The sequence below is a fragment of the Phodopus roborovskii genome, unplaced genomic scaffold (assembly GCF_943737965.1).
Source record: "Phodopus roborovskii unplaced genomic scaffold, PHOROB, whole genome shotgun sequence".
NCBI classification, from domain to species: Eukaryota; Metazoa; Chordata; class Mammalia; order Rodentia; family Cricetidae; genus Phodopus; species Phodopus roborovskii.
The window spans coordinates 16,835,660-17,325,000 of NW_026126482.1; the positions used below are offsets into that span (position 1 = coordinate 16,835,660).

The window sequence follows — 489,341 nt, forward strand, 5'->3', positions numbered from 1 at the left end:
ACCATTTTGGGGTTTAGCCTGCCTGTTGGGGCCCAATACAGGAGATTAGTAAAAAAAAAAAAAAAAAAAAACAATGAGTTCCTGTAGTGAGAGTGGCACTGACCACGCCCATTGGGGGTGGAGCCATGGGCGGAAGTGACCTGTGGAAGGAGGTTGGAGAGAGAGCCAGAAAAAGCTTTCTTGCTGGCATGACTCGGACAGGAGAGCATCAGGTGGAATTTCCTGGTGTTCATCTGTCTAGGTTGTAAGTTATTTCTCCCTAAATAAACATCTATTCGGCCTATTTGTTTATCTTGATCCTTATTTCACCGCAATAGGTTCCCATAATTTTTAACAAACTTAACCACACAAAAGGAGACTGGGTTTATAAACAAGCCATTCCTCCCAAGCAATTCGGTGGTGGTTTGAAAGAAAATGGCACAGGGAATGGGCACTATTAGGAGGTGTGGCTTTGTTGGAGTGGGTATGGCCTTGTTGGAGGAAGCGTGTCACCATGGAGGTGGGCTTTGAAGTCTCTTGGGTTCAGGTGATGCCCAGTGACACAGTTCACTTCCTGGTGACTGTGGATCAAGGTGTAGAACTCTCAGCTCTGTCTCCAGAACCATATCTGCCTGCATGCCACCATGTCCTACCATGATGAGAACTGACTAAACATCTGAAACCCAATTAAACGTTTTCCTTTATAAGACTTGCCATGAAGACTTGCAGTGTCTCTTCACAGCAATAGTAACCCTAACTATGACAGCTTCCTTTTATCCAGTATATTTTTACCTGATATTCTTAGCCTCAAATTTCCCTACTCTAAGCTAAGTCAAAGGCACAGTTGGAATGCTACCACCAGTATCACTGGCCTTCCCACTGCAAAGCCAGGTCGTCTAGACTGATTTTCATTTGGAAACAGTGGCTGTTATAATCTTATGGCTAAGTGAGGAAGCATATGGACATGACAAAGAGGGGGATGGTTTATTTAACAAGGGAAAGTGTGAGCCAGGTATGATGGATCACATCTGTAATACCAGCATTTAAGGCATACAGGCAGAATTATGAGTTCTAGGAAGCTCAGTCTATATAGCAAGACTATTTCATTAGCAATTATGCACAACATGAAGACACAATCTCATAAAAACAAAATAAGAATTCATGATGTAGAGGAAAGCCTGTACACATCATTGAAACATTACTGTAATCCCAGCATCTGGAGGGCTGAAGAAAGGGGGAATGGCCCAATTTTAGGGCCAGGCTGGGTTCTTCTCTCAAAATAAATGAATAAATAAGTTAGGTAGACAGACAGATAGGTAAATAGACAGATGATAGGTGAGTAGACAGGGAGACAGATTTCCTGTTTTGCTGCCTTTCTCATAGTTCTTGCTGAAGACAACAATTACAATAGTGAGAGCATTAGTAATGCCTTAGACGTTAGCTTTTATAGAGGGTTTAGTGGGTGTGAGACACTCTGAAGTCCTTCTGATCCCATCCTGAAATAAGTACTAGGATGACTCCCCCTTTTTTTCAGACTAAGAAACTAAATTACACACTGCTGAATTCCGTCTCTGCGGCCATCCCCAAGGCTTACATTCAGACTATCCTCTACTTTTGCATTCTTCTCATGCTATGGGATCTCTTGAAACATTTGATAAAAAAAAAAAAAAGTGAAGTTCATGACCTATGGAGACTCACCAGGGGCAATTCCAGCTGCAGGGGGCAGTGGGACAATGTCCCCTGGGCAGCTGTGTTCGGACAGTATACCCTGAGGACAGGCAGGCGCTGTTAAAGTACAGTGACAGGTGATGGCAACTCCTGAACAAAATAGTTTGAAAGATTTAGAAAGTTGGGAAGCAGCAGGGACTCCTATTAAAAGTCACCTCCCAAGAAGACTGGGGTGTGTGGGGAGGGAAAGTTCTGGAAATCCCCAGGCTAGCAGTCAGTATTGCTGCTGACTGTTCTGATCACCAGACTCATTGATGAAACTATAAGAAGACTTAGTTTGGGAGGAAGTTCTTCCTCGGGACTTGCTCCATTGGATCAGCCAAAAATCAAAATGGAGTCAGTCACATGCTAAAGGTCATTGTGCTGGCTAGTCTTACTTATGTCAACTTGATAAAGCTAGAGTTATCTGAAGGGAGGGAAACTCAATTGTGAAAATGACTCCATAACACCCAGTTGTGAGGTTTTGTTTTGGTTTTGTTTGTAGTTTTTTTTGTTTGCTTGGTTGGTTGGTTTTTTTGTTTGATTGGTTGGTTTTTTGTTTGTTTGTTTGTTTGTTTGTTTGTTCTGTGATTGAGGGAGGACCCAGTAACACCATGGTGAATGGTGGATGTTACTCCTGGGCTATAAGCAAACAGTTTAAGCAAGCTATGGGAAGCAAGCCCATCAGCAGCACCCCTCCATGGCCTCTGCATCAGCTCCTGCCTCCAGGATCCTGCCCTGTTTAAGTTCCTGCCCTGACTTCCTTCAATGATGAACTGTGATATGGAAGTTTAAGCCAAATAATCCTGTTCCTTCCCAACTTGATTTTTGGTCATGGTATTTCATCACAGCAATAGAAACCCTAAGACAACCATCAATGAGGAATTCAGCTTCCAACCAATCTTCTGAGAAACAGGATTGAGAGACAAGAGCCCAATCCCAGGACAGGTCAATGTCAACTGGCTTAATCCTCCCACAGGGAGTCTCTTCAGTCACCTCAGCCAGGAGAGGTGGCTTTGAGATGACCGTCCCACTTCCCAGACTTTTATCTGGGCCTTTCTCCCATTCTTCTTTCTTTAGCACGAGCCTCTGCCGTGCGGTCCTCCTTCTCCAAGCCTAACTGCCTCCCATGTTGCCCTGGGTTTGGTGAACTATAACCTCCCAGGATATACTTCAAACTTGTGGGTGAGAAGCAGAGGAGGAGATGCTGGGAATTTGGGCTCTGTGGAGCATTTGAGTGAGTCTTAACCAAGAAAACGCAGGAAATGCTGAAGGGACTACCCAAAGCCTTGAAGCCACACCTGCCTTCCTAGGACTGAAGAAAGGCTGAGCCCGTTGGAGTACATGGGAACAGGAAGAAGACAGGATTCATGAAGTGGTCTAAAGAACTTAAGGGTCACCAAGTGCCCCACTTTGTTTGAAACTAAGGGCATTTCCTGTGACAGTTTGAAACCGGAACAATTCTAAGCAAACTTTTCTATCCTGAGTCCACATCCACCTCACCGTACACACACACACACACACACACACACACACACACACACACACACACACACGCCTCACACCTCACATGACCCCAGAGTTCTAAACCTGCAGATTTCTGCCCCCCAGCAGGATTCAGCTTCCCTGGGCATCTGAAGGGAAGTACTGCTGAGTAAAGTATTGCATCTTGAATTGAGAATAACTGGCAACTCCAGGGGCTCCGTGAGGTATTTGCATCTTTTAAAAAAGAGAAGCCATAATTTGTTTTGCCTCCTATATTTCCTTTGTAGCTGAAATTGCTTTTCAGAGTTATCTTCAAAACCAACAGGAAAGCTCATAGCTGCACTTCAGAAAAGCAAGCCCTGCCTTATTTGTCTTTTCTTTTGAGTTGGTTAAAGAAAATAAAAATTTCCACTCCTCCCTTAAAACCGTGCCTCACCAATCATAGACTCTGATTTTTCACTGTTCTTTCAAACCAATGCTAATTTCTGCTTGATTTCCTTTTCTGATATTTGGCACTGTGACATTAAAAGGAAAAAAAATATTTTTCAGACATATATCTGAAATCATCATGTGCTTGGGACCTGTTAGGACAAATGTGAAAAAGCAAAATGGATATTAAACAGTATATTTTATATAGAACTAGTCCAAATTCCAAAGCAGTGGGCTTTACCAAGAAATTGATTATGATAAAATATACACACAGAAGTCATGAGTAGACCCATGCATGACCCAACATTTGCTGGGGAGTTTGTCTCACAGCAATTAATAAGAAACTATCTCAGATATGACTTGCCCCCAGAACCATGAAGTCCACAGCTGAGGCTTCAGACAAGTAGATTCCATGGGACCTGGACCCTGCAACCCAAATCCAGCTTGAAGAGGGACCAGAGCAAGTCTGGCTTCTATACTCATTGCTGGCACTTAGAGCAGGGGTAAAGAGGGAGGCAGCTGGGGAGAGGAAATCCTTTACAGTGTAGGGACACTGTGTGCTCAGACCCTGTCTCCAACCTGGGTGCAAGTCCCAGCTCTGCCACACATTACTGTGGTGGGTGACTTTGGTAAAGCAACAATCAAGCCTACTGTCACGGTTAATGTCGCCACTGTCAATTGACTGGATTTGGAACATCAAGGAGACACACGAGAGTGTGACATGGTGGCGTAGGTGGGTGGGTGTGGGAGTGGGTAGGTGGGGGGGGGGGTCCAGAGAACTTGAACTGAGGAAGAAAGACCTGTCCTTAACATGGGTGGCACCGTTCCATGCCCAGACTGTGTGCTGGAGCCCTAAACTGAATAAAAACGGAAAAGGCTAACTCATCCCCAGCATTCATCTCTCTGCATCCTGACTATAGACACAGTGTGACAGGCCACTCCCACCCCTGGCACCACAATGGACCAAGAGGCAAAGTAACTATTTCTTAAGATGTTGTTGCCAGGTACTTTGTTACATCAGTGAGAAAGAATAACGAGCACACTTCCTTATAAGGTCACTGTGAGGACAATTCCTGACTATACACATGGCGAACACCCATGTGAGAGCTACTCGTCCCACCTAAGCACTACTTGCTTGCTATTTGCTTAGATTCGGCTGGAGACAGAAATCTCCAATCTGTCTCTTGAGCAGATGAACTGATTTTTTAAAGCTTGCTGTGCAACACAAGCTCCAAAGCAGGGCTCAGTGCAGTCTGCTAAAGTTGTATTGCGTGGGAATCAGATTCACTAGACTCAGTACAGGTTAAGTTTATTCGGGGAGAATGCACTTACACAAGAAATGGGTGACCGCCGAAAGTTCCATCTCCAACGTTTCACCCAGGCTGCCCTCTGTGACCCGACCCCAGACTTAAAACCCACTCACCCACAGGTTCACACCTGTGACCACACCCAAATGGGCGTGGCCAGTGCTACAGGTGCAGGTGGGTGGATATTTCACTACAAAGTTGTTCTGCTGGAGCCCCAAAGTGTGGTGCTGCTGTCAGAATTAACCATGCAAATTTAAAATCTGGGAGGTGGAATGTGGTGATATGTTATTTATGATTTATTAAATCTTGCCTGAGGATTCAGAAAGCAAAGTCAGCCTCAGGCTATAGAGATCAGACAGTGGTGATACACACCCCTTAATCCCAGGACTCAGGAGTAAGAGGTAGATGGATCTCTGTTAGTTCAAGGCCACACTGAGCTACACAAAATTTATCCAGTCCTAAAGAGAAACAGCTCAAAGATGACATCAGCACTTGGGATCTCATGTCTTTAATGCCAGCCAAGGGTCTCATGTGGGGAGGCATTCAGTCTCAGGATTCTCCAGCCACATTGAGGAGAGCATGGCAGTCTGAGATTAGTCTGAGGTTTGGTGGAGCCAGGGTCGCCTTTTAGTCTGAGGTAGAGTAAAAGCTAGAGGCTGGCTACTTTGCTTTTCTGGTCTTCAGCTTGAAGCTTGAACCTCAATACCAGTTTCTGGATCTTTTATTTATCGTGCTATGTGAGAATCCAGGTCTCTGGCTATTTTTGAAAATCAGAAAGATCAGGCTATACAAGGCTCGCCATCTTTCTACAGGGCCACTGCAAGCTGGAGCTGAGTGGAATCAAGTAAGTGGTAAGTATGTTAGGAGCTCCCCCAGCTCATCAGACTTCAGTCATCTGCTACCCTACAGGCAACTATATTTGCAGTTGTTAGTTAAGTCAGACACATAACCAAGGGTCAAACCAAAGATGTGCTCTGTGTGTGTGTGTGTGTGTGTGTGTGTGTGTGTGTGTGTGTGTGCAGAGGGGGTGCACCATGAGCAACTGGAGACCCAAAGACAGCCTGAAGGAGTTGATTCTTTCCATCTACCATGTGGTCCTGAGGTTGAACCGAGGTCATTATGATCAACAGAAGCACCCACACCTGAAGAGCTATCTCCCTGCGAGCCCCTTACTTTTATTTTGAGACAGAGTCTCACGTTGTAACCCAGGCTGGCCTCAATTTTAGCTGTACAGCACGAACATTAGAAGCACACGTAAAAGGCATGGGAATAGCCTTGGAAGAAGAGGAGTTGACTATGTAGTCCAAGCTGTCCTCAATGAACAGTCTTCCTGCCTCAGCCTCCTGAATGCTAGGATCACAAACATGAGCCACTATGTCTAGATTTAATTTTCATTATCAATACATATAATTTAATTAAAATATTTTGGTACACATATTTATGCAGGCATGTGTCATTATTAATTTCGCTATGGATTCATACAGTACACAGCACTCTCCTTATATGCTCACATGAACATTCAGATGACCCTGACATTGTGCTAGAAACATCCAAGTAATCATTCTTGTGGGATGTATCAAGAGGACTTATGCCACACTGATAGAAGACCCCAAATGCTACCTGGGACATCAACTAAATTAGATCCCAGGCATGGTATCTATCAACGCCCTTTTCCATTAGTTCTAAGGGAACTAATTTAATTTAATATAGTCCCATTCCTATTATCTCTTCCTATCAAATAAGAATTTAATGAGAGTCTTTATATTTTTTCCCTTGGCAGATATCTAAGGAAGGAATTAGTATTGATATTTTGCTAGATGCTTTCAATCCTTGAGGACATATTTTATATCATAAACATGATATATGGACATGATGTAGAATATATTGACTATATATATCCAATATACTCTTGCCTAAAGATGCTGGCACATTAAAAATGTCCAATAAATATTTGTTGAATGACTTAATACACTGGGAACAGGGATATGAAAGAGGCTAAGAGCCAAAGCCAATCTTGCAGGGAGTTCTGAGCTTCAGACAAGCTTTCAGAACTGTCCTATGTTGGGGGGGAAGGAATTATACCTCTGCCACCCTGCTTAACACATCATGAGATGAGAGCAGCCATAGAACCAATTGAATGGGAAACCTTGGACACAATGGTTATGTGGTTTTTGAGACATATGCTCAGGGGAAGCTATAGTCTCAGGCTCTTTGGCCAGGGTATTTCCAATAGATGGTTATTGCTAGTTCTTATCCCTAGAGAAAGATCTGGGGACATATTACAATATCCACCACGGAGTGACTGCTCAGTATATGTTAGTGTTTACCCCACGAATAGGTGCCCCATAAATGAAGTAACAAGTGACAGATTCCTGTATATCTTAGTAACTGACATGCTGTCGTTCTAAGTTGTATTACCTTATAGACATGTCCTGATTAGATTTATCTATTTATTTATTTGTTTTGTCAAGTTTTGACACAGCCAGGTTTGTCTAAGAAAAGAAAAATACCTTAATTAGATTGGCCTGATAGGCAACTTTGGGGACATTTTCTTGATCAATGAGTGATGCAGATGGTGCCATCCCTGGGCAGGTGGCCCGGGACTGTATGAAAAAACAAACAAACAAACAAACAGGCTGAGCAAGTCATGGGGAGCAACCACAAACCAGAGGATTTATGGACCCCAGTGGTCAGATTCAAAGAACAGTGCTGTCTTAGAGAAGATAAAATTTTCCCAAGTGTTCTTGACTAGATCTAATTACACCTCAGACACACCCTAAATACAGAAATCTTCTATTTTGAGAATTGTCTTTTGAGATGCTGAGCCTAAATCTAGGGCTCCATTCATTCATGCTAAGCAAGGCTTTTACCATTGGGTCACACCCAGGGCCATGTTCATGTTAAGTCAGCGCTTTGCCATTGAGCTATGCTTCCAAACCATCACTAGTGACTTCTAGTCTCTTCTAACTCTAGAGTTGTGATTCTGTAATACAAAATGAAGAGGCACCATCCCATTGGCTACTTATCCTGTATTCTGTAGATATTGTCTCATGAGGAAACAGGGTAACAACTGCACCTTCCTGATATGCATGGACTAAAAGGTGATGGTGGGAAGACAACCTGATGTGTGGGAAGGGTGGGAACGCTAGCTTTACCAAATGAACATCACTTTCCAAGTGGCGAAAATTTTATGCTTTAATACCAATAGCATGCCTTGATCTCCAAAGATTTATAAAAAAAACCTAAAACTTTCAATAATTATAGATTATACCATATGCCCAGTTAAATGATCACACACACACACACACAATGCTTTCATAACTTTCACCTCTACTTTTCTCCCTTCTCATTGATTGCCCTTATTTCTAGTGAGTCATATTTCTTCTTCATGTCTCTTCAGAAACAGGTCCACTGAGTTTCACTGGGGCTGTCTGCATGACATGGGTGGAGGTTACTTACTAGGGCATGTGCACCTTACCAGTGGCTACACCACTGCAGAAAATGACTGCCCCTCCGGCTCCAACCATTGATTGCTAACAGCTCCTTGGAAAGGGGTCGGGCCTGGGGAGGAATGCAGATGGGCCCAATCAAGTGCAGGTCTTGGGCAGGTACCCACAGCTGTAGTGAGTTCACAAGTGTAATGGCACCCAGACATAATTTTAAACATTATGTGATTAAACAACTCAATAATGAGTAAGAAATATTACAGGAATCTGTAAGAACAACACTTATCCTTCCTAAACACAGGACACCACCCCCCAACATGGCCTAATTCCCTTGCACTAAGCCCCGCCTCTTAAAGGCTCCATTACCCCTTGAATATTCCCTCTTGACAGGGTACACATTAACAGGGCATGCTGGGAGGGAGGCTTTTAAAGGCATAAAATTAAATAGTTCTTGAGTCAGGCACAGTGACATACACTTGTAATCCCAGCATGTAGAAGGCTGAGACAAGTGGAACATATGATTTCAAGGTTAGCCTGAGCCACATAGCAAGGTCCTACTGTAAACAAGTAAAGGCAGTTTTTACTGTGGGATTTCTCAGAAGTTTAATATGTTAATGTACTACACCAGCGTAGATATAGGAGTTTCTAAGTTTTGTTTCTAGCGAGAGGAAGCTGAGGGTGGGAGAAGAAGGTACAGCACACAGAGCCAGCACTCACAAGATGCCCCGTTAGGAACAGAGGCGCTGTCTTCTCGGGAGCTGATTTCAGGAGGAGGCAGGTCCTTGTCCTACCATCAGGATTGACGCCACCTTTAACAGGATGTGATTGTCAATCTCCATTGTAAATTTGGCTGGATTTAAAGTCACTATGGAAACACACTTCCAGATTTGTCTATGAGTTTGTTTCCAGGAAGGATCCACCCTTTTTAAAAGATGTATTTATGTATGTATTTCATGTATGTGGGTACTCTGTCTGCACATACATCTGCACACCAGAAGAGGGCATTTGGGAGCTGCCAAGTGGGTGCTGGGAATTAAACACAGGACCTCCAGAAGAACAGTGGGTGCTCTGAACCACTGGGCCATCTCTCCAGCCCAAGACTCACCTTTAATGCAGGAGGCACCTTCCCAGAGGCTGCAGGTCCTGGGCTGAATGAAAAGGAGTGTGTGGAGGCCCCGAATTGACCTCTCTCTGCTTCCTGACTGTGGGCACACTGTGACCAGCTTCCCTCCCTTCTGTAGGGACAAACCTTCCCTGACAAACCACCCTCAAGTATGATCCCAAATAACCCATCCCCCCTTCCTAAGGAGGATAAAGGGCACAGTCCTGCGCAGACTTAACATTTCCTAAGCTTACTCTGCTTGACTCTACCTAGTTCAGCCACCATGAGTCCTTGCCAGACCTCCTGTCTATGATTGTGTCATGAATGAGACCACCTATAGAGACCATAGTGACATGACCTATGCTAATATTAGGAGTCACTTTGATCATTAGGGTTGTCCCCACCCATAGGATAATCTACATTTATGTGAATAATAAATAGCCCAGGAGAAACTTGATTGGAAAACCCATAGACATAAAAATGTACACTAGTTTTCCATACATTTTGCAAGGCAGAAGAAAGAGGTTCGATGATGTGAGGTGCCTTAGGTCTGTTGGAAGTGTTCTTCTCTGACACCTTGGATGTGAGCTGAAGGTTCATATCAGTCCACTGGTTAATAGCCTGTGGTTTCCTCCCATCATCCCAAATGTGTCTCACTGACATATGGCTCCCCTGGGAAAGCACCTCTGTGATTAATTGGGTAGAGAGCACCGTTCAGCTTGCAGCGCTCTGGCACTTGCTTCGTACAGCTAAACCAAAGCAGCCCACAATGAGTTGGCAAACATGCCTGTGACTCAGCTTCCTTTCAGGTCTAACTTATCGGTCCTCTTCTGTTTTTGCAGGCATGGCTGTTAGGGGAGGGGGCAGTTTCATCCACCCTAACCATACATCTGTCTAGTTCTATTGGTTGCTCCAAAGCTACAGTGTAGCAGCTTTTAACTGATGTTTCTTTTCACTCTTGATCTTTCAGAGTTTTCTTAAAAACAAAACACCTGTGTGTGAAAGTGGGGAATAGGAGCACATGCATGCAGAGACCATGGAGACCAGAAGAGGGCGTCAGATTCCCCTGGATCTGTAGTTGCAGGTGGTTGTGAACTGCCTGGTGGGCTCTGGTCCTCTTCCACAGCAGAATTATCTGTGATTAAGACAGACCAACATGATTGGGGCAAAAACTTCTGGGAAGTGTTTGCTCAAGGTCAGCACACAGATGTTGTGATTCAGGAGGGCTCAAGGCTGTAGCTGATGCTGGAGCTGAACTTGGTAATGTATAAGAGCTTACCAGGTGATTCTGATTATGAAGGCATGAAGGAGCCCAGGGAGAGCCCCTGAGGCTTGGTACCAGGAAAGGCCAGGCACTGCCGTTGGGGGAAGGTGCAGGAATGAAGGTATCATGGAGAGAAGTTGAGACTTGACAGCATGTGGCAGAAGAGGGTATTGGTAGAGTTCCAGGCCAGTTGCAGAAGACCCCATCATTTTGGAGATAACAGTGCTAAGGGATGACCACCAAGGACAGCAATAGCTGTGGCGGGGTGGGAGAAATCAGTAAGCAGTGTTTCTCCAGGGCCTCGGCTTCCATTCCTGCCCTGACTTCCCTGGATGATGGACTACAAGCCGTAGGATGAAGGAGACCCTTTCCTCCCCACGCCGTTGTGATCTTGGTGTTTTATCACAAATATTAGAAACGCTAAGGCAAGCAGGAAGGGCTCTGAAGTGCTGAGTCCTCTCTCCAGCTCCCCCCCCCACACTTCTTGGTTTACTGTCTCATGCTATTCCTTTTGCTAATTTGCACTTCATCTATTGGTACTTGTGCATAGCGGCATGGCAAACTCTGTTCTTCACTGTATCGTGTCACTCCATGTTGGATGTCTTCATCTGATGTCCTCTAAGCGACTCCCTCTCTTTTCATGCACTCACCCTGTACCCTTTCTCTGGCGCCATTCTGAAGTGGCAGCCGTGGCATCTTGTTTCACCAGTACACTTGCAGTGCTGGCCGCATCCTAGGTGCATGGCTTCAGGTGTGCAGAGGTGGTAACCCCTTATAAGGAAGAGGAGGAGCTGGCTCATGATAGTCAGAGATCTGGAAAGGGAGTGGGACCAGGATTTATCCCTAGTCCATGAACTGGCAAAACAAGATGCCACCGCGCCTATCACTACAGCTGTCTGTCTTTGATGGGATTCTCTCAGACAGAACAGAGGCTCTCTCTCTCCCTCTCTCTCTCTCTCTCTCTCTCTCTCTCTCTCTCTCTCCTTAGAAAGTCTCCTGTAGTCTCCCATAATGAAGTGCTTGGTCTAACAGGCCCCAGGCCTGCCTTGAGTAATATAAACAAGCAAACAAACAAACAAACGTATGTGACTTAAATAGGGTCCTGTTTCTAATACACAAGAGACTTGTAATTTTCTGCTTAGTAAATTTAGTAAATGTTTCCATGCTGAATGCCCCTCCCTGACTTCCAAGCTTGTCATAATACCAGAAGAACAGTGCACTTTCCTACAAGCTTAGGTTCTATTTCACTCTTGGTACTCCAGGGAAGGTGCTGAAAGATCACACCCTGCAATGTCTACAGGAGGCAAGCAGTGGTACACAAAGAGCCTTGACACTTGGAGGAACAACTGGCTTGGAGAATGCAAGGGAATTTCCCCAAGCTACTATCCTCTGCAAGATGTAAAGGGGGAGCCAGAGAAATAGCTCAGCCATGGAGAGCAGGCACTGCTCTTGCAAAGAACCCAGGTTCAATTCCCAAAACCCACATCGGCTGACACACAACTCCCTGTAACACCGGCTCCAGGGGAATCTGATCCCCTCTTCCAGCCTCTAAGGAAAACCGCACTCCTGAACACATACACGTAGTTAAAAATAAAAATAATAAATCTTCTAAGAAGGAGGTAAGGAATTCATTATCAAATGTAAATAGCAACATTACAGCTCAAAATAGTCTTGGAATTAAGCATAAAAGTGCATACAGAGCCAAGAACCTCGGGCGGGCTCAGGAACAGGCCCTTCCTTCCACCCCATGCTTCCAGAAATTCTCCCCATCCCTATATTTAAATACCCTCTCCGAGAGACACCCCCCTCCTCCTTTAAAGGAGCACCAGCCTTGTCCTTCCCCATCCCTCACCTTACTCTTCCCTTAAATACTCACTTTTCTATCTGCAAGATTTATTTTATTTTAAAATTACATGTATGTATGCATTTATATGTGTATCTGTGTGAAGGCATGGGCACCTGTGGACAAGCACAAAGGTGCCCAGAAAGTCCAAAAAAAAGAGCTCCAAATTCAAGATTTATTTCATTTTAGAACGATATGTATGTATATATATATATATATATATATATATATATATATATATATATATATATCTATGTGTAGGCAAGTGGAGCTGAAGTTGCAGATGGGTGTGGACCATATGTGTTGGGACCTGAACTCCACTCCTCTATCATCTACAAGAGGAAGACATGCTCTAACCACCAAGCCCTCTCTCTAGCTCCCTAATCTACACTCCTTGGTAAATATTCGATACCAAAAAGGTGGCAAAGGTCATGACTCAAAAATGATGAAATGTACTTCTTAAAATGGTGTGTTGGGGCAAGTTTAAAGAGTAAGATAAAAGAAACCCTTCTAAAGGCTGTGTCCTTCGCTGAGCTGTTAGCTCAGATGCCAGTTGCTATGGGAGAAAGGAACTTGCCTTTGTGGAGACCAAAACTGTCTCTGTCACGTCCAAACCTAGTGACTATGATTTAATGATTTAATCCTTTACCCTTTGAACCTCACATCCTCATCTGCAAATGGAAATATTAGTCCCTGCCTTTGCAGAATTATGGTGAAGATCAGTAAGGAAATCTACAGTGTGTCTGGCACATGGTCAGCCCTCATTAACTTGTAGTTACTATTATTATCTCCATCTAAATTCCATGAGTGATATGCTTCTGTATTTAATTCGAGTAGGTGGATAGCATTTAATTTGTAAAATCAGTGTCAGGAATGAGAATTCAGTAACTGAATCTAATCATTGTAGAAGAATGAGCTCGTACACCTTGCAGTCACAATATTGAGGCAGAATGCCAGTAACTCAGAAGTTCTTCAACATTGGTGGTACACAAACAGGAAAAGTAAAATGAACCTCGGTAACAGCAGCACTAAGGGGAGGAGGGGAAGAGGGTAGAAGAAAGGAAGAAGGAGGAGAAATGGAGGGGAAGGAAGATGAGGAGGCAGAGGAGGAAGGGAAAGAAATGGAGGGGAAGGATGAGGAAAAGGGGGGAGGAGGAAGTATTGTGTTGGAAATAAAATTGACTGGGACACAGTATAGGTCGAATGATGTTTGTTCAGGGAGAAATCACTTACACCTGAAACAGATGACAGCTGTGAGTTCCAACTCCAACGCACCACCCGGATGCTCTCCACAATCTGACCAGGAAGCAACAGAATCAGCTGGGGTCGGGGACCCCAGACCTAGACTCTCCACAGGTCATGCCCGCACTTATCCCCAGGCACCAATGGGCGTGGTCAGCCCAACAGGTGCTGGCGGGGTGGATGTCTCACTACAAGGAAGTAGGAGGGATGGGAAGAAAGGGGGGGGGGGTCTCACATGCCTGAGGAACAGGATCGTGTTCACGCTTCCACTGCAAGGCAGAAGGGAGAATGGCCAGAAGCCAGAGAGTCATGGGAAACACATTTGTTTACGTATATATTTGGCAAAATTCAGGAAGCTCAAACATACACCACCTGGCCAGCAGAGCAAAGAGGCGGAGAGTAGAAACTGACATGTTGTTTGTAGAAAGCAATTTATCAGCACTGTTCACAATGAAAGAATCACATACCTTTGATCTAACGGCTCTGCTTCTTTTACAGCTATGCTTGACAAATAAGCTTACACACCCGAGAAGAGATGCCTGCACACGATATGCAAGAAGTGCCCAGAGGATGAAGACTTTTAAAATGAGGCAGACCATTCTGTGTAGGCAGAAGAAGGATGCTCAGGGGCAGATGTGGTAGCACATAGCTTTCATCTCAGCAGAGATAGGCAGATCACTGTAAGTTCAAGGCTAGTTTAGTCTACATAGCAGGCGCGGATCTAGCAAGGGCTACATAGTGAGAACCCGTCTCTAAATGAACAAATACATAGAAAGCACAAGAAAAAAAAGGAAAGAACTCGCCTTTGCAAATTATCTTCTGACCTCCACGTGTGTGACATGGCGTGCACACTGGCTGGTTTTGTGTCAACTTGACATAAGCTAGACTCATCAGAGGAAGGAGCCTCAGCTGAGGAAATGCCTCCATGAGATCCTGTAAGGCATTTTCTCAATTAGTGAGCAATGGGGGAGGGCCCAGTCCATGGTGGGTGGTGCCACCTCTGGGCTGCTTGTTCTGGGTTCTATAACAAAGTGGGTTGCGCAAACCACAGGAAGCAAGCCCATAAGCAGCTCCCCTCCATGGCCTCTGTATCAGCTTCTGTCTTCGGGATCATGCCCTGTTTGTGTTCCTGCCCTGATTTCCTTCAGTGATGAACACCAATGCTGAAGTATAAGCCTTTCCTCCCCAACTTGCTTTTTGTCATGGTGTTTTGTTGCAGCAACAGAAACTCTAACTAAGTGAGCGTTGCACACACGTAAATGCTCACACATACACATGCTAAATAATTGTAATCAAAATGTCAAATGTGTGATTGCTACTGAATGTATAGCTTTTTCAACGCATAAATAATATTTGCTGCCTCTGAAGAGAGTCTAACGTGGAAGATTGAATGTTTGCTTTCCTTGCATGCAATTGCATATACATTATATATTTAATTGCATTATATTTTACTCTTTCAGGCATAGATTTTTGTATCAACAGAGTCTCCTTATGTTGTCCAAGTTGACCTTGAACTCCTGATCCTTCTACTTCAGCTTTCATAGTAGCTGGGGTTTCAAGTATCCGGTACACCTGGCTTTTGAACATATTTTAATATGTTATGAATTCATATGCATGTGTTGTTTAAAAATAATCACTGTGGAGATTTTGTGTATACCTGCTTACAATGAGTGTTCTAGTACTCGACAAAAATAATGATGTAACCTGTGCTTCCTCAGCCAATCCTGGCAGCTTTTCTATCCCCAGAGGTCCTCTTCCAGCTGGCTACGCGTCCCACTGCTGCCTATGAAGATGCTGCATTAACTGTTCCTGGAGAGATACCAGCAAATGTTTACTCACCCCAGACAAGGTGGACAATGGGCCCAGTTAAAAATTCCACTCAAGTCTAGCCTGGTGAACTGATGAGCTTATTGGGCTTGCTAAAAGGAACATGAATGATGGGCCCCTTACAGGACCATAGGACACCCTAAACCACCAGGAAGCATCCCTGGATGCCCACGTCCTCATAGCTGCATGAAAGGAATCATCAGGAAGTTCTCCCCACTCCACCCACTTCCAGTTAACTTTCTGCCTCCTAAATATGAACATGCAAACACCACAAAGCACAACAGGGACAGGATTCTGTAGAGCTGGCAGCAGGGTGTGTGTGTGTGTCTGTGTCTGTGTGTAAGAGAGAGACAGAGACAGAGAGAGATAGAGAGAGACAGAGACGCAGGAGGGAATGACTTCTACGAAGGAACCTCAACAAGCCTGGCCTTGTTAAGTCCTGCTTGCAGGTCATCTCAGCTGCTCTGTGTAAGAGGAGGGCTCCACAACATAGGAGAAAGGACAAGGCAGAAATGGCCTGCTTTGGAAATCCAGGCGACAAGGGAATCTAATTATAAATGTTGTGCTAGCCATGATCCATTCCAAAGACAACTCAAGACTGTCTTTCATATCCTATTGAACTGTTTCCTGGTCACATAAACCTTGCTCTAAAAAGCCTTGAAGCCTGACACCTCTGAGTGAACCCTGAAAACCCTGGACAGCCAGTAAAGGGCTCCCTGCCTATCATTGGCCACCCCCACTCCCTTGGTCCCCGCCCATGATTGGCTGGCCCTGCCTCTCTGCAGTCTTACCTGAGACAACAAATATCTATTAGAGCTTGTATAGAAAGTTGGCCTGGAGCACACGTGTGGGGGCTCTGGAGTAGAGTGCTTACCTAGCATGCATGGAACCCTGGATTCCATATTCAGTGTTACCAACACCAAACCCAAACAAGATACATACAAATGTTTACCAGAGAATGTTTTCACCAGATTTGGAGACAGAGAATCCAAAACCTCTAAAGGATTCCCACAAGCCTTCCCCACAGGTGAACTGAGACCCCTGCTGGTGAAGTCATTTTCCTGATGGTCTAGACCAGGAGAGATGGTTTGGAACCCAGCCCACCCACACAGTGTGCCCCATGCCCCAGCTTATTCATAAAGAGCTCTTGATTGCTAATGTGATGCTGACTTCAGATACTCCAGGGGACTCTGCTCCATCTTCCAGCCTTCAAGACTCTGAATAATTGAATTTTAAAGTAGCGCACAGCATATTTACTCTACAGAGGATGGCAAGAGAGAGCAGTATTTATTTAGAAGGGCTGCATGAAGTGGGCAGAAAGACAGGCAAACAAATGTTTTAACATGTCTAGAAACCTTGAGCACATGGATACTTGGGCACTGGGTAGCCGACCTGGCCGAGCAGCAAATAGGAAGGTGCTCAACTACAGCCACCCACCACAGGGCCTCCTGGACTGGGTTTTACTCAGACCTTTTCTATCAAGTTTTAAAGAAATATAGGCAGATGAGATGGCTCAGCAGCTAAGGTATAAGGGTGCTTGCAGCTAAACCCAATGACCTGAGTTCAATTCCTAGAACCCATATAGGGAAGGGGAGAACCGGCTTCCACATGTTGCCCTCTAAGTGCATCTCTCTCTGTCTCTGTCTCTGTGTGTGTCTCTCTCTCTTTATCTCTCTCTCTCTCACACACACACATACACACACACACACACTGTTAAGAAGAAAGTATGTAGAGAAGAAAATGTGTTTTGCGAGCCCTCATCTGAGGAACTTGATTTAAAATACAATATCAGCTATATAATTTGTATTAATTTTATTAACCTCAATAAAACCCAAGTCTTAAATAAATAACTAGAAAATTAATCTCCTCGTTAAAAAAATAAACTCCCAGAGAACCCTCGGACTTGAGTTTGAGAAAGGCTAGTGTTTAAGCCGGTCTCATCATCGCCGCAGAAGTGTGATCCCCAACTAGGTATCACGCCTCTCAGCCACCATCCACACTTGTGCCTTTGTTCTCAAAGTGGCACTTCACCACGAGACAGCCGCCTGCAAGAGGGCCCAGCGGCACAAAGAAAGCCAGTTGAGCCCTGAGGCAGGCAGGGAAAGAATTGTCCCTTGGAACATGACCAGAGGAGGGTACAACCATGGAGCCGCCTAGGCTGTCAGAGGGCTGTGGTGAGGTGAAGTGTGGGACAAAGAGGTGTATTCGTTTCCCGAGGCTGCATAACTAGGGACGGAAGACCAGATGACTTAAACAGCAGACACCCTCTCTCTCACTGCCCTGGAGGCTGGAAGCCCAAAACCAAGATCTTTGCCACATTTCTTATGATGGTTCTTGGGATGAATCGTACTGACTACTGCTGTTTGCATGCATCCTTACGTTCCTTAGCTTACCAACACCTTCCTCCAGCCACCTCCCTATTGCAGTTTAATAAGGATCAGGATTAACAAATAGGTGGAATGAATAGATGTTTATTCAGGGAGAAATAACTTACAACCTAGACAGATGAACACCAGCAGGCTCCACCGCATGCGCTCCTGTCCCACCAGCAGCAAGAGAGCATTCTGGCTCCTTCTCAGACCTCCTTCCACAGGTCACTTCCGCCCCTGGCTCCACCCCCCCAATGGGCGTGGTCAGTGCCACAGAAGGATACAAAGTGAATATCCCACTACACCTCCCCCTGTATGTGTTCATAGCCTCTGAGCTCTGTTTGGGTGCTCCTCTGTCTCTTGCCCTTTTCTTAAAGGAGACCGGTAGGTTGAATTAGGACCACTCATGTGACCTTATCAAAAGCCCTGACAGACCCTTTCCCTTAAAGGTCATATTCTGAGCTACAAAGATTAGACTGGCATAATTTTTTTTTTTCCAGGACATACCCGGTAAGAGCAGGGAGTTGGGAGAGCCCTGCATGGGTATTGAGGAAGGATGGCTCTTGGCTGGAAGGAGGGGAAAGGGTCAAGTCTACCTTACAGCGGTCAGGATTCTCGAGGCCTATCCCAGTAGGACAGGAAAAATGAAAACTTGGGGCTGGGGAGATGGCTCAGCCAGTAAAGGGCTTGAGGACTTGAATTCAATACCTGAGAACCCTTGTAAAAAACCACCAGGCATTGTGATGTGTGTTTGCCATCCCATGGCTAGAGAGATAGGTAGATACTGGCGCTCACTGGCAACCCAGTCTAGACTACTTGCTGAGTTTCAGACCAATGAAAGACACTGTCTCAAAAGCCCAAGATGGATACAACAGCCGAGGCGGTCCTTTGATGGCAGCTGACGCTGGCACTTGCACAGACATGTGTGCCTACCCCCCCCACCCCCATGCCTCACACTCAAAGAAAGAAAATGATTTTTGAGAAATTGATTTTTTGGGGAGAGCAAAACACCACAGAGCCCAGTCCCCCACCTTCAGACTATTACATACATGAGGTTCAAAAGCAAAGCATACAGGGAGAGATACGCCCCAGCCCCCACCTCCATGACATGAGGATGTGATAAACTCACAGGGGTGAAAAAAAAAAGTCCTCTGAGGAGTGATGGCAGAGCTGGCAACCAGCCAGGAACAGCACATCTGGTCACACACAGCAGGTTGCCCGGGAGGGGGGTGATCTTTAAAGTAAAATATAGCCACTTTGAGGGCTTTTCCACAGTGGTTGTTTGGAAAATGGATGGTTTTGTTGGGGTAGGGAGAAAGAGGGGGGTGGGGGAAGGGCAAAATGGAGGAATGGGCTAGCATAGTGGGCGTGTAGAGAGGACATCTAGGCTGCCAGGGGACAGCACCAATGACTGAAATCGGAATGCTGATTTGACTTATGGATCCAACTCCGGTACACGAGGACCTGGCTCATGAGCCCGTGTTTTCAAACGCGATTAGAATTTATAGAGGCAGTTCAGACTGATGGTAGACGTGGGTTAAAAATGAACAATCTCCATTTTTTAATTGAGTGTCTAGATAGAGATGCGGTTGGGTGGAGTATTAAAAACTACCAGCTCATCTGTGGCCTCTCCTCCCGTGTAGATGGGAGTTGCTTGAGCTAAATCCTAAAAGACTACACCCACATCTCCTCTCACACTCGTAAAAGAGGAAACCAAGCCAGCTCCCTTCCTAGAGGGCCCAAGAGCCATCTGCAGTCTGTAAGATTTGAGCAAAAGAAAGAAAAAACAAAAACAAGCCTAGTTCACTTTTTTTTTTGGCAGGAAGCTGGGTACAATTAATAAAGAAACAAATCTTATAGTCCCAGCTCTAGGAAAGCAGAGACAGGAGGATTGCCACGAGTTTGAGACCAGCCTGGACTACATAATGAGCATTCTGTGCTACAGAGTGACAAATGTTTTTAAGGCCTGTGAAGATAGCTCAGTGGGGCAGTGCTTACAATTGGAAGAAAGTGGGGGAGGGGAGAAAGGGAGGAGGGAAAAGAGAAAGAACATGGAACTGCCCCTCTAAGTGCCATTCCAATAAAGAAAGAGAACCCACAGGCTCAGGGCTGGGGACCAGGGACAAGGAAGGTGATACATGCCCTGCTCAAAAGGGATCTGTCCTCTGCTCATCCATCCTTCCATCATCTGTTGAAGCAACAAACATCTGTGGAGAGCTGCCGCGTGCCAGATGCAGCCTCATCTACCAGGGAGAGGGGAATGAAAAGGAAATAAAAACTGCTTGCATCAAGGGGGCCCATGGCAGCTGAGCGGAGACACGGGTGACAATTGCACTGCCACTGCTTCATGTAGATGGGAGAAGGAGGACTGTGGGGCCATCAGGGAAGGAAAAAGGACACTCGGTCCAAAGCAGGCCGCTGAGGGTCAGATGAGTGGAAAGCACCGGTGTTGTAGTAGACAGAAGACAGGGAGAAGCTGAATGTGTCTGAATTCTGAGTGTATGGGAGAATAGACTAGAAAGTGTAAAGGCCTGGCTATTGTATGTCTAAGGAACTCATTATGGCAAACTGTGTATGTCTAAGGAATTCATCATGGCGAGCTACCAAGGAACTACCAGCCTTACCTTGCATAAAAGCCAACTGCTTACTCTTGGTTTCAGTCAATTCTTTTGTTAATAGATATTTTCAGTCCCCTCTGTTACCTATACTGAGAGATGGATGAGAGCCCTTTGAAATGCATGTGCCATAAACAGACAGGATTGTTAGAATTAGATAGTAATCCACGAGAAGAAAGCCATGGGAGCTGATGACTTCCCCTTGATCTTAAACAAAATGCTGAATGGGGTGGTTTTTAAGTTGCTGAGAGAAGAACAGAATAGAGCCCCCCAAAGTCAAATAAAACTCCCCAGTACATTGGGAAGACTATACCCTATAGAGTGTATAGCTTGAATAACAATGAGGACTTATTTGTTTACATTATATGGGGAGGATTGTTCCAGAAACTATATAAAGGTGTGAAATGAAAAGATCTTGCTTGTACAAATAAAGCCTGTCTGAAGGTCAGAGAATGGATCTTGCCACTAGTTTACCATAGAGGCTTGGTGGTCTGTATAGACATATAGGAAATGAGGTAGCTGGGCGAAACAGGATCTAAGCAGGAAGAAACAGGAACTCACTCTCTTATTTACTGAGACTCGAGGAGATAAGGTGCGGAGTGGCTTGGTCCTTCTCTCTAGTCTCTCAGCATTCTCCTCTATGTCTGACTCCACGTTTTTATTACTTAGACCAATTAAGAACTCCATTTATAGGAAGAGCTCAATAAAGAGTGGTCTGTACAGAAACACAGTAAACCTAGGTTTCGATTTTTCTTATTGTGTCTATTTTAATCACTTTCATGGTGCTGTGCAACTCTATTGCTGTCTTCTTGTTGCTTCCCATGATTTATTTCCTCTGTGTGTGTTATGTGAACATGTTCATGTTGGTACATATGCATATGTGTGTATGCATGTGTGCAGAAGCCAGAAGCTGGCATTGGGTGACTTCCTCAGTGGCTTTCCACCTCATTCTTTGGCACGGTGTCTCTCATGGAATCTAGAGCTCATCAATTTGGCTAGGCTGCTTGGCCAATGAGGCCCAGGGATGCCTGTCTTTGACCCCCTTCTATAAGCACAGCAGTTATAGACACAAACCACTATACCAGCTCTTACATGGGTTCTGAGGATCTGAACTTGGGTCCTCGTGCTTGCATGGTAGGTAATTTACCAACTGAGCTATCTCCTGAACCACCATTTGTCTATAATTTCTTTCATTTGCTCCAGCTGCTAAGATCCTTTCCACCTTTTAAGGCCTTCCTCATATAAAAACTAACTATCGCCCTCCTGCAATTATTTACTGCATATACCCTTGGCACTCATGTATGTATGTATCTTGTCACCCTGATTTTACAAGCGCCCCAAAAAAGTAAGCCCTATCTTATTAACATACTTACACATAGTACCTTACATACTCATCTATGCAAGTTACACATAGCACCTTACATATTCATCAACTTAACCTACTATATAAGTGGGATATTGCTATGGTTGCTTTCCCCAAGGGTGCACTGTGATCAAAGGGTGCATTGGTATGGCCTCTCTAATTCTCTCAAGAAGGCTGATCTACAACAAGCAAAGCTGGCCCCACTCATCCTTTCTTTCTTTCTGCTCTGGCTTGGGATGTGACTTTGTTTCTTTGTAGACTCCTGCCATGATGCACCATTATCCATACCCTTGCCACCAACTAAGCAAATTCCTTCTTCCTTTCTGACCTAGGACTCTGAGCCATCTAAGCTATGGGTGGGCTTTACTAATTACTTTCATTTTTGCTTTGACAAAATATCTGATAGGAGCAACTTACCCAAAGAAAGATGGTTTTAGTCCATCATGGTGAGGGATGGCATAGAGGGTTAGCTCTCTCCATGGCAGCAAAAGTTTGCCATAGCCACATCTCAGATCTTGGCATATGAGGATGTAGAGAAAGCTTGGAACACAACCACAATAAGATATATCCTTTGAGACTATTTCTGCTAGCTAACTATTTCTGTTAGTTAAACCACCTACCCCAGTGGTTCTACCAGAACAATGCTACCAGCTAAGAACCAAGTATTTCAACACATGAGTCTATTTGGAACATTTAACACCTAAGTTATGACATCTGTCTAAGTTAGCTATCTCAGCGTTTTATTATAGTAACATAAAGCAGATTAATACAAATAATACAAAGTATATATACCGTGCCTTTGAAGAACTAAAATCTTGATAGGGATATAATATGTTCTGGTAAGCTAATTAAATGAAGATGTAAAAACAGATGGCAAGAACTATATGTAATTAGGTAATTTTGGTTGAACTGTGGGCTAGCTGATCATTATCTTTTGTCTGGTTCTATGAGGACCTGAAGAAATCATCATTGAAGAGAGGTTCAGTTTCTATCTTAAAATGATTGTTTTTACTTGAGGATGCAGCCTCAGATCCTGTCATGGAGAACTGACTTCTGCTTGGAGGCGGGGAGTATTCTCATCATGTGAGTGACCTATCTATAAAGCCTGTCTTTGCTAGCATGCTCGGGACAATAACAGGAAACTTTTGGGTGCCTTCCTAAAGACCTGGAAAAGGATGTTGTCAAAGCTGGGGGTTGAATGTTGACTACGAGGCCCTACAAATTTTGGAAAAAAAAATTACTCTTACCTTGGTGTCTTCAGTCCCCTGCTTTAGAATGAACACTCCCAAACAATTAGCATGTCTACATGCAGAGTTGGAAGTGTAAAGAAAACAACACAAAGACAAAGATGCCTAGACTTTACCCTGGCTTCAGTTACTCACTGGACATCTGCAGGCCAAGCAAAGAGTCAATGTTTCTAAGCAAGATGGCCTCTAAGTCCCTACCATAGAAACAAACCCTCAAACTTCAGTCTTCTGTCTCCTTCATTCAAAGAAATGAATACCATATACCAGACCTCTACTTCATGAGGTATATGGTGATACAGTGGAGTGAGTTTTCTTCAGAATAGTCTTTCCCATCAGCCATGAGGGAGAATACAACCATTAACAAAGAATGTACTTGAACCATTTCCCTCAGCTGATCTCCAGGTAAAAATAGACAGGTGTTCCTTTTATGTGCTCTGAGGACTTGAGGAATGAGAGCTTTCTAACTCAATGTGTGAAGGGAATGTGTGCAGGCCCCAAGGATGTCGTATGAATAACTGCTAGGGTTTTGGTCCATTCTGCACATGTACTGCTAATTAGCTGACAAAATATAATGCCAGACATACATGAGGCCACAGTGGCAGACTAAAGATGGCCTGCCTGTGCTACCTAAGAGGAACAGACACTCAAAAGATAAAGAGAACACCGGAGAACCCCTCCTAGGTGACAGGTCAGAGGAGAAGCTGGAAGGAGGCAGAACACTGAAGCTCCACAGAGGGTATTCACTGAAAGGAACACCGAGGACTGCTTCCTGGCTGACTTGTTGGGCTAGCTGTTTCTAAGCTCTGGCAGAAGGTCCTATAAGGTGCAGTAGCACTGTCCACCTAAAGGGGGCAGCAAAGGGGAAGAGTCCCAGGGGCCTCCTGCTTTTCTCTTTGGATCCCTTGCTACCAAAATTTTCTCCTCTGCTTTCTGCATGCTGGATCCTCTCACCAAAGTCTCAGGAAGAAACACCCACTTAGCTGAGGGAAGTAGTGCACACTTGTGGTCCCAGGACTTAGGATCCTGGAGGCAAGAGGATCAAGAGGTTAAGGTCATCTGAGTCTGAGGCAAGCCTGGGCTATATGAGACCCTACATCACAACACCTCCATACACAAACTCATAAGACACACAGATATAGACAGTCTCAGTCTCTCTCTCTCTCTCTCTTTCAGAGCCATCCACCCTTAGGCAATTAACAGAACCATTTCAAACTGATTGAACTGTTGTGAATGACTGAAAGCTATGGTATTACTCTTGTTAACTTCTGGGATATGACTCCATTGGTAGAAAACTTGCCTAGCATATAAGAAGCCCTGGGTTCAATCCTTAACACCACACAAAAACTGGGTATAGCGGCACACGCCTATAATCCAAGCACTTGAGAAGTGGAAGGGGAGGATCAGAAGTTCAAGGTCACCTCCAGGGACTCTGAGGCCAGTCAGTCTGGGACTTGTGAAATCTCTTTTCAAGAACAAACAGAGAAACCCACTATGTGCAATGGAGCATGCTGGTAGACATTGCTGAAGAGGTTAAGGCAGGAGCATCATTGCTTCAAGGCAGCCTGAACTACACCATTCCTGGGGCTGTGAGTCCATTGGTAGACTGCCTGCCTTACATGCAACAAAGCTTGGGTTTGGCCCTCCAGCATTTCATGAACCAGGCATGGTGGTACACCAGGAATTCAAGGCCATCCTCAGCTATACAGGGACTTCAAATGAAACCATATCTGGACGAAGAGAAAAAGAGGGAGAAGAAGAGAGAAAGAAAGGAAGAACAAACCCAAAAACTTTTGTATAGTTACATTTCAAAGAGATCTTATAAATGAATGAATCAGGAGATGGCTGGAGAGATGGCTCAGTGGTTAAGAGCACTGGCTGCTCTTCCAGAGGATCCAGGTTCAATTTCCAGCACCCACATAGCAGCTCACGACGATCTGCTGCTCCAGTTCCAAGGGATCTGACACCTTCACACCAATGCACATAAAACAATTTTTTTAAAGTAATAACTAAATGAATCAACTGTACCATAGGATAGAGGGTCAGAGTTGGGAAGACATTCTTATTCACTAGTGTGGTAGTTGAATAAGAATGGTCCCCATAGGCTAATATATTTGAAAGCTTAGCCATCAGGGATTGGCACTATTTGAAAGGATTATGAGGTGCGGCCTCGTTGGAGTATGTCACTGGCGGGTGGGCTTTGCAGTTTCAAGAAGCCCATTCCAAACCCAGAGTCTCTCTCTTCCTGCTGCTGCCTGTGGATCCAAATGTAGAACTCTCAGCTCGTTCTCCAGCACCATGTCTGTCTGCATGATGCCATGCCTTCCTTCATGACAATAATGGACTAAAACTCTGAAACTGTAAGCAAGCCCCAATTAAATACTTTCTTTTATAGAGTTGTCTTAGTCATGCTGTCTCTTTGAATAATAGAACACTGACCAGGACAACCAGGATGTGGCTGCAGCAGCCGGACATATCTGGGGAACAATTTATCCTAGGCATGTACATCTACATTTCAACTGACCACAAAAATGTCTGTTGAATTTTGTTAAGAATGACTGCTATATTTGAATTCTTTATAACGAGCCTAGAATGACAACCATGAGCTTCTTGTTTAGTTGTCTCCCAACTCCCCCACAAGATACCTCTCCCATAGTTTTGACCTGTGCATCAAACAGTTTCCTTGTAAATCACCACGTGGCACAGGTGGTGTGGGCAGGTAAATGTGTGATAACAGTGGGTGTGTTTTAGAAAAAAGTAAACACACAAAGAGCCCCTTGCGGGGCTGCATATGCAGCTTTGTTGTGTTACCTGTTGCTATGTTTCTGCTTGTGACATTGCAGTGACTTCATTTTGTTGACAATATTTCTGATCCAAGCATTGGCAAGTGTCTCAGTGGAAAAGCCAGCGTCTGATCCACATGCATCAGCTGATGTATCCTGACTTGGGCAGCAAGGTCACCCTACCTTGACTCCCCACCATGACAATGAGTTTGCATTGGCCATGGGCCAGGACCTCAGCTGCGGCTATTAGACACTATGCCAGCCTCTCCATGCACCATCTAGGTTTCTTCATAGCATAACACTGAGGGTACCATGGACTGAGGTGTTTCCAGAGGTCAAGATAGAAGTATATAGTCTCTTCCTGACTTGGACATTGGAGCCATGCTGCTAAACTTAGCTGTGTTCTATTGGTCATTAAGCCAGACTCAGATTCAGGGAGGAAAGAAAACAGGACAATGCCCAAAGGAGAAATTATAAAGAATTCATGACCACCTTTAACTTACTGTAGACATTTGCAGATAGTGCTTCCCATACAAAGGCCATAGAAACCTTATTTCCTGTGACTAAAACCAAACATAAGGAAGCTATCTTCTAAAGTTACAATTATTTCTCTCCAAATACCACATTTTTGTTCAATGGCCAGCATTGCACTAAAACATGGCCTCATATGTTGAAGATTGCTTATCTTTAAAGTTCAAGGGCTCCCCAGTTGCTCATCCAGGTTCCTATTTCCACTACTGGGGTAGATTATGTATTTCCCCTACAATCTATCTCAGATGTGACAAATGAATTTTAAACTTTTTCAGTTTTATGAGCAGATTGGCTTTGAAAAGGAATAATAGGAACCATTCCAATCTATAAATATTCTTTTAAAAATTCTTTCTGGATACTTAATCCTGTGCAAAGCACTGTGCCATGTTCTGGAGCAGTGGTCCTCAACCTTTGGGCCAAAAGATTCCTTCACAGGGGTCACATCTCAGATAACCCACATATCAGATAGTTATATTGTGATGCATAACAGTAGCAAAAGTACAATTATGAAGTAGCAATGAAAATAATTTCATGGCTTGGGCTCACTACAACATGAGGAACTGTTTTTAAAGGGTCCCAGTTTTAGGAAGGTTGATAACCACTGCTCTGGAGCAGCATGGGAGTAGCAGGCAAAATACGGAAGTCCTGTTTGCTTTCCTTGAAGTTGCTTCGGGTCTAACAGGGGCAGCAGGTGTGTTTGTCCCAGAAAGGGATAAAGGAAAGCATGTCTTGAGCATGGAGACTTTTCTGTTTTAGCTTCTTTCTTTTACTGTGCCAAAATACTCTGACCAAAGGCACCTTGGAAAATAAATGGACTATTTGCCTTTCACTTCTACTTCCTAGGCCATCGTTGGTGGAAGTCAGGACAGGAGCCCAAGGCAGGAACCTGCAGGCAGGACAACTTGCTATTCCACAGAGCATCACATTAGCCTTGGGGACTCATAACCAAGGGAGTACCACAGGAACTGTGGAAAGCGCTCTTGCTGGAGAGCTGGCTTATTCAACTAGCTTTCTCAAAGAGCCCAGGGCTACCTGCATAGGAATGGTGCCATGAACAGCAGACTGGGCCTCCCACATCAATCAGCAGGCCAGTCTGACTGAGGCAATTCCTCATTCGTGGTTCCCTCCCCTCAGATGACTCCAGGTTGTGTGACACTGACAATGAAAACTCATCAGGACACGTGCTGGGTGTGAGTTCAGAAGGGAAACTGCTTCTATGTTTTTCAAAGTTTTTATTTTACCTCATTTTTTATTCATTGAAATTTTCACTTTTAATACCAGTGTTGCATGTGGAAGTAGTAGTCTTCCGGTGAGGGATGGGTCATTCTTTCCAGTGAAAAGAAGAGGGGAGGAATATAAGACTTGAATCTAAGAAGCATAAGCAGTGTGACAGAGTTGAAGCTCAGGTTCTAGAGTAGACGGCCAGAATCCAGGGTCTGCTAGCTAAGTGAATATTCGCTAGCTGGGCAGGTTATCTGATCTCTTTTTCTCAGTATCCATATTTATAAAACAGAAATAATGATTACATATAACACACAGGATGGTAAAGAGAACCAATGAGTTAAGATATATAAAGGCCTTAAGACAGCCTGGCCAAGAGTCACTATTGCGGAATGGACTAAATACTTATTCATAGTAAATATTGTGCTGACCTGAGTCTGCAATTGGAGGATTTGCATTCATCTTTGCACTCACCAATAACTGCAAAGCACTCACTTTTTACCTCAAGGAGATGTGAATGTGGAAGTGGGGACAACTCAACAGGCTTAAAAGCATAAATGGAGGAGCATGGTAGTCAGCCTCTGCACCAGGGGCTTGTCATCAGCAGACGCAACCAAACACTAGTGACTGTAATCCCAGCACTTGGGAGGCTGAGGCAAGGGGATTTCAAGTTCAAGGCCTGCCTACCTAAGCTACGTGCCAAGATCATGTCTGAGAAAGGGGAAAATAAATTGTGTCTGTACTACTAACACACATGTTTATGTTCAGATATAAACATGTATGGGACTGCCTTCTTGTCTTCCCCAATCAATACAATATAACCCTATTTGTATAATACTTACATTGCATTTGCTATTATAAATAACATAAAGGTGATTTGAAATATATGAAATTATAGGTTATATATACCATGGCATTTTATATAAGGATGTGAGGACCTGCCATTTCAGTATCAGTAGGGGCTTTGGGGCCAGTACCTGCGTATGAAGGACTGTTGAAGACAGTCATTCAGTTGTGTTTAATGAATGATGGCTTCTTCCTTCTCTTTCCCTGCAGAAGTTTTGAAGTTTGGGTAGATTTTGATAATCATTATCTACGTCACTTAATCCACATCCATAAATGTGGCCCTGATGCTGTCCTAGGCATTTTCTGTGAGTGATGCTGATGGGGCACACCTAATGTCACAGCTGTGAGAAAAAAAAAAAGTAGAGTCCTTGCCTGGAAACTCCTGGAGCTGACATCTGGATGTCAAGATAAAGTAGGGCATGCCAGATGGGGACACAGCATGAACACAGCACAGACACAGGGACAAGGAAGAGGTGCATGTCTCGAAGACAGGGTAAGTCAAAACAGACCAAAGCAGGGAACAGTGCAGGATGGGAAACACAAATTTCCACCCCTTCCTAGAGAGTAGGTCAAGTGGCCATTGCCAGAATTTTTAAACACTAGAGCTTCCTACAAATAAGCTGTATCAAGTGCATGGGTAACCAATATTCCAGGCTTCAGTTGGGTTGAGATAAGCGAGGTCAGGCACAGACAGGCTGCGAGCTTTTAAGCCTCACATCACTTTCTGATTTCAAGGACTATCAAGCACCAAAACCAAGACAGAGAATGAAGCGAATTCTTCTGACCTGGAAAATCCTGAAAACAAAACAGAGTCCTAGATTCTAAAAAGGAGTTAGAAATAAAAGGTGTTCACAGGGACAAAAAGGGTTCTTAAAGTACAATCCCTAACTACGTTCTACATATTTTTCTGTATACCAAGAAATATGCGTAGTCCTCACCCCTTATCGAGAAAACTTCTCTTTGCAACTGACAGAGACCATGACAGAAAATCACAACTAATCAAAATCTAGACTGTGGATCTCAGTCCCAACTGACACATCTTTAACCCAACTGCCACACCTAAGCTGCTTTGACACGTCAGCAAAACAGACTTCTATTTAAGTTCTTTCTCCAGACTCAAAACCAAAGAAAATCAACGAACCTTTTGAGATAGCCAACTTTCTATTGCTATAACAAAACTTCCAAGATACTCAACTTAAAGAAAAAGGTGTTTACCTCACAGCAGTCAATGGCCAATTGGCTCTGTTGTTTTGGGTCTATGGAAAGACAGATCATGGCATGGAGCACTGTTCATCTCATGATGACCAAGTAGCAAAGGAAGAGAAGAGACCACCATCTCAACATCCTCTTAATGTTCCTAATAGCCCAACTTCTCTCCACTACACCCTGCCTCCTAACTTGCACTCTTTCCCAACAGTATCATAGAATGGTGGCCAAACATTTAGCAAAGTTCTTTGAGGGGACATGCCAGATCTAAACCATAACACCTTCTGGTATTTGACATAAAAGTCAGCCTTCCCATGGACCTGAAGTTTAACACCAAGTCAAGCCTTTAGATCATTATTTGGTATTTGGGGACAGTCTCACTATGTAGCTCAGAGCCCTCAAAGTCAGGATCCTCCCAGGGAAGCCCCCTTAGGTGGGAATACTAGGGCTTGCCACCATCCCCAGCTCTAAGTATGGCTAAGATTGTGATCGCTTTATGTGGTCCTAACAGGGGAAATTGGAATGGAGTTTTGTAGTCGGATTTTCCAGGGTAGAGAAGGCAGAAGGCAGCTCTCATGGCAGGAACATAGCCTCAGAGATGATGAAGTAATAGGGATGACTGATCAATTTTGTCACGAACTCTCTTTGAATATTACCACAGCCACCTTACATGACAACCCTGACAATCACTCTAAATAATGTAAAGATTTCCAGGGGCTGGGGGCTGGGAATGGAACGCAGGACCGTGCTAGGCAAATACTCTACTGCTCAGCTGGGCTCCAGTCTGAGTGTAAAGGATTTTGGAACCCTAGAAATTTAGGAGACATGGCTCAGTCAATAAAGTGCTTACCACACAAGCATGAGGTGCTATGTATGGATGTCCAGAAATGACACATATTTAAAAAAAAAAAAAAGCTAAACATGATGGCTTATCTGAAATGCCAGCATGATGAGATGGAGGACACGTAATCCCTGGAACTCATTGGTCAGTCAGCCTAGTAAAGCCAATGAATTCCAAATGTGATGAGAGACCCTGTCTCAAAAAAATATGGTGGACTGAGAGCAAAGAAGATGTCTGGACTCATCATACACACACACACACACACACACACACAAAGGCCTGGGAATTCAATTAATCTACAATATTACCCCAGGGCCATTCTATTTCTGCTTCTTGACATTCTGTGCACTTTAAAGAGCCCAATTTATTCTACCCTGACCACTGAAAAACATATTAGATATTAGAAACCAAAATTCTTGACATTAAGTCAATAACAGTGTTTTGCTTCACAGACCAAGACATTATTTTTGCCAGCCCAAAAAGGGAAAAAAGGAAGATACCTCCCTATTGGCAACACACAAAAATCTCACAGTATGGCTTATTGTGTTTCCCTAGAGAAGAGTCAAAAGAAATTGAATCGTGGCTTGTTCTGTTTGTGTCAAAACCAAGTACATTTATTGCACAAAGCTTGTAAAACACCAGGCACTTTGACCACAGCACATTTCAGACTTTAGGTGTTTGTAGGCTTCCCCAAGCTGCTCGTCTGTGGAAAATATACAGGGAGATTCAAGACATGGAAACCATTTCATTCCCTCACACACATTTTATTAGGGTTGCTCAAGCCTGAGCCAGAACAGTCCGATGCTGTGAAAGCAAAAGATGAAGGGAGTTCCTGAATGGCCACTGCCTGACTTACCTTGTGTGCATCTGCTTTTATAGTCCCACCATTCATTTTTATAGTGCTTTGAGTTTATTGCCACTGTTACACACCTTGTCTCATTTATGCCTCACAATAAGCGTGAAGATAGATACTATTAACCTCTGGTTTATAGCTAGAAAGAGACTGAACCTCAAAGGGTTTGTAAAGTCATTCAGAGAGCAAACCAATCCCTAGCTAGTGTCTCTGAGCACAGTTTAAGACTTGGAGATTATGATTATGATACAATTAAAATTTCTAGTATAACTGTACTGTAACATCACTGTGCCAATATGATCATTGGCAGCATAATAATGCTCATAACCATATCTTCGTGTTGATTACAGTATGGGGAAAAAGGTAGAGATTTAATTATTTTTTTAAGATGGGAGCCAGAAAGATGGTTCAGCAGATAAAGGTGTCTTCTGCCAAGCCTGATGACTTGAGTTCAATCCCCAGGACTAACCTGGTAGGGGGAGAGAACAGGCTCCTACAGGCTGTCCTCTGTCCTCTGACCTCCACATGAGCACTATAGCACAGGTTCAGCTACATGCATACATACATGCTCACTATATGTGCCCGTGTGTGCACACACGAACAAAATTTAATAAAAATTGTTTTAAAACAGTGGAAATTCAAAGTAGGAAAAAAAAAGTCACATCTGAAATAGCTATACCAATGATCTGAAAATGTTGTTAGCACTATTGATGAGGCAGAGGTTTAAGATCCTGACTAGTGTAGTTCTGAAATGAACTATCTTCAAGTTAAATAACTGAGAACAACAGTGTCTCTAAATATCTACAATTTGGCTATGATCAACTCAGCTCTGATACACATAAAAATGGAAATATTTGTATTTGTGAATAATTTTTTTAATGCCAGGCGTGGAGGCACACACTATAATCTCAGCACTTGGAAGGCTGAGGCAGAAAGGCTGCATGTTCCAGACCAGCTCTGAGTATATAGTACATTTTAAGCAACTTGGGCTACAAAGCAAGAAGATAAAAATAGATATATAGATAGGTAGTTGGATGCATATATACATACAGCTAGACATTTTGTATTTTTAGTTAATTGCTCCTGTTAAACATCTTTTTAAATGCTAGAAATTATCATGTGTGCAAGGGAGGATGTGCACATGTAGGTGCATATGTGTGGAGGTCAGGGACAGTTTTGTGCTGTTCCTCTGACCCCATCCTTACCTGGGTGGGTCCTAGAAATTAAACTGAGGTTCTTATCAGGTTTGTGTGGTGCCTCCCCCACCGATTCCCGAGCCATCTTGCCAGCCTAGGATAGCTTATGTTTGATGTTTTATCCTCTATAGTCTCACATGGATTTTGTACAAAACTGATTACAGGTTCTAAACTTGTCTGTAGAATACAGGCAAACCCACTTCCTGAAATTAAAGTTCAAGGGTAAAGTTCAAGGGTAGTGGTCTTAGTTAGGGGTGGTATTGTTATGAGGAAACACCATGACCAAAATCTAATTGGGGAGGAAAGGGTTTATTTGGCTTACTCTTCCACATCATAGTTCATAGTTCATCACTGAAGGAAGTCAGGACAGGAACTCACCAGGACAGGAACCTGGAGGTAGGAGCTGATGCAGAGGCCATGGAGTACACCGCTTACTGGCTTATTCTCCATGGCTTGCTCAGCCTGCTTTCTTATAGAACCCAGGACCATGAGCCCAGGGGTGAACCCACCCACAATGGGCTGGGCCCTCCTTTATCAATCACTGATTAAGAAAATTCCCACAGGCTTGACTACAGCCCGTACTTATGGAGACATTTTCTCAATTGAGGCTCCTTCCTCCAATGACTCCAGCCTGTGCCAAGTTGACATAGAACTAACCAGAACAATAGCTGTCTCTAACATGCTTTTTTCATCCTGGTATGAATAGTAAATGTTTTTTGCCTCCTGCCATTTTTCATTTTAGTTGGCCTCAGTTACCATGACACACCTGGGCTTTCAATAGAACAGTGTGGACAGGAGTCCTCCCTTCTAGAGGTCCCCTCCCTCCAGCTGCTGTCTGTGAAAGTCTCTTTTATCCACTATTTCAAAGAGGACTCTAGAAGAAACCAAGCACTTGTCCCTAATCTAGTCATTAATAATTAATTGTTATAGTACTTTAAAACATATACACCCAGCTCATCCATAATTATAGGTATGTGCTTCCTTTGAGCATATGGATGTTTGACAATTTCCTGTCACTTCTGGGGGTGAAGTAAACGACAATTTTTCAGTTATTTTCTTTTCCAGAAGAAAGCAGCAGATTTTGTTTTTCAAGAAAAGTTTTCCAATTAGCATACTCATATTGCTAAGGGTCCCCAGGGCCTCGGAGGATAGGGTGGTTAGCATAGATGGCATGTTTAATCATTCATCTCCCACAGTACAGTGCACAGGAAATTAATTCAAATGTTGATTACAAGGTATGGCTAATAGCTACCAATAACAAAACAGAAAACATCGCCACCTTAAGGCTACCCTACAAAGTACCTCTTGGTATCTCCCTAGTTATATTGAAGATCTCAGAAGCAATGCAAGAATAAGTTCAAATCATTTCAACAGCTTTAAAGAATGTGACATACTACCATAGTTTTCCCTCTCACCTACTTCCACTTTCTATGGTTTTCATTTACCTGCAGTCGACTGCCATCCAAAAACACTCAGGAAAGCAACGACTCGACTCACAGTTTTCAAAGCATGGGCTACTTTGAGGACTAATATTTCCTCATTCCATCTCACCCAAGGATTGATCCTTTTGTCCCATGTATCCATGCTGTATATATTACCCACCCACTAGTCACTCAGTAGTCATGTTGGTTAACAAGACTATGGGTCAATTATTTCTATGTTCCAGTGTTTGTGTTAAAGCATCCTTATTTTACATAATAATGGCTTCAAAGCACTAAGATAGTGGTGATTCAAAAGAGGCAGCAAGGTTGTTAAATGTGAGGGAAAACACTAACTCTGATAATAAGGGACAACACTACAGGGTCTACAAGGGGCAGGGAACATGCAGTATATAGAGTTCAACACTGTCAGGCATCATATAAGGGTCTTGGAGCACACTCAATCATAGATAAGAGGGTACTATTGTACTGTTAAAACTAGCTTTAAAGCATGTGTTGGGTTGCCTGGATACACGTAATTATTCCATATTTTGTCCCCCCCACTGAAGCAGCAAGAAATCTCAAAGTAGCTCATTACTCCATTTTTGCTCCTTCCAAGGATTTCTTGACTCCTCCTTCTGGCTAAGTCTTGTCTGATTTCTGTGGCTGGTCCTGCCTGCTCAGGATGTGCCAAGGTTAGCTATCATTAGATACCTAGGTGGCTCACATCTAAGGCTGTTTCTACATCCATTTTTGATCTTTTTACCATCAGCTTCAGGTCTCAGAAACTTACCTTTATGTAAAGTGACTATGGTAATTTGAATGAGAATGCCTCCCGTAGGCTCAGATAGTTGAGGGTTAGTCCCAGTGGACCAAACTGTTCAGGAAAGATTAGGAGCTATGGCCTTGTTGGAAGAGGCATGTCATTGGGCGTGGGCTGTGAGGTTTCAAAAGACTACCAACACCTCCAGTTAGCTCTGTCTTTGTCTCATGGTTGTGTGTCAATATGTAAACTCTCAGCTACTGCTCCAACACCATGCCTACCTGCCTGATGCCATGCTTCCTGGCATGATGGTCATAGACTCTAGACCTTTGAAATTACAAGATCCAATTAAACTCTTTCTTTTGTAAGTTGCCTTGGTCATGATGCCTTATCACAACAATAGGAAAATAATCAAGACAGTCACTAAGAGAGTCTTCAGAGTGAATTTACTGAAACAAAATGAAAGTGGCTTCCACTCTGAATTTTAATCCTGAAGATAACATTATAGAATCATAGAATAGATCTCAAACGGACATAAAATACTGGTGGCCCAAACTTTCTCCCCAAAATCTTGGCTCATTTTTCCAAGTGGCTAAAAGAGACAAACTCATGATTTTGTTATGGGTCAAATCATTCTTCTTCCCAGTAGACATTCATTGAATTAGCCTATATTCCAAAATTAGCTTTTAAGATAGAAAACACATCTTTTACCACATCCTTGGAGACTTGTGTTCAAGCTTGTTATATAACAACAAACGGAATCAATTAAAAAAAAAAAAAGACCATTGATGTGAACTTTCTCTTCAACAAACAAAACACAAAATACCCAAAGCTCTTCAAACATTTAATTTTAGTGAGTAATATTCCCAAATCAGTCACTCATATCACAAAGTCATCCTCAGAAGCCTGGAATCCCAACAAATTATCAAATGAACCTTATGAAACTGATTTAACAAAATTTCCTCTGGCTGTCAAGATCAGTTAAAGATATTTGTTATCTTGAGAAATAATCACAGACATGAAGAATGCCAACCATATTTCTTCTTTCTTCTTTATCTCTGTAAATATGAGAATCTTTAATAGGGAAAGGGGAATATTTATACAATGTTTTGGGCCTCATGACTTCTTGACCTCTATTTTCAACGCTCATAAATATCCATATGCCAGGTACCTAATTAGTGTTGTAATCTAAGTTAATGGACAGGCTATTAACATATGAAAAAAATTGCTGCAAGGTAATTGGCAGAATTAAATTGTCACTTAATCCAATAGACTGGGCACTGCTTTAATTGGCCCATCCAAGAGGATGAAGCCTGGACTCCCACCCTGAGTTGGAAGAGACTTCAAGGTCACGTGGTTCAAACTCCCTTGGTGACACCCTACATATGTCTCCTTCATTCTATTTCTAGAACTTCTAAGTTTTGGAAAATCCCTGCCTCTAAAAGCTCTTATTGCATTTGTAAGGAGTGCAAATTACCCAAGGGCTTCTAATCCTGGCTGGGTGGAGCTTTCCTAGACTTAAACGCCTGGAAACAGAGTGCCTCTCCTGAAATAAAATGCTTCCGCATCTTGTGAAGCATTTGGAATAAGCAAAACACAGTCAGGTTTCCCACTGGGAGACAGCTAACATGCCATTGGGATGGTTATGTTCTGTAGATCAAGACTCTAGTCTAAAGAATGAATGAATTTATCTTCTAAGAGGAACTCATATCCAGTGTCTCTGGGTTCTCCATGTCCGGTAAGAGAGTAGTTATAAAGAACAGGCAGTGGGTTCATTCCATTTTGGTGAGGTTTGAAGAGGTCCTGGAAGTCAGGACCTATGCTTGAGCTACCTTGGAATAGTTTAGAAGCTATTCTGATTAGCCTTCATTATCAACTTGACAACATCTAAAATTGTCTGAAGGAGAATGCTCAATTGAGGAGTTGCCCAGGTCATATTAGCCTGTGGGAAGGTCTGTGGGGGAGTCTCTTGATTATTAATTAATGCAAAGGACCCAGCCCACTATGGGTGGTACCATTCCTAGGCAGATGGTTCTGGGCTATACAAAAGCTTGCTGAGCTTAAGCCTGCAAACAAACCAGCAAGCGCATTCCTCCATAGGCTGTTTCAAGTTCCATCTTGACTTCCTGCTCTGACTTCCCTCAGTGATGGGCTGATAGCTGGAAGTGTAAGCCAAATAAGTCCTTCCCTCCCCTAAGCTGTTTTTGGCTGAACATTTTATGACAGCAACGGAAAAGAAACCTTCTTTCTCCTCCTCCACGTCTTGGCTTTGGAGCACAGGTGCATGGGACTGAAGTAACATTCCGGCTCCACTGCACTCTCGTTGCTAGCTCAAATGCAGGTCTCTTTGGAATGTTTAAAATGCATGCATTTACCCACTGTAATAACTAACCTTGGTTGTCAGATTGAAACACCCGGGGTAAAGGAGCCTTGGCTGAAGAGTGCCTCCAACAGGTAGGCCCCAGGACATGCTTGTGGGGCATTTTCTTGAGGACCAAAAAAGATTTCAAACTTTAACTGATATTCTAAGATTCACCATTTTATACTGATTATTAAGTTGCTCAGATTTATTCATTTTGTTGCACATGACTCATTCTTTCCATCCGTATGTAACATTCCGCCCTGTAGCTACACTTCGCTTCATTTTCTTTCCTCCAGTGATCATTTGAGTTACTCCCAACGTTTTGCTATTGTAAGGTATTCTTACGTGTTTTGCTTGTTTTTGTTTTTATTTTAAGACAGTACCATGTAGTCCAAGCTGGTCTCAAACTTGCCACAAAGCTAAGTCTGGCCTTGAGTTCCTTGTCTTCCTTCTACCTGCACCTCGCAGCTGCCTGCCTCTCTGTATGCACCTTCTCCTGCTTCTCTGAATGCAGCTTTTGCCTGCTTGTTCTCTCATAGGTTCGAAGAGCGCTCCTGTGAACAGAGCTGCTAGATTACATAGTCTGTGAATCTTTAATTTCTTAAGGTGATGCCAACTGCTTTCCAAAGTGCTTAAACGCTTACCAGGGTCTACGATGAATTTTGTTCACCCTCATGCCTTCTCATACTTCTGCCAGAAGCCTTAGTTATACGCATCTGTGGTGAACTGACTTATATGCCTAGACTCATGGTAAAATTAAACACATTTCCATAGGTTTGTAGGCCATACGTGATTTTTAACTTTTAAACATAACAACCATTAAATATTTTGACAATTGGTTCTTTACTATTTTCCACATAAATATATTGGCTTGCTTTTTATTTTTCAAAATTGGACTACCATGTGTCATGACCTCCATCCACCCTTAACCATGTATTAGAAAGGTTTTGGGCATTCCAGAGCATAACATTTCATGGCTACATTGTACATAAGTCTATGGAGGTTTCAGTTTATTTTACCCATTCCCTGTTGTGGATTTGAACTATTTTCCAATTCTATTGTTTTAAATAATTCTTTCCTAAGCATCCTCCACATAAATTTTCACATGTATTCTTATGTATTTCCTTGGAATTCATCCCTATGAGTGATGCTACACAGTAACACTTTTTAAGATCTCAGATAAATATTTCTAAGGAGTTGTTTAATTTTCTCTGCTTTTGCAGCCAGCAGTGTTTGAAAAAAATGCCAAAGTTCCCATCTCCTCCACAGGATTAAGTGTTGCTATAAAAAGTAACATTTTTTAATCTAGTTGGAGGTAAGGAACTGTTTCTCTTTGTGGCATTTATACTATAGCCTATGCTTTCTTTCATTTGCTGAAAACCTTAAGACATTCACTGGTATTTCACATTGTCATGTTTCTACCTTACTTTGTGTGGGGGGGGGTGGCTCGGGATTTTTTAAGAGTACTTTAATAGCACAGCAGTTAAACATACCTGTTGCTCTTCCAGAAGACCCCAGTTTAGATCATAGCACCCATGCCATGCTTAATTCTGGCTCCAGGGAACCCAGCTCCCTCTTCTGGTCTTTGCAAGCAACTGCAGATATTTGCATGTATACACACACACACACACACACACACACACACAGAAATAATAATAGAGTGTGCATGTGTGCACACATGTGAGCATATGGCATATGCCCATTCTGTGGTGCACATGTGGAGCTCAGAGGACAACTTGTGGGAGTTGTTTCCCTCCTTCCTCCATGTCAGTTCCAGGTATAGAACTCAAATCCTCATACTTGGCAGCAAGCAACTTTACATACTGAGGCATGTTCTGGTCCCAGAATTTTCAGTTACTCTCTTTGGTACATTTGGTATTTTATTCTTAATTTGAGTATTTTTCTTTATGCATTAGGAATAAATCTTTTGTAGTCCATTAAGGGTGTAGCTTATGCCTTTATTTATTTGTTTGTTCATTTATTTATTTTACTTTTTGGTAGCACTAGCAATTCAATACATGGCCTTCTGCATGCTAAACTGGCATTCTGCCTCTTAGCCACACCCCCAATTCTAGTTTACCATAGCTTTGAAGAGGTGATTAACTCTTCATTCAAATGACTAACTGGTGAAATTGGAGATGGAGAGTATGGTGGCTTGAATAAACAATGAACCCCAAAGGGAGTGGCACTATTAGGTGTGGCCTTGTTGGAGGAAGTGTGTCACTGTGGGGGCAGGCTTTGAGGTCTCTTTTGCTCAAGCTTCCCTCAGTGTGACTGTCAGTTGACTTCCTGTTGCCTTCAAGATGTATAGCACACTCATCTGCAAAATGCATAGCAGGGACCACATCCGCCTGCACACTACCATGCTTCCTGTCATGATGGCAATGGACTGAACCTCTGATACTGCTAAATGAACCACCCCGATTAAATGTTTTCTTTATGAGAGTTGCTTTGGACATGGTATCTCTTCACAGCAATAAAAACCCCTAACTAAGACAGAGAGGTAAAGCCATCTGAAACTTTCCTGAAACAGAAAGGAATGGAAGACTTTCTAAAGGCCCCTACTCCTGTAGGGGAATGCTCTTTCCTACAAGTAGAGTTGCTGGTAAGTCATGCAGAGCTGTGTGCTCAGGGATGCTGGGAAATGAGAGCAGCCTGTTTCCAGCCTGGATTTGACAGGCCCCTTAAAGACTCTAGCCTCAGTTGTCAACGTGACAAAGGCCCTGGGGCTTTCCTTTCTCTTACAACAACAGCTTCATATCAATTAGTATGTTTAGTGTGTCACCAGGGACAAGAGGAAGAAATAGTACCTCCTCCTGAGATAAACACTTCCATTTAGAGCTCATTAATAAAATGCAACCCAGAACATTGTAGTCATAATTTAAACAACAAAGACATACTTCCAGGTCAATGCTGTGGGGAGTGTGTTCATTTCCATTTCTTGCTAAGAACCTTATTGGTGCTTGGAGACACATTTAAACTCTTTACCTCGCTGAGACTTCTGAGCTCATTTAAACTCCCAGCATGCTCTTAGGGCTTGTATTAATTTCCCCCATGTTAATGTTTGTCTCTGACATCACACTTTGAGAACAGGAATGGAGAAGCGATCTCTTGGGAGGACTGTCTGTGAATGCAGTCTGTCCACCTTGTCTGTAGGGGATGTATTCCAGCAACCCCAATGGATGCCAGAAGCCACAGGAAGCACCCAGTCCTATGAGTACTATGCTTTTTCCTAATGCTGTGCCTAAAGTTTTATTCATAAATTAGTCATGGTAAGAGAGTAGCAAAGACTAACAATAAAATGGAGCATTATAAATGCATATAGTAATAAAAGTTATGTGGCTATGGTCTCTCTCTCTCTCTCAATGCACCATTGTCCTGAACTCACCTTTCTTTCATATGACAGTGGCTGGTCATAGGTAACTGAAACTGTAGGAAGTCAAAACTAGTGGATGAGGATAAACTATGTGTTTATCCCAGGCCTTGGGACCTGGGAGAATGAGACCTGGGTGATCTGGTTCTTACTGTTGTTATATTCTTGTATTTATAAGTATATATAGTCTGCTCCTCAACCCTGGCACATCTTCTGGATAAGGATGTTCCCCTTGCATGAGTTTCAATCTAGTGCCTCTTCCCTCCTATGCGTCAATTTCAAACAAAGAGCTACACAGCCAATCCATGAAGTAGATATGGCAAATCCTGACACCGGGGAAATGATGTCACTTGAAAACAGCTACTGAATCTGAAGAAAAAGGAAAACTGTACAGTGGGATCTCAATTTCATTTCCTCAGCCTTTAATATCAGTTGCAGTCTTGAATGCTGATTACTGTAACAAACAATCCCCAAATCTCTACAATTTCATAGTGCACAAGTTTAGCCAAGCCTGGTGACATGATGTCTTAGCTAACATTCTATTGCTGTGAAGACACATCATGGTCATGGCAACTCTTATAAGAGGAAGCATTTAATAGAGGTTTGTTTACAGTTTCAGGGGTTTAGTTCATTATCATCATGGTGGAAAGCTTGGCAGACACAGTATTGGAGAAGTAACTAAGAGTTCCACATCCAAATCTGCAGGCAGAAGGAAGAGCAAGCCACTGGGCCTGGCTTGGGCTTTTGAATGATTCAAAGCTCACCTCCAGTGACACACTTCCTCCAACAAAGCTGCATCTTCTAATCCCTTCAAATAGTGCCACTCGCTAGTGACTGAGCATTCAAATCTATGAGCCTATTAGGGCTGTCCTTATTCAAACTATCACACATAGCTACTCAGGAGATTGAAGCAGGAGTTCTGAGAGTTGAAAAACATCAACTGAGTCTCAAAGCTTTTAATGTTTTTGAAAAGTAAGGATTGGACATATAGATCACTGATAAAGAATTCATCTAGCATGCAAGTGGCCCCTGGTCTTATTCCCAGTACTGAAAAAAATAATAATAACAGTCAATTCAGGTCATGAAACTGGTCTTAGACGTTCTCTTCTACCCAATAACTCAGGGATCCAAGCTCTTCTTATCTTGCAAGGGTCCCATTTTAAATATGGCAGGTGGTTGTCATAGCATGTGGCCATGGGGAAGGGAGACCAAATAAAGAGGTGGGTGACAGAAAAATGATGAAGGAGGTCTTATAGCCATTGTCTACCCCCATAACCTCCCCCAACCCAGCTGGTTTTAATGGGCAGTGTATGTTCCTCTGTATCCAAGGAATAGAAAACAATGCAGAATTTGAGGACAATACAACATTATCTCTACCATAACTAGCTTTACCCATCTATGTAAAATGACTAATAAAAAGGCCTTGCCAACTTCTCTCTACATTCTTCAATCTTCACAGGATATATTAAACATCCCCCTTACAATGATGTCTTTACAACTTTTTGGAATTGTATCTCAAGTATATATTGTACTTAATTAATTGTTCTCAGCATCCTGGAGAGACAGACACAACCTCTTTTAAAGCCTACCAATATCAAATTAAACTAAGGAGCTGTGTACAAGCAGGAATGAACCCAGCCAACTCAGATACCTCTGGGCAAGCAACACTGAGAGAGAACATAGCAAATATCTCCAGGCTCAATGGATCAATAATGAGTGGACAATGGAAAGGAACTTCTGAGGGTAGGGAGTCAGCTGGAAATGGCTGAGTCAGCTCAAGAAAAATAAGGGGAATTTGCCAGAGTGGGCCCCTGGCAATGTCAGAGAGTACTTCATAAAATACAGAGAGACTGAAGGCAATTTGTTCTTATTGTTGCTCTGAGATCAAACCCAAGGTTACACACATACTAGATATACCCTCCACTTCTGAGCTACCCTACCAGCCCATCAAAACCCAAATGAAGTAACATCATCATTTGATTAATTTGGCTCTCCCTGGTCTTGCCAAGAAAAATTTAACCTTCTAATTAGCCCCACTTGCAAAAAAACAAACAAAACAAACAAACAAAAAACCCAAAAACAAACAAACAAAAAACAACAACTAATTCACACATGGGCATTCTCAGTAAGTGCCAACTCTACTCAAAATGAGTATTACTAACACAGATAAAAGTTCCCTGGGACATAACTGACACAAGCCAACTCTTAACATGTGACTGACCTCATCTAGGCTCAACTGCAGCTGAAGAGCTATATTAACCTGATGAGATGGCAGCAGGGACTACTTCTACCTCTGGAAGGGGTCAGAAATAATTTCTTTCTTTGTGCTATTGTTCTGTGACAAGATACATATGGAAAGTATTATAAAGGCTGTACATCACCACATTAATGTTAGTTGCAACTGTGAAGATTCCAGATGGGTGAAAACTGTAATCTCAACATTTTTCTGGTAAAAGACACTGAGCTATCTCAGGAAATGTTAGGTAGGACAGCTCCTGGGAATACCAATGGATCCAGAAAAATATAGATAATGAGGTAATGCAGGATAACCTTATAAGAGTCATACTCTGGGTCCATGTCATTCAGCAAACAATACTTGAGTGCTTACTATGATAGAAGATGGACACTCAGTGTTGAACAGAATATACAAGAAAGACCTTCATCCAAAAGCAAGGGCAATTGTGTCTATGCCCTTCTGCAGTGACACTGAAGATACTTCTATGTCTCCATGCCCTTCTGTGGTAAGTGACACTAAAGATGTTTCTATGTCATCATTTCCTCATCTGAAAGAAGCATAAGAAGGTCATCGTGAAGGCCAATGTTGCTAAGACACATAGCATCACTCCAGGTGCCTAGCAAAGGTTTGTGAATGCTAGTTAAATGCATATAGTACATTTAGTGACCGAGTTAAACATTACAATAATTTAGGGACTAGATAAAGTAACAAGAGGCAACATGGAAGAGCCAGACAGGATCTCCTTCAGACTGAGCATTAAAGAAGGGTAGAGTTCAAGTAAAACCCTGGGTAATAAAGGAGATTGTCATTAGGAAGATGGGGTATTGGTCTGTGGTCTGAACTAGAATAAAAGTGAGTATGATCAGCTCTCATAATGGAGAGAAAGCCAAACACAGCTATGACACACTAGGCAGGAAGGCATGGGGCAGACATGGGAGATGTCAGAGAGAGGCAGAAGCTAGCTCAGTGGGCCTTAAAGTATTCATGTCTGGGAAGAAAACTTTGGGTCCATATAAAGGCAAGCAAAAGACTCTAAGTTGTGAAGGAACAGAATTCCATATGTATTTTAAAAACATGATTTGACTGCTGTGTAGAGAAGAGATGATGGGCATATAAGCAGAGAAACCAGTGGCCATGAGGGCAGCTATCAGCATCATTTAGGATAGAAGTGATGCTACTTAGGCAGGGTTGTATGTAGTGAAGACCAAGGAAACAGAACAGATATTTTTTATATGCTTTGAAATCAGAATGGCCAGGTGTATACATTCAGGATGTGAGACCTGCCAGGAAAGAGCTCACTGGATATGTAGGGCTCATAAAGACAGATGACAACATCAGGATGGGAAACTTGACTTGGTGCTGTAACAAGACACCTGGAAAAGGCAACTTCAGGAAGGAAAGGCTTATTTTGGTTTGTACTTCCAGATGTGCAACCCATTACAGCGGTGAAGGATTGCCAGCAGAAGCAAGGGGGCAACTGGCCACATGGTCTGCAGTATGGAAGCAGAGACACCTGAAATGCTTGTACTCAGCTAACTCTCTCCTTTTTATACAGCCTCAAATTCAGTCCAAACAATGGTGCTGCATATTCGTGGGGGCCTTGCACCTCCAGCTAAATTAATTTAAATAATCCCTCAAACACATGCCCAGAGATTTGTTTCCTTGGTGATTTCAAATCCCTTTAAATTGGCAATCAAGATTAACCATCATAGATACCTTCTAAAATGTGGGAAATGTTGGGCATCCAGGAGCACTGGGCAGATGACTAGAAAGCCAAACTCTAGCCTCTTCCTGGCTTTGTGACTGTGAACATCAAATCAAGCCTCATGATCAACAAGAGGGTAATGACAATGTCTTCCTCAATCACATCTCAGAACATTTGTGAGGATCCAATTAGATAGTAAAAGACTTTGAAAGGCACAAGCCTTGTATAAATGTAGTGACATTGCTTTAACTGTCATCTTAATTTGGACCCAATGTCTCAATCATTGAATATTGCTATTTGAAAGAATTTAGCAATAACTTCATAAAGACCTGGAAGTTAGGTCCCTTAACACATTAAAAAGGAGCAGAAGGTACAGCCAAATCTCTGGCCATTTCTGTCTGCTTATGACAACCTAATGCCATTGGCCATGCTCCTATCATGGATCCCATGACTGTATTTTTGATTTAATACACCCTGACACTGTTTAAAGGAACTTTGTGTTAAATTTTAAAATGGAAGAAAATTCAGTGTCTAGATGTCACTTCTAAAGTCAGCAAGCCTGGTTGTAAAGAACTCTGAGGCAGGGAAAAAAATCAATCCTCTCCTGCCTTCATGGGGTTATAGCCCATAATTGACGGGAGGCAAAGGGCTTTCTTACAGTTTAGTGAGTGTGCACAAAAACCAAGTCTCTGAATTTTGTTATGGATAACAATGTCAAAAACTTATTTCTTTCGCTATGTCACTATTGTATAAAAAAGCATGGAAAGTGACCTAAAAATAAAAGAAAAGAAGCTTGAGTAATTAAATTATAGGATGATAAGCATGCCTGGTGCCTAGCTTTGCATTTATGTCTTAAAATGTATTGATATACATATACATATTCACCTTTAAACTGCAGTGATTTAAAAAGTATGGAAAGTGTACAATATAGTCAAAAGAACATTTTTTGGCGTCATTTGATTGTAGTCATTGATATAAAAAGCTCATCTCTGTCCTTGGAGTTGGGGGATGCAGGGGCTGGTAGGTGGCTCTAGTGAGAGGGAAGGTAGCTGATATGGCAATGACTCTGTGGGCTAAAGAAATCAGAGAAACATTACCCTTTACAATAGCCACAAACAACATAAACTATCTTGGGGTAACGCTTACCAAACAAGTGAAAGACCTATATAGCAAGAGCTTTGTGTCTTTAAAGAAAGAAATTAAAGAAGATACCAGAAAATGGAAAGATCTTTCATGCTCTTGGATAGGTAGGATAAACATAGTAAAAATGGCAATCTTGCCAAAAGCAATCTACAGATTCAATGCATTCCCCATCAAAATCCCAGCACAATTCTTCACTGACCTTGAAAGGATAATACTCAACTTTATATGGAAGAACAAAAGACCCAAGATAGCCAAAATAACTCTGTACGATAAAGGAACTTCAGGAGGCATCACCATCCCTGACTTCAAGCTATAGTCCTGAAAACAGCTTGGTACTGGCACAAAAAAAATAGACAGGTAGAACAATAAAATCGAATCGAAAATCCTGATATTAACCCACACACCTACAAACACCTGATTTTTGACCAAACAGCTCAAAAAAAAAAAAAAAAAGTATACAATGGAAGGAGGAAAGCATCTTCAACAAATGGTACTGGCACAACTGGATAATAGTGTATAGAAGACTGAAGATAGACACATGTCTATCGCCATGCACAAAACTCACGTCCAAATAGATCAAAGACCTGAATATAAATCCAGTCACACTGAACCTCTTAGAAGAGAAAGTGGGAGGTACCCTTAAACAAATTGGTACAGGAGACCACTTCCTGAACATAACACCAGTAGCACAAACACTGAGAGCAACAATTAACAAATGGGACCTCCTCAAACTGAGGAGCTTCTGTAAGGCAAAAGGACACAGTTGACAATACCAAACAGCAGCCCACAAACTGGAAAAAGATCTTCACCAACCCTACATCTGACAGAGGGCTGATCTCCAAAATATACAAAGAACTCAAGAAACTAGTCACCAAATAACCCTATTTTAAAATGGGGTACAGAACTGAAGAAAGAATTCTCAATAGAGGAAATCAAAAAGGCTGAAAGATACTTAAGAAAGTGCTCAACATCCTTAGCTATCAGGGAAATGCAAATCAAAACAACTCTGAGACACCATCTTACTCCTGCCCGAATGGCTAAAATTAGGAACACCAATAACAACTTATGCTGGAGAGGATATGGAGAAAGGGGAATACTCCTCCACTGCTGGTGGTATTGCAAGCTTGTACAGCCATTTTTGAGATCAGTATGGAGGTTCCTCAGGAAAATGGGAATCAGTCTACCACAGGACCTGGCAATTCTGCTCTTAGGCATATACCCAAATGATCTACATTCATGCAACAAGGACATCTGTTCAATTATGTTCATAGCAGCATTATTTGTAATAGCAAGAACCTGAAAGCAACCTAGATGCCCCTCAACTGAAGAATGGATAAAGAAGATGTAGCACATTTACACAATGGAATACTACTTTCCAGAAAAAAACAATGGAATCTTGAAATTTGCAGGCAAATGGATGGAACTTGAAGAAACCATCCTGAATGAGGTAACCCAGTCATAAAAAGAGGAACATGATGTGTACTCACTCATATATGGATTTTAGACATAGAGCAAAGGGTAACCAGCCTATAATTCACACTGCCAGAGAAAGTAGGATACAAGGAGAAACATAGGAGATTCATACAAGTCCCTCACAGAAGAGGAAAGGAACAATCTCCTGTGCATATTGGGGGGGGGGCAGTGAATAGAATAAAGAGAAGGGGAGGAGAGGAAAGCATGTGGGTTTAGGAAGATTGAGGCAGGGGAGGAATAGATCAGAGAGAGAGAGAGAGAGAGAGAGAGAGAGATTCCACAAGAGAGGGAATTGAAGAAAAAACTGACTCTATGACCCTCAACTAACAATCTGATCAACAGTGGAAATACTACCTTAAATGTCCTTACCTGATAATGAGATTGATAATTAACTTATCTTCCATCATGGAGCCCTCATCTAGTAGCTGATAGAAACAGAAGCAGACACCCACAGCTAAACACTGAGCCGAACTAGAATCCAGATGCAGAGAGGAAGGACAAGACCAGGCTTCAGAAACCCACAGAGACAGCTGACCTGAACAAGGGGGAGCTAATGGGCCCCCCAAATGGATAGCTGGGAAACCAGCATTGAACTGACCCAGACCCCCTGAACTCAGGTCTCAGTTAGAAGGCCTGGGCAGTCTAAGGGACCCCTGACAGTGGAACCAGGATGCATCCGTGGTGCACAAAAGGACTTTGGGAGCACATCCCCCATTGAGGGATACTCCCTTAACCTAGAGGCAGGAAGGAGGGCCTAGTTCCTACTCCAAATGACTTGACAGATTTTGTTGATCCCTCCTGGAAGGCATCACCCTCCCTGTGGAGTGTGTGGGGGAAATGGGATGGAAGGGGGAGGGTTGGGGGCATGAGAGGATGAAAGAGATGGAGGGAGGGAAGGAGAGAGTAAAGGAGGGAGAAGGAACTAGGATCAATATGTAAAATAAGAAAAATAAATAAATACTTAAAAGAGAGAGAGAGAGAGAGTCAGTTAGAGCCAGGAGGAGGGACAGGCACCTGGGACCCCACAACACATTACACATATACTTAGCCCTCATGCTCCTGAGTCATTCTTCTCCACCTGTAACCCCGGAGAAGTCTGGTGCCGCCTGATGAGCTGCCTCCAGTTTCCAACCCAGAGTCACTGGCTGAGTCCTTGCACAGAATAGGATTTGTTTCCTGAATGTGACCAGCGGACTTTACGTCATTCCCAGAAAGACTGGAAACATCACAGGATCCACCCCAGGTGTGTCACCTGCAGGAGCGGACAGTGGAGAGGTGAAAATACCCCAGCCATCGTCAGCGGCCGTTCCCCTCAGCCTGTCTGTGACATCCACTGCATCTGTGACATAAAAGACAATAGGTGGTTTGAGAAAAAGCCGATCTATAAACAGAAAAAGAATTCCAGTCATTGTAAATGGACCAGACTCCTATTGGTACGTTGTATTTTCAACCATTGTTCTGGTGTGCTTTAAGAATTCTGCTAACAAAATAGCATTAATAACTTCTAATGTGGTTGCATGTTTGTTTTTGAAACAATGCCTCCCACTGTAGCCCAGGCTGGCTGGAATTCACATAATCCTCCTCACTGGACCTCCCAAAGACCAAGATCAGAGGCGCGCCATTCCTGGCTGTTTAAACACCCTCCTAAGGAGGGGATTGTGGTATTCAAATGATAATTCACTAAGATGTGTCACAGAAACTTGACATTACCTGCTACCTCAGAGGACTCTGAGTTATGCTTGAAACAGAAGGGGCATTATAATCTGCCTCTGTAGCCTTCCAATTGCATTCCCATTTATGTCGAACTGGCAACAATAAACTGCCCAGGGTTAAGCTCTTTGATGCCAAATATTAGTTTTTCAGCTTATAAATTTTAAAGATAATGGCTCTTTGTAGAATTACACAGAATTTTACACCAATTTCCCAGCTGCTGCTTTGTGATTTTACTCCTCTAGTTACCCTAGAAACAGTACCAGAATTAATGGTTTTCCGGAAATATTTTTATTGCTTACATAGCAAGATCCTCCCATTATTTTGGAAAACTAAATGAATTGGCTGTCTTTGAAAGTAAGACTTCCTGAAGCATAAAAGAAGAAACATTGTACCAAAAAAATAATGCAAATGCCACTTAAGCTAGAAAGTAAGAGGCTCATGGGGACAGCTACCTATGTGCCAACACACTTGGGTTTCTGTTGTTCCCTTTGTTTAGACTGGGGTTTGTAGAGGAGACTTACTTTTTGCTTTAGGTAGCCAACATTTACAGAGCTACAGTAGTAGGAGAGGGCTACCTACTGGCAGGGTGTCATCTAAGAGCTTCTCCGTGCACCTAAGAGTGGTGGTGCTTGGGGACGGAGGGGACCTTCTGAATTATGAAGTGACACCTCTCTGAGGTGAGAGGCTAAGCATGGGGGACTGACATCCTCTAGGAGGAAGCTGTCCCTCTCACATAATAAGAATCCCAACCCCCTCTTCATGTAACCCATAAAGGATGAGGAGAGAAATAAGTCGTCAGTAGTCAAGTACCTTAGAACACTATGAAAACCAGGTCATCTCCAGGATGGAAGTCAAAAAGAAGGCCAGGCTTGCTTACCTCTCTGGTTCAAGTTTAGTGCTGCTTTGAGGTGCTTCTTTGGCAACCAGGATTCTCTGCACAACCCTGCTTTACTATAATCAGCTCTTACATTTTAGAAGGTCAAAATGTACTCTTCGATATACCAAGACCCTGCTTCGAGTTTAAAAAGAAATTCAAATCCCCTGGTTAAAAAAAAAAAAAAAAAGGTGTGTGTGTGGGGGGGGGATTAAAAATACCAATCATGAAAACAACATAAATATTTCAGACATTGATCCTGAAACACAGATGGCTTTAGGGAAGTCACTCTCTGCCATGGTCTCTTCTGCCCTTCAAAATACAGGGCAAAAGGCTAGAGCTAACCAAATTGTCAGTCAGTCTTCACTTTGCTGGGACCAAAATATCCAAGCACATGCAAAGTCAGGCAAGAGCTAACTCACTGTCTCAAAGTTCTCATTCCATAGTGATAGGTGGGGCATCCTGGAGCAGCATTTTTCAACCCATGCAAGGCATAAAACAGAGCAACCTAGGTCACAACAGCAGCAGGAGGCAGAGAGAGGAAGGGGCCAGGGACAAGATACTGCCCAAACGCCACTAGGATCCACCTCCTACAATTCCTAGAAACTCACAAAATAGCACTTTATACTCAAATACAGCAAAAGGAATGACTGGAAAACAGCTCTTAGAAAGTTAAAGAAGCCAGGCCTATAAAGTGCCAGCTACTCAGGTCACTAAGACAGGAGTGAAGGGCCCAGACCCTCACCCAGCCCCCTGCTGTGGTAGCCATAAAAGGCTGCAGAAAAGACCCAGCAAGACATAGACCTCTAACTCAGCAACATGTGCTGAGCTCCCAACCTAGCCCTCCATGTGATGAGCAACCAATCAGAAGTTAGCTGGTGGGCTCTGTATGTGCTTTACCAAAACAGTGGAATGTAGAGCATAGCAATGACCAATAAGAGAAACATATTTACAGAATGACATCTCCCATCATAGCAACCACCCTGGGAGAGCTTCTAGGCATGGCAACCTTCCTGCAGCTGCAGTTGACCAATCAACACAAGACAGGTTTCCCAAACCCAGAAGTACACCAATCCTGAGACTGTTGTTATACAATTAGTGGACCTCCCAGACACTCTACCCCAATATATTCTCTGCCACGTTGCTGCTCCTCAAAGTCCTTCTCGCTCCAACCACTGTGTCAGATGGACAGAGGACCCAAGTTAATACAGTTAACCTGTAAAATTAAAGACTCTTTACCTTTGTAGGTATCTTGGTGATTTTGGGGTTCAGAGTTTGGGCACAACAGGAAGTTCACTTAAGTTCAGAAGTTAGAAGTCAGCCTTAGCCACATAGCAAGCGCCCATTTCAAAATAATGTAGAACAACACAAAATTAAATATAAAAGTTAGTGGCAGTATAGTTTGGTGGTAGGATATCTATGTAGCATGTACAAAGTTCTGGGTTTAGTCCCCAGTATCCCTCACTGAAAACCAAAGAAATCATTAATAACAGAAGTTACCGCCAAAATCTACAACAAGAAAGTAAGTTTTAATACCTAACACCATAGTGACAGTAGCTTTCCCCCACTGCATGTTGACAGCAGTTACTCAGCTGTTTTACTTTTCAATGATAGAAACCTGCCTTCTTCCTCCCCTGGACCACAAGGCCATGTGGTCCTCCAAGGTAAGATGCTTTAGTTGTTATTCATTCTTTTACAGTTTTATACATAGGGTACACATTGACCATTCCCAGACCCTCCATTGTCTTCTAGTGCCATCCTCCCCCTCCCACTAAACCTGTTCTTTCCAGCAAGTCCCATCTTCCTCCCATGCCTTTGGGGTGGGGTAGGGTGGGTGCACTGAATTTAACTAGGATTGTTTGCACGAGAGTGAGTAGGAAGCCATTTACTTGAACAAGGGAAACTTATGGAGTCTACACCACTGAGGGATAGGATCCTCTCTTCCCCTGAATGCTTTTCCTTTTCTTTTTTTGTTTTAATTAGCATGTTCCTCTTTCATAGGGAAGAAATCCAATAACATCAACAAGAGCTTCTAGGTTTTGCTGCAAGAACTATCTCAGCATTTCAGACATCTGAGCTTGAAAAATATGAAATGCAACTTGGGAACAAGGTAATAAACAACATATTTGGACAGATACCTTTAGGGAAAAACTACCAAGAAATTGCTGCCTTGGTTTTGCTGTCAAATTACCAAATTGTAGAAAGAATGAAAGGACACATGTTTCCAGAAAAATACCATGGTTACAGGAAAATCAACCAGGTTACAGGAGGCTAAAACTGTTATTCTAAGTCATTTAGGCCAGGGAAAAGAAAAAGCCAGACAGACAGACAGCCAAAAGGGGAAGGAGAACTGCTTAGGTAGGGAAAGGAGAGTCAGCTAGACTAAGACATCTGCCAGGCCAGGAGGGCAAAGCATGGCAAAGGGAATTATGTATCTGAACAAATACATACATGGTTGTGAAATGGTTCTTAAAATAGCAAAGCCACAGGGCTTGGGAGATGGCTCCATCTGTAAAAAGTTTGCTGTGCAAGCATGAAGAGATGAGTTCAGACAGCTGACACCCACTTGAGAAGGTGAGCATGGCAACATGATCCCATAATCCCGTGCTGAGTATGCTGAGACAGGTAGATCCCCAGAGCTTTTTCACCAGCCAGCTTCACCAAATCAGTGAGATACAAGTTGAATGAGAGATCCTGTCTCAAAAAAATACAGTGGAGAATGACAGAGGAAGACAGCTGAGCTCAACCTGACCTCCACATAAACTTACATATGCACAAGTGTGCACACATTCATGTTCACACATTCACCAACACACACTCAACATCAAATGGGTGGAATGACCCTTGTCTTTGTTCTCTGTTACTTAGGAGTTTGACGTAAGAGCCTTGAGGTTCCTAGTGTCTAGTTCCTTTCTTCCTATGATCCTAGATGCTTTCTGTGCAGCTGTCTCCAGGCTACCAGAGAGATTTCATTGGGGTAGTTAATCTGACTAATAGCAGCTTATTTACAACTGCACATGCCCGATCTTACCTAATATCATCTTCACTGAGCCACAGGGTGCCCAGATAGACAATCAAACACTATACTCAGTATTGTTTCTTGAGGGTGTTTCTAGATGAGATCAACACTTGATCCAGTAGACACAGTAAAGCACATTGTCCCTCCTAAAAGCTGGGGTCTCAAAAAAGATAGGGGCTAAGAATCCCTCTTGTTGGGCTGCCTTTGACCTGGGATATCAATTTGGGTTTTCTGTTTTTGTGCCTTCAGACTTGAACTAAAACATCAGCTCCTTCTGAGTCTCCAGGTGTCAACTTCAGACGTTGGTACATATAGTCATGTAACTGTATTAGCCGCATCCTTATAATAAATATAATTTATTTGTTTGTTTGTTTATTTATCTTTCTTATTTTACATATTGATCCCAATTCCCTCTCCCTCCCTCCCATGCCCCCCTACCACCCTCCCATCCCATCCCCTCCACACTCCACAGGGAGGGTGATGTCTTCCAGGAGGGATCAACAAAATCTGTCAAGTCATTTGTAGTACTAAATATCTTTATATTGTAAAATATATGTGTGGTGTTTGCCCAGTTTGATGATATACAGCAACTAAAATCCTTGGGATTTCTGGGGTAATGACAATATGCTTTTATGCTAATGAGATAACTGGTAGTGAGGGGTTCCTTGGTAGCCTCAGAGTAGGGACCACCAGGCGAGGGAACCAGGGATGTGATCTAAGAACTAGAACTGCAATTCCTACCCCTGATCCCTAGATCTGAATGATGACTCGGTCACCAAAGGAACGATGTAGTTAGCAATGGCTTGATGAACAAGAGCACATGTTCTAGTACCTTTAGACATGAGAACATCTCTACAGTCTTGAATGAGGATGTGCTACTGATATGATGCTAAGAAAGTAACATCTCCGTGGCTCTCCTCACATCTATTTTGTGTGCATTCAAAAGGTTTTTTGAGAATCTAAGTGAAAAGACGGGAGTGGGACTCAAGACACTCTATACAGACAGTCTTTGGTTTTAGAGAGTGGGTATAATGGGCGATGAAGTGGGGAATGGAGATAGACAGGTGGAAAAAGGAATTCAGGCTGTAGAGACCATAGCTTAATACAGTCCTCTCTTAACCAATACACAACTAGATGCCTTAAACGAATCCAGACAACAATCCTGAGAGACCAGGCCAGTGCTAAATTCATATTTCCTGAAGGCAACACAGAGCCAGTCCTGGTGATAACAGGCCTATGATCGCAGCAGTCAAGAGCCAGAGGCAGGAAGATTGAAAGTTCAAGGCACACTTGCCTGAACTATGGAGTGAGTCACAATGCCTGAAAACTTGGTGAGATCCTGTCTCAATCTTAAAAAAAAAAAAAAAAGTGGCGGCACATGCCCACAATTCCAGCACATGGGAGGTGGTGGCAGGCAGAATCGGGTGTCAAAGTCATCTTTGCCTACATAGCAAGCCTGAGGATAACCTGGGCAGTATGAGATAGGAACACTGTACAGGAGTAGAGCATTTGCTTAGCATGACAAGGGTCCTAGTTCAATCCCCAGTAATGAAAGAGAGGGAGGGAGGGGAGAGGAAGAGGGGAAAGGAAAGAGAAGAAAGGGAGGGAGGGAGGGAGGGAGGGAGGGAGGGAGGGAGGGAGGGAAGAAGGAAGGAAGAAAGGAAGGGATACAATGCTGAATCCTTGCTGTATTGGTGACTTTTCACATTGCTATGAGAAATCAGTGGGTTCCTAGAAGTGCGCCTCCCGTATGTATGGGTCAGAGACTTCCTTGGATCAGAGGCTTTCTTACTTGGTTTCATTCATCTAAATGGGATTGGTTATCACTTCATGGGCAACACACCAGCCAGCTAGCTACAGGTGATGATGTCATGTTGCCATCCACAGCGGCTGTGTTGAATATTTAATACTTTTTATTGAAATGCACAAAAGCTGGAGTTGTAGTTCAGTGGAAGAGTGTATGTATGCTTGGCACATGTAGGCCCTGGGTTCAACTCCCAGCACCCAAAACTAAAATAAGGCAGAGTAATATTTAAAAATCCAAACATAACATCTGTGTTATAATATGTGCTGAGTAGCCATCATTCAAAGTGCTTGGAACAAGCAGTATTCAGGTTTGGAGGTTGTTTGGGCAGAGGAGGTAGAATACTCACTTAAACAGAGAGAGATATCTTGGGGCAGAGACCAAAGTCTAAACATAAAATTAATTCTTCTTTCATATACATTTTAGACCCATAGCCTAAAGATAATTTTATATAAAATTGTGAATAGTTTTAATATAAGTCTTCACATTAATTTTAGTGTGGAAATTTTTACTTGTCACATCATTTTGGCTCTCAAAACATTTCAAATTTTAGAGGAGTTGGAATTTTCAGATTAGGCAATGCCCAGCATGTAGACTGTCATGATAGAATTCTATTCTTCTTGCCTATACGTCTTCCTTAGATTTTAATCAGCAAATTGTTTTCCTGTTTTAAAAAAATGTATGTTTTTATATTTTATGCATTTTCTTATAGAAGAGTAAGATGAGTCATTATAAAATTTTGTTATGAAAATGTGCTCTGGTGTATAGAAAACAGACGAAGGAAAGGTCACAGTGTAAAGTCTTCAGATCAGAAAACACAGGCGTGGCTTTTTCCAGCTAAGCTTTGGCAGAAATGGAGCAATAGCTCCCATAAAGGAGACACTAATGGGTAACGGGCAGTCAGCAGAGAGGCATCCTCCTACCATTAGAGACCCGAACTCATCATACACTGAAAAGCCCACTTTCTGACATCTGTGCCCCCAAACAAAAAAGCTACCAAGAGACAGAGGATGAACACCAGGAAGATAAATCCATTTGGGGGATTTCTTTTTTTTTTTTTAATCTTTGTGAAAAGAAATTGGCTTTAAGTGACTTTTTATAGTATTTCAAGAAGTGTACACTATCTTTGGCAATGAATCACTGTTTTCTGAACCAAAATTGAAATGTGGCGTGATGTTGGGAACCATCACCATCCTCACAACCTCAGGTCTCTGACATAGAAAATTACTGCCTCTTAAGAAATAAGCAGAATGTTCAGCAGAGCATTCGAGATACAGGCTTGCAGTTTTACAGCCAGTTAAAGAATAGCTAACCAGCTCAGGGCTATCTCTCCTGCTGCTGTTTTTCAGCCAGTTATAGATTAGATAAACAATTCAGGGCATTCCTCCTTCTAACCCTTTACCCTGCCTATGTGCAAACCCTGCTCACATCCTGCCCACGGTCCTACATAAGCCTTCCCCGGGGAAAATAAAATTTGTCAGCTTGATCAGAGTGCTGTCTTGCTGTCTGTTCTTCTCATCCCTTGTTCCCTTTCTCCCCTAGGTGTCCCCAGTTCCTCACTGACTACCCTGAGGTTTGGGGCAATTTGATAATGAGCATTCTTAATTGAAAAAAAGAAACTTCTGGAAAATATATAAGATTGCTTTAGAAACACCAAAAAAGAAAGAAAGAAAGAGACACATGATGAGTGTCCATTTGTCCCCTCACAGCTAGTCTGTGTTAAATGTGTTGTACAAGGTAGTACCCACCCTTCAAGCGTGTTTAGTTTAATGAGAAAACCAGTTGGGTGAGTTAATATCAGAGCTGTGTGGTCTGTGTGCTCGGTGGGCTGGACAGGGGACAAGAAGGGAGAACTGGCTTGAGAATCTGCAATGAAGGAAGGATTTGCAGAAAAAAAACACTTTTTATGGGACCTCACATGAATTGGTAAAGTTGGGCAAGTGCCACCAACAAGAAGAAGGTGGGCATTGTCATCTTACCTTGAGCACAGTCAGGTGACTTCTGCTTGACAGAGGTGGGTACTCCATAGAATAACAGTGTAACACCAGGGTTATGTGACTCAGGGACTCATCCTGAAAGTTCAGAGGACACTGGCTTTGTCTTTGCTGACATGGATTTAATTCCTATGCAGGGGGCCTCAGCCCTTCTTTGGCATCTTGACAGTGCTAACATCTCCACTGAAGCCTTTGCCCCATCTGCTGTGGTTTGGATACTGACTCTCCCAAAGGCTTGTACTAAAGGCTCAGTCCTGAAGGTGATGAGGTTGTGAGGCTGTGGAAACGAACTGAGAACCGGGGCCTAGTGAAGAACCTCAGATACACTGGAGATAGGCCCTTAAAGGTAGCAGTGGGATCCCCACCCTCTCCTTTTCCCTTTGCTCTGCAATGAGTTCATCTCACAATGCACCCTCTCCCCACGGGCCCAAAACAATTGGGCCCATTAATCGCAGACAGAACCCCCAAACTGTGAGCCAAAACTAATGGTTTCTCCGTATAAGTTAATCATTCCGGGCTTCTCATTATAGTAACAGAAATCTGGCAAGCACACCACCCATGGTAGGGAGAATGTGAACTCTAACCTGGGAGCAGACGTTAGGTGCCAGCCCTCACCTAGAATACAAGCACAGAAACAGCTGCAATCCAGTCTGTCTCCACAGAATGACCTTGAGGCCACCCAGTGTCCTTTGCTTTTGCCATTCAGCTTTCCAGTCCGTTTGAGAATATTCAATATTCTTGCTAAGAATGTGTGGAGATAAGTAATATTTTTCTCTGACAAGAGGAGAAATGGGTGAAGGTAAGGCAATTAATGAATGAACAGAAAGTCGCCCTCCGCCTTGGGGGTGAACAAGATTGATGGGCAATTGTGGGAGAAAAGACATGAAGTGGATGAGAGGAGTGTAATCCAAGTCAGGCCATTAAAGACACAAAGCCAGTCTAGAGAACCCTTGAGAGGCCGACAGGGGTATCAGCTCTGTCGATGTGCGGAGGGGGAAGAACGGCACAAACGCCAAGGCCAGTGTGCACAAAAGAAGCTAGATGGGGACCGCAGGAGGAAACTCTGAGGGGGAAATGTTTGAAAACGAGGCAAAGGATAGAAAACAAGAGCTAGACAGAACGTTCAGTGTTTGGTGAAGCTAAGCCAGAGTGTCAATAGATAGGGAGAACTTTCTCACTGTGGCCACAGAAAAGCAAAGGGAGGTGCTGGACAGATGGCTCAGCGGTTAGGCAGGCTTCCTGCTCTATGGGGGACCTGAGTTCAAATCCCAGTGCCCACAGTGAACAGTGCACAAACACCTATAACTCCAGCTCCAGGGTATCTGACACCGTCTTATGACCTCCATGGTATGTTTTGGTACATACACATACATACATACATACATACATACATACATACACACACACATGCAAAAAACTTTTTTAAATATTAAAATAAAATCTTAGAAAGTGGAAATATTTTTAAAACTATGTTGGACTCTTTTTTTGCAGGTACTTATTTTAAAATATTATTTCAACTATATGTGTGACATTATAATAAAGAAAAATTATCATTCCATTGAGGTTAATATAACCCTATTAGCATGTTGGTGTGTCTGTTTCTTTTTTAATTGCTTGGGGTGTTTTTTAACGTGCTGGTAACTTTTTATTCTGATTTTTCATTTATTATTGATGGGGGATGTCCTTCTGTATATATGTTTCTCTTATTGATTGATGAATAAAACACAGGAGGCAGGAAGATAGGCGAGTTAGGAGAAGGCTGGGGGAGAGGCACCACATAGCCACGGGAGGAGTAATAATAAGTGTGGACCCTTCTCTGGTAAGCCAAGAGCAGGTGGAAGTATATAGATTAATAGAAATGGGTTAATAATTAAGACAGCTAGCCAATAAGAAGCCTTAGCCATCAGTCAACAGTTTAATAAATAATATAAATAAATCTTTGTGTGCTTACTTGAGGCTGAAAGGGTGGTGGGACCAGGCTGGGACAAGAAACTCCAGTTACATACTGTGATTTTGTACAAATAGATTTCTCTGGTTTTTTGGTTTTTTGTTTGTTTGTTTTGTTTTGTTTTGTTTTGTCTTAATTAATAAGAATTAACTGTTGTGTGATACCATGAAGGGAATAACGTTGATTTCCCTGGTTTAAAATGGTGTGTGTGTGTGTGTGTGTGTGTGTGTGTGTGTGTGTGTGTGTGTCTGGAGAGATGGCTCAGCAGTTAAGAGCACTTATTGCTCTTGCAGAAGATCCAGGTTCAGGTCCCAGAATCTATACAGCAGTTCACCATCACCTGTAACTCTAACTCTATGGCATTTGACACCTTTTTCTGGCCTTCATAGGTACTGTACACCCATAGTACACACACACACACACACACACACACACACACACACAGAGAGAGAGAGAGAGAGAGATAAACACTCATACACATAAAATAAAAATAAATCTTTCAAAAAAAAAACCATAGTGTGCTTGTGTGTGCGCTACTTAATGTAATACCTACCATCTAATGAGGGCTCACTTAGTACTTAGTATGCTCTTTAATCCTCAAATGATCTGTAAGTTCAAAGAGGCTTACAAGTGCCTGCCCAATGAAGATGCTAAAAGGCCTCAACTCAGGCTATTGTTTTACAGAACATATGTCTTTTTCCGGGCAGGCGGGGGGTGGGGGGGTGGGGGGGCGCTTTTGTTTCCAAAGGTGAAACCTCAGGAGGTTGAACTAAGTAACTGTTATGGTTTATTTTCATTCTCAAGTTAAATGATTGGTTCTGGTGGTTTTGAGAGGGATGAAATAGATAGCCGTGATGATGTGTATGTGTTGTTCTTACTCTTATTACAGTTAACATTAGCAGGGATTAGTTTTTGTTCACTCACAGATTTCGTAAACCTGGGTTTGGGTGTCACTCAAAGGTATGAGGCTGAATGAATCATTCAAAGCCTCATTTTCTTCCTATGATATGAGGATAATAATAGCAATAATAGCTCTCTTAACGGGTTGTCATGAGGACTGAACAAAGTAATGTACAGTAAAAGCTTACTTGAATGCACTTCCAGTTATCATTATTAACAGTAACAACCACATGTAAATGGCACACAGCAGTTCATGAAGTTAAGGTTTCCTAATTCTCAATTTTGTCCTTTCTGATACGGCGAACAATTTTCCAAGATAAAGTTGAGCTTCTGGCTCTTAAAATAGCAAATGAGAAGAAAATCTATACAAAGAGCCATGCTGTCGCAAACATGCATAATTCTCCTATAAAAGATGTACAGTCTTGATACCAGATCCTATTCCTTAAAGCTGCTTATGCTTGCCACTCTGCTCTGTCATTTGGTCCTCAGTTCTGTAGAGCAAGTAAGCTGCTGCTGTGGAATACTTCCTCTGAATAGAACAGCCACTAGCATCCTTATTAGAGTAACTAGAAGACCCTCAAGACGGGCTTGCTTGTCCTTAAAACCTCACCTAGGATCCTGGCCACTCCTCCCTACATCCCCTCCAAGATGTGGACAGTTCTATCCCAGCTGCATGAGGTCCCAGGAGGTGCTGGCTGGTCCTAGGATGGGGGGGGGGACTAAATGCAGGAGGCTCCATTTACACACAGTGGGAGCTGTCGTACATGCTTATGTGACATTTTAGCCTCCTATAATAATGACTTCCCCACAATTCTGTAAGAAAGCCCAATAAACTCATTGGTTCACTGGTCTAGACATTGGTGGAATCATGACTCGGGTCTGTTGCTGGTAACCAACTGAGATGGATGAACATTATTGCCCACATCAACCCAGGGAGAGGTTGATGCATCAGCAGCTAAGAGCTTCTCGTCCTCCCATTTGTCTGCCTGATGCTGGCAGTTTTTCCTCCCTGTCTATGGAATGTTGGTATTGACCCTTGAGAGGACAAAGGGTCATTCTGAGGTCAACTGGTGGCATTGGCTTGATGATCTCTAGAGAGAAAGGAGCCAAGCATAAAAATCTAAACCCCAAACACAATGTTCTCATGAGTTCAAAGTCGGCTTTCAACTGTGTGTGTTCTCAGGGTATGAAAGAATATATATATAAAAAAAATCCCCAAACACAAAAGGAACCCATTAAAAATCTAGTGACATATTCAGTGTTAAGGACAATAAAAAAGGAAAGAAAGGGGGAGATAGAAGGTGGAGGGTGTTGCAGGCTAGCCTCCCAGAAGACTTCAAATTCCTTTACAATAGAAGCCTGCCTGGCTTGTGTATGGCTGTCAGCGGTCATGGTGAGACCGCCTCTATTGAATTCGGCTTTTCTGCTGTTTACTCTCACACAATAATGACCAGTACAACATCACAATCTACTCAGGTTACAGCTCAGATAAGAAAATGCTGGGAAACGTACTCGCTGGCCGTTATCTGAAGGTCACTGTAACCTTTAAGACATATGAGAATGAAAAACCTTAAGACACAAAGACTAAGAACAAAGAAGTCGGAAGAGCACAAGAGCAGGATGGGAGCTTTCCTTAGCTTCTCAGAACCCTTAATTCGCCCAAAGTACAAGAGCATGAGCAAAAGGAGCAGAGTTGTGGGGTGTTTTACTCTTTTTGGCTGTTATGGGGGGCCCTCCAATCAGCTCCCAAAGAAATCACACATGGAGGCTTATTCTTAGTTATTTATATCTGGCCTTAGCTTGGCTGGTTCCTAGCTAGCTTTTTTTTTTTTTTTTTTTTAATCATAAATTAATCCATCTACCTTTTCTCTCTGGGCTTTTCTTTGTTACTTCTATATTTACTCTTCTTCTTACTCCATGACTGGCTAGGTGGCTGACCCTGAGGTCTTCCTTTCCTTATACTATCATTGCTTCTTTTTCTAGTTTCTCCCCCTATTTATACTCTGCCTGCCAGCCCCGCCTATCCTTGCTCCTGCCTTTCTATTGGCCGTTCAACTCTTTATTAGATCATCTGGTGTTTTAGACAGGTAGAGGAACACAGTTACACAGAGTTAAAAAAAAAATGCAGCATAAACAAAAGTCACACACCTGAAAATAATATTCTACCACAGAGCAGTTTCAAGAGAAAGCTGGGGTTCCTGAATTAAGAACTAGGATAGGACACTTTAGGGAAATCAGAAATCTAAGCAGACAAAGTTTGCATTCTAAACTCATGCGTGGAAAAGAGGAAAATCCCTAGCTAGCCAAGACTGAGGTCAGATGGGGAACTCCGAGTGACCAGAAACTCCCAAACCACTGCAGTCGGGTCTGGAAATCAAGGTCCTTTGTTGGGGTGATGCTCTATGGTAGAATGTGTGCCTAAATTCCAGGCACATAGATTCTAGGTCCTAGAAGGGAAGACTCTGGTTCAACATCCAAAACCAAGCCAGAAGACCCAGGGTCTCAGACAGACACAAATACTATCTAAAGAGTGTGTGTTCAAATTGAACACAACAGGCATCCCCTCCCCCACTGGTGGGAACTTTAACAGTTAAATAAATAAATAGATTTAAGTAAATAGTGTTTAAGAGATTGTCCTTATTGGGGGGGGGTGAAGAAAAGAAAGTATAGTTTAAAGTACATAAAAGATAGAAAAAACTAACTTGTTCTCCCCTCCCCCTTCTATTTAAAGCCCAGTGGGATTCAATCATGGGATCCTACCTACTTTGATGATTTTTCCACTGGAATTAGCCCCACCTCCCAACACCATCAGAGGATATCCTGGCCCAGGTTCACACCTAATTGACAATAAGAATTTAACCCAAACAGGAATTTGGGTGGTAAAAATCTGATTGAATCTGTGAAAGACCTTAATCAACACAGAATTTGTGGCAGTCTGGGTGTGGAGGCCAGAATTCTGAAAAGGATTGTACCGAGGTACAAAATGTCAGAAGAGCTGTCTGCCTTCCAGAGGAGAGCCTAACCCAAGCCGAGCCTCCATTTGCAATATTCCAACTTCTGCTCCAGTCAATCCCGTTCTAGACTGTCTGCTCACCCCTCTCCCTTGTAAAGACCCTCATGATCCCACTGGGCCTGACTTCAGATTCCAGGACAACCTTGTCACCTATGGATACTTAACTTATCACATCTACAAAATCCCTTCTTTCCCAAGAGGTAATGTGCTCACGGGTTCAGAGCTTTGGGATTTGGGCATCTATCTAGGAGAAGCCGTAATCCCACCTGCCACGGGAACAGGGAGTAATCTTTTAGCATCAGTTAAAGTAGGCCTTGACTTCTCAGATAACCCACAAGACCCATCGACAAACAAAAGACACGGGCTTTAGGAAAAAAAAAAAAAAAAAAAAAATGGGTGAAATTAAGGTGGTGAGCTGGCCTCCAGCAAGCACACAACACAGAAGAGACTTTTCCGTGTTGTGGGAGCCGGCTTCCAGGTCACTTCGGCTTCCTTGTGGTTCCGGATTAATTTAAAATGCAAGGTGAGAGCAGAGTGCCCTGGCACTGGAATAGAAATTACAATGACTAAGCAAGCAGCTGGGTGAGAATGAGGCATTCCAGAGCATGAAGGAGATTGCTAAAGGCCCGGCTTCAATGATGGCCCTGTCCTCATTTACAGACAGTTATTTAGCTACGTTTCACTCGGAAGATCTTGTTGACAGCCTGGATGCACACGGCTGTGTGATTACAGGGCTCTCAGAAATGAAATGGTGGAGAGGAGCATACATGATAAGGATAATGCTGGAAGGGCTCTGACTGACAGACAGCCCTGAGCTATGCCAGCATCCCTGTTCTTTCCAACCTTTTCCTTTCGGACCCTTGGTCAGCCATTTTTGTCTGGAGATACTCAGCTGGGCTGTTCCAAACCCAGCTCTCAGAGTGCCAGAGCAGCAAGCAGGCCCCTCCCCTGGAGTACCCTCAGTCCAGACTATGCCCCTAAAAAGGCCACCATTGGCGGCCCCACCCCCGAGGGCATTAAAAGCCCCCACCTTTGGATTTACCTCTGATCTGCCCCTACCCCTGGGGCTACCCAAGAATGCTTTGCTCAGATAAAATTTGGATACAACTTCATTGGTGAGTTTCCAGTAACTGGGGATTTTTTTTTTTTTTTTAAACTTAACATCTGGTGCCGAAACCCGTGATCAAACAAGGGACCATTAGTAGATAACACCAGCACCTGCACCAGCTCCTGGGACTTCGCCATTGCAGCTTACCTTTTCTGCTTCCTCAAGAAACTAAGCCTATGGTCTCCAGGATGGCAGAACCAGATGCATTTCCACCCACATCTCCCTCTGAGCATGACCTCACCAATTCCCAACTTCCCCTCCCCCACATCACCCCATGTCCCCAGGAAGCAGCCAGACATGACAGCCAGCATCCATATACCCAAAGAGCCTGGGATGTAAATGTGGACTTTTTCTAACTCGGTTTTATTTGGTCTGATTTGGATTGCTGCATCGGTGGAGAGGCTCATTGGGGTGCAGGAACTTTTCAGATATCTGAAATGATCTCTTTCCTGTTTAGCTAAAAATGAGCGGTACAGACCTATGGCATCCCCGGAGTCTGAAGTTGGTTAGTTTGGGCAGTAGAAACACTTTGGGCTTTGTTGGAATTTCAAAATAAATAAATAAATAAAAATGTTTGTGTTAAATTACTACCTGCAATTGTTGATGATATTAAAAGTGGGGTCTTTAAGTAATCAGGGATTGATAAAGCCATCAGGGCAGAACCTTCCTGACTGGAGTCGTGCCTTTATAAGAAACACAAGATAGCCTTATCCCAATCTTTGAACCTCTCTACATGAGAATATAAGAAGTGAATAATGACCGGGTGTGGTGGAACACGCCTTTGATCCCAGAGTTGGGAGGCAGAGGCCATCCTGATCTACAGAGCGAGTTCCAGGACAGCCAGGCTTGCACAGAGACCCTGTTTTGAAAAGAAAGGAAGAACAAAAAAACAAAAGAAAGGAAAGAAGGAAAGAAGGAAGGAAGGAAGGAAGGGAAGAAAGAAAAGAAAGAAAAGAAAAGACGTGAGTAATTTATAACTCAGAAGAAGGCTCCCACCTTACCTTGACTGTGCAGGCAGATATCAGAGTTCCAGACTCGGGAACCAGGAGAGAACAAATGTCATGGTTTATAAGCCAATCACTTGATGGCATTTTGTTAGCACAGCCTAAATTGATGAAGACAGGCCCTAAACAGCCTAGGAGATTATATCTAACTTTCTGGTTGTACTTCAAAGTTGATGCATGCCCACTCCCTCACTCCCAGATTATGGACCACAGACAAAGCCATGCTGTGATACCAGACACATTTTAAGGAAATTAAATCAGCATAGTTCAAGCAAATGCATTCTTTTTAATCGGGTAATGAGTTGCATCTTGTACATCCCTTGAGAACTATGGGGTTTACTGTGATACTGTCAGTCTCTGTAAGTAGCTACATTTGACTAAGTAGAGGTCACTTAAAGATTAAGGACATTTAGAACGAGTTATGACATCTGAATTTACTGAGCTTCTGCATGGACATTTTTGGGTTGCTAAGGGCTGATACCAAACTCCTCATGAGTAGGGAAGTGCTCACATTGTTGGAGATTTTCAGGACTGGTAGTAATCCACAGTGACTAAGTGCAAAGCCTGTGTATGGGTGGCAGGTTGTTCAACAACCTCCTCTTGTTTGCAGTCCCTTTATGAGCTGTTGCCCTGCTGGTCCCTTCCTGACTCTTTGGTTTTATCACTATAACTGGTTCAAATTATGGAATAATAAGGCATAGATTAAGAAAAGTGGAAGATGTGTAAAAGAGATCACTTAAAGATGTGTTTGTATGTGTGTACATGTGTTTGTGTGCATGTCTATGCATATGAATGAAGGCAAACACATGCTATGAGGTGCATGTAGAGGTCATATATATATATATATATATATATATATCTGTATACACACACACACACACACATATATATATATATATATATATATATATATATATATATATATATATACTCAGCTTTTTGTGGGTTCTGGGGATCCAGACTTGAGTCCTTACATGCATTCAGCCAGGGCTTGATCCACTGAGTTATCTTCCCAGCCTGAGAATCACATCTCAACATGTTGAACTGACCAGGGGCTCTTTGTAATAATGTAAATAGCATCTTATATGGCCTGTCAGAACGGAGAGTTGGGATAATTTCATCCTAGCACCTGGCTCCCACGGATTCCTGAAAAAAATGTGCTCTCTGCTTCAAGGTGGATTTATTCTGACAAGGGAGTCACACTAAAGAGAAATGACCACGTACAGTACAACCCCTAAGTGGAGTGCAGTGGAATGGAGAGACTGTAACAAGAGATGGGATAGAATCTCAGTGCTCAGGAACGGCAGGCTTAGAAAGCCTGGGGAAACAGTGCTTACTCACAACTTGCATCTGATGCTGATGCTACATCTTCAGGCAGAGTCGGTGCACATTCATAAAACCATCTCTAGAAAACTGAGGCAGGGCTATTTTGAGGCCAGAATTTCACTAAATGCTATGCCATAGTAAAATGAAATGAAGATTATAGACGGGGTAGAGGGGTTTGGTCTTCTACCTGCTGTAACAGACAAAATAATGTTTCCTGCTCCTAAGATTTCTGAGTTCGAACCCCTGAGATATGTGGATTTGCTATGCTATGATAAAGGGGGATTGAGACTATTAATCAGGTAGTCTTCAGATGAAGGAACTGTCCATCCAGGAGGACCCATGGGAATCACAGGGACCCCCAAAAGTACAAGAGGGGCACAGAGGCAATTTCAGAGCAGTGTGGGGTAGCAAGGAACTTGATAGTTTTAAAGATGCAGAAAGGGCTATCAGTTAAGAAATGCTCTAGAAGTTGAAAAGAAGACAGGAATGGAGTCTCCCTTAGAGCCTCCAGAAAGGACACTGTCCAGCAGACACCTCTGTGTTAGCCTACAGAGGGCCATTTTAAATCACCACCTCCCTGTTGTAAGATCACATATTTGTGCCAACTCCAGCCACTTACGTAAATGACTGTCTTAGCAGCAATGAGAATGCACACACTTACCAGCGAGTCAGCAGCATGATACATGCATGAGTAGGCCTTGATGAGTGCTAGTATGTACCCCATGGACCTTACAGTCCTGAGACTTTCTGAGAGTCACTAATTTTAAATGAATGCAGAAGGTACAGTGTTCCCTCAGAAAGATCTCAACAAGTGCTACACTTCTTTACTAGAAACTAGAATTTTATATACCAAAGTTGTGGTATAGCAGCATGCAGTTCCTTAAACTCTGGGGTCCAGCAGAGCAAAGAATTGCCAGCCTGCAATTCACACTATTGTGTTATGTTAGGGTGTTTGATTTTAAAAATTGATGCTTGTGTTGCTGACTTGATTTCATTAAAAATATACATATACATATACATATACATATATATATATATATATATATATATATTGAGATGAATGTTTGCTAGGGAGTAAGATAGAATATCTAAAATATCCCTAAGTATAATTCTGCCATGTTATACTAAATATTCATGGGAAGTTGTGACCTTGGAACACATGATTATAAAATTAAAATGCTAGTCAGTGTTGGAGACACTGTGTGTTCTGCAGTACCAAACATTCCACTAAAATCATCGTGTAAAAGTAAACAAGTGCATCTTTCTCCTTAGTATGCATATGTTTCATCTTTAGTAAATGGTAAATTATATGCATATCAAATAAATATTTTTAAATAATTTTTTATTTATATCACCATGTTTGATTTGTATGCTATATTGTACCCTTGTATACCCAAGGAGCCCTTGTGTAGTTGACAATTGTTGATAGGGTGTAAAAGGTCATTATCTCCTTCATTCCTGAGAGAGGTCCCATTTTATTTAGTATCTACTCCTCCACATGAAATTTGAGACAAGGGGTGATTGATCAGCCACAGTGGTCACCTTTGTCTGTGAAGTCATTGTGTCTGATGAGCTGTGCAGAGAGGATTCTCGGAAGAATGTTCCTTACATTTGAACAGGCTCATGGAAAAGCCCCCTCTCTGCCTCTGGGTGTTGTGGTGAATAGGTGATTTCTGGAGATTTCAGCTATCATCTCCAAGGAGACCATGACACCATGAGACTGAAAGTAAGACCGTATGTCAAGGATGGATGTGAAAAGGACATCCCTGGGCAACTGGCTTTGCCAAAATGTTCCTGAATAAGCAAGCCCAGAGTTGCCCTGTTTATATTGTTTTAATTATGATGCTGTAATACCTTGGCTTTTCTGTTGGTTGCCATGAAAGTATCTCAACTCATGAATATGTGGCTAACTAATGAGAACAAGATGTCCAGTTGAAGGTGTGTCTCAGAAGGAAGTATGGCTTCCCAGTCTTTCTCTGGCTTCTGGCTTTGAGGTGAGGTTTAATGTCACCAATACAGGTTACAGTCTACCATAGTAGCGAAGTCAAGGCAGCAAGACCCTAAAACAGATGATCACATCACATCCCCAGTTCAGAGTCAAGAGAAATGAATGCATGCATGCTTGCTATTTAGCTCACTTTCTCCACTGTTGTATGGTCCCAGACCCTCAAAAAAAACATTTGCAATGCTAGCACTGGAGGGGGTTATAAGTAGATCACTAGGCCTCACTGGCCAACCAAACTCCCTTTTGGCAGAAGATGAGAAGATGGTCTCATTATAAAAGGGGAGGGGTGACATTTCAAAGCTGAGCCTTTTCTTTAAGTACATGTTACAATTCTCTATGATTTAAAAGTAATTACCTAAGTTTAGAATGTATCTGTTACAGCTCCCTTCCAACCAGCTTCAATACACTGAGGAAAGAGGACTGCTTGAAGAAACCCCACATGGCCATCTCTGCGCAGCCACCATTCCTGTGACCAGCTCTTCCATACCAATTCCTCTCTGACATGGAAATCTCTGCTAGACACCATTCTATTCGTATGGACTTCTGATACCTGTTTCATTGTTGTCGGCTCCCTTCCCCTATAACTCCAACCTGCAGATCAAAATAAGGTGTACAAATGCAATATTTGACACATAATAGAACATCCCAAAATAGTCATCACTATTATTGTTCAGTCTCTACATACACTCTCCTGACTTCTCCCCAGATATCCTAGTTAGATGCCATTCAATTGCCTGCAGGGCTCAATACAAAATAAATATGCACAAATAAGCAAATAGATAAAGATGCTGATCATTTCTGATCTTTAAAAGCATCATGTGTAACTGTGGAGGAGGGTATATGTACCATGATGTGCGTGTGCGTGTCAGAGAACAATCTCCCATCTACCATGTGTGACTCTAGGACTGAACTCAAGATGTCAGGCTTGGCAGCAAGTATCCTTACCAGATGAGCCATCTCTTCGAACCCTGGGTGTAATTTTTAAGAAGGAAAAGTTGCAGGTCAACTTCCAAGACAAACTCAGGCTCCATGCTTGCCTGTAGTCTGTTCCTGCAGATTCTCAGTTTGGATCCCTGGTCTCTCTTTGAACACTATCTACTCACTACGTGACACATTGAAGCTAATTTGTACCGGCTCAGCAGAGCTGGTGGTTGAATTTTCAAAAAAAAAAAAAAAAAAAAAAAAAAAAAAAAAAAAAAATCTGGTCCAATGTATGTGACTTTTCTTGAGGAAACAACAAATCTATTTACACTAGGGGAGGAACCAGCCACATACCAATGAAGTAGTGCCAACCAAATCTGGCTTTGGGAAAAGAGTGGGTTTATTAGGTTTACTTCCTGGAATATGAGTGTGAGGTTACTTTCCAGGAACATGAGTAACTCAAAGGCAGCTGCATCACCTAAAAGCCCACCATAACAAGGGTCAGATACATTAGAAATCTGTATCCCCAAACAACTTACACCACTTGCAGACAGCTCTGCCTGTCTGAGAGTGCTTTCTCTCTAGCAGTTGCCACCTCGTAAATCTTGTATGTTTCAGGACTTTCCTAAACCTTGTAAGTTTCTGTTTACTTCCCAAGTCTTAAGGATTCTCCTTCCAGAAAAGAATGTTTTAATTAAAATGCTAATAACTACTAGCTGTAGTTATAGTGCTTACCCAGGATACAAGAGGCCTTGGGTTTGATCCCAGTACCTTGCTGTAGACAGAATCAAATATTTTATAACTAATTGAAATTAGCCCTGGCAGAAGCATGCACACAATGGAAATTGGTAACCACTGCTAATGAATCAGTGTTTTCCCCGACAAAGACAGATCGATCAGCCTACTGTCACGCTCAACACTCACACCTGAACACAATTTGTGCCGCCATCTGTGTCTATGATGGCTGATTAAGAAGCATTTTCTAGCTAGTCATGGTGGCACACACCTTTAGTCCCAGCATTTGCTAGGCAGAGGCTAGTGCATTGCTGTGAGTTCAAGGCCAGCTATACATAGTGAGTTGAGTTCCAAGACAGCCAGGGCTATAGAGAGATCCTATCTCCAATATATTTATATCTATCTATCTATCCATTATATATATTACAAGAGGAATAATACATAACATATAACAACATATATAATTATATATATACATATATATACACATATACACACACACATATATATACACATGTATATATATATATATGTATGTATGTATGTATGTATTAACAAAGGAAAGAAAGACAGACAGACAGGTAGAATTTCCAGGACAGTAGGAGGATTGCTTAAGCCCAGGAGTTTGAGGTTGGTTAGTCTGACACTTGGCTGTGTCTGTGAGGGTATCTCCAGAGAGAATTAACAAAGGGAAAGACCCACCATGAATGTAGGTGGTGCTATGCCATGGAGAGGGTCTGAGACTAAAGAAAAAGAAAGGAGAAGTGAGCCAGGAGCCTGCCTCCTCCTCCCTGCTTCCTGCTGCCATAGGGAAGTGCTGTACCCACCTCCATATTCTCCTTGTCACAGTGAACTGTAGCCTAAAACATGAACCAAACTAAATCCCTCCTCTTTTGTGTTTCTTCTTACCAGCACTTGGCCATGGAGACAAGAATAGTAACTAATAACACCTTACCAGGTTCTTCTCAGCAACCAATTGCTTATTGCCACTCGGCTGAGTCTTCAGCATGGTCTCTGGCCTCCAGACCCTTGTTCCTCAATGTGCAGATGACAGGATCCTATCCCTGGCACTACCCAGCAGAATAACACAGGCCTTAGACATCCCAAGGGACTCACTACGGTGTTTACCATCAAGTTCTTACGTGTCTGAGACAGCTGCTGTCAAAATAAAGCCAATGGACCATTTCATGCATTAATCATCTCAGGCTGATGGGGATATTTCAGAAGCTCCTATGAAATAAACAAAGCCTGTCAATGTCCCGTGTGAAAGATCCCCAGAAGACGTGGGTCTAAATGACAGTCTTCCAGTTGTGATTTAATTGAGATGATTCCACGGGACAGAATGAATTCCATCCACAACTTCCTGTCAGCCTTCGTGTGACCTTTCCCCCATCTCTTGACAGATTTGTCTTCCTGAACATCTTGCGGAAAATGTAGGGGGAAAAAATCTTTTTTTTTTTTTTTCCTGTCATACCGAGATGTGAATCTCATGAATTTATGTTCCTTAAAATAACAGTCGTTGCATGCTCTGATTGCTTCCCGCTTCAATCATATTTGCCTTAATTCTCTTCTTTAAGGAGCTTCGTGCATTTTCTCTCTGTCCTGTCCTTCCCCATAAACTTAAAACGGAATGGAGCAACTTTGACTTTTGACCAGAGCTAGGGAAATACCAATGACATCATGAACCCATTACATATCTGTAAATTAGGGGTTTAGAGGTTTTTATTCTCTGCACTCATTAATGTTTTTTTAAGCTAAAGTGAGTAACTATGAAAATTTCCATTAGGTTTAAGATAATTTGGGACAAGCACTTATGTCCATCCACACATTAGTTCAGTCTACTCATGTTTACCTAACTTATATGTTACATGAACTAAGTCCTCCCACAGGCTCTGGAGCTCTTGAGATGGTATAAGGAATGCACTCTGTCTAATAGTGGAGAGGAGCCGTGTGCAGTGGCATGCACCTCTGCTTCCAGCCACTTGGGAGGCTGAGACAGGGGGATTACTTGGCCTCGGGAGTTTGAAGCTAGCATGAGATGTATAGCAAGACGTCATCTGAAAAATTAAAAACAATAGCGGACAATGGGCAGACAAGATCCCAGGAACTCAAACTTCACAGTTTAGGACAAATAAGTGTGGCTTTGCTGCACACGGTATACACAATAATTGCATAGTAGGTGCCTCAAAAGGGATCATTTCCTACATGTTCTCAAGTGTCTCTCAGCTCTGTACTAGACTTTCTTTTCTGTGATACTGGGGACAAAATTTAGTACCCTTTGACTCTCACATATACCATAGACAAATGAAAAAGCCTATCTATCAGTAAAATACAGATACCTATCAGCCATCCACACACTGAATAAACACTCACACACAGAGAGAGAGAGAGAGAGAGACAGAGAGAGAGAGAGAGAGAGAGAGAGAGAGAGAGAGAGAAGGAGAGAGAGAGGGAGAACAAGCACCAGAGACTCAATAGCAAAAGCAAGGAAGTTTGTATTTTACGACTTGCCTTTAGGACCTACAAAGCCAGGGTTCACCAACAGAGATAAAAATAGCAGTGCACACTGCAGGAATGCAAAAAATGATTTTTAGCTCCCAGAATGCAGGTCCCTCCTCGGCTTGAGGGTGAGATGTGCAGTCTTACAGCTCATCTACCACCTGGGTGATAAAACCCTTGTATGGGTTTATCTCTATATTTTACACCTTGTTTATCTTAATGCTTTTCAGGCACAGGATAATGCATACCTTATCATGTCTGTAGTGCCTTGGGCAAGGCTGCATGTTAATACTTTATATTCTAAATTTCAAGTGTGCCCAGGGAAGTGGCTAGACTAGACTAGCAGGGTAAGCAGGGACCTAGTGTTCCCTTGTTCCTAAGTAGCTGGACCTAACCTGACTTGGGGCACATCTGAAAATGGACCACTACTTCTCATTCTTACAAGTGGACAGTCAGATATACATATCTAGTGCTTTCTTCTCTGCTGTCTTCCAACATCACAGGATTATTTATTGCAGTTATATAACCTCTAGATAGATGTATCAAACCATCTAATTAGTCATTTGGTGGGGGTTTAGTTAACTTACTATAAGTACTTGGCAGAAAAGAAGCTTAAGAAGGACATTTTGTGATGTCTTGGAGCATCTACCTATAGCCACAGAGGGAGGAGATTCAGGAAAGACAGGAGTCCAGAATACAGCACCGGAAATTGCTTTCTCCTATCCATCAGGGTTTGTCCTGTATACATAACCCAGACTGCTTTCATATTGCACACAAGACTCATGAATCACACTAAGTACCTTCTACATGTCTTTTACCTTTCTCAACCAATTTCCAGCCAAGCCAGACACATCTGATCTTAAACCCAGTTTCTGTTTCCCTTTCTGCTATTTGGAATCCTCTTCAGTCTAATTATTGGTAACTCCTGGAGGGAGACAGAGAATCACACACAACTTGAAAATAACTGTTATGATCACCTTCCTGCCTGCGCTTTATGAACCTGGCAGAATCGTGAATGCATGCATGTAGTGAACCTGACAGAATCATAAACACATTCATGTGTCTCATAAGCGGTCCCTGAAGAAGAGGCAGACGGTAGTTCTCGTCCTCAGTCGCTCAGCATCCCAGCTCACTGCCAAGCACCGCATCTTCCTCTTCTTTATGACCTTAATTGCATCTCGAAAGCTTACATTTTCTACTCCAAGAGCCCTTAGAAATTAATCACTCCCAAGTCATGTTGGGTAATGCTAAGAGCATCACCTTTTGCTCTGTCATTAACGAAGCCGCAAAAGATCAAAGACAGGCAAATGGCTCCCTCCCCAATTATAATCACCTTAAAATCTTTGTCACTCATGACCCTAGAGGAAAGTTCCCTGGCCCTTTCCTCTAGTGAATTTTCTCCAGAGCCAACTCCACCAATGTCCAGTGTAAAATTACTAGCAGTTTGATGTTTTATTAACCCTTTGCAAGAAAGAACTTTAAGCATATGCTACAGAGAAGTGGTTTCCAAGTATCCACAGGATCTGGACCATCTGGACCTCATTAGAAAGGCAGATTCTCAGGTCCTGTCTGACCAATCCGACTCTGGGAGTGGAGCTTAGAAATCTTTGGGGATTATGCTGCTGTCATATTTTTGGGTAGGAAGACATGGGGTAGAGAGCTCATTATACAGCCCAGGGGGGGGCTTGAACTTACCATTCTCCTGCTGAGATTATAGGCATGTGCCACCACACCCCCCTCCAACATTTGGTTGACCAAACTTTGCAGGTGCTTTGATACCCATTGACACTCAAGAAGCTCTGCAACCATATTCTGTGGGGAAAGAGGAATGCTACCCACTCTGGGGATTAGCGCTATGCCTGTGGTTTGGTTTGACCTGCTTTTGTCAGGATGCTCCCACATCTGAAAATGAGGAGCTCAGATGAGCATCTCTACAGCTCCCTCCAGGAGGAAAACTCTAAGAAGACGAGGGAGGGAAAGGAAAGGGCCCACACATCATGAGATGAGGATGATGCTCGTTACAAATATTCCCTGTGTGCTCCCTATAAGCTTGGCGTGTGCAGAAACACTCAGTATCTGTGATAAAGACACTTCCTGAAGCTGGCTGTCTTAGTCCACTTGTGTTGCTAACCCACAGCACTTGAAGCAGAGGCATTTACAAAAACTGAAATTTGTTGTCTCACTGTTTAAAGATGCTGGAAAGTCCAAGAGTGTGGTGTCAGAATATGACTACAGCCTTCTTATTGTGACATCTCCTGGTAGTAGGCAGGAAAATGTGAATCAAACTAAGTTTCTTAGAAAAAGAAATGCTTGTCTACTATTGATGGGTATGCAAGCTAGCACATCCTCTGTGGAAAGAAGCTGCAGCGCTCCTGAGTGTGTACCCCAAAGGGAAAAAAGTCAGCATACCACAGACATGCCTCCACATCCATGTTAATAGTCCTACTATTTACAGGAGCCAAATTATGGAGTCTGTCTCAGGTTCCCATCAACAGATGAGTGGATAGATCTACACACTGGGGTTTTGTTTGGACAGAAAGAAGAATGAAATTATGGCATATGTAAAACAATGAATGACTCTGGAGATCATCCTGTTAAGCAAAATAAGCCAGACTCAGAAAGACAAATACCCTATGACTTTTCTCATATGTGGTATCTAAATATTTTTTTGAAAGACAAGAAATTGGAAGGAAGTTATTTGGGGAGAAGAAGGGGACCAGAGGGAAGGGAGAGGGAAGAGAAGAAGGTGATGAAGATGAGTACGGTTAAAGTATGTTATATACGTGTATACAAATGTTATAACTAAACCTACCAGTTTGTGTGGTCAATATCACTGATAAAAGTGGGCACAGGTCAAGAGCTTTTATAGTGAGTATTAACCCATATATGAGGGCGAAGTCCTCCTGACCTAGACACTTCCTATGAGGCCTCGTCTTCCAAACCTGTTTTGGTGGGTGTGACATTTCCAACACACAAAACTTGGAGGGCTACGTTCAAACCACAACAATTATTGTTGTTTGTTGTAAAAGTCAGTCCTGGCTTTTCCTACACTCCCTTCAGAATCATGTGCAGGCTCCAGGCTGTGGTACCTCCCTATGCATGTCAGCCCTGCACACCGCTTCACAACTAATGGTCCTTGTCCTGGCCTCCCTGTCGAACTGTGGATTCTTGGAGGGGAAGGCATTTATTTGTATCCCAGCAACTAGGCAAATATAGTGTGGCTTCGATAGAGGGAATCCCTACCATGATTCAAGTCTCCTTATACAAATCACAGCTCTGCAGGGCTGGAGAGCTGGAGAGCATTGACTGCTCTTCCATGCTTAATTCTGAGTGCTATGGGGTGGATCACAGACATTTGCAACTCCAGTTCCAGGGCATCTTAGGCCCCTTTTGCTTCCTCGAGTACCAGGTATGCAAGTGGTATGCAGACATATATGCAGGCAAAACATTCATACATACAAAGTAAAGTCAATAAAGTTTTTAAATGGCAGATGCAAGAGTGTTCAATCTGAATGGTCACTTTTACGTGGGAACTGTGATCATGCCCATTCCTGATTAGTTAACACTTGTATATGCCTGTAGACGTAGTTCAGTATTCATGTCCAGGAAACAAAACAAGGCTTTGAGATGGGGTTTTATTTTCATAGTTAGGAAAGGCATGCACCTCTGCAAGACCACAGAACTACATAGAACCTCAAGTTCTAGGGACACCAAGTGTGTGTTGCCCCACAATCAATTGCTACAGGGCTCCATTTTCAATTTTAGGTCCAGTTGACCACTTAAGACCCTCCTATCTTGTCCTCAAGTGTTTTAACATTATTAATTGATGCTGTTGGTTGAGACAGAGTCTTATCAAGCTGGTATGGAATACACACACACACACACACACACACACACACACACACACACCAAACAAACACAAACAAAAAACAGCACACCAGAAAATTAGCAGGCTGGTCTGCAATATTTATCCCACCTCAAAGTCCCTTTTGTTGGGATTACAATATGTGCTACTCTCTGCTAGTCTTAAACTTTGTTAAAAGAAAAAAGGAAAAAAGGTCCCAGAAATATAACAATGCCACCATTAGAAAGGGAGGGAGGAAGGGAGGGAATAAGGGAAGAAGAAAGTAAGAGCAATAGAAAAAAAGGAGAGAAGCAAAGAGAAAATGTGAAAGAGGAAGGGAAGTGAAGGGGAGAGGAGGGAAGGGGAGGGGAGGGAAGGGAAACAAGCAGGCAAACACATGAACAGGAACAGGTCATATCACGGTAAATAAGGATCAGGATAAACAAATAGGCCGAATAGATGTTTATTTAGGGAGAAATAACTTACAACCTAGACAGATGAACACCAGGAAATTCAACCCGATCCTCTCCTGTTCGAGTCACGCCAGAAAGAGAGCGCCTTTCCTGGCCCCCTCCGACCTCCTTCCACAGGTCACTCCGCCCATGGCTCCACCCCCAATGGACATGGTCAGTGCCACAAAACTATCTCACTACAAGGTCAGACTACCATGACAGACTGAGTCACCCATGCATTCCCTGTCTTACTCCAGAGCATGGAAATCATGTGTTTTGTTTTGTTTCCATTCTTTCTATGCCTGCAATCACCTACTTTCATTGCAAAGCAGCTCTGAAATATCAAAGATGGTGCTGACCAGCTGCCTTTTAACTTCCAGGCTCTCTCACAGCCTTCCTCCCTTTATTGGCTGTAATTGATGGCCTGGCCTTGCTACAGCATCGACTCAAGACAGGCTCTATTCTTCAAGCTCCCCCACTCTTGTGCTCATGGAGGGAGTGTCCTTTCCAGCTTCTCTGGCTAGGGTAAATTATAAGGCTGGGTTTATAGGCTAAATGGTCTGCAGAAATATCCAGCTTTGTGCCCAGGAATTTCCCTGCAAGAGTGATTACTGTGAAAATGAAAGTGGTATGCTTTTTTTTTTCCAGTCTAGGCAGTTAACACTGAATTAATACATCACTGAGAGTTGCTAGAGTCTCCCACAGTGCTCATTAGTTTATTAAAATGAACATAACTATTTGGAGGTGAATTAAATTGTAGTGTGGTGACAAAAATAACAATAAATCATGTTGGTGTAACCATCCCTAGCTCAGCTTGCCCCCATTTGAATCTATGAGAACATGTAATTAAAGGACATCCTGCCAGTCCAGGCCTTTGTCTCAGCTCACAAGGTTCCCATTGGGGATATTCTGCCATGGTACCTCCAAGGCAAGCAGGAGAGGTGGATAATTTCTCCTACCCAACCTCTCAAGGATCTTATGCACTTACCTCTGAGCATCAATAAACAGCAGAGACTAGGAACTGGTTCTTGAAGTTTGAAACGAGCTGTGAGTTTTTAAATTATTGGTGCCTCTCTCCCACCCCAGATCTTGATTTAATTCATCCTGGAGTATAATGTGGTTATAGAGAATTTAAAAACTCCCCCCCAGATGATTTGGTGTAAGCCCAGTGGGAAAGTTCATGCTTAACATTTGTGAAGCTTTGGGTCTGATTACAAGCAGTTTAAGAATTGGATGGATGGATGGATGGATGGATGGATGGATGGATGGATGGATGGATGGATGCATCTCTTCCATATGACTTAAATGTGTAGCCATGATTAGGAACAACTGACAGAGAGGTTAAGACATGGTCAATGCTAAGGCCTTATTAAGAAAAGCTGGACAACCTTGCTTGGCAAGTTACTCTTTCTGTACCTTAGTTTTCTCATCTGTCAAATGGGCACAACCACAGTACCTACCTCATATGCATTATTAAATGAAATTGATGCATCTAATTGTCTAGTTCAGTGCCAACGAAAAGTAAGTACTATGTATTAATTATTGACACTCCAGTTACTGTCATGCCTATTATTTTTCTTGGCCTTTCTAGGGATCATGTAGCCAAAGACTCTTAGGTTTGCAGGACATGAGAGGTTTTCTTTATTCAGAAATTGTATTCCAAAGTTCCCCAGCAAGGCAACTTCTAGCTTGGTGTCACAAATTCTTCCCATATCCAATCTCAATTGTCCTGATGTTTAGATCTTACATTAATGATCATAAGATACAATGTTTGAGGAATTTCTGACCCAAACAAAATAAAAATGGTAGCATAAGTAAAGCATCATTCATTCCATGAGCACCTAAGGATCATATGTTCTATGTAAGTGATGCTATCCTTGGCATACTGAGAGCAATAGTCCATCTTCTCTGTTGAATCACATTACATGGTGTCTTGGTCAAGGAAGCCAGGGACACAATTAGTAAGTTTTAACTTGTCTGTTGTCTCAGTAGCATGATGAGATCTGGTACCCAGGATTTAAATCAACACTATCTCCAGTGTACCCATACTGCATATGCTAATCCTTCCTTGTTACTTATTTAGCAGCCATCTCACTGACATTGGCCCCATGATACTACAGTGCTGTTATTGAAGCAACCTTTTTTTTTTTTTATTTAACATGATCTGCTGGCAATTTGGATATACCCAAAAGAAGCCAATAAAATGCTTCCCTTGTGAAGTGAAAAATGAGATGCTCTCGACTTAATGAGGAAGAAAACAAAATCAGATACTGAAGTCACTGAGATATAAAGTAAATCATTGTGGTTAATCCCCAAGTGAAGATAACTTATAGTTAGATTCTGTAGTAAGGATACATATGTGGGAGAACCCGTGGTGTATATAGAGTTTGGTACTCTGCAGGGTGTAGTCACCCACTGGGGATCTTGGAACACATGCCCTGTGCATGGGAGAACTGCTGTAGGAAGACAGGAGCCATAAACTGACAGTTCCCTTAGTACACACTGAATAGGCTGCTTGTCATCACATGCCACTGTCACCTACAATCTCCTGTATAAACTGTCAGGGATAATAAAGCCACCCCATCATGTTGGGCACTCCAAGGGGTTAGAGTTTCACTCCCAGGAACAGGGGCAGACACAGCCAGATCTTCACGGCAGTCCCATTACTGCAAGGCTGTGCATCTCAGCAGCATCTGGCACAATGGCTTGCCTTTTCTTGGGGCCTCCTTGCCGATCTTCACCACTGGCCTGCCTCGGTGGCCATGCAGCTTCTTTGCCACCTCTGGACTCTACATCTACCCAGAATCCTTCCTGGCTTTTTTAAACCTGGTACCAGAGGTAACCTGGTCCCAGAAGACACTGATGGTTCCCATGTCTTCCTCACCAACCCAGTTACTTCTCAGATCAGCAGACTTAAAAAGCCAACACTCCTTCAAGCCCAAGTTAACACATCTACAGTCAGAAAATGTCCAGGAAGTCTTTTTCTACAAATGAGGGTTTAGTGAGTGGATCTCCAAGCCTCTTTTCCCTGGTTCTGGAGTTTAACCCTTCACCACCCGGGCACTCTGATGAGTATAACTCCAGGCATGAACGCTCGGAAGTACACGGGGGCTTGTGTTTCTGAGCACTTGAAAACCCACTAGGGCTTGTCCCAGGTGGCATTACCTGCTCCTGAGTGGTAAGGCAGGACTATTGAGTCCAGGGAGGAGACCATTTGTTCCTTCTATCATGGACAACCTCCAGCTTCCCTCTATAGATAGTAAATGTGCCTTTTGAGTCTCCATGTCTTTACAGGCAAAGGAGAGGGTTACGCTTATAAGGTCCACCAAGGCTCTTCCTGGTGTCCTGAGCTAACTTCCTGATTCCCGTCTTTGACAATGACTCTCCTGGTCCCTCTAAGCACAGGACAATTCCTCCTTTGTTTACTGTTTTTCACATCATTACTGACTTCTCCTTCTACAAATACACCCAAAACATCTGTCTCAATTTATCACCACCCCCGCGTCTCCCTGGCTATTCCAGCTTCATTTCCTCCAGTCTGCTCTGCTGGAGAAACTTTGTGACTGGTCTCTCTGCTCCTGCATGGAAATGACTGGTCATGTTAGCACACATGACTCCCCTGCCTAAACTTTCCCACAACTCCCCAGTCTGACTCTGAAAGGTTCCTGACAGCCTTGTGCTTTGAATGCTAAGTCCCCAGCTTTTGGGACCTATTTGGGAAGGGTATGGTGGGTGAGTGGCGGAAGCAGGTCCCTAGGAGCAGGTGTTGGGAGTTTCTCTTGCCTTTGCTCTCAACTGTGTTCTGATGTGAAGAATCTCTGCTACATCCTTTCACCAGCATGGACAGAACTACTGCCACCACTATGTCTTTTCTGCCACGCAGAGGGAAATCTTTCTGAAGATGAATTAAAATAAATGCCCTCCTTTGGGTTGTTTCTGTCTAGTACTTCCTCACAGTGATGCCGAAATAACTAATAGATGTTCAGTTCCGTTGACAGGACCCAGAATCTGCCTCTTTCTTTTGGTCCTCATTGCCTCCTGCTCTGCCCTGGGATCTCGCCTACAGCAGAGTGCCAAGAGATGCTGATGCTGATGCTGAATGCCACATCTCAGTGAATTGAGGTTCCTTCCTAATGAGCTGGCAACATCCTTGGTACCCTCTCTCCTCTTACTCTTAGCACTACTAAAGTACCTCATATTGGCTCATTTTGTTTGTTTGTCTCTACTTTTAGAGAAGTATATTAATTAGTTCAAGCTGACAAGGCAAGGCATTATAGACCAATGTCACTCTAAAAGAGAAAGTCCAGGGTTCAGAAGTTCAGAGTCCAGAAACTTTCAGGGTTTGTTTTTGGAGAAGATGCTCTTTCTGGCTTTGGATGGAGGTTTTCCTGTGTTCTCAAAGGGCCTTTGCTTGTTCACATAAGGAGAGGAGGAAAGAAGTCATGCTGTCTCTTTCTCCTCTTAGGAAGATACCGTATATCACAATACCAGTTAGCTTTTATTGCTTCCTTAAAAGTCCTACCTCCAAATACAGTTGCATCAAACGTTAGAACTTCAATCTATGAATTTTGGGAGGACACAATTCAGCCCCTAGCATGGCAAAGACTTTGTCCTTAACGTTATAATAAACTGATGTTGGGGTTAAAAAAAAAAAAAAGGCACCAGCTTTGCAATTGATGAACATGGATTCTAACCCTGATTCCAAAGCCTTAACAGCTGTGTGATTTCAGGGTTCCCCTAAGCCTTTCTTAGACTCACCTCTGAGGTCAGGCTTCTCATCTGCCACATAAAAATAGTAACAGTCTTTTTTATAGATTATAATGGAAAAGTTATGTAAATATTTTAGCATGATATACAAATGATACAAAGCATGAGACTGACATATGATAACTGCTAATAATATTATCATTGCAAACCTATTTTCCAACCCACAGGTGCTGAAAGGGTTACCTGGTCCTGATCAGAGCTCCCTTTCCAAGCTCCATTGTCCATCACCTCCTTTATCAATAGGATGCCTGTGTTCTTGGATACAGCAGTGTTCCCAACCAAATCTACCACATTCCCTAGCCTTCCTTCCCAATAATGATGCTCATGGTTCATATCTGTTAAAAATGATTTGAAACCCAAAGTGCTTGAAACATAAGATGTACGGTTCTCAGATTAGCAGATAAAAATATAAGATTCCCAGATAAATTTGAATTTCAGATAAACAATAGCATTTTTAGTATAAATATGTTCCAAATATAAGCAATTATGGTTTATCTGCAATTCCAATGTAACTGAACATCTTTGATTTTTATCTGGAAATGTTTCCTGAGGGCACATGAAAATTTTCCCTTAAGTATTACCATTCTCCATAGAAACAGAATCAATAGGAGACACACACACACACACACACACACACACACACACACACACACACACACAAAATAGAAAGATACTTTAACTAAAAGGAGTTGGTTCACACCATTATGGGAGGTGAAAGATCCTAAGATCTATTAGTCAGCAAGTTGGAACCCCAGTGCTATGGCTTAGATCTAAAATACCCCATGTTAAAGGCTTAGGCCCCAGCTTGGCATTATTGGGAGGTAGAGGAATGTTTCAGAGGTGAATCTTAGTCATATATCATTGAGGGCATCCCTTGAAGAGGATTGTGGGAGGTTGATGGTTTGTCTCCCCACTCTCCTCCTTTTTATAAGGTCTCTCTAGTAGCCCTAGCTGTCCTGGAACTCACGCTATAGTCCAGGCTGATCTTGAACACAGAGATCCACCTATATCTGTCTCCCAAGTGCTAGGGTAAAACATGGGCCATCATGTCCAGTTCTGGTCTCTTACTCTTTGTGGTTCTCTGTTGCCACGAGAAGAGCAGCTTGCTTGGCTATACCTCCCCTTCTAGGATCTATGGTCTCAATGAACTAGGCCAGCCACAGAGTGAAGCTCCTACACCGTGAGCCACAACAAACATTTTTTTTCTTTGAATTTGATGACCACAGTTATGTGTTATCATAGTGGGAAAGTGCAATACCCCAGAAAGATAATGGCGTAAGACTCAATCTAAAGCACAGGCCCTCTGGACCCAGGAGGAACAGATGTCATTCAAACAAAGGCAGGATAAAGCTTATCATATGAACTGAAAGCCATCATGAGGAAGAATTATTTCTTATTCCAAACATCAAACTTTCTGTTTTAGCCAGGCCTTCAGCTGACTGACAGAAACCCACTCACATTAGGGAAGGCAATGTGATTCAATCAGTCCACAGATTCAAATGCCAACTTCATCAACTCGGAATACACTTGGAATAGTATCTGCCCAGATACTTGGGCACCTCACGGCCTAGTCAAGTTGGTAAATAAAATGAAGCAGGACAGATGAAAAGCCATTGTTAGCTTCCAACTGCCTTCAGTTGTTTCTACTTCCAGTGGCTGAAGCTTCTACAGATACCTTGTAACCCTGAGAACCTGGGTCCTAAAAAGAATGGATCCCAAACTAAAATAGACTAGGTTTATGCTGCTCAAAACATTCAATTACCAGCTTTGAGATTAGTTTTTCCTTTTAAGTGAGAAATATGCATGTATGTGTCTTACTTAGGGTTTCTATTGCTGTAAAAAGACACTATGGCCATTGCAACTTTTAGAAAACACTTAATAATTGAGGCAGTGGTGATGGGAGATGTCATTCTGTAAATATGTTTCTCTTACTGGTTAATGAATAAAGCACTGTTGGCCAATAGGAAAGCAAGATAGGCAGGACTAGGATACAAGGAGGATTCCAGGAAGTAATAGGGAGGGGTCAGCATGTAGAGACTGGAGAGAACAGAGGTCTGGGCCCTCTCTCTGGTAAGATGAGACCATGTGGAAATACTTAGATTAATAGAAGTGGGTTAATATTTAAGACAGAGCTAGCTGATAAACTAGTAACTGACTAACAGCTTTATATCAAATACAGAGTCTCTGTGTATTATTTTGGGCTGGCGTGGCAGTGGGACCAGATGGGATGGCAGAAAAACTACTCCTAACATAGTGGTTTATAGTTTCAGAGGTTCAGCTCATTATCATCATGGCAGGGCGCATGGCAGCCTGCAGACAAACATAGTGATGGCTACATCTTGATAAGAAGGCAACAGAAAGTGAACTGTGTCACTGAGTGTGGCTTGAGCACATATGTGATCTCAAAGCCCGCCTCCACAGCAATACACTACTCCAACAAGAACATACCCACTCCAACAAAGCCACACCTCCTAATAGTGGCACTCCCTATGAGCTTATGAGAGCCAATTACATTCAAACCATCACATTCAACTCTCTAATCCTCACAGATTTGTAACAATACCATAATGAAAAATGCATTTAGTCCAACTTCAACAGTCTCTACAGTCTATCACAGTCTCAACAACGTTTTTAAGTCCAAAGTCTCTTCTGAGATTCGTACAATCTCTGAACTGTAATAACCCTGTGAAATCAAAATCAAAAAGAAGATCACATGCTTCCAACATATAATGGCAAAGGGTATACATTACCATTCCAAACCATAGGGAACGGAGCATAGTGAGGAAATACTGGACCAAAGCAAGACTGAAAAGCAGCTGGACAAACTCCAGACTCTGCATCTCTGTCTGATGTCAAAACATTCTTCTGGTCTCCAACTCCTTTCAGCTTTGCTGACTGTAACAGACTCTGTCTCTTGGGCTGGTTCACTCCCTGTTAGCAGCTCTCCTGGGCAGATATCCCATGGCTCTGGCATCACCAACATCTTGGGGTCTCCAGGGCAACCCAGCCTTCAACTTTACATCTTCATGCAGTAGCCTCTCTAGGCCTCCATCTAGGGATACCCTAGACATATGCCTAGTGTAGCAGCTTTTCTTAGTCTCATAGGCAATTTCCACAGCCCCTTTCTTCTGTCTTTAACTCTAAGGCCAGAACAATGTGACTGAAGGTGCCAAGTTCTGCTGTTCCTGGGTCTTGTTGAAGTGTATCTTCACCAGTTTTCTGTCCTTCACTGACTAAGCTTGGCTGTCCTGAAACTGGACCTCTAGGCCAGCCTGGCTTCAAACTCAGAGATCCACCAGCCTCTGCTTTCCCAGTGCTGGGATGAAAGGTGTTTCCCACCATATCCGGTCTAAGCTTTTCTTTAGCTCCTTTTCACAAGTTATAAACTTACCTGGATGGGATCTTGCCCTGAGGTCACCCCTCCTTAAACTCCATTTCTTAATTCATTAGCTCCTTGAACATAGAATTTAGTTCCATTCCAGTTCCTGGTGCCCCTTTTCTCGATCTGTACCTTTTGTAGTTTTATTTCCTCAGCTTGCTCCTTTTCATCGCAAATCTTCATTAGAATTACCACTAATAACCACACAACATAGTCTATACTGGCTGTTTTGAGATTTCCTCTGCCAATGGAATTAATACAAAACTCTTCATTTTATCCTCAGGCAAACTCTTTGGGCAAGGGCAAAAAGAAGCCACTTTCTTCACCAAATCACAAAAAAAAAAAAAAAATCTCTAGGCCACATACTAACATTCTTCTACTGTGAAGCCCCTGACAGTTCAAATAACTCTTAGTACCACTGTCTTCCATGTTCTTACTAGGATGGCCCATTAAACAGTACTTAACGCATGCCACTGCTTTCCTAACCCAAAGTCCAAATTCCTCCAAACAAAAGTATACTCAGGCCTATCAAAGCAATACTCAGTCCCTGGTACCAACTTCTCTCTTAGGGTTTCTATTGTTGTGAAAAGACCATGACCAAAGCAACTCTTATAAAGGAGAATATTTAATTGAGGTTCAGGCCATTATCATCATGGAGACGAGCATGGCCAAACTTCTCCAGCAAAGGCACACCTCCCAATAGTGTCCCTATTTGAGTTTATGGGGGAAAATTACATTCAAACTACCACAGTATGGATAGATAGATAGATGATAGATAGATAGATAGATAGATAGATGATAGGTAGATGATAGGTAGATTATAGAAGATAGATGATAGATTATACATGTACACTTATCAGTGTACCTATTTTCCTTTTTAATGTTGCTGGTAAATTAAGCCAAGCTAAACTTATACACATATAAATTAGAAGTCCTAGGGCCAGACATCAATAGCCCCTCATTAGAGCCTTGTATCTTCCCAGGGAACTACTCTCTGAAGTGTTCTTGGAGCTGGCTGTGCTAAGTCAGCATGATACCGTCCCGTCTACCTCAGCCAGCAAGGAAACACGACCACGACTCTTCTTCAAGCAGTTTAATCAGGAACCTTGTACAACAGCTTCTGCTCTCCCCCAGCCCCAGCAAGCCCTTAAATGTGCGCTCACTGCCCAATCAGCTCATGTCACCTGGCGATCCCGGATAGGCCACAGAAGGAGGAAGCGCGCCAGATCCATCAAACACTTCCAAATAAGGCTTGTTTACAGCTAAGCTCGGACTACCTGGCATCCAGCCAGATGCCATCTTGGGGCTGTGGCTTCCCACATGATACCCCTCACCACTACCCAAATATTCAAAGCAGTAACCAGGCATAGAATGCCACAGCAGTCAGCCCACCAGACAAGCCCACTCACCACATCTATGTCCTTTTCAACTCCACCCAAATATTTGTATCACCACAGAGCACAATCTGCCATTGCCATTGGCAAAACCGAGAGGCCACCGAGGACTCAGACAGAAAGGGAATCTAAAATGACTTGCGTAGAATTGCTGCAACAGCAAAGAGTGACTTTCCTTTCAATGTCATGTCCACATTGTTTCAGAATCAGTCAACAACACGTAGAGAACATAAACACTAAGAGGTTAAACTCTATGAATTTGCCCAGCTGCCCACAGCCCTGTGTAGACAAACCTAAGCTATTTAAATGTTCACATATCCCCACAGTTCAGTGTTTCTCTTCTTCTGGCCAAGGGGCTGAATCACACTTGGATCTTGACTCCACGATGTACACGGTCAGTTCCATGCATTGGTCCCTGAGCCTAGCCAGATGGTGAGATTTCTGACAGCTGGAAATTTGTCCTCACCACCTTCGAACTGCTCACATTCCCTGCTGTAGAGCTCAGCAGACAGGAACATCCACTCACTGGCACAGGTGACTGAGCTTGGAGAACTCACACGTCACTGAATGGAGATAACATTTTATTCAGTGATATGCATTTTGGTCATAGGTTATAAAGTAGACGTTTATAACACAGAAAGAACATTCTAGGAAAAAATGCTCAAATGTATTACATCATAAAGGAGGGAAATGGTATAGATCACTTTTAAGGGAAAGAGCAGGTGTCTTGCTGAGGCTGATAGGGCTATTCTAACCAACCCCAGCACCTGCCTTTTTTCATAGCTGGGAGATGCTTCAGCAGTGGAAGGCTCACACACAGACACCTAGGAGCTCAGCAGTTAGTAAAATGGTCCAGAGTCCTGGCTGTAAAAGGACCCACAAGCCACTTTGCATGGTGGGAATAAGCTCACAGGTAGAGCGTGATCATCTTCAGAAGCGAATCAGGAATGGCTCTGTAGAATGTTGGGTTTTTCCTTCTCACAGCAGTGAGTCCAGTCTATCATTCAGTGCCACGCCTCCCTCGCCGTGTGCTGTATTCTCTTTTGCTGCAATCCAACTTTTTTCCCGGGTGCCAGGTGTGTCTTCCTCAGACTGTCCAGCCACATCCCTCTTCCCACCTGCTTCCTTCCATCACCTCATCTCCGTTTTCTTTGCAGTCTTCGGGGCCCAAGTACTAAATCATTGGGAGTCTTTCAGAATTTATTAAAACCAAGAACCCAGAAGGTCACTGGAGACACACCCCTGGGTTCTGGGTCACTGTTCTCTGGTGGAGCACAGGCCACCACCCAGGGCTGCCAGCTGTCTCTGCAGTGCTCAGAAGTGGAGGATGAAGCAGCCTATACATGAATGCTTCCTCTTCAGTGTTTGAAACCAGCTATCTGGTTTCAAATGAGGCTTTATTCCCTCCTTCCCAGAAAGGGACCAGTATCTTATGACAAATAAACCCAATAGATTCAATGGAAAGGATGTACCATCCCTAAGAAGGATCCCAACTCCCCTTTCTGGCCTCTACACATGGCATACACACTCCTTAAAATACTTATTATTCTTAAAATGTGTATATGTGTGCGTGCGTGTGGTGTGTGTGTGTGTGTGTGTGTGTGTGTGTGTGTGTGTGTGTTTATGTGAGTGCATGTCACATGGACATGGGTGCCCATGAAGGCCATTAGAAGGAGTCATATCCCCTGGAGCTGGAGTTACAGGCAGTTAGTTATGTGCCAAATTGTATGGGTGCTGGGAACTGAACTCAGGTCCTCTACAAAGACAGCAAGTACTTGTAACTGCTAATCCCATTTCTCCAGAACCAAAATAATTTGGAAAAGAGAAAAATACTGAAGACACAAAATTTCAAGCAGAAATCCTTGTTTCCATGGTGACAGCCTACTAAGATATCGTTTAGAAGAAGAAACTGGAAAGGGTAACTGACTACAAATTTCAGATTTTCGATCTAGAGAATCTGTGGTGGATAGGGGCCTAGACTAGCTCCAGAATGACTGCAAGTATGGAAAGGAGAAGCCAGTGGACAGGTCATAGGTGGCGAACAAGCTCAGATAGCTTCATGTATACCGAAGCATTTCAGGAAGAGCTGAGGAGACAAATACGGGATTTGAGTGCTGACTTGACAAGCAGGCTGTCTTTGCCTAAGGACCTCGGCCTTCTCTAAAGCATGACTTAGGATTAGTTACTCTACATTATTATTTATTAGTGTGACCTCCAAGGGCACACCCCCAATGACTTTCTCCAACTAGACCTATCTCCTACCTTTCACCCACTTGCAATAGCAACACATCTGAGAACACGCAATGCCTTCCTGTGTGTTAATTTCATTTACATAATGTTCTTCAATTATACCCATGTTTTTGTAATGGCAGATTTTTAAGTCTGGATGTGTGTGTGCCATTTCCTTTCTCCATTCATGCTCATAGGCATTGAGGCTAATGCCATAACTGTTGTGAACAGAGCCACAGAGAGAATAGGAATACAGACACCTTTCCCACCCATTGATTTCAAATCTTTGGAAGGCTCAGTCAGTAGAGAACCTACCATGCAAGCAAGAGGACCTAAGTTGGGATCCTGAGCACCCACAAAAAGCTAGATACAGGGACACAAATCTGTAACACCAGTTAGAGACAGGCAGATTTCTAAAGTTCATTGACAATACAACCAAATCAATGCAGTTCAGTTCAAAAAGAGCCTTATCTCAAAAAAAAAAAAAAAATATGATAAAGAACTACCAAGGACCTCATCCAAATCCAACCTCTGACTTCCATATGCACACACACAGACACACACACACACACACACACACACACACACACACACGCCATATACTTGAACCTGCACGTACATGTGCATATATAAACAAGTACATACCTTACACACACTCAAATAAAATACAGGCTATAAAAGCTTAGTAAGGACACAGATGAGATGACATGTTGTGAGACCTAGGAAAAGAGATTGAGTTGCACAGTCACTGAATGCCATGCCCTCTGCATGCCCTCCCTGCAATGGGCTTGCTTACCTCCTCTGCACGCTGGAGACTGGTACCTTCCTGATGGTCTTGAACCAGGAAGAGACCTTCTAAACACCTCAAGGCCTACAACCACCTCACTGTAGTTGGACAGAATCCATTAAATCAAAATTCTATCATTCACATACAAAAAAAATGTTAATGACCTGTGTCCTATGGACACATCAATTTTCAGAAACATAAAATTAGAAAAAAAAATCTCCCATCATACTTCAAAATTTCCAAGCTCTGGGGTGCTAGTTAGAGCTTGTTTTCTTGATTATAGTCATTTTCCTGAAAGTGTCAATGGGTCCGAGTTCTGGTGGGGAAGTTTTCTCTGTACTGACCTCAATGACTCTCACCTAAATGGCTCTCCCATTTATAGTACAGGGAAGAGATGTTTGGGGAGCAGAAAAACTGTTCACAGCTATTTGGCCCCTTCCTTCCAAAAATGACACTTTCCAGACTTTCATCTCAGGAATTCAGAGGGTTTTTACTTCATGCCATTTGGTTTCTAAGAATATCAGCAAAGGGCAGCAGAGGGGTGGGGGTGGGGAATGGTGCTTTCCAGCCCCGCATCAACAAACCTTCCCAAGTCACCTCATGCCTTTCTATGAAATGACACTGATAACAATGAGGTGTAAGATTTCTTGGAAATGTGTCTAGGGAAAAGAATATACAGTGCCAGACAGAAGATTAAAGGATATCACTGGCTCCAAATTTCTTTATGGAAAATTGTAACCTTCATTATGACATTTGGAAGATGAGGTCTTCAGAAGATGGTTGCATCATGAAGGTGAAGCCTTTACCAAGGGCAGCAGTGACTTTATAAAAAAGAGTCCAGTGTCAACTATCTCACCTTAAAGGGGATAAGAGAGGACTTATTATAGAGCCAAATTTGAATGACAATGGCCTGGGAACATAGATTAAGTTACCCAAATTCCATGTTCTAATGAGGAAATTGTTTCATAAAGGTTTACAGTTTTATAAAACAAAGAAAGTCATAAATCAAGGCAAGAAAATACATTGGCAGGTGCATCTAAAAGATGGTTATATCAAGATAGGGGGAGCTTCTCTATGAACCCAGAATGCTATCTGATGATACCCTTAGATTTTTGTTAGTGAAAACTAGGGAATCCGTTAAGTTGATAGATTCTGAAAGACATTTATCTATTATAATATGTCGAGCGCTATCGCCTTGCCTGCAAGAACGACGCTCAACAACAGGATTCTTCTGCAGCTATGTTTATTGCGCGGCTCATTACAGCAAGTTGAGGGAAGACCCCAAGGAGGAAAAAGGGCTCTGCTTATATATGCTCAGAGGAGTCGTGTCCGTTACTGACAGGTGCAGCCCGCAACACTCGTAACGGTCACCCCATGATGAAGATCTCGCATCCGCGCCTTGCTGGCTTATGGACAGGAAACCAGTGCCATCTTCGGGAATGGCACCGGTGGCTCTCTACAATAATAGTCACGTGTTGTGAATTCAAACACAGAGATGGGCAAAAAGTGGCTATTCAGTTGTCTAAAGCTAGCCTGGGATAAGGCAATCAGCCTCTGGACCCCCAGCATCCCAGCCTTTCTGAATCACTGCAGTCTAAACAGTCCATCCTTCTCCGAAGACAGCTTCTTCCCAGGAATTTTCCTTGACACCAGCAAGCTACCTAATTCTCTTTCTATCACAAGAAACATAAGAAATTGCCCAGCTGTAACCAGAGACTTCAAACGCTGTTGCCTTCATCTAAGACCTCCAGCCTCAAGAATGGTTGATGAGTCATATAGAGTGACAATTTGTTACAGCAGTCCAGGCTGACGAAATAGGGATTTGCTTTGTCAGGTAGACAGCTCTGGCTTATGGAATTTTTCCATGAACTCCTAAGAAGGAAGGGTAGGGAAGAACCTATGGCCCTTACCTGGGATTCTAGCTGCTTCTACCAGTGCTAGATGCTGGTGACAGGGTAGAAAGCATATAAGATTTGAGGGTAGAGAGGTATATCCTGACATGGGTGCCCCTCCAGCTATTTGTATGCAATTTTCTGCCCTAACTGTGTGTAGCCTCTGTGTGTCAGGAAGCTCTGGAGTGTGTACGTTAGGAGAGGTTGCTTGAAGGGGGGCTTTGTGTGGTTATGAGGAAGCCATCATCCTTGCTGGGTGAAGGCTTTCAAATGTGGCTGCTATATAGATTCACCCACACTTCCATCAGTAACCCTCACTCATGCTCTATAAGCCAGACCAATAAACCAGTTGGTCCTTTGGGTTGAGTTTTGGTAGAACCAAGTTTGGTTTGTCATTGGGACTTCATGAAGAGAGGATGGACTCGTTTACATATCCCAGGTAAGGAATTCTCTAAATATGCTGAAAATCAGTTGAGGAATCATCACAGTGGTCCAGATGGGATAATAGCAGTTTGAGTCAGAGTGAATGAATATAAGGCTGGATTAGAGGAAAGAATTACTAGATCTGGTCACAGTGGAAAGTGGGAGAGAGTTCCAAGATTGCATTCCTATATCTGGCTTGTGTAATCAACTGGAGGAAACATTCACCCAGATGAATAAATTAGAAGACCAGGGAAGATGGAAAGACGTGCAAGGTGCAGAATATTCTGTTCAGGATGCCCTTTATAAATGTAAAAGTAGGTATTTGGGAGGAAGTGGACATAAGGTAACATCAGGGCTGTAGGTAGACACCTGGCAGTCATCTGCCCAAAGTTAAACCCGAGGGTGCAGGGAGAGAAAGTATACAGCTACATGGGGAGCCTGCACCTGGGTAGAGTGGAATACACCTCCAAACAAGAGAACGAGGCCATAGCATGGGTGTGCAGAAAATAATTAAAGGGCTCAGGAAAATCCCTGGGAGCCTTAGTCAAGAGCACGTTGAGGTACACGTGGTATGACGGTACATGCCTGTAATCCCAGCATTTGGGAGATGGAGGCAGGAGGATTGCAAGATTAAGAACATACTCAGCTGCATTGTGAGTTTGGAGCCAGGCTGCACTACATTAAACCATGTCTCAAAATAGATAAAAAAGAAAACATTGTGATCGTTGGTACCAGAACACACACACAGACATACGCTTCTTCTTTTCAAAAGATAATTTATGAAAGTAAGTCCTTCAGAGGGTAAAGAGAGGCCCCAGCAATTAAGAGTATGTACATTTCTTGCAGGGGGCCCAAATTCAGTTCCTGGTCCCCCACATCTGATGGTTCATGACCACTTCCAATTCAAGCTCCAGGGGCATCCAATTCCTCTGGCATCCACAGGATCCTGCACTCGTGTGCACATACCCACACATAGATACACACACCTGTACAAAAGAAAAAGCAAAGAGTCCCCAAGCATAGTTTTCTTATTACAAAAAATTAGAAGGGGCAGGGAGATACAAACCATGGTAATGAATTATTTATGATTTATTAAAGCTTGCCTGAGGATTCAGGAAGCAAAGTCAGACACAAGCCATAGAAGCCAGGTACACACCTTTAATCCCAGGACTCAGGATTAAAAGGTAGATGGATCTCTGTTAGTTCAAGACCACACTGAGCTACACGAAATTGACCCAGTTCTAAGAGAAACAGCTCACAAAAAGATGATCTCAGCACCTGGAATCACAGCCTTTAATCCCAGCACTAGAAGGATATGAAGGATAGGAGCAGGATCTTCAGTAGGCTCGGTATCAGGTTCTCTCCAGCCACACTGAGGAGAGGCAGGAGTCAGAGGTTGGGTGAGAGATCGTGGACCTGCCCATTCAGCCTGAGCTAGAGGTAAAAGCTACCGGCTGGCTGTTTTGCTTTTCTAATCTTCAGCTTGAAGCTTGAACCCCAATATCAGTCTCTGGGTCTTTCATTTTTCATGCAACAACAAACATTTTTCTACTTCTCAAATTTGTGCTTCCCGGGAGAAAGATGTATGCCTCAGTAATCTAGAATTAACCACATTTGTGGTAGCTCTTACAAAAGGAAAGATGGGATAAGGAAAGACAGTGGGTCTCATGGCATTTCATCGGTGGAACCTGCGCTGACAGACCAACAAGCTAGGTGACTTAAAACAGCAGAGAGTGACTCTCTCCCAGTACTGGAAGCTTCAAGTCCCAAGGTGAGGTTTTAGCTGGCCTGCAGTCGCTGCAAAGGCCACAGGGACCGTGTGCAACTTCTGGTACACCTGGGAGTAGGTCATGCTTCCTGGGACAACATGGACAGCCATGCTACTCACCTCACACTGAGAGCTCATCTAGACCCACGGAATAATTCCATCGAAGGCCAACTTAGCAAGCCAGTGAATCTCTTGGCATTACTTACAAGAGCCTAGCAATCCTCTCCTCTGGGTCTTCTCCTCATCTCTTGTCTTACACAAACACATGTTGTTGGATTTAAGGCCCACCCTAAACCAGGAGGCTCTCATGTCCTTAACACTTGCATCTCCAAAGACAACTTTTCCAAATAAGCTCACATTCACAGGTCCCATTGGGCTTCGCTCCATGGAATCATTCATTATTCCACCCAGGATTCCGTTCCCATCCCTTGGGGCATTGCTTCATCAGATCTGAAAGTCTTTCTTCCCAAGACTGGAAAGCTAACAATGCAAGCCTACTGTCACCACCAAAACCCAGAACAACTTAGCCAGGTTAAGAGGAGGCACTGGCTCTTCTGTAAAGCTCAGCGTCCTCTCCCACCTATAACCCTACTCTTCTTCCAGGGATCCTAGAACCCGGATCTCTCCACAAGGAAAGAAAAGGTTTGGTATATGCACTTCTCCTAGACATAATGCTAAGCTTGATTGCCATGTTCTATCACCTCCTGCACTTGATGTTTTAAGGTGTCCCTTAGGAGACAAGGAGGATTCTGGGAGATGTAGTAAGGAGATTCAAAATGTAGGACTAAGAGAGAAGAACTCTGGACCCTCTCTCCAGTAAGATAAGACCACGTGGAAATACTTAGATTGATAGACAGACCTAGCCAATAAGAAATGCTAGTAACAGACCCACAGCTTTATATCTAATATAGCATCTCTGTGTGTTATTTAGGGCTGGCACAGCTATAGGACCAGGCTGGGGGGAAAACAACTTGTAACACCTGGATGTCAGGGAGATGAAGTAGACTAGCCATACTTTAAACATAGCTTCTTATCCCAAGTTTCAAATAGACCTTTGACATAAATCCTGTTGTACAGAGGGGACCCTGTTAACATTAGAAGTAGAACTCAGGAATCCTGACTAATGATTGGCTGCTCTGACCATGAGCTTGGAGTCATGAGGCTCTGGAGCGAGCCTATGTGTGCAGAAGAAGGAAGTGGAGAGATCGCAGTATCTGCTCCCCGACTTGGGCATGCTCGTATGCTCATGCTTCAGGGTGGCTTCCACGTACATAACTAAAGAGATTTTTATGGGTCTCCTGACTGAAGAACTGATCTTCCTGAGATGATCAAGAACAGAGGTATTCATCTTTCTGGTACAGTAAAGTAGCAGCTGTTTTAATAGTAAAGAAGACAAATTCTTCTCCTGTAAAAAGCTCTTAGGGTTGTCCGAGGTCTTTAACTTAACCTCAGAACAGCTCCTGCCAAGAGCTTGACCTCACTTCACTGTGCATTTAGGGAAAGTGGGGCACAGAAATGAGATTGTGGGGTCGTGCTGTTGCTACCACAAGGCAATTTACCTGTTTACACTACCACAGCTGGCTCTTATAGTTGTCCTTGGGAAATAAGTCTGCAGCTGTGTTTTATTTTTTCAGTCAGTGGTTTCCAAATAAGGCAATAGTCAAATCAGTTAAACCTTCATTTCTGTGCCCTGCCTCTGACTCAGCAAATTAGAAACTCTGGGGATTTTAAATAAACATTGACATAGATGGGATTTGGTAGACTTTTTCCCTATGTGGATATACTATACCCTGACCATACCCAGCTATCTTCCTTCTCGCACCCCCTCACAGCTCCCTTCCCAATACATTGTGAACACTATTCTACTTTCTGGTTGACTATTTTTAGTTTTTATATGGGAGGGAACAAAAAATAAAAAACAATATAAAAAAGTAAGGGCACTGTTCTATCATCATGCATTTGTATAATTTCTAAAGTTTCTTTTGCTTACTTCTCACTTCATTCTACTGTGATCAGAAAAGATACAAGATGTAATATTACTCTTTTAAAATGTGTTAGGGCTTGTTTTGTGGCCCAGTACATGATCTGGACTAGGGAAAGTTCCATGGACTGATGAAAAAAGTGTGTGTTACATAGCTGTTGGGTTTGCACATCCTCTCAATGTCTGATCAGACCATGTAACCTATAATCTGCTTTAATTCTGATGTTTGTTTGCTCATGTTCTGTCGGTTGATTAAAGCGGGGTGTTGTAATTTCCCACTGTGTGGAAGTCGGAGGACAGTTTATAGGAGTCAGTTTTCTTCCTCCATGGTATGGATTCCAGGGATCAAACTTCAGTCATCAGGCTTGGCAGTTCTTGCTGTGTTACAGGCCCAGGCCTAAAGACCCTGAAAACTTGTTCATGCTTCGTTTTGTTGTTGTTTGTCCAAGTAAGACAACGTTTCGAACATCCTGTCTTCATGCTCAGATGTCCTTTCTTCCATATAACTAGTCTGTTATTGAAGGATTTCAACTGAATTATCATCTGACTATTTAAGTGAGCAAAAACTTTCTCCATTGAATTTCTTGTTATTCATACCCTACATGGTTTTGCTAATTTCATGAAATGATTTGTCAGTATCCTCTTGGATCTCATTGAGCTTTCATATAATTATTCTTTTGAATGCTTTATCAGACATTTCATCTGTTTCAATTTCTTTGCAATCTGTTGCTAGAGAATTACTATCATTTGCAGGTATCATATTACCTTGTTTTCTTTTTGTGTGTTTATTATATTCCTACAGTAAGATGCGTCTGGTGAATGTTGTGTCTTTATCACTCCTCTGGGATGACCTTCTTAGTGAGTGATTTTTTTTTTCCTGAAGAAGTATCTTGGAAATACACTGCCTTTATTTCTACCTAGGCACCATGGTACAACCTCCCTGTACCTTCTGTGGCAGTGATTAATGCGTTTGGGCACACTGTAGACCATGAGAGTCAGATAACTGTCTCTGTGGACCATGAAAGAGGGGGCACTGCAGCTGTGGGACAGACAGCTGTATCCAGGAAATGTGTGCTTTATGGGCACTTCTGTGATGAAGTGGTGGTTCCTGCCATGTGGTAGGGATTTGCTCAGGCACTGTTGACTTGTTAGTATTGAGGACCTCGGGCAACAGCAACATGAAGGATCAGAAGCAGTTTTTCTCTGACCGGATGGTGGTGCAGAGCTGGGCTCCTCCTGGGAATGCTGACGTCAGAAAGCACAGCAGGTCTGTGGTGTTCTTACCCTGTCCTGACAGCAATGGTACAGGCTCATGGTACAGGGGCAGCCAGCAGTGGGAAGAGAGTGCATCAGTGTGGTGTGGGAACTGCTGCTGTGCTAGCACACACCCTTCAACCCTACCCCCTTCACCCCCCTCCCCCTCCCCATCCCACTCCCACAGTGTGATCTCTCTCTCACACACACACACACACACACACACACACACACACACACACACACACACACACGGTGTCTTTCGGCTGAAATGAGCAGGAATAGGGCATGACTAGAACCTGGGCCGTCTCTCTTCAGACTTCCCTTGTGCCCTGGGGCAGGCTATCAAACAGGTTGTTGAAAGCCATCCTTGGTGGCTAGCAGGGTTAACTGTCCTGTTGCCCATTCTGCTCCAGCACTAGCAAGTACCTGTGAGCAGCTCAGAGGGGAAGGCTAGTAAGAACCCCTGAGTGCCTGCCTTCAGCGCAGGCACCAAAATAAACGGGCAAGTGGAGGGATAGCTCTCTCATCCCTTGGTTCTTGAAAGCAGTGTTCTTCCTCACCATCCATCTCCCATCCATCCTCTCTGGTGCAAGGCTGAGGGCCAAGCTGACTGACAAGTCTATTGGTTTCAGCAGTGGGATTAGGCAGGGGCATTTTACCCTTCCCCACAGCCTTACCAAGAAGGCCCCTGGCTACAACACTCTTGGTGCAAGATCCCTTTCCAAAGCAAGGCTGCTGTGCAGATTGCAAGCTGCTTATCGAAGCAAGCTAGAAGCCACCATTTAGATAGCTGAGGTTGTCAGCATCCATGCTAACAGTCAGCTGGGACTCTCCCCTTTTCCTACAGAAGAAAGACTAGATCATTTTGTTTCTCATAGTATGCTATTGCCCTGAGTATCTGAATTCTACAAAATACCAGGCTCTATCATCTGGTTTCCAGTGTTTTCCCATGGCCACTCCCTCAGAATGCACCTATGCCCCCATTGCTTTGAGTGCTGGTGTCACAAAACTCCCCAGTGTTGTTGAACTTCACACCCACCCATACCTTTTCAGATGCTCACTTGCATTTTGGAAACCCCTAATGCTGGCTAGGGGCCTCCTGAGAACATTCTTGACCTCTGGATACTCTGGTTCTCGGATTGTCTGATATTCTGAGGCGCTGTCATCTGGACATGTTTGATTGTTGGTGTCCACATGTGAAAGCATATTACTGTCCGGCATATGGTGCTGTGCTAGAGTCATCGTGCTGTAGGCTTGCCTCGTCATAACAATTAGCAATTGTCTTGCACTGGGGGCCTGCCTCTGGAGAATTGATGAAGTCTGTTCTCGGTACCCCAGTCTCTAGTTCCCACAAGGGATAAAGCGTGGTGTCTGTGGTGGTTTGAATGGACCCCATGGGCTCGTATTTAAATACTTGGTCCCCAGTTGGTAGACCTGCTTGGGAAGGATTAGGTGGTGTGAGCATGGGGGAGGAGGTATGTAACTGGGAATGGGCTTTGAGATTCCAAAAGCCCATGCATCCCCAGTTGCGTCCATCTCATGGTTGTGTCTCAAGGTTGAGACCTCAGCTCCAATGCCACGCTTGCCTATGTCTGCCATGCTTCGTGCTGTGATGGTCATGGACTCAAACCCCCTGGAGCCATAAGCCCCAAATAAGCTCTTTCTTCTATTAGGTACTTTGGTCATGGTGTCTTGCGATAGCAATAGAAGGGATAGCTAAGATAGTGTCTGGTGGCCATGTGAACTTGGATAAGCCTTTACCTGAGTCTGTGCCTCAGTTTCTTCGTCTATGTAATGGCCATGGTAGGGAACAGCAACTATAAGGAAAGTCCAGAACTATCCCGACTAAATGGTGTGAGATAATCCCCCCTCTCTCTAATTCTCACATCTTTTTTTAAATTCTCGTTTCTATTAATGAATATTGGTAGTCTCTAACCTGTCTATCAGAACAAAGTTATGGCAAACCATTCATTTATGTGTATCACTATGTGTGTGTACCTTTAAGCTTGCACTTTATAATTCTAATTGTCTGGGTTTTCCAGGTTGGCCAAAAGAAATTGCTGACTATAGTTCCTAGCTAAATTAACAACTCTCTGTGGCCATCACCCGGTTTTTACTCATTCTTAGCTTGACACTGTAATTTGGAGCATTACTGGGAGCTGGTCTAAAACCATCGCTCATTGCTCTGGCCCATGAGGCATAGCTACAACATTGCTCCCCCAACCATAATCACAATGTTTCCCACTATGTCTGGGTTTCAGTTCATCTGGGAACCCCTTTGTCCTGAAGTCCCCAGATGAATTTTAAATATTCCATAGACATAAAATCATCTCAAACATAACTTCCAAGTCTGGTAAGGTGATATCAACAGAAGGCAATTTATTGTGTTTATATTGTATAGAATAGAAACTATATCCCCTGATTATAGAAATTCCAGTTAAACAACCATCTAAGGTTACCCAGCATTGAGTTTTGCTGAATTTGGTAATTTTAGTTTCAAAGCCAAGACCACCTTGGCAAGTTCAGACAAGCTGGTGATGCCAGCAGGGAATGGATGGGGTGTTACCAGTGTGTCCTCCCTTCCCTACTCCACTCCTCTAGCTGGTCATCTATTCCCCATCTATAACAGAAGCTGACCCAGGTAAGATGTGTTTCGTGGCACTGTATTGGGTATATCTACATACTTTATGCTGGATTCTGGAGTATGATGGTTAGATGTTCATCAACTTGACACAAACTAGAGTCACCTGGGAAGAGGGAACCTTAACTGAGAAATTGTTTCCATCAGATTAATGATTGATGTGGGAGGGCCCAGCCCTCTGTGGTCCTGGGTTGTGAAAGAAAACAGGCTGAATATGCCATGGAGGGCAAGCCAGTGAGCAACATTCCTCCATGGTCTTGTAGAAATGTAAGCCAAATAATTGCTTTCCTCCCCACATTGGTTTTTGTCAGTGTTTTATCATGGCAACAGAATGGAACTAGGACACTGAGTTTAGAGGAACCAGGGTTCTTTGCACACTAAAGAATGGCTGAGGCTGGAAAACACCTTAGTATAGCAACTGAGACTTCCCTCTCTGGCATCCTGGGAAATATTCCTCACTCAGTTTTTATGAATAGGTTCAGTCACCCCTTAGTGAGAAATACGAAATTGATACACTCTACTGCATTTTAGCTGTCTTGGAGAAGTCCTTTCTAGCCTCAATTTCCTGATTCATTGATGACAAAGCTCCTTTAAAAATCCAGATGCTCTGAGGATGCTGCTCAGTTATGAGCAGTGGCCTAGCATTCATGGATTCAACCCAGAACCAAAGAGAAGAGGGAAGGGGCTGAATGGGAGAGAGGAGATGAGAAAAGAAAGGAGGGGAAGGAAAAGAAGAAAGAATCATAGAGGGAAAGTGGTGGAGGAGAAGAGGGAAGAAATCAGTGGTAAAAATCTTAGAGGTCAGAACGTGCATTTCACAGAAGACACTGAACACATGCCAGGTGCCCCCCCACCTCTGTGGTGAGGCATATATCCAGGGATGGTTGGATAACACCATCAAAACATCTCCCAGTGAATTTACATTCAACTTCTCAATGTTAGGATTGCATCACATCAGAAATACACGGGTCTGTTGTTGTTGCTGCTGCTGCTGCTGCTGCTGCTGCTGCTGGTGGTATTGTTGTTTAGATGGTATTGTAGTCTCCAGAATGGCTATCACTCATGATCCCTGAGCTCATAAGATATAAAAATAGAGATTATAATGGCTGGAGGGGTGGCTCAGTGGTTAAGAACACTTGACACACTTCCAGAGGACTAGAGTTCAGTTCCTAACACCCACATCAAACCAGTTACAAATATCTGTAACTCTAGCTCCAGCACCAACAAACACCCCTACAGATGTGCATATAGCACACAGGTACAAATGGGCATTTTTTAATGTCTAAGTTCTCAAACCTAGTCATTTACTAAATGAAGAATCCGAGGCCAGAACAGATGGGTGGGTTATGTTCTTGCTAGACAGCATATCCAAGTTCTAACCCCCCAACTTCCACTGTTCTTATCCAATGTCCCTCTATCAAATGGAATCTAGACCTTTCCTCCAAGGAGTCTGTCTCTCAGACGGTGCAGTGAGTTAGGAGACCAAGAGCAAAACCCTTAGGGAGATAGTGACACATTGCCTATGTTTAATTAAAAGGCACAAAAAAAAAATGGCTTTACTAGAAGGAATTGAGAAGAATTGGTTACTGAATGCAAATTATGCCTCAGGCAAGCCAACAGAAGCAGGGGCACTAAACAGAAAGAGCCCAGCTAACTTAAACCCTGTTTACTGCCTTCATTCTAACTCTGATCATGAGATGGTGCTGGGCTAGTTACTGTTCAGCAGACTGTTTGCCTCTGTGACAAATCCCTAACAAAGGGAAAAGTTCATTTTGGTCTCAAGAGTTTCCGTTCAGGGTTGGTTGGCTCGGTTACTCGGGTGTGTGGTGAGGCCATACGTATATCATGGTGGGAAGCACATGGTAGAGGAAAGCTGCTCACACCAGTGTAGCCAGAAGCAAAAACTGACATCAGGAAACAGGCTGACCCAGGATATACTTTTTAATGTCACATTCTCAATGACCATTTCCTCCAACTAAGGGTCTACCTTTCTCAGTTGCACCACCTCCCAAGAGTCTTTAAATTCTGAATCCACTGGTTGGTTAAACTATTCGTTAGGCCAGAGACCTCATGATCTAGTTGTCTTTAGAAACACCCTCCCAGTCATATCCAGAATTGTGCTTTACAAATCTCCTAAGTGTCTTGAAAGACAATCAAGATCACAGTTGAAGTTACCTAAAAATTTTTGGTAATAAATTGAGTTCCAGAAACCAAACATCGGGCTCTCTGACCTGGAAATATGAGACCAACCGCCCACTAATATGAGGTGGGTTGTTGATACCAACCCCTTCAGACAACCAGATGACCGCACCTTTTGTGTCTAGAGAGTAGGTAATAGCAGGCTCAACCTGTGTCATTAGAGATGGGAAACCCCTCAATGCTTCTGTCTCCAGCCTGATGTGCCTCTATAATGCAAGCTGGTGCCCTCAGATTGCCCCCCCCCCACCATACATGATGCTGGGAATGTGAAATGGCTTTTTAAGTTGGGAAGGAACTGAATGTGTAATCAAAAAGCCATGCCCAATTTGCTCAGCCCAAGCAGCTGACAGCAGGAAGGAAGAAAGTGCCTCACACCAAGGATGGCTTGTGAAATGGATTAGAGAATCTAGGATGTTATTTCAGCTGTGGCTTTACAGATCATGAATAATCCTGATGGCTGCCATGACACCCCATCTTTTTGGTGGGGGAGCACTGTGAGTGATCATGAGTCACTTTAACTGCATTCCCCCCTCCAAAAAAAAACTGTAGATAAGACTCTGGATTCAGAGGTAATTCTCTCCATTACACTGTGAGGAAAATGAGCCTGTTCACCAGGATCTAGGAAAAATTTGAGAATTAGCTAAACAGTAATATTCAACGACAGAGAGGAAGTATTTCTGAGATTAATAGAAGCAGTATATAATGTGATATTCTAAAGGTGAGTCCAATTGTTCATTAGATTTGAATGGAAAATAAATCATAAGTGAAACTGTATATAACAACAACAACAACAAAGATTTCCAAGCTGTTTCTGCAGTCCACCTATTACAAACTGCATTCAGTATGTCAGAGAATTCCAATACAACCAAAGAAGTTAGCTCTGAAGGTCTGTCTAAATGGGTTTGACACACAGTCATACAATAATAATAATAGCTAATGCAATGTTTATCATGTGCAAAGAGCAAAGCTAACCACATCCATATACCTCACAGTAGACAGGAAAATTAGTGTTGAATGGTAGGTGTTGTCATAGTTCCCTACTGTTAATGTCTTGATTTTTCAGGTAAATAAGCAGATCCCAAGGTAATAAGTTAACCAAGTTTGGCCAGAGGGTGTGTTACCTTATTTCTACCTGACCCGGGAGCCTATGTTTGAACTATATGATCTAGGCCCTTCCTCATATTCGTGATGCCTTTGTTCAAGTTATCTTCATCCATGTGGTAAATGAACTATGCAACTGAAAGGGGCAACTAGGTCATTCATGTTGATTTTTGCTTATGGTTGAGAATGTGGTCTTTGGGACCAAGTTCTGACACTGGCCAGCTATGTAAACAGTCACAGTTACCTAATCATTCTCCATCCCAGCTTCCTTATCTGTAAACTAGGATTAACAACCCTTCCTGTATAGGGTCTTTGGAAGACTAAACACCCATAAATGTTACCTATTTTTAATCATTAAATGCACCTGCCTTAAATGCAAATGGCCTTTTTGTAACATATCTATCAGGCTGCTTTTTATTTTTTTAAAGGTGTGGCCATTGTCTGGAGGACATTTTTTTTTTCAACTTTGAAAGATACCATTGTCTTAGCTGGCAGCTATATCTTCTAGAATTTAGATGTCCTGACACTAAGTGTTGGTTAGAAAGAGCCTAAAGCCATAGAGAACAGAAAGTCTGGAGTATCAAGCACTATTTGTCTTCGGGCTTGGGCTTTGCAGACACTGTTGTTTGTGTGACGATGGCTAGATTATCAGTATTCTCTATGCACAGAACATGTGTGAAATTGTCATCTCAGCTACAGTCATGGCTGCTACTTACAGAGTAGCCAGTTTCTAGAGAAAAAGAAAGTCCTGTCTTCAAGGAAGAGATGTGAGATGTGGCAGGCAGACTTTCCCCCTGGAATGTATCAACCCCACATCTGGCATGTGTAGTTGTTTTTTTTTTTGTGTGTGTGTGTGTTGTTTTTTGTTTGTTTGTTTGTTTGTTTGTTTTTCTTTACTCTTTTGAGAGCCCCCCCACCAGCTCCCAAATAAATACACAGGGGCTTTTTCTTTCTCATGAATGCCTGGCTTGTTTCTAGCCAGCTTTTCTTAACAAAATTATCCTGTCTGTCTTTTGTCTCTATGCTTTCACCTTTCTCTATACCTTCCTTTACTTCTTACTCTATGGCTTGCTGTGTAGCTGGGTAGCTGGCCCCTGGAGTCCTCCTCTCCTCCGTTTGCTCCACAACATTCTCTTCCTAGATTTCTACTTTTATTTATTCTCTCTGCCTGCCAGCCCTGCCTATCCTTTCTCCTGCCTAACTATTGGCCATTCAGCTCTTTATTAGAGCAATTAGGTATTTTAGACAGGCAAAGCAACACAACTTCCCACAGTCAAATAAATGCAACATAAAAGAATGCAACACATCTTTGCATTATTAAATAAATATTTCCCAGCATAAATGAATGTAACACATCTTCAACTAATATTCCACATCATGCCACCAGTACTGTTTCGTCTCTGCCTCTCAAAGGTCCTTTCTCCCAAGAATCCACTGGTAACAGTTAAATATGTCTGAAGGGTCCAAAACTTTGGATAGTCAACATGATTAGCCACCTTAATTGGCTAGTCAGTTGACATCTTCTCCAAACATCCAGATGAGAAGCCAAAGCTTAACACCCAGGAGGTGTGGGAGCAGGCAGTGGAACCAACCTTCAAGCTGCATCCTGGTTTATGTCTCTCATTCTGAAGCATTAGGACTGGCTCTTGCCCATAGAGAGACCTTCTGGGGCTAGGGAGATGACTCAGTTGCTAAATTACTTGCCACACAAACATGAGAACCTGAATTCAATCTTCTAGAACTCTCTCACACACACACAAAGTCACAGCCATGTCTCTCACCCCAGCACTGAGAAAACATACAGGAAGGTCCCTGAGGCTTGTTGGCTAGAAAGTCTATCTATATTGATGAATTCCAGGTTTAGTGATAGAGCCTGGATCAAAAATCTCTGAAGAATTAATTGACACCAACCTCTGGCCCCACAGGTGCACACACACACACACACACACACACACACTCATGAAACATTCACTTAAAATTGAATGAATTATGTCAATGTCCAGAATATTCTATGGAAAGCCTCTGAGATCTTAATCCTCTTAAATGCCTGCACTGAGGATGCCAGTAACAAACAGTCAGGGCTTTCCAGAACAAATGAAGGGCCTAATTATTAAATTATGTTTGTCATTAAACCATTAGTGATTCACCCATTGAAGTCTAATTAAAAATCTGCTAGTCTGCTTAATGACTGTTGCAAAGGAGATAATTGTTGAGTAATTCCAAACATTTAACCTCTGTCTTCAGCGGAAGATGTGCTCTTACTGAGCACTGGGTCATGGGGGAGGGCTTTCTCCTTAGCCCTTGGTCCCTAATGCAGGTTGGACCAGCATTGTTTTGCTAATGATGTCATCCATCTCCCAAAGACTGGATATTGATGTTACTGAATTATTTTAAAGGTGAAGTGAAAAGGACCAGTGAAGTTAGTACCTATGACCGCAAAAGGAATTTTCTAGTTCTATGTCATTGGATGAAGAAGTTTCCTTTCCAACAAAGAGAATCAAGATTCAAACTTAAATTTTTGATTTAAAAAAAAAAAAAAACGAAACTTATTGCTCTTCTACTGTATTACATGTGTTTCTTTTTTTAAGTCAGTTTTTAATCCTGAGTCTCATAATTAGTTTTTGGAAACTTTTGCTGCCTCTTGGGGACTTGCTTTTCTGGTTTACTGAAGTTGTCCTGTGTGACTGAGTTGGCATAGTGTGGCCCTCAAACATTCTTGTTCAGTACCCCACCCTGGAAAATCATGTTAGAATTTTTCAGGCCCAACCTACCTGTTCAAAGACAACAATGGTAACAACATATAACAATAATTATTACCAGAGGAACACTATTCACTCTTGCTCATCTCTTGTTTTAAAATAGCTGAAAGTGAGAACTCCCTACCAGCTGAAGCCTTAAGGGTTCCTCTCTCTTCCCCCTGCTGGGGCCTCCAACATATGACAGGAACACATAACTCCCAGGTCCCGGCTGCACACAAGATCTTTTCTCATGGCCAAAGAGGAAACAGATTGTGAATACAAGAGCTGGGATTTGGCTTGAAAGTTTGACTCCGCCTTCCTAGGTACTAGGATTTGAGAACACTTCCTAGTTTCCAGAGCTTCTGTTTCTCCATTTATTGAAATATTGTTTAGACTGGGTATATCACAGTGCCTGGGATGGTAGCATATGCTTATAATCTCATCACTGGAGAAGAAGAGGCAGGGAGATTGTGAATTGGAGGCCAACCGACTCTATACATTGAGATCTGTCTGAAAAACCCAGGCAGAGGTGTAGCTCTGTGGGAGAATGCTTACCATGCACAAGACCATGTTTCAATCCATACAGTGAAAAGAAAAGTATAAAAATGAATAGGCACACCCCCCCCATTTGAAATAAGAACTAAACAAAAGCACATCAGAAAGTGAACGGCAGAAGTGATTTAGCCTATGCTGATTGTCTGCCTCTGGTTTGACAATTGACTGAATTTCTCATTCCCTCTATAAACTATCCTCCTATCAGAATCTTAATCTAGTCTCGTCCTTGGCAGCTGCCCTCAAAAAAAAAAAAAAAAAAAAAAAAAAAAAAAAAAGAAAAAAAATGATAATGCAGAGAGGTTCAATGCAGAATGCTAATTTGAAAATCTTTGTAACAACTAGAAAGGCTGGTTTAACCAAAGAACAATAAAACCTGTGTTGAGTGATAGTTCTCCATAGTCCCTACAGAGACACACCCTGAACCTTCAAAAGGCATCTTATTTTGGAAAAGTGCCTTTGCAGAAGATGATGGAATGACCCCAGGTGAACCCAGAAGAACTCGAGTACATTGACAAGAGTCCTTGTAAGAAAGAAACAGAAGGAAATCAGACAGGCAGAGGGGGTGGAGGTGACTGAATACTCTGGAGTATTACAGGCTCAAGTCCAGGAGTGCTGACAGTCACCTAAAACCTGGAAAAGCAAAGAGTAACTCCCCACAGTGCCCTTGACAGGAGCTCAGTCTTGCTAGATTTGAATCCAGGCCCCCAAGCTGCAATAAAACCAATTTCTCTTGTTTTAAGGTGCTGGATCTATGGAGCTTTGCTAGAACAGCCATGGAAAAGTAGTGCATGATAATATGATTAGTATTAATAAATACAAATTGGCTATATATTGTTTTCATCCTTTTCACTTTAGCTATGATACAGAGGATGCAGAGAAGTCCCTATCAGGGCTGAGGAGATGGCTCAGTTAGCAAAGAACTAGTGGAGCAAACATGAAAATATGAGTTTGGATCCCTAGTACCCATATAAAAACTTGCCATCATGGTACTGGAAGGCAGACAAAAAGACCCCTAAGCTCACTGGTCAGCCAGCCTAGCCAATCAGTGAGCTCCAGGGTCAGTGAACGGGTTTGTCTGAAAAAGAAGTAAGGTAGAGCAGCAATGAGGAAGATGTCAGTCTCTGCAGTGTACACACATGCATGTGTACTTACCCAGGGGGAAAAGGAGGGAGGGAGGAAGGTAGGGGGGAGGAGGGAGGAGGGAGGGAGGAGGGAGGGAGAAAGGTAAGGAGGGAAGGAGGAAGAGAGGAGGGAGGGAAGAAGGGAGGGAGGGAGGAGGGAGGGAGAAAGGGAGGGAGAAAGGTTAGGAGGGAGGGAGGGAGAAAGGTAAGGAGGGAGAGAGGGAAGGAGGGAGGGAGGGAAGGAAGGAGGGAGGGAAGGAGGGAGGGAGGGAGGGAAGGGTGAGGGAAAGGTCCCTACCTGGAGTATTTTTCTAACCAGAACTCTTACTGAAATATTGGCAGTCAAGGAGGGGGGTCAAGGGCAGGTGGAAGTTTCTCTGAATATTGAATTCACATTTTGTTACTCTGCTTTTAAATCAGCAATGTGTCCCATGACTACCATGGAAAAATAAAACAAGACTCCACATTTAAAGAAAACATTGACCTTCATTCGGACTTGAATGCCAATCTTGCTGGTGCCTGTCAGTCACAATCACCAAGCAAGCACCCTCAGCATCAATACCAATGGGAGATTTTCTGCCCCCATTTCACAAGCCCTCCAAATCCGGTAAACCAGCACTGAAGGCACCCTCGACCCCACCTTCCCCGCTGCCTGTGTAACAAGCTGTGCTCACAACCTCCAACCCTAAAATAGCAAGAGTGAAAAGTGGGCTCAGTTCTCCAACTTTCCTTAAAGAGTCCATGTATCATCATTTGGCACCTTCGATTTTGACTCATCCAGGATGCTGTGTTCTTTTCATGAGTACATAATGAAGCAAGGTTCTGTCAAGGGTATTTCGATGTGCTTATGAAGGAAACATGACAAATTTTCTTTTCAACCCTAAAAAGTTAGCTTTCTCATTAAAAAAAAGAAAGAAGAAAGAAAGAACACACGCAAAAAAACTAAACCTCAAATTGAATATGCAAGGGGTATTGAAGGTGGTTGGAAACTTTGAGTATCAGAATAGTGCCTTGGAACCTGTGCTGTTAAGCTTGGAGTTTGGGGCGATTGTCTTACATCTCAGCTCAAATGAGGTTAATGGACTTTGGAATCATTGCTCGGGGAGGGGAGGTAAACCTCTGTGGTTTCCCTATGATGTTCTGAATGCCTTCCTTTAGTAAGTACGTGATCTGTGACTTAAGCCACTGGTTCAACTTCTTAAACTTCTCCTACCTGCTTAGTGTACTCTAATTATTCTCCTCCACCCCACAGGAAGTGCTTTTACCCATTTCTGACTCTAGTCCTTCAGGCAAATGTTATTCATTAACTGTGACTAGAGTGGCTCAGTGTGGGTCAGAATATTAACTTCACAGATTCTCAAACCTTTGTTCCTAATACATAATAGGGGCTCAGTAAATAGTAATGTGTTGAGGATTATTATTTTCATGTGTGTGATGTTTGTTTTTGTTGCATTTGTTTAACTCTGTGAAGCTGTGTTACTGTGCCTGTCTGAAACACCTGGTGGTCCTGATAAAGACCTGAACAGCCAGTAGCTAGGCAGGAGCAAGGATAGGCGGGGCAGGCAGGCAGAGAGGATGAATAGAAGGAAGAAAACAAGGAGAAACAATGACAGGGGCCAGCCAGCCAGCCAGCCATGGAGTAGGAAGGAAAGTAAGACATACAGAAGTAAAACAGATAAAATCCCAGAGGGAAAAGGTGGATGGGATCACTTAAGATGAGAAAAGCTGGCTAGCCACAAGCCAAGCTAAGGCTGGGCATTCATAAGCAATAATAAGCCTGTGTGTGTGTGTGTGTGTGTGAGAGAGAGAGAGAGAGAGAGAGAGAGAGAGAGAGAGAGATTTATTTGGGAGCTGGATGCCCCCCCCAAGAAAGCCAAAAGAGTAAAGAATAAAAAACAAACAACATTTACTGGCATCCAAATGGACATGTATGAATGCACGGGCCTGTATGAATACATGTGTTGAGCATCATCAGTACAAAGTGACAAATAACCCATGAGTCAGAGCATAAGTCTTTAGTAGACTACCCTAAAAGTCTAAAGTAGTTTCCCAAAGTATATTCAGTGGGTCTAACAGGGAGAGTTGTTATTTGTTTTCTGGTAGATAATTTTTTACAGCTAGACATAGTAGTGAATACGTCAAAGTATGCCTCGTTGTGTGAATAGTGATAAAATGCATACATGGTGACATGTGGTTGGGAGCTATGAGAAAGCACAAAGCAGTGTATTTCAAATAAGACAGTCAAGAAACACCTCTCTGGTGAATGGTTTTTCAAGCAGAAACTTGGAGTGAGGAAATGAGCCATGCTAATATCTGCTAAAGAATAATCTAAGCAAGCCAGGCTATGGTGCATGCCTTTAATCCCAGCTCTCTGATGAAGACAGAGGCAGGCAGATCTCTGTGCATTCAAGGCCAGACTGGTCTGCAAAGCTACACAGAGAACCCTGTCTCAAAAAATAAAAACAAAAAGAAGGAAGGAAGGAAGAAAAGAAAGAAAGGAAGACAGAAAGGAAGGAAGAAAGGAAGGAAGGAAGGAAAGAAGGAAGGAAGGAAGACCTAAGCAGAGAACAGGTTTCAAAGCACTGAGGCAGGATAACCAGCAAAGAAGCTGGCATGACTGCACAGGGAAAAAGTTAAGAGAGGATCAGATCATGCAGAGGCCAGTGCTGAGCTGAGATGCCATTCTAAGAATCTGAGTAGGGGAATGACTACAGTACACAGAGTAGACTATGAGGAGGCAGTGTGGGGACTACTTGGATAGCTAAGTTAGCAGTGTAGGAAGAAGCCTCTGGACTAGAACAGCCCTTGCAGAACTGGTGAGACTGGAGATAGGTTTTCATGGAGTGAATAGAATTTGCTGGCATTTGCAGGAACTATTAGAAAGGAGAGGAACATTACGATGTTGAGACAAGACTTAAGAAGAGCACTTCTGAGTATCTCTATCTGCGTCACTCCACCAGATACCTGTCTATGTCACACTCATAGTCAGCAAAAGAATCTGGTTGCCAGGCCACCTTAGAAGCCCTGGGAACGTCTTCACACGTTTCTCTTAGGACAGGTACTCTGAACTTGGAGGAGTCCCCAGTTTTGGCCGGAGCTGTAATTAAGAGACAATGGCACATCAAGTTCACCTTGTCACCTTTATTCTGCCTATAGACCTCGCTGTAATGTGTCCCTCATGGGGGATGTCCTTCTGTGTGCTGTTAATATATGTGTCTCTTATTGGCTGATGAATAAATGCTGATTGTCCAGTAGACAGGCAAGAAGTACGGGTGTGGCTACCACAGGAGGAGAATGCTGGGAAGATAAGAGGCCAGGGACATTCTTGAGAGGAAGATGCCACCAAAGGAATAACATGCCAGAACATTACGGGTAAGCCACAGCCTCACGGTAATACATAGTTTACTAGAAATGGGTTAATAATTAAGAGACAGCGAGTCAATAAGAAGCCTGAGCCACTGGCCAAACAGATACAAATAATGTAAGTGTCATCTATGTGTTTATTTGGAACTCAGGGGCTGCATGACTAGGTAGGACAGAAACTTTGATCTTCATGTCCTCCATAACCAATCATCCACTATTGATACACAGATCAAGATTCGCAGGACCAGGCTTAAAATAGGTTAATATAATTTTATTCGGGGAGAAACAGATGACGGCTGCCACTTCCTGCTCCAGGGATCCACCCAGGCTGCTGCTCTATGACCCGACCAGAAACGAGAGCGCTGAAGTCAGGACCTCAGACCTAGTCCTATCCTCTCCATATCCCCACCTGTGACCACGCCCATTTGGGCACTACAGGTGCCGGGGAAGGGGGGGGGATATCTCACTACAGTCCATACTTTCCTCACTTGCTGGCATTTCATTCTTTATGTGAGGCTCCCTGGTAACTACATAGACCTATCGATGTTCCAACACTTTTCAGATAGTGTCCTCGTGTTCCTGCCTTCAGCATGCTGGTGGAACTGCCTAGAAGCCACACCTCACCTCTGTTGTCCCCAGCCTGTACAATGCTTCGGTAGGGGTGTATGCTCTCACCCAATGCATGCTCACTCCCACTGGGCCACAGAAAGGTATTTCCAATAGCATCTCCTGTGACTGTTTGCTTCCTTACGGCCCACCCACTCCAGGACAACCTGTCAAATTCAGAAGATAATACCATAAGACAGTCTGACCACCCACCTCTCCCTGACAATCGTTAGCCAGTATCCCAAACCAAGTAGTATACTGTCACTCTCTCTTCTCTGGGTCCTTATCCCTCAAGGATAGTGAGGGATAGTCTTACTATGAAGCCACGGTGGCAACCTAATTTTTCCAGAGTCTGCCCCTGAAAACTCAATGGAGCCCCATGGCATTAACATCCCGTGGTTCGGCTGTTCCTCTCACTCCCTGGGGACACGGACTAGGTAGAGCCTTAGTTTTCTCTCGCTCTTAGACACATACCACTCAGGATATGATTACAGCAGCTATGGCATAACAAATGTGTTAGCTGACGTTGTACTGTAGTTACTAGAGAGGGAAGGAAACTCCCATTATTGAGCACTGAGTGTGAGCGAGGTTTGTATTAAGTGCTTTGTGCATGGGATGTTATTTCATCCCGATGCTCCCTTTGAGGGGGATTTAAAAAAAAAAAAAAAAAAAAAAAACATGTCTAGCTTTCACATAAGGAAATAACTCAGAACATTACAGTGCACCCCCTCTAAAGGGCCGCAGACAGGGAGCCACACCCAGTGGTTCCAACTGCAAGTCTGTGTTCTTCCCATCTCCCACGAGGCCTCATGTTTATTTATGTGAGCTCCTTGGCAGTTGTTCTCTATAACTCGTCAACAGGTCTTCACTGCATCTGCTACACTCTAAGCAGGGAGAAATCAGCATCCGTGGATCAAAAGGAAAAGGGAAACGGGAGGCTGGGATTCTGCTGCACACCTAGAGAGTGCATAATAAATGACTAGGAATGAAATCGAGGTGTTGGGGCCGCCCACCCTCTTAAAACTTTCCCTTGAGCCCATGGAGTGATCTGATTGGCAGGACTGGATTTATCAGCCTGCGCTGGGCAAGCTCTGTGAAAACGGGGCAGGAGTGATGGGGCCCGAGGTAATGTAATTTCAGCTGAATCCATTAGAGGCCCTAGTACGGTAGGAAACTGGGACACAGAATTAAAGCGCCCTTCGTAATTTATACTCAAACACAAATGGGATGTGGAGAGGGGCCCTTACTTTCTAGTCAATGGCTTTTCCTCTGGTGCTGGAATCGGTTGCCAAATAACAGAGCTTCTACAAGGGCAAAAGCTAGGGATGGCTTAGGAGCCATCTATACCTGAGTCCAAGGGTAGGATGGCCCCAACTTGCCTTGCTCTTTTTCTAGTCCTTTGATTTTAGGATCCTTGTATTTGTTTAACAGAAGAGAATGGGCAGCCAGTCAGCAAGGCAGCTGTCCGATGGGATGCTGTCCCAGCCTTGGGAGCAGAGAGAAGGTTGGGGGGTGCCCGCACTGTTGCAGATCATCTCTCATGAAGACATTCATGTTCCCACAGCCACTGAGCACAGGGAGAACAAGCTCTGTGGATTTTCCAGAGAGATCAGAAGGATTTTCAGAGACTTCTGCCTGGGCACTCAGAGAAGACATGGAAAGAACACTTTAAGTGCATACTGTGAACTCATCTCTGGAGAACTGAGGGATCGGAAGCTTTAAGGCTCCTGGGGCAATGCATTGTCTCTCAAAACCTCCTTGGTTTGAGGATCGTGGGATTTAGGGACAGAAAGGACCTTTATTCTTATAAGATGATGGAGCTGGAAATGAGCAGAAGCTGTGCTCAGGAGAACCAAAGCCTGGGCCTCACTCAGGACCAGCCGGCCTAAGCTCCCTAAGTACTCAGGTCTCCTCTGACCTGTTCCCATGCCACTGAGGAGTCAGAGCCATTTTCCATAAGGACAGAAATGTCACCACACTTGACAGGCTTGTTTTAAGAGTCAAATGGCCCCAGCTACATGAGTCTGAAGATTAAAGCCCCTGCCACCGGGCCTAATAACCTGAGTTTGATCCCTGGGATCTACATGGTAGAAAGAGAACTTAAGTGAGGGGCACGGTGAAACCACTGACCCAGGCCACTCCATGGCAGAAAGAAGATTTGTTAGGGAAATGAAACTGTCATGTGGCTGTGTCTTGGGTGGAGAGAGACTAGAGAAAGGAAGGGAAAGCCTTCCTTGTTTTAAAGAGAGCAGGTAACCATGGGGGCTGGGGTGGGGTTGACTGGCTAGCAAACTAGTCTAGAAATTTAGGACAGTGAAGGAGGTTTGCAGGTCAGAAGAGTCCATAAGAGACTAGTAACCCTTGTATTAGAGGTTTGTACTAATAGAGAACTAGATGCCCCACTTGCCAGAAGTAAGGGGAGTTAATGGAAGTGATAGCTCTTCCTGACACACAGGAACCTGCTTCACAGGCTTCTGAGGAGTGCTAGTGTTTACCCAGGTCAGAGTCCAGCCTGACCGAGCCCAAACTGCAACCCACAACACCAGCACGCAGCACTGCCACTTTGGACCCAACGAGAATGCACTCCAGCAAGCTGTTCTCTGACTTCCACATGTACCTGCATCATGTGCTCACACACCACACACACACACACACACACACACATGCACACACATGACACATGCACTCACACCATACAACGCACCACACACACATACATCACACACACACATATTCACCACAGGCATGCACACCACACACACATACATACACAACAACACACAAACACATTCACACACATACATACACACACATATGCATATGTTTCATTTTTAACATTCTAACAGAAGTTAACATTTTCTTTGTAAGCTTTTCTTTTCTCCTTAGAAACACCCCCACCTGTAACTCAGTATCCAGTAGGTAGAGCCAGAAGGGTTGCCACAAGTTCAAAGCCAGCTTGATCCTCATAGTGAGTTCCAAAATGGGAGACCAAATCTCAAAAAAGTTGGTTAGGATGGTTCAGTGGGAGAAGGTGTTTTCTTCTGTGTCTGGTAACCCATGTTCAGTGGAACATTCATGACGAAAGGGGAGAATAACTCTGTATGTTGTCCCCTGACCACACATCTTAGTGAGGGTTGCTATTGCTGTGATGAAACAGCATGACCAAAAGCAAATGTCCATCACTTAAGGAAGACAGGACAGGAACTCAAACAGGACAGGAACTTAAATGGGAAAGGAACCCGGAAGCAGAGCTGATGCGGAGGCCATGGAGGGGAGCTGCTAACTGGCTTGCTTCTTATGGCTTGCTCATCACCACCCACTATGGGCTGGCCCTCCCCCATCAATCACTAATTAAGAAAAAGGCCTTACAAGCAAGATCTCATGGAGGCATTTTCTCAATTGGGGTTTCCTTCCTTTCAGATAATTAGTTTGTGTGTCAAGTTGACTTAAGACCAGCCAGCACAACTGACCCCTTGTCAACTTGACACACAAATACATCACTATTAAGCCACACCTTTCTTAATCATCCCCCAAGATCTCACATCAAAAACATGAGTAAATTAAAAAGTCCCACAGTCTTTATAAATTCAAACACATTAAAATTTCAGTCTCTTTGAAATATCCAATCTCTCAAAAAAAATCCAAAATCTCTTTTAAAATATCAAAGCCTTTCAAGTATGGGCACCTGTAAAATTCAAAATTAAATTAAATACTTTCTTCAAGAGGGAATAACTAGGGTACAGTCACAATCTGAACAAGTAAAACCAAATTCCAATGGTACAAGTAACTTAGTGTCCAATTATCTGGGGTTTACTCACATCTTCTAGACACCAGTGGGCTTGGGTCCCTTCTCAGGCTCCGCCCTCTGCAGTGCATACAGCTGTCCTCTCGGCTCCAGCTGGCTCCTCTCCACTGCTGCTGCTGTTCTTGGTGGTCATCCCACAGACTGGCATCTGCAAAATGCTGGGTCTCTGCTGCAACTGGGCTGCACTTTCGCCACTAGGCCCTTGGTGCCAAGTCTTAACCCCTTCAGTCCTGGGCATCAACTGCTGCTGAGGCTGCACCTTCACCAGTGGCCTCTCCTAGCCTCTCAAAGTGCCAGACCTTGGCTGTTCTCCATAACCCCTTCATGCCTTCAAAACCAGTACCAACTAGGTAACTCCTACACTGCCAAGTCCGGGTGCCAGCATGAGCTAAAACCTTGGCTTTGGAGCACTAATTCTGTGTGCTGACCCCAAGGAAGCTTGCAGAAGATTTCACCTCTGGGATGCTAGTCTCTTCTTAATCACCACGAATTTCTTAGCTCCAACTGATCATCTCAGTAAAGCAAAGTGATTCTTCACAAGTGATTCTTCATCCCCAGCTAAGCAGAACTACAAATTCTTCACACAAAACGCCTTGTAGAGCCTTTGCTTTCCTCTGAAACTTCACAAGCCAGGCCTCCAGGCCTCCATCATCTACTGCTCTCAACACTTTTATCTTCCAAGCTCCTATAGAACATCTCACTAAGCTCTCAACATTCAATGGCTTGTTGAGCCCAAAGTCCTTCCACAATCCTCCCAAAACATGGTCAGGTTTGTCTTAGCAATACCATGCTTACTGCTGCTTACTGGCTTGCTCAGACTGCTTTCTTATACAACCCAGGACTACCAGCCCAGGGATGGCACCATCCACAATGGGCTGGACCCACCTTCATCAATCACTAATTAAGAAAATGCCTTACAGCACGATGTTATAGAAGCATATTCTCGGATTGAAGTTTCTGTCATTTCAGTTAACTCTAGTTTGTGTGTCAAGTTAACATCAGACCAGCCAGCACACCACACTTGTGCTACGGCACATGAGCACACACAACCACAAACACAACCATGTAAGGAATAAGGTTTTTCTGCCAGCTGCTGGTCTTGTATGGCTGCTGCACCAGCCCCAATTAACACAGAGAGACTCTGTATCAGATATAATGTTGTTGGCCAGGTACTTGTTTCTTATCGGCTAGCTCTGTCTTAAGTATTAACCCATTTCTATTAATCTAGTATTTCCACACGGTCTCATCTTACCAGGGAGTGAGGCCGGCATCTGGTCTCCCCAGTCTCTCCATGTTGACTCCTCCCTACTACTTCCTCTTTCCTCCTTGTCTCCAAGTTCCACCTATCTTGCTTTCCTATTGGCCAACAGTGCTTTATTCATTAACCAGTATGAGAAACATATTTACAGAATGACATCTCCCATCATCTCCTCTTTTCTGTCTAAATAAAAAGAAGGGTTTTAACCTTAACAAAGCAAAATATACAACACAAACAGTTATCAAATAAGAATCACAGTTAGAAATATTTAGTCCATTAACATTTAGCAAGATTTAAGAAAATATTCCATCATCTATCTAACTTTGTATGTCTAAAGTCTATGTAACTTATCTTTAATCCTAACTAAGGAAAACTATAGCCATAACCATTTGTCTTAAACTCCCTCAAAGATCACAGAAGGATAATATATAAACTCTAGAAATGACAGAGACTACTCACTGCCTCTTCAGTCACCTGAAGTTTTTCTGTAATCTTCTATCTTCAGCCCATAGGCCATAGTGTGTCAGGCAGACTCTTCAGCAAAGCAGGAAACTTTAAACTGTCTTCTTGTATTGGCAGTTTGTCAGTCGTTTTTCTCTGTGTCCTGCAGACTGTCTGTCAGACTCTTCCATGAGGCAGGAACTCTGTAGCAATGTCTATCTTGAATCAGCAGTCACTTTTCTGTGGGCCCTGCATGTCCAGTTTATACAGCATAAAGTCAAACAGTCCAGACAAGAGCAATATCTTGCCCAAACGGCTAGTCTTGCCATACTGAAAGCAAACTTCATAACACATTTCTTCGATGTCTATCTGCTATCTTCCATCTTCCTTTCTGCTGCAGGTGGTGTTGCCAGGAGCATTTATGTCTCACTGTCAAGAAAAACCCTAAACCATTTTAAATGCCATATTCTGTAGGTCTTTGAAAGGTTTGAAGAATGCCTATTCATCTTAAATACATCTCTATATATCTAGACATCCTAACTAACTTAACTATAACTTTTGACTATCATAGGTAACTATCTAAAATCTGTATTAAATTATACATTACATTCCTAAATGAGCTATAAAAACAAAATACCTAAACGAGAAGAAATATACACATCACAAAAGTGACCTTAAATTGTATAAATAAATGAAAATCCATTCCAAAACAAAGTATTCATATCTATATCATAATCCCCCTTTTTCCTTTAAAAAGATATTGGTTGTGATCATTAACCATTTATAACCAAGCCCACTTAAATGAAAACAAACATTTATAAACAATATTTGGGAATTTGGGTGTCATTCTTTCCAAACTACTTCCTGCTGATGGGGGTGCTGTCATGGGGAGCTTAAGAAGATTTAGAAATCCTGGCTGTAGTCTGAAAGGCTGACTTGTTCAAGCTGTTTTGAATGTTGGATCACCAGGAACGCTGTTTCAGGGGGTCTGGCTTGATCAAACCATGTTAGTCTGGAAGGAATCCACAGCTTTTCATTTTCTGTGAAAACAAAAATAGAAATCCTTTTCCCCAGTAACTTGTCCTTGAACTTAAATTTTGAAGTCAAAGCATTTTTAAAATATATAAATTGAATCAATCCAGCAGTATTTCCTTTAATAGTTGTTTCCTTAGCAGTCAAAGGATACAAAGACAATATAATGCAGATTCTCTCCATCTTTATGTGGCTTTTTTTTTATTACTCTGTTTATTTTACTTTTTATTTTTTCATTTTTTGAGACAGGGTTTGTCTGTGTAACTCTTATCTGTCCTGGAATTCACTCTGTATACCAGGTTTACTTCAAAATCACAGAGATCTGCTGAGTGCTGGGATTAAAGGCGTGTGCCACCACACCCAACTCCTCGCTATATTTTTAAAACCATTTTATTCCTTTTCTCTCCCAAGGCTACATATATTTTAGAACACACTGTAAACCTTTAGTGCTTTTTCGTAATGTAAATCTGTCTTTACTGTAAATCTTTATCTTTATCTGGCCACGAGTCTTTTATCTGGTAAACAACAACATTGCTAAAATGAAAGTCATAGTTGTTTCTGCCGTGGTTTATAAAAGATGGCGGCGGGTAATTTTACCGCCAGCACTGAGAGTTGTGCTCACCGCCTCGGTCTACGCTGCCATCCAGCAGCATGTTGCCAGCTTGGAGATGTGGTCACTGCCATTGCTAGGTTTCATACACACCAATGAATTGTTAGCAGTGCTTCTTAAATGCTGTGCAGTTTTTTGCTGCTTATGCTGAGTCAGGAAACTTCCCTTAAAGGATCCACGCAAATATCTGCTTGTCTCTCACAGAGTCCAACCGAGAAAAATGCTGGTACTAAGAAACCTTGCTTGTCTCTGTATTTTTGTTTTTAAACCCTTTTTTAAGCTTTTGTTAAATTTTAAGTGGAAGTTGTTATTAGCCACATGAGTGCTATGTGTAAGGAGTTGGGTTTTTCCTCCCGCTGCTGGTCTAGTCCTGCTTATCTTGGTTTCCTGTTGGCCAATGGTGCTTTATTCATTAACCAATAAGAGAAACATATTTACAGAACAACATCTCCCATCACAACCACACCCCCACAAATAAATAAATATGTAGTTTAAAGCCCGGAATAGTGCCTCATGAGCTCAAAGCCAGCCATAACTACAAAGTCAGGTCATTGCACTAGAGTGAGACCTAGCCAAAAAAAAGAAGAAAGAAAGAAAGGAAGGAAGGAAGGAAGAAAGAGAGGAAGGAAGAAAGAAAGAAAGAAAGAAAGAAAGGAGGGAAGGAAGGAAGGAAGAAAGAAAGAAAGAAAGAAAGAAAGAAAGAAAGAAAGGAGGGAAGGAAGAAAGAAAGAAAGAAAGAAAGAAAGGAGGGAAGGAAGGAAGAAAGAAAGAAAGGAGGGAAGGAAGGAAGGAAGGAAGAAAGAAAGAAAGAAAGAAAGAAAGAAAGAAAGAAAGGAGGGAAGGAGGGAAGGAAGGAAGAAAAGAAAAGAAAGAAACAGAGAGAGAGTAAAAAAAAAAATATGTTCATAATAAGCCAGTCGGTAGTGGCCCATGCCTTTAATCCCAGCACTTAGGAGGCAGAGGCAGGCAGATCTCTGTCAAGGCCAGCTTGATCTACAAAGCAAGTTCAGAATAGGCTCCAAAACTACACAGAGAAATCCTGTCTCAAAATTTTTTTAAAAATGCTCATAATAAACTGTTTTTGATATAAAGGAAAATGTCATCCCTTGTCCCAAAGTCTAGTGATAATGCCCTTAAAGTTTTGATAATTCCCCTTCCATTTTTTTTTTTTTGAAGCATTGTGTTCATATTGAGTTGAATCCTATTTCCCATTTTTCCCATTTAACATGTTTTATCATTTTACTAAAAATAACTTGTTAAATACATTAATGGTTGTTGCATAACACTTTGTCCCGTGGATAGACTATGTTACTTAATCACTTCTTTCTTGTTAGACATTAGAATGTTTCCTTTTTAAGAGTGCTTTACCCATTAGTCCAGGCATGGTGGCACATACCTGTAATCCTGCACTGGGAGGAGAGTGAAGGGGAAGCTGGCTCAGGCTACATAGTGAGGCTCTCTTCAGAAGAATAACAAGAGTAACTCAGTCAGTAAAGTTCTTGCTGTGTAAGAAAAGACCCTCACATTGACCCCCAGAACGTATGTTTGAAAAGTGCATATGATGGTGTACACACATAATCTCAGTACTGGGAATGCAGAGACAGTGGACGTCCAGCCTAGCCTAATCAGAGCTCCAGGCCACTGAGAGACCCCATCCCAAAAACCAAGGTGGACAGAGCCGAAGGAACCACAGGGTTGACCTCTGCTACAGCTACTTGCTTTCTGACTGCCCCATGCCTCTGCTGCCCAATACCTTCCCCATCACAATGGGCTGTACCCCCAAACTGTGAGACAGAATAAACTCATGTTTTCTTAATTTGCTTTCTTTGGGTCACACAATCAAAAAAGTAACCGATACAGGTACAGTACTGCCCTTGTTTCCTTTCTGTTGCTGTGGTGGAACACTCCTAGAACCAAATGCAATTCGTGGGAGGAAGGGGTTTATTTCATCCTTCAGGCTACAGTGCATCACTGAGGGAAGTGGGGCCAGGAATCCAAGCAGAATCTTGAGGCAGAAACCGTGGAGAAGCGTGATTGCTGGCTTGCTTGAAAACACATGCTTAGGTAGCTTTCTTTGTAGCTCATGACTGCTTGCCTAGGGAATAGAGCTGGTCACTGTGGGCTAAGTCCTCCTACAGAAATTAACAAAGAAGGCAGCACCACACAGAGAGACACGCCCAGAGACATCTGATCAGGACAACAGACCCCTCCCATGCTGTATCAAGTTGACAGTTAAGACTAACTAATATATACATATACATATTATATATATATATTTATACATATATATTTATACATATATATTTATACACACACACACACATATATATATATATATATTTGGTTAAATTGTTTATTCCACTTAATAAGGTAGGGAAATTTATAAAAATATACCTATACTTTTTGTGGCATTGAACATTGAAACTTAAAGCTTTCCCACTGGGGATGAGAAAATTTTCCCTTTGAGGCCCTAAAGCCACATGACCTTTTAACTGTGTGGGAGACTTGGAGCTTCCATGAGGTAGCAACCACTGTCTAGAGTTAAACATCCAAGATGGTGTCAAACTCAAGTTCAATTGAAGAAAGTCATTCCAGGGTAGAAGAATTCTCAAAAACTGAGAACATGCCTGTTCTGTTGCTTAATTCTTAACAAATGTCATGGGAAAGCAGATGGCAAGGGAGACTCGCATGGTTGAATAAATATTAATAAGCAGATAGAGGAAGACAAGAAAGTTAGAGAAATAATTAGACTCACCTTAAATGCTGCTGAACTTTAAAACTCCATTTGATAATTCAAACACTATTTTAACGCCCTAAATAAAACAAGTATAAGCTAAAATATATTCAGTCAAGAAAAAAGAAATCTCACAACTCCTCCAGAACTGCTCGAGATGTGTAAATTACTTTCCACAATTACAGAAGGGTAGGGCGAGGTGGGTTAGGAACTGACAGGAGATGAACTCTTGGCTCTGCAGAGGGTGAGGCCCTGAGAGCTAAGCTAGCCAGCCAAGTTGGATTGTGATTTGTTTTTAAGAGACAGCTTGTGACTGGGTTGCATATCCACATCAAAGGGCTCTGCATTCCTTCTACAACATGCCCCTAGCCTCAGAGTCAATCACCCTTCAGGACTCCTTGGGACAGTCTCTCTGGACCTGATCCAAGGAGCCCTCCTTGGCCTCTTGCCTCTGTCAAGTGCAGAGTGTTGCTCTTCTGAACAGCAGGGTCCCCTTGCTGTCATTCATTGCAAAGTGGGAAAAATTATTTTCTCATGCTCCCAGGCTTCTCAGCAAGGGTGACAGAATGAAACATGAGTCTCACCCTGCTTCTGAATTACTAAGAGCCTATTTATTAGTCTACACTTCTTAATTAAATTTTTTTTTCTGCATCATATTTTTCATACAAGGGATTGAGATCAAGTTTTTAAAGCTGCCTTCTGCGCAACCTTTCCTCGAAACCAAGGTTCCTGCTTCTATTCTTGTTAGCACTCCTTAAGTTGGGGACAGATCACTGAGAGTATCTTCATCACAGAGATTATCTTTATCTCTGTGGGGTTTTGGGGTTTTTTGTTTTGTTTTGTTTTTTTGCCAACCATTGTGTTTTGTTTTAATTACATTATGCATGAAAGTTTAAAAAATATTTGAAATCATTTGCAGTCAGCATTTTTTCAGCTCTCTCTCTCTTTCTCTCTCTCTCTCTCTCCATTCTGGAGATTACATATTCACAGACACAAATACACATCTGATATGCTCAACAAGTTCATACTCATGTAGGAAGAACAAGGGTAAAATAAATCTGGAAGGCTGACTACCAGTATATGCTATGAAGTCAAGAGATTCTCAAGCTTTGGAAGAGTCTCGAACAAAATGCTAAAAAAGATGCTACAAAAATAAAGGAAGAATCACTACAATATGAAGGAGAGAATATGTAATGGTGTCCAAAGAATTCAAATCAGACTCCACAGTGAGACTTAAGATAATGGTATACCACCCTTAGGAGTTTTCAGCCAGATGTATTGACTGGTCCATGCCAGCAAGCAAACACCAAAGAAAATAAAGCAGAAAAGATAGCCTGGGTTGCATCTTAGCCAAGCAGGGTGGTACACACCTATGATCCCAGAACTTGGGAAGTGGAGGCAGAAAAATTAGGAGTTCAAGGTCATTCTCATCTGAATAGTGAGTTCTAGACCAGCCTGGGATATATAACAGCCTGTCTCCAAAATGAGGCCAGGAATTAAGAGAAAGGGATGATGGCTCAAGTCTTTTTCTACCCAAACTGCTGTAAAGGAAGACTGTCAAACTGAACAAACACAAGCAATCAAATCTGAATTTCAGAAAAAGAATAAGTGTATTTTGAATGTATGTCCCAAATATCATATGGAGAATATTTACCCTAAGAGGTTTTCATTGTTTATGTGAAATCCATGGATCCAACATGACTGGGTCAGAGTATACATGAACTCACACCAGCTGTGACTGCACGCACAAGACCTGCACAAGATCAAGCCAGTTAAAACATGAGAGTGGATGGGAAAGACTTGTGAAGTCCACACCTAGTTAAGGAGCTATTGTCAGTTAAAGGCTACTGAGTGACAGAGAACACATTTCCTGCCGAGATGCTGCCCCCGAGAGGCTGCCTCCCCATGCTCACACAGGTAATAGCAAGTGGACTCAGTGGGGGGGAAAAATCACACAAACTTGGGGGGGGGGAGTGAAGGAGGAGATATGGGAGAAATTGCAGTGGAGGAAATAGAAGATTTTATTAAAACATTATATATTTGTGTATGAAATTAAACAATAAAAAACTTTCACTCTTGTATTTTATTTGGTAACACCAAAAAACAGTAATAGGGTGTGGTAGTTTGAATGTAATTGGCCCCCATAAGCTCATATGGACTGACACAATTACAATATGTGTGTCACTTTGAGGGTAGGCTTTGAAGTTTTCTATGCTCAGGCTATGTGCAGTATTACAATTGCTTCTGCTACCTGTGGATCAAGATGTAGAACTCTCATCTCCTTCTCTAGCACCATGCCTGCCCGCATGCCACCCATCATGAGGATAATGGACTAAACCTCTGAAACTGAAAGCCAGCAGCCCAATTAAATGTTTTCTTTATAAGAGTTGCTGTGGTCATGGTGCCCCTTCCCAGCAATAGAAACCCTAACTAAGACACAGCAAAAGAAACCCTAAGACAAGGCCTCAGTTTCTTCACCAGTGAACTAATCATATAATGCTAACCTCACTGTGTTGCAAGAATGAAATATAACACTGTCAATAAATAGTTCAGCACAGTACTTAGCGCATCGAAAGTGTTCCACAAAGTCATTATTGTTATTATGATCATCATTGCTTATGGAAACTGAAGATGTACCGGCAGGAAAGGACCAGATCACACAAAATTTAGAAGAAAATATTTAAAGATGTTAGGAAAGTTTTGCATTCAAGGCGGATCAGCGAGACCTGGTCTCCAGGAAACTAGCTAAAAGACTGATACAGTTCAGGGAGAAGTGTTATTTTAATTCCCTTGGCTGCTGCTGTGACAATTTACCACAAACTGGGTGGCTAAAAGCAACTTAAAATTTATTCTCCAAGAGTTCTGGGGGGGCCATGAGTCTGAAATCAAGCTGTCAACGTCGCTTTCTTCCCTTAGATGCTGTAGGCATCAAACTATTTCTTGCCTCTTTCATCTTTTCGTGGTTGTGTTGTTTGTTGATTTATTGTTACATCACTCTGGTCCTCAAGGCCAACACTCACAAATCTCTATGATCATTCTCACATTGTCCTCTCTCCTGCATGTCAGCTGTTAAATCTCCCTGTAGGGATACATATGATTGCATTTAGCCTACCCAGATGCTGTGACTAGAATCTAAAGCGCCCCCCCCAAAAAAAAACCATGCACACACACACACACCACCACCACCACCACCACCACTACCACCACCATCAACACCACCACCGACTTATGTGCTTGAATACTTGTCCCCAGATGGGAACACTATTAAGAGAGGTTGGAATCCTTCCAGGGTAATGCTACACTTGAGGAAGTCCAGCCCAGCTTACTGTCTGGTCTTTGATTTTTGGTTCACACAAGAGTAAACATGCAGCCTTACATTCCAGTAACATAGCTAACAGCAAGTGCTCTGCCATGCCTTCTCCATCACAATGGAGTGCATTCCTAAGCCATGAACAAAAAATGAATTCTTCTTCCCTAGCATTGAGGTATTTGGTCACAGCAACTGAAAAAGAAACAAATACACTAGATAATCTAGCATAAACTTTAACCTCAAAATCATTAGCTTAACCATATTCTGGAGCATCCTACAGTCCCAAGTTCAAGTCAGCCAGGATTTTAGACCTTCAAATGCTGTTGCTAACACTTAAGGACTTTGGAGATGTACAGCTGTAGATAATCACTAGGCAGTAGCTATTTACCAACAGATAGTAGTGGAACCCACCTCAGGATAACAGTTAATCTTGGTTGTCCACTGTCCCGCGCTACCGTCTCGCCAGCAAGAACTACGCGGCACCATCAGGATCCTTCTGCAGTAAAGCTTCAATGCATCTTGAGAGGGAGAGCATAAGCTTACAGAGCGGAGACGCCAAACATCCAAAATCCAACCCTTATATAGGTTTACAACCTTCGCCTGGGACGTGTCACCTCCTGATTGGCTGCAGCCCATCGGCCCATATGACGCCACGGGAGAGGCAGAGCCCAAGGGATGGAAAGTTACCCAGCGCCTGCGCACTAGCTTGTTTACCATTCGGTGCCTGCCCCATGCAGGCGCCATCTTGTAATGGAGAATGCAGGATGGCTCCCTACAGTCCACTTGACATTCCAAGGGAGAGCAGACATCAGTTGAGAAATAGCCTCCATCAGATGGCATTCTGGCCATGTTGGGTTGTCAGTTTCTGGATGATGTGGGAGGGACGTGCTGTCTCTGGGCAGGTGGGCCTGGGCTGTGGAAGAAGGGTAGCTTACATGAGCCTAGGGCAGACAATAAGCAGCTTTCCAACATGGTTCCTACCTGAGGATAAGATGAAGCCTTGCTCCCCAAGCAGTATTCAGTTATGGTGCTTCTCTCAGCGGTGGAAATCAAGCCAGCACACTCAGGAAGCCCTGATTGCATGATAGTCAAAACTGGTGGGCATGGTTACCAAGGATGAAATATCAGAAATACTGGGAAAAGAGAGATATCCACTGTGTAAGACAGACCATGAGGGCCTGCTCTACAAGGCATTGGGGGGGAGGTCCCCAGCATGTCATTGCATGGTATTCCTCTCAGGCCCAGACATTGCAGCACCGGTGCAGGGCTCTGCTGGGAGATGTTAATGAATTCACTTCTCAGTCTTCAGACCTGGGAAGGATCCCTGTGTGAAGCTGTTGCATCTGCAATGTGTCAGAACAGATTGTTTACCAAGCTACTGAAAACAGCTCTAGCCCCTGGGGACTGCTCTAAATTAGGAGGTAAACAAGGTAGGATTTTTTTGTTTGTTTGTTTTGTTTTGTTTTAGTTTTTGTTGCTTTCATTTTTGGTGTTTGTTTGTTTGTTTGTTTCAGGACAAATAGTGCCCAAGCCAGGAATGACTCACCTTTGAGAACCTGGAAGACTGAGTAGGAGGTCAGTGTCCTCACTAGCATGGGGACTTTATTCATCTGTAAACTTCCAAAAGGGACAGTCTTCTGGCATTCCAGTCAAAAAGGGCTGTTGTTCTCCAGCAAACAGTAATAAAAAAAGGCTATGGAAAATGCCTCAGCCTATATTTTGCAAATGTCTAACTCTAGCAAACCAGAATTTCCCACATTATGTTTCATTTTGTAAAGAAACATGTACTATGACGGGCCAGACCGTGGTGTTAAGCACCTTTAATCCCAGCACTTGGGAGGCAGAGACAAGTGGATCTCAGTGAGTTCAAGGCCAGCCTGGTCTATCAAGTAAATTCCAGGACAGCTAGGACAGTTACACAGAGAAACCATATGTCAAAAAACAAAAAACAAAAAGAGTGTATGTGTACTGTGTTCTTCCCTGGTGTCTAGGAAGGTCAGAAGAATAGGTCAAGTCCCCTGGAACTGGAATTGTGGATGGTTGTGAGCCACCATGTTTGCTGAGAACCAAACGTGGATCCTCTGCTAGAGCAGCAGGTGCTCTTATCTATTGAGCCATCTCTCCAGCCCCAAGAAAATTACTTTAAAACAATTCTTTGTTATCAAAAGTTTTGCTATTTAATAAAGATGAAATCAGTTTTGCATACTGATGAGATTATGTTCTTGCTTATTTTCATATAAATAATAAATCTTGCCTGGAATATTTGGTACTGCAGGACACTGAGAGATTTCAATAGTTTTCAAAGTTGACTGATACTTTGATTTTATAATCATCAATGCTGAAGATTCCCACTTCACATAAATATGTATTACAAAATGGCAGCAACCATTCCAGAAATTCTGCTACAATCAAAACTCATATAACAGGTTTTTTTTTTAATAAAACTCATTAGTAACTTAAATCACAAACATTCTAGCACAATTCAACCCAAAGATATACTAATGTAGTACTTATACACTGAGGAATGACATAGAAGAAAATATTACAGGTCTTGGCTTTCTTGATTCTTTGTATTGTTTTTGTTGTTGCTTATTTTGTTGATTTCATCCTGGATTTGACTATTTCTTGTCATCTGCTCTTTGGGGGTGTTATTTCTTCTTTTTGTTCTAGGGCTTCCAGATGCACTATTAAGTTCCTAATAAGAGATCGCTCTAATTTTTTATGTAGGCACTTAGTGTTATGAACTTGCCTCTTATAGAACCACCTTCATTATGTCCCCTAAGTTTGGGTGTGTTGTGTTTTCATTTTCACTGAATTCTGAAAGTTTTAAATTTCTTTCTCAATTTCTGTCTTGACCCATTTTTCCTTCGGTAGTGAGTTGTCAGTTTCCATGAGTGTGTAAGCATTCTGTTGTTTCTGTTGTCGTCAATATACAGCCTATATCTATGATGGTCAGATAGGATGCAAGATGTTATTTTATTTTTTGTATCTGTTGAGACTCGTTTTTAATTAAAACGAAGATAAACACCATGAGTGGGAGCACAAGTCTAATCCCAGCCTTGAAAAGTGGATGCAAGAGGATCAACACTTGAAGGTCATGCTCTGTAATGACAGTGGGCTTGAGGTCAGCCTTGGCTTGATGAGACCCTGACTAAGAACAAAAGAAATAAAATGTGAAGGATATATATATATATATATATATATATATATATATATATATATATATAAGACATACAGTTAGTGTGCCTATGTAAGGATGTTTTGGACTCTGAGTGTAGAAACCCAGACTGCAAATAGCTTATATAGCAAAAAAAAAAAAAAAAAAAAAAAAAAAGAAGTTTTAGTAAAATGGGTGTGGTAATTTTTTTCATATTAGCTCACCTGCTCAGTTGTGTCATCAAAGATTCAGATTATAATATGTTGGGGTCAGAATGGCTACAGTAGGTTCAGGTAGTGCTCCTCCTCCTATCTTCTAATGATCTCTCTCTCCTTCTCGCTCTGTGTGTGTGTTTGAGAGAGAGTAAGAGAGAGAGAGAGAGAGAGAGAAGCAAGCACACATACCATCCAGAGACAAGACATTATGAACTAAAATGCTAACAAAAATATAATGACTTTGGTGGCTCTGGGCTAGAGATGTGAAGCCCCGCCCCCTTTAATCCTGGTATTCCTGATATTAGCACTTGTAATTCAGAGGAGTGTTCTTTTTGTCAGACACATAATTAAGAGGGACCTGCGACAGTCAAAAAATAAAGTGATAAGAGCTGCTTCCTAGCACTTTGCTTTTGTTTTATCCTGAGTTCCAGGGCCCTTAGCAAGTAATTTAGAGTCTCTCGCCCTTGTTTTTCTTCTGTGTCTCATGAAAGAGTTGACAGCTGCAACCTGTGAGTTAAATGAACTCACGCAAGAGCTTCAACACTTCTGACAAGAGTGAGTTCTGTGGAGCCTGGCAAGGAGGTCCAGGCTGTGAGCTCTCGCTCCTCCTCCTCCTCAGCACAGGTGGCTGGGTGCTGCAGGCAGCTCCCAGCCACCTGTGACTTCAGCCTCAGGGGGATCTGCCCTCTTCTAACCTCATCAAGCCCCCGCAGGAATGTGTGCATGCATTGGAGCATACCCGCGCATGCATTGGAGCATACCCGCGCATGCATTGGAGCATACCCGCGCATGCATTGGAGCATACCCGCGCATGCGCGCGCGCGCACACGCGCGCGCACACACACACACAAACAAATAAATAAAATTAATCTTTAAAAACTAAAAAACGTTAGAACCACTGGCTGATATTATAATCTAGTTTGAGGAGAATTAACTGATGCACAGGAAAGATTAAGAATGCCTTTAGTGTGGTAAGATGTTGGTCATTCATTGCTGCCACTATTACTCTGGCTTTAAATAGGAAGATTGAGGGAGGTGGTGAGAACATGGTGGCACACATTCATGATCTCAGCACTCAGATGGTTGGGAAGGGAGGAGGAGAACCCGGGGCTAGCCCGCGCTCCCAGGGCAGCCTGTGCTCCACTCTGAGCTCATGCTAGCCTAGGCTACAAATATATATATATATATGGAGAGAGAGAGACAGAAGAGAGGGAGAAAGGAGGGAGAGAAAGGGACTGAGAGGAAGGGAAAGCAAATGGCATAAAACACAGGACCAATTTATTAATTTAAAATGAATTCATCTGTACAAATTATTGTTTTCATCTTAATTGCCATGATCACAATAAATTCTTGTTGATCACTGAAAATCATCAATACAAACTTGCTCTTATCAACTTCGGGGGCTGAAGGTGTGGCCCCAAGATTAAGAGCTCCTGCTAACATCATGAGAACTGGGAATCTGATCCTAGCATTCATGTAAAAGGCCATGTGTCCAGGGCAGACCTGTAACTTAGCTGTAGTGGGAGGTGGGGGTTAGCCAGGAAAATCCCTTAGCTTTCTGGCCTCCAGCTAGCTGAGAAAGTGTCTCAAAAGGATGTGTGGAGCGTGACGGAGGAGACACCTGCTGACCTCTCTGCACTAGCACACAGTCACACACACACACATGCACAGATACATACATACAAGTGAATATATGCTTACACAGACACACATTCACACACACAAATAATAAATAAAATCTATTTGAAAAAATATCTGAGTTGTGAAAATCATTTCTTGAAAAGTCTCCTATACAGAATGGCAAAAATGGCTCAGCTGGTGAAAGTGTGAGTATGAAGACTTGCCTGAGTCCCGGGAACCTACTTAAAGGCTGGACGGATAGATAGTGTAAGTGTCTGTGATCCCAGAACTCCTGCAGGGAGATGGGAGATGAAGACAAGAGAATCCACTGCAGGTGAGAAGGCATGGAATGATATACAAGGTTGACCTCTGACCTCCAAACACAGGTTGTGACACATGTGCACCTACATTAACACACATGAATATGCACATACATGCATATACACACAGGAGGATGCTCATGAACATAAATCCTTGACCCCCAACCCACTAATGGTAGCAAATTAGAAAATGAGATTATAATTGTTAAGACAATGAAACTATCATTATTTCAATACTATGACCTAAGCAACATGTTTTATTCCAATTTCACACATTTTCTCCACAATGTCCCTTTTATTCTGTTCCATTGTCCACTCCAGAATTTCAAGCAGCATTCATTATCTTCAGCATCCGGTAATCTAGGCCAGGCTCTCATGCCTCAATTCTCAAAACCTTGGTACTGATCTGTAATTCTAGAGCATGACTTTCCTTCAGAGTTTGATTGACTCTTATGATTAGATTGTGGTTCTGAATTCTTGACAAGATTATCACCAAAATGATTATTCTGTCTTCAGTGCATCGTATCAGAAGGCATGTGAGGTTAATATCTTATTACATGTGACTGGTCACTTGTCTTAGACAACATGGGCAAAGTTTCTCCTCTGTAAAGTTACCCATATTTTTCTTGATAATTGATCAATATTTGAGGATATGTGAAAACTGTCAGAATCAAAATGAAATCAATGTGTCATCTCAAAAATAATAAAGCAAAACAAACTGGAGCTACAGTATTATGAAGGAAAGATTTTCACAAATGACTGCCTGATGATAATGATCACAAAAGATTCTTCCAAAACTCCAGCCTTGTACACAGCTACCACAGCCGTGAACACAAAGCGAACTTCCCTGAGGACATCTGCCCAGCAGCTGTCTGTTTGACTTCAAACCAGCACCACTCATCATTACTCTCTGGGGCTAAATATTATTGTTGCAAAATACTTTGTGTAGTCATCCTCAGATCTTGCCTTTAAACGCCTCCCTGTGCCTCAGCCTCTTTGAAGCCTGTCATAGTTTACGTTAGCACATGCATTCCCCAACAGTTGTAGAACACAGTCAGGCAACCCAAACACTCTCCATCTTCAGCAGGACAGCTGTGCCTGATTGCAAGAGTCTATCAAACATGGTAGGGCCAGTTGACCATAGGCATTCTTACATAGAATGGGAGGATACTGGGCCCTCCCCTGAGAGTCGGCTGCTCCTTGTGGCTAACTGGGTGTCATTCTGCCCTAATTTCATGTGGCCTCTGGAGGTGCTAGGATACATGTAAAGGCTGAAAATGTAAGTTGGCAGTGTTGCCATGGTTGCCTGGCAGTAGGGGTGCATGCCTTTAATCCCAGCGCTCGAGAGGCAGAGACAAAGGGATCTCTATGAGTTCAAGGTCAGCCTGGTATACCGAGTGAGATCCAGGACAGCCAGGACTATACAGAGAAACCCTGTTTTGTAGGGGACCCCATCTATCCTGCTATAGGGAACCCGTTTTCCATGCTGGGTGAAGACTCGCCAGTGTTGCTGCTTTGGGGTCACCCACCCTCCTAACAATGACCCCTCATTCATGCTTTGTAATTAAGCCCAATAATCTCACCAGTTCCCAGGATAGAGTTCGGTGGGGTCACACTTTGGTTTGTCATGGTGATGTTATGAGGAGCAAGGAGAGCAGGTAGATGTTGCTCCCATCTTCCCAGGGAAGTAATTCTTGCAACACTAAATAAATACAGTATTTTGGAAAAATCTCTCTCTGATTGATGTTTAGTAACAGTATGTTAACAGTACGGGGTGGAATCATGTATATGCACATATGTGGGGGTGTGCACATATGTGCCAGAGCACATGTGTGGAGATCAGAGGGCACTGGGTGTTTATCTTTACCTCTCAATTTATCTGAGGCAGGGGCTCTTGACAGGAAATTTTTTAGTTTAGAGAAATAGTCTGCATTTCCTCAAGATTTTAAAGTTTTCTTTATGTATACATGAGTTGCTGCTTGTCCACAGAGGTTAGAAGAGAAAGTCAGATTCCCTACACCTGAAGTTACAGAAGGCTTTAATCCATTTGACATGGGTGCTGGGAACTGAGCCAACATCCTCAGCAAAAACAGCAAGTACCTTTAACTCCAGCCCCTCAAACTTTTCCCCATGAATTTCTGCATCCATCAGTGGATCTTCATAATTATCACCATGGTGTTTACCTGAAGACTATTTTTCTCCATATCCTTTACATTTAACTAGAATTCTCCAAGAAAAGCTGTCCCCTTGACCCTATCTGCTTACTTATTTAGTGATTAATTTGGTGTAAATTCATAGACAATATCCTTTGTTGCTATAATAACACTATTGTTATTCATATTTTTCTTAAATTATTTCAATTAGAAGCTCCTTCAATTTGATTCCCAGTGTTCATGTGAACTCCATCCCTTTGTGGACACATTCTCAAATTAATGCCACAAATGTGTCCAGATTTGTAGTGACTTCCCCCCAGAATCATCCTGCCCACACCATCTTTGCATTCTCGAGTCTCATAGATTCTCCACCATGAGTCCCCCAGAACCTAGCCTTCTGGAACTATTCCACACTCCAAAACATAGACCCCAATATATAGCTCCTGCACTGGCCTAGCCTGCAGCTGTCTAGAATCTCATATCAGACATACAATCAATGAAAAAAGCCCTCATGTCCAGGTCACATAGGAAAGACTCAAACAATATGGGATGACAAGACAGGATGTACCCCCATAAACCCACTAGTCTTATAGAAATGTCCTCCAGTTAGAATTACTCAGATGAGCCCTCAGACACAGAATTTAAAAGGACAAGCAAAAACTTCATCAACTAATTCAAAGAGCTCAAAGAAAACACACACACACACACACACACACACACACCAGACTCAATGAACTTAAAGAGACTAGCAATAAATCCCTGAGTGATGACCAAGAAAATACAAATATACCACTGAAAGAAATGAAAAAGTAATCCAGTATTTAAAAAGTGAATTATTCAAAGAAAGAAATACTGAAAGAAACCCAAGCCTAAATAAAGACAAAATTGAAAAACTCAACCCAATCAGAAAATTCAGGGGCAGCCTTACAAATAGAATGGATAGAGCAGAAAGGGGAATATTGGGATTCAAAGATAATTAGAAGAATTTAACCATTCAAAGAATATGAAAAAAAAATCTTTTTAAAACACACATAAGGAACATTCAGGAATCATGGGACACTGTGAAAAGACCAAATAGTCAAATTGTAGGCGCACAAGAAGAGTTCTAGGTCAGCAGCCTAGACCAGATCTTCAATAGGATTACAGGAGAAAATATCCCCAGTTAAAGAAGGATGTGTCCACACAGACACAGGAAGCATACAAGATGCCGACCCCTATGACATAGTATTAAAGAGACAGAGCCCAGAGGGTAGTCAATGCTGCAAGACAGAAGCCACATGACATAAATAAAGAAAAACCCATCAGAATACCAGCTGATTTCAATGGGAACTTCAACCTTCTCCAATATTTTATTCTGTTCTGTAGAAAAATATACTATCCTTGAAGGTAGTTAAGCAAACAGCAGAAGAATTACAAAAAGGTGGGCTAGAGAGATGGCACACAGGTTAAGAGTAACTTCCAGAGGAGCCAAGTCTGGTTTCTGGAAGCTCACACCTCCTATAACTCCAGCTCCAGGGATCCTTCTGACTGCCCCCGGTACCTGCACACATATGAATGCAAACATACACAAACATAAATAAACAATTAAACAAAAAATGTGGATGATATTTAAAGTGATTATAAAAGTGCTTAAAGAGATATTAACAAAACCAAGGATAGAATATAGAGTTTCAAGTCCAATACCGTAGCTTTAAGAATAAAAAAGCACAGTAAAAAAAAAAAATGTGAAGGGGGCTGAAGACATAGCTCAGTGGTTAAGAGCACTAGCTGTTCTTCCAGAGAACCCTGGTTCGATTCCCAGCACCCACATGGCAGCTCACAACTATCTGTAACTCCTGCTCCAGGGGTTTCAACACCCTCACACAGACATGCATGCAGACAAAACACCAATGTATATAAAATACAAATAAAATTTTTTTAACGTGAAGAGTATTTAAAATAAAAGTAATTTCTCTTTGACATAGCATTACACACAGATTTTACTTTCTTTGAAAAATTATTGTTAATCTTTTATCATGTACTTCAATTAAAATGAAAATCCTAAAATCATCACTAGCCTGAAGCAGATACTTCTCTAGGGACAAGGAATTGCCACACCAGAAAATAACACAAGATTCAAGGTCAAAATTGAATTTCAGATATATGAGGAAGTTTTTGCTAATATTAATAGTTCATGTACAATATTTGGGATATTTATCGTTGTAAAATTATTATCATTTCTCTGAAACTTCAATTTAACTGAACTCCCCGTGTTTTACCTGGCACTCCCGGGGGAGGGGAGAAGCAATGTTAGTATTTAACTTAGTATTCTGGGTCTTTGTAAAGAATCTGGCAGGAGGCTTTGTTGACTCCCCTTGGGAAGCCTTGCCCTTACTGAGGAGTGGAGGGGAGAGAAGATGGAGAGTGGGAAGAGGGGAGGGAGGAGGAACTATTAGTTGATATGTAAAATTTAAAAAAAAAGAGAGAAAACTTTTAAATAAATAAAAAAATTTCTTAAAAAGAATCTAGCAGGACAAACTTTCACATTAGATGGTACAAAAATTATGTGCCTACCCCATATCCACACTCCTTCCCAACATGGCTGATAGCAGGAAAAGCACTCCTTCCAGGGATGGAAAAGGGCTTTGGGAAACAAGCTCTCTAAATGATGGTGAAAGATGAAGTGTTTGCCTTATCCCAACCAAACTCAGTTTACCCTGTGGCACATGTATGCCTACACATACACACACACACACACACACACACACACACACACACACACACATACACACATGCAAACACACACACACACAAACAATCATGTATGCATATTGAGCTCCAAGCCTTGGGATGGTTTGTAGACATCATTCCTTCTGCTCAGAGGCTCCTAAAAGCATTGTGTATGGCTGAAACCATGTGGAATTTTGAGGCAGAAAATCCATGGGCTCCAATACGTGCTACATGTCCTTGAATAACTTCCTTAGCTCCTCATACTCCCTACCTATGAGAAGTAACTGTTCTACCCTGTTTATCCCATACACTTCACTTGTAAGAATATGGGGAGAATACATCAGAAAGTGTCTTAGGGTTTTATTGCTGTGAAGAGACACCATGACCACAGCAACTCTTATAAAGGAAAACATTTAACTGGGGCTGGCTTGGAGTTCAGTTACCATCACTGCGGGAAGCATGGTTGCGTGCAGGCAGATGTGGTGCTGGAGAGGTAGCTGAGAGTTCTACATTTGGATTGGCAGGCAGTAGGAAGAGAGAGTGACACTGGGCTTGGCTTGAGCTTCTGAAGCCTCAAAGTCCCCCAGTGACACACACACTTCCTACGTCAACGCCACACCTACTCTAACATGGCCACACCTCCTAACAGAGCCATTTTCATTCAGACCACCATAGAACAGTTAGAATGCCAGCTTTCATTGTGTGCTGGGCACTGAGGTTCTCTCCTCGAGTGCTCACAGCAACAGCACCAGGTGAGTACCATTCCCATAGAACTTAAACATCTTGCTAAAGCACACTGCACTTAGAGTAAACTGTGGACTAGGGATTTGAACCAAAGCCATCTGGCGGCCAAGCCACTTGCCAACTGTCTTTGCTACCCTAGAGATCTAGTGAACAAAGGTCAGGTAAAGCTGCATCCCTGAAGCAAAAAGCAGTGCTGGAGTGGACACTCCTGCAGCCCTTTCCTGCTGTCCACATAACTGTGGATCCCTTTGTAAGTCTGCTTTAGAGGAACCGGAAAGACTACTGCTTTTAAAAGGTGTTTTTTTGTTTTTTTGTTTTTTTTTTTTCCTATGCCTAACTATTAATGTTCCAAGGGACCTATTTGGCCCGCAGCATGGTCAAATTTGCATAGTAATATGCCACAGTATACCAATGCAGTTTTGAGACAAATCAGGAACAACTGAATACTTTCATGGTCATGCAATTAGCCTTTTCACTGGCCACTGGATATAGCGAGAAATTACCCGGCCGGATGTATTGAATGCGGGAGAGAGGGATATATGTTCATGTGCATGCAAGTTGACAGAGGGGTTGCATGTGCAGCTGGAGCTCTACCATATTCCACCTTATTTTTGAGATAGGAACTCTCATGGAACCCGGAGCTTTTCCTCTAACATGGCTTGCCAGCAAGCCCCTAGGATCTACCTCTTTCTACCCATTCCATTCTGTGCTAGGTTTATAGACACATGCCTTACAGCCTGGCTCTTACATAAGTGCTTGGGATGCAAACCCTGCTCTTCAGTGCTTGTGGTGCAGACGATGTAATCATTGTGTATTGAACATTGAAGAGATGGACTGGGCTTCTCTTAAACAATCATATAAAGATTGAATATACCTACACCTCTCCCGGGCCCAGTGCAAAGGCCTAACTTGATTTAAGTCACCTACCCACTCTGTTTGGTTTGTCTTCTCTTGGGATCTCTGCTGTGGCCATGTTCATTTACAGAGGAGTTAGCAATGAGGATCTGAGTAAGAAGTACTAATAACAGTACAAACATCGAAATTTCCCAATATCAGGCCAATGAGAGATCCTGTCTCAAAATGCAAGGAGGATGATGACAACCCAAGGTTGTCCTCTGTCCTACTTGGCCAGCTGCTGGAATAGTTGATTTTAGTAAGACTTTTGTTTTCCTCTTTTGGCTTTTTGAGGGGCCAAACACCCAGTTGCCAAATAAATCACATAGATGCTTATTCTTAGTTCTGAGTGCGCAGCCTTAGGTTGACCTGTTTCTGGCCCACATCATATCTGCAATTCTCAAGGTGTGGACTTAAAAGTCTTCATGGTATGCTTGTTTAAAATAAAAGAAAAACAACTTGATGGTTCCAGAGAAGACTGAACCAGCCCGGTGGCCTGCCTCTGGGAAGCGAGAAATCACTCCTATTCTCCAGAGCTTGCTGTTCTAGAAGGTTCCATTTTACTAGACACATCTCCACACTTGGCATTTTACCAAAGCTAAAACATAAAATCACATTTCTCAAGAGAAGTGCTCAACTCTGAAGACTTGTCCAAACCAAACATCCAGCCAGCTCTCTCAGCACCTCTCCAGGTCTTTGGACTTCCTTATCAGTCAATGATGGTATCTCTCAAAAATGGTTCCCTGAAAAGCAATTCCTTTCTGAAAGCAGTTCCCCCTCCCACTGTTCAGAAGTTCATCTTGGCCCTTTGTATGTATGTTTATTCTGTAGAGAAAGAGGCTATCGTGTTTAGGAGTACATACAACACTGAAGCTTGAGGGGCCTAATAATAGAAGAGTTTTGGAGCCTCCCTGGAAACGTGTGAAGGAGTTTTTGCTGCATTTGCACAGTTGAAAGGATGTGGGGTGTTGACAACCCTGGCAGGCTCAACAGATAAAAACTGCCGCTTGAATATGGCAAGGAACCAGCATGTGTGTGTATATCTGTGTATGCCTGTGTCTACATCTGTGTGTGTCTGTGTCTATGTCTGTGTGTGTCAAAGGAACAGAACACCAGAGAGAGAAGGAGGCAGAGAGTGAGAATAAATGGCATGCCTATCTTGTTTCTATGATCTTCAATCATTTTACTACATTATTAAATCCCTAACGTTAGAATGGGGGAAATCTCTAGAATGGTCAAATAAGTAGATAAATAAATAAATAGAAGGGGAAAGTAAGGCAGGAGAGGGCAAGGTGGGGAAGTGGAAGGGAGGGAAGAACAGAGGAGGGACTCTGATATTCCCTTTCCCCTCACACACAGCCTTCCCTAACGCACATCACAATCAGCATTAACTAACATCATACATCATTACCCAACACAGTTTGCAATATAACTCACATAAGTGTTACATATTCTATGGTTTGGGGTGACCACACAAATTTGGACAAATACATGTAAATGACATGAACTCCTTTATTTTCAAACAGAAGAGTTGTACTGTCCTAAAAATCCTCTTTATCCTGCCTATTCATCCCCCCCCTACCTTTTATTTCCTGGGAGCCATTAACTCTATCTGCTTTTGTTGTTGTTGTTATTAATAGAATTGCCCAGCATGTAGCCCTTTCTGTTTGTTATCATTCATATAGTAATATTCACTGAAGGAATATTCACTTTTTTACTTTTTCATTTTTTTTTTTTTTTTTTTTTTTTTTTTTTTTTTTTTGAGACAGGGTTTCTCTATGTAACTCTTATCGGTCCTGGAATTCACTCTGCATACCAGGTTTACTTTGAAATCACTGATATCTGCTTGCCTCTGTCTCCCGAGTGCTGGGATTAAAGGCGTGTGCCACCACACCCAGCTGTTCTCTGTTTTTTTTATTCTTTTTTAAACCATTTTATCCTTTTTCTTTTTCTCTCCCAAGCCTATGTATATGTTAGAACACACTGTAAACCTTTAGTGCTTTTTCTTAATGTGAATCTGTCTTTACTGTAAATCTTTATCTTTTTCTGGCCACGAGTCTTTTATATGGTAAACAACAACATTGCTAAAATGAAGCCACAGTTGTTTCAGCCGCGGTCTATCAAAGATGGCGGCGGGTAATTTTACCGCCAGCACTGAGAGCTGTGCTCACCGCCTTGGTCTACACTGCCATCCAGCAGCAGGTTGCCAGCTTGGAGATGTGGTCACTGCCATTGCCAGGTCTCATACACACCAATAAATTGTTAGCAGCCCTTCTTAAAAGCCATGTGTTTTTTTTTGTTGTTGTTGTTGTTGTTTTGTTTTGCTGCTTATGCTGAGTCAGGAAACCTACCTTAAAGGAGCCAAGAAAATCTCTGCTTGTCTCTCGCAAAACAGAGTCCAACTGAGAAAAATGCTGTTAGCAAGAAGTCTTGTTTGACTTTGTTCCTTTGTTTCTAAAACCCTTTCTTAAGCTTTTCTTAAGTTTTAAGTAGAAGTTCTTATTAGCCACTTTGTGGTGCCATATGTTACAAGTAGGTTTTTCTCTGCCTGCCTGGACCCACCGCCACGCTAGCCCCAAATAACACACAGAGACTCTGCATTTGATATAATTCTGTTGGCCAGTTACTTGTTTCTTATCGGCTAGCTCTGTCTTAATTATTAACCCATTTCTATTAATCTAAGTATTTCCACGTGGTCTCATCTTACCGGAGAGTGGGGCTGGCCTCTGCTCTCTCCAATCTCTACATGCTGACTCCTCCCTACTACTTCCTCGAATCCTCCTCGTCTCCTAGTCCCTCCTATCTTGCTTTCCTATTGGCCAACAGTGCTTTATTCATTAACCAGTATGAGAAACATATTTACAGAATGACATCTCTCATCAATGTAGCCCTTTCTGTTTGTTATCATCCATATAGTAATATTCACTGAAGGAATATTCACTTAAGGTTCTCCATGCCACTTCATGATTTGACAGTTCACTGCTCTGCTCAGTGCAGAATCATGTGTTATCCTAAACATGTGCCTTCATTTATTGGTTCATTTACCTGCCTAGGGCATCATGGTCACTTTCAACTTTAGACGAGTATAAATGTAGCTTCTCTAGACATCCCAGTGCAGGTTCTGTGTAGACAGACACTTGTATTTATTCAAATAAATGCCAAGGAGTGAGACTACTGGACTATCAGTTAAGGGTGTGGTTGCCTTTGTAGCAGACTGGGACGCCATTTGTATTCTCATTGGCAATGACTAAGCCTGGGTAGTTTTCCACATTGTTACCTCATAAGTAGCATCTTGCAGGGCTGGAGAGATGGTGCAGCTATTAAGAAGACTGCTGCTCTTTTAGAGGACCCCAGTTCAGTCCCCAGCACTAAGTTTGGGTATCTCACAACCTATTTCTTCCAGCTCCAAGGGCTCCAGCAGCCCTTTATGGCTTTCATGGGGACCTGCACACATGCGGCACACTCTCACACTGACATACACATGGGGAAAAAAATTTGTAATTTAAAAAAAAAGTAGCATCTAGTGGTTTTTCCCTGTAAGTCTGTCATGATGCTGTGTCCAGCTTCTGTCATATGCCTGCTTTCTATCTATGTATCTTCTTAAGTTCAAGCCTTTTGTGTTTTCATCAATCAGATTGCTCATTTTTCCATATCTGAGTCCTAAGAGTTACCTGGCTGGTTTTGTGTCAACTTGACACAAGCTAGAGTCATCAGAGAGGAAGGAGCCTCTGCTAAGGAAATGCCTCCATGAGACCCAGCTATAAGGCATTTTCTCAATTATTGATCAATGGGGGAGGTCCTAGCCCATGGTGGGTGGGGCCACCCCCAGAATGATAGTCCTGGGTTCTATAAGAAAACAGGCTGAGCAAGCCAGGGTAAGCAAGCCAGTGTGCTTCCTCGATGGCTTCTGCATCAGCTCCTGCTCCAGGATCCTGCCCTGCTTTGAGTTCCTGTGCTGACTTCCTTTTCTCCCCAACTTGCCTTTTAGTTATGCTGTTTCGTTGCAGCAATAGGAACCCTAACTAAGACACCTGTGTATTTTGGATAACATTCTTCTTTTACAAATGGGGCAATGGGAATATGTCCTTTTCCAACTTCTATGAACTAGAAGTTTTACATTTTGTTAAAGTCTCGCTTATTATCCAGGGATTGTTTCTTTGGCACTGGATCTAAAAGTGCATAACTATGACCAAACTTATCTAGACTTTCTCCTGAATGGCCTTGCAGTATGTTATTTCTAAGAAGAAGGTTTTCACAGTGGTTATCACATAAAAGAGTTCAAATGACCCTTGTCACCAAAATTGTCATCTGTGTGGTTTTTTTTTTTATTTAAATCCACCCTCATATGTATGCTATAGTGCCATATTTAAGATCCAACTCTTGTTTCCCCATTGATTAATGATATTGAAGGTCTCCAAGCCCCAAGGTGTCTATTTCTTGTATCCCCTGACCATGGACACCTGTCCATTCTTGTGACTTCATATTTAACATGGCCTCAGGAGATGATAGCCCTGGAAACAAATGCACAAACTGTCAACGACCCAAGCTTGCCTGTTCAGCAGCTTCAGCGGCAGACTGCATCCTCCATCCTCAGGATAAAAACAGTCTTCACCCAATCTCTGCCTCCCAATTCCAGATACAATCCCAAACCCTCTTCATCTTCCCCTTGTTTATATCACCAAGAGCCATCCAGGGTCACGTGGTCTGGTGACTTTTGGTCTTCGGTGGAACCTAGTGTAATGGGTGCAGAAGAAGTGTCCCTGGTGGCTGGGAAAGCAAAAGCAGAGAGTCAGTGTTACCATGCTGCCAAGTTGGATGAGTGAAGTTACCCCCCTTGGCTTTGGATGCATGCCCATAATTACAGGAACCCCGGTCTCTCTGTTCAGAATAAACAACATGTTAAGTGTACTATTAGTCTGTCATGAACTGGAACTCAGATGCGTGACATCCATGGCAGGTATAGCTCAATGTATACCTCCCCTGAGTTCTCACACATGTGTATTTTAAGCATGAACCGAAGCATTGGGGTTGCCTGTGAAAGTGTTATCATTTGGATGTGCGTTGACAGGCCCTATATTAGATTTTTCCTTTGCTGCTTCACACAAATTGTTGTTTTGACAGGTGCCATTTAATTTGGTTGTCAGGACCCAGTCTACTGTTTTCTTCTTCGGATCTCTCTGGATTTCTCCTACATGGCATAATTACCAACCTGACATACAAGATAGATTGACTGACCAGTGGTGATAGTCCAAAGCTCAAATTGGCGAGTTCTAGCAAAGACTAACCGTGTTCTAGAAGCCGAGAAGCCTTCTTGTAGCAATTCCTCTCACAGTGTGATTTAAATGTGCTTTATGACCCCCTTTTTCCCCAACCCTGGTGCAATATTGATGTCTCAGCCTTGAAATGGACAGCCAAATAAATTCTTGGCTGAGGAATTTGATGACCCTGTGTGATTTGCCAGATGGAAACATCCATCCTACCCACAGCAGTTCTGTGGGCATCCCTGGGGTGTTATTTAGGGCCTCTGTGAGGAATCACAGCATGTTTGCTCTCCTTGGCTGTGACACCCTGAGGAGAATTATGTCCCCTGCTTTCTGTTGATATAAGATGAGTTTAGGGGAAGACCGCAGCTGTGTGAGCCATCCTTGGGCTCACTGATTTAAGATGAAGACAGTAGGTATGTTTTATGAGTGATATCTCCAGGGACTAGAATGCTCTACGCTTCTTTTAGAAGGGAGAATTTAAAGAAGAGAGCATCTTCTCCCCTCTCTGCCCTGTGCCAGTTTAAAAACAAACAAACAAACAAACAAAAAAAAAAGAAACTCTTCCTTTACACAGGTCTTTCTATCTGTGTTCTGCCACTTGGGTACTTACTGTCTATATTTGAATCCCTAAGCTAAGGATTCCCTCCATGTCTCTGCTGATATTTCTCCATGTTACCTTAAGGCTGCTGGGATGTGGCCATGCCTGTGAAAATTGATGGACACCAACTCTCTCGTAGTCCGTGTGCACTGGGGACATTTTTCCATCAGCCTACCTGTACCTCTGTTCAGGTTCTCTGTCAGGACTCTCTGCCTTCTGGGCTTTGCCTTTAAATAATGCTCTTAACAAGACTAAGAGTAGCTCATTCTGAAGAGAACACAGAAGAAAGGCTTCTGAACCTTGGAAACAGTTGTAGAATCTTTGTTCCTGATCTCTTTTAATCCACCATGTGAACCACTGTCAAAAGAATTAGAGAGAAGTGAATGACACTGACATTTGGTGGTTGGAAGACAGGAGGACACCAGAGAAAGAGCCTGTCTTCCATGGGCATACAAGCGACCCCATGCATGCTGCCCAGACCTCCACTCTGTGGAAGATGTGGTTTGATGAGATGCACTAGCCTGTCAATGCCTTTTCCAGAGTAGTCTACAAGCCAGTACTGTGATGTAGGATAAAGGCTGGGACATCTCAGGCTGGTGTGGACAGTCCTGAAGAGTCAGTCCATCCCCTGCACTCCCAGTAGGCCAGCTGGTGTAGGACTGATGTAAGAATTTGACATCTCCCTCTGGGCACCCCTGTCATAGCTGCTGAACCCAAGGATGGTGCCCAACCAACACTGTATAACTCTGATTTCCAGGGATGACCTGACCCATGCAGAGGTTGAAAGGCCATCAGATTTTCACCAGAGATTCCAGCTGCTTGCTCTAGCTGTACACAATCATGCCCCAGTAGAGAGGGGGTGAAAAACTGACCAGGGTTGTGACTCCAGTGCATTAACTCCCATGAATTGTCATGTGTGCTAGGATGGGGCAGCTGCCTGGATGACACTTGTGATCTTGTAGTACCCCTCACCCATGCTCCTGTAAGTAACCCCAATAAGCCCAGTATTTTGCCAAGTTGGATATAGATAAAATTAAATTTTTTTGGTCTGGTATTGCCTCTCTGAGGTGAATTAGAAATAGAATCCCCAGGAAAAGTCACACAACAAATATTCCACACATGAAACCCTGGGAACCCAACATATGATTTAAGTAAAGGAGAAGGCATCATCATGGAGCGATGTCTTCTTGATCCTCATTGGATGCTGGTACAACAAATAGATCTAGCCTCCCTGATAAGAACAATACCAAAGAGAAACTTATCTAAGAACAAGCTAATAAAGATGAAATCCACAGTGTTTCCTCAACAGCAACATCAGTGGCCAGGTATTCTCTTACTCCGTGTGTGTGTGTGTGTGTGTGTGTGTGTGTGTGTGGTGTGTGTGTGTAAACAAAACAACAGTCTTTTTTTTTTTTTGGTGCTGAGAATTGAACACAACCTCAGATAGTGCTCTACTACTGAGCCACATCCTTGTCCTTATATTTATTAGAGATAAATATGTATGCATCTATATACATGTTCATGTGTGTATATTCTTTTCTAGGATGTCCTTGAACTTATATGTAGCTAAGGATTGCTTTGAACTCCTGATCCTCCTACCTGTATCATCTCAAATAGGCTGGAATTATAAAGTAAATAGAATCCTCATTTTGTACACTAGGAAATAGATTTGGGGTGTAAAGTATCTTGATTAGGCCACAAAGCTAAAATGGATCTATGGCTGCAATCTATCTACCTCCAATCCTGCCCCCACCCCTTGATAGTGAGCTTTAACTGTCAAATTGATATAGGGTTCATTTGGGAAGAGAGACTCATTGTATTGGCCTATGGGGATGTCTGTGGTTTAATTAATTTAATTGATATGGAAAGAATCAGTCCACTGCAGATGCCACCAATCCCTATGTGTGATCCTCCTCTGTATACGAGTAGAAAAATGAAGTTGAGCACAAGCAAGCAGCAGATATTTTCATTTCTCTGTCCTTGACTGTGGATGTGCAAGTCCTCGCGTTAACTGCTGTGCAGTGATAAATTCTGTAACCTGGAATTGGAAGCTGGAACATACCCCTCCCTCTGCCTAAGTTGTCTTTGTCAGAGTATTTTATCATAGCCACAGAAATGGAGCTGAGACATCTGGGCCTCCCTTTCCTCACGGTGCCTCGAATTCTCCTCTCCATTCCTTTGCTGCTCCGCTAAAATGTTGTCATTTAGCATGTCCCTCAGGAAGTCACCCTGAAAACTGGGGTGTCTGAGAAAGAGTTCTCTCAAATAGAGCTCTGTTCTACTGCTCTAGTGTAAAGTTGTGATCTAAGGCAGAACTTAATAAAGTTTGTATAACACAGAGGTAAAACCAGGTTGGACACTTTAAAACCCACCCTGTGGAAAAAATGAAACTCTAATAGATTTGCATTCTCTGCCCCTTCAGTTTGTGAGCACTCATGGACAAACTGGATTAGGGTATGTCTACATTCTTGTCTTCAGAATTATTTTCTTGAACTATAGCTTTGACCATTGCAAGCCAGTGTCCTTAACCCCATGACAGGCTCTCTGCCTATGCTCCTCCATCAGCTCTGGCATCTCAGTCAACCCCTTATTGTTACTCATTTCCTTCATTACATATTTGGTTTTCCTCCATACTTTAAGTCCTGTTTTAGAAGCCATTTCTGCATTCTGCTTTATTTAATTGCATCTCTTCCCTTTGTCTCTTCTTCAGAAAGAACTGTGTCAAAATAATAACTTCTCAGCCTTCTAGAAACCACACTAGCATCTAACTTCTACTTGCAAGTTGCTAATATTAAACAGAGTTACACAATGGAACACCTACAGAATTACAGTCAGATGAACTTGAGTTCAAATCAATAAGTAGCTCTGAGCACATTAACCCTTGTGTATACTAAGCTCATTAAACAAATAATAAGGCTTAATGTGAAAAGCGGTATGGACTGTAGTACACACATGATATGTGTAGACCACCAGAAGCCAGTCAACAACTAAGTCTATTGTTGTCTTCACTGGCTTGTAAGTCCCTCATGGTCAGGATGGAGCAATGGGCCTGAAACAATGAAGCATGCTGTAACAGATGAAAATGGAACCACACAGGGGAAGGATAAAGATGCATTGAGCCCTGCTGTTAATTGCTAGACAGTTTGTCACTGCTGGAAGCCTTGTTGGGTGCATTTCCGTTGAGATAAAATGAGAAGTGTAGCTGGATCACTTCTATGGTCTTCAGCTTTAAATTCCATGAATATAAACTATGACAATTGTTTAGTCCCAGAGGTGAGTAAGACAGATCCCCTTCTCTCCTCTCTTTTTCCTATCTCCTCCCTTCTATCTCCTCTCTCTCCTTCATGGGACACAGGCATAGAATGAACTTTCTCCAGTGCTTACCACTCCCCCAGCTCTTCAGGACTCACCAGTGGCAGCAACCTGAGAGCTGCCCATCACAGAATCTGAAGGGAACAAATGTGCTTGGGCTGTGTGCTGGTTATTGTTCTGTTGCTGTGAAGACACACCATGAGCAAAGCAACTTTGCAAATTCAGATGGCTAGTCCATGATCATCGTGGCAGGGAGCATGGCGGCACTATCCTGGAGCAGTAGCTGGGAGTCCACAGTATCTTTCAGCCAGACCATCTGCTTCCATAGAACCACCTATTTCCTTGGCACAAAGGACAAAAGTTTTTATGCCAAATGGGACTTAACTTATTCTGAAGGAGTTTAATTGCCCAAAGAAAGTCCATAAAACACATATGAATTAGGAAACTCCAAACAGAAGTACCCTTTGCATGTGAGCGAAGACGTTAACGTGGATGATAAAAATGGGTCATTGATCTACAATCACAAATATTATCAGACTTCTGTCTTGTCTTGGCTAAGATACTGTCCAAGAAGTCTGGTAACTTCTGGTTGTGTAATGTAGATGGAGAAGATGTACCCGACAGGACAAGTGTAAAAAGTGCTTGCCATATAATCATGAAAACCTGAATTCAAATCCCCAGAACCCATATACAGCTACCTGGGCATGCCCATGTAAAGCTGGGTGCTCTGGTACCTGTCTGTAATCTCTTATATAGAGATGGGAGGCAAAGACAAGAGAATTGCTAGAAGCTTTTGGACCAGCTGACATAAGCAGTCACAAATAGCTGAGAAACCCTGTTTCAAAAATGGTGGAAAGTAAGGACTGACACCTGAGCTTACTGCAGTCACACCACATGCACACAAGAGCACCCCCTTCTACATGCACACAAGAGCACCCCCATTTTACACATGCACACATGCACGCACGCACGCGCGTGCACATACACACACACACACACACACACACACACACACACACACACACCAATAATGTAGGCTTCACCCATGCAGGAATTCTTTTCATTCTGGTTGCATCGCTTGCAAGCTGTATGAGTGCAATTAGTTTAATTGCCTTCTCTTTTTCTCATTGTTAGTAGTGAGGTAGGAATGGCAACTTCTTAGGTGCTGTGGAGAATATAGTGTCCAGCATACAGACCTACAAGGATGGATATAACAGAGATTACAATTGTTGGAGGACAGCCTGTGTTTTAAAGCCACCATGAAGAGGTTGATAACATAAAAGCATGCTGTCAGTATTGCAGTGGAAGATAGAGAGAATGCTCCCTCTCCTCACACCTCCAGAAGCTCTCCTCTGCCTTTGGGAAAGGTGAAAATCCCTTTTGACAGGACAAGATTATGCTAAAAATCACTTCCTGACAGAGTCTGAGGTCTCCGATTCATTACTCGGTTTTCTGGGTTTGTGAACTGATTTCCTTTTGTCAGTTGCTTTGAGCTTGGCTCTGCCAGTTTACTCAAAGTCTACTGCCACAGTCTATTGCATGAGTGAAGGCGGAGTTTAAATGAGTTCACCAGACCCAAGACAAATGATAAATAGGTGTTTATTAGGGAAGCACTTACACAGATAAGAGGAAATAATTGCCAGTCTTCCTGCTCCAGAAGATGCAGTCTCTGCTCTTCCTATAATCTCCTAAACACAAGAAGAGCAGCCAGCCCCCCTCTACCTGAATGGGTTATGTCTGTACTTGAAACCACGCCCAAAGGGTGTGGCCACCACTACCAGTTCACTAACAAGACAAGGTGCCACTACACATGAGCAAATAAAAAGAAAAAAAAAAATAACTTAAGATAATACATGGAGAAGCTTAATTGGCAAAACTTCAGTTAACCTTTGAAAACAATCAAAAGGGAAATGAACATAATAAATACTAATTCCCAAATATCTAAAACCAAATACTATCCTACATGATAAAATGCTCAAACCAAGTCAGGAGGTGGTGGGGCATGCCTTTAATCCCAGCACTCAGGAGGCAAAGGCAGGTGGATCTCTGTGAGTTCGAGGCCAGTCTGGTCTACAGAGCTAGTTCATTGGCAGCCAGAGCTATATAGAAAAACCCTGTCTTGAAGGAAAAAAGAAAAGCAAAAACAAACAAAAAATGTTGAAACCATTTTTAATTTTTGTTTATTAATTTGCTTTTTGCACACTAATTTCAGACCATTTTTTAATTAAAATCAGGAACTAGACCTGTATGTCAGCATTGACATTATTATTTAACATTGCAGATTTGAGCAATTAAAATAAGACTGGGAGATGAAATAATCAATGTACACATTGAATTAGAGAATCTAAAATATCCTGTAACCAAAAGGAAGTACTGAATTCAGTAAGGAAATGAGGTAAAACTACTATATTAAGGGGGAGTTTACAAAAGATAGTGATTTTTCTCCATCTGAGAAATGATTCTAAAAATGAACATGAAAAATCGTTTCATTCACAGTGAAGATAGGAAAAAGTTAAGAAGTGAGGAATATAGAAGTATAAACATATGGGGTTTATTCAAAACAACAGTCTCCTCCAAGATGGAAGAAAAGAAGGAGGAAAAAAATCAAAAGATGTGAAAAGGCAAATTCAAATCACCAACAAGATGGTCAAACTTAGAACAATAAAGAAAATGCAAATTAAAATAATAGATTCCATTTTATACCCTACTATATCGCAAATAGGTCTTTTTAATGTGTGCAAAGCCGATTATTGACAAAATTACTAATAGGAATGAGAATTATTTTATCTTTAAAGAAAGCAATCTGGACACATCAATTTTACTTAAATCACGCGTGTGTGCACGCGCACACACGCAAAACCCTATTTTGAGTATTTTTCAGGGAGGAAATTCACATTGATGATAAAAATCTTAAAGTATTCTCTTTGGAAAAAAAAACAAAAACAAAAACCAGGTGGACAGTTTTGATGACTTTGCTATAGATTAACATTAAACCAGGTCCTAACCAGAGCAATAGATTCAAAGCAAAAGGCTGTCATCGTTTTCAGATAATATAATATAATATAATATAATATAATATAATATAATATAATTATAGAAGGCCATAGGCCCACTGCTGTTTAGCTAAGTTATCGTGGCCCTGGGCTGCAGTCTAAACATTTGTGGTTGCAATCATAGACAACCGTTACTCTCAGCCGCGCTTCTCCTTGCAGTCAGCGGCACTGAATGCAGAGACTCGTGACTGCTCGAGATGCTGAGAGTAAGGAACAAGGGAGTGCTCATCCCTAAATAGGACCTTTCTGTGAGCCCTCCTGAAGCTCAGGGACAACATGGAAGATGTGGCAGCCACGTCTAAGAGGCAGAAGATGTGGAGAAGGACTGCAGAGCACAATCTTTAGGGCATGACGTAAGCGCTGCAAACGTGAACTCAGCAGTCGCAGCTGCCTGGACCAGGCCTGCACAAGACTAGGTCTCATCAACAGGCAAGCATGTGTCAGCAAGAGGCTCACAGGACACTAATTCCCCCTACTGCACTATTGGCACTATTGGCAACTGATGGATTCTGCCACCTGTTGTGTTCCAGATGGTTTTTCCACCAAGCTCCAATGGATGGTCCCAAGCCTGTGGCCACACAGATGTCCTGGTTAAAACCGATGGGTCCCAAAACAAAGCAAGAAGGCAGGAATGTGAGCAGGAAACTGGTGCGGAGGAGAAGGTATAGCAGAGGTAGAGGGAGGGAAGAGACGGACACAGTGAGAGTAAACAGGATGCAACAAACATCCTGGGAATTTGTCAAAGAACAAGTTTAACTGATGAAACAGTAAAAAAATCATGGAAAAATTGTAAGAATCGGTGTTTAACAGTTTGCCTAATACAAATATATATAACCAATCATTTCTAAATGCACAAAATAGAAAATAGTTTTGCAGTTTCTTGTTTGTGATAGCACCAAACGTATTAGATGCCAAGAAGTAGCCTGCTAAGAAATATGTAAGACTATTATGGAGAAAACTAATTCACACAAATAGAGACAGGCTATTTACGTATTTATTTTCACATTTTAATTTGTTTATGTGTGTGTGCACACGGGCATGTGTCCACATGCATGCATGCATGTATGCATGCGTGGAGGTCAAAGGACAACTTGCAAGACTAGTTTCTCCTTCCACCATGTGGGGTCCAAGAATCACACTCAGGTTTGGCAGTAGATGCCTTTACCCACTGAGCCATCTTACTGGTCTCATCCAACACAGGAATTTAATAGCTCATCACCACCTGTAATTGGTAAATAGAAAATCCAGTCTAATTAAAAAGACCCCTTGGAAAGTCGAAGGTTGGGATGTTTAATTACAAGAATAGCTGAAGATCCCTGTGTCTTCTTCCCACAAGTCTTTGCAGAGAGTATAAGACAACAGCAGAGGTTACCTTTGGTCAGGAGAGGTTCACCTAATCCAAAAGGACCACTGGGAAATGAGTCATCCAAAGCTAATGAAGACTAGATCTAGTCATTGTTCCAAAAATGGGCTGAGGTTATAGCTCCAATGTAGAGTGCTTGTTTGTCCTGTGCAATGCCTGGGGTCAATCCTCAACACAATCAGTCAGTCAATCAATCAATCAATCAATCAATCAATCAATCAATCAATAACTTTTCCAATGAAGGAAAAGTACTTGTCTCCTAAGGAAAACTCAGGCAAAGGGCCAGGAAGTTGAGAAGGCCCCAATCTGGCCTTTGCCTCAATTGACAAAAGATAGCAGCATCCTCCTTCTTGTCTGAGGATGTGAAAACAGCATTGTGTTCAGTCTATTAGATTCCAAGACTAGCCACAAATAACGGAGCCGGCTCCAAGTCGGCTGCTTCTCTTGTCAGTGTAGCAAGACTCTTGGCAACTTTCTTATTATCTCAGTTCTCCAAGCTATTTATATACTGGCATTGGAAAACATATTATTTGCAGAAATGCCTCTGGATCTTATGTCATTTATACAGGGACAGAAGATGTTTTCAAAGAACCATATTTTCATAGTATTTTTTGCAACAAAGATGGTGTAAGCAATGATCTGCCAGGTTGTGTGGGTGTAAAAACAGTCTCCATGGACTATTCTCCAATTCTTCTTTGGCTGTTTAAAATCTATTCGAATATCTCCGTCTGCCCATACTTCGATTTTTTTGTTATTTTTCTCATGATCGATTTGCAAACTTAAAGCGTATAACAGAGTCCCTGGGGTCCCTTTCTCAATCCTTTCCTCTCTCCTCTTCACGTGGGTTTTTTTGGAGTGGGGCCAATATAAGTGCACTTTAGAAGGCTTGTGTTAATCTGGAAATAAGCAATCACAGGGATAATGCGAGGTCTCTTGTTTCCCTTCCATGAGCTCCTCATTAGCCTGTATTCTCCCCTGATGCCAAGGCGGGATTAGTCAGGATTCTCGGAAGGAGATGCCAGCCAGGGGGATGGAAAGGGAGGGAGCCCAAGGTGGCAAGAAGAGCTGGGAAGGAGACCCTGAAAGTGGCCTCATACTCACAGAGATCCAATTGTCTCTGCCTCCTGAGTGCTGGGATTAAAAGCGTGTGCAGACCTTGGCAATTCTTATAAAGAAAACATTTAATTGGGGCTGGCTTACAGTTTCAGAGGTTCAGTCCATTATCATCTTGGCAGGGAGCATGGTGTTGTGAAGGCAGACATGGTACTGGAGAAATAAACCAGAGTCCTACATCCTAAGGCAACAGGAAGTCAACTAAAGCACTGGGTGATATCCTGACCATAGGAAACCTTAAAGCCCACCGGCACAGTGACGCACTTCCTCTAACAACAAAGCCACTCCTCTGACAAAACCAATAGTGACACTCCCTGTGAGCACTTAGGGGTCAATTACATTCAAACTACCACACCCGTGGTCCTAGAGGAACAGCTCGGGGCTAACGTGCTTGGCTGGCAAGCATGAGGACCCATAGAAAATGCTGGGCTTGGAATCCAGTTCTGGGGAGGCAGAAACAGGTAGATCCCTGGGGCTCGCTGGCCAGCCAGCCTCACTTAAGTGATGAGATCAAGGCCAACGAGAGACCCTGTCTTGGAGAAGGTGGATGGCATTCCTAAATATGACACCTGAGATTGTCCTCTGGCCTCCACACACATGTGCACACCTGCATATACATGAACATGCACATCTACACAGATATATTGCACACACAGGGTTGTAATTAAAAATAAATGTATTGCACTCATCTACTGAACATCCCAGCTTAGGACACTGTCCAGTGTCTACTGTTTCCCCTTATATTGTAATTGGGCAGCTGACGGGAAGCCATTGCTTCCTAGAACGATGCAAAAGTGTTTCACTGAGCCTAGGAAAGATCCAAACTCAAAATTGGAAGCCTGGTGTGTATTGCTTTTGATGCTTTCATACCATCATAAAATAAGGGCCCATCTTTACTAAGCTCCAACATAAAACAGCACTCAACTTACTTCACATTAGCCAAAACCAAAAGATCTTCAATAACTTAAAGAGCTTAATTTAAATATGTCCTTTCTAATGTGTGGTAACTCTAGGATCAAATGATGGAAAGAGCAGATATATAAACATGCTGGCCTTAGAACATTTCTGGATAATATGAAACTGTCCGTTGGTGTTTGGGATAGTAACTGTCATATGCTGAAAACCCACCTTGGGAAGTTAGTGGCTGTGGTATTTCCCTCATGTGTGGCTGCCCAGCTTGACCACTGGACTTCCATAACCTAAACCTGTTGTTGCAAAGGCTCTTACATATAAACAATAGTGTATGTCAAGATCTGATCACGTAAACTTAAAACCCATCCTCGACCTCACACACACACACATACACACTAACACACTCTCTTATACACATATATGTTAATAATTTAAGAACAGAAACAATGTAGGCAGAGTCTGTGTCCTATGATCAGCTCTGTTCTGCAAGCCACTTCCCAAAGAACCACTATGAGACTTATTATTAATTATAAATGCTTGGCCAATAGCTTAGGCTTAATACTGACTTAGCTTTTACAACTTAACCCATTTCTATTGATCTATGTTCTTTCCCAAGGCTTGTGCCTTTTACCTTGCCTGTGTGTCCTGGCTCCTTTCCATCTGGCTGGCAACTCTTCAGACTCTACCCTTCTTCTTCCCAGCATTATCTCTGCCCCAAAATTCCTGCCCAACCATCAGCCAATCAGCTTTTTATTAACAATGAGAGCAATACATATTTATAGTGTACAAATTTTGTTCCACAGAAAAAAAAGCTTACCACACATTTTTTAATCCCATCACTCAGAAGGCAGAAGGATATCCTTGTCTACATAGCAAGTTCCAGACCAACCAGAGCTGCATAGTGAGACCCTGTTTCAAAAAAAAAAAAAAGTAATAAATATGCACCCCCAAAAACCTGGGGTTTTGGGGTTCCCATTGTCCAAATGAAGAAGTATAAAACTTTTAAGCAATATAAACTCATCTATTAATGTTCTGTAAGTGTTCCTTTTTCAGTAAAATTATTTTAAAATAACAGTACTCTAATCAACGGCTATCACCAGGAAATATCAGACACTTGGAAAAACTTGGCTCTGGCCTCCATTGTAACCAGCCAACTTCATTATGTTCTCTGCCTAATAATTATAGATCTTATTAACAAAGATGGGTTTAATAACATAAAAATAATAGACACTTCAAATTGCATGCTCTCCTAAGGGTGTAGACTTTCACACATCTCACATACCAGTATGCAAAACATGATTTTTGTTTGATTAACGCAGGCAACTGGAGTTTCTAAATACAGTGAGAGTCTGCATTTTCCTAGTGATGTGAGCTGTACTTTCTGAGCTTTGAGGGGATGGAATGGTTCATCACAAGGGTGTCAGAGCATTCATTTTGTCCTTGCACACGTCAGTCTGTGGATAACAAACACAAAGAATTCCCAGCAGGTGTTGGTGGTGCACGCCTTTAGTCCCAGCACTTGGGAGGCAGAGGCAGGCGGGTATCTGTGAGTTCAAAGCCAGCCTGGCTCCAAAGCTGCACAGAGAAACCCTGTCTTGGAAAAAACAAACAAACAAAAACAAAACAGAAAAATATTCCCAGACAGTACCTGTTTTACTAGTATGAGGGTGATTGTGTTCACTCTAGAGACACACACACAAAGAAAGTAAAAAAATGGAAATCACTTAAAATCGCACATCTAAAGCTCAACTTGTTAATACTTCTTTTCTTTTCCAATTTTATATTACATTTCTTCAGTGTGTGTGTGTGTATGTGTGTGTGTGTGTGTGTGTGTGTGTGTGTGTGTGTGTGTGTGGTGACAACATGCTTACACAGTCTGAACTTTCTACAGCATGGTGTGGAGGTCAGAGGACAACCTGCAGGAGTTGGAGCCTTTGCCCATCCTGTATTTCACTGGCTCATAATTGTTAATAATTTCGTGCAGCCCCACACATGTGCACCTATACACATACAAACATGCATATACATACAACACACACACACACACACACAGAATTGGAAAAGAAAGGGAAAGAAAAATGAGACAAATACTTACCTACATTTACTCTGTGAACTTGGGCCCAGGCCTATAAAGCTGGCATGGAGAATGGCTTCCTATTAACTGAGGCCACATCTCTTAAGAATTCATCCTACAGGGCCGGGTGTTGGTGGCACACACCTTTAATCCCAGCACTCGGGAGGGAGAGGCAGATGGATCTCTGTGAGTTCGAGACCAGTCTGGTCTACAAGAGTGAGAAACCCTGCTGTCCCGAAAAAAAAGAAAGAATTCATCCTACAAAACTACAAAGCTGAATAATCTGAGTGTGTTTAGAGCTCTTAGCACATACTGACAAATGGCTTTTCCAGAGGCCAGTCCAGGCTGTCATCTACTAACACAGGACCAAGGCACCCACTTCACTATGCCTTGCACAATACTGTGTATTAGGGTAAAATTGCCTGTGTGTATTATTTTGATTTATGTTAGTAGGCTACATGTGAGTTAGAACACACTCCCCACACATGCCACACATGATACCTCTTGATGTGAGATGTATACAAAATAAATATGTGCAGAGAATTTATTTCCCTCTGAATGGCGACTGATGGAGAGTTTATTTTTAGTATTCAATCATGGCTTCGATGCTTGAGCCAATAATAATTGATCTTTTGTTTTGTGGTGGGGGCGTTAAGGTTTACTGATTTTATTTTGTGTGTTTGAGTGTCTCGCCTGCATACATGTGTACCACCTGCATGCCTGGAGCCTGTGGAGGTCAGAAGAAGGTACTGGATCCCCTGCATCTGTAGTTACAGGACATTGTCAGCCGCTATATGGGTGCTGGGAGCCTGAGTTACAACAGCAGGAGCCATTAACCATGGAGCCACCTCTCCAGCCCCAGCGGTGGGTTTTGATATTAGTTTTCAGGCATGAACTTGCCACCCTCCACATCCCTAGTGCTGGGTATGCAGGAGTGTACCACCACACCCAGGAGCTTAGAAAACAGAGCACACACCGGGCTCAGCCAAATGCACCATTGGACTAAAGGTGTTTACCACAAGCATGGCACCTTCATTCCATCGTCCTTGGGACTCACAAATTAGAAGGGGTTGGGGGGCTGGGGAACTTCTGCAATTTGTTTTATGACCACCCAGGAACAAGCACAAATAAATAAATGTTTTTTTTTAAAGGACGCATGGGGAATTACAATAAATAAATAACAGTTTAACTAGTGGGGTTTCTGAGAATGTAGAACCAGAGAAAAGAATTTGCATTTTTACATGTTGATGATCACCTGCTCCAACCGGGAGACTTTTCTTCATCGATTTCTCTGCGTGTTTCCCAAGCTTCCGAGCTGGCTATGACATTAACAGCAGCTTGATTTTCCATTCTAACATCCCTCTTCACAAGTGTCACTCGCTTGCTCAAAATTGCCTCCTTAAAGGGCAGCAGTTTATTTTTACCATTCAAATTATGTGGCGTTTCACGTGATTTCCTTCGACTTTTCAGTTCACACTAATGGAAGACAGATGTGGCTAAGAAAACAGAGACAACAGAAGCTAAAGTGCCCGGCCACACTTTAGTCAATAGAATGCGGGAGTCCCAGTGCAAGCGCCACGCCACCCCTAGAGACCAGGTCAACAACGTTTCCTACAGACTCTGGCACACCCTGCACTGTTATCTACACAACTTCTTTTTAAAGATACAATGGCGCTACCAACCACACATGTAATCCGCACTGTGTAGATGGAGAGACTAGAGATCCAAGAGGCGAGCGCTTATTTATTGTAACGAGTGTGTTGGTGGGGGAGCCTGTGTGTGGAGGACAGAGGATGGCTTTGGAAGTCACTTCTCTCCTTCCATCAGGGATCAAATTCAGGCTGTCCAGTTGGCAAGCACCTTCACCTACTGAGCATCCGCACCAATTCCACTAACTTTTTTTTTTTTTTTTTGTGGATAAACCACATCCAAATTTCACATTACCAACCCACTTGTTTCCTCTGTGTACTCCTGCTTGATGTGTCTGTATGATTGTTCTAGCGCTGTCTGTTTCTCGTGTTTTGGAAACCATCGCCTTTCTCGGAAATCTCTTTCCATGGTAAACTAATCACAGACCTGCACTGTACCTCCATCTAGAATTTTAAGAGCAACATGAGTGTACCCAGGTTCATAGTTTAAGGATTGTTGATGGGGCTTGGGGTGCAATGACAAAATAGGGTGTCAGGGTTAAAAGAGAGGCAGGAACGGTTTGAAGCCCAAGTGTCCCATGTGATTTGAATGCTCGGCCCCTAAATGATGGCGCTGTTTTGACAGGAGGAAGCTTAAGGGGTGAATACCAGCTAGAAAAGTATATCACCAGGGGTATTGATCCGTGTGTGTGTGTGTGTGTGTGTGTGTGTGTACTCACTGTGTGTCCCTGAACTTGTCATGTTTTGCCTTGTTGACCATGCTGGACTTGAACTCATAGACACTGGCTTGCCTCAGCCTTTCCAACAGTCCATGTATGGTCTCATGAGCTGCCTCTGTGATGTAAATATTTCTCCTCCACTCCCGGTACATGATGTTCTGCCCAAGCACTTGGTGCTTCAGTGGAGACCAATAACTATAGACTCCCTATGGCACTATGAGGCAAAGTAAGTCCTCCTCCCTTATTTCCTGCAGGTGTTTGCTCACAGCAATGATAAAGCAACTAATATATGCAGGAAAATAATTCTGCCCCTGCACCCTTCTACCTCGAAACAGGTCTGAAGCCCCTTCCTACACTAGAGGAAAAGAACACCCTTCTCTCTAAAGACCCAGGGACACCAAGAAAAATCTGAGCCCCCCCCCCAGTCTACCAGCATCAGATATCACCCTTTTGATCAATCATATTTCTGCATAAGTGTTCATAAAATTATAGTATCTTAGTGCCCAGGAGATGGCTCCATAGATAAAGTCATTATGAGCAAGATGGAAAGTTCGAATCTCCTGTATCTGTAACGGAAGGATAGCAGGAGCTCTCTGGCCAGTCTGTTGACTAAACAGCAAGTTCCAGGTTTGATGAAGAGATCCTGTCTCAGGAAACTAAAGTGGGACATGATAGATGATATTCAGAGCTGACTACACACACACACACACACACACACACACACGTTTACATAATGCAATTTCTCTCATTCTTTGAACCTTTGTTTCTGGCCTCCCATGTTACATAAAGCTTATTTCAAATAAATTTGTTATGCTGTTCTCTTGTTAATCTTCTTTTGTCATAACTGTCAGCAGTGAACCTAGCAATGGGCTAGGAAAGAAATCTCTTCCTCTACAATTGTCTCTTGGGGTGAAGAAAAGCATGCATGTCCTGTATAACATTTGGGGTGTGATTAAGGAGCATCTGCCTTTGCTGAAAGGCAAATGGAAGTGGGCGTCCTGCCTTTTCTCTGCCTACCCTCTTCTGAGAGGCATTATCACAACCTTTGAAATAAGAACACTAACTGGCAACAGCCCTGGAAGGTGATTAGCCATTTTGTGATATTTTCTGCGCTGTCAGGGGTTCACTGTGTGGCTTTGAACTTTGCCAGCTGTGGTTTACTTCTTTTCAAGACAAGGAACATAGAGACTTCCTCAAAAGACTTAAGCCCTTTAGGGGATGTAGTGTACCCCCAGCACAGGGAGACTGAGGGGAAAGAAGTCCCACCAGGACAAAGACAGCTTGGTTTACAGAGTGTAAAACCGCCTGAGCTATATAGTAAGACTATCTCAAAAACAAAAACAGAGCCGGGCGTTTATGGCACATGCCTTTAATCCTAGCACTCAGGAGGCAGAGGCAGGCGGATCTCAGAGAATTCAAGTCCAGCCTGGTCTACAAGAGCTAGTTCCAGGACAGCCTCCAAAACCACAGAGAACCACTGTCTTGGGGGGGAAAAAACCCCAACAGTAATTAAAGACTCACATACATAGCCTTGTCTGTTATAACAGAATAGCTTGCATATAGACTTGATAAGCCAAGAAATAATTCACACATCAGTTATAGATGCAGGGTAATCTGGAGGAACCCTAAAAATCCAAGCAGCTAATCCTCCCCGGTGTCTGTCTGCCTGTCTCTGAAATGCAGAACCAGGAACTGTGTGTGCAGGGCAGAGCTGGGGATCTCACTTCCTTTATTTTTAGTTGTGAGCCTAACCTTTAATGGCTGAACCCTCTCTCCCTCCAGCCCAAGTCTAGCTTCCTGAGAAAAAATGTTTAGTGGTATTTCATGTTTTTAAATGTAGCTTTACTTTATATTTTAAAATTTTGGGGTAAAGGGAAAACAACAGGCCTTAAAACTAATTTTAAAAATAAGGATGGTGGTTGTGTTTGTCTCACAGGATTGAGGATAAAACTGGACTGTCAGAATTCTAAAAGAATCCCCGATTTGGTATCAGGTCTGTCAAAGAGGGTTGCGATCTCTTGTTGCCCCTGCAGAAACTGACTCACAAGGACAAAATTTCCCCTGGCGTTTCTGATGGGTCACTCAGTCTAGTCCCCAGCCAGTGGCTGTATATTCTTTTTAGTTCCACCCTCAGAAGAGTACACTGCCACTGGAAAACTTTAACATACATTCTTCTTTTTTATTTGACTTTATATTTTTGTAGCCATGATAAATTCAGGTTATCGAATAATTGCAAAATGGAAAACTCCCAGATATCTGCAGCAGAGTCGTGTTTTAAGGAAGCCAGCAGCGTGCCCCTGCCTCTCTCTGTCTCATCAATGAGGAACTCTTCCCACCAGCTTGGAGTGAGGAACTGCAGACGCCAGCAGCTGGTAACTTTGTCCTTAGGCAACTGGCGTGAGCTGCAGCGCCCCCTGGAGGCCGCCAGATGCGCAATGAAGCGTCCAGACTGCATCCTGGGCACAGGGTCTCAGGCTGCTGAAGTCTGCCCTCTGGTGGCCATAGAGACTAATTACATTTCAAAACATACTTTTTCTCAGTGAATACAAGTAAGAAATATTTCACATGTCACACAGGATCACAAGGTGCCTGGTAAGACACAGAATGATGCCAGATTTCCTAACAGGGTAGGGGTGGACTGGGAACCAGAAGAGGAGGAAGGAATCCAGAGAATGTATGATTGGCATGCTAAGCATGTATCGTGGAAAGTCTCTTTATAGGGTACACAAAGAGACAGGAGTTTTAGGCAATCCACAACAGCTATGGAACACAAAATTGTGAATTTACTTAAAATGTATTGTAGCACAAATAACAAGAACCCAGAGACAGATATGGGGGTTAAAGCTGAAGATCAGAAAAGCAAAGTGGCCAACCACTAGAGAGTTCTCACCTCCACCAACACTCAGACCAAAGGGTGATAGTGTCCTCTGATTGCATCTCCAGACTGCACTGTTCCTCAGACTGCCTCAGATTGCCTTGAGTTCCTGTATCCTCCCACTTTATATTCCTTTCTCTGCCCAGCCATATCACTCCGGTCTCCACCTCCCTAGTGCTGGGATTAAAGGTGTGAACTCTGTTTCTCTTTTTAGACTGATTTACTCTCATGTAGCCCAGGGTGGCCTTGTTCTCACAGAGCTCCACCTGCTCCTGTCTCCAGAGTCCTGGAATTAATGGTGTGTACCACCACTGCCTGGCCTGTATGGCTGTGGCTAGCTTTGCACTCTGATCTTCAGGCAAGCTTTGTTTGTTAGATCACAAACAAAGTATCACCACACCGTATGGGGTTGTTGTTGTTTTAACTCAACTGTGAAGTTGTGGATGCCCGTGTCTTGTCCCAGTGTCAAAAGGTTGGACATGTGTGGTGGCGGGGGAGAAGTGGGTCATAACCCTGGCTGTAAGGATGAGCATGTGTGACTGAAGAACGAACACGTGTCCTGCGTTGTTCCCAGTGTAGACAGGGAAAGCAGAGTTATTCTCAGGGTAGACGGGGAAACACTCTCTATAGTAACAGCTCTGTAATTCTATGTTGAGGGTGAAAATGACATCTAAACAATTCCGATAATTTAGACTTCCCTAAGCTGGTTTAGAGTTCCGGGAGACTTTTCAAATACATTCCACGATGATGAGGACACAGCGAAATTGAAGCCTGATGCATTGCTAATGGAATTATGAAATGTTGCAAGTGCCATGGAAATCATTTTGGCATTACCTCAAAAAGTTGGACGCAGAATTACTATAAGCTCCAGCAATTCTATTCTTAGGTACATATGCACCCAAAGAAATTAAAAAAAACAAAACATCTCCATAGACAAAAGCCAGTACATGAACTCACATGATAGCACTAAACACAACAGCTAAAGATAACAACAACCCAAATGTATAAGAATGTCTGCCCAATGGGTTATCACAGGGGAACAAAAAACACTGACATGTGCTAAGAGGCTAAAGAAGCCAGACATAAAATATTATGTTGCATTATTTTCAGTTATGAGAAATATGCAAAATAGGCAAGTCTATAAGAAAAATATTAGTGGTTTCCAGGACCTAGAAACAGCCTAATGGATGTGGGCATCTTTGGAGACAGTGAAGTATTTGGGGACTAGATAGGAGAGATGGTTGCACATCTCTTTGTGCTAAATGCCACTGAATTTTACACATTGTGTGTGTGTGTGTGTGTGTGTGGTTTTGTGCTCTGTAACTTTCACCATAATGGTAAATTAAATTTTAAAATGGCTTTAAAATCTTTGTAATGACCAGTAACTTTAGAAATGACTTCTAGCTGAAGAGGAAATGAAAAGATTGTTGCAGCTTGAACAATGTTCACTTTAGTCAGCATAATGTAAAGTTTTGTTTTTCCTAAGCTGGCTGCATCTCAACAGTGTCCAGCCTTTAATGTTATGAAAATTCCTGTGATATAGTCATACGGCTGATGATTATAGTTGTGAAAATAATCAAATTTTAGTGAAAGGCTTAAATAAAAGAAAATAGCCTCACTGTGTGAGCCACCCTGGCTTTGTGTGGCTCTAATTAAGAGAAAATTTCTTTAGGCTGTGGAGATGGCTCTAAGGATAAAGGTCTTCTTCACAGGCCCGGAAACCCGAGATTACCTGCCCCAGGACCACATACAAGGTAGAGGCACTTGTCATTAAGCCTAACAACCTGAATTTGAACACAGACACCCACATAGTAGAAGACAAGCATCAACTTCTACAAGTTACCCCGATCTCTATACACATGCCCATGAGTGTAACGTGTGATGTGTTGTGATGGTGTGAGCACAAACACGCACAACACTCATGTATGTACAGACGTGCGCGCGCACACACACACAAATAATAAATTTAAAAATGCAAAAAAGAAAGAAAAGGGGGAGGGAAGCCTGTAACCCCAGTGCTGGAAGGCTGAGAGTGGGGAATCTTAGGGGCTACCAGCCTAGACAATTGGTGAGCACCAGGTTCAGTGAGAGGCTGTCCAAAAAATAAAACGTTGAAAGATAAAACGGTGCCCTGAAAATGGGCGTTTCGTTCTAATTCCTTATTCCACAGAGTCTAAGATGCAAATGCACATTAACTGACTTTTGTGTTGCTGTTACCAAACAAAGCAGGAGAGGGGCTGACTTGGACTCGTGGTTTATAGAGACACAAGTACACCAACGTGGAAGGTAAATGGAGGCACGGACACATTACTCGACAAGCTGAGTGGGTGCAGTGTGCCCGTCCAGAAATATCGTTAATATTGAGATTATCAGTTCTTTTAGGGAAAGGACTATCACACATACCTTATATATTTTGGTATCCCCATTGGTTTTTGCAAGTTTTTAGTAAACATTTATTAAAGGAGTTAAGTTTAAATATGCTTACTTTTAAGTACGAAATCATAGTCAGATGTGATGACACATGCCTTTAGTCCCAAAATTCAGGGGAAGAGACAGGTAGATCTATATGAATTCAAAGCCAGCTTGGGCTATAGTAAGTTCCAGGCTAGTCAAGGCTATATAGTTGAGACCCTGTCTCAAAAACAGAAGTGAGGCATTGTACACATTTTAATGCTTGGAACTCTGGGTAATTTTTTGAAAGAATATAAATGTTTAAGAATATTTAGAAAATAATTATCATATTTGATTAACCCTAAGGTATTGACTGTGTGACATCATTGTTTTATGTCCTGTGGAGACAGATATGCTGCCACTTGGGACAGAGTCCTTTTATACCACCAGGTTCTTTATTTCACATTTATTGAGATGGCTTTTAAAGGACTTTTTAGGAAAGATATTATTTTATACTGCTTACATATGCATATAAAAAGCAAGAAAATCCAAACTCGTTTACAGTTCGTTACAGTTCGTTACAGAACCCAATTTTTCAGGATGTTTCTGTATGATACTCATTAATTCCCATGTTTTTAAATCAAGAATGGCCCAGCCTACTTGGGTGAGTGCTTTCCTGATATGCATGAAACCCTGGGAGCACACTTATAATTCCAGCACCCAGGAGGTGGAGCAGAAAGATCAAGAATTTAAGATCATTCTTGACTACATCACAAGTTCAAGGGCAGCCTAGGATACATGAGGCCCTATTTTAAAAAGAAGATGGAATCAAGATAGTTTCTAAAAGACCGTCCCAGGGCTTGCTTAGGCAGCACAGATACTAAAATTGGAACTACAGAAAAATTAGCATGGCCCCTGCTCAAGAAGGACATGCAAATTCATGAGGCATTCCATATTTTTCTGAAAAGAAAGTTGGCTTTGCCCATTTCTTACTTAAAATAAAAATAAAACACTTGATGTAAAATACAGTGTTCCAGGAGTTGGAAAGATGGCTCAGCAGTTAAGGGCATTTGATACTCTTCCAGAGGACGGGGTTCAACACCCACAACATACATGAGACTTACAACTGTCTGTAACCCCAGTCCCAGGGAATCCCAACACCCTCTCTGGCCTCTGAGGACACTGCATGCATGTGGTACACAGACACACATGCAGGGGAAACACCCAAACACATTAAGTTATGTGATGACGAATAAAGCTTGTCTAAAGATCAGAGTGCAAAGTTAGTCATAGAGGCCAGGCATTGGTGATATACACCTTTAATCTCAGCACTCAGGAGACAGAGGCAGACAGATCTCTGTGAGTCCAAGGCTACCCTAGGCTACATGAGATTGAATCTGTCTAAAAGAGAAGCAGAGCTCACACAAAAGTAATCCCAGCTCTTGGAATGAAATGCCTTTAATCCCAGCACTAAGGAGGTGGAGACAGCAATGATATGGCTGGGCAGAGAGAAGACTATGTGGCAGGAGAAGACAAGAAAGATGCAGTCTAGTTAGAGGGCAGTCTGAGGAGAAGTGCAGTCTGAGTAACAGTGTAGTCTAAGCAGTCTGAGGAGCAGAGCAGCCTGAGTAACAGTGTAGTCTAAGCAGTCTGAGGAGCAGAGCAGCCTGAGTAACAGTGTAGTCTAAGCAGTCTGAGGAGCAGAGCAGACTGAGTAACAGTGTAGTCTAAGCAGTCTGAGGAGCAGAGCAGTCTTAGGCAGCATTCTGAAGCAGTCAGTCTGACGACAGGGTTGCCCCTGTGGTCTGAGCATTGGTAGAGGTAAAGACTCTCTGGTGGCTGGCCACTTTGCTTCTCTGATTTTCAGCATTAACCCCAATATCTGTCTCCGAGGTTTTATTATTAGGAACAATTAGAATTAGTGCTACAAAGTTAAATTAAAAGGATGCTGTACTCTTGTCTATGAGGTATTTTCCCCCAGGCATTTGACTATTTAAATATTATATTACTATTGTATGTGTATTGCTTGTAATGTATGTCTGTACACCACATGCATGCCCAGTGCCTGCCAAGGAAAGACGGAGGCATCGGATCTCCTAGAACTAAAGTTACAGACAGTTGTGAGCACTGTGTGGCTGGCTGCTGAGAAGGCTCATACCCAGGTCCTTTGGAAAAGCAGCCAGTGTTTTACCACTGAGCCATCTCTCTGCCCCAGGTTAATGCTTTTTGATGTGCATGTGAAGGCAAAGACTGCCATTTCACAAAAGCTGCCTAACCTCAGTGACTGTCATAGGGATGCTGACTTCAGTGACAACATTAGAAACATTTTGTTATGATTTGGTGTAAAATGTTCCCCATGGGCTTCGAATATTTGGTTTCCATTTGGTTTGGGAATGTAGAAACTTTGGAATTGAGACCTAATTGGAAGAGGTGGAGCTTTGGCGCCCAAGCCTTGAGGTTTGTGGTCCAGCAGTTATCTGTCTTTTCTGCTTCCTGTTCTGACAAAATGTGCCAAGGGAGACCTAACAGCATGATCCCCTGCCACTAGGTGTCCCCCCCCCCCCCCCGAACTTACAGTTTCTCAAAGAATGAGCCAAACATTGTATCACAGTTTCCTCTGATGTTGAAACATCTCATCCAGCAGGGAAGCTCCTTAAGCAGGAAGGTAAACAAAATAGCTTTAGGAAGTCCCTGAAACTGACCAGATTCACTGGGCAGCTTCCTGCCAAAGTAGCAATAAAAGCTGAGACTCCTCAGCAGAGCAGAGTTAAGCTCAGGATAGCAAAGGCTGCAAAGAAGACTGAAACTAGACCAGCTTCCCAGATGAGGTTCAGACCAGAGTCGCTTGGAAAGAACACACTCCAACCTGTTGATCTGCCTGCGTGCTGTATATGTTCCCCAGCTTTTGTGAACTATCACCCATGTTGGAGTGAGCTTTGGGGATGCAGCTGTCTGTAATGGCATTTTTGCTACTTAGAGAAGTAGCCCTCCCCCATTGTCTTAGTTTGGGTTTCTATTGCTGAGAAGAGACACCATGACCACTGTCCTACATTTTTAATCTCCCCCTACCTCTTCGAGAATCCTCCTTGTCTCCTAGTCCCATCTATCTTGCTTTCCTATTGGCCAACAGTGCTTTATTCATTAACCAATAATAGAAACATATTTACAGAATCTCCCATCAGACCACTCTTATAAAGGGAAACATTTAATTGGGGCTGGCTTACAGTTTCAGAGGTTTAGCCCATTATTGAAATGGTGGGTCATGGCAGACTTGGTGCTGAAGAAGGAGCTGAGAGTTCTACATCTTAAACCACAGGCAACTAGTGGTTAACTATGGTTAACTATGTCCCACACTGGACATACCTTAAGTAGATAAGACCTCAAAGCATGCCCCCACAGTGACATACTTCCTACAACAAGGTCACACCTAATAGTGCCGTTTCCTATAGGCCAAGCACTCAAGCACATGAGTCTATGGGGGCCACACCTATCCAAACCACCACTCCCATACTCCTGTAAGTAATTCCAATAAAACTCATTGGTTCATCAGATTGGACTTTGGTGGTATCTGTACTTTGGTCTGCCGTGGATTTGCTATCTGGAGTGAGTAGAAGTGCATGCTATGTCTTCCCAGAAGGTGTTTTGTCACACAACACCAAAAGAAATCCTTTTTTCCTCCCTGAGGTGTCATCTTGTCAGGTATATGGTCACATCGATGTAAAAAGTAACTAATACACAATGTGTCTTATAATCTATTGGGTAAGGACCATAACAACATGTTCATTTTCAATGGTTATGGTGGTGTGTATTTTAAATAATTCTCAGGTCTTTTGCTTTGTCTATGATTATGGACTAGGTCAATTCATGACTCATGGCAGTCTATCTATATCACATGAGAAAGTTTCCAAACCTGTTCTGGGGACTGGGAATACAACAGAAAAGAGAACTGTCCTACTATCGTGGAGTGTATATCCTAGGAGGAGGATATTTTAAGATTTTATTTTGGATTTTTAATTTTGTGTATAAAAATAAGTAAATGAATATTATACTAGGTAATGACAAGGACTGGGAAAGAAAAGCAACCAAAGAGTGGACAAGGACTATGACACTTGTAAAGGAGGTTGAAGCTTGACACGAGAATACAGGAAGCGCTCACGGGAAAGGCCGGGGAAAGTAGAGAACTGAATACGGACTATTCAGGAGCACCACAGGCTGCAGAACGGCAAAGGCCTGAAGGAAGGGGGCTGCAGTGGAGGAAACAAAGATGAAGGCTGTAGGTGATGGAGTCGGGGAAGTGAGGAGTAGCCAGGACCAGGGACCAGACATGACCTTTGTGGTTCATGATAACATTTTGACTGCAGTGTTAAAAGGAGGCTGAGAATAAAGCCAGAAGAAGGAAGATCAGTAATGAAGCTGTTGTAACAAAATGCTAGAGCTGGATAATTTAGGAACAAAAGAGATTTATTTTACACAGTTCTGGATCTTGGAAAATCCAAAAGCAAAGTATCTGCAGATACCATATCTGCTGAGGGTTATATCCGCCGAGGGTCTATTTCTCATGGGTGGATCATTCTGTGTATCCATGAGGCAGAAGGCTATTGCGGTTAAATAAGAATCTGGATAAACAAATAGGCCGAATAGATGTTTATTCAGGGAGAAGTAACTTACAACCTAGACAGATGAACACCAGCAGGCTCCACTGGATGATCTCCTCTCTGCTACCGGCCAGCCAGAGAGAGTTTCCCCGGCTCCTCCTCAGACCTCCTTCCACAGGTCACTTCTGCCCCTGGCTCCACCCCCAGTGGGCGTGGTCAGTGCCACAGAAGGAGACAAAGTGAATATCCCTCTACAGAAGGCAGTACACAAGAGCCACCTAGTTCCCTCCAGCCCCCTTTTATTTGTGTGTGTGCATGTGTGTGCATGCGTGCGGGGAGGGGGGGGGTTGAGGCCATGATTGGGCTGCAAGCCGGGAGTGAAAGCATTAGAAAAAAGTGATTCTACATATAAAATAACATCATGGCCTTAAAGGGGAAGAGAGGCTTTCTCTTAAAACCTGGAGAAAAACTTCATTATGGGTAAGAATAAGAGATGGGGCAGGGGAGGGGGGTTGTGCCATGACAAGGAATGGTTTGGGGGTTGGGGATTGGGAATGAGGGGGAAGTGCCTTCAGAGAAGTCCTAGGAACAAAGAAAATGCCTAACTTTTATAACCTTTGAGAGAGCAGCGAGTTTCACATCATATGACTGAGTTGAGCATAGAATACATGGCAGAGCTCGGACGAGCCAGCTACAGCCTAGGACTGTAAATTAGAAACTTCTTAATGCTGCTCCAAGGAGAGAACTGCAGTGGGTGTGCCCTGATGCCTTCAAGGCCATGGACTCTAACCTCCTAGGAGTGATCACTGCCTTAAGGGGACATGCCCACTTCTAAGAAGTGTGTTGTTTTCATCTTTGTTTTGAGACAGAATTTTGCTGTGTAGCCCAAGCTGACCTCCAACTCATGATCCTTCTGCTTTGGCCTCCCTGGTGCTGGGATTACTTCCAGCTTTTTAATAGGAATAATAATCCCATTCATAAAGGGATTCCTCCTGACCAATCCTCCCCAACAGTTCTTGCGCACCATGACCATGGGATTTGAGCCCTTACTGTGAAGTTTAGCCTTAGGATGCAAACATTTAAGCCATATTTTTCATGTTTAAATACCACGGAAATCAGTATCTCCACCCAAGCAGCTGTCAACAATGAGAGAGCCAAGGGGCTGTCTTGGATCAAAGTCATATGAGTAGAATATCTGAATACACTGGGGTTTGTTGGTAGACAGGAGGAGGTGTGCAGGGGACACAGAGAGCGATCACAGATGATGCTCAGATTCAGAAGTTAGGACGCCTTGTCAAGATCTCATTCAAATTACATTAATTGAAGGGATAAGTCATGCTGAAAAGCAGCCTGAGAAGTTTAACCAACACATTGGGAAAAGGAACCAATAACCCCAAGTATATCCTTTCGGGTACTGTTATGAATGTTAGGGTTAAGTAGAAGAATTGAGATGGGGGATAAGAGGTCTGTATAATTAAGCAGCACTATCCACGGTGTAGTCCTGCCCACCATTGTTTTAGCTTCCCAAGGTAGTCCATCCCTGTAATCACCCTAGGGGACTAATCTGGTTTCTACAAGAAGATCTGCTCCAAGGTATAACCTCTACATCCCAGATAATAGTTTTCAGCCTGGGGGTGGTCTGATCTGTAAGGATTTGCTGATGGAGCAATCCAGGGTGGCTAACTTACCTAACTCTACTTCCAGCCTTGAATCGGGCCCCTTCACTAAGACAGGCAAGGGAGTCAAAGGCTCTTGGAGTGATTAACATGCCTGCGCAGAGTCACACTGGCATCTGAGCCTAAGCAAAGACAGACACAAAATGAAAGCGAGAAGTGCCAGACTTTTAGTTACCTTGTGGGCACAAGTGAGGAATCCAGGCTTTTTAGCAAAAGCTGCTTTTCCCTTCCCCTGGCTGCACGCCTTCCCTGCTCTGTGCTTCTGGGGTCTGAGGAGCACAGTTGAATACACCCTGTGCTTACTTCAGGGTCTGCTGCTGAGAGCCAAACTAAGACAGGCGCCTCAATGATATTTGGACTAAAGAGAGAGCAAGAGACTCAATCAATCATTACCATTATTTATCATTACCATTATTGTTTATGTAACATTTTCTGAGATTTTGTGTAAACTGAGTTATTTTTTATGTTGAGACCAGTATGTAAGAGTCCTGCAGCGGCAAAATCTTCTAGAAAAAGACACTTGTGCCCCTGTGCCCCTTCCTTTGGCTACCAGATTATGGAAACAGTGGACCCCAAAGAATTTGAATTTCCCCAGGAATCCCATGCTGGGGGAAGAGAAAGGCTGAAGCCTGGCACCAGCAGGAGGAGGTATTTGTCTCTCAAAAGGTGACCTCACAAAGTCCTGTTTACCTGATCATCTCAGGGGACTGGCTGGAGCCCAGAAGAAGATGGGCTGGGGTGGATGGGGTCACTACAGTTTTTTGAATGTTCCTTTTTTCAGTGTAGTGAGAGGTTATATAAACCTCTCTGTCTGTCTGTCTGTCTGTCTCTGTCTGTCTGTATCCCCCCTCTCTGAGATAAAAGTCTCATTATGTAACCCAGGCTCGCTTTGAATGCACAGAGATCCTTCAGCCTCTGCCTCCCAGGTATTGATATTAAAGCCATGTGCCATCACACCCAGCTTATTTATTTGTGTCTTTAAGTCTTGTACTGAGTACAGGTACCTGAGTCTAGCTTGTTAAGGCTACTACAGTCCAGGCTTTGACCAGAAACTCTGGTAACAATTTCAATTCTGGACACGCATACCCCTGTATAATGTTGATTCTTGCATGGCTGAATTTTTGTAGGAAATACTCAAGATTTCACTAGTATAAATTTTCCTAATTAAATCACCTTCCATCAATATTCCATAAATATTAGTTTCTTGATGCAAGTATAAAAATCAATAGAAGATGGGCTAGAGAAATGGCCCCGCAGCCAAGAACACTTGCCGAAAACCTGGGTTCAGTTCCCAGCACCCACATATCAGCTCATAATCATCAGTGGCTCCAGTTCCAGAGGATCTGGTGCCCTCTATTGCCTTCCCCAGGTGCCAGTCACACACATGATATACATGTAGGCCAGACAGTCAAACATATACGATAAAATCAGTCTTTTAAAAAATTCGACAATCAAGCCAGGCATGGGTGGCACACGTCTCTAATCCCACCTTTTGAGAGGCAGAGGCAGATGGATCTCTTGAGTGCTAGGCCAGCTTGGTCTACAGAGTGTCAGGATAGGGTCGAAAGCTACACAGAGAAACCCTGTCTCAAAAAAAAAAAAAAAAAAAAAAAAAAAAAAAAACAAAAATTAAAAAAATCAATAGAAGAATCAGGTGTGGTGGTCACATGCTTGTGATCCCAGCACTCAGGAGGATGGGGCAGGAGGATCTCAAGTTCAAAGCCAGCCTGGTCTACAGAGTGAGACCCTGCCTGAAAAACAAAAATAAACAACAGCAGGAGGACAACAGGAGTCTCTGCATGCATGTATGTGGGTGTGAGCATGTATGTGAGAGTCCATGCATCTCCATGAGCCTGGAAGTGTGAATGATCCTGTATGTACACGTCTGTATACATATGAGTGTGTGCATGTTAAGGAGAGTTAAAGTTGCTTGCCACCAATGAAGGCAAGGACTAGCCCCGATGAAACTGGAGAATACATGTGGAATTCTGCAGCGCTTTGCTTAATGCCTAAAAGCAATATGGTCACGCCCATCCTTAACCATTCAGAGTATTACTTCAGTTCTGTATGTTCACCTGGCACAGCGCTTTGTTCTGGGGACATCATGGGAACTGGTCAGACATGAGTCTGTTTTCACTGCCCTTAAAGTCTGCAGGTGGGGGTGAAGGGAGGAGTCATGACACTTGGCCATTGTTTGGGTAGAAGGGCATGAGATGCTATGGGAATGCGTGGTGGACTACCTTGACTCTCAGAGGCAGCGACCTCTAGGCTGATCCTGTAGGACAAACCTGGGCAAAGGGAAAGACTTCAGGCTGAAGGTTAAAGTCAGGCTCTGGCCCCAGGAATCCTGCCCTCCTTGGCCTTTTCAGTGCACTTTGTCTCTGCCTCAGTTGCCCATGTGGGAGGCCATGTGTTCATTAAAGCCTCTTCTCCTTTGACACTTTTGCCGTCTCCAGGAAAAATCATTTAATTTCCCTGCTCTGTGCCTCCAGTGTCCCTGGCACATCACAAGTCCTTATTAAATATGCTTTGTATATTAACAAATCAAATGTCTCTAACCACAGACTCAGTAACTTTTTTTTTTTTTTAACAAGTTCAATTCCTCTCCATGTTCTGAGTTTGGATATCTTCTACTGCACTGGTCCGAGGAAGTACCCAGGAGGAATAAATGCAGATTCGTAAGTCAGAAGACTGACCTCCGGGGAGAGATGTAACTCTGGGAGAGCAGTTCACATAAACTCTCCATAATGCTTCCTGACAACTCTCCAGAGGCGCGCTCCTTTTCTAGTCGGGTAATTAAGAAGTAGTTCCATCCCCCAGAGACGAGCTGAACGCCCTAGATAATTCCTCCAATTTTGACTTAGCAAAAGGATGAAGTAATGATGCCATTACTCCTTTTTGGTTAATGCCCATTAGTTTCTATCTAAGTAATGGTTTGATCGCACTATGGACCTGTGAATCACCTGAATTGCTTTAGAAGCTACTGCTGTGGCAGGCTCCTACTTACTGCTTTTCTCTGACAAGTAGAGTCCTTTCATTTTTACTGCTCCTTCTCCCAGTGGCTTTAATGATCAATACTGCCGACAATGTTATGGGTGCATTTATTTAGTCACTGAACATAAATAAAATCCAAAGAAAAAGGGGCATACAAAACAAAAGCATGCTCGTTACACAGTTTATAACAGAAGTCAGGAAAAAGCTTGGGAGATTCTTGGGGCACATGAATGTTTTAGCTGTCGTGTTTATGTCTTAAAAGATGCTTTTAGCTAATCCTGAATGCAAACCAAGCATCTGTTCTGTGGGTAGATTAGGATTAGCATAATTTATCTTTTGATTTTTTAAAAATTTCATGACTAATTTCATGGGTAACTGCTCGACACAGTCCTAAACATTTATGAGAGTTTATTATATGCCAGTGTGTTTATGTAGCTAAAAAGTTGATCTTCTCCAAATTCCTGAGTGATTTATTACTGTATCTATTTTGCAACTGAGGAAACAAGGTCAGAGTGGCTCAGTGACTCACCTGAGATCTCTTGGTTCACTGGTGATCAAGACATCATCAAACTTGGAAATTCACGTTGGCTTTTCTCCAAGTCCCCTTCTATCATTGTGTTAGTTACCCCGTGGTGAGGAAGGCTTGGCTGTAGATAGAACATGCGAGTTCTTGCTTATATCTTGGAGGATAGGAAGAAGAAAGAAGATAATGCCGGTGTACAGTTGGCTTCCTACCCTTCTGCCCTTAAGATGATGCTGAGAACCCCAGGGCAGCATCTGGTGGTTTGTTTGTTTGTTTTTGTTTTGTTTTTTATGGTTATGTATTTATTTATTTATTTATTTTTGGTGGTTGTTGACTGCTTGCTCTTTGTTTTATTCTTTTGAAAAGAATTTTTCATTTTAATTTTACATTTATATTTTGCTTGCATGCATATATGTACTGTGTGTGTGTGTGTGTGTTTGTGTGTGTATAGCTGGACATTTCTCTCCCAACTGCCAGTTCCCGAATAACTACTCAGAGGTTTAATATTAATTACAAACTATTTAGCTGATGACTCAGGTTTCTTATTAGCTAGCTCTTCAACTTAAATTAACCCATTTCTATTACTCTATATATTACCACATGGCTGTAGCATTACCTCATTTTCTACAAGTCTGGTTTCCTTGGCACCTGGCTGGTGTCTCTCTCCAACTCCTCCTTCTTTCTACTCTACTTGGATTTCCCACCTAGCTATATTCTGCCCTGTCATAGGCCAAAACAGCTTTATTCATCAACCAATAAAGGCAACACAAATTTACAGGGTACAGAGGGACATCCCACATTATGTGTGCAGTGTCCGCTGGAGGCCAGAGGAGTACGCTGCAGCCCTTACAACTACAGCAACAGATGATTGATTGTGAGCGACCTTGTGGGTGCTGGGAACAGAATCGGGATCCTCTGCAAGAACAACAAATGCTCTCAACTGCTGAGCCATCTCTCCAGGCCATTTGCTTCCTTTTTGAGACACGATCCCATGTAGTCCAGGCTGGCATCAAACCCACTATGAAGCAGAGAATGACCTTGAACTTCCCTCCTGTGTCCACCTCCCAAATGCTGATGTTAAGATATGCAGGACCACTCTGGGTTCATAATTTCATATTTAAAATAGTAAATTGTACAACCAGCAATAAGTCAAGTTGTATATTTCTGGATGGAAATCCAGTGCAAATATTTTTATCGTCATGACAGACTAAAGACTCTGATTGCTTTCCCTAGAGCCTCCCTGTGCAGTCTCACAAATGCTCCAAGAGAATGCTAAGCAGGGCCCCGCTTTTTTTCAGCAAAGACTGAGCCTGAGCTGATGGAGGAGTGGGGGAAGGTTAGCAGGCACCTGCTGCCATCAAAGAGAAAGCTGTGGCTTTGTTAAACAGGATAATCCCTCCAAGATAGCCTCAAGAGAACCACCGTCCACCTCCTTCCATTCTCTGTCGATTCCATCAAATTGGACTTTTCAAATGCACTCGATCACTACAGAATTGAATATGATAAAGAACAGGCAACAGATGTTTAAGAAGTTACATTATCTGACATTAACTTGTATCATTTTCCTTTTTTAATCTGCTTTAAGGGCTGTCAAGATGGCTCAGAAGGAAGCTGTAGCAACCTGAGTTCTTTATATCAAACAACTAAAGAATGCTGGTTAAAATGAGCAAAAGGGAAGTATGTGGACCTTGGAAGGATTGAACAGAATGATGGATTCAAATAGGAGAGCTCATGATAACACATACCCATAATCTTGCACTTCAGAGGCTGAGGCAGGAGAATTGAGAGTTCAGTGTCAACCTGAGCTACATATTGAGACCCTGTCTAAAAAGGGGGGGGGAAAGCCAGGCGGTGGTGGTACATGCCCTTAGTCCCAGCACTAGGGCAGGACTCAAGGCCAGCAGAGAGTACCAGGACTACCAAGGCTATACAGAGAAACCACCTCAAAAATAAATAAATAAATAAACAGAAAATTCCAGATTCCCCCAGAAGATCTAAGAAGCAGGAACTAGGAAGTGATCCTATCTGAGACATCACCTCTAGAAAAGACTGTCATGGTTAATCTTCATTGCCCCCTTGACTGGATTTGGAATCACCTGGGAGGGACATGGCTGGGTGAGTATGCAGAGGTTTCCAGAGAGGTTTGACAAGGGTCATAGTCTGGGTGAAAAAGGGGAAAGGAAGAAGCCAACCAATGGCCACCTCCCTCTGCTGCCTGACTGTGGGTGCATATGACCAGCTGCCTTATGCTGCTATCACTGTGACTTTCCCACCATGATGGATGGTGCTCTCAAACTGTGAGCCAAAGTAAACTCTTCCTCCCTTAGCTGTTTTTCACCAGGTATCTATCTGGTCACAGCAATGAGAAACCAATGAATGCAAGGTTGAATGGCCTTTCAGTGGAGATCTCTAAATCACTGAGCTCAAGAAGAAAGATAATCAGCCTTGGCCTTGGGAAGAGGAAGGATGAAAAACATGATTCAAAATCCCACCTAAATACCTCCAGAGGGAAAGAGTTCACTCATCCAGCGGGGTGCCTTCATCCAAAGGAAGTTCAAAGGTGGCAGGCTGGGCTGCCAAAAGGAACACACATTTCCAACGTAGATCCATTCCAGACACAGGAACACAGCCAATGGGGAGATGAAGGCCCTGCCTCAGCACCGATTGTGGTGTGGGACTATTTTCTTCCGGATAACTCAGAAATGGCTTGTTTCATCCTAAGAAAGCAAGAGGCAGTCAAAATGGGAGGAATAATAGCATGAAAGAATCTTCTAAACAATAGATTGGTTATTGTTTTGAATCTGCATTTGGCCTTCCGGACTCCCACCTCCAAGTGATATTCCGAACATGAAACAACCACAGCAAGGAGAGGCTCCTAGAAAGTCAGATGGAAGCTCAGCGAACTCACTCTTTGCTGTGCTCCGACTCTCAATAAAGGTCTGTAGTTTAAGGGTGTAGAGAGGGAAGGTGGTGATGTGTGAGTCCTGAAAAACACAGGACACACAGCAAAGTGAAGGGGCCTGGGACTAATGAAGAGTCAAAGTCCTTGGAGTGGAAAAGGATAATTAGAGCTGACCTGGGGTCCAGAAAAGAAGGAAGAACACTTACTGCTCTTCCAAAGGACTCTCAGATTCAGTTCCCAGCACTCAGACAAGATGGCTTACCTGCAACTCTACCTCCAGAGGCTCTAACGGCTTACTTTAGCCTCCAAAGGCACCTGCACATGTGTGGCATGTACACACACACACACACACACACACACACACACACCACATTTTTTTATAATATCACTGCTTTGGGGGAGGGGGTACATCCTGGATTGCTAAATATTGACAGAAACTTTCACAGTCCATTCTCTTTCCAAAAGAGAGAACATGGTCTGCAATGTGTCAATTGCGGTGCATTATTGTTCTAGTTGGAATTAAACTGAGCAATCTGGCTTGGGGACGTCTATCGTCAAGCCAAATTCCTTCTCATGTGCTAACTTCAGTTAAGCCCTTAATGATGCCCTGTGGCTTTTATCCTGTCTGCTTCTGTGTCTTTATTTAGTCTGATGGATTTGCAACTGACTGATTTCAGTTCCTAGGACTCATGGCTCAATGATACACTCTCTTGGGGACAATGAGACCCTTGGGCAGTATCTCTGAGACAATCCTATCAGAGGTCTGTCTATTGACCAAGGGCACTTTCACCTAGAGGCTAAGGGGTGAGAGGGAGGTCAGATTGGCTAGGTCAGGGAACGGCCTGGAAGGACAGGGTGGCACAATGACCTTGAGGCTCTTGGCAGAGGATTCCACCACATGTCTAGTTAAGTAACCATCCCTCCCTTTACTTCAGTCAGACCCAGAGAGGCCACACAAGATAGTAAAGAAAAGCCAAAGTGAAAACTAAGACCAGTCCTGTCCCAGCTTCCTCTCTATGGAGGGCCCAGTGAGGCTCTTCAGAGGGGAAGAAACTAGGATGGGTCTTTAAGAAGGAATAGGATATATGATTGATATATATATATATCAATCATATATATCCATGCCTGAACACCTGAATAACATTTATTAGTTTCAAATCATGCCCCTGACAACATTACAATATGGGGGGGGGGGGGAATGAAGCTGAACCAAGTGTGCTGGTATACACCCATAACCCCAGAATCTGAGAGGTGGAAGCCGAAGTATCAGGAGTTCAAGATTAGCTGTAGCTGCATAGTAAGTTCTAGGCTGGACTAGACCACACTGGCTCCTGTCTCAAAAACTAAACAAGCAAAGGAAACTGCATACCACTTTCAGTTACCCTTATTTTACTAAGTTTTTTTTTTTTTATCATTATTAACTTATCAAAACCATCACAATTGAGGATATAGCTGGGTGGTATTTTGATCTTAAATCATCTAAAATCACTGAGGTTAAGAATCGTCAGAGAAGTGAAATTAAACCCCAAGTTACAGCAACTCTGCAGAAGGAGACTCTAGGGACAAGAAATGCCCAGTCTGTGATGCTGGACTCTCTGTACCTTATTGGCAAACACTGGAAATGTTCACAGTAGAGTGTTTTCTGGCAGCTGCTGTCCATGCACCCAGCAAGCAGCCGCAATATTCTCATTAATTCTACTCAAGTGGAGGCAGGCTAAAGGACAGAAAGATTACGGAGGCAAGAGAAAGAAAAGAAGCCCCTCATTCTGGAATCTGGTAGAAGCCTTTCCCCGCTAAGTCAAGAATTCCTTCACAAATAGCAATACTTCCTGTAAAGACTTCCTGCATAGGGACAATATCTCTTTTATACAGATATTTAAGTAAGAATGCTAAAATAGCAATGAACCATGCTAAGGCCTGAGCATATATGACTTAATCCCCCCCCCCCCAGACAAGACTACTATCTTTTGGGACAATTAAAACATCTTAATTTCCCTTACAGTTTCTTTACTCTAAGGTATTACCTTATCGCGAGTCAATATTCTTATTCAGTGTGTCTCAGAAACCATATCATTACATTCTCTAACAATGCTTCAAAGCCTACCCAAGTCCCTCTTATGGCTATGGTGAAGACAAAGCTCTCCTTTGAGAAGCCTGAATTCATGTTCTCATTTTTCTCCAAACATCTCTCTATGAGCCTGTGTGCTTAAATCTATATTGAAACTCACTTTTTAATAAATGCCTAATCTACCTCATGCTAGCTCATCCTAAAGTTTGTTCTACAGCAAGAGATCTGGCATTAACCTGTAGTCTCTGAAAAAACTCCCCATGCCTCTTGAGGGGACATCACAGACTGTGTCTCCCCAGCCTGCTGCCGTTGATAGTGAAATGAACTGAAAAGCTAAAGTTCTCCACTAAGAACAACCCTTCACATCCACCAAGAAATAAATAACTTTACTGCTAGAAGTGAAATTGAAATCTCCACATATGGTGATGTATTACCACACAGACACACACACACACACACACACACACACACACACACACCAGCAAGGGCCAGAAGAAGGCATAGAATTTTCTGAAGTTGGGAGCCACAGGTGATTGTGAACACTCTTGCATTTGTTGGAGCAGAACTCTGGTCCTCTTGAAGGGCAGCAAGTGTTCTTAACTGTTGAACAGTCTCTCCAGCCCTTATTAAATCTTTTAAAACCTATACTATTTATCTTAATTAAGTCTAAATTATAATATCCACTGAATGCCTTTGCAGGGAATTTCATTGCAATGCAGTTCTTTGTTTCTTTAAGTAATATACATGTGAGTTTCAATTTTGTAAAAGATGGAGAAAAGGATCTGAAGAGCTATTTTAATCATGGGAACTTAAGGTTTCATTTACCAGGATATATTTAGCCTGAATCATCAAAGTATTCCACTAGAAGTAAATGCAGCAGGTTGAATTGGGTTTGTTGGCAGTAAGCCTATAATTAGTATTTGGTTTTGTTTCCGAAAATAATAACTCCCCACAAAATCATATCATGTCATATTTCCCAAGGAAAATCAGCCAATTTTGAAAGAAAAACATTGTTAAGGGAAATTAATTCTCCTCCAAGGTTTTCCTGTCTCATGTATATTAATATTTGTGTTGATTAGGAAGAGCAGCAACGTGCCTGATGTAGGTCCTGCAGACTGAAAGTGAGAGTAAAGCTAGGTCAAGCAAGGGGAGAGCTCTGGTGTTTGGATCTCTGATACATGAAACCACGGTCGGCACTAATCCTTGCCTCCACTCCCATTCAGCCCTTAGCTATTTTTAGGGCAAATTATTTGAGCCTTCACATCAGAGGTTCCTTTTAATGATGGATGTGAAATGGCATAAATTCTCTTCCAACTCAAAACACAGCATCAGATTTGGGCAAAATGCACCTGCCTGCCATCTGTAATGCCAAAAAAAAAACAAAAACAAAAAACCAGACACCTGCCCCAGCAAAACAGCATTACAAAATGACAGGGAAGAGAGGGAAACCACAGAGCATTTGGCTCACAGACAAAGCTTGTAAGTCTGGTTTATAGCTACAATAGCTACAATAGAGAAACTTCACAAGCTATTATAAAAATCTTGTGTGGTTATTCCATATTAAAAGATAAGGATAAACACTGAAGAATCAAAACAAAAAAACCAAAACCCTCAGGAGGCAGAGGCAGCCAGAATTCTGTGAGTTAGAGGCTAGCCTGGTCTATAGAATGAGTTCTAGGACAGCCAAGGCTACACTGCCTCAAAAAAGAAAAAAGCAAAAACAAACAAAATAAAACCCCAAAACAACAACAAAACAAACAAACAAAAAAACCAAATGATACGGACAGGATAGTTTCTCTTTAAGAAGACAAGCTTCTTTATTTTTATTTGTTTGTTTGTTTGGGACTGTGTAGGCATTGTGTAGCCCTGGCTGTCCCACCACTTCCTATGTGGACCATGCTGGCCTTGAACTCACAGCTGTTCCATTGGCACCGCCTCCTTAGGACTGGAATCAAAGGTGTGCCACCACAATGGGTAACAAGGCATTTTTAAAAGAGGAAAGAGTCACTGAAACCTGTTTCCCAGGCGATCTCCCACAGCAGTCCAGGCAGTGGGAAATGGGGGGGGGTCAGTGTACTGGTTTTGACTTACCTATCCCTCATGGCAAAACTACAAGATGGCAGTAAGTCCTGCTTCACTGGTCTAGAGATATGGTACAAAATTGTTACTCAACTTATCCTCCAGTTCATTCATCGCCAGTGACTTTCTTCTCTCCTTGGGGCTTCTTCTTCATTAATACATTAAAAAAAAAAAAGACTGAAATTACCTTGATTTTTCTTGACTGCAATCAAAACTGACTCACCTATCTGTGACAAACTAGAGCTGTCATAGTTGTTGGCTATTTTGTGCTAAAATTGGTTGACCCATGCTAAAATTGCCTTGTGCTCTCAATGAACTCATTTTCTGTGAGCTGGACCTACCTTTACGAACACACACTTCACACCCTCATTCCTAGGATTGAGACTGGATTCCAAGTGGCACTTTCCTAACAGAATTTATATTGTACTGTGGGCTCTGTTGACCTATACAAGTCATACCTATTACCTCATATTCTTCCATTCACTTCCACCAACATGAGTTCCTTTGTGGATCTCCTTAGCTCACCTAGTGAGGCTGCCTGGGCCTGTCTGGGGTGTCCTATGCAGTTGGAACTGTTTTCTTGGAGATGGATCGTCTGGAAAGGACATTTCTATGGGGTTGTTACATTGGTGAGTTTTGTGTGAGACCCTGATTCTTGTGGTGGTTAATATTGCAACAAAATCTAGAATTACCTAGTAGAAAAGCCTCCAACAGGCTGTCAAGGGTTATTTAGATTAACTGAGGTAGGAAGATCCACCTTAACTGTGGGTAGCACTATTCCATGAGCTGGGGGCCTGGACTGAATAAAAATGAGAGGCAGCAAGCTGAACACTAGCATCCATACCGACTATAGAGGCAATGTGGCCTGACTCAAGCTCCTGCCTTTTCGCTCCAGTCACCATGGTGTTCCTGCCATGACGGACTGTCTCCTTAAACTGTTGAGTTAAAATAAACCCTCCCTCCTTCCCTCCCTTTCTCCCTCCCTACCTCACTCCTTCCCTCCCTCCCTTCTGTTGCTTCTGCCAGGGTATTTTACTACAATGAAAAACTAACTAATACAGTCCTATGCTAGATGCCACAGAAGAGACTCAACATTGCTGGTTGTCATCGTGCAGAGAAGGCCAGGCTGGTAAAGATCCTAGGGTGAACAACTAAAGGAGAAGTTAGACCATGAATTTTAACCAATATGGTGAACAAATCTTGGTTCTCTTTCTTACTTAGTGCTCAACTCTAACCAGCCAAGTCTCAGATTCAAGTTCAAACTGGAAGGCCTCTTATTTCCTAGCCAGGAGCAAGTTCAGAGAACCTGAGAGGGGCCTGGCATAGTCCCAGCCATGACCACTCCTCCCCTGCTCTGTGGCTCTGTTTTCTCTGTCTCCCTCCAAAGGTTTTGCAATCTGCATGCTAGATGGTATCCTGGCTAACGTACCAAAGGCCTGAGGTATGACCTACCGTGGCTCTTTCCTGGGCACTTTAGTTTTCATAATACCAGGCATTGTTTTCCAAAAGGGCTGACCCTTAGACGATAGGTTGGCCAAACCAACCATAAGCACCTTCCAGAAGTGACACTGAGGTCTCTGGGTTTACATTCATGAGGCGAACCCTACAACTGGCCTCATCTGATATTTTACTCCGAGGCTCAGGAATCACTAGTTTGCAAACAGGAATTGTCTTGTGGGCATCTCCCCATCTCATACAGATTGAGGTGTGATTTACGCTCCCAACTATAAAACAGGGGGCACAAACCTATACATATGAGGTGCTTATAATCTCATCACAGTATATTAATGATTTATGATATTTTGAGTGTCGTTACCACATCTATGGCATCTACTTCCTAGCACAGTTCGGGCCTGACACATGGTACGTCAGTCCATTTCTTGTTACCTTCTGGTCAAGATGTGGTCAGCGCCATGTCTATCTGCACACTGCCATGCTCTCCACCACGATGATAATGGATGAATCTCTGAGACTATAAGTGAACCACGTCAATGACATGTTTTCCTTTATAAGAGTTGCCTTGGCCCTAGTGTCTCTTCACAGCACAGCAACCCTAGTGAAGACAGGATATAAGGCCAAGGCTGCTGTCGCATGAATAGTTGTTCTCCCCTGCAGAAGGGAAAGGCCTTTGTGTTAGCTTATTGGTTCCCAGCCCTAACTAGACCTCAAAATCTCTGATAGGCTCTCACACAATGTGGAGATGTTGCGGTTAAATCAAATGCTCTCGGGCTTGAGTCAGGGGATGGGAATTTAACAGTGTTTGGAGGCACATTATTTGGAGGAACAGATAGCCTTGAAAAACACCAACTAAAATTATCAATCATTAAGGTTTTTCCTCCTGTTCTATATCAAGGTGAAACTTCACTACCTGTAATGATTGTCTCAATTTTTTTAATGTTTGCTACTTATTAAAAATTAAAAAATAAAATGGGGTCTCACTATGTTTACTTTTAAGATTTGCTTTTACTTTATGTGTATGAGTACTGCATGCATGCCTTGTGCCTGCAGAGGCCAGAAGACAGCACTGGATCCTTGGGAGCTAGAGATACAGAAGGTTATGAGTGGCTATGTGGGTGTTGGGAACTGACATGGGTCCTCTGCAAGAGCAAGGGCCATCTCTCCAGTCCTTGGCTTGTTCTAGCATATTACTAGGCTCTCCCACTTGAAGACATTTCTATGCCACAGTGTGCCAGAAGATGTCATTTCTGTGGTCTACCCTTTCTACGGGAAAATGATTCCTTTTAAAATAGGAGGAAGTGGCCTCCATTAGTCATGCAAGTCCATGTACTTTGATGAATGGAGTCAGTTGATTATTTATGAATAGTTTATGGAGAGTGTAGATTCAAACACACATTAACAGAAACAATGGTTTCTTCCCTTAATGCATGACACAACAACATCTTTTTCGTTTCATCTGAGCAAAAGGACAAAGCCCGAAGTCCAGTTAGTTTTATTAGCATGAGATGAAATTTGAAATACGAATAGAAATGCTATGTCTTCTGCTATTCTTTCCACTTAGTTTATGCCAGGCACTTCCACCTTTGCAATCCAGGAGGCCACTCCAGACAGCTCATGCCTCCTGGATCTGTTGAACACCATCCTGACACCTTGCTGTCCTTTCCTAACTCCTTTCCCTCATGTTCGACTGGTCCCTGGCATTCGCTCTTGTGTAGTAGACTTCCCTTTCCAGCCTCCCTAGTTCATGACTCTGCCTTCTTTTTCAAAGTCCTCTTGCCAGCTCTGTCTAGGTTACCTTCAGAAGAAACATGTACCTGTTTTAGGTGGATGGTTCTGGCATCTTCAGACTCAGCAATACCCAAAATAGTTACACATTTACAAATCTAAGTTAGGCCCTGATAATTAAATGACCATGTTGCCTCTCCCAAAAGACCTCTGACAACGATGTAGTATGGAATCTTCTGGGTTTGTACGTCTTTACACTTTACCAGCAGCTTCCCTTGGGAGTCAAATCCCACCAAAATCCTTGTGGGTTACTCTGTTTGCAGTGAAAAATCTGTTGTAACAGATTTTTTTTCTTTGTGACTGTCTCTTATGGAGACATAGATACAAATTGTGTGGATAGTTCATATTACTCATTTTCTTACTCAGTAGGACTGGGTGGGGCCCTAGAGGCTATGTCTCCAACAAATTCCCAAGAGATGCTGATGCTGGTTTCGGAAAATGCTGCCCTCAGGAACTTCTCAGCAGCTCTGGTTTATAACACAGGGCCCCTTTGCCAAAGCGATCCCTGCACTGTGACAATGAAATCTTAAATCGACTCTCCAACAACTCCTGAATGGACAGTAGACTGAGAGCCTCCAGTATTCTTGTTGCCTCTCCAACCGAACCTTAAAACTTTCTCATTTTGCCAATCAGACTACTTTCTGATGATTTCTGTTAACTTTTTCAATAGATCACTTCACATACTTCTTTTTCATGCCATAGCTCACCCACATTGAACCACCTGTGTGAAACAGCAGTCAATTTCTAATTGTAGTTTTAGGTGTGGTGTGGGGGGGTATATGTGTGTGTTTGTGGTGTGTGTGTGTGTGTGTGTGTGTGTGTGTGTGTTAGAGGACACCTTTCAGGAGTCGATTTTCCCCTGCTACCTGTGAGTCCTGGAAATGGCTGTTAGGTCATCGGACTCAGCACCAAGTGCCTCTACCCACTCCCCTGAGCCACGTTGCCAAACCATCTAATTTCATTTTTTTTAATTTTATTTCTTTTTAATGTATAATTAACACTTAAATGTCTTCTCCATTTTGGGTTCATTAGGCCCAATTAAGGGTGTGCATAAAACACTTTGAGATACAACACAAACATATGAATAAACAGTGTCAGTCAAGATAGAGATAGTTGGTCTGAACTAGTGGAGCTGTTTTTTTAATAACTTGAAAATATTTTTTGCATGTTTTACTGTCATGTTAAAATGCCTTAGCTGGGGCGTCTGCGCGGCCTCCGGTGTGGCAGGCGCGGCGGGCGCGGCGGGCGCAGCCATGCCCTGGTATTACCAGGACAAGCTGGAGGGCGGCGCGTGCGGGGGCGTCAAGGAGGACCCGGGTGCCTGTCTGCTGTGGTCGGCCTGTGTGCTCCAGGAAGGAAAGTCCCCACAGCAGTGTTTGAAGGAAGGACACTGCAGAGCTCTACAGTATTTGGTTTTTTTTTTTTTTTTTTTTTTGAGTGTAAAAGATCAATGTTGGATACCAGATCAAGATTCAGAGGAAGAAAAGGATATTGATAACATTATATTGGAAGCAAGATGAAAATCACCCCAGATCGTCTCTGGTCCTTAGCAGGAAAGAGCCAACATAGGAACAGTAGCTGCTGCGTCTGCTTGACGTCTGAACCAGGACTTCCCTCCAGAGAACATTAGAGAAAATGGTTAAGTGCTGTTTCTGAATGCTTCTGTCATGTGAAGTCATTTATAGAAGAGACATTTGACTGAACAAGTATGGGCTAAGAATTTGATGTGTTTTGGGAATTGCCTAATGGCAAGATTATGTTCAAGGATGACTCTTCAATCAGACTACACAATGTGTGTATCCAGGCGGTCATGTGACTGGCACAAGTAGTACCATAGACCCCGTTCGTTGTCAGGCTTCTTCCAACTCTTGTTTGTTTCTTGGTTTCAATTTAATCCATCCCTCTCGTAATGGGATAATATCAACCTAAGCCCACATCCTCAAGATCTGTGTGGCTCCAAAAGGAGAGTGAGGGCCCACAAATCACACCCCACTGAAGCACTCTGGCCTCTTTTGGGTCGAGCTCCTATTCTAGCCTTTGTGGTCTTGCCTAGATTGTGATTTCCAGTCCTGTGCCTACTCCACTCACAATCTCATTGGATGGGTTACGGGCCTCATCCCTAAACACTGGGATCTGTACCAAATGGAAACAACAGATAGCAAATATAAAAGACACGAAGTGGCTGGAAAGTTCGGAGTCATGGTACTTTACTTTGGTCACTTAACACAGTAGAGAGCCTTCAGGAAACTGAATTTCCAGTTTGGTTTTTGGCATTAAGCAGTGGGAAGTTGTTGTAGCTTGTTTACCACTGTGTAGTTCACTGGGCTAAAGCAGTCAGCCATTGTGTAGCTCACTTGCTGTTTTAAAAGTTCTGACGCTGTGTGGATTCCCCAGGCTATCACCGAGGTTTGCCCTATATACTGCCCTCCACGGGACTGGGAAACAACTCACTCTTTAGTCCTGCTGTCTATGTACCAAACTTGGTGTATGTCTGCGGTGTAAAGGGTCATGCCTTCTACATGCTGGGCAAGACGACCACTGAGCTACACCTCCCAAAAGTGCTCCAATTTTAATTGAAAGTAACTCTGATTAGAAACTATGAAATGTTTGTATAAAAAAAATGCCTTAGTTGGACTTACCTTAGTAAATTCATGCCTTACAGTAGAGAGTTCATTCAATTGAATTAAATAAACAGATTTAATAGTTCCCAGTAACTGTTTTCTAAACTGACTAGGTATTATATTACCTGTGATCACTTACTTTGCAGTAGGTACTAATCTGAATAGAAAAGGACTCAAAAAGACAGTGCTTCTCATTCTTAAAAGCGAAACCAACTCAGAAATGAGATAAACAAAAAGAACACAAGGTGATTGATGTACCAGTTATTTTTTCTCATAGATTTGACAAAATACTTGAGAAGAAGCAACCTAAAGGGCTTGGCTCATGGTTTAAAGCCGAATAATCCATCATGGAAGGTAGACGCAGCAGAGTTCATGCAAGGAGTGTGGGGCCGAAACATCTCACACCCAGGGACAAGGAAGCACAGAAAGGTGACAGGGAAAGAGGCCAGGGTTGTAAGGCAACATACTTTTAATCCCAACACTTGAGAGGCAGAGGCAGGTGGTTCTCTGTGAGTTCGAGGACAGCCTGGTCTACAGGGAGTTTCAGGACAGCCAGGGATAACCAGAGAAACCCTGTCTCAAAAAACCAACCAATCAAACAAACAAAAAACCCACCCCTCAAACAACAACAAAAACTGGTCCTTTTTTAAAGGTGCCTTGAGGCACAGCCACAGATGAACAGAAAACACTGTACCCTTGCTAAAGACTGCTAGTGTATCTTCCCACTCAACTCAAAGTTTACAGTAGGAAACTACTAACAGCCAAGCCTGCCCAACTATAAAGGTTTCTCTAACTTGTCTCAGCCGAAGCCATCTTTGATTTCTAACCCGTGCCCTGAAAAGTCCCGTAGGAAAGCACCCAATCCTGTTCTATAAACTCTGGGTGGAAAAGCCCCAGCTAACAGCATGATTCTTGGCTTTTGTTCAACTGCCAACCAGGTTGTAGTTTTTCTGTGTTCTTTGTCTTTAAAAACTCCTCGTAAAATGCTTTTGGGGCTGCTCTGTGAGAAGTGCTCCAGGAAGTCCCTGGCAGGCTTAATACAGACTCTTGAACTTTGGTGGTGAGGGTGGTCTCTGGATTTTTACATGTTAACACCAACGACCTACAGACCTGACAAGGTCACATGCCTCATAAACTTAAGATAAACAGGATGTAAAATGCTGTTTTATTTGCACACTGTTGGAAACAAATGTAAGCAGCAAAGGAAATGAAAAGCTTAGAGGGAGAAGATAGGACCCAGATTATACTTATAATTGTTATAATTGTATCCTTCTGCACTGAGGACAACTGAGAATGTTTGGTATAGAAGAGGGCTGACAGTTACAGAGCCTTAGTATCCAACATATTGTGAGCTTCCCCCACTCCCTACACACACACACACACACACACACACACACACACACACACACACACACACACACACACACACACGGGTACAGAAATTTGATGGGGCCTGTTACAGGACTAGAGTGTGAGAAGTATGGAGACAGATGATCCATCACTGCCACTGTCAGGGTTGCTACAGGGAGGCGCAGCGACGCAAGAGTTTTCCCGCAGTTCTCTTCCGACCCTCAAAAGCCAACCCTTTTCAGTCCAGGGCGCGGAGACTGAAACCATCTTTCCAAGGTGCATTTTGCGCTGCAGAGCAATTGCGGAGAAAACCCGGCTCAGGCTACAAGCGGGCAGCCAGCCGGCTTCCCGCCCTGTCTGCCGAGAGGGAGAGCGCCTTGGCGAAGCCCCGCCCCTTCCAGCGCCGCGGGACTCTCGGCTGCGCGCTGCACTGCGGCTGCGCGGGCCGGCGGCGCGCGGAGGGGGCGGGGACGCGGAAGGCGCGGCGGCTGCGGAGTGTGTGAGGCGAGAGGCGGCGGGAGGGCGGGGGCGCCCGACGGCGGCGGGGGGCCGCGGCGGCGCGAGGCCCGAGGGGAGGGGGCGCGATGCTGGAGACCCTGCGCGAGCGGCTGCTGAGCGTGCAGCAGGATTTCACGTCCGGGTGAGTGCGCGGTGGGCGACCCAGAGGGCCGCGGGGCTGCCGTCGGGTCTGCGCGTCCTCGCGCCTCGGTCACAACGAACTTGCCAACGTCCCGTCGGCGGCACCGAGTCACTTTGGTCCCAGCGGGCGGCATGCCCTCTTGCCCTGTCGCGGGGCAGCGTTGCTCGCCGGGTCGGGACGGTCACGTGAGGGGCTGTGTGCTCCGCACTGGGCGCCCCCCCGGGCCTACCCCGGGCAGGACCCAGCCGGGACCGCCTCACCCTCCAGTTTCGGCCCCGACATTCGGCGGATCGGCCCGAGCCCTGGCCAGGCTGGCCCGCCTCTTCTGCTGCCATCTCCGGTCTTTGCCCTGGTTTAACGCCCGGCTGGAGGAGCTGGGCCAGGGGAACGGAACTGGCTCGAAACTGTTCATACCCGGAGTTGTCCAAACTTTGGACGCCCCGGGGAACCTTTCACAATCACTTGGCTCTGGCCCTTGGGAGCGTCAGTTTAGCCGGAATGTCAGGGGAAGGGGGTCATTAAAGGATCCCCAGGTGATTCCGACGTGCAACCAGGTCTGGGAACGCGACTGCCCAAGCACTCTTGCAGGATTTACCACTTAGCCTTGACAAGTGCAACTTAGTCTCGTCTCTGTTCTGTGGCTGTGAAATGGTAGTGATGCGACTATTAGTTAATAGGCAGTAGACAATGCTTGTGTGTTTTTAGTATTTAATTCATTACAGCTTTTATAGCTGTACAAAGGATCTGCCATCACTTTGGTTTTTTGTTTGCTTTGTTTTGAGATAGTGTCTTACACTGTAGTCCAGATTGACCTTGACCTGGTGGGAATACTCCTGCTTCAAAACTGGGATTCCAGGCACCTCCACCATCACCTGATGGTCTGTCATGTGTCTGGAGAGTGTTTCTAATGTGAGGGCACCTTGGTCACGATGCTGCTTTAATAATTAATGGGCTAAACGTTAACTGCTCTCTCATCTCGTGCAACAAAAATGTGTATACTGTATGCCTGTTGAATAGTAACAAACTGGCAAGTATTTGAAAGCCATATATATATATATATATATATGTATATATATATATCGATTTTAGCTCATCAGTATTAGTTATGAGTGCTTAAGGAATTATTCGGTGATAAGTGTTATTGTATACTTGCCTTTTTAAACTGTAAGTTTATGAAAAGTAACTTTCTTTTTTAAATTTAAACTTAAAAAAAACTTTGGTGTACTGCTATAATAGCACGAGAGTGGCCATGACTAAAACCCAGTTGAATACCCTTCTGTTTCTATGTCAAGGGATTTTTTTTCCCTTTCTTTTTCTTTTCTTTTCTTTTCTTTCTTTTTTTTTTTTTTTCCTCCTCTTTTTTCTTTTTGGTGGGTTAATAGTCCCTTTTGGTAGTTGCTGGGAGTGTAGATCACATGGTTGTCTCAGAACCTGTTCTTATGCCTGGATGTCTGCCTAGAAGGCAGAAGTCTTCTTGCTTAAGAATGTGGACTCTGCACTGTACATCCTCACACTGTCTTCTGAGGTCTGGATAGCTTTAAAGGTTTTAGAGTTTAGTTAGGGATAGGACCTGAGGGTATGTGATCAGGATCCCCTGACAAGTGATGCCATAGTTTGTGGCAGGTTTAGAGTTAGACATCCTAAGAAAGTTTTGTTCCTAGTGGGTTCTTATTGTCTTAGCTTTTTTTCTGTACACATGTTACTTAGGGGACAGGCCAGCAGACTCTGCACCATTATCCTATTACCTGGCAGGGAAATAACACACTTGGAGTCATGTGTGTCAGCAGAGAAAAGGCAGCTCTAACCACTGACACTAACTTTGACCACCAGGTCGTCAATTTCCTACACAATTTTTTGAGGGAACAACAAAACAAAAGCCCATCTTTCTAATTCTTCCATATTCCTGCTTGAAAGCTACATGTTCATTTTGGCGTTGGGTAAGCAATTAAACACAATACAAAGTACTGAAGAATTCCTTTGAAAGAGTCATGGCAGTCACCTCCCAAGTATATCATATTGACCCTCTTTCTGTAGGACCTTTACAGAGCAAGTGTTCGGCAGACAGACCAGTTGCCTTCTCAAACAATTTCTCGTGTCCTGTGCTCAAGTTTCAGTCAGTAAGTTTTCTGAGTTTTATGTGTGCAGTGTTACTCCTAACAGTCAGCAGGGGCAGTGACACTCAGAGTTTCTTCTCATTGTCACTTTAGGAAAACTCATGGAGCTGGAGTCTTAGCTCCAGGCAGATTACCTTTTTAATTTTTTTGCACGTGTGTTTGTGTGTCCATATGTATGAATGCCATGTGTATGCAGATGCCAGCAAAGGAGAGATGAGAGAATGGGATCCCCTGGAACCTGAATGACAGACAATAGTGAGCAGCCATGTGGTTGCTGGGAGCCAGACTTGTGTCCTTTGAAAGAACAAGCCGTCCTAACTGCTGAGACATCATCATTCCAACGACTTCACTGAAATAGGATTATTTTTATTGTTCTCTTAATAGAACAACACCGTAGTGACTAAATCATGTCCAAGGATGTCCTCCATGACTCTCCTCTAATCCAGAAAAACTGCCATCTTGTGGATGCCATCTACATCCCAAATGGGAAAGAATGACCCCAGCTGTGCTTGGAGTATTTATAGGACCCCTTCTATCGGCTCTCTACAACTGTTATATTCAGTGCTGCCTTAATTGCACATGGCCTCTAGAGGGGATTAGCTGGGGACGACTAGAGGAGGGGAAGCCCTTACCTCTCCAGTGTAAAGGCTTTCCTTGTTCGATCTGTTGCAGGGGATGCACACACCCCCCTGTAAGTAATGCCTCACCTGTGCTCTTTAAGGAAGCTCAGTAAACGCATTGGTTTACAAAGTAGATATCATATCTTGGTTGGTCCCTGGGACTCTAGAGGGAGGGGTAAACATGGTTTATGTCTCCCCCAGAGAAGGAATTTTAGTTATAAGAGACCACAATATCTATGTTCCATTCAGGGAATGTAATATGCCGTCATAATCGTTATAGGACAAAATAGAGATTACAGATGGTCTGGAGGAACCCAGGTTGTCCCTAGATTTTTAGCCTCTTCTTTCAGTTCTTGGTGTGGAAAATATTTAATTGGGGTGTCTTACAGTTCAGAGGTTTAGTCCTTTATTGTCATGGCGGCAAGCAAGACAGCATGCAGGCAGACATGGTGTTGGTGCTAAGAGTCCTTATACCTTGATCCAGAGGCAACAGAAGGTGAACTGACACTGGGTCTTGAGCATATATGAAACCTTAAAACCCACCTCTAAAGTGACATACTTCCTCCAACATGACTATACTTACTCCAACAAGTCCACACTTCCCAATAGTGACACTCCCTTTGGAAGCCATTTTCTTTCAAACCACCACATTCTACTCCCTGACCCCCAAAGGCTTGTAGCAATATCATAATGCAAAAATGCATTCAGTCCAACTTCAAATGTCTATAACAGTCTCAAAAAAGCACAAAGTCTCTCCTGAGATACACACATTTTCTTAACTGTAATCCCCTGTAAAATCAAAATAAAAAAACAGATCACATACTTTAAACACCTCTAATGGCAAGGAATATATAGTACCATTCCAAAACATAGGGAAGGGATCATAGTGAGGAAATACTGGACCAAAGCAAGACCAAAAACCAGCTGGGCCAACTTCAAACTCTTATCTCAATGTCTGATGTCAGTGCTTATGAGATTTCTAATTCCGTTCATCTTTGTTGACTGCAACACACTTCTCTTCTTGGCTGGTTCCAGTCCCTGTTAGCAGCTCTCCTGGCCAGGTACCCATGACTCTGGCATCTCCAATATCTTGGGGTCTCCAAGGCAATCCAGGCTTCAACTTCACAGCTTCGCACTGTGGTCTTTCTAGGCCTCCATTCAGAGACACCCCTGACTCTTGCCTGACCTCAGCAACTTTCCTTTGTCTTGGAGGCAAATTCCTCAACCCCTTTCTTCTGTCCTTAACTCCAGAACCATGTGGCTGAAGCTGCCAAGTTCTATTGCCTGCTTGCTGGGGATGGAACGTGGCCCTTCATTCAATTACCAACTTTCTTTTTTGATGGTTTCCTTCACTGCCTAAGCTTGGCTGCACTGAAACTGGATCTATAGACCAGGTTGGCCTCAAATTTGGAGATTCACCAGCCTCTACCTTCCCAGTGCTGGGATGAAAGGTGTTTGCCAGCACACTGGGCTTGAAAGTTGGAAATTCAGCTGGATGGGATCTTGCCCTGAGGTCACCACTCCCTTATTCTATTTCTTAATCTGTTTTGCTCTTTGAACACAGGATTTGGCTCCATTCCACTTCCTGGTATCCTTTTCTCAAATATTTTTCTTGCTCAGCTTGTTCTTTTTCATTATATATCTTCATTAGAGTTAACATTAATAACCACAAGACAGAGTCAATACTAGACTGTTTTGAGATTTCCTCTTCCAAGGGAATTGATCTAAAACTCACACAAACTTTTCGGACAACAGCAGCCATATTCCTCACCAAAATATCTTAAGAACAATTTCTAGGTAACATACAAAAATTCTTCTCTGAAACCTTTTGAACCAGTCCCCCACAGTTCAAATAACTCTTAGCACCATTGTCTTCCACGATTCTACTAGTACTTAAAGCATTCCACTGCTTTCCTAACCCAAACTCCCAAAGTCCAAATCCCTCCAAACCTAAGTATGATCAGGACTATCACAGCAATACCCTAGTTCCTGGTACCCATTTCTGTCTTAGTGTTTCTGTTGTTATGAAGAGGCACCATGACCACAACAACTCTTACAAAAGAAAATATTTAATTGGGGTGGCTCAACTGCAGTTCATAGATTTAGTTCATTACCATTATGGTGGGAAGCCTAGTAGCATGCTGGCAGACATGGTGCCAGGGAAGGAGCTGAGGGTTCTTACATCTTGACCCACAGGCAACAGGAAGTGGTCTAAAACACTGAGTATGGCTTGAGCATATATGAGACCTCAAAGCCTGCCTCAAAAGTGACACGCCTCCTCCAACCAGACCACATCTACTCCAACAAGGCCACACCTCCCAACAGTGCCACTCCCTTTGGGGGCCATTTCTTTTCAAATCACCACACTGGGAATAAAAACCAGTACCTCACACATGGCAGGCAAGTGCATCACTGCTGAGCACCATCCCTAGCCCCTTGTGGTCTTTCCTCATAAACTTTTATCCATGGCACCAGCACCAGCCCAAACCTAGAGTTGTGATTATTATATCATGTTCTTTCCCCCTAAGTGGTTAGCAGACTAACCTAAAAGCCTTGGAACTGGTGTCATTGACTTGACTCTGGGCCTTTTTTCCTGAGTTCTATTTTCATTTTTTCATTTGACTTGGCTCTTGGAACCATTTTAAGGGGTTCCTATAGAATATTTGTGTGTGTGTGTGTGTGTGTGTGTGTGTGTGTGTGTGTGTGTGTGCGTGTGTGTGCGTGCGACACATTTTTTAGACTAGATTGGTTTTGTGGAGAAATTATTGACAATACATATGTAGCATGTGTTGTTTTAACTTTTGAGCAGTTATGAACAAAAGCACAGGTATTAGGTATGTAAAGCCCTTCAGGGAACTGAAACACAAATTTCCTGAAGGTTTATAATGTATATTATAGGCTCATGTTTCCTGTTTGTCATGCTTTCAGAGGTACCACTGCTCCCAGCTCTTATTCAGTATCTTCATTCTTTTCTCCCCTTCTGTAGTTTTAAACTGCGCAAAGAGCATCTAATAATTTAACTTGTAGTATAATCTATAGGCAAAGCTTTGCTCAACATGTTGACCTTTCTAGGATTTCTTCATTTCCTTATTTTGGGGGGGTTCTGGGGGAAATGGAACCCAGGACCTTGTAGGCAAGCAGTCTGTCACTAAGTTACTCCTTCAGCTGATAGGCCCTTCCTTCCTTCCTGCACATGTGTGTGTGTGTTTGCAGGTACATATACTTGTGTTTGGAGACAATAGTACCAAGTGCCTTTCTCTTTTGCTTTTTACCTTTAATTTTTTTTTCAGATTTACTTTTTTTTAAATGTGGTATTTGTCTGTATGTATGTATGTACAAAGTTCCCTTTTTCATAGATGCTTTAAAAAGGTTGAGAGGCCATATGCTCAGTTTTGCATAGTATATACCAAGAAGTGTTTGTAAATTGGGCTAGATCTATCTGGCAGCTACCGAAGTTCCAGAAGCAGTTTCTGCCCTGAGTGTAATGAAAAGCAAATTGTAATGAACTGGATGTTAAAAGGCATTAGTGATGTGCTTTGTAAGCCCAGAACAAGTCCTTGATTTGGGTGCATTCACTGAAGGCTTGTAAGTTGGGTCTTGAAGAATAGTAAGGATGAATTGCAACAGGTTTCGGTAAGGGTACTGGAGAAATGGAAGCCGTTATAGGAGATGTAGGTAGGAAGGGCATTAGGGGCCTAGGAATAGAGAATTTGTCATGCTTTGCTTAATCTATCAAAGATTTGTCCAGTGCTTGCTTTGTGGCAGGCCCTATTTTAGGTACTTGGACTATATAGCACAGAATACCTAGACTGTGGCAGTAGGCAGAATATCTAGAAGGTCAGAGCTGTTGTAGCTAACAGATTGAGGGATAGGCCTACATGTATTTTTGTGTTTGGGATTAGGAATGGTGAACAGAGAAGTTGCACTAGTGGGCCAGGTAGGAGATGATGTGTGTACTGGCAGACATTGAGAAGAGGAACGAAGTGACAGGCAGTGGTTGAGCTCGTCAGCAGTGAGAAGTGACATGAAAAGTGTAGAACTTGTGCATGTTGATTTGTAGTATCTTAGATAAGTGATGGCATTATACTGACAAAGGAATAAGAAGAAGCTTGAGGGGAAAGGAGCAGTTTGACAGTGATTTGGTGAAGTAGTCCTTGAGCTCTGAGGAGCTCTTGGAAATTGAAGGTACCCTCAGGAAAGGGGTCAGAACTGAATAGTGCATTTGGGATTCATTAGGAAAAAGGCAGTTTGAAAATTTTTCCCCTTTTCTGAGTCTGTGCCACTTTGGTGTGCATTTCTCAGGTTGTGGAGTTTAAGTGGCCATATACACTTTTAAATGTGATAGTTTTTTTTTTGTTTTGTTTTGTTTTGTTTTTTTTTGAGATGGCACCCCACCCCAGTGTCTGCCTGTCTGTATCTCTGTACCACACACAGAATAAGACAGAGATGTAAACATAAGAATTGTGTTTAAAGGTGGAATAGAAGAAGGTTGAATATAGTTTAAAGACTTGTGTTTTATGACCAAATATGCTAACTTGCAGGTTTTATAGTTTTCCAAAGCAACCATCGTCCTTTTTTCCTACTAAGTAGACAAGGTAGGAATTGATAGGCATGCAAATGACATGCTGTCCATACAGCCCAACACAGTTGAGCCAGTTAGCAGATCTGTTATTAATTCATTGGGTAGGAAGCTCTATGGTATTCCTCCCTGGCTCACTAATGTGCATAGCTTTTTGATATAGGTGTGGTTTGTGTGTCCGTTTTATGTAGATGTGAATGAATGCATATGGACCAGAGGGCTTCCTCTCCCCTCCCCTCCCCTCCTTTCCGCCCCCCTCCCTTCCCCTCCCCTTCTTTCCTCTTCCTCTCCCCTCTCTTCCCCTCCCTTCCCCTCTCCTCCTTCCTACCTACCTTCCTTCCTTTTTTTCAAGACAGGGTTTCTCTGTAGCTTTTGAGCCTGTTCTGGAACTTGCTCTGTAGACCAGAATGTCGAACTCACAGAAATCCACCTGCCTCTGCTTCCCGAGTGCTGGGATTAAAGTCATAAGCCACCACTGCCTGGCTAGAGTTTTTCTTTAATCACTTTCTATCCTGTTTTTGTTTGTGTTTTTTTGAGACGGTGTCTCTCACTGAACCTGGAGCTCATCAGTTCCATTAACCTGACTGGCCTGTGAGCTCCAGGGATCTGTCTGTCTCCGCTTCTGAAGATGCTTCCCCTGCTTTTACATGGATTCTAGGGACCTGAACTTGGGCCTTCAGGCTTGTCTCATGGAGTTTTGACAGCTAAGCCATCTCAGCCCTACCTTTCAACTTTATTAATAGTGTTGTTTTTATTTTTCATCAAGTAATAATTATACTTTTTATTTGAGTTAGTCTGAAGTTTCTCAGAATGCCCCCAGATCATATTAGAAATTTTACTTAATTCTTGGCAAATCTATGTGGTTGAATATAATACTATTTTAATATTTAAAGAAACTTGAGAATTCACCTGGATCAGTATTTCCTTCCCAGTGTCTCTGACATTAGGGAATATGAAATAACTTGATTAAGTTTACAGCTCAGGATTTGTGTGAGAAATGTAGTTGTTACCCATGTGGAAATGCCACACTAAAGTGTTCTTAGAAGAGAACTGATTACCATTTTTCTTAAGAGGAAAATTATATATACATTCAATTTCACATTTTTGTCTAAAAACAATAATAATAGAGCTAGTTGTAGTGATGCAGGCCTTTAATCCTAGCAGAGGCAGGTGGATCTCTAAGTTTGAGGCCGGTCTGGTCTATGTAATGAGTTCTAGGACAGTTAGACCAAGTCTTGAAAACAAACAAAAGAACTTAAGAAGGAAAGAATAATAGTGGTTGTAAACCCACATCTTTTTTTCTTTGTTAAATTTTCTTAACTCTTGTCCTTTTGCATTTTATTCTAAATTTTGGGTTTTTTTGGGTGGGGGAAATGTATGATGAGCAAAGAATATTTAAAGACTTTATTGTTAGAAAAACAAATTGAGACAAGATCTCAGGCTGGCTTCCAGCTGCTCAGATTCCAGGCCTATCTTCCATGTCTAGCTTAAAAAATATTTTTTAAAGTGAAAGCTTCATATACAAAAATAGAACAGTGATGTGAGCCCCATATATCTCAGTCAACAATATTCAAGTGTTGTCTTTATCTTTCCAATCATAGTCCTACACAGATCTGCTGCACCTCATGTGGGCAGTGTATTCGCTAGTGTAGATGTTACATAAATGTACTGCCTCAGTCATGCCTAACAAAATTAACACTAATTCACTGATATTATCAGTTACTCGGTTCATAATCAGATTCTCCTGCTTCTTAGAAATGCCTTTTCACAGCTGATTTGTCCAAATCCAGATCAGATAAGTTCCACACATGACATTTGGTTAAAGACCAATTTTTGAAACAGATGGTTGTTAAGGAGCCACATGGGGAAGCTCTTATTGAATCTTACAGCAATTTTATTTTCAGTTCTCTGTAATGATCTCCCTTTGCCTTTTAACCCAAATTAAATTAGGTTTTTTTTTTTTTTTTTTTTTTTGTTTTTGTTTTTTTGTTTTTTTTTTTTTGTGTGTTTTTTTTTCTTTAATGGGGGAGGCTGGAAAGGTGGTATGTTGAATTTAAGAAATTAAACCATACTTTAGAACTCTATTTGAGATAACAATGCTGTGTGGAAGGTCTTAGCAGTACCTTCCAAACTCAACTATAAACATGGTCCACTACTGTGTATCAGTCTCAGGGTAGCTCTATCTAAATCATCACAACTTAATGCCTTTCTGAGATTGTAGTGAAAATGGTAGAACGTGCCTGTAAAAATACCCTCCTTGGCTTTTACTTGTGGAGGTTCTTACTGCTTCTGGGAAAGCTAGGGCTTCATGGAATTTCTTAAGCTCAGTTAGAGAGATGTAAAATTATTTTTCGTATTAAACAGATTGTTGATTCTTTTGAGCATTGTAATTTTGGGGGTGAGATGTGGACTTAAGCCCATGTGGGGTTGAAAATCTTGAGTTATTAATATATTTTATATTTATTAATTTATAGGTTGAAGACTTTAAGTGACAAATCAAGAGAAGCAAAAGTAAAAAGCAAACCCAGGTAAGCTCAAGCAAGAGCTTTATTTGCATAACTTGGATTTCATATAACTTGCAGCTGACTTTGTAATAGGATCATTTTATAGACTTCAGGTCTGTTGAGTGCATCTGACCACGAAAAAGTGTTGATTCTTTTAAATATTGTGATGCATGGAAACTGTAATAAACTTGTAAAGTGATTGAAAAGCTGAAGTGTATCAGAGTCAGAAGTCTTGGGTACTAAAAAGCAAATTAATACTGAAACAGAACTTGGTAAGTGAGGCCCTGTAGATGTGTTACATGTTTTACATTTGGACAGTAGAATTGTGATTTTTTTTTTTTAAATATGTGACCAAATTTAATTTCAACTGGAAACAGTGAACTTTGGTCAAGCACGTTTATTTTCTTTATCTACTATTATATGAAAATGTTTATTATATGCTAGAGACAATTTCTGCATATTGTTACATTTCAGTACATTATTTCTGAGCTGATAGACTTTTTCAAAAGTTTAAGTGTCATTTTTATGTGTACATGCATGCCTGCATAGTTTTATGAGCACCACTTGCATGCAGGTGCCCACAGAGGCTAGAAGAGGGTGTCAAATCCCTTGGAACTGGCATTACAAGCAGTTGTGAGCTGCTTGATATGGGTACTAGGGACTGAACTTCAAGCCTCTGCAGGAGGGGTCATCTCTCTTCATTAGTGGTTTTAATCCTTTTCTTCTTTCAAATAATGTATATGAGTGTGTACATTATTTAAAAGATAACATGTAGGATTTTTGTCTCCATGTATGTCTACCATGGAGGCAAGCAGAGGGTGTTGAGTCCCCTGAGACTGGCGTTACAAGATGGTTGTGAGTTGCGATGTGAGTGAGTGCTGGGCATAGAACCCAGGTCCTCAGCAAGAGCAGCCAGTGCTCTTAACTGCTGAGCCATCATTCCAGCCCCTCAGTAGTGGTTTTAAAATTATTACATGATAATTGGCAATGCCAGAATTCCTGTAACAGGTTTTTTTTTTTTTTTTAAGTTGTGAATCTGCAGCAGTTCTAATCAGTGTTTCTCTTATTAGGAGTGCTCCATACTTAACAAAGTACTCCGCTGGACTGGAATTGCTTAGCAGGTAAATATTTTCCTTTAGAGCGGAGTTGTACTTTTAATTTTTGTTTAAAAATGTGTTGATTTTACAGATAAAACCTTAAAACCACGATTTTCTGCTAGTGTAGAGACTGGAGCTTGCTTCCTTCTTTTCCTTGAAGGCTTCTGCTTTCACACCTCACTACAAGGCCATACAGATTTGGACAGACAATCACTGCTGTTTTTACTTGTAGATGATTCTGAATTAGACAACTTGTTTTTGTTCTTTTTTTAAAGAACAGGTATTATGTAACTCAGCCTAAAACCATGTTTTCTATGTTTTATGTAAGCAGATGACCACTTTGAATTTTCTGATCCTCCTGCCTCCACCTTGAGTGCTGGTATTACAGGCATATTCTGTCAAGTCTGGTTTACGTGGTGCTAGGGATCAAGTGCCGGGCTTTGTGCGTTCTAGGAAAGCCTTCTGAATCTTACATCACTTATCCCCAACCCATTCCTGTTGGCATGATAATAATAAGATGTGGCTCTTCTCAGACATGAAACAAAAGCATAAGAAAACACTTTTCCTCTGCCCCTCCCTCTCCCTCTCTGTCTCTGTGTATGTATACATCTATATTTATATCTATATCTTTATCTGCATCTACATAAAACTTGTACCTGAACCTGAATATGTATAGTAGTTTTTTTCATAACTAAAAAGTAGAAACAGCATAAATGTCCAACAGTGAAGTGTCCATATAATAAAGTTTTACTTAGGCATGAAAATGAAAGACTGATACAGTAAACACGGATGAAAACTTAAAGGATCCATCACAAAAGGGCACATATTTGTCAGTCCCATCTATATAAAATCTCCAGAAGAAACAAACTATTAATGATTACCAGTGTTTGGAGTGAAGTGCAGGGTGGGTAGTAACTGCTGGTGGGTACATATGAGCTTTCTTACAGTGATGAAAATATTTTAAAGGTGGTGTAGTAACTGTACAGTCTTGTGAATGTATTGAAATCACTACTGAATATACTTGTAAGTATGAATTTTATAGTAAGTCGATTATACTACGGATGCTATGCAGTGAATCTGTGTGTTGTGTTGTTAGTGAAGTTCTCTGACATGTGGTGATAACTTCTTTTCCTGACCTGCATTCACTTCTTTTCATCAGTAGCCTGTGTTTTTAGTTTGTATTTGGGTAATTGGATTTTTCCCCCTCCTTGTTTGAGATTACGAGTGTATATTTATTTGGTGCTAGTTTCTTGTGTGAAAGGCTTAAGTGAATCTGAAAGGAAGTATAGTTAAAAACTAGTAGTGTACAATTTGTTTATGTACAAACACACTTGTGCTAATGGGACTGGATCTAGGGATTCATGCTGGGCAAGCTCTCTAACACTGAGCTATGTGCTCAACCTATTTCAACCACATTAATTCCTCCATATATGTGGTTGCTCTTGACTGTCTAAGTCTACTCTTTAAATAGCTGGCACCTAATTTTAAAAAAAGAAAGAAACAAACAAAATGATGGGAGACTGAAACCAGATGGTGGCCTTTAAATTTGCTAAAAGTCTCTTTAGCATGAATATGAGGGATTTGCAGTAGTGGCTGCCTCTCTGTCTACACCTCTCTGATCAGAAGCAGTAACTAGGGATTAGAGCACAGATCTCCAATAACCACAAGACAGGTTTATTACCTGCCTGCACTCTGCACATGCTGCTTCAAGGAACAAGTACATGGCCACAGCTGTGGGACCTGAAATTATGGGCATGGGTAACCGCTACTCTAATAAAACCAGGTTGACCAAAATTAAGTGGTTTTCCATCCAGGCAGTCCCCTACAGGTAGTGAGCACCAGACTGGTTTCATCAGAAGGGTTCCTCTCAGTGTAATTGGGGTCTAGGTGAGAGACAGACTCCTGGCACTTCTTACTTTTTCTATGGGTCTTCTCTGTCCTCTAGATCATAGCTTTGTATGTGTGTGCATGGAGGTCAGAACTTAGCCTTAGGTGTTCCTTGGGTGCCTGCCTCATTATTTTGAGACAGGGTAGGTCCCTGGTCTGGTAGCTTGCCAGGTAGGCTAGACCAGCTGACCATTGAGCCTCTGGGATCTGCCTAATTGCATCTACACAGTGCAGATTATAAGTGGCCACTACTGTGACCTGTGACTGACTTCTCTCCATAGTATCATAAGTTTTTAAGAATTTGTCTCTCAGATCCTTAGAGCTCAAATGCTTTATAAAGCAGTTTGCCTTGGCCAGCACAGAAGGTAATTGTTTACATGTTAATCTGCCTATGGTCTGTCTCATCCACTAGCTCTGCATTCAATAATGATTTGAATGAATTATTACATTATGAGTGTGAGTTTTTTCCCTTCATTTTTCTATTACTGACTTAAAGAAATATAAGAGCAAAATTTTGAATGAATTTATAGCCAGGGTTTTTCACCTTAGTAAAATGAGGTAAAGTCATGTGTGTATTAAAAATGATGTCATGGGAACTTCGTGCATGAGATGTATAATGTTTGCATTGAGGGATTGTCTATCAAAGCCTGTGGATGTATATGTAAGGGCAGTGACTATATTAATTGAGGCCAGAAGACATGCCCACCAAGAGTGGCACCATTCTCATGGCAGTGAATCTCTCAGGAACAAACTTTTAAGCATTGTAACTGACAGCTAAGATTTATGAAAGGTTAAGTAGTATGTCTTTGTAGTTTTTGTATTGTATTGTCTCCCTGTCTTCAGCAGTGCCCAATAATGTCATAGCCTCATAGTAGAGAAGATGACTAGTTGGGTGTGGTGGTCTAGACTAGGGTGGCCTGTGGACAGTGGTCTGTGGGGACGTTGTCTTGATTATGTAAATTGATGTGGGAAGGAAGACACAGCCACTGTGGTTGACACCATTCCCCTGGCAGGGAGTCTTAGATGGTGTAAGTGAAAAAATAAGCTGGACACCTACTGTTTATTTATTGCTGTTGGCATTTGGCTTTAGATATAATGTAACTAGCTGCTTCAGATTTACTTTGTTCAGATAATAACTTTGAACTATAGTCCCAACTCTCCAAAATGGTGAGCTCTAACCTGGAGTTGTGAACTAACAAACCCTTTGTCCTGGAAGTTGCTGTTGTCAGGTGTTTCCTCATAGCAGCAAGAAGAGAAATACAGCCTTAGTGAGTCTGTGTTGTTATTTAGGGAATGAGTCAGCAGCAAAGTGGCAAACTCAGTGGGTGTAAGGGTGATACACAGCAGCAAGGAACAAAGGGATGTGGAGTTTAAATGGCAAGCAGTGTTTAGTTTGCTCCTTTCCGTTGACTGAGGAAGTGATGGTCAGTCTGCTGTGAAGTCTTGGATTTGAAAGTGGTGTGATCATTCCTTTACTTGGCAGACATTTAGTAAGTCCTCTGTGTTAATTACTAAGACAACAGAGTTGGAAAAGTATAATTCATCTTGGCAACGCTGGTGCCTAACAGTGCCTGGCATTCAATAAATACTTGCTGATTTTAATTGATACCTACAGTTAGATACACCAGAGGCAAAAATATCAAGCTTTCTGTTAGTTGGCAGTGACAGGAGGACAGTGTTGATTATGTAATGTTGTACAGTGCTTTTCATTACATGTAGATACTTGTAATAGTCGCTGGGATTATCAGATTGACTTTCCTATCTAAATTCAACAGAAAGGTGTCTCTATAACTATAAAGAGGGGCAGTATGAATTCATGAAATGCATACGTCTATTCAGGTAATAACATGGATGGAATTTTAGATAAGATAGAAAATGAAGTTTTCTATCAATAGCCATTTAGCTAATATTATATTCAGAAATTATGTTTTAAACCTTTTTATTTTGAGGGCTTGATGACTGAGCCAGTACTTACTGTGTAAGCCTAGTGACCTGGTTCTCAGAACCCATGTAAAAAGGAAAGTAAACCAGCTCCACAAAGTCGCCCTCTGACCTCTACACATGTGCCATGCATGTGCACCCATCATGCATGCCCACATACAGCAATAACAATAGCAATAATTAAAGTTGAAGTATTTATTTTAACATTTCAGCTTTATGAAAATATTACAAAATTAGAGCAAGAACTTCCCCCAGTGTTAGCATTTTGTATAACCAGAGTATGATGAGCAAAACAAGAAATAAATGTTGGTAACTATATTACTGCCAACAAATCCATTCAGATTTTATCAGCTACTGATACCCCTTTTTCTGTATCTAAGACCATGCATATTTAGTCAGTATGCTACCTCATTTCTGTATTGAGTCTTTCTCTGTCCTGCCAGCCAGCTCCCAAATAATAACACAGAAACTTCTTGTTAATTATGAAAGCTCAGCATATACTTTAGGCTTGTTCCTAGCTAGCTCTTATAACTTAATTCAACCCATATTAATCCACATTCTACTACGTGTTTTTTATCTCTATCCCATCTTGCACCTCACATTTCCTTTCTGTATCTAGCTGGCAAATCTGCCTTTTCTTTTACCCAGGGTCCTTTCTGTCCTGATGGTCCTGACTAACTTCTTCCTAGCTATTTCCTAGCTATTCTGCGTTCATCTTTTTATTACACCAATCTTGGCAATACATTTTCATACAGTGTACAAATGTCCCACAATACCTTTCCTTTAGTCTGGAATAGGCCATGAGATTCAAAACCTTGACACTGTTGAAACAGGTTAGTTACATTGCACACTGTCCATCTCCTCTTTCCTAATGCCTTCCCACCAAAAATACTATAGTTCCTTGTGTTCCAGTGATCATGCTAGGGAGCAGATGATGTGGATATCTTATTGTGGTTGATACTAGTCTTGGTCACTTGTTAAAGTAAGTGCCTGGTTTCTTTTGTCTGTTTTCCTCCAGGTTAGTGAGCATTCTGTGCTGAGAACTTTTGAAACTATATGGATACTCTGTTTCTCTTCAGTTTCACACCCATTGGGAGTCTTTTTTGATAGTTATTTCTCTTGTGTTTTCCCAATAATGAATCTGTGTTTTTTATGATTTATTTAAAGTCACTAATTGTATTTCTACTGTAAAGAAAAGTTTTTCTGGACTGGAGAGATGACTCAATGGTTAAGAGCACTTGTTCTTCCAGAGGACCCAGGTTGAATTCTCAGAACCCACATGGCAGCTTACAACTGTCTGTAACTCTAGTCCCAGAGGAGCCAGCGCCCACTTCTGTAGACTGAAGTTTCTGCCCCACCCAGCCCTGCTGCCCTTTAGTCCCAAATAAGCACACAAGAAGCTTATATTAATTATAAGCTGTTTGACCTGTTGCTCAGGCTTATTGGCTAACTCTGTCTTAATTATTAACCCATTTCTATTAATCTGTGTATCTCCATATCATCTTGACTTACCAGTGATGTCCAGGCCTCTTGTTTCCTCGGCAGCTACATGGCATCTCATTGACTACCTACTATCTTTCTCTATCCCTGTTTGTATTTCCTGCTTGGCTAAATCCTGCCTGTCCATTGGCTGAAACAGCTTTATTCACCAACTAATAAGAGAAACATGTATTCACAGCAAACAGAAGGACATCCCCCATCACTTCTCTGTCCTCCATGACACCAGGCACATATGTGGTGCACAGACATATGTGCAGGGATGGTGTTTTCCACACCTGTAATTCCAGCCCTTGGGATGCAGAAGCAGAAGAATTACTTAGTGTTTGAGGCTAGCTTGGTCTATATAACAAACCCTGTGCCAACCAGTTCTACATATTGGAACCTTTCTCAAAAAAGAAACAAAAAATGTTTTTTTCTCTTTTCCATTAAAGACAAAAATTCAGCTGTGTGATCAGAGTCTCTAGGTATTTTATTTTTCAGGTTGCCTTCTATGCTCTTGTGACATGTCATTATTTTCTTTGTTCTTTTCTGCAGCCTCAGTATATTATAAACTTACTTAGATGTGTTTCCTTTCGATGTCTGTTTATGTTTTAAATTATCTTTTGTGTTTTTAGATATGAAGATACGTGGGCTGCACTTCACAGAAGAGCAAAGGAATGTGCAGATGCTGGAGAGGTAGTGTGCTGATCTTCCTTCCCTTTCAACACTAAATTCAGGCCCAGGCTTGGTTGGTTGGTTGGTACTTTGGTTGGTTGGTTGGTTGGTTGGTTGGTACTTTGGTTGGTTGGTTTTGCAATATTGAAAGGAGAGGCTGGACCCACCTACAGCACTGAGTTCTGGATACTATGAACCACTGAAGAATCATTTCTCATAATGGGTGTAAAAGTGAGTGTGCAAAGGCTGATAGGAAGTTAGCGAATGCATTTTTGGTTATAAAACCCATGTATATACACATGTATAATGAATTCGGTAACATGCACTATATGCACATAGGAATTAAGGAACTTCAGAGGGAAAAAGGAAGAGGAACTGAAGTCACAGTGGTTATAACCAAAGCGGGGAAACTGGAGCCGGATAGTTGTGTGCTGATTCCAGGACACTTTCACATACGTGCTCTTTGACCTTTGAAATGACTACATTCCTGGGTGGATGGTTAGACTAGGGTTGAGACAGGGAAACCTGACAGCATTCACAACAGTTGATAAAACTGGTTTCCATCCTGGATTTGTTACCATGTTTTGTCTTCCCATAGTGTAGGGTGATGAGTTTTTTTCCTGCATACATAAACCCTAAGTTAAATAAAATGAAAGTCATTTGTACCTTTTGGTACCCAGCAAATCCCCCATGTAGCAGAGTTTGCGCCAAGATCCCTCAGATGCTCACAAATTAATTTAGACTCTCCTCCTTCTCCTCAGAAATAGCAAAATCTGTTCAAAGTTTGAGTCTCCAGAAGCAAAGATGATCTCTGAGGCCATCCTGAAACACAATACCAGCTTTAAGGGTGAAAATTTAAGCCAGCTGTGGTGGTGAACACTTGTAATCCTAGTGTCTGAGAGGCTGAAGCAGGAGAATTGCTCTAATCTTGAGTTTAGTCTTGGCTACATAGAGAGTTCCAAGCTAGCCTGGGTTATACAAAACAAGACTGTCTCAGAAACATAAAAACAAATCAAAACACAAACAAAAGACCCTCTTGGTGATGTGTCTTGGAAACTTACAAATTTGTAAATTAATGTCTTTTGTACTATTGCTAAATTTGTGTTTATTTTGTCAGGCCTGCTCCTGACGAAACAACAGCGTTTTATCAAGCAGTGTGCATATCACAGGGCAGATAGATGGATTCAGGCAGTCTTGTTCAAGAATCTGTTTTCTGCTTATTTCTAGAGCATGGTATTTAAAAGAATGTATTACTAGTTTTTGTGTATGAGTGTTTTGCCTGTGTGTGTGTGTGTGTGTCTGTGTCTGTGTCTGTGTCTGTGTGTCTGTGTGTCTGTGTGTTCCTGGTGCTATGAAGGCCAGAAAAGGGCCCTGGTTCCGCTGGGACTTGAACCCAGCTCCACTAGAGTAGTAGCAGTGCTCTCAACTGCTGAGCTGTTTCTCTAGCCCTTAGAGCATGCCCTTACCATGTGGTCTATCTATAAAGCAAACAGCTATGGTCAATGGTAATTTGGTTGTTTAAACTTTGTCTAAGCAGTTGGGTTTTTTGTTTTGTTTTGTTTTTTTACCTCCCTCCTCAACAATCTACAGCCGAACAGTTAAAAGAGACTTAAAGGTTGGGCTTATGGGGTAGTTTTCCAAAGCTAGACTTGTAGTATTTGCTTTTGATTCCTGTTATGGTGAAATAGTTGCTTGCCTCCTTGTTGAACTCTTTAAATGGAGTTACGGTTTTATTTAGCAGTTTGATGTATGCAGTAAGCTGAGTGAGACTTTCACTTCCCTGCTCGAAGTGCATTTCCTGTGGTTGGGTTCAGGTTAGAAATTATGGTTATTTTTGGTATACAAATCTATTTTAGTCTTAGACAACCTAGTCTCTGTCTTTCCTCTGTCCATAACATGGTGTCATGTTGTAGGGCATTTGGTGGAGGAACTGTGTTGATCTTGTTGTAGCCCAGGAGTATGATCCAGAGAAAGAGGCTGGGATTCTTAAATCCTTTGAAAGACATGCCACTGTAGCTTAGTTTTCTCATGCTGGGCCCCATCTACTGAATGTTTTCTTTCCTGTCTGTTTATTGTTACATTCTAGTGAGTGACACAGGGCTTAGCAGGTAAGGTTGGGGGTTGGCTGGCAGACAAGATTCTTGGTCAGGGGGAGTTGCTTGAATATTAGAAATAAATTTTGTGGGCACAGATCTTTGCTTCACACACGTTTTCCTTATTGTTCCATAGCTTGTTAGTATTACTCAGTATTTTTTAAATATCTATTTTAACTTTTTATTGAAAGCTTTTAAAATTACTTCATTTTGTTCATGTGTTTTGGGTGCATGAGTAGAGTCGGAAGGTAACTTGAGAGTGTCAGTTCTCCTGGCCGTGTAGGTATTGGAGGTCTACCTTGGGTTATCAGCCTTAGTGGCAGGCATCTCTACCCACTGAGCCATCTCTCCTGCCCTGTTTTTATTTTTGATTGGTGTAGGCATAAGTCACTTGTGGGGTGAGTTCAGGTGCCTATGGAGGCCAGAGAGGGCATTAGATTCTCCTAGAAGCTAGAGTTAAGGCAGTAATGAGCCTCTAGGTATGGGTGCTGGAAACTGAACTCATGTCCTGTGCAAGAGCTTCTAACTGCAGAGCCATCTCTCCAGTCCCTTAGTCAGAATTGTTACCTTTAGAAGTTTTTAATAAAAACTGTTGGCATTGGCACTTTGAAATGTATGAAATGAAACTAGGCATAGTGATGGTACAGCCTCTGATTCCAGCTATTCAGGGGCTGAGTCAGGAATTCTTGAGCCCCAGGATCTGAAGTCCAACCTTGGTGACATAGTGAAACCAATGTTTCAATGAGTGAAGTGCAGGTTATGTAAAACTTGGTGTCACCTTCCCAGCACTGTTTAAGGCTTGGGGTTATTCCCTTCAGTGTGTGCTAGAAAGCAATAGGGAGATCCAGTTCGTTTATTTAAGATGTGGATTCCTGCTGTGTTGGAATATGCAGTCAGTTGTAGTGACACACACTTGTAATTCCAGCACTCCCACTTAGAAGCAAAGGTGGAAAGATTGCTTTAACTTCTGGGCCATCCTGGTACATAACAAGTTCTAGGCCATCCTGGGCTGTATATTGAGGTCCTGTCTAAATTTTATAAAAAAGTAAACAAATAGCAATCTGCCACCACACACAATTCATTTTCTGTCTCATTTTGATGTATTTTTCCTCTAAAATTCTTACCTGTTTTATTCATATTCTGCATCTTGAAGAATCTTAGCATTGGGAAATATAAATTGTTTTCTTTTTTAAAAAATGATTTAACTGTGAACTTAGTAATATTGCATCTCAAATTCAAATTTGTTTCTTTTATTTGTAGTAGATTTTATGCCCTTTATTTCTATTGTTCATAGAATACTTCTCACAGTTCTAGTTTATTTGGGTCATGTTTTAAAAGCCGACCTCTTCCTTGTCCCTCTGTGATTATCTTTAGTCTCCAGGAAGATGCCGGCATTGCCATAGGGGAGGCCAGAGTCTCAGTCAGGCCTTCTGTACCTCAGTCCTCCTTATTAACTACAAGCTGTCCTTTTCTGGAGTTGGTCAGTTTCCTCCACTAATTCTCCTGTACAGACCATTTTCTTCGCTCCATGTAGGAAGTGTTCTATTAGAATATAAGTTGATTGTAGGATCTTCAAAATGCATTAGGAAATTTTCCCATTGAAAGCCTTTTATAAAGCAAGTAATTAACCTGTGACTCATGGTTTTGATCAGTTTCTATGTATTTTCTTTCTGTTAGTGGTGTGTGTGTGTGTGTGTGTGTGTGTGTGTGTGTGTGTGTGTGTGACGTGTGTGTTTAGGTCTGAACTTTCTAATGAACATTACCCTTAAAAGCAAAATATATTCAGAAGTATCAGCTCATTTTTAACTTTTCTTCTTCGGTTAAGACCCCTGATACAGCAGCTGTTCGAGAGTTGTACAGAATTTCACTTGTTTCTTTTCTAAACAAAAAAGCAAAAGAAAGTGACATCGTCTTGAGTAGTAGCACTGGAGGATTGTTAAAGACAAACTGTCTGGCCTCTGCACGCTAACTGTATCTTTGCATTGAGATGTCCTTTCTCTGAGCCCCTGCTGGTCTGTGTTGCAGCTGGTGGACAGCGAGGTGGTCATGCTCTCTGCCCACTGGGAAAAGAAGAGGAGCAGCCTGTCTGAGCTGCAGGAGCAGCTGCAGCAGCTGCCAGCTCTCCTCCAGGATTTGGAGTCCCTGATGGCAAACCTGGGTAAGTGTGATGTGTGAATAAAGCAGTTTTAACAGGACTTGATGTTTCAAAGCTTTCTAAGAATTCATCAAATTCTTAGCTAACATTTTAAAAATAATAGTGCATTCTTAGTGTCATAATTTGATTATACAGAAAATATATAGAAATTCATTTCTAAAACTTAACCACTGATATTTTCTACCTCCAGTCAGCTAATGAAACAATTTTAGTTTTCTTGGTCTTTGTGTATGCACTTGCCTGTGTGTGCTCACATTTTTGTATGCAGGTGTTTATGCACACGGAGGACAGGGGACAACCCAGGGATGTTGTTTCTTGGGAGCTATTTGGTGTTTTATTTTATTTTTGAGAGGTGATGGGGTAGTGGGGGCATATGCCTTTAATCCCAGCACCCTGGCAGAGGCAGATAGATCTCTGAGTTTGAGGTCACCTTGGTCTACAAAGTTAGTTCCAGGACAGCCAGGGCTACACAGAGAAATCCTGTCTCAAAAAACAAAATAAAGCAAAACAACAACAGCTCCCCCCCCAAAAAAAAACAAAAACCCAAAAACACCCCCCAAAAGAAAAAGAGAGAATATTTCTCATTGTGATGCAGGGTTCACTGATGAGGCTAGCCAGTGGGCCTCCGGTATCTGCCTGTCTCTGTATCCTCAGTGCTGTTATTAGAAGCAAGCTATCAGGTTTAGCTATATACATACCATACATACATACATACATACATACATACATATATACATACATATATGCATGCATGCATGCACATACACATAGGTACACACACATGATCCAACTCAGGCCTGGTCCTCATGCTTAAGTTACAAGCATTTTACTGCCTAAGTCAACTTCCCAGCCCTTGTTTATTTTTTAAGTGACTCAAGACTATCTTTGTATAAAACATTAGGTCTTTTTGTTTAAAAAGTATAAGTAGAAAAATAAAAGGGTTTTATAGTAACTTTATCCTGGCTGGAGAATATACTCCAAACATTGCTTTTAAAGTTTAAGCTTTCAGAAATTGATGTCTTATATTTTTACTATCAAGATGATGGACATGAATGAGATCAGATGAATCCAGGTGCCTGTTTGGCTGCATTTGAACTTTATAGAAGTTCATTTTTATCATTTTTCATTTGGATGGGTTTATATTCAGAGAATAATCTGTGTTTGATACACATTCACTTGAGGATAATATTGATTCACTGCTCCCAAGGGACAAAATCAGAACAATGTAAAGACCATAATTGCCTTTACTTTTAAATTCTAAATTGTAATTTATTTTGATTCTAAAATGGAACACCATTTATTTCCTAATGGTTTTATAGACAAAAAAGAATGTAAGCAAATACAAGCAAACATCAAAATGGAGCAGTCATTTCAGAGTTACTTTGCAGGGCAGGGACAGGGAGGTGGAGCCTTCAGTTGCCTTGCTGGTTTAGTCAGCATATAAAACCAACAGGTTTGTTACGATGTTTCCACACACACACACACACACACACAGTCTTTGTATTTGTCTCACTACCCTCATGCTGTCCCTCCTTTCCCTTTCTGAAGGGAGAGAAGGTACAGTGTCACATATCTTCTCTCATCTGGGAAATCTGTGTGTGTGACAGGAAAGCAGGAGGGGATTATTGCATGTGGGGCAACGGTTGAGGCAGAGGGATCGTCATGTCTGGGGCCAGGTCACCGCCTCAGTTTCAGTTTGGTTCTGTGGAATGTCAGCTCCAGTGACGGGTTACTTCTTGAGTAGTGGATGGAGCCAGTGAAACTGCTTACTCCGAGATTGTGCTCCCTTTGTAAATTTTACTCAATGCTGTTTTCTATCTAAGCTCAAGCTTTTCACCATCCCATCTTTTACAGCAGTCCTCAGCAGATTGGCAGAGGGCTTCATTAGTGAATCATAAAGCAGTGTTTTGTGTACTTGGGATACTGTTTTTGTGATGATTGCCTAATGTAGATCACCTACAAGATGTAGAGCTGCTTAGGGACTTTACAGAGACCATTCTAGTTCTTCAAGAACCCTGTGAACATAGCCTTAACAAAACAAAGATACACACACACACACACACACACACACACACACACAGTGAATGACTGTGTGAGATAACATCTTGTCAACCCAGAAATATGCTCAAAGAAATGTTTTGAAATTGTGAAAATTTTGTCTAAATTACTCAATTTCATAGGATCAGTGCTAATATCATAATGGAAGCTTTTTGAAGTTGGATTTTATGGAGTAGCTTTTAAAAACTGTCAGTGTTATTAATATAGTTTTGAAATTAATATCCAGTGAGCTTGTGCATCATTCTTAGATCGTTTAAAAAATGATAATACAAACACTATTGAATTTCCTTGTTTTTATCTTTTGGTATTTTGAGACAGGGTTTCTCTGTAGCTTTGGAGCCTGTCCTGGCACTCTGTAGATGAGGCTGGCCTAGAACTAGCTCTTGTAGACCAAAATGGTCTCAAACTCACAGAGATCTGCTTGCCTCTGCCTCCAAGTGCTGGGATTAAAGGTGTGTACCTACCCGACCTTGAATTTCCTTTTTGATAGCTTCAAAATATTGTATGTCCTGTCATAACCTAGATACTTGGACATAATCTCACAAGACTAAACAATAATAAATAATAAAAGCAACTTAGAAGAAAATAGTAGCTGACCATAACTTTGATTTTCTTTTTGATTGTGTCTGTCTGCCCTCCCATGCCTACATCCATGTGTTTGAGTGTGGATATACATGTTGTGCTGTGCATATAGAGGTCAGAGGCCAATCTTGAGCATCACTTCTCATTTTCTTCCATCCCTGTCATATATGTCAAACTAGCTGGCTGTGAGCCTCAGGTGATTCCCCTGTAGCAGTGCTGGGTTACAATGTGACTATTGGAGTGGGTTTGGCTTATTGAAATGGGTTCTGGAGATCAGAACCGGGGTCCCCACGCTTTCATAGAAAGCTCGTTATCCAGTGAGTCTTCTCAGCCCAGCCTTGACTTCTTCCTTTTTTTTTTTTTTTTTTTTTTTTTTTTTCCCATGGCTCTGTTGGATATAGCACTTTATCTACTCACTCTTTCCATTTTACAGTCGTCTTACATCTTTTCATCTTTCCTTGTTTCCTGGATGGTCTGTCTTGTAAGAGTAAGGAATTTGTATTATGTGAGCAATTTAAGACCTTTGATGATGCTTTTAGCTTTGCTATCCAGTGACTTAATAAAATGGAGTATTGGAAACTTAGTCCCTCAGGAATTGTTAAATAGCAAAGGCTAATCCATTCATATTGATTTTTTAAATGGGATATTGTCCATCTACCTTACAAATGCCTGTTTAATTGATATTTACTGGTAAGATTGCAATTTAGGAGATAAATGATAAAAGTGTGCTGGAAAGTCAAAAATAGTGAATGTGAACTCTCAGCTCTGAAATTCTTTCTTTGTAGGTTTCTCAAATGTTCCTTGCTTCAGTCTCTGCAAATGAGGATCAGAATACAGTTGGCCCTTCATGTCTGTGGGTTCTGCATCTGTAGATTCAGCCAAGTGCATATAGAAAATATTCATTTAAATTGTTCATATTAAACACATATATAGGTTTGCATTTTCAATCTTGTCATTTCCTAAACAATACAGTACAGGTACTTTCTACATTATATTAGGTATTTTAAATGATAGAAAGCTGATTTAATGCATATGAAATGATGAGTAAGTTGTATGCAAATGCTGTGCCATTTTATGTAAGGTACTTGGGCATTCAAAGATTTGGGCAGCCACGGGGCTTTGGGAACCGTCCTCCAGGGATACTGAGGGGTGACTATACCTGCTTGATAGAGTAGTTGGAGGATTAAATGAGATGACAAATGTCAAATTACTTAGCACATGTTTGATATGTATGGGCTAGTCTTTATTTCTGGATGTAGAACAAGTCTGGGTGTCTGCCATGAAGGTATGCACATTCTGCTAGCAGTTTGTCTTATCTTTGCAATTTACAAAGTTACTTTTCTGTATCAGAAGGTGGGTACTATGTAGTTTAGATTGGGTTAGAAAACCATTCCATTAAATGTTAGAAGATGAGGGCTGGGGTGTAAAGTGCTTACTTAGTATGCAGGAAGCCCTGGGTTTGAGCCAGAGCATAACACACAGTGGTGGTGCATACTGTAATCCTAGCTCATGGTAGGGAGAGGAGAAGGATCATACGTTCACACTCACCCTCTGCTACATAGTACATTCAAGGCTGGTCTATGTTACTTGAGACTATTTTTTTTTTTTAAAGAATTTCTAAATGTGACAGAATCAATATTTTGCATTGAAAATGCTTGAAAGGATGAAACAGCTCGTTTGGTGAAACAGCCACCATGCACTCTTTAAATAACAACCAGGAAATACGAGTTTGAAAAGTACTGTATTACCATTGCTAAGCATGGTGTTTCATACCTATAATTCCAGTACTTGGAGGCTGAAGTAGAAGGAGGGCCTTGAGTTGTAGGCAGCTGGAGCAAAGGTTGAATTTGAGTTTCAGTTCAGCATGGTCAAGCTCTGGATGTATTGAGTTCTCTCTAATTTCCACTAGAGGGCAGTCTAATCTTGTTCTTTGATCAAATTTCAACTGTCAGGGTCTTTTGTGTTTTCTGTAGTACTTAATTTTGTGTGATCTGTTTTACAAGATTGTTTTTTCCTCTACAAGAGAATATTTTACAAATTCTAGGATAAGTAGCAGCCACATGTTGAGTTTCTGTGTTGTTTTTGATAGGTCCTAGCCTGATATATTACTATTGTTTTCTCTGTGCAGAATATGAAGACATCTAGCAGGGGTTTTCATAGCTGTGTTTCACAAAGTAGATCATCTTGTCCAAGTTACTTTCCAAGATTAGTACTAGCACATGGTACACTAATTCTCTCGACACATCCTTAGTCTACTACAAGGATCTTATTTGTTCCATAATGGCTTTTGCAAGTTAATGTACCCTTTAAAGATTCCTTATTAACATATTGTCATTGCCTTATTGCCTCAGTACATAAAAGTGTGGCACGAGCATTTGAAAAGTCTTTCATCTTTTAGTGTCTGGCCTCTATGGCTTGTGGGTTTACAGACAAAGGAGATATCTTTGTTCTGTGAGGCTAATTATTTTGATTAGAAACTCGTTAAATGTGAAATAATCTCAGTATGCTACTTCACCCTTCATGGATCACTGCTGTACTACAGATTATATCTACTTGAAACAAACGGCACCAAGGAAAATTCCAAGCTGAATTGCTCTCGCTCTGGGATGATCTTCTCACCAAGATCTGTGGAGCTCTTTCTTGCACAGCTGTCAGGCATTCCCAAATGGCTTTCACAGTAAAATCCCCCGTCTTCTCCACCAGTCACTTACAGAGACATGCTGTTATAGTGAGCAGACTAGTGAGGCTTGAGTTCCTTTCAAGGATGAATTTGGGTCTATGGAGGCCTGCCAGTGTTTTATGTACATGTATTCTAAGTTAGTTATAACTTTACTTATCTGTGCATCTGGTTTTGTAACAGGAAATGAGCAGGTTGTGTTAGGGTAAAATTTCTACCAATTTTAAGTAAGTATTTGGAACATAATATCATGTATATTCTTATGATAATTTAAGAGGTAAAAACTTAATATATTTTTCCTATAGCTTATTACTAATTTTAAATTTTTTAAGAGTTGGGTATGGTGGCACCTGCTTGTAATTCTAGCACTTGAGACATAGAGCAGAGGATCAGGTGTTCAAGATCACCCTGGACTGCTTAGTGAAAACAAAGCCAGGCTGGGCAGCATGAGGCTACCACAATAAAAAAACAAAATGAAGAGTTGAAATGGGAAATCCCCATTGCTTTTTCTGCTTCAATTTAGGATTGTTTGGCCAAGTTTGATGTGACTAGCATCATGTTGCTTAATGTTTCCTAAGTCCTCTGTTCATCTTTAAGTTACTCTTTTTATAAAATTTGGCATAAATTCTTAATATTAGATGAACATGAATCATAGAGTTTTTCCCAATTTTATGTTGTAGAATAATAAAATCACCAGAACTTTATTGAATTCATTAGATTTACTATAAGGTATTACGTTAACATACAAAGGGTCAGTATTGTAGGCAGAGTTTTCCTGTTCTAGCAGCTGCTCTCAAATAACCACTCAGAGTCTTACTATTAATTATAAATGCTCAGCCAGTAGCTCAGGTTTGTTACTACCTAACTCTTACATTTAAATTAACCCATGTTTCTTACCTATGCTTTGCCACATAGCTTGGTACCTTTTCTGAGTACAGCATGCCCATCTTTTTCTCTCTGTGTCTGCTGGAGATACTCGAGACTCTGCCCCCCTTCTTGCCAGCATTCTGTCTGTGTCAGGCTGTCTCACCCAATCTCTTCCTGCCCAGCTTTTGGTTAATCAGCTTTTTATTAATAATGAAAGCAATACATATCTACAGTGTAAAAGATTGTTCCACAGCACCTCCCCATTTTGTGAAACATTGTATGTGCTTGTTTTCCCACCCCTGGAATTTCCTCAGACTTGACTTTGGTATCCTCCTCTTTCAAGCTAATTAGGAATTAGCTTATCACATTAGATTGGGGTAGAGCTTCCACTGATGCTATCAGAATGAGACACCACCAGTGTTTGACTAGGAACTAAGGAACTTCCATCGTGGTGTGTGCTTGCTAGCCTAGTTTAGGTCATGGCACACCCTTCTTACAAAAGGAAGTTGCCTTGCAAGGTTACTTTCACTTGTTGATATGTTTCTTTGTGTGACACTAAGACTGTTCTTTTATAGTAGTAGTGGAAATCATGATTAATATAACATTTTGTCTTTTTCCTTTGAACACTATTTGTAACTTTAAAAAACATAGCTATAATTATTCATTGATTAGAGTTTAGATTTTTGAAGCTTGTTTTTGGTGGCTTTATATTGCCCTTGACAGAGTCAAATTATTATGAACAGTGATATTATCAGCCTTTCTCAAAGTTTTCTGTGTGTGCCTTTAGTCTGAGCACTCTGGAGACAGAGGAGGGCCGACCTCTGAGTTCAACGACAGCTTTGTCTACAGAGGGAGTTCCAGGACAGACAGAAATACATAGAGAAACTTTGTCTCAAAAAAAAAAAAGAAAGAAAGGAAGGAAGGAAGGAAGAAAAGAAAAGAAAGAAAGAAAGAAAGAAAGGCAGAACCTAAAGTCTCTAAAGTTTGTTCTCTACTTACATTTGTAAACCTTTGACCCTGCCAAATTAAAAAGGATTGTTTTTATAAGCTTAGATGTTTAGAAGAGACAAAATTTAGGCATTAGAAAATGTGATTGCTTCTGATTTAGTAGATTCTTGACTTAAAGATCAATTAAAAACATGCAGAAATTTGCATCTTAACCAAATTTGCAAATTGGAATCTGAGGAATTTACCTCTAACCTAGATGCTCTGAAAGGTGGTTTAGAGTGTCTATGAAAATCTAGCAGATAAATGGAGGAATGTGTTATGCTTAAATAGTGGGTCTGAGTCATATTGTACAACTAGCTCTGCTTTGCCTTCTGGAACATTTTCAGTGTTCCTCAGAGAAAATTTTGGCATAAGTGTGACATGTTTCCCATAGGTTCATGTGTTTGAGCATTTGGTTTCTGGATTGGTGGCTGTTTTGGGAGGTTATGGAACCTTTGGGACTTGGCACGTAAGTGGTAAACTAGTCCTCTGGGAGTGGCCTTTAAGGGTTACTCTTCTTTTTGATCTCCTGAGGTGTGACCCACCACAAGCTCCCACCTTGACACGTGTGTGTGTGTGTGTGTGTGTGTGTGTGTGCGCGCGCGTGCGCGTGGTACTGGCCCAGCTTCTTAAGTAGGGAGCCAAAGTAACCCTCTCCTCTCTGTCTTATTTTGTGAGGTTTGTTGTAACCAAATCTACCTCTTCCACCATAAGCCTCCATCTAGGTGGGAAGTTGCTTAAGACAGGGGTCCCTGAAACATCTCATCCTTCTGGAAAGGTTCTTTAAGCTCAGGGAGTAACAACTCAAAGGCCTTGTGAAGTTCCCAAAACTGATAAGTTAGACTTTTCCTTCCCCAAATGTGTATAAGAAGTAAGGCAGGACGATTTCAGAGCAGCCACACCTTTGGCAGAGATGGAACTCAGCTGAGCTGCCTGAACAACCAGACAAGCTATCCAAGAAAGATGCCGTCTAACCTGTTTCTATCTTCAAGCTGCAGTGTGCCCAGGGCTCCAGCTTTGTGAGCTCCAACCCATGCTGGAATGGGCTTTGGTGATACAGTTGTCTTTGAGCCATTTCTGCTCCTGTTAGTAACCCTTCAACCCATACTCCAATGAGTAACCCAATAAAACTCATTGGTTCTCATTAAGTTGGACTTTGGTGGTATCCTTACTTTAGCCTGTCATTGATTTCCTATATGGGATGAGTAGACATTTGTTCATGTCTCCCCTGCAGTAGTGTGACACAGCAGCATTGAAAATGCAACTAAAAATTATTTAAAATGAGTACTTATGTTGACCTGTAATAGTCAAAATGTAAATAAGATCAATAAATCAAAGTGGTTAACATTTCCATTTTTTTTCCCTCTCACAAACTCATATTCCTATAAATTATACTCTAGGCTTTATTTCTAAACTTAATATCTCTTGAAAAATATGGGCTACTCATGTCCTTACTGGGATGTCCCTTCTGGAACTTTCCTTCCCATCCTCACTGTGTTAGATGCTGCTCCCTCCGTCCCCCTCATGCCTCATCCTCTCAGGCAACCGCTTCTTTCTGCCATGGTCTTCTTGAGCATAAGGACTGTCTTTTACACGCCGTGATTTCTAAAAATATTTGACCTCTAACACCTTTCTCTTGTCAGAGAAAACATGCAGGTCTCTGTCTGTAGCTGTGAAATGAGTTCTTTGGCTTTTCTCAGCTTTCCAATTGTAGTATGACAGTGACTCAGTTTGGGACTACACCCCTGTTTCTCTGCCTTTGGGCAGGACTTGGAATTAGTTTATCAAGACTCTGCCCATGAATAGTTTTCAAAGGGATATTAATATTTTTGTTTTTATTGTGTGCGTATATAATTTATGTATGTGTTTATATTCTATATATGTACACACAATACTGTATATATAGTGTGTGCACACACATACTCACATGAGTGTTTTTCCCTGTATGTGTGTCTCTGCCATGTGCATCCAGCACAGAAGGACACCAGAAGAAGGTGTTAGATCCCCTAGGACTAGAGCTACCATGATTGTCAGCTGCCATGCAGGTGCTGGGAATTGAACCTGGGTTTTTTGGAACAGCAACCAGTGCTCTTATATTTCAAAGCATCTCAAACCTGTGGTCTTCAATATTTTGTATGAATGATTTGACTAAATGCTTTTCATGTTCCAGTGAAGTATAAAGGCTTGTGATCTTCAGACAGACTAGTGAAAGACTAGTCAACTAGCAAGAAGTGAGTGCCCCACTCCCCACCATTGACTGAGGAATTGAGTGAGGAATTGTAGTATTTTTTATGCAGAGGTTTATGTCATGATGTACCAGAGGGCAAAGAGATCTTAAAAATGACTTATGAGTTATAAATACTAAATTACAGTGACATGGTATATGCTGTTTATTTGCTGGGCACATGCCTTTAGTACCAGTGCTTAGGAGGAAAAGGCAGGCACATCTCTGTGAGTTTGAGGCCAGCCTGGTCTGCAGAGGGAGTTCCTGGGAAGCCAGAGAGACACAGTGGGATCCTTTCTCAAACAAACAAACAAACAAACAAACAAACAAGGTTCATTTGTGGTATATACCTGGGTCACTGGATTTAACATCAGATGAATTGGGATAGTCCATAGCCACCATTCTAGTAATAAGTATTTAACGAATTTTGAACATGCATGTCTTGGGAAATATTTGAAATATACTTATTAAAGTGTGCTTTAATGTTGATGATTCATTTAATTTTGCTGAAATAAAGTTTAATAAGAAATACCACAGAAATACAAAGCAATCTCAATAGCTTAAACTTTTTTTTTTTTTTTTTTCGTGTATGTGTGTGTTTGGTGTGTACATACTAGTGTAGGTATGCATGTGGAGGACAGGAGAGGAAGTTGGATCCCTTGGGGTTGCAGTTACAGGCAGTTGCAAGCCTACTAATACATATGCTGGATCCTCTGTAAGAGCTGCATGTGTTCTTAACTACCAAGCAATTTTAAAATTTTGTCTTTTTTGGGCAGTAATTTGGATTTGACATTTGTTTCTTTTTATGTTGTATATTTTCAGCTCATTTGGAGACCAGTTTTGAAGAGGTAGAAAGCCACCTGCTGCATCTGGAGGATTTGTGTGGGCAATGTGAATTAGAGAGACACAAACATGCACAATCCCAACACCTGGAAAACTATAAGAAAAGTAAGAGGTGAGTTAGAAACTTGGGCCATGACAGTGTAAACTCAGTGTTCCATATGGATTTACATGCTGTTCTTAAAAAAAAAATTTGCATTGTGTTGTGTGTGTGAGAGAGAGAGAGAGGGAGGGAGGGACAGAAGGAGAAGAAGAAGGAGGAGGAGGAGGAGGAGAGAGAGAGAGATATATGATTCTCTATCCTATCACCTAGGTCTTAGGGAATCAAGCTCAGGTTATCAGGCAAATGCTTTTACCCATTCAGCCATCATCTCCCTTCCCCCACGCTATTCTTCTTATGTTTGCATTGGTAAAGATAAAGGGTTCAGTCTGTAGAATTCATTAATAAGCCTTCCAATATTTGCCTGTTTAATTTTTAAGTCACAGTATGTTGCCACTTAGTGATGAGTTGCCAGAAGCTAAGGGCAGGATAAAGCATGAATGCTCTACTCTGAAGGGAGAAGGGGCCAGAGGGCAACATTGCCCACAGATTTAGTTCTGGCCCGCTGTGTTGCAGTGGCAGGTGACTGAGTAGCTCACTCTTTCCCCTGTAATAGCACAATCAGAGTGGAGGGAATGTGAGCCCAGGCTTTGGAAAAGGGCTCGATAGGCTCGACTCTTAACTGTCATCACGTACTAGGTGCAGGATTGCAAATTCATCTCTTTAGCCTCAATGACACTGGTTTCTAGTGGGGATGATAATACATCAATCTTGACAACTCTAACTGCAAGGTTGGGCAGTGGTGACACACTCTTTATATCCTAGCACTTGGGAAGCAGAGGCAGGTGGATCTCAGTGATTTCGAGGCTAGCCTGGACTGTTACACAGAGAAACTCTGTCTCACTCACTGTCAAACAAAAAAACAAAACGAAGAAGAGGAGGAAGGGGAAGGGAAGGGAGGGGAGGCAGAGAGAGACATCTGTCTTGAGGAAGTGGTGGGTTCTCACATTGCTCTTAAAGTTTTCTTGAATGTTGAGAGTGGCTAAAGCTACCCGTTCACCCATGTATCTGTATGGATGTGTCTCAAGTGTTGATCAGCTTTAAGAGTTTAGTATTGAAATTCCTGGACTGTTCCAAGTTCACCACAGTGGTGTTGCCAGTCAGCTCCCCAGTGCTAATGTGCATGTCTGAGGGTCTGTAGAACAGGGTGTGCAGACTGTCCGTGAAAAGGGGCTTAGGGAGACATATGTCTTACTGTTCACATACTACATGCATTAATTCCATGTGGAAGTAGCTTTTATAAACTTCATTTGGCCTTTGAAGGGCATCAGAGTATGGGTGATAGCATTGAGAATGTTGTCTAACTCATCAGAATGTCATAAGTAGATAGCCATATATGACTTAGGGGATTTCCAGACTGATATGTGACAGGAAGGTACAAGAGTGAGAAGCAGATAGGCTAGTGTTTGATTTAACAATTGATAGTAGGTAAATACTCTGGTGGGAAGAAGTATGTTCGTATGGTATAACCAGAGTTTCAAGAAATATGGTAGAAAGCTTTGCAACTTTGAAATTTTAGTTTGGATACTAGTTGTATGACTTCAGAGAATGATCTTTTCATTAATAAAATGGGCTAATATTAGTGTCTTTCAGGATTATTTTAGTATTGTATTAGCCAAGTGCTGGAATAGTATCTGGCACCTGGTAAGTGTCCTGATGGTGTTAGCTGGCACTGGCTTAGAGTGTGCGGGTGAGTTTTATTTATTTTTTGTCAAGTTGACACAAGCTAGGGTCATCTCAGAAGAAGGAACCTCAATTGGGAAAATGTAAACATCAGATTGGCCTATGCACAAGACTGTGGGGCATCTTCCTGATTAATGAGTGCTGGTTGGTGCCACTACTGGGCAGGTGATCCTAGGGTATATAAGAAGGCAGGCAGAGGCAGGCATAGGGGAACAAGCCAGGTTCCTCCATGACCACTGTTTTAGTTCCTGCCTGACTTCTCTTCACAATAGACTACAAGCCCAGGTAAACTCTTTCCTCCCCAGCTTGCTTTTGGTCATTATGAGTTATTTGTTTATTTAACTTTTTACTGATTCTTTGTGGATTTCACATCGTGCATCTGGATCCTATTTATCTCCCTGTCTCTTCATATCTGCCCACTGCCCTTGTAACTTACCCACACCCCAAGATAAAATAAAATTTAAAAGAAAGAAAAATCTCAAGTGTGGCCCAGTGTACACAGTGTACCCTTTAGTCCACACTATTTACTTGCAAGTGTTCATTGCAATGGGTCTGACTCCTGTTTTGTGCTATACTATTGACACTGGGCCTTCACTAGGACTCTTCTTGGATGTCCTGTTGAAGCCCTGTGCTATGGAGATCCTACAGCTTTGGGTCTGTTCTTCACATGCTCCAGCAGATTATAGATGGGGTAGATGTTGGGCTGGTCAGCTCATAGCCTTGGTTCTGGGCATAGGTGGTTGCTGGGTTGGTCATCTAGCCAGCTCTGCCCCATCATCACCAGCAGAATGAGCTCTCCAGCACCACCTGGATTAGCTCACCCTATCCAGTAAGCAGCAAGGGGTGGGGCTGGTTCTGCTCTCATGCCTCAGAGCCAGCTCACTCACACCTACACCACCAGGGTCAGCTCTACTGTGTTGCCAAGGTGAGGGGCAGGGGCCACTCTCCTGAGTGCTATAGCTGGTTAAAGGCAGGGCCAGTGCTCTTCACTCTCATGACCTCAGGGTCAGCTCTCCCACCTGCCACAGGCTGTAAGGAGATGGTGCCTCTCTCCCTCACCCGTGTACTGCAGATGAGGGGTGGTGCTAGATCTCTCAGGCAAAATGATTCACCTGCCTCCCCTGCTCCCCAACAGGGCAGCGCTACTGCTACTGTCCTGCCCAGGCAAGGTGCAGGGCCTGCTGGAGAGGGGCAGGGTCCACTGTAGACTGCCACTCTCTTCCTTTCCACCTCAATGCAGATGAGGGGGGTGGAGCCAGCTTCTCCTGGCCCTCAGGCCTTCAGGGCTGTCTCATCCACACCCCACCAACAGGGTCAGCTCTGCTGTGCTGCCCAGGGGTCCTTGTGTTTTTATCCCACCTATATAAGGTGTGCAACTATAAATAGATTGGCATTCCATGTTTTCATTATTACCACTGTTTTTAGCCGCTTGGATACAAGAATTATATGAATATTGTGACTTTGTCCTCTCAATACTGGTTGAAATTTGACTGTTAAAAAAAAGAGAGAGAGATGAAACCCTTTCAGTCTTGAACAAGTTAAATGATTAGATAGAAAAGGAAGCCTGCCACCTGGAGCTGTGAAATGTGACTCATCATGCTCCTTACCAGTGACCAAGATAACGTTTACTTAATGCATAGTGATTTATGCCATGAAATGAAAGTGGAAAAGTCTGATGTACTGAGTCATTCTTAATGTCTTTCATGGTGTTGAAATGTCAGAGAGTGTCTCTTTTTAGAGATAAAGCTTAGTCAAAAACCTCTAACTCCTTCCTAGTTTGTTAATTCCTGTGTCCTTGGGCACCAGCCATTTACTTTAGACTTTGATCTCATGTAAAGTTTGGCTTAGTCTAAAATCTTATTGACTAGTACTTTCATTTTTATATAAATTTTTATTTAAACTAGAAACAATCTCATTTTACATATCAATCCCAGTTCCCTCTCCCTCCCATCCTCCCATGCCCCCATGACCCCCCCATCCTATCCCCCATCCACTCCCCAGAGAGGGTGAGACCTTCGATGAGAGATCATCAAAGTCTGTTTGATTAGTATTTTAAAGACTTCTAAGAATAACATTGTTAATGAGTTTAGATATGATAGATTTTTAATAATACTGATTACTCTATAATGTTTAAAAAAAAAAAAAAGATGATGTGTGCCAGGCATTGTTTGCTTTAATCCTGTAATTTGGGAGGCAGAAGCAGGCAGATCTCATGGGTTGGAGGACAACCCGGTCTACAGAGCAAGTTCCAGGATGGCCAGGACTCCACAGAGAAACCCTGTCTCAGAAGGAAAGGAAAAGAGAAGAGATGGTGTCTGCTGATTGAAGACACCAGCTCATAATCATAGCCTGAAATGTACAGGCAAACATTGCATAGGCTTTGATAGGCTACATTTAAAAGCTGTGTTTCTCGAGGAAACAATTATATTGGCATGGCAGTAAGCCTAAGAATTGGGTAAAAATTTTAAATTAACCAAGACTTTAGTTATACTCTTCCCCCTTTGTCCCCCTCACCCCCAACCCCACATCACCCCTCACCCCCCCCCCCACTCCCCGAGACAGGGTTACTCTGTAGCTTTGGACCCTGTCCTGAAGCTCACTTTGTAGACCAGGCTGGTTTTGAACTCACAAAGATCAGCCCGCCTCTGCCTCCCGAGTGCCAGGATTAAAGGCATGCACCACCAACATCTGGCTGACTTTGGTTAAACTTTTAAAGACTTCCTCTGTGGGGCAGAAAAAAAAAATATATGTATGTGTGTATGTAGATCTAGATATTTGTTAATACTCAAGACATCTATATACAATATTGAGAAAAGCCAAAGCATTTTAATACTAGCACTTGATATATTATTTAATTGGAGTCATATTTTTTATTCTGAAGTGATTACTACTGATTTAATTTAGTTATAACAGAAATGCAGTTGGGTCAGATTCCGTGGTACATAGTGGAGCTCAGTAAGCAAAGGCAAGAGGATTGGAAGCTCAAGGCCAACTGGGGTATAGGAGCCTCTGTCTCAGATAGGTAAAGTACAATTTGAGTTACTGGGAATGTCTTTAGATACCTAACCTTGATTTTCTTCTCTTTTTCTACCTGTTTAACCTTTTGCAAATCACTAGTATTCTTGGAGGTAATGAGAATTTATGGCAGGGTTATTGAAGAAAAGAGAGTTTTATTTCCAAGAGCCAAGTAAGAGCAAACTTGCTTAACTTAAAAAAAAAAAGGAAGTTCTGAATTCTAGTTACCTTGCATCTTTAAATGTGAGCAGGAGAAATCCTATGAGACTTTCATGTTTTATCTGCTTATACAAAATGTAGCCTTCCTGAAACTTGCAAATGAACATCTCTTTCAAAAGAAACTTTTCAGAGGCAAATCAGCCTGGTTACTATATGAGCAATTAATAATGTGTTACAGTGTAAATAATCTTGGTACAGTCTGTCTAGACTTGAACAAGCTTATTCAGACAAATCTAGAGTTTTAACTAAAGTTTTAAGTAAGTTTTGAGCTCAGAAGAGCAAGAAGGTAAAAGAGGAACAGCAGTAGGCATAGAAACATCAGTGTTCTAGGAGTGCAAGAAACAGTGATGATTGCTCACAGAACAGTCTAACAAGGGTGAGACTGCATGCCTGCAAAGAGAGCAGACATGAAGCGTGAACTCTGGAAAGGCTCCTGCAGCACCAGTGCTGAGAGCAGGGAGCTGAGAGCAGGGACTTTGATAAGTGGAGAAGTTTGATGCTTGAGTTTGCAGGACCCAACAAGTACCCTGCATAGTGAGTGGGAAAGGTCCACTGTTGACGGATATTTTTGTGAGCTTCACTATGCACAGTGTCAGGGGTACAGATAGTAAAACACTGCAACTAAATTATTTTTGGACTTGCAAAGACAATTGATGCAAAGCTGGGACTGTTTGATTCATATCCACTTATGGCAGTGATTGCCAGGCAGCCCCGCTGTGAGGGACTGCCCCTTCTCATCTGTACTGTTCAGAGGTGCTGCCCAAGCTCTTGGTCCCTGTGCATTTGTACAAGAGAAGATTGTGCCTCAGAACATGATGAGTGCTGACAAGGGAACCAGAGCCCTGGAGAATGTGCTGAGTGGTGAAGCTGGAAGTCTCCACTGAGGACTGTGAGCAAGAGCACCAGAAGCTGGGCTCTACTGGACTGAATGCAGCGTGGGAAAGACCTTTCCTTTAAAGCTTATACTGGGCGGGAGGGGGGGGGAGGACGAAAGAAAAATTATTTCTTCTTAGAATACGGTTATTTACTTAGCAATATATTTATCAAGATGAGGAAATAAAATCATTTCTAAGTTCAGAAGAGCTTCAGGTTAGCTCACATGTATGCTTTGTCAAGAAACTACTGGAGGATAGTTCATACACAGGGAGCCTACCTTGCAGGAGCATGCAGCATCCATTTCAGGGGGAATCTAGGGTGATGGTGACCAGAACCCTGGAGAACATTGCCAAGTGAATCTAACAGACGCCAAGAGCAGTGTTTCAAGCAGCAATGGAATGAGTAGGTAGATAAGCTTGACTGTTAAGTAGAGTTTTATAAGTTGTACCTGAGAAGTTGATGATAAATCAGTTCAGATAGACTTGTTGGTTGGTTTTGTTTTTCCCAAGAAAGTAAGAACAAGGCAAATGTTAACTCAAGGGAAAACCGACAGCGCTTAAGACAGCATGGCTCAGTTATAAACAACATTCACAAAATATGACCCTTGCAAGATCATGATACAGCTTTTTGGGGAGCTGGGCACAAGAAAACATGGTTGTGTCAAAGGGTAGGAGGGGAATCTCAGAATGAATTTTCATGTCGTACAACAGGAAATGGGAAATGTTTAAAATAGGAAAAAAAGAACTTCAATTTTGACATATGATTTATAAATAAGCCAGTACTAGAAATAACAGAATTGAATGTGGTTGCTTGTAAAAAGCTGGACAGAAAGGTGGAGTGAGTTGCAGCTGGGGACCAATTTGCATTATAAATAAACCCTCACAAGTGCTGTTTGACTTAAGAAATATACCTGTACTATAAATCCACAAATCAGGTTTACAAGTTTCTTACTAGCTACAGCATCCCCAGAAGTGTTTTACATGAGTAGTTACTGATCAAACATTCCATGATCAAATACATTATGGGAACAGTTACTTGCTTTACATGTCAGAGTATTAAAGGCTTTGAGAATTCCTGGAGGAAAGGTATTTGTTTGACTCAGTGTTTCACAACTTTCTCCCTTATAGAACCAATTTGCATATAATACATATTAAAACAGACACCTTAGTATTCTGTATAACACTGCAAAATCTAAAATATTGAAATCAAGAATGAGCTTGGGGCTGGGGGAGAGGGCTCAGTGGGTGTTTGTCTTCCAAGCATGCTGACCTGAATTCTATTCCCTCAACCCACATAAAAAGCCAGACTGGGTAGCACATGCTTGAAGCACTGAAAAAACAAATAAAAAACAAACCAAAATGGGGGATCCTTGAAGCTTGCTGGCCAGCCAGCCAGCCAAGCCTGCTTTATGAGCTCCAGGCCAGTGTGAGACCCTGCTTCCAGAGAAAGACAGAGAGAAACTGAATGGTACCTGATGAACAAGATCTGAAGTTAACTGTTATGGAATATTATTTTAAGATGTGTTGCATTCATTTATGCTATGGAACATTTGTTTAATGATGCAAAGATGTGTTGCATTCTTTTATGTTGCATTTGTTTAACTCTGTGAAGCTGTGTTACTCTGCCTGTCCAAAACATCTGATGTGCCTAATAAAGAGCTGAATGGCCAATAATGAGGCTGGAGAAAGGATAGGCGGAGCTGGCAGGCAGAGAGAATAAATAGGAGAAATCTAGGAAGAGAGATGTAGAACAAGAAAAGGAGGAGGAAAGGAGAGCACAGGGGCCAGTCACCCAGCTACACAACCAGCAACGGAGTAGGAAAGAAGAGGGGGGGATGAAGAGAGAGGGAGAGGAATGAATGAATGAATGAATGATAAAAACCCAGAGGCAAAAGGTATAATTTTGGAATAAATTAAAGAAAACTTGCTAGAAACAAGCCAGTCTAAGGCCGGGCATTCATAAGTAAGAATAAGCCTCTGAGTGATTTATTTGGGTGCTGGGTGGTGGACCCCCAAAAAGAGTAAAAAGAAAACCAACAACAGTATCATCTTATCTTCACAGGCATGTGCACGCCAGTAAACCAGCACATGTACATACACCATGGCATGAAAGCTTAACTCTCTGGTTCTCAAAGAGTTCTTAATAAATAAACCTGCCCCTTTAACAGAATGTTTACATAAACAAGTGATTTTACTTTTCTTGCGCTAAAAAGAGGTTATATACAAGATGTTGGATGAATGGCATGTATATGGATATGGTGGGCTATAAACAAAAAAGTATTTGTGTAACTGCAGGGATGTGCTTACACGTAATACTGTGACAGAATGATGTCTACAGAATCCATGCTTGAAACACACACATTTGAGTTACCAAAATCAAAACAAAACAAAAATCTCAGCTTTTGTGAGTTTATGGTTGTTTTGTTGGCATAAATTCATGACTGTCTTGTTCCAGGTTGGCCTGGCCTATGACTTACACATTTCCTGAAAGTGTAGTCCAGACAGCTGAATAGGGTTGGGAGCAGGGAGAACAGTGGTTTCTCATACTTGTGCTTTGTTTCAGTGACTCCTGTGTACCTTCTCATTTAGTGATTCATTTGCACTGTAACCCCAGGTGGGCAGGGTAGCAGCCACTGGAGCTGAATGGCAGGCTGAATTACATACAACCATTTAGCTACTTAGGGCCTTCATCAAAGCCAGGATTTTACCTCCTACTTCTCTACAAACTTGTCCTTTTGTATTGGCTTTTGAGTCAGAACAAATTGAATCAGTCCCAGATGTTGGATCAGAGCCTATGTAGCTGCGAAAGGATGTGTGATATTTTGTCATGTTTTGGCCTTCTCAATACAGAATGGGTTTCTATTCTTGCCAAAGCAGGAGCGTGAACCATGCCCAGTGTTTACTGTGGTTTAAAATGGCTATGATTCTCATGGTGGTAGAGGGAAGTGTAGCTATAGGAAACTATTTTTTGATCCTGAGAGCTCACTTACCTTGATAAAAACTTTGAATGCATGATTTTAACCAGTGTGTTTAGGGGGTGCTTAAGAATATTTTTCTTGGGGCTGGAGAGATGGTTGAGTGGCTAAGAACACTAGCTGCTTAACAGAGGGTTTGGATTCAGTTTCTCAGCACCCACTTGGAGGTTCACGACTGTCTATAACTCCATTTCCAAGGAATCTGACAGCATCTTCTGACTTCTGTGAGCACCAAATAAGAACACAATGTATAAACATGTGTAAACAAAACAATACACATTTATAAATAAGTCTTTAAAATATGATATGCTTATTTAGTTATCTGATGAAAGTCACAGATAAGAAGCTGTGTGATTATAGAGGGAAATACCAACTGTGTTTGAACAATATTGCATGTATAATAATATTACTGGTATCTTTTTGTGTCTGTGTTTGTGACTGTTCGTGGAGGTGCACACAAACTCTGCATGTGGAGACCAGTGTTCAACACCAGATGTTGTTCCTTAGTTGCCATTCACTTTAGCTTTTATGTATTTATATATTTTGGGACAGGGTCTTTCATTTGGCCTGAAGCTTTACTGATTAGGCTAGGCTCACTGGCCAGCGAGCCCCAGTGATTCTGCTGTCTCTACTTCCTTAGTTATAGGGTTAAGGTACATGCCTTACCTTTTGCATGGGTTCTGGGGCTCAAATCAGGTCCTCATGCTTTTATGGGACTGAACTATCCATCTAGTCCTGCTTAAAGTTTTTATGAACATAAACAGGAATTGCCTTGACAAATAGTACTCAGTGAGGTCTGGATAGAATATGGTTTTGGGCAGACAGGAAATCATACTCTCAGGTGTGCAGTGGCTGGGAATGTAATTATTTAGCCCTACAAGTCTAACTTAAGGCTGTCCTGCAAATTTTTTTGTAACCAGTTGTACATAGATTTCTTATAAAGAAGTGAATGAATATTTACATATGAGCCAAAATACAGGACTTAAAACCACATACATGCTTTACTTTAACCAACAGTTACAATGTTAGTCATGGAAATGAGAAACATAGGCAAATGCACATAAAATGATAGTCTAAGCAGTAGACTAAGCTCTATGTAATGAAATGATGATACAGCAGTAAGAAAGGGGTGAGTAGACTTCTTCAGGTGTCAGGGAAGACCTAAGAAGATATATAGAGCTGAGTCCTGAACTTGAAGGTTGCAATATGAAGATCTAGGATTATACAGACCCAGTGTCCTAATACTAGGTAGGTTTGTGAGAATGAAAAAGAAAATTAAAGTCAGTGGTGTTGGTGATACATGCCTTTAATCCCAGTACTCAAGAGGCAGGGGCAGACAGATCTCTGAGTTCAAGGCCAGCCTGGTCTACAAAGCGAGTTCCAGAGCTATTAGTATGGTGTGTGTCTGTGTGTTTGCATCTGCCTTGCTGCTCCAGCATTAGTGACAGAAAATGACTATAAAGGGAACAAGAAAACTGATTGTCCCTCCCTTTTGCTCTAGACTAGTTCCTCATTGTCTCAAGCATGGCAATAATGGCTCAGATTTTCTGTGGTTAAGAAATGGATCTCTTTTCTGCTTACCTCTACTCTTTCTAGTCTTTAGTTCTGGCTTGGGAAAATGTTACTGTCACTATTTCAAAAGACATGAATCCATTTATGGTACTTGCTTCCACAGAGGGACATTTCTCCTTAATTGAGCATCATTTTCTTTCTCTTGAAGTTTCACATCATGTTTTGTGTATGACAGTTCTCTTGCCCTTATATTGATTAAGAAATATGTCATAAAATAACATGTTATTTAAGAAGAGAAAATAGAAATGATAAGTAGCTCTCAAAAATTATTTCAGAAAGTTGGAAATTTGGGGGGTTACTCATGCTTTTACATGGATTAATGAAACTTGGAAAATCTCCTTAAAGATAAATACCAAACTAGTTAAAGGAAAGGTAAAATATTGTTTTACCTGATATACTACTAATATGCCTCTTGAAAAATAACTAATGGGTGAATAAGGTGCTTGACATATGATAGTTAAAATATTTCTTAGTGGAGAGTGTATAAATACTGTGTCAGAGAATAAATCTAGGGTGTACTTAAACGTTTTCTTTCTTTCTTTTTTTTCTTTAACATTTTAGGTAACTAAATCTAATTCTTAATTACCTGGCCATCTGAAATTGGTCTGTTTTGAATTCTCCAGCACTGCTAAACTACATTTTTTTTTTTTTTTTTCCAGTTGTAGGTCTTAGTTTCCTTATAAGTGCTCCATCGTTGGTAGATTGTGATAGTGGTTGCTGCCACTTCCTGTTCCTGTGCCCTCCCTAGAAGGTTTTTCATAACCTTGCTCATCCACCATACACATGGGCATCTTTGTAACTTTTAGAAACTCGTACTTTGAATCCCAGCATACATCTGAAGATCACCAATCCCCAAGTTCTCTTCCACTACAAAGTTTGAATGTTTCCAGTCAGACTCCGCCTTCTACAGAATTATGCATCCCACAGTCCTAGGGGGTCTCGGTAATCCCTTTCTCCTCTTGTATCAGCTCTATCCAGTTCTCAGTCCAGACTAAGACTTCCTTACCCTGTCTGCTTTTGTGTCTTCATTGGGGCCCCTTTGAGCTCAGACTTTGGTCACTTTGGTTGTTTTCTCTACTCTGATGATATTACTGTTATGATGACTCATTTTTCTAAAATGTAAGTATGATTAAGATTTCTCATCAGTTTGGAGAGTAGGTGCATGCTCTTTACCAAGGGGAAAAGTGAGTCTGGAGGAGATGAAGTGATTTACCATGGATTGTAGAGCCAGGATGGTGCAGACAGTAAACTGGTCACATCTTCATGTCTGCTCGCGGAGCCATCTGTGGTCTGGTTTGGGTGCTTGGATTATGAAGAAAATGAACTTTTCTCGGGGCACTGACTGGTGCAAGGGCTGATGGTCATATGGAAAAACAGACTTTTAGGAGGAGAGACACTTGGCCCAGGAGTATGTTTGAGTGTAGAGGCCTTGAAAGTTTTGCTTTTTCCGTTTCATTCTCTTCTCTGCCCTTTGTCTCAACCACAAGTACACCAGACTTGAAGGATATGTAATTTCTAATGGGAAGGCAAGTCTAGAATGCTGAAATGATAGGCCATTGATTTGGTAAAAATGGGAGGGTTGGGTACTTCCTTCTTTAGGAATCTGGCTAACCAGTTAAATATTTTAATTTAAAAATGCCAGTAATACATAGATGCTAGAAATTGTTTTAGTGTTTTTATAGTAAGTATGTTTAGCCAGTCAACTGCATGGCAATCAGAATGCCTTCTTAGTAAGTCCATACTGCCTTATGTTAGGTTTTCTTTCTTTTCATTCTTTCTTTCTTTCTTTCTTTTTCTTTTTGCAATTTTATTTATTATTTTACATGTTGATCCCAGTTCCCTATTCCTCCCTTCCCTCCCTCCCTACCTTCCTCCCTCCCTTTTACTCTCTCTGCCCCCTCACATGCACCCTGACCACCCTCCCCTTCCACCCACCCCCCACCCCAATTCCACAAGTAGGGCAATGCCATCCAGGTGGCGTCATGTAGATCTGTCAGGTCATTTGTCAGGTCATTTGAAGTAGGGACTAGGACTTCTCTCCTGTCTCTAGGTTAAGGCAATATCCCTCCATGGGGGATGTGTTTGCAAAGTCCTTTTGTACACCAGGGATACATCCTGGTTCCACTGTCTGAGGTCCCTTAGACTGCTCAGTCCTTCTGGATGAGACCCATATTCAGGAGGTCTGAGTCAGTCCCATGCTGGCTTCCCAGCTATCAGTCTGGGGGCCCGTTAGCTCCTCCTTGTTCAGGTCAGCTGTCTCTATGTGTTTCTGCAACCTGGTCTTGTCCTCTCCGTCTGCATCTGGATTCTAGTTCGACTCAGTGCTTAGTTGTGGGTGTTTGCTTCTGTTTCCAACAGGTATTAAATGAGGGCTCCATGGATAAGTTAGTTGTTGATCTCACTATATGGGAAGGGCATTTATGGTAGCCTTTTCACAGATGCTCAGATTATTAGTTGATAGCAGTCTTGTAGGTCTCTAGACCTTTCTTTAGGTTCAGTTTTCTTTTCAAACCAATATTGGCTCCCTCTTTTATGTTCTCTCTCTCTCTCTCTCTCTCTCTCTCTCTCTCTCTCTCTCTCTCTCTCTCTCTCTGTCTCTGTCTCTGTCTCTTTCTCTCTCCTGTCTTCTATTCCTAACCAGACTCAATCTTCCTAGTCACACGTGTTTTCCTCTCCTCTCCCTAGCTTTCTCCTACTTCCCTCTCCATTCACTGCTCTGTGCTCTGGGTGAATTGTCCCTTCCCACTTCTGTGAGGGACTTTATATGAATCTCTTAGAATACACCTTGTATCCTAGTTCCTCTGGTGGTGTGAATTATAGGCCGGTGATCCTTTGCTCTAGGTCTAAAATCCATATATGAGTGAGTACATACCATGTACTTTTTGTAACTGGGTTACCTCATTCAGGATGGTTTCTTCAAGTGCCATCCACTTGCCTGCAAATTTCAAGATTCCATTATTTTTTTTTTTCGACAGAGTAGTATTCCATTGTGTAGATCTTCTTTATCCATTCTTCAATTGAGGGGCATCTAGGTTGCTTCCAGGTTCTTGCTATTACAAATAATGCTGCTATGAACATAATTGAACAGATGTCTTTGTTGCATGGATGTGGATCATTTGGGTATATGCCCAGAAGGGGTATTGCCGGGTCCTGTGGTAAATTAATTCCCATTTTCCTGAGGAACCGCCATACTTGTTTTATTGATTGTGGTTTTCAGCTTAATTTAACAGTCTTCCAACACAGAACAGATGCTGGCAAAAGGTTTAAGGTTGCTCTAAGTGAGTTTCCTGTCCATGACTCTGATCTCCAGTAGAATTAGTGATCTGTCAGGTAACTTTCTAGTAGAGCTAAACCTGGTACCAAAGACTGAATATTAGCAGTGTAAGAGCTCTGGGTTTTATCCTTTGTCTTATCACTTCATACCATGTGGCTTTTTGTCAACAAGCCCTGTTTTCTCATGTTGAGGATTACAAGTCTCTGTTGCTGGCTAGTTGTCTGTGCGTAGAATACACAAGATGTACCTCGTGTAATGTATAGTATATACAGTAAGAGTCCATTGAAGAATTTTTCCCCGTATTACCCAGCTTCTCTCAGCTTTCCATTAGTCCCCAAGCATAGCTTTTCACATGAAGCAAAGTTTCATGTAAAACAGATTTGGAAGTGATTTTTCTTAGGCATTTTGCTGGAAGATAGTACATGTATAGCTTATTACTGTCACTAACAAGCCCATTCCTTAGACCTTCATTGTCTTTTTTGGAGCACTTTTTAAAATTCCAGCCCATCCTTTTTAGTATATCTCTCAGATTCTTTTCATCTTTAAATGCCTATGAATCTAGGGTCATATCATCTTATTACTTTTAATCTGAGTTTACCCAAAAGATAGAGATATATAAAGTTAATCTATATTACTAGTAATGTGACACAGTTTTTTTTTTTTAACAATGAATTATCTATTTCTCAAGGGCTTTTGTTGTATAAATAGTGTCAGAGTGTCTTGTTGGATAGGTTCTGTGTGTAAAATAAATTGCCATTGAAGCTTCTAAGATACTCCTGAGAGAATTTACCTTACTTTGGGAATGAATCATCTTTTCTCAGTATCATTCTACCTTCTGGTCCATCAGCCACCAATCCACTGTGCTGTAAGGGGACATGTTTTCAGATGACTCCAAGCCACTGGGTAGGTGGAGATGAATGTTGGTGGTCCTTACTGAGAAAGGTGTGGTGAGAGCCTTCCTCGAACAAGTAGGTCTGTACACCTGCCACAGCAAGGGGCTCTTGTCTAATTTTGTCTTGTCTTTGCAAAAGAAAAAGAAATATCCCTCACCTCAAAGGAGATAAGAGATTGTTCATTCTGGAGCCTGAGAAATATGGGGTATAGTTACCCTAGCCTTCATGTTCCCCTGAGGAAGCAGTTTTGTGGAGTTGTATAATAGCAGAACAAAGAGAGCCGTAAGTCAAGGCAGTCACAACAAGATTGGGGACTTTCTCCTATAGGCCTCACTCAGATGCCATCTGATGACATACTTAGGTTTGGGTTGGTGGAAGCTAGGGAGCTGCTAATTTAATAGATTCCAAAAGCTTTTTTTTTTTTTTTTTAATCTTTTCTTTTAGTCACAGGATGCTAATTCACACACAGGGATTGGCAGAGAGGCCATTCAGGGAACTAAAACTAGTTCAAGATGAGGTAGTTAGGCTCTGGATCTCGCTAATTAATTCTAACTTCTCCACACCACTGCAGTCAGCCATTGGTTTTCACAAACATGGTTCTTCTTTATATTAAAAAGACCACTAATCATAGCTTTGAAAAATGTTCCTCAACATTTTCAGTGGAGAAAAGTCAGTTGATTTTACAAGTTAGACTTTTGAGTGTAATATTTTATGTTAACTTATTATCATGTATTGTCCTAGGAGCAGGCAGGTTGGTATCTAAAGAGTGCTTCCCCTTAGGGTCAATATTTTATGTTAACTTATTATCATGTATTGTCCTAGGAGCAGGCAGGTTGGTATCTAAAGAGTGCTTCCCCTTAGGGTCATTGTGTTTGTGTTTGTCCACTGGCTCTATCCTGTATGTTTGTATTTATGAATCTGACTTATTTGATTTCTATAATACACTTCTTATGTCATTTTACAGATGTGTTTATTAACACTTTATTATTATTTTTTTTTTTAACTTTACACTCAGCTTAGTCCTGAAGGGGGAAAAAAAATATTAAATAGCCCTTTACCCTTTGGAACTACTAGCTTTTGAGTTCCATGCTATTTTTAGTTTCAATGTTCACTATGCTAAATTCCAAAATGTATTTTTCTCAATTCATTAATGTTTATAATACAACACAATCCAAAAGAAAGCATATTAATCTACTTACTTAATCATCTGAAAATAATATGACTTGTCCAGCTAACTCAGTGGATAGAACATGAAAATAGTGCCACTGAGCTATATCCCCCTTTCAACAAGTCACTCTGTATGTGACATGTGACCAAGCCTTATGAAGAATGAAGTATCTACAGTTACTGCAAAAGCACTGAGTCAGTGGATATTCTTTGTTCTTCTGCATTCAGTGTCCTTGATAGTCATGCTTGCTGAACATCTGTGGGACCTGAGCCTGTCCTCATCTGCCATGTCTTTCTTTCTATGGTCCTCCCTTCTCTAAAGATAATAAATAATGTCACTGAACTTGGAGGTTAGGGCTATATTGGGCCCCAAGTCAGGTCCAGCCACCTATCCTCAGTAAGTTAATTAAAAGTGGAAGAATTTATTTAGTGTGGCTACATTGAGAAGAGGGACATGGATCCAGCATCTCTTCCCCCAAGTCTGTCTTCAGTTCAGGATCGAGACCAAAGTTTTAACTGGGATGCAAGGATATACACATCCAAGCAATTCAGTTAAGGTGTGGCCCCTCACCGTCTGGGCTTAGGTTTTACCCTGTGAGATGGTCTGACAAGTTGTTAGAACTTGTGAAATATTTTTATGGAGAGACCAATTTCTCCCCTCTAGCTGGTGCCTTTCCTTCTCCCAGCATGAGATGTACAGAGAAATCCCTGTTTCTTTGGGGTCCATTATATGTCTGAGTCTTTTGTACATACAAGTAATGATGGGGGTTGTTAAAGGTTGCACACTGAGTAATTAATCTCATGAGAGGCTGGCCAAGTTGTCTCTACTGATTAATTCTGGAAGGACTGAAACAGAAAACTAGGGAACTCAAGGCAGCCCAGCACTTTAGTGCAAGTTGAACAACAAGCTTGTTTTCTATTATTACAGCTCCTTTCATAACAGAGTAATGAGTTATAGAATTAGCAGAGAAGCCTGTTTCGTAGGCAGTTTGTTCAGGCAGTTGGTAATGCTATTTGTCTTCAGAAAAATATCTGAAGTATGGGAACACCATTACCCTAACTGTCCTTTAAAAATTGAGGGAGATTGCAGGTATTCCTGCATCCCTTCTTGTTATGAGCACTTCCCCCACCAGCCTGGTCCCACTTCCGCGGCAGCCCCAAATAACACACAGAGACACTGTATTAGTTATAATGCTGTTGGCCAATGTCTAGAGCTTTTTATTGGCTTGCTCTGTCTTAATTATTAGCCCATAATTACTAATAAATGTATTTGTACATGGACTTATCTTACCGAGAACTTCAGACTCACGCATCCTCTCCTCTTGAGATCACATCTTGATTTCGTCCCAGAATCCTCCACCTCTCCTAGTCCCACCTATCTTGCTTCCCTATTGGCCAACAATGCTTTATTCATTAACCAATAAAAGAAACATATTTATAGAATGGCATCTTCCATCACTTTCTTACATTTGTCTTCATTCAAGATTCCCTTCTTGAGAAATATTGTCAGATGTTCTATACCCATTTCATAAATTCATCATATCTTCACATGACCTTAATTCAAACCCCAATATAATCTTACCTACTAAGTCTTTATCATCACAAAACCGTGGGCTTTAATAAGTATTGTCACGATTTGGGAAGGAGCTAAGTAGGATCTATTTTAATGTTTTCTATTCTAACAATGTCAGTATTACATGTGGCCCACAAACCTTTGAGTACTTCAGATAAGTTGGGCACTTTGAGGGTTACCCCCCTTCTGAGTCCAAGACAAAATGCAAAGTACCTATTAGAAGATGTGGCTTAGGTGCCTCAGGAAATGCAAGTTAGTCTTCATTAGAAGCAAGCTGCATAATTTAACACTTTAGTTGAGTATTGAGTTGTTTCTGTCCAGTGAGTTGACTCTGGTAACGAGGCACAGTAAGGAATGTCTGGGAGAAGAGCCTAGGGTCACTTGGACAATGTCTTAGTCTCTATATTGCTGTGAAGAGATACTATGGCCAAGGCAACTCTTATAAAAGAAAGCGGTGAATTGGGTCCTTGCTTATAGTTTCAGAGGTTTAGTCCATTATTATCATAGTGGTGAACATGGTGGCATGCAGGCAGGTGCTGAGGCAGTAGTTAAGGGCTACATCCTGATCTGTAGGCAGGGAGAAAGAAAACTGGGCCTAGCATGGAATTTTTAAAACCTCAGAGCCCACCCCCAGTGACATTCTTCCTCCAACAAGGCCACGTCGACTCCAACAAGGTCACATTTCTTGTAATCCTTTCAAAGAGTTCTACCCCCTAGTGACCAAGTGTTCAAATTTTTGAGCCTATGGGGACCGTTCTTATTCAGACCTCCGTAGATAGGTTAGGCTGCTGTTTGGGGTGGTGTTTATTGGAGAAGTGTCCTGCTGCCCTGGACCAAAAACCTTTCTGGGTTGCTGATTGCCATGGAGTTGCCGTAATTACAAGGCCACTAATTTGGAAGCCTTTTGTTTTTTGTCTTGTTGTTCCAGGTCCTCTGGAATGTTCTGCTACAGCCAGACCTGTAGGCTTCCTTCTCATTTCTTGTTTCTCTCCTTTCCTGCCTCTCCTTTGTTTTCTTTTCTTTTAAAGATCTTACACCGTAGCCCAGACTAGTCTTAAATTCACATCTGGCCTCCTTCTTCAGACTCCTCTTGGTACTGGGATTGTAGCTGTTTGCTCAGCTAACTTTTGACTTGTTTTTGGATGAGCCTGCTGTTCTTGGAAGAAAGCCCCTGTACAGAAGTGCAGCTAATGGTCAGTCTAGTAACACTCTCACTTTTCTCACTTTTGTGGGATCCACAATGCTCGTGGAGAAGAGTTTCACAATAAAATTTAAAAGCAGTGGTCATTTAGCTTTCTATTTCTTGAAGGTCTGGATAACAGAGCAGTCACTATTGGTGGACACACTTAGGAATGCTGTTAAAAGTCTTTTGTGATATTCTGGGCTTCTTCCTTCGTGGACCAGGTTAGGTCACTAACATTATTTTATTGCTAGGTCACTGACATGATTCCCAGGAGAAACTGGGTCAGTCTTACAAACATCTCTGGGCTTTCTCCAGACCCATCAGTGTCTTGGTAGAAATCTGGTATTTTGAGGTTATAGATCCTAATTAAGACCATTGGATGATGGAGATGACAAAGATGATGTTGATGATTTTAAGATGGGTCCATGTTCTGTGGCTTAGGCTAGATTCAGACTCTTGATCCTCCTTTCCTAGCCTGAGTGTAAGGACTATAGGTTTCCACTACCATACCCAGCTAGACCTGAGATTTGTTTAGAGAACTTTTCAGTCTTCCTGAGGTATAAGAAAGGTGTGTGTGTGTGTGTGTGTGTGTGTGTGTGTGTGTGTGTGTGTGTGTGTGTGTGTATGTGTGTGGTGTGTCTTGTCTGTCTGTCTGTCTCTGTGTCTGTCTTGTTGGGAGTTAACCCAGAACCTTGTACATGTTAGATGTTCTACCACTGAGCCACATCTTTTATTCTATTTATTTGTGTGTTTGCTTGTGTGTGTTCATGCACACATGCACACACAAAGGTGTATACGTATGCCACAGCATGGGTATGGAAGTCAGAGGAAAACTTGTCAGTTTTCTCTTTCCATCATGTGTGTTCAGAGGATGTCATCAGGCTTGGCAGCAGGCCATCTTGCCAGCCCAGTATAGGAAATTCTTTTAAGATTACTTTAGGTTTTGTTTTTGTCTAGGGAATGCAAGCCACTTGGACCCATTTCCTAAATTTCCAGATTGCTTTACCTTGTAAGAAAGCTGTTTATCTCTCCTCCTCTCCCAAGGAAGAAAGACAAATCAGTAACTGGCTTGTGAATGTTCAGACAATATAGTATGGAAAGAATCTAGCTATCGGGAGTGCCACACCAGTTTACCATCCTTTGTGGAGAGATCTTGAATGATGGCGTTCCTTTTACACTGTATTTTGGGTCTCATGAAGAACAAATAAAACCTAACAGCGCAGTACCCAAAGGCTGTGAGTGCAGTGCTTTTGTGTGTACTGTGTTGCACAGATAATGCTCTTGAATTTGATAGTGACCTCGTGCCAACCAGCCCTTCTGTGAGGATCTTATCCTCTCAGAGGAACTGTATTTGCTTGGCAAACACTTGGCTTGCTTGTAAATTCAAATCTGCCCCTCTCCCAACCCAGGTGCAAAGATTGGTCCTCTTTGTCCTACAGGACTAATGAGCAGCATTGCAATTAAGAGCTTGTTGTGTTGAGTTCAGAAAATTTTTTAGTGAGACCTAGAAAGTGGCAGATGGTCTTCTACTCCAGCAAGTTTTTACTAAAGAAACTTACCTCCTCAAAATTTCCTTTTTATTAATATTCATGCAGGGGAAAATGTATAATTACAAAATTATAAGAGAAAACTGAAGTGTAACTTGCTGTGGCTTCTTTGTCTCAAAGTGTTGATTTGATGTAGCATTATCTGTTTCTTCCACTGTGTATTGCCTTAGGAAGCTATGCATGTTGGCATCCATAATTGGCATTGACATTCAGCAAACCAGAAGATGCCTAGAGTTGTGTAGCTCCTTAGGGGCAGGGTGAACTCTGAATGTCATTCCTTTATATTGTTTTCTCACTTTTCTTCTTGGCTACTAAATGGGGGGAAAAAAACTACTGCTGTTCTGGATAGATTTTAGTTGAAGGCCTTAGAAAGCTATTGTTTAATATTTAGCAGGACTATAACATGTACTTTTCTAAATTGTTTCTGTGTGAGATGGACCACATGTGGCATTGAGTATTCTCTGTATTCTTAAATTTTATTTTTGTAACTTAAAATTTAGTAGAGTTTTTGAGCCAGTAGGAGGTAAAAGCAAAAATGAAAATAATTACTTCAGCTCCAGGTTGCGGTGGTGCAGGCCTTTAATCCCAGCACCTGAGAGTCAGAGGCAGGAGGATCTCTGTGAGTTTCAGGGCAGCCAAGGCTACACAGAGAAACCCTGTCTTGAAAAAAAAAATCGCTACTGTAGTCTAATTGTGTTGATATTTCCAGTGGTGTATAGTTGACATGTAAATATCTCAAGCTAGTATGGATATTTTTAGTATATAAATTATTATAATGCAATTTTCAGTGGGAAGGAATTGTTTTAAATTTCCTTTTCTCTTTTCTTACAGGAAGGAGCTGGAAGCCTTCAAAGGTAATTCTGTGTTTAGTTCTTCACTTTACAGTAGTTTAATTAATCATGCCAGATATTCTAACTTGGTTGGTGATAATGAAAATAACTAATTCCCTTTCTTTTAAACAAGATCGTTTATGTTAAAAAGCAGAAATTGAGCCAGGTAGTGGTTGGGCATGCCTTTAAGCCCAGCACTCAGGAGGCAGAGGCAGGTGGATCTCTGTGATTTCCAGGCCAGTGTGGTCTACAGAGTGTGTTCTAGGACAGCCAGGGCTAACCACCACCAACAACAAAAAAGCAGAAGTTGATATAATACTGTTATTGTATCTTTTATTTCTTCACAAGTTTGAAATTCTGGTTTACTTGGAGCACAGGTGCCAAGTGAGGCTTTGTGCTGAGTAATGTGTTAAGGAGGTGGAATGCTAACTCTGAGTTGTTGAGGCTTAGGATTTCAGAAAGTGATTTCTGCTGTGCAGCGGCCACCTGGCTCACAAGAAGAGATGGGGAGGAAGCTTAGGGTACACCTGATAGTCTTATGAACTTCCCAGAAGTCTGTCTTGTCAGAGCTGGGGCTGCTCTCACACTGTCCTGTCCCTTTGATTAGTCTTCTGACTTGGGGCTTGGTTCCTTCATCTACAAAATTAGGGGTTTTGATGAAGCATTACTCTGAGATCCTGAAGTGCAAACCAATGTTCTTTCTAGTTTAGAGGCGCTTTTGAAGGGGGACACAGAGAGTCATTCTTGGCCATGTTCGTTTCTTTTTTGTTGTTAAGCTAAAGTGCCATGACTGAGGCACTTTATAGAAGGAAGGGTTTATTTGGTTCCAGAGAGAGAGCACATATTGGCAGGGGACATGTCAGAGGAGTCTGGAACAGGAACTCACAAGGCCTACCCTTAGTGATGTACTTCCTTCAGCAAGGCTGTATCTCCCCAAACCTTCACAAACATTGCCACCAACTGCAACCTAGTGCCCAGATGCCTGAAGTAGCCACGGAGGATGTTCCTGAGCACACCAGCACACTAGTGGTGGAGGAACCCTCAGACTTCCTGGCAGCTCAGAGTCCTTCCAGTGTGCCCCTTTCAGTTCTTCTGCACTAGTTCCTACAGACTGCTGCTCCTAGAGACTCTCATCAAGAGATGGAGAGGGGAATTACGTGTTGACTCTCTACTGGTCTGTTGCATGCTTGTCGCTCCTCATGTATGTTTGCCTGGCCTTTAGATTTAATGAATGAGTATAAGTTTTCCAGTATGTTGTTTATGTCTTATGTGTTAGGATGTTTCAGAAGAATGACCATTCAAGACAAAGGTCATAGAGGTGTATTCCTCCTGTGGTTGCATTGGACAGATTCTGTTTTGTCTAACTTTCTGTTTCACATACTGCCATGATTAAGTTCTTGGCTAGTTGTTGAAGGTAATACTGTATGACCATGTGATAGCATGAACTGTCCTGCTCTCATTGTTCTTATGTAATCATTACCCTGTGTATGTGTATTGTTTTTCATCAGTTATTTGAAATAAGATTTGAAATCTTCATAAAATGGCCCTTTGCCTCTTGTTTCGATTGACCAGTTGAGTGTTTCTTATTTAACTTTAAGAGACGGAAAGAGCCTAATCAAGTTAATAGAAGAAGACAAGCAGGGGCACACATTACATAAAGTGTCAGCTCTACTTGCATCTCTCTACTGAAACATTGTGGTTTAGTGTGTCGTCGTTCTCAGAAACTAGCTATTTGCAAAAGGTTAGGCAATAGTGCTTATTGCTTGATAGAGTACTTTGATTTCAGCAGAAATGTTTTGTTTATACACGCATTCCTAATTTTGTACAACATTTATAGCACACCAGATCTATCCACAGAACAAGTATCAGACAGTAGAGAAAGGATGGGATTTGTTTTCAGAGATGGGGGTCTGTTTCTAAGGACTAAACAAAGGACATCATGCATGGTAGAAAAGTGTTCTATTGCTGAGCTCTGCCCTGTCCCTTTTTTATTTATTTTAAGACTCATTAAGTTAGCTAGGCTTGCCTCAAAATTTGTGCTCCTTCCATCTCAGTAGCTGGAATAGTAAGTATATGCCACCATACCCAGCAAAAATAGGATTTCATCTAATCTTTTGGAGAACAAGTACTCTGAACTGCCAAGCCATCTCTTCAGCCCCTAATTTTAAAAGCAAGTTGCTATCCCATGTATGAATTTTAAAAATTACTCTTAAAATTTTAAGTCTAGCCAGGTTGTGATGGCACACGCCTAATCCCAGCACTTAGGAAGCAGAGGCAGGAGGATCTCTGTGAGTTCCAGGACAGACAGGACTGTTACACATCTGTCTCCAAAAAAACAAAAAACAAAAAACAAAAAACAAACAAACAAAAACAAAACAAAACAAAACAAAAAGGAACAAGAACCAGAGATTTAGGGTTGGATATTCCTGTCTCACTATTCAATTCTTGACTTAACATGGTTTTAATTTATTTGCTTTAACATTCAGGTTAAATACTTTGGATAAGAAACCACCAGTCCTTTTTCTCTGGAAAATATGTCAGTTTGCTGAATCCTTAGAGAAGGCCATTGGCTGGCCACTCTTCCAGATACCTATTTCCATAAGTAGAACTGAATATTTAGCCAGAGAAAGGGTCAGCTTACGTTCTGCTGTACTAATGCTCAAATTTAAATACTAGATAAGAATGGAACCTCACTGTTAAGGACAACTGTAATAAATTAGTATGTAACCCTTTGGAAAACTTTCAATTTTGACACAAATAGTATATATATATAGTCAAAAATTAGAAAAGATTTGGGGAAAGAGGTTCTGTTGTGTCTTACATCTATTTCTGCTGTTTTTTATAACAACATTGAAATTTTCATCCAGTACAGTGTGAGTAGCTTATTCAAGAATTTTCAGTCAGATAATGCTTAATGAATGTATGATTAAAACTGAAGTTATGTTTTAAATTGAAATATTTGCATATGTATTTTTAATAGATTTCTGTATTACTTTCCTTTTAAAAAAATTAAATGACCAAAGTGGATCCAATTTTATAAGATATCCATTGTAATCTACTACTTAGTATAAAATCTATTTCAAAAATATGATCAGTAAGTTGAAAACATGTCAGGATTTAGAGTTGTCATTATTTCAGGAGAGTTCTGTGGAATGAGGCAGTCTGTTGAGTGGCTTTTGAGGCTTTGCCTGGGAAAACACTGGGACAGATTTTACCAGAGCATTCAGAGAAATAGGAGGAAAAACACAGCAACATAATAGCAGAAACTCAGTAGGGAAAAGGGCTAAATGAAAAGAGGTGCCTATTCTGATGGTAGCTGTGCGTAACAATTGAGTAGACTATGACAACACCACGTTATTTACCAATAAATCAGTAGTTAACTGACAATGTGGCAGAGCTGTTTGTAGAGGGAGAATCCAGATTCCAGATGAGAAGGGAATAAAAAAATAATGGTTCCTAAATGGAAAGAAATGACAAATGCAACTTGAGTAAGGATAAGGGAAGCAAGGGAGGAGGCAAGATTGAAGGTATTAAAGGAGTTGAGAGTTGATTAGGGTAATAAAGAACATGGCAAGAATGATATGTAGGTAAGTCATCTTTGGATAGGATCTAGGAACATCTCTTTCCCTAAGATCTTACAGAAGGAAACGATAACTGGTATGGGGTGGGGGAATCTCATAAAGAAAGAGGACCTGAATTTTCTGGGATAGGCCTAGAACTAGCATAAAAAACAAATGTGCTCTGCTGAGTAGGACGTTGAAATGAAAAGAGCATTTATAATTATTTTATCTGCAAGACCTAGTTGTCTTGGGTGATAATGTCAGCATAAATGAAACTTGCCACAAAGTTCAGAATGAATAGGAGAGGTCTGACCAGACCAGCAGAATAAGCACGCAAGAAAGTGTGGGGTGGCTGCCACAAAGGGGAAGAAGTTTGTAGTCAAATGGGTCGTGTTTCATTTTAATACCTTAGAGATGGAAAAATTCTTAGCATTGACAGCAGTTGAATGTGAGTGAAGATAGAAGCCATCAAGTTGAAGAGATCACGTGTCTTAGTGTTCTAATGCTGTGAAGAGCAAGTCATATAAAGGAAAGTATTTAATTGGGGCTTTTTTATATTTCAGAGGTACATTTCATGTTTGGGAGTGTAGTGGCATGTAGGCAGACATGGTGCTGGAGAAATACCTGAGATTTGTACATCCAGATCTGCAGGCAGCAGCAAGAAGAGGCAGACTCTGGGCTTTTTTGAAATCTCAAAACCCCCAGTGACACACTTCCTCCAGCAAGGCCACACCTCCCAATCTGTTCAATTAGTGCCATTCTCTGATGACCAAATAAAAGTAGGGAGGAGAAGGCTATGATCTGAGAGTGAATCAGGATGGATGCCAATAGTTTAATTGAAAACAGAATATACCTTTTTTCTTTTTCAAGACAGGGTTTCTCTGTAGCTTTGTAGACCAGGCTGGCTTCATATTGGCAGAAATCTGCCTGCCTCTGCCTCCCGAGTGCTGGGATTAAAGGTATGTGCCACCACCGCTTGGCTCAGAATATACCTTTTATATAAACTCTATAGTTGTACATAGGGTTAAACAGGAGGAAAGGAGCATGTGAGCTGGGCTGGCTGTGGCTTTGATCAGAAGTTGAAGAATCTAGCATTGATCTTGACAGTAGACACCAGTCATTTGTTAATGGAAGAGCCACAGTTCTTCTTGCTAGAAATAAGGAAAATGACTGCTTTATCAAGCAGAAATGTTCCTTGGGGCAGGGGCCACCCCCAGGGAATGGAGATCTTTATCCAGTGTCTGACCTTAGGAAAATGACTTCTTCTGGGGACCAGACAATATACTAAAATGGCTTAGTCTTACTATATGGGCTTAACAAATGGGAGGGTCTGATTTCTAACTCTTCCTATTATACTGTACCATTCTGATTTCTCTGTATTTATTTTCTGAACTCTTGCCCTTAATGGCCCCAAGCTCTGGATCTGAATTGTAGGCATTTCATCCTTGGGACCAAGTGTGTCTAGTAAATCTGTAACTTTCCTGTTCTTGGTGTAATTAGGAGGGCGTAATAGAATTCCTAGTTTCTCAGTGTGGGGGTTATTTTGTTTAGAGAAGCTACCATTGTACACATTTTCATCCTTTATCAAAGCCCACACAAATTTCCCAAAGGAAAAGGCTTTAGTAACAAGAATCATTAAACTTAAAGTAAAAAGGTACTGAAGAAGTGTGGCCTACAGTGTCAAAATGCTACAACTTTGACAAGATGTCGAGAGCTATGGAAATATACAGCAGGTGATAGATAACTAGTGTTCAGATGTCAACTCACCGGAAGAATGATTCTCTGTTGGAGGAGAATTCCATCCAGACAAGGCCTGTGGGACCACTGACTCTGGAAACTGTTGATCTCTCTGTAATTTCACATGTGCAAAAGCAGCTTTGGTGTCTTCAAATTATCTGTATTGCAGTGTTAATTGTCATGTGTGTGTGTAATCTCATGATTACATCTCAATCTTATGGGCAAATACATCTGTGAGTAGTCAGGAAGATGGCTTCTCATTCATTTTATAATTTTGATGTATAGAAAATACTAGGATATGCTTCATAACTAGATTTATTGTCCCATGAGAAATGTAAGACTTAAAGTCCTGTTTTGTTCCTTTTACTCAGACTGTAGCTGGAAACAACAATTTCTTCTCAGTCTAAGACAAACTACACACAATTAGCTCATTTTTACCTTGGAGCAAGTTCAAACTAGACTGAATGTTTCTGTAAATGGATTTTAAGTTAAAAACTTTATAGTTATGCACAAGGTCTGATGGGGGATGTCCTTCCATATGAATATATACATTCCGTATGAATATGTTTCTCTTATTGGTTGATGAATAAAGCTGTTTTGGTCAATGGATGGGCAGGAACTATAGGCAGGGCTATCAGACTAGAAGGCTAGGAGGAAGAACACAGTGAGTGACTCACCAGAAAGATGCCATGTAGGATGCCCAGATGTTCTCCAGTAAGCCAAGACCTGTAGAGATACACAGATTAATAGAAATGGGTTAATAATTAAGAGAGAGCTGACCAATAAGACTCCTGATCCATCACTCAAACAGTTTAAAATTAATATAAGCCTCTGTGTGTGTGCTTGGGACTAAATGACTATGGAACCAGATGGGACAGAAACTTCAGTCTACAAGGTTAGAGTTGCAAGTGTCTGCCAAGGTTATTAACACAAAGCAACCTTAAAAAAACAAAAACAAACAAAAAATATGCCTATTCATTCCTCACTTGCCAAGTCTAGCTGATAAAAGAACTATATCTTGCAGCTTGCCTCATTGGACCCCGTGCCCCTAGCCTCTGGTCACAGTCTTATACCAGAAACCTTAAAACTTTGTATCAAATGGTGTGGCCCTTATCGTTTACCCAAGGAATGTGCTATGACCAATGAGATGACTCTTGTAACTTTTTTTTATTGCTTAAACGTAGGTGAAGATAAAAGTAGAGAATTGGAACAAAGGAGAACTAGAAAGAATTAGAACTTAGAAAATTAGAGAACAAAAAAATAGAAGAGTAAAGAACATGACTCAAACAGCACATGCGTGAGCTATTCCATTACCCCTCAGATTAGAAATATCCTGAGTTCCTTTCACTACACTGTGGCATCTAACCTGAACTGGGAGTCTTGAGAGCTGGGCTCACACGCTACATTATAGAGCATTGAATGGTCCCCATGCAGTCCACACCAGTGAGGGCCATTCTCATTCAAACCACCACCTCCCCTGACTGGTGACTCAGTGATGTTAGGATTCTAACTTGTTGTGTGACTCTGAATTGTAGATTGTGCATGTGCCAGCACAGCAATGTTCTCAGAGTGCTACATATCAAATTAATGGTTTGAGCTTGCATCACAGTTGATGGTTCAGTTTAGTTGTCCCAGCATCTGAAACAAAATTATTTTAGCTGCCATTTGGTAATGTTAGTTGATAAAGACACAGGTTGGATGACATAACCACCCTCTATCCTAATGGATCTAACAAACTGGGCCAGAGCTTATAGAATATAAAGGCAAACATAATTGGATATTATCTAGAAATAGTGAGAATAAACACACTAAAATGGAGTAATCAACTGGAGATAGGCAGTATCACTCAGTCTGAATGGTAAACGCCTGCAGAACTCAAAGGATATAAGGACACTTCAGAAAGAGGGGAAAAACACAGAATACAGAGATACTTATTTCAAGAACTGAAGCTAAAGTTTAATTTCTTGTTCATTCAAAGAAGCATATGATGAGTGGGATGAAGTGAGGAATAGAATTGGACTCTTGGGGAACAAGTGATGCACAGCCTTTTATGTCATGCACAGGGGTTTGGACTTCTCCATTTGATCAGTGGTTTCCACAAATGGAGGTGAGGACAAAACATTAGGAACAGGGAAGATGACTAGAATTCCTCTTTTAAATATTTTTCTTACTTTTATTTATTCATGTGCCCAAATGTGTGTGTGTGTGTGTGTGTGTGTGTGTGTGTGTGTGTGTGTGTGTGTGTGATTTGTCTCATTTGTTTCCCTCTTTCTGTCAGCCTTTTAAATCTTACTGTTGTGTTGTGTGTTGTTTGTTTTTGAGGCGGGTCTTCATGTAATTTAGGCGATCTTGAGCTATGTAGCTGTGGATGACTTTGAGCTTCTGATCCTACTGCCTCAGTTTCTGAGTGCTGGTTTACAGGTGCTCATCACCGTGCCAGGTTCTCTGAGGCTGAGGCTCAAACCCAGGCCTTTGTACATTCTAGGCAAGTAATCTACAAACTGAGTCACATTCTCAACTCCGGTGTGTATATTTGTAAATTTACATATAGGAATTCATTTATATATCAGTAATTATATTTGAAAGGTTTATGTTAAAGATTTTTGTTTCTTAGGGGAGTGCATGCTCAAGAGAGCATAGAGATTCATTTGAGAAAGACAAATTAGAGAGTCGGTGAACCCGAGGAGTTCCAGTTAAAATCACAGGATCAGGTCTGCTTTGTATCCTCTGAGATCTCATAGGAGGATAGAATGGAGAAGATCAGGTCCAAAATGAGAGAGCCTCACTGAGTTGCATAAACTGGCATGTGCCTGTGATCCCATCTCAATCAGAGGCTGAGGTAGGAGGATTGTTTGAGCCCATGAGAGAGACCAGCCTGGACAACACAGCAAGGACTGTTCTCAAAGAGAAGAAAAGGGGAAGCAGGGAGAGAGGATGGGGAGGGAGATTTAATGAAAAGCTACTTAGAAGACTTGAATTGGGAGTGGGGAGCTGGCTCAGCAGTTAAAAGAACATGTACTACTTTTACAGAAAACTCGAGTTGAATTTCCAGCACCATATTTGGGGGGAATCTGAAGCCCCTGGCCTCTGCAACCACCTACATGCATGTATTCATACACTCAACAACAGAGCAACAACAAAACTAAAGCTGGGAGAGAGAGGAAGGCAGTTTCAATTAAAGGGAGAAAAAAAATGTGTTTGCTTACAAAGGAAAAAGAGGCTGTAGGGAAGCCGAGGGGAAGGTAGAATGAGCAGAGCTGACTGAAGGACAGCAGCAGAGAGTATGGTTTTTGAGTAAGCAGTTTTGAAGCAGAGTACTGCTGCTGATTATGATAACGATCAGACGTGTGCCATTTTAGGACTTAATGTCCATTCCAATCCACTGCTTAGGGTTACTAACTGTAGGAGAACCTTCACTAAAGCTCATTTAAATGAGGTGGGGGAATTTAAAGATGTCTGTGTATTACAAAGCAAGCATGACCTCAAATTTGTCCACTTTTAGACATTAACATTATTGTGCTTTTTAAAGTGTTGCTAATACATCTCTGTGCCTAGGTGACACATTCAGAAGGGTTTAGTATATTTCCAGCCTACCCTACCCCCATTTTCAGTATCATTTGGTATAGTCCCAGATCGGTGCATACATCTTTGTATACCAGAGCCCACGAGAGCTTTCATTTTGCTTTATACAGGCAGTAGATTCTGGTGTGTGTCTGCTTAAGCCATCAGAAACATCGGAAAACTAACAGGCTCAATACATTTTCTTTGGGGAAAGAAACAAAAAACATACACAGGCTTTGGCTGCAGCTTCCCTTCTTTGTTCTACATCTCAGAAGATGCGCATGAGGGGAGCTGCCTGGTAACTGGAGGTTCCTCCTGACCAGCTCTTCTTCTGCCTGTTTGCTCAGTTCTAAATCATGTCATCTCCAGGACCCGAGGAAGACAGTCAGAGGAATCTCTGTAGGTGGAACTTCATTTCTTGTTTTTCTTTAGCTGCTTTTATTTAAAATTGTTATAACTGCATGGTAAACAGATGAAGCATTATTTAAAAGGTTGAAATTAAATTTAACCTGATTTGAACCTATAAACACTATATTTTAATGAGTGCTATATTTTCTGTGTATTATCAATAAGTAATTACCATTAAATTAATTCCAAGGACAAATAATGCTGCCTGGGGACCTAGGATGTTTGTGTAATACAGGTCTTTTAATCCATCATGTGAAATTTCCAAGCAGATGTTTTTATGAAGCAGCATTTATATTAAAAGCTAAAATGCTAGTCCCTTTCTTAGATTAGAAATGAGAACTAACTCATCATCCTTGCTGTGAAGGTGTTCATTTTCCAAGCAGAAGGTAGCACAGTTGAGTATATGACTGTATCTGAGGATAGATCTGGGGACAGGATAAAGTTAAAATGCACTAGGCTACTCTGTGGGTTCATCTAAGATGACTGATTCTAAGATGGGTTTTTAAAATGTCTTAATGCTTCATACGGGTTTAAAGCATATTTTTAAGTTTACAGAACTTGGGTGCACGTCTTTTCACCTGTTGGTTGAGGATATGGTTTTAAATGTGACATTTTGTGTATGGATAAAGAAGCATATAAGCCTGTAGAATTTGCTGGAAAAGATAAACCTTAAGAATTAGTTTTGAGAGTTTTATGTAAGTAATGTGATTCTATCCATAGAAAAAACTGATAATTTCTACTAGTTACTGCATTTTAAAGTCTCCCCATTAGTCCTTTAAGATGGCATGTGTTGTAACACATTTCATGTATGTATCATGCCCTGTCAGATAGAACCCTGAAAGAAGTATGTATGACCCCCGGTCTCTAATATGACTTTGCAGTTTTTGAGATTGCAAGTTAAAGTCAAAGAATCATCCTTCTTGTCTCATGTCTGTCTAGTACTTTACTGTTTTTGATTTTGCTTTGCTTTTGTAGTCTGGAAATTGAACTGAGAGCCTCGGGTATGCAGGCACATACTCTACCATCCCAGTTCCATGTTTAAATGTATTAACTGAATTCTTTACAAAAGTGAAGAACTTATGAAACTGAACTCCAGTTAGGCATGTGCTACATTCTTGCTTGTTTCACTTGTTAGGAGGTGAGGAAGAAGCCGGTAACAATGGAGACAGCGAAGACTTTAGCGTTATTTTTAAAGCACCTCTAGAGACTGCATAGCGGCTATGCATCCTGTCCATCATACTTAGCATTACAGATTCTGAGAGGAACGGTTTTAGTGTGGGCATGATTTTAAACCATTGATTTAGGAATTACTCCTTATAATTTATTTTATTTTAATTTATTGATGAATTCTGGCAAAGCTATTAAATGCCTGTTTTTGATCTCTTTAAAATATGTCAGTATGTACGGTATATTTTTTTTAAAGCTTGTTTATATTGTGATAATGATGTTTGAAGGAGCTGTGTTTTGCAATATGTGGACCTTTACATCCTTTTAATTTTGATTCTGGAACAGTTTATTTTCTTTCTTTACTTTTTTTTGGGGGGGATTGTTGGGGATTCTAAACAGGGTTTCTCTGTGTGTCCCTAGAAGTTGCTCTGTAGACCAGGCTGGCCTCAAACTTAGAAATCCACCTGCCTCTGCCTCCCAAATGCTGGGGTTAATGTTGTATGCCACTGTCCAGCTGAGCAGTTTATTTTTCAAACTCAGCTGAATCTTTATTCTGATGCTTTGTCAGATATCATACTGCGTGGCCAGATCTGCACTTTCTCTAAGATATTTTGTATTGGAGAGGATATTGACACTCCAACAGCTTGTTTATATATTTAAACTACATAAAAGTGGAGCTTGAGATGAAGGTTATGGCCCTTACATGCTATCCTTCAATTTCTTACAAAGATTATAGACCACTATTGCATGATCAATAATTACAGCAATAGATCATTTTAGGGACCACTTGGTATAAGCTTTTACTGCGTAGCACATTTGATACCATGAACAAATACAGCAATTCTATTTCATTATCCTTTTGGTGGAACATAGTATAAACTTGACAGCAAGAATTATACCTTTCATGAAACTAAACTCCAACACCACAAATAGAATTCTGTGCAAATAGTGCCTGTCAGCCTTGCAAAGAAGACTTACTGTTGAGTGTGTGTGATGCTTCGTGGTTTGTTTCAGCTTTTTGGGAGGTTGGTGCTGAGAAGTCTGATCCTGTGGGTTATACTTTAGAAGGCATCTGTGCTGTTCTCACCAACTCAGAAGAGTCCCAGCTGCGGTGCCTGTTTTAATAGAATACAGACCAAGGGAAAAAGCCAGGTGGCCAGTGGATCTGAGGAAATCCTTGCTGCTTCTTATCTGCCTATCCTTGCCCAGTAGTGCCCATTGTGTGCACACAGCCGTATGTGACGTGGTTCACTTACATTTGAGGAATCACCTTGCAATAGGGGAGATGACCAAAACCACTGGAATATACTGATATACACATTTTACTATATTTCTAAATATTATTTTATAGAAGACAGCAGTATTTATAATAAAGTCCTCACTATCATGCTACTCATTTTAAATCCCTACTTCTAATTTTGAGAATTTATTAAATAAAAATTGTAGCTGTGCGTAAGATGGAATTGAACAATCAGAAACTTACTGTGGGAACGTGATTGGTTTATTTTTCATTGAAAAGAAAGATGTATTTGCAGTAAGATCCACAGTAGTTTGAATGATGTGACTCTTTTAAAATGGGGCTGTGCTACAGCTTGGGGTAGAACATAGCCTGCCCTGTGTGAGGCACTGGGTGTGATTCTCAGCATAAAAAAAAAAAAGGTGGGAAGGACAAGTTGAACATGTCAACTTGTCATGCCATCAGAATTTGATTTCTCATTTAGTAAAGTTAATAGAGCACATAAAATCAGCAGTACTGCTAAAGCTGTGTAATTCTTTTCTTTCTGTTCAAATTGCAGTAATTTAGGGCCTGGAGGTGTAATTTAGTTAGCATCTCTGAGGCCTGGGGCAATCCCTAGCACTGAAGCGAAACAAAGTACAGCAAACTGTGATGAGTGGAAACCTATGACTTGTTAGGTGTTTAAGATGTACCACATCTATACATCATGCCCCTTATTTCAGCATCACAACCAGTGCCGTGAGAAAGCCGAGACTAGACAGTTAAATGACGGAGCCAGTGAGCTCTGGGGCAGGGGAGAACCCGCCCGCCTCCCCTCCCTCAGAATGGCTGAAAGTAACCAGGGCAGTTTCCGTGAGTTCCGTTTCCCCTGTATGCTGCATGTGTGTTGTTCCTCTTCTCTCTGACCACACAAATGCGTGTTTTGCAAGCTTTAGTAGTTAATATGTTATGGAAACTTGATCTTTACTGTAGTTTAACAACTTGCCTGCTCTTCCTTGGTTTTACCTGGCTATTTTAAAGACAAGAAGGAGAACCTCTTGGTTTTATTTATTTATTTTTAGCAAGCTGATTTATGCTCCAGAGCTTTTGAAGAATTCCTCTGGATTTGGGTGTTAGTTTGAAGCTCAAAACAGGATTGAAAGAAAAAAAATGTGAAGACCTCCAGGTCCTTCCTGTGCTGTGCCAGAGTCTGACATGGAATACTTAACTGTTCCTAAAATAGTCTTCTGGATGATGATGATGATGTCTGAGAACAACTTTAAAAGACTCTCAGACAGTGTCGCTTTTGTGCTTTAGCATTATTGCAGCAGGGTAGAATGACAGGGAAATTAAGTGGACATGGGAAGGGGAAGGGGCTCCTCACCCGGAGTCTGGTTGAAGCCTTCTGTCACCACATAAGAGTCAAGAATTTTACAATTTACGGCATCTGCTTGGAAGCTTGCCAGGAGAGACTGACTAGCTATCTAGCTTTGTTTATTTTGAGAGACAGGGTTTTACATGTACCCCTGACTGCCCTCAAGTTTGCTATAGATTAGGTTGGCCTCAAACTCAGCTCCACCTGCCTCTGCCTCTAAAGTGCTGGTATTAAGCCATCACACCTGGCAATACCAAAGAATAGGCTGCGAAAATAGTTCAGTCGGTAGGGTGCTATAGGGTTATAGATCACTTGGTGGGGTCCTATGGGGATATAGGTCAGTCCATAGGGTGCTGAGATGTAATTCAGTTGCACAATATAGGCTAGTATGCACAAAATCCTAGGTTCAGTCATCAGCACTGTATAAATCCCTGTGGTGGTATACCCATATGATCTCAGTGTTTAGGAGGTTCTTGGCTACATAATTCAAGGCCAGCTTGGGCTATATGAGACCTTGTCTTAAAAACAGAAACAACAACCATACACATGCACCATGCTTAAGGCCTATGACCTTAATTCATCTCCAAGATATCTGGGTATTTTTACAAGCAAGATTATTAGAACCTTTATTAGTGGCGACTTCTTTGTGATCTGCTAGATCACAGAGATAATAGAATGCTACTAATAGGTAGCATTCTTATCCAGTGCACTTTTAGGGACCATACTGTGAGCTTATTTAAATACTTAGCCACCCTTCAAAGGTTCAGCTTCAGAACTCACCAGTGTCATCTGTGTGGGTTTTGTAAAGGCAGTACGTATGATGCTCCCTTGAGAAGCCTATACCTATATATGTGAATTTGTTTTATCTTTTTCCCGCATTTCTTTTTTAACATGCTCTACTTTCTGTAGTGAGATCTATGTTGACATCTCTTTCTAATAAACTCCAACTCTCAACTCTGGCGTGTTCTGAAATTCTTTTTTTTTTTTTTTTTGGATGCACAATCTTGAATTCCTCAGGGTACTGCAGCAATGTGGACCTGTGTTTCCAGCCTCTAATTGAACCTAAGGAGAACCCTTCACATCCTATAACCCAACATCCTGGCCTACATAGACTCTACCCTTGGGCAGTTCTGAAGGTTGTTCACAAACTTATGGGTCACCTTGCTCTCCTCAAACCTTCCTGAGGGTCGGAGTTAGTTCTTTCTAGTTAATGTCCTTCTCGTCACCCTTGTCTGAACCCACATTACTGAATAGTATCTGAGACAGTCCTTAGGAATTGTGATTGCTGCCACAGTTTTGAAAACACCTTTTCTGCTAGATGGCATGTTGTTGCTGCTATTGTTTTGAAAAACGATCTCACTCTAATCCAGCCTATCTTGGAACTCATGGCAATCCTCCTGCCTTAGCCAGCTAAGTCAGGGATTGCAGTCCTCTGTCACCACACTCAGATAATTATGAATTACCGCCTCATATCATTAACACATTTTAAAAATTGCTTTTATATCACTGGAGATTATGGAGGTGACTGATGCAGCTTATTTCAATCATAAATTTACACTGGACTAAGCATCTTTGTTCATACACAATGTTTTAGAGCAAGAGTCTAATGGTGTTGGCCATTAGCTTTTTGGGGTGTTTTTGTTTGTTTTGGGTGGATTAGGATGTTTTGTTTTTGTTTTATTAAGACAAGGTTTCTCTGTGTAACGCTGACTGTCCTAGAACTCCCATCTGTAGACCAGGCCTGCCTCTGCCTCCAGAGTGCACTATTACCACCTGGCATGGTCATTAGAAAAGTTAAGTGTTTATGTGAGTGGGTTTGTGCATGTGAATACAGTGTCCTTGGATAACAGAAGAAGCTATCAGATCCCCCAGAAGCTGGAGTTATAGTCAGTTGTGAACTGCATGATAATGACTGCTAGGACCTTCACTAGCTGGAACCCCTGATATTCTTGCCTCCACCTCACAAATGGTGGGATTACAGGTGTGTGCCACCATCCCTGGATCTTGAACTTAACTCTTGGCAAACTCAACATCAGCATCAACATCAACATTACCTTGACAATGACCTGACAGCTACAGTTTATTTTGTTGTATAGCATGAAATGACTTGCTCCAGTGGTATATGGTAGTTACATCATTTTCTAAATAATCCCTTGTAGTTCTCTCATTCTGTGATTGACAAAACTTCATGAGTAAGTTTGCTTGTTTCATGGTGCCTCCATTTGAGCAACCGGGTATCTCTCCTGAGCTCTGCCCTGCCCTGCCTTCAAGTCACTGGGGAGGCTGGCCCAGGCTGCCTTGCTGCCTTTTGCCTGCCTTCCCCATCACTTTGTTCGCTTCTTGATCTTAATACACAGTGCTCTTCCACAGCAGGGGAGGAGGCGGAAAGCTTACAAAAGAGCATCGGCCACATTGAAAACTTACAGTGTGTAATTGGCCGGGTCATCTTGAACCAGATAGGGTTGGTATTTTTGTCATTGGCCTTTATCTTAGTTAGGGTTCTATTGCTGTGAAAAGACATCATGACCATTGCAGCTTTTATAAAGGGAAACATTTCATGGGTTGACTTACAGTTCAGAGGTTCAGTCTATTGTCATTATAGTGACGTGGGGATGTGCAGGCAGACATGGTGCTGGAGGAGTAATTGAGAGTTCTGCACCTTGCAGGCAACAGGAAGTCGACAGAAACACTGGACAGTAAGTATCTTGTGCACAGGAAACCTCAGAGCCCGCCCTCACAGTGACACACATCCGCCAGCAAGGCCACGACCAGTCCAGCAAAGCCACATGTCTTAATAGTGTCATTCCCTGTGAGATTATGGGGGCCCATTACATTCAAACTACTACAGTGTAAATTAAAATTCAGAGACAAAAAGAATATGGCAAATAGTGGTTGTGACCACCAGATTACACAACCTTTTCTTTCCTTTCTGAGCAGACATCTTTTTAAAATTTTAATTTCAGATGTGAATACTGTGTGTACATTATTTCTATTCCTTTCTTCCCTATCCAACTCTCCCTCTCAGGTTAACTATCTTTTCTTTTATAATTATTGTTACACATACATGTGTACACACATACATGTACACACACATAACCTACTGAGCCCTATTTATTGTTGCTCTTATGTACGCAAGTGTGGGCTGACTGCTTGAGTCTATGTAATGCATGGGGACTCGTGCCAGGAGAAGCCTTGTGAGATTTCCCTCTTTGTGTTGTTGTACTAAGCAAGAGTGTATGTGTATGTGTATGTGTGCACACGCGTATGCACATTCGTGCATGTGTCTTCCTCCACCCATTCTCCTTCATGTACCAAAGCAGGGTTTCTTGCAGAACCTGGAGCTCACTGACCCAGCTAGCCAGTTTGTTCCAGGTTCCTGTCTCTGCCTCCAAAGTGCTAGAATTAGTGGTGGTGCCACACCCGCCTGGCTTGAAATGGGTTCAATGGTCTGGTCATCAAGCTTGTGTGGGAAAGAGTTTTATCCATTGAGTCATCTTTCCAGCACCCTAGCAAGATATTTTTTGCTGCTGTTTTGCTGGTTCTATTGTTTGTGCATTTGGGAGGTGCAGTGCCAGAATCTTGGAAGGCAGGTTCTGTAGTCTCTTGTCTGGTGACAAGTGATCTGGGAAAACAGGGAATGTTGGCTTGCTTTCTTTTTCAGTTCTTATTTATTCTGCTTTCAGATATTTGGCTTTGATTGTGCCTTACTAATTACCTTCATAGAGTTTTATATTGTAAAGAACAAATATTTTGTTTTCTTAGACCAGATTTATGTCATGATATCCTTTGGCAGAGGTAGGGAGTGGGAGGGGGTACACGACAGATTCTTTTCCTTGGCTGCCATGGAACTCTGTCTGTAGACCAGGCTGTCCTTGAATTCACAAAGACCCACCTGTCTCTGCCTCTCTGCCTCACTGCCTCTCTCCCAGTGCTGGGATTAAAAGCATGCACCACTACACCGGGTGTTTCCCTTTTCTTTTAAATTTAACACTGTAGTAACCCAGAGGAGGGGTTTTTATGAAAGTCACAGGAAGATCTGCCTTCCCATTCCCATGGCTGGTGTGGTTTGTACAGATCCCAAGGTAAGACAGTTGGGCAGCATGGCAACATTATGTGCTTTGGCAGAGAACACAAAGCAGAAAGTTGGGTCTATATGTCTATACTTGGGAGTACTTGTAACTACATGTGGAAAACATTAGTCTGCAGTCAGAAGCACCTTTAAGTTGTATTAAATAAAATTCGGAAGCCTGGGACACTCTATTTTGATAGAAATATTATATGGTATTACTGTTACCTAATTAAGTTGGATTTTTTTTTCATGTCCAAATAATGTCCAAGAAACTTGTTCTTGAAATGGTTGGACATTCTCTCCCCACCTCCTCCTCCCCCACAGTATGCTTGCTCTAAGCATCTGGAAGGAACAGCTTGAGGGGCAGTACTGTGATTGATGGAGGAGGGTTATTTCTATGCACTCTTTGAGATTGTGACCAGATCTGCTTTTGATAACATCAAGGGAAAACAGTATGTCTGTGCAGCACCCAGAATAACATAGGTGATACAATCCAAATCTTTGCTTTTAGATGTCAGAACTTTGACAATATGGAGGCAGAAGAAGGCTTGTTTGCCCCTCTACTGACTGACGTTTCCATAGCCGAGTCTGGGGAATGCTGGCAGTAAACAGACTAGTGGGAGAAAAGGCGAGCACCTGGTCGTGTGCACAGGAGGAGAAGTGGGTAGATCTGAAAGCCCACAGATTTAGAAAGAACAAAGAGGGTAGAGCAGTTTTAGAGGAGGAAGAAATGGTTTCCAGAGAAATGAACGCCATGGGTCATGGCCTAAAACAAAGCTTCCCCGGGGCTCTGGATGTGTGGCATCAAGGTCAAGAATCTTTTCCTGTAAGTTATCCTCTCCGTTTGCTGAAATGATAAGGAAGGCCTTGTTTTCCTTCAGGAGGCATTTCCAGAGAGGGTGTTGCAGAGAAGACAAGTGAGGATCTAGGAGACCCTGGTTCTTACCTTCGTGTCAGAGCTCAACATTTGAGGGTCTCTGCTTGAGGGGTAACCTTCCCAGCTCCTATAGTGAGGACCTCATGTTACTGGACAGATCCTTGTCTTCAGGGTTCTTTGCTTCACTCTCATGCCCTGAAGTGCTTTCAGAAACCCCATGGAGGTCAGAAGAGAGTATTGGATGTCCTGGAACTGGAGTTACAGATGGTTCTGAGCAACCATGTGGATACTGGGAACAAAACCTGGGTGTCTGCATGAGCACTAAGGAACTGCTGAGCTATCTCTCTAGGTCTTTCTATTTTTATTTTCTTATTTTATATGTGGTGGTGCATGGGGGACGTGAGAATATGAGTGCAATCCCTCTCAGAGGCCAGAAGAGGGCATTGGATCCATGGAGCTGGTATTACAGGTCTTTGTAATCTTTCTGTGTGGGTACTGGGAACAAGCTTGGGTCTTTTGCAAAAGCCATACATTCCTTGACCCTTTGAGCCAGCTCTCCAGCCCCAGTACCAATTGCTTTATAGTTGCTGTGATGCTGAGAATCCATTTAAAAGTGTGATTGGACTCCAGGGATGTAGACAATGTATCTTTGTGTTTTTGAAGTGTTGATGACATTCATCGTCTTTCTGTCAAAGGCCTTTAACAGTAGGACCATAGACTTTTTAAATGGTGCTAAGAGTTTGTATTCAAAGTCACACTCTTGAAGTTTATGTAACCATTGCTTTAGTTTTCTCTTGTTATACCAGGTATCAAATATTTCTGTGTGGTGAGGACAATGGAAAAGGCTTGTTTCTAATTCAGTAAGTTAATATATATTGGTGTAATGTCCCTAATTTGGATGTTGAAGACTACAGACTATACTCATAGAACAGTACAGGTGGAAACAGCAATGTTGCTCTGATTTAGGGCTATAAGGGCTTTAATCCTCATCTATACATTGTAGGAGCCCATGCATATGTGTATACCAGGCAGTAGAACCAGTGAGCAAGCATCTGGGGCCAGGCTAGCAAAGCTAAGCTTTCAAACCTCCCTGAACCTTGGTTTCTGCTCTTGAATTGCTAAAGAGATCACCTGGGCGCTACATAGAAAGGACTTGGTATTGAGTGCTGTTAAGAGTCAGGGCTGTACCTAGCACACATAGCCCTGGGTCTGATCCCCAGTGGTCCCTTTACCCCCTAAAAATGAGTTAGCTGCTCTGACCACAGATTCAAGGTAAACAGGTGAGTGACTTATGACTTACTTTTTTAAAATTTAGTTTCTCCATTGCATTTTTAAATGAGACGGAACAACAGAAACAAGGTGTTTGTGCTCCTTGAGTGTTTTGTCCTTATAAACTTGGAGAGTGATGTGCCATAGCCAAAGCACACCTCCTTACTTACAGCTGTGTGTTTGGGACAGCTGACTTCTGTGTCTTTTTATCTTCGAAGTAGGCCTAATAGAGTCCCCTCCAAAGAAGGTTAGACCTTCGGCTCTTCTGGTGTATTGACAACACTGTGACAGCCACTGATGGGTTAATGTAATGTCAAAGAAATGCCGATGGTGGCTATTCAAACATCACTCTTCTCTTCCTGTGGAGAAGGAACCAAGGCTTTTAGGGGTCCAAGGGTGTCATTAGTTTGAAGTGGATGATGAACTATTTGGGGGAAATGAATGAGCCCAAGAACAGAGAGTTGCCTGGGTCCATGATTCCCCTGCTCTGACTTTGGCCTCCCTCTTCTGTAATGTGTGTCCAGTGTTAGGTAATGGGACTCCATTGCCAGTGTTCCTGCTTTGGAAGGGAAGTTCTGGGCACTCCTGCCAGGAAAGGACGAGGGCAGGTGCAGAAGTAGGGCATTGTTCTTGCTCCAGCTGGCAAAATAAAAGCACATGCAGGCTCCTCCTTTGTCTGCCTTTGGTTCTCTTGGGCAGCAAGGGTAGGCTGTTGAGCAGAGCTGTTTCTATGTAATTTTTCAAAAGTAGGTTTTGTCACACAGAAATTCTAGTGGTTTTCTAGCTGCCATTCCAAGTTGCCTTAACATGTGCCACTATGAGCTGCAACTAAATCCATGCTTGTCCTTGAATAACAGGGCAGCAGCAACCACCACAGAACACAGGTGCTCCAGACTGCGCCTGAGTGTGTCATCTCCTAAGTGTCTATTGTCTTTGCCAGCCTCACCTACTTCAGCTATGCTGAGTTCATTTTTTTTTCGTTTATACTTTTCATGTAATTTATTTCTATTAATGCAGTTTTCTTTACACAGTAATATTGAGTCTTTCTGTGGTTGGATTAATAGGATATAAACAGAATGGTTTAATAAGTATAAGACTTTTTCCAGGTCAGATACCATATGATAGTCACAAGTAGAGAGACATAGTCTCAACAGGAGGAATATCTTGTCTGCTTATATAATCAGTTCCTGTTTTCTAGATAGGGCAAAACCCAAAAACTTTTATAATGTTAACATTGTATGACATGATTTAAAAGGAAGAGATATTTCAGTTAATAGTCAAATAAAGACAGGAACCAGTCCATATAAGCATTTTTCATGTAGCACAATATATTGTTGAATATAACTTTTGTTTTTCAGAAGAGTGATTGGAATCCAAGTCATTATTTAAAATCATCTTTATAAGCATACTGGTGGCCAGATTTGAGCATAAAAAAGGCTCCTTTCCCTGCCCTTATGTTCAGTTTTATTTCAGGAGGCATATTTTTATGAATCGTAAATGGATTTATCAATTTCTAGGCCAGAGTACATAATATTACTAAAATGTATGGCCACAAGTATAAAAATGGTAGTTTTGGAATACAAGGAAGTGTCTACTCCTTAGGTTTGGGTAATCTGAATCTACAAAATAGACTAAAAATATACAGGTTAGCAGGAAAGGAGGCAAAACCACCAGCATGCAAATGCATGGAACTCTTCAAAGCCTGGTGTTCAGCAGTCAAAAGAGGGAGGTGAGGGACCTTCCTCTGCCTAGTCAAAGGGATGTTGCTATCACAAGAGACATGGGTGAGACTGGGAAACAAAGTAAGAGGGGTAGTAATGGCCTGAGGACTAGGGGCATGTTGAGAGGGTCTGGGGACATGCCATACTTGATAGCCTGAAGCAGCTAGAAAAATGCTTGGGAACCTGGGGTGTGTTGAGGCTGGAGTAACAACTAACGACAGTTGATCTCAGAGTGCTTCATAGAAAGTGTCATTCTGATGACACTTGGCCATGGCCAAGAACTGTTCCAAGTTTTACATAATATCCACAGCTTCTGGCATAGACAGCCCTGGGAAGAGAGAAAAGCTGTCTATATTACGTTTGATGATGTATAGATGTTTTGTTGAACAAGATAGGTGCAGATTACTAGCAGAGAGCTGGGGAAGCTCAGTACATCCCTAAGCTTCTGGAAGAAGGATGCCCTCTTCTAGAAAAGGGAGGACATCTTTTGGAGTGAAGGTCTGTTCCCCACTTCAAAGATGGGGCTTGGGTTTTCATAAGTACTTTTGGATCCTGCCAGAAATGTTCTACATAGTTGTTAACCTGACACTTTGTAGTCAGTGATGAGGGTGATGGCCAAGCATTGTGGTCTTGACTATAGAGCCTATATTCTGTGTGCTGCTACATTGTTGCCTTGTAGAAAGGAAGCAGAGTACTCTATTTCTCCTTTCAGTGCTGACACTTGAGCACACGTGCTCTGGCAGCTGCAGGGTCCCGTGAGGCTGTGGGCTCTAATAGTTTCATTGAATATAGCATATTGATTATGAAAGTACCTTTCTAAGTATGTACTTGAATACTTCTAATAATTCTTGAGAGAGAGAGAGAGAGAGAGAGAGGTCCATTCCCCAGAAATCACTTCAAACTAGGCCACATTTCAAAAGATTTCCCAAACTCTCAAAACAGCTACCAGCTGGAGATTAGTGCTCAAACCCATGACCCTGTCGGGGGGCAGTTTACATCCCAACCATGGCAGCCTTCCCCATGAGTCAGCCAGTCTCTACCTTCTTGCCTGCACCTGTGATGGTGCCAACAGTTTCTCCCTCCTGGTCCGTGAAGTCAGCACAGTGTGTTCCACCATCATGCACTCTGCTTCTCCTGGGGCCATGTCCTCTCCATCGTGATGGACCATCCCTCTGAAAATGTGAGCCCAGACAAAACTTTCCCCCAACTTGGTTTTTGGTTTGTTTTAGTATTTTGCCCCCTAAGGTGCTGTTCAAGAAGTCAGCTTTGGATGTGAGGAAGACAAGGCTTTCATAGCTCAGGGGTAGGGGTGTTTCCAAATGGGGAATTTGGCAGGCAGAGTAGTCAGGGTTACAGGAGCAGAACGTAAGCATAACAAGTGAGTCCTGATGACCTCCTGAAACAGACACGATTGCCAGGTGGCCGTAACAGGTAGTCATAACAAGGGAGTCATAACAACCATTTTGATGCAAAGTTAGGGTTGTTATATGGTTATTAGCTTATTGAACCAAAGATATGATTGCCATTCTTGAAACAGGCAGTATGGCTACAGGTGGTATAGCCCAATGCTTGAGAAACAGTGGTTTAATCATAAACAGGAATGAAACTAGTTTGTCTTTACTATAAAATGTCGTTTAAGCCAAAAAATGGAGACAGAATGGTTCTTCAGTTTGCCAATATTTTCCTCCATAGGGATTTTGAGTTTTTTTCTATATATTTTGAAGTACAAATACTATATTTTGTTTTGGTGGGGGGTTTCTCTGGTTGGTTGGTCTCTGTTTTTGGATAAAATATCTCTAGATAGGCCTGGTTGGTGTGAAACTTTCTGTGCAAACTGTGTTGGCCTCAAACTCTTATCTCTGCCTCTGGAATCTGGCATTGTTGACATGCACCATTGTGATTAGCTTCAGATGTTTTCATTTTAATGGTTTGTCTTAATTTAAAAAAAAAAAAATGAATTCTGCTACCTTGTCATACCCTAGAACTCTTTGTCTCACTTGAGACTGAGGATGTCCTATTCTTATTAGCAGTTTTCTAGTTGGTAGGTTCCATTTACCAACTAGGGGAGAGGTCATAGAATTCTGTGCAGGAAAATTGTATTTTTGCTGGAAGTTAAGCACAAGCTGAGAGGGAAGGGACTAGAATGTGCTGGTGGGACATGTTCAGTCTGGATACCTGATGTAATCATAGGCTGGAGCAGAGTGAGTGTCCCTGAAGGATTTGATGGAGCCATCTATGCTAAATTAGCAGTAGGCAGACAGGGAGGTGTGCCCAGAGTTGCCTTTTAGGAAAATCTCCATAGCTGCCAGAAAGAAAATGGGTCAAAGTGGGGCCAGCTGTGATCATTCATACCTGTAATCCAAGCACTTGAGAGGCTGAGGCAAGAGTATTGCCATGAATTTGACACCAGCCTGGGCTACAGCCTGACTACTTAAAAAATAATGTGGATAGGTTTGGAAAGGACCATTGCTAGTTAGGAGGCTGTTGACCAGGTTCTAAGAAATGTAGTCAGCTTTGGCCTGTGGGAATTAGAATATTAGAGACATTTGGGAAACTGCCTGAATCTCCCAAGAATGGCAATTTCATTAGTCTGTGGCTTCCACTCCATCCACTAGAAAAGAAGGAGCTAGTTTCTATACCTCCATATAGCAAGTCATTTCAATGCTCTCTAGTGCTTGTTTTCTTCCCTCTTCAAACTTGGGAGGCAGGTTTTTATTATTTGTTGTTGCTTTTATTCTGAAACAGTTTCATGTAGCCAAGGTTGGTCTCCAGCTCTCCATGTAAAAATGACCATGAATTGATCCTTCTACCCCCACTAAGTGCTAGAGTTCCTCTCTCTGTCTGTAGGTAGGACAAATGTCAACTTAAGTTGTTGTTCCAAAGAAGCCATCTGCCTTGTTATTTGAGACAGGATCTCGAACTGAACCTGGAGCTTGTTGATTAGAGTAGGGATTAGAGATCCATCCACCTGTCTAGTTAGGGTTTCTATTGCTGTGAAAAGACACGATGACCATGGCAACTTTTATAAAGGAACACAATTCAGAGGTTTAGTCCATTATCATGGCAGGACATGGCAGCGTGCAAGCAGATATGGTGCTGGAGAAACAGCTGAGGGTTCTACACTTTGATTTGCAGGAAGCAGAAGGAGACTGTGAACCACACTGGGCATAGCTTGAGCATGACAGACCCCCAAAGCCTGCCACCATGGTGACATACTTCCAACAAGGCCTCAGCAAACACATGAGTCTTTGGGGGTCATACCTATTAAAATCACTACACTCGGTCTCCCCTGTGCTGGGATTACTAGTGCATGGCACCATGCCTGCCTTTGTGTAGGTAGTTCTAGTTTCAGGCTAAATATTGTTAGCTGAAACAAAGGTTTTGGGTAAGACATGGAGGTAATACCAGAAATTGCTAGCAGTGAAGGAAATGCTGTGTTAAACATACTGCTTGAGAATCATTCCTTTGCCATAATTTTTGAGCCAAATATGAAGTTAGTTTAGAAGTTGCTTGCGAAAATATTACTGAGTCATGTGGTACAGAACATGACAGTGATGGAAACTGAGCTGGACCCCCCAAATCCAGGAAAGTATCAGTTATTTGGAATGCTTTCAAGGACTGTAACATCTACTTTAAACCACAGAGTTCTGTTATAGTTCGCAAATACAATCTTTTCCATTCTTTTTCTGAGTATCCACTAATTGACTCCAAGAATTCTGTACTGTTGATAAGGAGTGTCTTGCTCTGATAGTGCAACATGTACTATTTTTAGTAAGTGCATTTCTGTCTGTGTGCAAGTTTGACACCTGGAAAAACACTTTCTATCAGTTTTCTGAAGTCTACAAGGAACCAAAGTTTTCTCTTTAGGTAGCTGATAGAGAAAGGACAGTGTGCTAGCTTGAATGAGGATGGCTCCCATAGGCTCATAGATTTGAATTCTTGGTCAGCAGCACAATTTGAAAGAATTAGGAGGTGTGGCCTGGTTGGAGGGAGTGTCACTGGAGGTGAGCTTTGAGTTTTCAAAAACCCAAGCCAGGCCCAGTGGCTTGCTCTTTCTGCTGCCTTCAGATCCAGATGTGGTACTCACAGCTCCTCCAGTACCACATCTGACTGAGTGCCGCCATGCTTTCTGCCATGATGACAATGAACTAAACCTCTGAAACTGTAAGTAAGCTCCTAGTAAATGTTTTCTTTTGAAAAATTTGCAGTGTTCATGGTGTTTCTTCACAGCAACAGAAAGAACTAAGGCAGGCAGTTAACGAATTCTAGTATAAATAATGAAAAATAAAACATGATATGGAAATCACTTTTGGGTCCCTTCAGATTCTTGGTGTCCTAAATGGTAAATGTAGCATCTTTTTAATCATAAAACTTAAGTAATTCTAATAAATTTGAAAATAATCTTTGTGTGCACCTATAGCAAAATTAATGTTAGCAAGAAAACCTTGACCAGACAAATTCATGTGACACCTGAGCCTCCAGAAATGAAGACTAGAAGCATATATATTTTCATGCTAGATACTGTCATGGAAAAAGATGGTAGACAAAAGACTGTGACCTAATAGTGACAAGCTGAGGAATTTAGCCAGGCCTATCCACTCGGATACTGGTGTCCCCAGTCTTCAGAGAAACCTCATGGGGAGAGTGCATCTAATGTGAGGGTCTTCTGACTTTTGCTTCTGAGGTCTTCTTAGATTTTCTCTGCTCACATTTTAAAATGCCAAGGCACTGTGTTTGGGAATAGTATACCTTGGACTTTATTGTCCAAGATCATAAATAGAAGGCATTAGCTCCAAAATCTAAATGGTTCTAGCTATCTGGATTTAAAGATTTTTAAACCATTATTTACTTCGTGCATGCGTGAATGCCTGAGTGCCTGTGTGCATGTAGGTGCTACAGAGGCCAGAGGTCCACATTGGATCCCTTGGAACTAGAGTCAATGACAATTGTAATCCCCTCAGTGAGGGTACTGGGAATTGAACTCCAGTCTTCTGCAAGATCAGCAAGTGCTGTTAGCCACTCCAGCCCCTTTCATTTCTGAATTTAAAACACAATATGAGGCCAGGTGGTAGTGGTACACACTAGAGGCAGAGGCGGTGAATCTCTTGAGAGTTCAAGGCCAGCCTGGTCTACAAAGCAGGTTCCAAGACAGCCAGGTGTTCCCAGAGAAACCCTGTCTTGAAAAAGAAAACAAACAAAAAACACCACAATATATATTGTATTACATCGTATGTAATACAATCTTGCATATTATGAAGTTTAAGTTTTAAAACATTTAAAATCATGTAGCTTTATCCTCAGACAGGGCAGACAACTGGGAACAGAATAAAAACAGTACTGAAGTATTAGAAGCAACTGCATGCGCACATGCGGGCACAAACATTTACATAAACTCTGTAGAATTGGAAGTTTGTTCTGCTCCTCTACTCCAGTGAGTGGACACATGCTTAGCACATAATAGGTACTGGGTACTCAACAAAGACTTGATGAGTGTGTGTATTGTCTGAATCTTACAGTGTTTTAAAGAAGGACCATTGCAGCTTTAGGAAGGGGTAGCTATATGTCACTCTCCTTTTCTGTATCTACTCCCAGGGTTTTGTTTTGTTTTGTTTTTTTCTCAACTGCAGTAGTTAAATATTTACTGATTATTTACCAAATGTCAGGGGAACTACCTGGATTCTATGAAAATCCAAGCAGACAGAATCCTAGCACTCGGCAGAAGTGCAGGTACATTTGTATAAATGTGAGAACGTTCTGCTTCCTGCTCCATGCTGCCTAGGGTCAGAACACCATCTCCAGAATCTGGCACAGGTTTTTTCCTGAAGTCCCCCAACCTTGGGATTCTCTCCATGAACAGAACTTGAAAGAATGAAAGGGGGAGGGGAAAAGCGACCGACAGTGTATGTGTCCCTCACGCCTCCACAGCCTGTTTCCTCCTATCATACCCTATACATGGTGCCCAGTGGCTGGGATAGTTTTTTGGACTATGTCTTAGTCTTGACTGGCATGCTCCTGCTTGCCTCATGGCTGGGGATAGTTTGTGGCATTGTGTCTTGATTGGCATGCTCCCGGTTGCCCAGGTCCATGCTTTGTAAGTCAGGCCTGAGAGTAACTGTCTCTCTCCTTGGATTGACTCCCAGCAGGTCTGGAAGATTCAAATGGCTACAGCCCTCCCTGCTCCTGTTACTTGTTTTACAAGAAGGCTGTTTTATATCCGTTATCAAGAGGGTTTTCTTGTTTTTAGGATCCCTGTCTCTTCTGTGGTCATATACAAAAATACTAAGTAATTTACTATTTCCCTTTGGGCCTAGACTAAGCATTTTCTCAAAAGGGTGCCTCCTGAACACTGAGGCTGCTGGTCCCTAGTCACTACTTAAGTACGTTCTCAGTTACCCTAGAATTTAATTTCCACTTTATGCCTAGAACAGTGGAAGAACATGACCTAATGCAGTAGAGTGACCTGTGTGTTGCTTTGGCATACACTCTCATTTTAAGGAGTAGCTGACATAGAGGTCATTAGAGGTGGTGGCCCGTGGCCCCATGCCTTTAGTCCCAGTGATCAGGAGGCAGAGGCAGGCGGATCTTTGAGTTTGAGGCCAGCCTGGTTTACATAGTGAGTTCCAGGATAGCTAAGACTAAATAGAGAGATCCTGACTCAAAATAAAATTAAGTGAAATAAAAGGACAGTGTTCAAAACAAAACATGATGTGTGTATTTTAAAAATGTTGGTTTGGGGTAGTGGTTAAACTTGATGAGATTTCAAATCTCTATAAATACATACCTGGTGCTTAGTTGGGGTTTCTATTGCTGTGACAAAACACCATGACCAAAAGGCAAGTTGGAAAAGAAAGGGTTAAATTGGTTTACACTTCATCATTGCTGTTTATCACTGAAGGAAGTCAAGACAGGAACCCAAACTGGTCAGGACCCTGGAGGAAGACAGGAGCTGATGTAAAGGCCCTGAAGGGAACTGCTTACTGACTTGGTTTACTGTAGTGAGATAGTCACCTTGTCAGCGCCTGTGGCATAGACCACGCCCATTGGGGGGGTGGAAACAGGGCTGGATGTGACCTGGGGGAACTAAGGCTGAGGAGGGGGCTTGGAGAGCTCTCTTGCTTGCAGCAAGGGGACAGGAGCACATCGGGAGGCATCCTTGGGACCAGGAACCTGCTGCTGTTCATCTGTCTATGTTGTGAGTTATTTCTCCCTGAATAAACATCTGTTTGGCCTATTTGTTTCTCCTGATTCTTATTAAACATCAATAGTTTACCCAGCTTGTTCAGTCCAACTTCTTCTAGAACCAGGGACCAGCCGCCCAGGGTGGCCCCATCCACCATGGGCTGGGCTCTTCTCCGTTGATCACTAAATGAGAAAAATGCCTTACAGCTGGATCTCCTCAGCCGAGGCTCCTTCCTCCGATGTCTCCAGCTTGTGTCGACTTGACAAACTAAACTACCCAGTACACCTGGGTATGTCTGTAAAGGTGTTTCCAGAAAGGTATAACTGAGCCGAGAGGACCCATTCTGAAGGTGTGTGGCTAGAGTCCCAAGCTGAATAAAAAGGAGGAAGTGAGCTAAGCACCATCATTCTTTTCTCTCTGCTTCCTGGCTATGGATGCAGTGTGACAGCCACCCCACAGTCCTGCCACCAATGCTTCCTTGCCATGATAGACTGTGTCCAGGATAACCTTTGATTCCTCATGTTGCCTTTGTCAGGTATTTTAAATGTCCCGGTGACCAGGAGAGTGGCTACACATACTCCGCCTTCGAGTTACCCTTCTCTTAACTAGACCAGGAGTGATGGTGCATGATTATAATGCCAAAACTTGGAAAGGGAAATAGGCAGATCAGGAACTCAAGGTCAGCCTCAGCCACATAGCAAGTTGGGGACCATCCTGAAAACCCTCCAAATAATGTTTATATGTGAATTGCTACCATTTAATTGTTTACAGTGTAAGAAAATTATTGTCAGTGTGCCCCTTTCATTTACCAAATAGTTCTCCAGATAAACTTGATGCAACACTCCTTCAGCCTCCATCTAGTTGCAGGTGGTGTCAACCCCAAGGAAAAGTGCAAAGCATTATTTTATAAATACGAATTTTGAGGAGTAGTACAGGTGTTGTATTTTGTCAGTTGATAGTAACTTTTTCTTGTTGTTTGGTACTGTTTGGTTTTTGCTGTTGTTTTGGTACTGTTTGGGGGATTTTTCAAGACAGGGTTTCTTTGTGTAGCTTTGGCTATCCTGGAACTCACTTTGTAGACCAGGCTGGTTTCGAACTTGGAGATCCTCCTGCTTCTGCCTCCTAAGTGCTGGGATTAAATGTGTGCAGCACCACCTGTCTGGTTTATGTTTTTCAACTCAAAGTCTTACAGTATATACCAAGCTGGCCTGGCACTCACTGTATAGCCCCAGAAAGCCTCAAACTCAAGGAAATCCTGACTCAGCCTTGGTAGTGCTGAGATTACAGACATGAAACACCACGCTCTGTTTTGACTTACTATTTTAGTGTGGTATTTCTAAAGCGGTAGAGGTTTCTTGACTAACATTGCCCTGGGTAAAGGGCAGGTGTTTGGGAGTATGTACTGTACCACTTAATATAGATCCCTTTGATACCACTGGCCATCACCTACTCTGGATACTGCAGTGATTTGTTGGGCCTTTGTGACACTGTTGATCATATGGACAGTTGTGATGCCATTGTCCATTGCTTATTCTGGAAAGCCAATGGCCACTTCTTACTCCTATTGTTAGCCTTGATGATTGTGCTTTGTTCTCAGCTTCCTGACAGCTGTCCTGCTGTTTCTTGAGCTGCTGTGTGTTTACCTTCTACACCAGTGCCCCCAAACATCTGGCCTGCAATGACTACCTCCTGAAAATTTGCAATCAGGCCTCTAACCATTCACCTGAGTGACTGGTGTTCCCTTGATCCTGACATTGGGCAATTAGTATGCAGCTCCAACATTTACCTTAGATGTTTGCTGAGCACCAACTCTGACAGGCATCAGTGAGGCTGAGAGAGCATCTGCCCTGGAAGAAGTTACCAGTGCTTGGCATGGATGAAAGACAAGCATGTGGTGGCAGCGAAGAGGCGCCAGTACTTGAGGAGAGACGGTGGTGAGCCTGCTGTGGAGGATGGCAGAGCGTTAAGTGTGGTTGCAGCACTGGGATGTCACTGGCTTAGGGAGCCGTGGGTAGTTGGCAGTGTGCTGTGAATTTGTAGCTGGGGAAGCAGTTTCTTGGCAGTATTTCCTGACTGGTGTTCCATTTCTAAGCTGTTCTTATAGAAGTCTTCACTTTCCATCTGTAACAGAGGAGCCAGTTGAAAGAGAAAAAACTGGGTGAGGTGGTCTCAGAACAACATTTAAATGAGTAGTGATTCTTTGATATTCCATACTCATCTTGTTCCCACGGTGGTTCCTCTTTCTGCTAGGCACTGATGCCTTCATGTTAGCCTAAAGCTGCTCCTACTGAAGTCCCCTCCAGGGCCCTCTTTTCTTCAAAGGTATTCATGGTTTCTCCTACATCTACACAGTAGTAAATCCCAGAGAAGGATAGAAAGCAGGAATAGCAAACTGGTTCAGATGTTACAGTTTCCTCAGTGTCCCCAAAAGTGCCATTCTATTAGAGATACATTAGGACACATAAACCTCCAAGAAGAGGAGGAACTTGAGACGGTCCTGCCTGGGGAGAGTCATACTGTTTCACAGACAGCCGTGTTGTGACCCATGCAGCTGCCGCCGCCTTTGCTCATAGATCCAGGACTACTCAGGGGCCATCTGCTACCCCTGCAGGCTAGTTTGGGATGTACATGGTCCTTCTCATTCCTGTGTGTGGACTGGTCATTTGAAAGAGGGGAAAGGGACTTGGGCAGCCGTTGATAGCTTATAGATTATTCCTATCACTCATTTTAAGCCATTCACATCGTATAATTGAAAGTGATATTTTCTTATTTTAAGGTATTTTGTGAAATAATGAGTAAATGCAGTGAGCTTTCAGATACACTGTGCTTTACTATCAGTGAACCTTTGGAGGCAGGATTCTCCAGCCAATAGTATGAAGGTGTTTTAATCAGAACCCTTTGAAACAAAGCATGTTGAGCTTAGTGTCCATTGTGATCAATGTTGTGTATTACAGATATGTACAAAGATGGGTTTAAAATGTGTGTAATGGGGTATGTGCCACTTTTGGTTCTTTTTTAGTAAATTGCCAAATCAAGTGTGCCACTCTTAAACTCGAAAGGGTTGAAGCCATCCATGCTCCTTGATTGTAGTTTTTGAGTTAGTGAACTTGTTATTAAAGCAATATGAGTGGAAATGTCTCTGACAGTGATGGTTTGGAATATGCAAAAGAAATTTGGTTCTGGTGTTCCTCAGGCCCATGTGAACTCCAGACATGATTTTGACAGCATAGAGTTGCCCGGGGGACCTGGAAATGCGGGAGCTGCAGATGGCTGGTCCTCTAGTCACACGAAGGACGAGCTGGGGTGTCCACATCACTGATTGAGAGGTGTGTGATTGGGTGGTCTGGGAGCAGGAGCCCTACCCAAAAAGACTGAATGCTCTCCAGTCTGCCGCTTTGCTCTCTGAACTTCAAAGGCTTTTGCGTAATAGTGTCCTCTTGAAACACACGTGCCCTGGGGAGATAGTGACCCAAGGAATACCAGATCTTGACTGCAAAGTTGGAAGAAACTTGTCAAAACTCATCACAGACAATTGGCTGAGTAAAAAATGAGGGGTAAGAAAAGATGCCGTGATCCATTGAGGCAGGAAAATGAGCTGCAGAGGAGAGGGCCATGTGGCCACAGACACTCTTCCCCCTCCAGCTACATCAGACCCGCCTACCTTTGGACTTTGAAATCTCGGGTCCTTTTTAAAAAGAGGAAAGTACGTTTTATTTCTAAAAAAAAAAAAAAAATAAACCACACATTGCATGTCCTTGGATCTTTACCATCAGGTACAGCATGTGAAAGTAGTGTTGGGTCTGTGTGTTGTTTTCAGAGATAGATATCAAAAGCAAGGCCTGGTGTATCAAGGGCTTTACCTCGTTAGCCACATTTCCAGCCTATCATTGACTTTGGTTTTTAACTAACTTAGGAGAAAATAACTGGAGGTTAAATTCAGTCCCCATTCTGAGAGTAAGGGGCGATGTCAGAATAGTACACATTTGGTAGAGAGAATCTCCATATCCTCCCAGCCTCCTGTGTGTATGGGTGTGTGGTTGGGTATGTACATATGTATAATCTAGGGGATTGCAACTAGGGTCTTGTGCATGCTAGGTAAATGCTGTCAGTGAGTAACACACTCAACCCTCTTTCTCACTGTGTAGTCTAGTCTGGCTTTGACTACTGGGTCAGCCCCGAGAGAACCTGGACTACAGACCTGCGCCACCGGGCCTATTAATTTTTTATAACTAATGAAAATTTAAACTATAAATCTCAAATGTTTTTCTCTTGTGATTAAAAAAAAGAAAAAGTACCACAAACCCCACACAGGCCTAAGCATATGCACACCAGTGTGATTGTGTGTGTAATTGACCTGGCTATATGGAGATGCTGGTGCTGCCTATCCTAACTCCTCCCTGCCTCGTCACTGAGTTTCTTAACACATGTCTGAATTGAGGCTTTGGGTAGTCTCAGGACACCTTTATAAAACAGCAGCCAGCTCAGCACCACTAAGGCAGTTAAGTATGGCACTGAATTGCTACCTTATTTGTTGTGACAAAGTAGTTGACAAGATGGGGAAGCCATGCTGAGGAGAATGGCTGCAGCTTGGCTGCAGGAACAGTCACACCCATCTGCAGTCAGGCAGTGGAGAGAGATGTCCCGGAGCTCAGCTTATGTTCCCTCGTACTCTTAAGTTGGTCCCAGTCCCCATCTCAGATATATTACCACTCACACTCAGGTCAGCCTGCCCTCCGGTTACACAGACACACTGTGTCCCCTGGGGGGCTTTAAATCCCGACAGTGAAGAGTGGCCATCACTGTGCACTAAAGTCTTACGGTGACACAAGTCTTTTCCTTCTCTCAGATGTTAGAGATGGGAGCAACAGGTCTTAGAGTGGTCTGGGAGCAGGAGCCCATCACTGTTAGACATTTCCACTCACACTGCCTTAATAACAAGTTCATTAACTCGAAAAGTACAATCAAGGAGCATGGCTTCAACTCTTTCGAGTTTAAGAGTGGCACACTTGATTTGGCAATTTACTAAGAAAGAATATGATGTCAAAAGTGGCATATTCCCTAGTTACACACATTTTTAACCCATCTTTGTACATATATATAATACACAACATTGATCACAATGGACAGTGAGCTGAGCACTGAGCATGCTCATAGTTTCAAATTCCTTTTCTTCCCCTACCCCTTGTTAAAGAGAGGTGCTCATGTAGTCCAGGCTAACCCATAAACACTATGTAACTAAGTCTAGCCTTGTATTCCTTTCCACCTCCATCTTCCAAGTGCTTGTGACTGTAGACATATGTCAACATGTCTGGCTTTTAAAATTATTTTATTTAGAGTCACAACTTATAAATAGAATATAATAACTTGAACCCTAGGTATGATCTATCTTACACATAAACAGATTGACCTGAATGCCATGCACCTCTAGCAGGAAAGATTGCTTATCTAGATAAGAAACACACCTAGTTATTAAGGTTGGAAACGTTTTTAATTAATTAAATCTTTTTACTGTTGGTATTTATTATAAGTCTGTTACAGACAGTAATTCTCAAGATAATAGGAAGTACCCTAAAATTTTTAATGATTCCGAAAGCTCTGAAAATGTGATCATCTGGACAGAGTGATGAATCTCCAAAACAGTGACTGCAAGAAATATCTCAAAAAATTTCTGGATGACCTTTAGTTTATAGTATTGCAACAGATATTTGCAATCGTTAACAAAGCTATAACGGATGTAACAAATGTGCTTCCTAAGTGTACTGAGTCAACTAACTTTATGAGTGATGTCATATAGAAATAAGTGAATAGAGAATTCTTAAAAGAACTATTTAACTTCATAACACACATACACACCAAAAGAAAAAAAAAGAAAAAGGAAAAATTAGTTGACTTGGTGTATGTATTTCCTGTGGCTACTTAGAATTAGGTTATACTTAATATATTCATAGAATTTTACACTTGCTTGGATAGTTAGTTTTAAAGCTACTTAATACCATTACAGAAAGTTGTGCCAGAATTATTTTCAAAAATAATTAATGAAATCCATGAAAATAAAAATATTTGAAGCTAAGCCTGGTGGTTCATCCCTGCAACCCTAGATTTAGGAAGCTAAGACAGGATTGTGACCAGTTTGAGAACATGATTCACATACCAGGTTCCAGGCTAGACAGAGCTGCCTAATGAGGGCCTATTTTAGAAAAGCCACACTAAAACAAAACAAAGATATATTGAAAAACTGAAAGTCACTGTATGGGAGGAAATATTGGCATATGTTATATAACGTGCATAATACTTTTGTATTGTTATAACCAAAATACTTCAACAAATTTGGGAAGAAAAGTTTATTTTATCTCACACTTACACAGGTTACAGCGTTCTCTCTCTCTCTCTCTCTCTCTCTCTCTCTCTCTCTCTCTCTGTGTGTGTGTGTGTGTGTGTGTGTGTGTGTGTGTGTCTTCCTTTATCCATCTATTAGACCAAGCCTAAGAATGGGAAAGCACATTATTTCCGTTGTCAGCATATGCCAGAATAGCATTTTTACTGAGAGAGACTGGACTTGCTGGTTCAGTTGTTCTGCAGAATATACAGCATCTTGATGTCACTGACCTCATTGCAGGCCACCAAGCCCTTCTGTGTTCCCTGTAGCATGTTGAATAGGTTAATAATTCATGAAGCGTCCAGGGAGCCTGAGAGCTCTTCTCACCTAGCCTCCAGCCCTAAGCTGCTTTGGAGTGTGTGGTAGCACATAGCTGGGGTACTACTGAGCGTTCTGTCCTTGCTGGTTCTGGAAGCTAAAATGGCCAGAAAAATGTATGCAAGAACACTCCCTATCTAATTTTCTTACTGTGTCATGCTCTCATTTCAAAGACCCCAAATCTTTTCATGCTAAACTAATATTTATAGAATTTTACTAAAATCATCCGGAAGAATTTGGATTTGGGGATTCGTTGTTTTTTTTTTTTTTTTTTTTTCTACCCAGTCAAAAGTAAAGTAAGACCATAGACCCGGATGTGATGATCATTCACCCTGAGACCTCCTAGTGATGGGATCTGAGGAATGAGTGCTGAGTGCAGACCAAGGACTGTGCTCTCAAGTGCAGCCAGATGCACCCCTCCCATCCCCCCAGTGTGACACAATGCCTAGGACAGAGCAAAACATCCAAGGCAAGATAGTAGCCATTTCCTTCAGAGTAATTAATTTATAGAATTGTACAAAGTGTTCAGGAAGTGAGATACTAGAATAGTATTTCCTGTGGCCTGAGTTTAGAAACTTCACTTCCAGAGTTTGCTCCTAGTCACTACATTTGGTGAACAACTCCAGAGCTGCTGAGAATTCTTTGTGGTGTTGTAGCCATTATTTACTCTGACTTCTAGAATTTGCCTAGTTCTTGACTACTGCATGGTAGGTAAGGACCTTCTTCTCAAGGCGGTGGCATACTCAAACTTTGAATAAGAATGGTTAGACTAAAAGTGTGTACTGGGCTGCTCCCCCCCCCCCCCCCCCCGTGTGTTCTTCCCAAGTAAGGTGAAGTTGTGTAAGAAGTCATTTAACTTCTGTTTGAGAGTGTGTTGTTAACTTGGGCTAGGATGTAGCTTATTGATAGAGCTTTCCCAGCATAAGTTAGTGCCGGGATCCTTCCCAGCACCATAAAAGCTAAATGAATAAAATAAAAGCATTAACTTCAACATTTTAGATGGTTCTCCGGATAACCATATAAAACTTTTTGTTGTTGCTGTTTTGTTTTATACTTTATTTCTCAAGATAGGGTTTCTCTGTAACTGTGGAGCCTGTACTGGAACTCTCCCGGTAGACCAGGCTGGCCTTGAACTCCCTGTCACTGCCTCCTGAGAGCTGGAATTAAAGGTGTGCCACAGCCTGGCCCATGTAAAACTTTTAAACACTATTGAAATGCAAGGTTCAAAATGTGATCTTTTTAAAATGCATGTAATGTAATCCTAAATCCAGGAACATCTTTTTAAGAGTCTCTTATAGGGTAATTTGTATTCATGTCTTGTGTTCGGGGCAAGGAAGTAGGAGAGACTTTAGGAGTGAGTGAGCACTTTATTGTGGGAGCTGTCATAGGAAGGAAATGCAGCTCTCGTTAGATAATAAAACCACAAAAGACACTGTTCAAACTAGAATAAAGTCTCGTATGTGTTGTCTAAAAGTTCCTGCACAAAGTTTTAGTACAGTTAAATATGTTTAATAAGCCCAGATGTGACAGGAAGTTCATCAGAACAGTTACACCCAGGAACCTTTATAACCAACCTTCAGAAACAGCAGCTGCTGAGGACACTTAGGATGAAGTGGGAAGTTGGTATAGACAGAAGTGCTGTGGGAAAGGAGGAAGAGAGTACCCGAACCTCAGCAGGCACCAGTAAGGGTACAGAGATGCCCAGAAATACAAGGAGCGTGTTTTTAGCACATGCAGCAGCGTAGATGAGCCCAACACAGCAGGCTGAGTAACAGAAATCAGAGAGGATTCTGTTGATGCAGTACTTACTCGACAACAGAATTACAGGTTTGAGAATAGATCAGTGCTTGGGGAAGTGTGCCTGTGATTAGAAGAGCAACACAAGGAGTCTTGTGATGTGCAGTGGAGTGTATGGACAGAAGCCACACAGGCTGTGAGCTGGTAAACCTGCACAGAGCTGGCGATGCACACTCCCACACACCAAATGCATGCACAGTGGGCATCTGAACACGTTCAGGTTCTTTGTTTTGACATAATACTGTAATTATGTGAAGCCTGAGCATTGAGAGAGGTCCAGCGTCTCAGTATTTCTGTGTGTAGCATTAGACACATGATCCAGTCTACAAGCATGCTCAGCATGGACTTTGCCAGAGGCTACATCACTCAAGATGTACATTTGCCAACATGCTATAAATCTGAGAGTGAAAAGCTCTAAAAGCTGAATGTTGCAATTTTATGCAATTCAGCTGAATAGAAAGAAGGGAAGTTAGTACATCCCAAAGAGCTAAAGCAGTCTAGGGGGTATCGCCCTGTTCCTTGGGCTGCTTAGAGGTCAGACCTAGGGGCTCATCTCACCGGGCAGACACTCTTCCATGGAGCTGCATTACCATTTCTTACTGTGTGTGTTTTTCTTGTTTAAATGTCCACTATAAAATACTGTTGATGCACTCTGAAACTATTAAGTAAGACAAAGCATGTAAACATTGACAGCTCTCGACTTTTAATGGTCCTGTTCTATAATATAACAGCTATTTGGTGAGTTTTTTAAATTCAAACGACAGTTTTGGAAGGATTTGTGTGTAAAAAGTCACAGGTTTTACAGTTCTCCATGATCCTGTTACAAGTATTGTAGTTTTCTGAAACTTCTGTTTCTTGACACAGTATGAAGACATTCACTTTAGGTAAATCATAGATTTTTAAAATGTAATTCTTAGTCTTAACTCTTTTGAATGAAAAATTACTAAAAATTTTTAAACTTATGTTTAACTCAGTGTTTATTACTTTTCTTTTTACAGTCTAGATTATGGTGTCCCCACCCCCTCCCCATGGCAGCTTTGGGGTTGTTGGTTATTAGTGCATCAGTGTCTTTTATCACAGAGGATCTGAAAGGTGCTGAATGGGGTGAGGCTGCTCCTGAGATGGGAGCATGCTGGCTTAGTGTTTGTAAATGCCACGTACATCTGTCCTCCTGTGCCCTAAGTAGGAATTGATCATGGCTTCTGAAATAGGATCTTTTTGTGTCCATTTGAAAGGGATGATGTTGCTAACATGTCTGTGTGGCTTGGTAATGGAGTTAGGGACACTTCAGACTTCTGGTGGGAGAATCATTGTGTCTCTTTCTGAAGGGTTTTTTGTTTTGTTTTGTTTTGTTTTTTAATCTTGGGACTATTTTTTGAAATCCACTTTAGTGTGGCAAACTTGTATGGTGGTGATAGATTATTTATGATTTATTAAAGCTTGCCTGAGAATTCAGAAAGCAGAGTCAGTCACAAGCCATAGAATCCAGGCACACACCTTTAATCCCAGCACTAGAGGGCTATAAAAGACAGAAGCAGGGTCTTAAGCAGGCGGCATGAGTCATTTGTTCTCCAGCCACATTGAGGAGAGGCAGCAGCAGTTTGAGACTTGGTGAAGAGCTCACATGTGGATTAGCCCTTTCAGCCTGAGCTAGAGATGAAAGTTAGAAGCTGGCTGCTTTGCTTCTCTGACTTTCAGGTTGAACCCCAATATCTGTCTCTGAGTCATTTATTTTTCGTATTACAAACCTGCCACATGTGCCTCAGGTAGCTATGAATGCAATATAACACCCAGTTTACTTAGAACTTTGTAAGATTTGGGATGGTTTTTTGTTTTGTTTTGAAAGGGGTAATCTGATTGCATGGTTGTTGGGGTTGAGTTTTGTAGGTGACAACGCCGTGTCACAATGTAAAGGTTGGATAGAGTTGCAGGTTTAGTGTTCACTTTGCTTCCCTAGAATACAAGTAACTTAACCTTAAGCCAGGGTCTCTTTTCCTCCTGGAAGTTCTCTGACCTGGACCCTGCTCTGGTTGTCACCTGATGAGAGGTTCTTTAATCGTTTTCCTTTTAGGTTCCCTGTTATCCTCTCACTAATCTGATCTGTATTGCTTTTTGACACAGCTCAGTGAATGATGTCAGGGTCCACACAGGAAAAGGACACAGTTGATCATGCAGCAGAGGGTAACTTGCTCCCTGGAAGCTCAGCAATTGTCTTTTTGTTTTTTTGTTTTTTGAGAGACAGGGTTTCTCTGTGTAACACCCTTGGCTGTCGTGGAACTCACTCTGTAGATCAGGCTGGCCTGGAACTCAGAGATCCGAGTGCTGGGATTAAAGGCATGTGCCACCACTGGCTGACATGATTCCTTCTTTTAAAAGTCATTTTAAGATGATTCCTTCTTTTAAAAGTCATTTTAAGTTCCATAATCCACACTGTCCTCACCCCACCCCTGGAAGTGTTGAGACATGATTGACTTCCTCCCAACATAAAGAATTAAAATGAGAACCCATAGGGCCAGTAATTGAGACTCATTAGGTCCTCATAGTAGTCAAGAAAATAGCTGACACCTTCACTGCTCTACAGATGATCTTGAGTCAGCCAAAATTGGATATTCTTAATTAAATCCCTTTTGATAGTTGCTAAATTGATCTTTGGTTTTGAATAGCTTATTTTGGAATTGCTTCTTTTAAGCCAGCTTACGGGCTCTCTGAAGTATGTGAAGCATGCTAATGTGTTTCAGAGTTGAATTACACTAATGCACCTGGCAGTCATCGGGTATCTAACATACGTTGACTGCTGAGGCAAAACAAACGAAGAGGTGTCCTCTTCCTGCAGGTTTTCCTGAGTACACACAGCTCTTTACAGATGTGTTCAGGGCACTGACAGGTGATGAGATCTGAAGCCTGGGTAGGGCTGAGAGAATTTAGTGCTGAATTTAGATTCTAGTGCTGTACTTGATCCTGGGTCTTGTTAATGTCTGTCTGTGTTGGGGGCAGGGCAGGAGAGGAGAGGGAGGAGGGAAAGAATGAATGAATATCTCCTGTAGCCTGGGAATTCCTATAGCTCCACCCCCACCTTCCAAGTGTTGGGATTATAGGCATGCCCACCATGCCTGACCGTCTTCCCTTTTTGAGAGTCTGTTGTTGACATCATGTTGCCTGTAAATATTAGCTGTCAGTTACTGGCCAGTGTGGCATCTGATGGTTAATATGCCACTCCTGAGCCCAGACAGAAACTTTAAGAAATGAGTGCTTTTACCTCAGTTGTGTAGAGGATAAAGAGGCAGCTTGGAAAGGTTAAACAAGTTCTAGCTGGCAACAAATTTCTACCTGGGGTTTGTGGGAACCGCAAGGATTTTACCACAGGTGGAATGTGAGAGGCTGGAGGGGAACCAGGGAGTGTGCTAGGCAGTGGATGAGCCAATGCTGAAAGGTGGCCAGGGCCAGTAAGGACTCAAAGTGTCCAGAGTGCACCCTGGAGTCATCTGCCCAGAGAATGCACGTGCTTGGTGGCCTCACATGTGCAGAACTTCCAGTCCTGTGCTCCTGTGTGGCTTCCCCAGGATTCAGAGGAAACTCAGACAGGAAAGTCTGAAGTATGCAAGCATGGGCTGTGGGCAGATAGCAAGGCTGCACAAACCACTCTGCAGTTGCTGTGACTGCAGAGTCACCCAGAGGAGTGTGACAGAAACCCAGCAGCATCTGCAAATAGACTAGGACCCAGCTTGGGACGCTAACACCTGTGTCTGTAATGAGCCCATTCTTCTGTAAACACAGGACTGGCAGGAGGGTTCTGGAAAAAGGAAGCTCACATAAGCAAGTAGTACCGAGTGCGAGGCACACACAGCATGCAGCTGTTTACAGCTGGAGAAGGTTACTTTCCTGTCTCTGCTGACATTAGTTTGTGTGTGTAGGTTAGAGTACAAGAAAGCCCAGAGCCTTATAAGTACTAGACATTATGTATTTGGTATGAGATCATAAATAAATCCCATTACAGAGTTTTGAGGTCTGTCTTTCCTAGAGGATGGCATTGTGCTCAAGAGTTATAGTGACAGGAATTTCAGCAGTACTGGGGACAGAGGTGGGGCTCAGAGCCATTGTACTATGTGCTGTTGATTCTGTTTAAAATTAATTAGTTACATCATGAAGTTCCAGATGGAGCAACACCTTGTTAGGGATCTTCAGTTCACCCCAAACAATATTTTCCTCTAACACAGTTAAGCAGTGTCACACAGCCAGTGGTCAAACATCTGTCTCTAGGGGAAAATTTAGGCTGTGGTATTTGGCTTCCCTAGACAGTCAGATTCTGGCAGGAGCTGGAGTCTGTAGAAGGCTTATCTGTTGTGTGACATACACCACTTATTGTTCTTACATGGACAGACACTACTGTGTTTCATGTTATTGTATAGACATGTCAATACTTGGGTAACAGTTCTATATTCATTTTCAGGTGGGGCACTGCCTTACTAGCCAGGCTATATGACTGATGTATAGCACCATGATGGCTACATGGTTCTTTAAGAATATTTATTGTTTTAATTGTGTACATGGTGTCTCCATGCATCTGAGTACCAGTACCCATAGAGGTCAAATGTACAGCTGGAGTTACAGAAAGCTATGCGGTGCCCTTTGTGGGTGCTGGGAATTAAACCCTGGTCCTTTGGAAGAGGAGGGTGTGATCTTAACTGCTGAGGCATCTCTCATGTTTCTCATTCCTGCAGATTTCTTCCCCAGTTTTGCTACTGTGTAAAATACATTTACAAATCTTACCAACGTTTAAATGGCACCATCATCCACATCTAAAACTTTCCCCCCTCCTGAGACAGTCTCACAGAGCCTGGAGTTTGAAGCTTTAGCTAGGTTGGCTAGCATTGAGTCCAGGGGCCTGCCTTTCTCCACCCTTGGCCGTGCTGGAGTTACAGGAGCGCACCACCCTGGCCAGCTTTTTACATGGTGTTGGAGAATCCACCCTCAGGTCCTCATGCTTATGACTTCCCCACTGAGCTGCCTCTCCCACCCTGATTGCCTTATGTTTTAAGACTTGAAACCCTGTGCCCCTTAAACAGTCCTCCCCATCAACCTTCATTCCACCCATTTCTGACACTGGCTACTCCAGGTGCTTTAGTGCTGTCTCACAGTAATGGAATAGTCTCATGGTTCATCATGACAGAGCACCTGTCCAGTTTTTCCTCCTTTTTCAGGCTAAATGACACTCCATATTTGTGTTCTTGCTGTATTTGTTGAGTTTCCTATGTTTCAGACACTGAGCTAGTTGAGATATTAAAAAGAATGAAATATGGATATAGTCAAGTCTACCTGTGTTTTCATATTTGTAAGTCAGCCTCAAAAGATTAAGCACAGGCTGGAGAGATGCCTCCATGTTTCCGAGCACTTGCTGCTCCTGCAGAGAATGTGATTTCAGTTCCCAGCACCCACCTCAGGTGGCTCAAAACCATTGATATGTCTAACTCTGGGGATGCATACAGACGCATTAATAATATTAGAAGGAAAAAGAAATGACTTAGTAGAAACATCAAAATGGAACAAAAGCTTCTTGTTACATTAGTGGAGGCTCACCTGAGGGGTCAGTGCTGACTGATGAGCTGCTCCCTGCTATAGAAGAGCAGGTGGTGTCATGGGAGGTCCTGTACAGAGAGGGCACAAGGGCACAAGTACAGAGTGATGGAACACAGTACAGCAGATGGGGGCCAGCAGGGCTCCCCACCACCCCGTCTAGTCCCTTGTGGAGCTCTCACCCCACCACTCTGCTTTCTCAGCTGAACTAGATGCAGAGCACACGAAGAAGGTCCTGGAGATGGAGCACACCCAGCAACTGAGGTTGAAGGAGCGGCAGAAGTTCTTTGAGGAAGCCTTCCAGCAGGACATGGAACAGTACCTGTCCACAGGTTACCTGCAGATTGCAGACAGGCGAGGTGAGCTGGGCTGTTCCAGGATGCCTGCAGAGCGGGGCCTGGGTATATGTATAGTTCTTGGTGCTTAGACCCCCAAATCAAAGTAAATGACACAGGCATGCCTGAGGTGCCATCAGCTACAAAATTATGCTCATACCGAATTGTGAAAAATATTTTATTATTTAATGGTGTTCAAACACTACAAAAGAAAGCTGCCTTAGCTAAAATGGAAGGGCCCTCTGAACAGTAACCTGGTACTTTGGCTGTTGAAAGCTGCTGCAGACTTCCTACCCGGACAAGCATTCCACTTCAGGAAGTTTCTTCGCCTCCAAGGGTGGAGCTAAGTAAAGCTTAAGTTAGAACATCCATCAACATAAAAAATGTCCTTAGTGGGTGTGGCATTTTGGACTCATTCCATGAGATCAGAAATAGCAGTCTGAACTTTTCTCCATTTCAAAAGTTTTTGTTAAAAAGCCATGGAACTTTATGTCAAGAAATGTCTGGAGAGAGCGCCTGTGCAGCGGTAACGTCAAGAGACACAGTGAGGGTGTAGCCTGGGATGCAGGAAGCAAAAGGCGGCCGTAGCCTAGGACTCTGCAGACCCACAGCTCACTGTGAGTTGGGTCCTGATGAGCCTTTAGGGCATGTGTGTGATACACAAATGTGTTTTTTTAACTTCTAACCCTGTGTAGAGACAGAGGACCTAGCTCAATGGTAAGTGCCTAGCATATATGAGGCCCTAGATCCAAACTCCAGCGCCATAAAAAAGAAAAGAGTAAGACATACTTTGTGGAAGTAAGGTATTACCTTGTATAGCTTGTTTTGGGAGGGCCTGTGGGTTAGTATAATCTGCTCAGTTCAAACTTTGTTTCTATACTTAGATTTATTTACATTGAATACATATAACCAACTCATTATTACGAATGTGAATACTTATTCCCAGTTTATTATTAAAAACAGTTCTAGCATGGAGATTCCGTTAGTTATTTTTCTCTTCACGGTGACGGAAATGCATAGGAAGGATGAACGTCAGTGTGTAATTCAAGAACATCCTGGAACAGAAGAGGTGTGGCAGCAGGAGCTTAGTGATGGGGGAGGGGTGTATTAGTAGGAGCAGGCCAGGGCTTGCTTATGTGTAGACTCTCAGGATGCTGGGGTTTCTCATTTCCCTTTCTCTGCCTCTCATTCACTTTAAGACCCCCCGTGTACAAGATGGGACTGCCCACTGCAGTGGTCTGAATAAAAATGGCCTCCATGAGACTATGGCGAATGGCACTATTCGCTGTAGATGTGGCCGCGATGGAGGAGGCGTGTCATCAGGAGGCAGGCTTTGAGGTCTCAGAAGCGCAAGCATGGCCAGTATGGTGCTTCACTTTCTGCTGCCTGCAGATCTAGGTGGAGAGCTCTCAGCTACCTCTTCAGGGCCATGCCTGCCTGCTTGCCATCATCCTTCCCAACATGCCTGTCTTAATTAGGGTTTTATTGCTGTGAAGGGCAAAAGGCAGCCACATTCTTTGCCAAAATATCACAAAAGCAGTCTCTAGGCCACATCCTAAATCCCTCAGAAACCTCGTGGACAGTCCCCGCAGTTCAGCTCATCCTCAGCAATACTGTCTTCCATGCTCCTAGGATGACCCACTAATAACAATTTAAGCATTCCACTGCTTTTTGAACTCATAGTCCGAATCCCAAAACCATAGTGAGGCCTGTCATAGTAATACCCCAGCCCCTGGTACCAACTTCTGTCTTAGAGTTTCTATTGTTGTGAAGAGACACCATGACTTCAGTAACTCTTACAAAGGAAAACATTTCATTGCAGGTGGCTTAGAGGCTCAGTCCATTATCACCACAGTGGGACATGGTGGCATGCAGACAGACATGGTGCTGGAGAAGGAGCTGAGAGTCCTAGATCTTGATCTGTAGGCAACAGCAGGAGATCGTGTGCCACACTGGGCGTGGCTTGAGTAGATGAGACTTCAAAGCCCGCCCCCACAGTGTCATACTTCTTCCAACAAGGTCAAACCTCCTAATAGTGCTGCTCCCTCATTCAACTGGGTTAGTCGATTGTTGTCATGTTTTTCTTTGTAAGAGTTCCATGGTCATGGTGTCTCTTCATAGAAATAGAACCCTAACTCAGTTAAACTTCTCTGGCAAGGACAGAGGTGTGTTCATAAATTCTGTTTAACTGGCCATTAAGATTAGCCTTCACAGACATCCGCACATGTCTCTGAGTACATTTTTCTTTTTTCTTTTTTAAAGACTAAAGAGCTGGGTCCTGGGTTTCTGACTGAAGGTGTAGAGTGAAACCACAGGCTTACATTATGAGCAAATTCCCAGGGACACTATAGCCCAAAGTTACAGCTGAGGGACCTCACTTTGAAGACTGCTTCTTTTGGGGTAATAATTACTTCATGTGACATGCTTCCTTTAGGTTTACTAGAGTTTATCAATTACTTGTCCAAATAGCTGTATATACTAGCTGACAAGCTACCCAGCTGTGTGTTTTCTGATTATGATCTTTGTCAACACTCCATAAAGCTGCGCCCTCAGTCAATATGAAGTGACATATTTGTCTTTAATTTCTTCAATTGCTCGTTTATTAAGAATGTCTTATTACAGTATATCTTGAGCATACTCTTTCCCCTCCCAGATCCACCCACTTCTCTGCCACGACATTCCACTCCCTGGCCACATAGGCATGTGATCATATCATAATGGTGTATCATAATGCCAATTTCATATAGTCAGCTTCACAGGTCCCCGTGTCTTTCAGTCTCGATGCTTGTGAAAGTTCAGAGTCTCTTCTGAGACTTGTGGCAATCTCTAAACCTCAACCCCCTGTAAAACCAAAATGTAGATTACATGCTTTCAACATGATGGTGTCACAGAATATACATTACCAATCCAGAAGGGAGTACAATCAGAAAATAATAGAAGTAAACTCCTAATTCTGCATCCCCATGTCTGATGGCAACGGGCTCTTCGGAGCTCTGCAGCACACTTTTCTCTCAGGGCAGTCCCACATCCTAGTAGCAGCTCTCCTTGGCAGGTAACCCATGACCGCCACCTCCAACACTGGGCTCTCCAAGGCCGTACAGGCTTCACTGAGACAGCTTCATTGCAATGGTCTCACTGAGCATTTATGTCAGATTCCTTGCAGGAGCCTGGCCTTAGTGGCTTTTCTTTAGCATGGAAGAAGACTCCTTTACTTTCTCCTTATTGATTCTACAGCCAGAACCACATAGCTGAAGCTACCAAGTCCTTCTGCCTTGCTAAATTCCTTTTTACTAATTGGGATCTTAGCTTGCTGGAGTCTTACCTTTGAGGCCCACTCCCTTACTCCAGTTAGCACCTGGCTTTTCCTTAAACTTTTATCTCCTTGGCCATTGGACTAAATTCCAACATTCCCTTTCCTGGTGCTCTCTTTCTCTTCAAAATGTGCATTTTTTACTTTTATTTTTTGCCGTTTGCTCTTTTCACTGTTCCACATTCCACTAACAAGGAGCATGGTCAGGCCTGTCACAGCAGTATACCGCTCCCTGGTATCAACTTCTTAGTCCCTGTCCTATTGTTGTGAAGGGAAACTATAACTGTGGCAACTCTTATAAAAGAAAGCATTTAACTGGGGCTTGCTTCAGTCCCGTCGTGATGGGGAGCCTGGCTGCACACAAGTCGGCGCTGAAGCAGTAGCTAAGAGTTATATCCTGACCGCAAGGAAGAGAGGCCAAGATTTTATTATTTATTTGTTTGTTTGTTTGTTTCGGACATGGTTTCTCTGTGTATAGCCGGGGCTGTCTTGTAACTCACAGAGAGCCTACTGCCTCTGCCTCCTGAGTGCTGGGATTAACCCAGCTTCATGTCTCGCACCCCACAAACAAAACCCAAGATGAGAAAAAAATCAAAAACAAGAACTACATATGCACACTTACACATGCACGCACTCACGCACGCGAGTCCATTTTGTATTGGTCAATGACTCCTGGGCAAGAGACATGTTCTGGAATGTGGTTCATGTATTCAGCAAAACTTCAGAAAAACAATTCCCCTTTTGCAACAGATATCAAATAGCTTGTTGGTTGGATATGGATTTCATGCGCACTTCCACTTCTCTGTGATTGTCTAGTGTGACCCCGTGCAGATACTTCATACTGTCACAATTCATGGGTTCACATGAGTGCATTAGTCCATCTATGAGAAGGAAGGCACTATTTCTCTTAACAATCTGCCGGGCTCTTCTTCCACATTCAGGGGGAATTTGATGACCATATCTCTTTTAGAACCGAATGCTCCTAAGCTCTTCACTCTATTTTGTTAACACCCATCTACCTCAAGAAGCAGCTTTTCTGATGAGGGTTGAGTGATGTACTGATCTCTGGGTATAGCAATATGTCATTGGGAGTTTTATTGCTGTTTCTTTAGCATAATTAAACTAATAGTTGTCCCCTTAGGCCCATGATCTACCTATCTAGCTAGTCTCAGGTTTGGGCCCACGTTAGCAATGTCAAGGTATGAAATGGACCTTAAATCCAATCAGAAAGTGGGTTGTTGACTTCACTAACACCTGTGCCACTACTGCACAGGTCACTGGGATATAGTTGGGTGATGCTGATGAGTATTTTTCCTCTTCCTGTAGCTTGCTGTCAGATGCTTCTCTATTTCTGTGATAAGATACTATGACCAAAACAACTTACCGAAGTTTATTTGGGGTTTACGGTTTCAGAGGCTTAAGATTCTGTGACTGTCATGACAGAGAGCATGGGAGCATCTTGATGCACAAGCATGAAGCAGACAACACACACACACACAGAGGAAGTGGTGAGATTTCTGAAACCTCAGTGTCTACTCCAGCAACACAACACCTCCAACAAGGCCATAGTTCCTAATCCTTGCCAATTTCCCCAGCTAGGGAACAAATATTCAAATATATAAGCCCATGGGGGCTATTCTCATTCAAACTGCCACATGTGCAAAGTACATTCTAGCACCATGAATGCTAGTCAGTAGGGTTGAATATTCTAGCTGGGCACCAGCTTGACCTCTCAATGTTTGATGACATTAGTGGTCTCTTCAGTTCCATCCTGCTGTGGAGTATAACTATTAGCCTTGGCAATATTATTTTACTCTAACCTTCTCTTCTTTCATTGAGTCTAGATATTGACTTTCACAGTTCTCTGATGCACAATATGTCTCCAGGCTTTGGCAACCTTCTATTTGTTTTAATAACTACATATTAGGACATTCCATTGTGATTTTGTTAGAGTTACATTTCATTAAGTAGTAGTTTCACTACAGGGGACACTTGGTGATGCCTGGTTACAAATTGCTGGCAAGATTCTATTTTAAAATGGGCTAAAAAGTGTTCCACAGGATCTCATGGCCCTGGCTGAGGGCACGCTTAACACTTACAGCACACAGGAGAGCATTAGGCTTCCAGTCTAGTGTCACAGAGGAAAACCCACCCAGGTGAAAAGTAGACCCTACCACACCCCCATTACCATGTTTGTTCTTGCTTCAAGTTCTTCAGTAAACTTAGTGTGAACCCTTGGAATTGCAGGGTTTGTAAGATTCATAACTCACCTCATTTTGGAATTGGGCATTGGAGCACATTACTCTCATTGTTTTTCCTGAGAGGATGAGCATACCCTAGACACTGTGTTTATGGTTTCCGTGAAAACCGTGCCAAAACATCTTTAGTTTTCAAACATATTAGATGCCACACTGCTCATAGTCTTTGCTTCTGCACAGGTCACTCATTTGTAGCCAAGCATGGCAGCACATGCCTGTACTTCCAGCACTCAGGAGCCTTGGCAGAATTGGACTTTCTTCAGGCATCTTTTCTTCTGAGACAAGGCCTCACCATATAGCCCCAGGTAGCTTGGAACTCACTGTAACTGGGCTGACAGCCAAGTTAAGAGATCTGCCTGTTTTCTGAGTACTGGGATTAAGGGCATCTTTTCTTTCTGAGATAAAGACTTGATTTTTTTTCTCTGTAGTAAGGCATCCAAAGCAAGAAATTCCAATTGGGGTGCCATTTTAGCTGAATTTGACAACTTTTGATATTTAACACTCTAAATATTTTGTCATTAATGTTTATTTGATCTAAATTAAGTATAAGTTTTTCTACGTACCCTTTGTTGACAGTCTCTACTTCAGTTGGAACAGCTTATGCTGGTCGTTAAAGAGGTGCATTAACATCCCCCAAGAGGAAGGGTGAGGTTTTTGTTGTTGCCCTGCCAGTTTCTACTTTTAAAAGCATAATGAATAATATAGCTGTGAATAACTTCTGAACACATACAGCTCTAGTGTTTGGGAGGCTGAGCCAGGAGAATCATATACTTGGGGAGAGAGGTCTTGATTTAGGTGGGATATATAGCTCTAGCTGGCATCGAACCCATGTTCATGTCTCAGCCTTCCTCCTCTGTGCCGTGATTGAAAGTGTGAACCTTGAAGCTGGGTTTACTTCATTCCCCTCTGTGATGATTACCAATGACCTTGGCCTACCCTGAAAGTCGAACACACCCTTTCTAGGCTTAAGTCACAGCCCTGGCTGGAAGCCAGAGGAGACTGCTGAAACTACAGTGCTCACTCACTCTCAAGAGTCCCACTGGGGCACCAATGCCTAAAGGAAGGCCACTTTTTACCCCTGTAGCTGTGACATTCGCTCTTTGGTGACATCTGATAGGTTCCGGCTCCATGGACTTACTTGAACCTGTCTTGAGAACCTGCATGGACTTGAACCTGTCTTGACTGGCTCAGGGTGACATTGTCGGCAGTATCCACTTTACACGCTAGAGTGAACGTGGATGCTAACCTAACTCCTACCTTCCCATCAATTCTATCTGGAACTGGAGGCCTTTTCTGTCTTCATAGTGGCAGTGGCTACTTATGCCCAAGCCTTCAAGTCTTGAGGCTTTGTTACTGTCCTGACTTTATCCACTTCATTGTCTAGTTATTTCCTGCTTACCTCACTCTCTTCAATTTGTGAACTTTTAGTTATCTGGTCCATCTTAGAAGCCTCTTGACACTGACTTACTATAGGTACCTGTTAACAGTTTTTGTTTCTGAGGCCCCTCACTTCTTAGGGGCCTCCTTGTCTGTGAAGCCCAAGGTCACCTCATTTCTAGGATTCCCTTCTTGACTGGTGGTGGAAGGTGATCTACCATCAACCCTGAAAATCATCTGCTTTGGGCACTCAGGGTTGGTGGCCCTGGCCAACTGCTGGCGAGCTGCTATTCATTGGACAACCATGAAAATGCCAATTGCAATTTTGGTTGTGGAAGGGAATTTCCTGAGTTCCTACTGGCCCATTGAGACAGTTCCTAACAACCCTGTGTATTGCAGGAGCACTCTTTTCCAAGTATACCTGCAAGTAAGGGGTTATTAGGGCCAAATATAATGAAAGATGACTTAGGACAGATTTAATGTCATTTGGTAATTGCAGGACTTGAGAGAAAATAGTGTAATTAGCCAAATAAAAATGAAAATTACCACTTACCATGAAAAGGGAACGTTGTGATTCCTTTACCTGCAGAGCCCATGGGCAGCATGTCATCCATGGAGGTGAATGTGGACATGCTGGAGCACATGGACCTGGTGGACATCTCTGACCAGGAGGCTCTAGATGTCTTCTTGAACTCCAGTGGAGAGGACAACACTACAGGGCTGTCCCCTGGTTCAGGTAAGTCACAACCAAACCAATGTCAAACCTCTTGAACTCAATGTCTTTGATGACCCAATTTTTCCACATGAAGGCTGTTAACTGCTAACTTGGAGGCACCCAGTTCCACTGCCTCCAGCGAGTGGGGTCTCTGTTGCAGAGATAGGACGGGATTGGGAATATGCTACCTCTCCTGTGTGGCTCACAGTTTTCCTTTCATGTAGTTATGGTGTGTGGAAATCTACTTAGGACACCCTGATTTCATGTTCATTCAGCAGTTGCCCACCAAGACCTTCCAGGACTGGGCTTGCACCCTTAATCCTGAATGGCATTTCACTAGCCAGGGTTTGTTTCTTTCACATACAGGAGAGAAGGGCAACCCTCAGCCTCAGGCGTGGGCCCACAGTACTGAGGGCCCAGATTCCTCTGACTTCACCTCCTCTATCTAAGCCTTCTGAGATCGGAATGATTTAGTCACAGTGACTGGTTATCTGTAACATCTTTATTCCTCTTATGTCCTTGTAAAATGGGAGAGTTACTGAAGGCTCAGCCATTCTGAGTCCATCTTAGCACCAGTGTATATATGGAATTGAAAGAGCTATATGATCATCTAGGCTGTACATGGCTTGTAGCAGATGCCTTTACCCTTTTAAGCACCATGCTTAACAGGACCTTATGCGGCTTTGCAGAGTTCTTTTCCTGTGTCACGGGTGTTAAACCACAGAACAGTCGGCCAGCTCATTCACCTGTGGCTCCTACAGCTGTAGTGTTGTGGCCTCAGACAGTTGTCCTCAATAGCAATTCCCAACTGCAATACCTCACTCAATCAGAGGCCTCTTTTGCTTTCTTCAACAGAGCTTGAATCCAACCCCTGTCAGAATGAAATGACTCTCCAGATTCCAAATCCCTCAGAATCAGCACTCCAGCCACCTGCCTCACCCTCTGCCTGCACTGATCTGGACGCAGTGGATGCCCCCCTCATCCAGTCTGATGAGGAGGATGTACAGGTGGACACTGCCTTGGTCACATTACACACTGACAGAAAGCCCACCCCAGGTGTCAGTGATGACAGTGACTCAAGCCAGGATGTTTAAATGACTTGTCAGCTGTGTGCAGAACCTCCTGCAAAGCCAGGTTCTTAGAGGGTTTTGTGTGTGAGAACCATTAGAGAAGAGCTCACAATAAAGCTGTGGACTAAATATTAAGCTGTGGTATATGGGGTTGTACAGGAACGCTTCTGCCTTGACAGGTGCTTACCGCTGATATGATCAAGCATTCCTAAAGGAACAAAGGTGTGGAGGGCCACTGAGAAGGGGCTTGGAGGGGATAGGACCTAGGCCAGGCTATGTGGGTTCCATGCCCTGGTGTAACGGGGAAAAACTGTTAACATGTAACCAATAGTGGTCAAATTGGGGTCTGAAAAACTTAATTTTGTACCCAACAGCTGAACTATATATTCAGGCCAAAACCTGTTATCAATACTAGAACACCTGGGTCTCTGCAGCAATAAACTTGAGTAAAAACAGCCTGGCTTGCTCCCCCACAGGGAAAGGAATACAGGGCAGAGCCCCTGTCCCCACCAGAGCCACAACAGCATGGCTGAGCACGAGTATGGAATTGCCACAGAGAAGACAGCCCACCCCTTTCCACAAGACAGACAAAAATGTCCAAAAAAATTGATTTTATTATTAAACCTTGTAGTACAAACCTGAAAAGTAAACAAAAAACTGGCAATAAACCACACGAAGTCCTCCCTCTTGAGGGAGGGGGTGCAGAGCAGCGCTAATAAATTAAATGTCAAACTGTAAGCCATAGGCGAAAGTTTACTGTCAAAAAGAGGGAAAAGTACACAGCAAGGCCATAAAAACTGGACAACCACATGGGAAAACACTCGACTGTTATGTAATCGTTAAATAATCCAAACAGTTCCGTCTTCTGCAACAACAACCACCAAAGTGGATCCTAGGACACTCCTGGCAGCCACCACTGGCAAGCTCAGTGCAATATGGGCAGCTACGGACTGATCCAATTATGAAACAAAGAACAGCTTGTGAAAACAGTTTCCCTTTTTTTTTATTCCACACATACTGTACACACAACCGGAGAAGGGCAACAGCTACTCCTTTACCATGTTTTGTTGTTGTTGAGTGATGTAAGCAGCACTTATAAATGTTACAAGAAAAACCCTGTAAGCATCCAATCCAGCCGATGAAGAAACTGAAATGTAAGGCTTTTCTTCATCTTCTCACCCTCCCCTCCCCCCACCAAGAAAAGGCTCAAGTATTTAAAACAATTTACAGGATTATGTACAAAGGGGGATGGGATTCTTTTTTTTTTTTTTTCTTTTTCTTTTTTGTTAAAACATGAAGAGAAAAAATAGACAAGATGAGCACAGATGTATTTTCACATTCAAAAAGAACTGCAGACTTAGTGGCTCTAAGTGTTTTAAACAAAGATTAATGCTGATGTGTGAAAACAAGCAGATGGAGGTGGAATGTCAGGAAATTGCACTGGATGACAGGGAAGCACTTACAGTCAACTACTGCTTTCCTTTTCCTCAAGGATGCTATCTGAAGGGTTTTCATATTTTTTTTTTTTTTTTGTGGGTTTTTTTTTTTCCTTTTTTGATAAAGTAGCCAACAGCACCAAAAAATAACAGAATGGATTTCCTAATGAAATCAGGCACAGGTCTCCCTCAGTGACCTCCAAGGCAGGCAATCTTTGTCTTCGTCCTCTCTTCCTCGAACGGATGCATAGTGATGCGCTGGTATGAAAACCTAGTCACTCAAAACTCTTATTTGCCTTCAGCTGCCATAACCGCCCAGCTAAACACATGAGGCGCTCCGGTTCCAAAAGTTACAAACTCTCCTTGCACAAGACAGAAGAAAAGACAGCCAAAGTAAAGCCATTTCAAGTTTTTTTTTGTGTGTGTGTGTGTGTGTTTTCTATCCCTTTACCCAATCTAGAAAAATCTGCTCATGTGACTGATGGTTTTAAAATTTGTTCTCCAAACTTCACCCTCTTCAAAAATGGGTTAAAAAGCCTTTATTCCCCAACAGTTACCAAAACAAGAAAAAAAAAAAAAAAAAAAAAAAAAAACCAAAAAACAAAAAAGGCTTTTGTCAGCCGTGGGGGCAATACAAATTAATACAGCCCCCAAAGGGTTAAACAGTCAGGGTACGGCAGCTTCCAAACCTGACTGCGATATCTAGAGATCTACGTACAAAAACTTCAACAGTTTAATGCTAAAACCAGAAGAAATTCTTCTTTAGAGCTAGTGCAAAGACAGCTTGTATCCTACAGCAAGTACTCCAAACTAGAATATAGTAATTACAAAAAATATATAAGTGACCATGGGATCGGCGTCTTCACGAGGATGGCAGCCGAGATGGCGGCACGTCCACAGTCGCTCTCTTACGGGGGCCTCTTTTTGGTGTGGGTTTGTTGAGACAGTTCTCAATGTCGCCGTGTTTGCCAGACACTTTGCCACATATCTGGTTGACCAAACTGATGATCTGCTCCTGCCAGGCAGACAGCATAAAGTTAGTGCAGCAGAGGGGCCTTGGACAACAACCATTACCTTAGCGTAAGGACAGGATGACACCTAAGGAAGCTTCCTGGGGCTACACAGACAGGCTGAGAGTATGTACACCTCCCTCTCTAACAGGGGTAGCTGGGCTCCAACAGCCACTGCTCACAAATGCCTTGTAACTAACTCCAGCTCCAGGGAATCTGATGGCCTTTGGCCTCTAGTGTATGCATCCCCATATACATAACTGACCCTGCATCAAATACTTGGGGGTAGGGGAGAGAAGCTCAATGTGAGAAGAAAAATCCAGAAATTAAGAGCAGTGGGAAGGTGCTGAAAAGGGTGAACTAACCCAGGCCAATGCTGGAGAGCTCACCCTGGTGGTGAGGATGAGAGAGTGCTGCAGGCTGACCAAACCTGCAACTATCTATCATATGAGTTGGCCCACCCCATCCATGACCTGCTGGACCAAAGCTGCAAGAGTCAGACCAATAACTCTTTGCAGTGAGCACTTGTAAGTAAAGATGTATAAATAGGGTTACTGTATGACTCACTATTGAAATACAGCTTCCACGATGAGATTTTTTTTTTTTCTTTATTCTACCCCACCCCCGGCACCTCTTAAATTTTACTTTATCTGGGGGTGGTGGGGTGTGAATTACAAGGCAGATAGGAAGGGCCAGGGAAATGAATGTGATAGGGATGCCTGATGTGAAAGACACAAAGTATACAAAAGAAAGTTAATAATAACCCAGCAGACAGATCTGAAATCAATTACATACACAGAACAATGATGGCTAATAGCACAACACACTTCCAGTCAGAGTTCTAAATTCCAGCTTCTGCTATACCCCACACTGCCCAGCAGTATGGTATACATTGGAAGTTCTCAGGATGAGGGGGATGTCAAAGAGGAAGATGAGACAGAAGATGTGAAAACAGCCAATAACAATGCTTCATCTTTGTGCCAGTCCACCCCCCTCACGATTACTTCCCTCTACACCAGAAAGTAAAGAGGGCATAGCAAAGTCCTTGTTCTTTACCCAAGAGCCACTCCTCTCTCTACCAAAATGTATCTGTAGCTGGGTGTGATAATCCACACTTAGAATCAACAGCTCTCCAGAGAGACACAAGAAGAAAGAACACATTTGGGGCCAGCTTGGGACTCACTGGAGGAATATCTCAAAAGAGAACACATAGGCAGGAAGCCCAAACACCAGGTAGATGTCGGGCACCACAAGGGAGGAATGGAAGCATAAAACCCTCCTGCGGTTCTCACAGTGAAGCTGTCTCTGAAAAGCCCTAGAAGGAATTGGAGGCCACAAAAGCCTAGCACGTCTGCTGATGTAACAACACAGGGCCCTGCCTCCTTGTACCAAGCTTGGGAGACAGACAGTGCAAAACTGCCTAGCTGTCCTCAGGCAGCTGGGCATTGACAGATAGACAGCCAAGTGTCAGAAAGTCCTGGGAGCGTCACAGTGCACTGGGGTAAGGGAGGGACAGGCCTGGAACCCCTAACATTTGTCATTGGCCTGGACAGGAGTGCTCATCTGTGGGCTGCAGGTGGCTTGAAATGCATTGATCCTACAAACTATATTTCCCAATCGAACCAGCTGAACTCAATTCAGGACTGGTACTGACTTCCTTCACTACAGCAAGTTTATGGCAGAGGAAAAGGCAGGTTCCCTGTATCCATCAAAGCCCGGGACTGGATACCAGACCGCCAGATGATTTCTTTCAGGATTTTGGTGACAGCAAAATGTCAATCTACAAGACCAGGTAGCTTCCCACCCCAAGCAGAACTTTTAGGAAAGTGGTTTCAAGCTGCCCTGATCATGTGCTCAGTGCAGCAACACTATCCTAGCTATGGGTTTTGGATGAAGCCCCGATGTGAAGGGTGCCAGACAGTAATTCCTATTCATTATTGGAATTCCATTTTAAGGTCATTGTGATATTTACTGCTCATGTAACAAAGTAAGGACCACAGAAGAGTGTTAGTCACTGACTACAACATGAATAAATAGATCTGCTTTCTGTTTTCCCACCTCCAACTTAGACGTGAGTCTGACCTATGCTTGATCCAGCCTCAGCAAGCCTGTGACAAGTAGGTAAAGGATCTGAATGCACTTACTGTCCACGAGCTGGAGCTTCAAGGAGCTTCAAGAATCTACAGGAACAGTAGATTCTATTGCCAGCCTTAGAACAACTAGAAGGCAGAACCTGGGACCACATGGATATCCTACTACACAGCCAGCTGGGGAACATACAGTGCTGATGGCACTGCCTGAAGGGCACCAGACTGCCAAATGTACAGCACCAGACAAACCAGAATCGACACATTCCAGAGGACTGCAAACCAAAGGCCAAGAAGATAGGAGTGTGTGCTGCAGCCCTTGAGAGCCTAGAGATGGCTGCTGAAGATGTTCACAGACCCAAGGAGGGGTTAGAAGGGTTACAGAAGCAACAGCTTCAGACAGAATGAGGTGGGCAAAGCAGTGAAGTGTACATACTACATCATAGAATTAGAAAACCACACGGAATGGTCAATGGTGCTCCATTAATGAGAAGGTTGTTAGGATCAGGGTTCATTTAGAACAGCTGTTCTCAGCCTGTGATCTGAGACCCCAATGGGAGTCAAACAACCCTTTCACAGGCATCATATAGTAGTTATCCTGCATATCAGACACTTAAATTCTAATAGTAGCAAAATTGCAGTTATAAAATACCAACAAAAATAATAGTGGGGGGGGGGGGTGTCACCACAACACTAGAACTGTCCTGAAGGGTTGCAACACTTAGGAAGGTAGAGAACCACTGACTTAGGAAGGTTGAGAAGGTGAAGTGAATAGTGAATGTGATGTGTAGAATCTGATGTAGAACCCAAGACCGAGATCAGAGTGTATGAGGAGGAGGTAGTGTGCACCACACGCAGACATAGCTGTCAACAGGTGAGCAGCACAGGGAGCTGCAGTCCAAGACTGCCAGGGAGCTGTGTCCCCAACCTAAGCATTGCACAGGACTCAGGACATGGAACCAATGGTAAGTGGGGGGCAGCCGTGAGCAGTGGCCTGTGTCCACACCAGGCAAGGAGCCCTGACTTGAGAGGTACAAACATTGCTCACAGTATAAAAGCCTGCAAGGCAGACATTGGACTCATTCACCTGGGGCTCAAATGTCCCCACCACAGCACACAATCCAAAGCCACAGAAGTCCCTAAGGCTGGTCCTCATGTCTCATGTCTCCTGGCTATACAGATAAGGATTGGGGGAGGCTGAAATTCATATTCAGTATCGCATGAGGTTTCCACTTCAACTGCTCTCTAAGACTAGAACCCAGGCCAAGCACAGTACTCCATTTCCTCAGTGACTGGAACAGTGTAGACGCCGGGAAACATTACTTGATACATTTAAGTCCTGCTGGCTAGTACAGCCACTGGCTACACAGGGTTAGGGGAAGCAAAACATGATTTAGCAGCTCCTGGCTAGGCAGCTTGTTAGTGAAAGGGTGGCAGGCTCAAGAGAGCAATGCCACCCTGAAGGCCAGTGTCACCCTTGGGATAATCTAGCCAGAAAGGCAATGTGGGAAAAGCTGTAGAAATTAGCTGGCCAAGAAAGCTGGCAAACCTGCTGTGTGCAGAACTACCACAGGGGAAGAATAGGTATCTGAGGTTGGGGGGGGGGGGGGGTGCAGGCGCTAGGCAATCAGAGCTATGCCAGAAATGGCCTGGGTAGCAGCTTTCTCTAACAAGTTTAAAAGGCTCAGGAACCAGAGCACTCTGTGGAGAGCTTGAGTAGACATAAAGGTACAGTTGCTTTCCAGAATGTAGTATCAAGGCATATAGGTACCAGGACAAATAGCCCTGGAGGGCCATCTCTGGGTCAGACACTTCCTGTGCAAGAAGCAAACTTGGTAAATGTGGCAGATAATCTGGCAGAGGCAGTGTGAACAGAGCAACAGGTGAAAAGGTGAGAACTCTACTGGGCACTGAGGGCAGATGGAGGCCAAGAGACACAGCACAATGCAAGCTACCATCTCTCCAGTTTACACATGAATGCCAGCATCTACATAAGTCACAGTAGCTGCCTTCAGCCTCCATCCTACAAGCATGGCCAGACCCTGAGCTAATGTCATCTGGGCTAAGGAGGACAGTGTGGCTGGCACCCAGGGCCCTGCCCAAGTCAGAACTGACCTCATCATAGCGGTACATCAGCTTCAGCCCACGGCAAGACTTCTGTTTCTCCACATGGCGCAGTGCACACTCCAGACAGAACACGACATTCTCGTTCTCCTGTACCACCTGTAGGGAAAGGTTGCAAACTGAGTTCAAGAAGGCCTGTCCACACATTTGCGCAAGGCAAGGGTCAGTGACTCACAACAGTGTAGATTATTAAGAAACCCTGCAATAAGCTGGGTGTTGGTGATGCACACCTTTAATCCCAGTACTCGGGAGGCAGAGGCAGGCGGAGTTCGAAGCCAATCTAGTATACAGAGCTAGTTCCAGGACAGGCTCCAAAGCTACAGAAAAACCTGTCTCAAAAAACAAAAACCGGGGGGGAGGGGGGGGATGATGATGATGATGATGATGATGATGATGATGATGATAATAAAAAACCCCAAAAACAACAGAGTCTTCAACAAGGCCTCCAAGCCCCTCCAGTCTGCTACAGACTCTCAAGAGCCCTCGTCATAAAGATGGAACAAGATATGCCGGTATTGGCTAGGAAGGCTTAGAGTTCAGATTTGGAGAGGTTTTGTTTTGTTTTGAAATTTTATACACAGTGTTCTGTCTGCATGTATTCCTGCAGGCCAGAAGAGGGAACCAGATCTCATTACAGATGGTTGTGAGTCATCATGTGGTTGCTGGGAATTGAACTCAGGGCCCCTGGAAGACCAGCTAATGTTTTCAGCTACAGAGCCATCTCTTCAGCTCCCCAGACTTGGGGAGTTTCTGACCAATAAACGTTGGTGGGGCTCCTAATCTTCAGTACCCTAGAGGGTCTGCATACTGTTACCTACCAGTTCCTACAAGAAATAGGAACAATGGTTCAAACACTCGGGTGCAATTATTTATCAGGCCTTTAAAGGCTTTTTCTTGGAAACCTCAATGCAAACAAAAAGAGAAAAAGAACAGGCTGGTCCTTTCAAAGACTCCAAGGGCTGGTCACCAAGCAGTTTGTTGTTGTGGTGGTTATTGTTTTTAAATAATGCAGGTCACTAACATTAATAAACCCCCATCAATGTAAATCAGAATTTGGAATCATAGAGAGGAAATACCTCTGAGTTTTAATTGAATGTAGTTGCTGTCAGTGGGGCAGAGCCCTAGGTAGACTAGAAAGCAGAGGGCTGGGGGTGCGACTCCAGCAGTCCTTGATTTCAGGACTACAGACACAACATGGCCAACGGCTGACTCATACTTCTGCTACCGTGCTCAGAGGAGGCCAGAAGGCTTGGTGTTGGGGCCAAGGGTAGGTTTGCATGAGCTCACATATGATGGGAGATGTCATTCTGTAAATATGTTTCTCTTATTGGTTAATGAATAAAGCACTGTTGGCCAATAGGAAAGCAAGATAGGCAGAATAGGAGAGAAGGAGGAGAGAGTAAGGAGGGGTCAGCATGGAGAGACCAGAGACCAGAGAGAGCAGAACGCCAGCCCCCTCTCTCCGGTAAGATAAAACCACGTGGAAGTACTTAGATTAATAGGAATGGGTTAATATTTAAGACACAGCTAGCCAGTAAGAAACTAGTAACAGGTCAACAGAATTATATCTAATACAGTGTCTGTGTGTTATTTGGGGCTGGTGCGGCTGTGGGCCCAGGCCAGCAGGAAAAAACCTGCTCATTAACACACATGCACCAAGACTCACCATGGACAGGTAGCACAGATGCTGGCAGATCTGGCACCTCCTCTCTGACGTTTCCAGCTGCAGCCACTTTCGAGGCTTTTTCTTTCCATCCGCCACTGTGCTGTTGCCATCATGGCTGCCATAGCGGGCAGAAGAATGAAGGCCAGCCTCAAACAGCTGTCTGCGCTGCCGCAGCTCTGTATCCCTGTACAGGCGAGTGGCAGGCACCATGAGAAGGTTGCAATGCCCACTCTGGACACCTGATCCCCTTCCAGAAAACATGCCATGACCCCTTTAGACTAGACTTGCCCTCCAAGACACCACAGACCGGCCATGGGGGTTTGTGAGAGGTACAGCAACCTTCCTAAAGCCTCAAAGCCATTCTTGCTCCAAGCCAAGGATAGATTTCTTTTTACCTACCCTTTCCAGCTGTGGACACCTCTTACATAAGTATCAGAAGCTCCCAGGAAGTAGAAGCCTCACAAGGGTTAAAGTGAGGTTAAGAGTTCAGCACAGATGACCATGTACAATAAGTGACCTGTCCTTCAGTGACTATCTAACCTTGGCGAAGCTGAGGAACACCTTCAACACTTGCGGGATATAACCTGGGCCAACATGGGGACAAACCAGCCACACACCGGTCAGATGATCCTGCTACCTACATGCTCTATGGTCTGTGTGTCTGGATCTGGCAAGACTGCCTCTCCACAGTACCACCCCAGCATTAACAGCTAGAGCAAAGTATCATAAAAGGGGGAGTCCAGAATTAACTAACCACAAGGAGGATCACAGCTTGAGACCACGCTCTTCATATTGGCTCACCAAGAGCTTCTGAGTCCCGATAAACAGGAAGACAACAAGAGAAATAACACAGAACAAAAGGCTTGACACCTTATAAGCCTCAGGGAGCCTGCAGTTCTGGGAACTGCCACCTGTTTATTTGGCCCTGTCCTACAACCAGCTGTTGCGCCCATGAAGTCTTGGGACCTGGGTCTACAGTACCTGAGCTCGTCCAGAAGGGCTGAGATGGTACTGAGTGTGGGACCATTTTCCTTTTTTGCTTCTGCTTGTGCAATCTGGTAGAGCAACTTCTCCATGGAGAATGGCTTAGCTATATGGCGGCGCTTCATCTCCTGAAAGAGGAGTTACCTTTACAAAGGGTCTATTTTCATGCATAATGAGTCGAGGTTCATAGCGACAGGTAGGCCTTGTGAATTTCCAAAGTGGCAAATGGACCTAATTTATTGCTATCTCCTGTGCAGCCACTCTGCTTACGTGGAGAACATCAGATTCCAGGAAAGTCCTAGCACCTCATTGCCTGCCATGAGGCAATGCCACAACTCAGAATGAGCAGACATGTTCCAGGGATTCAGATCCAGTGTTTACACTGTGTATATCTGTTTGGCCTCCCCACAACTGTGGGATGGCCAGTTATGGGAGTCAAAAGCCTTCGTGATAAAAACCTTAACTTTCTTTCCTAGAGAAAACTTCCAGCCGTCTCTTGAGGATCTGCACCCCCAACATTGCAGGGAAAGCCCCTGAGGCTAAGGGTTTCCAACATGCTTCATACTCAACAGTGAGTCGGGTGGCCTGCACTGCTTACCTTGGCAGTTTCAAAGCCCATACTTGTCCACTGGGTGGTAGCAAAGTGCACTGTCTCTGAGACACTGTAGCCACAGCATACTTTGGACACAAAGGACCCGGGGAAGCAGACAACGAACTGCCCACTCTGCTGCACTGTCCTGTGGACCTTGATCCCCTCTTTACACAGCACCTCTGGGGAGATCTGGGGAGATAATGCCAAGTGAGCTACATGACCTTCCTTGATCAGTCAGACAAACCCTCTGTCCCGTGGCGTAAGGACACCAACCAAGTTATGTACAAATTCGGTTAAGCGGAACCCTGATGGAGGAGCTGCTAATGACCAGATTACAATTCTCCTTTAGTCTTGAAATTAAAAACACAAGTAAATGGCAGTCTGAGAGGGTTCTGCGCTACAGGGATCTCACCCTTTTGGAGAACTTCCTGCCCCACCCAGCATTGTCAGGGGCTGGCAACTAATAGACCCACAGCCCCTGCTGTGTAGGTGGACAGAAGACCTACCATGACATTGCTCTCCAGCATCTGTAGCCCTGGGGTACCATTGGCCTGCAGCAGGGTATGGACCACATCCTCCAGCTTGTTCTCCTCCTCAGCAGGAATGCAATACCTGGGACATTGGAAACACGAGAGATATTTGGTGGGACTTCTTTGAGCATGAACCAGCCTCAGGGCAGCGAGGCTGGAGTGCTGGCCCGGTGCCTTGCTCTGTCACTGTTGGCGGACACTGCCCAGCACAGAGCCAAACCACAGGCACTGCCTTATACACTCGGCTCACTTTATACACAAGGTGAGCCAAAAACCCTTCAAACCAAAGCCGAATATAGTTAAACCTCTATAAATCAGAACCAAATACAAGTGCATATTTCCTTGGCTTATATGACTTCTCTGACACTGCAGAACAATGTAGTTCTCAAGCATAGAAACAGGATTTCATACTGTTCCTGACAAGCAACATGGATACATGGGCACCCTCACCAAGCACCAGAGAGGACTTGGAGCTACTGGCCAGGAAGAGACTTGGAAAGGTGCCAAAGCCGCACACGCACACACGCACACGCACACACACACACACAGACACACAGCTCATTTACCCAGTCAAGGCCATAACAGCTGAGAAAGTCACCAGAGACTTAGGGAACTCTCACTCTCTACAAATGTGCCAGAGCCCAGTGTGAGGGAAATGTGGTTTCTAAAACACACAGGGACAGAGGCCTACATGGGAGCAGAGTGACCACATGTCTCCAGGACATACACACTACAGCTTATACAGGAGACTTAGAGGGAGAAGCTAGACCTCACAGCAGTAGCAAAGGGCACTATCTCAATGCCTCAAGTGGCCCACCATCAAGAAAGTGCCTATTGTACCATGTGACCTCCGAGATCACATGGCAATAAGCAAAAAGTCTGGTGAACAGAAGCCTACTCATGACCTACAGGGAGCCTGCAGGGCAGGGTCAGCTATCTGAAAGACTGGGACCTAGGGCTGCTGAAGCCATCAGATTCCCTTACCATCAATGAGAACACAGGAACAGAGACAGAACTGTTGGGCCCCAGTGGTAATGGCCATGGGCGCCTCCGCCCACAGCTCCACAGAGACAATTCCAAAGCTTGGCCAGCTACCCCAACATTCAACCATCTATATTGCAATTTATCTCTTTGTGGCAAAGCTTGGTCTCAACTGCTAAAAGAAGGTACCAGTCACCTTTTCTTTTTACCTTAAATGTTTATATCATTCCAAAGGCACTGCTGATTTCATGCTAAAATATGAATTTCTAACATAGATTACATGTAAGGAAGCCATGCACCACACACTTCTCTGATCATAACCCTAGCTCTGCTTTCTTCTATGCTATTTTGAGCCCAAGGATAACACTTCAAACAGCTCACAGGTTCTCACATTTCACCACCTCCAACTAAACATTCAAGCTATTAGAAAGAGCCTGCAAGGGCCACTTCACACTCACAGTGCTGAATAGTTTTATGTCAACTTGACCACAAGCTAAAGTCTTCTGAGAGGAGGGAACTGCAGTTAAGGAAGCATCCATAATAAGATTCAGCTGAAGGCAAGCCTGTAAGACATTTTCTTACTTAGTGATTAATGGGGGAGGGCCCAGCCTATTGAGGGTTCTGTAAGAAAGCAGACTGAGCAACCATTTGGGAGCAAGGTAACAAGCAGCACCCCTCCATGGCCTCTCCAGCAGCTCCAGCCTAAGATTCTGTCTTGACTTCTGATGATAAACAGAAATATGGAAGTTTAAGCCAAATAAACCCTTTATCCCCCTAACTCACTTTTTGTCAAAACAGTGTTTCATTACAGCAGTAGCAATCCTAAGACACCCACATGTTCACATGACAATACCACAGGTCAGTGAAAACCACAAGGACACCTGCACTAAGTGGGACCTTGACCATAGACTCTTAAGGAAACAAAACCATCCACAAGGGCGCAACATCCCACAGCTGTAGTGAAATAGTCCTTCTGTAGCACTGACCACGCCCATTGGGGGTGGAGCGATGGGCGGAGGTGACCTGAGGAAGGAGGTCGGAGGGGGCGAGGAAGGCGCACTCTCTTTCTGGCGTGACTCGGACAGGAGAGGATCGGGTTGAATTTCCTGGTGTTCATCTGTCTAGGTTGTAAGTTATTTCTCCCTGAATAAACATCTATTCGGCCTATTTGTTTATCCTGATCCTTATTTACCGCAATACACAGCTGTGATCTGCCCTCTGTCTCATGACCTCTATGATCTGGCTGCTCCACGTTTGTCGATCCACACCACCAGCCTCCCTCAGCAGGTTCCATAGGACACTGGAGATGATTCTCAACACACAGACCCTCCGTGCTCATCAAGTCATGAACAACCTGTACCCCACACTATCGGGCTGCTGCACACATGGGATCCTAAGGAGACATTGGCTGAAGATACTTGATAAAAGGATATTCCATCACTCCGTTCCGGCAATTAGCAGAGTTAGTAGAAATGACTATGGGGGATGTGATATGCACTGAACCCCCACCTCCACTGTCAACACAGACAGCTCAGAGGACCAGCGAAGAGAACACCCTGCACCATGCAGAGTTCAGTTCATGAGGCACGGCTGTGACAATTCATCCTATCTCATGGGTGGGTAGACTAGCTCTGGAGTTCTTGCAAAGGGCCACAAAGATGAAGCTGCCATGAAATCAACTCTGGGAATTACACAACACATAATGGGCATTTCCAGCAGGGGAGCAGACTAAGCAGGCAATTCACAAGAGAACAACATAACAGGCAAAGAACGGAACACATCTTCTGCCACCTTGCGACACTTGTAGCACAGGTAGAAAGCCCAGGCCCTGGCCTGTCTTCCAGCTGCTGCAGGCTCAAGTGCATCACAGCACCCGTTTCCTGAGATGCTTAGGGCAGGTGCATCTGCAGCTGGGGGTCAGTACTCACCAAATGCAGTCAGCACCAGTGTGTAAGTAGTCAATATATGGAAGGTGATTTTGGTCTCGAGACCAGCATGAGGTAGAAAAGACCATGCCAATATTTAGCCAGGGAATAGTCACTCCTATAATGTAAGAGAAGAGATGTTATTTTAGAACAGCAGTACTTTAGAATGACAGCCATTAAAAGTGTCCTTCAGTAAGGAAAATGGGATTCTGCCTCTCCCAGACATAACACAGCAAGAAAAAAATGCTGGTCCCTCCCCATTCACTACAGAGATTAATCCACTATTCTTGCATTTTGGCTGGGTAGCTTGTTGACCTTGAAGCTGAGAATGAATGTGTAAAGGCCCACAGCTAGGGAGGCCTGGCTTAATTGCCTCTGTCCACAGTGAACAAGGTAAGATACAAGGTCCCTGACTTTGGCAGAAAGGAGTCTCTCAGGCTTCCCTTTCCAAGGCCCAAAGAATTAATGTCAACCAGGACCTCCATGGGATGGCTTTGCTTAAGTTAGAAGCAGTCTTTACTTCTTAGCCCATTTATTATGTCTGTTAGCACAAACCGCCTTCATGAATAAGAACCCAGTTTGAAAATGCCCTTTTCAATACTAGGCTCCCCAGTTAAACTAGGCTCCCCAGACTTTGCTAAGTGGGGTCCATATTTTCTCAGACTTCAAATCATTCTTCCTCCCTTGTTAAAAGGTCAGTACATGCACTCTGTCTGTCCCTAACACCCCAGGCCTCTCTAGGAGTGCCTACAAGAGCCAGCCTGGCCTTGCTTCCACTGAGAAAGCTATAACAGGGGGATGTTTATGGTCATGCTTACCAGGCACAGCACCAAGGTGACGCAGGATGGACCCTGTGTTATTGGGGAGGACAGTGAGGTTCCATCCATGTCTGTAGAAGGAAATATGGGGGCTGTAACAGGATGGTGAGGAAGGGCATTATCTAGTCCCCAAAACTTGGACAAGAGACTGGTGCATTACCTTGAAAAGGGCTCTGATTTTCCCACTGGGAAACCGCTGCCATGGGTATTAGTGTCCACTTTTCCACAGTGAACTGCCACATGACAGTCCTTCTCTTCCACTAACCTCCAGTACTCTTGCTGTAGAGAAGAAAGAGGCCAGTCATTGCCTGATGTCTGGGATGACGGCCCTATCAAGCACTATCAGGGGAAGCCACCCACGCATGTTGTGAGGGTGAGTGGAGTAACTGGATGTGGTTTATGCATGCCTGACTTTAATGGATACAAACACTGTGGCTAATTTTGGAGGACACCACACTCAGGGACATAACCAGTCAGTTTGTGCAGGAGGTGCCAGGGTCAGATGCCAGGAAAGCAGGCCAGAGACTGCCAGACTAAGAGAACAGTACTCTTCAAGGGATTCAGAGAAATGAATTTCGATTGGGACAGTTGTCACTGATGGTGGCACAATAAATAATAGGAAGATGAGACTTAATCAAATATATACTTAAACACTTTCACTCAAGTGTTTAGTCCTGAGTTTGGATTCATCTGTGGTCCCAACAATATAAATAGCCAATGGAGATGCTCACAGGGCACCTAGCCTGGCACAGGCAAAGGATGACAACACAGTTGGCCTCTTTCATCCACACACGCTGTGGCAAGCACAACCCCTCACAGTTAAAATGGTGAGATGTATGTCAGAAAAGAATCTGTTCATAGGACAGAAAGAGAAATCAGTGAGAATGGGGTAGGAGAGAACTTCCCATGCTCCCATCTGAAGAACATCCAAGCACAGCACAATCCCGCACAATCCTGCACAATCCCACCTCGCCACACTCTCCAAATGTATCAGCTGTGTTGCGAGTTAGCATTTTGAGAGTTGGAAAAATGATATGGAAGGTAAAGAGTTGGTGACCTCAGCATAATCCCCCAAACCATATCAAAGTTAAAGTAGAGTACTTACTCCAAAATTGTCCTCTGAATTCTACATGCAAACCCCCTACCCCCTACCCCCCACAGGGTATAGCCAGGCTACAATCTGAGCTGGTTCCACTAGAACTGGATGGCTAGGGGTAATCAAGAGTGAAGCAAGAGTGTTGTTTCAATCCACTTCCAGAGGCACTTTACCTCCCTATGAACCTCAACATAGGAGAAACTCAGCCTGCAACTCCACTCCCACAAATGGGATAAAAAAGACAGATGGGTGACCCTGACTCCTCACAAGAGGGGCCTCCCTAGAGGACCAAATGGTCACAAGCCATAAAGAAATGTAATGCCATTTCTGAAAAAGCCCTTGCCCACATAGAACACCCTGTGACTCAGAGACTGATCAGAGCTGAGAGCCACTAAGCACAGGTACAGCTTCATTCCACATAAGCAGTCGCCAAATCCAGTCACTGTTCACTAGGAGAGATGAAAAGGCCTGCTGTTTTTATAAGATATAGATGGATTCCAAGGCGCCAGCCAGGCACAAACTAAAATCTGAGTCTCACTCAGCAAACCTTCACTTTTGCTCTTTAATATTTTTTGGGGCAGAGGGGTAGTGGTTCCTAAACAGAAGCCTATAAAATGAGCTATGGATAGTCACAATCATCAGAACCTCCTGGAGATGCTAAGGCTGAGCCTTCTTATCTGGCATGTCTGCCACAGTGTCACGAGGCCTCAAAAAGCAACTGTGATGGCCACCAGGGTGTCAGACCAGTCCAATGTCACGGCCATCCTAGGCAGAGCTGAACATGGGGTTGAGTGTGGACATCAAGCCCCAGGTCACAGAGCTCCTCTTCCAGCTACAACTGCTCTGAGCCCTGGGTCTGAACTGGCATCTCTTCTCTCCCTTTACAAACCAACCACTGCTGGCTTCCTATGTCAGCTGTTGTAGGGTCCAAGGATCTTAACTTACTGGGCTCTGGCCAGGGAATGTAAACAGGACAGACCGGCTGCGTTCTGAAGCACCTCACGCTTACCAGCCACTAACTGGGCATACAAGCGCTCACAGTCTTTTCAGCATTGCACTAACTCCAAGGACAGAACTGGCAAGGGCACAACAATGGCAACCTGCCAATCCCATTACATGAAGAACGGGAGGAGAAAAGCACACCATGACTTCAGGGAATTCCAAACATTCTCCTCCAGAACACACAGGGAGGACAGGGGAGGGGCAGTTCACTAAGGATGAAAACTGCTAGCTGGACCAGTGATGGAATCCCAGACATGCCTCCTCAGACCTCTCTAGCAGAGACCATGGAATTCCGGTCTTCAACGGACTAATTTTGGTCCAAGGGGAAATAAAATGCCTGGCTACCCCAGTGCAGACACACGGGACAACCCGATCCCTGTGCCCTCTCGTGCTACGCCAAGCCTGAAGGAACCTCCTAGTGTCACTGGAGGGAGTCTGGAGTTGGCCAGCATACCTCGATCTCCGCTGGTGCAGGCTCCTTGCTGAAGCACATGTTCATGATGTTTCTTGCTGTTCGATAAAAAGTTGTTAGAGAAACAGATCTTCCCTGGAACAAAGAAAACAGCAAAGAGTACAGCTTAAGACAGAGCTGAGCCTTGGCTTTATATGAAAACATAAATCTGCCTGTCACAGGTCTTTGCCCAATGGCTTTGCCATGGTGACAAGCCACACAGCATTATCAATAAGTGTGTGATCCCAGCACACTCTGCCACCAGAGCACTAACCAGCAGTGAACAAGGAGACTGTGGAATTTGGGCTTTTCTCCCTCCATCTTTGGATGAAGTTCTCAGGTTGAGGAAGTGACTTGCAACTTGTAAACTTCCCAACTTTCTCTTCTTACAAAATAAAAGCCTAAGTACATGGAAAACCTCATCTGACACTAAGTATCACAGGGACAATAATCAGAGATGATGGACACGCTGGTGCCTTCAGTGCCCCAGGGTGTCGAGAAGCACATCAGGTTTTTCCAATTATGTCTAAAAAATATCTTTGATGAAGCAGGTTTATAAAAACAACAAGAAAAACTTCCTTGGGTCTGATACAGTCTCACAGTACTGGCTTTAAACAGCTACCAACAGATGTGGAGAATACCTCATGTCAGGAGGTGCTGGTTTGGAATCACAGGGTTTAATGAATGGCTTTAATTAATAAGGACAGCTTCCCAGTCATTTAAGATACACACCAAACAAACAAAGCGGCATTCAGGCCCCGGGTCATTTCTGCATTTTCGCAGAAGCACAGCTGAGTGGGCAGTAGGTAGGTGTTCTCAGGTGGAAATTCAAGTAGATAAAGATCCAGCGTTTTCTGCGTCTAATAACAGGCAAACCTGTATGTAGGTCTTAAGTTTGTATGTTCTCGATTTTCCTTTTCTTAGAGCACAGTTGTTATTCACTGTTTTGTATCAAGCATAAATCTTTTCTTTTAGACTAAAGGGGGAATTGTGAGATATTCACCTTGTGTGCACCTGTGGCACTGACCACACCCACTTGGAGTTGGGACAGGGGCAGACATGATCTGGGGGAACGAGGTCTGGGGAAGGGGCCCCTGAGTGCTCTCTTGCTTGCAGCAATGGGACAGAAGAGCATCCAGAGGCATCCAAGGGACCAGGAACCTGCTGGTCTTCATCTGTCTCTGTTGTAAGTTATTTCTCCCTGAATAAACATCAATTTGGCCTATTTGTTTCTCCTTATCCTTATTAGGCCACATTACCTGTACAAATGCCTAAAGCCCAGAAATAAGATCTGAACTGGAAGCCTGGAAAGCAGCTGAGGTCTGCTTGTCAGGCCAAGCCTCAAAAAGAGGGTGCAGTAGGACCCAGGGCAAGCCAAACTCATCTATGAAGCCCTATGGTTTATAGTGGCAATCACTGCAGAGGGACAGGCTGATGCCTCAAATGACATGGCCACAGGAACCCGGCGGATGGTTAGTAAAGGTGATGATTGACCTAGTCAATGCAGCAGAAACCTGTCTAACTCAGCACCCCTTAGAAGGTGCAACAATAGAGTCAGACCAAGAATTCCTCCCTCTAGGGATTCCAGACAGGTATCACAGGGAACCCTGTCAGAGGCTTCAACTGGGAGGGTTGTTCACACTCAGCATCTACGAGCTAGCCTTGGGGTGTCTTTCAGTATCTCCCCCAGCCCCATCCCCACAAGAAGACCAAAGGAGGAGAGCAGCTTCCAAGAAACACTTCTTCAGCCAGCCAGGAGCAGGGTGACTCAGGAGATTCGTGCTGGAAACGCCAGCAGCAATTTCTCTCTCCAGTCTCTCTCCCTCTTTTCTGTGCTGTTAATGGTGAGATTCGTGTTATAGATTTATTTGTTCCAACTCCCAACATCAAGACCTAACAGCACTGAGCTAGAGCTGGAAGTCAGCGAGCTTTTTGAATACAAAATAAGGAGGCCGAGAAGAGCATTCTCGGAGCAGCTCTGAGAAAAGCAAGGTTTACAGAGGCCAGGCCAAAACCAGAGACACAGAACCAACAGCAATACCTTGTCTGCTGTGTCCCTTGAATGTATGTAAACACATCATTTAGGGACACCAGGAAAGGCCCGAGAGGCAGACTTCTCACCCATATCCTATGGCACCAAGACTCAAAACTGAATCCTCATCTACTTAACTGGTCCGCCTCCCTAGGCAAGTCCAACTGTCTATTATTGGTGTGCCAGGTAGACTTCTGTTGGTGGCATCAGCTATCCCAAGAATGAGTGTGTGTCCCCTCTAAAGTGCATGGTAAAATCACCACTGTGACAACATGAAAGGTACTGTTTCTGTGTGCTTACACAAGATCGGATAGTATGGTGGTGCCTTAATAAGAATCAACCCATCCTCCAGAACCCAAAGCCAAAAAGTTTCCCTTCATTATATTCTCCTCTGTGATATTCAGGCACAGCGGCTCTGTCCCACCCAGGCTGCAGGTTATGGTCACTCCCAAAGCCTCTTACCTTATAGATGCACTTGTGGAAGTCACTGAGGACACCTTTGTCCTCTTCCTCCTCTTTGCCCACTTCTTTTTCCTGAGCGAACAGTCGCCGCCGGCCTGTCTTGAGCGGGGCCTGGCCCACCTCCTTGAGCTTGCTACGGAAGCCGTTCCTGGGTGTAACGCCATGGATGAGCCCATTTTTGGGCTCAAAGCGGGGCAGGGAGTGGAACTTGTGGCGGTCATTCTCTGTGTGCCCCTCTAAAGGCCCCTTGCGCTTTTCTAGGATCTCCTTCTCCATCAGCACCTCTTTCTCCAGCCGCCGGTGTTCCTCGGGAGACAAGGAGTCATAGGAGAGCAGGTACTGGCAGTAGGCCTCCTGCAGCTTGGCCAGCCGGTCCTGGGCAGTTTTGGGAATACGCAGCATGTCTGCTAGTTTGTTCCATTTTTTGAGGTCAGTCACTTGCTGCATGCCGCCCATCTCATTAATCAGCCGGAAAAAGCAGGCCAGGTCGAGCTCACAGCCTCCTAGGCAAGCAGTGATGGAATGGGGTGGGGTGGAGGAGGGAGAGGAAATGGTTAAGAAGGACATAAAGGAGACTCTCCTGAACCCCAAACCAGGGGCTCCCACCAGGCTGCCAGGTTAGAGCAAAAGCAGCTATGAACATCATTGAGCACTGGGCCATGGCTGCGAAATAGAGACAAAGCAAACTAAGGAGATATCATCTTAGGAAGGTGGCTAGCACAGTTATCTGAAAAAAATGAACAGAAGGAAAAGAGGTAGCCATGCATAGGACAGATTCTCTGCAATGGTACCCAGGTTGTGGCTCAGCATGGACTAGGGCACTATTTCACAGAGGGTAGAGGGACAGGAGCAGAGAGCTGTTGTGAACATCTCCGATGTGGGAGTCACTGCAAATGTGGGCAAAGACAAATCTCTTTCAATACCTTAATTCTCACTCTCAATGATTTATTCTTTCATCCAAGACAGAAACCACAGTTGCTCAGGGCTACTTATCTCAGAAGAAGAGAGTGTAAAAGGTTTGTGTGTGTGTGTGTGTGTACACACACTGGGTGGGACAGCTCAGTGGTACAACAGCACTTGCCTAACTTGTGGAAGACACACAAACCAAAAGCAAAGCCAACAAAACAAATCCATTTCATATGTTTAAATGTGGATCTCATTACTCTAACCACCTGGATGGGAAATGGAGAAGCCGCCTCACTGGATACAGGAATGCCTTTATCTCCAGAGAAGGTTCATTTTGTTCACAAAAATAAGGTCACCAAGGCAGGCCTTACCACCACCTCACTGGTGTCCTTATAAGGAGATGTTCGTTCAGTCAGAGAGAAGAAAGGCTCTGAGAGGACACAAGATGCAGGTGGTCTACTAAAAAGCCACAGAAAGACATTTTAACAGAAACCAAGCCTGCCAGCATGCAGGATTAGAAAACAATTTCTGGTTTTGAAGCCACCAGTCCATGGCATTTTGTTGCAGCAGCCTGAAATCCTCAGCCCATCCCTGGAAACTGCTCAATTCCAGCAGGAAGCCAGCCTGGGGATCTAGCTGCTAAAGAAAGACCCCTGGTCTATAGCCACCAATTCCAAGCTTTGCCACACCCACCTAGGACCAGAGGGAGAAGGGCTCCACTAGAGCTCAGAGATAACTTGAGGAGTCTACCCACTCCCGTGCTATGGATCATGGCAAAGCTGAGAAGTCTCTCAACCCCACACCTTACCTATGAGGGGGAGTTCATCCATGGTGATGCCCTGAGATCTGAGGTGCTTCTTTATGCAGGCTAGCCGCTGTACGTTGGGGCCCCAGCGCCGGCCCAGCTTATGGATGTGCTGGATCTGCGTGACAAAGCGCATCTCATCGTTGAGCTTGCACTCTGGCCGCCAGTCTGGAGGGGGAATCACACGACACATCCCGTACTTCTCCACCTGAGCGCGTACTGACTCAATGTAGATGAGAGGGTCATGGAACTCCTTGGCGGAGGGCCTGAGGACAGGGATCTCGTCCATTGCTGCCCACCCAGACTTGCCGATCCCCTTCTCTGGCTTGCCCTGCGGATCATGCGGCTTGTGCGAGGACTCGGGTTGCGAGGTAGAACGATTTTCACAGGGGGTGCCCTCTGCCTTGCCGTGTGCTTGTTTGCCCGGCGTGTTCTTGCTGGCTGTGGCCCGCTTCGGCCGATTCCTTTCCAAACTTCGCTCGGGCACTTCCTTCTTCGCGTGTCCATTCAGCAGAGATTTCTCTGCTGAAGCTGCTGAGGCCTTTTTGCCAGGGGCTTCAGCAATGCCTGCTGCCCCTTTCATCTTCTTGGGGGGTAACTGCGGTTTGTCCACCTGCTGTGCCTCTTCCAGTCTCCTCTTAGAATTCCGCAGCCCCTCCCTCAGCTGCCGCCCCCCCACCTCCTTAGTGCATGACTTTGGGTTCAACCTGCTGCTGGCCTTAAGCCCACTGGCAGCAGGCCCGGTGGACGTGGACGCCCCCCCGAGGGATAGCACCTGTTTGCGGGTTTTTGCATTGCTACTTTCAGTTTTCCCTGAGATTGTGTGGTTGACAGCTGAACTGGGCTTGTGGTGGGTGGGTCTGGTTCCCTTAACCAGTTCTCTCTTGGCTTTGGTGTATGTGACAGTCCCCTTGGTCACTGTGGCAGTGTACTTCACAGTTTTGGATGGCGAAGGTCTGACTTCTCGGATCTTTTTGGCACCGGTTGTACCTGCACCCAGAGATGACATTCGAGTGACTCCATTTACCTTAGACACCTAAGGAGGCAGCAGAAGCAGGGGCAAGAGAAAGAATTAGCTCCAGGCTCAAACAGTAAGAAAGGACCACTGTAGTTGCTGGTGACAGACCCGGGTCACAAGAGATTTGGAGACATCAGATAATCAAGGCAGAAAACCTTACTGTGTTTCAATGGAATTCTCATTTCAGGCTAACAGATGTCAAACATTAACCACACATTCTGCAAGTTCCAGCAGCTTAAGTGGAGTGCTGTCCACAGTCCCCACATACCAAGAAAAATGCAAAAGTGAAGTGTGGGTTCATGTATAGTAAATCTCAGGATCCAGGGCCTTGGAGCCAGAGGACTACCATCAACCATTGCTCCTTAGTACAAGGAGAGCACTTTTACTCTGAGAAGAACCATCTCTGCCCAAGGACCCCTTAGAACAAACAAGCAGGACAAAGCTACTTGCAAATCACAGCCCACCCAAAGGCATTTCCTACAGTCAAATCTCAAGATAAAGGCATATCCTTCAGGTATTTGAGTCTAATCATTTATATCAAGCAATTATTAATTAAGGGATCTACAGTTGGCTTTTATTGACCTGAGTTTCAGAGCACTCAACTAACAAGGTATGATGATCACCCATTAAGCATCAGGAAAACAAAGATCACATCTGAAAGGCAAGATAGAGATCAGGGTCATAACAACATTAGGACTTGAAGGCCTCTGACTGCCTCAGAAGGTAGGAAAGACTCCCCATATGTGCAGGATCCAAACAAGAAAAGGAGCCAGAACTTGCTGCATTCAAGTTCCAGCACCTGCTGTGGCTTCTGTGGTGGTTTGACTGAAAATGGCCCCATGAGCACATATAGATTTTAATGCTTGATTTCCAGTTGGTAACCTATTGAGGATTAGGAGGTATGATTTTGTTGAAGTAGGTCTGTCAATGAGGGTGGGCTGTGACGTTTCAAAAGCTCATGTTAGGCACAGTACCATTCTCTCTGCCAGCTGCCAGAGGAACAGGTTATAGTTCTCAGTTAACTCCCCAGCAACAAATGCCTGACTGCCTGTGTGCCACCATGTTCCCTGCCATAATGATGATGGACTGAAGCTATAAGCAAGCCCCCAATTAAAAGCTTTCTATTATAGGAGGAGAGACATTTGGTTATGGTATCTATTGTCCGAGCAATAGACTAAGACAGACTCCCTTCAACATTCTAGACCACATGTGGATCAGGTAGTATGGACTCACCCTGGAACAGTAGGCAAAGACAACCCAGGCAAAAGGTACTTGCTCTCCCCCTCCAAGCTTCCCACCCACCTAAAGTAATTCCTGTTGAGTTGTGGAGTGCTAAAAACCTATGACTGAGGTGAGTGGAAAAATCCTAGCTGAATCTAAGCAATATATCCCTTGATTAAATGCCACCCTCATGAATCTTTGGGACAGACTGTAAGTAATCTGGAGATACAACCAACTCAATATAACTAACTAACTCAGCCAATAACAAGGATTATGTGGGGGCTGGAGAGATGACTCAGTGGTTAAGAGTATTGAGTGCTCTTCCAGAGGACTCAGGTTCGGTTCCAAACACCAACATGGCAGCTTACAACAGTCTGTTCCTCCAGTTCCATGGGATCTGACACCCTCACATAGATTTATATGCAAGCAAGTCACAAATTAGCATAAGTAAAGAATAAACAATAAGTAAGATTTTAAAAAGATGACCTGTGCTGTGTATTAGTGTAAGAATTTCAACACAAGCTGACTAGGAAATAATATGCATACGATGTGCCTGTTTCATGAGAAAGCACAGCTGGTCTACATATGGTCAGCCCTCATCTCATCTCACTAAATAGTGCTCAACCTGAGTAGTACACTTGGATAGAAAAGAGCATGGGTGCATGGATGTTCAAAAAATGCATGAAACCCCAACCTGTCTCAGGAAATAAGACAGGACCCAGCCATGCCTGTCTGTGTATGCATCTCTAAATCCATTTTCCATTCCGTTTCACAAGCAAACAACACGTGGAACTGAGTTCAGCTCCAGTTCCTATCAAAGCAACAGTAGCGGGAGTGAGATGCAGGCAGTGAGCCACTGACACAGAACTGAACAGGGACCCACCTTGTGCTTTGTGCCTTACAGAGCTGAGCATCAGGGCCCAGTGTTTGGGAGGTAACCCAGCTACTGTCAGAGGGCAGCTCCATAACCACTCTCAGCTGCTATCTCTGGGAAGGTGACATCTTTGTTTCAGAAACCACAGCTACTACTGACAACATGCTAAAACTATTTGCTTCTCTCATGAGGCTTGAAAAGACTTAAGAATGTTGGTTCCTCATGCTGTGGTGACCCTCAATCATAAAATTCCTTGTTTTTATTTGATAACTGTAATTTTGCTACCGTTATGAATCACAATATCTGATATATGGAACCAAATGGGGTCACAACTCACAGGGTGAGAACCACTGGCTTGGAAGAATAGGTCTCAATAAAACGTGGAAAAGTAAATGGTAACCAAGTGTGACTTTACCACCTCAAATTAAAACATAAATACTTGAAAAGATCAAGACAAAATACTGTGTATGTGTGTTATGCATTTACATAAATCTATGCATGGACAAATACTCTGAAATAGTTACTAAGACCACATGTCTTAGTCTCCTGTCCCCCACATCCCTGCTATGAGCCCACCATTAGGAATCATAATCCTAGGGAAATTAACTCTGCTGAGATTCCTGGGAAAGAGAAGCCATCAATGGTCTGTGATCCCCTAAGACTCATCAATCAACCCTGTATGGTCAGAATCATGAAGGGCTAATGCCTTGTTACCTTCTTTCTTTTCTTTTCTTTCTTTCTTTTTTTTTTTTTTTTTTTTTTTTTTTTTGAACAGCAAACCCAGCTCTTCCTATTTGCCCCAATGGATCTGCCTGTATGACCATACTCCCTACCTCCCAGAGTGAGAGAAAATATGGACTATCTATTGTACAGGTCTTAAAAGTTACCCCAAAGGAACCTTGTTATTCAGGAGAGAGCGCAAGCACATAACTGTACACTACTGGTCTCTTAATGCAGAGCCCTCAGAGCAAATATACCTCATCCTACTTAGGTGGTTCAGCAGTGTGCCTGCCTCCCTACTCGGGACAAAGCTTGCGAGAGAACAAGGACGCCGGTGAGATGGTTCAACAGGAAAATACACTGGCATCCAAGCCTGCTGACCTTAGTTTGATCCTAGGACAAATACGCTGAAAGGAGAGAACCAACTCCTCTCACCTCCACAGTAAAGCTGTGCATACAAATACCAATGATTACATTACTAAATGTAAATCTCATTAAAAAAAAATTACAATCAAACAGGAAAATTAACCCAGACAATTAACCCAGACAAGGCTGTGCCAACTATAGGCTTATTTTAACACCCAACTCATGGTTCTCAGAATAAAATGAGGAAGACAGTGGTCGTTCCCATATTCTGTAGCTGGGGGAACAATCAGACATCAGGGACATAAAAAACAAATGAAGCGTGTCTCCACTTCCCATGAATTCTAATATCCTACACTGTAAGTTCGACCATATTTTGTGAGCTCAAGGCATCCAGGAGGGAAAGGGAATCCCTATCGGGATCTTCCTTCATAGGGTAAGAGGGGCACCTTGGCGCAGAGAAATTTTCCCTGTCCCCCTGTGTCACAAGTCCTACTTCTCCAGCTCCTCTGGCCTCATTTCACCTGGATGAGTGAACTGTGCAACCTCTAGCAATGCCAGAAAGCTCCATACTGAGCATTACCTGTTTCCGTAAGTCCTGAGCCGACCGATGTGGAGGGGGAAGTTGGTGGTTGGCAGGAAGCCCCTTGGCCAAGGAGCCCGCAGAAGGGGTGGCTGTGGGCTGGGCCACTGAAGCCTGATCCCTTCGGCTGTCTGCCCTGTGGTCGATGTGCTTCTCCTTCCCGGGAGTGGCCTCTTTGCTTTTGTGTTTTTGAGCGGGTTCTTTCTCCCGTGTTGACCTGTTGGAGCCATTGAAGACTAGAAAAGGGAGAGAGGGGAAAATGAAGTCATTACCATGAGTGGAACAACCCTGCCATTTAACTAAACTATTCAAAAACATTCTCTAAGGAAATGGCCAGCACCCAAAAAGAATCTGAAAGGAAAAGAAGCTGATTAAAAACCCTTTAGACATATCACAAGAATGATTTCCTATAGCTTAAAAAAGTTATTTTAATCCATTAAAAATAATCAATCTCTGTACAGTCGGTGATTAGCCATGGTGGCTTGTACCTAAAATCCTAACACTCTGGAAGCCAAGGCAGAATTACCCTAAGTTCAAGACCAGACTAGATACACAGTGAGTTTTGGACCAGCCTGGCACCCAGAGTGAGATTGACTCAAAAATAAAAATAGTTACTTTAAAAATTAAAAACTATAGAAAAATTCCTTCAGAGATCATAAATGTTACAATAAAAGAAACAGAGGTTGTACTTGAAAAAGTAATATTGTTTACGAAAGGACACTGCTGTGAAAATGCCCATGTAAACAGAATGTTATTACTACAAGGAAGAAAGTAACACTGGCTGCACCTGACCTACTGACCTTCGGCCCTTAGCTCAATATCCCTTAATGCTGAGATACTGGCAGGTTGTTAGGCTCATCATCACTCCTAACATTACCACACAAAACTGGATCTTACACCACTAGCCTGGGGAAAATCCCAAATTCAATATTCAAAGTATATTTTCTACTGAATACATCTTGCTTAACAAAATTTATCTTTATGGTAAAACATGATACAATACACAGAGCTATGAAATGTTAAGCTAAAGAACATGCTCAATGTCCCGAACATATGTATTGACTTTGTGAGAACATTCATTTTGGATCTGCTTTCTATAGGTACAGAATTCAGCGCTATTAAATGAAATCACGTTCTGACAAACAACTCTCCATGACACACAATATTTTCAAATTTAAAATAATCTAAATTTCCTTTTAAGTCTTCTTCTTTCATTGTTTAGGTGTAAATTTTCTTTTGCATAGCACATTTGTCCTATCTGGATTAACTGTGAGCAGCAATCATAAAGGTCCTTCCACGGCCATCAATTAAATACACAAAACAAATTTTGGATACTGAAATAAAGATGGTGTCTTGTTGCTTCTCTGTTACACAAGATGGTTCTAGATGCAGGGGAAATGGAGCAGCTATAATGGTGCATTTCCTCTTAAGTGTAAGTAACAAGCCACTGTCAGAAACCATCAATCACTCTCCCACATTTGTAGCCTGTGCCTGCCATCTCTGAGGAGTCATACTTAAATGTGACCAACAATCAAGAAAGTACATGAATCTAGTCAATTCTTGACTGTTCACTAATTTTTGTAAAACAAAGAATATAATTCCTTTATTCAGTGCCAGGATGTGGTGCCAATATCCTGAACAGTTTTCTTACTTACTTCTGCTAAGATCAACAATATATATACCCTGTTTACTTATAGCCATTTATTTTAGTTTAAAGGAGAATGAAACAAAATATATTCTCCTTATTTATCCCATCATAATCGAAGTATTCTTGGCTCTGAGATTTATTAGTGGGCAAGTGACTTGATCCTTGGTTTTCTCATTTGTAGACTGAGGATAACAGATGCTCTTACAAACAGTTACTAAAGATTTAAAGGGTCTATCTCAGGGAACTGCATCATCATAACCTGACCAGGTAGAGGGCAGTCAGCCTGAGCAAGACCCATCATAACCTGTGACCACTAGGGTTTATTAAATCTGCCACATTTACCATTTGCCTGCCAAGTTCCCTCCACTCCTACCCCACTTAAACCTTCCACAGGGATCTAGATAAAGCTTAGCATGGACACCATTCACTTGTTCCTAGCATCACCACTGATTAGCTTGTCACCCATCCAAGACATCAAGTACTCAAGCAAACAGGAAGGGGCAAAAGTGTTTATCTCCTATAGCAGAAACAATTCAGAGAGAAAAAGTTGGAGAAATATTCATAGAACAAAGCCTACACTAGGAATTAACATTCCTTTGCAAAGGAATCCTGCCAGCAACCAGCTCTAAGTTGTAGACAGACAGCATGTCCTCTTGACCTAAAAAATGAAGGTTCTTCCCCAGAACTGCCTGTATAGACCTAGAGGACTTTAAACTACTAATCCCCCTTCCCAGGAAAAGGCTGGAAAGCAAGGATCTGGAACCAGAGCAGAGCTGAGCTGTGCAATACTGGCTGCAGCGGGGGGTAAGGGAGGGCAGTGTCATCAATGCAGTTGAATAAGCCAGCTGCTCTGCAAACTGCAGCAGTGTGCCTGCTAACGAGTATTTTAATAAGATGTCCTAGGAAAGAGGAATGAAACAAACTGTGATTTGCAAACAAAAGATGCTTTTCAAATGAATCTTGCTGTAATGATCCTGCTATTTTATAGAGCAATATACCCCAACAGCAAACATAACCAAAAAGTCACACCGTGTGTTAAATGGGGAGAAAGGGAAAGGAATGATTGGGAAAAGACGATAAAGCCAAGGACAAGGTATATTTTGTGCTCAACAGCTCATTAATTTTAAGTGTCGTGGGAACCTGCCAGTTTTATTCCTCAAAGTAATTATCTTTTGTCTTAATTTGTAAGATTTTCAATAAAGAACGAAAAGGGAGGCTTTAAAAAAAAAAAGAAAGAAAGAAAAGAAAAAACACTTCACATTCTGTGTCCAGGAGACAGAAAGGCTTCAATGTATAGAAGCTCACTACAAACTGTCCCCAATTAAAAGAAATAATTGGACTAGTTTCTTTAAGCATCCATCACATCGAGCCATATTAGGAAGCTGTATTGTCCTCAGGTACAAATAGCTGTACATAATGAACAGAGGCTGGTATATTGATTTGTATACACTTACTCTGAAAGTTAAATGCTCTATGGACAAGTGTTTTCACACCATAATAAACAAAATCTGTAAATCCTAAGCCTGATATTTTGATTGAAGGTCACTTCATTCTTGAAAGGGAAAGAATTCCTTCCAACTAGGAGTGAAAAAGACACAGGCAAGAGAAGTTTCTTTAGTAATGTCTTTTACTGCAATTATGTGAGAGGTGGAAAGCTACACATCCATGGGGAAATTCACATTTAAAGCTCCCAGGGGTCCGGTCCAACATGAATGGTGCTACCCATGAGTTCTAGTCATAAACTGAGATCTGTGCAGGCTTAAGGAAACCTATGAAGGGGTATCTAAAACCATTGAATATTCTGGTTTACCAACACATCTGTTCCTGATTCCTTAAATGACAAACTATCTGCTAGCCTCTTCTGCCTTCCAAGACTTGCTTAAGTATTTTGCAGCAAGTATACAATGTGCTGTGTGTTCTTCAGAGAAAGATAATATGCAAATATAATGTGTGTGATCTTTTAGAAAGCTCTTGCTACAATGGCAAAGATGCACATTTGATAAAAAACAATTCCTTTTAAAGAGAGCCAACAAAGCCAAGAATCTGGTCTCTCACCCTGTCTTCCTAATAAACAGGACAAATGTCAGGAACAAGTAGTTACCAGGTAAATGCAGTGGTAAATGAAGGAGTCCCTGACATCTGATAAATGTTCCTCCACATTTTGCGACTCCTTTCTGTCTCACTTGACTTGATTTGGAACCCAGAAGTGCTATCCAGAAAACTTGCCCTGCTTGCAGGAAAACACCAGGCAAGCAGCAAATCATCCAAAACTGAAAGATACATACATCATTCAATCAAATAACAAGAACAATGGCCCTGTCTCACACCATTCCTTCAAAATAGGGGGTGAGTGAGGTAGAGAAGGAATCATAGGAGAAGTATTAAGAAGGGATGTATATAGAAAAGACAAGAGACCCACAAGATACCAAGCCAAACATTTATATGTAATATGTTATTACAAGTAGTCCTAACTTGATTGAGCAAGGCACAGGCCTTGTTACTGTACAAACGCTGCACTTGATTCCCTGGAGCCAGTTCAACTTTATAGAGAGAGCTTCTATTGTCTGAAAACAATGGGATGTCTGCCAACATTTCAGGAGGATTTGGTACCTGGTTTGCCCTGGGCCAAACAGCTTGGTAACTCAGTAGAGCATGCAGGCTTAAAAGCAGGAAAGTGGGAAGGGCAGCTCAAGTTCCTTTGTGCATTCTGAGAGTAAGAACCTTCAACACTCTCTGAGCAACTAGCCCAGGCATCTTAATGAAGTTCTATTGGTTTGCTATGGCTACAAAACCAGACTTGGATTCTGCATCACTCAAATAATAGTTACTGCAAGAGGAGAGAACTGCATATGCTGTGGTTTGTTTGGATCATCCTTCCTCACACAAGAGATAAGCTCATGCTATGCAGCTCTGACCAGCCAGGAACTTGTAACAATACTGTCTCAACTGCTTAGATTACAAGCATGAGATAACTACCCCTGTGTATACGAATTAAAGAATGGAGATTTGAAACCAACTGAATTTCCAACCTTCACTGTGGAAATTTAAACTCTCTAAAGTCACAATTTGGTTGCCACTGTCCAAAGATCTAAAAACGAGAATGCACTGTGAGTAATGATGTAAAATAACTACGGTCTTGGAAATATTTGTAAACAATGTAATCAGTAACTCACGATTCTAAGTTTTAATGGCTGTTAATAACTTCATGATAATGTGTCAGGACAAGAAAAAGACCATAAATCAAGATGGATGGTTTTTCCCTGAAAAATGATTATCTGATCCTCTTTACCCTAAAATGAACATTGGTAACACTATGAACCCTATCCTGGACAAATATTTCAAGGCATTAGCCCGCTCAAACATACCAGAAGGGCCATGGGGAGAAACAGCAGGGCAAATGGATTCCTACACTCAACTCCAGAAAACGGAAGGGGTAGAACATTGTTTTTGTTTGTTTGCTTGTTTGTTTTGTTTTTGTTTTTTAAATAGATAGTGATTTTGTAGTTTGGGGGTTTATGAAACTCTGCATTCAAAAACTAATATGTTCTGAAAAGGCAACCACATCTGGAGTAAACGATAAGAATTCTGGCTCACCTTTGAAATTGAATAAACAATCACAACTAGGGGAAAGACTCTGAAATGAGGTGTGCGCTCTATTAACAAGACTTGTTATATACAAGGTAAAGGAAATAAAAATACAAGGAATAAAAATACAAACCTAGGGAGGGAAAGGGTTTTGAGACAGAGAGAGAGAGAGAGAGAGAGAGAGAGAGAGAGAGAGAGAGAGAATGGCAAAAACAGAAACAAACAGTTCTTATGAGGGAGAGATGCATGGAGAATCAGGAGTTCAAGGTCAGTCTCAGCTAGGAAGCACATAGAAATTCCTAAATGTTACACTATAGCGACAACTTTGTAGAAGGAACATTAGGTCCACGATGCTCACAACTCTAAGAACCAAGGTTTGGCTCAAATACTTTTGGATCAAGCTGTAAGTCCAGAAGCCCAGAAAGTAGAATCCTACCAAAAAAGGTCCCAGGCATCATATCCAAGTCTCAATGCCCTGAGCTATAAATATACACATACCTGCACCCATGCATTTACACACCTTAATCTGACACTGATCACTATCTTGTGTGGTTGGGACTGGGTTGGACTAGGGCAGTCACCAAAAGTTGACAGTGGTGGTAGCAGCAGCAATGGCAAACAGATTCCTGTATCAGGGTACTGGACCACCAAGGCTGTCCATGGCTCTGGCCCAGTTTGTGGAGCCAATGGAAGCCAATGTACTTTGGGTTTGCCCAGAAACTTGCTCAGATGAACTAAAGAAGCGGGTATAACAGCAGAAGAGGAACGTAGCCCAGGTACACCCTGTCTTCACTGTGGACCTTGCTCAGGACAGCATAACAGCAAGCATCACTTGATGCTCTGTGCATGAAAAATAATTTTCAAAACAGATGAGATATTGAAATGGAAGTCACTAGAGTCACTCTGTTATATAACCCTTGAGTTGCAACCCAAGATTAAAGAATCAATGCCTAAGTCATTCTAGATTAAGTATTTTAATCAATAAATCCCTTTCAATTAGGATGGTGCTGCTTGTAAAGAAATGGGGGACCTGTATCGTGTTTCCAGAAATAAGCGTCTTCTATCAGGAAACACTTGGCTCCTATGGAATTTTAGTGTTCCGGTTCTTAATCTAAGAATGCTGACACACTCAGGCCCAAGGAGATGGTGTAAAATGTGGTCCCAAAGAGGTTCTTCTCTCCTGCATCTCCCAAAAGACCAGGTGCCCTGGCACCAAGCCATGAGAAATAGTGTCCAACTCCATCTCAACAAACCAGGAAAAAGCACTGCCCATTTTGGCGTCACAGATTTCAAAATAAGGTAGTAAAAGTACAATCGTCTTGAAATTTTTCTTTGTTGCACTATTTTCTATGCATTTATTTCCCTCATCTCAGTGGGTTGAGCTGTCCAGAGAAGAGATTGATGTTTCTGGGTCTCCTGACTTGTCTCAGCACTGTAGCTGAGAGAGAGCTGGTCACCAATCTGACAAAGGAGTAAAGTCGGGACACCTCTCACAGTGCAACAATCCTCAGGCCCAGTTACTGGAAATCAAGTACACAGAGGATTATTTTAATCATCATGAACACAGACAGTCCCAGCACAGTAAGAATAAAAAGCAATGTAGTTTAAGGAATTGATCAGATAGTAAGCAATATGCTAAACAAAATATATTTCTAGTCTATATGGACATAAAGATAACAAGATAAGTATAATTACATGTTCTGTTGTTCATACCCATTTACTTTTGATTCTCCAAACAAATAGGAAATGTTAGACTCTTTCTCAAGACGGCAAACCTCAAGTCTGTTTTCATTTAACTCAGCATTTCAGCCAAGATGGCACAGCTCCACTTTATTTCTGCTGCTCTCTGTATTTCTGCTGTCTATAACCAATGGTGCTAACTCAACAGGTAATAACCATTTTGATCTCCACTAATTAACCCTCCTCTAATTTGTGCTCTTTACTATCACTCTCCCATCAGGCCCTTGCAAAGAGTCATGCTATTGCATGTTTAGATGCTCAGGTTCATATTTACCAGTACTTTACTGAGTAGAACATCCTTAATTTTCCTCTTAAAGCTAAAATCTTAATAGAACTCTTCAAACCTGAACAACTTTTTCAAGCCTGAACAACTTCATCTTAGTTTCACAATCCCTATTCTCTATATTAAAATTCTTCCTCCTACCTACCAGGGCATCTTCTCACCTTCAAAAATCACAGTTATACCCCCCCAACCACTGTAAATGCTGTAAGATAGGAGGGTAGCGGGCTACCATCCCATAGTACATCACACACCCTGTTCACACCCTCACAATTCATCCATGCATTGGAACCTGAATGATAACTGAAAGGCAGCTCTCTCCATCAACAAGTTTTCATGATGGAACCTAAAAATGGATCAGTGGGAGGAAAACACTTGCTACTCCATGATATGCACCTGGATGGCTGAGTTCACCCACTGGAACCCACAGAAAGGTAGAAGGAGAGAGCTGATTCCACAGTTTTTCTCTGAGTGCATTAATGTGTCATACAACAATAAATAAAAATTTTCAAATACTACTGATGATTTCAGCTACAGGCTGACAAACTTTTTTCCCAAAAACATTTAAATTTAGGTGCCACTTTGTATTAGATCGGCATCCCAAAATTAAATGGTTGCATATTTATATGAATGTGTGTGCCTCTCTATATAAACACACATACTTAAATATAAAAGAATTAAGTTTCATATCCCCCCCCACACACACAAGTGCTATAAAATCTATTTCTAAAACACTACAGGACTAGTCTCATACAGCTTAAATCTGATGCATCAAGCAGCACTGCTGAATGACAGGCCGTACACCACCCATCTGTACAGATGTGTAACTGCTGAATGACGGGCCCTATACCACCCATCTGTACAGGTCATCACGCTCCTCCTCCCATCCCCAATTCAGACAACAATGTTTTCTCAAGGATGTTAAAGGGATATGTGGCTGTATTTATTTAGATCCTCCTAGCCTTTGGCCACTGAAATGCAATTAACACTCAAATCATTTCCTTTTATACATTTCTCCTTCAAAAACTTACTTCTGGTGAATATAGTAAACTACTATATATATCTGAAGAAATCAAAATAAAAAGTTCATAAAACTTTGTCCATCATGTTGACCATCACTACTCAATATTCCCTCTTCTGGCCCATCACCTACAGTTCCTATGGCAATTATAATCATTTCCACATAGAACATTTTCATTTTTTTCTAAATCTAGAATACTTTGGGGGCTATATTAAGTTCTTGTCCATAAAGTCTGATATCCTGAAGAAATCTAGCTGTTATATGGATTGGCACCCTTTCCATTTTTTTTCTGAACCCTCACCCAAGGTCTGGCTTATTATTGCCCTGTACATAGACTCAGTGGTGGACCTACCATGTCCATTGTGTACATGTTTATGGGTTTTTCCTTTCCTGGGGGTGGACTGGCACGAAGATGAAGCATTGTTATTGGCTGTTTTGACATCTTCTGTCTCATCTTCTTCCTCTTCGACATCCTCCTCATCCTGAGAACTTCCAAAGTATACCATACTGCTGGGCAGTGCAGGAGAACCTGGTGGGGTAAGACATAGCTTATCAACACCAATACTGACACTCACCCCTTCATAATCCAAAAGAGAGCTTTACAAAGCTAGGACCCTAACTGCATGTTGATCACATAAAACAAAGCTATTCATTGCTGCTAGCTGCTACCACTTTCCAAATATTCCCTAAGAAGTAGTGCAACTCCATCTGCCTCCTTTAGCAATTTAAAGCAAAACCCCGAAAGGGGATACTACCATCCATCAAGCACAGAAAATTAAAATTAAGAATCTTATCTTCAATATTCCCACAGGAAACAAATCACAAGCAACATCAAGGAGTGAATTACACAAGTATGAGTAAAACAGAAGCATCACCCATATTGTTAGGGGACTGATTACACTGCATTGTGCATTTAACCTATAACTTTTGAAATAAGAAAGAAATCTATGATGGAGGAGGAGGAAGGTGCTGAATTTTATCACTCTCTTATTATCTTAATATAAGGGCCAGGTATAGATTCCCCCAAACACCTCAAGTATTTACAACTTCTCTGAATTTTTAATAGAATATAGTGGTGTTAAATGAAATTCTTTGGGGAAAAGAAATTAAAATATGGCTGCTTTTCCAGACCTGGGTTCAATTACCAGCACCCACAAGGCAGCTCTTAATTGTCAGTATTTCCAGTTCCAGGGGTTCGAGTTCCCTCTTCGAGTTCCCTCTTCTGTCCTCCAATTGGTACACAGACATACATGCAGGATGTATACATATGCGTACACATAAAAATAAATTCCTATAAAAACACTAATAAAAGTGTGGGGTTAAAAACAAAATAATCTAATGAAAGAAGAACCCACAGGTCATTTTTTTTTTTTTTTTTTTTTTTTTTTTTAACATTCTAACCTCTCTGCTCTCAAATGTTGCCATCTTTGAGATCAAAATAGAGCACTTAACTCCACAGGAGGGTCACTCCCACATACAAGTACAGTATACTTCTCCTTTATCAAGCAGAGCTAATCTAGAAGACAAGACAATTAAATCACTGGTAAACAGGGTGTGGTGGATCTCTGTGAGTTCAGGAACAGCCTGGTCTACCTACATAGATAGTTCCAGAAACTAAAATAAAAACAACAATAAAACAACAACAAAAAGCAGAGATAACACCCTTGGATTCTCTCCCCATTAAACACCACCAAGGACCAGAAGGAGTAATTTTGAAGTTCTTCTTTTATACAACTTCCCTATGTGTTTGCTGTTTTTCCAGACCACCCAGGTTTGATTTCTAGCACACATGGTGGTTCACCACTCCAGTACTGAGGAATCTAGTTCCCCTCTCTTGGACTCCAAGGGCACCATGCACTCAAAATGGTATTAAGATAAATCGCTCGTATGCAAAAAATAAACAAAAGTTCCTGTGTAGATTAGAAAAACAAAGAATCTTTTGATAATTTCTCTTGTTCTTTTCTTCGCTTGTAGTCATTCCTTACGACTGATAGTCAAAACCACAAGAGGTAGAGGGAGAATTTGAGACAAGTGTGGGTTACGTGGAACTATTACTTTTTGGGAGGGTGCTCCTAGGGACGTGAACTAACTTTTGGAATAACTATAAAATGATTTATTTTTACCATCAAATACCAGAGGGACACCGGGTACAAAAAGATCCCAGTGTAAAGTTGCATATGATAACAAAAGCTATTCTATTCTTATTTTTGCACCTTTGATCAATGCCATTTAGAATCAGGTTCTTGATAGGAGGAAGATTCCGAAACCTGAAACTGGCTTTGGAAAATCATGTTGTCAAACATGAGTAAAGAAAGTGACAAAAAAAACAACAACCAAAAAAACAGAAAATGCCTAAATTCTAACTCTACACCAGAGTCTTTTTACAAGAATTGAAGCTTGTAACTTGACTTTGAGTTGAGAACATCAGTTCATGGTCAAGAGCAGAGACAAGTTGTCCTTACAAACATCAGTTGTTAAGCCATTCTCCCTTCTGTCAAGCACCCTTTCAAAAGCAACAATGCTCCCATTGAGCTGGCTATTGTCTGCCGTTCAGATACCTTCCTCAAATAGGATACTACCACTCTAGACCAACCTATTACTCTTGTAGTTGAAGGGACACTCAGGAATAGAAATCAGTCACAGACCTCTTAGTGTAGAAGCTTATATTTGTACATATCACTAACCTCGAAGTCAAACTGACACATGTAAGAAAACTAAATTCAATTGTCTTGTGATGCACATTATTTCTCTAGCTGTGGAGGAACCCTGCCATACTCCCACCAGACCAGAATTAGAGAAACCACAGTGCTGGTAAAAACCAGTAAGAGTATGTCTAACTCCATCCTAATATCCAGCTAATACCCAGATAATAGATAAGTAACAACCTAAAATATCCAAAAACAGCTAAAAGACATCTCTGAAGCTATATGTTACAGAAAAGTATTCATTCCCTTATTGCCTACATACAAGCCTGGTTGTCTAATTTACAAGTAAAAAGTTTAAAGGAAGAATCTACTAGAAACAAAGCAACAGAGAGGAAAAGGTTTCACAAACCCTCAATAGAGGTATGAGCTATCTACACCACTGCTGCAGATAACATTTCATTCTTCAGTACAATGAGATAAGCAGGAGTATTCTGACAGAGTCAATACACAGTTAGCGAGTACTTAGAATCCTTCAAGAGAAAAAGATATTTCCCTTTCTTTTCTTTTTCTTTTCATTATAAACATGTTGTAATAGATCCTAGCACATAAAAACAGCTTCGTATCTTGAAATTTTACTAAGATGATTTCAATCCCATAAATGTCAGATGGCTCAATCTTTTGAAAACTCTGAAGCTCACTGAAGCCTAATATTCAAGAAAAACGAGGAAGGGCACTAATAATAAGAATGATGTGTGATAAATGTGATTTCCAACCAGGAAAATACACAGTTCTAGGTGGAGGGGGTGAGGAGTGGGGGGGGAGGGGAGGAAAAGGCCTAATTTCTTCCTATGGTAGGATTCAAGCCAGTTGCAAAGCTACAGCAATGACAATGGGAACAAGGCAGGCATAGGGAAACTCCTACAAGCAAGCCCTCTTTAGGACATTACCTAGTGAGGGGTACTAATTTACCACTCAGAATTCTGTCCACTTTCTACACAACCCACTCATTTTAGGTGAATGAATGTTTTTAATTCAGTGTGTGTGGTGGTGGTGATAATAGTTACTGATGTTTTTTGTTTGTTTTGTTTTGTTTTTTGTAGAACAAGGAAGTGGTTCTTATTCAGTGATTATAAATAGTATTCTATTAAAATTACAGGCACATGTTTCTCTGATTATTCAAGTACATTAGTAAATGTATACAAATACAAGGGAAAAGGAGAGGAAGGAGGGAGGGGAGGAAAAGAGGGCAGGAGGGAGGGAGGAGGGGAGGGAGGGAAGGTGGGCACTTTGGACCAGATAGGAGGAATCAGAGTACAAGATGCATCTGTGCTTTGCAAAAGCTGTATTTCATTACTTTTAAAATTAGCTGGCAATGTCTCCACAATATTTACTGAAGTGCAAACCAAATGTTTTCATCTGGACAAAAATCAAACTGTGGTATGTTACAACCACAACAGAAATTATTTTAATCCCAAAGCTTGCTAATTTGGGCTTTGGTTTCTATGAAGTGGATTCTTCTCTGTGGATTATTTACACAGACCATCCCTTCCTTGCCATATCTTCCCCTCCCTCAACCAATTCTGAATCTTAAGCAAACACAACTCTGCTCTGTTTTGAAAGGCCCCAAAGGGCTTCCTTTGCACACAGTCTTGAGGTGGAGAGTAAAGGACTGGATTTTGAGGGGCTATTGACAGGGGATGCCCACTGAGTTGGCATTTCATGTTGTTCCGCAAAACCAGAAGCTACAGACAGCAAACAGGAGTTAACTACAGACTTTACTCCATGAAACCACTGGATTGTACTGCCATGTCATAAAAGACAAGAAACTCGGGACTCAGAATAACGGGCACCATTTCCCTCACAGCAGACAAGGTGATACAGAACCTTCCAAACTTTCCCAATAGCCTCTGTACAGGTAGGTTCATAAACTATTACCATTTTGCTCAATAAAGTTCAATCACCAGTGTGTGTGTGTGTGTGTGTGTGTGTGTGTGTGTGTGTGTGTGTGTGTGTGTCTTGTCTATCTGTCTGTCATGTCTCAATGTGAACAGAATGGACAAACCACACCACACAGTAGCTATGATGGTGTTCAGCCTGAGTCGCTCCTAGCCACAAGACGATTACCACAAGCTGAGAAGTGGAAATGAGGAAACTTATAATCTGCCAACTTCTAGTTGCTATAGACCATCAAGTCTGAACATGAATAAGTGACTTATGAAATACCTTTTCAGACTCCCAGAGAAACTAAACAGCTTCCTGTGTGCAGGGCACAGGCAGCAGGGGCTTGAGAGCAACCCATGGTATGATATCCACATAAGCCAGCAAGGTCCTGTGCAACACAACATAAATGCTAGCACTGAGAAAATTCAAGTATTCCAAAAGGCACAAGAAACTAAGTGAGATACTGAGGAAAAAGGACAGAAGGTATTTATTCTGGAACATACCACCAAAGCTGAGCCAGAAACCTGGCATGGAGACTGGTTTGTTTTACCTTCCTTCAAGTAGACTTGGTCAGAGGCCAGCTGGCCTGACGCCTAGCCAAACCTCAGAGTCAAGGTCACAGGGCAATTATAAAAGGATTCAACCTTCTCTGATCATGAACTCTGAGGTCTGATTTCTTTATTACTAGCAGAGAAATTATCCTAGCAAACAAATTACTATGTCAACAGAAAGGAGACACTAGGGCAATACAGAATGCTAGGCTAGAGTGATTTGGGGGAAGCAGAAGGTAGCAGGGTAGCCACAGAAGCCAGCAAAGCAGGTTGAATTCCACTGTGATAGTTTTATCCTTAGAAATTAAGTTAGAATACCTCACAAAAGTGACCTGAAAACCCATGTGTACGGACTGTCTTCCTCCCCAAAGACCATCCCCATTTTCCTCAAGAAAGTTTGCTATTAGCAACCACCATGTGTGCTCATTGCAATTGGGAGATTAATCACTTTCTTGCAGGCAATTACCTCTCCTTATGTGACCTTTAAATCACCGACTTTTGTACTAGCCCTTCTTAGAATTCTCAATACCTGTACCTTCCAGGTAGGGATAGGCAGTGTCTACATATAAAACTCCACTGGTGGGCTGACTGTCCACTTACCTAGACAGTATATCTGAGAATCCTTTATAGACTATCCAGATCTCAATCTAATGCTCTGACCTGTCTGGTACCTCAATGCAAAACAGCAAATAAATGTGCTTGGATGCCTGTCTCTCAGACAGTCACTAGAACCCATTTCACAACCACAGTTTAATCCCTAGCAACTAGGACTACAGAGACCGTAATACCCATTTTATAAATGAGCAAGCAGGCTGAAAGGGGCATAAATCAACAATCCAGGACCCAAGCACCCTTAAATAGAGAGCTGCCCCATCCCCAGCTGGCCTAAAGCTGTTGTGGCCTGGGCACGACAGACAGTCCCATTCCTCCCTCCACCACTGATGCAATTCCCCTCCCATACCTCCATAGACTCCCTCCACTGGGCAGAGCTGGGGGCTGCACTGAGACAGCCATGGGTATAAGAATGAACTGTGTTCTGTGTATGTTTCATGAACCCCCTTTGGGAATCCCTCTCGTTTGCAGTGCCGCATAAAAAGAAAAGTGTAAATAAGAGAATCATTTGACCTGCCATTTCTCTGCTGCATTAAGTTCTTTTAAATCTCTTAATAATTATGGTCAGAACAAAGAGAGGAAGACAGAACTCATTAAGAATAATGAGATTGATGACAGGAAATACAGCAATGGTGTGGAGTTGCTGCTCACAGCATACATACAAGGCTCTCTTCCCTGAGTGTACCCTTGGAAGACACTAATTATGCCTCTAGCAAGAAACATGTACACGCCTTCAAGAAGCAGCTATTTAAAGATAAACACACAGCAGGTGACCATTTTGGGTCCTGCTCCAATGTTCCTTCCATCCTGCTTCCCTAAAGTTCTAGGGTGTGGCAAAGGGGTGAGGCAAAAAGCCCTGCTGCTCTGCCTGACAGTCTCACAGTGGATTGAGACTGCAATGTTGAGCTCTGAAGCTTACCAACCCAAATCACTGGGTGGTATGTACATTAACTGCATCATCCTACACTAATAGACAGCATCTCCAGCCACAAGGTTTTTGTTTGTAATTAAAGGAATTTTCAAGAGAGGTCTTTGGCTCTAATCATCACTGATGGGTAACAAACAAAGTTGAAAAAGCTCTAGTCATTGTCTTTCCTGTGACCCCATCACTTAGCCACTTCAATATTCTAAACTATTAGGGGAAACACATGAAACCTATACAAATGACTCAAGTCTTTGGCCGAAAATATTCCTTCCAGGCATTTAATTTATTCCAGACTCCCCTATTTAAAAAAAGGAAAAAAGAAAAAAGAGAGAGAGAAATGTTGGGGGCTGGAGACATAACGAGGTACCTCCTGTCCTCCCAGTCCAATTTGGTACCCACCACCCACATCAGGCAGCTCACATTTTCAGAAAACAGACAAGGGTATTTACTCTTTGAGGGTACCTGTGAGTGTGTGTATGGCACACAAGTACATACATGCACAGGAGTGGGAATTTTTAAAAGATTTAAAGGGGGGGGGACCAATTTCTCTCCTGCTGTCATCTAAGGGTTAATGACTACATTCTTCAAAAGAAAAGGAAAGCAAGAAACAAACAAGCAGACTAAAAACTATACAAGGTTTCAAACTGTTAACTATTTAAAAATGTACAAATCTCATATAGCTGTTAATAACACAGTTAGGAACATATCAATGTGAATCTGGAGTCAGTGGAATTCCACGATTTCCACAAAACAGCACAGAAGGTAAAGTTATCTTTCCACAAAGAATGAGAAACACTTTCATAACACAACTTTCTGTAACTTAAAACTCAGATTCAAATTACTATTAAATTAGCACATTACAGGGGTCACCTATCTACACAACCATATACACTTCAAAATACAATGTTCCCATACTGAAACCTATTACACTATAAAATACACTATAAAAACGGTTGGGCCCACCAAGGATCCCTGACAGGCAGGATAACCTATACCATCTAGGGTTTGCGGAGTCAGACAAGGAAAGTTATGAGGCTCTAAACAAAAGACTTTGGAAAGCTAAGGAGACTCTCTCCTTTAAATAGCTCAGATTTAAACCTACAAGAAAAACAGGAAAGGAGTATAATAAGCCACATGGCCTACCAGCCAAGACTAAGCAAAGTGTTTTTGTTTCCTAGTTCTTTTAGTAAAGAAATATATTCACTTAAGTTTGCTGCAAAGGTTACTGGCTGTAAAAGATGTTTCTCTTACATCTCAATCAAGGCAGCATGATTGGTAAAACTTCATCCACGTATTATTGCATACCCCGCCCCCAACCACACAAAATAGGAAGGATAGACTTTAAAAAGAATTCCCATACACACAGGTTCACTTAGACAGTACTTGATTCTTGCCCATCTTCAACACCTAATTACAGTCCATTCATGTTAACTTTCACATAACTAAACTCCATGAGAGCAAACCAAATTTATAGTGTCTCAGCACCAAATCATTTTCCTAGCAGGTTGTATTAGCTGATTTCTTTGATCCCAGAACTCAGACGCTAAAATTAAATTGAGGCATGTCTAGATAATATCATCAGTTAATTCCAGGTCAACCAGAGCAACATAGTAAGACACTATCTAAAACACAAAAAGTAAGACTAAAGAAACGGCTCAGGGTTTAAGAACACTGGCTACTCTTGCAGAGGACCTGGGTTCAAGTCACAATACTCACATAGTAGCTTCCAACCATCTCTAACTCCAGTCCCAGGGAATCGATGTGGTGCCCAGCAAAACACCCAAACACAAAAATAAAATAAACAAAAAATAAATAAAAGAAAAAAGAAGCATTCATGGCATACTCACACAGGTATGCACACAAACACAAGAAACTGCAGGACCAGGAATGGTATTGTACACATCTTTTAATTCTACAACTCAGATGGTAGAGGCAGGCAGATTCGAAGACATTTACACAGAGCCCAAGGGCTTCATAGTAAAAATGTGTGTGTATATATATATATATCAACAACAACAAAATCTACCCTCAAATCAAACAGGGAAATGAGAAAGATGTGAGGCCAACACAGTGACATTATCTGCACCGGAAGCTTACCTCGAAGGCAGAGAAAGGTAAGAAAGTCTTCTGTCTTAGGCTTCCTTTTAGAGAGGTCAGAAATTTGAGTAGCTGGAGGGGGTAGCAAAGGCTCCACAATCTTCACTGGAGTTGTGCTGGGACTATTCGGCTGAGATTGAGCAAACTTCCTTTGTGCTTGCAGCCTGGGCCTACAACAGCAAAAGAAAAGTAAATTAAGCAGAGACAGGAGGATGCAGTCCTACATGAAGCAATAAAACATACAGGAAGAAACAATCTCTCAAGAAAACTTGTATGAATAAAGGTATTACATCAATCTCCTACTCTCATAAACTACAGCCAGCTTTCTAGTGCCTAAGGGGCTACTGTTTTATGTGTAGAATTACAGTATGTGTGTACTATGAGTGATGGAGACAAGATCATCAGTACAATGCTAGCCTGGACTCCATAAAGACAGCCTAAAACTGCCTCTAACTACCTCAGGCCACACATTGAACAGTATCCTAGGTTTCCACCCACTATTTCACAAGTACGCCCACCATTTCCTTGCCTAATTGTATCCCCCATGATGGGTTTCATTTCCCTCCACCCCTCCTGCTGCAGCCACCACAACAAGTTGCAAGATAGTTGACTGCAAATAAGCACTGTTTCTATGTCACAGAGATACCTGTATTGCTTAATTTCCCTATTCTCTGAGTATCTGTTAAACTTTATTAGATTTGTAATAATACTGTGTTAATATAGAACTCCCACATTATTGCTGCATTCTGGAGTGCTTTCCAAGTTTCAGTTGATGGGTCTGTGTTTGTAGGTATAATAGAGTGCCAATGGCACTGGGTTTGTTAGCAGGCCAGGAGGGCATCAGGCATCCTGCTCTGTCCCTGTCTGCTTTTCTTTACTTTCCCGAGACAGGCTCTCTACTGAATCTGAAGGTAGGCTGGCAGCCAGCAAGCATCAATGATCACCTTGCTCCATACCTACCAAGCTAGAGGACTAGGCACAGCCGACTCCACCCCAAGTCTTTGTGCTTATTCAGCAGGTGGCCTTGCTCCTGAGCCCCTTTTCTATCTTTGTGAGCTGCAGTTTGCTCAGTTAGCTCTTAAAGTCATGTTGTCTTCTTTAATCTAGTGTCAATAGTTAGACAAAGTGGCAGACCTTTGAGATGGGTAACTGATTAGGGCAGAAGGGAAGTTAAAATAAAAACAAGAGACAACTGAATTTCAAGGAGACAATTTTACTAATTAAATAAGGCATGAAGTTCAGACATAATGTTAGTTATGGCTTAGAAGATTTACGAAGTTAAAATTTTTAGATGTTAAAGTTGCACAAGGTAAAATGTGTTTTGCCTGTAAGACTAGATTGTTACTTTGAAATTAATCTCCCCCACCCCCACCACAGGGTTTCTCTGTGGCTTTGGAGCCTGTCCTAGAACTCTGTAGACCACGGTGGCCTTGAACTCACAGAGATTTGCATGCCTCTACCTCCTGGGATTAAAGGTGAGCACTGCCGATGGATGCCCTGCAAAATGTTAGAGCTTTGAGCATACTGTTTGCATGACACCGGCTTAAGCACTATTGCAAAGGATGCTTTACTTCTGTATACCTGTCGCTTTTTATTTCTTACTTTGACTAATGAGTTGTTCAAATTAGGTATAATTACCAATACCTTGTAGTGTCTGGTACTGACAGCAGACTGTCACCAGACTTTTGGTGCTATATATAAAATGAAGCTGCTTGCTGGAGATGTGTTCCTGACCTCAGGTCTTCATTTCTTTAGCAGATGTAGACTGTTAATTTAAGGAATTACATAAAGTTTTTATCGCAAAAGTCACCTCAAAGATTCAACCATCCAAAAAGCAATGCATCACCATGGCCAACCTTTCAACCACACACCCATTCCTCTGTCCTTTTCCTTAGCACTTTACTACAGTCTCGTCTTTATGGCTTATTGAAATACAAATTTTCAGAAAACAAGACTTCCATAATTGTCCTCAAGGATCAGGAGAATACCACATTGCTGTCATAGGTACACAACTCTTTACTTCTTGACTTGGTAGGAAGACAGTTAAGAACACGGAGGTGGACAAGCATAACATAATTAAATTTCTTGGAGAGACTGCCTGCATGCAGAGATGTAGGCTGAGACCAGATAGATGCACAACCCCAGGAGCTCCAGCTACTAAGTATGGGGGGGGGGGGTCCACAAGGCTCTGCTCTGGCTAAAAGTGCTGGTCAACCCACTGGAACTATATCAAAAAAAGATAGGCCAAAGATTGGTTCTACCAAGAAATATCTAACAATAAACCCATGTGTTCACTACTGTCATCATAACTAGAAGTAACTGAGCCATGTGGCTCACTATCATCACCAGCATCCAACAAGAGAGCCAGATAAAGTATGGGTGTGACTCTTGGTACCACGTGCCACACACAGAACTATCCACAGACACAGCCTGTTAGGCCAAGGAGGAGGTTCCTGTCGTGAACCACGTGGGCTGACAGCCTACAATTTAAAGTGGGCATCATCTGTACTTCTTGATAAAGCCACAGGAACTTCAAGGAAGAGAATATCTGTTTCTCCCTTCCCCTCCTATTGCTGAGATTACATACAACAAACAGGGTTTCCCATTTCCCTTTTATTTGGCATTACCAGCAGCCAGGTGAATGTTTGCTTCCCTTTAAGGCCAGGCATATTACAAACCCAAAACCCTAATAGGAAAACTGAGGGAGGCAAGACCAGTCAAAACAATGTAGGGAGGGCACAGGGAGCTGGCTCAGTCAGGGTGTGTTGCATAAAATGAGGACCTGAGTCTGAGACAACATGTCCCAAGTTAAGACTGAGGCCTGTGACTCCAGCCTATTATAACCCCAGCAACTGGGGAGGCAGAGACGTAAGAACACATGGGGCCACTTGTCCCTACAGTGAGCTTCAATGAGAGACTGTCTCAAAAAGTAAAGTAGAGTGGTCAGAGACACCTGATTTTGACCTCTGAACTCATACATATGTGCATATATACCCATGAGTGTGGGCAAACACATACCCCAAATTCATTTAAAAAAAAAAAAAAAAAAAAAAAAACCATCCTTGAGGGAAAAGTATCATAGCATTTTATTTTTATGGATACAAATAAGTACACCAAAGTGCCAGGTTCCTGAGGCAGCTCTCAATGCTTCTTGGTCCTAGTTATGTACAGATCCAAAGCACGCACGCACGCACGCACATACATGCATGCATACATACATACATAGCTATATTTTGAAAGCTAACAAATTAAGGAAAGGCTCATGAATAGCAGTGGATGAGCCCAAAAGGTACATATGGATGCATTTCCTCTTCCCTGCCCTTTCTCCTTTCTCAAAGATGGCTTTGCAAGTTTACCAGGCAGTTTTCCAAAATGAGTCTCATTAGGGTGGAAGTCTTTCTAGGCTTCTCAGCCATCAGCAGTACATAATGATTACCTTACTCTTATTTGTGGCCATCTATTTCTGAGGCAAAAAATACTATAGCAGGGATGACAGAATTTCACTGAAATTTCCAATAGTCCCTAAACCAAAGTGTGTGCACACAATGAGGGAAGGGAAACCATATAGGTCAGACCATACACTGTTGTTGCCTTATTAAGGGACGCACATACCAAAACATTTGTATTAAGTCAATTTTCTAATATTAAACTTGCAAGCTGGTAAATCCAATTATTTAGATTACATCCCAATTCTAAGAGAAGGGAGAGAAAGGTAGGAGGAGAAGGTCTGTTCAATCAAAAGTAAGAAACTGCACCTGGCAAATGCAAAATGACCAGTGTGGCTCCACTCTTTGTGGCAGTGTGAGAGCTGGTCCTGACACTTTGCCAACTTGCTGAAAGGCCTATTCAAATAGGAAAAAAAATCCCTGTGTTTCCATCCTCAAAGTAATTACCCACTCTATTCTACCCCTACACATACACACACAAACACACTACAAATCTGGCAGCTGCTCAAAGACACAAGGGTGTGCTCATGTGTGTACACTAGAGATTTGGGGGCAGGAGATACCATCTACCAGGGCAAGCTGCCCACCAAATGCAAATGCTAGTACAGTGTTGGCCATAATATACAGGGTAACTATAAATGTCCTTTGTGGCACAGAAAATACAAATACACCCCCAAGTGAACTTAGAGGCCAGCAAATACTACCTTGCCCCCACTGTGTAACATCACCACCAATGTTATTCTTATAAGCACCGTCCTTTTTGCCAACACTGAATCATCAGTTGAGAATATAACATAATGACAGAGGAGACGTTACTTGGCTCCAGAAAAGGCTTTGCAACATTGAAGTCTTTTTGCTTTGATTTCTTGAAATCTAGCCACATTGACTCACAGACTTGGGGGGGGGGGGGTTGTGGACACTTTACATATAAAGAGATGAAATTGTTTATGAAAAACACTTGAATTAAATATTTACAGTCCTTAAGTTAAGGCTATTCAAAGTGAAAGTTTGCTGTAGCCAGATTGCCTTAGGGAACTTTCTGTTGGGAAATCCCCTTCCAATGAGTCCTTAAGAGATTTGGCTTGGTCCAACAGGCACCAGGAAAAGCCACAACTTGGGCTTTGGCTTAACTACTTTTTTTTAAATCAATGTGATCCTTGGTTTTCTCAAACTATTAAAAATAACCCAGGCACAGCAGCTGGTGCCTGTAATTCTAAGTAGCTGGTGCAGGGCTGTGAGCTTCAATGTAGGCTATGTGTCAAAGACCCTATCTATAGATAGATAGATAGATAGATAGATAGATAGATAGATAGATAGATAGATAGATAGATAGATAGATAGGGTGGGGGGGGGGCAATGGCGATGAGACAGATTAGGTTCTATTTCTAAGCACGGTCTCTGTATAGTTAAGTAGATAATCCCCTGAATAGGAATGATTCCCATGTCTACCAAGTTCTTGCTGAGAAAGACTTTTTTTTTTTTTTTTTGCCAATGTCCAGTTGGCTAATGCTAAAGGTATATTTCCTAGCTGCCAGGTGACAGGTAAAACAACACAACAGGGTCACGTTTGGTTTTAAAATAGATTACAGCATAGCACTCCAGAAAGCTGAGGAATGAGAAACAATGCACCTTCTAAGAAGGAAATCACAATAGTTAAACTTTTAAAATAATGGTATTAATTAATACCAATACCCTCCTTCTGAGGACTTAGTAACTTTATTTATTTTTGATTGCAAGTCTAGCCTTTAACAGCTGAGCCATCTCTCCAGCCTGCAACTCATAAACACCTAGCCTCCTCAGGAACACTCTCTAGCCACTTTTATAAATACATGAGAGACAGCAGAGAGAGGTCCTTCATTATTCTTAGGAAAAAACTAATAGAAAAGATTGTAAACAGTTTAAAACTGAATATATAAAACTACCAACTTCAAGTTAAACATTTGCTGGCACACGAACTCTCAGGTTAGGTGATGGCAACATCTTACATAAGTGATTTTCAAAGTAATAAATCTTATAACTCAAAATGTCAAAGAATCAAGCCTGTCTGGAATCACAAAAGTCACTCACTATGAAGAAAATCGTGACACTGAGTTCTTTTGGGTTCTAGTATGCAACTATGCCCCAAAGAAGAGGAATCATTATTAGCTCACAAACTAGAAACAAAGCCTTTTATGTCGGTCACAAATGCCACAGGTCACCCAGGTATCTCTTTGTGTCAGTTTTTGTGTAAGCCCTAGGCAAAGCTGCACATCCTACCAAGCGAAAGTGTACAAGCTCCTTAGCAAGGATCAAACTTCAAAGGCAGCACTGATTTACAAGCATTCTTCCCAACAAAGCTAAAGATTTCATCAAAGTCACAACAGAACTACCTAAATCCTAAGAGAAAAGAGAGCAAATAAGGATAAGTGTCAAAAAGTAGAGCACATGAAAGGGTCTTTATAGAGTCTAGACAGGATCTGCTAAAGAAACTCTTACTATATTATGGTAAGTACAAGGTGTTAACAAATTATCCAAAGTACACTGTTTAAAAGCCTAGCTGTGCCAGTTAAAATGTTCATTTGCCTTTCTACTCACACTTGAGTTGGGATTGCCAATGTAGTTTTGAAAATATTTCAGAAAAGTCCCTAGCTAGTTTTTCAATTTTAGGTTACTCAAAACCCAACTGAAAGTTGCCAAAATTCCCTGGCAGCCATCTCCTGGCAAAGAAAATAGCTGAGAAGGAGAGGGGATGGATGACCTCGTAAGGGGACAACAGTGTTTCCAGAGGGAGGAGGGAGGGGAGGGGAGGGGAGGGGAGGGGAGGGGAGGGGAGGGGAGGGGAGGGGAGGGGAGGGGAGGGGAGGGGAGGAAGGGGCCTTAAAGCCTGAATGAAAAGTCAACTGTACAGAAACTCCCCACACAAACATTCAAGATACAATGATATAATTAATAGGTGAGATACTAAAGTCCAGTACAGGGCTAGGATGGAATCAACGGGAAAGCAGTACAACAAGCCCTGACCTCCAATTCAGCATTGTAAAAACAGAATTGCACATGGGCCATCCAGATGAAAAGCACACAGGCTATATTGCTCAAAACACTAACTCGCCCCACAGCAAGAAGGGCAGGCCAATACTCCCTTCATACTCTTCCTCTAACTTCACTTTCAAAGGAATCTGCTAAATATATTTAAAGGAACAGAAAAAACATCCTAAACATTTTAATTATCTACTGTTGTAGGCTGGCCACAAAGCACCAACAAATATCAATAGTAACTTTAGACTCTGCTAAACTGGAATTCTGAATTTTACCAAGCATTGCCTGCCACTTTAGGACCTTCATTAACATCTGATGGCAGGAAAAATGACTTAGCTGTTCATGGAAAGCAGGAGCTTGGAATACAGAAATCCTTATCCCACCAATTCCATTACAACTCAACTAGTATTGAAAAAATAAAGAAAACAATAGAGAAGACTACAATGAGAACCTTTTCCTTTTATTTTGCATGCATGTGTGTCTCATGAACGTAGTACCCATGAAGGCCAAAAGAGTTTACTACATTCCCCTGAAACTGAAGTTATAAACAGGTATCGCCTGCCATATGGGTGCTGGGAATTAATCCCAGGTACACTGGAAAAGCTCTCAACTGCCGAGCTGAACCATCTCTCCAGATCCTATAGGAATTTTTTAGATATAAAAAACACAGCCTACAGCTGAAACATGTAGCACTGTTCCTTGGTATTCATGAAAAGGTGTGATTATACCAGGAAGAAAACAAACAAAATTAACCTATGTTACACAGTGCAAATAGATTTTGCTAAGGAACAATTCTAAAGAATTTGTTGGCTTTGACAGCAATTGTTAGATAGATAATTACAAAGGTTTATTGTTTAGGCTAAGTGCCACCTCCCAGCCCAGGCTGGCCTGGAGCTCATGATCCTCCTGCCTCTGCCTCCTTCAGCAAATCCTACCAGTGCGTGTCACCATAACTGGTCTGGCTGAGAAAAGTTAATTGTACTGCCTTCCCCTCCTAAATGCAAAGTTTACAGGCATGTACAACCATAGCTGATTTTCAGATTATTAAGTTTTTTATTTCATTTATGTGTATGGGGAGGGAGGCACTCTCTGGATCCAAAAGAGGGCATCACACCAGATATGTTGTGAATCAATGTGGCTTCTGAGAACCAAATGGGTTGGCTGGAAGAGAAAGCACCATTAACCTCCAAGCCATCTCTGTAATGAGACTTCCTTTTACTCTTAAATATGAAATTATTAACAACCATGACCATTTTGCCGCACTATGCAGTTACTCTTCCTATTCAAATGACCTCCTTTCCTGACGTTTAAGTTGCTTATATTGTACAGCATTATCCTCCAAGCCAAAGAGCTTTCATCAATGCAGACCCTGTGGGTTGCTGAAATTCTAACCTCAACTGAACCCCTCCTTACAGCCGTATATATGCAACTCTGTCCTAAATGTGTGTGTGTGGGGGGGGGGGGGGGCCTAGAGAACATGGGTGGGGGAATATTGGAGAAGGAGGTCTATCCTTGTGATTGTGCAGAAACCATGTGTTGGTAAAAAAAAATTTCAGTAAGGCTGCTTTGTGAACATTCATGCTCCCATAAGCAACCTATCATCTATTCTCTACAAATAAACCCATGAACTCATTAGTAAAAGTTATTTTATTTGTCATTAGGATTTAGAAGAAAGGAGTAGGAGTTATACACATCCATGCCCTTCAGGGAAGGGATTTTAGCAGCACTTTCACTGGAAGACAATCTTGGTACTGGGGTGTGGCTCAGCTATTGGAGCACTTACTGTTCTCTTATGGGATCCACATTCCCAGCACCATTGTTTAAATGCACAGTGGTCAAAAAACATATTTTCAAGGGATCTGACACCCTGCTGTAGTCTCTGTAGGCACCACACGCACCCTGTGTGCAAGCAAAACACTCACATATATTTAAAAATTATTATCATCATTATTAGTATTGTTATTGTTTGGTTTGGTTAATAAGACAGAGTTTCTCTGTGTTAACAGCCTTGGCTGTCCTGGAATTCACTCTGTAAACAAGGCTAGCCTCACAGAGTTCCATCTGCCTCTGCCTCCACTGTTCAGATTAAAGGCATGAGCCACTGCCAAAAGCAAAAGAAATAGTAAAATTCTTAAAAGATAACACTTTAACTGCACAATAATTTTTTAATGTTTGTTTTTATGTATTGAGGTATTTCTACCTATAGCTTGGCCAAGCTTTAGGTCCTTTTGTGTTGGACACTCAAGTTATGAAGTTGCAGGCATGCATGTTACCATGTTCAGGGATATTTCACAAATATGCAATTTTAAAATGTGAGCCATTGGAATAAAACCTATATTCCCAGCTCTTAAAGGTACAGTCATGAGTGAAAGGCTAGCCTTGGTTACATTGTGAGTTTGAAAAAGGCACAGGTTAGGTATGGTGGCCCACACCTATAATCCTAAAACTTGGTAGGGGAACTACAGCAAAATCCAATCTCAACAAAACAAGCCCTCCCCCACCCCCCAATATAATAAATACAGGTGGACTTTGGGAATTGAAGACCACAGGTCAACTATACGGTGCACAAAGAAAGAAAGGAACAAGATGTACAAGCTTCCCAGGTATATTTTCTGGGAAGGTCTTTGGCAAGATGACCCAACACTGGCCATTTTCTTCACTCGTAGGTCTTCAGTTTCACAGCTTACAGTGACCACACTGGGAATGGAGCAAGGTACAATCTCAGCCAAAGAATGAACTGACTGTTTTTCCCTCCTATAGAGAGATACCTTGCTTGGGGAGTGGGGGGGGTGGGGTGGAGATGGGGGTGGGGATGGAATGGCAGCATGGGCAGGTGGGTCTGGTCCTGCCTCAAACTTGGTGATGGGACAAAATTTGAATTCACTGACTCTCATGGGAGCCTTACCCTCTCTGAAAAGCAATGGGCATTCTTTCAGTGAGGAAGCAGAGGCTTAGGGAGCCTCTAGGTAAGATTCCATAAACAGTAAACTTGAGGAAAGAGAAACCCCTCTTCATAGAGTAGCTGTAGGATGATAGTTTCCTTGTCATTCATTCTAGAGTAAAAAAATTTTTTAATAAAACAGGTGCCTTGGTGTCACCCGTGTTTATTCATTGATTGGTTCCTGATGGGAGATGTCATTCTCTTATTAGTTAATGAATAAAGCCCTCTTGGCCAATAGGAAAGCAAGATAGGCAGGACTAGGAGCCAAGGGTGATTCTGGGAGATGAGTAGGTATAAGCCACGAGAGGATAAGAGGTCCAGATTCTCTCTCTTGTAAGATCATGTGGAAATGCTTACATTGATTGAAATGGGTTAATATTTAAGACAGAGCTAGCCAATAAGAAGCTCTAGCCATTGGCCAACAACTTTATAACTAATCAGAGTCTCTGTGCGTTATTTCAGGAATGATGAAGCTCTGGGACCAGGCTGGGGCGAAACGGCCTATAACAGGTTCCCCTAACGGGATAGGAGTGAAACTGCTTCTTTGATCTGGTATTGTTCTGTATGTCTGGGGCAAACAAAAGTACTCTCCAGGAAAAATATCCTAACAGCTATATTAAGCCCAATTAATTACACCAGACTAAAAGAACCATCAGCAATGAGACTTGAAAGAGGAATCATAGCAAAGAAGATTTAAAGGCTTACAAACAGAAAGAACAAGATTTAAAAGGGCCAGTGCCAGCCCACATCACACAAAAATCATTTTCATGAAGAAAAGGCACACCATAACCCTGCCAACAACTAATGCCTATCACAATGAATGCAAACTTGTTGAATAGGGACTGAACAGATTCATAATTATGCAGAAGCCCACAGAAGTGGCTCCATTCCATTTTTTACTTAAGTTCTATCCTATTATTGCTCCCTCAAGGTTAAACAGTGGGATGTTTGTGATGGGAGATTTCATTCTGTAAATATGTTTCTCTTATTGGTTAATGAATAAAGCACTGTTGGCCAATAGGGAAGCAAGATAGGTGGGACTAGGAGAGGTGGAGAATTCTGGGAAACATAGGGCAGAGCCTGGATGGGATCTCGGGAGGAGAGCACATGTGGGTCTGGCATTCCTGGTAAGATAAGACCATGTAGAAATACATACATTAGTAATTATGGGTTAATAATTAAGACAGAGCTAGCCAATAAGAAATGCTAGTCACTAGCCAACATTCATAATTAATACCGTGTCTCTGTGTTATGTGGAGCTGACATGGCTATGGGACCAGGCTGGCAGGGAAAGTACTCATAACAAAATGGCACCCAACATGGGGCCCAGAATTGCCATTTCAAGAGCTATATTTTCCCTTACTTCATCCTGGGAGTTTGGACTTTGCAGGGCAAACTTTGATAGTGTGCTCGCTCTAGAAAGATCAATCAAAAGTAGGAAAAAAAGGCAAAGTTTCATTTCAGCCAGTCAGTTCTTTGTCTAAGAAGTGAAAGATGACTGTACTAAAGACAAAACTTGAGAAAATTGTGAACAGGCCAGCAGTACTTAAAATATATTTCGACCCAAAGTGACGTAAATTCTAGAACTGGAAGTAAATGTGCAGGATTTGGCAATGCACTGTGTTATAGTGAGGATGATAATGCCACTGCTCAATACGTCCTCTTCAAATTTTGGGCCCTCGTAATTCCAACCACAGATGTTAAGTGTCACCATCCCCACAATAACTTCCCAGGGGTGGGAGGCCACAAAGAGGCCATGCATAAGGAAAAGTCTTGACAACATTGTAGCCATTCTGTCTGTCCCTGTATCTCAATGGAGGCCCCCAAGCCAGCCAGGCTACTATATGCCTTGCCTACACAACAAGATGTTTGGCCCAAGGTATGGCTAATGGATATCTTGCCTGAACAACAGGATATTTAGTTTGGGGTGTTGTTACTTGATGTTTTGCATATCAATGAGGTAATTGCATTAATTGTTCCATTTATCATGGTAAGGAAGACTTTTGCCCCCATCCCTCCTTTGACTGGGGTGTATAAGAACTGTGAGTAATAAATTTGTGGCTGATCACATTATTCACTGGATACCCTCTGTTTCTTCTCTATTTCTCTCCTCAATCATCACTCCTCCTTTCAAGCTAGGACCAGATATAATTATGCTACAGAAAAAGAAATGGCTCTGAAAATATGTACTTAGAAACTTATGTAATACAGTATCGAGTTGAAGTACAAGGTAATAGGTATACCAGACACTGACAATAACCACAAAGAACCCAAGATACACCTGGATCATGAAAAATCAGACACAAGTGACCATTTACCAAGAGTTCTCAAAAACTATACAAGAAATCAGACTGGAACAAAAGCTCCAGGAGGTCCACCATCTATACAGGAAAGTAGGCACTGATGAAAAGTCTCACTCCTTAAAGACCATGTGAGTCTACTGATACCAAGAGCATTCGGCAAGTGCAAGTGGACTGATAGCTATGCCATCAGACAGAACACCTGGGCAATACTTGCTTTCTTTGGGCAAGCTTTAAAATACTATTATCCATTAACATTCTCAACAGAGTAAAGATTTCTTCTATTTACATATACATTTAAAACTCTGTCATCATTACTAAGAACTTGTGTTTACTTATAAAGTATGTATTCTATGTTTTAGATATGATTGGCAGGAAGGAATTAACACAGATTTATTCTATATAAGGTCAACTTCAATAAATAGCAGTCATTATAATATTTAAGTTTTACAGAAACTTTCTTTAAAAAATAAATTCAGACCAGGCAGTGATGGAAGATGCCTTTGATCCTAGCAAAGGCAGGCAACCTCAGAGTTCAAGGCCAGCGGGGCCTGATGGTACACACCTTTAACTCCAGCCCCGGGGAGGCAAAGGTAGCAGAAGAACAACTGAGGGCTTCTGGAGAGGAGGAGGCAGACAAGCAGGCAGGCTGGGCACCTGGCCAAATATTAAAATGATTTCTACATCTTGAAAGGGAAAATAGGTAAGTGAACAAAGAAACAAGAAGGCGGATGATGTCCACCTTTTGTTAGTGTTACAGGAAAAACCAATGGTACTATCAGAGGAGAAGGTAGGAAGTTCTCTTGACATCACTAAGTAAAGATGTCTGCAGCCAAGTCTGTAGACTCGTGCTTTGCTTTGAGGAGGATAGACACCACTGTGAAGCTGGATAGAAAAGGAACTCACTGTGTTATATCAAGTCAGATGTACTTTAGGAATAAAATTAAATTTCCATGGTCCACCTTAGCAAACATCTATACTGACAGTTACAAAGTTTTAATGTGTGAGAATACAGTCTTAACATAAAGTCAGAGGTGGAGGTGGACAGAAGACCAGCACCTTACTATACACAAAAACAGGTGGGGATTACATCTACACACACCTCTCAATTTTAAAGACTGACAACGATCTGAACTATTGTTAATTGGGATCATGTGCTTCTGTAATATGACTCCTCTACAAAGATTTTCTCTTCCTGTACTTTATTTAGCTCCCCTTTGAATTTGTTTATTCTCAAAATACCAATGTTTATCACACACCAGATACTCTTAACAGGCACTGGAGATACAAAGATAAACAAGGACTATCCCGTCTGCCCAGGAGTTACGAGCCACACTCTGAAAGCCTGGGTACCAAAGGGATACAGTCATACCCACACCCCTCCTGTCACAAACACAGAAGTATAGCCAAGCACAGGTGATATCAATTTAAACCAACCCTGCAAAATGAGCATTAAACTAACTACCAAGGCAAATGTATTAAGGAACAAAATCGATGAAGACTCTACTTTACAAACAAAGCCAATGAGCCTCACGCAAAGGAGAAAACAGTCTTGTCTGATATTATAAAGATTGGGGGCTGAGGGAGGGTGTGCACGTACTGTCTATTAAATCTATCTCCTTTTTGAATTTCAGATGACAGGAATGAGCCAACCCCACTGGAAACAAGTCATGCTGGTTCTTCCTTTCGCTCACTGGGGGAAGGGAAAGAACATCAAAGAACACTCATCATCTCATTCTGAACACTAAGTTGCACTGCTATTAATTGAGCTTAGTAACCATGTAATGTACCACATAACATTCTGAAAGCACAGAAAAAAACAACAGCCTAAAAGAAAAAAAAAAATAAAAAACAAAAACAAAACAAAAACCATGTCTAACACTTATGGCTGTCACCTCCTTCACAATCCTGGCTAACTCTAAACCCTTACAAATCTACATCCAGTGTCTTTCATCTGAAAGTGAATCTGCTCAGTCTAATTTTCAGCACGGACGATCTGAATGCTGATAAACATTTTCTAGGATGGCTAATCTATTCAGAGATGTAAAGGTGGCATTTAGATTTGTCCAATGGGGTGTATGTAACGGAGAACAAAAGCATGTGACATCATTTCATATTTAAAAGAACCATAAAAGAGAAGATAGGAAGAAACTAGTACCCAGCAGTCTCCATGGAAACCACAATGCATGCCAGACCCGACTTGCATGTGAGGTGGAATTGGTACCCTTGTAATCAGATCTCTTAGCTAAAAAAAGGAAATGGCCTCAGAGGTAATAAATAGTTGCTTCAGAAGTTCTAGTGTTTTTCCTTAAATAAACCAAAGAAATAGAAGTTTGTGTTTACTAGGATGTTAGGGAAATTACAGGGTTAACTATGCATACCAACAAGTGACTAAACAATTTCTCCTTGTCAGTAACAAATGATTAAATAAAAACTCCTGATGTATGGTGACTTTGCAGCCCCCACCATCCCATGTCTAAGGTGTGCATAAACAAGGACATTATGATGACCTGTAGAGGCATCTGAAACATGAGTTCTAATATGTCTTAATAAGAAATGCCCGGAGTCAGACACAGAGGAAAATTCTAAGGGAGACCAAAGAGCAAAACCACAGCCACCTTACCTACCCAACTTTGCAGCTGAAAAGAGTGAGCTCCTGTCATCAATTAATCTCTCAGCACAATATCACTTCCTGTCTGTCTGTACAGACTTCTAGACTTCTGTAGTTAACTAGTAGCTAGCTCCACCCTCTAATCAACAGGTAGGCTTTTTTGTTTAACAAGATATCACTATGGGTATCTCTAGACAAAGCCCTACATTTAGCAGAAAGGAAAATTTCTAGTGTAAAGAAAACCATAGTTTCACTCAAAATAGAATCTAGAAAGGAACTGGCCTATGTTTTGTTATATGACCCAAGGTGACCTAAATTTCTAGATCCTCCTCCCTTAGCCACTTGAGGCTGGGAATACAGGGTTAGGCCACCATACATGACCACACACTTTTTTTTTAAAGACACATAAAGACGCTTAAAAATGGAAAATTAAAGCTCTAATCCCAGCTAATTTGGGAGAATATAGTAAGAGATTTTCCAGTTCAAAAATAAATCTCTGGGCCTACATCATGGCACAGAATAAAAGGCCCAACAAGCAAGGTAAAGGGGGAAAGGGAAGGGGAGGGGAAGGTAGGGGAGGAGATGGGAGGGGAGGGGAAGGGAAAAGGAAAGGGAAAAACATAAATGACTAAGGTCTACAAAACAACTTCAAGTTTCTCATCCAGGAAAAGAGGCAGGCATTCAGCCAAAGTAAATCACATAGACATTTCCCATTACTGTCATCTTTATCTGGGTAACAACATTTTGCTTTGGCCATACATGTGTCATACAGTATGTGTCATAAATTGAACTCCAAGTCCCTGGTTGCCTTTGCTTAGTAGTACCCAAGCTTACTAACTAATCTCACATTGCTTCACCAACAAACTGCATGCACCACACATCTTGTTAATTGCTGTGAAGAAGATACCACAATGGAGCAATTCATGGGGTGCCCTCCCCCTCCTCGCTCCGGGGTGTAACAGTCCCAGTTATGTGCTTTGTAGACCAGGATGACCTTGAACTCAGAGACCTACCTGCCTATGTGCACTGCCATCACTTGGCTAAGAGGGACAATTATAAACGTTTCCAAGGCATAGTCCATTATTACCATGGTGAGGAGCATGGCACATATGGTGCTGGGAAAGTCCTTGATTGAGAGCTACATTCTGATTGGGGGTGGTGTGGGCCTAGCATGGCTTTTGAAACAAAGCTAAATGTCCTAATTCTTCTAATACTACTAAAGAGTTTCCACTCTCCAATGACTAAGCATTGAAATATATGAACATTTGGGGGGGGGGGGGGGAGGTTGACACACCACAGTTCCAGACTCTTCCTTCTAGGGTACTAAACTTAACTCCCAATAAACATCCTGCACCATGATCCCCACAGAAAATATCCTGAATCTCCATCCATATCCATTATCTTTCCCTCTACAAAAGCCTAAACTATACCTTAAGACTTGACAAAGTCTGACTATGCAGAACAAAGTAGGCAATGACTTGTGAGAAAGACACATAAAGGCTCAACATCTGCTCCAATGCATTGGAGCAATGGAAAAGATGTCCATAGCCCAACCCCAACTACCCCCAAAACAAACAAACAAAGAGAGAGAGAGAGAGAGAGAGAGAGAGAGAGAGAGAGAGAGAGAGAGAGAGAGAAAGGAAAAAAGAAAAAAACACTGAGCCAGTTATAAGCAATCAAATGCCAGGCAGCTAAAAATTGTAAGACAGAAAAGGAGAGAAATAGGTTCATATCATCTGTGAGGCTTTTCAAGCTGCACAAACCATGAGCTAAGCTCTTGGAATGTGGTGACAACAAAGGACTGAGGTCTGAGCAGAGATCCCCAGGGAAAATCTAGCTATGAAATCCAAGTAAGAAACAAAGTAAATCCTCCAGGTAGCAGAGCATACACACTCCACTGCAGAAACCAACCAAGAGCTCTCACCTGCTCTGTATTTTGCACCTGAGACTCACGAGGGGCCTTTGCTTTCACCTTGTGAACATGTTTCCTAGGAAAAGATAGATTTAAGCCTGAGGTCAAGGCACATACACTGAGACAATATATCCTTGTCTATGAGCCAGCCTGCACCTTTATTCTTGCCCTCTAGCCGAAAACATGTTCATGCACTGTTGAAAAATGAAGACAAATATTTTTGTGGAGAAACAACCAAGTCACATTACCACAGACCTACCTGGGAGAACCACTAAGACCAGCTAGGAGAATTGTTCTCTGGTTTCTGGCACCTCAGGAGCCTTCTCTTGCACATGAAGACATAAAACTCTAATAAAAAAGGGTTCCACCAGCGCTTTCAGAAACTCAAGTGTTTTGCATGGATTAAGCTGAAGGTCTTTCCCCTTTTTGTCTACTGTTAGTTTATGAGGGACAAAAAAAGGGGGGGAGCCATTCATTGCATAAAAAATGGAATGCAATAAAGAGAAGACATTGGCATACATGATTTGAGGAGACCACAGACAGGCAAAACACCAAAGTGCTCAGTAAGCATGGGTGGGACATATGCCCATGGCTCAGTTACCACGACAATGGCTATTGCTTTTGACCTTTTTTTTTTTTTTTTTTTTTTTTTTGGGGGGGGGGTGTTTAGAAAAGTATCTTCAAGAATACAGCTTACATTTGACACAAGATTTGAAAAGTTACATAGTACAGCTTGAACGCTAGGTTTGCATCTTGTTAATGCAGTTGGTAAAGTATGAGTGATAAAAATAATACAGATGTTTCCAGAGAATTAACTGCTTTTATTAATTAGCAGCATATCTTGTCATTGAAAAGCCTCTTTTAGACATGTTTTATAACTTCAAAGGCATAAGCATTTCTAATACTCACATGCTTTATTGCTTTATTGTGGGATTGTTTACTATTTGTAAGCCAAACATGTTAGTGTTGAAATATTTCTCATTAAACTAAATGAAAATCCTGATAAAGAGCCAACACTGAACTTTTTATCTGCTTGTTGTGTGCTTTTCTCACTCACATAAGGAGTGCATGTTTTTAGGTAAGAGAGTATAGAATCAGGATTTACTTTCTGTCTGTATATAGGAAGTAAAAGCCCACAGGAGACACTGAGCCAGCTTGGCAGTGGTGAAATGTGTGTGCAATGTGTGGTGCCTGCTCAAGTGTGAAAGTACGGGTACACTTGACACAGCTGTCCTCTCAACACTGTTGGAGTGGAGACCTGTCTGCTATTCCCCACTGCATATGCTGGGCTAACAGACACCCAACCGCCTGGGGACTCTAGTTTATCCATACCAGCAATAGGATTAGAGATGTTTGCTACTACACTCAGCTTTTAGTATGTATCCTAAGGATTTAAAGTCACTGTTGAATTATCCAGTCCCAGCTTATTAGTTTTAAAGAAAATAAGTTTCCAGGCTAGAACAAGAGACAAAAACTAAGGGCCAGGCAAAACCTCCAAGTTGAGAATCAGTCCCAGGCCAGCAAAGACACATAGTAAGATTCTTGTCCCCATCCATCTCACAAAAGAGAATAATCAAAACAACAAATAAATAAAATTGGTGAAATCTTTTTAAAAAATAACAAGACTGGAAAAGGTAAACCCTCAGTGAGGTAAAGAGCAATTTCCAATACACTAATAACATATGCAATCAAGTTTCCAAGTAAGGAGGTAAAAGAAAAGTACATTGCGAATCCACACACACTCAGTTTATGAAATAATGGCTCCTTCTTTGTAGAAGCAGTGATCTCTGAAGACTAAACAGTGATAATAAGCCCAACAAACAGCAATGGCAAAAATAAGACAAATTTTATATCCAAGCCTGAACCGACACTGACTGCTAAGTATGAAAGACTAAGGGTAAAAGCAGGTCCTAGTCTGTAGAATGACAGTAAATCCTTTTTCAAGAACTATGCAAACAAGGAGACAGAAATGAGGTCAATGGCATGCTGCTGAAGAATCGCCTTTAACACAGCATTCTATCTAGAGCAAAGATGGCTCTCAAATAAGGAGGTCCTGCTACGTACAAAACATGCACAACAGCTCATACTTACAGAGGCTTAAAAAGGCATCCATCATCAGCAGATTAGAGTCTTTATATTAAAGAAAGAAAAAAAATTGCCAGTAGAAAGAAATCAAAGCAGAAGTAATGCCAACCAGGTAGATACATTTAAAGTGTTAACTACACAGGGCTGTTTTGGCCGAACCTTTAATCCTAGCACTGGGGAGTCAGAAGCAGGCAGGTCTCTGTGAGCTTCAAGCCAGCCTGATTTACATACTAAGCTGCAGAACACAACCACATAATATAGACACTGTCTTTAATAAAAAAAAAAAAAAAAAAAAAAAAAAAAAACATGGATTGGGGGTGAGGAGAACAACAAAAAGTACTAAACACATCAATATTTTTTTCCACGATCTTACCAACAATGTCACATTTCTATTTTTAAGCCAGTATAGGATTTATATTTGTAACACAATTTTGAATATCCTGATTAACTGAAGCAAAAATCTAAATCAAATATTAAAAGAAATGTGTTGAAGGGTGCCAGTAACAGTTAATGCCTTAAACAATACTAATAACAACCTTAAACAATACTGCTAACATGTTTGGCAAAGAGATGCTGAAAAAGTCAATTTAATTCAATTATGGTTCTTAAAAATTGTCTCAATTTAGTGCATGCTATGGAACAGAACTCCCATGTACTTGGTGCTATCTTCTTTCAAAAATCTAGAAACAAGGAAGTGTTTTAAAACTATCTCAGGATTTAAAAAAGGATAACAGTTATACAACTTAGTAATGTACTGGAGACCGCTCACCAGGGATTATTATCCAGAAGCTAAAGTGGACTCAGTCCTGAATTCACACAAACCCAGGAAAAGTCGGTTATGTTTGAACGGAATGATCTCAAACAGGGTTAGCAAACCCCAAAGGCATGACTCACTTAAGAACACTATCTTCCTGTCAGGATTTGGGCATTACAAACTGGGCGCTCTACCCAAATTGAAAAGTTCCACATATCAGCCTTCATATATGAAAAGTATCTAATCCACCCCTCTTCTTCATTTGAAGACACTATTCAAACAGCAGAAAACTCCACCAGGTCAGCTCTGTCATAAAGAGCTACAGATTCTACTGTTTGCTATCTTCTAAATATGTCAGAGAACAACCTTGGCACAAGTATATTGAGCAAATACAGCTTAAAATGATTTCCAGAAGAGAGTATTTTGTGAACACAAGCACATTTTAACTGAAAGAATTTAAAAAAGAAAAAAAGCTTGTTAAAAGTTGATCACAAAAACATGATCTCCCTGGATGGAAAGTCAGCCCAGCTAAGGTCAGAATATGAGACGTCTTCAATGAGACTCTAGTAAGGTGATATCAACCGCATAACCTCATTGTTCTTTACTTTCTTCTTCCCCCAGCTAATGGACAAAAGGTAAATAAATAAGCAACTGAGACCATATGTGCAGCAGGAGTAACAATGTTATAAGAACAATTAGCTACTAATTACCAGTTCAGATCATGCTAGCAATTGTGTTAATTTCAGATATAATAAATCATGACTTTGGACTTTAGGACTGAGTCTTTTGTCCCAAAATTTCTAAATATCAAATACAATGCAAATGGACTTTCACGCATGCCTCCTACTATCTGTAAGAATAGCAGAGAGAAGAAACATTCCCTGCAGTCCACTCAATGCATTTATCTGCAGCATAGAGCCAACAACGTTAGATTTATATTCTAGGCTTGATGATTCATCTTCAGAGATATACACCCATTATTGTATTGGAAAAGTAAAATACACATATGGTGATATATACCCGTTGTTTAATCCTTAGCACCACAGTAAATACCACACAGAGCAATCTACAGAAATTCCAGTTCAAATTATCTATTATAAAGGAAAAGGAGAAGAAGGAACAATGTTCAAATTCATCCCACTAAATAAGGAACAAGACAAAGCAAAGCATTTCTCCAAATTGTAAAACAATTAAAAATATACTTCTTATGTCAAAACTCCTGAATTATCCCATGACATTGACAAGGAATTCATGTCCTAATGAGACCACTGATTCGAGTCCATAAACTTGAAGCTTTAAGTACATGAGGACATCTCACACCAGCATTACTGGGGCTACATAGATAGTTCAACAGTCAGGGGGACATTTGATTCAGAGAAGTAACATCAGATGGCCTCCAGCTCCAGAGGAACCCAACTACTCTGGTTTCTGCAGGCACCTCCAGTCACCTGTACACACATACACAGCAATATACATATGTAAATACACATACATAAATTGATATTAAAAATTTTTTAATCTTTGTCTAAAAAATGGTGATGATGAAAACTCGGCATTACCTATCCAACCATAAGCCACAAATATAACTAATAAGTTTTGCTAGTAGAGTTTGGCTGTTAGCTCAAAAAGATAATATAATGAATTCTACCTTTCCCCTTGTATTTTCATGCTCCACTGAAATTTTTTGCTTTAAAGTTTTAAAAATCTGCTTAATTTTATTGATGTGTATGAATATTTCTCCTGAATGTATGAAAGCTATCACATGCACAAATCATATCCCCTAGAACTGGAGTTACAGGTTGTTGTGAGCTACCATGTCTGTGCTGGGAATCAAACACAAGTCCTACGCAAGAGCAACAAGTGCTCTTTACTACTAAGCCATCTCTGTAGTACCCTACAACCAATTCTTAATTTAGTAAGGAAGTTATTTGATACAACTGAAAAGGTGATTTGCAGTGGTTAAATTTTAACACTAAAAAGTTGTTTGCCTTTTGTACTGTCCTATAAATTCAGTTTAAATGACTGCTTTTCACTCACCTGCCTGACCACACAGTGTATAAAGAAGGAGGCAGCAGCAGCAATGTCACCCAGAGAATGAGGCCTCCTGACACTGGGGTGGGGTAGATGGTCAGTCACACTTAAGGTAGTCCACATGACTTCTATAACCAGAGACTCAAAATGGAGGTTGAAAGCTGATGCCAGAGGCATGGGCACCTCCCACGGTAGAAGACAAAGGTTATGTCACTCGTTACAATGTATTTACTAAAGAGACTACCTTTTTTGCCTCCAGCCTTGAAAATCTAGGAATGGTTCCCTTTGAAAATGGGGAAAGAGGCTCCTTATGGAATACGGTAACAGCCTCATCACTGAGACATTCGTTGAGTCTGCATAACTACAGAGTCCTCTTGTATTCATGCTCACTATACTAACAAATCAAAGAACAACTTAAGTGAGAGACAAAGACAGAAGTCAATAGAGTATGTGCTGTTAGACACCAGGGAGGAAGAAGGCAAACTAAGAATTTGAGCTATGCATATCAATTTTCGGGCTCAAGAACTATTAAGCATAATATAAACACATGGCTAGCTTACTTTCCCTTAACCTTTTAGTGTATTTGATTAGAGACAGAAATCTAAATTCATTCCAAAGGGTAATTATACTGTAAGATGAATCAACCAAAAAGCTCAAACCAAAAGAACCTTTCCTTTTAATATTATACTCATAAAGAAAATAATACAGGGAAATATCAAATGCAAACTGAAATTTTAATATTAAAGTAGGTGAACAATAAGACATGAAATAGGGCGAATACCAGCAAAGGAAATTTTAAAGCCCCAGTTAGAGGTGTTATGTAATATCACTGCTACTAATCTTGAAACAGCTACACTCCTGCCTGAACTGTCTTAAGTTATATAGGAAAATCATTTACAAGTAAGTGTTATGTTTGAAGAACTGATTCTACAGTTTGGTTTAAAAGCAGGCATATTAAAATTATACATAGTAATTTCTAGTTTCATGACAAAAACAACACCTTTCAATAATAGCACATTAAGTCTATAATGTTTTGGGGGAAACATTAACTTTCCTTCAAAATTGGCAAGAACATATCCAACAAATATTTCAGAACTTCTACAAGAATAAATATGACTAATAGCAAATATCACAAAATGGTTGATTTGGGTAAATTGCTATGGCAGGCCATAACATCTTTTTTTTTTTTTGGCTGCTGGTGGTGGGGTGTGTTGTGTGGTTTTTTTTGTTTTGTTTTGGAAATGGGGATTCAAGTCAGGGTTTCTCTGTGTAGCTTTGGATCCTGTCCTAGAATTTGCTCTATAGACCAGGCTAGCCTCAAACTCACAGAGATCCGCCCGCCTCTGCCTCTGCCTCTGCCTCCTGCCTTTGCCTTCTAAGTGTTGAGATTAAGGTGTGTGCCACCACCCATCCTCTGTTTACTACTACCACTTAGAAAATCTCAGTTCTGACTCCTCTGTGAAAAACAGTTGATTGTGAATAGAAACTCCCACTTGTTCCCATGTGGCAAACAAATTTGCAGCCCCTGTTTTATGACATATTCACTAACACTTTCAGCCTTGGGTACTAACCTTTTCCTCGACGGCCCTTCTTCAAAATCTGAAGAACTAACATCGTTGCTAGTAGAGGACACTTGGGATGCATCGTCCTTCTCATTCTCTGACTGCTCTGATGCGGGTCCTAAGGCCTTAGACTGGTCATTACCAAGGAGCCCTACAGGTGAGAAAAGGGACAAACACTTAAATACATTTCATCAGGAGCAGCATTTTTACACAGTCAGCCTTGTGCAATAGCTGACAAGGACTGAAGAAAACTCGTAAGCACTTACAACCCCTTAGAAGGGGTAAAGAAAAATTAAGCCTCATTCTATAAGAGAGTTGAAGGCCTAACAGGAAACAATTAACAGAAGGAAATTCAAGATGTAATTATATCTGTGCATGCTGAGGCAGGGGTGGGGCGAGAGGAGACACAGGAAATGGTTTCGGTATGGAGACAGGGTCTCAATATGCAGCCCAGTCTGGCCTGAATACAAGATCTTCCTACCTCAGCCTCTTAAATGCTAGGATTAAAAACCTGACTAAAGTACATTTTTAAAACATCTGTGCCTGGAGTCTAGATAAGTTCAAAGAAATGACAATTATCATGAAAATAACTAGTAACTGGTAAATATTTACTGAATATAATAAAAATTACTCTTGAGACTTCCTTAAAACCAGTACCAGTTAGGTGTAGAAATGTCATTATGTCATAACCACATCTTAGAGGCAAACTGGAAATCTTAATACAGCCATTAGTTAAGCTTGTAGCCAGTCTTGCCTCAGATGTTCTCAAAGGACAACTGCTCTTTAGGTCTGCAGTACTGAAGCACACACAGTCCCATGGCTGTACTCCTGCAGACACAAACAAGAAAGGGCTCCCTTCCAGGGATGCCAGAAGTAGTGGTCACTAAGTTAAACAACAAAATGTATTAAGTGACATGGCACATATGCCAATTTCACCTATTTGTTTCAATGTCTTTGAAAGCAACCACAAAATAAGTTGCATATTGTCTATATAATATACTTCTGATTAGTGTACACTGACACACTAATACAGAAATAGGCAGGATACTCAACCACTGGGGCTATACAACTATACTTTCAAAAGCCATTAAAACTATGAGTGGGGCCAGTATCCAGTTCAATTCCTTAGCAAGAGAGAGGGACTAAGGAGTAAACTGTGAGCCCCTCCCCCTTAAAAATGTAGTGCACACAGTGTATTTTTTCATTGTGGTTAAATTCATCAGGAAAAAGTGAAAGGAAGGAGATTAAGTTTTCAAATTATCTAGTGAACTGACAGGGTACTTTAGGATATGGACAGGACAAACACAAATGTTCCTATATTCAACACTACACATGAAGAAACTTTACACATCCAGTAAGGAACAGATGATAAGTTAGTGAAAGCAAGTCACTGCAGCCAGACCACAAGAACAGTAAAGAAATCACACACACACACACACACCACACACAACACGAGACTACTTTGAAACTGCATTTAGATCTGGTCTTCTGCCCTTTGAAGTTTGACACATTATTAATGTGAGAAAATTAAGCTATCAGGCTGGCAGCTGTACCCCTCCTGTCTTCCAGGAGCTCTGCAGACACAGGAAGAATAGCAGACTCTTCAATTTGAACTTGTCCCAGATTCACATGTGCCCTGTTCTACACAACTAGTGTTCCCAGGTAATGCAAAGCTAAATGAAGTACATGTCTAATGTCAGTTAATGGGAGTCCTATTGTTCCTGAGCCACTAATAAGCTGGGTTAAACCTAAATAACAACCCAGGTGATTGACGATCATCATAGGCAATATTTCAAAAAGGCTCCATACCCAACAAATCCTATCCATCTTTTCCCAAAGTTCTATGGAGAGACTTGTACTAATGTGCAAGGACAAATATAAACACAATTTTAAAACAAACAAACAAAAAATCCAGAGTCGGAAAGAGGGAGTACACAGATCTGAGTATCAAAGGCTTAAAAGGACTCCTCCCCAAAATAACTACTAAGCACAAATACTAGTAAACCACATGGGGAAATTGCATGAGATGTGCCTTAGAATTTTAGTACATACTCTGCACTCAATGTGAGGCAAGGGGAAATGAAGCTGCTCTGATTCTAAGACTGAGTCATTAAAGGGAATAGAAATGAGGGCACTCCATTGTCCACTGGCCTCAAACTAGCACATTAGGTACGGCACTCCAAGCTTTTACCATTCCAAGTCACACAATGAGGATGACACGAACCAGAGAGAGCATCAGAGCTACTGCTTGAATTAGACCCTTTATGAAGGAGAACAGACTTTATTCTTACATGATCAATGTTTTGAATGAGTATTCCTGTTGTATATAAAAATTAATCAGAAAATTACGCTCATTTAGTTTCCTTGTCTATATGCTTGAATAAAGCAGCGCCACACACACCCTCCATTCATTTCCATCCTCTTTTTCACATCTCCAACTATCACATTATACCAAATCATAGAACCTGCCTATTCTAGGAAAGCTGGATCAGCAAAATACACTATGATACCACAGTGCAGAATAGCCATCATGGCACCATTAGAGGGGCTAATGTGTGGTGCTTTTTCTTCTGAGTGCTTAACACATCCTTGCAAATGTTATCATTATTATTTTTAGTTGAGAAGAAATAATGCAACAGCATCTCCTCCCACACATACGCTCCATTTTTAATTTTTCCACCCGCCCCCCCCCCACTCCCGCTTTCCCACTAACACAAACGTATGTTGGAGACAGGAGGTTAAACAGAGAAGAAAAACTGAATGGCCCAAAGATCCAGCCTCTGAGCATTTGTTCTCCGCCATTAATATTCAGTAGGTTGAACTTAAATTAAACCAGTCTATTGTCTTTCACAAAAGCAATAAATATGAGCTGGAAATTCAAAATCACTGGCATAAAGACAGCTTGGGGGCTGGGCCTGCCACCTCAGCTAGACAACATCAGCAGATAGAAGCATCGTGATATAGCCTGGACATTACTTGTCTACCATCACACAACCTAGATAACACCTCCAAGAAATTAGATACAACAGCAAGATGCTACCAGGGACTCTGCAAGCTCAGTAGCTACTCATCTCATCTCCCAAATTAGCAACAAATTAAAAAAAAAAAAAAAAAACCTTCCAGCACCACACAAGGGCCTGGAACAGCAACAGAAAGGAGCAAAATGAATTCCTGTTGGAATCTAGCGTAGCTGTGCACATGGTGACCCTTTCTCCCTGTTGCCCTCACGTGAAAATATGTAGGCAAACTGAAACACAACTTAGGCAAAGCCTCTTTCAACTAAAGAATTTTTAAGCAATTAATGATAACTCAATTATAAAACACAGATGTATAAACTCAATGTACTTCCTTTCTAATGCCTGAAAAAAAATATAGCTTATGATTTTATATTTTAGACACAAAGAAGGCATGGCAGAATATAAAACCAAAGAAAAACTATTCCACAAAGGCAATGCCAAAAGGGTTAAAAAGAAATGAAAACAAGAAAGGCTTTCTTTGAAGCTATGCCAGTGTTTCTCAAACATCTGGAGCACACCAAACTTATTAGCATATTAGGGAGAACCAATGATTTGGCTTTGTTGTAAGAAGTATGCACAAAAGGTGATTCTGTGTTACAGAGCCAATGCCGTCTGCCACCCTGTCACTGTGACACAGGGTATCACATTACATATTAAACAGTGAAGCACCCAAAGAGCTTTCATTTTCAACAGCAATTTATCATTCTGTATGTGCCCTCACATATGTGTCCACTTTCAGTTAGTTGGGAGGAAAATCATAATAGCAGCCTCCTTGGTTAAGGCAGGGACCCTCTCTGAGGTAATCAAAATGCATGGTTTGCCGCCATTACTAGTGAAAAATAGAGCCTTGGTTCCCTCAGAATCTGAATGAAACATTGGATTGTCTGCCTTTCAAACAGTACAGGCATTCTGATGCTGGGCCAGCTTCACATACGAAATGTGGATGTTAACCCTCAACTGTACACATGCAGGTCAGCAGTGAACATACACCACAACGAGGAAGGTAGGGGTGAGCAGGGCAGAGCCTGGGAGGCCCAGCCCTGGCTTGTCCATAGACATGCTTACACCAGATCCATACTGATGTGGCTGAGAACAAATGACAGTCATAAGGCAGGATGTAAGTGACACTTATGGTCAACGAGGCGCAAATGAAAATGGCTTCATACCTCGGATTATAGAAAATAATTATCCTTCTCTCTCAAGAGATCAACCCCTCAGCCAACTGAGACTCCCCTTTGTCTACTCTCAAATCAGCATTGGAGATTTCCCATGTTAGTCAAGAAAATGTAGTCAAACCCCCAGCCCCTATGGAACCTCAAAATAAATTCAAACTACAAAGGAGTAATAATTCTGGGTTTTGCTCATTTCAGTCACATATCAAAAATATAGATATTAATACTGAGTTTATATACCAACAATTTAGAAGTGACCTTTATCAACCACTAATCTCAGTTCCCACATTGTCTTCTTAATCTAAACCCCCTTTGCAAGACAAATATTTTGATAAAAGATGCTATGGCCCAGCACAATAACAGGGAAAAATTGGGCTACGGGGTAGATAATTATTTCTAGTCAAGCAAGGCAGCCAGGGCCCCAGGGCCTTTCCTCACTTTGACCAATATAAGAAAAGGCCCAGTGGGCATCTCAATACACTTTAGCAGGTTCACAAACTAGGCCCTAGTCTGGGTGACTTAATGCTGAAGTCACCCAAAGGAAAAAGATACCCTTTTCAAGCATTTTAATCAACAATCACTCACAAGGGGAAAGTAGGCTCCAAAAACAAGTATCCCACAAAATATGAAGTTTGTTTACATTTTTTTCTTTTATTTCTAGTCTTCCAAAAAATTCTATCAGTGGACAGGCTGTCAGAGCATTTATTTTGGCATAAACCCTCATTTCTTAGGATCAACCACACAATATGTTAATTATTTCTCAGTTTCCCTCATTCATGCCAATCATGACTTTCATTACCAATTAGAACATGTTGCCTTCAAGACAAGACTTCCCTCAAACATCTTCAGTATCCTGCATTGTCAAGCTCTACCTTTACATGGAATCGTCAGTCTGCTATGTCAGATGCTAACTTCTAGATTCATCCAAATTCCCAACATCTGTTTACATTTTACACTGACCAAAGGTCAAACACATGCCTACCAGGCAACTTATTTACAAGCAACAAGCAGAAATGCAGTTCCTGAACCTCCAGCTACTGAAAATGGTTTCCCAGATTTAAGGCCCAGCACTGACCATCTCAGGTCAAAAGCTGCATTCCACAGAAGAAAAAGCACAGAACAGGCAATACTGCAGGACAATGGGACAGGTAAGCCAGGACCTTTCTTTTTTATATTAGTTATAAAATATATCAATTAGACCTGTTTTTCAAAATCTTCTATTGAGATAAACAGACATGGCAAAATTTTTTCTGTAAGAAGTACAATGTTTGCACTGAAATTGCCCCTCAAATGAAGTACTAAGATAAAACCAGTTCTCCAAAGCAAGTGAAAATCCAGGTTACAGGCCATCAATGAATGCAATAAACTTAGTGAGTTTGTATACTTATCTTTGCCTACCAAAAACCTTGGCTACATTTTGACCAATAAAGGTTCCAAGTTATGTTTTTGTTGAGAAAGATTCCCCTCCAGATTCATTATCTCAATTGCACATAAACAAATCAATTGCCCACCCCCTTTTCAGATAAATATATTCAGAGTCCAAACAGAACCATACCTGCGGATAGGCCTACTACCTCCCAGAACAACAGTCTTCCCAATACTAAAACAAAAAGCTGTACAAGGCAAGACTATAGGAATGTGGCCACAATGTGGCCCACAAGTGACGGGGCCCAACAATCATTTGACTTTATGCTCACTAATGCAAATATGGAATGGTACAAAATACAAGGAAATAAAGGGGAAAATACAGGACCATATACAAGGAAAAATAAAGAACTCTGAATTTAAAGTATTCTGATATAACCACAATCACATAAGGATGTGGCCTCTACATGCCTCAGTTATCTCATTATAAGGAAAGAATAACATAAAAAGAAGAGAATAAGAGAAATAAACCAAACATGCTATTTATGAAAGAAACTAGATATAGGGTGATTTTAATCAAGCACCTTTTTTAAAATGATGATAAATGACCATATATTGTTAAATTAATATATTAATAAAGAGATAAGCTTTTGCTGAATGGCTGGTCAGTCCCCAGAGAAATGTCTAAATTCATACAAGCCTGGTTAAAACTGCAGATTTGGTCAAAATGGTCAGCAGAGCCTAATGCATTAAAAACGGCATTAATACTCTCTTGTAAATTTCCACGGCCTCTTAGTAGGAACCACCATTGCCTTAGGGAAGATATAAAATCTAAAAGAATATTAAGCAAATCCAACACATTTTAAATTGTGTGTGTGTGTGTGTGTGTGTGTGTGTGTGTGTGTGTGTGTCCCTTGCCACCCATAATGAATATAATCAGGACACCCAGCAGGAAAACCCACAAAGGCCTATTTCTCCAACAAAAGCCAAATCAGACTGAAATGAATCACAAGCTATTTGTTTTTTTTTTTTATTTATAGGAACAGACCTTCTATCCCAGGTTCCTCAAGATAAGCCACCAAAAACTGCACCTGACAGACCCGTGGAGCAGCCATCCTCAGAGCCGGATCATTGCAGAGACAGAGGAAGAAGGACAGAGGAAGGGAGGGAGGGAGGGAGGAAGAGCGCAGTGAGGCAGGCTCCCGAGCACTTGTCAACAATCCTCCCCTGTACGTAATAAGCAAGCGGCAGTGCAGATTCCGCACGGCTATAGGACAGCCGAACAGCAGCGGGGCCAAGGGGGAGGGGAGACAGTCGGGAGAGAAGATTATTTATGTGCCTGGAAGAGAATCGAACACTGAAGAGGAGGGGGGCGTCTGGCCGGCTTGTCCCCCTCCTTGGTTTTTACCATCTTGATAAATTAATGAGAAAAGGCAAAAGAAAACAGCTTTATATCCTGCCACCACCCCCCAACCCCCACAACCTGCAATGCAGACACATCAAAATACAGAATTTCTGGCACTCAGGGGGAGGGAATATGTTGGCAAGGGACAGTCACAATTTAATTGTACAGACTTTTGTGTCCAAGAGAGGGCCTGTTGTATCGTGCACTAAGCCCCCTCCTTTCTGCACACACCCATCTCCAACAACAGCGGAACGAGGGCAGTGCTTCATGGTATCCCTTTTTAATATCATAATCTGTGTCATTCAGCACTTGCCTTTTATTTATTTTTATTTGTTTTTTTGGCTGGGAAACCTGGGAAGCTCTCCAGACAGAATACAGAAATCTCTCTTCACAGGCTCCTCCTCCAGCCCCTCCCTCCCCTTCCTGCAATTCCAGCCACCTTGGGAGCTTCATTACTTATGAACTGACCGAATGGGCAGGCATGAGCCACCCACCACCAGCACAGGACACCCCTCCCCCAGCCCTGCCTGGGCACCTCCCCATGGCACATAAATTGATCTAATCTAATCAAGCTGAAGCTGTTTCCCCTCATTGTTTCTTGTAGATCTTCACAAGCAGGCTCTGTAGCCTGGCAGCTGCTGAGAGGGGTGAAAAAGGCATGCATCCAACTGGCCTCCAGTAACCGAGTGCATGTCTCATTTCTGATTTTCAAAGTCAATTTCTTTGAAGCGTTTGAACTTCATCTGGCAATGATGATGTACAAAACACATGCTTTATACTACCCACATGCTTCTCTTTATGCCCTTGCAGGGAAGCTAAAGATGGTGACTGATCCAATGAGCTCCATGAGGCACTGAAACTTCTCCCGGAAGATTCATACCAAGGCACTGGGAAACCCCATCGAGTGAGTACTCTGTTGTTTCATATTTCCAGGCTCAAACTTAACTGAAATCTTGTAAATGCTAATAGCAGATACTAGCTTTTCCTGGGGAGGGATCATCTGACTAGCAGTTATCATGGTCATTTCTTAGGTGACCATGCCAGGAATACTTAAACACAGCATCTCCTGATTGATGGGGAAGACAACAATCTTCTCTAAAGCCTATGTGATATACTCACCACTTTTAAATGACAATTACAGATAGGGCTTTGTAAACAGATACATGGACTAGTGCAATCTCTAGTTATAAATGTAAAACTGTGACTTAGGCTAAGCTGGTTTCCAACCATGCTCCAAGTCACTGTGTCTCCTCAGACAGGAAACCATTCAAGAATACTGTGTCATTAGGGGCTAACCATATATTAACATACAAATACAGCTTTGAGAAACAGAGGGGATTCTCTACAATATTTCCCAGCAGAGACCCACAAAACTTTCCCATGCAAAAATGTTCTTGCAATGCTTAGTAAGTGTTTGGCATGTGTCCCTTTGCAATATAAATACAAATAATAAACTAAGGACATTTGGGAGGTCAGCACTTTTTATCTTTTCCCTTTTGTAGGATTAATCGTGGCTCTTCAGTAATAAAGAGCACTCAGAGCAATAACCAGCGAAGATAAGCAGAGAGATAGACGAACACCAATTCCAGGAAAATGAGGTGAGAAAGGAAGAGAGAAATAGCCAGAGAGAAATGAAGTTTGGGAATCATACACAAATTTTAGTTTTGCCTAACATTCCCTGCCCCCACCCTGAGAAGGCCTTTCCAATCACAGAAACTAAAGAAACTGGGTGCTTGTATTTGCCATCTATCTGATGCAAGTTAATTCCACTTCCACTCGGGCCTTTCTTTATGTGGCCTGAAGGCACAAACTAGAGTTGGAAATTATTCATTAACACCAGTAGGTATGAAATGCTGGCCCACTACCCATTGTCTTGAGTTTGGTATTCTATTGTTAGAGGTAATTTCCGATCTTAAACTCAAGTATTACCAGCTTGCCTTCCTTTGTATTTTATAAAATGAATTATGATAGTGAGCAGTAGATGACATTCAGTTATCCCTTCACTTGACTTCTTTGTTCAGGTTCACTGGAAATAATTTTTAGTGTGTTTTCCTACATAACATGGTGAAATTCCTCTGTATCTCTCCCAGAAAACAAGCATTAGTTTTTCCTGGATACATATCTAGGAGCAGAATTAGCAGAAATCTTTAGATATTAGTCTCTAAATGTCTACATGAAACCCTTCACTCAAGACACCAGAAAACAAAGCACTACCCTCAAAATGCTACTTCTGAAGAAGTAATAATTTCTGGAAGGATCTTATACCAAAGCAACTCTATGCAGTCATCCAGGTACATGGCTGCCTCTCACCTAATTACTGCCAAAACCTCAGGACATACCTTGCCTCTTGCATAATCAATAATCTGTTCTACCATCTCATTACCACAAAGTTGGGGAAACTCCAACAAATTCACTAGGTGTATTTCACCTCTTATAATAATAACAATAAGAAGAAGAAGGAGGAGGAGGAGGAGAGAAAATTCCAACTCATACAGTGTCCTGTCTAGTGAGAGCAAGACATTGCAGGTCTTATTCCATTTTAAAAGCTAAAACTTTAATTAAAGAAGCACATGCTTCAAAAAAACTTAGCCCCCTTATTTAATTCAAATAACCAACCTGAAAAAATAAGCTAAGCTGGTGTAGTGGGTTACTCTTGTGATCCTAGCTAGCATTGAGAATATTGAAACAGGAGAACCACCACAAGTTCATAACAAAGCTATTCTACAGTGAGCTCCAGGCTGCCCTGGGCTACACAATTTAAAAATTGGTCTAAACAGGCACACAAACATAATCATTCAACCCAAAATGAGAACCAATTGTAAAGAGGAAAAGGCAAGCCTTGAGAGTTCATTCACAACCCCAAAATGCACAGACACATGGAATGTTAACATTTTGAGTCTTGTGCAATTAGAGGTCACAATGCAAAGAAATCCATACCAAAAAGGAGACAGACAAAAAAGGCTGCCATGTGAGTTAACTGACAGATTATGAGATTGCAGCGCCTGCTGTTTCTGAGGACCCAGGATCCAAAAGTTAACTCACAGCTGGAATCAGACACCCTCTTCTGGCCTCCTCAGGCATTGCACATACAGGATACACAGACACATGAGGGCAAATCACCAATACATAAAAAATAAATATAATAAATCTTTAAAAATAACTTAACCTGTGATAGTGCTCATTTCCTAAACAAGAATAAAGCTTAGCTATTTCCAGAGTCTTTGCTCTGTGTTATAGATCTACAACTCGAAAGTAAATAGTAGGATCTGCACAGGCTATTCAGTTTTCATGTGGGACCTCACTATATTGCCCAGCCTAGAACTGAACTGACAATTCTGCTTCGCCTCCTGAATAACAAGAGACTATAGGCACAAAATACCATGCCTGACTATACAGTTTCCCAAAAGAAATGGGGCTTCCATGATCTCTGGAATCTATAGGAACTCCACAAAAATCAGGGATACCTATACCCAAATGAATCTTCTGGCTCTGTGGCCAAGTATCAGTGCATTGATTTTGTCACCAGGGTATGATTTTTAAAAAGGGAGGAGGTTAATCCACTGTGCTAATATTTGACTTTTAAAACCACTGTTATTATTAAAATGCAGGTACTCTGGTAATTGTACATTAAGTCTCACTTATTAAGGTTCTTATGTAACTGAAACTTAATACACTGACTCTATACCAAGCAGAACTGGGTATACACACAAGTCTGGTTTGGAAACCTTCCAACTGGGTTTGAAAATTCCAAAAATGCTAAAAACACTACATTGTGTAATGTGCCCACTTGCCTTGTTGACTAACATCAGCTCCCACTATACAGTTACAAAACAACACCAATAATAGCAATAACTCAGAAGAGTGACCCATTTTAAGAGTGACCCATTTTGAGTGGCAAATTTAGTAAAGCATCTAGTTTATGCTAATAAACCAAACCAGAGCAGAAACAAAACAAAATATTAAAAAAACAAACCATACACCTCAGAAAAGATAACACTCATGAAGAATTATATTCTGGTAAAGCTATTGCCCTTAGAATAAGATGGGTCAGAGTACACACGGCACAAGAAGAACAGAATGGGCTGCTCTAGTCCTGTTCTTGCTGAGTAGTCTTATACCAAACTGAGGCAGTTTCCTAGTCTACTAGGCAGAGTAACAGAAAGAGAGATAGATAAAAGGGTCCTTTACTATTATATGCTTTATTAATTAGCTTTCAAGCTTAAAATGATTTAAAAGTTTTTAAAAAGATTTTTACCTAAGAATAGGAGATCATCTGACTACACAACTAGCTTCAAGCAATATGGACTACATACATAAGAACCTAACCCCCCCCCACAAACACACAAACAAACACACACACACACACACAAAAGCAAAAACAAAAGACAGATGGGTAATGTTAACATGTCTTTGGTTCCAGAACTCAGGAAACAGAGGCAGGCAATGCCTGTTATGAGTTGGAGGGAAGCCTGAATGACAAAGCTGAATAATTCCCAAGCCAGCCAATGCTGTGTAGTGATGTACTGTATGGGAACACATGCGTCCAGGCATCATCCATATAGGAACAAGCAAGTGGTGACAGAAAGCATCACTATGAAAACAAGACTCTCTCAAAGAATCTCCTTCATCCTTCTCCAGAAGAGAAAAGACAAGATGAAATATCTAGTGCAGAACCTCATTCCTACATCATGGATGTGTAATGGCACAGGCGCTATAAAATCACCACAAGCCTTTGGGCATGCACAAACAGCAGTCTGTGTGAGTTGGCTGCTCTGCTGTCCTCTGTCAGCACATGGCTGACAGAAGGATGCTCCTTCAGGAGCAAGCCAACACTGAAAGTATGCTGTTTAAGATTGGGTGGGAACTATCCCAATAAACAAGCTTTATTTAGATGAGGAGGGTGGGTAGGAGATTGATTCTGTTATTTATTTGTTGGGGGGGGGAGAGAGGGAGGAAGCTCTATCTGCATGTACACTTGTTGAAGAGGGCACTAGACCCCACTACAGATGGCTGTGAGCTGTGATTGCTGGGAATTGAACTCAGGACCTCTGGAAGAGCAGCCAGCGCTCTCAACTGCTGAGCCCTCTCTCCAGCCCTGGGGGATTGATTTTTAAATTACTATACTAAACATATTTGAGATGGGATGAATGAATTTTAAAAGGTAGTAAGCCATACCAAGTTAAAGATGGTGATCAATCTTTTGAGAATACTTTGAACATGCTATGAATACAGGGTAAGCAAAATTCACTCAGAAATAAGGGGGCGGGGGGAGAAGAGAGGGGTTGTTCCTGGAGGGAGTGGAAAGGAAATGCATAAAGTTTTTACTGGAAAAATGTTAAACAAAAGGGTGACTGCTGAAAAGCATCACCAAAGTTCTTTTAACTTGAATCTCATACATAGCTAGTGTGATTCTAAACTAAGAAAACATTTTAAGAAACTGGTTGGCAAGATGGCTCAGTGGATGAAAGCACTTGCAATGCAACACTGACAGCCAGAAGCTATAGTGGGAAGAGTGAATAGACTCCTGCAAGCTGTACACGGATCTTCATACATGAATGCATATTTGTACATATTCAAACCACAGATGTACAATTACATACACTTATAAAAAGGTTTTGTAAAATGGGTGCAAATAAGTCAACGTCCTAGTTAAATAACATCATAACAAGAAATAATTAGTAATGTCATACTAAGAAATGAGACAGCCACAATTCATTTGCAAAGATTTCAACAGTTTTGTAACTATATCTAGTGTTTATGGCATACTACTGTTTCTTTGGGTCCCTGCTGTGACTTCTGAGACCTTACTTTACTGTTGGGCCATATAAGATGGCTTCCAAAAAATGATTCCAAATGAAAATTCCTCTTTAGATAATTGACTCTAACATCTCCTGCCCTCCTGGTCTTAGAAGTCACCCACCACTCACAGATCAAGTACCACTTGAATTGAAGCAAATCAACAGTTACATGTTGATATTACCTGCAACACCATATTGCCTTGGCTCTTTCACAGAGACTTCAGAAAGACTTCCAATGCATTAGTGCCATACAAAGGTCTCCTGGCCCAACAATACATTGTACACCCAAAAAAGAGAGGATAAACCATATGCTATAAATACTAAAGTCACCCCTGCTATAACCAATGGGATAAAGCCACTATACCAGGTGTGTCACTGAGCATTTTGTCTGTGTGTAAGTATGTTCATGTGTAAAGTGTACCTGGTACCCTTGGAGGTCAAGAAAAAAAAAAAAATCAGAACCCCTGTAAGTGAAATTACAGACAGCTGTAAGCTGACATGAGGGTTCTGAAAATCAAACCTGGGTCATGTTATCTGCAAAAACAGGTGTTCTTAACCACCTGTAGATCCAAAAAGTCCAAAACCCTTTATGAAGCTCAAAAAGGCCCAGCTTTTGAAGTACTTTGGATTTCAAATTAGTGATGTTTTGCCAGAAAAATTTCCAAAACTTCCAACACTTCTGATCCTGATTATTTCTGGTAAAGTGTACCTAATCCATACTCAGTTACTAGTTGAATGAACCTTAAGATCCAATGTCAATGCTCATTCCAACACACTCAAATTTTTGACATGTTCAATATTGCTTGAGATGGCTAGAATCCAGGATTCTGGCTTAATATAACTTGACAGATTGTAATGTGGAAAGGCTACAAAGTACACTCTCTTTAAGTTCTAAATAGCTGTTCAAAATAGGTCCTAAGGCTTTCCTTCCCCATAGTTCCTTTTCTCCCTCCAAATGAGCAGGCACCTTTCTCATGCAGTTAACGACCAGTTCAAAGTCAGTCCATATTCAACCACTACCACCCCAGACAGCTCACAGGTCTTAGGGGGAAGCAACTGTGTACTTTGATGGGAGCACCTACCAAAGGTAGCTGGGTCAAAGTTCTTGATCTTAGAATGGATCTCAATTTCTGACATCCAGAACGTGGAATACTGCATACCTAGTCTATAATTTCCAAGTGGTCAGCTACTGTGTATTTAATGGGAAGAATGCCAATCTTGATCACCCTCTGAATGTTCGTTTTCTGCCAGGTATCAAAGACTTCAAATGAATTCTCATTAATCCTGAAAATGCCACTTTGGAGAAAAAAAAAAATCACTGTCATACACTGTTAAGTAGAAAAACAATTAACAGGAACCTTGTGTGTTCTTTGAACTCTGGGCTGGAACGATCTTGTTGAGGACTGAAAATATGATCCTCTTGCAATTCTTCCTGGTCTGGACTAGCAGTGGTGAATGCTCAGCCACTTCCTAGACTCTGCGGCACTCATAGTTCCAGGGCCCTGACCACAGCCAGCTTCGCCTGTACCTGTCTTTGACATATCCATGAAATTATAAAGATGGCTTCTTAAACCAAAGCAGACTACTCCTCAAGCAACACTCCCAAGCTTCAGAGATTTGCACTGAGGCTAAGAAACCAGAATTATTGTCATGCCGTTCTCCATTACCAACCACAGCCACTTGATGGCAACCTTAACCTGTTCCCTTGGATGTCTTCCATAAAGGGAACCCTGAGAAAGCCAGCAGAACATTTGTGGGCTGCACAGTATGTAACAAACAGACTTGAAAAGGCATCTCCACTTTGGGTGAGAGGCAAGGGTTAGGAGGAGGAACAGCAAGAAAACGGGTAACAGTAACCTCTCCCTAGAGTCCAACCTCCACAGGGACTGGTGCAAAACTGCATGCTGAAAGGTTCTTCATCAGACAAGCTCAAGAGAACAGACATCTGAGGCACCACAATGCCCACACATCAAAACATCTCAGAACAACTTAAGGATCAAGTCACAGGTGGTAACAAAAAAAAAAAAAAAAAAAAAAAAAACCAATAAATCAACAGCACACTCCTGTTCCTATCACAACACTTGGGTGAAATGAAAAGGTAAAACCAGTCTTTTCAAAAGAAAAAGACACCCTAGGAAACTGGAGAGATGGCTCAGAAGTTAAGACCACAGGCTGCTCCTTCCAGAGGACCCAGGGTTCGATTCCCAGAAACCACATGCCAGCTTACTCTACTTCTAGGGCTTCAGGGCCCTTGCACAGATATAAATGCAGACAAAACACCAATGAACATAAGTAAAATAAATTTTTTTCACCCTAAGAATTTCCCTACTTAAGAAAGAAAAACCCATGAGCACTTAAGGCAAGGACTCTCTAAAGGGGAATATAAGAGGAAGATACAAGGGATGATAGCCCTGTGTGAGGGTACTTGCCACTATTCCCAAGGACCTGAACTCAATCCCAGGAAGCCAACAAGCTGTCTGCTAACCTCCACATGTTCCCCAGTGTGTACTTAACCCACTCAAACACAAGTAAAATGAAATGATTAAGTTTTTTTTTAAAAAAAAAAAAATACATAAAAAGGAATGTATTGTAAATAGCTTCTGTTTTCATTGGCAGGAGTCTAGGGCCCTCAGAACCACAGCAAGCAGATGCCATCAAATAACCAAACCATGTGGGTAATGGTATATAATGAAAAGAGCTTCCTTGCTTTTGGCATCTGTGTATGAGAACTCAGGCACAGAAGAGTTTGTCGATATTTTCTACAGAGGTTCAGAAAAGTGCCAGCAGCTCACCTTTAAAAGTGTGGGAAGCTTTCCAAAAGCAAACTGGACACATGAATACTGAGTAAAGGTACCAGGTAAGAGCAAAGTGGGTAAAACCCCTTCATCTGAGGCTACCACAACACTATAGGATTGTGCCTCCCAGTGTGGTACTTACCCTAGTCATGTCTAGAGAGTCTGCTTGCACTAAACTGTCATCTGGAGAGAGCTAGGGGGAAGACTTGTGAAGCATTAAAGAAGGTAGCAAGATGCAATGCATGGGTGGAAGTCTTTGGGAACAGGAGGACCAAGTACAGGAAACTGAATCCAGGATCTTCTTTCATGTGCTAGGACAAGTAGTCCACCTGCCTTCCCTACCCATAGGTTAGCAAAACTCAAGATGCTCCTGCTTGAGCCTGCCAGGTTACTGGGATTACAGAACAGCCCAAATTAGATGCAGCTTTTCAAAAGACTAATAGGTATGAGATCCCTTAAAATATTCTTCAATTACTTAAGAAACAACAGAATAAATGAATGGGTCTTAAGTAGAGAACCTCAGATCTCTTCCAAGAGAGAAATCAGCAGTGAAACCCAAAGCACGGGATGATACAATACTAGAAACAGGTCAAGAGACCATGGAGGACAGGGGACGCTCCACATTTCTTATTTACCCTCCAGACAGAAGGTGTAAACTACAAAACAGCTTATGTTTCCATCTTCTTCCAAGCTTCCTTAAATAAGACACTATATATTTTATGAACTTTGCATGAAGCTAAATCTGAGGGTATAAAAGGATCCAAAATCTACAAAGCACACCAGGAGGATAGGTGAGATTTGGCAGCAGAAGAGATTAAGAAATGGAATTGTAAATTACGGCATTTATTGATTTCAGGGTGATTTCCCCAAAGTGTATCAAGCAATAATTCTGTTAGCTTAAAAAATACAATGTATATAGTACTTCTAACATTTAATGTGGCTCAAGAAATAACAGACATTAGGAAGATGGAGTTCACACTACACAAGTCCAAATGGTAACCCTGACAGTCAGTATTGAAAGCACCATCAATACACACATCATCAGGCTTCAAAGCATGGAATGAGTTGGGCTTTAAAAAATACGCATGGCCTTCCTACAGTGGCAGTATCATTTTACCAGAATAAACACTGAAATAAGCAGATCCTATTCATGACCTACCACCTCCGAGTCTGAATAAAGAACTATCCTGGTAACCCCAAGGGGCTTTTGCCCTTTATACACAGGTTAAACAGAGATAATGAAGGGTAAGTGCTAGTAAAATGGCTACTAAACTGAATCACTGTATAATTTCCTCACCACAGAGGCCCAAAATTTCTCTTCATATAATCTTAAAAACTACAGAATTTTCCTTTTAGGATCACCTCAGTCACCAACTCCCAGGTTCCCACCACATAAGTCTTTCTCAACATTGTATGTCTCCAAGGGGGTGTTCAGTCACCCTTGCTTCTGCACTAGCTATCCTTGACTGTGGATCTGTTTCTCTCCACTTAAACTGAGAGAACAATGACTTTGCAAAGTATAAACAACATGCTAGTCTATCAGGAAAATGTCACATAAGTACAAAAGAAACCACAACATGCACTAGCATGAAAACTAATAATCTGCTACTGAAATGAATTCCAATTGTTACCACCCCTGTGTCCCCCAGACCTGTAATGGGAAGATAGTTCTTATTTCTTATTTTGAAGCTATAATTCTCTGATGTTAATATGACTGCACTTAAAGCCCTAAAGGGAGGTCCTAAAGGGGGCAGGAAAAGGCTTTCTTCCCACCACTCAACAGGTACAGTTGCCAAAGCAGAGTCTAGGTTCAAGGCCTCCAAACTAAGATGATGCTGTTGTTCTAGCTACCTGCTACAATATCTTGTTAAGACATACCATGCTGAATAAAACAGACTTTGGGAGTGGAGATATAGCTCAGAGTTAAGAGCACTGACTATTCTTTCCAGAGGTCCTGAGTTCAAGTTCCAGTAACCACACACTGGCTCACAGCCACCTATAAGAAGATCTGGTGCCCTCTAATGGTATGTAGACATACGTGAAAGCAGAACACTGAATTTGCTATGTGTATCAGGCTGGCCACTAAATCAGAAACCCACCCTGCCTCTATCTTCCCGTGCTGGAATTACAGTAATATGCCAACAGAATTTTAATATGAATACAAATAGTATGTGAAGACATTCCACTCAGACATTTTCCCCCGCAAGGAATTTTTCCAATAAAGTTAAGACAGTGATAAAGGAGCAAGATTTTTTTGGTTTTGTCTTTTGTACTTTGTATTTTTAATTCTACTGAAAAAAATCAGAAGCATGCTTTGAATACTGCTGAGAATGGTAAATGAAGAAGGAGTAGATATCATTTCAAATGCTGCCTTAGGAGAGGGGAGACAGAGTGACTTTATATACTGAAAGGAAAAAGGATCCTTTGGAGGAGAAAACTCCAGACTCTACTGAGGAGTTCCAGACTCTTTATTCCTACTAGAATTGTATATGGTATTTTACAATGTGTAAGAAAGAAAAGAGAACAGCAGGAAAAGGATGTGATGCACCTGAACTTCCTTCCCTCTCCCTGAAGACACTACCTGTGCAAGAATTGTATCACGAAAATGAGCAGGATGTGACCCCAAACAGAAATACATTAACCTCCATAGTCCCTTCCAACTTTTAATATTTCATGAAATGCTTGTGAGTAATCAGGACATTTGAGAAGTGTCTCAGTGGCATTTAAATTTTCTAGTTACAGTCGATCTTAAACATATCCATGCCTTCCAATTAAGCTCTTCATCAAGACATAAAAGTTTGACCTACATACCTCTGAAAAGACCCTTCCCTATTCCTCTAGCAATCATTAATTTATCATATCCCGGTACCACAGTCCAAATGTGACCTAGCCATGCAAATGTGCCAACTATCTGGCAGGGCTCATTTTTTTAGTCCCAACCTCTGTCACTATTATCATCACTTTCATCCAATTCTGATTCTTTGATTAGGAACCCTAAATCATCTCTCAAGGACCATCTGCAAGGTCTTTAATGCAGCCTTTCCTGGTTGTTCACAACAAACAGGCCTTTGATATAAGCTAGCCTAGTCATGCCAGACACACAGGCCCCATGTTGATTTCTGACCTAATTATCTTATCACTCTCTGGCCCCCCCCTCTTATTTTTAGTCACATGTATTTTTTCCTCAGGTTAAAACATGAATCTTAATAAATATCCCTTTATTAAGAGAATGTTATCAGGGTTAGAAATGTGGCTCAGGTAGTGGAATGCTTGCCTAGAATGCATAAAACCCTGGATTTGATTCCTGGCTCCTCATAAATCCAGGCATAGTGGAGCATGCCTGTAATCCTAGCACATGGGAGTTAGAAGCAGGATCTCATCAAGGTCATCCTTGATTACATATGAGCTCAAAGGTACCCTGGATTATAAGAGACAGACAGGTAGAGAGGAAGAGATGAAGTATCTACAGTAAAGTATGCAGCTTTGTATGCAAACAAAGATTATTTTTAACAAATTTGTTTTCAACAATGTCTTTTGTTCTACTCTTTTTTTTTTTTTTTTTCCCACATGGTATGTTTCTTATACATTTCAGGACACAAGAAAGCATTCCAGAACTTTGTTTTGGTTTGTGGGTTTTTGTTTTTGTTTTCTCCAGACAGGGTTTCATATGGAAAGCCAGACTAACCTGAAAGCTACACAAACATACATATACATACACATGCATCTCCAGATGACTGACTGCATTTGTGTCTACGAAAGGCAAACCTTCTTCTATCAATTCAATTACAAGATATCAAGGCACAGAAACATGATCACCTTAGTAAATACCTACTACTCCTTCCTGGGGTAATTTCCTAATCAACAATTTAACCTATCTCCTTCAAAGCTGGGTAAAGTCTAAAATAACTAAAAAGGCTACCAAAAGAGGGTAAAAATAGGCAATAAAGGATGAACAAAATGATACATGGCATATGAAAGAGGAAAACAGACTAGGAGGGCTCATGGACACAAGGGGAAAATGAGGGGCAGCAGGAGGGTTGGAAAAGGTGGGGAGTAAACACTAAAACTTTGAAAATACAATCAAGATAGTTAATAACTTCTATGCTCATTTTTTTAATTTGCAAAAATATTACTTTAAAAACAAGAGTTGTTTTATGAATTCTTATTGTTGGAATCTTATCTTTATGGAGGGACCATAATTTGTTTCTATTTATCTATGTGGTATTTTAATTAAATTAAATAGGAGCCTTATTCAGAAAGCAAGTACCTATTCCATTCTTAGGGTATAGTTTTGCCATCCACAAAAGTTTGCTTGGATGACTGTATTCACAAGCCACGGCTAAAATCTTCCAAAACTAACTGTGAAATGTGAAGATTAGTTTAGTTATTATAATTCCTACCCACTGCAAGAGTCTAAAGAATGGGATCCAACTTCAATTAAATCTACTCAGAAGTGTTTTGCTGGCCAAAAGGCTTGCTGATCTGAGATGACATTTATAGGAAGCAAATGAAATTCAAATACAACTAATAGCTCCCCTCTCTTACTGTGTAATTATGTGTACTCATTATTTGTGTAGCATGTTATTATTTAAATGTCCCTAATTTTAGCCCCAGCAGGCCAAGGGCCTTCGAGAATAGCCAAGGTCCTAGCCTCTGCAAGCTCTTTAGAAAACCTTTGTCATTTCATTATATCCAGGGAAAGTGGCATTATCAACAGCAGGAAGAATAGAAGGCTCGCAATCAGCAGATCTTAACACTGCCTCACCCCTCCAGCTACAGCAAAGACCTGCAACGATGATGTTAAGTCACGCAGTCAATCCACAACACTCTTCAAAGCTCTCATGTGCTTCCTGTAACAAGGCAAAGGCTTCCAGTCCTTGTCATTTAGGAGCACAAAACCACGATGGATGGTGAACATAATTTTATAACATAAAAATGAGGTCTAATATTACAGAACCTGTGGGAGGGAAGGCTGAGCTCAGCCACTCACATACATGTTCCTATGCTTGCTCTCTATTAACAGCAGACATCCACCCAACTCCTCACACAAATGGTGAGGGTGAAGGGCTGCTCCCTCATCGTGCCAGCATGCAAGTGATGTAACAGGAGTCGTGTCAAGTTGTCTTCCACATCGCATTGTAAATGTGAAAATAGCAATGTTTAGGGTTTTTTAATTGAAGTTTTCTAAGAAATCCCTATAGAAGAAACAACAGTCTGGAAACATCTTTGTTTTAAAATTGACAGGAGGAAAGAATAAAGCATGCTGTGTTCAACATAACAATTTCAAAGATTTGCTATTGCTCCGTGTGTTCTGTATTGCTAATTGTCATCTGAAATCAGAGTTACTTAGACTATAATTCCAATTCTACTACTGTGAAATAAATGCCTTCAAGACTCAACAAAACCTCTACCACATGTAAATTCAAAAAACAATTTTACTCAGGCATCAGAACTTTTTAAAGCATGTAATGACAAAAGACTTCCAAACTATAAGGTATGCACACATCAGATGACTCTAAGGAAACAGTGTCCTCCAGACACAAGATGCCCGTGAAGAACTCATAGAGATTGACTGGGGTCCCACCAATACGCATGGGTAGAAGGCATACACAATTCCATCAATCCTATAAGCAAGATAGGGAGCAGAGGCAGAAACTTCCCAGAATATACAGCCTCAAGTATGCAGCCTCCAGAAGCAACTCGAACAGGAAAGACCCTGCCTTGACAGAACAGAAGGTGACAACTGAATGATTCCCAAAGGTTGTCCTCTGACTTCCAAATCACAACCCCCAACACACTAGGTCATAGAAACACACACACACACACACACACACACAGAGAGAGAGAGAGGGAGGGAGGGAGGGAGGGAGGGGGGGAGGGAGGGAGGGACAGATAGACAGACCTACCATGGTGGCACCTTTCTGTAATCCCAGCATTTGTCAGGCAGAGGCAGGAGAATCACAGGTTTGGGGTCAGTGTAAAAGTCAAAGCTAAAATTTAGCCAGATGGTAAGCAGCATCCACAAGGACTAACTTTAACTTTTGTTCACTTATCTGAATAATATTATTACTGATTTCTGGGAAACCTACTAACTTTTTTCAAAACACTTAATATTTCCCAGTTAGGAAAAACTATACTGAGTTTCTGAAAATGAACAAATAAAGAAAAGTGCTATGCCATTGCCTGGTACTCCTGGATAACATTCCTGTTCACCAATATCAACCTTGATCAATAGCTGCTGCTACTCTACACTTGCTCTGGAATCAAAGCTATTCTTACTCCATGCCTGAACACTCATGAATTAAACCAGGCAAAATACTGTTAACACTGAAATAATAAAGCACCTTGCCAAATTTTCACAGAGCCTATAGAGTATACTGTATTGCAAGCAAGGAATGGAAAGTGATCTCTGCAGCTTACATAATTCTCCACTCAAATATATGTTGGGTCAGTCAGATAAGCACTGAAGAAATTAGGAGGGTACTATACAGAACAAAACGGACAGAGTCATGGCTGAAGAGATGGCTCAGGGTAAAGAGTGCTCTTCTAGAGGACCAGGGTTCAATTCCTGGAAACCACATGGCAACAAATCATGTCTAGCTCCAGTTCCAGTTCCTCTCTGGCCTAGGCAGAGGCACTAGGCAAACACATGGTGCATACATAATACATGTAGGGAAAACAGTCACACACATAAAATAAAAAATAAAATTTTAAAAATAGTATAGTTATTTTGACATTAAAAAATTCCTATGTAATACAACCCACCAGGTAGTTAACCCAAAACCCACTTCAGATAAGTTGGGTGTACTGAAGTTCACAGAGGTCTTGAAAAAAACCTGCCATGACCCTATGTAAGCAAGTCAACAAACAGATCCAATCCATCAGTACTAGTTCCAACAAGAAACCATGGCGGACTCCGTTAAGGCAAACAAAGGAAAACTGGGCCAGCACAGTAGCAAACAAAGCACATGTCAAACACGGTGGAAGGTAAGGGCCAACATCCAAGATTGCCTGCTGCCTTCTGTGTTTACTGTCAGTGCCCATAAAGATGGCTGCACTCCATCTGGGAACAAGGACAGAGTTCAAAACTGTCCTAAGCAAGTTGAATCTGAGGTGTGGGAATGAACCCTTAGAGTAAGAAGGAAGAAAAGTTTGTTTGTTCTGTATACAAGATACCATGTTCCCCTTTTTTTGGTTAAAGTATATAAGAGTGGTAAAAAATAAACTTGTGGCTTTTTAGTATTAACTGAATCTGCCCTCCTGATTTTAGTCTGTCTCTCTGTCCTTTATCATCTATAGCTTGCCTTCCCTCATCCACACTCCCCACTCAGGTACGAACTTGAGGCTGCTCAGCTGGTTTGGATTGCAGCCCCACAAAGACAGCTTCCAACATTTCACAGATGTAACTATAATATACATACAAAAGAAATGGGGGAGGGAGGTGGTGTGGGGAGGCAGGGAAAGAGGACAAGAAAACTGGAAGCCATGTGTGAACTATCACTTGGCACTATGTCTAAAGCCAAACCTTTAAGACAAGAATAGGGTGTCTTTCCATGGCTCACTCTTTGCTCTTATCTCAAAGTGGAACATAAAAATTCCATAATATGAAAAAAATTAACATACATACAGCACCTAGGCAGTGGTGGTGAGCAATTTTAACCCCACCACACAGGAGGCAGATCACTGTGAGTTCAAGGCCAGCCTGGTCTCCAGAGTGAGTTCTAGCACTATTGTGTTACATATCTATATGTCTGTCTCTCTCCTCTCTCCTCTCTCTCTCTCTCTGTGTGTGTGTGTGTGTGTGTGTGTGTGTGTGTGTGTGTGTGTGTGTGTCTCACAGCTAGAAACAGACAATGAAATGTTGGCAGTTTAGCATTATCTTTTCAAAAATCCTACCGAATGACAGAGACAGAGAAAACAACAAACAAGGAAACCAGTTCTCTCCATTTTTTTAAGATCTATTTGATAAACACAAGAAGCGGTTCATTGTGAGATTAGGGATTATAATCATTGTACACTCATACCTTACAGCAACAAGTCAGGCCTGGCCAACAAGGAGGTGCTCACATGACTGGGGACACACAACACAAGGAGGTAATAGTTTTTTAGGTCATTTCTTATATGTGGGCCACAAGGCTCCATATTTCAACAAGATCATTAAAGGGTTCTGTGCATGCATACACTGCATAGAAAAACACTGGGGGGGGGGGGTGAGGGGAGGGAAGGGAATATAGACTTCACATGCATCTCATGCCCTCCAAAACAGACTAAGGCATCTTCCCAATTCCATTTTGCAGTACAGAAGGGAACATACAAAGAAATCTATAAATTCAATGAGGTCCACAATATATATTCATACAGCCAAACCTGCTTATCCAGCAAGCTCAAGCTGTAAGCACCCACCCAATTCAGAACAAGGCAAAACGGAGGCCACATTCGGCTCCTACTGTGAACTCACCATTCACTGTTTTCAGGCTCCCAGCAATGCCCTCCCCATGCTGCCTTTTCTGTGCATTCTTGAATTCCTTCAGAGACAAATAAAGGACTTTCCGTACCACTCTCTCTTCTGACCATGGGATCCCATCACTGTCATCCTGTGGAAATGGAAGCAGAGTTAGCAAAGATCACACAAAAATTTCACTGCAAAGGTAGTGTTTCAATGGGTATAATGGACACGCCATTAATACTACTTAGGAAACACTATTAGGTAAGATATCTCCATCATGAGTTTGAGGTCCTGTCATAACAAGAACTTAGTTTAGCAGAGCTTGTTTACTGGGAGGGGAGGGAGAGAGGAGGGAGGGGGGCGGGGGAGGGAGGGGAGGGAGGGAGAGAGGCGGTGTCACGTTCCTAACAAGTATTATATGATCCAATACCAGAGTGTAAAGCGACAATACATTCCTTCTTCACAATTCAAGCTAATCTTCCAATGAAGGAATGCAAACCTCCTTACTTCCTCATGTACCAAAAACCTACGTAATTCACTATTAATATTGAAGTTGTGTGTTCCTACCCAAAAAAAAAAAAAAAAAAATCAGAAGAGTGACATACAAACTACAAGTGTGTGTGTAAGTAAGTGTGTACATTATATATGTGGTTCTCTTTAACTGGGTTGGATACTGTACATTTTTTAACTGATAAATAACAAAGAGGGCTTAAGAGGAGAGAGCTACTGGGGGTGGCTAGGCACAGCCCAAGGTTTAATCATGAAAATTAGAGGTACCATGTGGATGCCTAGTCAGATTCTGCTAGCTAAGAACATTCAGAGGGTCTGTCCTATGGACCTCTGTACTGTGCTAGTCACACATCTACTATAAGATTTAAGCATTTTGTAACAGGTTACCTCAAGCTTGAATAGAGAAAACAATAATGTCTAGGTAAAAGCAGGATTTAGAACACTTATATTTGTTTTTTTTTCCATTCTTCTTTCAGCTAGGGCAGAAGCACATCCGAAGCACAATCGCTCAGAGCTGTCATCCAGGGAATAAAGGCTTATTTTATTCCCATCATAAACCATGTAAAAATTTTACCAGTCTCAAAAAGAAGTCTTGTCCGGCTCTTAAATTTCTAAGCTCTGCATAAACACAAACTACTTCTTAGAAAGAGAGTCTAAGCCCTACATAAAGCTGCACCCTTGTTAAGCTTCAAGGATTTCCTACAGCAGTGGTTCTCAACCTTCCTAATGCTATGTCCCTTTAATACAGGTCCTCAGGTGGTGGTGTCCCCCCCCCCCCAGCCATAAACTGTTACTACTCCTTAACTGTAATTTTGCAAAACCTGTTGGAAGGATTCTTTGATACCCCCTCAAAACAGTCCTGACCTACAAGTTGAGAACCATTGTCCTATAGTAAAGGAAAAGCCCTCAGACAATTCCAGATTGGCCACCTTCTTACAACACTTTGGCAAGAGCTTCAGATAAAAACTTCAGATGTGCCTCACCTGCTACTCAGAGACCAGCTACAAATATTACAGCTAGTTTCCTTAACCATTGCTTTAGGGTTTGTTTTGTTTTGTTGTTTAAACAGGATCTCATAGAGACAACTTTGCCCCTAATGACAGCTAAAAACCCTTTCCCTACAGTTGGCTTAGATGGTGTTTTGGTTTTTCCCTAGGAAATGGATTATTGTCAACTGTTTATGGATGGAGTTAAGTTGTGTAGGATTGGGGAGGGAATATGAAGTTCAGATTCAGGAATTTCTTTTGAAAATGGATGGGATATGAGATAAGTAGATTAGTGTCTTCTTGTGAACTATTTAGTAACTATAAGCTATAGACAACTTAAATTGTTATAGATTTTTATATATTGATACTTATGTAAAATTATTTTTATAATATTGTATATATTTTTCTACATATGCTGAAGACATTTTGTATATCAATACAATTTAGGACAGTTTTGTCACTGTTATCACACTATATAGTTCTACCTGATTAAAACATTTTATATATATGTATATATATATTTACAATTTTGAGGTCATTGTCCTCATGCTGCACATCTTTTTAAAGATTGCTTAATTTATATATAGAAAGCTAAAGTCAGTAAGCAATATGTTTTTGAGAACAGATTATAATCATCCATGCTTCTTATACCTAGTTGTATTAGTCAGGTCCTCCAAATGCTCAGAGATGTACTCGACATAGATATTTGATCTTCAAACCTTCAAAGACCTACAGAATATGTCATTTAAATGGTTTAATAATTCAGAATTCCACTGACATGAGACACAATTGTTCCTGACAGCATCAAGCTATTCCTGAGAGTATGATGGGCATTGGTGACATTTCATTTGGAGTTTGTTTTCTTCCTGGCAAAACTGGCCTTTTTGGCAAAGAACTGCTCTTGCCTCAACCACTTACAGTGGTCACGCTGTCCTAAATGGACGAGCAGGAGATAAACAAAAGAGACTGTTAAACCTTGCCAAGTCAGGGTAGGCCAGTATTTCGAATTCTACTGCCTCTGATATGGTCTGTTAGATGTTCTAAGCCTTAGCCAAACTTGGCTGCCCAGACATTAATGTGAGACCTTGAACTATCCAGGTAGCCTACTGCTTCTGTTCTCTCTTGCAACTTTAGGAAGTCACCCATTGTACTTCCTACATATCCTAATAATGTTATTTTCCTTCTCAAGTCTTTGCTGAAGTTGAAGACTAGATAGTCAGAGTTAATCTCTTATCTTAGACTTTCCAGAATCAGATAGATATTTGAATAATCTCTGCCATATGCCATTAACCTTGGAATGGACCTTTAGTATGTGTTTGTTTAATGTTGCTCTTGGTGGTTATAGGTTTAAATTTGTGTATGCTTTTACCTTTTTTCTCCTGGACTATACTTGACCCTTGTTATCAATGTTTTTTTTTTGTTTGTTTTTTTTTGTTTGTTTGTTTGTTTTGTTTAAATCAGGTTTAAACCCCTCTAATTTAGAGAAAAAGGGGAAATGTAGAGGCATCTTGTTCCACCAGTGGAACTTTGGGTGGTGGCCACACCTTAGGGTGTGACTTCCAAATCATGATTAGAATAAGAAAGAAACATAAAGGCTTTTAACAAGACCCCATTTTGTAGAATTCAAATAATTAATGAATGTGGCAAATGGTGTAGATACACAATATATGAAAATCAAAATGTGGCTGAACTAATTTTTTTGCAGTGACACTCCTGAGTTTGCATATGCAAGCTCCCCTAACACATTACCTGCAACCAAATGATAATGCTAACTACAGGCAGGAGATGGGGCTTATCAGGCTAAAACCCATCTCTTAAGGAGCCAGGACCTATTTATTAAAGCTGTCAGGCAGAATTCTCTTCATTACCATCACATTCTCATTCTTTTCATCTGTATTTTCAGAACAATGACTATTATTTCATCAACAGTTTACAAATCATAAAGTCCCAAAATAGCTCTGTGAATGAAACTCCCATGAAGATCTGCTGCATTCTGAGAGGGCCAAAGCCCTCATCCTGACTCAGGCTATAGATGAGAGAATTAGACCCTTGCAACTGAGGTTTATTTAAAATACAAACCATGTGATATGGAAATGCCTACAAAGGAAGCCACATTCAGGGCTGAGTTACTGACACCAGCAGCTTTATTAGACCAATAAATATTCTAAATACAGGAGAAGTAACCTATGAATGGCACAGATTATATAGTCTCAAACACTGAACAATAAAACTCTCACACATGAACACCTGTTGTTTTATAATTAACATGGCTGGTCAAGACTTGTCTCTGTAATAAATTGACTGTGCTGGTTAGGTGATAATACAAAATATTCAGCATTAAACTCTGTTTCATAACGCAGAGACGTGGTGCCCACTGCTCCCTAGCAATGCAAGGTACACAGAGCAAAGGTGAGCAAGCCTGCAGTACCCACAAAGCTGCCCATGTAGGGAGGGTAAGGAAGTCCTAGTCAGCCAGCCACTCATTCTGCAAGTGCTATGTAGAATGATCTATAGACTCAGGACATAAACCCGAGAATATAAACACTAATAGAGGTCTTCCTTCTTATTGTCCACCCTATTTTTCCATTTCCAGTCCACTCAATCTTACACAATATCTACTGTGAAGTGCCTAAATCATGGCATACTAATGATTTAAAGCAACACTACATTCAGCAGTGATGAAGACAAAAGACTTGAATAATCTCTCATTCTCAACTGTTTTTACACAATGCCTCCACCACTCTACCCCCATGCCATTTAAACAGCAAGACCCAAGTAAGACAAAAATCTTCCATCTCAAAGTATGCATGAACATAGTTTAATGAGCCTACCATGGTACTTCCTGATAAATGTTACATAATTGTTCATCTCCTTGCTCTCTTACTGCTGTTTCTGTACAGATCTCTGCTCACGTTATACTCTAGCCGCAAACCCTTAATTGCATGAATCTGAAAAGCATTACCAAAATGGTTTTTAAATCCAGTATTTGTCTTGGTGTTCACAATGCTGTCTTGTCCATGATAGGCAACATGAATCTCTCTCCCTGCCAGATAGATAGAATAATAATAAGAAATCTCACAAACCCAAGCAACCTGTCCATTTCTAGGATGGTGCAAATGGTAAAGTTAAAGGGTTTTCTTTTATTTAGCTACTTATTTAACAACCTTTAAAACAATTCTAAAGAAGTATTTTTAAAGGAGCGGGGAACAAATGATCAATCTGTCATACAGTCATAAAACTTTCTACAAAAAAATACAAAATCCCCAGCAGCTCCACGGAATCCCACAAATTTAGTAGATTCATCGAGCCTGGGAGATGGCTCAGAAGCCAGATGGCTCTTGGCAGAACCTACAAAAAAGATTAAAGGAGGGAACTACTAGCTCCACAAAATTGTCCTCTGACCTCCACACATATGCCAAGAGGGATGAGCAGACAAATGGATACAAGAAGAGAAAGTTAATAAACACATTATGTGCCTTTGAACAGACAGCGCAAACAATTCTCCAAAGCTCACATCATGGAGGGAAAGAGTTGAAAATACACTTCTATGGGGCTGGAAGAATGGTTCATGCACTAAGAGTACTAACTGCTCTTCCAGAAGACCCAGGTTCAATTCCTAGCACTGACATGGCAGCTAACAACTGTCTGTAACTCCAAGATCTGGCACATTCACACAAACATACTTGCAGGCAAAACACCAGCTCATATAAAATAAAAATAAATTATTTTAAAAAAGAAAATTCACTTCTAACTCCTTGCAGTTCCAACCACATGGGCGTAACCAGATACCGCCTCATGCAAACACAGACCCTGAACCTGATCTATGTAGATCTCAGCACCTGCATCCTAACAAAATCCTCAGCAGACTTCTGTGTATGTGAACTTCCAAAAACACTGTGTACAACGATGTCAACTGCACACTGGTTTGTTTCTATAATACAGGCTAAGTACAGTGAGCAGCAAATCTAAGATGAAGGCTTCCAATGCTCATCTACTGTTGCTACTCTGCTGAAATTACAAACTCCATAAAGCCTCTGTGATCACAAAGCACAAAAGGAGAGCGGTACTAAAATATCACAAATACTGTTCATCACTTTAGGTCTCTCTCATACAACATGCCATGAGTAGCATTTAAAATCTGACAGCAAAGATAAAATATACAGCTCAGAATCTGATTTCTATGGCAGGGCAGGACTAGTAGAAGCTTGATTCTGCAGTAAGGCAGCACCATGGAAGGAGGTACAGTTGGAGCTTACTGTAACAGAAGACAACAAAAATCATATCCAGCAAATTACCATCATAATTTTTTGTGTGCCTATATCCCCATAGAAACCCAGAAAAAAAAAAAAAATCAAAAACCCTGGTTTGATGGCTGCTCCAGCTGCTGCTTTCTAATGACAGCTCCTCAATAAAAGGGGCCACCCATATGACTTCAGCCTGCAGAGCAGGCACAAATAGCCTCCTTGAAGGCCTGGGAAAGATAATGAAAAGTGGTGCTGTCTGAACTGATAGCGGGATCTGCCCAGTGTCCACTGATAGCCAGGCCCTACTCAACATTCAGCTGCCCATAAGCCTCAGAGATTTGCACTGAAGGTGGTAGTACAACAAAACTGAATGAGAGGACAAAACTGGAAAGGCTTGATGGCCATTTCCTCCTCTTCTGATGTCTGTAAGCTAGATTCTCAGATACCTGCAGCCTGTTCCAACAACTGAAAGAGCATCAAACAATAAAAATGGGGGAAAGAAGAGATGAATGTACCTGGCACTAGACAAAATTGGATAAGAGACAATACCAAAAGGAAAAGGGTACTTTTTCAACTTGGGGTATGATCACTTCCTTACTCAGAATCCTCTCAGATCAACTCAATGTCAATCCATGACTAAAGCTCCTTTTTAAAAAAAAAAAAAAAAAAAAAAATTTGATGTTTTATCTAAAACAAAGAAAGGTTGGTCAAATAATTCACACTCAGAAATACAGTAGGTAGCCAGGTGATGTATATTGAATTTGATCTTAAAATGAAAACATACCAAGCATAGTTTCTTCAAACAAATTTCCTGAGTTAAGGAAACTGGCCTGAAAACACTAATGCAAAGAGTTTTACTTCAAACTCCTATTAAATAATGTGTACTTATCTTTCATTACTGCCTTTTTTAAAGCTACAGTTGAAATTGGATTATAAACCTTTGATGGAAAAACGATTACATAACACAACTCTTGACAGCCTGAATCTCAGGCCACCAACGGAGCTTTTATGCCAAGTCAGCTCTGCTGCGTCTGAGCATGTCAGACATTTGTTGTCACGAAGGCAGTAGCATGGCAGGAATATATCCACAGATTTGCCAATGCAGTCTCTCAGAATGGAACAGCCAGGGTTAATCCCTCCCAAACCTCTACCCCTAACATATTCAAAGACATCAGATCTATAGCAGGATTACTCCCCAGACCCAGCAGAAGTCTGAACTTCAGTTATCTCCCCTAGAGGGAATGAAAAGGGTTAAAAGTGAAATAAATGTTTATTTCTGTCTTCAAAAAAAGGAAATCAAGAAGGGTCTGGTGATGTTTCCTTAAAACCTTGGGTGATTGGAAGCTATAGGCCTGGTGACCTCTCTTAAATAGGAATAGACCCCAAATCCCTCAAATATCATTTCCCACATGGCACCACCTAGTAAAGTAGTCATCAGCCTGGGTGATGACTTAATGAATCCACCAAGTCATATTGTTCACATTTCAAGCACTCATACCAAATAAACTATCAACTCACCTACATATAAAGTTCTACTGGACAGCAGTATGTATGTATATATGTGTACATACATACATACTGTCCAGTAGTATGTGTGTGTGTATGCGCTACGATTTTAATTGACCATGTATGCTATTCCATAATGCATTTTATTACATCATACAATATGCCCATCCTCCATGTGACTCCAAACCTGCAGAGAAGGTACATAGCATTCTGAAAATGATATGCAGATAGAGGTTGCTAAACCTACCACAGGATCACAGGATTATGTCCCTGTTAAACCTGTTTAAGTTGAAGACACTGACGTAGAAAATGCATTGGAGACATACAATCATCCCGTCACCCCCATATACTACACAATCCCAAAATGATTTAAAAAATAAAAAAGGATAATTCTGGCAAAAGAGATCCAAAGCTGTACTTCACATTACGGCTTCTACAGAGTGCACCTTCTACTGATGTATATCATCCAAGGCAAACCACTTCATGTCAAGGCCACCTGTACAAGACAAGTTTACATTGTCTTGCATATATACAACACTTCATATGCTTTTAACTAAAGCTACAAAGATTGGGGCTACTCGGATGCCACATGATCTGGATTTACTTCTCCCCTACTTCAGGCAGAGTCAGCCAAAACCAGTTGTGTGAACTATGGTGAAGAGTTAGCATACTCCTGCTAGCAGGGTCTAGCAGAGTCTTTTTATAAGCTCAATCAGTATTTGGCTGGCTTGTGGGCTCAGATAAAAGCCTTCAATGGGAGTAAGCATTGGTGCATACACACATTATCAGGGGACTCTTCATCTAGACAAATATACCAATTATTATGCTTTTTTAGTGATATTATATTAAAGTCGACAAACAAACTCTGACCTTAATTGTTACAGAAACAGCTATATTTCATGTCCTTCTGATATTAAGCAATCTACACCAGATAAATTACATCTGTGTTTAGACACAGCTTTAAATGTCTGCCTCATCCATTCTACTCCTATATCCTTTACCCAATGTGGGCCACATACTATGCATTTTTTAGACCTTTTACAATGAGCCTATTAAACATCATCACACAAACTTTTATGTAGAACACAACCAAGGTACAAATTCTAAACACAGATCACATCTTGCTTTAAATCTCTATAGGGAGCAACAGACCTAGCAAAATATTTATTTGGTGAATGAATGTCCAGAAATTGTAGAAAAAAACGTAAAAGTGTAACTGAGTCCCATAGGCAAAATGTTCAAGTACTAGGAATATATGTATGGCAAACTTGAGTGCTTGTCACAAAAACCTATAGGGCTTAGAAGACATATGCCCTGGAGATTTTTCTAACTACTGACTCTGCTAGTCCAGAGAAGGAATAATAGTGTACACACTTTTACATTCATCCACCTTTCATAACAACTGTCCTCACTGCCATGAAAATAATACTATCATTGGCAAAGTCAATGTAAACATTCCAGTAAACATTTCATTTTCAATAGGCCTCTCCTCTTGTTTAGCTGCCACACTAAAATCTCATCACTGACACCAACACCACTTCTTTTAAAATTAGGACACCCTTGCACATCTCAATACACATGACCTCTGGAAACCTTTTCTTCCACCAGATGTGGCGATGTGCCCCTTTAATCTCTGAACTTACTTGGGAGGAAGAGGCAGGTGATCTGAGACTACAGAGCCAGTTTCAGAACAGCCTGAACTGCACAGAGAAATACTGTACCGAAAAACCAAACCACATTTTCTTCCATGGAGCCCAATTCTTCTCACCTAGTTAGGAGATTCCTTACAACACTGTGCTGGCTACCTACAGATTACAAACTCGTAGGCTTTCTCTTGTTCTATATTGACTTTTGTGTTGCATAAATGAGAAGCCAGCCTGCTACTTGCTATGCAGTACAAGGGTGACCAAGAAATCCTGGTGACACTACATCCCACTTATGCTTACTCTGGAATCAGGAAATGTTCTCTGCTGTTCAATTTATGAGACACAAGCTTCAACATCAGTTAGGTTCTTAACCACCTCTGCAAAAAGGTTTCTGCCACCAACCAATTCCTGTTCTCACCACAGTGTCTCTAAAAGCAACCCCTCTGCAGTGAAGATTATCAGTCCTTCACCTTGCCTGACTCAAAGCACCTGGAAATCCAGGGGCCGGGGCTCCATGGTTCTTAGATCCTATGATTTCCCTAACCATTCTTTCTTTGATTCCCCTGAGAACACGAAATTCCTTCTTGACAAGGAGTCAAGATCTCAGCCAGAGAGAGGAGGTCCCATATCAAAGCAGATGCATGTTCCACAAATACTGACTATATTTTGCCACTGTAAATCAACAGTGGACTTTCTCAAGAAACAAAGACAAGAGTCTACTTACTCTCCATTCTTTTCCATAGCCGCGCATAGACAAGAATAAACAATTAGGTACATTTGCCAGCCATGTCTGCAATGGCTCCTGGCAAAGACCCTTACTAGAGGAGCTCTGCTGCAATAGTTATCAATTCCCTGTAAATTACCCTAGTCCTAATCTAAAGATGAGCTGTAGTTACATTATTGCATGTGTCTTTCCCATCTCTCCCTCCCCACCCCCATCTCTCACTCTGTGTGTACTCTGTCTCCCCTCTTGGGATGTGTGTGTTCTCACCTGGAGGTCACTTTCCACTTTTTTAAGACAAGGTTTCACTGCGCCTGAAGCTTACCTTTTCCAGCTACACTGGTTTTCCATGAAACACTAGGAAAACCTGTCTCTATCAGCAGTAAGGTTACAGTCACAGGCCACAGGAGCTCACCTGTGATAACTCAGGCCCTGAGCAGGGAATAGTGGTGCAAACCTATGATCTAGACAGAGGCACATGAATCTCTACAAGGCCAGTGGCCTGCCTGATCTACATAAGAGGTCCCCAGGCCCCTATCTTTAATAATCATCATCATCATCATCATCGCAATTGACAAGTCAGTCTTACTGCATTAAAATTTGTATTCTGAAAATCATTTTAACTGAGTGTAGCTGTCAGGCATTGGGATCCACTGATATTGTGTGTGGCAAAAAAAAAAAAAAAAAAAAAAAAAACACACATAACTTTAGCAAAATAGATAAACTATATAATCAAAGCCATGGATGATCAGAGAATATTTTATTTCCTTGAAAACAACTGCCTGAAAATGAGAAATCAATATTCTCCTAAATGGTTTGGGGGAGGGGGTGGATACTGCCATGGATGCAGACTTCAAATGACACTCAAGTTCTTATTTTTGAAATATAATGCCAGTACCTTCCAGGAACTGAACCATTCTGCTCCACAGCTCCAACTGAATGAAACACACACCCTTCACCCTGTAAGTCTATGAGCCAGGGGTAAGCAGGTTATGTTCTCTCAACAGTACAGAATGCTAAATGATTGCCAGAATAGCAATCTGATGCTATCAGAGGGAGGAAGTTTGAAAGGGTTGATAATTGTGTGTGTGTGTGTGTGTGTGTGTGTGTGTGTGTGTGTGTGTGTGTGTGCGCGCGCGCGCGTGTGTTCACACAGAGATCACAGGGCAGCTTATAGGTGCTCTTTCTTGTACTATGTTTGTCCCAGAGATCAAACTCTTGTCACCAATGTGTTTAATTTCTGAGCCTCAGCACCAGCCTTAAGATAATTTTTGACAGAACACTCCATTCTCAAATACTACATCATCAAAAATAATAATTCAATGCAAGTCAACTGGTTAGAAGGAATGTTTCCTTTTAATTGATGATAATGAAATGGCTTTAAGAAAAAAAATATAAATATCTAATGCTTGATAGAGTTCAAACAAAGTCCTGACCTCAAAATAAACATAGCAGGTATTCCCCAAGAGTAAATAATCTCTAGGAATTATTATCACCAGGAAAAGAGCCAACTTTTCTAGTAACACTGCAGCACACAAGAAAAAATGCCTGTGACACTGAACATATATATACACATACATATATGACCAACAAGAGAGGATGGGAGAGAGTTGCCTGGGTGAGACAGAACATCTCTGGCAATAGGATAGGGGATGTTTATGAATTAGCAGGAGATGGCAAACACAACATGCCCCTACATGCCTTATTAAAGAGAAAACTGAAATCCATTGACAAATCATATTCAGCCTTACAAAGAGCAAACAAAGTGCAAACCATATCAAGCAATCCACACTTTAAATAACTGAGAAAAAAAAAAGTCTTAATGCTCCAGGTGTTATTATCTACATTTTTAAAGCTTTTCTTATTATTCATTATTAATTTGTTTGTACACACTTGTTGTGGCTCCCTCAAAAGGTTTGGGCTGGTGGTGATTTCTTTCTATTTTAAACCACAAGCTCAGGTAATCAGGCTTGGTTGGCAACAAGTATCTCTACCCAGTGAACAGTCTCAGGGGCCTATAAAACATTTTTAAAAATGTTTTCAAACAAATCTCTGGTTTAAAAATTACTTACTCTTCTAAAGACATCCCCCCCACCTGCCCTGCCAAATATAAGTTTAAAAGTGTAAAAACTCTAGATATCTACCTTAAAAAAAAAATGTAAGGAACCTATCCATAAATACAACTAACACTATCACTAGATCCCTTGTGCAATCACCTATTAGAAACTACAGCTTGCATTTGGGGGGGGGGGGTCTTTTTTTTTTTTTTTTTACAACAAAAGGATTTTTAAAATAACAGTAATATTCAAATCCATACTAGTTGTGTGATTTAAGGCTCATATTGAAAGAAAAGCATTTTATAAATCTACATATCTTCTTCCCTCAGCAGGTGCTGCTCCCTGGCTCCTGCTACACGGCTAGGACTACAGACATAAAAACCCTAACCTGCTCTTAGCACTCCATCACCATAGGGAGGTCTCTCTCCCTAAGGGATGACTTTTCACTTACTATGCAGAGCCAAATCACAAATGCAGCTTGCTTTCGAGTTCAGGGTTTTGCTGCAGTGCTTCATTCATGACAAGCCTACACCTAGAGCCCTGTCCCTACAATGCTTTAACACGGGCAAGACATGGTCTCTCTGTACAGCCCTGGCTGTCCTAGAACTCACTAGAGAGACCAGAGATCCACCTGCTTCTGTTGGGATAGCAGACCATAAATCAAGTTGATTCATCCCTTATCTAGTTTTCCTCCTGTATTTCTATCAGAAGAAAATGTACACACTAATAAAATATACTAAATTTCTCCCAAAACCAATCTTTAGTTATGATTATCACAGGAAAGGGAAAATATCATTAAACTGAACATGTAGAGAAATATACCATTCTACACAAAGGCAACACGAAAGTTACACGAAAGTTGAGGGTACCTCAAGAAGAAAAACATGCATTTATTCAACTTTATTCTCATATGTTCACACAAAGCATGCAGAAACAGGGCAGAAAGAAAACGTTTGGTAACATTATTAACAACAAGAACTACATGCCAAAAGTTGAGCCTTAAGTGACTAAAATATTGTCTCCCGTGTTACTTAATTTGATTTAAATAAATTTTGGTGGGTTTGTTTGGTTTCTTTTTTTTTTTTTTTTTTTTTTTTTGTTCTTTTGAGACAGGGTTTCGCTATGTAACAGTTCTGACTATTTCTCCTGGAATTCACTTGGTAAAACAAGCTAGCCTCAAATTCAGAGAGCTGCCTGCCTTTGCCTCCCAAGTATTGGGATTAAGGGCATGTGCCACCACCACCCAGCAATAAAAATAACTTAATAAACTTAATAAATAAAAATAAATAAGCTTAATAAATAAATGAACTTAGATTAAGATAATCAAGTTTTACTTTAAATTACTTCAGAATATTAAGCACAAAAAAAATTTAAAATTTTTACAACTTTACAAATTGTAGAAATTCTCTATTGACTGACAAATATAAGGCTTGTCATATCATCTTACTGTATGCAAAGCAAATCCAATCACTTTCTTCCAACCAAGTGAAACTTCTGAATGCTAAGTTTAGTGTAGCCTCTGTTAAACAAGACAAGGGTCATCTGAAATGTGTTTAAAGCTTAGAGTGTTTCCAGACAGTTCCTCTCTAAGTTATATTCACACAATACCTGAGACTCATAACAGCCATTGCAAAAGGACAGAATGGGGTTGTGAGATTCACCACCAGATGACTAGATATGCAGAACAGAAGTGGAAAGCCCGTGTTCGTTAATAGCAGTGTTTTCATAGACATCAGTATTTCTCTTGCTGTGTCCAATAGGACTGTGAAGCCATCTTCCCTATCTTTGACACTTCTTTCCTATGTGTACTTTATTTCAGCTGTATCTATCTGCTCTTCATCTGTCCTTTTCTAAATACCACTTTTCCAAGTGTTCTCTGGTCATTCTCCAAGAAAATTTAAATAATTTGTATGAATATGAACTGTTGACTCTTCATTCCTACAAACATGAACTGTATCCTATGGCTTTCTAACTCAATTAGTAAATGAATTCCAGCAGGAATGTGGCAAAGAACAGCCATGATATTCAATATTTGTTTCTTATGGTTGCCATTGTTCTTCCTAAAGGGGGGAGGGGCACTGGAGGACTTTCAAATCAAAAGAGATCAGCTAATTCAAAAAGCTATCAATTCAAGCCTGGACCCACACTCTATAAAAGTTCTTTTGTAAATCATGAAGTTTGCATCCAAATGGCTACTTTTTAACTGTGATCCAGTGTTTTCTAAGTATAAGGTGTGTTTAAAGAAGCCTTTAAAGCACTCTTTCAGAATTCCAAAATCACTTTCACTAGACTACAGTCAAGGTGCTGTAGGGGTGAAGTTTCTAGTGGCCGCCTATGCACCATGCTTTGCAGACCCCCTTGCCTATCTATCCTCGTATGTCCTAACTACGGGATTCTATTTCCAAGTGTCCTTTTAACTGCTCTTCAAGAAGGCCTTTGTGATGACAAAGTATACACTGAGAGTCTCTCACCATCCCATGATCCTTAAATTAACTACAAAACCTCTTTGACTTGGTAAAGCAGGTTCCAAAGACAATAATTAAGTTTTAATCTGATTGCCATTCCTTTAGTAAAGTGATGAAATCTCATACCATCGAGGAGTTCTGCCCAGGACATACATTAATTACCCCTTTATCCACTATTTTCACACTAGACAGTATAAGTAGCTCAAACCAGATCCACTAAAGCACAACTGCTGTGTTTTACTTTATTGATCTTATTGTTCCTTGTGAGTCAGTCTTCATAATAAGTATATACATAGTATTACTTCTAGGTGTAAAAGTGAGACTTGGGTGGGATGTGGTTCTGAGCATCTACTGGGGACTGTGAAGTGAGCAACTACTGAGACGCTGCTCAATGGAGCTAATATAATCTTAAAAGAGAACCAAGAATCTAGTGTATGATCAGAGAAAGTGAGTCTAGAGAGCCATGAAGAAATAAATCAGGATGTCTCTTTTCTTGCCAACTGAAGCAACCACTGGCGCCAAAACATCAACGGACCACACAGCAAATGTTCAGAAGCCTAAGATAACTTCCCAGCTGAACCCACAAATTATTCACCCCTGGGGGATATGAGGGAGTGCACACAAATTGCATTAATGGCGAATAAGGCTGAGCACAAGGAAACAGCTGTGAATGAGACCAAGAACGCTAAAATTAAATGCTTAGAACTGCTAGCAACAGAGCACTATACATCACATACACCTAAATGTACAAATACCAGCTCATTTCACATGGCAGTGGAATCTATAAAGAATGAATGATGGTCAGATGTTAATGAGAAGGAAAGGCCTCCTGTTTCATTAGCTCAATCTTTCTGAGAGAATCCTGCCACCTGGTAGAAGGAAGGTGTTAGAAGTTGGGAGCAAAACAAACACACCCTGATTACTTCATTCACCTTTCAAAAAATGTCTGGTTTTGACTTTTAAAAAAATTTTTTTTCCCCTCAGACCTTACTGCTTACCATAAATTTGCTTGAGGTGAGCTCTATTTTCTTCATTATTGGTGAAAACAGAAAATACTCGGAATTTTGCTTAGAAAAAAAGATGTATGCATTAAAACAAATGACCAAACTAAGACCCTGCTTTCTCTTGTGGGGAAGATGGAGTTCCTAGCAGTTAGCCTGCTGGTGCAGCAGAGCATCAGCCTGAGGCAGTCTTGGTGCTTCTGCAGTCTGTTCCTCCCTCTGTGATTTGAGATCCAGGGTCCTTTTTGTTTCTGCATTTATTTCCTCGGGAGTTCTTCCATGGTAAAGAGCCAAAACCCAAAGCTCTTTTGCCAAAACTGTAATTATCAAGTTGCCAATGCCAAAACCCAACCTCACTTCTAAAACAGTAGTCTTTAATTTGTTCTCTACCTCCAGACTGCACAAGTCTTGAAATAGAAATTTCCAACACGGAAATAGTTCTTTACTCAAACCATTCTTCAGGCTATCTCAATTGGGCCCATTTCCCTCACTCGAGCATAAACCAAGCACAGAATGTGACTGTAGCAGAAAATGCTAAACGGTTTCGTTCTCAGTTGGGACATTTTTCTTAAGCAAGATAACCACTACCTCCTCTAATACACAGGCAAGATATCTCTCAAGAAATCAACATAAATTGCAAGGTCAAAGTTCATGAATGTTCGTTCCGCTGTGGTTTAAGTGGAGTCTCACTAATTTTTCAATCCCTAAGGCACATACCATTAACTTAAAATTCTATTTCAGTCCAAGTGTTGTTCTCATGGACTTAATTAGCCAGTTTGCCTCAGAGTACACATTTCAGAATACTTACATGCTTTAGAAATGGGTCACTCAATAGTATCCTTTGTCACCCAAGCATAAGAACCTGAATCAGGACCCCAACCCTCACATAAAAAGCTGGCCAGCAAACTATAACTTAGTGAGAGGGAGTTGGAGACAGGAGGATCTCTGAGGCTTGCTTTCACCTACTAGTTATATTGGTGAACTCCAGGTTCAGAGACCTTACCTCAAAATATAAAATGGAGCTGGGAGGTGGTGGCTCATGCCTCTAATCCCAGCATTCAAAGAAGGCACAGGCAGGACAATCTCTGGGAGGCCAGTCTGGTCTACATAGTTCAAGGACAGCCTGGGCTAAAAAGGAAAAATGGGTATGAGAGGGGGGGAGATGAAAAGATAAGATGGCTCAGAGGTTAAAAGCATGTGTCAGTCTCTTGCAGAGGACCTAATCCCACCCCAATACACACATGAAGTTGTAAACCCATGAAATTTTAAAATAAGTAAATGAAATAGAGAATGTTAGAGGAAACACCTGATGCTGAGCTCTGGCCTCAACTGACATGCACAATGTCTGTATACAAATACAAAGACCCCGTATGCAAGCATGCACATGACACCACAAACTCCCCTTACCTCCACAGCTAAGCCACAGCAGAAAAGCCACTGCTGATGGCTCTTGCCTGATACTTTGTCCCTTTTTTCCTTGCTGCCACTGGACTTTTAATGCTAATGAGCTCAATGAAGAATTAAAGATAAGGTTCACACTTTTAGACTTAGCAAAGCAAGAGCAGTCCTCTGTCTGTTCAAGTATAACTGAACAAAAGAGGGATAATAAAAGTTCCAAGTTAGTATCTAGGTATTATACCTAAGTATTATAATTACATTTAAACCACTTAAAGTATTAACTAGCACATGAAGTTTCCAAAACATTTGAGAAAGCAATTACTCTCAATCCCAAAATATTAATGCAAATTCAGAAGGGGAGGTGCTTCTTTTCCTATTATAATGATGTTTGGTCTGTTACTACCAAATACTGAGACAAGACAATTAACTCAGCAAGCCTTGTTAGCCAGCTTGCTCATGGGATTGCGAGGCCCACCAATTGTCCCTGTGTCATTTTAAATCCAAGTTTCTTCCCAAGCCTAAACACACTTCTATTTTCTAATACACTGATATTACTTTCCACGTGATGCCAGTGTTAAAATTGTTGAGTAATTCCTCCATATTGGCTTTTTTTTTTTTTTTTTTTTTTTTGCTAATGAAACCTCACAAATGCACAAAGGACAGATGAGCAGCAAAGAAAGGTTAAAAAAAAAAAAGCTTGCTTACAAAACAAAATATAAATCATATAAAGAAAATATAAGCGTTATTCTTCTATACCTCTCATTGCCATTACTTCCTTCCTATTGACCATGAAAAGATTTAAGCTGGCATTCCCCAAACTACTGTTCTTTCCTGCCTGCCATCTTTCATTCTTCTTACCATTTATGACTAAATTCTTAAATCCTGATAGCTTCTTCTAAAAGTCTGGCTATAATATAAGAGTGTAATACAGCTTTAAGAAAGCAGTCCAAAATAGTTTTACTGCTTCAAGAGAGATAAACTGGCCCACTAACCACTTTATATTCAGCCTCGTGTTCATGTTAGAGTACATTAGGAGACAGGGTGAAGCACAGTTTATTGTGACAGTAAGGAGCCTTACTTAGGGATCTTGAACAAACCAGAGAACAACAGGGCATAAGAACCAAAGGAAATAAAGGAAGGCACACCACAGCCACTAATCTGTCCTACAAACCAGAGACCCGTCAGCATGGTAATTCAAACCAGAATGTCGGGAGGCCAAGAAAACTTGAAAGAGATGTAAACATTCATAAGAGGAGGAGCTGCACGGATTTAATTACTTCCATAGTGGAAAACCACAAGACAGCAGACAGTAAAGAAAAAAGTTAAATGCTGATTGCCATTAGTGTTAATAACAGGAGTTTCTAACACCTGCCATAGCTACTGTGCAATAAAATGAATTCATTAACAGAAGCCAGATTCTTTGGGAAGGAAAGACATTTAAAGTACCGAATGGACCACAGTCACATTCACATCACAGATGCTTTGCTGTGCATCTATTTGGTGAACTGTGCCAGGGTTAAAGAGTCAGAGTCTCTTCAAAGCTTCCATGTCCATCTGACAACACAGGAGAGGGTTTTTCACCAGATAGAATTCACTTCAGTATTTCAAAGGCCAACAGCACGTTTAACTGAAAATTAACTGCAAAAACTGCTAACTTGCCACAGATTAGGAATTCTGGACTCTCAGTGTGCCCTGTGAGCTTATAGGGACTAAAGGCTAGATTAAACCCAAATGTTGCCATGCAATCCCAACCAAAGAAAAGGGAAAGGAATTCCTCTTTGGAACTGAAGGAAACAAACTCTAAATGTGTATGATAAGGAAGAATAAATTTATAAAACCAAGAAAAGGCATAAAATGGTTTTTATTTTATCCCTAACAATGCAGCATTAATAAAATGCCAACTAATGTAAATAGTAAAACTAAAGATTTAAGATGAATACAAAGGCCCTACATCTGGGCATAGTGGTACATGCTTTTAAACCCAGTCCTAGGGAGGCAGAGATAAGTGGATATATGAGTTCAAAGCCAGAAAATTTTAATTAAATAATTTTCAACCCAGGACCCCTGCATGGGTAGGTAATGCTCCCCAAGGAAACATTAACTGCCAGGTATGTAATAGTGTCTCACATACATACATACATATATACATACATACATGGTTTTTTTAAACAAATAAATAAATCTACTCCTGATGACACAGAATACAATTTGGTTACAAGACAAAAAGAAATCAAGCTGGAACTGACCCAAAATCTTCCTCCCTGATGCATACCTTCACAGTTCCAAAACAATGCAAACCACAGGGAAAGCATTTCTCAGTGCTGAACTTTGAATGCTTCAATCCAATGCCAGGCAAGATATGACCACTAGGTTCAACAGCTGCATGCAAAGTTGTAAGGGTAACGAATCACTTTCAGACTGGACTTTGAGGCATGTTCCACAAGATTTAATTTATGCCTAGTACTATAAAATGTGGTCAAGGATCCAGGGCCTCAGAAGTTACGAACCCTGAAAGGAAGCCTACTTAGTGTTCTTGCTAAATGTACATGCTATCAAGCTGCCTTCTAAAGACTTATGTTATAAACAGAGACTAATGTTACTTTTCAAACCTTGGCAAGACAGCAGTTAATGTAAACCTTTAAAAAAATGTTCAAACTACTGAGACTAAGTGACCACTGAATACTTATCCCAAAATGGAACATCTGTCAACTTGCTTTCCAAAGCAAAGGGTAGAGAGAGGGGAGAAAGACCCTTTGAGAAGGAGTGCTGTGACATGTTGCCTTCAGGGCACAGGACATGGTCCTCACTGCAGTTATCATTGCCTGCATGAGATCAATCACATGAAGATCAGTCAATATTCCAGAAGGCAGCACCAAATGCAAAATAAAAGGACTTGAAGGTAATTTACAATATGCTAAGTGAGTATACAGGTAGACGTTAGGTATGATCGAGATGAATTGCAAGCATGTATATGAAATAACAGGTCCCCCCCCCATTTTGTTTTTAACAGGAAGGGGTTAAAAGAAAACTGTAAGGCTAACAAGCAAGAAATAAACTTTCAGCTTAATTTCTTTATTTTATGCAACCAAGTGATGTGATGTTGAAGACTACATTTTGAGCACTGTTGAAGCTGCCTAAAACTCAAGAGAAAGCACTTGAGTTAAGAGCACCTGTTGCTACAGAGCAGTTCACAACAGTCTGAACTCCAGCTCTATGCTGTCTTTTGGCCTCTATGGGCATTGTATACATACAAGATGCTTACATAAATGCAGAAAAAAATAAACAAACAAAATTTAAAAAATAGGATGGAAGGAGCAAAAAAGAAAGGGGAAAAAATCCTCAAGACGTTGGACAATTTCCCCATACAGAAAGCTCTTTCCCTTTCATAAAGCAGCAGGAAGAAAAAACTGCCTAAACCTTCAACACCTTGGAATTTTAAGTTTACAGACAAATAAATTAACAAAGGCTAAATAAATCAAGTTGCAGGTCTAGTTGAGACAACAATACATGTACAAAGTCATCCTAAACCATGACAGTTGGTGAGAGTAGCATTCAAGAGTGGCAATTTCCTAAGCCATCCAGGTGAACTTCCTTGAATAAAGAGCAAACTATGTTATATAACTGCATTCTTCAAACTGGACTGAAGATAAACATACACACATGTTGTTAAGTGGAGTATAAGTCTTTAAGCTAGAGGAAATTAACTAGAAACTTCAAAGTAGCACACAGGGGAAAGCAGTAGGTAAAGCCATTGACCAAAACTCCTGAGCCTGGAGAACAGCTGCAGCAGTATCAAAACAAACAACAACCACGCCACACACCCAAGAACAAAACTTTGTCGTGAATTATAACTTCTTTTTGCAACTACACTTAATTTGTCTCTCTGATTAAAGTAAGGCTTTAGCAAAAAACGTAGGGGGGGGGGATGAAAACCAGCAATAATCCCAAACAATAAGTACTGGCCCAATGCTTCAAATTTATACTGCATTTTGTTAGAGTTTCTATAGAGTGCTATTAATAAAATTAAGTTAATGTCAGCTGAGATCCGTTGAACTTGAAGAATTTTGAGAGCTAATGGTGTGTGTGTACGTACGTGCGTGTGTGTTTTAAACCCACTGTAGACAACACTGTCAACCTTGTAAGTTTCTGTAGAAAATTTATAAACAGGTAGCATATAAAGATATGGTATTATGACAACATATATATTCACAAGATCAGTATATAATTGCACAATTCATGAATAACATGAGTAAGTTATTTGTAAAAATCAGAGTATCTGAAACGTTATAGCATTATAGTGGTAATAACTATGAAAACTAAACTAAAAAAAAAAAAATTACTGAATCCCAGGAGTGGAATGCAGGTATAGGACATAATCAATACACCTTTTTTTTTTTTAAGTACAGTTCTTTCAGTCCATTCTTACCTGAATTCCAGAGATGAAAAGGGTAAGTAGACTTGCACAGCGCTTTACTTGCAGAACCATCTTGCATGAACCCTAATGAACTTTTTCTTTTTAAGCAGAGGAAGCCACATTGGCAGAGCATGGCCAATACATACATACATACATACATACATACATACATACATACATACATACACACACACCATACCCATAACCCAAACTCAAACAACATCCACTACATAAAATTTCAACATCTTTCCAAAACTGCCTTAAGGATTGATTGAGCACTGCTTGAGTTTCACAGGCACCAGAGATACTGAGTTCAATTCCCAGCAACCTTATGATAGCTCACAACCATCTGTAATGAGATCTGGTGCCATCATTTGGCCTGCAGGGATACATACAGACACCTCGAGTATACACAATAAATAATCTTCTTTTGAGGGGGGGAGGGGTTTAAATCTTGTGATTCCTTCAAACTCTAACTGCCATAAGAGCCCATATTATCAACCATGATCCACCAGGCAAGACCAATGCTCTAAAGCTATTTTTAAAATAGGTCCTCCCCTAAGATAAATCTAAACTTAGCATACACAAGGGAAAATCTCAAGTAAATCACAGACATGAAAGCTACTCTCCTATTATTAACTGCCTTTGTTTTTTAATTTTCACTGCTAGCTTCTCCTTGTCTGACTGGCTTACAGACTTGTGATGCCAGATCAATGCACATTCATCTAAACAATTTGATCTTATCCAGATCCTACTTCTGTCAAAGATGACTGAAGAGTAATATTAACTCAAGGCACATCTGCTAAACATTGGAGAGCACAATGACAGGCTATCAGACTGCCCTTCCTTCCCCTCCACTGAACCATCTGTAGCCCAAAGTTCTTTGATGTGCAGTATCCTAATTTTACGCTGTGCTCCAGTTTAGGGGAAGGTTTTTAACATGATATATATCATCACTAAGTTCAACCAGCAATAATAATGTCCACCAAAATTGTAGGACTCATTTGGATGCATGTAAAGGAAACTTAATAACACCCTTTTTCTAAAGTTCAATGGAAAAATCCCAGAAATCACAAAACCAAACTTGAAAGGCATGCCTAACAGCCTTTTCTAAACTCCTAAACTAGGAATGCAAAAACAAATCATCCAGTCACACCAAGCATGATGGTACATGTCTTTAATCCCTGTCATTGGGGGGCTAAGATGGAGATCTGTGTGAGTTCAAGGGCAGCCTAGCCTAAAATCGCCAAGCCAGCCAGGAGAAAGGGAAGGGCAACACAGAAATCTGTGTTATTGTATTTTTACTAATAAAATTGTGCACATGTGACTACATCTTCCTAGAGCATCCTAAAGAACACTTCCACACACAGATGACAGGGCCTACAACTACAATCTAAGCTGTTTGTTTGTTTGTTTCCCATCACATATGCCCTCTTGTATTTATTTTAGTTTAGATGGGACATACTGTGTGTTGTTAGTCAAATTAGCACTATAAAGCACATTTAACTATACTAATATAAATGTGTGAGGTAGCTGGTAAATGAAAATATAAATTAATAGCAGAGAAAGATAAAGACATATTAATGTTCATTTTTAAAGAGAGGCTTTGGGAATAATCCTATGGAAGACATGGCAGCTCAGTGTGGTTTCTGTGCATATGTGGCACGTGTGTGTGCGCGTGCACGTGCACATGCCCAGTGTCCAAAGATATCAAAAAGGTACTGTATCCCCTGGACACATCCTTTATAAGAGGAGCAAAAGCCATCTCTCCAGCCCTCTTATATGATTTTTAGCAACTAAATTCTCTTAAACAATACAGAGAAACCCTGTCTGGAAAAACCAAAAGAAGTAAGACTTATAAGCTGGAAATTGGTGGCACACACCTTTAGTCCCAGCACTCAGGAAGAAGAGGCAGGTGGATCTCTGTGAGTTCAAGGCCAGCCTGGTCTACAGAGCTAGTTCCAGGACACATTCCAAAGCAATACAGAAAAACCCTGTCTCAAAAAAGAAACAAGTTAGAATTATAGAAAGAAAAGTATTTGACCAAGTAATTCCTAAGTCATTAAGATGAGAAAACAATGGTACTGTAATTTTTTTTGAAACAGCAAATGCTCAGAGAAAATCTTAGAGGATACCCAACACTAGGTGTTACTACTGCACTTAACAGACATTACTGCTGATGCTGGGCCATCTGACAACCCAAAGTAGATACCCTTTCTGATATAAATTCCAGTTTAAATTGGCATGTCTTCTTGAGTGCATGTTCCTAGCCTGATACACAAGAGATACTCTATGAATTGCTGCATTACAGAATAAGAAAAATTTTTTTAAGTTTATCTTTAAAGGTGCCTATCCCAGCTCGCCTCAAATCCACTACATATTGAAGATTACCTTGAACTTCCATATCTATTTACAGGCATACACCACTACACCAGGTTCATGGAATGTTCAGAATCAAGCTGACAGCCAGGCCATGGGTGTAGAAAGCAGAGAAACCTCTGTGGGACTTATTTCTCACCTACCATGTGGATCCCAGGGATCAAACTCAGGCTCAGCAGCAAGCATCTTTACCGATAAGATGGAACCAAATTACACTTCAAGAACTAAATAACGGGAGCTGAAGAGATATTTCAGCGGTTAAGAGCACTGCCTACTCTTCCAAAGGTTATGTGTTCAATGCCCAGCAAGCACATGGTGGCTCACAACCATCTGTAACAAGACCTGGTGCCCTCATCTGGACTGTAGGCATACATGCAGACAGAACACGGCACACATAATAAATTTTTAAAAAGAACTAAATGGAGTGTCAAGGTGTGCCAAATTACTGTCCTCCTCTTTCTGCAGTTCCTTCCATGAATCACTCTCAACAACTAAGTAAAACCACCTGAGCACTTATGGATAAGTGAAGGTTTTAACTGACCCTGCTCATACAAACCAGTGTTCAAGGGAAGAGGGTACATTCTGTGCAAGAATGAAGACCTCAGTTTAGATCTCTGGCCTCCAAAGTAAAAGCCCAGTGGAATGATAGATTCCTCTAAGGCAGGGAAGGAATGTGGGGCGTAGGACAAGACTGAAGAAAGGATCACTGGGCTTGCTGACCAGCCAATCTGCTCAAAAGTGAGCCTTGGGTGAAAGAAAGAAATGCTGTGTAAAATAAGATGGGAAGTGATAAAAGACACAGCTTCAACCTGTGGCAACTGCTTCTACATGAGCATCCAAAATACCACAAAAGGAAAGACTAAGCAAGTAATGAAATTAATTGGCATCTCAATAATTCCTTCAGTATAGTATAAAAGACCTTTTCTGAAGACTATAGTAAATATAGTCAAACAAATGTAAGCAAATTTTGGAGTAGGAAGTGGCAGGCCCCTGAACAAAAGGGACCAAGTGTCTACATGTTTACCCTTGGCTGGGTAATACAGTCAGTTCCTCATATTGTGATGACCCCAAGTCAGAAAGTTATTTTGTTGCTGCTTCATAATTGTAATTTGGCTACTGTTACGAATCGCAATTGTCAAATATTTGAGATAGAGGTTTCCCAAAGCCCATGATCCACATCCTGAAAACCTCTGGTCTACTCAGTTGTAGAAGAAGAAAGGCCCTACCTGTACCTTACATATGCTCAAGTATATATCAGAACAGCTTTTAAATGTTACAGGCCAAATGTGCAGGAGTAGAAAAGAACGCACAGGAAGGAGATAAAAAGAATGTATGGGAAGGAGCCTTTGTGTATTAGATCTATCTAGCAAGAAGATATAGGCTGGTGTGGGGGAGTTGCTATTCTGCATGAATGTTTTACAGTTTTCCACTGACAAGAAAATTATACAAAACCACCAGATTAACATTTTTCCTAACATCACAGGACAGGAAGGAAAGCGTGGGTAGAGAACAGACTTCCTTTTTAGAACAGTCTCTTTTATTTCACTCAAAAAAAAAAAAAAAAAAAAAAAAAAAAAAAGCGTACTCATCAGTGGGTGCATGGTCATTGGGTATGACCCAACATGATCACATGATCACAGGCAACTCAAGACTAGCCAGGTCACACCCATCGATGTATGGAGTATCATTTAGCAGTTTTTCAAATATTCCTAGCCCCAGGGTTGTCGGGAATGGGGTCGGATCATTTTTGGGTTGAGAGTGCCAGAGCATCACCCAAGAGGTAGAATAATGTGGACAGTGAGCTACATGGTGAGTCCATCTCAAATAATGTAAGCGATGACACTGAAATTGGGGCTGGAAAGATGGCTCTGACTCACACGGTTCTGGCAGAAGCAGAGCCATTCCCAGCACCCTTGTCCCTGAGGGCCAGGCAGTCCAAAACTATAATTCCAACTCCAGAAGATACATAAACCCTCTTCTAGCCTCTGCGGGTACCTCCCTCTCTGAGTCATACACATAATTAAAACATAAAACGAAATCTTGACTAACATGCACCTTTAATCATGGCACTCAGGGGCAGAGGCAGGCAAACCTAGGTTTCAGTACAGTCTGGTACACATTCATTCCATGACAGTTAGGGTTATGTTGTCTCCAAAATACTCAATTATCTTTCAAATACCACTATTGTTTACCCAAAATTCTGACTTTATGTACTACTTCTGTCCCACGATTGTGTCACCTTCAACAAATGTGATAGCACACAGGACACAATCCAAAGGATAATGCCCAAAAATAGCAGATAAGAAATAAGAAAAGGCACCCAGAGCTCTTCATTGTGGACATTGAACACTGGAAAACCAGAAAAAGAGAAACTGCACCAAAAAAGCCCAAGAGGGCTAGGTGGGTACAAAAATCTGCTATCCTGAGTTCAATCCCTGGGATCCTCATGAAAGTAATTCCTGAACTTATGAATGTCACAGAATGTCTTCCCTCCTACACCCATAACACAAGAAACAGATGCACATCTACCTGAATACTAGAAGAGGGCACCAAATCTCATATAGATGGTTGTGCACTACCATGTGGTTGCTGGGAACTGAACTCAGGACCTCTGGAAGAGCGGCTAGTGCTCTTAACCTCTGAGCCACCTCTTCAGCCCCCAGATTGATTTTTGGGTTTTTTTTTTTTTGGGGGGGGGGGTTGGTGGTGGTTGGGTGGTTGATTGGTTGACTTTAAATTGTTTCTTACTTTAAAAAAAAAAAAAAATAGTCACAGATGCTAGGGCAAGAGAACTTCTAGAAAAACCAAACCTGTCAGATGCTAAGATTTGTACAGCACTGAGAAATAGAAAGTGCTTGAATTGCATCAAGCAAGGTGGCCTTAGCATTTATAAGTCATTTTTAAAATAAAAGCTATGGACAGATTAATTCATAAAGTTACCTCAGTTCCACTGACTTAATTGCTGTATATAATGTATTTCAGGACAAAGGGGTTTAGTAATCTGCATCAAAAAAAAAATTTTTTAAAAATACCCTCACCCAACCACACAAATAGTATTTTAAAAAAGAATCAATAAAAACAAATAGCAACATCCCTGGGCCTCAGTGGTGCCGTGCTACCACATCAAGACCAGTTTATTCTGACCAAGAACTACCATTTCAGGACACCGTGCCCTGCCATTTTTTTCTGTTACAGTCTCAACATAATCTTTTGTATGTGCTGGTGTATACTCTAATATTCCAGTACTGAATCAAGAAAAAAAGCATAGAGAACATACCAGGATGCTTCTGGGACCTATAATAATACCCTATTCATTTAGTCGCCCCATCTGGTATTTTAAATGTCAAGTTCAAGATAGATGCAAGGAATAATCTCCCTCAAAGAAGGGAGAGGAAATACCCATGTCTCTGTGTAAAAAAATCCAAAGAGACTCAGAAAAGCAGAAGCCATAAAAATATGTGACTATAAAAAAGACTATTCCGTTCAATGTAGTGTCCAGATAAGCTAAATACATATTTCCATGTATTTAAAATGTCTTCAGAGAAAGTCAGAAAGTGTTCCCAGAGATATGAATTAGGGCTCAAGCTCCTGATGGTGATGTAAGTCATCTCTATAAGACACATTATGATTAGAAGGTCAGACTTTCTTCCATTATGTAGCACATGGGTAATGCCTTTTTGCAGACATGCTCTGTTAAAAAATATAATCTACTATAATTAAGAAACAGTCTAATGAATGTAGTCAAGAGGCTTTAATTAGAAAGGTTTTCCTGTCATCACATTGTCAGATCAATTCCTATTGACAATTGACATGACTTTATCAACTCAAACATGCTCTGAGAGCCCCGGTGTGTACAGTGGGAAAGTCGGCTTTCCTCTGGGTTATGAATTCCACATCGCCTGTTCTTAGTTTCAGAATTTAACATTTTGTGTGTAAGTCTTGACCCACAGTTGGGATTGGGGCAAAAACATGGCTTCTTTAAGTAACTGCTTGAACTATTAATCAGCTTTCTGAGTATGTCCTTGACCCAAACTTTATACCAAAGAATGATCATGCCTAATCAATTATTATTCATTAACTGCCATTAAATCATGTTTTACCCATACATTCCTGAAGCAATCCAGACAACTAAAGAGAATAATCTGACAACTGGGTAAATAAAGTGGAGAAAATATTCACAGTACATTGTTTAGATGATTTTATTTGAGCAGGAAGGAAAGGTAGTGTGGACAGAATAGCAGGCTGGGTCAGTAAGGGAAAAATCCAGTGGCTAAGCACCAGGCCTTAGAAAGGAAATGGGGTGTATTAAAAGGGATACATTTTATGGTTTGTGGCTTGTACACCTCAAAGAAGTCCCCCACCACCACCCCCTAATGTGAGAAGCAGCTTAAGAAATGGGCAGTAGACAAAAGAAAATACAAAACTAATTCAGATTGTTTCTCAGGAAAAATCCATACATTATTTTCTTTCAGCAGGTGAACCCTTCAAGTCACAAGTGACGGAGGCCCAGTGCGCAGGCACAGCAAGCAGTTCACCATCTTAAACCTCTTTTGTTGGTTCCCACAAAAAAATGTTCTCAAAGAAGTAGAGGTGGGGATATGGCTGTGCTGTATTTTGGAACAAAAATAGTAAATCTGTTCTTATTTTTAAAAATCGGTCTTTATTTGAGTGATATTAATGCTATTATGGTGCATGTTTAATTGAGTTGTGAGTGTGCTTGAGGAAGTACTTAAACATCTAAAAACTAAGGTCTTGAGGTAAATGGATGTTTTCCTACAACACAATCATTTGCCACCACCAAGAAAAACTTGAAATTATATCACTTTTTTTTTTCTAAATAAATGCTGTCATCATTTTCAGTGTTTTTGCCCATCAACACTTAATGCACAGCTCAGGAAGAGCATAAAGGCTATGACAGTTCCGCTTTGAGTTTTGGAGAGAGTTTCACCATGGCCAGGACTGGCCTGGAAGGGACTCTTGGTCCTCCTGCCTCCGGCATCCAATCTCTGAGCCTCTCATTCTGAGATTACAAAACAGTTATGTCTAAGTGAGTCCCATTCCCCACACTGACATATACAGGCTTTCTTTATAGAATGAAGAAGGGGGCAATGGGTAGGAAGAAACCACTATTACTGTCATTCATCCTAGAACAAAAAGAATTAAGAGTTACAAGTAAGTTCTCACTACACAATGAACTTTTCTCTGAACTTGAAAGTTAAGAGATCTCTTACAGAAACTTCTAAATGTCACTTTGGGGAGGGGGGTGGAGATCCTGGTTTCTTTAAAGAATCTAATCCTACCAGACAAGGGAAATGAACAACTGAGGAGTAGTCTGTGCGTACATGTGTAAATCTTATAGGGTCTATGTCTTTTCAACAATAGCTGTAATGTCAGAAACCTGCTAACAGTACCTCTTTGTAAAGCTTGCATCTTTTAGCTGGATCACAAAAAAGAAAATGAAAGAAAGACGGAGAAAGAAAGGTTGTCTCTTACTACAAATTTTCCATTATTCATGGGATATACTTTTATACTCTGCTTTTAATATAAAAGTTTGGGAAATATACATCACCACTCTAACACTTACCTAAGACTAAGCCATTTGTAATCATATTTCTACTAGAAGAAAAAAACACTTAAGCAATCAACATTATCGGTGATTAAACTGCAAAAAAAGAAAGAAGGAAAGCATACACGGACACCACACTTCCTCCGGTAATTTGGTTGTGACCACTGTGCTGTATCAAGCACTGGCCACACAAGTGGATCCACTTAACCATTCTGGTGCTGGTGCAGGATGTGGACTCTGTGGCATTAATGAGCACTGAGCACAAGAGCTTATAATGTAACCTCACCAGACCAAATAACCTCCTGGCCACACAAGTAGAAAATAATTAAAACAAGCACGATTCCAATTTAGCTTTGTAACCAGATGGTGAATGAAAAGGCAGACAAAGACTCATTTTGTGAATAACCTGGGGAACAGCCCCTACAGTTTCTTTTTAAAGTTACAGCCTGAATTGAAAAATCAAAGAGAGGAAAATAAAAGGCTTCTCACAAGAATTCAGCAGTCCTAGAGTACATACAAGTCCTGTTCCCTGGGTCATGACCAGAAAGTATCCCATCTCACTCCTTGCATGAATACCAAGTTTAATTACAGCAAAAGCTAGAAACCCAATTTAAGGAAAAAAAAAATTGAGGCTGACCATCCATTTCAATGCTTAGCACATAAAATAATGAAAAGGAATTATTTGTTGAAATCATACGGATTATAACACTATAAACACCCACTTCTGCAGGCTTTTTCCCCACAAAATAAAGGTTACACAATTTATATCCACTCGTGTCTTTCACTTTGTTCCCCATAACAGTGAAAGGTCGGTCATGGGTAGGTCAAGTAGAAAACACTTTTAAATATGGCAGGTTGGGTCCACACCTTCAATTTCAGCAATTTAGAAATCGAGGCAGATGGATCTTTGTGGTAGCAGCTTGATCCATGTAGCCAGTCTCAGACCAGTCAGTGCTACATAGTTCCTGTCAAGAAAACAAATAAAATGCAAAGAATTCCAGATTTTAACACAAGCCCTTGACATTGGTCTGTGAGAAGACAAAATCCAAATAGCTGTATTGACATTCACAGAGTAGAAAAAAGGCACAATCACCCTCCCATCCTTCCAATAAGAATAGGGTGAGCAAAAGCTTATCATACAATCTAACACATACTGCCTATATACACCCTGAGGCCTTCTACATACACAATCTGATCTGGGGTTTCGGTTTTTTTGTTTTGTTTTTTGTTGTTGTTTTGTTTTGTTTTTGTTTTTTCTTTTTTAAGCAAAAATTAGAAAGCTTTTCAACAAATTCATGTAGATACCTAGAGGGTGCTCTCCTGCAATAATAATCCCAGGGACAGCAGCTAACTTCCCAGACCACCCCTCCCCAGGCCACACTAGGAGTAATCCCAACCACAATAATGGAAGGGAGATTGTCCAACCAGACAATCCTAGGAAGATCTGTGCAATGACAGTTTAAGGAGAGGACTATAGACTTACAGCAGGTATATGTGTATGTATGTGTATGTATTCATGCATGCACACATCAATATTCTAAATATACCAAAAAAGTAAGACACTGACCCTTACAGCCTCATCTCCTAGGGTATCTGTCCCTTCATGTAGCTCTCATTTGCCAAGATTGACTGAACATCCACTTCGCTATTCTGTTTCTCTAGTTATAAACTACTAACAGTGGTATTAAAACAAGCCGGGTGAGCATGGTGAACACACTACCTATGAAAACAAGATCCATAAGATGCTATGTAAGCTCTGGAGACACAGACACAATGTAATACACAGCAGAGCTCCTCAAGCATGGAGGATGCAGTCAATTGAAAGGACTAAAAGGGCTTCAGGGTGTGATAAAATGCTGGGTCCACTTCCATGTGCCAATACATTAATCTTCTTGAAATGAATGAATGTATGTATTTAGATTAATTCTCAAAATTTATAGAACTACTAGTCTAAGGACTCTTCAGTGCCCACAATCCTTCCATCAGGTGATCTTCTTCACTTCTAGTTCTAGTTTTCTCAATGGATACCAGTCAACCAACTTCCAAAGCAGAAGAAATGACAGGTAAATTCAGAGACACACACTATATAGCACAGGGTCCACCTTTGTACACACACTCACAAACACACAGTTAAAGGATCTTGTGGAAATTCCTGGCTATTAAATGAACAGCACACATCTTAGTGATCGGTTTCAAGGGGGTAAACAAAGGACTAAAATAATAAAAATATGCAAGAAATAAACTGGAGGCTACTCAGGAAATTGACTAAAAGGGGCCATTTGAAACAGAAGGAACCCAGAAGAATAAAATGTAAGGGTTGGAGGGGAGATGAGTCTATCCCAAAACGAAGCCCCATCAACAGTTTCTCAAAAATCAGCCACGAAGGCTGTTTTGCAGATGAGCCCCACACCACATTGTAATGTTGAACCTCTCAGTTCATGACTTCATTACAACAACAATCTGAGAAAGAGAATTGAATATAAACCTGTCTACCATCTCCAATGCATGGGGCTTAACTAACTTCAGAAAATCTATCAGTATCATTGGTATTCTCTTTAAATAGAAGAATTGTGTCCATCTTTTTAAAAAAAAAAAAAAAAAACTAATGAAACAGTACGTTAGCAAATGCCTGTAATACCAACATTCTAGAGACCAAAGCAAAATTATTCAGCTCCTGGCCAGCCTGTACTAGTGAGAATTAGTCCTGTTTGTTAGTTTTTAATAGCACAGCAGGCCTAGCTTGGGGGGGGGGGCGGCATGTGGGGGGCACCGCTGAAGGAGATAGATCTCTTGAATTCCAGGCAAGGCCTTGGAGGTCTACAAGATGTTTCATCTGGCAAAGATACACTCACTCCCCAAATCCTGAATTCAATCCCTAGGACCTAAATGGTAGAGAAAACTTACAAATTAGGCTAACTGACATACACTCACACCAAGCAAGTATGGCCATACAAATACATACACGTAAAATAAACATGACTTTAAAATGAAAGAGGAGACCACATTCAGATGGCTCAGCTGGTGAAGGTGCCTGCATAATGACCTGAATTTGGTCCCTGGTGATCTATATAATGGAGAAAACTGACTCCAAAGTTATATTATGACCTCCACATCTCCATACCTTGACAAGAACATGTATGTACACAACCACACAAATAACATATACTAACATACACAAAACATGTATATGTTGGGTTTTGTTTTAACTTTATGCTTGGGATACACAACTGTGGGCTCCATTCCTAACACAGATTTTAAAAAGAAAAAATAAATAAATAAAAACATATTTGTACCAAGCAAAGCTAGTACATGAGATTATATAAAAGGTTTTATTATGAGAAATTGCAAGTGCATGTATAAAGGGCTAGGTGCCAAAAAATGGATCCCTTGGTGGCACTTTGAGGACTATTGAGATTTTGTTGACACCATGCATATTAAGGACTCCCTCATTCTCTTCTGAAACAAAATGAGAGACAAGAATATCCACAGTTGGCAAAGGGAACAGTCATTCCTCAACACTGTTTTCTGTTAGGACCATCCGAAGAGGATCTGTGTAAGAGGCTGATACAAAGTGCCTTGCAACATTCACATCTCTAAAGCAAGGATAGGTCATAACTGCTCAAGTAAAAAGCCCCACCTCTGCTACACTAAAACATATATGCAGGGTTTCCTGCAATTTTTTTCTTTCTATTGGAGACAGACCCCCGACTTGCATGGAGTAGATGACCTTAGGCTCCTATCCCTTCTCCTTTACCTATTCCCATGCCTAGCTATAGGAATTTTTCAATTAAATTCCACCAAACTGAAGAGATCAGGGCATGCCTTGGATGGTAAAACTAGGTATACACCTATTCGTACACAAATATTACATTAGCATGTGTGAACAGAAGCCAAAGTTTACAAAAGCAATTTCCTTAGGTATATAAAGAACAGGAGAAACTGTTCAATAGGGAATTATGGGAAGGCCTGATTCTGAGGAAAAGATCCTGACAAATCGGGGGGGGGGGGGGGCACACTGACACCACCATGGAACTACAAGGTTCTCTGTAGACCTTCCAACTAAGCACATAACGTGTGAATCACAGGGTGCCAGGCATGATACACACCTGTGGTGCTAGCTAGCACTTGAGACACAGATGAAGGATCGAGATTTCTAGACCACCCTTGGAGATCCTGCCTAAAACAAAGTAATGCCAACCAAATAAAGAATGTAGAGGGCTAGGCTATGGCTCAGCAACAACTTGGTTGTTCTGCAGAGGCACTGGGTTTAAACTTCAGCAATGAAAACAAAAACACCACCACCACCAGGGAGTAAGATGTAGTACAGTCCCCATTTTAATAACAAGTGAAGTAGTTGGTACCCACATATAAATGCCCTGGAAATAGTCGGGAAAGTTGACAGACTGGAGTCTAACATTAATTGGTGTACTTCTGAAATTACTTCAGAATTAAAAAAAAAAAAAAAGAGGTGATACGTTTAAAATAATCAACTATAAGTTATTCTTTAATGAAAAAGACCAGTAGTCATTACATCTTTTGGGGGGGGGTGCATGCCTTTAATCCCAGCACCAAGAAGCAGGTGTATCTCTGTGACTACAGAGAGGGACAGTGTCCAAAGCTACCAGAGAAACCTGTGTTTGGGGTGGGACCATAAAATTCATTGCAAAATTATTTAAAAAGACAATCAAAGAGCTCCTACAGGAGGCAGAGAAGATGATCTTTCTCTTTTTGTTTTTAAGTGTGCATGCCAGATCCCCTAGAAGTGGAGTTACAGTTGTGAGCTGCTATGTGGATGATGGGAATGGAACTTGGGTCCCCTAGAAGAGCAGCCAGTGCCCTTAACCTCCGAACCACCTCTCCAGATGATCTTTCTAATCTTGAACTATATAAAGATGATAAATGTCAAACAAAAGGAATAAGAAATAAAATTGTAAAGAAAGTGATGGGCTGGGGTCTTGTTCCTGAAAATATTAACACCCTTGGTTCTAATTCCTCAGAAACCTTAGTGTGAGGCTGTAAAGTGACATCACCATTAAGGAGGGGTCAAAACATGTAAGATAAAGGGAAAACACATAAGAACAAGGTTCCCCAGGATTTCCAGTTTCCTATGTGCTGAACCTCACTCACTGGGCTAGAATGACAGTTGGGGGAGCCCCAAAAAAAATTAGACATGATGGTTACAGTAAGTAAAATGAATGGGGGGACCACACTGTACTGGAAAACGCCTCAGTACAGCTCAGGAGTGGAAAGGAGAGAAAGGAGATTGGGGGGGGGGGGGAGAGAGGGGGAAGAGAGATAAAACACACAGAGTATTCACAACCGCTTTCCCCCTTCACCTAATGAGTTAAGAAAGAGTACTCTACAGTGTTTATGTCATAGTTATGTCATTAGGGGATGGGAAGAGACATCTAGAAATGGTAGAAAGCCACTCTCCTTAAGTTCCCATGTTATTCATTTTTTAGGGTTTATACATTCCTCATATAAAAAGGATCAGCTCAAATTGATGGAGGAATTCCTAATTTGCTATTTGTCTGAAGCAGCCAGTGGATTAATGCAAATGTTCCCAGACACTTGGCTAAAAATAATGCCCAGGATTTGGTAAGAAACTAATCCCTGAAAGATTAATTATATACTTACAAAATGTGCCAGAAGTAGTAGCCTAAGCATTTCTAGTGCTATTATTAAGACACTAAATAAACTGGATGTGGGAACTTACACCTTTAATCCCAGCACCTGGGAGGCACAGGCAGACAGACCCATCTCTGAATTCAAGGCTAGCTTAGCATGGTCTACAGAATAGGTCCCAGGACAGCCAGATCTACACAGAGAAACCCTGTGTTCAAAACAAACAAACAAAAATATTGGTGGAAGCCTCTAATTCCAATAACCAATAGCTAAGAGGATATAGAACATACTAACTATTCACCTAGCAAATTCACTACCTAATATCTACAATTCCAAAGGAAAAAGGTACGCATACATGACCAGTTGGCTAGAACTTTGTGTGTTCAGAGAAAAATGCCTGTTCACATGTAATATTAGTATCCTATTCTTTAATCAGTTAGGACACAATCCTATATCTCCCCCCCTCACCCTTGCATTTTTATCATAATCAAAGTGATTATACAATTCCACATTATCTTTGATTCTTCTCAAATTAAATTTGTGTTTAATATTTTGACTTGAGGATTTTTTGGGACATCTCATTGCTTTGCTCAGGTAAACTCCTGGTCTCAAGCAGTTCTGCTGCCTCAGCCTGCAAGGTGCATGTGATAACAGTTTTCACCACCATACCCAGGATCTCACTTACCTGTATTTCATCCCACCCATTAGTAACTATGAGGATTTTCCATCCACTTGTCACTTATTTTATCAAGAACCCATTCCCATTAACCAGACTTCTTATAACTTACATTATTAAATTTCTCCAACTTTAATTGTTGATAATACAGCCATTTAACACAGTATAGCAAACACTTGTGTATAACAGGGTTATGAGATTGGGGGGGGGGAGATAAAATGTTATAAAATACACTAGCCTTGCCAGTCTTTGTCTCTGAGCAGACTGCTTTATTTTACTGTACAGATACTTAAACAGAGCAAAAGAAATAAAAATGAACTGTGTTTCATGATGGGGACAGGGAGGAGTTTCCAAACTATTTCCTGGTCAAGTATATTATGAATTGTATTGCTGTGATACACAAGAAATATGCTCTGCAACCAATAGTCCAAGCACTTATGGGTCCAAAATTAATCTCTATGTCCAAAGCAGGTTTCACCAACAAAAATTTATAATTTTTGAGGGTAAAAATATACCTCGCTGCTGAAATGCAAGCATTAGCAAGTGCAATGCCCTAGAGGGTCCAACTCCAGCACCAAAAGTAAAAAAAATTTAGTGATTTATTGCTGGATGCAAAAACATTGATGGAAGGACTGTATTAATGACATAATAATTGAGAATGTGCAGCCTTTCTCTGACTGGTAACATTCAGAAATGAAACTGTTAAAATCTTGCAGAGAACAAATTATTTTCTTTTGTTTCTGCCATAGTCACTTTTCTTAGTTTAGAATACAATACTAAAAAATACTACCTTGCACAATCAATACATACATAATCTTATAAGCTTAATAAGTTATGCTGTCGCCTGTTCCCAAATTTAAATTCTATAATTTTGTAATGTCCAAACAAAACTGACAAATGAACCAATAGCACAAAGTTACTACACACTACATATCATATTTCACATGCAAGCTTTAAAAAAATGTATTATATTCTTATGAGTCCCTAGCTGAAAATACTAGAGGCTGCTCTTTATTGAGTTTTATTTTTAAATGCAATATGAGTTTAAAACCATATGGCAAATTCTATAAATAAAATACAGAGAGTAATTATTCCCTATATTATCCACACTAAATAACATCTAATCTAGATACTCAAGAAAGATTTCTGATTAGATAAGAAACATTCTATGCCATTAGCTATACAGTTTCATCTTGTTTAAGGACTGCATTGGAAATAATGAATACCAGATGAGATTAAAGCACAGTAGGCCTCAAAACAACCTCTGAATCACATTTATGTAGCCAGATAATGAACAGTCAGCATTGCACCTCCTGCTTCCATTCAAGACCCCTTCTCCTCCTCCCCCCCCCCACGCAGAAAGCCACCCTAAATTGGTGGTTTTTTCCTATTGCTATCCATGTATCCCATGAACCCAAGGCTCCTCTGTTTTAAATCAGATTCACTGGAAGCTTGGATTACCACCAAGTCCTTACCTACATCTTAATTAAATACCACGTCCAGGAGTTGTGAAGAAAACTAAACACCAATGCATTTTTCCAGTCCCTTCATATGCTTCAAGGACCACAGCCTCTTTACTTCTGTCTCTGAGGTTTTCACTAGACAAGAAGTCACACTGGAGCAAAGACAGTCAGCTTACCATGTGACAGGACAGCATCTATGAATCTCTGAAAGGTACTGAGAAAATAATCTAAACCAATGGAACTAGTGAGCTACTTATTAGCCAGGTTCTGCTAAGACAGCTGTCTCTGAGGTGAAAATAACCAAGCCACTTACCCCACTTCACTTTCCAATCAGTGTAGGACAAACATATTAGAACCTACTTCCAATAAAGAGTCATGGGGGCTGAGCTTCTCAGAAATAAGATAAATGATGCAGCAAAGCAATGAGCTTGGTGACTACAATATAATTTACATAACCTGAAACTGTTGGTTGGCTAGTTTTTTTTTTTTTTTTTAACCACCAGAAAGTTAAGGGTTATTCTCAAGTTAAACTTCTCTTGCTATTTGCTGAAACACAGATCTCATTTCCTCTTTTTAGTCTGGAAACCACTAATATTGCAAACCACCTAACAAATAGCTGGTACATAGTTACAGAGCTTTAAGAGCTATGGAGAGCCCCTTGCTGCTCTACCAACATGAAACCTTCCCACGTTTAGGAATAGTGAAACATCTGTGCATGCACACCAAAAATGTCTTTGAGCTGAGCAGTGGTGGCACATACCTTTAATCCTAGAACTCAGGAGGCAGAGGCAGCCAGATCTCTTTGAGTTCAAGCCAAGCCTACTCTACAAAGCAAGCTCCAGTACAGCCAGGGCTGTTAAACAAAGAAACACTATCTCAAAAGACAAATGAATAAATAAATGAAGGAATGAATAAAATGTCTTTGATGTTGAATATTCTGAATTCTGTAATATTCTATAATACGATACCTAATTCTTCTCATAAGAAAGTTAATCCATAAAAGCGAGCTATCCTGTTCTCTAAAGGATCAAAAGACTTACCAGCCTCTTCCCCAACTAACCTAGAAAACTGGCAAGAATTGAGTTACTAGGCTGTGCCATATCCTAAAAAAAGAAAAAAAGAGCCAGCCACCCCACAGCTTAAGAAAACAGAAATCAGTAAGTCGGAAATGCAGAGCATTTTGTTCCTACAATTCACAGCAGCCTTTGAACAAGTCATATGGCTGTCTACCTCTGGCTCTCTTTTCAATAACCACTAGCACTATAACCCTTCTCACCTACCACAAACCTCCCAAGATGGAAGACAGCACTTACTGTTTATAACATTCATAAGACATCTCTGTTACCTTTCCCTCCCTTCACACTCTCTAGTCCATGATTTTGGGGGAAGGGGGAAGCAAACAGCTCAGCACTACATAGTCAATATCATGAATTGAGCCTGTTTTCCTGTTCAAAGAGACGCTTTGGGATGGGGCAGGCGGTGAGTGTAGGGTCACAGTTGGGTGTGTGGCACACAGCAAGAGGGTGTAGTTTCCAAGGCTCCATTTCCCACTCACAGAGTAACCTTAACAAGGACTGAAATTTTCCAGGGCAGGTTTCTCCTGTTGTAAGACAGCAGCAAAACCAAGAAAAAGAAAACCCACTAACTGGCATCAAGCAACCTATCCTGTTCCTAACAGATCTGTAAAAATCCCAGGTCCAAAAAATAAAATCCTGCTGTTTTCTGTAAACATCTCAGGAGCATTTTGAGATTACCAAACACTGTCCCAGATGGAAGCCCCTACATGCACCTTTCAAATCTAATATGCTATTATATCCACTTGTCCTCCAGCTGGGCCAGAATCTCAGCTTTTTCTTTGAAGTTTAAATACAAAAAGCAGATCAAGATGCTTGTTTAATCTTTCCTATTCTCACAGCTGTCATATTTGTTTTGTTTTGGCTTTCTTTTAGCATGCTCGAAGCCCAGCAACATCAGTAAATTCCAACACTAGAAGAAACAGACTTGCCTACCTCCCTAGTAGATTTCTCACCTCATCTGCAATGAACACAACACATTTAACAGAAGGAGAAAGCATAAATACAGTCTGTGGGAACAAGCATAGAAAATCTCTTCATGCCTATCTTCAGCTCCCTTTCTATCCACCAACCCTCCACTCAAAAGTTATGAAATCAATGCCCCATTGAAGGGATGGAGGGGAGGAAGATGAAACAAATGCCCTGGGAACCTATGCCATCTTCTTAGATCAGAAATTCACCTGGAGAAATGAACTTGAACTAAAATATCCAAATACACTTGGGTATTCAGCATTTCCTTCTGACTGGGATAATGGCCTTTTAAATACATAAGAGACAATGTGAGTAAATTGGGGAAAGAAAAGTATTACTGTTTATGTATACGAGATAAGACACAAGTAATGTTCAACTGGAAAAAATACAGGTTTACTGACTAAAAGGTAAAAATTGAGAGGGAGCACCCAGGGAATTTTGGAGAAAGTCTCACCACGATGTTTGCTGAATGCTTATGATTTCAAACAAAAACATTTGTATGGCTTTCCTGTAAATCATTCATCACCTTTAAACATGCCTATACTAAACCAAAACCAACAGGGGAAGTCAAATTACTTGGTGAATTTTCTTAAAAACAGAAAATGCACCTGACATGTTTGTTAGTAGTTTCTATGTTTTACAGATAAGATTTTCTAACTAGCCTGAGAGTTTTTAGAGAGGATCAAGAAATCAAACCTGATGGCTCAAAGTAAATACATGCAATAAATGACCTGTCCCAACAATTACAACTGACAGGACATTGAAGTATAAACTCAAACCCTCCAGGAAATCATTCCACACCAGACATCAGTCACTGAAACACCACAGCTACCATATGCTTAAAAATAAGGCTCCTTTCTTCAGCTTTTCTCACAAGTGAGGCCTTTGCATACTTCCTGCATAAGGTCACTCCAAGAGGCTGAATGACAGGCTCAATGTCTGAGCCCAAACGTTTTTTCCCAACTAACTCATCATACCGGTTCTGTGGATAACTAAGCTCCTTAAATCGAGGACATTGCAGAACAGGCCATTTACTCATTCTCTGCAGTCTACAAACCACATTGTTTCCAACTGCTGTACTTATTAAAATTTTACCCTACATTAAAAAATTATTCAGTCAGATACAGAATAAGGGGAGGAATCTCCCTTCTCTATCAGAGGTCTGCCAGCCACTGGAAGTCCAGGTTGATTGCCTAAACCAATTCTAAGGGAGGCCTCTGCCAGCAGTTGATGGGAGACAGAGACACACACACCCCTCCAACCACAGCCAAACATAAGGGAGAAAGAGAGGCAAGTTGGAAAGCTCCACAGGGTCCCTCTCCATGGTGCTCAGGGAACCCTGTGAAAGAGGGAAGAACTTTAGTATCCCAGAGGGATCAAGGACACCAGGAACACAGTCCACCAAATCAGCTAAGCAGGACTCATAGGGGCTCGCAGACAGAAGAGGTCATCACTGAGCCTGCATGGGTCTGATGTAGGTCCCTTGCATCTATGCTATCGTTGTTAGCTTGATGTTTTCATGGGACTCCTAACAGTGGAAGTGGGAGGGGCCTGGGTCTTTAACAACCAGCTCTTGGGACCCTTTTCCTATTACTGATTTGTCTTATTGTATATTGTTATGCTGTGTTTGGCTGATATCCCTGAGAGGCTACTCTTATCTGAAGGGAAACAAAGGAGTGGATCTAGGGGAGCAGAAATGAAGGGTGAGAGAATGGGAGAAGTGGAGGGAATGAATGTAGCAGCTGATCTGGTGATAGCACCTCTTTCACTGACTTTAGGCACCATGAAGCAAGGGTCTGCAGAACTAGCTCAACAGTTAAGTCATTTGTGGCAAAAAAAAAAAAAAAAAAAAAAAACTACAAGAAAGCTGAGTCCCTATGACTTATCTGTGGTCCAACCCAGTCTCCAGCTTATACCCTCTGGAGAATCAATCTGAAGATATAGAAAGAAGACCATGATTTAAAAGGTATATATAAAGAAGTTATATTGGGACAAGAGATGGCTCAGAGGTTAAGCGCACTTCAGGACCCATGTTAAATTATTTGATATGTCACAACTACCTATGACTCCAGCTCTAATGCCCTCATTCTACATGTGCACACATACACACAAATAATAGTTTTTAAGAGGGAGACATCACTTCTTTCATAGACTTGGGAGTAAGAAAGATATATTCCCAACGCCAGCAATAGTAGGTACTGAGAAGACAAGGCTGCACAATGGGCCCAACACACCCGCATCATGAATGCATTTCCTAACTCTGATTACAAGGCTACAATGAAACACTGAATTGAATTAAGCCAAGAAATGTGTTGAGAATTAGACTGAAAACTCCATTCATTTGTTGAAGTAACTCAAGACCACAACTACTTCTGTGACTTACAACCTAAAAGGACAACAACAAACCGGAAATTCGTCTCTACTGTAGTCGTGTCTCATCCAATGGCAAAGGTAATCTAGCTACACTCTAGGTATAACAAGAAGTTATTTGTAGTTGTTATGATGATGCAAACAAGTCACAATCAATGTAAATAAACAATATGCCAAACCAGTTTTAACCTTAGAGGGTATGAGGCCAGGCCAATGGATCGAAAGCAAGGTCAAACAATGTTCAATGTTGAGTGGCCAGAAAATTCGTAAAACTGAGTTTCCCACAAGTAAATGGGGAAGGCTAATATGTTTTTTTGTTTGTTTGTTTGTTTGTTTTTTGGAGAACGGCATACTGTATATACAGACCAACAGACTTCAAATTTATAGCAATCCTCCTGCCTTTGCATCTTAGGAACTCACATTATAGGCTGTAATTATTTCTTAAAATTTAAATGTTGTGGGGTATTTGTGCATTGTGTTAAGATGTATTTGCTGTGGTTGGCATAACAAAAAAACTGAATGGCCAATACCTAGGCCAGAGGTATAGTGGGATTTCTGGGAAGAGAAAGAAGAGATAAATAATCTCAAGAAACATGGAGGGAGTTGGGAGATACAAACTGAAAGGTAAAAAGCCACAATGTAAAATGATTTTAAAAGAGCAGGTTAATTTAAGAAGAACTAAGCTAAGGCTGAGCTTTCATAATTAATAAGTCTCCATGTCATTATTTGTGGGCTGGCGGTCAAAAGAAAAATCCAACTACATGGAAGCATTCCATCAGGACCTCCTGTTCCCAAGATTTGCAAGTCAAAACCCAGCAGCACAGAGAAGCACAGATTGTTGCGTTTGCACATCACACTCCTAATCCAACAATTCCTCAGTTTTCTTTCTGACATGGCACCCAGGCCTGCATGATAAGATCTGAACAGTAATTTGTGTAGTTTTGGTATTGATAGCAAGTTTCTCTTCTACACCAATATAATCATCTATGAAAACTGTCCTAAACCCCAACGTTCTCTCAGTGCATATTGGGAAACCTACACATCTTGACTTCAAACCCAGGGCACACACACCCCTAAAGTTGCCTTAAGACAAGACACTGGCTCTTAAAAGAAAATGAGTGAGAAGATGGGGAATTAGGAAGATTGAGTCGGGGAACCAACAGACGTGAGCAAAAAAAAAAAAAAAAGGGGGGGGAGAGACATAATAGAGAGTTTGAAGAGAAAATTGACCACAGAGAAATGTCCAGAGACCTACAAGGATGACCCCCAACTAACCATCTGAGCAACCCTGGAAAGGCTACCTTAAATGCCCTTCCCAGAAAATAAAACTGGTAACTTATCTGCCATCATAGAGCTCTCATCGAGTAGCTGATGGAAACAGAAGCAGACACCCACAGCTAAACACTGAGCGGAACTCCTGGAATACAGTTGCAGAGAGGGAGGAATGATAAGAAAAGGGGTCAAGACCAGACTACAGAAACCCACAGACAGCTGACCTGAACAAGGGAGAGCTCATGGACCCCCCCCCCCAGACTGATAGCTGGGAAACCAGCACAGGACTGACTCAGAACCCCCCCCCCCCGAACGTGGCTCTCAGAAAGCCTGGGCAGTCTAAGGGACCTCTGAAGAAAGTGGAACCAGGATATATCCCTTTGGGAGCACATTCCCCATGGAGGGATACTCCCTTAACCTAGAGGCAGGAGGGAGGGCCTAGTCCCTACTCCAAATGACTTGACAGATTTTGATGATCCCTCCTGGAAGGCATCACCCTCCCTGTGGAGTGGGTGGGGGGAATGGGATGGGAGAGGGGTCAGGGGGCATAGGAGGGAGGGAGGGATGGGGAACTGGGATCGATATGTAAAATAATAAACATATTTAAAAAGAAAGAAAGAAAGAAAGTGCACTATTAAATAAATAAAATGTGTAGAAACCAGGCAGACAGACCCAAGAGCATGGAGTGACCCTATCAATTGCTGTTTTAAAAAAGCATTTGCCTCCTTTGAGGCTTCATTTTCCTTGACATTCTAAGGCCACACATTCTGTGTAGCCATCAAAGGGGTAAGTGAGGGACACAGATGGGAAAGGGTATGCACACCTGTAATCCTGGTTGGGGGGAGGGGGTTGGTCTTAAATTGAATGGGATTCAATTCAAGTCTCACAGCTACATTTCTCAGGAGAGGGTTTAGGGGTGCAGGCAGGATGAACAGCTGACAAGCACTGATCTACACAAAATATCCCAAAGTCCACGCTGACATAACAGATGAGAAGGGTTCTAAGGTGGCAGGGGACCAGAACAGACTGCCCTTCACTGGGTCTTCCTCTAGTTAATTTTGCTCCCTCGTTAAAGAAACCTTAATGGGGGGGGGGGCGCATGGGGGATGTACAGGAAGACACAGGGAACAGAAGAACTAAGCCATAAAAGCAAGCTCTCTGTTGAAACAAACAACATGAGTCTCTGAATCTCTGAAACAAAACAAAGCCATGGAGACACAAAAGTCCACCACTTACAGTTGTTTCAAGCAGACAAAACCCATCTATGGCTCCAGTAATGAGGTCAGTACTGCCCGAAGCCAGCCAGCAAGGGGACCGTCTCAGGTGTGGCAAGTCTGGCCAAACGTCAAACTACACACTTGAAATACATTTATAAATAAAAATAACGACCTAAGAAGGTTTATAACTTTTTTAAAAAGAGGAATAGTATCTGGGCTGGCAAGAGGGCTCAGTGGGTAAAGGTGTTTGAGCCATGCCTGGCTCCCGAATTTGATTCTTGGAAACAACTCCCACAGTTGTTCTCTGAAGCCTCCCCTCAAATACATACCCCAAGTAAAAGAGTCTAATTTAGTTATTTATTTTATATGACCGAGTCCCGTTTAAATGAAAACAAACATTTATAGACAATATTTGGGAAAAGAGTCTAATTTTTACAAGCTTTAATTGTAACCATTTCAGTGAACTGATTTCCCTGGAACATGGCCTTGCTAAATTGAACAGAAGTCAATGCCAAAAGTCACACCTCAGTTGAGAAAATCCAGAAACTTACCTCCCTTCCTATCCTGAAGTTATTTAAAAAGCCATCCTAGAATTGGTAACACAATATTCATTTTAAGAAAATAAATTCTATATCTCATCTTCCAGTACTGGGACACGAACACCTCAAGACCAAGGGTATAATTTTAAGAGTGGAAATTCATTTCCTGGAAGACGTAAAGAAACTTCACCCTTGGCATGTCTTGTATGTATAAGCTAGCACGGGCACAGGGACATGGGTAAAAAGCCATGTCTTCTCTTCAGAACAAACAGCAAGGGGGAGGCGGGGAGCAAAGGTGGCTAGAGCGACTGTGCCAGCTTATGCCCTCAATTCAGGGTCAGTTTTGATTCACCTATTGCTCTGTATGTAGATCATTGTTTCTGTTAATTCTACCTACAAATACTAAGTTCAACTAACACAAAATACTATTTCTCATATTACTAGTCCTTTGGAAAAGATTACCAAACACCAGTTGTTAATTATTTCTTCACAGTGGCTTCAGCAGGGAGAAGGCCACACTGATTCTTCTGCCAGTGTATGATTTCTTTTAAAAAAAAAAAAAAATCTAATATTCCTTTATTTTTGCTCCAACCCAGCTGTTGTCAACCTGTAGGTCATGATCCCTTTAGGGGTCGAACAACCCTTTCACAGTGGTCGCCTAAGACCAACTGCATTATCAGATACTTACATTATAATTCGTAACAGCAACAATTATACAGTTATGAAGAGGCAGCAAAAATAATTTATGTTTGGGAGTCACCACAACATGAGACTTGCACTAAGGGGTCATAGCACTAGGAAGGTTGCAAACCACTGTTCTGCTCTAACCCATAGGAGGATGCAAACACATCTCTGCACCGTGTTGGGAATTAAATAAACTATCAGGAGTTCACTTGTTTCACCAGAGATGCCAGTCTATTAAGTCAACCTGGGGAAACCTCTCTAGACTTAATCTCATCATAAACCCACAATCCCTAGCAAGTAGTTATAGGTGAGGTAATATGGTATACATCTTCTACCAATGTTCAATACACGGCATAGGAGATCAATACATAGTGGGGAGAGCCTGTGAGGGATTTAACTCAGAGCTTTGTTTGTGCCAGTTAAATGGTACACCCCTGAGCAATATAACCTCAGTCCCAATATTTTTCCTGAGCAAACTAAAATCACACAAAATTAAAACCCCTATCACTCCAGCAGTCCACCGGCAGTGGAAGAAAGAATTTGAGGCCATCAAGGGCTACTTTTAGAGACAGTACAAGTAAATGAGACCAAACAAATAAAATGTAAATAAACAAAGATGGTGACTGAGTGAAGCAGTATACAATGAATAAACCAGCTGTGGTGCATCAGGAACCCTAAGGAATGGCTCAATAGTTTAAAGGATACTACCAGAACCCTACACAGAGAATAATGATTCAGCTGAAGACATAGCTGAGGCTGAAGATGTTGTTCAGATGATGGAGTACTGCCCCGCAAGCACCATCTCTATCTAAGGCATAAAACTGAGGGTAGAGGAACAAACCTATAATCCTAGAACACACCTATAATCCTAGTGCACAGACAATGAAAGGAAGACGATTAGAAACACAATACATTCCAGGCTACATGGGGAGTTCAATACCAGCCTGTATCCAAAAGTAAAGAAAAATGGCAGGAGCTGGGCTGTGTTGGTACAAGCCTTTAATTACAGATTTTGGGAGAGGATCTCTGTGAGTTCAAGACCAGCCTGATCTACAAAGCATTATAAGAGAAATCCAATCTCAAAGAAGAAAAAGGAAGGAAGGAGGAGGGAGGAAAAACGGAGTGAGGAAGGGGAGAGTGAAAGAAAAGAAAGGCTGAAGGAAGGTAAGTTTCTATAACCCATAGAAAATAATGGCTAGCATTACTGAGAACAAAAATGGAGCCACCTGGGGGAAAGATAGTACAGGTCTGTGAGTTAAAGATAAATGAACGGAATGTTCCTGAAGAACTACTCCATCCAATATAGAGTTACTATCATTCACGCTGAGGAGGGGAGGAATGTTGACAGGGGCAGATTCTCAGGAAGGTCAGTTGGTCAATCATGAAATTCACTCATGTTCAACTACTACTATCTCAACCCTGGAGGAAAATTCTGCAATACACAGCAGCCTTCAAGTTAAACCTTAAAAAGAGCCTGATTAAACTCTCAGCCAAGCACCCAGCACATCTATTGTTCATAAAATGGTGATGAAACTAATTTCACAAAATGTTAATTAAACACCAGATTTTGTCATCTGTGACATACTATTCTAAATATAATTCCAGTCTTCGTGGAATAAGAAGCATCTAACTTAGCCTGGCAACTCCTATCACTGCATCAGAAATACAACTTCCTCTAAGTTGCTAATGACAACACTACCTTGGTCTTGTTAAAATCCATCAGATCAACTGTCATCGTTTTACTCAGGAGAGAATAAGAACTTCCTTTTGTGGATTTCTACCAACCTTTATTATGATTTATTTTATTTCATTCCTAATGATGTATAATGTGTGGCATTATTTGGGTATGTGGCATTAGAAATTAAACTCAGACCCTATGAAAGAATGGTATTTTTGTTTGTTTGTTTTGGGGGGGCTGTGTGACCTGAATATATTTGGTGTGTGTGTGTGTGTGTGTAGGGAGGGAGGGAGAGAGAGAGGAGAGAGAGAGAGAAAGAGAGAGAGATATGGATGAATGTATTTGGCTTGTGTTTGACCAGAATCCAGGAACTAGAGTTACAGAGGGTTGTGGGTTGCCATGTGAACACTAAGAACCAAATCTAAAGAGAAGCCAGTGCTCTTACCATCAGCCATGTCTCCAGCTCAGTCTACCAACCTTTATTTATATAAAAGGCTTATCTTAAAAATTATTTTAAAAGAATGCAAGAAAATGAAGAAAGCTACTTCGCATTTCAGCATCTTCGAAAAGCTAGTTGCTTTAGAGATGTAGCAATTAGCAAAGTGAATAAGTTTTTGATAGTTAAGATAACTATTTTGGGGGCCAGATTGCCTCTGATTCAAACTCTTCTGATTTGTATTTCCTCATCACTGTTAAGGGACTGGTGAGGATGAAATCAGTCCCTATATCAAGTGCATATAGCACACTGGGAATGCCTCCTAAATGTAGATCTTGGTCAATCGCCAATGTCTGTGCCATCTACATGTGCACTACATGTATAGCTAGGGATACTTAGGACCTTAAGTAAAAAGAGTTGTTTAAAAGGTTATTTTTGAAATACAAAAAACTAACGTCAAAGTCTACCTCTTGAAGTCATTTACGAAATTAATTTAAACTCATAATACTATGCAGATACATTTCAATGATTAGCTAAAACCCCAGGCCAGCACAAAGAAAGGCTGTTTTAAATGTATTTACATTGTTTGTATATATTTACTTATGTATAGGTAGACACATTAATACAGGTCTGAAGACAGTAAAAAAAAAAAAAAAAATCTCCTGGGACTTAAGTTACAAGCAGCTATGAGCCTCAATGTGAGTATTTTTTTAAAAATGAGTAAATAATAAGAGGACAAGTTTTAGCAAAATGGCAGCCAGGTCTGGGGGTGGAGGCGTGTGATTTTCTAGGGGGTGGAGTTTCAAGTCAAGTCTGGGAGCAGAAAGATTGGTCGGCAGTTAAGAGCACACACTGACCTTGCAGAAGACTTAAACTCCGTGTGGCTGACAACTGCCTATAACTCCAACTCCAGAGGCTGTGACACTTCTGGTCTCCTGAGCCACAGGCCCTCATGGCTTTGGGGGGGGGTTACTTTTTTTTTTAATAAAAAATTACTAGAAGCTTCTAACAAACATTATACATTGTACACAAATGGCATCACAAATATTGCCTCTCTGCTGAAGACTAGGAAATTTCTGGTGACAAAGCACACACCAAACACGCTGTACAGCAGTATTAGAACTGAACCCCATAGTCAGAGCCCCACCACTGCAGAGGCAAGGATTTAGCAGTCACAGTAGGTTTGAATTCAATCATTGTCTCCTGTTAGATAAAAGAAAAAATGGATTTTGAAAGCTGAGATGGGGGAAAGACAGTTCTAGGATTGCATGAGACCTGAGACCATGATTCAAATGAGGTGGAGTTTGACAAAAAGTCTCTCAATCTGCATGAGGAAAACCAAGTCAGAACATAGAGCTTACCCTTGTTCTAGCTGCTATTTGACTACACCCAGAAAGGAGAAAAAAGATTTTTTTATTTATTTTTTTTTTTAAAGCTACAATGCTATCTTCATTAGTTTTATGTCAACTTGAAACAGGCTAAATTCATTTGGGAAGAAGGGCGCTCTGAGAAAACTGAACTATGGGCAAATCTAATGAAGTGGGAGAGCCCAGCTTGCTGTGGGTGCTTATGAACCCTGTGGAGGTGATCCTATGTTACAGAAGATAGAAGGCTACCCAAATATTGAGAAACACGCATTAGGAATTGTTCTGTTATGGTCTCTAATTCAATTCCTGCTTTGAGTTAGTGACCTAACTGTACTACACTATATGTGATACATATATAGCCTCCATAAGCTACACTTGAATGATTTGGGGGACTGTTTGGGAAAGATAAAGAGGCAGGCCTTGTTGGAGGAAGTGGGTCACCTTTTGAGGTTTCCCAGTGTGCTCTCTCTGCCTCTATTTTCAGAGTTCTCAGTTATTCCTGCCACCACACCTTTGACCTCAGATCTGCTTCCATGGACTCTATCCCTCCAAAACTTGAAGCCTTTTTTTTTTTGAGGAGGGGGGCTCTGTGGCTTTGAAGCTTGTCCTGGAACTCACACGGTAGACCAGGCTGGCCTTGAACTCACAGAGATCCACCTGCCTCTGCCTCCCAAGTGCTGGGATTAAAAGCGTGCGCTACCAACACCTGGCTTAAAACCTTTTATACATTAAATTTTTTTACCCCTAAGACAGGGTTTTCTCTGTGTATTCCGGGCTGACCTCTGTAGGTCAGGCTTGCCTCCAATTCATAGATATCTGACCGCCTCTGCTATGCTAAGTGCTAGGACTAAAAGCACATGCCACCACAGTCTAGCAAATGCATTTACAAATAACCTTGACACTAATATTATTGTACCACAGCAATAAAAAAAATCAATAAGAGCAACTATAAATAAAAAAATAAAATATAAAACACTTTTAGTTAAATTCTTGGATGAATTTTGCTCTACAAAACCAGGCCTGGTCTCACTAACAAATCTGGGCATATTTCACATTCTTTCCTAGTTATAAATCTGATGTTAAGCTAATCAAATGGTGCCTAGCTGAACACAAACATAAAAAATCTGGAAGTGAACAGATGGCTCAGGAATGTGTGAAGAGTATTTGGCTACTGGCAAGTGGTAGTAGCACACACCTTCAATCCCAGAACTCGGGACACAGAGTTCAAGGTTACCCTGATCTACAGAGTGAGTTCCAACAGCCAAGCATGCACAGACAAACCCTATCTTCCAAAAAACAAAAAACAGAAAGTACTTAGGACCCCAGCTCAGCTCACAACCAACTGGGTAATCCTAAAACCTAAAGGACATCTAGCACCTTCTTCTGGCTACAGCCATGGTGACCCGCAGATTAGTAGAACTGGCTTAATTTACAAGAGAGAGATAACCAGCCTACGACATTGGTCAAACAGTTATAAATATTAAGTCTTTGAATGGTTATAAGTGATTATGGGGACCAGGCAGACAGAGAAAATTCTCCTCCTACAAAATAGTCTCCCCTATAAACAAAAAACCTTTAAGTTTGTGTTTTGGTTTTGTAACAGGGTTTCTCTGTAGCTTTGGAGCCTATCCTGGAACTAACTCTGTAGACCAGGCTGACCTCAATCCCACAGAAACCCACCTGTCTCTGCCTCTGAGTGCTGGGATTAAAGGTCTGTCTGTGTCACCACTGCCCAGCACCAAAATTATTCTTGATGGAAGTACATGACAAGAAAAGGAAAACATCCAGTCAACTTCTATGACCTCAAATCACAATGTTGAGACAGTCAACATTCCTGATGGATTAAGATAAATAAATGGTGTTTCATTTTAAGGCCACAACCCCTAACCACAATCAGAGTTCTAGCAAATTTTTAAATTTGATTGCAAGTCTAAACGCATACTATCAACAAAGCCTCTTTCTCTTACCTCTGAACCTAGGTGCCCTGGACACCGTTCTTGGACATCCTAAAAAGTTCCATACCTGTTGTGTTAGCTTTCTGCTGTTGCGAGAAAGGCCATGACCACAGCAATGTGAGGAGGGTTTACTTCAGCTTACTAGTTACAGCCCATCAAGAAGGGAGTACATAAAGAAGGCAGGAACCAAAGCAGACACAACCTATGAAAAAGTACACTTGCTGGCTTGCTTGCTTCCCATGCATGCTCAGCCTGCTTTCCTACAGCAACAGTACCAAGAACCACCTGCCCTGGACCAATTATTAAACAAAAAAATGATGGAGACATTTTCTCAAAAGAGGCCCCCTCTTTTGAGGTGTAGGCCAGCAGCCTACACCTGTACTGACTTGTCAGAGCAACTCCTAGGTGGATCCAGGACTAAGACCAAGTTTCTTGACTCCTTGCCTAGTTATTATTAGTCCAGTGACTCTGTACCTCATGACAGGACCTCTCTATCAGTGCCTGCATCTTCAGTATCAAAGAACTGCTGGCACACTGACCAACTGGCATTCTTTGAAATGAAGTATTATGTGAGTTGAATGAATGAAGCTAAATGACATAGGGGAAAGTATCTGGGACTTGGTAAACAATGGTAGTTATTTACTTTTCTTTTTAAGAGAAGAAAAGGCAGCCTTTAATCCCAGCACTTGGGATTCAGAGCAGTCTGATCTACAAAGCAAGTTCCAGGGTAGCCAGGGATACACAGGGAGACCCTGTCTCAAAAAATAAATAAATAAATAAAATAGGGGCTGCAGAGATGACACACCACTTAAGAACACTGGCTGCTCTTCAAAGGTATGGAGTAAAAGTCCCAGCAACCACATGGTAGCTCACAACCATCTATAAAGGAATCTCTTCTGGCAAGGATTCATACAAGACAGAGTACTCATATCCCAACCCCCCCCAAAAAAAAAAAAACACCCAACCAACAAAATAGTAAGTCATCATTGAAGCTTTATCTGTAGAAGTGATATAGCAACCAATGAGGGATTGATCAAGTTCCTTTTCTTGAGTCAAATATTGGTTTAAGCAGGCAGTGGTGGTGCATGCCTGTAATCCCAGCACTCGGGACACAGATGCAGGGGAATCTCAGTGACTTTGAGGCCAGGACAGGCTTCAAAAGCAACACAGAGAAAACCTGTCTCAAAAAGCCATAAATTAGATGAAATTAAGAATGTGCTGGGCAGTAGGCTGTTTCACACCTTTAATCCCAGCACTTGTGGGGCTGGAGAAATGGCTCTAGTTAAGAGCACTAACTACTTACTCTTCCAGAGGTCCTGAGTTCAATTCCCAGGAACCACATCCTGGCTCAAAACCATCCACAGTGGGATTTTATGTCCTCTTCTAGCATGAAGTTGTACATGCAGATAGACCACTGACATACATGAACTAAATCTTGTTTTAAACACTGTTTAAGCAGGTGGTGGTAGTGCATGCCTTTAGTCCCAGCACTAAGGAAACAGAGGCAGCCCAGTGAGATGCTTTTCAAATCAAAAGCCCATTCTAAACTTACACATGGGAAAGAGAAGGTGCAGCAACAGAGAATGGAAGCTAAATTTATCTGTGCTCTGAGCTCAACTGTAGGAAAGAATAAAAACATGGAATTAACTGCATTGTTGGGTTCTTTAGGAATGACAGAATTCCCTGGGTCAGCACTCTTCCTTATACTGGGTCAGCACTGATCAGAGGTAAACTCAAGACTAGAAAGGTCTGTCTGTCATTCCATAAAACACAGGCAATTCACATTAAGTCCTTATTAGAAATCCTTCACAGCCAGGCAATGGTGATGCACACTTATAATCACAGCACTCAGGAGGCAGAGGCAGGCAGATCTCTGAGTCTGAGGCCAATTGGGTCTATAAAGCAAGTTCCTGGACACAGAGGAACCAAACTCTGTCTCAAAACAAAAACAAAGCAACAAAAAAAAAAAAACCTTCACAACTTGAAGGGTAGTAAAACAACCTCACCAGACTGCTCTTCTAATAGCAAAACAAAAAGGAAGATAGCACCCACCTTAAAGGCCTGTGCTGGCTCAAGGTAGATACGCTCTCACCAATCACCAAGATCAGGGCTTTGGTATCCCCAGACACATTTCAGAGGTTCTCCACCACAAATGGTTATAAAAGGTCTTCAACTTCAAAGGGCTAAAAAGGGATGAAACAGCCAGCAATGGTGGAGCATTTGTGTAACCAGCACAGTTAAAACCTTTGAAGCCCATCTTGGTTTTTTAAAAACAGATACATTAGCTCACTTGGTAGACCACTTTCTCAAAAGTGAGGGTTACAGCACAACCCTTACTCCTATATCACTCGGCAATTTGACTCATGACTATAATATAAACCAATTATACATGATTTCTGTGTATATAGAATCACAGCCTGCAAGAAAACATTTTAAAAGTATCTAGGTTCTTAACATGTTTTGTTTTGTTTTTAAAGAGTTAAAGGGCTGAAAAGAAAGAGGGTGCAGGACAAAAGTCAAAAGGAAAACATTCATCTAGAATGAAGAATTGCAAGAACCCTTTGATGATGCTCTAGCCACTAAAGAAAGAATGCAATGAAACTCAAGCAATTACTTTTTAGCACCTTCAAACTGACTTGGGAGAGGCAACCAGAAAGTTGGAAAGGTCTCATAAGAAATGAAAAAGTTGAATAAATTGTTGTTTAATGCCTCTAACTTATTTTTTAAAGAATATAATTTAAAAGCCAGGGATAGTGCTATACCCCTTTAATATACTACCAGGAGGCAGAGGCAAATGGATCTTAGTTCTATGATGGTCTGCCCTATGGAGTGAGTTCCAGAATAGCCGGGGTTATACAGACAAACCTAGATAGATAGATAGATAGATAGATAGATAGATAGATAGATAGATAGATAGATAGATAGACAGACAGACAGGTAGTTAAATAGATAAATAGAAATAGATAGGCCGGGGATTGGGGGGGGCACACCTTTTATACCAGCACTCGGGAGGCAGAGGCAGGCTGATCTCTTGAGTTTGAGACCAGCCTGGTCTACAAGAGCTAGTGCCAGGACAGCCACAAAAGCCAGAGACTCAAAAACCAAAACAGACAAACAGAATCATTTTTCTAGGATGTTACTAAAAAGCAGTTTAATCTACCAAATTATAGTTAAAGAAGTGCCTGTCTAGTATCTACTACCATCTGCAGCAGTGCTGAAGGAAACTGGATAGCCAACAACACAGGATCACAATCTTCAAGCTCAGGCTGGTTATGAAAGGAGCGAACAACTCAAGGAGCAAAGCCACATTACCTAAGACACTATAGGAAAGCTCCCAGGCGCTCACTGCCTCCACTATGGAAAGACAAGTGAATCGTTCCACCCATGCTGAGTTTTTTTTTTTAAAGACTAGCGGTGGAGTTAATTTCATAAAAAGAAATAACATATGGCCAGCAATATGCATTTAAATTTAATGGAAGAGGCTTGCAATTATCCATTACTGTAATTTGGACTCCACTGTCAATAAATAAATGTCACTTCCAGTTACTAAGATGAGATGTGAATAAGAAAGTCTGGGGGGAAAGGTATCATGCAGTACATATGAATGGAACACACACTGATGGCTGATTCAAAGCCAAAGTGTAGAGTTCATGACAGAAGGTGAAATTCCTATAATTAATACACTGTCACTACTAAAAGCATTGATACTACACTGAAAAGAAAAATGAAGGGGGGTGGTGCTTAAGTCAAAAAGGAGCTCAACTTCCAATTTGCTAACTTGAGTAAAACCCTATCATTTTGTAGTTTTTCCTCTTTATGTGGTCTGGCTATTCCTTTGGAATTTTTGAAGACCTGGGATTTCGATAATTATAGCAACTTCACAAAGTTACCAAAGCCCAGTTACAACTACCCACTGCTTTGAGTGTTTAAATGCTTGAATGCAGGTTTATACAGACTGACACAATTTTAACAATATATTTGCTTCCTCTATACCAAAACTAACTCAGTGACAATGACAGAGTCTGAATCAGCAATCTCTTAAAAGTCAATGCCAAATTAAAAACTCAAAAGTTTTAGATGGGCGGTGGTGGCAAACACCTTTAATCCCAGCACTTGGGAGGCAGAGGCAAGTGGATCTCTGAGTTTGAGACCTGCCTGATCTACAGAAAAGTTCCAGGACAGCCAGGGACACACAGAGAAAACATGTCCTGAAAAACCAGAAAGTTTTGAGTCTGGAAAGATGACTCAGCTGTTATGAGCACTGACTGCTCTTTTAAAGGACCTGAGTTCAGTTCCCCAACACCCACATGGCAGCTCACAACTCTCTGTAACTCCAGTTCCATATCAGACACACTCTTCTGGCCTCTGAAGGCACCACGTAAATGCAGTACACTTACATACATGCAAATAAAAATAAATAAAAGAACAGGGGGAAAAGAACATGGGGCTGAAGCACTGGATCGGTGATTACAAGTACATATGCAATATTTATTGCTCTTGCACAGGACCTTGTGTCCTGCTACCATCCCCCACACAGTAGCTCAGAGATGTATATAACTTCAGTTGTAGGGGATTTGACACCCTCTTCTGAACTCTGCAAGGCACCAGACATGCATGTATATTCAGACAACACGGGTACACTTGAGTTTTAAAAAAGAAAAAAAAAATAGTGCAGAGGGTGCAGAGGGAGGAAAGGGAAGAAAAAAATATGTAATGTTGTATTCTCCAAAAACTTTTTTTAAAAAAAGTAAACACAACAATAGAAATAAATAAAATTTTCAGAAAAAAGAGTAATACCTAGTCCTCATGGTTAGTAAATTTCAACACCAGTATATATCGTCAATAAAGAGAGGCTATCAACTCTATTACTTGAGGCACCCTTCCACATTGTGTGTGTGTGTGTGTGTGTGTGTGTGTGTGTGTGTCACAGCAGATCTGACAACATGAAAGGAAGCACATGGGCTTTACAAAGAGGCTCTACCATCCAGTAATTAAGGGATTTCATTCTTGAAGTACGAAGTTCCAAAATTATCAGAGTGTACATATGTGCATCAGAGTCCAACTACTGAATTCTAGATGGGCTGTAAATAGCTGTATAGACCAGGCTGGCCTCACTCCCAAAGACCCACCTGCCTCCGAGGGTGGTTTCATACTCTCAAAGATCCACATGCCTCTGAACACTGGGTGTGTGTCACCATGCCTGGCAACAATCTAAAATTTTGAGCTTTCTCATTACTCTTCTGGCTGTGGCGAGTTGAAGACAACTTCACTAGCTCATGAATTGCAAATGTAGTTTAGTACTGTGAATGAGCTCACAGAAAGTGCAGTATCTCAGGAAGCTGGAAATAAGAGAGAAGTTTCCAAGACCAAGATGCTTCCATGGAAGAAACTTTAATGTCATATATCCAATCACAGTTGTAAGGCAGATATACACACACTGTGTTTCCAGCATATTTTTACTCATCATTAAAAGGAAGTTTCTTGAGAAAATGTGTAAAAAGTAGTCAGAATTTACACATCTGGACATATGACACATACCTATAACCCTGGTTTGAGAAGTGAGGCAAGAGAATTGCTAGTTGGAGGACAGGCTAGAAACCAGACTCCAAATGAAATAGAATAGTCATCATTCAACTATCATTAACCTGCATGTTACTACAACACAACCACCATACCTCGAAGATACATGAAGTCTCTGATTTATTATCACTAGCACTGAACCATTTAGGCCATACTCAGAATCCCATTTTAGTCAGTTATAGGAGACTAGAGACAACATCTCTCAGGTAGAGAATGAATTAATTAGGAGCTCAAAAGCCCATATTCACAGAGGCAAACAGAAGAACACCCATCATCTTAAGAGATACAAAGGCAAATTTTTCCTTAAGGCAAGGAGAATGAGAAAATGAGGCAATATACCCACACCTCCATCCCACTCCTTTGAAGTGAGGAAACAAACAGCAGCAACCTCAATAACTTCTGGCCAAATGAGTGCTCTGGGAGCTAAGCAGAGCCATCTGCGGCCCCACAAGGTAGTGCACTAACGAAAAGTGCACTTAAAAGCATTAAGTAAATGGCATGTTGTGCAAGCCTAACTGAACAGAAATCAAGTCAACTCTCAATGTAGACCAGTTGAGGCAACAATTCCAATCCTAGCCCTTCTCCAGACTTCAGGATCATTCAGCAAGGAGGAAGCATTCGCCAAGGAAACAACAGGTTGAGATTCTTACAATCTTCTCTCCTCTCACTGGGAATGTTCACCATCACAGCCTTACAAACTGTGGGGTTAGGGTTAGGGTTTGTTTGTTTTTGAGACATGATCTTGTAGTTTAAGTCCAGGATTCAAACTTTGATTCTTTCTACCTCTGACTCATCCAAAACTTCACTGGTTCTTGATTGCCTCATTGTACAAGTTCTACCCTCCAACCTCATCCTTCTCCATGGCCTATGATGAACTTTCTTTCCATTCCTGTAAAGCTAGAGAGGCATACAACACAGTACTCTGGGCCCGGAACTCCTTTTTCTCCTCTCTGCCTCCAACATTCATTCTGATCCTTACAAGAGCAGGCCTTTAGTTAACTTCTATCTATTCATCCTTGGAATGAAGTAGTCTTCTTCCAGGAAAACTCTCCCTGACCAAGCCCGAATTTGGGCATCCTCTTTCTGAGTATTTCTGTTCACTGATCACATTATACAAGTCTGAGAACGCCTGCCTACTACACCTGGGTATACAGTCAGCAAACACTGAATGGACAAGATCAGCCTGGTATTCTACACAACTATACAGCAGGCTGAAGACCACTGGCCTCATATGGGGCAAGGGGAAAGGCAGGACCCCTCTCCTAGCATAAGTAGCCAGATGCCATGACACAGGGCAAAGGAGTACTTGTTGAGCCTGAAATTCAAAGTCTGGGGCTGGAAAGACTGGCTCAATCATTAAGACCACTTATTGCTCTTGCAGAGGACCCATAATTCCCAGCACCCACACTGCTATTCACAATCACCTGCAACTATAGTTCCAGGGAACCTGATGCCTTTTTCTTACTGTGGACTCGAGCACACATGTGGCACACATGCATACACACTTACAAATAACATGTTGAGACAGGGTTAGGGCTATCCTGAAAACTGATTTATAAACCAGGATGGCCTCAAACACATAGAGATCCATTTGCCTCTGTCTTTTGAGTGTTAGGATTAAAGTCATGCACCACTATGCCTAGTTTAAATTGTTTTCCACAAACTTTAAAAAAAAAAAAAAAAAAAAAAACATCATTTTCTTGGTGAAGAATGATTTTTAAGTGTTACATTTGTTTATGCTGTGGAAGATGTATTTAATGATGCAGAAATGTGTTGCATTATTTAGATTGCCATTAGCTTAACTCTGTGAAGCTGTGTTACTACACCTGTCTAAAACACCTGATGGATCTAATAAAGAGCTGAATGACCAGGGCAGCAGAAACCGATAGCTGGGGCTGGCAGGCAGAGAGAATAAATGAAAGGAGAAAAAGAGAGAAAAGGGATCAAGGAAAGAAAGTAGGAGGCACACTAAGCCCAGCACTCGGGAGTTCCAGGACAGTCGGGGCTACACAGAGAAACCCTTGTCTCCAAAAACAAAATAAACAAACAAAACAAAACAAAAAAAAAAAAAAAAAAAAAAAAAAAACTGCTGTGACTTAAGCATAACTTTAAGGCCAGCCTGGAGAAGACTTAATGTTCATTCGTGATGAAAGCCTAAGTCAAGGAAGGAGAAATTTCCTAAAATGGGGGCTGGAGAGATGGCTCATTGAGAGTACTGGTTTCTCTTCCACAGGAACTGGGTTCCAGTTCCTAGCACCTACATGGCAGCTCACAGCTGTCCAGGGATCTGACTCCCTCACACAGACATACATGCAGGCAAAACAATGCACATGAAATGCAATGCAATTTGCTAAAGCAGAATTTAGTAACCTGAGAATGACTAATATCCTGAGGAAATTTACATACAGAATCACTGAAAGACATTTTCGTGTAAATAAAGAATTCTTGTTTTTGGTTTTGTTTTGTTTAAAGGCTGGAAAACATTAGCAATAATTGGGCAGAGCCATAAATCTTAGGACACCTTTTACTGTGTCTTTCTACTACTCCTTGAGGGAAATGCAGCATCTTACCATCTTTCAAGGATCACAATGTACACAGGGCGATAGCCCACCACTACTAACTATAAGTAAGGCTGGAACTGTCCATCACACATGCTGACACGCAACACACTGGCTGTGGGTGTGTCCTGTCCAGGGTTTGTTGCTATAATCTTTCACTTCAGGAGCGATGCTCATCTTGTCCAGAAAAATTCTTCTTTTGCGCTTTAACTTCAAGTCTGATAGTGGCTAAGAAACTGCACCATTTAGTTACTGACAACTTTGGTGGGGGGGGAGAAATAGCCCGTTCTGTTATATGAAGACATGCCAAACAAATATGGTGAAAAGTGACCAAGAGCCTTGGACAAAATACAGGACTTCAAGACAACAGAGTATTTCTACCCTACAAAAGCTCTTGTAACCTTGCATGGCAAATTTACAAACACAATAAAATGAGTGAATATTAAAGTAAGAAAGTCAGTCATACCCACCCACTACTTTTTTTAAGATAGGTCTCTCACTGAACCTAGAGTTCATTGAGCTAGACTGAATGCCCAACAAGCCTGGGATCCTCCTGCTAGGCATGCCCTGCTAGGCCCACGTTTAGCTGGCATTCTAGGGATCCAAACTCAGGTCCTTAAAGGACAGTAAGCCTCCCCAGACCTTCACAGGCTTAAAATTCAGCAGCAGCAACAGGACCACAAGGTGGGGGGGGGGGTCTTATAAACCACCATGGCATAAATCCAGCCTTAACTCTGCTTCCTGACCCTAAGAGAGATGAAGAAACCACACCATGAACCAAGACAATCCCAGCTGCCCTATGTTGGCTCTGGAAGACTACATTCCCAACAACGCTCCTTAAAATGTTTAAAAACCCTTAAAATGCTTTGACCCAGTGTTATGCTAAAAATAATGCTTACAAATAATGTTCCTCTCAACTGCACTTTCCTGCTTACCCTACGGGGCCTACTAGGCTGTGTACTAACTGGCCAGACCTATAGACCTATACATAAAAGCAGAGCTCCCTCAAAACTCCCAGTGCTCAGTCTATAACAGTGCCAAACCATAAAAGACAGGGATTTATGGACCTTTCTGTCCAGGAATCCTTGATGCTCAGACAGAGACCATGTCTTCCCACAGAACAGAAAATGTTTCATAGTCAAACAGACATTTCACACCTAATGTATCTGTACTGCCCTAAATTCAACACTCAAGGGAAGAAGGAAAACTTAAAATTGCCTGGAAGCATTTGCTCAAAATGTTAGCCCAGATTAGGTTCTTAAATCAAAAAGGGAGGAAACAGCCATCATCTCTTCACTTGTTTGTGCCATGGAGAGAAGAATGCAAGCAACGCCCCCTCCAACTTTCTCTCCAAATATTGAGAGTCTTTTTTTCTCCTAAGCTGGTAGGTAAACAGGTAAAACAACACAAACCCTGGCAGCAGGTTTCCATGACAGCTGAGGTTTAATCCCCATCTAAGGAAATACCCTCACTCCCCTAACCCTCACTATTCATAGCTTAATTTGCAAATTCCATTAGACAAAAAGTAGCAAAAGAAAACTATCACTTCAGAGTGCCTTCCCTGTAGCAGTGACACACACAAGCAATAGTCTAACATACCAGTGTCCCCAGAGAGGCTAGAGTACCAGCTTTACTAAATGGAAGTGAGTTTTCTGCACACCCCTGCCCTACAAACAAGGTTCTGGGGCTGAGAAAAGGGGATTAACATGCAGTTATATTCACTAATAATAAAGAATATCATCACCTCTAAGTCCTTGAACTTAGATTATATACCTTTCTACTGAGATGTCTGTATAATTCAAATCTATTACTGTAAAAACCAGGTCACTGGAGAGGCAGAGACTGGGGGAGAGGGTGATAAAATGGGACCTTAATTAAAACATGAACGACCCAAGTCCAGCCATTCAAAAGCATCTGACTCTTACTCCGACACCTAGTCAGCAGGGAAACGGCAGCTGCTTCCAATTATTACAAGTGATTTTGAATTAAGGGGCTATCAGTGCCTAATGAAGGAGCTGTGTAGGAAAATTTCTAGTTCTGAACATACAGCTGTTCCAGGAAGGAAGGGCTCAGTCAGAGAAAGAAAAAAAAAAGTCCTTGCTTTTGAAAGTATTGGGATATGAGTTCAAATCTTCAGTTCTCACATAAGCTGAACACTGCAGGTCATACACATATAACTGGTGCTGTGGAGAATGGGGCAAAAACAACAAGTATCCCCCTGGTTGGCAAGCCACTCTTGCTAGACCACATCTCAAAAACCAAAAGTGAGGGCAACACAGCTACACACACAAACACACGGATGAGGGGCTACACTAGAGCAATGCAACCTTTCTGAGTCAGGAAATGTCTTCTTCTCTTTGCCTGTTAACCCAAGATCCAGCCTCCCTACCATCCCTAGCCCGGGGCAGTTCAAGCTCGGCCCAGAGACAGAACTTCCAGCACCCAGCAAACATCCTGTGTTCCACTGGCCTCTTGAAATTACAACTCAAACAAAAATCAGACAAGGCTACCCAGCAAAACGCATTTTTAATCCTCTCACAAAGACACAAGAAAAAAGGTTTGTATAATGCAGTACAGGTCCCAGAGACCACTTGAAAGGCTCATGTAATCCAATGCAGGGATACCAGCGACCACTATGTCAAAAGGCTATCCTTTCAGGATGGCGGTTTCTACCATCTTCCCACACAAAAGAACTTTCCAGGACAACCAGATTCTAAACAACCAGATTCTAAATGCAGGTGGAGCTTTAGTCCATGAGATTGTCAGTAGTTTAAGGGTCTCTGATATAATCACAGGATGAAATCAGCATTGGAAAAGGGAAAGGCACTTTGTCTCTGGTGGTTAAGAATGCTTGCAGCTCTCTTAGAGGACCCAGGATTCTACTCCTGACCAGTCATCCAATCCACGTGGCAGTTCACAACTGTGTATGTTACTCTAATTCCTGGGTACCTGATGCCCTCTTCTGGCCTCTGCAGACACCAGTGGTACATAAGCACTTTAATCACAACACTTTGGAGACAGAAAAAGGTGGATCTCTGTGAATTCCAGACCAGCTAGGGCTACACAGACTGTCTCTGTGTAGGTGCTGGGAATAATTATTTTCTTAGTATATTACCAAAATAATGACCACATCTTTAAGAACTCAAAGGCCCAGGCCCTGACTAATTTATACAGCTGTAAAAATCATTCTTCAGGAAATGTATCCTGATAAAAGTTGTGAGTTTTTGCAGAACAGTGGTGGTGCACGCCTTTAATTCCAGTGTTCTGTGAGTTTGAGACCAGCCTGGTCTACAAGAGCTCGTTCCAGGACAGGCTCCAAAACCAGAGAACCCCGTCTGGAAAAGCCAAAAAAGTTGTGGGTTTTGTTTGGTTTCTTGTTGTTCGTTGTTTTTGCAGGTCTCAGGTCTCATTACAAATCTCCCGCCCCCCTAGCTTCTCCATCTCTGCCTCCAGAGAACTTGTGATGCCACACAATCAATAAGCATGATAGCCCAGGCTATCAGAAAGAATCAACACCCAAGCTGACCTCTGACCTCCCATATGCACAATTACACTAACATACCCAAACACAAAATGAAAGGGAAAAAATAAATTCAGGAACTGAACAAACAGAGGGCAGATCTGGTACTTGGATACAGTTCCCAGCATCCACAGGGTAGCTCACAAGCATCAGCAACACCATTCCCAGGGTATCTAATGCCTTCTCTGACCTCTCAAGAGCACCAGGCCTGTGGTAGAGACATACACGCAGGCAAAATACACATTTATAAATAAATTTTTAAAAGACAATCTTAAATACTTTGTAAAACTTTTACAAAACAATTAACAAAAAAGATAAGGAAGGATAAGGTGACCAAAACACTAATACTGTAGAGTGTGGGGACCTATAATAATGCTTCCAAGCCAAAGCAATCCTCATCCATTCATTTTAAAACTTTCACATAAGAAACTCTGATTAAGCCGGGTATGGTGGTCCACTCCTTTAATCCCAGCACTCAGGAGGCAGAGGAGGTGCCATCTCTGCTAGTCCAGCCCGATCTACAAACCAAGTTCCAGGACAGCCAGGGACATTACAGAGAAACTGTTCCTTTTTTGTGACAGGGTTTCTCTGTAGTTTTGGAGGCTGTATTGGAACTCAGCAGAGCAGGCTGGCCTTGAACTCACAGAGATCCACCTGCCTCTGCCTCTGCCTCCTGAAAAATGAGACTGGTTGGTGAGGGGACCAATGAGAGGACAAGAGAGGGTTGAATACTGTCAAAACCCATAACTCATACACGTGTGAAAATCACAATGAAAAGCACTGTACATAACATACGCTAACGAAGAAGGAAAAACTTGGGGCTGGAGATGGCTCAGCATCTAAAAGCACTGGCTTTTCTTCCATAGGACCAGGATTCAATTCCCAGCAATTCTCAACTGCCTGTAACTCCAGTTCCACGGGATCCAACGCTCTCATGCAATTGCACACGTGAAATATATAAAGGGGGATTTAAAAAAAAAAATAAGCACTAAGGTAAGCACTAAGTTAATGACACCCATTTTCCAGATAAACTGGGAAATGAAATTACAGGAAAAATGAGTCCTGAGGGCTCTAGCACCATAAACCTGAGTATCATAAGGTAAGCAGCTTCTAGAGTGAAACATGACCTCGATTCATCAAGCAGGCACTTAGAAGCACTTTTCTAGAAAGCACTGACTTGTAATTTGTGCCAGTGTGGTAACTAAAAACAGGAAGAGTCTGACAACACAACTGTCACCAGGGATTCTCTTAAGCACAGATTTAAAGATCACACCACTTGGCAGAGAGGAATGGAGGTAATCATCTTCTGAGAACCAGACTGACCCCTGAAGCTGTAACCACAAGGACTCCTCCCCCAAAGAGGTAAATGACAAGGACTGACTTCAGCCTGCCTTGAAGAACCAGAAAGTCAACCAAGGGGTGAATAAGGACTTATACCTTGATCATGTCTCCTCAAATATGCATTTTTCTTTCTCATGTCAGACAGACTTGGGACCACTGAACACTTTTATTTGTGACTTATCTGTAATTAGCATATTGGATGATCTAGCTTGGGGGAGGGGCGCTTTCTGGAGCCCAAGCTTTTGTCCTAAAAACTCTAGTATGTTCACATTTCAATCTGGAGGACTAGGGTGTCTAGCCCCCTTCACTAGCTTTGTTTCCACAACTCTAATATGAGGGGAATAGTTAAGACAGAGAGACAATAACAAGCCATGAATGAATAGGTAGGGGTACAATGTAACATAAAGTATTTACACAGTATACAAGTTTACATTCAACCAGTGATAGCTAGTATCCAACAAAAGACAGACAAATTAAGGCAGGCTGTCTTTTTAAAAAGACAGGTTTATGATGACAGTAAACTACATAAGCTAAAAAGAAAATTCCCTTGGGTAGGGTCAGTGAGATAACACAGAATGCTAGGAAATGTACATGAACACTAACTATATTACACACAACTAAGACACCAGACTTCATAACTAAAGGGTCCTCGAAAGGGGCTTTGCATTAGGCCAGGCACTCACAATGGTTTTTGACATGCTTACATTGTAAGAGAATGATTCTGCAGCTCCTGCTTTGAAAAGCACCACATGTCATTAGGAACACAATCTCTCAATGAATGAAGAGATGCTCTGGTTGGGGAAGACATGAGGAAAAGAAGACTCAGTGAGTAACCTACGAACAAGAAAACACATACTAGGGCTGGGGATGCAACTCTTAATACAGTGCTGGTGTAGAATAAATAAGTCAATTTAATGTCTATCAATGAATGTTTGTTTGTGTGAGCATGCCAGAAGCCCTGGGACTGGAGTGTCAGACAGGTGTGAGCTGCCATGCATGTCCTGGCAATCAAACCCAGGTCCTCTAGAATAAAGCAGCCAGTGCTCTCAATCACTGAGCCTTCTCTCCAGCCCCACTACATTTTTTTTTTGTACTTACAAATATGATCAAATATAGATTCCAAAAAATTATTTTCAGGTACAAGGACGCTGATCTACACAGAAAGAAAGGATTACTGTATAATCCTTATGTTGAAGTTCCAGCCACTAATATTTATTCAGAAAACAGAAAAGAAATTGAAGTTAGTAATATTAATCGATTTCATGGCAAAACTAAACTCCAGGCAGTTCACACCATTTTCTGATGTTGTCTTATCAGAAACCTAATGTCCAGTAAAGTGTCTTCTTTTATGTTAGTTCAGGGAACTGGTCTCTGGGGTGTATGTGCTACTTAGGCTCTCTACCATTAAGCTCCACCTCCTGCCCATTAAAGTCCTCTGGACCTAATGAACTATGTAATCTCTTATTAGATAAAGAAACCGGCTTCCAAAATAAAGGACTCAAGCACCCACAAATATTAACAGATCTATTAAAAAAATAAAAAATAAAAAAGGAATCTAAACGCCTGGGCATGGTGGCACATACATACTAAATGCCAGCACCGAGAGGCAGGAGAATTACTAGTTTGAGGCCAGCCTAGGAACACTGGTACAGAGAGCAAAGCATGCCGACCACAGGCCTCACTACCATTGCAGGGGAGGTAAATCCAAAGTTAAATGGAAGTTAGCAGGTAGAAAACTCCGTTTTATTAGAACTTTTCCAGGTTTGGTCAAATCAAGGGTGGAGCCAAATAGGAGGATTTAGATAGAGGGCGGGAAACACAAAGCTACTTGTGGGCAGTCTTCCTCCAACCACTACTGACCAGCTAGTAAATATTCTGAGGATAGATGATAGCTCCGCACATCTCTTGATAAACTCTAGACTATCCCACAAGCATACCCGACAAGCAGGCCTTTAAATTTCCTAACAAAGAACAGCCACGGGTATTTCCCACCTTGCCTTCCACTGGCACACGCTCGCATCTGACTTTAAGAGGCTTCACAAAGAGTTATAGCCCCCAACTTCCTTGACTTTAATTAAGCTTGGCTTCCACTTCTGAAAAATCCTCAAGTTTTTATTTTGTTTTGTAGTCTCGCTAATGCTTTTACAGGAGAGATGCTGTGAAAAGGAAAAGCAAATTCTTTGCAGCTGCGTGTGAGCATTCTGCCAAGTGAAGCCCGGGAAGAAGCTCTCCCAGGTTAGAAATTTCCAACTGGGAGATTTACAAAACAGCGGGGGAGAATGGATGGAGCTGAGGGATACGTGTGCATGTGAAAGAGCTGCAAAAAGCTCCCTTTTTTGTGTCCCAGTCCCAGGGGCCTTTGGAGGCTTGTCATGCTTCAGTGACTGCTGCCCCCTCCTACTTCACTCTTTTCTAAAGCCACCATCCTCTCCACACAGGCTTTCAGATAGAACACATTCTGTAGCAGCCCGTCTTAGTCTTCCTTTATGTGACCCCCATCTCCCCAGGCCTCCCCAACAGTCTTTCTGCCACAACTGGATAATGGAAAGCCGCTTAACAGGGAGGTAGCAACCATTTTCCCCTGACTAAATGAAGTCCTGGAGCTAAGCTGCACTCCTAAGAAGGAAATGACAATCACTGTGGCAAATGAACTTTTATTTTCTATTAGCAGGAGCAGGATAACTACCACCGTCAACAGCTGAAAGTTCAGAGATGAGCTTTTCAGTTGTGTTTTGAAAGCTATTAAGAAAAAAACTTACCTCTGTTCCTTTACAGAAAGCTAATTTAAGTCAGAGATGCTGTCCGAGATGAGAGGGTTTTAAGTTTATGCATTTAAGTGCTGGTTTTTCCAGAGAGAAAAGAAGTGGCCAGTACCAATTTCTAGTAAAAAGGCTCCTTAGAAACCGGTGTCCCAGTATTATCCACTAGCCAGCCATTCTCTCAGGTAGGAAGGATTCTGTATTTTATATATAACCTCTAAACATCCCCCTCTGAGGAGGGGTAGGATAAAACTAATGGTTCAGCTGGACATGGTTGCACATGTCTTTAATCCTATTGACTGGCAGACAGAGGCAGGTGGATCTCTGTGAGTTCAAGGCCAGAATGGTCTTACAAGAGTTCCAGAACAGACAAGACTGTAGCACAGATGCCATGTCCCAAAAATAAATAAATAAATAAATAAAAATAAAAAACTTTGACATTCTAACCCAGTAGCGCTCTGAAAAGCGACCAACATTCATCTCAAGGAACCAGCTTACCTCCCTCCCACAGAACTCAATGAATTGCAGTTTATTCTCAGGCCCAAGAATCAACCACAACCCTCACGGTGTACATAAAATGCACAGGCCTTGGGATCAGTGTGCACACAGCCCAAGAACAGCCACTCAATCACATGTCCAAGTACATGGAGACTGAAAGAGCATGGGAGTTTCATGGCTGGGACACATTCATAAGATCTTCACTAGCACAACCAAGTTGGAAAGCTAGGCACTGAACTGTATTTGAAGACCTTTTGGGAGGCATTTCAACAGCGTGGCTTGTGACAACCAGAAAATTCACTGGAATCATCAGCATACTTCCAAGCTCATTTACTGTGTACCATAGTTTAAAACCTGATTCTTAACAGCTTTGTAAATGAACTATTTTATAGCCCATGTCTCTCCAGGGAGTACCACACTTCCCTATTCAGCACCCAACTGGATGTCTACAGTCAGCTAGTTCATGTTCGAGCTCTTTGCCAGGTGAGTGACCTCCACCTACTTATTTCACTTGGGAAAAGTGTAAGTACAAACGGGCTGCTCTCTTGTGTTGGTGTCAGGAGACTTAACAAAGGAGTACCACTCCCGGAGCCCAGAAGCAGTTTCTGTGTACTATGGTTTTTGAGCAGAGTACTGAATTTACCATTTCTCCCTACAGCTGAGAAAGATACAAGGTTTGCCATCCAGCAAGCTGTAAGAGCATGGCAGTCAAAGCAGCGGTAAGAAAGCAGCACTGAAGCACCATGGAGGAAAATGCCTCTAGGGTGCAGAACAGTTAAAATGCTGTAGAGCACTTCAACAGGAAGGTTCGTCTCACTTCACAAAACTCTGGACAAAAGGAACTGAGACACAGCGGTTGTCATTTGTAGTAGCACATTTTCAGGGAAGCAAGCTACTAGGGAGAGCTCCTGGGCTCATGAGAAGACACTGCCCACTTATCAGAACATGTGTGTAAGCATGCACGTGTGCACACACAAAACAAAACTGTTGCTCACATAACCAGAAGACTTAATGCAAAGACGTACAACTTTTCAAAATGACTCAAAAAATAAAAGAAAAGCAGTAGGGGCTTTTCATAAGAGTCCTGATCCTGGGCCTGGAGAGATGGCTTAGCTGGTCTTCGAGAGGTCCTGAGTTCAAGCCCCAGCAACCACATGGTGGCTCACAACCATCTGTAATGAGATCTGGTGCCCTCTTCTGGCCTGAAGACATACATGCAGACAGAACACTATACATAATCTAATAAATAAATCTTTAAAAAAAAAAAAAAAAGAATCCTGAACCCAAAGATATAACCAAAGGCTGCACAGGGGAGAGAATGACCAGGAAATCACTGCTTCCTGATGAGGCCCTGTAAATTAGTCCTTCCCCTAGGGGAGAAATGTATGTGGCCTTCACTGCTTAGTTTTCCTTTTAATTAATGCTGTTTCAAAGTGAGCACACAAGAAGAGGGTGTTGGGAAAAATAAAGGTAGAGACAAATAATTTTCCAGGACCATCCTAAGGAATTTTTTAAGGCCAAGTAAAGATAGGATCTTCAAATCCTGCTTAATAAGCATGCCACATGGAATTCATCATCCCCATTTGTCTTCTTGGGCTTCAAACACTTCCTAAGGTCAAAGGATTAAGGTGTTCTGTGCTCGGGAAATCCAGAAGTTAGGGTCACTTCTTGGCTATAGGAAAACCCACTGCACAAACAGGTTGCTCCCTTGGTCAACTGAAGGAATCAACAGTGTCTAGTGACTTCTTCCCAAAAGTCTTGGTATAGCCCAGACTTAACAAGCACAAGTGACCGTTATTGGAGATAAAAGTGATTGGTATTGACCTTTCATTTGGAGTCCCTCAACTTTGGCAAATCTTTCTTATGGTTATGGGAGAGTACTTTGTGGCCTTTCCAACTAGGAATAAGAAAACACAGTCATTCATCCTAGATGGCTAACTAGGAGACTTAAAATACTCTGACAGTTGGGGTGTGTAGTGAGATAGTCCTTCTGTGGCACTGACCACGCCCATTAGGGGGTGGAGCCATGGGCGGAAGTGACCTGTTGAAGGAAGTTGGAGGGAGAGCTGGGAAAAGCTCTCTTGCTGGTGTGACTCGGACAGGAGAGGATGGGTGGAATTTCCTGGTGTTCATCTGTCTAGGTTGTAAGTTATTTCTCCCTGAGTAAACATCTATTCGGCCTATTTGTTGTATCCTGATCCTTATTTAACCACGATAGAGGTGGACTAGCCATGACTGTCTACATTTCCTTTAACCCTAACCCTATTTTACAAAGATTATTGAGACCTAAATGAAAGGAGGAATTAAAGCACGCCTGGCATGTATGAAATCCTAGGTTCAACCCCAACGACACAGGAAGGAAAAAACAAAACAGCAAATAAGGAGCAATGAATGGTGGTGACTCCTATGCCTGTTCCTATAATCTCATTCGGAAAGGGCTGGTCGATATCAAACCCAAAGCCAATCAAGACTGCATAAGTTTCGGGTCAGCATGGGGCAGAGGTACAGGAACACGAGGAGTCAGGAAATTGAGTCTATGGTCATCTGAAATACCAAGGAAACTGGTCCCTAAGCCTGGTAAACAAAAATTGGGCGTGCATCCTATGCCAGGATTTAGGAAGAAGTCAGCTTATACTAAGAACCCTTCAATTGACTATAAAGGGTCTACCCAGTGGATCTGTTGTCAAGAAGTGAGTCTAACTTCCTGGAGTGCTAAAAAGAGAGCAATTCTCAAAGCAGTATCACTTCACAAACTCAATCTCAAAACCAAATCTGGGTTGCTATTTAAATTTCAGCTGACAGTCATACCTATTTGGATCTACAAGGGTGATTGAGGCTAGAACTCAAATCAAGTGCAGAATTCTCAATAAATGCCTTTTAAGTGAGGGTAAGAATTTAGCACTCCAATGTCATCAAAAGAGGTTAAGTCCTAGAACAGACCAGAGAAAAGACAAGTGCTAGAACTGGGATCGGCAAGCACAAGGACAACCAACTAGTTTTGTTGGTCTTGTGCTCTCAAAGGGCAGATGATGTGCCAACTATTTTAAAGCTCCAGCACACTAATTCTGTAAACAATGATGGCTACAGCCTGCACACTGCGCACTGGAATGGATTCCTCAACTTGGCCTCATCACTTATGCAGCTGATGAAACAAACACTGACAGCTTTTTTGCATTTGTAAAGGCCCCACAGCAGCTGTGGTGATCCCACCATAGAGCAATGAATTAAGCCTGAAACCCAGCTGGGTCTGAACAGAAGCCTTTTTTGCACAATACAGCAAGACTATCATTGTTAACCTAGGCATTATTGGGAAATATTCTGCATTACATTATAGGGCAGTTCTAACTCAATTCTAAAATTAGCTCTAATAAGCAATTTTAATTTTATGGGAGGGTTGTGGCAATTGCTTTCCAAATGACACAACTACATATGTATATAGGTACAACACACAAAAGCAGCACAGAACACATTTCCAGTTAATGCAAAGTTCTTAGACACACAAATACCCAAGGCCACACATAACTTCTAAGTTGAAGTGGGTACCTAATAATAGATAAGCTAAATTAATGGTCTTCGGACAGGACTCAATTATAGTCATTCTAGAAAAACAGGAGTGTGTGAAAGTGTTCTTGACAATGAACTTCAACGCTGTATAAGACATAACATTACAAACACAGACACATTGATGTTTGGCTTCCCATTAACAAGAATCCTGAGGAAGAGTGTAGACACCCTCAGCTCAATGTACACAGACACCTTCCACCATCACAGAATGCCACCCAACCCCCTGGGGGGTGTCTGCAAATTCCCCCCTCCACTTCTCTTGTATGCTTAAAAACAAGCAAAACCAGCCTGACTCAGTAAGCAACTACACTACCTAAACAATTTCACACCACTGTATGAAGAATAAATCTGACAAGTCAGAAAAAAATATCAGAAGGAAATACAGGGGCTGGAGAGGTGGCATACTAGTTAAAAGCTCTGGCTGCTCTTCCAAAGAATCGTTGTTCAATCCCAGCAACCATATAGCAGCTAACAACTGTCACTTGGGTCCTAGGAAAGTTGATGCCCTCTTCTGGCCTCTGCAGGTACCAAGTATACACACATTCGGCACTCATATATGCAATCAAAAAACCCACATACATAAAATTAAGAAAGAATTCTATTCCAGGCCTCTTCAAAGACCTTCCATTTTACATTCATCATAAATATCACTTGTCAGTGTTTTTAACTAGCCTGGAAGTGGCAAGAAAAACAGGCCTATTCAACCTTTAATCTCAGCATTTGGAGGTAGAGGCAGGAAGGCCTGTTTAAGGGTAGCAAAAGAAAACACAGTAAACTGAAGCCAGCTTGAACTACATTAGAGTCGGTTTCAAAGAGACACACACCTAAAAATAATTTTTCTCCCCCAGGGAAAATTTATGGGTAAATAGTCAATGCTTAACCCCAAAGTACTTTTACAAACAATATTAGCAGAGATAACTACAAAACGTAAAGCTGAAACAAGTGTGATGGCTTATGTCTGTAACCTCAGCATGGAGTTAGGAAAAAGTAAAATCAACTATTGTAGCACACACCTTTAATCCCAGAACTCAGGAAGCAGAGGCAGGAAGGGTCTCTCTAAGACCAGACTGGTCTACAGAGCAAGGAAAGGGGGAGTGTGGGAGAAGAGGGGGAGGGGGACTGAGGCAAAGCCTGTGTGGGGGAGCAGAGAGCAGCAGTCCTTCAGCAGTTCTCCGGAAGCAGAACCACACACAGGAACCAAGCCCTGAAACACCAGTTATTTGAGATACACTACGGTGAAGACTCATTTGAAAACCTACTACAGCCAAAAGAAGCAAATCATCTTATAATGAACCATTAACACCACCAAGCAAGTGAAATCCATGGCTCCCACACAAATATGTGAATGGCATTAGTTTACAAATGGGCAGAGAAGAGAGGCTATGACGGTTGCAATCAGAAGAGGACCCCAATCAGAAGAGGACCCCAATCAGAAGAGGACCCCAATCAGAAGAGGACCCCACTGAACAAGCCCAGTGCACAAACAACCTAACTACAGTAAATATAGTGACAATGGGCATCTGTACTGGTTTGTAACCATTTTCTAACAAATGCAATCCTGTTTCCATATTGTCAATAAAAGGATGGCTGGTATTCTAGTCTCATTTCTGATGCTATAATAAACACTGACCAAAACCAACTTGAGAGAGGAAAGGGTTTATGTTAGTTTACAGGATATAGACTATCTGCTAGGAAAGCCAATGCATGAGGAACGGTCTCAGGCTCCTGGTTGGCTACCTTTCCTGTATCTCCCATAACCACCTGCCCAGAAATGGAGACTGCTCACACTGGACTAAGCCTTCACTAATAAATTACCAAGGAAATACCACAAATGCACTCAAAGACCAATCTGATGGAGGCAATTCTTCAGTTGACTACTCTTCCCAGGGCTACCTAGTTTGTGAAACACACACCACTAATCAGCAAAGCTGAATAAGCAACATGTGGTATACATGCCTTAAATAAAAACTGAAACATACTAAAACGGTGTGTTACATGAAAGAAGGCAGTCCATCACAAAAAGCCACATATTTTATTAATCCATTTGTGTCGGTATCCAGGGGGAGAAAATCCTCAGAGTTAGAGTGGCTGTCAGAGGCTGGGAAACTGGGTAAGAAGGAAGTGAGCACCACTGGTGTGGATTTCTTTGTGGAGTTCTGAAATGTTCTAAAACTGACCATGGTGATAGTTGTATAACTCTATGAATATACTAACAAACCACAGAATTGTTTTTAAAAGACATTACACTTACATCCAAAATTACATAGGGGAAGAATGAAATGCCTCATCACAGTTTAAAATACCACAAACATGGGGATAGGACCAAGACTGCCCACAACTGTGTACAAGACAATTATAAGAAATGCTTAAGAAAGACCTGACGGTTTTTTAAGATATAGCAAGCAAAGGTCAGCTGCTGGACACTGAAAGTTCTGGGCAGGTGACAAGGGGATGAGGGTAGTTCAGGTGACAGAATGCAAGCAAGAATCCCCTGAGTTCCACCCCCAACAACACATCACATGTCTGTAATTCCAGCATTCAAGAGGTAGAGGGAAAAGAACCACACGTTCATGCTCCAAGCCACAAGAAAGCCTAAGAAAAGGAAGAAGGAAGTTGGGTTGTAGTTCCATGATAGAAGCGCTCATCCAGCAAATGGCAAACTCTGGATTTCATCCTCAGCAACAAAAGATAATAAATATAAACGCAAAACTGTGACACCCAGGCTCAGTAACATACCTACACTCCAGGCTACTAGGAAGGTTGAGATAGGATCACTTGATGAGTGGTAGTGGTGGTAGTGCCATTAATCCCAGCACTGGGGATACAGAGACGGACAGATCTCTGTGATCCCTGGTCTACAGAATGAGTTCCAAAGACAAGCTCCAAAGCTACAGAGAAGCCCTGTCGCAAAAAAACCAAAGCAAAACAGATAGGATCACTCCTGTGCTGGATAAGACAAATAACCCTTTTCTTCACCCCTACCCTACTCCCCCCCCCCCCCCAGTTGTTTCTGGTCAGTCTTTTTGTTGTTTTTTTTTTTTTCAGCAACAGAGAAGCAAACTAGGACTTCATCCCCCAAGCAAAAACTACAACTTTAAGGCTCAAAATACCGCTTCCCGGGTGATAGCACTTCAGCTGAGACTGAAGAACCACAGTTTGATTTCCAGGACCCACAGGGTAGAAGGGAGAGTGGACTCCTGAAAGTTGTTCCCTGACCTAAATTAACACAGATATTTTAAGCTGCAACTTTAGTCTATTACTCCTGATGTTGTAATCAGTGCTAAAAATAAAGACCAGGGAGTCTACCTGTCGATATAGTCATTTGGTGCCTACTCTGACAAGTCCCCTAGATTAACTTTAAAACCACTCTGAATTTGTAATTTGGATACAAAAAAGAACTGCAAAAGCTCATTCCTACTTAACAGCATTACAAATCTTTAACGCTCAACACAGAGGATTATTTGCTGTTGATAGCAGGAAAGAAAGCACTCCATTCCTTGAAAATCACTTCCCCAAGCCTTTCTATATGCCTGTCCAGAAAAACAAGTTGTTTGCCTGGCCATGGTGACATCACCAGTTCTTTTCAGGGATGGTCTCCATGTACAAAGGGGGTTAAAGAACATCTTCTTACAATAGGTATCATTAAGGTGTATTAAACAACTGTAAGCAAACACTGTTTGGCTGTAGGAGCTTTGCAAGTCAAAAATAATGGCCTTTCCTGGTAAACTGACTCCTAAGAATCATCGTTATTTTTATACTCCCAGGAACCTTTGCCTACTACTCCAAAAAATTCTGCAAAGAAATAACATGACAACTTCAGCAAGTCCCCTGGAAGAAAGAAGGGGTTGGGGAAAAGGCTGGATGTGTTCCATCTCAGTCTATGTCAGTTTGGGGACTGCTAGACATCACTTAATTAGAGTAGAAAGTAAAGAGAAATTTATATATATGTATGTATGTATGTATGTATATATATGCATGTATGTATGTATATATAAAATAGGCTTTAGAGTCCCCAAACTCTTGATGCTCTCCAGTTTGCCAGCACCAGCACCAAAAGAAAACCCATCTTATTAGAATACTTTTAAGTTATCTTATTAGAATAGTTATGAGTACAAGTACTCATCTAGACAAAAATTCCATATAGCATCATCAAGCTATGTGGGTCTAAGTTAGAGTTCTGCACAACTAACTCACAGGTGGTAAATCCAAGACAATGAGAAGCAAGTGTTCCCTGATTTCTCCAACCATGGGACTTGGCCTAAGGTTTAGGTGTGCCCAGAGCCCAGACTCAGAGCCCATCTCAAGCCTAACATGTTTTTTCTTTAATGAGGTTTTATTTTCACTCCTGTCAGCCACCTTTCAGACAGACTGCAACTTGGAATCCTAACAGTAGTTTGAGAAGACTTAAAACATTGGTTCATTACTAACACCAACCAAGCTAAGGAGTTCAAAAGTTCATTATTAAATCCAGGCCTTGCCTGGCCCCCTGCACTGGAGGGGGGGGGGGTGTGACAAACTGCATTGGAGTTTAAATAGAAATCTGATCTCTGCCCCCTCAGGAGATAACCATCACTAAGGATTACTTCCGAGAGTCTTTAAAATTCTTGCAGATTAAAGTTCTGAAGTTCTGTCAGGGTGTCAATACCAATACTACTGAGCAAAGTTTTTTGATCAAAATTAAAAGCTATCCAGGTGTAGTGGCTCATGCTTGTAAACCCAGGCTCTGAAGGGGGCTTAGTGAGAGTTTGGAGGGGCGGCCTGAGCTATGTAGTGAGTTTCCATGGGCCTGGGCTGGTAAAGACCTTCTTTCCAAAAACTAACTGGCAGCCTGATCTACAAAGCAAGTTCCAGGCCAGGCATGGCTACATAGAGACCCTGTCACAATTGGGAGGGAAGAAAGTTCAAGCTGCTCAGTGCCAAACAACTGCTCGCTTGAGGGCAATTGTTTGCCCATGGCCCGTACTTTAATCTTGTATATTATTTTTGTGTGCCAAAACTGCACTTCAGTCAGGTTGAAGGAAAAGAATTATGTCTGGGATGACAGCGTATATGTAACATGTAAGAGATATATTAAAAATAAAACTATATATCGTTTTGATACAAAAATATATCAGAAATAAAAGGCAAGCAGCAAGCAAACAGTACTGTCAAACACCTACATTCCCAGTGCCCATGAAGCTGAGGAAAAGGATGGAGCATTCCAGACAAACCCTTGAGTTACAGAAAAAAAAAAGGAAAAGGGAGGCTCTGTTAGTCTGTTACTGGGTAACAGTTGGGTAAAGGCAAATGCCACCACCTAAGTTCAACACCCTGTGGAAAAGCACACAGGAGAATCAAGTTATCCTTTGACCTCCACAACTACACACACACCACACACAGTCACACACACACACACACACACACACACACACACACACACACACACAGTGTAATTCAGCCAGAAATGATACCACATACATTCAATACCTTGGTAAGCAGAAGCAGGTGATCTCTAAATTCCAGGCCAGCTGGATCTACATAGAGAGGGCCTGGGTTTGAGGGGGGTGTGGTGATATTTTGTTTATGATCTAACAAATAAAGCTTGCCTGAAGATCAGAGTACTAAGCTAGCCATACTAGTTAGCCATGCAAGCTGGATAATGATGGTACATGACTTTTATTCTAGCACTAGAGAAGAACATAAGGTGGGTGGAGACAAAGTGCAGTGTTATTCACTCTACAGTCGCGCTGAGAGAGGATCACCCCAGCCTTGGTAGAAGTAAGAACTCTTTGCTGCTTTGCTTCTCTGATCTTCAGCCTGAACTCCAATGTCTCTGGGTTTTTATTATTTCTGCTACAAGGGGGTTGGTTGGTTTTTATTAACTTATTTTAAGAAAAAACTAGTTAGAAACTCAAGTAAGTAAACTGCTGAGAACTAAATAGACCCAAATGTTCAACAAAACCAGTGAAATAAGGAGGATCACTAATAAGATGGTCTGTTCCTTCTACCAACACTCCTGCATTCTTAACTGCACAGCAATTAACTCTGTTCCTCACAATCCTTGCAGTATATGGGCACCAAATACAGTGCAGTTGCCATTAAGAGTAGTGGCCTCCGACAGATAGTGGTTTCACTCCCCTTTAATCTTGAAGGTTGGTTCTCTAAGTTCAAGGCCAGCCAGGTCTGCAAAGCATGCTCCAGGACTCCAGCCAGAGCTACACAGAGGACCCCCTCCCCTCCCCCCATCCCTCACCTCACATATAGAGTCATGAAGCATATGTGAAGGGCTAAGCTATGTGATGTTACAGCTCCACTGATGGCCAGAAAAACATAACCAAAATCCTTCAAGGCAGAAGAAAAGCATGTGCTACTAATTTCACTAGGAGCCCAGACCATGACTCCTTATTAAATGCTTTCATTCATTCATATTGGCTCTTTCATCATCTAACATCAAGACATCATTACAATCTGCAACAAACGGAGCTTTTCTGCATTGGGCAGGAAAAGAATGCGAAAGGAAGCAGCCTGGTAAAACCAATGGGAGTTAGATTCCACCTAAGAAAGTGAAGCTCATCCAAGGACACTTCTTCCCCCCATAGGGTTTCTCTGTGTAGCCTTGGCTATCCTGGAACTCCACCTGCCTCTCTCTCCCAGGGATTAAAGGTATGGAGCACCACCAGTGGCTCCAAGAGGACTCAAACAAAAAAGAAACGCTGCTTCCTTGCCACTCTATCTCAATCTCACAAACACCACGGGAGACAGAAAAATTCAATCCCGTTACTAAAGGAGGAAAAGGCAAGCAGCCTCAGTGAGAAAGACTGAATGCTAAGTAGCCAAATTAATTTCCACACTCTTCCTCAAACAACTGGAACGTGCTGTAATGGCAGATGACCCAGAAATATTTTCTTCCACCTTGAATTTGGAGAGCTGCACCCCACAGACCTGTAGGACTTGGATTAACTCTTGTCTGGACACTGATACTTCCTTTGTTACCCTCTCGTTCGAATGGGAGGCTTTTTCCCTACTATAACTCAGAAGGAAAGCAATCTGCCCAAAGTCACAGCCAAGAAAGATCTTCACCATCACAACCCCAAAGCTAGAACTCTCTCTCTTCCCAATGTTTTGCACCCTTGCTCCCTAGAACACTATAAATTCTCTTAGGATGAGAGCAAACACAGCAAGATACTAAAAACCTATCAGTTGTATTTATTTAATTGATCAGTCTATGACACTCGGCCCTAAGAACGTTGCAAAGGCCACCCTACACACAGGACTGTACTGGAAAGTACAAACAATATGATTCCAGGTCATTTTATTATTTAAATTATCTCCCACAGATTCACAAAGGAAAGAACCTCATAAATGTACGACTATTCAAGCTCCGCTTCCCTTCTGTCTAAAAACACATTGTGTCCCTAAAGTAATTTTGTGTTAAGATGCTTCCACATTTCTTATCTTAGTCCTAAATGCCCTGAGAAAGGGCAAGAAAATAGAAAATAGAAAATAAAACTCAACTGATATCTTTACTACTTACAAGAGTTCATATTCATTTTAAAAGTAAAACAAATCAGATAGCCTTAAATGCATTATGCATTCTAGCACAGCCCCTCCTCAGAAAATATGGTGCAGTTCTGAGAAATCTCAAGTGCAAAGGGTACATACAAAGCAAGGTACTACACAAACATCATTTTAAAAACAAAAACAAAACAAAAGCCCTAACCCTGTGAAAAAGCCAAAGAGGCAACTGATCAAGTGAAGCCCATTTCAATGGCATGCCTACAGACATTAAAAATTAATAAATCGCCATTTCAATTACTGAGGTAAGACAAATTCAAAAAGCACATGATGAGTGAGTCTATACATCTACAAATGGGGGAATATCTGGTATGCAATTCCAGTCATTTTTATCTTTGAGTACTTGTCTGATTGAAATGATTTCATGTGAAGCAGAAAAGCCATTTTTCACAAGGGGAAAAGTTACTGGCTTATAATTAGCTATGGGGATTACATATGAATTTTTATTTTCCCATGAAAATGAATCAATTACTTCAACTACCATGGATGACGAAGAATGCACCTGGAAAAGAGAGGTGTGTCACTATGACTTGTTCAAATGCAAGAACAGAAGAAACCTTCCATTTCATGCCAGCTGTGTCCACAAGGTGTGAGTATGGGACATTCTTTTAACAGTAGGTAGGCAGGTTCCCTGCTGAAAACAGGAGTCTGAAATTCTAATCAGTGAAACTCCTTTTCCACTTCTAATTCCCTCCAGGCATTCATTCAAACTGGGCAATGGTAGCCCAGACTTTAATCCCAGAGGCAGTAGGATCTCTCTGAGTATGAGGTCAGCCTGGCCTACAGAGCAAGTTCCAGGACAGAGAAACTTTGTCTAGAAAAAAAACACAAAAATAATTCTCCATGTACTAACCGTATACTGATCCATAGCACTCACCCACAATCACTTAGAAAACTCATCTCATAAGAGACACACAAACTATTCCTTGACCTAGAAGGGGTGCTACACTATCAGTACAGAAGACTAAGAGCCAGAGTGTTGTGGGTGGAGGATGGCAGTCTAGCCAGGAGGTCCATGAGAATACTGAACTCCTCAGGAAATCCATTTACCTACGTATAGATAAGAATTTGCAAAGTTAGTGGCTGGACTTGACTAAATCCAGGAATGTGTGTAGTGGATGGTGGCAGGCGCATGGTGTAAACAAGGGTTTTTATTCAATACTGAAGACAAACTTAGTTCACACTTGATACAGGAGACGACAACCAATAGCCACTGATGGATCATGATCAGATTTTCAGTTTCAAGGAAGGAATCCTTCAAGCCATACTTTTAAACACGTTTGTGAACATAGATTATGTGGTTCTTTAATCTAATTGTCATGTTTCCTAATTCAACAGACATTCAACAAGCAAAATGGGAATGGAAGGGGTGATGATTACATCACCTTTTAATCTTTAAAACCTTGCTCTAAATATACTGTTCACTCTGAATTTACTAGATTTATTTATTTCTGAGTCAGCTAGGAAGGTTGCTGGCAGGCATGATGTCTCCAAGTTGGTGATTTCCAACTGTGTAATAATACCTTGAGCATTTGTGCAGCAGTATGCAGTTTACAAAGTGCTTTCACATCAAAAAAAAATCTCCCTGGCCCTCCCAGCCTGTAAGGTGCACTCAACAATGTTCCAGATGAGGAAGGAACTCAGCCATGTTAGAAACTGTCCAGGGTCACACAACCAAGTTAAATAAAAGCTGGAACTAATTTGTCCATTATCTAAACTAAGTGCCCTATATAGTCAAAGCAGACCTGTCCAAACAGAAGGCCCTTCATGACTGAAGCTCATGTACTAGTAATGACAACTCATACACAAAAAGCAAACTCCCTGCTGCCTAAGAGAATGCGCATTCACTCAGACTTTCTGCAAACCCATGGAAGGGAAAAAAATGCAAGAAACACATGTTCAGTACTCATCCTTCTCATTTCCTCCTGGCACCAGACACCAGACATTTAATAGCTGGCAGAAATGAGAACCAAGAGTCAACCATTGAGGATCTCTCAAAAATGGTGATTAGACCATAATGGAGGCCTGGTGGTGGTGGTGGTGGTGTACACCTTTTATCCGAGCATTAGGGAGGCAAGAGCATCTCTGAGTTTGAGGCCCGTTTAGCCTGGTCTACAGAGTTCGCTCCAGGACAGCCACAGCTACACAGAGAAACCCTACCTCAAAACAAACAAACAAAAGAACGTAACAGAGAAAGAACAACCCAGATTCTAAGACAGCAATAAGATAGATGTCAAAAGGCTTCCTACATTCTCTGGCCAATTCAGTCATCAGAAATACAGAAATGCCTGGCTGCTATCTATTCCAGGAGGCCAGAGGGTCATCTCCTGGACTGACAACAATACAATACCCACAACCCATCCTTTTCACTGCTCCCTATCTAACCAACAGTCAACCTCCAAAAATCATTTAAAAAAATCCCTTTGTGTACTCAAGAATAGTGTACCTGAAGTAAGTGCCTTCTTACCTGATGTCTTAGGTAGGGTTATCAATGCTCTGATGAAACTCCAAAGCAACCTTAAAAAAGAGTTTATGTGGCTTACACTTCATCATTGCCTCAAAAGCCAGGACAAGAACTCAAGTAGGGTAGTTAACTGATGCAGAGACCAGGAGTACACTGCTCCCTGGCTTACTCTTCATGGCTTGCTCAATCTGCTTTCTTGTAGAAACCAGAACCACCAGCCCAAGGGAGCTCTAACCACAATGAGCTGGGCCCTCCCCATCAATCAGAAAATGCCCTTGCAGGTTTGCCTACAGCCTGATCTTATTGGGGGCATTTTCTCAGATGAGGGCCCCGCCTTTCAGAGAACACCAGCACACCTGGAGTGTGGACAACAGTCCAACTAACTTTCTAGTATTCACAGAAATCGCTATCTATCTAAACTATTTCAGTCCTCCCTACATTAGTGGCAGAGTTTGATTGACTTACTAAATTAGAATTTTAAATACCATTTAGGTTGGCAATCCCATCTGTAATCCCAAGACTAGGTTTGGGGTGGAACCTACAGGATTACAATGTCAAAACAGGCAATGGTGGTGTACACCTTTAATCCCAGCAGTTGAGAGGCAGGGGTATGTGGACTTCTGTTCGAGGCCAGCCCGGTCTACTGAGCAAGTTCCAAGACAGCATTCAAAACTAGAGAACCCGTCTAGAAAATCAAAACAACAAAAAAGGTAGTAACAAAAGAACACTTCAGTACGGTTCTTCTCTAATGCAGTCAATCAGGAATCCTTATAACTGGGATGAGTAATTAGCTATAATGAACCTATTACTCAGGTTGCCTCATTAACACATCTAGACAATTCTGTTTCATGGATGGCCCACTGGTGGGAATCAAGGACAATTTCCTCCAGAACTCATGGTCTTCAAAACAGCAAAGCCAGGAGCAACAGTCAAAGTGCAAGGAAAGGTATCAAAGGTGATGTATGAGAGCTCTGAGGCAGCAAGTAGTTCCTGGAAGCCTGGAGAACTGCTGCCCATTATGGCCCTCAGGTACACTGTAGGTGGACAACCACAAAACTACAGGGCTCCAACAACCATTCCCCTCTAGGATCCTCTAATCCTCTAATGAAGAGGCTGAGAAAAAGACTCAACTAGATAGCTCAACTATCTAGAAGAGACAATCAAGCATAAGCATGCTGCACACTAGCCAACACCTTGCTCTCAGTAGCTCACAGGCCCCTTTTTATGACCTGTTCTTCCCTTCAGGGTAGTGCTGATCAGTCATTTGGCATCTGTTCCACCTAAGCCGAAAAGCACAGGAGGACATACAGCTTTAAATTATATGGCATTGGTATTCTCGTCTGTAAAATGGCGCAAAAGCCCCTTTTCTTCATGTGACCTTGCTATGTAAACTATGAGTGTGGGTGGCTACTTCAGAATTGACTGGGCCTTCTCTTCATAATGCTTTCACTAACAGTAGGGCTTCTATGGCTGTCTTAAGTGTTTCCTAAACTGGAAAGATAGCTCAGCCATAGGTAAAGGCGTGTTGCCTCCACCTGATAACCTGATTTCAATTCCCCAGGATCCACACAATATACCTCTGCAAGTTGATCTCTGACCCCTACTTGTGCCATGGCGAGGGCATATGTACACAAGCACACACAGAGACATATACAAATGCAGATAACACAACATACATTTCGGGGTGGGGGGCAGGAGTACTGAAAGCAGACAAGATTATGGCACCAGAAGCTAAAGAGCAAGTAGTCACTTCCTAACGGGGCAGTTGCAATTTTAAGAGTTTTAGAATGAATCAGAACTTTAGTAAAAACTTTTAAGAGTTTCCTGAAGTTCAGGCCTCTCTCTCTCTCTGTGTGTGTGTGTGTGTGTGTGTGTGTGTGTGTGTGTCTACATGCCATACGAGGGCAACAGATCTCATTATAGATGTTTTCAAGCCTTACAGGACCTCTGTAAGAGCAGTCAGTGTTCTTAACCTCTGAGCCATCTCTCCAGCCCCTGGTTTTTAGGGCATTCAGCTTTACTAAAAAAGGAAAAGCCATGTCTGTACTGTCAGAACTTAGAATCACAGAAAAAAGACCATGAGTTTGAGGTCAGCATAGACTATACCTTGACTCAAAAGTAAATTAAAAGCATGCATGTGGCTTGCTCCCTTAGCAACACATGCATGTACACTTAAGGATTTGAAATGGAAGAGATCTTCCATGGTATCTTGTGGGACAGACAGTAAAGTTGCTTATATGACCAAGCTTTTGACCAACAAAATGATTCAGTGGGTAAAGGCACTTGTCACCAAACACTACACACACAAATGACACACAGAATATATTTAAAAAAAAACACAAAACTTTAGCTGAGTTTAACAATGGGAGCCTATAACTCCAGCACTTCGGAGGCAGAAGCAGGAAAATTAAGGGTTCAAGGTCACCTTTTAACTACACAGTAAGTTGGGGCAGCTTGAGCTACAGGAGATTGTTAAAAAGAAAGTTACAAAATAAGTGATGTGATGATAAAAAAAAAATACTTTTAGGTACTAAACTTTTTTTTCTTATTGAGACACTTATTGTATCACTCTATAGCTCATGCTATCCTTGCAATCACAAGCATCCTGTCTCAACCTCCCAGTGTTGGGATCTTAATCTTCCCATCCAAGTACAGTCTTATTTTGAACTTGTTCCACATGTTTTATTGAACCCATCATAATACCACCACTATCACCAAAAAGAGGGATGACTTGCAATGCAGTGTTTATGTTATGAAGAATCCAGAAGATCAAGTGTCTAGCCTACAACTAATTTAACATCCTTTTTATTCTTTTAGCACTTTTACCATATCGTCTCCAAAGCATTCATCTTAAAAGTTGAACCAACTGTTTTCACAGTCATTTCAAGGTTTACATAAGACTTAATTGTAATTACAAGTATAAGCTCAACTGGAATAACCAGATTTGGGAACAAACAACTGACACTTGGCAAGCCTTCTGGGTGGAAGCCAAAGGGGACAGAAGCACACCCCATAGCTACCCACTGGGCAGAGGCTTTGGGTAATAACCAGGATGTTCTGCACCTACAGGCAAGGAGGCTAGGCAGGTAGAGATTAGTTAGAACTGACACAACAATGTTTGGGGAGACTTGGGCCATTAACAGTAGGATTTGAACACTGCACACAGTTTTAATTAAAATGGCCAAAGCTTAATTCTGAATACTACCATGACCCAAGACACTTGTTAGAGATTCAAAACATCCCAGTTTAGCCTTTACCAAGTGTTTATATACTTGGCTTAATATAATTTTCCCTTCACCCCTTTCAAGACAGATCTACTGTTAATGGAACAGGCACCAGTCAGAAACTTCAAAAGATGTCCTCCTTTTGAAGTCAGTAAGTTTAAATATCAAGGCACTTACTTAAGAAAGGACTCAGTGCCCTAGACAGACCAGTATGAGGGACAGTTCTAACCAAACTAGGAGGCAAAATATCCACTTAACTTTTAAACTACAAAAGCTGGCTATTTGGGCCAGGGGCTACAAATACTCAACTCCAGTATTAACCCACAAACAGGTAATTAATAACCCCATGAAGTTAGATGGTTCAGCTCCTCCAAGTTGTACTCCAAGCTGTACATGTGTGACATACCATCCACATACCCACACACATACACAATAAGCAAAACTAATTTTTGATTGTCAAGAAGTATCTGTAGCGATATTAGCCCTTTTTTAAAAAAAAAAGGGTAATAAACCAACCCAAAAAAAATAAAAACGTAATATTCATTTTAAATTTAACACACTATGAACCTGACTATTGCTTCTTCATTGTCTGTATTCCACAGTTTTTAAAGATGCTTCTGCTTGGAACTAAGATCGTGCTTGGTATCACAGCTTTCTGAGCACATGTAAGACCCTGAGTTCCACCCCAAACTGTGCAAAAAATAAATCACCTCCACCCTATACTGTTTGGGAAAGGGAAGAACTTTCCACCACTAGAAACAAAGAGAAAGCAATACAAATGTGAGAAAAGGAAAAACAAGGCAACTGGATAACTTCAGTCTCCCCCCCCCCAACAGCTGTAAAATATCACAATGATTGTTCAACAAAGGAAAAGCAAGCAAGCTGACTTTTTTGTTCTATTTTGGGTTTTGTTTTGTTTGGAGGGGGGCACAGGCCTATGTATCTCTGGCAGGCCTAGCACTTGCTATGTAGACCAGGTTGGCTCAATCTGAGATACATGTGGGACTCTCTGCCTCCCCCCCAGTACTGGGTGTTAAAAGTGTGTACCAACCATGCCAAGCAATCTTAGAACTTTTTAGTGCTAAAAATCAACCCCCCTGGGACATTAGCCATGCTAAGCAAACACTCCAGTACTGGGCTAAACACCCCTGTCCTGGTATACTTCTTTCTACTGTTTGATTTTAGTTTGCAACTATAAATTGTAGTAAAAATCAATTTCTAACCTTTTTAAAGCAACCTCTTTCACTTTCAGGGATCATGGAGTGGTTGTATTCCCAGCTGCTGGCCTCACACTTGCTATGTAGCAGAGAATTAACTTGACTCCTGATCCTCCTGCTTAAACTTCCTGATTACAATAGGCACCACCAGACCCAGTTTTCCTGGCAACTGGTAAATGCTAGGCAAGCATTCTACAAACATCCCTGAGGGGATGTTTGAGACAGTTTTTTATGTAGCACAGGAGGGCTTATGGACAAACTGGATATTATTTAACAAAAGATAACCTTGAACTGTGCTAATGTTACAGGCATTTAGAAAATTAAATCCTTAGCCAGGTGGTGGTGGTATTATCGGCCTTTAATCCCAGCACTCCAGAGGCAGAGGCAGGTGGATCTCTGTGAGTTCCAGCCCAGCCTGGTCTACAGAGTGCCAGGGCAAGCTCCAAAAGCTCTCCAAAGGAAATAAAAAAAAAAAAACAAACAAGCAAAAGTAAAGCAAACAAACAAACAAACAAAAAAAGTCCAGGAAACTAAATCCTTAAAACATATTTGTAGGGGGTGCTGAAGGAAATGGCTCCATAGGTAAAGGTGAATGTGTCTTCCAAACAAGCCTTAAGATCTGAATTCAATGCCAATTAAAGATAAAAGAAAAAAAGAGTCAACAAAGTTGTCCTGAGACTTCCACATGAGTATGTCATAACATATGCTATTTTAAACATTAATTACAGCCCAGTGGTACAAATTCTGCTAAAGCCATCCTAAATACCCACCTGGTCTTTGTTTTTGGAGTATCTGCTCTTATCTGGTATCAAGCTAAACCAAATGGCCTGGTTATTATCTCCTAAGAATAACCAACTATAGGAATAATACAAAAGACAAAACACCCTGAGCAAACATGCAACTGTCCAAGTGAACTGAGGCTGTGGAAGGCAACCTTTTCCAGTTATTTAATGTACTGTAGTGGGAGCAGTGCCCGATACAATTATGACAGGGTTATGTTTCAATTTATGAGGCTCTCAAGGATGTCATTTAATAAAAAATATAGCTGGGCAGTGGTGGTGCAGAGTAGTGGTGCACGACTTTAATCCCAGCATTCGGGAGGCAGAGACAGGCGGATCTCTGTGAGTTGGAGGCCAGTCTGGTCTACAGAGCAAGTAAGTTACAGGACAGGCTCCAAAGCTACAGAGAAACCTTGTCTTGAAACACCAAAATATAAAAAAGAAATACAACACAAATGTCTCAAGCTTCTCATCGAATCACATTCTCAAACTCTTTGCTGAGGCAATGGTAGACAGCTAAAGCTCTTGAGAGGAATTGTAGAAAGCATTACTGCCTTCCACCAGCTTAAGTAATAATGCCACCTTCTATATAAAGCAGCACACTGTTTTACATCTTCCACCCACATTATCTCAATGATTTAGTCAAGTGACAAAAGCAGTTATGACATTTTCCATTTTATAGAAAAGTGGAGACTCACACCATGAACCATTTGTTCTGTTAAGATCCAGTACATCTGGAGACTTAAGAGTCCTGTGTTCTTTGGAGTACAGCCCTGCAGTCTCCGGAGTCCCCCATGATACCATAGGTGAGCAGATGAACAACAGCAGAGCTAACAGGACCGCCCTTCCCCAATGGCAGTGAAAACCTCCAAAAGAGCAATAGCTGAACACCATCCCCTTCACAGGTACCATAGCACTGCAAAGGCATCATGCCTCAACATGACAAAATCCTCGTTCAACTCCATCCTCAAAGTAAAAGCTCCCTAAATGCAGTTTCCTTCGTTTTCTTTAACACGGGTCTGGGGGTAGGAGGGGACACTAATGTCACACCATCAAAAGACCTGAAACTGTTAATACTCCTGCATTAAGAAGGCCAATCCTCCCTACTCTCCAGCCCTACGTAGTATAAGAAGGTCCAAGGGCACTCGGTGAGAGGTAAAAGGCTCCCCGATGCTCACCTGGTGGGACTTGGAACACCTCAAAGCGGAAGGTAGAGGTTTGTCGCACCCTTCACACCCCCTTCCTCCTCCCACGTCCCGCTCCCGCAGCTTCCACTCAGGCGGCGCCTGGAACCTTCCGCCCGACTTTTGACATCACGGAGGAAGGGAAGGTTCCACCGGGCCGTCCCTTTGTGACGTCACAATGACAACAGACCGCGGCTGCTTGGGGGGGGCGGGGGGAACCAGAACCACTGGGGGCAGGGGGCGGGGAGGGGGCGGAGAGAGGGGGGGATGCAGAGGCGCACGGCAGGGGAAGGCCGCGGGCGGGGAGGGGGCGCGCTGACGTCTCGCCTGCCTAACCTGTTGCTCTCGAGACTGCGCTGGAGCCCGCGGGGCAGGGCGGCGTGGAGACGCCAGAGCGGCCAAGCTCAGCCTTGCACGCGGCGGGGGGCGCCCGAGGCAGCCTCCCCTCGGCCGCACTCACCAGCCTGGCCCGCCCCGAGTCTGCACGCCGCGCTACCCGCGGGCCCCACCCACCCGCCCGGCCAGAGCACAGCCCGGAGTCTGCCCCCTACAGGCCGCCCGCGCGCCCGCCGCCCCGGCCCCGGCCCAGCCCGCCGCGGGCCCCGCTCACCCTCCCCGCCCGCTGCCAAGTCCGGAGCTCGGCGTGAGCACGGACTCGGCTCCCGCAGCGGCAACTCGTGCTCTGCCTCGCGCCTCCACCGGCGGTCACATCGGCTTGCGGCCAGACGCCCGGACCCGACAGGATCCGCTGGCCACCAGCAACAACAAAAAAGCCTACCCCACAGTTCTCTCCAACTTATCAAGGTCCGGGATAGGGTGGAGGGTTCTTGTCCAAGTTCTACCTCATCTCCTTTGTGGCTACATCAGAAACAGACATGTTCTAGGAAGGCGGACTCTCCAAAGCAAGGCTCTGCCCATGCAGTTTCTACACACCGAGTTTAAACTAGTCCTTAGCGATCTACCCAGCCCTCTGCAATGCGGATGTATTTTAATTCTTAAATTGCTTGTGGAGCAGCTTTGTAAGTTTAGCTTCATTATTTAATCTCGTGTTTCTTTCACAGTTAAGTTTACGTGTCTAGATTAGAATCAGCTCTCCGGAAGAGGAATTCAGGTTTTTCCATTAAATATATATATTTTTACAGAGCCACTGCCCCGAAGGTCATATCCCATTATACACTCTACACAGAAAGGGAAAAATACTAACACCAAATTATCGACTCTAGTTATATAAAACTTTCTTATACGATCACATTGTTCTTTATCTTCGAGGGCCTTTTTGCTGGGTGGGGGGGGATGAGTTATTTGCTCTAAGCATATGCAGCTAACCACCGGATCACTCGAGTGCATATTTGGTTAATCCCCTGGTTCCCTTCTTTGCTCCCTCCCCCCAAAACTTAAGAGAAAAAAAAAGGCCACTTCACAAAACAAAAACACTCCCTATGCCAAGCAAAACGTTGCTATACTATGCACAAAACAAATTTAACTATTACAACCCAATTTCACAAACCCAATTAACAAAAATAAATTATTTGTATTAACAACAAATGCATTCACTCACATACATACATACTTAAAAACATTAGCTCTATTTTCCCCTAAACCCAGAAACCACGAATTCTTTTTAAACAAAACCAAAATCAGCCTCATTACTAAAGTCAATACCAATAAATGCAGTCCCTGTAACATGATTCCCAACTGGGTTATGTTGCAAACTAGATAAGCCAAAATGACCACATATATTAAATGGATGTGCCAGTACAACAGATCGCTATAATCGGACCCAGGATTGCAACTTAAAGGGCTTCCAACACACATAGCTTACACGATTTTCCAAATAACACCAATAGCAGGCTCATTTGTATGCAAAGTGCAATATGGGGCCAAATCCGCCAGAGAATGCAGTTTAGTTATATTACCGCAGGCCCCCCACACACAGAGCCCCAACCTCCACCAAAATCACTTGCCTTTCATCTAAAACTACATAAATGTTGTGTCATTCGAGGTCAATTTATTCACTTGAGGTATCTCTACACCAGTCTGTTTTCTCAACCAAACTAGGCAGACACGACTTTGCCTGAAAAGCTCTTTCGGAAAAGAAAGAAACAGCCTTATCGGACGCTATGTTTAAAACACTTGAGCTGCAGAATTATCTATAAACTTGACATTCACAACCATTGCTCACAACTGCAAGCCAAAGGATGTGTTGTTAAGAGCACTTACGTATTTCTTCTGAATGATATTCCTCTTGGGTCTTTCCTTGCTCATTCTGAGATCCAAATGCTGATTGCAGAAGGGAACAATTGCTTCATGAATTTAAAGCCGTCAGAAATTTGCAAAAAAATATCCTGGTGGTTTTTATTGTTGGTGGTGGTGGTTGATCTTGTAATCCGACTTTTCTTCCTCTTCCCCCAAAGCCAGATTCGCCTTGAAATAAATCCAAAATTGAGGATAAAAGAAAAAAATAGAAAGAGCCAAAAACGAACGAAGCAAACAAGAAAATTTCACTTTAGTAAAGCACTCATAATGGAAAATTTCCCCCGAAACACACAAAACAGACACAAAAAAAAAAAGAGAAAAAAAAAACCGACGCCCTTCACTCCCCCCCTTTTTCTTCCAAAAACTACATCAGCGAAACGGGAAGGTCCTTAGTATCTGATCTGTAGTTACATCTTGGAAAAGAAAACGGAAAGATAAATTTAAAATGTTGGAAGTCACGTTTGTGCTGCAGCCGCAGTGCGAGCAGAAGAGTCAACTCCAGCGGCGGCGGCGGCGGCAGCACCACAGCGGAGAGCTCGCCGAGTCTTTTTTCCAAGCCCCCTAACCAATGAGAGAGAGGCTATCCAGCCCAACTTTAAATGGACTCTGCTTTTATACAAGTTAGGGCTCCTCGACTAATTCCCCACCTCTCGCCAGCCGAAAACTCCCACAGCTGAGCCCCTGCACGCTGGCTCACCCTTTGGCCACCAGCCCAGGCCCAGTGCAAAAGACACCCGCAGCCCCGTCGACCAGACTCAGGAGAAGCCTCAGCGAATCCTCAGCGGGCCGCCCGTCAGGCGCCTCTCCCACTCCTACCCCAGGCAAGGAATTGAGAGAGGCTCCCTGGGCTCAATGCATGGCACGCTCGGTCGCTCCACCTCAGCTCCTTCCCACCACCCCCCTTCCCCACAGTCCGCTCACCCCCACGGCCGCCACATGCAAACCCTCGCCACTGCCCTCACGTCTACCTGCAGCCGGGCAGCTGGGTACCAGTGCCCCAGGACGCCCGGCCCGGGGGAGAGCCGCCTATTCCCGGGGCACCTTAGAATAGTCCCCTTGATCTTCTGGAAGTTGTAGTCCCTTGACTACAAAATGGCTATGGCCACGGGAGCTGGGAACTACAATTCCCAGCGTGCTCCGCACCGCCTGTCACTCAACTCCCTTCCCTAGCCTGTCCCCCTCCCCCTTCGCCGGCCCTGCCAACAAACGCTTGGACGTGTCCCGCGTGCGACACTGCTAGAGGCCGGCTCGGGATTGGCCCGCGGAGCGTGTGGTCCGCGAGCGAGGAACTCCCCACGCCGGCCCGCCCCCAGTCCCCTCCCCGCAGGCGGCCGGCCAGGCCCCGCGCGCCCCGCCCCGCCCCCACCCGGGGCGCGAACCGCCTGTGGAATCGAGGAATCGCGCGCGGGGGCGCGCCGGGCGCGCGCGGGCCCGCGAGGGGAAAGCCGCCAGGCTTCCCCGAGGAAGGAGGAAGGCCTCGGAGCGTGGCGGCGCGGGGGGCGGTGTCAGCCAGGGGTTGGAGCGGGTCCTAAGCAGAACTGGGCCACGCACCAAGAGGAATCCTCGGTGCGAACTCGCTGATCGGCGGCGCCTGCTGCTCCTGCCGTGGCGGCCGGTGTCACCTCAGGACAGCAGCGCCTCGCGCCCGGGTGCCGAGCGAGCGGCGCGCGGCCCGGGTGGCCCGAGGTCACGGCTTGACCGCCCGCCCGCGGCCCCACGCGCGAGGCGGAGGGGAGGGCAACCTCCGGGCTTAGGCGCGCGGCCCCGGGGTCGCCGGCCCGCGAGCCTCCGCCCCGCGCGACGCTAGGCCGTCGCCCGCCGGTGGCTCGGAGGTGAAGCCCCGGCTGTCTGTGAAGACGGTTATGGGGGTCTTTACCCTCAGGACTAGGGCTGTCCGCCAGTGAGACTGAAACGCGGAGGTTAAAAAAAATAAATTAATAACCCAGCGGAATACGGAGCCCGAGCCACACACACGCAGACCGTAAGGAAGCGTCTCGAACACCGAGTGCCCGAAATACCAACGGTCTGTGCCCCACAGCCTTACCTGCCCCAGCCCCTGCCCAGGCTCGTCAGTCGCTCAGATCAATGGATCGCAGGCCCTGCTGTCGCTCTCTGGGGCATTCGCACTCGCAGTAAACTTTGTCAAGTCTCAGGGCGTCTGCGGTAATTTCCTGGTTTCTTACTTAGGGTCTCAGAGGTCCAGTTTGTCAAATCTGCCAGGTTAGCCTCAGTCCAACGAAAACGCTGGCGCCTCCCCTGTCCACCTGCAGACACCTTTTCATTCTTGCTGTCTGCTTCCTTCAAAAGCATTAACACTCGAGTCACACAACCCTTACAATGTATTCACAACACTGCAGCTAATCACGGTGTCTAGAAAGTTCTAAGGAACAAGTTAACAGCTATGGATCCAAATAGCACAACTGACCACTGCAGACAGGTAAGCAATGCCTTCCCTGAGCTCAGTTTCCTCGTCTACAAGTTAACTTTGACCAAACCTTGTGGGGAGAATTATGAAATAACGAAAACCTACTTTAGAACCAAGCAGGTTAATAGAATCTTTCATGAGTTGACATAAGACACTTTAAAAGAAAAACAAAGTTTTTAAACCTGTTTGTCCCTTTTTAAAATAATGTTTTCCTAAAATTTATGTTCATTTTACAATCAGAAAAATAAATTGCCTGTGGGCCCTAATTATTGCACAACTTGTCCACTGTTCCATTTGGTGGGAATGATCCAATACATTCTATTTTACAGTTCAGTTTTGACCACCCAAGTGACTTTATGGTCATCTTGCCACAAGGTGTTTCTAAAAGCCATTATGACCTGTGTACCAGGGGTGTCTGCTTCTCCACATCGTTATTATTTTAAATGGCTTTTCGTAAATTTAATGTCATATCTGTCAGTCCTCAGGCAGTTATTAAAGAACAAAGTGAGTTTCTTGTGGGTTCTCTTTGCTTGTTCGGTTGCTCAGTCCTGGGCCGGTGAACTCTCTTGCTAGACTACCAAACTCAAAAGTCATAGGCGTGTGAAAAACCATTCTTGTGTGAGTTGAGGCCTGAGTGGGTGGTAGAGAAGGAATTTGCTCATTTCCATGGGGCTTAAGTAATCCTAGTGTTGTTTTTCTTGAAAAGGAAAATGGATTGTCCTTTGTGGTTGAAAGTCTTCCCTCCTGCTGTGGAAGTAACTGTCTCCTGATGACTGACTTCCTTTCCAGGGCCAAATATCACCTTTGCTTCTTCATGTTTAGCCAGTCGAATTTGCTTTTCCTTGTGATGGTTTTTAACTCCTCAGAGCACTATTCTGGGAGTCTGGGAGCTTCTCTAAGTACTGGGTTCCTTAGGACTACGTGCTGACACTGTCCTCATCTATGAGGGTCAGAGTCCTTTCTGATAGTGCAAGCCTGTAATCCTAGTTCTCTAGAGGCTAGGGACAATCTGGAGTTAAAGACCAGCCTGGAATACTGAGACCCTGTCCTATTAGTGGCAGTGCTCTCTCCCTCTCTCTCTCTCCCTCTCTCTCTCTCTCTCTCTCTCTCTCTCTCTCTCTCTCTCTCTCTCTCTCTCTGACTCTCAGACCTTTCTTGCCTCTCTCACACACACACACATCTTGCCTCTCTCTCTGACCTCTCTGTGTGTGTGTGTCTCTCTCTCAACACACACACACACTTGCCCCTCTCTCTCTCTGACCTCTCTTGCCTCTCTGACCTCTGTCTCTCTCTGACCTCTCTTACCTCTCTCACAGCATACCCTCTCTCTCTCCCAGGCAAGCTGGAAGTTCCCTTGTCTGGCCTAGAACTCATTCATATGTACCAGGCTAGCCTTGAATTCAGAAATTAGTTTGTGATGGGATCAAATGTGCCAAGCTGAGACATAATTTATTATACTCTTTTCAGAGCCTCAGGAACTTGTGAGAATTGAGGTGTCTTTTTTTTTTTTTTTTTTTTTTTTTTTTTTTTTTTTAGTATTTTAACCAAACTCTAATGGCCAACATTTAAACTATTGACAAACTGCTGTTACCATCTCCAATTCTACCTTTGCAACAGAACTATTTTATTTTACTTTTGTATTAACCAAATCCATTTTAGTATCTATCACACAGTGTTCTGTTAAGTCTGGCTGCTTAACCTACTCATTCCTGAATGTTCGTTGATATTTTAGCTACTTTTAAAAAAAAAACTAATTTTTAAGTTAATTGGGGGGGGAGATATGCACATGAGTATGGATTCCCACAGGGGCCAGAGGGCTAGAATTGGAGTTTAATTAGAGGTCGTTCTGGAAATGAGGTCTGGTGTTTTGAAGAGCACTCTCAACTGTCCAGCCATCTCCCCACTGCCACACCCACTCCCCTTTTTTGAGAAAGGGTGTGTGTGTGTGTGTGTGTGTGTGTGTGTAACCCAGACTGGTATCAAATTCTTAATTCTTTTTTGACATTTAATTTATTATTTATTCTATGTATGCATGTGAACGAGTTAGAGGACGACCTTGTGTTCTGAGGAGGGGATTGAACTCAGGCAATCCAAATTTGACAGCAAGCACTTTTATTCCCTGAACTATCTCAAAGGCTCCTTGAGTGAGTGAGTGAGTGAGTGAGTGAGGCTTACATTTCAGTTTTCTATTATATTTCCTGATTGTGTTACTTCTGTATCTTTTTATTATATCAAAATTTTCAAGGGGCCATGATTGTCTCACATTGAGGCAACTGTTAGGCAAATCATTGAATCAATGAACACAAATTAGATGGTTTTTTTTTTTTTTTTTTTTTTTTTTTTTGATGAGGTCTCAAACTATGTATGACCTGGCATTCTCCCTGTAGAACTCACAGAAATCCACCTGCCTCCACCTCCCAAGTGCTGTGATAGAAGGTAGCACCACCATACCCGACTCACTTGACCATCTGGATGTCAGGTGTATCCTCTATAAAATGCAAGCATTCTGTTCAGTTATCAGCAGAGACATTGCTGGATCTCACATGCTCTACTCTACTTTGACCTTTGTGTTGTGTTTGCTGGCCATGAGCAGGCTTAAATTTAAACTGCTAGGTAAGGATTGTTAGAGCATGCTGCTAGACTCTTATATGTTATCAGTCACCTATTATATTTGTAGGTCATACCAACTAAAAAATCTTCCCTTTTTTCCTCTCATCTTTTTAGAGATAAGGTCTCACTGTGTAGTTGGCTGGCCTGAAATGTGCTTTGTAGACCAGGCTGGCCTTCAATTCACAAGAGTTCTGCCTGCCTTTGTGTTGGAATTAAAGGCATGTGCTACCACAGCTGACCTAATGATCTAATGATACTTTTCATTTGAATAACTTTGTGTACTATTTAAACACACTGACAACAAAGGATTTAGTGGTGAACACCTTTCATTGCAGCACTCAGGAGGCAGAGACAAACAGATCTCTGTGAATTCAAACCCAGTCTGGTCTACAGAGTGAGTTCCAAGACAGCCAGGAATACACAGAGAAACCCTATCTTGGAAAAAAAAAAAAAAAAAAATCAATCACACACCTGTCATAATAACCTTACCTAACACAACCTGGATCAAGATAACCATTATCATTACTGCTTCAATATAAAAATGAAAATTTTAGTATGGTGTTTTGTTTTGGATTTTTGAGAAAGGGTTTCTCTGTGTAGCCCTAGCTGCTCTGGAACTTGTTTTGTAGATCAGGCTGGTCTTGAACTCACAAAGATCCACCTGCCTCTGCCTCCTTGAGTGCTGGTGTCAAAGTCATGAGCCACCCAACCCCCAACCCCTCATCCCCACCCCTGGCTAGATATGATTTGGAAGGGGAGCAGTTCAAGACAGGGTTTCTCTGTGTAGCTTTAGAATCTGTCCTGGAACTCTCTCCGTAGACCAGGCTGACCTCAAACTCAGAGATTCGCCTGCCTCTGCCTTCCTAATGCTGGGATTAAAGGCCTGTGCCACTACTGCCTGGCTAGATAACTGTCATGTAACTGATAGGATCCATGAAGAAGGCTGAAACCCAGGGCATCATGTTCCAAGTGCCTTGTGTAGATCAACACCCTGTATTCTCCAAACATTGCATAAAATGTTAATAGGTGTAGCTGGGGGGGTGGGGGGTGGGAATAACGGTTCTTAGAACCTGCAATGGTAATAAATGTCTTTATTTCCAACACTTAGCCAGGAGATACAAGTAGATTTCTGTGAGTTCAAAGTCAGCCAAGTCTACATAGTAAGTTCCTGGATAGCTTTAAAAATAAATAAATAATGGATGGGAAGGAAAGAAAAGAAAAACATCTACCAGGCAATAGTGGTACTTGTCTGTAATCCCAGCACTTAAGAGGCAGACCAGCCTGGTCTACAAGAACTAGTTCCAGGTCAGGCTCCAGAGCTAAAAAAAAAAAAAAAAAAAAAAAAAAATCTGGGACCTGGGGAGATGGCTTAGTGGGGTAAGGGAACTTGCTGTGCTTGCTATGCAAGCTTAAGTACCTAACTTGGGGTTTCCATGCTCACCCACATATAAAAACAGGAATGGCTGGGTGTCTCTAACCCCAGTGTTGGAAGTGAGGACCAGAGACAAGATAGGCTTGCTGGCCAACCAGTATAGCCAAAGAACCACAAGCTCTAGGTTCAAGAAAAAGACCCAGTCTCAGGAAGTATGACACAGGAAGGATGAAGGCAAGAAAATCAGGAGTTCAACGTCACCCTCTACCATTTCACACAAGTAAAAGGGGATCCTGGGCTGAAACCTTAATCTCAAAACTTCATCTGTAGATAAGGCTACCCTCAACCTCAGAGATCCACCTGCCTTTGATCCCAGGACAGCCAGGATAGAAACCTTGTCTTTAAAAAAGTGAGAAGAAAGAAAGAGAGAGAGAGAGGGAGGAAGGAAGGAAGAGGAAGAAAGAATAATAATATAAACTGTTCACAGCTATTTAAAATCTCAAAGGGAAAAAATGAGAGGTGTCTTAGGGCATGGCTCTAATCTGAGTACTCAGGAGTTGATAGCAGGAGGATCAGAAGTTCAAGGTTATCCTGGACTTCATATCAAGTGTCAGGATATGTGAGACTATCTCAAAAAAAAAAAGAAAAAAGTCCCAAAGAAATTTTTTCCTTAAAAAGGAGCTGGTTTTCCCCCCAAAATAATCTGGAATTGTCCTTTAGTTAAAGAATTTATGTATCTTAATGTTTTGTCTCTCCAACCCTGGAACAAATTTCAGAGTAGTCTACTTAACATATCAAAGTAGACCTGGCCCGAGGTCCTCCCAGCATGCCTCAGTTCCTTTTATAGAGTATGGATGGCAACAAACTCTGACATCTGCCCTAAACTGCAGCCAGTGGCTGGGCTGTCCTCCCCCAGGAGGCTTTTCCCTATAATATGTAGTCCACATGTCATATACATATATAATCCAGACATCTTGGTCCACCCTTTCTCCAATTTTGTGCTTTTTTCCTCTTGGCTGCTGTGCCTTTGTTCTCTCTCTATCCCCCTCTCCTACCCCTCCCCTCACATGGCTCAGGGTCCTGACCACTCTGGACTCTCCCTGATGTCTCTGCCTCTGACTGTGCTCTCCCTTTTATCCACAGTGAACTTTCTCCTTCACCATACCTAGGAGCAGTCACATCCTTTCCTTTCCTTTTCTTTTTATTTCTTTTTTCATTCACTTAAAGGATTGCTGACTGACAAATAGTTTTTACCTAAGTGACGAGTACCTTATGCAAAGTTTCTAATTTTATGTAGGTCTGTCTTCACATGTGGAGGAAGAGAATGAGGAGGAGGGATCTTTGACTGACATCCGGTTTATAAATAACTATGAGACAGTATACTCAGAAGGTGGGAGCTTCTATTGAAAAAGGGTAGAGCAGCTATTTCAAGCAGAGCAGACTGAGCTTTGCAAGAGTATTTTAAAACACACCAGGAGGTAAACCCAGAAGTAAACAGCCATCTTAAAGATGGAGTCAGTGATGTCAAGATGATGCGACAGTTCTTTTTGTCAGCCAGTGCCTTCTGCCCCTGAATTTATAGTCTTATTTGTCAAGCCTCAGTAAAATGCCACAGCACAAAGCAGGTACAATCAACTGATGTTTTAAAATCTACTTGTTGTCTATAAATCCCTTTAGTTGAAATCACAGTTCTCTGTAGCCAGGGGAAGAGGGCAAAGAAGCTCTATCAATCAGCTCACCTTCCATTGCAAGTGAAAATGGTTCATGGAAATGGGGTGTTCTACTATGCAGAAAAGGGACACTACCAACTACCACTTTCTGTCCTTAAATTCTGCTCACCTCAATACCACTCTCTCCTAGCAGCCAGGGAAAATAGCCCCAAAGAAACTTATTTCCCATCTAGGTGTGGGCTGAACAGAAGGAGTTATTCAAAGAGATGGAAAGCAGGGTGCAGTGACACAGGCCTATCCATAACCCTGTCACTAAGAAGGTAGAGGCAAGAAGATGAGGACTTCAAGGTCATCCTTGGCTATACAGTGATCTTGAGGCCAGCCTGAACTACACAAAATGCTGCCTAAAGGAGAGGGGAGAGGTGGAAAGAAAATATTCTGGCTAGGTAAAATGCACTTGCAGTCCCTGTCCATCATAGAAGTAATTCTTCAGTATCAGAAATCTTTCACCAATCAGTCTTGGGGTCATTGAACTCCAGACTGAGACAGCTCATTCAGGACTACTCTTTCATTATAAGGCTGCTCTTGTTTGCTTGTTTGCTTTCCTTGCTTTTAGATTTACTTATTTTTATTGTATGTATTATGTGTTTGCTGGAATGTATGTCTGTGCAACTTCTGTGCTCCTGATGACCCAACAGGATGGGAGAGGGTGTTTGTTGTATCCCTTGGTTCTGGGGTTAAAGACTCGGGTTATAAGTCACCGTGTGGGTACTGGGAATCCAACCTTCAGCCCTCTCGAAGAACAACCAGCTGTCTTTACTACTGAACCATCTATCAATTCCCTCAGTCTAAGCCTTAAACTTGATATCCACTAAAATATTGATCAATGTCCTTATCCCATGGCTTCTATGAATCCACACCCTGCTCATCAAAGACAAAAACTGTATCCTGCAGAAATTTCGGCATCTATAAAGTTTATATTCTGTCTTCCAAGGCCATCTCCCTTTTCTGCTTCTATATGCAGACAGACACATGGCATATAAGGAAGATTTCCAACCTTGGCAGTTACACTGTGTCTAAACTTCATACATGGTCAATTTCCAACTTCTCGTGTTTCCACTGTCAACTATTCCTTGAAAATAAAAATGTTGGATATTTCCTAGGAATATTAAAGCAGACCCTGTCCTCAAAGGCTTATTTTTCAGATAGGAATTTTTCAAAGCCTTGTGCAAGGAATGTTGAGTAATACAGAAGAATGGCCTGGAGGTGTGGCTTGGGGGTCTAGTGCTTGCAGACCTTGTGCAAGGCCGCTGGTTCTTCCCTGATAATGGCTGTGGAGGAGAATGCGGAAGTAGGGGAGGTGTGCGAAAGCAGAAGGGACCTCTGGGCTCTCAACTGAGGTTGGCCAGGTGACATTCCCTGTCTTCACAGGTTGCAAAATGGGCCCTATTACTTGCAGTAGTGTACACATTTTTAATCCTTGTACTTTGGAGGCAGTAGCAAGGTGACTAGATCTCTGTGAAATCCCATCTCAAAAAAAAAAAAAAACAATAGAGGTCCAAGTTGGGAATAATGTAAAATGCCTTTAATCCCTGCAGAGGCAGGCAGATCTCTAGGAGTTCAAGGCCAGCCTAGTCTACACAGTGAGTTCCAGGACAGTCACAGAGAAACTCTGTGTCAAAAACTGGAAAAATTAAAAACAGGGGAGAGCCAGGTGTAGTGGCACATGGCTTGAGAGACAGATAGGAAGATCTTTGTGAGTCTGAGGCCAGTCTTAAATGGTGAGTGCCAGGCCTGCATAGAAAGACCCTGCCCCGCACCCACAGAAAAGACTGTCAGAGCAGGTGACCACTTGTGTGAGGCCCGCTGGACTTGGTGGCAAGGCTTCCAATCCCAGCATTCTGCCTTTGGAGGCAAGAGAACCTGAAGTCAAGGTCACCCTCCCCTGCATAGCAAGTACAAGGCCAGTCTGTGCCCCATGAGACCTTGTCTCAGAAAAACAAAACAGCCAGGAAGATGGCTCCATGAGTAAAGGCTCCTGCTTCACAAGCCTCACAATTTGAGTTCAGTCCCCAGAGCCCATAGAAAGGTGGGAGGGGAGAACCAACTACACAGAGTTATCCACTGAAACCTATACACATGTGTCACAGGTATCCATACACACCACAGACACACCACCCACAAGAATCTTTTTTTTTTTTTAATGGGGGATGGGAGGCCTCTGCAACACTGGCTCAGCAGTTAAGAGCACTAGATACTCTTCCCCCACGGCATGGATTCAGTTCCCAGTACCCACATGGTAGCACAGAGCCATTCATAACTCCAGTTCCAGGGGGTAGGGAGCTCTCTCTCTCTCTCTCTCTCTCTCTCTCTCTCTCTCTCTTCCGACCTCCACAGGCATCAGGTTCACAATTCAGAAACATCCATCCAGACATACTACACACATAAAATGAATCTTTTAAAAAATGTGGAAAAAGTTTAATACAAATAAATGAATGAATGGACATGTGGCAATATGCCAATTGCCATTTTGTTCCCAAGTACTCTCTGCACCTGGGGTGATCTTTCAAATAAGTACCTACCACCAGGGACTTGCCATTATTGAGGAAGTGAAACTGACAAATGGCTCTTAAGAGCTCTCCATTTTGCTTTCTAGCTAGAGCTTCTCTCTCTCTCTCTCTCTCTCTCTCTCTCTCTCTCTCTCTCTCTCTCTCCCTCCCTCCTCTCTCTCTCTCTGTCTCTCTCCCACCACCAGAAAATTAACATTAAAGGAGAGTACCACCATGCCCAACCACAGCCAGAGCATCTCTTAATGAAATTCCCTCAGAGGTTAAGAAGACAGGAGATGGAACCAAGGTCCTTGTACATGCTACTTACTAAACATCACCTCTAAGGTAAGACATTTTCAAATAGTAAATATATAAAAGATCTAATATTGTTCTCACAAATGGTGCTTGTCTTCTGCCTTTGTAGGCCCGCTCTGTGTGTGTGTTTGTGTGTGTGTGTGTGTGTGTGTGTGTTTTAGTGGAGGTTGAATTTTGGATTTATGGTGTTATGTATACAAGGCAAGCTCTCCACCACTGAAATACAGCTATAGCCAACAGACTACGTTTTTATACCCTTTAATCCCAGCACTCGGGAGACAGAGGCAGGCAGACAGACAGATCTCTGTAAGTTCAAGGCCAGCCTGGTCTACAAAGTGAGTTCCAGGACAGCCAGAGCTGTTATATGGAGACATGGAGAAACCCTGTCTTGAAAAGAGAGAGGGAGAGGGGGGAAGAGAAAGAGAGAGAATTGTTACAGGACTGCCAGAGCTATGTAGCAAGGCACTGTCTCAAAAAAAAAAAAAAAAAAAAAAAAAAAAAAAAATCCCAAATAATAATGATGATGATGAAGTCACCAGAGCAGGCCCTACTCTAGTACAACTGTCCTGTTAATACAGGAGGGTCCCTTCTTGGGGTTCTTAGTCTCATTAATGAAAGAATTTAAGAATGGATTCAGGCAGGCATCAGTAGCACATGCCTTTAATCCTAGCACTTGGGAGGCAAAGGCAGGAGGATCTCTGTGAGTTGAAAGCAGCCTGGTCTACAGAGCAAATGCCAGGACAGGCTCAAAGCTACATAGAGAAACCCTGTCTCAAACTCCCTCTCCCCAAAAACTGGATTCAATTGAAACATAGTGGATACTTGTATTGGTGTTTAGAAGAACCTTGAGGCAGGCAAGCTGTACATCTGAGCTGCCCAGAAAAGAAAGAAGCCTCCTATTTGAATTAAGTCATCATGGAAGTCAGCATGTACATAGTGGGAGGTGGCATGACAGCACTTAGAGAAAAAGTAAGAAAGTTCAGAGTGCCGGCGGTGGTTCTGAGACAGCTTCCAAAGCAATACAGAGAAACCCTGTCTCGAAAACCCCCAAAAAAGGAAGTTCAGACTACCAGAAAAAGCATAGTCTTAGCCAGGTGGTGGTGGCACACCTTTGATCCCAGCACTCGGGAGGCAGAGGCAGGCAGATCTTTCTGAGTTGGAGACTAGCCTGGTCTACAAGAGCTAGTTCCAGGACAGTCTCCAAAGCCACAGAGAAACCCTGTCTCGGAAAAAAAAAAAAAAAAAAGCATATCTCACAGTATTGGAAAGACAGACAGACAAGACCAAAAAAAAAAAAAAAGAGAGAGAGAGAGAGAGAGAGAGAAAGTTGGAAAAGTTGTACCTTACGGTTGCAGGGACTTCACCAGAGGTGTGGATTATGGAAAGTAACTTTATATTATCTTATTAGGGAAATTATTCCACCTTTCTCTTTAGCATGGTTTTGGGTGAGTCTTCTTTCCTAGGGGAGCTCCTTACCTAGGTCACTGACAAGCCCAAGCTGAGCTGGGATGGTCTCCACCCAGGCCAGAGATTTCATCCTCTTGACCTGAAGGAACTAGATCTCCAGAGATGGGCCTTGCTGTGTAACTTCTAAGAGAGTAATGCACAGATGTGCACAGAAGAAAGACCAAGTGAGGGAAAGGGGAGAAAATGGCACCTGCAGTCCAGGGAGATGCGCCTCAGAACCCCACCCTTTCTGAAGCATCCAGCTACAGTCAGTGGCACTTTGTTGGTGGCAACCTTTGAAACTAAGGCAGTGGCTTTGCAAATGTGTAGCTTTCATTTATTAAAAAGAAACAGGCAAGTAGCCTAAAGGGTTCAATCTTGAGTTGCCATGAAAATCTGTTTTTCTCATTTACTTACCCTGTGAGGTGACCTTGCAAGTTGAAGAAGGAGGTTGTCAGTTGTAGCATCCTCTTTAGACCACACTTCCATCCTTGACCTCTTCACCATTGCCTACTTGATTCAAAGATGTTTAAGTTTCTTAGCACATGGATAATGTTCAACACAAGGGTGGGCTCAGTTACTACACCTGGGACAAGGATAGCCCCCTAAGGAATACCTTCTTCTCTCAGGTTTCTATCTTAGGTTGCCCATCTCTTCCAGTAATTAGCACCATCCTGCCAAGTATGGTGGAGTCCCACCTGGTTCCTGACAGAGATATGTAATGAGACATTGTCTAAAAGGAAAAAGGAAAAAGGTGCCTTCAAGCGGCCATTTCAAAACTAGTGGTGGCTGCTGTTTGATTTAGTTTGGTCTTTTTCGTTGTGTTGGTTGGTTGGTTGATTGGTTGGTTGGTTGGTTTTTGGAGACAGGGTTTCACTGTGTAGCTTTGGCTGTCTTGGAACTCACTCTGTAGACCAGGCTGGCCTCAAGCTCACAGAGATCTGCCTGCCTCTGCCTCCAGAATGCTAGGATTTAAAAGGATGTACACCACTTGTTGTTTTGTTTTAAATGTATGTTCTCCTAAAAAAAAAGAGGCATTTCCACCAAAAAATGAATGGGTAAATATTGTCTTCCTTTGCCTAAATAAAATTTCTCTCTTTGCCTAAAACATTTTATCTACCCCTCTCATGCCCCCAGATTGTGGGATTAGTAGATATGGGCCTTCACACTTGATTCACATGGTGCTGGAAATCAAAGCCAGAACATGCATGGTAGGCAGGTACTCTACCGACTAAGCTACATGCCCAGCCTCTGTTTTATTTGGAGACAGCTTCCCTATGTAGCTCAGGCTAGCCTTGAACTCACAGCAGTTCTCCTGCCTTAGTCTTCTGAATACAGGGATTACAAATAAAATGACTTTAATATAAATTTTTGTGATGGTCTCCTCACGTTCAAATTTCTAATTACCCAATCTCCCTTCATACACATTACCTTCTAAAGGGTTATCATGACCTAGTTCATGAAAAGTGGGCGATGGGGCAGTAGTGGAGCATATGCACTTAGTTTGGGTACTAAACAAGAGAAAAATACATATGAACTGACCCGTGAGGCAATGGCTATTCTCATAAGACTATTGCTAGGTCTAACAGGTGAATAGAAATACTGCTTTGCTACATTCTGTCAGTGCCTCCTCTGATTCCTTAAATTTTATTTTTGTAGTCTTCTTGTTGTAGTACTTTTGTGTATATGTGTGTTGGTTAGTTTTTGTCAACTTATCACAAGCTAGCGTCATTTGGAAAGAAGAGCCCTCAATTGAGGAAATGTTACTACCAGAGTGGCCTCTAGACAAATCCATAGGGCACTTTCTTGATTAATGATAAATGTGAGAGGGCCCATCCCTCTGGGGATCATGCTACTCCTGGGCAGGTAGGTGTGTAAGAAAGCCGGTTATGCAAACCACGGAGGAGCAAGCCAGTAAGCAGCACTCACTCCTAAATGGTCTCTGCTTCCTTCAGTGTTTGCCTCCAGGTTCTGCTTAGAGTTCCTGCCCTGACTTCTCTCAGCAATGGAGTGTGACCTGAGAATTCAAACCCTTTCCTCTTAGGTTGCCTTTGGCCAGGGTATGTAATCACAGCAACAGAAATAAAAATAAAGGGCAGAACTCAGGCTCTGATGCTGAGTTCCTGAATTCGTGAATGTTCACTGGACAGTGTCTGCTCTTATCATTGGTGTCTGTTTCTCTGAACACTCAGGAGAAAGACTTGAGATAAATTCCAGATACCAGTGACTACTATCATCTTCAATCCCTAAGGGAATCTTTCTCCAACTCAGTTACCTTTCCAGGACTGCCAGGAAATTCTTTCAATTCCCGTTCACCCTTATCGGAGAGCATGCATCCTATCTAGCCTGAGAGGCAAACTTCTAAAAATCTGCAATTTTAAAGGCAGCTGCTGAGGAGAATGGCGGGAGTGGCAGGATTTCCAGAATCCAAGGTTAATAGGCTGTGAATGCCACTTTCCATGCACTTTGTCCATGCCTCAGCAGTTCCTTTAAACTGCCTTCATCCAGTTTGCGGAGAAGAGGAGAGTGGGGATGGCACCAATTGCAAGGAAGGAAGAAGGGAACAATCATCCCTCCTCCCCTTGCTCCCACCCCTCCTGCCCTGAAGGTTCCCCCACAGCATCAGGCCCCAGTTGTATGCAGGAGGTATCAGAAAGCCTATTCAGTGTAATTTCAAAATTATTTCCTAGTCATTACGGCCAATTACTCACCTTTGGGCCCTGTAACATAGTTTGTTCTTGGCCAAACTGATGGTTTCTCCTGTCAAAAATACGATAAATTCACCAGGGTGAACAAACTGTCATGAGGAGTACATCTCATGTTATCATCGTCATTATTCAGCAGTGCTAGGGATGGAACCCAGAACCTTGAACATGATAGACAAACCACTTTGCCACTAAGTCCCACCTATAGTATAGGCAGTTGTTTTAATTAGAAAATGACTCAGGCCCGGTGATGGTGATGCACGCCTTTAATTACAGCACTCCGGAGGAGGCAGAGGCAGGCAGATCTCTGCAAATTCGAGGCCAGCCTGGTCTACAGAGTGAGTTCCAAAGCAGCTGGGGCTCCACAGAGAAACCCTGTTGGCTCTCTGGTTAAGAGCTGCAAGCTGGGGCTTGCAGAGGACCTGAGTTCAGCCCATGTCACTTTCACAAGCACTTGTAACTCCAGCTCCAGAAGATCTGGTGATCCACTGCCTCTGACCTATGTGGGGACCAGGCAAGCACAGAGGTACAGACATGTCCATACTTAAAAAAATAAAATACCCTTCAATGTATAAAAAAGAATTCACCCAGACTGGAAATGGTGTTACTGTGTGTTATGACAATGTGTGCCAAGTTGCAGCAGCGATGTTTTAACAATGCACAGGGGACCTTGTCAGACTCCACAACAGGTGAGGGTGACCGAGGCAGGGGACAAACAAGCTAGACAGACAAACAGAGCTTTTATTAAAATGGGGGGTTGGAAAGAAAAAAAGAAGTAATGAGACACAGAGACAGAGAGAGGACAGAAGAGAAGAGGGAGATAGGAAAAGTTCTCTATGCCCCAGGGGAACAGCGGGAAAGAGATCCTCTAAGTGGGCAGGGGTATTTCTTTTAAAGAGGTCCTTTGCACCTTCGTCCAGAATAGTTCTGGAACCCTGGGCTGACCAGGGTACCGTCTGAGTGCATTCTGACAGGTGACAGGGGCAGGTCAGCATAATGCCTGAATTCTTACACTGTGTATGTTCCTTTATTTTTCTCCAATTTTCCATGAAACACCGGTATGCTCAGGATTCTTGGGATTTTCAAAAATTATGATAAAATAACCTCTGCCCTACAGAAGACTGCAGTCAACCTGAAAGGAAAGATGTATCCACAATCAGGAATTCCCAACAGGAAACTGTGACCTTGTCAGTGTCCCCAAAAGAATCTACAAAAGTGAGGTCCAGGCATCTCCACGTGGACTTTCCCAGATAACCAGTAGAGCCCAGGACAGGCTAGAAAGGAAATTCCTATACTTTAATCTCAATCTTCCAAATGATTATTTATTTGTCTAGGCAGGGTCTCCTTATGCTGCCACCTCCTGCCTTGGTCTCCAAAGTTGCTAGGGTTATGAGCATGAACAACCAGGCCTGGCTGGAACCCTGGTGCCAGGTGCTTTAACTACCAGTGAAAGAAGACTGCAAAGCTTAAGTTAGAAGTTCCTTTTTAAGTTCTTTATTTTTGTTTGTTTGTTTGTTTTCTGACAGAGTCCTATTTGCCGCCCAGGCTAACCTGAATTAGGCTAGTCTCAGATAGCAATCTTCCTGCCTAATGGGAGCATGAACCATCATGGGATTGGCTTCTCTCTTCCTCCCTCTCCTCCTCTCCCTTTTCCTCCCTTCCCTCTTTCTCCTTTCCTTTCTTAGAGCCAGCCTTTAACTAGCTACATGGACGTAGGATGTGGAGTGTTAATGGCCTTGAATTCCTGATTCTCCTAACTCTGAGTACTGTAAGGAGTATGGTTTTTCCGCCCACCTCTGGTCTTGTCCTGCCGCTGCGCCTGCCCTAATTAATACACCGAGACTGTGTATTTGATATAATTGATATAGTTCTGTTGGCCAGGTACTAGTTTCTTATTGGCTAGCTCTGTCTTAAGTATTAACCTAGTTCTGTTACTCTACATTTTTCCACGTGGTCTTACCAGAGAGCGGCTGCCGTCCTGCTCTCTCTAGACTCTCCATCTTGACTCCTCCTTACTCCTTCCTCTTTCCTCCTCGTCTCCTAGTCCCACCTATCTAGCTTTCCTATTGGCCAACAGTGCTTTATTCATTAACCAGTATGAGAAACATATTTACAGAATGACATCTCCCATCAAAGTACTAAGGTCATAAGCCAGCAATACCACACAGGCTTCCCCTTTTTAGATTCAACTCCCCAAATTCCCTAGTTAATTCCCACGTAACTAATGCTTTACAACTGTAGCTGTGCCTGTGTTCTGGCCCTAGGGGAAGTCACCCTCGGGCCTCAAGAATGGGGGGTGATGTAGAGCTCTGACTAGGCTGTGTCTCCACTTCCCCTCTCAGAACTTCACTGTGTTAAAAAAAAAAAAAAAAAAATAGCATGTTTCTTGCTGTCCCTGGGAGGCAGAGGCAGGCAGATCTCTGTGAGTTGAAGACCAGCTTGGTCTACAAGAGCTAGTTCCAGGGCAGCCTCCAAAGCCACAGAGAAAACCTGTGGGGGTGGGGGTGGGGTGGAGAGATATTTAATTGAAAGCCACGTTCTAAAGAAAGGGAAAGTTAACCAGGAAAATAAACAGCAACAGCAGAAAAGGTGCTAAGGCTTGGGGTGGCTAATATCTTTGCTCACATAGGAGGCAGAGACAACCAGATGTCTTTAAGTTTGAGGCCAGCATGGTCTACATTGTAAGTAACAGGCCAGCCAGGGCTATACAGTAAAACCATGTCCCATTCTGTCCCCTGAAAATTGATCCATCAATCAATTAACTTTAAAAGATACTAGGGCTTAGTATTAAGAGTGACACCTACTCAGCATACACTCTAGTGAGGCCCTGGTTCAGTTCCCAGACCATCACACATCATTTTTGTTAAATTGATAGACAGAGCCAGCTGGTGGTGGTGCACACCTTTAATCCCAGCAAGTTCCAGGACAACCAAACTATTACACAGCAAGACTAGGTGACAATGGCCATGTGAGACAAGGAAGAACCAACTTAAAACATTCAGAGGGGCAGCTGTGAGAACAGCTGCTGTGAGAAAGAGGGACATTAGGAGATAAGAAGAGAAACAAGATTTGGGAGGGAAAACAGGATGAAAAACTTATTCTTTCTGTTTTGGATCTACCCTTTGTTTCTGTTTGAGGTGACATGTTTAGCTTCTGTAGCTTTCCTTTCTTCCCCTAAAGCCTGTTTGGGGGGGGGGGGGTGAGGACAGAGACCCAGCTGTGAATCTTGCACAAGATCTAGGCACATCTATGTCTACAGCCTCAAAGGCATAAGGAAACAGGCAATTGAATTGTTGCTGATCTTAAAGGAACTGGTGAGGGGGACCCCTGGAAGATGAGTGTCAACCTCATCCTTGCTGGCTGCAGGTATAGATATACTTGGGGAGCCTCCCTAAATCAGCTCCACTAAGGAGAGTGCTCACTCTGAGATTCAAGCCTTCCTGATGGGCCTGTCTAACTAGAATCACAGGTCCCCCATTCTGGAGTATGCCAGCTTGACTTCCTCAGGAAAAAACCTTCTGAGCAAATGTTTGTTCTCCGAGGACAACGGTGGAGCTTTCTGCAGCCTCCTACTCATTCAGGGTGTCTTAAAGTCCTGCTCCAGGGGCTGGTGAGAGGGTCCAGCAGGTAAAGAGCTTGCTGCCAAACCTGACTAAATTCAATCCCCAAGGACCACATGGTAAAAAGTGAGAACAGATTCCTACAAATTATCCTTTGATACACACGCACACACACACACACTAAATGAATGAGTAAGTACATGTTATTTTTAAAAACACTGAAATCCAGCTGGGCACCTCTAATCCCAGCACTGGGAGGCAGAGGCAGGCAGATCTCTGTGTGTTCAAGGCCAACCTGGTGTATAGAGTGAGCTCTAGGACAGCCTCCAAAGCTACAGAGAAACCCTGTCTCAAAAAACCAAAACAAAATCAAACCAAAAACCAAACAAACTAAAATCCTACCTCCCTGGTATGATCAAATACTAGAAGATTTATAGTTCAAGTGTTCTCTCTCTCTTTTTCAAGACAGGGTTTCTCTGTATAGCTTTGGAGCCTGTCCTGGAACTAGCTCTGTAGACCAGGCTGGTCTTGAACTCACAGAGATTCGCCTACCTCTGCCTCCCTAGTGCTGGGACTAAAGTAGTGCACTACCACTGCCCACCTTCAAGGGTTCTATGAGACTCTATCTAAAGAAGAATTTTTTAAAATCCTACTAAAGTTGTTGGCTGCAGCTACCCTGCTGGGGGTGGAAATGGGGAGGGGCGGGTAGGGCAGCTAGAGAAAGTCTCAAGAGTAGGATCATTGCAGGGTGGTGAATCCTGCCTGACCTTGGCTCCTCTCCATGCTGGCCACAGAAGAGCAGGTTGGGATGGAGCCATTTGGTTCTCCAGCTCTCAACAAACTTCTGAAATTGGCAGCCATGTGATATCCTCACTCTGACAATGACATAGAAACTGCTTGACTGTCTTCCTTTAAGCAGTTTTGGTATTTTGGTTTCAAGCTAGCTTAGCAGGATTGAAGCACTACTGAAAAATCAAATTCAACTGTGAATAACTTTAAGGTGGGAATTGATAGAGCTGGAGGCATCTGCCCAGGAGTCAAGAAAAGACCCTTATTTTTTGTTTTTGTTTTTCATTACTGGGGATTCAATTTGTACTTATAGCTTTGCACATGCTAACTGCTATATTCTGAGAAAACATACTCAGCCCTTGGGTGGTGGTGTTGCTGATGAAACAAGGTCTCATATAGCTCAGGCTAGCCTCCAACTCACTCTATAGCCAAGGATAACAATGAACTTTTCTTCTCTTGACTTTTAACCTTCTCATTCCTGCAACAGCCACATCCTGAATGTGTTCAGTACTTCACACGGTTTTATCCCATGGATAACTGAACCAATGACCTGTTAGGCAAGCAAACTCTCTGCCAACTGAACTGAACCCCAGGGCAGCCCTTTGGTTCTTTGAGGTAGTAGGGTCTCACAGTGTGGCCAGGCTAGCTTCAAACTTGCTGTCTTCCTTTTTCAGCCACCAAAGTGCTGGATCACAGGTGTGTATCCCCACCTGGCTCTTTTGTTATTCTTTTCTGAATGCCAAAAGCCAATGAGACACCTGGTCACGTTCCTTTTTATCCTCACTTCTACCTGGCAGCTGTCTCCCATTCTCTACAGTGAAGAAAGGCTGCACTTGGAACTATGAGAATCTGGATCTCCTGCCAAGGCGGCTGCTGCAGATGACTCTTCCTGGGAACAGGTGCAGTCTGTTTGCCTTGATCTTGAATCTGGGCCTACAACTTGCCTTTACCCACAGAACCTGTGAAAGTGACTTTCTGAGGCCTGCAAATCCAGGCTTTAGGAGATCAGCTCCTCCTTCCCTCTGCAGTGAGCCGCTGTGTGGAAGAAGTTCTGGCAGGTTCAGCAGGCAACAAGAGGCCTAAGGAGAAAGAAGAACCGACCAGCGCCCCACAGGCTGCAGTCAGCCTCAGTCACCAGAAAAGTGATACCCCAGGCTCCCACTCTAGTCAGCACCATGTGCCGAAAGGAAAATCATTCCCGCTCCAGTTGCATAACCATGACCGATAAATGGTGGCGTTTGCTTTAGTTAAAAAAATGATTTAAAATGTAGTGTGTTAGCCTGGCATTGGTGGCGCACAGCGTTAGTCCCAGCACTTGGGAGGCAGAGGCAGGCAGATCTCTGTGAGTTCAAGGCCAGCCTGGTCTACAGACCTACTTCCAGGACAGCTTCCAAAACCACAGAGAAACCCTGTCTTGAAAAACAAAACAAACAAAAAAAGTAGTGTGTTTATGTGTGCGTGCGAGCCACAGGGTGATGGTGGAGGTCAGAGAACAACCCGAGGGACCTGGCTCCTGTTCTTTTGCTATAATTATTGCCTATGAAACACAAACAGGAGACTCAGCACCCACGTGGAGTTTATTGAGACGGGGGAGAGAAAGGAGGATAGCTGGTGGCCAACCGAAAGCAGGGGAGAGAGGGAGGATAGGGAGAGAAAGATCAAGAGAGAGAAAGAGCAAGAGAGAGAAAGAAGGAGCCAAAGAGAGAGGCATGCTTGTTTTAAAAGGGAAATTTGCGCATGTGTAACTGAGTCCCATGGCAGCCAGGTAAAGCTTAGGCAGCCAGGTAAGTCAGGACTAGGTAAGGCAAGGCTGTGAGCATCCCGCCCATCATCAGGGGCAGGGTCAGCAGACTGCTGGGTCCCAACATTCCCACCTCTTGTTGTTATTAAAAAGGTGGGGGATGGGCGTGGCAGGTTAGGGAATAAGGATGCTGAGTTCTGCAGACTGCTGGTACCCAACAGCTTCTGTTCCGGGGGATGAGCTCAGGTCATCAGTCTGAGCAGCAAGCGCCTTTACTCGCAGAGCCATCTCAGCAGCCCATTTTCCCCACTTGGTGCTAGTTTTGAACCCAAGCCCTCACACGTACTATGTGAGCACCCTATTACTGAGCTCCACCTCCAACCCCCAATTCTTTTTCTTTTCCTTTTGAAATAGTGTCTCTCATAAAATACTTCACCCTGGCCAGGAAGTCACTTTGTAGCCTTGGGTGCCTTTGGCATGTGACAGTCCTCCATGGACTTAGCCTCTCATCATGCCCAGCTCAGTCCTAACTTTTGTTGTAGTTGCATTTTTAACTATATTTTGCAGGCTGGGCTGTGGTGGCGCATGCCTTTAATCCAAGCACTTGGGAGGCAGAGGCAGGTGGATCTCTGTGAGTTCAAAACCAGCCTGGTTTACAAGAACTAGTTCCAGGACAGGTTCCAAAGCTGCACAGGGAAACCCTGTCTTTAAAAACATTATATATATATATTATATATATATATATATAATATATCACAGTGATGGAGGTAGAACCTAGGGCTTTATACACACTGGACAAATGTAAATGTTCTATCAGTAAAACAGAACATTCTCCACCCCCACTGATTTGTGTGTGTGTGTGATGTGTGTGATTGTTTTTGAGACAAGGTCTCTCTTTGTAATCCTGGCTGGCCTCAAATTCACAGAGATCAGATTCCCTCTGCCTTCTTAAGCT

The 489,341-nt window shown here is 42.2% G+C and overlaps 2 protein-coding genes and 1 pseudogene across 5 annotated transcripts; 2 read left to right on the forward strand and 1 right to left on the reverse strand.

Annotated features, from left to right (window-relative positions):
• Positions 1 to 161,717: 161,717 nt before the first annotated feature.
• On the forward strand, positions 161,718 to 161,817 carry LOC127229440 (uncharacterized; annotated as a pseudogene).
• Positions 161,818 to 185,380: 23,563 nt separating this feature from the next.
• Dtnbp1 (dystrobrevin binding protein 1) lies at positions 185,381 to 289,235 on the forward strand. Its single transcript, XM_051194357.1, has 10 exons — positions 185,381 to 185,548; positions 195,336 to 195,389; positions 196,436 to 196,486; positions 202,405 to 202,465; positions 206,563 to 206,695; positions 216,910 to 217,042; positions 237,835 to 237,857; positions 280,239 to 280,394; positions 287,905 to 288,051; positions 288,886 to 289,235. The coding sequence occupies exons 1-10, from the start codon at positions 185,493 to 185,495 to the stop codon at positions 289,122 to 289,124; spliced, it is 1,053 nt and encodes a 350-aa protein (XP_051050314.1). The 5' UTR covers positions 185,381 to 185,492; the 3' UTR covers positions 289,125 to 289,235.
• A 461-nt stretch (positions 289,236 to 289,696) lies between these two features.
• Jarid2 (jumonji and AT-rich interaction domain containing 2) lies at positions 289,697 to 469,364 on the reverse strand. Of its 4 annotated transcripts, none has more exons than XM_051194355.1 (19): positions 469,249 to 469,364; positions 467,169 to 467,372; positions 378,499 to 378,634; positions 354,498 to 354,639; positions 331,832 to 332,001; positions 323,413 to 323,589; positions 314,787 to 315,022; positions 310,011 to 311,043; positions 308,297 to 308,799; positions 305,806 to 305,898; positions 303,414 to 303,532; positions 303,254 to 303,324; positions 302,439 to 302,553; positions 299,506 to 299,611; positions 299,006 to 299,188; positions 298,405 to 298,535; positions 297,424 to 297,607; positions 295,749 to 295,856; positions 289,697 to 291,551 (listed from the first exon to the last, which is right to left on the reverse strand). In XM_051194355.1, exons 2-19 carry the CDS (start codon positions 467,211 to 467,213, stop codon positions 291,399 to 291,401), a joined length of 3,705 nt encoding a protein of 1,234 aa, XP_051050312.1. In that variant the 5' UTR covers positions 467,214 to 467,372; positions 469,249 to 469,364; the 3' UTR covers positions 289,697 to 291,398. The 4 variants fall into 4 exon arrangements, with proteins under 4 accessions (XP_051050312.1, XP_051050311.1, XP_051050310.1 ...); XM_051194354.1 differs by lacking the exon at positions 469,249 to 469,364 and adding an exon at positions 468,173 to 468,437; XM_051194353.1 differs by lacking the exon at positions 469,249 to 469,364 and having other exon boundaries at positions 467,169 to 467,833.
• Positions 469,365 to 489,341: the final 19,977 nt, after the last annotated feature.

Coding starts and splice junctions, on each gene's coding strand:
- Dtnbp1 (XM_051194357.1), top strand. CDS start 185,493: ATGCTGGAGACCCTGCGCGAGCGGCTGCTGAGCGTGCAGCAGGATTTC. Junction 202,466..206,562: donor AATGTGCAGATGCTGGAGAG/GTAGTGTGCTGA, acceptor TCTGTGTTGCAG/CTGGTGGACAGCGAGGTGGT. Junction 206,696..216,909: donor GTCCCTGATGGCAAACCTGG/GTAAGTGTGATG, acceptor GTATATTTTCAG/CTCATTTGGAGACCAGTTTT.
- Jarid2 (XM_051194355.1), bottom strand. CDS start 467,213: ATGAGCAAGGAAAGACCCAAGAGGAATATCATTCAGAAGAAATAC. Junction 303,533..305,805: donor CTGCACCAGCGGAGATCGAG/GTATGCTGGCCA, acceptor TCTTCTCTACAG/CAAGAGTACTGGAGGTTAGT. Junction 291,552..295,748: donor TGATGTACCGCTATGATGAG/GTCAGTTCTGAC, acceptor TCTGCCTGGCAG/GAGCAGATCATCAGTTTGGT.